Below are 576,716 nucleotides of genomic sequence, written 5' to 3' on the forward strand. Positions count from 1 at the left end.
TTTAAGCAACTGTAGCCTATTTGGCACACATTTGACCAATCAGCATTCGAGATCAAATAAATATGTTTTATGAGTGACAAAAAAAAAAAAAAAAACTATTTTTGCTCATACCATATATATTATAAACATAACACATTAGAATGTTTGTGAGGCCGTTTATTCACATTGTTTGATTTTATAGGAGAGTTTCTCATTGTTAAAGCATGCATAAACCCTGCATGGCTCACTTTAAGCACACAATAGGGGCAGCTTTACAGGAGAGGAGCTGTCAATGTTAAGCAGCTGGAATAAAATTCACTCAGAGAGCTCATGACTTGCCTCAGGCTGACAGAGATGCCATTAGTGTCACAGTTATACTGGATAAACCTGAGACGAAACACAACACAATACAATATTTTACACTGGATTCATCAAGGCCTCTGATACAGGTGAAACTCGAAAAAAACGAATATCGTGCAAAAGTTTGTGTATTTCAGAAATTCAAATTAAAAGGTGAAAATAATATATTTAGTATATATAACTATATACATATGCATGATTATACTTTTCAGAGGGCCGGCATTTCTGTATTTAAAATCCTTTTTTTTTATTGATTGCATGTAATATTCTAATTTTCTGAGATTTTGAATTTGGGGTTTTCATAAGCTGTAAAAAGCATGTATGCATGATATTCAAATTTGTCGAGTTTCACCTGTACTCATGCACATGGCAGACATAAAGAAACTGATCATTTAGTATTGACCAGTACAAAATGTTAATATAACCCACTGTAAATTTACTAATAATTCACCAAAATGGGTTGCAGAAAACTGTATTTTAACACGTTCTAACCACATAGCCTAAATTATTGCTTCGTCAAAAACAGAGAAAAACCTATTCTGGTTCTGGTTTCTGGAATGAATTACTTTATAAATAAATGAATGGGGGAAACCAGACTTTTTACTCCAGTAAATATTTCTCAGAGTAGGTTTTTCTCTGTTTAGACACTCTCAAAGTTCTGGCTACAAAACAGCTATTGAACATTTCCACTGTTATTGCCCAGGAAACAAGATACTGTTCATTAAACACAAGGTTGTCACAAGGGGAACCTAGCTATTATTGGCTATTTAAAAGCATATCATAAGTATTTAAAATTATAGGCTTTACTAAGTGAAATTTAAACAGTTTCACAATAATGAAACAAAACAGTTCCATTGTTACAATTGCTTATGGCTATCATATATATATATATATATATATATATATATATATATATATATATATATATATATATATATATATACATACATACATATATATATATATATATATACAGTCTATGGTGGTCCATGCAATAAACGCATGTCCCTGAATCCGCATATTAATTGTATGATATTTTTTTTACAGTCTATGGGTATGACTCATTTCAGGGGTGACCAAAATTAATGTTTAAAATCAGTCAGAGCGTATCTTCATATTTACATGTAGCTTAACATTAAGGGTAGACTACTTTCTTGGAACCCCCTAACATCCTGAGGCTTTGTTCAATTGTTCTTTGTGTCACATGATGGTAATGTTGTCCCGCGCTTTTTGCTTGTGCTAAAGAAAATAAATATTTGGGATTATCCAGCATTTAAATGGTCAAACAGCGCTATCTTGTGGATAGAGACAGCACAGCAATACATTGGATGGACTTTCAAAACTTACTATACATTTAATTTTCGTATTAGAGAAAATAAAAAGTAAGAATAGAGTCGCGTGTATTAAAAATATCATTTAGAACCTAAGTCATAAAAGGCATGTTAGTGTAAGTAAATAAAACGAAAACTTTATACTAGTGTAGCTAAACGAGATAGAAATCAAGTAGAATGATTAAGGTGTAGATTTATTTTCAGCTTCGATCATAATTTTCTTCTGTCACATCGTTTCTGCAAAATTAGCACGTAACGCCCACAGAACTACATTTCCCAAGATCCCCTCTCTGCTGTAGTATCGCGATAATATCTAAAATGCGTTGCGTTGTCTCGCGAGATTACAGTCCTGCTGTCTAGTACAGCACTAAAAACTGTCAGTGAGGTTAGAGGGGGTAAGAATTCCTCAAATCGGCGACTGCCGTTTAAACAGCAGTGTGAATGTCCAAATCTGTGCTTTTGTGTTATTACGTAGCTAACGTGTGACACTGAGAGGAAAAAAAACAACAACAACCGCGTTCTCATCCAAACTGTACAGGCCAACAGTATCTGAACTAGATCAAACAGACACTGTGCTGTAATACAGCGAGCAAATGGCGTTGAAAAGAATCCAAAAGGTGAGTTTGTGTTCATTGTGTGGATCGCATAACCTCACAGCCTCTGTCAATGTCCTCATCGTCATCTTCTAACGCTGTTGTGAATGTAAAGCACTCGCACTTTCCTCATTTTATCCCCATCTGGTCAAGACAAAGACGGATGGCCAATGGTGGATGCATGCAGTCGACAGACGCTTGTTCTCGTTCTGATCGTTACAGATTCACGGGCATTATGTTATAAACAGTCACTGATACTTCGATACTGCTGATTACGAGTGTTTGTTTTGCGCAATATGTGATCGACAACATCTATTGTCGTCGTGCGATGTTGTAGCACAAGGAACTGTGCGCATAAAACACGTTTATGGGGTTTTTTCAGGTGTTGTTATGAATGATTTGTGGCTTGTAAGTTCGGTGGAGATCTTAACATCGTTAAAATTTATCTTTTCTGTTGTCGGTCATCATGAATGAGAGAAGCGACTCTGGTGCGCATGCGTGATGGGCGACACCGCTTTCAAGTTGCCAAATGCTGAACCCCAATGTCAGTGTGTCCATATATGGCTCGGCAAATAGGGCACTAGGACAGCGGAGGGTATTTTTAACAGATTCGCCACCCTGTTCGCATAACTACTTTAATCACAGAAAAAAAAAATCACTGTGTTTTGATTTCAGTCATTCCATAATCACTATTTATAAGAACAAATTTTGTTCTTATGAACTCGCATGCTGTTATTTTTAATTTCAGCTGACATTTTTAGTTACCAGAAAGGATCTTAAAGTCCCCCTGTGGTGAAAATCCAGCTTTTAATGTCGTTTATAAGTCTATATGGTGTTTTTAATGTGCTTTAAGACAAACCATGTGTAAATTCATAAGTCGACACCATTGCTGAGTATTTTCTCCTTAAAACTGCAGTGAACCAAAGACAGTCTCAAAAACACGCTTTGAAATCGCTGGTGTTTCTGACGTCACAAACTACCTTGTAACCAATCAGATCAACGAGTGGATCTCTGAGCTGCTGTGAGTGGAGGCGGGGCTCATTTGCATATTCATAGAACGCGCATACTAAATGAGGCAAGGGTGTCGAGTTACATTCAAGATATTTTAAGGCATTAAGGAATTTCTTTTAAGGGAAAAAAAACGTTTAAATATGTAATTTTGTTGATCAAAGATGAGTTTTAAGGGAGACAATTATTGACTACAGGGGGACTTTAAGGTCTGAGAAGCCCTGCAAAATGATCCATTCATAAAAATGTTGAATGCACATTTTTAGATACTTTATTAAATGTGCACAGACTAGAGCTGGGCGATATATCGCATGACATTGTTATGGCGATTTACTACTAATCACGGAACCGGCTTTACTGACGAGATGCGCATAACAATGTCATGCGATATATATCGCACAGACTAATGATAAATTTCAGACATTTTCCAAATGTCATGTTACATCAACCAGGGGTGAAGAGAGAGTGACAACAACAGATCAAAAATAGACAGCAGAAGCTCCGCCCCCTTTAAAAGCAGCACATATGTAACACAGTATGTGGTGTGTTGTGTTGATCCTGCCAGAGGTAATTTATTAAGGCTCGCACTTGTGCAATGATCATGTCCAGGCTATCAGAAACAAACAACCTTTTAACGTGCATTTAATCATGTAAGCAAAATAATCTAATTATATTAATACAGGTATTATGTTGATTGATACTATAGACTCTAACGTTGAAGATAATTGAGACTGTATTTATTTGCTTTTGCTTACTGTAAGTGACGATAAGTAACGGTATACCAATATGCTGTATTGCAGGTTTATAGAATTACTATATAATCTTTCATAATTTTCTTAAATTGAGAATAGTCTTATTTCTGATAAAAACATTTATTTGTCAAAGCTGTGGTCCGTTTGTAATGTATGAATCATGTCTAGTCAATTTAATGTATTAAAGAGGTCAGGAATTGAGAAATCAAATTTTCCTTGATCTTTTGACATACAAGGTAATTATACTATAAAAATATCCTGTAAGTTTCAGAACTCAAAAATGTCCTAGTTAGTCCAAAAACAGCTTTTATTGAAACCAAGCTACTTTTACATAATTTCCTCTTTAGCCACTGATTCGTGCATGTCATGTAGTAGTAAATACGAGACAGAGACACACAAACAGATCAGATCTGCAGACTGAATAGTTGTGATTTGCTGTTCTATCGGCATTTATGGGGTTAATGCGTCGGAATATCGGATACTTAAAGGGGTGGTTGATTATGATTTCACTTTTCTAACTTTAGTTGGTGTGTAATGTTGCTGTTTGAGCATAAACAACATCTGCAAAGTTACGACGCTCAAAGTTCAAAGCAAAGGGAGATATTTGCTTTTAAATAAATTGTTTTTTAAGGACTACAACAAAAGGCTGGTAGGGACTACACGACATTCCTCCCGGGTTAGTGACATCACCAACCCTAAAATTTACATAAACCCTGCCCCCGGGAATGCGATTTATAGATTATCATGACAGAATATGCTAATCAATGACTAGAAGATAACTGCACATAAGCTACATAAATTCATCAACTAACCATTCAGAAATGTCCTGTTGCTTCTACATGTTGTCGCTTCTTGAGCCTCTCCATTATTGTCTGACTCGGATTTGAACGTAAACATTGACATTTTCAGTGCATGTCTGTGTGAGGTAAAAGGACTCAAGCTGTTGTAGCTCCGCCCCCTGTGCCGGGAGCAGCAGCTCATTTGCATTTAAAGGGACAGACACAAAACGGTGCGCTTTTGTTCACCCTCAAAAAGTGACAATTTTAACATGCTATATAAAAATATCTGTGGGGTATTTTGAGCTAAATCTTCACGTACACACTCTGGGGACATCAGAGACTTATTTTACATCTTGTGAAAAGGGCATTATATCACCCCTTTAAAACAAACGCTGCTTTTGTTATTGTTTTGATTGAAGCAATTAGCTGTAATCCTGAATAAAAGCTTCAGTGAGCAACATCTGTTTTGGCATCAGTAAGACATTACAACACGGTTAATTTTATCAACACAACACTGCAAATGACAATGTATATCTTTTTCACTTTATCGAAAAGGATGAACAATAAATAGCCTAGAACGACAGTGCGACAAACAATGGTACGTACATTCATACTTCCGTTTACAGGACCCAACGTACGTCAACTGTGGTAACTCAGTACTTAAAGGGATAGTTCACCCAAAAATGAATATTCTGTCATCATTTACTCTCCCTCAAGTTGTTCCAAATCTGAATGAGTTTCTTTTTTCTGCTGAACACAAAAAAATATATTTTAAAAAAGATGGGTAAGCAAACAGTTGTTGGACCCCATTGACTTCCATAGTATGGAAGAAAAATAATATGGAAGTCAATGGGGTCCAACAACTGTTTTGTTACCGACATTCTTCAAAATATTTTCTTTTTTTGTTCAGCAGAAGAAAGAAACTCATTCAGGTTTGGAACAACTTGAGGGAGAGCAAATGATGACCAAATTTTCATTTTAGGGTGAACTATCCCTTTAAACTTTATTTTTCACAACCAATATGTAATACTTTGTTTACCTTTCTTTGGCAAATGTTTATAACAAGATTTTTTTCAACATCAGAAGTTTTTCCAAAACAATTCCACGCGTGTAACGTCTGGGATGTTGAAAGTTATTTTAATATGCAAACCTGTCACCCAATCACCGCAGTGGGCGTTTACTTCCAAGTCTTGATTGAGACACGCCCATCAAGTGTTTGATAGAAAGGGTCAAAAACAGGAGAGAAAAGAGCTTATTGCTTCTAAATTAGGATGTTTTTTGCTTTAAAAGTCTTTAACATTATAAGTGGAGCTCAGAGAACGTTATAAAAAAAAGGCTGTGAATGACCCCTTTAATAAAGTTATTGCTCACGGTTCTCATAGAACTAAACTAAATGAAAAGTGGGATAGTTTGAGCAGCAGTGCGTTCTTTTATTCTTGCAGTAATGTCATTTAAAGCCATTTATTGTTCTTCTGTGGTTGTGTACAAGGTTAGAGATGGACTGACCCATCAGAGGCACTTATGTGTTTCTTTAAGTGTGCTGATGGTTATAGTTATTGAAAGTGTTGGTGGCGAGCAGCTGACAGCTCTAGTCTATCTTTAGACAGGCCTTTTCAGGCACTGAGTCACACAGCAACTTCTAGCAATACAAGAGGAGAATTAGAGGCCAACCCTCTGCACATCTTGGCAATCGCCAATGGCTAGTAAATTGTTTTGGTTACTCGCCAGACTGATATACTATTATATAATTAAATATAATTTTATGTATATATATATATAATTTTTTTTTTATATAGGCTATATATTTTATTTTTATTATTTAATCTTTTATATTCCACCAAATCAGCTTGTCTTTGTAAAATGACAAAGTTTTTTAAATATCTAAATGTACACTCTTAAAATCAGTCAATCAAGCATTATATTATGATAATCAAGCATTATTTAATGATAGAACTTTAGTTATTAGAACTAAAACTTGATAATCATGCATGTATATTTGTAATTTTAACTGAACTGACTGGTGGTGGTGCTTAAAATATTGTTGGTCATTCAGTGTTTCTGTAAAAAAAAAAAAAAAAAAAAAAGATAATAGTAATTCATAATACTAATTATCATTAAAAGATAATAATCCTACTACTAATAATGACAATATACAACACATGAGCTGCTGGGTTCATGAAGGGTGTATTCACACCTGCCTTGTTTGGTTCGATTGAATTGAACTGTAGTTCGTTTCCCCCCTTGGTGCGGATCTTTTGGGCAGGTGTGAATACAGCAATCGCACTCGGGTGCGGACCAAACAACCGAACCGAGACCAAGCAGAAGAGGTGGTCTCGGTACGGTTCCAAACGAACTCTGGTACGGTTCGTTTACGGTGTGAACATGAACCGACCCAATTGCAGAAAGCACTGCGCCTTTAAGACTTTATTTGACTGCTCTTATGAGGCTACTTAACAAAACGGACATTTTGGCATAATGGTTTGTGTTATTGTTCGTTCAAGCGCGAAGAGAATTTGATTCCGGCGCGCTGTCTGTGCGCACGATACTGTCGCGCGTCTTTCTGCGCGTCGTGTGTGCATCAGGACATTCACAGACAGAGCGTTCTCTTTTGTCTTATCGCGCTTAAAATGGTTTAAAAGCATGTTCTCTACTCCGGAACCGTCTTCTCAAAATCCTAATTACAACATCGAATAGATGACATTGTATCATATGATGCTCATTAGTTTCTTCATATTGCGTTTGTAGAGAATAACACCAAATCAGTAAAATAACAAATATTGCATTACGAAATATCTCCATGCCGAGCTTGTTTTTGCACTTCCTGCTTTTCCCTGCTTAAGAATTCCTGTCCAATGAATGGACGACCTTAGTACACGTGTGGTTTTGTTTACAAATTTTGGTTCACTTGCAAAAAGAGCAGTGTGAAAGCGAACCTTACCAAACAAAACAAAAAAAACAACATTGTATTTGGTCCGGACCAAAGCACGTTAATCACGTTGTCAGCGTTTGCTCGAACTGATTTGCTGAAATTAAAACAGGGATGAGTGCCATCCAATGAGATTGCGCCGATTGCGCATTAGTTTTAATTAGTACTTGTATTCAGCAAAGGCGCATTAAATTGATCAAAAGTGACGTTAAAGACGTTTAAAATGTTACACAAGATTTCCATTTCAAATAAATGCTGTTCTTTTGAACTTTCTGTTGATCAAAGAATCCTGCAAAAAAATGTATCACAGTTTCCACAAAGATATGAAGCAGCACAACCGTTTTCAACATTGATAATAATCATAAATGTTTCTTGAGCATCAAATCATCATATTAGAATGATTTCTGAAGGATCGTGTGACACTGAAGACTGGAGTAATGATGCTGAAAATTCAGCTTTGATCGCAGAAATAAATTACACTTCACAATATATTCTCATAGAAAACAGTTATTTAAAATGATCAATTAAATGCAGCCTTGGTGAGATTTTCAAAAACAATAAAAAGTGACCCAAACTTGTACTAACTTGAATAATTGTATTACAATATTTTTGCCTTAATGCAAAATATAATAATAATAATAATAATAATGTTAGTGAATTATACACTTTTACCTCTATCACATTTTGACTTTGAATAATCTTTCCAAAGAAGGACACACAAGGAGCCTGTGTTTTCCACAACTGATATTTCTGTAACAACCTGATATTTTCTGTTATACCGATTGTTTATACATCCATATTTCATTCTTAGACCAAGTTGCTAGAGTGAGATGATTGTCATAGTGTTGGTTGCGCTGAAATGATCTACATCTCAATATAGAAACAAACCTCAGAGCCAAAGCATCAGGAATATGTGTTGGCAACCACATTACACTAACATGAGCCAAATTCTGTTTTTAGAAAGCGGTTTGAATAAATGAAGTATCCTAGTGCTGATAAAGGTTTGATCAGGACAGGAATCCTTTGTTTTTTAAATGTTACTCTTTTATCAATTTTCCCTGAAGTACTCTTACAAATACAAAGTTTCCTGCTCCAAAAATGTTGTTTTACATGAAATGGCCACTTGAATTTAGATTTTTTTTTTTTTCTCTCTCAGGAACTGACGGACCTCCAGAGAGATCCACCAGCCCAGTGTTCAGCAGGTCCGGTCGGAGAGGACTGTGAGTATATCAGGAACGAGTGAATAATAAGGTCTTACTACTGGATAGGGATGCACTGATATGAACATTTTGGCTGATACCAATAATTCTTTATATTTGTGAGCAGATAACCGATATATTGGCCGATACGATAATTCTTTATATTTGTAAGCAGGTAACGATATATTTGCCGATACCATAATTCTTTATCTTTGTGAGCAGATAACCGATATATTGGCCGATACTGATAATTCTTTATATTTGTGAGCAGATAACCGATATGTTGGCCGATACGATAATTCTTTATATTTGTGAGCAGATAACCGATATGTTGGCCGATACGATAATTCTTTATATTTGTGAGCAGATAACCGATATATTGGCCGATACGATAATTCTTTATATTTGTGAGCAGATAACCGATATGTTGGCCGATACGATAATTCTTTATATTTGTGAGCAGATAACCGATATATTGGCCGATACCGATAATTCTTTATATTTGTGAGCAGATAACCGATATATTGGCCGATACTGATAATTCTTTATATTTGTAAGCAGGTAACGATATATTTGCAGATACGATAATTCTTTATATTTGTGAGCAGATAACCGATATATTGGCCGATACCGATAATTCTTTATATTTGTGAGCAGATAACTGATATGTTGGCCGATATGATAATTCTTTATATTTGTGAGCAGATAACCGATATGTTGGCCGATACGATAATTCTTTATATTTGTGAGCAGATAACCGATATATTGGCCAATACCGATAATCCTTTATATTTGTGAGCAGATAACCGATATATTGGCCGATACCGATAATTCTTTATATTTGTGAGCAAGTAACGATATATTTGCCAGTACGATAATTCTTTATATTTGTGAGCAGATAACCGATATATTGGCCGATACCGATAATTCTTTATATTTGTAAGCAGATAACGATATATTGGCCGATACCGATAATTCTTTATATTTGTAAGCAGATAACCGATATATTGGCCAATAAATCTAAATCCAAAGTTTTATATCATTTTTGAGAACCTGATTACAAAAACAGAAGTCTTGTCATTAAAATCCATGTCGAAAACACACAATTCTAATGCTAACTGCAAATGTTGCACTGAACTGTATTTTCCTTTTTTGAAGTGATTTCAATCATATTTCAAGCAATTCAAATCCATCATGGTGAACAGTGCACATCTGAAGCATCTCAGCTGAAGGAAATAATCCATTATTTATCAGCTCTAATATATCGGTCGATAACATGAACAAAAATGACGGATACCGAAAGGGTGGCCGATATATCGTGCATCCCTACTATCAGATTACAGTTTAAATACAAAGATACTCACATGTGTTATTGTGTAACACTAACTAGCATTCTCAGCATACATGTTTGGATCAGTTTTTGCTCTGCTTCAATTGATTTTATGTCATGATTCATGTTTTTCAGTGTTTCACTGGCAGGCAACAATAATGGGGCCGGTGAGTAGCTGTTTTTTCTGTCTTATTCTTTTCAAATTACAGGGTTCCCACAGTCGTGAAATGTGATTTCTAGACCTGGAAAAATCAGTAGATTAAAACATTTGTAAAAACTTTAAATTCAGGGTCCCCGCGGGTCCTTAAATCATCAAATTTAAGGCCATAAAAAGTCCTGTAATGTGTAAAAGAGGTCTTACATTTATTTATAGACGAAAAACAGGAAACGCGACACAGCCTAATGTGATTGTTAAACTTCAAAAGGTGATGATTTAATTAAATAAATATTCAATGTCCAAACGCGGCGCTGTTGTTGGTTTCACGGGATAGTGGTTTCAGAGACGTTCGCAATCAATGAATTCCGCACATTTGCCATGTCAAACAATTGCTTATGATTCTGTTGACTGAGTTATGACAATGTTACTTCATGGCTTTTATATTGTAATATGTTGTAGATGATTGTAAGAGTGCATATTTAATATCTCATCTTTTTTAATGAGCAGCTGTAGTAGTAAAGCATAGACGTTTCAAAACAAGAGTCCCAGTGTATTTCGGCCTTGCTCGTAATTAAGTCCCGCATCATTTTTGGATGGTAATGGTATTTTGGTTATTAGTGCTGTCAAATCGATTAATTGCGATTTATCACATCTAACATAAAAGTTTGTGTTTATATAATATATGTGTGTAGTTATCAGTCTATAACATATCAAGGCCAGGCACTACAGGCATGTTTTTTCATGCATCTGTCAATTTTGAGATTTTGGCTTTTCATAAAGTGTTTTTTTCAGACTAGTGGACAGAAAACATCCAAAATACACTTTTAACTGTGTCTTTTAGAGCACTTTATCTATTTGCGTCTGTAGATTTCAATTACAGTCTATATCTTTAAAGATCGTTGTCTCAAAATGAGTTTTTCCTCCTACATTGAGCCAGAAATCTCCACTTCAGGAACACTTACATTCACCAAACTTTACAGTTTTATTCTTCTCTATATTCTGAAGGTTTTTACAGAAGAGTTTGTTCATATATAATTTTCCTGATTTTATACAACATTTTGTTCCTAAAAAATGGCGAGAATGTATAGATTTTTGGCTGTTGACAGTATTTTGTGATTTGTGGAGTGACAAAATCCCCTCTGTAAAAACCTTTGACTCTAATATAAGAAAAAAATGAAACAAGAATTTTGAACCTGACTTTTGTTGACATTTATGCAAATTAGTGCATATTTAATTATATAGCACCTCATTTGCATATTTAAACATAACATTTCGGAAAACTTATAAAAAAAATTTTTTTGCAATTATTGTTATCAATCAACTGGTGAAGTATGATTATTTATTTATTATTATTTTTTTTTTTTACCTTGACTTAAGTCTAGATTTTACTCAGCACACTCAATTGTTTATTGCCTTTCTTTAAACACATTGAGTAAAACATTCCTTGAGTAGATTATTTGTCCCTCCAGTCTTGCTCGATTCCGCTATTTATTTATTTTTCCCGATCCTGCATAATTCAAGATATCAGGGCAAAATTATCATAAAAATGCAAAGGTCTCGCAGAATATTAATTATAACTATTTAATTGAATTATCTCTAATTTAATGGTTAGAGATAAAAGCGAAACATTTCTCACCTGCCGTCTCACATAAGTTCCTAGGACTGGGCGGAGTGATTTACAAACATGGATGAATGACCAAATAAAAAGCATGAAATGCTTTATAGTTCTTAAAAGAGTTAATAAAAGCGCTGTATACTGCGGAAGAGTACTCAGTTCGGTATTAGAATATTAGAAATATTAGAAAAAACTGACATTGCAATATTTTTCCAGCTATATATACAGTATATTGCGATATGAAAATAATTTCACCAGATGACTTGAATAGCTCTATATGGAAAGAATTAATCATTCCAGAATGATTGGTGTGATTTTGTTGGGGAGTGAATCTGCGTGCAAAATAATAAACAAATTACAAGTATAGATGAATACAATAGAACAAAGATAGAAATTAAATGCTTTGTTTTTAAGTTGTCTAACAACATTCAGGTACAGAAATCGGTGAGAGACCAAAATAAACAAGAGTTATGCATTTTGTTTGTCCTTTGTGCCATCTAACATTATACATAATATGGTAAGTGGTATCCTAATTATTAGAAAAAATCCTATTATTGCTAAAATTATTAATATAATCCTATATTTTTTTCCGCAAATTTATGAAAATAAACAAAATCAGTCATCCTGGTGGGACTGATACCCAGCTTTCCAATTGAATGTGTACCTCAGCCTCTTTAATTAAGTAAAATAATCAGAGATGCATGATTTATTTTGGGATTGTATGTTCTGTTAGGACATTCTGTATTTATTTTATTTGTGCGGGTCTTAAAAAAGGTTGCTGCAGTGTAAAATGTCTGTAAAATTTCATTGGAAATTCATTGGTCAAATGTGTGGGAACCCTGAAATAATGAGGGACATATTCAACACTTTTGTAGCATTTTATTTCCACTTTGAAATGTAAATGAAAAGTCGCTTGCACCATAAATGGTTCTAATTTAGTTAATTAAACTCCTTTAACACTTCCGTATGTAAATAAACTCTGTCCAGTTGTGACGTGTCATCTTATAACAGAATGTTACAAAGTGTTTGAATTGATTTGTATATGAACAAAATATAAAAATGCTGGCTATGAAACATACATTAGTAAACTGTGTCCTTGTTTTTCAGAATGACAGTCCATATCAAGGAGGGGTTTTCTTCCTCACGATTCATTTCCCAACAGACTACCCGTTTAAACCACCCAAGGTCAGTGTCTTTGTGCGATTCATTGTGTTTGGAGACCATTAGTCGTATGCAAATTAGGGGTGGAACGGATCGCAGTTGGACCGTACGGACCAGGCCCCACGGTTGTGATTCGCGGATTAACTGCTAAGTTTAAACATCATAGAGTGAAAGTTTATCATTTGGACGTGTTTGTCTTGCCAGTTTACACATTAAACGCAGAAGAGGCGAAAATCTGGTCTTTTTCGCGCAGAGAGAGAGCGAGAGACACACATATAAACGGACACATAAACACAGAGTTATGTCTAAATACCCGACTCTGCAAGTTTTCTCTCGTTTATGTCATAAGTGAACAGTTGAGAAAGAAACCGGATGTTTGTCTGTTTTTTCGGTCCGTGCAGCTGGTCTTAAAGTGACAGCACACATCTAATATTCAGTGTCATTAATGTTAAAGGCACAATATGTAACTTTTTTGCTTTAAAAATAGCAAAAATCACTATATCTATGTTACATTTTTTTGTGTGTGTGTGTACTTACATTATCCCGACTGTTTCCAACAACTTTCAGAACAGGAGAAATTTGTAATTTAATTCGAAGACACGTCCCGTTTCTTTATTTCCGTTTTGTCACCGTCAATGGCGTCATATCCGCGTTGTCCCTGGTTTCCGCTCGTACTGCCATAGCAACCAGAGCTATGAACCAGAGCCCTTTGATAATAACCAAAGCGACAGACGCAGACAACTGTGTAGTTCGCAATGTCTATCTGCACGCTGTTGTTTCGTTCAAACATTATGGACCATGGCAAGCAGACTTTGGATAAAAAAGGAGAACTAAAACCATAGTATATAGTATATAAACGAGAGCTCCACGTCCGATACTTCGACCGCTCCTACATGTACTACATATAATTTATTAAACAGCTGAGCACATTTACATAAAACTAATCAATGTTATATAGTTCAACAATGATAAAATGTTAGAATATGATCTGTATGTTATTCTAATGTTGATCTAGCTTACTGCTAGTCTCATACAGACAAACTAACACATACATTTCAACACATTCAAATGCAGTTTAGTGTGCTAGTGTAATGTTAGACTAAGTGAAACAGCGCTGCGTTATCTCACAAGTTTAATTTGTCTAATAAACTGACCTGTGAGTAGTAATTCTGCACTTGCGTGTAGTTCGGTAGAATGAAATGTCCATATTCCTTTTATATCCGCAGGACTTGCGTCGCGTGTGGAGCTGATAGCTGTCTCTTAGCAATCCCGACCTGCTTCATATCACAGTCATGATAAAAGCATCGATGTATTCACTCATCCATAAACATTATTAGATCGGTCGGCTTGACGTTGACGACAGGATCCATAATTCTTAGCAAATGTTGCGTCATCAAACTACGCCTTTGATATTGTAAAGAGGCTATCGGCGAAAAATTCCATACTGTACGTTTAATAAAACAACAAAATACTGCTTTAACAAAGATGAAACTATATTAAATTTCTATAGTGAACAAATAGTGTTATTTTACATTTAGGCTTAATTATTAATTTCTGTACCTGAAAAGGCTACTACTGTTAGACTTTGTAACTTTGTGGTTTAGTATTCATCTCTGCTTGTAATTTGTGTGTTTGTTCTTATATTATTACTGACTGTTCAGTTGTTTTTAATAATGTCTGAACTTTATCAGTTAGGCTAGTAGTTTTTGATGTAGTATTGAAGAACTTCATGTGTATATATATATATATTTATTTATTTATTTATTCTGATCCGAAAAAAGATCCGATCCGTTGCTCAAAAACCGTGAATGATCCGAACCGTGAATTTTGTGATCCGTTCCAGCACTAGTGCAAATGCATGTAGTGGTTTGTAATGCTGTGATCAATACTCTCTGCGTTGATTGACAGGTCGCATTCACAACAAAAATCTACCACCCCAATATTAACAGTAATGGCAGTATTTGTCTGGACATCCTGCGATCTCAGTGGTCTCCTGCACTTACTGTGTCCAAAGGTAAGTTTCAGGTGCAACGTCTCAATGCTTCAAACAATCACTTTGAATTTATTTATTTGACACTAATTGTAAATCTAATGCCATGTTAATACCATGCTACTTTTTGGAACCTCATATAATAAATTGTGACATGATCTCACATAAGGATGATGTTGATCTGAATATCAGCTGTACTGCCATTGGGAACAAAAGCACTCGAAAATTGCATGGTATAAATTATATATTATTATGTATTGAATGGTGGAATGCATATTCTTTAGGACTTCATCTGCAATACTTTTTTTGCTGTATGAACATATTACTATGACAAGATGTGTTAGTGATAATAATGTGACAAAAATGTTTAAAAAAAATACTATTCTTTAAACATTATTTAATTATATTACCAAGTTTTAACATACCATTTGTGTACAGGTTATAACTCACCATTGCGTTGGTTAACGGGGCATACATGCTGTCCTGTTCAGGAAAACTAACAGATGGTCATTATTATTTAGGAATTATAAAATTCTCATGTGTTTTGGTCGATCGGATCACAAGTAGACGAGGGAAACACATTCCCGTTTACACCTGGTGTTTTAATCCGTCTCTTCTGTCCACTTTCAAACACTTCTGTCCTGATTTCTTCGATGGGAGGGTCTATGGGTGAGGAAATGTTTGGGTTTTTCAGATCTTACGATCTAATGGATGAAATAAGCTCTCGATATTAACATATGAACACGACCGGAGACGACGGAGAAACACACAGAGAGCATCAGCTTCAGTTTCTGCTCTGGCAGACGCGAGATCAGCCGAACGCTGTGAGTGTGTGTTAGAAATCAGGAATGGTGAGAGAACATTGTGATTGGTACGTTTTTCATCTTCAAACCAAACTTGAGTCTCCAGCCAACAGAGAGTTTAAATCCCGTTTGACTATCGCTCTTCCCATAATGTTCCCGCATTAGACCAGTAGACGGAGAGAAGACAGTCTTTAGTGGCTGTTTGAACATATTCGATCACATGAGCGTTTACACTACGAAAGCAATCCGGTCGAATTTGTTTTTGACTATCTCTGGAAGTGGAGGAAACTGGACGAGCTCAAACTGTTTTAGACCCGTTTACTCCTGTATTTAACGTCCACTTGTGATCCGATCAACCAAAACACATCTTAATACAGGTGTAAACAGGGCCTGATTGACTGTTAGTTTTGTGTACTGGAAAGCCTAATAGAGCCCCGTATGGGTTACTCTGCCAGACTACAGTGATTAATCTTTGTTCTAAGAAGTGACCTAGTTTGGATCACTCCACGGGGAAACTGTGTTATATGACAAACAAACACCGGAGAAGCTCTTCTTGCTATGAACACAAGGCTTTCCAACAGTAGAGATGAGCCGGATGTTTGGCTTTATATCGTGTTTTTAATGTGTTCCCTTCTTTTTTTAGTCTTGTTGTCCATCTGCTCCCTGTTATGTGACCCGAACCCAGATGACCCGCTGGTACCTGAGATCGCACATACATATAAAGCAGACAGAGAAAAGTGAGTGACCCAAAAATACATTAAAATAGTTTGTGTTTATTGGAAAATCCAATTAATTTTATATGAATGTATAGAATTAATTGGATGTATAATGAATAGTACTTTTTTTTTTAACAATGGCCGTCAAGATTTTAACATAAGGTAAGTCTGGCATCGGTACAAAAATGGCATTATGTGACCAATCGTGTGAAGAGCAAAAGACTCAGAACGGTAAAACAAATCTGATAGGATCGTTCAACTCTTTCAAATCCAATTGGATGAGCCACATTCAGCGCTGTTGTAAAATAGCCAATACTTGCACACTTGAGAGTTAAATTCTATATTAATCTGCCCTTTAGTTGTGACATTGATTGTGAATAGTAAACACCTAAATTCCTGTCCATGTTACAATAATAATAATAAGCTCTTCCTCATCTTGGCGTGTTTGAGAGATGTTAGTCACATGGTCAGACCTTTGACTGATGGCTCTACAGCCGCTTCGATTGGCCAAGGACCACTTAGGTAAGACCGACTGACATGTAAAGCGACCAAAAACAGTTTGTTTGCTTCGACATAATGTTTAGGGCCGAGTAAATGTCACAGACCAGACCAGGGGTGCGTTTCCCAAAAGCATTGTTAAGCCCTATTCGGACGGGACTAGTTTAACATGGAGAGGTGGGGTAGAGTAATAATTACCAGAGCTTCTCTGTGATTTTAGTCCCGTCCGAATGTGCATCTCAGTGATCATCACGGACAACGTCAGTAAAGATTACGGTGACTTTTACCTTCAGTAAAAGGGTCCGGAAAAATGACCTCAGGTGATACTAACCCCGTGCGAATAGACCCGCTGTAAATATGTACGTAAAGATTTCGTCATTCCCTGTTTAAAAGTAGTTTTCAGCGTTTTTTCAAGTACGGAGACGCTTTAAAATGCATTCAGTTGCGTTCTAGACGCTGGGACGAGTCTGTGGCAAAACTCAAGTGTTTTACACACACCATTCAGATCAGAAAGAAGATCGAAAGCACTTGTTAGAGGCACGAAACATCTTTTAGAATTAGGTAAGTGCCTATTACCAACACAATCCAATCTGAAGGTAAATTAAAGGGATAGTTCACCCAAAAATGAAAATTCTGTCATCATTTGCTCTCCCTCAGGTTGTTTCAATACTCCGACTTTCTTCGGAACACAAAATTTGATTTCATCAAAAAGATCTTCATTTGTGTTGCGAAGATGAACGAAAGTCTTGCTGGTTTGAAACGAATTCAGGGTGAGTAAATGATGACAGAATTTTCATTTTTGGGTGAACTATCCCTTTAAGTTCTCTGTTCAGAATCATGGCAGAATCGTGATGTCTATTTAAAACAAATTTTTTTTTGATTCTCAATGTATCCAGCTTTACGAGGAAGTTGCTTGGTAGCCCCTAGACAGGTTTATGCTGGGTACACACCAAAAGATTTTTTACATCTTATAAGATTTTCAAAATGTGATAGACCACAAACATGAGGACAAAAAATCCTAGATTTAACCGTTTTGCTCCTATAGTGTGTGGTGTGCCATGATGTGACAAAGACAGCACACCACACACACGAACAGATTTTCAACCAGAGTCTCGACTGTGAACACAGGAAGTCTCGCGAGACCTCAGAATAAGCATGGCGGACGATATGCAGGAAGAAATTGCGATGATAGTGTTTGGAAAGGTTTTACACGACACGTTGTATAAACATTTGTGCTGTGCCATGACTGCGTTTGTTATGCTTCCGTCTGACATCATCTCGCTTTCTGATTGGATATTGTTTCGTTTCACGTGATAATCTCCAGAGCGTGCGCGCTTGTCCTCGGAGTTCCCCCCCACACATCAGGATTTCTGATGTTGAATATTTACGATTCGCGATCGGGACGGCTCCGACGTTCTTTCCGAGCAGGTTCGGACACTCTTAACACACCTCACACCAAGGGAAAATCTGTTAAGATAATCTGTAGAACCATCAAGATAATCGGGACATAGCTAGGATTGTCGGAAGGGGGAAACTGGCCCAAAATCAGCCCGATTGTCTTTTGGTGTGTACCCAGCATTAGAAAAAAGTTTGGCAAACTGAATCTCTTAGTAAAGCCACAAATCATTTCGGATCACAGGCCCCCATTGCCCAAAGGGTTTGAGCTATAACCTTCAGGTCAAAGGTTTAGGATGCCAGTATTATCTAAAAATAGGGGGAAACAATCCTTCTTGCCGCAGGCGATTTAAGTTTTTTAATGAAAGATAGGCTCCATTTTTGTTTTACAGATTAAAAATGAGTGGGTCTCAGTGATGATGAGTATGAGTGGATTGTATCAGGTGATGGATGTGAGTTTTATGTTTGTCTAAATTGATTGTTTATTACCCTGGAAATCCAGAGTTCTCGTGAGTGCACCATTTGAGTCACTCTGGCATTGAGTAATGATCATTAACTATGCCCTTGTAGCCGAGCTGCACCAATCACATCGTAGTATCTGATATAGGCGGGCCAGAGGCGAGCTAAACGGATGACGACAGCGCTAGTGACAGTGCAGTCACGACTGTAATTGGTCGTAGTGTTATCCAATTGCATGCAGTGAGATTTTCAAATGCCGCCCCTCGACTTGGGCGATTTTCATGACTCAATGCCAGACCCTTAATCATTCAGATTTGGGTCTGGATTTCCTGGCTAATTGTTTATGTGTATTAAAACAAACTTAAACAAAATTTTCCCATGGGGACAAAAACAAGCAAATAAACTGAACGCTGGATTTCAGAAAGTCAGTGAACTTCACCTTTGCGATTAACCCGGTGAACTTCACCCTTGTTGTGTTTTCTCTTAACGTAAAACAGTCCAGAACTGTCATAAGAGTGTGTCCTTTCTTTTCTCGCAGGTACAACAGACTAGCGAGAGAATGGACGCAAAAGTACGCCATGTGAGAGTGCCTGCGACTTGTACAAACTACAGAATCAAACGGACAGAGAAACACGTTTTTACTTGTAACAAGAGGAGTAAAAATAAGTGAATGTTGAGGGGAGGGGACAACTAAACAACAGACCCTTGGAAGGGAATCAGAAAGCGGAGGTGAGAGCCACTATGAGCTGAATCCGCTGTCATGTGCCGTTCTCCTAAACCCGCCGTCTGAACGGATTAGCCTGGGAAAAAAACTCCAGGAAAACTGTAAAACCGGACAAACCTCGGGGTACCACAACCCAGGAAGTTAGACTTGTACTACTGTTAGTTCTATTATTACTGTCATTGTGATTTTTCTCAGTGTTACTCGTCATCATTGTTTGTCATTGTGATGTTTTGCCGAACGAGGAAACATTGGGATGAAGTTGGAAGGCTGGTGAACACACGCTTGATCATGTCTGAGCCGTTTCACAATCCTTATGAAAACCATTGTTGCGAGTGTACGCGAACTCAACACACTTTTCCATTTTCAAACCGTTTGCCATAGAATGTAAAAAAAAAAGACATTTTTCGGGTAACCGTAGTGTAGTGTCTGCCTTCCAACTTCCTGCCATTTTGGTTACTCCATAAAACACTATGAATGTGATTAGGAAAAGATGGTGTCCCTAATGAGCAAATGTGATTTGATTTTTTTGGTTTTTATTTTTTAAATGGAGGTCATAAAAATAGTCAAGTGAGTCTACGTCTCTAAAAAAAGAAAGAAAGAATGAAACATAACATGGTGTCCTAAACAGACATGATGCGATAACCTAACCCTTTACCCTCCGTAGACCACAATGCAGCATGATTGTGACGTCACAACATTTAAACACGTTTCAAGGGATCCGCCAGTAGTGGGCGCTCGTGCAACGCAAGCAATGACGTACATCCGAGCGACGAGGCGGAGAGAAGTCCGAGTGAAAAATGAATATACTAAAATGCATTTTTTTAATGCGTGGTATACCACAAATACATTTACATATTTATGTACTTAATACTCTGCAATTGTACTTTTTGGTATACTAAAATGATATACTTAAAGTCTGCTAAATTGGAACAACTAATTTTGTTCAGTTGTCCAGAAATAGTTCAACTAAAGATATACTGAAGTATATTTGATTGTGCTAAAGTGGAACTATTGCAAGTATACTTTAAATATCTTGCATTTAAAGACCGATATTATACAGTGATCATACTTATCCTTATTAATAATGATATTAGAACACATTTTAAGCATAATAATAAGAAATGTGCATTGCGCAATAGAGAAGTACTCCAAATAAAGGTTAATTATAATATTTATATCGGTTAGTTTTAAGTTAAAAGTCAATAAATATGTTAATGGATTTGAAGTATACTCAGTGTGAAATAAATAGATTTTGGTATAGTTTTTTTTTACTAGGGGAAAGTCAAACAAAACATGATATTCAATCACAAATTAAACATTTTAATATTGTACAAAACACATATTCCGCATGTGAAATTCATTCATTTTTATTGTAACTTGGGAAGCACCGGAGATGATCGAGTCGTCAATCGCAGAAATATAAACCATATTGTAAAAAATTAAATAAAACTACACTGAGTATCGCCGTCACGGCTTTTTAGGATGGAAAGCTACGATGCTTTCATCGCGTGTTGCAGCGTCACGTCTCATTAGGACACACTGTTATTATTTATTCGACATGAAATGTTTTTTTAATAATCATATCTCCTTTTGACATATTCTTAATTTAATCTAGAATGACGTTTTACAGAATTAAGGTGGCCGTTCACACAGGACATGTGTTATTGATGCTGTGTGTAAACACACACCGGACACATGCAGTGTGTTGTTCTGATCGTGTCTGTTTATGGACGAGCATAATCCCTAAATATGAGCAGAAAGCTCCGTCCTCTCGTTTTTACTGCGAGAGCTTGTCCTGTGCGAACGGCCGCTGACTTTAATTCACCTCAGCCGCATGTGCATGATATGACAGATGTGTAAGTATTTGTTTTGATAAGTATTGTAAAGTTGCTTTAGGAATCAAGGCAGATTTTTATACTTGTCTTAAAAATTCACCCAATTTGCTTGCAGAAAAAAAAAGAGAGGGAGCAAAAATGCTGAAAATGACTGTGTGTGTGAAGAAAAAAAAGAAAAGAAAAAAGAAATGCCACCACCATTTTTGCCAAATGTAATTACGCCCCTTTCAAATTTGCAGGCAAAGGGCACGTCATAGCGTATGAATGCAATATTTTCCGGCTTTTTAGCATTTATCTGTCTACAAGAGTGTAATCCTTAACAATCTTTAGATGCTCTTGTTCATGTACTCACTAATATTACTAACTTTTGACAGAGTAGATGGTACGTTTGATGTACGGCCAGCACAGGTGCTGGACTGAAGTACTTTATTGTAAATTACATTTTTTTTTCTACAACAAACACGCTCATCAACTCATGGCTGCCTATTTCGAGGTGGATGATCAAGATGTTTACACGGAGCAGAATGAAAGATATGTAATCGCTCGTCTGCACTGGAGCTCGGGAAGAAAAGCCCCGGGGTGTGTCGGGATCGGGAAGTCTCGTCTCGTTGGGAAAGAAAGTGTGAACTGAAGATCTCCTCGCCATCACTTTCTGGTGCTGCTCTTCACAAGCCCATGGCTCAAGACTCCCTGAAAAGGGCTAAATATTGCCATGATTATATTTAGCACCATATGTGTATACTATCACCAAGGGAAATGATACTTGTGTCTTGTGGATGTGCTTTTAAAGGGATAAAATGTGAATTCTGCAATCATTTACTCGCCCTCATGTTTTTCCGAACCCTTTTCTTCTGTAAAACACAAAAGGAGAAATCTTGTTTTTCAAAAAGTGCCATAAATTATGTAATTCCACACTAATATTTAAGTCGATATGTATTGATAATCGTGTCTTGACAGCTGTGGTCACCATTTACCGTCATTGTATGGAAATGAGCAGCTTGGACATTCTGCTTAACGTCTCCTTTTGTGAAACACGAAACATGACGGTGCGTAATTTGACAGAGTTTTCCTTTTCTCTTAAATTGAATGGAATGTAAAATTGTATGCCAACTTTTCCTGACTTTTCACTACTAAACGTGGCTCACTGGTCGTGCGTCCGCTTGTAGAATGTTACGTTTATTTATTTATTTGCTATTTATTTGTCGTCTTCCAGTCATCAGCTCCAATGCAGTCGTCCTGGAATTGCGAGTGCTTCATCTGAGGTTTTTGAGATTGTGCTACAGTAAGGCAGTATAGCATGCTTTTGCACTCTGATAGGCTTCAACCTTTTTCCGCAGCTACTTTGCAAGATATCAGGGATCTTTTTCCATTCTCGCACCTTCCCCAAGACCCTCAATAAAACCTTAGCCTTAACCATCAATGTATAAGCAACTGTACTGTACTGTTTACTTTGTGTTTTAACTGTGGATTGGTACTGTACTACTTTGTGTATCACATACACACACATGGTACACAGAGCCATAATGACCTCTCCTTGCTAACTGTTTAACCCTGTCATCTAACCAGCTCTCTCCTCGTGAAATCAGACTCGGTACAGCTGAGACTAACCTCCAAGGTGTCAACTTTAGTGAATAAAGCTCCTTTTGTTTAATGCATTCTCTTGGATTTATTGTATGAACACCAGATATTTCCATACTTTATCTACTGCACTGCTCATTGACAGAATGTATAAGAGGGTGAATCTCACAAAAACATGTCCAGTTCATATATTTCACCCTAAGATCAAAATAAAATACTTTTTTTTTTTTACTGCTATTAATAAATTATATTATTTTGCACAGTAGAAAATGAAGCTTGTTCTGAGACGTGTAAGTTTTGTTATCAATGTGATTTTTTTTGTCATGATAATTTCCCCTAAAAAAAAATGACCTTATAGGAATAGTTCACCCAAAATCCCATAATTCACTCTCAAAGTTATAAATATGGATATTTTTCTTACAAAAAAAGTCATCGCCTCACTTCGGAAGGCCTTTATTAACCCCTGCTGGTGGATGCGCTGTTTTGGGCTTTAAAATCTCAGTTACTATTCACTCCCATTATAAAGCTTGGAAGAGACAGGATATTTTTTTTATATAATTAGGATTTAATAATACCTAAGATGGCTTGAGGGTGAGTAAATTATGGGTTCTATTTTTTTTTATTGATTAACTATTCCTTTAACGTCCCCGTAGTTGATACATTTTATCCCTTAAAACTCATCTTTGACTCATCACCAAAAACGTGAAATTAAATATGCAAATGAGCCCCGCCTCCACTCACTCACAGCAGCTCATAGATCCACTCATTGACGATCACACGTTGATCTGATTGGTTACAAGGTAGTTTGTGACGTCAGAAACACCAGCGATTTCAAAGCGTGTTTTTGAGACTGTCTTTGGTTCACTGCAGTTTTAAGGAGAAAATACTCAGCAATGGTGTCGACTTATGAATTTGCACACGCTTCGTCTTAAAGCATATTAAAAACACCACATAGACATATAAACAACATTAAAAGCTTGATTTTTACCATAGGGGGACTTTCATGTCTGGCCAGCAGATGTCGTTGCCGCATGTCTCTTCATTTAAAACTTCTACTATGACAAAGGCTTAGCAAATGTGTAAATTTTAACGTTGCCTGGTAACATTCAGAAGTAGCATAAACCAATTAATATTCATAATAAGGCGAGTCATCATTCGCCAGCAGACGTTCGCCCACATTCCAGCGTCAGCTCTGCAGCAAATCAGCGACGCTTATTGGGCGAACCTCACTTTGCGTCATGAATATTCATGAAGTCCGCCTTGACCAATGACCATGGTAGGGTTCGTATTATTAATTTTACAGATGTGAGAATGAGTACGAGATCAGTTCGCTGCTTGAGTTGGACCATGAACGCTTTAGAAATTAACAGTGATTATAAATTACCTACATTAATTACGCTCATAATCCTCCAGAGATCTGCCATAATTTGGGAAAAATTACACTAATGAGATACAGACACTTGAGTTTCGCAAATGGGAAAAATCACCGTGCACTAAAAGTTTGGGCTCAGTAAGATTTTGATCTTTTATTGATCAAAAGTGAAGACGTTCGCCCACATTCCAACGTCAGCTGTGCAACAAATCAGCAACGCTTATTGGGCGAACCTCACTTTGCGTCATGAATATTCATGAGCTCCGCCTAGGCCATAGTAGGGTTCGTAACGTCTCTCCAGGGAGGAGTGAGCTATTGCTACGTGATGTGGCTCAGCGAGCTTCCTGTCTACGGAGAACCGAGAGAAAGATCCCTCATCTACCGTTACTGGAGTTCACTGAGTCTCCTGTCCCCGGAGTCGGACGGTTAACCCCCCACAAATCGACCCATCATGGCGGTGAACCTCAGCAAAAACGGCCCGGCTCTTACCGCGGCCTATAACGAGGTTGTGGATGAGAAGTCTCAGACTAACTGGTGAGTAGCGACTCAACGGTCGAGTCTCCCTTACACTCACTGACATCCTCATGTTTAGCTTGTTAGCGTCTGCTTTGGCTTCTTAAACGCCCTTTTTGTGTTTATCACCATCACAAATCATCATTACTGCTCATTTGGATCAATAACATGATGTTCGCGAGATCACTGCACTTTCTTCCTGTGCCCATCAAGCATTCACACACTGAATCTTCCAGAAGTGATTTCCTCTCACTGCTGCTTTTAGGCCAAAACAACATGAAGGAAAGTTCATGTTAATTAAATGATGCATGTGCTTTGACCTGCTTTGCACACATGAGATCAGCTGATCTGATCAGTTCAGGAGCATCCCAACTTTTTGGAGAACATGGGCTTGGAGAAGAAGTGCACTTATCTTGAGACACTCCTACCTCCTTATTTTCCTGTAATCTTTGTCCATATATGGATGCTGGGTTGGCAAATCCCTGCCCACTATTTGTGACCCGGGTTTACATGCAAGATTCACATCAAAAAGAAGTTGAATGTCAATGCAAAAAGTGTCACGGCCAACTGCATATGCACTTCCTTCTACAGTTGCTGAACGGATCTTCTTCTCGTCATACGGAAACATTATTAATGTTTGACAGGTTTATGCCAGATCAAAGTCCTGTAGCTTCATGCCTTCAAGAATTTGAGTTTCATTTATTTTACAGAAGTGAGAATGAGGACGAGATCAGTTCGCTTCTTGAGTTGAAACAAAAACTCTTGAGGAATTAAGAGTGATTATAAATGACCTACATTAGTTACACATCATCCTACCCAGAGATCTGACATCATTTGGGAAAAATTACACTAATGTAATACAGACACTAAAACGTGCCATACCGTTCAAAAGTTTGGCGTCAGTAAGATTTTGATCTTTTATTGATCAAAAGTGACAGTAAAGACATTGTTATTTCAAATAAATAAGAAACCTAAAAAGAATGTTACACTGTTTCCACACAACATTTATAATAATCAGAAATGTTTATTGATCATCAAATCAACATATCAGAATGATTTCTGAAGGATCATGTGACTCTGAAGACTGGAGTAATGATGCTGAAAATCCAGCTTTGATCACAGGAATAAATTACATTTGACTATATATTCACATAGAAAACAGCTATTTGACATTGTAATAATATTTTACAATATTACTGATTTTACTGTATTTTTGATCAAATAAATGCAGCTTTGGTGACTTCTTTCAAAAACATAAAAAAAAATCTTACCGACCTCAAGTTCTGAATGGTAGTTATGATTGTAGTACTTCAGATTTATGGTGTTTTGTACTTTTTTGCCCCGTTAAACATATAACGGCAAATAAATGGTTGATATTTGGCAATTTCGAGATTATTGACATCATGTTGTTCGCGCGTTATCTATTTTTAATCTATTTTTTTCTGTCACTAAATTGTATTAATCTATATATAAAGTCCAAAATGTAGACTTTAAAATCCTATGTAGGCTAATCCCATAAATAAAGAAAAGTTATGAGCAATCTTTTGTTTCTCAAATCATGTTGGATAATACAACAACCTCTGTTATTCCAATAATATAGCCTATACTGTAGTAGCACTTTCAGATTATTAAATAACCTCGTTGTTTATATCAGAAGCGGTCACTATATGACATTGGTCAAGCGCTACTTGTTGAGAGTAGTTTATATACTCAGATGGAGGAGTTTATAATGGGCTGCAGTGTTTGCTGTTTAAGGGTTCAGTGTGTTTCTGATAGACATTGTCGCGACAAAATCAGCGGTTTTCCTGAGTCAGCAACTCAACATCGCCTAATAAAGAAGCAGCTGCGTCGTAACAATTGCCACTTTCGTTTCCATATCAAACCACAACAGATCATGAATGTCACAGGGCGATCTGAACTGTGGGCCCTTCTAGAAATAAGACTACTGCACTTCTTATTCCTCATAACTCCACTTCTTGTTTCTGACAGTCGAGAGAGTTGCATTGGCTTGGCTCGGTGTTTCAGAGAGGAAGTTGACACGGCTTCCTTGCTATACAAGTGTCTTTGTTTAGAAAGAGAATCAAAAGTGATTACACACACACACACACCCACACACACACACCCAAAGTGCCGCCTCTAAACCTTCCTCATATTACAAACACTTCAGAGAAGAGTTCCTTTTGCATTCAGCGAACAGCAGTCAGCAAAATGTTATTTATTTTAGTTAGGGATGAACATTTTTGGCCGATACCGATAATTCGATATATTTGAAAGCCGATAATCGATATATTGGCCGATAAATCTAAATCCAAATTTTTATGTAATTTTTTGAGAGCCTGATTACAAAAACAAAAGTCTCACCATTAAAAGCCATGTCCAAAAAACACAATTATGATGTTCTCATGATAACTTTATGTAGCCGATAAGGCAGATTTGCGCCGCACATGTCGCACTGAACTGTATTTTCCTGTTTTGAAGTGATTTCAATCATATTTCAAGCAATTCAAAACCATCCGAAGTGTCTCAGCTGAAGGAAATAATCCATTATTTATCGGTTTTAATATATTAGACCAATTTTCCTATCATGCTGATAATGATAACTTTAAAAATGAACATATATCGGCCGATATTTTAGTATCATTGAGATATTTTTAATTAGTATTAGTTTAAGTGATTTTATTGTGGTTTTGTCATTTGTTTTATTTAGTTTTTAACAATTTTGATTTCAGTTTTAATTTATTTATTTTGTTATTTAAAGGTGCTCTAAGCAATGTCAAGCGGTTTTTAGGCTGACATTTTTTTTGTCACATCCAGCAAACATCTCCTCACCATCCGCTAGCTGCCTGTCCCCTGAACACACTGTTAAAAAACGCGGTGTCTGTAGACGGCCCAGGCTCCACAAACGGCAACAAAAACAAACTGGCCCAGCCTGGACCACGAAACATAACAAACAGTGTTCCAGCCAATAACTGACCAGAGTGATTTGGGGGTGGGGGTTGGGGGGTTAGTGCACATGAAGGGGGGTGTGGGGAGTGGAGGAGAGAGAAGCATGAAGAGGGAAGTTAGCTAGAGGAGAGATGTCCTAGACAGCGACAACGACTAACGTTAAAATTGTATATTTTTTATAAGGCCGACACACGACCAAAGAGACGACGTTCCGATGGACAAATAACAAAGAATAGGGAAAAGGAGAAGGAACGCGCAAAGTCCTGAATTTACATCGGGGGAGGGGACGGGATGAGGAGGAGGGAGGGTCACCCAACATCGCTTAGAGCGGCCATTCCCAAACTGTGGTCCGCGGACCACTAATGGTCCATGAGGGTACTGCAGGTGGTCTGTGAAAAGGCAAAATAAAATAAAAAAATTTTACCTTCATTTTTACCAGGAAATTCCCATTTAAAAAAAAGTAAAAAGAATATGTAGGCCTATATTGATACACATTTTTAATTAAATTGTCAAGTTATTGTGCGATTACTAAAATAGGCTAGTGGCGCTCGGCCGTGACGTTCCAGTTCAGTGCCGTTAGAACCACAACATGGATCGGTGGATAGCAACAGGTTCTCTGAAGAGAAAAGAGGCAGAGGCTGAGGTTACCAATAATGAAGAGATGGACAGTGAGTCGGAGGCATCCACGAGCCAGATTCCTCATAAAAAAACTAAGAAAAGGAGGGTTAAGAGAAAATATTACAAAAGCTACTTAGCATTAGGTTTCAGCTACACCGGCCCCGAAGACGAGCCGTTGCCCGTTTGCGTTTAAATGCCCATTATATGTGTATAGGTCAGAGGCAAACGTGTTCTCATTATCACATCAAACGCGTAGCCTTTATAGGCAGTTTATATGAAACGAAATGTTTATAAATGGAATGAATAAGGCCTGTTATTATTTTAATTTCCAGTTATTTTCTTGATCTCGCGTTTCTGTAATGTTTTGCGGATGTGCTGTTAAGTGGACAAACTCAAGCCTACTTTTTGAGGACTTGTAAAACTCTGAAGATTAATAATCCCCTAAAATCGCCACAGGTTTTGAAATGTTGACTATATCCAAGTGTTCTTATTACTGTATAGATTTCGTACTCCATTGCTATGGAAAAATAAGCCTGTTGTTCAAATGAACCTGATTATGCCCTCGGGCGCTTGAGTAAATAAATAAATTAGATGTGTGGCAGCCGTTGTGTGCAGTAAACTTTCTTTTAACAAGCCTGTTGTACTGATGTGATGACCAGTTGTAGTTTTAGTGCTAGTAAGCCTATTTAGAGGTGCGGATTTATTCAGGTAGGACTGTGTGTAGACATATTTTATTATGTGTATTATGTATGAAAATTCTTGATTACAAATAGTGGTCCACTCCACACACACACACAAAAAGTTTGCAAACCCCTGGCTTAGAGCACCTTTAAGTCACATAACGTTTATTTATAGCACTATACACTAGATTACAGTATTAAGAACAGTGACGTGTGTCGCTTTCAATTAGAAGGTGTTTATCAGCCAGAGTGAACTCTTCCAGAAAGACAAGCTGTTTTCGGACGCCAAACGAACTTGTTTTGGCCTATTTTGTTCGAATGTCTTCTAATGCATTGCCTGTACACTTGTGTGTCTGCAGGGCTCTCTTCACCTATGAGGGAAACACAAATGACATCCGGCTGGCAGAGAAAGGAGGTGGGTTTTTCCTCCGCCGTTATAGTGTGTTCTTCACACTAGAATCATGTGGTGTGTGTAGGATATAAAACAGTGTTTCAAGCACGCAGGATCAGCTCCGGCTTGCAGACTCGTTCTGCACTGCACAGTGTGTTCTGTGAATGAATCACATTAACGGTGCAGTGAACTGACAGACTGTCAAGGACAGGCCAAGATTCATCTGAGGATCTGTCCTCCTGCAAGAAGATCTGTGTGTGTGTGTGTGTGTGAAGGAAACGGAGAAGGTCCGCTGTGAATAAACATTGATTTTAGCTTTGGTAAAAGGGTGGTGTTATGTGTGTGTTTATAAAACAACTGAAACCATAATGTCATAAAAGGCTCCAATAATCAATAAAAAGGAGAACAAATATTCCTTACAAGGTAATGACTTCTTGTCTACTAATATAATATTATAAGCCATTTGATATGACATTTACTTGAAGTGGCCACTGAGAATTTTCAGTTCATATTTTAATCATTTATCAACACATTTGCATGTTCATGGCTCTCTAATGTCAGTTATTGGACATGCAGGTGAAAATATAACGTGCATTTTTAGAAAGTGCTTTATTTGTATCTATTTTGTGTAAAATTATTTATTTTAATTTTAAGTTTTCAACAAAACAAAAAAACCCTGCAGTGTCACAAACCCCACTTTTTTTTTTTTTTAACTCTTATAATGAATGCAAAATATGCATGATTTTTGCAGTCCAGAGTCTGTTTATGAGCTTATAATATTGTATATATATATAATATTTTTCAACTAAACCATATTGCAGCGTATCAGTATTGAAAATGTAAAAGTTTTGAATGTTAGTGTTATTACCATGTTAATCTCTTTTTATTTAAAAGAATTGAGATATTTTTCATGAATAACATAAACACTGTGATGCAAAAAAATATATATATATATTTTTTAAATATTCATGACAAATTTTATTTTAAATGTCATTATATGAAATTAATAAGAACACTTATTTCAGCTTGTGACAGCTCAAAAACAGTCCAAATTTATGAAATGTCTAAAAACAAATCAACTTGAAAACAACATTAATATTAATCTGGAATGTTTTCAAACTAAATATAATCCTTTTACTTGCATAAACGTTGACTTTCAGATGAAAAAGATCATTCATGGTGTTGAACAAAATTCTTTCCCAAAAGTTTGTGTGAGATGTGGAAAATAGGCTAGGTTTATTTTACAAAAGTCTGCATAACGTCATGTGTATTGTATTGTATGAATGCAAATGGTGGTGGAATTGGCTCATCCAGTCAGATTCATCTTCATCATTTTATATTGAATTATTTAAACGATTTGACCAGCAGAAGTTTGTGATTTCCAGATGGTGGTCTGGAGGAGTTGTTCGAGGAGCTGAACAGTGGGAAGGTGATGTATGCTTTTTGCCGAGTTCAAGACCCCAACTCTGGCCTTCCCAAATACGTCCTCATCAACTGGGTGAGTTTCCTTCCTTCTCTAACTCTTCACATGGTTTCTGGACTTGTATAACCGCATCGATGCCCTTGGGATTATGTGACCCAGTTGCTGCAGTAAAGCACCTCTGTCAGATGTATTTATGAATCAGTTTATCTCCTATTCATCAAGTCCAATACAAAAATTCATCAGGGCTGGACAGTTTGATGGCATATTTCATCGATCCACTGAATTATCTTAAAAATAGACATTGCCACTTGGTTATTTGATATATAAACTGTTTTTCATTGTTGAGTTTCCTGCAAAAAAATAAAATAAAATTGGGATGTATGCCATAACCGTGATGTATAATATTTTGGTCATCGGCCACCCCTAATATATGCATGTTTACGACCATCTTTTTGACATTTCTTTGTGTGCATTTTTCCCCCAGACCGGTGAGGGCGTTAAAGACGCCAGAAAAGGCCAGTGTGCGAACCATGTGAGCTCCATGGCTAACTTTCTTAAGGTAACTTGGCTATTTTGATATTCTTTTCAGTTGCGTGGGTATTGTGAATAGTTTTGGTGAAACTGTAAAAACTCATATGGATTAGTTTTACAATCTCTTTATGACCTTATTTTTAAGCGTCAAAGTTCTAGTTGTGTAGCTGTCAATGGAGGGACAGAAATCTCTCAGATTTCATCAAAAAGATCTTCATTTGTGTTCTGAAGATGAACGGAAGTCTTACGGGTGAGGAATTAATGACAGAATTTTCATTTTTGGGTGAACTAACCCTTTAATAAGGAGTAATATACAGGTTATTTAAGCAGAATATGCTGTGTTATTTTACATTTGATTACTCTGTTACGCTGAAAACTACTGTTAGACCTACAGTACCAGTCAAAAGTTTGGAAACACTACTATTTTTAATGCTTTTGCAAGAAGTCTCTTATGCTCATCAAGCCTGCAGTTAAAAACAAAAAAAAACAAAAAAAACAGTAATATTATGAAATATTATTACAATTTAAAATAATGGTTCTCTTTTTTAATATACTTTAAAATGTAATTTATTTTTGTGATGCAAAGCTGAATTTTCATCAGCAAGTACTCCAGTCTTTGGTGTCTTATGATCCTTCAGAAATCATTCTAATATGCTGATTTGATACTCAGTTATTATCAATGATGGAAACAGTTGTGCTGTTTAATATATTTTTTTGGAATACTTTTTTCAGGATTCATTGAGTAAAATGTTAACAGCATTTATTCATAAAAACAGCATTTATTCAAAATAAAAACATTTCTAACAATATAAATCGTTACCATCACCTTTGATCAATTTAACGCATTCTTGTTGAATTAAAGTACTAATTTCTTAAAAAAAAAATAGTTATTGTTCCCAAACTTTTGAACGGTGGTGTATATTGTTACAAAAGATTTCTATTCTAAATAAATACAGTTCTTTTTAACTTTTTATTCATCAAATAATCCTGAAAAAAGTATCTCAGGTTATAAAAAAATATTAAGCAGCACAACTGTTTCCAACATTGATCATAAATCAGCATATTAGAATGATTTCTGAAGGATCATAAGACACCAAAGACTGGAGTACTTGCTGATGAAAATTCAGCTTTGCATCACAAAAATAAATTACATTTTAAAGTATATTAAAAAAGAGAACCATTATTTTAAATTGTAATAATATTTCATAATATTACTGTTTTTTTTTTGTTTGTTTTTTTTTAAACTGCAGGCTTGATGAGCATAAGAGACTTCTTTCAAAAGCATTAAAAATAGTAGTGTTTCCAAACTTTTGACTGGTACTGTACATGAAAAACTTATTTCATGTGTTTCTTTGCACTTTATTTTCATTTGAGAGTAGTCCTGATCCTGAACCCATAACACACACCGAACCGCACTGAAACCCTAAAACCGTGATACAAACCGAACCGTGAGCTATTTGAACCGTTACACCCCTAGTCAATAGTGCTATTGAGTTAATGATCCGTGAACTTCAGCGATGAGGCTCACAAGAGGATATGGCATCATGGGCTATATCTAGAGCGACACATTTGATTTGGCTTTGCTGGTATAGTAGTTATTCAGAGCTTGACAACATCCGACCACAAGCTCTCACTGTCTAAAAGTCTCATGGCTGGTTCAAAATTTAACTTTAAGGGGTGTTTTTTTGCCCACTTAAATTGATTTCTAGGGTCATTTTTAGCATTATAAGGGCAGGGGGGGTTACGTTATTAAATATATGTATCATCTTTTATGTTAAATTCTTTAAATTTAATAATTTCAGTTAGAGTAATAATACACTATAGGGCTGTTACCAAATGAAATTAGTATCAACAAAAGGTGGTACAGAAGCTACATCTAAAGTGGCACTGGATTTACACACTTATTTCAGAGGCATTACACTGTGATTACATTTGCTTATTTTTTGTTCATTTTTTAATATAGAAAAATTACATTTAATTATATTTTTGAAATGTAAAACTAAAAGTACCAGTAGGTCTTAAAGGGATTGTTCACCCAATTCTGTCATCATTTACTCACCAAGTTGTTCCAAACCAGAATGAATTTCTTCTATTGAACACAAAAGAAGATATTTTGAAGAATGTCAGTAAATGGGCACCATTGACTTCCATAGTATTGTTTTTTTCCATATTATGGGGTCCATCAACTGTTTGGTCACCCATATTATTTGAATTGTCAATGTATTACCTACCAATGTGTCATTGAATAATTCACTCAACCATGGATTAATTCAGTAATGAAACACCACTGTCTGCTGCTATAAGAGACGTGCAACGGTTCTAATGTGATTTGTTTTGATCTATTTTCATTGGCAAAATACGGACAATATTTTGTCTAAAATGTAAGTCACTTAATGTTAACTTTTTGTTTACTAAACTGTTGTAAGAAAGCAACATCACATTTGCAATCTTGCTGATATCTGTGAAAAATGTCAGTCTTGCTTGTGTGATATTGCTTAATTATATCATGTTATAAATATAGAACAGTAACAAGAACAGGCATTTTTCATATCTTGACTTTTGAGGGCTTTTGTATCAGTTTTAGTGGCATGGTTCTATCCATCAGCTGTTGATTGGATGGAAGGAGATCTAAACGCAAGCTTGCAGTCAGTAGAGTGCTATAGTCACATTGTGGAAGTAAAAACTCCATTTATTTTCTCCACAGGGAAACTGATTTTTAATGATAACTTTCAGAGGAGGACTGTGAACCTGTAAAGACAGACCTACTGTGAGCTCTGAGGTTGTTAATTGATGGTATATGCTTTTAAGCGGGTCAAATAATTGAAGTCCGACATGCGTCAACAGAGAGTGCTGTCGTATATTCCAGTGTTGGTTTGACTGGAATATCCAGCTATGACATTTTAATGACAAAATTACGAAGTCAAAAAATTATATATAAGAGGGTGACCTAAGAGGGCGACATAAGAGGCATTTAATATGCGACATAAGATGCAACATAAGATGCAACATAAGAGGCATTTAAGATGCAACATAAGAGGTGACATAGGAGGCATTTAAGAGGCGACCTAGGAGGCGACATAGGAGGCATTTAAGAGGCGACCTAAGAGGGCGACATAAGAGGCATTTAATATGCGACATAAGATGCAACATAAGAGGCAACATAAGAGGCATTTAAGATGCAACATAAGAGGCGACATAGGAGGCATTTAAGAGGCGACCTAGGAGGCGACATAGGAGGCATTTAAGAGGCGACCTAAGAGGGCGACATAAGAGGCATTTAAGATGCGACATAGGAGGCGACATAGGAGGCATTTAAGAGGCGACCTAAGAGGGCGACATAGGAGGCATTTAAGATGCGACATAGGAGGCATTTAAGAGGCGACATAGGAGGCGACATAGGAGGCATTTAAGAGGCGACCTAAGAGGGCGACATAGGAGGCATTTAAGATGCGACATAGGAGGCATTTAAGAGGCGACATAGGAGGCGACATAGGAGGCATTTAAGAGGCGACCTAAGAGGGCGACATAGGAGGCATTTAAAGCGGGGCTCAGTAACTTCGGGATTTCTTCGCTGTATTCTCGCTTTTTGCTCGCAGGTTTCTCTCTAGAGCTCCCCCACAGCTTCGGAATAGATATTTGACAACACTGTTGTAAAAACTCGTAGGCGATTCTCGGACACCAGAGGCTAGTAGATCAACGACATCAAAGCAGATGGGACATTCTTTAAAACGTCTTCTTCATTCGGGTTCAAACAGCGTGAGGGAGCGCAATAATGACAGCATTTTAGCAGATTTCTTTTGGCCGTAAAGCAATTGTTTACATCGCGAGACCTGATATCACGCGAGACTTCCTGACGCGGCGGCCGGCGACCCGCCAGCTCAAAGTTGCAAGTGCGTATTTTCCGCTCACGGGCACCAGCATTGACAACATAAGAGGCGACCTAAGAGGCATTTAAGAGGGCGACATAAGAGGCGACTTAAGATGCAACATAAGAGGCGACATAAGATGTATTTAAGATGCAACATAAGAGGCGACATATGATGCATTTAAGAGGCGACATAAGAGGTGACATAAGAGGCGACCTAAGAGGCATTTAAGATGCAACATAAGAGGCAACATAAGATGCATTTAAGAGGTGACATAAGATGCATTTAAGATGCAACATAAGAGGCGACCTAAGAGGCATTTAAGATGCAACATAAGATGCATTTAAGAGGTGACATAAGTAGGGTTGCGCGATATGCTCCATTTTCATATCGTCCTATCGTCAGCCTGTGAGATCGGCGATACACGATATTATCGTGAGGGGGGCGGGGCTTACTTATTTGATTATTAACTTGCTTATTTACTCATCAATTTGATTGTTTTATTACTTCGTTTTAAATGAGAATCTTTTTCTATTTTGCTAGCAAAGGTGGAGTGTTTATTAATAGGCTAAATCAGGTTATTTCCTGGTATAGTGAGGTAAAAAAAAAAAGATCCTAATCATTCTTGTATCTGACCATTCTTGTATATTTCAACATGTCAGCGGGAAATTTACGGACACACATTATCCTCTCATGCCGTTACAGATGCAGCATTTTGACTGTAGGCTGCTTATGCACGAGATCATGAAAACACGTTTTAATTTATTGGGTCAAGAAAGAGTCGGAGTCTGCGATATGTCCGCCTCTGTCTGGATGCACTTCACTTATGCGCACCGCACTTCAATAATCCCAAATAACGCGGGTTTTAAATGCCGGGAGAAATCAGAGGCAAAAATCTAAAAGTCGTTCGGTACTTAGGCCTACTTATGACTTGACTCTGATAAAGGAAAATGGGTTAATCCGTTTACATGACCACATGCATTGTCAGTTTATTCAGCATAATCGAGTTAATAACGTGCATGTAAACGCGCTCATTCCCTGAAAACGAAAGCAGAAACGGACTGCGCTTTCACTGCATTAACGGCGCGTTCTCTCAGAGACGACGGTGGATATAACGGTAGGCTATACAGCATCTTAATTTACTGGCTTAATATTTCTCTTGTGGACTTACATTATTGACAGTGAAAAAAAATAGAAGAATATATTTCTTGTTAAACAAGTTTGAAGTTGCTTGTGATTTTCACAGGCAGAGTTCCACAGATGCTTCGTGTAACCTACTAAAGACTTTATTAGGCCTAGGCGGCCTATATAATTTTATTGATATTATTATTATAATTAATATTTTGTAATTGTACTGTTTTTAGTGTTTTTACTGTCATTAAATATTTTGTTAATGTGCTATGGAAACAAAATACTGACGAACAACGATGCCGCGTCTTCATCTTGGCTCTGTATAAGAATGATGCGTCTGTTAAGCACTCTTGGCAATTTGTGAATGGATCACCTTGCAATTAAATTTCGTTGTGGGATGTAGTTTTTTTTAGTCTGTTTTAAAAATATTTTCTTTGAGGAGTCCTCATACGCGCGCGTCGGTGACGTCGCATGTGTGGTTATGTGATGTCGCAAGTGTGGTTATGTGGTGATGTCGTTATGAATTTAGGCAAGGCAAATATAATTGTAACTATACTAGCTTCATAATAATAATAATAATAATAATAATTTAATACATTAATAGGAAAACGAGCCAATTATCGTATTGATATCGTCAAAGGCATCTGCCATCGGCGATATCTCTGTCTATCGTCGATACACGATACTATCGTCTATCGGCACAACCCTAGACATAAGATGCATTTAAGATGCAACATAAGAGGCGACATAAGGGGCAACATAAGAGGCATTTAAGATGCAACATAAGATGCAACATAGGAGGCGACATAAGGGGCAACATAAGAGGCATTTAAGATGCAACATAAGATGCAACATAAGAGGCATTTAAGATGCAACATAAGAGGCAACATAAGATGCATTTAAGAGGTGACATAAGATGCATTTAAGATGCAACATAAGAGGCGACCTAAGAGGCATTTAAGATGCAACATAAGAGGCGACATAAGATGCATTTGAGGCGACATAAGAGGCATTTAAGAGGTGACATAAGAGGCGACCTAAGAGGCATTTAAGATGCAACATAAGAGGCGACATAAGATGCATTTAAGAGGTGACATAAGAGGCGACCTAAGAGGCATTTAAGATGCAACATAAGAGGCAACATAAGATGCATTTAAGAGGTGACATAAGATGCATTTAAGATGCAACATAAGAGGCGACATAAGGGGCAACATAAGAGGCATTTAAGATGCAACATAAGAGGCGACATAAGGGGCAACATAAGAGGCATTTAAGATGCAACATAAGATGCAACATAAGAGGCATTTAAGATGCAACATAAGATGCAACATAGGAGGCATTTAAGATGCATTTAGAACATAGAAAATGTAGTCTATCTAAGCTAGCTGTGTTTATTTTCAGTAAGAGCTAACACACAGCCAAAGGGTGCTAATAAATAAGCTGATGAGGACGTGTGCATGGGCATGTTTCGTTTGAAACCAGACTGTGAATTTTGACGCTTGCATCTGATGGTTTCATACGCATGTTTTAATCGAGTATTGAAAATGTGTTTTGTGTGTGGGACTAAACTGATGGCTCTGTGTCTGCAGGGAGCTCACGTGACGATAAACGCACGGGCAGAGGAGGACGCAGAGCCTGACACCATCATGCAGAAAGTGGCTAAAGCCTCAGGAGCCAACTACAGCTTTCACAAAGAGACCAATCGCTTCAGAGACGCCGGGCCGCAGGGGCCAGTGGTCAGTGTCACGCACATCATGCACCAGAGCACTGTCCAGTGCAGCTTGTATTTCCAGTCCTACAACATGCATATACTACTGGTCAAAAGTTTGGGCTCAGCACAATTTTTCTTTTTTAAAGAAAGTAATACTTTAAATTAATCAAAGGTGACAGTACAGACATTTATAATGTTATAATTTCTATTTCAAATAAATGCTGTACAACAGTTTACATTAAGTTAAGCAGCACAACTTCCAACAACTATTTTCAACACTGATGATAATGATTAGAATGATTTCTGAAGGATCATGTGACTCTGAAGAGTAGTGATGCTGAAAATTCAGCTTAGATAACAGGAATAAATGACATTTTACAATATATTCACATAGAAAACAATTATTTTAAATAGTGTTGTCAAAAATATTGATATTTCGATATGTATCGATACTGAAATATTCTGAAATGGTTACTCCTTTTCTGCAGTATCGATATCGCTAGTATCAGTAATGCCAGCTGCGCGTTGACACACACCCGCCTCCTCTCACTCAATTGTCTCATGTGCTCCGGTTGGTGCAAAAATCTTACTCATTCTTACAGGTTTCGTGCTCACACCAAAAGCCACACACTGATATAAGTGGTGCTGTCATAAAGCCGCCTCTCCAACAGTTTGCGAGAACCAAACTGAGTTATTTTTTGTCGCTTATTGCACCTAAACAGTCAAATACACACGAAAATATGTCAAATGTCTGTCTTGGCAAGTATTCAGGTAAATACAGTCAGTTTTGGAACATAAATAGTTAAGAAAACGCATGTTGTGTAACAGTATATTGGATCCGTGCGTTAGCTCTTAAAGTGACAGCAGGCTAATAAACCTGCTGCCGTCCGTCATGTTAATCAAAGAACAAAAGACAAAGAGAAAATCACCCACTGATCTTGACTTTTGTAACTTTAATTGTAAGCATAAAGTTGTATTACATTTTTTACAATGAAGAATATCCAGTTATTTTACATCTGATTACTTTAATTTCTTATCTGAATACTATTAGACCAACCTGAAAAGCCGTGTTTAATTTGTCTGTTAATTCTATTATATTTATTTGTGCCATCATTTGTTTATTTGTTCTTATTTTATACAGTTTACTTGTCTTGTCTTTTTTTGTAAATTTAGTTTAGTTTCAATGAAAGCCTCCCTGTGTCGTGTGCGAGCTATTGCAACAAAATTACCCAAATTATCCAAAAATTACGAGATAATAATAAATGATCTGTATGGCTGTTTAAATGGCAGTTTTCCCCGTGGTATCGAAAATAATATCAATATTTTTCAAGGTATTGTATTGAAGTTTGAAATTCCAGTATCGTGACAGCACTCATTTTAAATGGTAATGATATCCACAATATTACTGTATCAATTAAATGCTTGTTGAGCAGAAGAGACGTCTTCTAAAAACATTTTTAAAAATCCTACTTGAATCTTAGTGTACGTTCATCTTGAAAAACAGGATTTTCATTGCTCTTTGAAGAGGCTAATCATAACAGAGGTAAAATTTAAATACAGAAGTCTTAAAGGTACAGTAGCAAACAGCCTGTATAATACCAGCGGTCAGAGAGGAAATGGCCATTTAGTAAAGCAGTTTTTGGTGCAAAATAGTTAAGAGTAACATTACTAACATTGACCCATCATTGTAGTCATGAGTGCATGTAATCATCTAGTTGGATTTTTACACTGCTTCTGAAAAACATCTTTGGTGAGTGTAGTTGTCAGCTGAAGTAGGGATGCACCAATATGAACATTTTGGCTGAGACCGATAATTCTATACCAATATATTGACCGATAAATCTAAATCCAAATTTCCAGAGAGCCTGATTACAAAAACAAACAAACAAAAACATTAAATCCATGTCCCAAACGGACAATTATAATGTTCTTATTATAGTTTTATGTAGCCTACAGTGTCAGATTGGTGCATATGTTGCGCTGAACTTTATTTGCCTTTTATTGAAGTGATTTCAATCATATTTCAAGCAACTCAAAGCCATCATGTTGAACAGTGCACATCTGAAGTGTCTCAGCTTGAAGGAAATAATCCATTAGTTATCGGCTTTAAGATATCGGCCGATACCGATATGCTGGCGGTTATATCGTGCGTCCGTAAGCAGAAGGCATCAGACAGGTCTTGTGATGGCACAGTGGTGTCCGGGTCAGTGCCAGCCTGCTGCATGTTTATCTCAAGCGCTCTTTCACAGTGCTGTGTCAGGAGATTCACAGGGAGGGAGCCAGAATGCTGGGAATGTGAAAACTGTTATGGTGGTTTGGAGTAATTTCTCTGCTGAGCTCCAAATGACCCAACAAACTGCAATTAAATGAGCTGAGTCATTTATCTACAGTACACTGGGAATGCGTAAACATCTTTTTGATGTATTGTTGTTAGTCTTGCTTTTGTTTTAACCCCAGCAGAAGCTGTGAGAGCTTATTAATACCACCATATGCAATGCTTATAGCTGTAAGAGTGTCACTCTCAGCTCTGATTTGTATTTTAATATGTTCAGTTTCATTCCACAAAACCTTTCCACTGAAATCAGCACAGAAAATGCAACGTCTAAGAATTCCATCAGGACTTAGTTATAATTAACCAATCATTGTTTTTTCCATACAGGGATCGGTTTACCAGAAGACTAACGCCATGTCTGAAATCAAGAGAACCAACAAAGACACTTTCTGGGCCCAAGCAGAGGTAATGCTCACATGGTTCAGAGTTTCTGCGTAAAGTATGTGGTGCAGTTGCCTCAGACAAAATAAGCATTTTAGTGCAATTCTCAAGCTTTTTGACTCCAATATTTGAAGACTCCATTACTTTTCCAGTTTATGATTTACTGGATAAGGATATAATCTTTGAAAAATATATTTTTTACTCAAAATTTTTACTCATACCCATATTTTTGAGTTTGTCATTAATAGAAAAATGTATATTCTTAAAAAAAAAAAAAAAAAAAAAAAATATATATATATATATATATATATATATAAATCCCTGTGTAGATTTTTATTTATTAATTTGCATGACTTTTCCAAGTCTAGAAATCACATTTCTATAATTAGCCTACCTCATTTATCCAGCTTTTTTTATAGTCTGTGGGAATCCTGCTTCTTAAAAGACGTTGTTGATGGTGTGAATCTGTCTTTTAAATTATTTCATGTAGGACTTTCAAGCGTTTAAAGTTTTTAATCTAATTAATTACGTGATGTGCCGATTAATTAATCACACATCAAATTTGGCTGAGAAATTACCCCTAAAAGATGATTTAAAGTCATTATTGTGTGAAACGAGAAAAGCATCAACTAGACATTACAAAAAGTAGCTTTAGGAAGAAATATTTGATTTGATTTATTACACATAAATGTTTGGGCTACAATGGCCATACATTTGTTTTTTCAGAAGCTGCGTCTGAATTTTTATTTAAATATATTTACAGACCAAAACAGTTACCAACATTCTTCAAAAGATCTTCTTTTATGTTCTGCAAAAGAAAGTCATAGGCTTTAAAATGACATGAAGACGATTAAATGTAAATAAATAAAAAAAATTGGGGCAAACTGTTCCCAAAATATGTTTTTTATTTTATTTTATTTTATGAAGTGATTCTCTAAATAAGATACTAAAACTGCCAGTAGGTGGCGGTAAATGTCTAAATGAGTAAGTCATTCATTTGATTCGTTCAAACGGCTGATTCATTCAGGAATTAAGTAAATGGCTCTCTTTTATAAATGAGTCATTGAATCATTAGTTCACACGATTGATTCGCTCAAAAGGAGGATTCATTCAGAAACGAAACACCGTTGTGTGTTACAACAGTTCTGATCTGGCTTTATAAGTAATATTTTCATTGGCAAAACTGAGACCATAACAAAACAGACAAAATTGTGTCTAAAATATAACAAATATATTATCTTCTTATTTATTGGACTGTTGTATAAAATCAGTATCACATTTGCACTCATGCTATTTGGGACAAAAACAGCACTTGTGTGATATTGCTAAGAGAATCAAGAGTAGTTCACACTTTTTTTTGAAGATCATACAGCCATATTGTCATTCTGCCTTTTATATTTGAACTATTTCTGTTTAGCTCAATGCTTTTGTCTCTTTCTCAGAAAGACGAGGAGAAGCGTCTCCAGGAGGAGAGGAGAAGGGCTTCGGAGGAGAGGCAGCGGCTTGACAGAGAAAGGAAGGACCGAGAGGTGAAGGAGGCCGAGTTACGGGACAAGAAAGCCAAAGAGAGAGCGTCAGAGATCGATGAACAGAGGTCAGTGTGCGCAGATAAACGTCTCGTGTGTTTCAGTGTCTTTAAAGGGATGGGTCAACCAAAAATCATTTACTCACTCGTTTCCAAACCTGAATGACTCTCTTTGTTCTGTGGAACTGTTGGTAACCGAACATTTTCAGTTCCCTTTTACTTCCACTATATATACAAAAAATACAATGGAAGTCAATGGGGCCCGGAAACTGATTGGTTGCCAACATTCTTCAAAATATATTCTTTTGTGTTACGCAGAAGAAAGACAGTCATACAGGTTTAGTTGAGTGAGACTTTTCATTTTTTGCTGGACTATCAATGAGATCAGCAAGGGTCATTTCTACAATTTTTACAATTTTACAATTCATTTTTACAAAAACTTACAATTTTACAAACCATGTTGCAACCATGAGCCGACTGAATAGCGGCTGCTAAGTGTAAATGTGTTTGTGTAATAGAAAGTACCAACAGAAGCAGGACGTGGATAATCAAGGCCAGCAGAAACAGCAGTGGGTAAGCGGCACGCACACACACACACACACACACACACACCTGTTGGGTTATTTAAATCCACATATCGCCACTCTGAACATGTTCTGACACGGTTCCTGTGGAGAAGCCGCAATATGTTTGAAGCCTTCATGCTTGCACACAAACACACTGGACTACTTTTGTCACTCTTTGCATATATCAATATCAGGAGACTGTTATAGTAGAGTGGTGCAAGTATGACATCACTTTGTTGGCCAAAACGCAGCATTTTAGTTAGCATTTTAGCACTTCCGGTTTCATCGTCCCGAAGTCAATGGGTTTTTTGAATGGGTTAAATGGCTGAAGTAAGGTCTGTGGTGAACACAAGCTCAAGACACTTTCACGTTTTATTCCACGACCTAAAATACATCAATATTCCCCTACTTATGATTTCTTTTAAGCTGTTACGTGTCTTGAAAAAGGCGGTTGCTCTTATAAACTATTCTAACTCAAATGTTCTGGGTAAATGCTTTTAGATAATAGAAAAAATTTCTTCATGCCTTAAAAAATCTTGAATGTAACTCGACACCCTTGCCTCATTTAGTATACGCGGTTCTATAAATATGCAAATGAGCCCTGCCTCCACTCACTCAGCTCAGAGATCCACTGGTTGACGATCACACATTGATCTGATTGGTTACAAGGTAGTTTGTGACGTCAGAAACACCAGCGATTTCAAACCGTCTTTGGTTCACTGCAGTTTTAAGGAGAAAATACTCAGCAATGCTGTCGACTTATGAATTTACACATGGTTTGTCTTAAAGCATATTAAAAACACCACATAGACATATAAACAACATTAAAAGCTGGATTTTCACCACAGGGGGACTTTAATATAAAACGAGTGGATTTAACATCAAAATTTAACATCTAACGTGTTAAAATATAACCTCCCTTTAAATACTTTGGCCAGATCAAGAATAATTTATGCAATTTTTTTACTATTCATTTGAAAGAATCAAAAGAGCAGTTTCATGTCTATCCTTGTGTTGTTCAGCTGGTCGAGGTTGATGAGGGATTTAGAAAGTAATTAGTAATGCAATACTTTTCAGAGAGAGTAATTAGTACAGTGATCTAACCAAGATGTAATAATTAGTAGCTAGCAATAATTACCTTTTTAGAGCAACTTACCCAAAAGTGTTTATTTGTCAATCTCACATGTAGAGAAAACAAAGCAGTCCGTCCCACTAATAGCCACGTAAATATATCAACCATGTTATAAACACCATAGCCAATCATTACCACAGTCACAATTCTACCAGTGCATGTCATCCTGCCTAATGTCTATAATTCAATGACCACAACAGCAACAACTTCTCTTTTTTCAGCATAGTGTGGTTGTCTGAACCCACTGTTCTTCAGTTATCATCTTAACACTTCTATGTCCACATTCATAATCTTCAAACCACATTTCCAAAATATACTCTTAGCCGAGACAGAAATATGTGACCTGCAGCATCTGTGGTTTTGTGTTAAGGCCATATGCACAGGAGACTGACACACATGCACAGTTCACACAGGTCCGAGCGCCCAATCTGCAAAGGCCGCAGCTGATTACATCAGAAATCACGACTGGTATTACCAACCTACCTCGATAGCATACTCTCTGGGTTAGCATCGCAGCAGGTTTTGATGCAAAGCCCTCATTTATAAGGTAAATAAGCCTTGTGAGCTGCCTTGCTGTATACATACGCAGCTGCATTTTAATGGCACGGTCACATTTACAATACATTGGCAAGTTTTTGCGGGCGAAATCCAGTCATTTCAACAGGAATCAGCATGACCAGTGATTTCCTGTGAGAGCGAGAGATTTCCCCACGCAGTTTGAACTCGCTGCTCTGGCCAGCAGAAAGTGACTTCTGTGTGAGCTGTGCTTCATACATCGCTATTCGCTGTGCTTACCATTTTAATTGTAATGGAAATTTGTAATCAATTTCGAATGGTCGACATAAGCAACACTCCTAAGCGAGAAGCATTCAGGAGACTCGACTCACAATTGATTTTAGTATAGTTTGGTGTTAGCATGTTGCTAAGCTAACAGTAAAATACACTAATTACCACATATATTTTGAGCGAAATCGAAGAATGTGGCGTCATTTCGAACAAAATCAGGCCAAAATGAAGTACGTTTGGGGTTTGAAGCGGCTTGCCAAAGCAAACTTTTAGAAAAAGTTCACTCGAGCGGGTAAACTCCTTCGAACTGCCATTGGTCTGTGGTGATGATGTAATGGGTAGGTGTGTCTTTGAGGCTCCGCCTTCTTTGACATGCAAACCTCTCCGGTTCATTTCTTTTGTTCGGTCCGTCGAGTTCCGATGCGAATAAAACAAACACTGAAGAGCCGCTTTATAAAAGAAACTGAAGTTGTAATTCTAACTGTTTTTCATGTTCAATACTGTAAAGCTGCTGCTTTAAAGCAATCTACTGAGTTAAAGTGCTATATAAATAAACGTGACGTGACTGGACTGATGAATTGCAGAGCTTGTGCAAACACATCCACAACACTATGATCAGATGCTTTCTGCACTCCTGTTTTCTCACCGCTGTCAAATGGGTGGTGAAATAGTTATTTAGTTAGTTCGTTGTTTTTATCTTTACCTTTTTGTAGTGAATGTATTAAAGGGATAGCTCACGCTAAAATGGAAATTAAGTCGTCATTCACTCACCCTGGTGTTGTTTTAATGAAATATGCCTTTCTTTTTCGGACCACAAAAGGAGATTTTTTTTTTTTTTTTAAGTGTCCCGCTTTTGGTATAAAACAACAACAAAATAAAAATTTTATGTATTATTCAAGCGGCAACCTCCCTGTCTCTCTTGAAACCAACACGGAAGTGAATTAAACGGCAATTCATCGACTGGCCGCTTGAGGCTGGCTGCAAAAGTGAGTCAAATCTGCATCTCCCCCATGTTAAAATACCCAACTTTACAGCAGAAAGTTTACAGTTTACAGCCTGGTGCAAAAAGTGGCTTTGGTCTGTACAGCTAATTTTGCCCTTCATGACGACTGTGAGGAGGGTGAATTTTTTTATAACTCATCCGTTTAAATTATATTAAGCCTTAAATTTCTGCATAATTAAGGGCGTGTCCACTTTTGAGTGACAGGTGGATTCCCGCTGCTGTGGTCATTAGTCATCATTAGCCGTCTGTTAGCTGTCATGTTACCTAAGCTCATTGTCTGACTGTAAAAATAAATAAATTTGGGATTGACGTGCTGCCAAGATGGCGACGGTTGGCCACGCCCACTTTAGGCTTCAAAAACGGTCTTCAGAAACCTACGGGTGACGTCACGGACACTACGTACATGTTTTTTTACAGTCTATGGTATTAATAAACGAAAGTCCTCTGTGCGTTAATAAGACTCTATTAGCAACGCAGTCGCTCCAACTCGCCCAGGAAAAGCACACAAGTTATGAGAAATCAAGATTAATAAATACTTAACAAGAAATACAATGCCGAGAAATGTCCCAAGAAAGTATCCGTGTAGTTTCTTCACTGAGTTGAATATCTCCGGACCGGATCTCTGCTTGTCGCAATGACAGTTGAGATGTGAAAGCAATAACTTTGTTACGACGAACACAACAGATATATCCACCTCAGAGAAGAAAGTATATATATTTATATGTTGCATGGGATCATTCGAGGACAGTTTTTAAATCTTAATGGTCGCTATTCACTGCTATTAAATGTTCAAGCGCGAGCGGGACATTTAAAAAAAAACATATATATATTTCTCCTTTTGTGCTCCATAAAACAAAAAAGGGCATACGGAATTAGAACAACACCAGGGTGAGTAAATTATGACTTTAATTTTCTGTTTTGGGTGAACTATCCCTTTAAGTATATTTATATATTCAACTTTTCTCTTGTCCACCTCATTGGGTGGACTTTTAACTGAGCTCTGTGAAAAAAAACATGCAATTCTGCTCTAGAATTTGGAAGAAAGCATCTTATTAGACGTAATATGAAACCTCAAAACTAGGTTTTGTAACTGTTTGAAGTATGTAAGAGTTAAAAGTGTGCTGCTGTCCATCAGGAGGAGGAGGAGAAGCAGGCGGCGCAGAAACCCTTTAAGCGTGGAGAGTCGGTGGAAAAAGCCAACGTGAGTGTGAGGAAGCATCGAACATCTCTTCTGGCCCTGGACTGAAGGACTTCTAACTTTCTAACTCTTTTTTTTATGCAGTGTGGTAGCGTCCTTTGCTGCTGAGTCTGACTTATAGCTTTTCTGGCTTAATCCCAGTTTATAAACCTGTTGGTTCCGGTCATGAATGCTAATTTGTGTGATAACTTGATAACGCGTATCAGAAAACTTGTTTTGGCAATATAAGCACAAAAGCATGCATGATCCAATGTAAACCTCTATTATATAATCTTTTGACATTCTGTTTTTGGACATTATGTAGATTCGGGATGCAATAATGCCAGTCACGCATACTTAAACTCTAGGATGGGTGGTTTGTAGATTGGGATTTAGCCTAGTTCTCTCGCTGTTCTTCTGGTTTCCACTTTCAGTATATAACCACTTTGGATCCCTGGCTCTTATCTTCTCCATGTACTGTCATCAGTGTTATCAGTCGTGACACTCCTGGCTACTTTTAATGTTTGTGTGTGTGTGTATTTGTAACAGGAAGCTGCGTCTCTCGTTTCCCAGCGCTCCGTTAATCCCAGAGAAATGTTCAAACAGAGAGAAATGGGAATCAACACTTCTAATAAAGACAACTCTCAACTCAGTCCAAAACCAGGTACCATTTATCTGTTCACATGCTTAAGCCAACACACACACACACACACACACACAATAAATTATATATATATATATATATATAAAAAATATAATATAAAAATAAATTTTTTTTTTACCGTTTCAGTGTATATAGTATTACATTTGTATAAATAACTATAAATATCTAACTATAAATATATTATTTATCTGCTTGTATAAATATGATTTATCTGATCAAAAACGAGAGAACCAATGAAATAACTTATTTTTTGCATAGTAAAATAAAACCTGTAGCTGTACTGTGACTTTTTTACAAAATAATTTTGTTGGATAAAAGTTTAACACCAAGTTTAGTGTTTTGTCCTTCCCTCATATTTAAAATATTGAAAAAAATATATATAATATTTTCCACATATTTTGATGGTTTAATCAAACTTGTAGGGTCATTAAAAACTACTACTGTATATATATCAATTTAGGCTTGAATATATATATAAAAAAAAAATATTGTTATATATTTTTAAAATATATATAGTTGTACATTTGTGCAAATGTAACTGTAAATATATAACTCTTTTTATTATATGACTATGTATTTATATTTGGATTATTTATATTATATATATATTATATCTGAATATATAGTATATTGTTATTATTTAATAACAGTATATTTAATAAATAGGAATATGTATAGTAATGAATCTGTATAAATATATAGAATATACAAACTGAGATGATTAGTGTTTATAAATATTAAGCTTTATATGTCATCAGGATAATAAATACAGTCTGATTTGAAATGTGCACCTGAGCCGTCCTGATAAGATCTCTACAAGCACAATTTACACTATAGGAAGTGTTTTATTTAAATGCCACAGTATTTGCATGTTAAATTTAGCTTCCCCATTTGCTACACGTTTCATGTAGTTTTCAAACACGTTTAAGGAATGCCCTCGTCTGTCAGATAGGACGTATTTTCCAGCGCATGCAACAGCTATCTCCTGAATGTTGGATGTTCTGTGGTATTTCCCATTCTCCCGTTGTTCTCCGGCCATTTCAGCCATGTTCGTCTGTCTGAAACTCGACACTGTCATTAAACACCCTGCAGATCTTCTGTCTAAAACGATGTTTGTGGTCTCTAACACCGTCAGCCATCTGTCAGCTTGGGTTTCTCTCTTTGTCGTTCTCTGTTCTGTGTGTCTCAGGGCGGTTGAACAGCCCTTTTCTGTCCAAGCAGTCATGTGACCCAGAGCCATTTCGCTCTCCTGTGCGTCAGGCCTCGCCTTTACAAGCCAGAGGTACATAAACACACACTTATCTCACACTGGGAAAGGTTTGGTGTGTTATCTATCTCCATGCTCTCTCTTTCTCTCTCACACACACACACACACACGTTCACTCTCTGCCTCTTTGTGTGGTGCTTTCACGTCTCTCAACTAACATCTAACCACTTTCCTCATGCTTGCTGTATCATTCAACCTTACACCTCAATATAAAGGGCTTTGGATTTGATTTTCAGTGTGTGAGCGTGTCTGAACAGCTTGCTGTGTGTTTGCCTAGTGCACTTAAAGGAACAGTTCACTTCACACTAAAGGAGGATATTTGAAGAGTATCATGGCAACTCTTTTCATGACAATGCAAGTGAATGAAGGACAGGCACGTTCAAGCTTCAAAGGATCATCCCGATAGTAGTAGTCGATCCTCATGCGCTTCATTTCCAGTCTCCTGGAGTCATTCTGATGGTTTTGTGCGAGCAACAGATTTAAATGTAAGATGTATGAAGATCAAGAAGAAAAAGGGCTAGATTTACTTACTCTTTTGACGTTAAAAACTACTGTCAGGATTTACTAAAGACACGCAGTGAAATATCAGCGATGAAAAGGCGTGAACGGGGTTATTTTTGTGGGAGAGTTTATTGCTTATGCAATTGAAGGAGTTTCCCTTTCAGATGCTAAATGTATGAGAGGAGAGAATTCATGCATCATGCTTTGTGATTTAATAAGGTTTGCAGTAGTCAGTCTAATGGTATTTGCACCGTTATGTAATGCATGTTTTTAAAAAGCATGTCTTAACCCATTTTGCGCTTGACAGGCTGCGATAGTGGAAGGATTGTGATAGAGAGAGAGAGAGAGGATATTCTCCACTCGTGTTCAGAGGAAGATGTTATTTGCCAAGCCATGTTATTTTTGCTTCTTTTATATCCGCTGCGTATCTGTGTTGTTAGACCACCCGCACCTGATTATCATCGGCTCTGCTTGTTTGTGGCCCAATGCAAATTAGCCTGGGTCGTTCCTGAAATGAACTGCTGCGTCTGTGTTCTTTAATTTGTGCATCATCAGTGATTCGCTCGCAGATGTTTCCACTCCCATCGGGGCTTTTATGGGAGTATGGTGTCATGCTTATTTGGCTCTGAGGGGTCGTTTACACCTCATTGTTTTCAGCAAAAAAAACGTGGGAACTTTTAATGCGTTTTGGCCGTTCACTTACATGATCAAGGCGTTTTGGGAGCCTGAAAACACAAGCTTTTGAAATCAGGTTTCGTAGTGCAGGATTTTGAAAACAATACCGTTATCCTCTCCATGTAAACTACAAAAACATGAATTTGTGAAAACTGTGACGTCATGCGTATTACATGTTCAATAGGTGTCTAGTGAAAAACTTTTCCGTTTTTACTACATCATTATCATGTAAGTCTATCATCTTCCCCTTGAGTGAGCTGTTAGTGACTGAGTGAGTTCAGTCATTTGGCTGCTTTTGTGAATGCGATCAAACGATTAATTGGAAAGATCGTACTCAAAGGAATGGTTAGGTCATGATTCATGAATTAGACATCGCTACTTTTCCACAAGCGTGCCAAGAAGGATTTGGAATATAGTGCACGAGTCATATGGACCATTGTTATGATTAGGGCTGGATGATTATTTTAATCGATTCTCATTTTTACGATCCAATATCGATTCTTAAATCCCAAGAATCGATTAGGCTAGTCATCCTGTTTTCAGTTGATGAATGAACGGAACATTGTAGAGCGCATCCCATCCAATAAATCACTATAATCTTTGTGCTTTGTTACTGTTGATATGAAACAAAGTCTCAGATTTCAAATTACGTCCATTTTCTTCTGAAATTCAAAAGCATAAATAGCGTTTTGTCGCTGTGGCGTGAGATCGCTCTGGCTCAGCTCTAGAGAAGCACAGGATCTTCTCTTCCGCCTTAATAACACCAGTTACAGCGCGAAATAAACATGAATGAGCTTCTGAAAGTGTGTTAAAAGATAGAGGACAACTTATCGAAATCCGCATGTCACATAATCGCTCAATCAGTGTTTCAACTGTGGAAAGACGTCAGTAAAACAGCTTGTAAACAATGTCATGTAACATCACATTTACCTCAGAAAAACCATATCCAGTGACCATAAACTCGTTAGTCAGCTTGAAGAATTAACTCTAGAGAGGAGCATTTTGCTAAATATATGCACCATATTACATATTCATTATAATTTTTAATGTTCTTCAGTATTGAATGCATGTTTGAATAAATCTGGAAAGTTTTTATGACAGCCACCATTTAAATGTTTATATTTCATATAACTTTATTATTGTACAAATAAATAAGTGTAATTTAAGTGTTTGTATACAAATCAGTTCATTTTTACCTTCAATATTACCTAATGAAGCCTATAGGCTACAACTGACTCCCATAGTTTACAGCATTAGTTAAGAGATTTGTTTATCCAAATAATATCCTGATATCCAAAATAATCAATATTGAATCGAATCGAATTGCAAGCTTGTGAATCGAATTGTGAAATTTGTGTCAATACGCAGCCCTAGTTATGATGCTTTATGGTGCATGCTCCTTTTTTGTGTGTTATTTTGGAGCTTGAAGCCTCAGTCCTCTTTCACTGGCCAGAATATTCTTCAGAAATTCTCCTTTTGTGTTGCGTGGAAGAAATTCATTGAGGTTTGAAATGACATGAAGATGAGTAAATAATGACACAAGTTTCATGTCTCTGTGAACTGTCCCTTTAAACTGATTAATCGACTCAAACTAGGGCTGGTACACTACTGTTAAAGTTTGGGGCCAGTAGGAGTTTTTTAATGGTTTTGAAACCAGTCCTTAAGCTCAACAGGGCACATTTATATTATGAAATATTATTACCATCTTAAACAACTGTTTTCTACTTTAATATGTTTTAAAGCTGAATTTTCAGTGTCACATGATCCTTCAGAAATCATTCTGATATGATGATTTGATGCTCAAGAAACATTTATGATTATTATCAATGTTGAAAACAGTTGTGCTGCTTCATAGTTTTATGGAAACTGTATTTTTTTTAAAAATCCAGGATTCTTTGATTGTTTAAAAACAGTCTTTACTGTCACTTTCAATTGATTGAATACATCCTTGCTGAATAAAAGTATTGATTTCTTTCCAAAAAAAAATGTTTGACCCCCAAGCTTTTGAACAGTAATTTATAATCTGTGCAACATGTAGAAATTCTATATCTTTATTCTGCAGTTCCAGAACATGATAGTCCACTTGGGTTTGAATATGGCTTGTCAATTCGGGAATTATGATGTGATTTAACCTTCTTTTCTTTTTTTAATCACAAGTGTGATTTAAAACATCTGTTATTAATGATCTGATCTTTTACTTTGCATCTGTCAAGCTCCAAATAAAAAAATAAAACACTCAAATGAGACGAAGATCTCTTGTAAAATAACTGTATGGTGATCTATATGGTTACTGTGGTACAAAAAAACATCAGTCGTACAGTGACATATTTTGGTCATACCGCCCTCAAACTCATCTGTGTGTCAGAATACAGATCCTGCGCTCCCATTGTGTGCTTGTTTCCATGCATGTGTGTGATTCTGGGTGTTTCCATGCGTGTGTGTGTGTGTGTGTTTTGAGTAGAGGCCAGTTTTGAGGAACAACCCAGATCTCAGTATGTGGAACCAGAGGCAGAACCTGAGCCAGAGTATGAAGGTGGGATTCATACACATACACACACACACACACACACACACACACACACACACACACACACACACACACACACACACACACACACACATTATCAGCTCCCATCAGTTGTTTGGCTGTTTCGCTGTCTCATTTCCTTGTCATTCTGTCACCATCAGCCCTTGTCTGTGTCACTCACTCAGCTGAATGTCAGCACCACCTTGTGGGGAAGGTGTGCTGTTACAGGAGACAGCAAATAATTACTCTCTTCTCTTTTATATCTCAGATGTACAAGTGGTCAGTGATAATTATGAACTGCCTGTAGAACAAAAGCAGCCACAATATGAAGCAGTAGTGGAGCCAGACGCCATCTATGAGGAACCACCACAGGTACCAGAACTAACCACTTCTGAATTAGAACAACAACAGAAAGTAAAACCTAGAAGATACAAAGCCTTACATGTGAATGTTAAGTTATTATATGAGTGTTTAGTGTTATTTTACACTATTATTATTATTATTATTATTATTGTGAATTGAGATGAGACCCATGAAATCACTTGAAGTTTTCTGTCCTTTGTTGAAGTATTGTTACTGAAACGGGATGTTTCGATAGAACATATCAGCAGGACATATCAAATATTTATTTATTTGTGTGTGTGTGTATGTGTAGGCATGCATGTTTGCATTTATTTGTTTTATTTTTTAAACTTAATTGAATTTAATTAGAGACGCACCGATGTATGAGCCACTGATATTTATTGGCCGATTTTTTTAAATCAATTTACAACCATCAGAATCGGTTACAGCATGAAAAAGCTTAAAGTTATTTAACAGTATTTATTTCTGTATTCCAGCATTTTTCTCTGGGTAAGATAATTAAAAACTTCTGTACAAAATACAGCAGGGCTTGATAAGGACTTCTCGGGGTCTCGGCTGCAATCGTCACGAAAGCTCATCCTGTGCATGTGTTTTTAAGCCTTGTGAATTTAAATATTCAAGCACAAGAAGACGTGAAAGAACTCAATTCTACTCCCTGAGAAGGTTTTTGTGTTTGCGCACGTCTAAAGCAACGCTTGTGTAACAGTATATTGGATCCGTGCAGCTCTTAAAGTGACAGCAGCCTAATATTCCTGCTGTCTGTGTTTTAATGTTAATCAAACAACTAAAACCAAAGAGAAATCTCTCACTGCTCTTGATTAAATAACTTTTGTAACTTTACTAAGGATTGATACAGTGCCCTCCACAATTAATGGCACCCCTGGTAAATATGATCAAAACTGGCTGTAAAAAATAAATCTGCATCGTTTATCCTTTTGATCTTTCATTCAAAAAATGTGCAAAATTCTAACCTTTCATTGAAGTAAAAGAATTGAAAGTGGGGGGAAATCACATTATGAAATAAATGTTTTTCTCCAAAACACGTTGGCCACAATTATTGGCACCCCTAGAATTTTTTACGAGTAAAATATCTCTGAAGTATATTCCCATTAATATTTACCTTTTTTAGTACACCAAGGTGACCAGGAACATGAAACTGTCCAGCTATGACTTCGTGTTTCACAGGAGTTTAAATATGAGGAAACACAAAGGCCAAATCCCCTTAATCATCCATCACAATGAGTAAAACCACAGAATATAGTTCTGATGCGTAGCAAAAGATTGTTGAACTTCACAAACTAGAAAGTGGCTGTAAGACAATAGCTAAAGAATTGAAAATCCCCATTTTGACCATCAGGGCAATAATTAAGAAGTTCCAATCAACTAAAGATGTTACGAATCTGCCAGGAAGAGGACGTGTGTCTATACTGTCTTAATGCACGGCGAGGAGGAAAGTTTGAGTGGCCAAAGACTCTTCAAGGATCACAGATGGAGAATTGCAGAGATTATTTGAGTCTTGGGGTCAGAAAGAAAAAAAAAAACCTACATCCTCACATGTTGTTTGGGAGGGTTTCAAGAAAAATCCTCCTCGCTCATCCAAAAACAAACTCCAGCATATTTAATTGTCAGACATGACTGGAACTTCAAACGGCACAGGGTTCTGTGGTCAGATGAGACTAAAAAAATAGCTTTTTGGCAGCAAACACACTAGATGGGTTTGGTGAACACAAGGATAAAAAGTACCCCATGTGTACAATTTAATATACCGTTGGATCTTTAATGTTGTGGGCATATTTTTCTGCTGGAGGTCCTGGACTTCTTGTTCAGATACATGGCATCGTGGATTCTATCAAATATCAACAGATAAAAAATCAAAACCTGACGCCTTCTGCTAGAAATCTTATAATGGGCCGTGGTTGGATCTTCCATCAGGACAACGATCCAAAACAAACATCAAAATCAACACAAAAATGTGTTGCGGTGCACAAAATGAAGCTTCTGCCATGAGCGTCCCAGTCCCCTGACCTGATGAGTGGGCTGAACTGAAGAGAAGAAGCACAAACATGGATCTGGGAATCTGGAGAGATTCTGTATGGAGGAATGGTCTCTGATCTCTGGTCAGGTGTTCTCCAAACTCATCAGGCATTATAGGGGAAGACTCAGAGCTGGTATCTTGGCAAAAGGAGATTGCAAAAAGTATTTAATAAAAGGGTGCCAATAATTGTGGCCAATGTGTTTTGGAGAAAAACATTTATTTCATAATGTGATTTCCCCCCACTTTCAATTCTTTTACTTCAATGAAAGGTTAGAATTTTGCAAATTTTTTGAATGAAAGATCAAAAGGATAAACAATGCAGATTTATTTTTTACAGCCAGTTTTGATCATATTTACCAGGGGTGCCATTAATTGTGGAGGGCACTGTATGTATATAATTTATACAGCAGTGTTATCTTACATTTGAGTACCTGATTCAGTTTATGTACCAATCTGCCAATCCATGTTCAATGAATATAATTTGATGATGAACAATAGGGAAGACCTCGTTAAGGTAATCCATGTGACTCCCGTGGTTGAACCTCAATTTTATTAAGCAACGCAAGTGCTATGTTTGCGCAAAAAACAAACAAAAAACCCCCCATAATTTACCTCTATATTTTATTAATTCAATTAATAAGACATGCTTTTATTAAACAATTAAAATGGAGTCCAGAAAACCTAAAACACAAAATGCAGAATTTGGTAAAAATAAAATGGAATTTGATCCAAAAAAACACACATTATTAGGACCCTAAACAACTCATTTTTGTTCAACTTTTTATAAATTGATGCTTAATTGTATATTTCATTATTTTAATTAATTAGAAATGCTTTTTGATTACTAAATTTTAATTTAACCATTAAAATTTAGTCTTAAAAAATGGAAAAAATGGAAAAAACTGAATTCGGGAAAAAAAATGACGGAATTTGGGGAAAACATAAAACTGATTTCATAGGGCCATAGTCTTATGGGTTTGGCACGTGATGAGGCTGAGTAATTAATGACAGAACTGGGTGAACTACCGCTTTAAGTGGATGTGAGGTGTGTGTGATTTTGAATGTGTGTGTTATTTGTGAATCTTTCACAGGTGGAGGAGCCGAACACAGCGTACGAGACACCGGTAGATCGCGGGGTGTGCGCCCGGGCTCTGTACGACTACCAGGCCGGTGAGTGTTGCTTTTACATGATAAACACCAGCTGCATTTACATGGACCCTAATTACCAGATTGTAATCACAGTCGGAATAAAAAGTCACATGTAACCACGGAATGAATTGGCCAAATCCAATTAAAATGTCATTGGGATTATAAGGGGTGGTTTAAACCTTCTCTAATCCGATCGAGAGAACTGTAGAGTTCTGCACATGACGTATGATGCACAGAGCGAGCTGCTGCTGTTGAATGAAGTGTCATAAATCATCCTAAAATCCTCCTCCCTCCACTCGTCTGGGAAGAGGAGCGGGACAACATGTTTTCAGTCCTCGTTTCAGACTCTCATCCACAGACGCCTTGTTTTGGGCAGGAAGGGGTGTTTTTACTGCTTGATAATTATAAGCAGCACAACTCAACGGTTCATGTGCTCGTTGTTTCCTAAATCAGGACCCGAAATAGATAAATATTAAAGTCCACCTGTATCAGTAATTTTATCCCGTAAAACTCATCTTTGATCATCAAAATGACGCATTTAAACGTTTTTTTTTCCGTCATGCCTTAAAATAGCTTGAATGTAACTCGACACTCTTGCCTCGGTTCTGTGAATATGCAAATGAGCCCCGCCTCCGCTCACTCACTCAGCTCAGAGATCCACTGGTTGACGATCACACGTTGATCTGATTGGTTACAAGGTAGTTTGTGACGTCAGAAACACCAGCGATTTCAAAGCGTGTTTCAAGATTTTTTGGTTCACTGCAGTTTTAAGGAGGAAATACTCAGCAATGGTGTCGACTTATGAATTTACACATGGTTTGTCTTAAAGCATATTAAAAACAACACATAGACACATATAAACAACATTAAAAACTTGACTTTCACCACAGGGGGACTTTAAGACTTTTACTCGCATGTGGCGTTTGGCGAGTGTTAATTTGCAGCCAGTCAAATAATAATCGGATGAGGTAAAAAAAACTAAAACACTATCTCACGCAGCAGATCTGAAGCGGAAAAGCATGTAAACACAATATCTGTCCTTCATATCAAGTCATATTTGTGAAAAGCTAGCCATGACCAAGGAAAGCGAAATCTTAATAAGCATATGTCTAATGAATGGCGTCAGCGCTGGTCAATACAGTGAATCAATGCCATTGATCATGAAGCGACGCATCAGCTTCAGCGTTGCCCATGCGCTGCATTGCTGCTCAGCTGAGCCTTGTAAAGTGGAGCTCAAAGTTTAAATTAAATATTAAAATAATTAACAGCTTGTTTCATTACATCTATCTTTCAATGCATCCGCTTTTTTTTTTTACATTTCCGTTGAATGATCAGTTTAATGACTGAGTGACAGCCTGTCTAGTCACTCGTAAAGTGAGATTCAAGGAATATAATCAAGGTGATATAACAATGGCCTAACAAGCTCATTGTCAGGTTTATGTTGTGTTTATTATATTATGTGGACCCGACTAGGGCTGGGCGATAAAACGATAATTATCGCGATATACTTTTTCTCCATAAAACGATATCAAGAGTTCGATAGTGTTTATGCGCCAAAAGCGGAACGAAACTCATTTGAACAGCGCGTCACACGGACCCTTTATCCGCTCGGCAGCGCAGCGCAAGCTCACTAGAGCCGATGCGTTTACTCTCATCGCTCTCGTCACGAGATCCAGTGAGAAGCGCTTGAGTTCAGCGAAGAACACAAATGTCTCAGTGATTTAAACCAGTTTAAAGGCAGATGAAACGGCGCTGACGAACAGGAGAAACACTGTGCGCAGAAGGCTTTTCCGTCTACAAATTACAGTATTTAATAATGTATTTAGGCTACTGTTTTTCATACAAATACCATAGAAACCATAAAGTTACATTTTGCCATGATAGTGAGGTGCTATGCCTGGTTTTATCTGTGGTTATCATGATCTAAATGCATGATAACAGTCAGAATATTACCTTTTACCAAATAAAAATTAGCACATGCAGAAACTAAGAAATTAATTGTCCAATAAAGATATTTATTTTGTTAAGGAAAAATGACAAATGTTTGAATGTTCTACCTCAGATTTGTGAAATGTTCACCTGTTTGGCAAGTGTTTGTCCTGATATGTTCTGACAATAAAGAGTAGTTTAAAACCACAATTAACGCTCTGGTTTCTACAACTTTCACTCAGGAGCAAAAATCTGCCTTTAAACTTGAAAGAAATAAAGATTTGACTTTTATCGTGATAATTGTCGATATCGCCCAGCCCTAGACCCGCCCCTTATTTTGACATTGTATCTTCATTTTACTCCGCTTTTTAGTTTCGATTTCATTACTGAACATGTACTCGTCTTCATGCCTGCTGACCACAGCATAACACTTATTTATTTAGCAATAAATAAATGGAGATGATAACGCATATCGCGCTGTTGAGTCACTCAAAATGACCTCAAGGGAAATTCCTTCACCACGACAGCCCTACTTGTTTCTTATTAGCTATTTTGACAGTACTGACGCAATCACAGTCTTGCTCATCCCGATTTAAAATCCTAAATATCCAACATGTTTGATGTGATCGGGGCGAGCCCGATTTGTGTGAGAGCGGATCGGGAGGTGCAAGATTCGATCTGTGAACGCCTCACATTACCAGATAATCTGCGCCGAACATCGGACCCGTTGGAGGTCATCGACAAGATTTTTTTCCTCTGATTCACGGGAGGGGAAAATCGGATAAATCGGGGATAAATCGGCCTAAAACTCCTGTAGTGTGAGCAAGGCATTAGAGATACTCGCTACTGTAGTTTAAACGAGTACAAAGATGTCGAGCGACTATATTTGTGTATGTAAGTCTGTCAAATAAAGTATGTGCGTTTGACTGTGCGTCAAAACTGAAGTGCTTTAAATGACTAAAATGAAATCTAATCTGTAATCTGATCTTAATGTGTGTGTGTGTGTGTGTGTGTGTGTTTTCTCAGCTGATGACACCGAGATCTCGTTTGACCCGGATGACATCATCACAGGCATCGAGATGATCGATGAAGGCTGGTGGCGAGGATACAGTCCGGATGGACATTTCGGGATGTTCCCAGCAAATTACGTCGAAGTTATCTAGCGCCGCTCAATGTACTATCCCCCTCATCGGAGTCGCACCGCGTCGATCTGCAGATCTCGACGAGCCAAACGGGTCCGGTGTATTTGATTCGAAAGACTTAAAGCTAAAATCATGGACCCAAAAGGGTGACGATCACGTGACCAGGGAGGGGGGGGTATTTAAACTGAGGTTGATGTTTCATACTGTATTGGTAGTGTCTTGTTCATTTTATTTCAACTCAAGCCGTTATAATTTTATAAAAACATACTCTTGAGTTCACGTGTGCTGGCAGACGCCCGGAAAAGCGACCACTTTAAACGGCTGTTCGTGCCGAATTAAATTAGTGCTTGTGGTGACATTCCTGTGACTTACGAATATCCTTTTAGATTCAACCTTTTCTCAGTGTTTTTGAAGACATTCCTTCTGAACGTTTCAGTGCTAGTCAGTGTGTCGTTCCAGAGATGTTCGTGGTAGTCAGAACACATCGGTCCTGTTTTTGCCTTGGTTTCTGCCTTCTCTTCTCCACAAGCCCGAGCGCGACTGCCTTGCTTTCTCGAGGATCACGGCACAGGGGTTTCCAAATCAGTCATGAAATGAGTTTATTTGCTGTGTTCTATACGGCACATGTTTAAAATCATGGATGCAGCGTGAATATTACGGTTGACGGTATCATTTTAGACGTGCAGTGAGTGACTTAATGTGACCTCAGCTTTCCCGTCTGCTCAGAAATGTGGAGAATATTAATACTGTGATTTTCGTTTAGGTTTCAGGGAACCATCGTTCTTTCATCATCTTTGCCTTTGGGTCCCAGTTGGGTGTTTTTAGTTTTTGCCAAGGCTCAGAGAAAGTTCACTCACACACACACTTTACTGTCAGTGCTGTGCCAACACGAGAGTGTGAGAAGTATTTTTGAGGAAATGTGTGAGGTTTCATTTTTAACAAAAAATAACTGTCTCATCTCAAAGTCATTCGACGCCGGTGTAGTTCCTCTCGAGAGCTGATTGTGAAAATCTAACGAGTCTGGACGACATTGTAACTTCAATTAAAAGAAATCAATAAAGAGTTTTAAGGCTGAAGGAAAGTTGCTGCTTGGTGGTGTTTGAGATTCTTCCTATGTAAAGCTTTATTAAAATACGTGTTAAATTGAACAAAGACAGTTGACCGGAAATGCCTTTATAATGTTAAAAAAGCACTTTTTTTTTTTTTGAACATTGATAATAATCATAAATGTTTTCATCATATTATGCTGATTTCTGAAGGATCATGTGACACTGAAGACTGGAGTAATGATGCTGAAAATTCAGCTTTGATCACAGGAATAAAGTACACTTTACTGTATATTCACATAGAAAACAGCTGTTTCAAATTCTAATGATATTTCACAATATTACAGTTAACTTTGTTGTATTTTTAATCAAATAAATGCAGTTTTGGTGAGCAGAAGAGACTACTTTCAAACACATTAAAAAATCTTATCGACCCCAAACATTTTGTGTGAGGAACAAAGTCATTTTTTACAAAAAAACCTTCTCAACTGCAGCTCTCAAATCTCATTTTTGCCCGTTGAATATACACACATTTCAGACCTGAAGATCAATTATGAATAATGAGAAGAAAAAAATTTATTATGGGTTTTTTTTTTGTCAATTTTGGAGCTTGAAATATGTATTTGAAGTTGACAACACTTGGCAACTACAAAAAAAATAATGGGAAAATAAATGTTTTTGTCCTTTCCACCTTAATACTGCGGAGACGCATGACATGCGGGGGGGAATAAATATTATGGCTATGAATTAACAATTCATTCTCGTTTTAGTAAATCATGGCCATGTTGAAAGAATTAGTTTCCGCATTTTTATTTTACCAAAACAAGGGAACGGATTATTACAACATGGCCAGGATTTAGTAAAACAATTTAGTAAGTCATGGGAACGAATTGTTGATATACATATTTTTTCATGAGCGGGGCTCTGTATCATAACATTACAATTCTGCCTACAGGGTGGGCCATTTATATGGATACACCGTAATAACATGGGAATGGTTGGTGATATTAAAGTCCTGTTTGTGGCACATTAGTGGCCACCATGGTCACCACCCATCTTGAGGAGTTTGCCCCCTCACATATACTAATGTGCCACGAACAGGACTTTAATATCACCAACCATTCTCATGTTATTACGGTGTATCCATATAAATGGCCCACCCTGTACTTTTATAACCCATTTTGCACTGGAAAGGGGATAATGTAAAAACGTATTTTGCATAAGAAAGAAAAAGCCTAATCAACAACAATTATGTCAATTTTTAAAGGGAAATTTGACCCAAACATAATTTTTTTTACCCTCATGTTGTTCCAATCCCACAACTCTCTCTGTTCTGTGGAACACAAAAGCAGTAATTCTGATTAATGCACTAATTATTATGATTGTTGTTTTTCCACGCAGTTTCAGTGAATGGGGAGTGAAGCTTTCAAAGGGATGCAAGTAATCATAAGATGTTACAGAAACTCAATTTATTCATTTTAATATCTCAAATATACATCTTCTAGATGTTGAAAGTCATGTTTGAAGGTCATTACACATTCAGTGTCCCTTTCCGTGTAGAAATGATGAACAGATTAACAGTTTCAGCTCATTATGTTCAACAATCCTCGAAGCGATTTAGTGCATCTCAAGTCAATACTGAAAATGCAACTTCATCTCACTTTTTTTCTCTGAAGGCGACAGCTGATCTCCAATGTAAACAAACACACTTGGTTGCCAGGGAGTATTTTTCTCACGCGAATTGCCTCTCATACATGACCCAAGCCACAGTTGTAGTGATCTACGACCTGTGTGTGTGTCACACTCAACGGGTTTCCTGGAATAAGCGAAATCAACATGGCCGTTTGGGGATTTTTTTCTCTCTTTTGCTCTATAACCCCCAGTTTCATTTTCAGAAGAAAAGAGACTGTACTTTTCCCCCTTCTTTAGAGATCACAATCGTCTTGTTTTTTTAACTGAAAGTTTAACTGATGTTTCGCGATCCTTCAGATAACGTTTCACCTCTACGTTATTCACTTTTTCCATCCATATTAGATGACCTTCTATCCCATATCCAGTGTGTTAGTGCTTTGAGATGTGCTATTTATAGATGCTGAGAGAGGTAACTGGGGGACATGGAGTTATGATGCAGTCTAGCATAATATTAACTTTATTCTGAAAAGGGAAGTTAGAAATGTCTTGATGGAAAATATCGACTCACTTCTGCAAAAAGGGCAGCGGAAGTCCTTGCTGACCCAGAGACTGGAAGATGAGCATCAGCTATATTTCCATCTGAGCAAAGCCTTTTCTTTAAATAAAATTAGCCTTCATTTATGTTTTTTTTTTTTTTTTCATATGTGACCCTGGACTACAAAACCAGTCACATGGGTCAATTTTTTTTTTTTTTTACATTCAGATGTATAAATCTCAATTTCCAAACATTAACCCATGTGAGTGTTTTTGTAGTCCAGGGTCACATATATGATACAGTTATAAATAGCAAAACACCAGTGTATCATATTTGTTAGGATAGGACAATATTTGGTCGAGATGCAACTATTGAACATCTGGAATCTGAGGGTGCAATAAAATCGAAACATTGAGAAAATCTCCTTTAAAGTTGTGCATTTATGTTCTCGATTGTGCTGCATTCACTCACAAAAATAAATGTTTTATATATTTATGGTAAAAAAAATATCTTCATTGAACATGATCTTTACTTAATATCCTAATGATTTTTGGCATAAAAGAAAAATCGATAATTTTGACCATAGCCTACAATGTATTGTTGGCTATTGCCACAAATATACCCGTGTGACATGTGACTGGTTTTGTGGTCCAGGGTCACATATTCCAAACTAATTTTCTTGAGGAAATATAGTTTTTAAAATATATAACCTAATATGTTTTTGAAACTGATTTCCCCCCACATATTTTTGAAAATATGTCCTTTTATGTTTTTTATTGATCATGTTTTAGGAATTTGGGAAATTTCTGATTTCTGAGAATTTTGACGATTGTGTATGTCTCATGAGACTACAAGCAAATTTGTTCTCTGAACTGGAATACCTACTCAATGTAAAACTGTTCACTGCAGTAATGTAACTTCTGAATCGAGTCACACAAAACCACACACAGCATGAGTGCGTTCATGCGTTACTCATTTAATTCCTAACATAAGCGTTATGATCTTACACCAATATCACAATCAAAGCTTAGTCGTTTCATACCATAACCATACATGAGTGTAATATCCAATGTTCTCACAGGTGAAGTGTCTATATAAGGGAGTACTTCATAGTAAATATAATAAGCATAACCAGAAATTAACTTTCTGTGTAATGAATTTTAAACCACAGTGCAGACAATTATGATAAATATAAATATTTATGTGTAATAATGTAGACTATCAGCATATCAGTCTAATTGGTTTTGTCTGCACTGTGATAGAAAAGTCCATTACTTATTTGCTGCTTATATAGCCAGATCATTCGAAAATGAATGAATGATATGATTGTTTATCTTTAGTAAGTAAGTAAATCTGGCAAAACTTTTTTGCATTTTGCCTAAAACATGAAAATACGTTTTTTGTTTTAAGGAAAACCCATTTTAGGACAATAAAGACTTTTGACATTATTTTAATCATAATTAAACACATTTTCTCAACAAATTCTCATTACTGTAATGCATCTGAGCATTTAACTTTTGACTTTTTTATTTACATTTTTTCAATGGTGATTCTCAGTATACATATATATATATATATTATATTTTAAATTGGCAAAAAATAAAGACATCAAAGCTATCATGATATATAAATACTTTTTCAATTTATAAAGCATTTTCATGTTGCATTTATGAGGATGCAACTTTTTTGCACTACAAAAATGTGTATTTTACAATGGAAAAATCTTTATGACACTTAAAGGGTCATGAAACCCCCTGTTTCAGCACAGTCAGTACTCACCAAAGTTTTGATAAAATGCTAGAAAAGTGGGCGTGGTTAAGATGCCAGAGAACCTCAGACTGTAATCAACTGATCTATTGATGTTTTCAGACTGTAAAAAAACTAGCGATCAGGTGTTTTCAAATCTCATCTGAAATAATCAATTACTTTTTTGATGTTGCAAGGTTTGATGTTAATCTAACGCATTACAAGTAATGTGCATTTCAGATTACTTTTTTAATGTAACAAGTAAAGTAACGCAATATAAGTAATGTACATTACATAATCAGAATACTTTTTAATGTAATGAGTAAAGTAACACATTACAAGTAACGTGCATTTAAAATTACTTTTTTAATGTAACGAGTAAAGTAACGCATTACAAGTAATGTGCATTACATAATCAGAATACTTTTTAATGTAACGAGTAGAGTAACGCATTACAAGTAATGTACATTACATAATCAGATTACTTTTTAATGTAACGAGTAAAGTAACGCATTACAAGTAATGTGCATTACATAATCAGATTATTTTTAATGTAACGAGTAAAGTAACATTACATGTAATGTGCATTACATAATCAAATTACGGTTTTTGATGTTACGAGTAAAGTAACACATTACAAGTAATGTGCATTATGTAATCAGATTACTTTTTTCTGATGTTACGAGTAAAGTAACGCATTACAAGTAACGTGCATTATGTAATCAGATTACTTTTTCTGATGTTACGATTAAAGTAACGCATTACAAGTAACGTGCATTATGTAATCAGATTACTTTTCTGATGTAGAGTAAAGTAACGCATTACAAGTAACGGGCATTATGTAATCAATTACTTTTCTGATGTACCGAGTAAAGTAACGCATTACAAGTAACGTGCATTATGTAATCAATTACTTTTTCTGATGTAACGAGTAAAGTAACGCATTACAAGTAACGTGCATTATGTAATCAATTACTTTTTCTGATGTAACGAGTAAAGTAACGCATTACAAGTAACGTGCATTATGTAATCAATTACTTTTTCTGATGTAACGAGTAAAGTAACGCATTACAAGTAACGGGCATTATGTAATCAATTACTTTTCTGATGTACCGAGTAAAGTAACGCATTACAAGTAACATGCATTATGTAATCAATTACTTTTTCTGATGTAACGAGTAAAGTAACGCATTACAAGTAACGTGCATTATGTAATCAGTTACTTTTTTCTGATGTTACGAGTAAAGTAACGCATTACAAGTAATGTGCATTATGTAATCAGATTACTTTTTTCTGATGTAACAAGTAAAGTAACGCATTACAAGTAACGTGCATTATGTAATCAGATTACTTTTTTCTGATGTAACAAGTAACACATCACAAGTAACGTGCATTATGTAATCAGATTGCTTTTTTCTGATGTAACAAGTAACGCATTACAAGTAACGTGCATTATGTAATCAATTACTTTTTTCTGATGTTATGAGTAAACGCATTACAAGTAACGTGCATTATGTAATCAATTACTTTTTTCTGATGTAACAAGTAACGCATTACAAGTAACATGCATTATGTAATCAATTACTTTTTTCTGATGTTATGAGTAAAGTAACGCATTACAAGTTACGTGCATTATGTAATCAATTACTTTTTTCTGATGTAACAAGTAACGCATTACAAGTAATGTGCATTATGTAATCAATTACTTTTTTCTGATGTTACGAGTAAAGTAACGCATTACAAGTAACGTGCATTATGTAATCAATTACTTTTCTGATGTTACGAGTAAAGTAACATTACATGTAATGTGCATTACATAATCAAATTACGGTTTTGATGTTACGAGTAAAGCAACGTATTACAAATAATGTGCATTATGTAATCAGATTACTTTTCTGATGTTACGAGTAAAGTAACGCATTACAAGTAACGTGCATTATGAAATCAATTACTTTTTTCTGATGTTATGAGTAAAGTAACGCATTACAAGTACAGTAATGTGCATTATGTAATCAATTACTTTTTTCTGATGTTACGAGTAAAGTAACGCATTACAAGTAATGTACATTATGTAATCTGATTACTTTTTCTGATGTTACGAGTAAAGTTACGAATTACAAGTAATGTGCATTACATGTTTAGATTAATTTGTTTGATGTAATGAGTAATGTTACATACTATAATAACACAAATACATTTATTTACAGCCAAAAAAGTTACTACAGATGAAGTATTTAAGAACAACAGTCACAGTAATGGTATGAATTGCAGCTGAAATATAGCTAGTGTGCGCATGATGTCCAGTTTAGTGGACAGATGATTGATCAGAATTTCCTCCCAATCTAAAATCAATACTTGGAAGATTTAACAATGATAAGACTCTTTTTTTTTTTCTTTTATACCAGCAAGAGTTTCTTAGGATAGAAGGAATGGATGGATATTCCCGATCAACTTGGCCTTTTTGACTGGCCGTTGGCTATCTTGATTTGGAGAAAAAAAGTCCACATACAAAGGCTTGCCACTTGGTGGCAGTGTATAGGATGATGCACTAGAGTTCACTGTAGGGGTCGATGTGCAACCATGCCATCAAAACCCATGCATACGCAAGAAAAGGGCTTTTTAATATGTTTCCACTGTGGTGGCCTCAATGCATGAAAGCGTTAATAACTTTTAACGCTTACATTGCATTAATTATTATGAGACACCAATGAGTCATCAATGTACTAGTACAAGACGTTGACAGACGCGTTTAAACCTGGAAGTTGGAAATCGCTCAGATTTAGATTTAAATTAACAATCAAATCTAACAGATAACATTTGCTTTCTATGATGATCAACACCCACATACATTTAGTTTAGGGTTTCATAGATTTTCATTCAGATTTATTATCAAAATCAAAGTATCATTTCTTTCTTTTATTTTGAGATAAGTTTTGTGATGTTCACTGAAAAAATGCTAGTGTACCTTTATTTTATATCTAATCTTATATAAAAGACATCATTTTATTTAATATATTTGATCGTTTTTTTTCTCATTTGTCTATGGGTGAACTTAACTTGTCAAATGATGAAATCATATCAGCGTCTGCTGGAGAATGAGTCAAATCAGACTCTGTAGCTTTAGTGCAAAACTACCAGCCCGTCACACTTCTTGTTAACTCTTAACGTCTGTTTTCTGCTCCAGTAACCCTCCACATCTCATTCTTTGTTGTTACCCCTCTTTTTGACTCTGTATCTCTCACTATTTGTCTCTCTGACATGAATAAACGGGGAATTTCTGCAGTCTCTGAATCTCTGTTCTTCCACTCTCCTTCAAAGCTCTGACTTCAGTATTTCTTCAGTGACTCACTGATGCAAACGTTCGATGTAAACGTTCTTCTGTCATCTGCCCACTCCACGTTTAGCCTCCAGCTTCAGATTCGAGTCAGCAGTCGTATTACGCTCAGTGACCCTCCGCACCCAGGCCGGTCAGCATGTGATGTCTGTTCGTCTGCTGACTTGGATGTTTCGACAAAGCCGAGCTGCACCGTGAGGAAATGCGTTAGTCAATCCAATGGACTACTGTAAAACTGGGTTGCTGAATGAGAAATATTTCCAAACTCGATTTTTCCATTTTCTGAAGAAAACGTGAATGGTGCTTCCCCAACGCAGCATTCGCCGCCACAGTGCTTGTGATTTATGTGGTTGCTAAGGCATTGCTATGCAGTTGCTAGGGTGCTCAGAGTGGTTGTTTACTGGCCTTTGGATCCTTCCTTTTTCACCTGGTTGATCGCCCACCAGATGGAAATCATAAGTTTGGTTATTTTCCTAAATAAGGAACATGAGACAGAAGTTAGGGATTTTTTTTTTTTAGGTAAAAGCAGAGCTTGACATTAACACCTGCCAAATGCGTGTGTATTTCAGCAGTGTAACGCAGTCACTCCTACTAGACACTTTAGTCGGGTTAAATTTCATATTTAGTTTATACATTTTTCAACTGTAGTCTTATAAAGTCTATAAACTAAGTGCAATGTAGTGTTGTCAGAAATATTGATTTTTCAATACATATCAATACTGAAATATCTGAAACTCTTCCAATACTCATTTTCCGCAGAATAGCTTCACGATACCAGCGTCTCTCTCTCTCTCTCATCTCTCCGACAGCGAGTGACACACAAACCCGCCTCTCCTCACTCACTCCTTTCATTTGCTCCGGATGAACATTTTTGGTGTTGCAAAGCTTGTGTTTCGCCATGGGATTGCGAGTATTGTGCATAATTTTACTCATTCCTGCAGATTTTGTGCACAAACACCCAAATTACGGCACATAAAGTCGCTTCTCAGAACTAAACTGAGTTATTTTTCGCTGCTTATTGCTCTTAAACAGTCAAACACACACAAAATAATGTCAAAATGCAGGTATTGGCCAGTATTTACATAAACACAGTCAGTTTTAAGTGAACATAAACAGTTGAGAAGGATAACGCATGTGTAACAGTATATTGGATCAGTGCGTCAGCTCTTAAAGTGACAGCAGCCTAATATTTCGGCTGCCAAATTATGAGATAATATAAAAAATATTTAAATGGCAGTGTTCCCCCATGGTATCAATGTCAAAATTGTGGCCAGTGAAAATGCTGAGTGGCTAGTGACTTTGGAAAACCACTAGTCACAGCGGATGCTGAGCAATGTCAAACCCTGAGTAGAAGCAACAATAATAGTGATGCTTGACATAGCAGTCTACCATAAGAATATCATCAACAGCACACACTGAAATAATTGCATCCTTTATCTGTTCATTTGATGGCGAGTTATTCAAACGCGTGTGTCCACCTGATCCAGAACAGCAGCTTCGAGAAGCACCTGAGCTATTGTGAAACTCTGGTGTGATCTCAGACTGAGTAAAACCAGAACCTCTCAAATCGAATATGAAAACACAAGTCATAAACTCCCTAATTTCCATTCCACCTGATATCAACATAAGAAATTTCATACTCCCCAATAAGTCGTGACACTGGTTCATGGCGCTCAGGACGGAGGCGGACGCCTTCACTCCCAGTAAACAGGGAGGACGGATGTTTTGTCTAATATTTCACCTGAGAAACTCCCTCAGAGCGATTGGCTCTGGGCTGAAAACTGTTATTGTGACATTTAAAGGTTAAATATGGTTAAATGTCAGGAACTATGCGGGCAGGTGAGAGAGGCCCCATCCATAAACGAGACATCCGAAACTTCGACAGCAAGACGAGTTCATCAGTGCACGAAGATATCGTGCCGGTACATAACATCTGGCAGCTTCAAAACAAAGACATATTTTTTCTCTCTAAAATCACGATGGGGCTTTCCGGTGTTCTTTTTTATAGTTCACGCTTAATATATATATATATATATTTAAAAAAAAAACTTATGCACTACATAATCATGGTCAATTTATGACAGAATGATGATGTTTTGCATTTAGCGGGGCATTTCCCCACATTCTCTGTATATATCGTCATCCTTAAAACATGACCCTCCTGAATCTTGCATTATTATTTTGACAATGGTCACATGTCCATAAAGCATATTTATTTCATATTAAATCCAGTCACTATGAGTGCAGAAAATCTGCAATTCAGAAAGTCTTGCAAAACATGTCTGTTCCTCATAAAGATGAAATGTTTTTAAAAAAAGTTGATTATCAAATACAATTTAAGTTATATAAATTGTATTTTGCATTTGGTAACTTACAGAAATCTGGGACCTCTATATACAGTTTAAAACCTTGTTTTGTAATTTCAATTAAATGAAAATTTAATTAAATGAATCAATAAAATGAGCAGCTACTATGGCACTGGGTAACAGGTTTGAATGTATAATCAAGATATCACTCAGTACGGGCCAGTTAGTTTGAGACTAAACGTTAGTTTGTAGTTAACGAAAAACTTGCACCACTTTTCAAAAGTTTGTGGTTGGTAAGATTTGTTAATGTTTTTGAAAGAAGCCTTTAATGCTCAATAAAGGCTGCATGCATTTGATCAGAAATACAGTAAAAACAGTACTATTGTGAAATATTATTACAATTTAAAATGACTGTTTTCTATGTGGATTTATTGTAAATTGTAATTTATTCCTGTGATCAAAGCTGAATTTTCAGCATCAGTCTTCAGTGTCACATGATCTTTCAGAAATCATTCTTACATGATGATTTGATGCTCAAGAAACATTTTCATTATTATCAATGTTGAAACCAGTTGTGCTGCTTCATATTTTTGTGGAAACCACGACAGATTTCTTTTTCAGAATTCTTTGAGGAATAGAAAGTTCAAAAGAACAGCATTTATTTGAAATAGAAACATTATAAATGTCTTTACTGTCACTTTAGATCAATTTACTGCGTCTTTGCTGAATAAAAATATGAATTTCTTTCACACACAAAAAAGGAGAAAAATCGTATACAGACCTCAATAATTTGAACGGCAGTGTATATTTCCAGATCATTCTTTTACTACAATAACTTAATAATAGGGCAGACATCTGATCTTATATGTTTAAAAATAGATTTAATGTTAGGGTAATATTATATATAGCTAGTAATAGTTCAGGTATCTAGTAATAATAGTGCTCACAAAAAATGGGATTAACAATAAACTGACAAAAATTTAGTGCTTGATGCTGAAAATCTAATTTCCCATAAAAAAACTTTTTTTGCAGAACTGTCTCATTATTTTAAGAATTGTTACAACACAGTAATTTATAGAGGTTGATGAAGTTTATCTCCATCGTGAACTAACGGTAATGTCATTTTGCAGGATTCTTGTTATGCTAAAATTTAGTTTAGTCCCCTTTAACAGTTTCTGAGGTTTCGGTAGCACAATACTGTCCTGATTATCATTTTCATAATAAATACAAAGGGGAAAAACTGAGATCAGTACTTTCACCAGTGTCAGGGTGAAAACCCCTTTCTCAAGCGTTTCCAGTATGTGTCAGGCTTTTAAAGCTCTTTTGGCCCTATACGGACATTTAGAAAACAAGCTTTTTCAGATTTCTCTTTTATTAAACGTTATATGTAACCCACTAACAATGTTCAGCATTGTATATAAATGCATCACTAGACCATTCTGGTATTTATGTTTATTTAATAATATTTTGACAAAAAAAAAAAAAATCATGGCTCAACTGAAATAACGAACCAAGTCAACTGAAATTAGACGAGGGGGAGGGGGGTCGAAACTGTCGCTTTGGTTAGTCACCATTTTAATCATATTTTAGCTTTCCTATAGTAAACCTACATATTCACACTTCGTGTCACGTGTGAGGATTATTACTGATAAGGACTGTCTGTTTTGCCGTACTAAATTTAGCACTGAACACCTTGAAAATGCATCATAAACATAATATTTTAAAGTAGGCTTTTCTTAAGCAAATGATGGAAAATTACTCACCCTCTGCTTTAAAACATCTCTTGGTCTGTTTATCAGCAGCGCCAAAATGCAAATTCATCACGTGACGTCGTCGTATTATGCAAATTAGATTGGTGGAGACTTTAGGAAATTTGATTGGATTTATTAATTTATTTACAAAGTAACAATTCCAAAATGTATTTAAAAATATTAAAATACCTATATGTATATTTAGCCTACTTTCGTGCTGAATATAATTTTTTTGTAAAACTGAATAATAAGCTAGACCTCACAGGAGCGCCATCTTTGATTTTTAAAGGGAATTAATGAAAGCGAGATGATGCTGTAACCGAATCCGAAATGGCCCCCTTTACCTTCAAATATAGGGCATTACTCGAGGGGACGTCCATTTGTAGTGGTGTACAAAACGTGGTGTAATTGAGTGCACTCATTCTATCCCACATTGCACCACTAATGATGTAATGGGTGATTGTAGGAACGAGTGAGAGTTAACAGATGAAATAAGTCCAAATTTGATATTTATTAATACAGTTGAACTATAACTCCAGTGGTGAATCCTAAAACAAGCCATAAGTGGTTCTGGCATAGCAATACAAGTGTTTCTTACAGGATTTTTTGTTAAAACTATGGTGGTGTTACCCCATTCCTTCTAGGGGGGTTCGGGGGCATGCCCCACCGTGAGATTTTTTTTTGCATTTTAATGTTAAATTCATCAATCTGGTGCACTTTGAGAGTTCAAAATTAAAAGCTCCAACCCATATTCAGTGTGCAAATTAAACAAAGAAAAATTCAAACCTCTTTTAGTTGGTCTATTAGTGTCTATTTACATTACACCTACTACATAATAATAGTTATAATATTAATCCAATGACAGTAATAGCCATATTTTGTAAAACAAATGCACTAAAAAATAAAGGAAACTTTCATAATTAGTGTTGTACCAATTTCTATATTTGAAAGAGATAAGCACATGATCTTTTATTTTGACGCAAACTGCATCAAGCTTTTATTTTGGCGGAAAACATGGTTTACAAACGCCTCTTATTAAATTTCTGGTGAATTGCGGTAATCGTCAACTATGCAGATGTGGAAATAATCTACACTCATGACATGGCCTAAGTGTTTTGAAAGTAATGCTGCTTACCGCGGACTCTACACTCTCTCATCTCTCTCCTGATCCTCTGTCCTCACTATCATCATCTGCCACAGGAGCTGATGAAGGTCAGAAAACATATATTTTGACACAGTTTACAGTGTCTGCTTTAAGGGCCTATTTTTTCACGCTATTTCTCTGCACATTCCTTGCGTTTCTTCTCCATCTCGCTGACTATTTTGACAGATACACACTAACAGTTAAGGCCTCATTAAGCCTGTTTTATACTTCTGCGTCGAACTGCCGCCGTAGCTACGTCGTAGGCTGTGTGTAGCGCGCGTACCCTTCGGCGTACCCTGACGTGCACCTCTCCAAAAATGTAACAACGCGTCAATTCTACGCGGACACAAGCGCTGTGATTGGTCTGCCAGAACCCCTCCCTCGGGGTTTCATGCTCCCCAGGTGCGCGTCAACGCGGACAACGACACAGAAGTATAAATTAAAACCAACACGTTGCCTACGGCGTATAGGCTCCGGCGTATGTCCGACGCAGAAGTATAATGAGGCCTTTATACTTCTGCGTCGGACCTACGCCGGAGCCTATACGCCGTAGGCAACGTGTTGGTTTTAATTTATACTTCTGTGTCGTTGTCCGCGTTGACGCGTACCTAGGGAGCGTGTGAAACCCCGAGGGAGGGGTTCTGGCAGACCAATCACAGCGCTTGTGTCCGCGTAGAATTGACGCGTTGTTACATTTTTGGAGAGGTGCACGTCAGGGTACGCCGTAGGGTACGCGCGCTACACACAGCCTACGACGTAGCTACGGCGGCAGTTCGACGCAGAAGCATAAAACAGGCTTTACGGTTACCGTACCGTACCGTTACACTGCTGCACGCTCGCTCACTCGTTTAAAGTTGTGATTGGGCCAGCCCAGTGTCAATCAAGAAAAGAGCCAATGGGCCGCTGATCTACGTGTTTCATGGGCTTGTCTGTCAGAAAAAAAACTAACACTGACTTTGACCAATGCATTAAACCGGCACAAACCCAGCGCCGCCAATTAAGCAAAACAAAACAAAACGAATGGGCTGCAGATGTACACATTTTATGGGCCGTTAAAAAAAAAAAAAAAAAAAAAAGTATGAGTATGAGATATATCGGCCCAAAAAGCACGTCGGCCCACCGGGCATTTGCCCGGTATGCCCAATGGCCAGTCCAGCCATGGGTCCCAGTATAAGTCATATACCCCGCCCTCTCGATGTATTCTAATGGGACATGAGGCAAACAATTAAATTACACTTCAAATAATTTATTTTCAAAAAATGGTTTCTATCATTTTAGGTATTTTTTATCACGCTGATGTAAATTTGTGTTCTTTAAAAATAAAAAGTTTGGTTTTTAGTTATGCCGAATTCACACTGCACGATTTTCACTCGCCGACAGATTTTGCCCGTTCACGCGAGTGACAATCACACAGTGTGAATTATCAAAGACGCGATCTGAGAGAATCGTCGACGAGTCGCCGACGACCGTGAGATATTTGGCATGCTAAATATCTGGACCTGTTTGCGATTCACAATCCTGCTGTGTGAAAGTGTTCTGACTGAAAATGACATCGGCGATGACCTACAGCCAATGAGAGAGCAAGATACAGGACAACGGGAAGTTCGAAGAGAAAATTATTTATTTACCTCTAACTATCTTTGCAGAACACACAGTCCTTGCTCCCCGCGTCTCCCCAACCATTGCCTCCTGCATAATCTTTTTTTTCTTTTTCTCCTTTTCAGGGCACAGACAATTTGGATCGCAAGCTTCTTCCAGGCTATCATTTTTAATAACAATACCAGTCTCGTGCGAGAACTTGATCTTGTGTTATTTCCTCATCACTTCTCGCATGTGTTTGGTTGTGAAACGTAGTCTAGTTTGCGGACCAGACAGAAGTTGTCGGCGATTCTTCCTATTGTAAAGTCATGCGATATGAAACCCGCTGTCGCTGATCCATCATGCAGCGACTGAATGATACCCCAGATAGTCCTGCAGTGTGAACTCGGCTACGTGATGCTATAAAAAACGGGAATGTGACATCATTATTGACAGCTTCTCTGAGTGAAGTAGTCACTGAGGCGCCACCAACTAACGTTTTTTTTTTCGGGAGGTGATTTCTACATTTGCATAACTTTATTTCACACCGACATGAGTTGTTCTTCAGTAAACTGTAATAACCGGTTCTGCAGAAGTGTGGGCGGGGCCTTGAGTGTTGCCAGATTGGAAATGTCCAAGTATTGTACCAGAAGCTTATTATCGTATTTGGAAATAAATCATCGTACACGAGTCAAACGTACAGAATACGGCTATTTATCTAGAGTCTAGAATAGATCAACAACATTTTGACACAACTTGAAAATTACTTTATTGCTAAACTATCAACCTGAGCTTGGAAACAACTGACCTAAAGCGCAGCGGCAGGAACGTTAACTTCTGCTCGTGAGAGAGTCATTCTCCACGATGATTGGCCGAGAAAACGTAACGTGAGATGAGATGGAAAACATGCATAAGTTCTCCTCACAATCATGACGGTAGACGTAGGATCCACAGCTAGATCAATGAGTACAGAAGCCCTATGAATACAACAACCATCATTTAAAGTATCACAAAATTCTGAAATTATCGCACATTATAGTATTTTTTTTTTTTTTCCATTATTGATCGTACAGAGGTCAAAATTATCGTACATATAGGCTACGTCTGGCAACACTGCGAGAATCTGATGTCAGCGCCAGTTATTATTTGTTTTACATACAAACCGTACCACAATGCCTTATTTGTCTTGTACTTTTTGCATTGTACTTGCCTGTAATTAACTAAATCAACCCCCAACACACACACACACACACACACACACACACACACAAAAAGATATTGGCGGCATTACTTTTCTACAATGGAAGAGAGTGAAGGTGCGTCGCCCATCTTTTTCTACAGTCTATACATCTCTTCAGTGGGTTGTGCTATTATTTTATGTGCTTTCTTGGATTGTTCTGCTGATTAAACACTGGAAAAATATATTTCCAAGAAGTTTCAGTTGACAAAAAAAAAAAAAAAACTCTAGATAACATAAGCTGTGGAAAATTATAAGTAATAAGTCATTTTGATTTTCTTTTATTTGTCATATGTTTCACATATGTCATATTCCATCTGATTTGATCTTCACAGATAGCCTACCTTATTTTTTTTAGCCAAATTTTTATAGATCTTTTATTTCGGTGCAAATTGTTGGTCGTGGTGAAAATGAAGTCGCAACTGTAAAATGTAACAAAACACAGTAAAATGCGTATTATTGCCACACATTATCTACTGAAATTGTTTATTTTGCTCTTTGCTTCCATAATCAAAGTTTTGAAAATGTGATGCTTCATATTTTTCACATTGGAGGTTGGGGTAAAGAGTAGAGATTCAATACAAAACCCACAGGTAATATATACGAAGAGAGTGAAATATATAGTGCAATATTCACGCGAAGTTGCATTTAAATAAAAACTCGTGCAACAAAACTCAGAGTCCCAGAGTTCCTGATGCTCGAGTGAGGAAGTGACTGTGTGACCAATGAGAGGCGAGCTCGAGAGCGACACTGATGTGGAAGCGCGTGCTGAACACTGAGCTGTCAATTACTGTTAAACAAGGACAGATAGACGTCAATACACGCTCCTGAAATTACAGTCTGTGGACGACGCACTTTTCGAAAATGGGTAAGCAATTATATTACTATTAACTGTTGCTGTCAATGCTACGATAACTTCTTAATGTGTAATATTAACATGAGTACGGTACATTTTAATGCTTTTAAATGAGTTTTTAACAAGAATGAGAATGTCTGTGAACTGGTTTTCTAGACCTTGACAGTTTTCCTTAAAACAAAATCAGGTTTTAGATTTAATGCCTAATTCATAGATTTAACATATTATCTACACTGTGCAGAAGTGATCAGTGCTTATTTAAACATTGCAATATATTTTTACATTTGAAATGATTTGGGAATTGAATCTATTGACATGGGTTTAAACTAACTAATATATAGCCTACCTAGGACATTTTTGTTACTAGCACGTTTTTACATTGCACATAAGTAGTCTAATAGTGACTAATGTATGTTTCATATTCAAAAGCAACCATTTCTGAGACACCAGTACTCTAGTTAGTTTTTAATAATTGTTATAATTTGTTATAATGGTTTTTTTTTTTTTTTTGTTCTGACTAGTCCTAATGGCTATATAGGCTAGTTAAATTAGAAATCTTAGTTGAAAAACTGCGAGATTATACAATGAAAATAATTTAGTGTATAAAGAATTTTTCACCCAGAAATTGCTACACTGTAAAAAAAGATATTGTTGGCATGTTATCTTTACAGTTTAAGTCATTTCAACTTAAATTACATTAAACTGACTTTAAAAAAAGAAGTCGAATCTTGTATAATTTCTAAAAACAAGTTGAAAATTGCCTAACTTGTTTTGATGAGTTAAAGCAATGTAAAAACATACATTGTCATAGCTTATTGATCATATAATTTGATACAGTGTAGTAAACAGTTATGAATAAACAGCGAGTAATAGAATGAATATTAGCCTGCTGAAAGTGAAAAAGGTACTATTGAACTATTTAGAAATAAAATCCTAGTAAATTAGTCACTGTTTTTTTTAAAGACTGGTAAGTGGCTTGCCATAGCTATTTCTGTCATTTTAGTAATTTGAGTGACAGTAATAAGGCCTAATATGAGTAACCATAACAAGTTTTGCTCTTTGAGGAAGTGGTTTAGAGAAATAGCAACACATCGCTGTTGAAGCGTAAAACCCCTGATCCGATACACTGACAGAAAACTGATGAAAGTGAGCCTGATAAGCCTAATGGCACAACGTACACGCTTTATCAAACACATCACACACATTGATGATAACTATTCAGCGTCTGACGTCGCATTGACTCCTTTGTGACGATATCACAGAGTTACTTTATGATGTTGCAATGGCTTTTGGTTTTGAGACGGGACAGATTCCAATCGTCGGTCCGGGATGTGACAGATTCACGATCAGAAGAAAAGCCGCAGGTTAATCTTAAAGACTTCATGTAATATCGCCCTGTTGTTGAATGATGAAATCGAGGTCCTATCAGCATCATCCTTCCAGAAAACAATGCAGAAGTTGCCATCGCACCAGTGATAATATCAGTCGAACTTGTCACAATGTTTCTGCACTGTGGCTCAGAAGGGGAAGTGGAATAACAGAAGGCTGTTCAGTGCCCTGGCACCGGAAGCGTCTGAAGCGTCTCTGGATGTTTCAGACACACAGATACGAGTGTGAAGAGTGGCGAGGAGGCTCTGTGAAAGGGAAGTGGAGACTTTGAGGTAGAAGCTGCCCAGAGCGAACATATAATTCAGTGGTTTTGTAAATAAGATGCTGTCAGGTGAGCTGAGGCGATGCTTGAGCAGCGATGGCTTGATGTGCCCGCTCGTGAAATCAGATGATATTATGTGTGCTTCTGCAGCGTATAAAAAAATGCATATAAGCATTTAAAAAAAAGGCCGTATGTTAAAACACACACACATGATTGACTTGGTGGATGCATGCGAGATATTGATTTCATTATAACCTGAGGATCCGTGTCAGTTTTGTTAGACAGCACACAAAGTTTTTTTTTTTTTTTTTATATTCGAGCAAGTATCACAGCTGTGGTTTATGCATACAGACAGGAAGTCGTGTTGTAATCATGTGGTTTCATATTAGAATGTTCTCTCTCTTTCTCTCTCACACGTCTATTTAATTCAACGCTTCTAATGCAAAAGTGCATTTTATAGAGCAGACGTGCTGTGCACAGAGCGAGAGGAGCTCAGCGTGTGGTAAATTAGCTGCTCGTTTGGATATCTGAGGTCATCGGGATTCCCGGGATTGATGTGATTAAGGTGTCGTTGAAGTGTTAGTTCAAGCCTGGCATCATTTACTCACAATCATGTCATTTCGAGCCTGTAGGACTGACTTTCTTCTGTGTGCAAAAAGAAGGCATTTTGAAGATAGTGTTGTTGTTGTTGTTGTTAAATAATTGTCTATTTCTAAAATTGAAATAATTCAAATTGAAAGAAAGCTGAAATAAAATATAAATATTGGATGAAAAACTTAGAAATGTTGCCTTGGCAGCTAATTGAAATAAATACGTTTAATTACTAAAACTGAAATAAAGATTAATTAAAGCTATATATATACATACATATAAACTATATATAAACTATATATATAGCCTATATATATATATATACAAATCTAAAACTAGAAATATAAATATTAGATGGAAAAAAAATCAAATTGGCAAGTAACTGAAATAATTCAGTTGAAGTACTAAAATTACTTAAACTAAAACTGAAACAAAAATGTAACCTAACCCTAACCCTAGCTATATAGAAATATAAAAATGTGACAAAATATAAATATAACATAACCTTAAAACTAGAAAATTATAAATGTTACATTGGCAACTAACTGAAATATGTAAGTTGAAGTACAAAAATAAACTAAAATTACAAAAAAAAAAACCGAATAAAAATGAATTTAAGCTATATATATATAAATGTCACATAGAACATTATAAACAAAAAACCTAGAAAACTATAAAATTGTAAATGTTATCTTGGCAGCTACCTGAAATAAATAAGTTATTACTCAAATTAAAACTGAAATAAAAATTATTTGAAGCTATAAATATATAAAAATGATACAAATAGAAAAAAATCATAATTTTATTTATTTATTTATTTAAAAAAAAAAATTACTAGAAAATTAGAAATGTTACCTTGACAGCAAACTGAAATAAATAAGTTGACTAAAATTACTAAAACTAAAATAAAAATGAATTAAAGCTATATAAAAAATTGTACAAAATTCAATAAAAATAAAAACTTGTTTTTAAATGTGACAAAAGCACTAAAGTACTAAAAACTCAACATATACTTTCATTGTATGGACATTTTTTTTTCTTTTCTGTCCCGCAGAAGAAAGAAAGCCACTCAGGTTTCGGTTAACGATGATCATTTTGAGTTAAAACTATCCATTTTTGAGTAATCATAAAGTTACCCCAAGCATGTTATAAATTCACCTTTTGCTTTGATGTGTTTTTTCTGAGAAAAAGGACTCTATACTAGGTTTTAAAGTCAATCATATTCATAAAAAAAAAACATTTATTTGATATATATATATATATCACCTTTATAAAGGTGATCAGTTGGCTTGCTTTCTCGATATCAACACTGAAAACCCTACTGAAGGTTGTAGATTCTTCAGATCGTTGACGTGTGTGTAACTGGTCTTGTGGGCTGTGTTTCAGTGCTGGACCCTCGAGGAGAGGTCGAATCTGGAGAAGCAGAGCTTGAAGACTGTGAAAACACACAGCAGGAGCTCAATTCACCAAACCAGGTAAGACCAGCAACCTCTCCTGATTCACTCATCCTCCTGTCACTCCAAGCCTGTACACACATTTCTGAGAACATTTGGTGGTTTAGCAGAGACTATCATATGACTTCAGTCCAATGCACTATTTTTATTGTGGTTCTGTGGCAAAGGCTGCGTAACAGTTCTCAAAATTTCCGCTTTTGTTCCACTGAACTAAAAGCATATGGTTTTGGCGAGTAAACGACGACAAGAGTTCTCACTGTCCCTTTAAGGCGTGATAAATCATTATCTCCCAAAAACTTAACTGTAAACATGAATTGGAATTTGCATGGTAGTTTATGTAAATGTCATGTAACTGCTCCTTCTGATGTTGCTGAAGTGCAAATTTGCTTGTAAAAATAACATCTCACTTCCCCTTTCGATCTAATGACTGTTGCCAAATTGATTTCTGGTATTATTGCAATATTTCGGTTACAGAGAATGCTGATGTCAGGAACAGTAGTTAGTCACATGACATCTGACAGATTGTCCATTCGGCTTTCATTTTGCAAGAAAATGCTTCTTATTTGATCCGTCGTGCAGTGGAAAAATCAGTGTCCCGGTGTGTTGACATGTATTTACTCAACAAGTCTTTACTCCCCTTTTTTTTTTTTCAGCAACAGTTTTCAGTTCTTCATTTCTCCAGTACATCAGAATAACAAGTGAATAAGAGAGTTTTGAGTAAAATGTGGCGTGTGTTTAGTCATTTCTTTTATGCTACACACACAAAGACAGGCATATAAACAATGGCAGATGTTTTTTTTTCTCTCTCTCTCTCTCTCACACTTCTGGTAATTGAAAACAGCGTTTGTATGCTAGTGCAAAGATGCATCATATTTCCAGGGTGGCGTCAGAAGTTGAAAGCCGTGTGGTTTTGGTGGCGAGCGCTGGCCATGCCACTGCGTCTTCTTCTCCTTCAGCATGTAGAAACTCTCATTTTGAGAGTGTTATTGACACGTCCGCTGCAGACTTTACCCACGCACTTTTCCGAAATTTGAATGGTGGAAATGTAAGATCTGCGCGTCTCTCACAGCAGGGGCTGTGCTACTTTTAGCCACAGCTCGAGAGGGACGGGGGCTCACGCAAAAAAAAAGAAAGAAAAAAAAAAACCTTCCTGTTTGAAAGTTTAAGGTAGCGTCTAAGAGCTGAGCTCTTCCCTATTGCGGTCTTGATATGACTGTATTAAATTGAACGAGTGATCTCATGTTTTTGTTGCATATCAAGTGCCCTCAATAGTTTAATGAGAGCACGTTTCAAACATGTGCGTTCAAGCATTTCCTCTGTTCTTTTGTTAAAAGTTAAAAATGACTTTGTAACAGATAAAAGAGAAAAAAATGCACTTAATACACATCATATATACATTGGCCGTGTATTATAAACTCTTAAAAATAAAGATTCCAAAAGGGGATTTTCTCTGCGATGCCATTGAAGAAACATTTCTGGTTCCCTAAAGGTCCGTTCACACCAAGAACGATAACTATTACGATAACTACACCGATAATTGTCCTACGGTTGATATCGTAGGGCTGGGCGATATGGCCAAAAAAAATCACATCTCTGTATTTTTGGGTTGAATGGAGATATGCTGTATTTATCTCGATATTTTCTATGGTTTTCTATTTGGATAAACATTTTTTTTTATCATTTCACATCCTGTCCAATGTTGTCCTACAAACAATGTTCATATTGAAGGCTATGAAAACAAATATAGTTTGAATGTAACCATGCTATATAGACTATTACGTGCAAAACAGGGTTAAAATCGCATTACATTTTCACATCATTACAACATTTACAATCTAAAAACAAAAATTATTTTATTTTTAAATTCACTAAACTAAAATTAATCAAAAAATACATTAACCTACGTTTGATTGCCCCATTACAATAGTCACTTTACAGTTACTGCTATCATAAAAATACACTTACTTTATAAATTGTATGATATGGCACATTTAATGTTCAACAACCAATATTTTAGCAATATATATAAACGGTATTGTCTCATTCCATATCGTTTATTAAAAATATATAACGATATATCGTACAAACTCGATATACCGCCCATTCTTTTACATTTAGAACGAGTTTTAGAACTGTATCTTTATCATTATAGTTACCGGCACCCTTAAGAACTATCCAGTGATTCGTCACGAAAGAACCGTTTTCTTCCTCAGTGTGAATAACATGTTAATAATTTAATAAGTTAATACGTGTTTAAAGAGAACACTGAGAACAGGATCTTTAAGGTGGAGTTCAAACCTATTCTTCTCCGCATATCAGCCTTTATTTTAAATAAAAATTAAGACAAATATTCAAAAGGTGACAATAAAGTACCTAAAGATGATAGTGGGAATGAAGTGTTTATCGGGTTAGGGTTAGGTGTATTTTATTAGATATACGTGTATAGGTGTCATGTTTATAAAGCCAAAACAATCTCTGTTACCATAAATTATACGTTTATCTCTGTAAAGCTGCTTTGAAACAATCTACATTGTTAAAAGCGCTATATAAATGAGGGGATGACTTGACTTGACTAAAGGAGGGCTTTAGGGATGTAGGGACAAGTAGGAAACATCATCCATTTTCAAGAGTGTAGAGTAGAATGTGGGTCAAACTCATTAACATTTTTCTCTTGATTAAAAGATATTTAAACATTTATTCCAAGAACGTCTCTCAACGCTATTCCTCGAAGCTGGTTATTATCAGTGTTGTCAATATAACAGGAAGTGTTTGGGTAGATGGTAATCAGATAAATCTCTACATGAAATTTCAGTAAAAGATGACTCAATTCAGGACGGACTGGAGCTCGGTTGTACCCGAAGCAAAAAGCATGTGTAAGTGTGTTCGCTGTGGTCGTATTCATGGCTGAAGCGAGGGAAAGAATGAATCAGACTCTTTTTAGATTGCCCCAGCTTTTGGGCCTACATACACGTATGATATTATTCCCTTTAAGGGAGAGAGATTTACACTTAGGCCTCAATGTCTACTCATTTCGGTACACTGAAAAGGGGCCTTCTTGTCTTCTATATTAGTCAGAGGTTAGAATAAAGCCCTATATGCTCAATATTAGTCATTGTAGAGGCCTTGTTCTGGGAAGAAGTTACCCTCTCTGAGGAACTCTATTCAGTGTGAAACTTACTGACTGAACATTACTTTGGCAGCAAACCAACACGGTTCAACCACCAAAGTCATCAAGTGGAAATCCAAAGGTTTCTGTGCGCAATGCACTGGGGAATTTCTCTTCTCAAGCTGTTATGAATGGTTTTTGGTGAGTGAATGTGAATTAACCAAATGCTGTTTGCACTAAAATTGTTTCCACAAACACAAAAGTTTGAGCTGGTTTAAGATGATCTGTGCCCAAAACTAAGAAGCAAACCAGCTTAGGAAAGAGAAAGGGCTCATAGTATTTACAAGTAAAACTTCATTTCAGTAATCCACTTTAGATATTCTACTAACTCTGCAACTACATGTCAACTTATTCCACCTAACAGTCCACTTAATAACTACTAATTGACATTTAGTTGCAAAGATAGGTAATACTTTATTGTACAGTGTCCTTGTTAAATATCGTTACGTGTACGCACCATAGTAATAATTATGCAGTAAATCATTCATAATTACATGCAACTATAACCCTCCACCAAATCCTAATCCTACCCTAACCCTATAGTAAGTACATGTTGTTGTTACATGTCATTTCTTAAATATATAATGACACCTTTAATAAAGTGTAACCCAAAGTTACTTATAGTTAGTAGAATGTCTATCAAAATGTACATTTATAAGATTATTCAAGGATCAAAGTTTAGTATAATGACCATTTTCCACCCTGTTACTACTCCATCTTTAAGACTTCTCCATGTAAATGGACTCTTTAATAATTGGCCAGTTTACAAAAAATGAAATTCAGTCAAATCCTAACCTGCCCCTTTAACAGCCCGTTAGCCACAATGTATATGCCAGCTATGCAACTTCTGAAACAATTAGCTTACGTGAACTGATTTTCTGGAGTTTACCAGGGAGCTTTAAGTCACGTTCATTTCTGCATTCCTTCACTCTTTCGTTTCTCACTTGCGGCCTGCCCTCACTGTGGGTCATTGTCTTGTATTTCTGCCGGTTAGCTTTAGCACTTCCACTTTGGCGCTGATCAGCTTATAGCACTTTGCCACTCAGGGTGAATGTGCTGTTTTTCTGTAGATAACATTCACTTACTTCCCTGTTTCATCAGGGCTTGTTCCTTTCTGGTTATGCAAGAACATCTATAAGGTGTTGAGGTGCCACAAATACACTGCGAAAAAGCCCAAGCAACATTACCAGTGCAAAGATGTAGTGATTATTTTCACCAACAGAGGGCGCTGTGAGGAATACTGATTACTTTGCGCCGCTTCATTAATTATGAAGAACTTTACCAGCACAAGAGCAGAGCATTTATACTAGCTATTCATGTTAAAGTAATACTGTTTGTATGTGTAATCGCTCTGAGTGGGATTCGAACCTCTATGTCTATGATTCGAACCGACGCTAACAAGGACGTTAAAGACCGCAGCTGCTAGCTAGCATCAATCGCTAGTGCGCCTCTTGAGATCACGGGAATGAGGTTTACACGCACAGCTCTTACATTGTGTCCTGACCATAGACTAATGGAAAATATGGACGTAGTGTTTCTGAAGAGCATTTTTGATCCCAAAGTGGGCGGAGCCGACCGTCGCCATCTTGGCCGCGCGTCACTCCCGGATAAACGAAAATGTGCAAAGAAGCGAATTAGCTGAGGTGACGTGATGCTAACAGACAGCAGACAAATGCTAGTAGTGACATCAGCGGCAATCCACCTGTCACTCAAGTGGCCACGCCCTTAATTATGTAGAACTTTAAGGTTTGATATAATTTAAACGGATGAGTTATAAAAATATTCACCCCCCTCACAGTCGTCATGAAGGGCAAAATTAGCTATATAGACCAAAACCACTTTTTGTACCAGGCTGTAAACATATTTTTTTCTGCTGTAAAGTTGGGCATTTTAACATGGAGGTCTATGGGATTGACTCTCTTCTGCAGCCGGTCTCTAGTGGCCAGTCGATGAACTGCAGTTTAACTCACTTCTGTGTTGGATTCAAAAGAGAGACAGGAAGGTTGCCGCTTGGTCCTAACCAGACGCGATGCAATAAGATTCCAGCAACAAATAATTTGTCTGTCCACACCAGATGTGATGTGACTATGAGACTCGATAAAGTCAATCAAAAATCACAGCCAATCAGAAGAGAGTGTGGGCGGAGTCTCTCGGCAAGCTCCCAGCACTCGCCACAAAATAGATAAGTACTTAATCAAATTTGTGAATATTACACCATTTTAACATTATTAAAATGAGTGAGTGAAACAATCTTTGTCATAGAATCAGTTAATGTTCTTGTTTACTTTTATTTATTTTGAAGATCTGAGGTGAATTTTCCATTGTCGCTTTCAGTACGGCTATAAAAGACACAAAATGATATTTAAACTCACATAGTTTTCAGTCATGTCATGTGACTGGCGCAGAGACCCGGAGGGCAGAACATCCACAGAACTGCAGCACAGAACTGTTAATTTTCCATCTCAAAAGAAGAAATACAAAATATTTGAACAAAATGCAAGTTTTGGACCCTTGTGATCCATATCCAGCACCTGCTGCAGTATTTCAGTCACTAAAAACAGCTTAACGTGAAAAACACTTAAACTGCTTTAAAACAGTGATATTAAAGGATCAAATTCAGTAATCTGCTTATTAATGATGCACACTATATACAGGCGATCAGATGAGCCCAGCATATGAATGCAACATGCTAAATGTAGGCGTTTTCTTTTATTTATAACTGTTTTCTTGCATTTATGGGGTTCATCTGCTCGCCTGTACATGGTACGCATCATCATTAAGGTGTATATTAAATTTGATGTCTTTCTAAACGAGTACTTAGTACAAACCTGGTAAAAATTACTGGATATGACGTTTTTTGAAAACTATGAATTAGGGAGAGTAAAGCAAGAGCACACTCATAGAAAATAACATTTGATAAGTTAAACAAAAAGTAATTAAAAAACAAACATACAAAAATATTTTGCATCCGTTTGTTAGTTCATAGACAATAAGTTAGGTTTCAATTTCAGAAATCTGGTCACCTTATATTGCAGACATGGATGTTGCCCTATATCATGCTGTGTTTCAAGGGCTGTGTCCCAATTTTCACCCCTTATCCTCTTAAATAGGGCATTATCTGAGGGGACAGCTATTTGTAGTGGTGCCTGAAACCGTAAACATTTCCTGAAAACGTGTGTTTTGGTCTATATTGGCCTTGATTTAGTCTAAAAAAAAGTGAAAAAAAGAAGTATACTTCTTAATATGGAAATAATATCATTTTAAATCAGTATGCTCATGTGTAAGCTGAACTAAAATACGCTTTAATGTCATTTCTATTGAAACTTGTGTCATGTTTTTAATTACGTTTGTAATGATGACTTTTCAATTTAGCACTTAAAGGTATAGTGGAGGATCTTTCCGAATTTTAGATAAGACCCGCCCTCTCCACTTTTTGAATAAGTTTGATTGATTCACCAGAATGATTGACAATCAGGAGGACCAATAGTATAGGTGATCCACCCGGAAGTAAAAAATCCTCCGCTATACCTTTAAGTGGGCTTTTATTTCAGCAATATTATATTATCTACATGTACAGTTTCTTTTAAATATGTTTTTTAAGATTTGAAGTACAGTACAAGTGTTCATTGAATACTATTGAACAAAATGAAGCATTGCTTGGTGATTGGTTGAGCTAAACTGGTATTATCTAATTGAGTAGTTAAGTGTAACAGCTGACAGATATTCAACATGATTCATCGGTGAAACAGTCTAAGAGAAGGACGGACAAAACCAGTGAAATATCAACTGGGAGTTTTTCAACTGAGAATTTTCGAAACGATAGCGAATAAACTGTGATAATGTGAGAAATGTTGAAGGTGTCTGAATAAATGTAGTTTTGACTGCGTATACATTCATACTTGTGATTTCCAGCAGAATCTTTAACTCCCGCCCTCTCTCTCTCTTGCAGTAATTGCACAGTTTCTCATGTTTGCAGCACACGAGTCTTGATCATAGCGTGGAGAACAGCACTAGTGCATCTCTCATTTGTGAAAACCCCACCAGTGGTTCGGTTTCCCTTCAAACAGGATGTCTGGTTACTTATTGAAAGTGGTGGTGAAAGCCAAAGCTGTTGTGTTTTCAGTCTCGCACTCTGAATATGACTGGAGTTGCATGAACACCTATATCACCTGCAATTTTGCATGAGGCTTTGAGAAAATGAATCAGTCAGAAGGTTTATCAGGCTATTTGTGTGAAAGTGAAATTTGAAGGTTGTTCGAAGCACAATTACGCCGCTTCCTGTAAATGACATAAACTCTCCCACATATATTCATATCTTGCCTGCTGTATATATCGTGTACAGTGCACATGCATACTGTATATTTATTGTCTATTGAACTCTTATGTTGGGAACTTCTGAACTAGACAGAAATTGACAATTATGTGAAATGGAAAAATTCCCAATGTCAGTGAATCTCTGTCTGTCACATTTCATGTCCTATTTTATTTGCATTGTTGACCATTTAATTTTCTCTAAATCTTTCACTACCCTGATGTGTCTGGAAGTTTTACATTTTTTTTTTTTGGTAATTTTATTATTATTAATGGTGATTCTTATTAAATTCTTATTACTTGAAAATAAATCGTTTTTTAATTTAAATCAGTAAACAAGCAATACTACCATCATTTACATTGTCTACCATTTGAATAGGCTTATAAGTAATAAATAAAATGCATAAATAAATAAAAATACAGTAAAATACAGAGTATATAATAATGTATAGTAATTGTAATAGTAGCCTAATGTCACAGTATGTTTTCTTCCACCTATTTTTATGCGCATTTTGGGATATCGCATAAAATAAACGCAAAATGCGCATAAATTAAAAAAATGCGCTCAATTGAGGCGGATACATTTTTGATCTGATGACAAAACATGCGCATAAACTATGATGGGGTCACATTTACTGAACAAAATATGTGTGAATAATAAATTACATGTGACTTTGCCTGTTTGGACGGGATACCTGGAATAACCAGCGAAATACGATAATACGAAATACTAAATATATACGGAAAAAAAACAACATCGGCTTCTCCTACTGAAGCAACTTACATTTTTCTTAATGTAAGTTAAGCGCCAGTTTATCAGGAAGTGCCGATTTTGTACTTTTCCACTCGCTTGATGGAAACGGTGCTTTATTCGCAAGTGTTTTATGCGATATTCCAATTTTGTTCGTGAGTTCTCTGGATGAAAACATGGCTAATGTTCTAGAAAGCAAAAGCACACGGATATTTGTTGTATTTCTTTGGACAGGTTTCATGATTTTGTGTCTTTTAACCAAACACCGTTTTCCCACTAGACCAGCATGGAGACGGAGAACTTGGCATCCACCAATAGCAGTGACGAGGCTTCCAGAACCGACCAATCGGAGAGTGAAGAGAGGACATTTGTGACCAATCTGTACTGCTTTATGAAGGAAAGAGGCACGCCGATAGAGAGAATTCCCCACCTTGGCTTTAAACAGAGTGAGTCTGAAAACTGTTGCATCTCATGTAATATTATTTAAATCAGTGCTTTTCAGCTGCTTTTGCTTTTGGCGTTGAACATCATGTGGTAACCCCACACCAAAACCTCAACTCTCGACTCTCGAGATCATGCAAATGTAATTGAATAAATGTAAATGTATTTTTCTACATATATTACAAAGAGCTGCTTTGGCCCAATGATATTCAAAATCGCTGAGAATTTAGTTTCTAAACGGGTTGATGCTCTCAGCAGCCATAATTCACCTCACAAAACACACTGTTGTCATCATAAACCATGTTTAAAACTATAGAACTAATTGCATTTTATTATTAACATTCTTACAACCCACATCTTGCATGAAATCTCATTCCATTTTCGTAGTTTAATGTGACATAGTTACACGTTACTACATGTACTTACTAAAGTAATAACAGTAAAGTATGCATAATTACAAGCAACTATTCCTTAACCAAACCCTAACCACAACTCTATAGTAAGTACATGAAGTTAATTAATATTACTCAGTAATATCACTGAGTAACGACGTCACCTCTGAATTTTTACAAAAATGGTTCTGTTGACTGCAAGCTCAAGCTCAAACATGTACAGTACAGGCCAAAAGTTTGGAAACATTACTATTTTTAATGTGTTTGAATCAAAAATACAGGAAAAAAAAGTAATATTGTGATATATTATTACAATTTAAAATAATTGGTTTTCAATTTATTATACTTTAAATTATCATTTATTTCTGTGATGCAAAGCTGAATTTTCAGCATCATTACTCCAGTCTATCACATGATCCTTTAGAAATCATTCTAATATGATGATTCATTATCAAAGTTGGAAACAGTTCTGCTGCTTAATATTTGTTCATAACCTGTGATACTTTTTTTGGATACTTTGATGAATAAAAAAAAAAGAAGCACATTTTTTAAAAATAGAAATCTTTTGTAACAACAGTATACACTACTGGTCAGTAATTTTTTTCTTTCTTTTTTTGAAATAAATCAATACTTTTATTCAGCAAGGATGTGTTATAAATTGATAAAAAGTGATAGTAAAGAAGATTTATATTATTAGAAAATATTTTTTTATTTTGAATAAATGCAGTTCTTTTTAACCTTTTATTCATCAAATATATTAGGCAGCAGAACTGTTTCCAACACTCATAATAAATCAGAATATTAGAATGATTTCTAAAAGGATCACGTGATAGACTGGATGTCACATGTGACACTGAAGACTGGAGTAATGATGCTGAAAATTCAGCTTTGCATCACAGGAATAAATGATAATTTAAAGTATACTAACTTGAACACCAATTATTTTAAATTGTTTAAAAAATATCACAATATTACTTTTTTTTTTCTGTATTTTTGATCAAATAAATGCAGGCTTGATGAGCAGAAGAAACTTCTAAAAATAGTAATGTTTCCAAACTTTTGGCCTGTACTGTAACTCTGTTAACAATTTTAGTGTAAAAATATGTGTTTATTAATTTGGTTCCATAATAGCAAGCCAGAACTGCATTTAGGCTAAATTTGCAATCCTTCTAAGGTTTGGTTTTATGTCTATATTGGTAACAGGGTTCCATACCTAATATAAAAAGAACAGATAATAGATAATAAAAAGCGCCTCCTTTTACTGACCTTTTGTCGAAACGCTAAAATGACGTGTGCATTTTTCCTCTTTGTGGGAAGTGCATCTACATATAGCACCTTTGATTTTTTACGATTGTTTTTTTTTTTTCAGTCAACCTGTGGAAAATCTACAAAGCTGTGGAGACTCTTGGAGGATATGATGCGGTAGGTGTCCTCAAGCAAGCAAACCTTTTCACAACCCGTTGCTGGTCTATCTCCCCCATCTCTCATTCATGCCACTGATAGCATTATCTCGTCGATATATTGTGCAAGTATGCCAACTGGTATCCGCACCAAACGAGGAAGTTGATAAGCAGGTCATGCATTCGCCTCTTGCTCTTGCACAGTGGAAACTATGATGGCTTTAGGTCACACCATACATACAGCAAGTGACCGTTATGACCACAATGAGAATAGGGGTCCATCCGCCACCTTGCACTTTATGTCCAAACCTGCTTCTGCAAAGCTTTGTTCTCACCCTTAAGTTTCCACTCACTCTAAGGTGCTAAAGTGTTTGTTTTTTAATAAGTGTGCGTGTGGTCAGTAAAACCGATGTCTGTCTGAGTGTTTGTGTTTAATTTTAGCCTTGGTCAAAGGGGGTCTTGTTTTCTTTGTGTGAATGGGGTCCGGGAGTGGAAAGTTTGACCTTGCACTCTAAAAAGAGTCATGCAAACAAAAAGAAAAAGAAAAAAAATGCCATTATTGCATCAGACAAACTTTATTCCAGTAACACATCTAAAATGAATGTGTTTGCTGCCTCTAAACAGACACTTCAGAGGACTGACACCTGCCTATAAAAAGTACCTTGGTCATTAACTGATTTAGCAATGTGTCAAGGCAGTAAGAGTGGTATTCGCAGTGTAAAGCTGAAACCTTTATCAGCCTGTGAAAATAAATTTTCGGTATGTACTTGGACACATATGAGGCAACCTCTGAAACTAAGCAGTGAGTAATCATGAAGTTCCACTATGACGAGAGCTGATCGGGCTGATAATGCAATGCAATGCAGTACACAAACTGTGAAACAAAATGCAAGAAATATAAAATGAAATTTCCCTGAAATTAAAGGTGTAAAGGCTCATATTTGGCTCTATGTTCTTTTAATTTATGGAGACCTCTAAGCGTCTGTATGGTGTGATTTGACCAGTAATTATGTTCAGAATAGCCTGTATGGGCAGATTGTTCACATGGCGAAAGCTTTGTATTGTTTACATGACGGATGCACATTCTCATCCTTTTGTTCTGTTAATTATTACATTGTTGGGCTGCGTGTCTATTTTTCTGAAATGCATCAAACTTTATCAAACTGAAATGTGTCACATGAGAAAATATTTGTCTACCTGATGTAGTAGATATAATTTGGGTCGCGGTCTTAATGTCGGGTACGGAATCAAGTTAGTGCTGCTGTCTGATAACGGGTCGGGTTTACCAACTTCCCATTGAGAATTTGCCTGCAGAATTTCATTGTAGTTCAAAGTAAATGTGAACGCACCAGTAGAAAGAACCAGGAATGCACCGATATGAAAATTTTGGCCGATATCGATTATTCTTCATATTTGAAAGCCGATAGCCGATATATTGGCCGATAAATCTAAATCCAAATTTTTATATAAATTTTGAGAAAAACAAAAAACAAAAGTCTCACCATTAAAAGCAATGTCCCAAACACACAATTAAGATGTTCTCATTATAATTTTATGTAGCATATATGACAGACTTAAGCTACTCATGTTGCACTGAACTGTATTTTCCTTTATTGAAGTGATTTCAATCATAAATCAAGCAATTAAAATCCTTCATGTTGAACAGTGCTCATCTGAAGTGTGTCAGCTGAAGGAAATAATCCATTATTTATAAGCTTTAAGATATATTCTTATTGGGCATATAACGATAACATTAAAAATTAACATATATCGGCCGATACCGATACGCTGGCCGATATATCGTGCGTCCCTAGAAAGAACGTCGAAATCACTTTTATTATGTGGTGTGTGTTGTGGCCTTGTCGTTAGCATCCGTCTTGTAGTTGGAAGTATCACTAAAGATTAGGCAGTTCAATTCAGTTCTGTTTTCTGTATGATAACGTTGTGTTTGCTCACAGGTAACAGCGCGCAGGCTATGGAAGAATGTGTACGACGAGCTGGGTGGGAGTCCGGGCAGCACTAGTGCCGCCACATGCACACGCAGACACTACGAAAGGTAAACACACTCGCAATCTCAAACACACCTGATGATTTGAGGTGTGTAGGACATAACTAATGATCTTTGCAATGGAAGTGAATCCATCAAAACTAACTTTAGCTGGACAATAACTTTATTCAAGAGAAGCTATAAAGCCCAAACAATCTTTCCTATTATCACTGTAAAGCTGCTTTAAAACAACCTATATTGTTAAAAGCGCTATGCAAATGAAGGTGACTTGACTTGGCTACAGTGCAGAACGAGAAGTTGCAATAAAGCTCTTACAAGAAAGACTCTAACTCATAAGATTCAGGGCATGTGCATAGGCCATTACTCCAACAGTACATCTCTTTCTTTGTGCAGATTGGTGTTGCCCTTTGAGAGGCAACTGAAAGGGGAGGAGGACAAACCACTGCCACCCTCCAAACCTCGCAAACAGTACAAGAGGAGCCCTGAGAACAGGGGAAGTAAGCCAGAGAGCAAGAAGAAGAGGAAGATGGAGAGAGAAGAGTGCGAGGTGAGCGGCAAGAAATGCACTTCGATCAAAGAAACTCTTTGTCAAATGAGAACTAGTGAGAACTGTGTGATGACGCAAACAGATTGTTGAATTGATTCATTGAGGTGAACTGTCTGAAGCAGTTCATGGAAATTGATCTAAGGATGTTCGTGCTACTTTACTAGTCTTGAGACAAGGAGGGATCACAAAAGTCTTTAGGAAACTTTGATAAAAAAAAGTTAGTCGAGACTAACTTTAAGTTGACCTGAGAAAGCCGGAACAGAGAGTTTGAAGTTTAAAGTAGTTTGAAGTTAGATAGATAGATAGATGATTGATAAATAGATAGATAGATAGATCGATCGATAGATAGAAATAGTCAGATGATAGATAGATAGATAGATAGATAGATAGATAGATAGATAGATAGATAGATAGATAGATAGATAGATAGATAGATAGATGGCAACATTTCTTCTAACCCTAATTGATGGAGTGTGTAGCTTTTCATTTCTTAAACAACCATGTAGGAAGACTCATCATGGCCATATTGTAGGATAACAACCAAACATTGATGTACCTCTTGATGGAGATAACATCACAACATTTATTTCCATCAAGAGGAGCATCAGTTTTTGGTCAAGATCTTGTATTGACAAAGCAAGAGTCCAGCTCTCTGTAAAGTCTCCTCCAGCACATCCCAAACACTCTCAATGAGTTTAAGCTCTGGACTCAGAGGAGAAGATGATTCCCCAAGCTCCTCACAACCATTCTTTTTCAATCTGAGCCGGATGAATCTTGACATTGTCATCCTGGAAAATGGCCATGATGAGTCTTCATACATGGTTAAGAAATGAAAAGCTACATTAATTAGTTGTTGCCACTCATATAACATGCTAGAAACATAATAATAATAATCACTGCACTAATGATCCAATCACAGACTCTTAAGCATTTGCCTATTTAAATCCAAACAGCGACTTTTAGTGCATCTCCAAACGTCCTGTGTGACGATGTATCAATCTGCTCCTTGTCCTGACGCATCTCACTTTCGTTCTCAGGAGAAACTGGGATCAGATCATCACTGTGAGAGAGGCATGTGTTCCCGTCCCGGTTCATGGATGCCATCCTCCGACTCTGAGCAGCCATCCACGGTTCCCGTCCACGGTCCCAGAGAGATCCCACTCCTTCAGACTCCCATCCCGGCTGAGGTGATCTCTCCCTTGGAGAAGAAGAAGCGTATGGCTCAGGCTAGCCTCATTATCTCTGCTTCTGGCTCTGTGGAAGATGGTACCGAACTGGAGAGACCCTCCGTTATCCAGCTATCCCACTCATCCCAGTCTCCCGCTAACCCTTCCTCTACGCGCACCCGACACTCTTCCGAAGGCTCGCCGCTTCCCGTCTCCTCTCCATCCGGCTCCTTGTCCCGAAGCCCATCTCCTTACTCGGTCTCATCCGAGGACTGTATAGCCGTGACGACCCAAAAGTCTCCCGTCAAAGAGACCGAAAGTAAAACACCTTCCCGTTTGCCAACTCTTCCCACATCCAAGGCCAGTAGCGCCGGAGTTTGCAAGCCTCTCGGTTGTTACCCCAACAGCAAAGAACTCGCCAACTACCACCACTACCATTACCGGGAATTCCTGAAAGCTGGCCAAACCCATCCGGAAAAGACTCAAAGGAGTCTTTTATGGACCTCGGATGGTAAATCCGCCACCAGACTTGCATCCCAAAGGCTTCCCTCGCCTGTCTGTTGGGTTCCTCGCACCTCAAGCTTCTCAACAGTCCCACCACGTGATCCCTGTAGGCTACAACCCACTTTTAAGCCACACATGTCCTATCATCACCAGCACCCCCTAAAGAGGCCTAGCACCGATGAAGCCTATTTAAAGAAGATCCAAGTGCCCTCTCAACATCGCATGATGACGGACAGAAAAGAGAAAGGAAAAACTATGTTGCCGAAGCCTCTTCCTACCCAGCAGTACCTCTTCCACCCCCATGCCGGTTTAGCAATGCCCTACATGCAATCCCGGGGAGAATTATCCGACCAGTTGAAGCTTCAACCTGTACTTCTTCCAACACATCTAACAATACCTAATGCTCAGACCCACTCTATGCATTGTCCACCAGTGGGCACCCCCTTCCCTGGGTCTTATGAGGCTTCTTTGCCCTCCTATCCTTACCCGTTTCCAATCTGGCATTCACCGGCTGGGTACAACATGACTGGCCTGCAGCCATACTGAACTGTTCTGAAACTACTGGTCCTTATGGTCTATACTTCTATTGTGCTATTGTGAGTCAACATGAAATCAAAACTGAACCTGTTTTTTTTTTTTTTTTCTTAATACATATTTTAGCCACGTGATTCAAAGAAAACAATGTGTTAAAATGTAATAACATACTCAGAGAAAGTCCCCCTGTGGTGAAAATCAAGTTTTTAATTGTTGTTTATATGTGTATGTGGTGTTTTTAATATGCTTTAAGACAAATGTGTAAATTCATAAGTCGACACCATTGCTGAGTATTTTCTCTTTAAAACTGCGGTGAACCAAAGACTCTGAAAAACACGGCTTGAAATCGCTGGTGTTTCTGATGTCACAAACTACCTTGTAACCAATCAGATCAACGTGTGATCGTCAACGAGTGGATCTCTGAGCTGAGTGAGTGAGTGGAGGCGGGGCTCATTTGCATATTCATAGAACCACGAATACTAAATGAGGCATGGGTGTCGAGTTACATTCAAGATATTTTAAAGCATGATCTTTTTTCAAATATGTAATTTTGGTGATCAAAGATGAGTTTTAAGGGATAAATGATTGACTACAGGGGGACTTTAAACCAACGTGTGCTGGCTGTTTCATTTCCTTCACAAATAACTACAAACTCTGATGTGGAACGGTCAAGTCCATTTTCATAATCAAGTTTCAGGATCATTTTACAAGAAGTAAAATGGGTTGTGAATTGTTTCATGTTGATTTTAAAGACTAATGCCAACTGAAAGACTGAAAAGAAAGATGAAAATGAAGGCCCTGTAACTGGTAGAGCGTCACTTGATTCCCAGCGCACACACAATACTGGTCAAATGTATCGGTGAATGCACTGTAAATCGCTTTGGATGACCAAATGCTGTTCAAATGTAAATGTTACATATGTTGACAAGTTTATCCACATAGCTATATCTGCTAAAGAGAATAGCGTCTTAGCTGAAGTGGAATAAGTGTACACAATCTTTCAAGCCTTTCGTCTAATGGATACAAATTACTTGTGTACGATTCAGGGTCCAGAGTAAATATTTCTATATTTTTACGAATCATTACCTGGCTCAAATTAGACTTTTCATATAAGGGAAAATCCATCCTTTTGTTTTATCTTTATATCACAGTCTCAAGGTACTTATAAGCACAAGATCCATGTGTTTGAAAAATGCACCAATAATGTGAAAAATGTCTGCAATGTACAATTGTATACTAAATGTAAAAAATATTTTTGTATAAAATAAATTTGTCAAGATCATGTCAAGTCTTTCCTGTGATGTCAATGAAAAGATTCTAGCAATGAGATGCAAAGAGAAGACACATTACACGTGTTGAAACACCACATTTTATTTTAGACGTATAAACACGGGAGAAAATTCATGTAAGACTGTAAAAGTAGATGGAATGTAGTTTGAGTCCCACACAGTAGGGAATGTAATTTCTTTGTCTACACATTGAAAAGCAAAGACATCTGTAGACATTATCACCCTCGCAGAAATGTGCAAACTTGCGTTTTAGTCGCCGGTTTTAAGTAACAGCTCATTCATGTAACAGAACAGGTAATGCATTGTGTTTTTGAGGAAAATTTGGAAGTAGCTGAGCCACAGCGAACAATAGGGTACGTAAACTTTCTCATAATACAATGCAAATAGGAAAACAATGCAGAATTGTACGTTTCACATTTGCAGAAAGCCCGTTTTCTTGATGTTAAATCTGCTCATGTGAATCAACCAATGAAAAAGAACTAGGTCCCTATAAAAAGTGCAATTCTATTCTTAAGAAGAGCGAAGGAGATTGTGCGTAAGTCACATCTACAGTGTTTGAGTATGGGAGTGTGTACTGTGTAGTGCATGTTTCAGTGGGGTAACTCGTGTGGGACGAGTTTGTAGTGAGCGCCACAGGAGGGGCAGCGCTGGGCTTCACCCTCATGCAACCAAAACCAAACCACTGCAGTGTTGTCTTCTTCACCTTCAAATGGAAAGGAAAAAATAAATAAATCAGATAGGCCTATTAAAGCTTGTCCGAAGATCATCATGATGGCTCATGCTAATAATATACACATAATTGACAATAGCTATACACTTTCCATCCACCTATTTTTATGCACATTTATGCAATGTTTAATGCACATATTGCATTTTGTAAAAAAGAAAACTGGATAAAAACACCAAGATGCACATGAAAAAAATAAAAAATGCATTGAAGTTTAAAAAAAAAGTGCATAAAAAAAAACGATGCACTCAATTAAGGCGGATATGTTTTTTATTTGATAAGACGACGTGCGATGGAAACACATTTACTGACTAAAGCCCTCAATGTGCATCAAAGAACTCAGATGACTTTGATGAGGCTGTGATTGGATAACTGGACTAAACCAGCGGACCAATGGCATCACAGCATCTCAAATGTTGGTTTGGTGGATCTGAAACTGGAGTTTCCAGGAAGTGATGATATTTGTTCTCTTGTACACATGGGACAGAAAAGCCCTTTTATTCACAAATGTTTTATGCAATATTCCAATTTTGAGGCGCAAAAGTTAAATTCGCAACTTTGGATGGAAACATAATGAATGACGAGACTATCTAGCAATGATCTTTATTTGGAGGGGTCTTAAAGTCAGCACTGGCATTGTTCATTAATGATACTTGAAGACGTTTCAATACTGATTAGTGAGAGATGAACTTGACTAGAAAAATGAAATCAATATTATAATATCACTTACAAACACAGCCAACTATCCTCTTGTTGGTTATGGAGGGGACGATATGAGGGTCTTGTTTGGAGCCTGCGTACTCCTTTGGTTTTAAAATGTTGTATGGATCCTGGTGGAGAAGAGCAGCATTGATTCTTCTGAACTCATACAGGCCTCTTTATTTTACCACTAAACACAATACGAGATACTTGCCATTCCTTCCTTGGAAGCTTTCAACACGATCTTCTCCAGACCGGTGGCCTGCTCATCATCTGTGGGGATGCCTGAACAACACAAGATCACATACTATTAATATTACAGACAGCGACTGCAAGGTGTAGCGATGCTCCTCATACAGTTAGTTAGTTTTCTGCATTTCATTTGGCTACTTAAGGTACTATTAGAAGCCCATTTCAGCCACATAAAGACTATATACGTACACACACACACACACACACACACACACACACACATACATACATACATACATACATAATATATATATACACACAAACACACATATATTTTCCCCTGCCATTATTGTTATTATGCAACAAACTAACTTAATCTATTTCCTGCAAGGGCGACTGAGACTAAATAGGATGACAGCGATTAACAGGATTAGACGTTAATAGGAATTCACTGAAAACTCTGAATAGGGAATAACGAAGAAGTTGTTGCGACCATTTGACACCAAAAAAGTTGTAGCTCGTGTGTGTGTAAAGAAAATGAATGTTTATTTGAGGCGGTGGGACAGTGACGCGCTACTGCTCAAACAGGCCGATTTACTGTCGATCTAAGCTCTATTTTACAGCGCAAACCGTCCTAACACGCACACAAAACAAAGCCATTGATGGACCAGTACCTCCAGATGCCAGTCCCCTGATGACAGCTTGAGGTGGGACAGGCCGACGGCTGTAAACAGCAGCACGGGTCGCTGATCTCAAGAGGAGTCTGGCCGCCATTCTCACAGAAACAATGCGCATTGCGCATGCGCCACTGCTGATGCACGCTCACTGACTGAAACACTGCGCATGCGTCACAGTTTTTATTTTTTTATTTTTTTATGTTTATTTAAAGCCCAAAACTTTATTAGATATCCTGCCGCTGAGTCTTTTCAAGTTTCTAAAAGTGTATTTTTATTTTTACCATTGAGAATTGCATTAGACCCAATTTTCATCAGCATTAACAGCTAAATTAGCTAATTACACAAATTAATTAATAACTTAATTAATAATCACTTTAATCATGAAAAGTATGTACATTATGTAATGCACGATAGACCATTAGTAAAAAAACAAAAAAACAAACGCTAGATAAAAAAAGTTAAAAAAAAAAGAACTCTGTCTATAAAGGCCCTTTATATTAACTGACACTTTAAAGTTATAAGTAAAAAAAAAAAGTTGTATTATCATAGTTTTCACAATAGAGTTCAGTCTAAGACTGATCCTAGATCAGACTACAGTTTCATTGTGCTGTGTTGACATGATCAGTTACAGTACACAGACAAAAAAAAGTGCTTTTATCTAGAGAAGCTGATGAGATCAGGAAATGCTTATGTAAAGCCTGACATTCCTAGTGTTTGCATTGGATTAGTTGAGATTATTTATGAAGTTTTTGGTCTTTAGCTTTAGCTGTTACAGCTGTCTTCACATTGTGGCATTGACCTGTGGCTGCGCGCTCACAGACTGAAACACTGCGCATGCGCCACAGCTGCTGCGCGTTTGATTTAAAGGGCACGCAAATAAAAGCGCAATGCTGACATCTGCTGACGACTAGCGTGCTGGGAAAAAGGAACAAATATTTTATGTGATCAGAAATGCTCGAAATTTGTTCATTCAGAAAAAAAACATTTAAAAAAAATTATTTTGTATTATTATTTAGAAAACAATAACGTAAGCAACCGACGAAAAGCACTCAAAACTGACTGAAAGCTACAGTCATGTGGAGACAGTAGCCTACCCAATAAAACAATATATAAAATGTAAAAAATACTCATAAATATAGGGGCCTGAAATTCACAATGAGCATATATACACATAGTATACAAATTATGCGCAGTTTACTCAAATAAAGTGTCCATATTACAGAATTGTGGAATATGACTGATGCAAGATTTCCTAATAAAATACCAGTATAATATACCAGCATGTGACACTGGAGAAAAATGTCAGGATATGAACATCACTATACCGTCACAAAGAAATGGAAAACAGTCTCTTATAGTAGTAATGCACCTTAATGTAGTCTGATTTCACAAAATCTGAATTTTCTCAATCTCTTCGATTGAGAACTATAATTATATAGGCATAATGTTAACTATAAAACATATAGAGCTAAAAAAAAAAAAACATTTGACAAAACGACAGGCACTTGAGCTTTATTTTTGGTGCGCAATGCGCAGACTTGCGCCACTTCAACCAGCTTGAGGACGCGGTGACATCATCGCCGCGTCATTTTGTCGGTTTTTGGCGCGAAATTCCCTATCAGAAGATTTCCGCAGTGAGTGATTGCGCGTGAGGATGTAAACAGCTGAAAGTTTGGGATTTCATTTCGCAGTTTTTTGCACTGAAGTTTGATTTTCCGGAGAGTTTTAGTAGCCGGGCTGATTCTCTGACGACAGAACTAAACGTGCTCTGGCTGAAACTCCTGCACTTTAGATTGAGGCGTGTTGTTGGATTGTTACAGTGTTACAGTCACAATGTCAGACGCCAGTGATCTCAGTGGAGGAGAGGAGAGCCAGGAGGACGTGTTGACCCCAGCAGAGCTCATCACCAAACTGGAGGAGGTCAGACAGCTTTAAGCCTGCTCGAACAATAACACACACCGTGAAATGTGCTTTCATGCAAGCTCACACTGCAAAACAATGATGTTCTTACTCTGTATTTTTGTCTTGTTTTACAGTACAAATATTTCAACTTTCTTAAATCAAGATACATTTACTTCAGAAGCAGAACGATTCAGTTAAGTCTTGTATACCACTGAAAAATTAATGCTTAAAATAAGATTAATAGTCAAAAAAAGTATTGTTTTCCTTTTGAATCAACTTTTATTTTCAAGATTTTTTTTTATATTTAAAGGTGCAGTAAGCGATTTCTGAGAAACGCTGTTGATATTTGAAATCACAAAAACAAACACGCCCCTACCCAAAAGGATCACACCCACTGATCTATATAGAATGATATAGATCAGTGATCACACCCCTATCTTGATAGCTCCGCCCCCAAATTCACGAACATGCTATGCAGAACAGGCACCTCCCCCTCAATTGTGGACACGCCCCTTCCTGCTGATTGTATACAAGTATGTTTTGGTGCTCGATTTTCAACAGCGTTTCTCAGAAATCGCACCTTTAAGCATAAGTAAATGTGTCTTGATTTAAGAATGTTTAGATATTGATATAAGTTTGTAATAAAATAATACAAATATAAAGATATTTACATATATGTAGTGGAAAATAATAATAAGAAAAAATACTGAGACGTCTACTACACATCAAACACATTTACGAAATGACACAAAAAGAAATTAGTTAGGCTATTTAGTGACCAAAAATTTTATGAGGTGCATCCTGGGATTATTTTGAGCAATATTGAAGGAGTTCACATGTATGCTGGCCACTTGGTGGAGGAAAAACCTGTAGAATGTAAGTGAAGAAATTCTAATGTTCACACATATTTGTGTAAACTAGATTTTATAAGTAGAAGTTGTTGTTTTTTTTGTCTAAAAAAATTATTTTAATAATTTAGGAATTAAAAACACGAAGTTTTTTAATATCACGAGAAACATGGATTAATTTCGGTGTGCTTAAATTTAAAAATAAAACACATTATTTAAAAAGTGCTGCACATTATGGGAATAAGAAATTTGAAAAATAAATTATGGCTATTTTAATTTATTATTGCAGAGTATATTTCTGGATAAACTAACTTTTCTGAATAGCCATGTTATAAATAACTAGAGGTTCTGGCAAAATGTTAATAGCTGCAGTCTATTTTAAAAATATGTAATTATTTACAATTAATTATTTAAAAAAAACGGAATACATTTTTAACAGTCACATGTCGCCATCTACTGGTGTAACAATGTAATTAATACAATTTTAATTGCAATCTTTTAACGATTAATCGTGCAGCTCTATTAGACGCATGCGATCTGGAATAGTGTTTTGTAATGTGTGTCAATCATTCTCCTGTGTTTCAGGCTTGGCTGAATGAGAAGTTTTCTCCAGAACTGTTGGAGAACAAGTCCGAGTTGGTGGAGTGTGTGATGGAGCAGCTCTCACACATGGTATTGATCTGTGCTCAGTGTTTGGTGAAACATTCTGTTATATTTAGGTAGTTGACAAATAACATTGACTTATTTTCTATATGATTTTTTTGCACACTACATTTTTAACATTAAGCTTTTAGATTAAAGGGGAAGGAATATGTGTGAGAGTGAGCCAATCAGCAGTAAGGGGGCGTGTTCACTCATGATGAGGGAGGAGAGTGAGCCAATCAGCAGTAGGGGGGCGTGTTCACTCATTATGGGGGAGGAGAGTGAGCCAATCAGCAGTAAGGGGGCGTGTTCACTCATGATGGGGGAGGAGAGTGAGCCAATCAGCAGTAAGGGGGCGTGTTCACTCATCATGGGGGAGGAGCGTGAGCCAATCAGCAGTAGGGGGTGTGTTCACTCATGATAGGGGAGGAGAGTGAGCCAATCAGCAGTAGGGGGCGTGTTCACTCATGATGAGGGTAGGAGAGTGGGCCAATCAGCAGTAGGGGGCGTGTTCACTCATGATAGGGGAGGAGAGTGAGCCAATCAGCAGTAAGGGGCGTGTTCACTCATGGTGAGGGAGGAGAGTGAGCCAATCAGCAGTAAGGGGCGTGTTCACTCATGGTGAGGGAGGAGAGTGGGCCAATCAGCAGTAGGGGGCATGTTCACTCATGATAGGGAAGGAGAGTGACCAAGAGGGAGATCTGAAGAAAGACTAGAAAGAGAGATGGCTGAGAGACATTACAAAAGAGAAAAGTTCAGAGGAATAACACTGAAAAAAGAAGAGTTATGATCAGGCAAGAGCTTTAGGACCCGTGTTAATATTAGAAAAGCTTTCCAGTGCTGGAGAGACTGAAGCTCTTGCACTCGAAGCTCTTTCACTCTTGCATTGTTTGTTTGTGCATTTTGGGGGCGGAGTAATGAAAGAAGGGGCGTGTTTGTTTGTTTGAGTTAATTTCACTTATCAACAGTGCTTCTCAGAAATCACTTACTGCACCTTTAAAATAGTTTTAGATGAAGTATAGCATGAAATGTAGCCTTTATATTTGTGTATGCAGGAGGAAAATCTCCAGAGGGTGAGGAAAGGTGATGTGAAAGCCAGTGTCCATCGCATGGAGATCGATCGCATCCGCTTCGTTCTGAGCAGCTTTCTGCGCTCAAGGCTCCAGAAGGTAATGGAAATGTCTTCAGAGTCAGTCGTTTAGCTGTTGCAATTATTCTAAATGACTTACAGCAAACATATTATACATATATCTCAGGAGTAACCTGAGGACACGTGTCTTGCTCAAGCTCACAGAAGTGATAGTTAAAGAGCTTAAGGCTTTGAGCCTTGAAGAACCTTTCAGTTACCAGCCCAGAAACAAAGACTTTAGATAGAAACAGACGGTGCACTCGTATCACTATGAATGAGAGAAAGAATAACGCGCAATATCGTGAAATAAGTCCCGCCTTCTATGTAAAAGAGAACCAATCGCTGATAGATAAAGGCATCGCATCACTGTAGCTGCGGTTAGAAGCACTCGTTGCTTTAGAAACAGTAAGTGTTGAGAACGATGCTCGCTCTCTTATACTACGCCCTTAATGTATGTCCTCTTTTTGTGAAGAAAAAGTAGATACTTTTGAGTGTGTAGCAAAAAATGTAGACAAGCTTTGGGACATACTATAGTATCAAGTCATATAATTGTCATTATAATATTAATGCATAATGATGCATTTAAAAGTTAATGGCCAAACGGATCTTTAGAAAAGTTCACATTGTTGTTGCAGATGAAATATAACACGGATAACATTAAATAAATATTTTTTATCAGGTTAAACTTTGATTAGTCACTCAAACCTTTATCTAAACCTCTCACCTTCGGTCGCGCACATCCGCCATGTTTTGTAGTTTTTTAAACACTTTTTACTGGTGTTTGTAGTTCTGAACTGGATCCTCCTTCAAAGCGCAATGGATTGTGGGAGGGACCCACTGACCAGATTTTCAGTCAACCCTAGTGCTAAAGCTCTAACTTATAAACTTCATAACAGACACATGGTACAAAAGGAAATATAGTTTTTAAAGTTTATATGAAAAGACACAAAAATGTTCGCATTGACAAGATTTTAACACGCATTTTGTGTTTAAAATTTGATCGACATAAACGTTGGTAATCAAATGAAGGCATAAAACATTAACAGTTTAATTAATCTTTTAAAATGTAATCAAATGAAAACAAATCCTTTTATGTTTTGTCAAACGAAGTGCTGCACAACAGAGGTTTACTTTTAAAATTAAAACATGGAAAAATTATAATCATTCGTAAAAGTTTGTGTGTGTGTATGATATGACCAGTGTGTTTCTCAAAGAAATGGTGAAACTCTCAGAGCACATTTTGAATCACTCATTCAAAATTTGCTACCCTGGTAATCCAGAGTTCTCATGAGAGCACAAGTTGAATTTGCTCAGCGAGTTACTCTGGTGTCGAGTAATGATGCTCATTAAATATGCCCCTCGATCTGAGCTGCACCAATCACATCGGGTTATCTGATATAGGCGGGCCAGAGGCGAGATGACGACAGCGCTGCGACGTCGAAGTCATTAGTAAACATTGCAAGATGGCTATGGATGAACACCATTTGTTTGAAACGGCTTTGGCCGCTACAATGAACGAGTTAGACTTGTCTTTTTCTCTAAAACAGGAACAGAAGACGCCGCTCGAATCCTTCCTTTGCAAGAACGGTTTTGCCGACCGGATACGGCAAGAGTCTAATCTACCAGTTAGTAGGGCTGCAACAAACGATTATTTTGATAATCGATTAATCTAACGATTATTAGAACGATTAATCGACTAATCATCGATTATTTCGCCGCCTAATCAGTAAGTTTGGACCGATTATTCAGCTTTTTCAATTAGTTAAAACACTGAGTTATACATATTCTAACTATAATATAAAAAAAAGAAAATCACTTCAGTTTTTGAAATGGTTGTTTTAATGAACTTTGAGCCAACTAAACAGGTCTTTAAGTTTTCCGATTTCTGTCCAACTCAAATCACACACAAATGCTCTCTAAGCATTCTGCTCTCTTTCAATAGAAAAAAATAAACAAAACTTTATCAGCTGCATTACAGACAAACTTAATCTGCAAAAATAAAAATTGACATGACAATTGAGCTGACAGAGACGTTCTCATTCACCTTTTAATTTACAGTATGAAAAAGTAACTGACATGATATTCTTCATAACATCTCGTTTTGTAAGTCTTCATGAATATGGAACAAAATACAGGCGAGTGATAAGACTGTAATACCTAACGTTAATAGTGTTACAATAATAAAAACAGCCCTGACTCCTAAGCTCGATCAAGCTTTATTCTATGCAAAAATAAATCATCACTGTAATTATATTATTACTGTTAATATTATTGCTATTATTAGTAGTATTGCATTCTCTAATAAAGAGATTTACTGCTGCTAGTTATTTAACGTTAGCTCCAGCTGGAGAACATTCACCTCTCACCGGCTCCTCTTGTTTCCTCTTTAAGTGCTTTAACATGCATGTTGTGCTCCCGTGAAAAGCAAGTGTATGTATTGCACACGACAGCATTCTTGGTTTGAAGTTTTGTGAAACTTTCACACACCTTGCTAGTTCGGATTCGTTTGCACTCCGTCATAATTCGCGCTGTTTTCTTCCACCGCAATAGCATTTGTAACGGCTGCATTACACTCTAGCGCTACAGCGGCGTAGAGGTCAAATCGCGATATTGCAGGCCCTTACATTAGGTCACGTGAGATCAAACGACTACTCCACAACAAAGATATTTGTCGACAATTTTTTATTGTCGACAATGTCGACTAATCGTTTCAGCCCGACCAGTTAGCTCCACTGGTAGCTAAGCGTATGGGGCTTGTTGTGATTGGTCGTAGTGTTATCCAATTGCATGCTTGGTGCCGCCCCTCGAGCTGGCCGATTTTCATTAGTCGACGCCAGACCATTCATCTTTTAGATTTAGGTCTGGATTTCCAAGCTGCCAAAATCTGTGACATTCCACAATATGCAGTAAATGTATTGTTTTTATGACTGGATTCTGCTATGATTGTTGTCTCATCTGCAGATAGAGAAGTTTTTCCCTCATGTTCTGGAGAAAGAAAAGTCCCGTGCGGATGGAGATCCTTCGTTTCTCTCTCCTGAGGAGTTTGCCTTCGCTAAAGAGTGAGTTCGAGATCTTCCACATCAACCTGTGGTTTAGCACAAACAGAAGCTGTCGATGGAGTTTAACTGGTCTTGAAGACAGATTATAATGGCTGTTTTTGGGCAGCATGTTGTGTGTGATTTTGGTCACTGTCTGTTTGTCCTATAATTCACAGAAGTTGTGTGTTGTTTGTTTAGGTATCTGGCCAACACCGAGGTTTATCTGCAAGCCGTGGCTCTGAAACACATGCCTCCAAACCTGCAGAGCATTGACATGCTGAAGGCCGGTGAGATCCCGCTCGCTGTTTTAAATGGGTTCATCAAGGGGGCCGTTTACACCCGGACACTTCATGCGTTTTCTGGGAAACTTCTTATTTAATTAAAAAACACTGGTGGGGAAAGAGTTCATGTTTTAAAATGTAAATTTAATACTGTATTTTGCAGTTGTATTTTGAGTTTTACTAACCAGAAAATACTGGACAATTATGGTAGAAATCATAATTTTTTTTATAACTTCACTTGATATTGTAATTGCCATTCATTTGGAGTAGGGCTGCACAATTAATCCAATTTGTAATCGCGATTACAATTACGGATGCCGCAATTATGTATCGTTTAAAGGCGCAATTACAAAAAACAAGTTCACTTACAATATTCTGTGTGCTTAAAGGGTTAGTTCACCCAAAAATGAAAACTCTGTCAGTAATTACTCTCCCTCATGTTGTTCCAACCCCGTAAGACCTTCGTTCATCTTCGGAACACAAATTAAGATATTTTTTATTAAATCTGAGAGCTGGATCACTCCTCCATAGGCTTCTAAGATATTATAACTTGCCGGCCCAGAAAATGCATTAAAGACATCGTTAATATAGTCCAAGTGACTCCAGTGGCTCAATCTTAAGTTTATAAAGCGATGAGAATACTTTTTGTGCGCAATAAAAACACAAAAATAACGACTTTATTCAGCTATTCATTTCCTTCTCTCTGGGCCTCGAGTTAGTTCACGTAGTGTAACAGCGCAGCGCATCTATGTTGTACCTCACACGTAGGCTCACTATTGGCCGACGCTGGTCATGTGTGTGACGTATAACACAGAAGTGTTTTTTTCTTTCTACAGCTTATCTCAAGTTTTTTTTTTACTTTGGTTTCTTGAAATAAAGAAATATATTTGATATTTGAAGCTTAATGCGATAGAAAAGCGAAAAAAAAAAGTACGTTTTTTTTTTCAGGAAGAGTGTCTTCAGCTTGTATTTTGATATAACAAAATGGCATGCAGTCGCTTCAAACAATGGCATAAAGCTATTCAAAACACCATTCAATGTAAATTATGATAATCGTAGTTAATAATTGCAATTACAATTTCAAGGGAATAATCGACAATTATGATATTTGTCATAATCGAGCAGCCCTAATTTGGATTAAATTATTTGAATTATGTTTTACTGTGAAAAATCAAGTTTCCTCGACCAAGTCAGTTATATAAAATGTATACATTTTATAACTCCTGGATGATGATGATGATCTAAATCGAGTCAGTTTAACAGCCCAGAGTATGTTGAAGGTGTGCACATATTTACGCAGTTAACTTTAAAAAAAAAAAGAAAATGTATATTAAAAAAACGATCAGAAAAGCATAAGCAATACTGTTCAGAAGTTTGGGGTCAAGTAATTAATATTTATCTTCAGCAAGGACAAATCAAATTGAATTGATTAAAAGTGAAAGTACATACTTTTAAGTTGTTACCAATTTTTTTTCATTTCAAATAAATGAAAATCAACTGTTTTCAACACTGATAATAATAATATTTCTTGAGCAGCAAATCAGCATATATGTGATTTTTAAAATCGTAATATTTCACAGTATTGGTGTTTTTACTGTATTTTGATCAAATAAATGCAGCCTTGGTGAGCAGAAAAGACGTCTTTTTTAAAATATGTGTAAAAAATGTACCGACTGCAAACTTTTAAAGGAACACGCCGACTTTCTGTAATCTCCACTGTTGGAGTTGGTTAATAGCGGAAGCTGTAATGGTAATCTGTGTGATGTATTGGAGTAATACCCAGATGTTTTGTCAGTGGCAGTGATTGATTCATTGGTGCTTCTGTATGTCTGTGTGTGAAGTTCCTGAGCCGTGTCTCGACTCGTTCGTGTTCCTGAGAGTGAAAGAGAAGCAGGAGAATATCCTGGTGGAGCCGGAGACAGATGAGCAGAGGTATTAACACCATCATGTATATTACACACTCTTTTACTGCAAAAAGGACAACACAATTATGCTTTTAAGAACTTAAGATGCTTCATTTTGGCTAAATTTAAAAGCAGCCTCAGTGTTTCTCTCAGAAGGATCAGTGAATAAGCATTAATGACGACCTATTATGCTATTTTCCATGTTCATCTTTCTTTAGTGTGTAATGTTGTGGTTTGAGCATGAAAAAGGGAGTTATTCTCTATCCTGCCCTACAAAGGCAAAAGACCTTAAGGCGAGACACGGCAGGCAAAAACATCGGGTTTTTTTACTGGTCAATTTTGAGATTTTTGGATATTTGTCTTCAATAACATGTCTTCTTTCAGAATACACATTTAGGTCTTTATTTTACTACACTTTGTCTGTTTGCGTCTGTAGATTTCTCATAAATTCAACAAAAGTTGTCATTCTTAATCATCACAATTCAAAATGACTTTTCTCTCATACTCCAAGTCTGAAATCTCCACTTCAGCAGCACCTCTATACACCAAACTTTCCAGTCTTGTACCTAGTTATATTATGAAGACATTTACAGAGGGATTTGTAAATATATTATTCCTAGCCTGATTTATATAAAAATCATTGACAGTATATTCTGATTTACAGGATAACAAAAGTAGATATCCATAAATCCCTCTGTAATTTTTTCCCCGTCTAATATGTGAACACAATGAAAAAATAATTTTTAACCTGGCTTTATCCAATACTCAGATTTCGGTTTTTTAAATATATGCAAATTAGCGCATATTTAATGAGATATTGCCTAATTTGCATATTTAAACATTAAATTACAGAAAACTTGTAATACATTTTTTTTCTCATCTTAATGTAGGTAATCAACTGGGAAAGGTTCATGGTGATATCTGCCAGTTAAAAATGTTACCCTATTCACCTGTAGTGTCTCGCCTTAAAGGAGAACTCCGGTCAATTTTAACATTGAGCTCATTTTTTTGTACATTTGGAGTGCTGTCAATACAGAGAACAACGACAAAAATCGGTGTTGCCTACACCGAGTTATTCTATTTTTAAAATTTGCACCCTATTGACTTCAATGGGGCAAGTAGTAAGCCTGCTTTTTAGCCTCTTAACATCCTTTAAGTGTCATTACAAGTGCACAGAAAATGTGAGTGATTCCTTCCGAGTGAACACGAGTGGATCTGACTGCAGTAGATGTTAGAGATATTAATAAAAATGAAGTTAATTCAGCCAGCGCTCATACCTTTGTTTACATCCTGTTTTCGGTGGAAGGCCATAGTAATCGATTGTCGAGTTCACGCGCATAGGTTTAGTACCTATGATCACGCGCGTGAACTCGACAATCGACTACTGTGGACTTCCACCGAAAACAGGATGTAAACAAAGGTATGAGCGCTGGCTGAATTAACTTCATTTTTATTAATATCTCTAACATCTACTGCAGTCAGATCCACTCGTGTTCACTCGGAAGGAATCACTCACATTTTCTGTGCACTTGTAATGACACTTAAAGGATGTTAAGAGGCTAAAAAGCAGGCTTACTACTTGCCCCATTGAAGTCAATAGGGTGCAAATTTTAAAAATAGAATAACTCGGTGTGGGCAACACCGATTTTTGTCGTTGTTCTCTGTATTGACAGCACTCCAAATGTACAAAAAAATGAGCTCAATGTTAAAATTGACCGGAGTTCTCCTTTAACTCGCTAGAGTGTGGAACTGAGAAAAATGACTTTAAAGATTTTTAGTTGTCCCGCCAAATTAATTATAGGTAGGACACTGGAAATCTGGCAAATAGATGTTTTAACAATGAAAATGATATACATAAAAAAATCTTGAGCTCAAACTTGACTTTTGACCACTGTTTTAAAGTTACTGTACTCTGCCTTTGTATTGTCAGCAAAAAGTGAGAAGTCATGACCAGGCAAAAGGCAGTAATTTCCACATTATCAATATTTGGTTGCTGATCACCATTAACAAAATCACTATAGTAACACCTGTATAAAATCTAGTGATCATGGCATTTATTTTGTATGATTTACAATTATTTATAGCCATCTACTTATTGCTATCCTGTGCTTTGGTTGCATTCTGATGGCATTATTAATACATTTGACATGACAAAATACCTCCATAGATATATTAGTCCAGCGTTGTTGGCTCGACCGTGTTTAGGGCGGGGCTGAAGGCTAGATGCATGAGTGTTTCAACCAGGTCCGGTACCCGAGCTGGGTGAGGCGGGACTTTAGTTCTTTGTTGTGTTCATCTGCTACGGCATGTGTAACATTTGTCTGTCAACTCTGCATAATCCTTCGCGATCGATATCGCACGTTTGTCGATGGAGCGGGTTCAGGCCATACTCAATGTTCTGACCGCGTTTGTGCAGGACAAAGCTCTGAGGACATCAGAAGTTAGAGGGACTGATGGCAGCTGTACACAGGCTACACCGTCATTTTAATGGACAGTAAAACAAAGGCAGAACACCGTACAATCTGATAGGTAGCATTATTATTATTATTATTATTTTTTTATTATTGATAAAAGCATCTCAAGCACAGTACAAGTATCAGATTGTTACATAATTAAATGGAGGGAAAAAAGCAAAAATTAAACAAGCATAATAAATACTCGCATACGAATGAACATATAATCACAGTAACATATGCATATACATATAAACAACTAAATAGACCAGAGGGGAAAAGGAAAAAAAAGTTTTCTCCAGAGCTTGTCTCCTTAAAATAATCTTTACAAAAAAGGCCTCCAAGATTTCAAGAAAAGTTCAGGTTTTCATTCTAACTCCAAATTTAATCTTTTCAAGTTTGAGGGCAAAAAGCAGGTCAAAAGCCCACTGACGGTAGGTTGGAGGAGATGCCAGCTTCCAATTAATTAGTATAAGTCGTCTAGCCGACAGTGTGCAAAGTGCAATATTATCCCTCTCTAAAGCTGTAAGTTTAACATTTTCCGGAAGGACTGATAGGTTAGCATTATTTGCTAGAACACCGGCACAGTAACTTCATATTGACGCGCGGCTAAACAAAGGCAGATCACCGTAACCCAATCTGAGCGTAAGCCAAAGAGCGGTAACTGGTGTTACGGTGTTCTGCCTTGGTTTCTCATGGGCTTTTGGAAGTTACTGTTAAGACAACTCATTATTTCCTCGAAAAAACAACGGAATTGATTCAAGATACAATAAAGGGGCGGGGCCTGGTTGAGTTAGTTAGTAGTGTGTTAAACTGGCGGTTATGGTAAGGGGCGGGACATTTCCCAAACACACTCGAGGCGCTCGACCAATCACAAACACACTGCTCCAGCCGACCAATCAGAGCACAGTGTGCTTTTCAGAAGGAGGGGCTTCATGGAGACAGGAAGTAAACAGAGCGTTACTGACAGACTGGGAAGAGAGGAGCCGCAACAATGGAGAATATGAGGAGAATAATCAACATTCAAGCAGGAAAACCTGTTCTAGTAGAGCCTGAAAACAATCAGAGACTTTGTAAAAGGGCATAAAAGGTCATCTTTAAAATCCCCCTGTGATTGCTCCTGGAGTGCACATACTGACTTCTGCAGCAATGTAAGTTGTTTATATTTGTAGGAAGATTACAGATCAAAATCTTTGACCTTAAATGAAATACTTATTCTGTATTTATGCAAGTCTTGCATGAGTTTGGTATATTCTGTGTGGTTGTTAACCGTGATCTTGCCAAATGAGTCCATGACGTTTCATTTCCGTTTGCAACAAGGGTGTAACCCAAATGTCATCAGACTGAAAACTTTTTCTTTCTTTCTTTCATAAATCATTACTATTGGTCACCCTTTACGTCTGTCTGTGGGTTTTGCAAATATTTAACCAATAAAACGTTTCAAAGAGCTTGTGACTAAACCTCGTATCTCCATTGGCTCCTCAAACTGTCAGTCAAACCTCATAACTCCGCCCACCTCTATCTGAATGATAGAAAGTTCTGCACCTATTTTGAAGACTGTCTCTGCTTGTTTGCAGTGCAAGGGTAAATAAAGAACTGTTTGTTTGAAGAAGTACAGTGTTTTCTCTACTCAAGACACTACATGTCTATAAAGGCTAATGTTTGATGTAAGAGTGTCTTAGTCTAGCATTTGTCACCGAGTCAAAGCCAATACTGTCTTAAATAGCCTGTGTGAAGCACTTTGTCCTTTTAATTTGAGATTTTGGCCAAATGACAAAGGTAAAATTGGAGCAAAGATAAAATTTTAGGAATCCATCCATTGAAAAAACCTATATTCATTGATCACTAATCTGATAATCCAATAATGTGGTTACAGTCTGGTTAAATTGCGAAATTTTGATGAAATTTTGTGGGCAAAAAAGGTCTATTATCTATCGTCAATATTGTCATAGCGTAGCAGTGTATGAAGCTCAGCTCTGACAGAAATCACACAGAAACCAGCAGTTTTATTTGCACGACCAACTTGAACTCGTTGCAAAACTTTCTGTCAAGCGAAACTCCCAATTGCATGGATTTCGACTGAAATGACTGGATTTTGTGCAACGATAAAACGTTTTTGGAACAGAGCCATTGTCTCGTAACCAAACACAGAACTGAATGATAATGAATAAAATGGCTTTGAAAACCTATTAGTTCGTGATAAAATTGTGTTTTCTTATCAACATTGCATAGTCTCCTATAGGGGGCAGCATTTCTTTCATTGTAATGAGCTGGTTGAGTTCATAAAGCAATATAAGTGAACGGTATTTCTTTGCTATTGTCTCTTTCAGGGAGTACGTTGTGGACTTGGATGAAGGTTCGCAGCACCTGATGCGTTACCGTATTATAGCGCCTCTGGTGGCCAGCGGTGCAGTGCAACTTATTTAAACCCGGAGAGCCTCAAGGACAGAATGAAGATCACCGGTGAACCTTAAAGCATTTATAGTTTAAAATGGCTAATTCACATCATGAAACGGATGTAAAAGCAACATGGATTATTAGTGTCTATAAAAACAAACATTCTTCAATGTATTCTGACAAATGCATTTTGTTCAAAACACAGTAGGCCTACTGTATATATACTCTTGGCCAAAGACACTCTGAATGAACTTGGGTTATTGCAAATATCTGCAATATTTCATCACATATTGACAGCTCAGTTATTGCATCGGATTATAAACTAGTGAACCTGACGCTTTTGAAACCGGAAACTGTGGTTTTCTCTGTAAATGGGAAGTTGTTGGTTTGGATGTGGTCATGTAAATGGTCACTGGGGTTTTGCTGGAGCGCTAGAATAAAGTTGTATTATTTATGTTTCTATACTGATCTTGTTTTTTTTGTGTGTGTGTGTGTGTGTGTTGTCTGCTGCATGTTGTTTTGATATCATGCTATCAGCTAGAGCGATGAGACTTATGACATATCTGTTGAACTCTTCAAGTTTGTAAACAATATTTATGGCATATTATAATGTAAATTACCTTCCTTTTATCGGTCCTCAGTTTGTGGAAAATCACATTTACAGTGACATACTTTGAGTAAAACTTTCAATGAATGCACCTCTTGATAGATATGAATGTTGTGATATTCCAGCACTCTGTAAAGTCTCCTCCAGCACATCCCAAACACTCTCACTGAGTTTAAGGCCAATTCATGTGTGAAAATGATTCTTCAAGCTCCTCACAGCCATTCTTTCTCAATCTGAGCCGGATGAATCTTGACATTGTCATCCTGGAAAATGGCCATGAAGAGTCTTCATACATGGTTAAGAAATGAAAAGCTACATTAATTAGCTGTTGCCACTCATATAACATGCTAGAAACATAATAATCTCTGCAATAATGATCCAATCATAAACTCTTAAGCATTTGCCTATTTAAATCCAAACAGTGACTTTTTTCTTTGTCCTGTCAGTGTATTTAACTTTGAATACTGCATTGTAATGTTTATTTCTCTGACCATTTGTAGGCTTCTTCCATTCTAAATGCCTTACTAACATGCATGCGCTTTAAAAGTTTAATTTCATAATGCAATAATTCTAATATTTTATCTTGTTAAACCTATAAAGCCTGCTAAATCATATTTAATACATGAGTTTCTGAGTTCTCTAAATTATCAAAAACACAATCTACTACATGCCTTCTGTCGTCTGATTGATAGTTTTGACTTTTTTTTTTCAGCAAGTAAAAATTAATTTTGCATAATTGTAAAAATGTCCACCTTCAGGTCATTGTACACGTGTATTTTGAAGAAATAGAAGAATAAGACTAAGCATTTACATATCTTACTGAGATATTGGGAAATATAAAGAGTGACGACTGATTTATTTCATGTCAATAGTCTGTTGTAAAGATCTCATTGATTTACATTACAAGTTTCAGAATTTCATCTTTCTTTTTGGCCATAAATATCATATTTGAGCCCCTGAGAAGCTCTCTGCACGTCCCTGCTCTCACTGATGAAACCAGACATTGCAGTAAATAAAACCCATGATGCCCTGAGTTCACCTTGTGGCTCGACTCTGGTAGATAATTACCTAATCTCCCTCTTATTTCACCTTGAGCAATACACCAGTTTCTCCATATCCCGTCAGACTCGTGTGGTGTACGTGATCGTTCCTCCGTGAGTGTGAATTATACACCTGTGGTTATGTGTAGTGGCTTCACATGTTGAAACCTCCACCTGCAAGCCTGAACAAATATTCAAAATATTTGTATTGTTCCAATATTATGAAATGTGTGATCAACCGAAGCCTCGTACACAGATAAGAGTCTCATCTAGTGTCATGATTCACATCATGGAAATGTGGCCAAGAATCTACTAAAGCAGGTGTAAACTTGACAGTTCAGTCAAGCATTAACACAGTGTAACTGGTTGTTACTGGTTTAGAGTAATTTACTGTATGTTAGTATACTGGTATATAGAGTTTTCAAAAGTCAACTCTCAGCACAGCAAATTCAAGTGACTAAATTGAACACACGCAAAATCAACATTAAATGTGATCGCACCTTAAAGTCACCATGAAATCAAACTGGACAATTCCTGTTTTTTATGGAAAATTGCAGTATTTATCATAAATGATTTCTCTCTGCACATAATTTGCCAATCTTTTTCAATTCATGTGCCCCGTAATCTTAAATTCAGAATAGCTTCCCCTTCCTCTTGCAGCATCTCTTCTCTGGTGATGAGGGCGGGGCAATAACCTGTCACTCACATGAGATCCACCAATTGCAAACCACAACCATCCAATCAAATCCCCGCAGACTTGTACAGACAAAAAAACTTAAACCTCAAAATATCTTTTGTGTTCTGAAGAAGAAATAAAGTCATATAGGTTTGAAAAGACGTCAGGTGCAGAATTTAAATGTTTTTTCTACCCTTTTAAAGGACATTTAATTAGAAATTGAAGTGAATTGCTGTTGTTCTTTTCTCACTACTCTACCACACCCAGTCTTCACTGACGTCAATAAATGACTTTCTTGGTAAAGTGGGGATTTTTGAAAACTGTCAGCGTTAACTTATTAGCATCTGCCACAGCTTCCGATTTCACACTGCCTTCCTTCTAGCGAAAGGAAGTTACACTGTCCATCATCATTACTGGCATAAATCATGGTGAACTGTTCATCTGTTTTTACAAAACTAGGTCACAATCCAGCGATTGGCTAATGCATTGTGCAAATACACTGGGATGAATAGTGAAGTCTAATGTTATGAGGCACAGGAAGTTAACACATCCACCAATTGTCAAGTCATAAGGCAACCTCGGGCATTTAAAAATAACATTGCTTCAGATATGAAAAGTAATTCCCATCCAGAGGGTACAGTACACGGAAAGATTTGGATTTTGCCTATCAAACTAAATACAGTTATAAAATGGAATTTTGTGCCTCAGGTTTCACTTCAAAAGTGTCTGTTATGATAGTGTTGATGATGCTAAATGATATCCAGTATGAGATTATATGAACACATTTCCGGTTTGGTGTTGATGAAGGGCTTCTTGATTCTCACTGATGGTTTTGAGACAAAAGAGGTTTGGAAACACAGATCTTGGGTGTTTTGTCTTTCTCTGACAGACACCCACGGATCCGCTTGAAGTCGTTTCAAAGATCTGCACAGCGGTGCGTTTCTGCCAGATTCAAGAGCTGTCGTTATTATTATTCATTTCCATCCTAAAAAAACAAGTCAGACATGTCACATCCAGAGTCGTATCTCATTTTAACTCTGTAATGTTTTCAGTTTGATGCTTTCCCCCCCAAAATACCCCAAAGTTTGATAATGTCAATGTGATTTTACCCAGCAACATGGCTTTTTATGACTTTTTAAAGCAACACCAAAGATTTTTTGTACCTTAAAGGACAAGTTCGGTATTTTACACTTAAAGCCCTGTTTACAGATCGTTTCTGATGAAATAGAACGGTTTAGATTAAAATTTGGACCCGAGAATTTTACGTTTATTTCGCTTTCCCCCCCACCTCCAGAATGGCTGCATAGGTGCACTGGAACAATCCTTCCTAAAACGCATTAAACTTTCGTTTACAAAGACGTGAAGCTCACCGAGTGGTCAGGGGTGTTCACTGATATGCTCACACAAAAATCGCTGCAAAAGATGCTTTCCAACAGGTGGTTTACCATTCGTTGTAAAACTGTGGACCTATTTTTCCAAACGCCTCACACCCGTACATTCTTCCGTTGAGAGCTTGAATAATAGACACTCCAGTCCAGTTTCCGGCGGCGGAGTAATACCGTACCTCACAGCACATCCAATACAAGTCAATGGAGTTGGACAAAAACTATGATGAAACCTGTTGGAAAGCATCTTTTGCAGCGATTTTTGTGTGAGCATATCAGTGAACACCCCTGACCACTCGGTGAGCTTCACGTATTTGTAAACGAAAGTTTAATGCGTTTTAGGAAGGATTGTTCCAGTGCACCTATGCAGCCATTGTTGAGGTGGGGGGGAAAGCGAAAGAAGCCGAACATTCTCGGGCCAGCAGCATGTGTCCAAATTTTAATCTTAACCGTTCTATTTCATCAGAAATGATCTGTAAACAGGGCTTTAAGTGTAAAATACCAAACTTGTCCTTTAAAATAATGTTTCCAAAATCGTTTCTGTAACAATGAGGTAGGAACGAAGCGGAGAGAGAATCCACATGCAACCACTACTTTAATAAAACAAACAGGTAATCCACACGGAACACGGAACACGGAACACGGAACACGGAACACGGAACACGGAACACGGAACACGGAACACGGAACACGGAACACGGAACACGGAACACGGAACACGGAACACGGAACACGGATCGCGGAACAGCTACAACAACCAACCAACAACAACTGAAGCACAGAGGTTTAAATACACAGGCAAACAAGCTAAACAAGATAACAAGGGGGCTGGGCTAATTAGAAACACCTGGAGAGACTAATTAACAAGAAAAACTACAAAGAACTACAAAACATGGTACAGAACAGGAAATAACAAAAGTCCACACAAGACAAAGAGAACACAAGACAGGAATCATGACAGTTTCAGTGGTTCATCAACTCGTAACAGGGTGAACGGCACTTCTGCATTCGCTTTGCGACCCTCTATCGGCTATAACCGCACTATGCAAGTTTGCCAGATCGGGTAGCGGATCTGTAGTTCGAATGAGACATAAGAAACTACAAATTTGACTTGCTCTACTGCAAGCGTTACTATAGCCGATAGATGGAGCCTATATAAAAAATAGCCGTTTCTGATGTCGCAATACATCATACTTTCATAAAATCCCGCAACATACTCTACCTTGTCTGTGGACATCGTTATTTCCAAAGCCGGTGCTGGATAAACAAATAGCGTGCGTGCGACGGTAGGCTGCGGTAGGCTAAATTATTTACGACAGCGGTAATGGACAATTCCGCTTCCAAACTGTTGGGGGACCGAAGAGGAAAAGTGCTCCGGTGTTGCTTTAATTAATTCAGTGATGTTAAACTAGCAAGCTAGTTTTGAAAGCATAAGATCCCACCCTCCCTTCAGAGCGTCTCCAAAGCCACACCTCCTTCAAAACACATGAACGCACACAGCAGAGTCTAAGAGCATTGCGAGAGATGGCATTAAATTACCTCATGTCTCAAAGCACATAACATTACAATAATAATGAACGTAAACATCTTAAAGAGCACTGACCTGTAGTATGAATGTAATCTGGACGTACTACATCCGCCATGTTGTCATTATCGTTTACCGAGCTTCACGTAGATTTTCAATACTTTGCATTTTAAATCAAACTTATAAATGTCTGTTCAGTAGTCCCTATGTAGTTAACAGACACAATTTAGTAGGCTAATTGTGGTGTTTATAATAAAAAGCAGTTGCAAATGTTGTAAAAAAAATGTGCAACATTTTTTGTTTTACCACCAAATTATATGTAGGCTAATATCTAATTAATTTACCTTACAGTGGAATGTTTCCCTCAATTCCGGGGCACGTGAGTTCCTGAACATGATGCATTATGGGATATGCTAAGCCTCGAATATCGCTCAGATGTGGTATTCGAAATAGTGTTGGTTTATGTGCTTTGACGTTTTTAGACCTGTGACAGTCTTGCGCACACAGTTCCTGTTGCATGCACACACTCTCGAGTGGCCCTAATGCAATGATTCAACGGACATTTTTTGGTCCTGAGACTTCCACAGAAAATATGTGTACATTTTCTAATATTTAGACCATGTCTATTATTAATTGCTATCAGGATATGAAAAATATAGCCCACCGTTTATTAAATTTTACCATTTTTTCCAGGGTAAATGCCTCTATGCATTTGATGAATGTATAGTTGGGTTTTCCTATATTTCTATATTTTTTTTCTATCTCTACTTTTGGCCCTAAATAGAAAATACAGTCTCTAAGGTTGTGTTCACACTTGTAGTTTGGTTTTCTTGGTTTCTTTTGGTTCGGACCAAAAACAGAAAATAATACATTTCGTCCCGGTTCACTTTAGTGTTCTCACTGTCATTTTTAAGACAAAAAAAAAGAAATTAAAAGTATTTTTGTACCGGAACTTTCTGACCATCCAATCCAACGCTGTGTTCTGGGCTAAATGCGCTAGCTGTATGTGCGTAGCTTCATATGGTCAGCGGAGAACTCGTGTAGAGCTTATTAAATGTGTAAAGGAGTCAGAGCAGCGTCAGGAATCCCTCCGACACACACACACACAGATCTGCTGCGAGGAGACGTGGTTCTGATGCTTGTACTGAACTGTGATGGACAACATCACGACTATGACGAGGAAAAACAGGTATGCTTCAATATTCAGTCCTTTTTTGGGTCGCATCTTGTGATATCGTGTCCTGTTTTTGGTTCATTTACATGTCTTTGGTCTGTGTTGTGTTCATATTTCAGGGTGTGTTCACACTCGGCATGTTTGGTTGGATTAAATAAAAAAAAACTCGATGTGATTGTGTGTGAAGTGTGAACGCTGCCATCCGAACCAAAACAAACGGACCGAGGCGCTAAAAAGATGAGCCTCGATCCGCTTCCAAACCAACTCTGGTGCGGTTCGAGTTAAATATGAACGCAACTCGGACCAAAGACATGTAAACCAACCGAAAACAGGATGTGATGTCACAAGAAGCCGACCAATCAGGTTGTGAACGTATCCCTGTGCCTTTAGGTTCGGTGTTAAAATGACAATCTGAATGCTAATCGGACCAGGACTACATTTTTTTTTTTTTTTTTTTTTGTTGTTTTTTGGTCCAGACCAAATGAACCAAGCGAACCATGTGAACAGAACAATCACACTAGAGTTCGGTTTAATCTAACCGAATCAGCCAAGTGTGAAAATACTCTCACACCGCAAGTGGAATTTGCAATGACTGGAAATGCTCATGGATTTTCAAGTTAATCAAGCATATATGGGTGTGTTTTTCATTTTCCGTTTATCCTTGCAGAAATGTCATTTGTACTGCTTATCATCACCAAATTTGTTATTTTTTCTCGAGAAAACAGTCAGTGAGTCAGTTTGGCGTTCCAGGCATTGACTGGCAAAGGCTCAAACCACACTGATTCCTGTATACGTGCAGAACGACAGATCTGATATGGTGATGGTGAATCTCTCTCTTCTTGCTCTGCCTCTCTTTGAAAAGGAAGCTCAAGCATGAAGAATGAAAGCCTAATGAGGTTAAACATCACGCTCGCTGGTTTGCTTCATGGGTAAATGGCCCCGAGGAGTTTTCATGCTTTTCCTCATTGTCCAAAGGCATAATTATGTTAATTTCACTCTTGCATAAATGGCATTGAATAGAAATATCATCACTGTCTTTCCAGATTCGTTGGAAGCATTGAGAATGGCATAACTGCCACTCATTATGTCAAGTAAATGAGCCATGCATATTAATGCATTTCTTATGCACGAAGCCCTTTTTTGTAAATAAGCAAGCAAGCAACTTTATTAATATAGCACATTTTCAAACTACAGACGTTACCCCAAAAATGGCACTTACTAAATAAATTATTATATAGTAAATAATCCATCCACTTTAAAATACTTCTTGAAATGGCATCTCCATGTTCCACATTGCTTTGCTTATTTGCACTATTTTATTGTATACAACAAATATTTTGGTATATTGCATGTATTGTATTGTAGATATAATATGTGATTTTCCGTTTATATTTTTTCTTAACTTCACGTCTCTTGATACTTGTCAAGTTTGCCCTAGGATTTAGTCTCCTATACTCTTTAGCCCACAGATCAGGTCATAAATAGCTGGTTAAGTCCTGTCCTGTGTAAAGCTCATTGGCTCGAGTTTGGAGGAGGGATCAAGCATCTATAAAAGATGAAGTGACGCAAGATCTCACATAACGCTTCCTGAAGCTCAGCCGAGCAGGTAGTCAGAGACATCACAGACGTGTGTCCTTTATTACAAAGAATATAATAAATAAACAATACAAAAGATCATATTTTTAAGGATTTCAGCGGATAATGCAATAATCAAAATAAAAGCAGAGTAAGATTATTATTTTTTTTACTATGTTTTAGAAAGTTAGGTAAAATATGCATTTGACAATTTTTATTTTACTAACTTGTAATTAAAATCACTTGTGTGTATGTTTCTACAGCGTCGGCTCAGTTTGAAGTGTGTGGACACTTTGGGGGAAGAGGAATTTTGAAGGAGGATTTTCACGAAGATGACTTGTGCAAAGTAAGTTTATTGTCTGATTAAGGCAAAATAGTAAACCCAGGGATCCCAGTCCTTGAAAACCTAGAAATATTGGGGAATTAAAAAAAAAAATCTGATTGTTCCAGGACTAGACAAGTAATGTAAAGTAATTTGTAAATTGGTCACTGAAAAGTCATGCAGTCAATATTTTTGTAGTAAAACTCAACTTCAACTTGAAATGACTGTTTGTGAGTGCAAAACAACTGTTTTTGAGATAAGGGACAAACCATGTTTAAGATGTTAGTTTTATTTATTTATTATACTTTGATATATTTGTAGTTATACAGCTAATGAACCATGTAAGGGAACATTTACATTTATTTACTTCATAAACTTAATTTGTCGACTCCGTCAGACGCATTACAAAGCATGCTATTTTAATTTGATCCACACAGCAAGTGTAAAGTCTTTAAGTATGTAATATGTGACTCTGGACCAACAATACATTCTATGGGTCAAACTTATCGATTTTTCTTTTATGCCAAAAATCATTGGGATATTAAGTAAAGATCAGGTTCCATGAAGATATTTGGTAAATTTCCTACCATAGTGATTGCAGCACAATCGTGAACATAAATGCACAACTTTAAAGGAGATTTTCTCAATGTTTCGATTTTTTTGCCCTCAGATTCCAGATTTACATAATAGTTGTGTCTCGGCCAAATATTGTCCTATCCTAACAAACCATACATCACTGAAAAGCTTATTTACTTCAGCTTTCAGATGCTGTATACATCTCAATTCTTCAAATAATTGACCCTTGTGACTGGTCCAGGGTCACATATGGTGTTCGGTACAGGAGCCGTGATAAAAATACATTCTCTATATTTAGTTTTGACACTTTTATGAACAATCCAGTTCCTAAATTCTCTACTCTCCTTTTTAATATTAAGCATATATAACCAATGATCTTAGGTAAATAACACATAATATAATGTAGTTCAGTTGATGTTGATGTATTTTAACACAATAAATTGAAAAAATAATAAAATACTTTTTCAATATTAACAGAAACCTTCATCTGACGGTGTTGACAAAGGGTCAACTGAGGTTACAACAGATTTAAGTATTAGCAAATGTTTTGTCAAACAACTGATTGATAAGACACAGTGTGTGTGTGTGTGTGTGTGTGTGTGTGTGTGTGTGTGTGTGTGTGTGTGTGTGTGTGAAGTGAGTCAGTGGGTGTGTGTGAGTGAGTGTGTGTGTGAGTGAGTGAGTGAGTGAGTGAGTCAGTGTGTGTGTGTGTGTATGTGTGTGTCATCAGTAGATGTAAAGATGTTATCTATACATGGCATGTAAATCAGGTCAAATTTATACAGTATGTAAATAAAATCATGAAACAACCTTAGAATAATTCAGTTTCAATTTCAAGTTTCAAATATTTACAGAAACTATCACACTGGGAAGTCGGAGTTGACATGTTAAACCTGTGACCGCAGAGACTTCAACAATGTGTGAGTAAAACACACTGCCTGGAAAAAAAAAAGTCGCTGTTTGGATTTAAATAGGCAAATGCTTAAGAGTCTGTGATTGGATCATTAGTGCAGTGATTATTATGTTTCTAGCATGTTATATGAGTCGCAACAGCTAATCGATGGAGTGTGTAGCTTTTCATTTCTTAACCATGTATGAAGACTCATCATGGCCAAATTCCAGGATGACAATGTCAAGATTCATCCGGCTCAGATTGTGAAAGAATGGCTGTGAGGAGCTTGAAGAATCATTTTCACACATGAATTGGACTCTTGCTTTATCAATACAAGATCTTGACCAAAAAAATAACATCTATTTCAATCAGGAGATGTATGCATTTGTGGCTGGGCAGTGTTTAAAACTTTCAGGACTGTGTCCAGCTGTGAGATCCACAAAGAGCAGGAAATAGGAAAGGGTTATAATCTATTATTTTAAATAAATTATATAAAAATATAATCCAAAATTTCATTTTTTGCAGTGTTTGATATCTTGCAGATAAATGTCTATTTTTGAATTTGTTGCGTTCATTGTTTGCAGTTTTACACTGTGACCTCATGCTGAGGACAGCTTAAATTACATGCATTTTCCAGAGCATGTATTTAAATAAATTAGTTAATAAATCTAACCGATGATTGCCCTGAATATACAGATTTCCTTGAGATGCAACTTTAGTAGTGTTATTTTGGTTGTTTTCAATTTTAACATAAATTAGGCTTTTGACATGTTTTCTCCCTCATCTCATGGAAATGTACTGATAAAAAAAAAAAAATTCTAAACAGTGTTTGACACTAACACCCGCCAACCCACCAAACGCGGGTAGATTTCAGCAGTGGAGTGTAACGCAGTCACTCATACTGCCCTTACATCAAAAATATAGATTTTTTTTATAAATATTGATACTGAAATATCTGAAACACTTCCATTTTCCGTTTTCCTGTCAATAGACACATGATACCAGCGTCTCTTTCTCTCTCTCTCATCTCTCCGACAGCGAGTGACTCACAAACCCGTCTCTCCTCACTCCTCATATCGCTAGTGTTACAGAGCTTGAATTTCAGCATTGGATTGGGCGTATTCAGCATAATTTTACTCATTCCTGCAGATTTTGTGCACAAACACCCAAATTACGGCACATAAAGTCGCCTCTCAGAACTAAACTGAGTTATTTTTTGCTGCTTATTGCTCTTAAACAGTCAAACACACACAAAATAATGTCAAAATGCCGGTCTTGGCGAGTATTCACGTTAACACCGTCAGTTTTAAGTGAACATAAACAGTTGAGGAAGAGACGCATGTGTAACAGTGTATTGGATCCGTGCGTCAGGTCTTAAAGTGACAGCAGCCTAATAAACCTGCTAACAAATTGAGAGATAATATTAAAAATATCTATATGGCAGTTTTTCTCCATGGTATCGATGTCAAAATTGTGGCCAGTGAAAATGGTTAGTAACTTTGGAAAACCACTAGTCACAGCAGATGGAGGGCAAAAAAGTTAATGTCAAGCCCTGATTCCTGCAAATAATCATTAGTTACCCTTTATTTTAAGGTGTCATTGTTACAGTGTGATTATATATTTAAGCACTGAGTAATATTAAGCAACTACATGTACTTACTATAGGGTTATTTTAGGATTAGGATTTGGTTGAGGGTTAGTTGCATGTACTCTTATTACTATGTAACATATGTAACAAGGAAACTGTAAAATAAAGTGTTTCCTAATCATTTTATCCCATTTTTTCCTGCTCCAGTGTGATGTCACGGTTCGGCCCGCCTGTCTCCATGAGGTCTGTGGACGTGGGCTTCAGGTGCAGAGGCTCTCCACACATCAAACATCTTCTCTCGGTGTCGACTCCCAAACCCCTGCGACCCTGCATCTCCCATCAGCCGGTGTTTGAGTTCACACACACTCCTCCAACGGGCCTGATCAAGAGCGGCCGCAGGGAGAAGCGCGTCGCGTTCGCGGACGCCAAAGGGCTTTCGCTCATCACAGTGCGCTTGTTCTCAGAGAAGGAGGACAAACCCAGCCACCACCCGCTGAAAATACCACGACCCAAGAAGATGATCTGCTCTACAGAGCCCGCTAGTAAGACCTCAGGGTTGAGTCTTGGGTTCGATCCGCCCTGCAGAGATTTCCAGGCGTTCAGGACGAGGCTTCAGGATCACATGGTGCTGTTGGAGAGCTGTGACGTCACCAAACGCTGCATTCTGGGAACCGTGCGCGTCAAGAACGTCTGCTTCGAGAAAGCCGTACACATCCGGATTACTTTCGATTCGTGGCGCAGTTACCTGGACGTCCCGTGCGCGTACCTGGACCAGTTTTACGGGGAACCTGGAACTGACGTGTTTGCGTTTAACGTCAGCGTTCCTGAACGGATCGACCCGCGCGAACACATCGAGTTCTGCGTGTCATACTTACCGGCTGCGCTCGGTGCCACTGAATGGGACAATAACAACGGCAAAAACTATTGTATTTATGTGTGTGGCGCTGAATCTGCTGTTGTCTAAATGACAGCGTCACTGAGTCTGCAGAAAGACTGACAGAATGAACGACTTTGCACATCTTTGACCCGTTTAGCGCAGAACTGACCGAAACGCTGTGCCATGATCACTGTTTTCAGTGTTTCCAGATTATTATTATTTTATTTTATGTTTGTGATATTTAGAAATCTAACAGAGGTTTATAAATATCTTGCGGAAATGTTTATTGAAGCTTTGCACACTGTGGATAATGTATTTTAATGATCAATGTTTAATTATATCAAATACATTTATTTTTTAAGATTAAGCACTAACATGTTTATAAAGCCCTTTCGTACTGTGAATAACTTAAAGTTTTTATAGTACGTATTTTATTATATATAAAATAAAGAGTGTTTAAGGAATATTCATCTGGATTCCTATGGTCATCATTTTTTGTGTTTATCCTTTATCTCAGACAAGATTTCTACAGTCAAGGACTTTTTCTGAGATAATCTATTTTTATTCTGCTTGGGGTATCTAATTAAGTGACATTATGTTTCTAGCTAAAACATAATTTAATGTAGGACACGACCTAGTACTCCTCAAGGAGGTGCAATCAAATCCCAGGATGTTTTTGGCTTGGTCACTAAGTATAATCCATTTTAATCACCAGGATTGGTGCCCTGACGTTGGCCTTCGGACTGACGTATGAGAACCCTTGATCAGAAAAAGATGTTTACTTGTGTTGAGAGATTGTCATGCTAAATGCCTTGCGTAAAGAAACGATCCCTGCTGAGGTGTTGTAATTGATTTCCTTCATGTGAGAGTTTCAAAGGTGCTGATAAATCCTTCTCTTATCAGCAGACAGAGAGACAGACAGACACAGACAGACAGAGAGATCAGTGTTTGTTCAGACCATGGTTCAGACTGATTATAAATGGCCTGTTCATAATCAGTCCTGATCAGATTACATGCAGACGCTCTCAGTTATCAAATATTACCACAGAGGTTTTGGAATCCACATCATTGATTTCATGGCTCACATTATGGAATATAAACTGACATTAATTGAATATATATAAAGCTTTAAATATATCATAAACTATTTCAGGCTGTTTTCCACTGCATTTGATATGCTTTATTCAATTTATTCTCCGCCACTGCTTTGACACGTGACTCAGAAGCAAAGATATGTGTATGTACCCAGAGGTCGTGTCATTTCGACAGACTGGGTCATAAAAATTACGTCATAATCTACAATTATCCTACCGGTCATTTTAATTTTCACATTTTAATGATAATAAGCCATTTAATAGACTCGGTTTTTGTACACATTTTCATTTTTATTCACGAACTTACAGGACAATAGGCTATTATGCATTTATTTATTAATGAAGAGAAAGTTGAACAGAGAGAGACTGTGTGTCACTTTTCAGGTTTCATCATGAATGTTTGTCCAATAAATCGCGATAGGCTTTGTGCTTTGTTACTTGTGATATGAAACAAAGTCTCAGCTTTTAAATTCGGTGTATTTTATCACAATATTCAAACAATAAATACCGTTTTTGGCGCTTTTTGATGTGGCGCGAGAGGTAGGCTAGCGCCCGAGTTCGAGCGGGCCAACGCGATCAATTCCTTCCTCTTTACTACGTTATAGAACGAAATAAACATGAATGAACATAAAAAAAATATGTTGAAATATACAGTCCAACTTACCGAAATCCATGTAATTCGCTTAATCAGTGTTTCAACCGCAGAAAGACGATTCATTGACCATTAACTTGATAGTCAACAAGAGCGCGCACTCGCCACCAAGTGGACATGAGAGAGAATTACAGTTAAAAAGTTACAATGCTTCACTATTTGTGTAATCTGTCAAAAGCACTGCTAAAAAAATTACGAGTTAACGAGTACCACATTTTAATAAGCTATTTCCAATATTTTATGTTTCATAATGACTACTGTCCTTGTTGAGAGCTGAACTGAAATACATTCATTCTCACACAAACAACATGCAAAAATAACATGCAGAAAGTTTCAGAAGTGTTTTATTTATTTATTTCGTTAAAGCATTCTGTACAATTAATTTAACATTTATATATATTTCAACAGACACAAATACTCATGAGATTCATATTGATTACAGATGGTTCAAAACCAGGGATTAGACTCTGACACTTCAAATAACTTAATATAAAAAATAAAGAGAATCACTTACATAATTCATTAGATATGATTTACACATGATTAGTCTTAAAGGGTTTAGTTCACCCAAAAATGAAAATGATCTTATAATTTACTCTCCCTCAAGCCATCCTATGACTTTCTTCTTTCAGCCAAACACAATAAGAGTTATATTAATATCCCAGCTCTTCCCAGATTTATAATGGGAGTGAATGGTGCCTCAGATTTTGAAGCCCAAAGAAGCACATCCATCATAAAAATAATCCATACGACTCTAGGTGGTTAATAAAGGCCTTCTGAAGCGAAGTCATGCGTTTTTGTAAGAAAAAGATCCATATTTGTAACTTTATAAACTATAATCAATGGCTTCAGGTAACGGCAGTACGTAGATCTGGCCGAAGAGTGACCTCTGACCCGACGCTTGGCTTCAGAAGGCCTTTATTAACCCCCTTGGGTTGTATGGATTACTTTTATGATGGATGGATGCACTTTTTTTGGGCTTCAAAATCTCAGGTACTCCCATTATAAATCTGCTAATGTCCAGAGAGTTTCTCACTACTATAATAAGGCTGGGAAGAGTCAGGATATTAATATAACTCTTATTGTGTTTGGCTGAAAGAAGAAAGTCAAATACACCTAGGATGGCTTGAGGGTGAGTAAATCATGGGATAATTTTCATTTTTTGGGTGAACTATCCCTTTAAAGAAGTGGATTTATAGCTGAGACTGACTCATAGAAGTTATCACATGGCTTCAGAAGACTTTCAATAAAAGACATGATGAGTAAAAGATGAACCCTTTTTGGGTGAACCGTCCCTTTAAGCTCTGAGCCGTTGACTCACAGGCCGTATGACTCGGTTTCATAACAAGTGGCGACGAGTCTATCAGACCAAGACCTCATTCAGTTCTCATTTACTCTTTCCTCTTTTTGTGAAAACCTTTGGCATGTTCCAAAACAAATCCCACAGTGTGAATGTTTATCCGGCTTCTGATGATAACGTCCATTTCCAAATCACAGCAAGTGATGGTCCATTTTTTCCCGGTTGCACTTTATATGACAGCATGCATTCACACACTGTAAAAAAATATTTTCATTATTTGTTTTCACAACTTTTTATCTTTTGTCAAATCAATTTAGATAATTAATGTGGTTCAGATTACATAATATCTTGAGTTTCTATTGATTAAAATAAACCCTTCATTGCATTAACTAAAATTTTGAATTTCAATCAACTCAACATTTTAAGGCAACCAGGTAACTTACTTTTTTTAAGTTAAACCAACAATATTTTTTCACAGCGCGGTTCAGCGTCCCACACTGATATTGCACACCTTACAGCTCGGGTCTTTTTTGGCGTTGGCAGTGGAGAGGCTCATGAGTTGCGGACGGCCACTGATCTGAGCCAGGATCCCGTTCTCCAGAAGCAAAGGCTCTGTGAACAACACCTCCAGAATCACATCGCTGGCGTGACAGAACACGGGAACGTCTCCGGCCGTGTACGTCAGGAAGGGATTGGCTGTTAGGTCCAGTCGTGGAAGCCGGGTCTTGCAGAAGTCGTCCCCCTCCGATCCAGCAGGGGCCAGCACCAGCACCACATAGTGGTACGCTGTGTACATGCAGTAGAAGTCAGCGAAGTAGAGGTTTGTGCTCGGGTTGAGGAGACGTTCGGCAGAGATCTGGAAGCGTAAAGGCCCGTACGGGGAGTCTTTCGGAGGGAGGCCGGTGTCGAACTCGGTGTTGCAGCTGAGGAAGACGCCTCGCAGCTTTCCGTTGATCGGCGAGCCGTGACTTCCACTGTTGTCTTTGAAAGACGGGAGCATTGCACCTCCACACTCTGATCTATGGAGAGAGAATAATCAATAATACAACACTAAAGTCGGCATGACATGAAAATTCACCCTTTCTTACACAATGCATGTTTATTGATTTTATTATCAGTGCATATTAGGGGTGTATGCAACGGTACATGTATTCGTCCCGAACTGTCACGGTACGGAAGTCATGGTTTGGTGCATACAGTCAGACAACGAATACAGTCGCAGACGATCCACACTACAATCCAGAAGTGGGGGGTGCAGTAATGCAACGCTGTTTGCTAACTGCCACAACAGGAAAACAAGTGCAGAAGAGGAAGTATATCCAATATCCATCTCAATATCCATACTGTCCATCCTAAAGCAATTAGAATAAGTGTGTCCCAAAGCATAGTTTGTTGAAGAGAGTATGCCAGAAGTCCCCGGATGCTCTACTATTTCCGAAGTGTGGATCCGTGCTCACTATAAAAGCTAATATTGCCCACAACCCATTGTGCTTTGGAGGAAGATTCAGTTCAGAACTACAAACACGAGGAAAAAGTGTTCAGAAAACTACAAAACATGGCGGATGTGCGAAACAGATGGTTTAGAATCTAAACCATCTGTTTCGCACATCCGCCATGTTTTGTAGTAGATAAAGGGGTTTGAGTGACTAATAATCAACATTTAAGCTGATAAAAAATATTTATGTAATGTTATCCGTGTTATATTTCATCTGCAACAACAATGTGGGCTTTTCTAAAGATCCGTCTGGCCGTTAACTTTTAAATGCATTATTATGCATGAATATGAGGAGTCTGTAAATGATTATATTTCAAAACAATGAACTGGATTAATGCAAAACCTCCCTTATGTGCAGTTTTTTGTTGTTGTTTTTGAGTGTTGACATTACATCTAAAAAATGTATAGCAACTGAATTTACTATTTTGGGCTCTGTTGTTAATTGTAACCTTTAATATTAGTAATGAGCAAGAAAGGGCTCCCTATGTATAGTTTACAGCATTAGCTGAGATATATCTTGTTATCCTTAAGAAAATGTTAATCATAATTGAATTTATTTAAAAAGAGAGACACAATTTGTTCAATAAACTACTGTTAAAAAACAAACAAAAAAAAACAAAAAAACATTGTGTTTAGTTTTCTACCCCCTGTTGTACCGAACCGTGATTTTAAAAAACGAGGTTCTTACCGAACCGTCATGTTTGTGCAGTGTCACACCCCAAGTGCATACGGTTTATTTTTTGTTCTTGTAAAGTTTGTAAAAATGTCATAACTTAGTCTTACAGTGAAACGACAGACTACTCTCAGGTGACGTACGCTGAACTATGGAAGCTTGTTTCCGCCACAGAATAAAAAAATAAAAAAGGTAATTGCGACTTCTTTTCTCTGAATTGTGAGATATAAATTGAGTTCATTTTTCGCAATTGCGACTTTATGTCACGCAATTCTGAGAAGGTCAGTTTTAAGGCCCGTTCACACCAAAAATGATAATAATGATAACTATATTAGCGTTCACACCAATGGAGGATAATGTTCTGTTTATTATAAGCACTCGCTGCAGTTTTGTCGTCTGTAGCTTTAATGAAAGCTTTCAAGAATGGGGGGGGACCAAATATAAAACTTTATAAATCTAAAAATCTAGTTATAGCATCTACCAGCAGGTGCTAACAGGGCCATGCTAACTAACTAGACCTTAAGGGCCCGATCATACACCCGGTGCACTGTAGCGCCAGACGCGGCGCGAGTGTTTTTTGCTAGTTTCAGCCCGACGCAGTTATCATTTTCACATCCTGCGCCACGTTATTTAAATAGCAAATGCATTTGCGCCCATGTGTGCGCCCATGTGCTGCTGGTCTCAAAACGAGGTGTGTGTTCTGGCACATTGTTGGTGTGCTGCTATTTTGAGGAACAGAAATAGACTGCGCCATTGACTTCAGGTTTCAGTTGGTCAGTGGCGCAGTATATTTCAGTTCCTCAAAACAGCAACGCACCAACAATGCGCCAGACCACACACCTCGTTTTCAAACCAACAGCATTTCTTTGTTATTTAAAGAGCGCATTAGTAATATGAGCCTATAGCTGGGTCTACAACACACGTACACTCTGCTTATCACACACACACACACACACACACACTGCTTATTACACGCACAGAGACGGGCAGCAGCACACAAACATGCCAAATATACAAAATAAAAGGATTACAATGTAAAAGATTATTATTGTGTACATAAAGATATGGGGGAATCTGACTTGTCCCGTAGATGGTCTGCTTGAGCTTTAACCTCACACACACACACACAGCTTTATCCTCGCGCACGAGCAGATCCGTTTCCTCGCTAGAGAAGCATTCAGTCTTTCCACTATCAAATTCCGCCATGTAAATAGCAAATCCGCCATGGCGCGAGCGCAACTGGCTTTTAAAGGGAATGGGAGATGAGACTCTGATTGGTTTATTGCACGTAAAGCCCAAAACACACCCATTACTCATTAAGAGAATAGAGAAAACCCTTTTAGACCATGCGCCGGGAGCACCGACCATTTTTCCTGTCATTAAACTTGCGAAAGTGGATTCGGACACGACCTAAGTGCAGTCCAGAATGAAGCCAGACATGAATGTCAGTTTTATGCCCGTCAGCATTTTTCAAAAAAGTTGCCAGCATTTTTGATAATTTTCATGGTCCCCTGTATATTTTGTTGTACGTATATCTGAACATGCAATATGTTAAAAGAAAGAACAGATCCTCAGCTTTTAAACAAAACAAAGAAACAAAATGAATAATAAAAAAGCAACATTTTGAACAAAAAGCTGAGAAAATCACGTTTTTGTCAAAGACTCAAATCCCGAAGACTCACGGCAGATCAAAAATAAATCGAGTCAGAGCTGTCAAGGGAAAGATATATGTAGAAAGCAGTATAGATGACACTAACCTCACATACTGGAAGTATTCAGGACTCTGATTGCGGTAAAACACGGAGAACCTGAGTGGCCGCCCAGCAGCGGCCTGAGCTTTATCTAACAGCTGCTGGAGATGATCCATGGCATAATCTGCACAAAACACATTAACAACCATGATTTATGAGTATAACATAAGTGCTTCTGCTGCAGTATGTCATTTCTGTGCCTCCAGAGGTGCAGATATAGGGTGTATGCGTGTGACGTCACCGCCGGCCGGAGTGACTGCGGTTACACACACTGAGTGGCAAAAAGACTGAGTGGCATCATTGGTTTTCAGCGTGAAACACACAACACATCTAAAACGGGAAAGAGCTTTGAGATTGACTGTTCAAATAGATTTGACAAGAAATCTGAGGTATATTTTAACAGACTGCCGAAAGCTACAGAACAGAGAAGCAAATGGATCGCTGCGATTCATAGAAACAACGGGATTTGCAGTTATAATTTTGTCTTAATATGCTGAATTTGGGGTAATATCATACCCTATATAGCCTATTGTATTGACAACTCATCAATTAAATATTTACCATCGTATATTCTGCATAATTGGACGTTTTTAAATAAACACAGACAAAAAAACTATACAAGTTTTAGTGCTGGACGATATGATGATATATATATAACATTGATGTCAGTGATCACCCAGATTTAGATCTGCCGTATTCACAGGCAAATTTGCTTTATGTATTTCCCCGGTGTTGAAATCAGGCTCATATAAATGTCAGGAAACACGATTCCTGGCGGCATGTCAATATCCGTGGATCACTGGATCTTTGGTAAGTTGTAAGTAACACTATATCGAGTCCAGCCTTTAGTTTAAACTCATATCGTTTGTTCTGCTCGTGTTTTCGCAGTTTCCCCATTTAACTCCAGTCACTCAGCAGCTCTTCTGCCACTCAGTCCGGCTGAGGGAGTGTGTTCCAGCGGGAAAGTGACGTCAATGCATACCCTCTATTACAATTGTTTCTGAACAGGTTTCCCAAAGCCTCCAGCTGTTTGCCATTGGTTGGACAAACTTAGCCCCTCCCCCAAACTTACGCTATTGGTTGAGCCTGTTGCTGTTCTGCTCAAACAAACAGAAGCTGCTCACTGCAGAGCAAATGGGCGGAGCTTGCGTGTAGCTCCTCCTCGCTAGAGCTCCAGAGAGGAGGAGCTGGTCGTCATTTGACTCTGCAGTGAGTACCACTTGAAACAAACAGACAAATGATTCGAAAGCACCACAGAGTCACAGTGTTTACTCTTTTTAAGATCCTAGTATCTTTACAGTTGTCTCTGATGAAAGCCTTGTAACACTGAAAACATCACACACATTTAAAGGTGCTGACTGTAAGAATGACTGTAAGAAGCTAGTGGTTGAAATAGGTACTGCAGTCCAAATTCTAAATATCAGAGACCGTTGTTTCCCCCTCCTCCTCAGACTCGCCGCTCACGTGGGTTGCCAGTTTGAGGACACGCAACAGGAACGAGTGCAATTAACAAGAAAGCCGAGGAGACTTACTCCTAAGTAGTTACTTAGTTACTCCTAACTACTCGTAAGTTAATGAGTTGATTTATCCGCGTTTTAATATGCTCTCATTCATAGAGATTTTTAGATGGATATCGAGGCTTTTTAGGTTGTGTAGAATCTGCCATCTCTGACCAGTTTGTTTGCTCGTTTCCATGGCTGCGATACGCTGTGTTTCCCGCCAACCGGCATCCCGGGGTGTCAAAATACTATTGGCTGAACTGGCAGTGGGCGGAGTCACACAGACCAAAACAAAAAACGCTGACAGCACGGAACGTGTAAAATAAAAAGTAAGTGAAAGTGTTTTCAGAGAAACAAGTATATGAACTTAGCTTCCTAAATTTATGCGAACATATTTATGCTTTAGTAGAGTAAAAAAGTTACATACAGCACCTTTAAACATCTGTTAGCCCGTCTCTGCTTACCCCCGGTGCAGAACTCCACCACTTGGCTCCACTCAGACACTTGATAGTCTCCGTCAGGCTGTCTGATGGCGGTCTGCACTGCCACACAATACTCTGTCCGAGGGCTCAGAAACCAGTGGCCTCTCACGGACATCGGCAAAGGTCCTGCTTTAGCCACTAGCTTGGTGGGAACATCCTGAAAAGACAAACACCAGAGGGCGCCGTCAGATTTGTTAGCATACGGGGTTTTTGTTCTGCTTTCAAGAGAAGAATAACCAACCATGGATTTTCAACAGTCGACTGTTTTTGTTTGTTTGACCCCTGCAGCCTTAAATTCACCATGAAATAAAATAAATTTAAAATAAATTTTTATTTTTATTTTAAGTAATAATTAAAGCTGCAGTCTGTAGTTTTTCCTCTTTGTCGCCATCTCTGTTCGAAATCTGCAATTGCAGTTATTCGCGGAATTATCAACTTTACGTGGGTTGTGCCTCGGCATGGCACAGCGCGGATGAATCCAATGTTTTGAGGAGAATGTGCGGCTGTCTGTCGCTACTGGTGGGATACTGACATTCGCAATCACAGATTCAACTTTTGGGAAGTATGACCAACATAAGAATTTTCACTGGAATATGTCGTCTGAAAAAGTAAGTAACATCCACTTTTGTTCTGACCAACTAAGGGGAAAAAAGCATTGGAGTAAATTGCGCCGATTAAATCTAATGCTCGCTTATCATATCACGTCAAACCGTGCAAATTATACTTTGTTCTCAAATTGTTAATGTAAATCAGCATTGCGTGACATTTAATGCCCTTACGATATTATCCTTGTGTTCGCATGGGCCGGTTACAGTCTCTTTTTTTCTGTAGCCACTCCGAAGTCTTTCGCGTTTTACAGCGGGTGAATCTCCTGGTGATTGTCGTTTGAACCTTTCTGGATCCGCCATCAAATTGATAAGTTTAATTATATCCAGTGCTGTGAGAAAAGGCTATAAATCTCCAACATTCACACTCATAGCCGACTAGCCGGGACTCTTCTTTATGTGGACAGATGCGACGTAATGACGCAAACACATGCTCGAGTTTCCCGTGGAAATCCACCAATACCTCTGGAATTAAAAACATTAGTACAAGCTCACCGTTTTGAATCGAGCTATGGCAAGCAGAGAGTTTTGAACACTGGCTGGTGATGTACTTGCTCAAAAAATTATTTAGGATAATTGGATAACCCCAAAAAAGTTACAGACTGCAGCTTTAAGTAATTTTTATTTATTTATTATAATTCATTCAAAATCAGATTTATCCATGTACATCATTATTATTATTTATAAATGTATGTGCCCTCATAAATATTTTAATCAGAAGATCTTCCCCTCCCTCTTGCAGCATCTCTTCTCTTCTCTGATGACGAGGGCGGGGCAACCTGTCAATCACATCAGATCCACCAATAGCAAACCACAACCATCCAATCAATTCCCCACACACAAAATCAAGCCCCACCCACATTTGTTCTTGTTTGAGAAGCCAGATAGGGGGAAAAGGTTATCGCAACTTCCATTTCATGCCGAATTTAACATTACATATTACGGATATACCAGATGCAGAAAAATGGAAGCTTTAGCGTAAGTTCTGCCGGGAAGACTCAATTGTTGCGTCACTTATTACCTTCTCATCTATCCAATCATGTTCTAATACTAGAAGTATAAAGGACCTGTACTTACACTTGTCTGAGTTCGCAGATGCTGAACGCTTCCACTCACCACCATCCTCAGTATAATATTCAAGTCATATTTAAAGGGGTCATATAATGCCATTTTTGTACAAGCTAATATGATTCTTTAGGGTCTAAATTAAAAGTTTGTAATATACTTTAATTAAAAATTCTCATTAGTATTGTAAGAAAACACTAATTTTACCTGGTCAAAAACAGCTCTGTTTTCAGCACTCCGTTTAAGAGCATGTGTCTTTAAATGATAATGAGCTTTGCTCACCCCGCCCCTCTGTTCTGTGTGTGTGTGTGTGTGTGTGTGTAACCTGCGTTTGCAAACATGAAAGCATTGACGTTGATCGTGGGGAATATTCCCTTCGAAAACAAACTCAGCCACTGCGTCTTCAGCGGTTCGGATTTAGAAACATCAGCATGACTGCTGTGTTCGTTATTACACCCAAGAACAGAACACCACAATCGTTTAGACGGCATTCTGCTCATAGACAGTGCTCCAGCGTATCAACAATGACCGCGCGGACTATGATGACAGACAACTCGCTCACGAGCGAGGGCGGGTCTGTGTTGAAACGCTGCTGTCAATCAACAATCGTGGGAGGGGCGTCGATTTTGTGACGTCACAAAATCGAACGGCTTGATTTGAGACGGGGAAAACATATAAGAAGATTAAAAAAAAAACACTGGATGGATTTTTATCATTTTATGATGGTTGTGTACAGGCACTGCCAACACACATTACAGTACAATCAACTTGTAAAAGTGCATGTACCATTATATGACTCCTTTAACATATTTTGTGACTGAGGTTGTTGAATACATTACACAACTTTAGCCCAGACTTTTGCCACGATTTACAGTCTAGTGCCAGTGTGCAGATTTGAGCTGACAGATAGTGTGTGATGAGCAAAGACTCACATTTTTTCATCTTCAGATTATGATTGCATCCAGCCAGAGAAGGTCAAACATGTTGGATATTTAAAACATATTTATTTCACTTTTTACTCATAGCAACAAGGCGCATGTTTCTGCGTGAGTTTGTTGTGTTCGGGATGATGTTGTAAATCTGCTCAGTCAGCTGGGTTAAAAAAAGCGTGTTGAGAAGAAAAGGTGCGAAACGGCTTGTCAAGAGTGAATTGTGAAGGAAGCCTCAAGCCTCATGAGCCAGCAGAACTGTAACTTACCCAGAGCGGGTGTCAAGAGACGGAAACACGACTCTCACTTCATAAGAAACACAAGCTGAAACATCAATATTGGACAAGAAATACTTCAAGAAATATTTTTCAGAGGTTTTATGGACAATTGGTGGGACTATGACTGGATCATTAATGGACACACAGGGAATAGTTTAGGTCAGTCACTAGCAAGTCAGCTTATTACTGATTAACTAGTTACAGTGTTGTTATTGTTATCTAAAACAAAACAAAAATAGATCTGATTAAAATTTGTTTTGTTCATTGAAATAAAGCTGAAATAAAAGTAAATATTAGAAAAGTCGAAAGCTGTAAGTTGAAGTACTAAAATTACTAAAACTGAAATAAAAATAAATGAAAGCTAAATAGAAATATTTAAGGTACACTTTTTGTTCAAAATTAACAACATTTAAATAATGAGACATTATATCATCAATCCTTATTTCTCTCTGATTCACTATGGTAAGTGTGTTTATATTTTAGAGCTTTTGGGATGGTTTTCACGTATACATAATGTCATTCACCCGTGTGTGTCTCGTCATATCAGTAAATAAAGGTAAAGTTGCTCCGGCTACTTTGACACGTGTCTGGTGTGGGAGTGTGTGTGTGTGTGTGTGTGTGTGTGTGTGTGTGTGTGTGTGTGTGTGTGTGTGTGTGTGTGTGAGTGTGTGTGTGTCTGGTATGGGAGTGTCGGAGTGACAGCGGTTAGTTGAGTGAGTGTGTGTGTGTGTATGTGTGTGTGTGTGTGTGTGTGTGTGTGTGTGTGTGTGTGTGTGTGTGTGTGTGTGTGTGTGTGTGTGTGCGTGCGTGTGTGTGTGTGTGTGTGTGGCAGAGGTTAGTCGTCACAACAAGTGAGAAAGAACGACTTGCAGCAGAAACATTTTTAAACCTCTAGAGAATCATCCGTTTTAAATAAACGCTGAACAGTGGAGAGTCTGCTGGAGAAAAGAGGACGAGACAGAGCTTGTAATAAAACAAGAATCAACATCAGATCCTGAGAGTGTGTGTGTGTGTGTGTGTGTGTGTGTGTGTGTGTGTGTGTGTGTGTGTGTGTGAACAGAGGAGAGTCTGCTGGAGAAAAGAGGACGAGACAGAGCTTGTAATAAAACAAGAATCAACATCAGATCCTGAGAGTGTGTGTGTGTGTGTGTGTGTGTGTGTGTGTGTGTGTGTGTGTGAACAGAGGAGTGTCTGCTGGAGAAAAGAGGACGAGACAGAGCTCGTAATAAAACAAGAATCAACATCAGATCCTGAGAGTGTGTGTGTGTGTGTGTGTGTGTGTGTGTGTGTACGTGTGTGTGTGGATGTGTGTGTGTGTGTGTGTGTGTGTGTGTGTGTGTGTGTGTGTGTGTGTGTGAGTGAACAGAGGAGAGTCTGCTGGAGAAAAGAGGACGAGACAGAGCTCGTAATAAAACAAGAATTAACATCAGATCCTGAGAGTGTGTGTGTGTGTGTGTGTGTGTGTGTGTGTGTGTGTGTGTGTGAACAGAGGAGAGTCTGCTGGAGAAAAGAGGACGAGACAGAGCTCGTAATAAAACAAGAATCAACATCAGATCCTGAGAGTGTATGTATGTGTGTGTGTGTGTGTGTGTGTGTGTGTGAACAGAGGAGAGTCTGCTGGAGAAAAGAGGACGAGACAGAGCTCGTAATAAAACAAGAATCAACATCAGATCCTGAGAGTGTATGTATGTGTGTGTGTGTGTGTGTGTGTGTGTGTGTGTGTGAACAGAGGAGAGTCTGCTGGAGAAAAGAGGACGAGACAGAGCTCGTAATAAAACAAGAATCAACATCAGATCCTGAGAGTGTATGTATGTGTGTGTGTGTGTGTGTGTGTGTGTGTGAACAGAGGAGAGTCTGCTGGAGAAAAGAGGACGAGACAGAGCTCGTAATAAAACAAGAATCAACATCAGATCCTGAGAGTGTATGTATGTGTGTGTGTGTGTGTGTGTGTGTGTGTGTGTGTGAACAGAGGAGAGTCTGCTGGAGAAAAGAGGACGAGACAGAGCTCGTAATAAAACAAGAATCAACATCAGATCCTGAGAGTGTGTGTGTGTGTGTGTGTGTGTTAGGCTTGCTACGATAGTCGGTGTTACACGGTGTTCAGTCGTAACACCGGTTTCATCACTTGCCCACCGCGGCACCAAACAAAAATAAAACCGTTTTTTTCTGTCACCCGTTGACTAGCGTTGTATGATCACGCTCTTATTAATGTGAATGCTTTTAAACCATTCAAGCGCGACAAGACTAAAGAGACCGCGCCTATTACATATGTCAACCCAAGTGGTTCAGAATTACACTATAGATTAATCACGCTGTAATTACAAATGCCGTAAAAAACGAGCGAAATACGTAAATGACGGCGTATTCTACGGCGTTTTAGAGTGCATGGAAAGCGCCGCTTTTTACGCCGTTCATCTCGCCATATGACAGTTTTGGTTGCACAGAGCGCGCGTTATTTTATGGCGTTTTGCTTATAGTATAATGAGACACGCCCGCTGATTTCCACAGTAAGTTTGAACTCTTCTCTCCCAATCAGTGATGAACTGAGTCAGACCAGACCAATGTCTGAAAATGGCAAAAGCAGATACAAATATTAAAACTTTAACTAAAATTTAAATTAAAAAATGAAAAATATAAACATAAAAGCTCATTTAAAATGTAAATAAATACTATACTAGCATATAAATAATACTAAAATAACAGGATAGCTGGACGTTTTTAAGTTAAAAATGAACTGAAAATGAACTATAAATGAAAAAAGTAATTTTTTGGAAGAAGTCAGCATCATTCACAGAGACTGAAAATGGCCATGAACAAAAAAGAAATTGATTATTGTATATATGAGAAGCACTGAACATAAGTATCTTTACAGGCAAAAGAATTAGTTATTGTATATATTTAAGAGTCATTTGTTTATTATATATAACAAAAAAAAATTCGAATCTACAGTATTGCCTAATAATTTATTTATAGTGTCGATACAAAACAAAGTTTGATAATAAAGATACAAACTGGATGTTAAATCTGCAGATGTTATCTTCTCATAAATGTTACTATTGTTTCACTGCTTAGACAATTATCACTTATAACATTTTATCTGGTACTCTATAAAATGAATCATGGGAAATACTAATTGTCTAAGCAGTGAAACAACAGTAAAATGTATGAGAAGATAACATCTGCAGATTTAACATCAGTGTTTTCTGACGACTCTGTCAAAGGTGAAAGACATTTTCAAACTTCACTAAAGCGTAACGTATTTCCTCTCACATGTAAGAGCTCTAATCACAGCTAATTACTCTTGTTGTGGAGACTCGAGTTTTTGACAAGCAGAACCAATTATGAAATGCTCAGCGGGGCAATAACCATAGCAACTCCTTATGAAAGTCCTTTCCTTCCACTCGCACAGGAAATATTAGAGCCCTGGCAAAATCAGATGTAATTTCAGCAGCAGTTTATTTCTGGCGGCCATCGAGTGCAAGCGATAGCAATACTCCTACATTATAGCTTTATTTGGTCAGCAAGAATTTGAAAAACTGAACACAATGAAGTTATACATTTACTCAGTTCCAGTGTTGGAGCTAACGCATTACAAGTAATGCAAGTAATCAGATTACTTTTTTGAGTAACTAGTAAAGAAACGCATTACTTTAACTCTTTCCCCGCCAGCATTTTATTTTTATTTTAAAGTTGCCATGTCAGCGTTTTTGATCATTTTCACAAAAATGTCATGGGCCCCAGAATATCTTCTTGTATATTAATATCTGAACATGCAATGTATCAAAAGAAAGAACAGAACAAAAAAAGTTAAAAGTTTTCTGTTTTATTCTAGCTTCATGCATTCTTTTCTATCGACACTTGAATGGGTAAGTGGGTAAGTTTCCTAATTTTGAGTAAAAAGCTGAGAAAAACGCGTTTTTGTCAAAGACTACATCCAGATCGGATTCAGAACGATGATCAAAACACAGATGGAGTAGATCGAGTCCATCAACACCCCTAAAGCTTCACAGTCCTAAAGCTCGTCCTGGGTCGACATCTCATTCAGTAACATTAGGCAGTTTTTTATTTATATGCTGTTTAATGTTGATGATCGCGTTATTTTATGTCTGCATATGATTACATACACTCACCTAAAGGATTATTAGGAACACCATACTAATACTGTGTTTGACCCCCTTTCGCCTTCAGAACTGCCTTAATTCTACGTGGCATTGATTCAACAAGGTGCTGAAAGCATTCTTTAGAAATGTTGGCCCATATTGATAGGATAGCATCTTGCAGTTGATGGAGATTTGTGGGATGCACATCCAGGGCACGAAGCTCCCGTTCCACCACATCCCAAAGATGCTCTATTGGGTTGAGATCTGGTGACTGTGGGGGCCATTTTAGTACAGTGAACTCATTGTCATGTTCAAGAAACCAATTTGAAATGATTCGAGCTTTGTGACATGGTGCATTATCCTGCTGGAAGTAGCCATCAGAGGATGGGTACATGGTGGTCATAAAGGGATGGACATGGTCAGAAACAATGCTCAGGTAGGCCGTGGCATTTAAACGATGCCCAGTTGGCACTAAGGGGCCTAAAGTGTGCCAAGAAAACATCCCCCACACTATTACACCACCACCACCAGCCTGCACAGTGGTAACAAGGCATGATGGATCCATGTTCTCATTCTGTTTACGCCAAATTCTGACTCTACCATCTGAATGTCTCAACAGAAATCGAGACTCATCAGACCAGGCAACATTTTTCCAGTCTTCAACTGTCCAATTTTGGTGAGCTCGTGCAAATTGTAGCCTCTTTTTCCTATTTGTAGTGGAGATGAGTGGTACCCGGTGGGGTCTTCTGCTGTTGTAGCCCATCCGCCTCAAGGTTGTGCGTGTTGTGGCTTCACAAATGCTTTGCTGCATACCTCGGTTGTAACGAGTGGTTATTTCAGTCAAAGTTGCTCTTCTATCAGCTTGAATCAGTCGGCCCATTCTCCTCTGACCTCTAGCATCAACAAGGCATTTTCGCCCACAGGACTGCCGCATACTGGATGCTTTTCCCTTTTCACACCATTCTTTGTAAACCCTAGAAATGGTTGTGCGTGAAAATCCCAGTAACTGAGCAGATTGTGAAATACTCAGACCGGCCCGTCTGGCACCAACAACCATGCCACGCTCAAAATTGCTTAAATCACCTTTCTTTCCCATTCTGACATTCAGTTTGGAGTTCAGGAGATTGTCTTGACCAGGACCACACCCCTAAATGCATTGAAGCAACTGCCATGTGATTGGTTGATTAGATAATTGCATTAATGAGAAATTGAACAGGTGTTCCTAATAATCCTTTAGGTGAGTGTATGTTATCCTGTGCTGCGTTCCAGTCCACTTTTAGACACGCACTTGCAAACTTCCCTAAGCACTTCCCCTTGGGGGAATCCCTGCCGCCATTTTGAAGTGCGTTCCACTTCGTGAAGCGGACGAGGGAAGTTTATATGGACAGACCCTCGTTCCCTCGATTTTGACCGAGGGAGCGAGTCTGCTTCAAATGTACACTTCAGGCACCTATATGTCCCACAATGCAGTACGATTGTGACGTCACCACATATCTCATCTAATCACCACCACAACAGACAACTCTATGATATATTAATTATATATATTTTTTGTTTAAAACAACCCAAACACACATAAACATTTGGATGCTGCATTAAACAAATTCTTAAAGGAAAAAAAAATGTAAATAATAAATCAACTCCACAGCTGATTCCAAGTGATCAAGGGCTTAGGACGTTCCAGTTCAGCCCATTGCAGTTTCCGCCAGTAGTGGGCACTCGCAATGACGTACATCCGAGTGAACGAGACGGAGGGAAGTTTGCGAGTGAAGGGCATGACAGTTTTGGACTGGAACGCAGCAATAGTTTCTGCTTCTTCTTCACCTGTGTTTTTTGATCCGGAGATTCAGTACTCGTTCAGAAGATGTGTAATAGCGCCCCCTACCGTATAACAGCGAAAACACAGGAAATTCCATCAATGGCAGGGAAAGAGATAAATTCACAAAAGTAGTGCAAGTTGCTTTGTTTTGCCATTTATTGACAGACAGCTGCTTACTGTATGCATTACAAACTCGGAATATTACACAAACCTGCAATAATTCAATGTTAAATTACACAAATATACTTTATGTATTTAATCTCACTTTATTAACCAGTGTCTTTGTTGCAGACCTTCAATGATCCAATTCAACCTCACTAATAAGCAAAAATGACTTCAGATAAACATCACATTTGTGTTTGTTTTTTTGTTCTAATGCTGAGTGTTGAACTTTCTTCTGCAATCCAGAATGGGAGCACAGCTGAAAGGTTTGAGCGCATTAGCATTTCTTTCAGCCTGAGGCTTATTCATGTCACCTTTGGTTTGAAAGGGTGTTTACATGTACTAAAAATAGAACTTTTGTTGTTGTTGTTGTTGTTGTTGTTTTTTGTTTTTGTTGTTTTTTAAACCAGCAAGCCCAGCCCACGTAAGAAAAAGGAATGCAAAAGTAACATATTACGTTCCATAAAAAGTAACTAAGTAATGCAATTAGTTGTTTTTTTTAAGGAGTAACACAATATATTCTATCACATTACTTTAAAAAATAACTTGGCCCAACACTGTTCATTTCTGACTGACAGCTCAGAATCATCTAAAGCTGCAAAACAGCACAATACACTGACAATGGGAGTCTTACATGTGTTGTCTTTTTTGAATTTCTTCAATTTGTCAAGTGGACTTTGAATGCAGCTTTCAGGAAAATGATCTGAATCTTTGATAAATGTGTTACACAATTATTTTAGATCAAATCTATGTGCAAATTTCAATCAATCAACCGATCAATCAATCAATCAATCAATCAATCAATCAATCAATCAATCAATCAATCAATCAATCAATCAAGAGCATGATGCCCCAGATTACTAGTGTACTAAATTGGATTTTTTTGCAATTCAATATCCTAATTATATATATTTATCATTTTTTTTTTTTTTTTTTTGTTAAGGGCTGGTTGGACTATTTTAGATATAAAAAGATGTTTTTTAAAACACTATTGCAGATTTCCATGTGTGAGGACTCACCAATAAACAAACAAACAAATGAATAAATAAATAAATAAAAATGTAAAACATTTTTTTGACATTTATAACATTTATGAATAGGTGCATGATGCCTGAAATTAATAGTGTACTAAATTAGATTTTTTTGCAAAGAAATATCGTAATTTTATTTCTTTTTTATTGTTTTAAAGGGCTGGATGGCCTGGGATTGGTGGACATAATTATTTTAGATTACAAAAGGTGTTTCTTTAGATTTTTATATGCAATTGTATTTATAAAAATTATAAAGACACACAAATAATATATAGGTGCATAATTCCCCAAAAAGAACTAGTGTACAAAATTTGATTTCTTTGCAAAGCAATATCCTAATTGTATGTTTTGTCCTGTTGTTTTATAAAGGGTGTTTGTCCTGCGATTCAGGTGTTTATCGGGAGGAAACATGTCCTGGTCATTATCCGCTCACAGCAGTGTTTGCTCAGGTGTCTCGTTCTCCTGCGTGACCATCACAGTAACCCCTGAAGGGCCTGTCAGATGTGCTCATTACCAACACACCTACAGCCACCCTCCTTCACACACCATCTGCCTCTCCAGTGCATGCTTTTTATATTTGTCCTTAATTTAACCTTATTCAGGCAGAAAGCACTTCAAAATAAACATGGAAATTCTAAATATGTCTTCTAACCCTTTCATTATGTTGTGGCTCAGTTTGAGTTACTGGTTAACCTATGATGTTTTTCTTGATTTTTTTTTCTTCTAAAAAATCCACTTCGCCTCACCTCATCATCATCTTCATCAAAACGTGACACCAAAACTGTTTATAATAGGCCTATTCAAATGGCCAGATTTAATAACAGCTTGCTCCAGCGCAAACCCTCTTTTGATGTTAAATACCTACTGTCAGGATTTACTAAAGACGCAGTGATAAATTAGCGCTGAAAAGACGTGGACAGGGTTATTTTTATATATTTTAAATGCATATGCATTTGTAGTAGTTTCCCTTTCAGACGCAAAATTTATGGGACTATTTAAATGAATCACGCAATTTGATTTACTAAAGTTTGTGCTCGTCATTTTACTGCTATTTGCTCCATTATTTACCCCCCCCCCCCTCCACCCACCAAAAAGAAAAGCATGTCTTAAACCAGACGTGGATTTTTGAGTTGTTTTCATAATTAATTGTATTAAATCCAAGCCTAGAGTCATTTTGCCCCCCTTCATAAAATTTTTACCTAGAATATGAACCTAATACAAGGGTTAATTAAATATTCTGGGTTCAATTGCTTAGTAAAAAATCTAATTAAAAATAGTTTATTAAAAGTAATAGTTTCTATATAGTCTTTATAGTGTTTTTCATACAATGAAAGTCGACAGGGTCCAATGCTATGAATCACGAGTCCTCACTTGTTTAACACCAGATTGTTCTGAGGGGATTGTTCTTGTGACAATTCATAATTAGTTGACCAATTCCACTGGGCCTGGTTGTGTGATAGTAAATAAGGGCTGTGATAAAAATCTAAATGTAAGATCTAAACAGCCGAATAAGAGAATAATACTGACTCTGTGCTTGAAGCGGTTGGGCTCGCTGCCTTCTTTACGGCTCAGGTCGATGAAGTAATGCGTCAGTCGTGACGTGTCCTCGGGGTCCGTTTCCCAGGTGATCCGGAACGAGTCACAGCTCACCTCGCTGATCTGAATATTATGGGGTGTGGAGAGGAGATCCGCCTCAGCCATCACCTGCGGGAAAACAACATGAAAAACTGTCACTCTTTACTATAGTAAAAAACAATCTACTGACCTTTAATTAACCTGTGACACCGATAACCCTCCCGTTACACAAAATACTGCCTTCAGTCTGTAGTTTTCCATTTTTAATAATCATTGTAGTCTTTAAATATTTGCTTGTTTAACAGTAAGGCTCTATCTTTAGAGATGTCATTATAGAGCCTTTGAAGCAAGTTTGAAATCTGTTTTTAGGATGTAATTTATTTGATCAAAAATACTGTAAAGGCAGTAATATTGTGAAATATTATTCCAATTTAAAATAACTGTTTTCTATGTGAAAATATAGTAAAATATCATTTATTCCTGTGATCAAAGCTGAATTTTCAGCATCATTACTCCAGTCTTCAGTGTCACTTTAAGTATTAGTTTGTAGTAATTAAGTAATTTTGTCTAAAAAACTACTAGGGAATTCCCAAGCCTCTCTACCACCACAGAGCTATACAGGCATCTAGTGGTAACACCGTAAGATTACATGTTTTTCTGTCTTTTCTCTCACCAGATGGCGCTAATCTGCCTTCACAAAATGGATTTCAAAGGGATCTCTATACTGGTGGTTGATTATGATTTCACTTTTCTAACTTTAGTCTGTGTGTAATGTTGCTGTTTGAGCATAAACAACATCTGCAAAGTTATGAAGCTCAAAGGTCAAAGCAAAGGAAGATATTTTCTTTTAAAGAAATTGCATTTTAAGGACTACAACTGGCTAGTGACATCACTAACCCTAGCATTTACATAAACCCCGCCCCCGGGAACGCGATTTATAGATTATCAAGACAGAATATGCTAATCATTGACTAGAAGATAATGACACATAAGCTACATCAATTCATCAACTAACCATTCAGAAATGTTGTCTACATGTTGTCACTTCTTCTTGAGTCTCTCCATCTTTCTGACTTCGGTTTGAACATAAAAGGCTAAAAGTTTTCGAAATGTTCAGTGCGTGTCTGTGTGAGGTAATAGGAGCTGATAATGCACGAGCTCTTGAGGCTCCGCCCTCGGAGCAGCAGCTCATTTGCATTTAAAGGGACAGACACAGAAACAGTGCGTTTTTGCTCACCCTCAAAAAGTGACAACTTTAACATGCTATAGGCCTATAAAATTATAGGGTATTTTGAGCTAAAACTTCACATACACACTCTGGGGACATCAGAGAGTTATTTTGCATCTTGTGAAAAGGGCATTATACCACCCGTTTAATCTAAAATACTGCTTTTTTGGGGGGGGGGGGCAAAATGGACCATAATTATGGCATAAATATGAATAAGTACCATACAACTATCTCAAAATAAAAAATAAAAATAAAAATAGTATTGAACAAAAATAAGCTAAATTGATTTTACTGGAGGAAATCTGGAGGTGTAGGTCACTTTTGACTGTGAGGAACACCAGAGGGTTAAGAGGCACTTTTTACTTGTATAACATTGTAATCTCCAATTGAACTCAACTCTGTTGCCATCCACCCTGTTACTTTTTCTGAAGACATAATTATATCCCTAATTTAAATATGACAATATGTTCATTCAGCCTGAGATGGCACGATGCAGTCTATTAACACAAACACATTTTAGCGGGAAACACTCGTTTCACAGAATGAGCCAACAGCTCCAGCGTCTCAGAGGAGGGATAATAAACAAACGCTCTGCCTCCAGTGTGTGTGTGTGTGTGTGTGTGTGTGTGTGGAGTGAATGAGGCTGGGTGTTTGATTAGCTGTCATTTCCTGTCCCTGCGACCAGTGACCCTTGATTAATGCGAGTCACAGAATCTATTATCTGCCCTTGTGCTCTGAGAAAGAGCCCATAACTCTGTGTGTGTGTGTGTGAGAGAGAGAGCAGTGATTAACATGCACCTCTCTCTCTCTCGTTCTCCTTTCACTACCCTCATATTTTCCCCATATCAGTTGTCCTTTGATTTGACTTTTTCACATTTCAGTTTTTATACTTATTAAGTGTCCAGATATGAGTCATGTAAAATGTTCATGTAAGCTAAAATGTCACAGATTTGTCCTGTTTTGTAATAAATCTTCCATATGGACAGTATGCTGAAACAGCACAATGCCAAGAGCGGACTGAAAATGTTGGATAGCGCAAATGTGTGTATGCCAGAAAATGAGGATATGTTTAACAGCAAGAACTTCACACATGATTGCTTTGGCACACAAACATATGGCATCTCTTGTGGAAAAGAATAATAATAATAATAATATACTTTAGAAGAGTACACTTAAGTGCGAACTGAATGCAATGTTTTCGACACTTAATTGCATTTTTTTTATATAATTATTTGAAAATGTATTATAGTTTAAATTTACATTAATGCAATTAGTTCAACTTAAAAGTGCTTTTTGACCCACATAAGTATGTATTTTATAATTATTTCTATTGTCTTTGAAATATGTGCTGCCGACTGACACGCATTTGTGGTAAACTAAAATATACTTTAATGTCATTTCTATTCAAATGCAAATTTAGTACATTTAAAATGTACTTTAAATGTAATATTGAATAATACGCTACAGTTACACTTAGTTTGTACAATTACCTACTTAGTTTGTAAGTATTACAATTCCTTAAGTGTGTTCAGAATCATAGACGTGAAAGTGTAGGCTACTGAAAATATACGTTTAAGATTTGAAGTACACTACAAGTGCACATACAATTGAGAGCACTTCTTTTTCAGGGATACGTGTGTGTGTGTGTGTGTGTGTGTGTGTGTGTGTGTGTGTGTGTGTGTGTGTGTGTGTGTGGCCTGAAGTAATCATCTGCTTTGCCTCATGATGGAACAATCTAAAACATTAATTTAAGATAAACAAATTGAGTTTTCACACACACACGCACACACACCGGCTTCATTGTCTCTTCTCGCTGCACATGCAGATTCACACACACTGTCATGATGTCATGGAAACACACCAGCTCCCCAGAGTCAGCCTTTCATTCAGAGGGAATGTAGGACATAATAAATATCCTCACAGGACCTGCATCAAAGCTGCAAAACACACACACTCTCTTTCACAAACACACTCACACACACATTTCGTAAACATATTTATTATGTATTTTAAGCCGTTTGATTTATGAGGACACAGGAGATGTCCTCATGATAAAACATGTTTATGTTGTAATACCCATGTCACTATACACATTTGTGTCCTCATAAACCATATATACAAGAACACACACACACACGCAAGTACACACGCAAGTACACACAGCACTGCTGCTCGCTTTCTATTTTAGAAACCTTTGAACATTTTTAACTGACTTTTGCTCTAGTTCTCAACAAAAAGTCAAGATGCCACACACACACACACACACACACACACACACACACATAGACGATCTGTTATCAAAACAAGCCTCAGAAAAGCAGGAGGATCATGAAAACATGTTCAAGTCACATTTTACCCCATGATACAAAAGAAAAAAATATATTTTGAATAAAGGAAATAAACCATATTTTCTTAGTAGATTCTCATTTAGATTTAAAGTATACTAAAAATATATATATTACAGTATTTTAATGTAATAAGGTAAAATATATATTACACTAAATATATAATATAGGCCTGATTATCTGTGCTTCTCATCTGGATGGTGAAAGTTTATATATAGTAAACAACACGCTTTACTATTCAGAGCCTCAGAGTGACAAATCACAGGATGTAAACAGTGGATTCAGAGAATAAAACAGCTGAGCTCCATCTCTATCTCTCCACTCTGATAAAGTCTCATCATACTCAACGTGTTCAGCGATCACACACACAAGCGAGAAGCATTCGCACACGATTAATGTGCTGGTGCTCCAGCTGAATAGAGTTTTAATGACTCTTGTCTGTCACGGTTCAGGTTTCCCATCATGCCTCTGCAATGCAGCTCTACTGTGGTGGGAGTGAAACTAATACAAGCAACAGTGCTCTGCATTTCACTGTGGTAAACTACGAAACAGAAGAACAAAACACACCGGTGCAAGAAAGCAGACTTTGAACAAAATGTTCTCTTCTGTTGATCTGTGCTTCTCTTCTGATGATCTGTGCTTCTCTTCTGGATGGTGAAAGTCTACAAAAGCAGTCCTGACCTGAATTCACTGCGACTGAGAGGAAAACTGCAACGTGAAGAGGTGAAAAGAAGCATGATTCTATTCTATTCTATTCTATTCTATTCTATTCTATTCTATTCTATTCTATTCTGTTCTGTTCTATTCTATTCTATTCTATTCTATTCCATTCTGTTATATTCTATTGTTCTTATTCTATTGTAGTATATTCTATACTATTCTTTTCTGTTCTATTCTGTTCTATTTTGTTGTATTCTATTCTAGACTGTTCTGTTCTAGTTTATTTTTTATTTTTAATGAAGTGTTATTTTACTGAATAAAGAGAGCCATACCTCTGTGTTGAGCAGGCGCTGTGATGATGATGAAGGCAAACAGAGGCTGAGTGAATAAACGTGGCTTTGATTCTTCGTCTTCTCTTTCGCTGCTGCCAGATCCTTAAACGAGGATGAAAACGAGTGCGAGGGGATTCTCGTTTATCCTCACTTGCTCACTTTCATTTATCGCCTCTCTCTCTCTCTCTCTCTCTCTCTCTCTCTCTCTCTCTCTCTCTCTCTCTCTCTCTCTCTCTCTCTCTCTACATGTGTGTGTGTGTGTGTGTGAGTGTGTGTCTTCTACAGCTGTATGCCAAAGGGAAATGAACAGCCATGAGAAAGAGCAGCATCACTGAACCATAAAAGTGATATAACAAGCTACTCACTCTTGCCTGATATAACTCTCTCTCTCTCTCTCTCTCTCTCTCTCTCTCTCTCTCTCTCTCTCTCTCTCTCACACACACACACACACACACACACACACACACACACACACACACACGTGCAGACAAGCACACACACACACGCACGCACATTTGTGTGTTTTCATGTGTTAGGGGACTTTCCATAAACATAATGGTTTTTATACTGTACAAACTGTATATTCTCTCCCATACATTTTGTCACCATAATGTAGGGTTTACCAGGATGTAGGGTTTTCACAGTCTCACACACACTCTTTCTCTCTCACACACACACACACAGTCGGCAGAACACAACACAATCGCTCTGCTTTCACAGTGACTGACCAATAGCAAATTCAATTTAACATCACACTGAACTACAAATGAAGAGAGAGAGAGAGAGAGAGAGAGAGGGTGGGGGGGCGGAGAGAGAGAGAGAGGGAGGGAGAGAGATAGAGAGAGGGAGAGAGAGAGAGAGAGAGAGAGAGAGAGAGAGGGAGAGAGATAGAGAGAGGGAGAGAGAGAGAGAGAGAGAGAGAGAGAGAGAGAGAGAGAGAGAGGGAGAGAGAGGGGGGGGAGAGAGAGAGGGAGAGAGAGAGAGGGGGGGGGGGAGAGAGAGGGGGAGAGAGAGAGAGAGACAGAGAGAGAGAGAGAGAGAGAGAGAGATGACGACGCATCTTCAGCAGACACTGATGAAACTCAAATGTCTCTGTGTGATTGCAGTCTCAACACTTCATGATTTATTTTTAGCAAAAACTGATTTAGAAGTCCTGCGTTTTAGGATTTCAAGTCTTCTGCTGACTAAAGGTTTGTTGCCTTTGATTTTTTTTTATCTCTAAAGGATACTAAAAAGTTGTCATGAATGACAGATGCTAATGGTAACAAACTGTTTATCTTTGCAATTTGTAACAAATACTTTTAATATACAGCAGGCTATATAGGCAAGTTTATTTATAAGCACATTTCATACACAATGGCAATTCAAGTGCTTTACATAGAAGAAATTAAAATAATAAAAAGAAATAAGAATAATAAGTGATCTGTTGGGTTTATATATAGCCTAATGAAGACATTTAAACATGTTCAAAATAATTATAATTCAGGTCTTTCTTACACTTTTGCTTCAAACACATATTTTTCCCTGCAGCTGATAATGTCATATCAAAAAATGAATATTGAATCAAAATATGAGTATTAGTATTAATACTCCCCCCCCCCCCAACCACACACACATACATAAATCATAAGTAGAGTCTCATAACAAGCCATTTGCAGTTGATGTCTCAATGTTCAAGCCCCGCCCACAACTGCTAACAGACTACACCCTATTAGCATAACTCCCCCCCCTCAGTGAGCTTTACACAGTCGGCCATGTTTATCTCCTCGCCACAGCATTTTATTAATTTAAGTGCATTAAATTAACTTTAGCAATTAAAAAACATGACATTGCCCTTTAGCAAACTTGCCTATAAAATGCAATAGATTTTCGTTATTTTATTTCTGTGAACATAACTGGCGTTGCAAAACAGGCACATAAAAAATAAATAAAAACAAGATGAAATGCATAAAGAACACATCTGGATTATCATGCCCATAAATAATATTTGTGTGTTCACAACAACGTGGCCATAATTTACTAAATCCAGAGAACAAATTTAATTTGTGGAATTAAAAACGAGAGAACGACTTCTTAAATTCATGGGAAGGAAATCTTAATTCGTGGTGCAACCCGGTCACACTTAATGCGTCTCTATTATAGCACACATTGTGTTTATCGTGCAATTTATACGCAAAAATGAGTTTTTATGTGCACATGATACGCATGGGTAGGTTTAGTAGTGGTGTGGGGTGCGTGTGTATTATACGTTTGGGTAGGATTAGTGGTGTGGGGTGTGTGTGTATTACACGCAATAAATTTTCATGTAAAAAGAGCAGGGTACAACATGATGATGAACAACTGTAATGTCAGTTACAGTGTGTGCATGACTGAGATAGAGATGATAATAAAAACTAAACAGATATTTTGTTAGTTTTTGTCAGAGTATCCAAGGCAGGAGCTGTAAAGGCTCCGCCCTCTTCTGGAAAGTGGGCGGGGATCAAGCAGCTCATTTACATTTAATGAAACATGCACAAAAACAGCATGTTTTTCCTTCCACTCAAAAATGGCCATTTACAACATGGTATAATTAATAATCTTTAGGGTATTTTGAGCTGAAACTTCACAGACACATTCTGGGGACACACTATTACATAATATATATAGTACTTATATTATAAATTATCTTGTAAAAAGGGGCAATAAAAGGTCAACTTTAAAACATTCTGACATGTTGTACTCAATATTACGATCAAGCCTTTCTGTAGGTAAATATTATAAAATTATAATGAACTGTCACTATGAAGTAATGGTACTATTACTTCACACACACAAACACACACACACACACACACACACACACACACACTCTCTCATAATGTAATGATATTTATACGGCACAAACTGTACATTCTATCCCCTATCCTTAAACCTACCCATCACAGAAAACTTTCTGCATTTTTACTTTAAAAAAAGGAGATAATTTAGTATGTTTATGTCACGTCTTATTTTGGTTTTGTTTCATGTTCTTGTTTCATGTCTGTCATGTGATCCCCTGTTCTAGTCATGTGATCCTAGAGACGGCTTATGATAGAGAAATGAACATTCAATTCACGGGCAACAGCTCTGGTGGACATTCCTGCAGTCAGCATGCCAATTGCACGCTCCCTCAAAACTTGTGACATCTGTGGCATTGTGCTGTGTGATAAAACTGCACATTTTAGAGTGGCCTTTTATTGTGGCCAGCCTAAGGCACACCTGTGCAATAATCATGCTGTCTAATCAGCATCTTGATATGCCACACCTGTGAGGTGGATAGATTATCTTGGCGAAGGAAAAGTGCTCACTAACACAGATTTAGACAGATTTGTGAACAATATTTGAGAGAAATAGGCCTTTTGTATACATAGAAAAAGTCTTAGATCTTTGAGTTCAGCTCATGAAAAATGGAGGCAAAAACAAAAGTGTTGCGGTTATAATTTTGTTCAGTGTATTAAACTGCACTTGGGTTCTGCACACATGCCTCCTGGACTATATGTTACAGTTTATCAATCTATTTCTCTTGTGGGGACTGCTAGCTGGTCCCCACAATGTAATATAAATCTATACTCTCTCACACACACACACACACAGAAATGAAGCTGACTTTAATAAAATCATTGACGTATATAAGCATGTTAACTGGATGTTATCGCCACTGCACTGAGTCTCGAATCATCCGTAAGTCACTGCTTCCCTGATATATCAGTGTCCACTCGTGCGTGAGTAACTTGAGGATGGGACGCTCCGATGCTTCAACCTACAGAGGAACTGACCAAATGCTGCACCATATGCTCACAAGCAGTGCATCCCTACAAAGCCAACACACGACAAACACAACACACACCAAACACAACACACACCAAACACAACGACTTCTGACTGCCAGAACACAGCAATCACCACACACGCCAAACACAACAACTTCTGACCGCCAGAACACGACAATCACCACACACACCAAACACAACGACTTCTGACCGCCAGAACACAGCAATCACCACACACACCAAACACAACGACTTCTGACCGCCAGAACACAGCAATCACCACACACACCAAACACAACGACTTCTGACCGCCAGAACACAGCAATCACCACACACACCAAACACAACGACTTCTGACCGCCAGAACACAGCAATCACCACACACGCCAAACACAACAACTTCTGACCGCCAGAACACGACAATCACCACACACACCAAACACAACGACTTCTGACCGCCAGAACACAGCAATCACCACACACACCAAACACAACGACTTCTGACCGCCAGAACACAGCAATCACCACACACACCAAACACAACGACTTCTGACCGCCAGAACACGACAATCACCACACACGCCACACACACCAAACACAACGACTTCTGACCGCCAGAACACGACAATCACCACACACGCCAAACACAATGACTTCTGACCGCCAGAACACGACAATCACCACACACACCAAACACAACGACTTCTGACCGCCAGAACACGACAATCACCAAACACGCCAAACACAACAACTTTTGACCGCCAGAACACGACAATCATCAAACACACCAAACACAACGACTTCTGACCGCCAGAACACAGCAATCACCACACACACCAAACACAACGACTTCTGACCGCCAGAACACGACAATCACCAAACACACCAAACACAACGACTTCTGACCGCCAGCACACGACAATCACCAAACACACCAAACACAACGACTTCTGATCGCCAGAACACGACAATCACCAAACACACCAAACACAACGACTTCTGACCGCCAGAACACGACAATCACCAAACACACCAAACACAACGACTTCTGATCGCCAGAACACGACAATCACCAAACACACCAAACACAACGACTTCTGACCGCCAGAACACGACAATCACCACACACGCCAAACACAACAACTTTTGACCGCCAGAACACGACAATCATCAAACACACCAAACACAACGACTTCTGACCGCCAGAACACAGCAATCACCACACACCAAACACAACGACTTCTGACCGCCAGCACACGACAATCACCACACACACCAAACACAACGACTTCTGACCGCCAGAACACGACAATCACCAAACACGCCAAACACAACAACTTTTGACCGCCAGAACACGACAATCAAACACACCAAACACAATGACTTCTGACCGCCAGAACACAGCAATCACCACACACACCAAACACAACGACTTCTGACCGCCAGAACACAGCAATCACCACACACACCAAACACAACGACTTCTGACCGCCAGAACACGACAATCACCAAACACACCAAACACAACGACTTCTGACCGCCAGAACACGACAATCACCAAACACAACAACTTCTGACCGCCAGAACACGACAATCACCACACACACCAAACACAACGACTTCTGACCGCCAGAACACGACAATCACCAAACACACCAAACACAACGACTTCTGACCGCCAGAACACGACAATCACCACACACACCAAACACAACGACTTCTGACCGCCAGAACACAGCAATCACCACACACACCAAACACAACGACTTCTGACTGCCAGAACACGACAATCACCACACACGCCAAACACAACGACTTCTGACCGCCAGAACACGACAATCACCACACACACCAAACACAACGACTTCTGATCGCCAGAACACGACAATCACCACACACACCAAACACAACGACTTCTGACCGCCAGAACACAGCAATCACCACACACACCAAACACGACTTCTGACCGCCAGAACACGACAATCACCACACACGCCAAACACAACGACTTCTGACCGCCAGAACACGACAATCACCACACACACCAAACACAACGACTTCTGACCGCCAGAACACGACAATCACCACACACACCAAACACAACGACTTCTGACCGCCAGAACACAGCAATCACCACACACGCCAAACACAACGACTTCTGACCGCCAGAACACGACAATCACCAAACACACCAAACACAACGACTTCTGACCGCCAGAACACGACAATCACCACACACGTCAAACACAACGACTTCTGACCGCCAGCACACGACAATCACCAAACACAACGACTTCTGACCGCCAGAACACGACAATCACCACACACGTCAAACACAACGACTTCTGACCGCCAGAACACGACAATCACCAAACACACCAAACACAACGACTTCTGACCGCCAGAACGCGACAATCACCACACACACCAAACACAACGACTTCTGACCGCCAGAACACGACAATCACCAAACACACCAAACACAACGACTTCTGACCGCCAGCACACGACAATCGTACACACCAAACACAACGACTTCTGACCGCCAGAACACGACAATCACCACACACACCAAACACAACGACTTCTGACCGCCAGCACACGACAATCACCACACACGCCAAAACACAACGACTTCTGACCGCCAGCACACGACAATCGTACACACCAAACACAACGACTTCTGACCGCCAGAACACGACAATCACCACACACACCAAACACAACGACTTCTGACCGCCAGCACACGACAATCACCACACACGCCAAACACAACGACTTCTGACCGCCAGAACACGACAATCACCACACACGCCAAACACAACGACTTCTGACCGCCAGCACACGACAATCACCAAACACACCAAACACAACGACTTCTGACCGCCAGAACACGACAATCACCACACACACCAAACACAACGACTTCTGACCGCAAGAACACGACAATCACCAAACACACCAAACACAACGACTTCTGACCGCCAGCACACGACAATCACCACACACACCAAACACAACGACTTCTGACCGCCAGAACACGACAATCACCAAACACACCAAACACAACGACTTCTGACCGCCAGAACACGACAATCACCAAACACACCAAACACAACGACTTCTGACCGCCAGAACACGACAATCACCACACACACCAAACACAACGACTTCTGACCGCCAGAACGCACAGGTCAAACGGTATGCTCTCTGAAGGTCAAACGTTCAAGGCTCGCTGTGTGTGATGCGGTTATGTGTGTGTGACTCGACGCTCACTTGTGTTGAAGATCGCCGTCTTCTCTCAGGATGATGGAGTGAAATTGAAGAACAGTGGATAATTAAAACACAACAGACCCTGACAGCCGTGCAACGACAAAAACCCTTATAGACGTACAGATTTGTTCACGCATGGAAATATTTTTTTATTCAAAACTAAATGAAAATGAACACGGATTGAATAGTCAGGTTATCAAACAAAACACAGATCAAAACATTTATCAGTTCTCATATTCATGCAATAATGTAAAACTTTAAGCCACAACAAACCAAAACTGGGGTTGTTTTCTGACCTGATTTCTGAGGAATATTCTGTAATTATAGAAATTTGATTCAAAAACAAAAAAATATGTATTTGTGGTGGCAGATAGGGAGGTTTAAAAAGGTTTATATTTGCTGAAAGCACAATTATCCTTGATTTTTTACATATTAAAATAATATAAGGATAAAGATTAAAGGGGTGGTTGATTATGATTTCACTTTTCTAACTTTAGTTAGTGTGTAATGTTGCTGTTTGAGCATAAACAACATCTGCAAAGTTACGACGCTCAAAGTTCAAAGCAAAGGGAGATATTTGCTTTTAAAGAAATTGCTTTTTAAGGACTACAACAAACGGCTGGTAGAGACTACACATCATTCCTCCCGGGTTAGTGACATCATGAACCCTACAATTTACATAAACCCCGTCCCCGGGACAAGATTTATAGATTATCAAGACAGAATATGCTAATCAATGACTAAAAGATAACTACACATCAGCTACATGAATTCATCAACTAACCATTCAGAAATGTCCTGTTGCTTCTACATGTTGTCACTTCTTCTTGAGTCTCTCTATCTTTGTCTGACTCCGGTTTGAACATAAAAGGCTAAAAGTTTTGGAAATTTTCAGTGCATGTGTGTGAGGTAAAAGGACACAAGCTGTTGAAGCTCCGCCCTCTGTGACGGGAGCAGCAGCTCATTTGCATTTAAAGGGACAGACACAAAAACGGTGCGTTTTTGCTCACCCTCAAAAAGTGACAATTTTAACATGCAATATAAAAATATCTGTGGGGTATTTTGAGCTAAGACTTCACATACACACTCGAAGGGCATTATACCACCCCTTTAATTTAATTGTTGTAATATAGGTTATATTTTTTCCTTTAAAAAATTACCCCAATACAGATATATATCCAATATGTGATTAACAAATGTCTATCAAGAGAAAGGTGAGGTTGCTACTATAGTACTACTACTTTTTTACTATAAAATTTTACTTGAAATAAAACGGGAGTCGTGTTACGCCTTTAACTGACAATGTCCCGCTTAGCACTCTTTTTTATTGCCTTTTTTTCCCCCTGCCACATATTTTAGTAATCATCATAAATGAGATATCCTTCAAAAGCTTAAAAACTCTAAATTTATCCTGTGAAAACCATTTTGAAATTGGACATTGCGTTATCCTGGAAACTGTACTTTAAAAACTTTAAGCAGGCTCCTCCCCCTAGTGGACGGTGTCATACTTCATATTACAAATTTATTTTAACTATTTTATAAAAAAAGAAAATTAATCTTGACAAAACACATATCGTTGGAAAGGTCTGAGACTCAAGGTTTCGTATTTGGACTGTTTTGTGATTGAAGTGATATTGTGACAGAAATGTGTATAAAAAATAAAAAATAATAATTCAATGGAATGTGGTTGACACTATGACTGGGTATTTATTGGTATTATGCCTAAACAAAATCTTTTTTCTTTTTTTAGTCTGTGATATCAACTCCAAATTTGGAAAACAACTTGTTTAGACATATGAATTTAATTTTATAACAATTTTATAATAAAAAAATATTTTGTAAAACACATATTTTGTATAAAATACAAATGTTTAGTACAGTACATTTGCTTTACAGTAAACTTAAACTTCTATAGCACTTTCACTTTTTGAAGTGCTTTTACTTCAGCAATAATCTGAGTGTCTTCTTTAAAAAGAGACCAACTTTAGGTCTGGATTACAGCATTTATGAATTACAACCATTTAAGTTTGGATAGTGCATGTTCATGTCTATGCAGTTAAGAGGTTAAAAATTCTGCGCAAAGGTTTGCAGAGTTGACGTTCACCAATCACATCACTCCGTCACACGGGTCAAAGTGTCATTGCGCGTGAAACTCCTCCTTAAACAAACTTGCAGTATCTTTCATCATCGTTATAACTAAAATCTCGATTTTGCCTGTTATTTTGCTATATTTGTGATATTTTTGGAGTAAGGCGGTGTTTGACGAGTCTCTGCACTAGTGTGAGCGCACTGGTAAGTGTAACGTTAGCTTTACTGTCATGGATCTGCCACTGTGTGTTTGTCTCGCCATGTGTTTGGAAGCGTGGAAGTACCGGTTTGCTGTAAATATATATTTCAGATCTATAAACATCTGCGACTGAATGTTCAGAGCATCGTGGCGTGTCAGCATTGCAGTATTCCTAACTATTTTAGTCCTTCATCCTTAACAACAGTTCTTCACAATTTGTACAGAATTTCTGTGAGAGTCTGGGATCAATCCTAAATATTCATAATGGGAATTGTTATGAGAATTCCAGCATAATAACACCAACGCTAGAACTTTTACAACACGTAGTTCTCATTAAGACTGTGAAGGTTATCTGAGTTTTAATTTAATTATTTAGAAATTGTAATATTTAAAATCTATTCATTAATATATATTAAAAACACGTGCATGTGTGTGTGGCTGCGTCCGAAATAGCATTCTCTCTTGAGTTATTTTGAATATGTAATTACTTTCACGACCGCTTGTTTAGACAAGTATGTTCTAAACCCAGTCTATGGTTCTAAATAGTATGACGTATTAGATTCGCCATGTTGTCATTATCACGTGACCTACCAATTCTTAAATTCCATTTTCTTCATTTCTTTTATATTATTGTTCCTTTCTTTTTCATACTTGATACATTTGAGAATCGCATGAGGTATTGTTTCTTTAACATGACATTGTTCACATAACCCATTTGGATGCTTCCCTATTATTTTAAGTGTGCTATTAATTTCATTTGGAATGTCTTAAAATTATTCTATTATAAACAACCTCTTCTTTCCTTGATTTACCTATATATCTTGGGCAACGATTAATCGCATCCAAAATAAAAGTTTGTGTTTACATAATATATGTGTGTATAAATATTTTGTATATGTAAATACACACATATGCATGTATATATTTAAGAAATATTTGCATGTATATACTGTATATATATTATTTATACATCATTTATATTATATATAAATAAATATTTTATATATGAATAACACATTTTTCTTAAATGTATATGTGTGTATTTATATTTAAAAAAGAATTAGGCTATACACATTAGACACACATATATTATGTAAACACAAACTTTTATTTTGGATGCGATTAGGCTTAATCGTTGCCCAGCACTAATTCATACTATATAGAACAGAACAAGCTTTTTTTTTTAGCGGTCATGAAAGTAATTACTTATTCAAGATGAGTATTTAAGATAATGTGATTTCGGACTCAGCCAAAGTGTCCATCATATTCACCCTTCAGAATCTCACCGGGAGTAGTAGATCATCCGGGGACTTTAGCCGACTCTTTTATGAGACCTGTGAATTCAGACATACTTCTTTTGTTACATATTGTTTTTCTGCTACTATATAGTAGGAAAGTATGTGATTTTGGATGCAGCCTGTATATGTTATAAAGCTGTTTTGCATAGGGCTGCACGATTAATCACACTTAACCGATTTGGATTATTGCGATTATAAAATCGCAAAGGCTGCAATTATTTATTTATTTATTTTTATTTTTGTATATAAAAAAAAATGTATGTGCAGCTTGTCAGTGACGTACGGCTCTGTGATCAGTAGTAAACGCTAGTAAGTCACTTATAACGTGATTTTGAAAAAGCAACACACGTCAAACGTGTGAACCTTGCGTTTATGAACCTTGTCCAACAAAAGACAACATTTAATAACATGCTTTACTCCAAACTCACTCCATAAGGACAGTTGAGCTCCTCCTTCTGTGAGATGATGTGCTTCTTACACAGAATAAGGCAGTCGTTGTGTTTATTAGTCATGTTTAATCAATCAAAGTGTTTCAATCTTCTGTTATTCAGATACAGATAGTATGATGTAGGGGTTTCCTGGAATGGTGTGCATTATTGTAGTTCTGCGGCGGGGCATATTTGGCGTGTGTGTGTGTGTGTGTGTGTGTGTGAGACGCCCTCTGGTGTTCACATGGATATATGGTGTGTGTGTGTATGAGAGATTCCCTTTGGTGTTCAGATGGATAAGTGGTGTGTGTGTGTGAGACACCCTCTGGTGTTCAGATGGATGTGTGGTGTGTGTGTGTGTGTGTGTGTGTGTGAGAGACGCCCTTTGGTGTTCAGATGGAAAAGTGGTGTGTGTGACGCCCTCTAGTGTTCAGATGGATATGTGGTGTGGTGTGTGTGTGTGTGTGAGAGACGCCCTCTGGTGTTCAGATGGAAAAGTGGTGTGTGTGTGTGTGTGTGTGTGTGTGTGAGAGATGCCCTCTGGTGTTCAGATGGAGCATTTACTACCGATCAGCCGTTCTGCACTGACAAGCTGCACATTAAATAATCGCAGCCTTTGCCAAATCGCGTGCGGTTTCATTGCGATTAATCGTGCAGCTCTAGCTTGTAATCAAAATCATGTGCCATTTAATTGACATATAGAAGTTTGCAGTGATTTGGTAACATCTCTTGTCTTGTGTCAGTGAGATGGAGGGCTCTGGTGACCCCGCAGGGTTATTATGATATTAATCATATTAATGATTATAATCATATAATAAGGATATCGGTCCTTATGATTATTACTCATAATTAAATATAATAATTAATCATATTTTTCATCTACATTCTTAGTCCGAAATCACATACTGTCTGAGAAGGCACTACATTTGAATTTTAATTTACTTTGTGATCGTTAAATGGTATGAATATGGGTAGTCTGAATGAGATTCGGACGTACTACTACATTCGTCATATTGTTACTGTCACATGACCAACCAGCCTAGGTTCACTGTCACTCATAAATCTTCTCCTGTGGCCTCATGGGATTGGGACTGTGTAAAGTGTCCATCACACTTCATAATCCCGGCGGAAGTAGTATATCATCCGGGGACTTTTCACCTTACTGTTTTTCGAATACTATATAGTAGGGAAGTATTGTGATTTCGGACGGAGCCTGTATGTGTTAGTATAGTCTGTTTTTGGATATGATTGTAACATCATGTGGTATTTAATTGACATTGAAGTTTGCAGTGATTTGGTAACATCTCTTCTTCTCTTGTGTCAGTGAGATGGAGGGCTCTGGTGACCCCGGCGGGCCCCCGAGGACCCCTCAGGTGGGCGGAGCCAGAGGGTTGCCGATGGGCCGCCGGCTCCCCGCCTCCATCACTCCGGGACGCCTTCCCACAATGCGCTCCAGAGACCTCACGTTAGGAGGCGTCAAAAAGGTTACCATTCATAGCTGAACATGCTAGTCACCAGGGTTTGAAATGAACACTGTAGTACACTGTCAAATCACGAGCCAATTTGACGTGTTACTTATTATGTTTACTCACTTTGCTGGGGAAGTTCGTGTAAACAAAATCAGCGCAGATTTAGCGCGAATCCTCAATTCGTGAGTCACCATGATACAGCGTATTATCATATCTCATATCTGGCTTACGTGAACACACGTCACTACGCACAAATAACGGTGCGCTTCTTCATGTACATTGAAGCAAAAGCGAAGATTAAAAAGCATCTGGTTAACAGAAAAGACGTTGTTATTTTCCAACATCCTGCATTTGTTTGATGTTCTCTGTACTGTATTCTGTCCATCTAAAACACATTTATGGTGAAAATGATGAGGATGAAAGAGGAAGGGAGGAGATGGATGGATGACAGGATTTTGTTTCAATAAGAAATTAATGTATGAAATCCAAATTTTATATATATATATATATATATATATATATATATATATATATATATACACAAAAACTTCAAAAGTTTTTGATCGGTAAGATTTTTCATGTTTATAAAAGAAGTCTCTTCTGCTCACCAAGGCTGCATTTATTTGATTAAAAATACAAACAAAAACAGTAATATTGTGAAATATTATTCCAATTTAAAACAGCTGTTTTCTATGTGAATATACAGTAAAGTGTCATTTATTCCAGTGATCAAAGCTGAATTTCCAGCATCATTATTCCAGTATTCAGTGTCACATGATCCTTCAGAAATCATTCTAATATGATGATTTGATGCTCAAGAAACATTTATGATTATTATAAATGTTGAAAACAGTTATTTACATTTTTATTTCATGATGCTATGATGAACAGAAAGTTGAAAAGAACAGCATTTATCTGAAATGGAAAGCTTTTGTAACATTAAACACTACCGTACAAAAGTTTGGGGTCAGTAAGAATTTACATTTTACTTTTGGGGGAAATAAATAAAATAAATCAATACTTTTATTCATCAAGGATGAGTTAAACTGATCAAAAGTTACAGTAAAGACATTAATAATGTTAGAAAAGATTCTGTTTTAAATAAATGCTGTTCTTTTGAACTTTCTATTCATCAAAGAATTTTGAAAAAAATAGTACACGACTGTTTTCAACATTGAAAATAATAATGAATGTTTTTTGAGCATCAAATCATCATATTAGAATGATTTCTGTAGGATCATGTGACTCTGAAGACTGGAGTAATGATGCTGAAAATTCAGCTTTGATCACAGGAATAAATTACACTTTACTGTATATGCACATAGAAAACAGTTATTTTAAATTGTCATAATATTTCACAATATTACTGTTTTGTTTTTGTTTTTTTTTAATCAAATAAATGCAGCCTTGGTGAGCAGAAGAGACTTCTTTTAAAAACATAAAAAATCTTACCGATCTAAAACTTTTGACCAGTAGTTCTTTTTCTTTTTTTGTTTTGGCTTGTAGAAATTTAGCAGCCAAATTGGCTGGTGAGTGAAAAAGTTAATTTCAAACCCTGCTAGTCACTCACTACTGAACATTTCAGATTAAATTTCAAGTGTGTTGTCATTTGTCCCGCAGAAAACCTTCACCCCCAATATTATCGGTCGAAAATCGAAAGAGGAGTAAGTGCAGACTCGTTTATTCCTAGTGTTCCTCAGTCCATCATGCACTGGTGACATAACGAGTGCGTCACTGTTACTTACAAGTGATGCTGTGCCACAGATTAAAAGCTGATGAAGGAAAGAGACGGGATAAGAAGGATGTGGATCGAGGCCGGCAGCGGGACGGGCGAGGGAGGGGACGGGGCCGTCCTGAGGTCATACAGTCTCACTCGATCTTTGAGCAGGGTCCCGCTGAGATGATGGCCAGGAGGAAAGGTAAAGGAGGATTTGAGAGATCGTTAGGACAGGTACTGTGATTTGAGCATGATGTCAGTCACACTGAATGTCATTAAAGCTTTTAACAGTTTTCAGATGTCTTCAAATATCTGTGACACTAGTGAATTAAACTACTTATGAGCCGTAATTTATTCATAAATGTATGTACACCTGCTCTACCGTTCAAAAATATGAGGTTGGTAAGATTTTTAATGTTTTTGAAAGTCTCTTCTGCTGACCAAGGAGAAACAGTAATATTGTGAAATATTTTTGTTACATTTTAAAAGATATGAATATATTGTGAAATGTTATTTACTCCTGTGATCAAAGCTAAATGTTCAGCATCATTACTCCAGTCTTCAGTGTCACATGATCCTTCAGAAATAATCCTGATATAATGAGATGTTTCTGATTATTATCAATGTTGAAAACAGTTGTGCTGCTTCATATTTCTGTGGAAACCGTGATACAGTTTTCCTCAGGATTATTTAATGAATACAAAGTTCAGAAGTTTTTACTGTTCATAAAAAAATAAAAAAAACCTCACTGACCCAAAAGTTAAAGCGTGAGACTTTTTTCAGGATGAATAGAAACTTCAAAATAACAGCATTTATTAAAAACATTTATATTTTGTAACATTTTTAAATGTCCTTACTGTCATTTTTGAATCAATTTAATCTGAGTATTAATTTCCACACAAAAATCGCACTGACCGCTTTTGAACGGTATTGCATATGTAAAAAGGCTTTGAACCAGAGTTTTAATATTTATAGAAAACCTGGAATAATTAGGGAATTTTATAATGCTTTCCAGTCTTAAAGGTTATGAAAGTGAATCAAAGCTTTAAAAAAAAAAAATTCATGATCAAACATTTAATTGGACAGAAATTGCTCTTTGAGAGTGAAATCTCTAAAATAATGTTAAATGCTAATGCAGTTATATGGTGCCAATTGACTCCAGTAGCCGAATATTCAAGAATGTGGGGAAGAAATAGTGAATTTAAGAATTGAAACAGCCATATTGATCAGTCAGTAATCAGAATATTGGGGTTAATATCTTGGGTGTTTACAGTTGTTTACCATTGATTTAGTTTAATGTTAAATATAATTGGTATTTTCTTGTCTTTCTTTTCTATATTTGATTAGGCTTATACGATGACACCAGAGAAACGGCAAACACTGGCCCTTCGCCCATCATCAACATCAAAAAGGAGAAAGAGACCGAAGAGGAGACAAAAGAAATCCTGCGCAAACTGGAGAAGGACAATGTATGATTTCAGAAACAAAAATAGAAGCTTATTAACTAGCGATTAACTAATCAAACCCGTGCAGACTCGTCTTACAGCCCAAAACCAAATTCTGCTTTACATTAAGAAAATAGAGCTTATTTCCCAAATTAATTTCTTTTCAGTTTTAATGGTTCTAGATTACATTTTTTTGGACTTAAAATTTTAGTAATCAAAAAGCATGTCTAATTAACTGAAATCATGAAACTTGTACAGTTTAACGACAATTTATTCAAAGTTTTATTTTTTCCCCTGAAATTCCGTTTTATTGTTTGGCCAACCAACTTCTGTTTTTTCTGTTTTAAGTTCTCTGCATTGCATTTTAATGGTTTAATTAAATTGTAATAATCAAAAAGCATGTCAAATTAATTTAATTCATAACTTTTTATTCACTTTTTTCAGAAATTGTGTTGTTTTTAAATTGTTCATGTCAATCAAATGAAGGCATAAATCATTAATTTAATTTATCTTTTAATCGTGTGAATTAAACTTATCTTTTTTTGTCAAACAATGTGCTGCACAACAGAGCTTTACTTTAATACTTTAATACTTCAATACAATAAATATACTGTTATATCGTAAAATATTATACATAATTATAGTATTACTTGTCTTGTACTTCTTTGATTTAAAAAAAAAAAAAATTAATCACCACTGAAAATGGGTCTAACAAAAATCTAAATCAAATGTAAAATAACTTGATGCTTTACAATGATGGCAGTTATTGAGGCAAAATTTCATAATGCAAAATCTATGTAAATATAGGCTTAATTTTCTTAATACAACACATTTATTTAATTCACCTTTTTTATATTTTGATTTTGAAGTGAAATATGACCTAGGCCACTTTTTTATGTGATTCTCTCAAATGCAAATACAGGTGAAACTCGAAAAAATTGAATATCGTGCAAAAGTTCATTTATTTCAGTAATTCAACTTAAAAGGTGAAACTAATATATTATATAGAAAATGACATGGAAAGTGAGATATTTCAAGCCTTTATTTGTTATAATTTGGATGATTATGGCTTACAGCTTATGAAAACCCCAAATTCAAAATCTCAGAAATTTTGAAAATGTTCATAAGCTGTAAGTCATAATCATCAAAATTATAACAAATAAAGGCTTGAAATATCTCACTTTGCATGTCATTTTCTATATAATATATTAGTTTCACCTTTTAAGTTGAGTTACTGAAATAAATGAACTTTTTCGAGTTTGTATTGCCAATTTCTTAACTGAGAACATGATGGCAAGTCTGTGTTGTGTGTGTGTGTGTGTGTGTGTGCTGTAGTTTGTGGACGACCCTCACCTGCGAGGTGAAAGAGAGAGCTGTCCTGTGCAGCTGCCGCTGGCCGTGTCCGGATGGGTCTTCAAGCAGGAGTTCAGTGAGAAGAGCTCTTCAGATCCTGAACCCATCAGCACTGGCGCTGAGGTCAAGGGTAGGAGCGACGACACTCCATGCTGTTATCTGTGTGTGCAGATGTGAAGTCAGTCAGGGAGAGTTTCACATGAGGGTGAAGAAGGTTCCCACACAGATTTGGTCACGCGTGGTTGTGGCGTTGACCAACAGAAAGCTGCTTGGGTTGAAAGTGTAGAGATGTATGAAGCTCAACTTACACAAAAGTCACTATTGACAATTTTTTGCCTGTGAAATTTCACCACCAATTCACAAAAAGTAAAAAGTACTGATTGATGGATGTTTATTTATTTAGCAATTTTTTATACTCCATCATACTGCTCAAAATACATGGGGGATACAATGTGCTAGACACACAGATAGAGCTTAAATAGGTTACGGCTCAATCTGACATTATGAGTTTTCAAGTAGCCGGCACTAGTCAATAAGGAAGGCAATGCAATTAAGTAATCACAATGTGTTAAAGTCCCCCTGTAGGCAATCATTTTATCCTTTAAAACTCATCTTTGATCACCAAAATGACATATTTAAACGTTTTTTTTCTTGAAAAAAAAAAATCTTCATGCCTTAAAATATCTTGAATGTAACTCGACACCCTTGCCTCATTTAGTATACGTGGATCTATGAATATGCAAATGAGCCCCGCCTCCACTCACTCACTCAGCTCAGAGATCCACTCGTTGGCGATCACACGTTGATCTGATTGGTTACAAGGTAGTTTGTGACGTCAGAAACACCAGCGATTTCAAAGCGTGTTTTTGAGACTGTCTTTGGTTCACTGCAGTTTTAAGGAGAAAATACTCAGCAATGGGGTCGACTTATGAATTTACACATGGTTTGTCTTAAAGCATATTAAAAACACCACATAGACATATAAACAACATTGTTAGAAACTACCTTGTAACCAATCTGGTCAACGTGTGATCATCAACGAGTGGATCTCTGAGCTGGTGTGAGTGAGTGGAGGCGGGGCTCATTTGCATATTCATAAAAAAAAACGTTTAAGCATGTAATTTTGATGATCAATGATGTCTTTTAAGGGATGAAATTTTTGACTACAGGGGGACGTTAACAGGTTAAATAACGTTTTCTACTGGTCAAAATAATGAGGAACAACATGTTTTTATGGAATGTAGTGGGAAAAGTTTCCCAAAATAAAAAATACTCCAATAAAGTACAGATACTTGAAAAATGTAATTTTCTTTACTGAGCATTCATTAAACAGAATTGAAGAGTGACACAACTCTTTCTCTATCATCCCGCCTCGTCTTCCTCCAGTCAAGCAGGAGCCGCTGGATATTCCTGAAGCAAAGGCGGCGGAGCCTATGTTCAGACTGCCACCCTTGCCCGAACCTGATTTGCTGCCTGATTTACTGGAGGTGTGGAATCACTGCAAAGAGGAGGAGCTTCTCTTCATGCAGCTCCCTGATTCGCTGCCAGGCCAGCCGCCCACCACTGACGTCCGGCCCACTAAAACAGAGGTTCAGTCCAGTGATGGACAGACCATGATGCAGAAGACCGAGACACAGGTTGCCACTAGCTAGGTTTAGGTCACATGGCCATGTCAGTGTTTGCATATGCTCATGTGTTTTTGTTCTCCTGTGTGTTTGCGTGTCAGGAGGAGTCTCAAGAAGAGAACAGCTGTTGTCTGAAGGATCTACAGGAGGGTTTGGTGGGAAAGATGCTCGTAAGGAAGTCGGGGAAAGTGCAGCTTATTCTGGGTAACGTGACCCTGGATGTGGCCTTGGGAACCCCATGTGCCTTCCTGCAGGTCAGTCACACTCAGAACAACAGTACGGTTTTCAGTAGCTATGTTTCCATCAAAGGTGCGAATTTAACCCGAGCGCAAAATTGGAATATCGCATAAAACATTTGTGGATGAAGCAGCGTTTCCATCCCATGTGTTCAAGAGAACAAAATCGTCACTTCATGGGAAATTAGTGCAAAATTTCTGTGATAAAAATGGAAGTTGCTGCGATTGGTCCGCTGGTTATCCAATCACATCCTCTGTTGAGGCAAAGTCACATGAGTTTTGGTTTCCATCATAGTTGTGTCGTCTTATCAGATAAAAAATAATCCGCCTCAGTTGACCGTTCGCAAAGACCCGCCTCCTATAGTTACTGTTGCTATGTCAGACAAGCCACGCCATGTTCTCACGCAGTGAAAAATACATTGTGCATGATCGTGGAGCAGAGAGGACACTGACAACACGCTGACAGACAGGACAGACCAGGTCACTTTTAATATGAAACAAAGTCTCAACTTTCACATTTGGTCATTTTTTTTTAAAGAAATGTAAACATTAAATACCGTTTTGTGGCTCTTTAATGTGTCTGACAGATCGCTGTAGCGCCTCAGTTAGAGCTGCTCGTGAACCGCCCATCTCCTCCTTCTAGTTAATTTATAGCATCAAATAAACATGAATGAACATAAGAAGGAATGTTGTTTTAACCGCGGAAAGACGTCAGTACACTCCGCTTTTCAAGTTCAAATCCTCCAACGCTAATCTACAAACTCTCCTGACTGCTTTGTCGGACAAAAATGGCAGATTCGGCGGATTATGATTGGTCAGATCGCCTGTCAATCAGACTCCCTGTGAAGGGTCAATTGAGTGCATTTATACACATTTTTAGTATTTCATAATTCAGTATTTGTTTCTCTGCACAGTAACCTTGAGTTTGGGAAAGTCACTATAAATAAAACTTCTAATTATTTGTATTATTAATTTATTTGCATTTGGAGTTTCCATCCAGTGTTTCTTTTTTTTTTAATGCGATATCCTAAAATTTGCATAAAAAAGGTGGAAAGAAACATAGCTAATCATTGTAAAATGCCTGATAAGGCATGGTCACATTAAATACATTTTAGCACAATTTTCAACTTTCAGCAGTGTAGTGATGTATGAAGCTCAGCTCACACTGAAGTCACTTTAAAACCAAGCAGCTTTCTGTTGGTCAATGCAAATCTGAATGACTATCTTGCGAAAACTTTCACAATCGTGAAATTCCTGATGGCGTGGGTTTCTATTGAAATAACTGGGTTTTGCCAGCGAAAATTCAGCAAACAACAGAAAATGTGACTGCACATGGGTCAATGACGTGACGGGTCATTCTTTTGTCCAAAGGCCTTAATAATAATAATAAAAAAACAAATATATAACATCCAAAGTATGTAAGGTAGTACAACTTGATCTCTTTTACTGAATCCAAAAGGTTTTAATTATATTTGACTACATATAAAGGTATTTTAAAGATTTTGAAGTGTCATTCGGTAAAACCGATATAGTAAATATTTAAATGGAATAATATTGTTTTTAATAACTAAAGGAACTACAATAATACAAATATAAAGCAGATAAGGCTCTTTTTCTCCTTTCCCTGTGCAATGTTTTACTTGAATATGTTGAAGTGTTTAGAGTAGTCCAATAAATGATTACATTTATGAGATCAGTGATCATTTTATTTAATATTTCTTCTGTGGTACACACTATATACTATCTCAACATCAATGTCAAATCAGTTTTTAACTTTCAAATCAGTGGTTAAACCGAATGACTTTTTTGGTGACAAATTTTTTCCATCTTGTGAAAAATGACAAAAAACAGTGTTAATTGATTGTACAAACCACAAAATCTTATTGTTAACACCTAGGTAAACTAAAAAATGGTTTCAAATATAGTTATATCTCCATTCTAGTTTTTTACACTTTTAAAAACCTTATTCGTCAATGACCCACATATAGTTTATTTAAAGTGTGCGTATATTAATCTGGACACATTTGAAAATGGTGAGTTCAGTGAGTACATTTTTCTTTCATCTTTGTTACTTCGTATAATCTTCATATGACATTCCTGCATTTATCTTTAACAAAAATGTGAAAGTAAACAGTGCATACCGGTATTTATCTATGGGTAGTGTACAATATGCATCATTGTTTTCAAATACCTAAAATATTCCAAATGTTTTAAGTCCAAACTACAATGCAAAAGCTGCGTTTTCACATTTATCTGAGGACAAAGTAAAAAAAAAAGAAAAGAAAAGAAAAGCATTTTCAAATGTGTCAGGATTAGTGCCTGCGTTCGCTGCTGATCTGATGGTTTGGTTGAGGAATTACTGCCGACTGCTGGGGTGAAGATGTTAGGACAGCATTTGTAAACCCAAAGTTCAAATGCCAAACAATGTAATGAAATTGGTGACACAGACACTATATAAGCACATGGCCAATATAGCTTTGGGTCTGAAGCTGTACACACAATCTTTACACTCTCTAGCTTCTTAATCTGTCTGATTACATGCTTTTCTGTTTCCATCTAGTTTTATTAGTGTCTCTGTGTTTTTGTAGGAACTGGTCTCCGTGAATACCGAGGGCAGAAGGGGAGACATGTCTGTGCTGGGACACATTAAACACAAGTTGGTTTGTTCACCGGACTTCCAAGCTCTTCTGGAAAACCGAGTTTGAGGAACGGCTGCTGGGAATCGAATGCTGTATATCCCTTTGTGAGGAAATATTCCCATGTGCTGTCACCGATGGAGAACTCCCGAGTGAACGAGCGGAAATTATTTATAAGTGCAAGGAAATTTATTTAGAAGAATTTATGAATTGTCGTTCAGGAGTGAGACACTATTACACATGTAAATACTGTGGGTTAGAATAACTAATACATTTATAAAAATCTGGGTTTGAGTTTGAAACTTTAAGTTAATAAAAAAAGTGCCATAAATACCTTTTTTCTTTTGTTTAATTTATTGAATCAGCCCCCTAATGGTGGAAATTGCCTTTCAAATATGTTAAACTTAGACCACATGTAGTAGATATATATTGTTTTGTTAGGAGGAGGATGTTTTTTTTGTGTGTGTGTTCATAAGTCATCATAATTTTTATACATTCTACAACACAATTCCTCAAAGGTAATATTGGCAGTCAGGGCCTAAAACTCATTTTTAGCCAAACCCCCAAATAAAGTAGGCTAATCAAATGTAAAAGAACACTACACTGTAGTGTAAGTCACTGTATAAATAAAAAATTAAAGTTACAAAAGTTATTCAGTCAAGAGCAGTGAGTGTTTGATTAACATTAAAAATGCAGGTTTATTAGGCTGCTGTCACTTTAAGACCGAATGCATGGATCCAGGATACTGTTACACACGGATACACGTGCTTTATTTCTCAACCTTTTACATTAATTTAAGATGTAACTGACTGTTTACAAGGATACTAGCCGAGAGGATTTTTGATTTTGTCCATTCAGGCGCAAGAAGATGTGAAAGACAGTTCAATTCAGTATTCGTGCGCTGTCTGAGACGGAGCTTTCTGGATAAATTAAAGGGGTCATGAAATGGCTTTTTTATATTGTTGTCTGAGGTCACAACTTATGACGTTCGCTTGGTTTGTTCAAAATGAACAAGTAATAGGCTATTTTCTGCCCTGGTTTTGAGCCTAGCTCCTGAAACGCTCGGTTTTTATGGACGTGCCGCATTGAAGACTTAATAATAATAATAATTCGTTACATTTATATAGCGCTCTTTCTGAGACCTCAAAGCGCTTTACATATGGAAGGGGGGAATCTCCTCAACCACCACCAATGTGCAGCATCCACTTGGATGATGCGACGGCAGCCATATTGCGCCAGAACGCCCACCACACACCAGCTTACTGGTGGAGAGGAGACAGTGATGAAGCCAATCAGTGTATGGGGATGATTAGGAGGCCATGATGGACAGAGGCCAAGGGGCAGATTTGGCCAGGATGCCGGGGTTTCACCCCTACTCTTTTTCGAAGGACATCCTGGGATTTTTAATGACCACAGAGAGTCAGGACCTCGGTTTTACGTCTCATCCGAAGGACGGAAGTAAACGCCCACTGCTATGATTGGATAACAGTTTTGCATATTATAATGAGTTTCATGTAATGCGCAAATCGGTGGGCGGGGCTAAACAGGCAGTGCTGAAGTAGGCGTTGATCTTCTTCTGCTCTTCTGTCATAGGTCCCGTTCGCTGTGCCTGGTGTCAATAAAAGCTTTTATTGGACTAACAAGGAAGTTTTCAGTTCTGAAACTTACAGGATATTCTTATAGTATGATGACCTCTTATATGTCAAAAGCTCAAGGAAAATTAGATTTCTCAGTTCATCACCCCTTTAATGAATTGAGTTCCCTGTGGCATCTTTTCATGCTTGAATATTTAAATTAGCAAGGCTTAAACTGATGCAGCACTGGCCTGTCAACTGTCCTCAGCGTCGTTCACGTTCATGTTCTCACAACATCTCATTGTTAGAATTCATAAAAACTTTACCGGCCAGCTGGCGATTGACACCGATTCATACTCGCCTACACTGATTTTTACGGGCATTTGGTGTTTAGCGCGTGTTAATTTTAGGCCCTGTTTGCAGTCATCACTGTTTGGATTTAGACCTGATATTGCTTCATGATGACTATATCTTTATGACATTAGGAGTGGTTATCGGTCTTTGGAGCATAATGTGCTGTTTGTTGCAATTTGGCACAATATGGTAAAATGTAGTGTTTGCATAAAATACACTACAATTAGACAGATATTAAAGTCCCCCTGTGGTGTAAATCCAGCTTTTAATGTTGTTTATATGTCTATGTGGTGTTTTTAATATGCTTTAAGACAAAGCATGTGTAAATTCATAAGTCGACACCATTGCTGAGTATTTTCTCCTTAAAACTGCAGTGAACCAAAGACAGTCTCAAAAACACGCTTTGAAATCGCTGGTGTTTCTGACGTCACAAACTACCTTGTAACCAATCAGATCAACCATCAATCATTAACAGCGAACTAGCAGAGGAGTCTCGGGAGAAGCCAGGTTATCCCTTATATATTTCTGTTGATATGAAAAATCGGGTAGATTTAGCAATATAGCAGATGTATATTACGATGATGAATTATATGCCTTTCTCCACTGACGTTCTGAGTTGATCAAATCGTTTCTGATGATTGTTAGAAGGCAGACTGAGATGGCGAACGGGAACGTAGTTTGTGTAACATTAGCAACATATTAGCTGTTTGATAACATAAACAAGCCTAAGGGTTATGTTGTACCCCTGAATAGAGGGGGAGAAGATTAAACACAAAACTCACGGATGTTTTCCTGCTGCGAACTTTATGTGGAATGGAAAAACCCCGCGAGTTCTCCCCCTAGTGTTCAACAAGACAAGGGTAATCGATTGCACGTCGCATTGTGCCAAACTAATCGATCGCAGATGAACCCAAAATTCCATTTAAATGAATTATTTACATTTTACAAACCTTTTTACACACATTCAAAGTAGCGTGACTATAGTACAGTCAATGTTTCTCAGATTTAGGGATTTATAAAATACATATTTCAATCTGTCACACACTCCCCTACAAAAATCAATGTCGCCTCGACATTACCATTCTCTTGTCTTTCAGTCCCTTTTGTGTTCCACACAAGATTTTTGTAGTGCAAGAGTTCTTTTAACTCTTCAGCATTTTAACAGTCCGTGGATCATCCCGAACTTAAAAGTTCACTTTCTGGGACAAATCCAAGTTTTTTAAGAAAGAACAGTCCAGAAGTGTCTCAAAGTGCAAAACTGAAGCGGCACGAAACAACAGTCCATATTTTCTTTGACTTTCAAGAGTTCAATATCCTCTCAAAACCACAGTCCATACAGCAAACAGTCCATAGTTTTCTCAATTTCAGACGTCATCCAAGATATCCATGTCTTTCTTTCTTCAGTCGAAAAGAAATTAAGGTTTTTGAGGAAAACATTCCTGGATTTTTCTCCATATAATGGACTTCAATGGCAACCAACGGTTTGAAGGTTCAAATGTCCGTCTCATATACTCGTATACTTTTTAACCACAAATGCTCATCGTGTACCATCTCTGAGATGTGCCACACATTGCGTCATCACGTTGGAAAGGTCACGTGTCACGTCATCTATCTAAGTTACTTGTTTGTGTACTCCGGTTCAAAAAGGTAGGGAAGGGTGAAAAATGTCATCTCATTTTCTCCTCCACCTTCAAAATCGTCCGACATCTTTGTTTTAATTTATTATTATTATGATTTTTTTTTCGTGACCTTTCCAACGTGATGACGTTATACGTGGCGCATCTCGGAGATGGTACAAGACGGGCATTTGTGGATAAAAAGTATATACATGTGTATATATATATATATATATATATATATATTTTTTTTTAGGAAATGACCGATCGTTTCGCTAGATAAGACCCTTATTTCTCGACTGGGATCGTGTCGAGACTTTGAAGCTGCATTGAGACGGACATTTGAACCTTCTTTGAATGTTGGAATAGTTGGTTGCCATTGAAGTCAATTCTGTGTAGAAAAATCCTGGAATGTTTTCCTCAAAAACCTTAATTTCTTTTTGACTGAAGAAAGAAAGACATGGATATATTGGATGACATCGGGGTGAGTAAATTATCAGCAAAAAAATTTCTGAAAGTGAACTAATCCTTTAAGGTGCTAGACTGTAACCGTTTATCATGCAAAGAATCCTTAGGTTTCGAGTTTGTTTATAACATGTTCAGGGGATATATAGTCTTCTTCTCTGATTTATTGCAGATGTCGCTGACCTCTGATGAGACGAGGTGAATGAGCTCTGTGCAGACATTTCACTACCAGCTCTCTGGCATTGTTCGCTACTCGCACATTGGGAAGCGTTTCTTTAATCATTTTATTGATCGCCGCCCTCGGGATCGTCAGGTCATCGTCGTTCCCCGATGAAGAGGCCATGAGGGATGAGCTGCCGAGATGCTTCAGAGTTTAAAGGGAATCGAAACCAGGCGAGGAGGTTCAATGGGATGTTAATGATGATACAGCAACGGCTTTGTGTGGAGATTCAGATGATCTGGTTGGCTTTCTTATAGCAGCTCGCTAACACACTGTCCGACAGAGTGCAATTTTGAATACAGCTTTGAATACAAATGAAGGGAGAGAGTGTAAGCGTTTGGAGGATGAGAGGAGTCCGTACCTTTCGGTTGATCAGTTTACGCTGACACATCCACACATCAGTGCTGCTGCTGTTCCTGAATGGACATGTGGAGTATTAGGTAAGATCCAGCTGAGGAGACACTGCTTCAGACACTGCCCTGCCTTAGACAAACAGGATTTGAATCCTGGGGTCACAGACTCTCCAAAGCCAGAGGAGACTATTTAATTCAATTGAATTCTTCAGTGTTATTATTGGAAATGGCTAATAATAGATGACAAGAAAGCCAGAGTATTCTTTTGGCGGAGTCGTCTTGTGTAGCAGCCGGAGAAGACTTCGTCCTCGACTTCGGTAAAATATGTTTCAGATGTTAGCTGTTGTAGAACTACGGAGCGTCGTAGCGCCAAATTAAAAAAGAAAACCGTGTGTGAGAGGTTCTTGTTGCTTCAGCAGAGGGCTCTTCTTTTTTTTTTAAACTGAAGCTAATAAAAAAAATCATGTCACAGAACAGACCGTCTTATTAATTGAGAATGCACAAAGCCGTGAATTAAACACCAAGGACATCGTGGATGAATTTGCCGAAAGAAAGGCCTGGAGAATCCAACTAAAATTAGTGAGTAGGTTTGTGCTTTTACATTTTGGGCTGCTGTGTCAAGATCGTTTGTATGCATGCAGTAGTTTATTATTGACACTGACTGAGCCTTGATTATGTTAGACTTTTTTGTTCCGTTCTGGTTGTGAAAAGTTGTTGGGTAGTGTTTTATTTTATGGAATTGTTTGGTATGGTATTTATTTATTTATTATTTGTCTCTTCAATGTACTTGGAGGGCGGGGTTAGGGGGGCCCATATAATTTTTTTTGCATATGAGCCCGGGACTAACTTGCTACGCCACTGATTTCAATTCAACATTTACTGTGCCCTTGAACCCCAAGGAATCCAGTACGACCTTGATCGACACCAGTAGGACTATGTCGATGCTGTGTGCTATGAAAACAAGCTTCACTTGTTTGCTAAGTATTTCCCATATTTTGTGCTCCTGTATACGCTCATCTTTCTGGCTTGCAGAAACTTCTGGTTCAAGTTCCCTTGGACAAGCTCAAAACTGGAACATTTTGTGTCTATCCTCCTGAAATGTTTTGACTCGCCATGTCGTGGAGGAAAGCGACCCCAAAGCTCTGGTGAAAATGAATGGCTCCTTCGATAAGAAGGCTTCGTATGTTAGTGAAAACATTGAAGCGAGTGTTCCCATGCATCCGAGACTGGTGTCCTGGACAAAAAGGCAGGTGAACCAGCTAAGGCGTTGTTTGAGAAGGTGAAGAAGTTTCGAATTCACATGTACAACTGCGCCCATCCCTTGGCCACTCTCTTCAAGATTTTAGCCTGCTTCTACATTAGTCTAGTTATCGTGTATGGCATGATCTGCGTATACACCCTCAGCTAGATGCTTCGACGTTCCCTCAAGAAGTACTCGTTTGAGTCTATCCGAGAGGGGAGCAGATACAGTGACGTCCCAGATGTGAAAAACGACTTCACCTTCATGCTGCATATGATTGACCAGTGCGACCCCTGTATTCCAAGCGATTTGCGGTGTTCCTCTCAGAGGTCAGTGAGAACAAACTTCGCCAGCTGAACCTTAACAACGAATGGACTTTGGAAAAGTTTCGGCAGAGGATCACCAAAAACTCCCAAGAGAAGTTGGAGCTCCACCTATTCATGCTCAATGGGATCCCAGACACAGTCTTGGTGTTCCTCTCAGAGGTCAGCGAGAACAAACTTCGCCAGCTGAACCATAACAACGAATGGACTTTGGAAAAGCCTCGGCAGAGGATCACAAACACTCCCAAGAGAAGTTGGAGCTCCACCTATTCATGCTCACTGGGATCCCAGACACAGTCTTGGACTTGGTGGAGTTGGAGGTTCTGAAGCTTGAGCTCATTCCTGATGTCACCATCCCACCAATCACTGCCCAGCTTACTAACCTCAGAGAGTATTGATGAACAGGTGGCAACCATATCGACAGACAAGTAAGGTCAGTTTTGTTGTGGTATCTGCAAGATCCCATTTAGTTGCCTAACATCATAAGTCGGTGGACCAAGTTCATCATAGGTAAGAACTCTTGGTGGGTGTCTTTCCCTTGTAGGCAGCTGGTAAGTTTGTTCTCTTTCACCCTCTTGGTGACTTTCAGCAGATGACATGGGAGAAGGAACTTGTTCATCAGCAGGCAAGTGAAACTCTTGTTCTGCACTGTCGATCCCAGCGGTGCCTCCAAAATGTTGGACCCCTGAATAGAGGGGGAGAGGATTAAACACAAAACTCGCTGATGGTTTCCCACTGTCTAAAAATTTTCCACTTTCCAAAATGTACACACTTTTAACAGTTGGTCACATGTGCTGTTAATAATGTGCACTTCTAATCCATAACACTATTTAAAGTGTACAAAAAATACAATTAAGGCATTTTATAATTATCTGGATATCAACTCCTTAGATGTATACATAAACTAGTACCAACATATTCTAAACATGTAATAAATACACTCTTTTAAGTAATTGTTTTATCTGAAAATGCATAGATCTCTCAAATTCTCTTTCTCATTCACTTTTCACATTTACATTTTTCAATACCCGTGAATCAAACAATCAGCACTAAATATACAGAATTAAATATTAAATACAAATATACGTACCACATACATGCATGCAAAATTATGAAACATGATTGTAAACTGAATTTGCAGTCGTGTTTCAAACGCATTGATCAATATGCTTGCGTAGACTTCAGTGTCTTTGCTCTGGTTCTTCTGTGTTCTGAGTCTCATCAATAAAGGCAAGCTCTTATCAATCCCACAAGGTGTCGCTGTGGACCTAAAATTCTTGCCACTCTGAGCTCCATTAATAAGTCTGAGATAATGTCCGTTTTTCATTTGTTTGTATATTTATTTAGTATTTTGGCAGGCCTGACATTCCATAAAATAAGGACATCATTGAATCAATAGGGAATGATATAATATCAAATGTAGGCTACCTGTTCAGAGCGTCTTTATTATAAATAATTCTGTCCAGTCGTCAAACACGTAGGGCTAAACTGACGTGTGATATTTTATATTTTCAAATGTGATCATTTAAATTGTGGATGGGATTTTATGGTAAACGCTACGTTCAGAGATATAATCTGACTAATAATGTCAAATTAAAAGTTTAACATTAAAGTACATTTTGTTTTAAAGAAGCAGGCTTATTATTTTGATTTGACTAACATGCTAAAGCACATGTAGGCTACTTGATAATAATTTTAATTGTAGTAGTGTGTTATTCAATATTAAAGTCCCCTTGTGGTGAAAATCAAGCTTTTAATGCTGTTTATATGATTAGGCTATGTGGTGTTTTTAATATGCTTTAAGACAAAGCATGTGTAAATTCATAAGTCGACACCATTGCTGAGTAATTTCTCCTTAAAACTGCAGTGAACCAAAGACAGTCTCAAAAACACGCTTTGAAATCGCTGGTGTTTCTGACGTCACAAACTACCTTGTAACCAATCAGGTCAACGTGTGATCGTCAACCAGTGGATCTCTGAGCTGCTGTGAGTGAGTGGAGGCGGGGCTCATTTGCATATTCATTGAACCGCGTATTCTAAATGAGGCATGGGTGTAGAGGTACATTCAAGATATTTTAAGGCATGACGGATTTGTTTTTCAAGGAAAAAACTTTTAACTAAGTAATTTTGGTGATCAAAGATGAGTTTTAAGGGATACAATTATTGATGACTTTTAAAATTTAAAAGTTGATCAATTTAAAATGTACTAATTTAAAATTTTAAATGTACTACATTACATGTTGTGTGACTATACAAATCACAACATGTAAATAGGAAAATGTTGGCGTTATTTTGTCACTTATTGGGAGCAGTATGCTAGCTGGAGCCGTTTACCTCCAGTCTTTGTGCTAAGCTAGGCTAGCCGTGGGTGCGTCAGACAGAGTTACGGCACGCACGGAGATGAGGGGTATGTATGGACTAGGGGTGACGCAATATACCGGTGTTGACGATAATCGTGATATTCAAAGCATGAAATATCGACATTGTGTTAATTTAGAGTGTGACAATATACCGGTATTGGCGATAACCACGATGTTTAAAATGAACAGGACTCTTATGATAACATGACACGTAAATACTCCAGCGCCAGTACCTGGTTGACCTCTCAGGTGGCTGTATTGCACCCACTGACACCTATCAAATAAGAAGACGACGCAGCGCGCGCCCGCGCAGCTAATCTGAGAAGAATGTCGTCTGAGCGAGAGAGTGAAACACTCTGTCCACACCCGAAAAAAAATAAGCTCACAACATCTCCTAAAGAAAACTTCTCCTTGAAGGGGGTCGCACACCGGACGAGAAGCGCACGTCTTTAAAATTCGAACGCATTATTCTCTATGAGTGTACACACACCGGCGGTGTGCATCTGTCCGCGGCGCCCAGCAACTGCGCCCAGCAACGGCTCAAAATCCGGCCGCGACCATTTTCAGGTGAGATTCTCAATTCATTCAGATACTCTGAAGTAAAGTGTTCAGATCACAGACTCAGCAACTATTGTATTTAATTGTACAGTACAATCATAACATAGTACAGACAGACATTATCTTCATTTCATAATGTCCTTAAACGTAACAATATTGTTGGCCATAAACTGAGAAAGTGCGCGTCCGGTGTGCGATACCTCGAGTTGTCCTAGACGCGTCGTGGCGCTTCTCATCCGGTGTGCCGCGTGTGCGATCCCCATAAACTCAATCTGCAGAATGTGTAGCCACCAACCTTTTTACCCATCTCCGTGTCCATCACTCTGCGGATTACGCCATTTTACAGAGTAAATTGCAATTGTTTTACTAGTCATGGAATGGGAAACGTGACATTAACCTGTTAACAGTGGGTTTCTGTGATCATATATCCCATTTCTTTACTCATCTTATTTTTGCATTTGTATTTGCACTTGATTTTTTTGTTCAAATCTGCTATATGCATGACTTGGAGCCAGCGCAACAGGTTTAATAGCTTTTCAGTTCTTCAGGAAACATTCAGACCGTGTTTCGCTTCAGTTTGAAACCAGATAAACTTCCCATGCTTGTCTTCCTTCACAAAAATTTGCCATAGATTGAGTATACAAGAAGTAATGCATGTGCCTTGTGTTTATCAGTATCCTTATGTTTGTTGTGTAAAAAAGAAAAACTATAATCAAAAGTAAAAATAAAAGATTCTATATAGATATCGCGATATATCGATATCGTGAAATCTTTTGGCCACAATAACCGTGGTGTGAAAAATCTAACATTGTGACAGCCCTAGTATGGACTTATCTAACTCTGGGGGATACGGTGAAGGAGCTAAAGTCCCAAAAAGTCGGCGTGTTCCTTTAAAATACTTGGGCTTAAAAACAGCACAAAAACATCTCACTGTACTGGACATGGTCTTTTCTCCTGTTGTCCTCTAATGGCTCTGTTTCCACCCCTGTCTCTAGCACCAGTGAACCATTTGGCCTTTTCTGCCTGTTTCTGGTTGACATCTTTGGTCAATGAATTCTTCTTCAATCCACCTGCATAAAAGTAAAAGTTTACACACAAAATTCCTAATATTAATTCCAAATTACGATCATGATTAAAATATGATTAATCATGCAGCACTAGCGTGCATATTGTTAAAAGTATTATACAAATGAAATTCACTTGACTTATGCATAGGAGTACAACAATAAAACACTTACCATATATGACCTCAAAAAGGCGCAGATCTCTAAATCTCTTCTTGCCATGACGACCAAACAGACTGTACTGGATTGCCACTTCATTTGAAATTAGGAATCTCATCATCCTTCTTGTGGCATCATCCAGTGAAGAACCACCAACATCTGCAACCACTGCAACCTAAGTACAAACAGACAGAATGATTTGTAGATGATATGCGTTAAGTCAGCTTCAGAATGATCAAAATAAAAACCAACAAGCAACATGAACCTAAAACACTAGACATGAATCTTGGGTCAAGCAACTTTTCATTCATAGCTTCCACTTCTTCTGTTGTTGTTAGAGGGAAGACAGCTTCTTCAGGAACATTGGGCAATGACTCATGGTTGTGCTGCTTAAGCAAAGCATTCAACATGTTGCTATGCACTCGCTGAGTCTCTTTCACTTCCTCCAGGAGGGTTAAAAGCTTGACGAACATAGCATAATCGGTGGTGGCGATTCTCTGACCGACAGGTCCTTCAGCAGTGAATCCCTGTGCGGCAGGTCCGGTGTTGGCTGGTCCTGTAGCTAGGGGTGGGCGATATGGCAAAAATATCATATCACGATTTTGTTCAGGAATATCATGATTCACGATTTTATCAATTCTTTTTCATGTTGGTTTTACTGTTTTGCAAGTGACTGAGCAGCACAGCCAAACTAATTTCACTATGTTAAAACCATAGCCTTACAATGTAACAAAATATAAAAGAAAAAACAATTAGACATTTAGGCCAAAGTGGACAAAGATAAATTTAAAGTATATAAATAGTGCTTTTATTTTTTTAGCTACCGTAGTATAATATTTAACAGTAGCATTCACCATGTAGACTTCACTGTATAAATTATACATGGTTTCTTAAAGCTACTGTATAAAAGATAATGAAAAAATGGAAATTCTGTAATTATTTTCTCATCCTCAAGTTGTTTTAAACCTGAATGTTATTTTTTCTGTTGATCATGAAAGTTATTTTGAAGAATGTGGGTAACCAAATAGTTGCGGGTCCCCTTTTACTTCAGTAGTAGGAAATAAAATACTTTGGAAGTCAGTGAGTACCAGCAACTGTTTGGATAACCACATTCTTTAAAAATATCTTCTTTTGTGTTCAGCAAAAGACAGAAACCAGCGTGTGCTGTCTGTCACTTTAAGACTCATGTGTGCATGTAATATACAGATACAAATCTGATTTTCTCTCAACTGTTTATTTTCACTTTAGACATAACTGACTGTTTATATAAACCATGTGTGTATTTGACAATATTAGCACAAAACCCACCTGTAGGAGGGAATCTCTGTGCGGCTGGTCCGGTGTTTGATGGTCCTGTAGGAGGGAATCTCTGTGCGGCTGGTCCGGTGTTTGATGGTCCTGTAGGAGGGAATCTCTGTGCGGCTGGTCCGGTGTTTGATGGTCCTGTAGGAGGGAATCTCTGTGCGGCTGGTCCGGTGTTTGATGGTCCTGTAGGAGGGAATCTCTGAGCGGCTGGTCCGGTGTTTGATGGTCCTGTAGGAGGGAATCTCTGTGCGGCTGGTCCGGTGTTTGATGGTCCTGTAGGAGGGAATCTCTGTGCGGCTGGTCCGGTGTTTGATGGTCCTGTAGGAGGGAATCTCTGTGCGGCTGGTCCGGTGTTTGATGGTCCTGTAGGAGGAAATCTCTGTGCGGCTGGTCCGGTGTTTGATGGTCCTGTAGGAGGGAATCTCTGTGCGGCTGGTCCGGTGTTTGATGGTCCTGTAGGAGGGAATCTCTGTGCGGCTGGTCCGGTGTTTGATGGTCCTGTAGGAGGAAATCTCTGTGCGGCTGGTCCGGTGTTTGATGGTCCTGTAGGAGGGAATCTCTGAGCGGCTGGTCCGGTGTTTGATGGTCCTGTAGGAGGGAATCTCTGTGCGGCTGGTCCAGTGTTTGATGGTCCTGTAGGAGGGATTCTCTGTGCGGCTGGTCCGGTGTTTGATGGTCCTGTAGGAGGGAATCTCTGAGCGGCTGGTCCGGTGTTTGATGGTCCTGTAGGAGGGAATCTCTGAGCGGCTGGTCCGGTGTTTGATGGTCCTGTAGGAGGGAATCTCTGAGCGGCTGGTCCGGTGTTTGATGGTCCTGTAGGAGGGAATCTCTGTGCGGCTGGTCCGGTGTTTGATGGTCCTGTAGGAGGGAATCTCTGTGCGGCTGGTCCAGTGTTTGATGGTCCTGTAGGAGGTAATCTCTGTGCGGCTGGTCCAGTGTTTGATGGTCCTGTAGGAGGGAATCTCTGAGCGGCTGGTCCAGTGTTTGATGGTCCTGTAGGAGGGAATCTCTGTGCGGCTGGTCCGGTGTTTGATGGTCCTGTAGGAGGGAATCTCTGAGCGGCTGGTCCAGTGTTTGATGGTCCTGTAGGAGGGAATCTCTGTGCGGCTAGTCCGGTGTTTGATGGTCCTGTAGGAAGGAATCTCTGTGCGGCTGGTCCGGTGTTTGATGGTCCTGTAGGAGGGAATCTCTGTGCGGCTAGTCCGGTGTTTGATGGTCCTGTAGGAGGGAATCTCTGTGCGGCTAGTCCAGTGTTTGATGGTCCTGTAGGAGGGAATCTCTGAGCGGCTGGTCCAGTGTTTGATGGTCCTGTAGGAGGGAATCTCTGTGCGGCTAGTCCGGTGTTTGATGGTCCTGTAGGAAGGAATCTCTGTGCGGCTGGTCCGGTGTTTGATGGTCCTGTAGGAGGGAATCTCTGTGCGGCTAGTCCGGTGTTTGATGGTCCTGTAGGAGGGAATCTCTGTGCGGCTGGTCCGGTGTTTGATGGTCCTGTAGGAGGGAATCTCTGTGCGGCTGGTCCGGTGTTTGATGGTCCTGTAGGAGGGAATCTCTGTGCGGCTGGTCCGGTGTTTGATGGTCCTGTAGGAGGGAATCTCTGTGCGGCTGGTCCGGTGTTTGATGGTCCTGTAGGAGGGAATCTCTGAGCGGCTGGTCCGGTGTTTGATGGTCCTGTAGGAGGGAATCTCTGTGCGGCTGGTCCGGTGTTTGATGGTCCTGTAGGAGGGAATCTCTGAGCGGCTGGTCCGGTGTTTGATGGCCCTGTAGGAGGGAATCTCTGTGCGGCTGGTCCGGTGTTTGATGGTCCTGTAGGAGGGAATCTCTGTGCGGCTGGTCCGGTGTTTGATGGTCCTGTAGGAGGGAATCTCTGAGCGGCTGGTCCGGTGTTTGATGGTCCTGTAGGAGGGAATCTCTGTGCGGCTGGTCCACTGTTTGATGGTCCTGTAGGAGGGAATCTCTGTGCGGCTGGTCCGGTGTTTGATGGTCCTGTAACAGTGAATCTCTGGCTGTCAGGTCTGTTGGTGACGACGCTCTGGGTGGTAATGTTGTTGAGTTCGTCCTCACTAACAGTGTCTGATTCTTCACTTGTGTCAGAAAAAAACTTTCTATTTGGCCTAAAAAGATATTTGAATCAGAAAAATCTGTACGATTGGGTTCTTAAACCTTACGCAGTTGACATTAAAGGTACATTTCAGTAAAAAAATCTAAATTGTCATATATTTACCAGCACAAACATGTAAGGTACTTTCTCCCAACTCTTAGTTAGCACAAAATAAATATAAGTAAACAGAAGGTATGTCGATGTTTTGAATAATTCTGTAATTACATTTTCATAAAGGTTTTATTACAGCTTGTAGCAAGTTTTTTATTTGTTGTTTAGTAAGTTCTGACAATAAAGAGTAGTTTAAAACCACAATTTACAGTGGTTTCTAAAATGTTTAGCCTTTCTTGTGCTCATGAGAAACGTTTCACGTGAGCATGCAATAGTTTCTCGTGCGCACTGGAAAAATGTTGCCTGGTCTGATGAGTCTCGATTTCTGTTGAGACATTCAGATGGTAGAGTCAGAATTTGGCGTAAACAGAATGAGAACATGGATCCATCATGCCTTGTTACCACTGTGCAGGCTGGTGGTGGTGGTGTAATGGTGTGGGGGATGTTTTCTTGGCACACTTTAGGCCCCTTAGTGCCAATTGGGCATCGTTTAAATGCCACGGCCTACCTGAGCATTGTTTCTGACCATGTCCATCCCTTTATGACCACCATGTACCCATCCTCTGATGGCTACTTCCAGCAGAATAATGCACCATGTCACAAAGCTCGAATCATTTCAAATTGGTTTCTTGAACATGACAATGAGTTCACTGTACTAAAATGGCCCCCACAGTCACCAGATCTCAACCCAATAGAGCATCTTTGGGATGTGGTGGAACGGGAGCTTCGTGCCCTGAATGTGCATCCCACAAATCTCCATCAACTGCAAGATGCTATCCTATCAATATGGGCCAACATTTCTAAAGAATGCTTTCAGCACCTTGTTGAATCAGTGCCACGTAGAATTAAGGCAGTTCTGAAGGCGAAAGGGGGTCAAACACAGTATTAGTATGGTGTTCCTATAATCCTTTAGGTGGGTGTATAAACGTTTAGGAAATGTATTAAACAACACAACAGGGCCCGTGTATAACAAAAACTGCCTAAATTCTGTAGCCGTCCACTGGCTATATTCGTACAGTGACCGTGGCTTTCTTGAGAAATTCCTAGGCAAATTTTGCCTAAGTAATTGCAGGTTTTCAGATACAACTGAAAGAACACTTGATGAAATTCTACATGTCAAGTGTCCCTTGACCCACAGTGAAACAAGTTTACAGACAATTCCTAAGCACACTAAATGCATATAATCAAGAACAAAAGATGTAACTAATCCCACTCCCAACTCCCGAATAGGTGATACATCACGATGGTGTTCCTCATCTATCATTTCATCAAACTGGGCATCTGTTCTGAGGGCTGCTTCCATGTCTGGGTGCACTATTTTTCCATTTAAATAAACACCAGACTGCACACAACGTTTACAACAGCTGTAACCTGAGTGACCTATTATACATTTAAGAAAAACTCTTGCTGGAGCATCACATATAAATGCATCAGGCAGGGGAACACAGTAATGTTTCTCATTGAAGTACAAGCCTTCCTTTGTGAGTTTTTTAAAATTCCTCAACAACATCTTTCATGAACTCATGAACTGATGGAGGTTTAGATGGGCCAGCATAGAGACTTATCATAAACACGTTTGATCCAGGTAGCTCCTTAATTTTAACAAGTATGGGCCACAACTGTGCATTGGAGCTTCTGAAAAGCGGTATTCCATCAACATTTAGCCTGAGAATTAATGTGTCTGTGAGTTCATCTTGTGCATTGGTCAGCTCTGCACATATTGCGTTACAAAGGCCAAAATGATAATAACTCCCACTTCCCATTTTTTTGACTTCACAGTCTTTTGAAGTAGACATAAGTGTTCTTGGATCTTTAGGTAAATTAAGACCTTCCACTATAAGTATCTGAAGTAATTCTGACAAAGCAGACTGAGAGATATTCCAATCTCTGATCACTGGATCTGTCTACACTGAAAGGAATCTCTTGTATAATTTTTGGACTATGATGAGATCATTTACAAGAGAGCAGAACGTGCATACCTTACACAGTCTATGGTGCGTACACTTGAGAGAAAAAACGTGACTCATCAGTGGTGAGTAGGCTAACGTTAATCATAAACATCTCTGATTGGCCATTGCTAACCGCAACATGAAGTGTGATTAGTTATAAAACTCATTTTGGAAAATCTAATTATGCCATTCAAAGTTGTTATTATAAATTGGTGTTATCATCGGCTGCTGTGTAAAGTTTTACGTTAACTTTACCTCAGGTGAAAAAATGCGGCTATACAGCCACAAAAAGCATCATTAAAGCATAAAATCTATAAAAATGGGAATGTGACTTGATTAATGACATGCAAAAACAAAAGGACACCTTACTGTCAACAGAAATTACCTCAATTTTAAGCCCCACAAACATAATAACGTTAGGCCTAATTTACTGTTACACACCTACAAAAAAAAAAAAAAAAAAAGACAACTTAACGGCTAAATTTGTTTAAAGGTCATTTCAGTTAACAAAACAAAGTTCCCTATGGTTAAAAACACAATACAGACATGTTTAAAAAATATCCAAAAACGATTATGGGCCACCGCTCTACGTTTGAAAGAAACTGTAGGCTATCCTTGCGAATTGCGAAATTCTTGTAGTTTGAATATTTAAAATCTTTATAGTTGTATTTAAAATTTCCGATTATTTTCGGCAAATATTATATGACGTATGATATAGTGATCGTAATTAAAAACATTCGAAGCAGGACTACTTTGTCAAGCGTAATGTGTCGTCAGTCAGTGACTAGGTCATGTTGAACCCGTAGGTCCCATATGGGACCCACTTAATTTCTGACATTTCTGTCATTCCCAGCTTTGCAAATTGGAAATGAAATACATGTTTGATAAATTCATAGGCAGGTGAACGTTGTAATAATGATAATTCAAACAAAACGAAAAGTCACAATAGAAAATAATGCATTTTTATTTAAAAAGTTGTTATACTGATCAGATCCTATCTATGATATTATTTGTTATTTGTATATAAACGTGACTATCAACCAAATGTTATTATTTCAAAAGTTTAAATGTATAAATATATAAATTATGTATTTTAAGAATGAAATTATTTTGCCCACATAGGTCCGAAGGTCCCATATTATCATCCAACATGGGCATACCTATATGTGATCCACATTGTGAAATGGGACCCACATCAATTGCCCATGTTCAGCCCATGCCCACAAGGAACCCATGCTGCCTAGATATAACCCATATCAATGTTGGCTGGGAAATTGCAACTCCATCATTACATAGCCTATAGGCTACTTGAATAAATGTTTGGCTGACATTATGCAAGGAAGACTACACCTTCTTTTTCTTGTTTTTGAATAACATGGACAAATGGTGTAAAATAAATCAAAAAGGGTCCATTTTCATTTCGTGTTGACTTTAAATATGCATTGTAGGTTATTAGGTTTTGTGGATGAACTGGTACATTCTTCCCTCTAAGTTATTGTGTAGATGGCAATGACAAGTTGGTTTGCGTAAAGTTCAGCGTTGTGCAGAAGGAAAACATTACAACGTCGTCTAGTGCAATCCAGCACCCGTTCACTCAATCCACAGGATAGCCTACTTATAAAACTAAAGATTGCTGATGTCACTGTTGATTACAGCTCGTGATAAACACTTGCTGTGTGAACGTTTAGGAAAATACAAGTTCCTAAAACTTTCAGGAACTTCTGTTCTGTGTGTGGAGAATGCGGCTGATGTAGCCTATTTCTCGAACTCGCGCCCACAGTGTTTTCCCAAACAAACTTGTGTGTTAGCGGTATACTGGTGTAAACATTTATTTGTTTTCCTTCCTCCAAAAAGTACAAACCCCGCCCATCTCATGACTTCCCTCTAACTTTCAGTTTGCACACTTAAGTTTATGAAACAGATTATGCGACTGAACGAGCACATCTGGCTTCAGGTCCGAGTGAGTGAGAATGGGCTTCAGCGCGCTCGTGTGTGTGTGCGTGTGTGTGTGTGTTCTCGTGTTGTGTAGCGCGTCTCCGGTAAAACACCTGCAGAGGAACGAGCCTGAGAACAACACACCGATCATCGGTAAAACTCCTGTCTTCATAGTACTAGGCCTATATGTCAACCTGTGATTTAATGGCATCAGCTTCATTTCTCGTTTTGCTAACAATCTAAAATCATATTTAAACTTCGTCTGTAGGGATTCTGACGCAAGAGGTTGACAGTGAGGCTATGAAAAAATTTGGAAAGACTTACATCCCTTCATCATATGTGAAGTACATCGAATCCGGGGGAGCTAGAGTTGTGCCAGTTAGGTAAGTCTACTTCAGTTTGTTAGCATTGATTCGATTCATGTCAAAAAGAGATTCATTGATTCGAATTCCGTTTATTACAGCAGAGTTTTTAGGGAAATAATAAAATAATAGTCTATGCGAACTGAATGTAATGTTTCTGAGCACTTAATTGCATTTCATTTGCAATTGAATAGGCTTGTTTTATAGTTGAACTATAAAAAGCAATTATTTGAACTTAAGAGTGCCTTTTCGACCTATTTATGTAGTTATTTTAAGTACGTCTTCATATATCATTTCATAAATCTTTTGTTTTTGAAATATGGTGAAATGGTGGTAGGCTATACTGCTGAATGTACCATTGCTATAAATGTAATATTAAATAACACACTGTTGTTTATAATTAATAATCAAGTAGGCCTAGTATGCTAGTGAACACATCAAAATAAGTGTACTTCTTTGAAGCACGACAAAAGATTATTAAAACATAATGATCTAAAATAGGTACAGCTTTTTTTAAAGTTGAAAGTGGCCTTTTATTTTAGTAATATAATATTATGTGCGGTTACAGTTTTAAACAAATATATATACTTTAGAGAATTACAGTACAAGTGTACATTCAATACAATTAAGCACATCTCTTTTTCACAAGGGTTCCCATGACATATATGTTAATTATTTAGTCAGGAAATAATACACCATATATGAATTCACAAAACGGCGTGACTGATTATTAACCATTTCAGCCATAATGAAAACTGTACATTAAAATCCCACATTATTGAATTTAATGAAATGAAATCAGCAAATCAGTGTCCAAAACATGTTATTTAAGCAATCATACTAATAAATTTTACATTTTATGTTACAGGCTAAACCAGAGTTTTGCAGAACATGAAAAAATCTTCAAGTCAATAAATGGGTATGTTCTCCAACACTATTCTCAAACTAAACTCAAAATAATGAGATCCTTATTGTTATGATGACGTTTCCTGATGTATTCATTCATACATGATTAGTTACATTCTCAAGATTTAGGCCATTAGAGACATACAGAAAAGGATGTATCACAGCACTGAATACATGATTGAAGTAACCTAGATTTCATCAATTCTACAGGTTTATAATTAGTTCTGAATGTTTATCTGCGCAGAGCTACATTTATGCCCTAAATACAGTATTCTTACAGTAGCTTACAGGAAGTAAACAAAAGCAAATACAAAAGCATAACTTGCATAACATATCTGTCTGCCAATCAGTCTTCTTCTCATTGGAGGCTCCGTGAACCTGGAGACATCTGAGTTTGCTCAAACTGCTGGGATTTACTTCAGACTGGCCCTTAAGGTCAGTGAATTACAGTAAAAGTCATGTTTGTAAGTGAATGTGAGATGCTCCTCGTGTCTCTTGAACTATTAGTTGTTAATAAAATGCCACTGTCTTTATTTCAGTAGTTTTCATCATCTTATGAACTAAAATGAAGGAAATGAACAGGTTACCACTGATAGTTTTTTAAAAATGTTGTGTGCTGTTCTCAGGCACATGATGAGGGCGAGTACTTTCCCATCTGGGGAACATGCCTGGGATTTCAGCTGCTCACTGTGCTGGTGTCCGGAGAAAACCTGTTGAGTAAGACGACAGCCGAGAATGTCACTTATCCACTCAACTTCAGCTCAGGTACTCATACTGTATATAGTCTTAAGGCCCATTCTCACCATGGACGATAACTATAACAATAAAGTAGTGCTGGGCAATGATTAATCACGATTAATCGCATCCAAAATAAAAGTTTGTGTTTACATCATATATATGTGTGTACTGTGTACAACTATTTTGTTTATCTAAATACACTCATACTGTATGCATGTATATATTTAAGAATTTTTATTAAAATATACATTTAAGCTTACAGCTATATATTAAATCGATTAATCGCATCTAACATAAAGTTTGTAAATATATGTGTACACACACACACACACATATATATATATACATAGACATACAATATACTATATATAAATCCCAGTCAGCAACATAGTGTCGGCCCAGATCCGGCCCACATTTGGTACGTGTGGCTTCCATGTGTACCAGATGAGGGCCGGATCTGGGCCAACACTTTGTTGCTGACTGGGATATATATATATATATATATATATATATATATATATATATATACACTGAACAAAATTATAAACGCAACACTTTTGTTTGGGATGCTCTGGATCGGCGTATATGACAGCGTGTTCCAGGTCCTGCCAATATCCAGCAACTTCGCACAGCCATTGAAGAGGAGTGGACCAACATTCCACAGGCCACAATCAACAACCTTATTTTTTTCTTTCAATACTGTAAAACTGCACATTTTAGAGTGGTCTTTTATTGTGGCCAGCCTAAGGCACACCTGTGCAATAATCATGCTGTCTAATCAGCATCTTGATATGCCATACCTGTGAGGTGGATGGATTATCTCGGCGAAGGAGAAGTGCTCACTAACACAGATTTAGACAGATTTGTGAACAATATTTGAGAGAGATAGGCCTTTTGTGTACATAGGAAAAGTCTTAGATCTTTGAGTTCAGCTCATAAAAAATGGGGGCAAAAACAAAAGTGTTGCGTTCATAATTTTGTTCAGTGTATGTATATATATATATATATATATATATATATATATATATATATATATATATATATATGACTAGTATATATATCATTAAATGTAATTAGGTAAAAAATTTAAAAAATACAGCTGTGCTTGTATATCCACTAACAGAGGCTCCATCCAGTCGTATGTTTGCTAGCGTTCCTCCTGACCTCCGTAAAGCGTTGTCTGAGGAACCACTCACTGCAAACTTCCACCACTACGGAGTGACTACAGAGGTACATGCTTTATAAACACACCATATATGTTCATTCTAATCTAAATAACAAACAGCGAGCAATGAGCTCTTCCTCTTTCTCAGGCATTCATGGGTAATGAGAAACTGAAAGGCTTCTTTTCAGTGCTGTCCACAAACATAGCAGAAAACGGCCTTGAGTTTGTTTCCACAATGGAAGGTAAAAAACAACAACATATTTTTTACATTACAAACAAGCAGCCATACACAGTGTGGATGAATGATATGTGTCTGCAGGCAGGAATTACCCTTTCTATGGGGTTCAGTGGCACCCAGAGGTGAACCGCTTTCAGTGGGACCCGCGTTACAACTTTCCTCATTCCAGCAATGCTGTGCGCATCTCATCCTTACTGGCGGAATTCTTTGTTAATGAGGGTAATTACAGTCTCTCTCACTTGTTCACTTGTTTACTTGTTTGTTTGTGATGTCCCTGGTTTGTATACATTTGGATGAACAGATGCAGTGCTAAATGAACAAATGCATCTGTGTGTTTTCAGGAAGGAGAAGCACACACCACTTCAGTGAAGCAGCGGAAGAGAGCAGCGCGCTCATATACAACTACAACCCTGTTCATGTGGCAAACATCTCTGCTTATGAACAGATTTATTTCTTCTGATAACACTGGACGGTGCTGAGAAAGAAAACCCCTCTCTAGACACTTCAGATTGACAAATGTACTGTAATAATCACAGACCTCATATTTAAAGATATAATGTTTTTAACAGAGAGACAAATGAAATGTTTTCTTGAATTATTTTGTGATTTATGCTTACATAGTTCATTCCTTTAATAAATGTTATTAAATATGCAGATTTTTAAACCAAATAATTATTTTACAGTCCTGTTCCCAATGTACATGTACTGTACTTATTATAGTGATTGCAATAACTGGGTAATAACTAGGTACTAACCCTGAACCTAACCTTAACCAATGTAGTTACCTTATATAACCCAGTACTTTCTAAGGTAAGTACACTGTAAGAACATGCACTGTAAAATGAAGTGCGACCAAAATTGCACATGACAAAACATCAACTAGGCATTGAGGTCTCTCGAGTTTGAGTTTGCATGTTCTCCCTGTGACTCCGGGTGCTCCAATTTTCCCCACAAACAGTTTTCTCCAAAAACATGCAGTAGCCAATCGGGGAATTGGAGACGCTAAAGTGTCTGTAGGTGTGAATGCGCACGTGTGTGTGTGTGAGTCCCACGCCATGAATAGTAGGGTTGGGGAAAGACCTGGTGACCAACCCCGGAAAAATCACCGCCAAGAAAATTCATGGACAGTTTCTGACATATGGCAAGAGATGATCATAAAGAATCGGATTAGACGGAAATGGTTAATGAAAGGCACGTCATGCTTTGTGTGCCAGAAGAGGGCAGTATGGTCTCACATGGCATGTTTATACCTATTGTTTATACACTATTACATCTTTTTTTCTTGTGTTGTTTTACAAAAATAACCTAAAGAATTTATTTTACAATAATGATAAATACACTGTAGTACATTATTTAAACTGGATTATATATATATATATATATATATATATATATATACACACACACAGACATGCACATACACATATTATATAAATACAAACTTTTATGTTAGATGCGATTAGTCGTGATTATTAAATGTGTTATTCATGCATGCTAAGAAATTAACTTTGTTTACTGTTATAATAAACCTTGGCAGCCACAACATCATAAAGAAATGGGGAGGGTATTGAGGCCCTTGGGGGCCCCTCAGGACCAGGATCTTGAAGAAGCATGCAGGGTAAACTTTATTTAACTGGGGCAGTTTAAGGGCCTCTCCTATATCTCAGTACCACCGAGGGTGGGCTCTTCTGAGAGTACTGAGGCCCTTTGACGGCCCCTGCCAATCACAGGACCAGGCATAAAGGTGGGTACTTTTGACTCAAGCCATCATACTCAAAAGCCCAACATACTCCCAGCGAACAGGTAACGTTTTTAGAACTTTAGCTAACGTTCTGGACTATGAAAAATCTTTCTTCAATTTAATAAAAACGTTAGCACAAAAACATTGTAGAACATATTTTTTTTGCTGGGATGGTAATAATGATCGAGTCTTGCTCCGGCAAACACTCGCCTTTTCTGAAAAAATCTAGTTTGTGTTTTAGAATCGTTATTATGAACGTTACTATTGTATTTCTATTAAAATTAATTTAATTTCAACTACTTATACATAACATTTAACGTGCTACTTGAATGTTAAAATGACTTGTTTATGTGTTCATAAGTGAGTCAGAGATGACCGTGGAGATGTGCTGGTGGAGATTGGCTCTGTTCGGTGCTCATCACTCGGGCTGGGAGGGTCTTTAACTCGCTCGCTTTAGTTCTCAATGGATGCCAACATCAGCCACGACGCGCGAGCTGAGGAAAAACGACGCGCGCATCGCACTTAAACGCGCGCGAACGGCACAATATGAGCCGAATGTCGTGAATGTGACTGTATTTACTGACTCGCATCGTGTGAGGAGGACTGTGTTTAGTCAGATGAATCCAGATGTGCTGACAGAGCGACAGACAGACAGAGGGCATCATCTCTCTGTTTATAAACACACATCTGTTCATAGAGAGGAATCACACGGGTGGATTGATGCAGCCTTTCCAGTGGTGCAACGGTAAGATCACCTTTATCCTTCCTGGAATAGTGTGGGAGTTTATAGGCTGTACTATATTAAAACACAAATAAAAGATGGGGAAAGGTTGAGGGTTTATATACACAAACAATATAGCAACCAGAGGTTCTGCTAAATGGGTCAATGACAAAGATGTCTGAGATGATGATGATGAGGAGAAATCTAGTTTGAAACGCACGTGCCAGGTCCTAGAAATGTAATATTTCTATCCATTTTGGTTTCATACATTTTGAAAAACGTTTATTCCACAATCTCTACAAAAAAGTTGGATTTAATGAGTAAAAATGTCAAGTGGTGTAACCATACTAAAATTATTTCTTTATTGCCTACACTGAATACTCTGCCCAATGTAAACATATTTTTCAAAGTGATATTTTTCAAATCACATAGGCTATCTTAGAGCCATGAATATGTAATAGGTAGCCTAATAATATATAGGCCATGTCATTTTCTTAGGGTTATTCATTTGGCCTGTACAAAAAGTGTCTTTTTATATGTCCAAAATATTTCTTTTTCTTTTACAAAACTCTGGTTTCACAGACAAGACTTAGAAGATTAGTTCACCCCAAAAATGAAAATGATCTCATAATTTACTCTCCCTCAAGCCATCCTAGGTGTATATGACTTTCTTTCAGCCAAACACAACTGGAGTTATTTTAATATCCTGGCTCTTCCAAGCTTTATAATGGGAGTGAATCGAGAGTTTTTGAAGCCCATAAAAGTGCATCCATCCATCCATCATATAATCCATAAGGCTCCATGAGGTTAATAAAGGCCTTCTGAAGCAAAGCCATGGGTTTTTGTAAGAAAAAAATACCATATTTATAACTTTATAAACTATAATCCTAGTCGCAGATTAAAATGCATGTTTGAGCTGCTTCGACTTGCACTGACAGATCTTAAAATATGTCAGTGTCATTGTTTTGTCTCAACTTAATAGATGTTTATCCACTTAATGTTCATTGTTGTCTCTAACTGTTACAGTATATATTGTATTAATAAAGCATATATGAGGACCTCACACCCACTTTTAACGCAGTGTCATGAAGATTTTGACACTTAAAGGGACAATCATCCTGATGGAATAGATATTTGAACAGATTATTGATATTTTGTGGCATTCATCAGATCGTTCCTTTAGATCCGATACAGATCTTCTTCTCGTTCTGGCTCGATTCTTGAGATTCATTAAGGGCTGCTGAAAATATTTCGATTACACCCTTGTTTCATATTTATAGGTCATTCCATATTTGCCTTGAAAGCGCTTCATAGTCGAGAGCCCCATAATCTCTTGGGGTTGTTAATATTTCATGCACATTTTCAGTCTGCTTTTTTGTTAAAGACCCCTGTGGTGAAAAGTATTTAATGTTGTTTATGTGTCTATGTGATGGACAAACCATGTACAAATTTCACAGACAACACCATTATTCTCTCCTTAAAACGTGCTGTGTTTAAGGATCTGGTTTCCCAACACAAAAGAGCCGAGTTTAAATCCCGAGAAAGGGAGTCTCGCTCCGCAAACGGCTTTCTCTAGTGTTCTGTTACTGAACAAATGTGTCTGTTAAATGGCCAGCAACTGTAGTGACCTAGTTTTGCTTGTACACTTTTACGCTTGTGTCTCTTCCACACACCCCCTCATCTTACCGACTGCTTTATTTATTTATTTTTTGTTGTACTGCTAACAACACAAACACTTATAAGACATGCACTTACTTGTACTGAATGTATACTTGTTGTGCACTTCAAATCTTATATCTTGTAAGTATATATATATAAAAAACTACTACTATTATGATATAATATTAATGAAATAAAAGGCCACTTAAGTGTGCTTAAGAGATACACTTTCATCATGTTTTTTCTTTGAAATAATGTCAAATGAAAAGTTTCACATTCAAATTAAATCATTATGTTTAAATACATTTTAAGTACACTTATTTTGATGTGTTGACTGACATAATAAATCACAAGTACTTTTGATATTACATTTTTGATATTTTAAATGTACTTAATTGCAATCACATACAGGTTTCAATAAAAACAAATGTCATTTATATTGAAACTTGAATGTATTTGTTGCAATTTAGTACATTTAAATACAAGTATATTTTAGTTTAGGTTACATTTTATTTTAAATATAAAGAACTGTAATTAACTGTAACAGTAAATGTACTTATACATTTAAGTGCTGAGTAATAATAATTAACTACATGTACTTACTGTAGGGGTAGGGTTTGGATTTGGGGTTAGTTCGTTGCATGTAATTATGCATCATTTATAGTTATTACTACAGTAACTTACGTGTAACGTGTATCAAGGACACTGTAAAATAAAGTGTTACCTTTAGTTTAGCATAAATACTTGTCAGTAAAGATGATGTACTTACAATACAATATAACTAATTCAATAATAAAAATACCAACAACATAATACCATTAATTAATAATACAAATATTATGCATGCATACATTAAATCATTTATTATGAAAATTAATTATGATCAAATGATTAATAAAACAAAAATACTATGAGCAATATGAGCAAAAACATTTAATATAAAGTGTGTGGGACAAAGCAACAGATAATATGTTTATCAAGCTTATAAGAAAAAGAGCAGACTGGTGATCGACTAGACGGTTGACTGGGAATCGTCTTCCAGCATTTGGTAATATTTTCACATTAAACAAGAACTGGAATGGGGGAAAAGCCTCCTATTTTAAATCAGTTTTCAATAATATATTTAAAAGTCTCTATTCAAGTTCTTGAGGACGTTATGGGAGTGTGAGAATGAAGTGGAGAGACTATCGATTCCCTCTGACTCTACTTGAGGGAGTCGTGTCTCACTTTCAGCAGAAATGATGTTAAATGACAGTGTTATTGATTTCCGTTGGTCCAGAGATGACAGAAATGAAAAAGCCGCTGTTTATTTGTTTCAGTTGTCAACTGGGATCAAGTGCCATCCTTGTCATTTATTTAAAGGAATAGTTCAACCAAAAATGAAAACTCTGTCATTAATTAGTCACCCTCATGTAGTTCCCAACCTTTCTTTCATCTTTGATACTTAAATGAAGATATTTGAATGAAATCTGAGAGATTTATGTCCCTCCGTCTACACAACTACAACTTTTACGCTTCAGAAAGTTGGTAAAGGGATTGTAAAACTAATCCATGTGAGCGGTTTATAGTCCAAATTTTCTGAAAAGACACATATTGACCTCATTAAATCTGTTCATCGCTTTATATGACGAACAGATTTAATGTAGGCTTTTATTAAGCACAGATCTTTTTCCCATTGGGAGGTTCAAGGGTCGCTGGATTCAGGCTCATTGAATCTTTCACGACAGGTTTTAATGATGCACAGATTGTTAGCGGTCAGTTCACACACTTGTGTTTCCTCTTATGGAGAATCTAAACGTATGACCAGGGCTTGACATTAACATCCACCAACCCGTCAAATGTGTGTGTGTTTCAGCAGTGGTGTGTAACGCAATCACTCCTACTAGACACTTTGGCGGGTTGAATTTTATATATAATATGTCATCTTTTCAATCCTAGTCTTTTAAAAAGGCATCTGAAATAATAAACTAAGTGCAATGTAGTGTTGTCAAAAATATAGATTTTTAAATACATATCGATATTGAAATATCTGAGACCCTTCCAATACTCATTTCCGCAGAATAGACACATGATACCAGCGTCTCTCTCTCATCTCTCCGACAGCAAGTGACACACAAACCCGCCTCTCCTCACTCACTCAATTCATTTGCTCCGTATGAATATTGCTGGGTTTACAGAGCTTGAGTTTTGGCTTGGGATTGCGCATATTCAGCATAATTTTGCGCCGATTTTATGCTCACACCCAAAGTGCGGCACATAAAGCCGCCTCTCAGAACTAAACTGAGTTCTTTTTCGCTGCTTATTGCTCTTAAACAGTCAATTACACACAAAATAATGTCAAAATGCCAGTCTTGGCCAGTATTTACGTAAACACAGTCAGTTTTAAGTGAACATAAACAGTTGAGAAAGATAACGCATGTGTAACAGTATATTGGATCCGTCCGTCAGGTCTTAAAGTGACAGTAACCTAATATTCCTGCTGTCAAATTATGACATAATATTAAAAATATCTATATGTCAGTTTTTCCCATGGTATCAATGTCAGAATTGTGGCCAGCGAAAATGCTGAGTGGCTAGTAACTTTGGAAAACCACTAGTCACAGCGACTGGAGAGAAAAAAAGGTAATGTCAAGCCCTGCACATAACTGAGTGAAAGTCATTAAGAATCACTGTTTTTGACTAGTGAAGTCTTATTAAACACGTTACGATTAGTCATTAAACTATATTTGCTATATATAAGCTATATTTGTGTTCTGTTTGAATTATGTGTTGTTCTCCTGCTATAGTGTTTTAGTAATCAGATTTCACTTGACTGCCTCTGAATCCCCTGTCCTTGCGTGTATAGGGTGCTTCTGCGGTTTGGGACTGATCTACTCCAATAAGACCTGCACTATGCCATCCGTCAGCTTCCAGGACCTGCCTCTCAATATCTATATGGTTATCTTCGGCACAGGCATCTTTGTCTTCGTTCTCAGCCTCATATTCTGCTGCTATTTTATAAGGTAAATCTGATCTCATGCACACACAGAACAGGTGCACAAGCATATCTATCTTATCTATAACAGGAATCTGCTGTTCTCACAGCACACATGCAGACGTCAGGGCGGCTTGTGACACCAACACATTTGATGGGTGTTAATAATGGAACGATTATATTACAGGACCATGCAAATTGCTTCAAATATCTGAATCAAAATATGCCAATCCACTTTACAATCCAGTTATATTTTATGGTATTGTAGCATTTTCTTTTAAGTTAATTTATTTTCATATTCTTCTTCTTTATTTCCTTATATATTATATCCTATCATTTTTGTTTCTTTTCTTTTCCTATATCCTTCCTATCATATATCATATACCACATATCCTACCATACCCTATATCCTTCCTATCCTATCTGATATATCCTATCCTTTCCTATAATCATATATCAAACACGTCCTACTAGGGCTGGGCGGTATATCGAGTTTGTTCAATATATCGATCTTTTTTTAAGAAACGATATGGAATGAGGCAATACCGTTTATATCGATATACAGTAGTATATACGAGCGCATACGAGGACGCAGAGTGAGTTGCTGCGGGGAGAGTGCTTCATCATCCAGTTTGTCCTAAACATGATCCATGCTTTATATTAAGGGCTTTAAAATAAATGGTAAGATTATAACATGTATAGTTTAAAGTGGCTTGTCCCGTCAGATGTTCTGATATATCATGTGCTGACAGACAGATATATTCTTGCACTGTTGAATGTGTTTGAGATGTGGTGTTTTCCTCAGTGCATAACTTACATTTTGCAGGTATATTTTCCATCTGTAAATGTTAGAAAATCATGCAAATATTTCCGTTTTGCTGTCAGAAGTGAATCTCCGCTAAACTTCACAGATTTCCGTGAACCAGCCAAAACAAACAGAGCGCAATTGAATAGGAGCGCAAAAATTCGGACTAAAATATACATATTGCTTATATGTTATATATTAAATATATTTGTTGTTGGGCAGTAAATGTGCCAAATGTAGAATTTAAAACCTACAAGTAAGTGTATTTTTATGATAGCAGTAACTCTAAAATTACTATTGTAATGTGGTAATCAAATGTAGGTTAATTAGTCTGTGCTTTTGTTTGTATTTATTTTCATTTTTTAGTTTAGTGAATTTTAAAAATAAATTACAATGTTAAAATGTAATGTGATTTTTAACCCTTTTTTTGCTCATAATATATACCAGAGCATACATTACTTTCACTATATTTGCATTTAAAGCCTTCAATATGAACATTGTTTCCAGGACAACATTGGGCAGGATGTGAATTCAATATATTTTTTAATATAAATTTATATATATTTTTTTTAAATCCAAAAACGTTGAAAATACCGAAATGTATACCGTATATCGCCATTCAACCCAAAAATACAGAAATATTGGTTTTTGACCATATCGCCCAGCCCTTTCATACTCTATCCTATCCTATCCTACCCTATCCTTCCCAATCCTACCCTATCTTATCCTATCCTATCCTACCCTATCTTACCCCATCCTATCCTATCCTATCCTATCCTATCCTATCCTATCCTATCCTTCCCTATCCTACCCTATCCTATCCTACCCTACCCTATCCTATCCTCTCCTCTCCTCTCCTCTCCTACCCTCTCCTACCCTATCCTACACTATCCTATCCTACCCTACCCTATCATATCCTATCCTTCCCTATCCTACCCTATCCTATCCTACCCTACCCTACCCTATCCTATCCTATCCTATCCTATCCTATCCTATCCTATCCTATCCTTCCCTATCCTTCCCTATCCAACCCTATCCTATCCTATACTATCCTATCCTCTCCTACCCTATCCTACACTATCCTATCCTACCCTATCCTTCCCTACCCTGTCCTATCCTATCCTATTCTACCCTATCCTATCCTATCCTATCCTATCCTTCCCTATCCAACCCTATCCTATCCTATCCTCTCCTACCCTATCCTATCCAATCCTACCCTATCCTATCCTATCCTACCCTACCCTACCCTACCCTATCCTATCCTGTCCTACACCATCCTATCCTACCCTACCCTATCCTATCCTGTCCTACACTATCCTATCCTACCCTATCCTATCCCATACTATCCTTCCCTATCCTACCCTATCCTATCCTATACTAAACTATCGTATCCTATCCTATCCTATCCTGTCCTACACTATCCTTCCCTATCCTTCCCTATCCTACCCTATCCTATCCTATCCTATCCTATCCTATCCTACCCTATCCTATCCTATCCTATCCTATCCTATCCTATCCTATCCTACCCTATCCTACCCTATCTTATCCTGTCCTATCCTACCCTATCCTACCCTACCCTATCCTGTCCTGTCCTACACTATCCTACCCTACCCTACCCTATCCTATCCTACACTATCCTATCCTATCCTACCCTACCCTACCCTATCCTATCCTATCCTATCCTACCCTATCCTATCCGAACCTATCCTATCCTATCCTACCCTATCTTATCCTGTCCTATCCTACCCTAACCTATCCTATCCTACCCTACCCTATCCTGTCCTGTCCTACACTACCCTACCCTATCCTATCCTATCCTATCCTACCCTATCCTTTCCTATCCTACCCTACCCTACCCTACCCTACCCTATCCTATCCTATCCTATCCTAACCTACCCTATCCTATCCTACCCTATCTCATACTATATTAACCTATACTATACTATCTTATCCTTTCCTATATCATATATCCTATCCTATCCTTTCCTATAATCATATATCATATATGTAATATATCATATATCCTACCCTATCTTATCCTATCGCATATTTGATATTGTAAGGGGTTTTACAGTCAAAGACCCAGAACCAGATATGATGAATGAAGACCCAGAGTCAGAATTATAATGAACTGAAGAAAAGTTTTACTGAAGATAGTTTGCAGTTTCATCAGCAGAAGTCAGCTTCAAGACTCACACAGGAGTTTGTAGGCCGCCCCGCTTACAGTTACAAAGATCACAGCAGTTATACCCTACACCAAGGTCAAAGCTACGTCCTTGCTTCAGGTTGCAGTTTCTGATTGGCTAAGAACACATATAGTCACACATGGATAGATATGTCCAGATTGTCGCATGCCGAAGTGTCCCATAGCTCCTATACAAGACCTGCACAGAACATCCAACGCACACACAAAAGCACTAGGGAATCACAGCTTCTCCAAGGTTGAAGAGAGCCTGAGCTAGCTATCATCAGGACAAACTACCAAAACATACTGATAATACATTCCCTTCTCAGGAAGAAGTACAGATACTATTCACTTTAGTTTCTAGAGAAATACACATGAAAGAGGAACTGTAATTCTGTAAATCAGGTGAAGTCACGTATAGTTGGACCCCTGTAACCTTCACTCGTCAGCTAGACACAGATATATAGACAACACATGTTAAGATCACATCAGAATGTACCTAAAAGCAGCTAGTTAACACTCACAGCAAACATATGATTAAAAATATATTTGAATCACTCATTTCTTGAATATAGAAATTATTTATGTAGAAATGCTTATCCTTGATTATTAATCACTCATTACATATACATTGAAGCAGCAGTGGATTCCAGTCCACCCCCTTCAATATCATATCCTATCCTATCATACATCAAAAATTATATCCTATCCTATTTTTGTATATCCTATCCCATCCCATCCTATCTCATATAATAAAATATGTAATGTCATATCATCTATCCTATCTTATCTTATCCTTTTTTTTACAGAATAAAGTATCCTATCCTATCATTTTCCTTTTCTTTTCTTTTCTTTTCAATTAATTTAATTTATTCTTTTCTTTTTCTTCTTCTTTATTTCATTATCTATCCTATTCTATCCTATTTCTTTTGTTTCTTTTTTTCTTTCCTTATCTATGCTATCTTATTGAAGTGTATTGATGGCAAAGCACAGATAAAAGACTTTTTTTTAATCAATTTATCATTATTTTAAATGATTTCTCTGTTGACTATTGGACAACATGCAAATCATGTCAAATGCAAATGAAAGCCCTTCAAGAATTAGCATCGCAGACGCTGAAGAGCTTGTGTCGTGATTCTACTGCCATACAAATCAGTGATTCACCGGTGAAACTGAACTCAGGTTTAATCCTGGACCTGAAAATGACTCATGCCGTGTCCATGTTACAGATTCAGCCACACTTAGTGAGTTATACTTTCACTTTATCTTGAGTTATCTCTCTCCTACTGTGAACGTGAAGACCAGAATTCACATCAGACTGATACAGTTATCATAATTACTTAAAATCAGTCATAGTATCCCAATATAACTTGACTTAATATAATAAAAACAACAAGACTGAAATAGAGTGAAATCTAAAATAGAGTGAATTATACTTCTCATCATTTTTCAGTAATTGTATGCTTTATCTTTCCTATGTCATCAATAGTAAATTGAGACATCAAGCCCAAAGTGAGCGCTTTGGATACAGAGAGGTAAGAGAGAGTAAGAAGAGATGCTTTAAAGAAGTCATAGCTGACATATTTATCATGATAGTCAAGGCTAATTGTACTTACTGTTGGCATTTGTGTCGATTGCAGGTTATTTTAAAAGGAGACCCGAAGAAGCTGAATCTTCATGGGGTAAGAAACTGCCTTGACTCCTGGAAAACCTGGAAATATCAGGGAGTCGTGGAAATTAGTCAGATGTTTTTAATAGAAGTCTAAGAAATTTCTATAGTAAATATATATATTTTTTCTACTTATGCTCAGCTCTAAAACATTAAGGGCCGGATTTACTAACAGCTTGCTCTAGCAAACCCTATTTTGGTGTTAAAAAAAAAAATACTAAAGACATGCAGTGAAAAATGAGCGATGACAAGGTGAGGACACAGTTATTTTTGAGGCTGACCGTAGGAAAAAATAAGTATAATTCAAGTTCATTTTATTAAGTATACGTAGGTAAAGTTCAAGTATATTTAAAGTATACTTTATGTAGGAAGTATACTAATATCAATGTACTAGAAGTATACTTGTAAGTGTATTGTTTCCATACTACTTTAGTTTACTATTATTTATATATAATAGATTTATACCTATTACTACTAGTATACTACTATGTTCCTATAACTACTTTAACTCCTTCCATTTTGAAAACATTTTATTCTAGCTTTGATGGTTGAGGAGACTCCCCCTTCCATATGTAAAGCGCTTTGAGTATCCAGAAAAGCCATATATAAATTAGGGCTGGGCGATATGGCCAAAAAAAAAAATCACGATAATTTTTTTTATACCAGTCGATATCGATAATTATCACGATAAAAGTCAAATCTTTATTTCTTTCAAGTTTAAAGACAGATTTTTGCTCCTAAGTGAAAGTTGTAGAAACCAGAGCGTTAATTGTGGTTTTAAACTACTATTGTCAGAACATATCAGGACAAACACTTGCCAAACTGGTGAACATTTCACAAATCTGAGGTAGAACATTCAAACATTTGTCATTTTTCCTTAACAAAATAAATATCTTTATTGGACAATTCATTTCTTAGTTTCTGCATGTGCTCATTTTTATTTGGTAAAATTTTATATTCTGACTGTTTGAGTTTATGCATTTAGATCATGATAACCTCACTATCATGGCAAAATGTAACTTTATGGTTTCTATGGTATTTGTATGAAAAACAGTAGCCTAAATACATTATTAAATACTGTAATTATATTCCATCAGTCCTTTAATACATCGTCTACATTAATAATATAATACAATTCAATATGTATATCCCACATTTCATGGTGCAGTTAATATTACTAGGCTAAAGGCCCGTTCACACCAAGCACGATAACTATAAAGATAACGATAAAGATAACTATATATGCGTCCACACCAACGACCGATAACGGTCTTTTTATTCTAAGCACGCGCGCGCCCGCCCCATTTTAAATGCGCGAGACCTTTAAATTAGAATGGATTCTGATTGCCTGTCAGTGTTTTATCGTTTGACAGCTGGAAAAAAATCGCTCTGAAAGTGATCCCAACGATATCGTTCCTCATATCTTTATCGTTATAGTTGTGGTGTGAACTCTGTTATTCTTTAATATGGAGAACGATTTTTAGAATTATATCTTTATCGTTATCTTTATAGTTATCGTGCTTGGTGTGAACGGGCCTTAACGTTACAGTAAATCCATGGTAAATGATGGGGATTTGTAGACGGAAAAGCCTTCTGACAATATCGTTGTGCACAGTGTTTCTCCTGTTTGTCAGCGCTGTTTCATCTGCCTTTAAACTGGTTTAAATCACTGAGACATTTGTGTTCTTCGCTGAATTCAAGCGCTTCTCACTGGATCTCGTGACGAGACCGATCAGAGTAAACGCATCTGCTCTAGGCTAGGGTGAGCTCGCGCTGCGCTGCCGTTTGGACTTTGAGCCGAGCGGATAAATGGTCCATGTGGCGCGCGGTTCAAATGAGTTTCGTTCCGCTTTTAGCGCATAAACATTATCGAACATTTATCGAACTCTTGATATCGTTTTATCGAGACAAATTATATCGCGATAATTATCGTTCTCGTTTTATCGCCCAGCCCCAGAGCCGGCCCGTCCATTAGGCGACATAGGCGGTTGCCTAGGGCCCCGCCTTGCCAGAGGGGGCCCCTGGATCTGACAAATGCTATATTTTATAAATCGTTAATTAAGCATAATATTGAGAATTCACTCAGGTGCGTGCATCTCGACTTTCGCAGTCAGAGATGCTCGGCGCATTGCATGGACCTGACTAATCATGATACAGTTCACAGAGACGGTGAGTATCTAATAAATTACCCAGACCTACAACATACATACAAAGGATAGCTCTGTATAGTTCAAACATGACAAATTTCCAAAAAAGATAATAAATACATAACAATAGAACGAATAAAATACGAAAACATAAGAAATATACACAGTAGCTCCTCACATGCTAATTTGCATAATACCGCCCGAGATATAGTGGGAGACCTCGAGTACCGTAATTATCACAGTATTCACACACACGGATTCCACCACACTTCTCTCCAAAATGCTCACGTTTTAGAAACAAGAGAATTTTTTTTTTTTTTTTGTGGTGCTCTTACCCTTTAGTAATGCTTAATTTCTTAGGCCTATATGATGCATTTTGCATGACAGAAAATGTGCTGTCAAAAATAAAATACCAAATATTATAATCTTTATGGTAATATCGACTTCACATATTTGGATTGCCTCTTGTCTGTCATAACGTCACGAAGTCTCGTCAGAGTCGTAGTCATACAGCAATGCTATTTTTAGTTAATTGAAATAATAATGTTAAACTGTGGTAGAAATGGCATCCAAACGCCATCTTTCTGGATCTGAAAAAAGGAAGAGGAGAATGGTTGAGGAATAAAGACAAGCTCAAAGTAAAGGTGTGTTCTTCTGACTTCTATAAATAGTGCGTTATTTATTGCTGTATTATTAGTTTTACTAATAAATGTAACAATGCCCGTGATCGCAGACAGACAGACATGGAAAAATTGGGCCACATTCAGCATGTTAAGAATTATCTACCCATGCATTTTGTATAGATTTTAATCCTCTGATGAAGTTATCGTAGTTTTTTTAAATTAAGGTGGACCATCTCAGACCTCAAAATGGCCGTTTTACCCCTTTTGATAGGCTATTTATGCAATTAATTTATATTAACAGTCTCTTTTTCTGCAATTTCTCAACTGAGAATAATGGTCATTAATAATCACTATTATAATTTTGAGCAAAATAATTGTGATTATCAGTTCCATTATTATCATGCAGTCCTAACCCACCCCATCCATTCTCCCTTCCCGCTAAAAACAGGTTTCTCCCTCTTTCCAAATTAATATTTAAACATTTCTAAATAATACAAAACATTTTTATTATTGTGATCATCAGTAAAAAGTTAAAATGTAGCCTACTGCATTTCTAGTCATTATGCATAATTACTACTGCATTTACAAAAATACCTTTAATTTATGCTTTATTTTATATGCTTTATTTTTTATGTGTGCTTTCTGTTTTTTATGTACTAGGCTAGGGCTATGCTAAAAATCTCTTAGTTTCTTAGTGTTTTTTCATATGTACGTTGAATGTTACACTTTTATAAACTTATATATTGAGCAATCTATAGCCTAATTTTTTAAATATATTATATTTAACCCTTTGATGCGCACACTATGGATACCCCTTCTAATGCACAACATGGGTCTAAAAAGACCCGTATTCATTTCCTATGTTATTTCATGCATGGCTTGGCATTTTTTTTTGTTTCACCTTTTGAAATCACTTTATTTGAGCATTTACTATTTCATGATCTATTAATTTCATGATTTATGAATATAATTTTTATTTTATTTTATGATCACAAATTCATATTTTAATATTTTTTTATAAGTTTTGTGTTAAAACATCAAGTTTACACATATGGGTCTAAAATGACCCATGTATGCAAGCGTGATAAAACAAAAGAATAAAGAAAACTTTTTGTTAAAATAACCAATGTCACAGTTGTTTAGATCAACACATTTACTGTAACACTTGAAATATGTTTATTGGCCACTTTGTCACACATAACACGCATATATGCCTAACCGATAACACTGAAATTGAACTGTAGTGTAGTGCAACTGTAGGGGGATCTCCTCAACCACCACCAATGTGCAGTATCCACCTGGATGATGCGACAGCAGCCATAGTGCACCAGAACGCCACCACACACCGGCTTATGTGACCGATAGCATTGATTTATGACCACAAATAAAAATGAATAACGGTACAAGGTTTCTGCCCAACAGCGACAATATATACTTTTATATATAACTTTCTATTGCAAATTTTATTTTATTGACCTAGCTAACATTAGATAAAATAGAATGTCGACGCAAGCTAGCTAATGGTATTGGACATGTTTCTCTTTCACACTAGTAATGGTTTTCAAGGTCAAGGTAACCTTAGCCTACAAGGCTATATCTATATTTTTCTGTAACAAAAAAGTGTTTTAAATAAAACTTACATGCATGAAAAATACAAAAGCAGCCGTGTTGAATTGTGAAATGTGTGGCAGATGAATAGTTTTCTGCAGTAAATATATTTATACATATCAAAGGTTCCTATACGGGTCATTTTTGACCCATGTGTGTAAAATGGATGTAGAAATACAAAAATCGTGTTTGTTTATAAAGTAAGAAAGGAAAAATAAACATAATGATTTTTGAAAATCAAAAACAAGATATTTAATGAACACCTGGATTAATAAATTATAAAATACATTTATTTCAAAGATTCAGCAAAGAAACATGAATACGGGTCTTTTTAGACCCATGTTGCGCATTAGAGGGGTAGTGACACAAAAACCATTTTTATTCGAAAAGTAAGAAAGGAAAAATTTAAATATTGATTTGTAATGATCTAAAACAAGTTAATTGAGGAATACCTGGAATACTGAATGATTAAATAAATTTCTTGCAAAGATATAGAAAATGAAAACTCAGTCGGGTCTTTTTAGACCCATGTTGTGCATCAAAGGGATATATATATATATATATATATATATATATTATAATTTATGTACAATTCATACATTTTATTTAATTTATTTGAGTTTCATGTAAATATTTTTTTCATTTTTGAATGCTACACTTAATACACATTTACAAACTTAAATATTGAAATTGTCGTATCATGTGCTTTCTCTTCCTTCATAAAATTGTTATGAGAGTTTTTTACTCCAGTGGGGCCAATTTTCATGATCTTGCCTAGGGCCCCACAACCCCACGGGCCGGCACTGCCCAGCCCTAATATAAATGTAACGAATTATTAATTATTATATCAAAACATAGATGGAGTAGATCGAGTTCATCAACACCTCCAAAGCCACAGTCCTATATCATCAACATTAAACAGCATATATATCATAACTGCCTAATGTTTCTGAATGAAATGTTGACCCAGGATTTATTTTTCAAAAAACGCTTTCAGGGAAAGAGTTAATATCGCGAGATCTCTACACCCCGAGTAATAATATGTCACAATATGACTGCTTTTACTGTATTTTCGATCAAATAAATGCAGCCTAGCAATAGATTATCTCTAATTGAAGCTTCCATGCATTTGTTTCCTCTTTTCCTCCTTGTTTTGTCCTTCTACAGCAGACGTGTGCCGTGTGCCTGGAGGACTTTAAGGTGAAAGATGAGCTGGGAGTGTTGCCGTGCCAACATGCCTTTCACAGGAGGTAATAAGCAGGAGTGAAACAGCTGGTGTTCATAAAGCTTCATCTGCTATTGTTAGCAGCACTGCGAATGACAGGAGACTGACCGGAACTATACTGCGCTGTTTCTCTTCAACATACTCTGTTTCCTTTTGTATTTAGGCCCTTTTGTTTACTGATGTCTACTTAGATATAGCAGATATTGCAGGTGTTGATTAATACCAATCGGATATTAAAATTAGATAAAAAAATCTAGCAAAAGGGTAAATACTAGGGGTGTAGCGATACCCTCATGTCACGATACTGAACTCACAATACCATATTATTGCCATACTCCAAGACACATAATAAAAGGTTAACAAAAATGAACTGTTGATTAAAATGCTAAATTTGATATTACATTGTAGTGTAAATGAATAGTCTTGGACTTGGTGCTGGAAACCCAATGCACAGGACAATAGAGACACCAGAATAACAATATTCATGATTCTGAAGCTGAAAATACAGAATTATTTTAGACGAATATTCTTGCCAGAAAAACATTTGTCATTATCAGGACAAACAAATATTACAGAAATAAGTGCTCTATGTATTAAACGCAGGACAAATTAACAGCAATGTATAATCATTTTATTAATATTTGCACTCTGTCACTGACTAGATATATTTAAAATAATGTAGGCCAATTTTTACTGGTTACATTTGCCATTATCACGACACACAAATATTCCCCCATTGCATTATTATACATTATATTCAACATTATATAGTAGTTCAATGTAGTACTGACACTAAAACTCTGTAAACTTAATTTTTAGTCTCGCACTGTAATTTTTATTTTGGGTGAACTACACACAATACATATCGTCACCATCCACGATTGATGCATTTTTGTATTGCGATATATAGTGACACGATATATTGTTACACCCCTACAAATACACATGCGTGTTGTTGGACTAACTGTAGTGTGTGTGTGTTTACAGGTGTGTGGTGAAGTGGCTGGAGGTGCGCTGCGTGTGTCCCATGTGTAATAAACCCCTGGGCGGATCGCCGGAGCAGAACCAGAGCATCGGGACTCTGCTGGACGAGCTGGTGTAGACGAACATCTGACTCTCTCTGGAGTCTTTTACAGACATCAACAGCCCGAATACTCTCTGATCCGACACCTTATTCTGAGACTGAACCTCACAGATCAATTAAACACAAGGGAAACCATAGATGCTTGACTGAAGAAACTTGAAAGGCTTTGTATCTTTTGAGAAAAGGCCTTTAATTTAACATTGAAGTCTAGCCGAGCTGTTCAGTCAATGTCAGTTTGTACGCTGACTCGAGGCTAATTCACTACAGGTTCTCTGAGGAATTTACTGTATAGAGGGGTTTATGTGTAAAATAAGGTCTTTGGTCAACACTACTTCAAGGTTTATGAAGAATTTGAAGTTGGAAATACTTGAGTGCTTTATAAACTCATAAGAACTACAACTACCACGAGGATGTGAGTTTAATACTTGAGCAAACAAACAACCATTGTAGTCTTTAAAGGATTAGTTCACTTCAGAATTAAAATGTCCTGATAGTTTACTCTCCCCCACGTCATCCAAGATGTTCATGTCTGTCTTTCTTCAGTCGAAAAGAAATTAAGGTTTTTGAGGAAAACGTTCCAGGATTTTTCTCCATATAGTGACTTCAATGGGGTCCAACGGGTGGAAGGTCCAAATGTGAGTTTCAGTGCAGCTTCAAAGTCTCGACACGATCCCAGCCGAGGAACAAGAGTCTTATCTAGACAAACCATCCGCCATTTTATAACAAAAATAAACATTTATATACTTTTTAACCACAAATGCTCATTTTGCACTAGCTGTGATGCGGCACTCATTACGTAATCACGTTGAAAGGTCAAGCGTGACGTAGGCGTAAGTACCGACCCAGTGTTTACAAAGCGAATGTGCAAAGACTAAGTCAAACGGCGTTTACAAAAAAAATAAAAAGGTAAAACAACGATGTCGGACGATTTTGAACTTAGAGGAGAAAATGAGATGGAGTTTTTCACCCTACTCTACATTTTTTAACCTGAACACGCGTGACCTTTCAACATGATTACGTAATGCGTGGCGCATCGCAGAGCTAGTGCAAGATGAGCTTTTTTTTTTTTTTAAAGCCAATGGTTTGTCTAGATGAGACTCTTATTCCTCGGCTGGGATCGTGTCGAGACTTTGAAGCTGCACTGAAACTCACATTTGGACCTTCAACCCGTTGGACCCCATTGAAGTCACTATATGGAGAAAAATCCTGGAACGTTTTCCTCAAAAACCTTAATTTCTTTTCGACTGAAGAAAGACAGACATGAACATCTTGGATGACGTCGGGGAGAGTAAACTATCAGGAAATTGTAATTCTGAAGTGAACTAATCCTTTAAGTAGAAACGTTTTAAAGCACACAGCAGTTTTACAATTGTCATCTGAGGTATCAGTGTGTGTAATTCAAGTTGTAGAACAAACAGTGCCAAAATGAAATGTAAAAACAGACCGTATTTTACTCCAAGACCACTAAAAACCCATCTGAGACTCCTGTGAGAGCCCATCACTGGGTTTTAGGACTACAAACTGAACATCTCTACTGTAAATGCTCTACATAAGACCGGCTGATGGAGGACACTGCATTTACAGCGTTCCAGCAGCAACAGCACAGTGCATTGGGCCCAAAGAAATTCATCACTGAGTGAATGAGTGTGTGAGTGGGTTTTACAGTCATCAGTAGTTGTGACAGATGTCACGTTCATTCTAGATTATATGTGCACAAATCATCGACTGTCTTAAGAGATTTTAAGCAAACACTACCACAGAAATGGGCTGCCAGTGAAAACACAAGTGACTTTCTTTTTGTATTTGGAGTTTTTCGTGTTTGTTCATTGTAATCTGTTTGCCATTGTTATCTGCAGTGTTTTAGTCAATGTTTTCACACCAAAAAAAATGAACATTTGACAGCATATATCTGTGCAGTATGTTTCCTTTTCTCTCTGTGTGTGTGTGTGTGTGTGTGTGTGTGTGTGTGTGTGCAGCTGACCTTTGACCTGTTAACTGTCACATGTGGAAAACATCTGATCTTAAATGGTTGTAAATCATGAATGCTTTGGAATACAGATCTAAAGCAGATTATTGCAGAGGTGAAAAGAAGTAAATAAAGTTATAGAAGTTGTTCAAGTTTACTGTAAAGCATATGTAGGCTACTTTACAGTATTTATTTTATACAATATATATATATATATTTTAAATAATAATTTGCAATCTACAATTGCTAGAAAATCCAATTTGAAGTTGATATTACAAACATTTCGTTGCTGTGAGATTTTCTTTAGGCGCTATACCTAAAATAGCCGCAGGTGATCGGCCATTGGTTAACATGACGCTGTTCACACTATCACATGCATCACTCACACTAACAAATCAATGAACTTTCATCGAAAATGTAACATCATTGTGCAGTCTAGTGCTGTAAAAACCAAGGAGAGGTAACCTTAGAGGTGCGATTGATGTGCTGGTTATGTGTTTTTTTTAATGTAGGCCTATAACTAAATATGCAATATCCATATGCAAAATTATCACATCAATGATAAACTAAATGTTGTGAAAATTCTCTGCTAATGTCTATTGCAGATACAGATATTCATACATGTGAATAACTAGGTTTTCATTTGCACATCGACCGTTCCAATATGGCGGACGGCAGACAGACACCCATAATCCATCCTTCCCTTTCCTTTCCTTCAGCTCTTGCACTTCACACTTGGACAGCACATACCCACGTTGACCAACAACGTGTTTCTCCTTTTATGATTTTGATTATGAATGAATTTGACAGCAACACAAAAGAATATGGCCATATTATGTGACCTGAGAGCTTTCAGGTAAAAGATGAGATGCGAATGTTGCCATGACAACATCACTTTCACTGGAGGCAGTGAACATCCAGACAACAGGTTGGTGAGGCTGAGGTTTGATTCGTTCAGGTTATTCATCGCTTCGTCACTCCACGGTGTTTTCAGAGGGGTCACCTGACGCATTTTACACGATGTTTAGTGAAATAGCCTGCTGTTGCCACTATGTTTTTGATTAACTTACATAGATTGTGTCACGTGTTTATGAATGTTTACGATTCAAACATTTTGCTGATCTGACAGAAGAAAAAAGTAAATGAGGCAAATATATACTGTGGAATTCATGTAATTCATAGGCATCGCATACTTCCCTATATAGTAGACGAAAAACAGTATGCCTATAGGCTATGACAAAAGAAGTATGTCTGTATTCACAGTACTCATAAAAGAGTCGGCTAAAGTGCTCGGATGATCAGGTGAGATTCTAAAGTGTGCATATGATGGACACGTTACTATCCCATGAGGCCACAGGAGAGGATTTATGAATGACAGTCAAGCGACGCTAGTAGGTCACGTGATAATGACAACATGGCGAATGTAGTAGGCCTACACTCATCCATAATATATAGAACATATTTTTTATTAGCGGCCGTGGAGTAATTTCTTATTCAAAATAAGCACCTACTCAATAGAGTATGCGATATCGGACGCAGCCATGGTGAAAAACTATCCATGATCCTCTACAGAAAATTCCACTTAATCGAGTCGTCTCGCAACACTCTTACGGTGATGATACACAGGGCAACTTTTTGAGCAATGTTGCTGGGCAATCTAGCCGAGCGATTGTTGCCGACAGTTGACGGCAACATTGCCCAGCAACATTGCCCAAAAAGTTGCCCTGTGTATCATCACCTTTAGAATATTTAAATATTTATATATGCATATTTTGTAACAAACTGAAAACATATTGTTTCTATAGATATAATCAACAACTTTAAATGAATAGTTTTACATTTCTCCATCGTTCTCCACTATGAAATCAAAATGGACAATTCTTTTTTTTTTTTATGGAAAATTGCTGTATTTATTATAAATGATTAATTTGTGCACATCATTAGCCTATCTTTTTAAATTCACGTGCCTCGTAATCTTTAATCAAAATAACTTTCTTATAACTTTCAATAACTCTTGCAGCAACATATCTTCTCTTCTCTGATGACGTGTTTACTGGCGTGAGGGCGGGGCAACCCGTCACTCACATCATGAGATCGACCAATAGCAAACCACGACCATCCAATCAAAACAGAGAAGAAATTTGAATGTTAAAGATAAAAAAAACTCAGCAGGCCATTACATGATTCTGGGAATAGGCCTATGGACAAAATTAAGGAAGTGTCTTACAAAATACTTGGCAGAATTTATCCTGCTCCGCATGGTTTTGAAAAGATTTAAGCGTAATATTTCATATGGCCTACCTGTGAATTTTGTGCACTAGAAAAATAAACTATTTTGTGTTTTAGTGTTTTTTCACTGTATTTACTCAAGATTATGTTGGAAAGACTTAGAAACCTGAAGTGTATGATAGAAATGTGTGTATTTGATGTGCTTTTTTATACTCCGATTGACCATTTGGAATGTAAAGAACAACATATTATACAGTTATTTATTTTGTTAGGAAAATACCATATACATAAAAAGAAGTGGGCTCTATGCAAACCAAATTTTTCACATTTTAAAAATGACTTTAAATTATATGTACATATTTTGGAACAAACAAAATAATGTAATGCTTTGAAAGCACAGGATTTTATGTCATTTTTTCCCGCTATTTTTATTTATTTTCTTTCATTTCCTGGCAGCTAATGTAATGTGAAAATGTAGTACCTCTTGTTCTCATGGCATTACGTAAAAATAAAAATAAATAAAAATAAAACAAGAATAGGCGGAGAATGGAGATTTAATTTCATGTTATTTGTGTATATTTTCATATGCGTATTATTGTTCCATACTTGAGTTTGTAAATTGATATTGTTCAATAAAAAATAAATAAAAGTAAATAAAAAAGAAGTGTCGCGAGGGTTGTTCGTCAGTAGAGGGCAGTGTCGCGCGGGTTGTTCGTCAGCAGAGGGCAGTGTCGCACAGGCAGAGCATCATCAGTGAACATGCGAAGAACCTCCCCGTCCCTCCAGTGATGTTTATTTCAGGAAACGGGACACTCAGTAGTAAGTCCAACAACACTCTCGGGTGCTCCAGGAATCGCAGACGAAGGAAAGCATGTTGATGGTTGTGTGAGCAGCGCGTAAAGATGGTGTTCGAGTCAGTGGTGGTCGATGTCTTGAACAGGTTTCTGGGCGATTATGTGGTGAACCTCGACAGCTCGCAGCTCAGCCTCGGCATATGGGGAGGTAACGTACAGTAAACGTGTCAGCTGTCAAATACAAACGTGTGTTTGCTGATAAAAACACCTTTATGTCCATTCATGAACGTACACAACACAGATATAGGGTCGTTTACGTTAAAAGAGTCAGTTGACCTTACACTGGAATCTGAGAGATATGACAGATTTGAACATATGCGTTTTACAGTAACCCTTAACTAAAAGCTAACTCAGTATTACATGCATAATCTGCTCTTCTGGGTTAAATCTATTGGTCAGCTCCACTGTCTAGTTATATATGTTACTCTGAATTAGTGTGGTATCACCTTGGTTGAGATAGTTCACCCCACATGTAAACTCTGTTCACTCTCATGTGGCTTAAAACATGTCCAGTTACATTCTTACAATGGAAGATAATGGGATTTCTGCTGTCCAGCTTCAAGCTTGACCTGTTCATGACACACTTCTCACTGTTGGGTGAACTGTGGAGAGACGGCTTCACTTTCATTCTGAGATCCAGGATACAGCTTCAGTTTATATTCATTTCACTGGGTCTTGACTGTCAAACATTAATCAGAGATTATGACTACAATATTATTTAACACGGATGTACCATTTCATTCCGTTTCTCTTGATTTTTAGCAACATTATGATTATAAATATGTATCTTTTACTACTATATTGTGAGAAAATGAAGAGGTTAATTTATAAAATATTCCTTTTATTAGTTTCCACTGCTGCATCCCTACTTTCTGTCAATACCATCAGATATTTATGAAAACTAACATTTAAAATATATTTTTTTAGTAGGTCTGATTAGTATAAAATCACTTCCTGTGGTCTTGTATTTTATACATCTGAAACCCAAAATCATTTTACTGACGCCATAAGATTGGTCTGGCTTGGATTGGGCGATATGATCATAGTCTTATTTCACAAATTGAGAATTTGTATTTCACGATTATGATATAAATCACGATATAGTTATTTTGTGTTATTTGATCTTATTTCTGTTATTAAAAATAAGCAAATTACAAACAGTAAGACAAATACAACATACATTTTTTTATTTTTTATTTAACAAAGTAATATAAATATACATGTAGTTAGAATTAGTACAGAAATGTAATAATCAAATGTAAAAATAAAATATTGCATGGTCTTCACTGTATTCTTATTAAAGCTAATAAAGTTATTCAGTCAAGTGCAGTGAGTTATTTCCTCTTTTGTTTGATGAACATTAATGACACCGAGCAGCCTCAGGTTTATTAGGCTGCTGTCACTTTAAAGGCACACTATGCAGTTTCAGCTCAAACTTTTTTGCAAACCCTCAAAAAGTGACAACTTTAACATGCTATATGCAAATATCTGTGGGGTATTTTGTGCTAAAACTTCACACACACACTCTGGGGACATCAGAGATATATTTTACATCTTGTGAAAAGGGCATTTTACCACCCCTTTAAGGTACAAATCTTGCATAGTGTGCCTTTAAGACCAAACGCACGGATCCATTATACTGATACACATCTGGTTTACACCCAGCTGTTTGCTGCCCAGCCCTAGTCTGACTGTGATGATAATCAATATCTGTGATGGAAAATCACTTTGAAACCGCCCTGTAGTTCTCAACCGGGGGCCTCTGGGGCCCTCCGCAAATTTCCAAGCGAACCACAGGATGACTTATTTAAAATTAATTATTTATATCAAGATATAAACTGATATTTCTCCACCCTCCCCCACTTCAATAAAAAAAAATCTATGGTAAAAACATACTGAATCAGAATCTTGAATCTTTTGGAATCACATAATGAATAATTAATTAATTATTTTACTATATAACGCTCCCAGTTTCTGTTAATAAAACGTTTGAAATCAAGCAGAAATACCTGAGGAAATATGGGGCAATATTGGTTGAGGTTGAGAATCACTGCTGTAGTTTGGTTCGTTCATTCATTCGTTCGTTCGTTCGTTCATTCATTCATTCATTCATTCATTCATTCATTCATTCATTCATTCATTCATTCATTCATTCATTCGTTCGTTCGTTCGTTCGTTCGTTCGTTCGTTCGTTCGTTCGTTCGTTCGTTCGTTCAAAGAACCGCATGCTAAATTCATCATTTATTTAGTTTTATGATATGCCATATTGCCGTGTGGTTTATTGACTCACTGATAAGTAACTTTCAATACCACTTTAAATATTTGCTCAATGATATGAATTATTGGAGACCAAGCTGGGTAACATAGCAATGTTTCTGTTGCAGGTGCTGCCATATTAAGAAACCTTGAGATAAAAGAAAATGCATTGGTATGTTGCTTTATGCTTCACGTTAGATATGTAATGACATTTAATATCCATTAAGGAAGATGCATTTATTCTGATGCTTTGTGAACTAGTGCTCTAATGTGAGTTTTTATCTCTGTAACAGAGTCAACTGGACATTCCTTTCAAAGTCCGAGCAGGACACATCGGTAAGAGAAGACCGACGTTGGAGTGCAGTGTGCTAATCATGGTTGATGACTTTGTTAAACCAGTATGCACTGTCATATATTATGTCGTCACCTTCCTAAAATAATTGCCCAAGTCATTTTTTCAGGTTTCTCAGAAAACACAAAAAACGGAACCGAACTTCAGAGGCCGAGTAGATTTTCGTTCTTCTTGATGCAGCTGCCATCTTGAAAAGCTTGTAAAATTGCCTAAGTCTCATTGTCTTTTGACTTAGGCAAAATAGTCACACTCTTGACATCGGCCATTACACTGCAGGGGTAGAAATGCATGATCTGTTCAACTGAGGATGTGGGCGATTTTACCAGAGGTGGCCAGCATCATGAGGAGATGACTTATGCAAAAAAAAGCTTAGGCAATTATTTTAGGAAGGTGACGATGATGAGGTCTTCCAGTGCTCATATCTGTCTTTGGCAGGTCGTTTGGAGTTGAAGATCCCCTGGAAGAACCTGTACACTCAGTCTGTGGAGGCCACGCTGGACGAAGTGTACCTGCTCATCGTGCCGACCGCTAGTAAGAGCTGGGGCCTGTGCCATGATGGCAGTTCAACAAACTCAGGGTTGCAGGATTAGTTTCGAGTGGACAGAACCAAACCAATCCAACCAGGCTTTGTTGGTACCGTCAACTTTCTCTGTCATCTCAGGCTTTGAGTTTAGGTGTAACGTCAGTAGCGAACAGCCAATCACATGCTGAGAAAGAGTGAAGCTCACAGCTCTTACAGCGCAATTCACTTATTAAATAAAAGTATTAAAATTGTACGAACAAATTTACACAACAAGAAGAAAATAGCTGTCTATGAAAGAGGACAAATAAAAGAAAAAGTCTTGCTACTGTTTATCAGTGCAAGTAAAAGTTGTGAAGTTAGTTTATACAGTTGATAAAGGTATAGAGAGAGTTTAACATTTAAGCTCACACGTAGTCATTTTATAGCTTCATCTGCATGCTTTTCCCAAACCACTGAAGTGACGTCGACGTCCGGGTTAGCGGTAGCATTAGCCGTCAGGCAAGTGTTCTTTAAATAAACTCCTGATGTACTTACACACTTTCCAATGCCTCGTTTTATGAGTACAGAACCTATTTGTACAACTGTAGAAGTTTGGTGCCATTCTGGGCATTATTAGTGGGGTAATTTACCAGATACAACCTTGGATCCATTAGCGCCAGCACTAACCCATCCGGCTGATATCTCTAAATAAGCTCTAACTTTAATAATGTTCAACAATGTTCAAAAAGGCTTCTGGGGGGTGTTTGGCTCGAGGTCATGGTGCAAAGGACCCTAGGTTGATTTTACTCCGAACCATCCCTTTATCTTAGACAGGTTTTGAATAAGGCACATTCAATTTTAAGAAATGTAGATCATCCTTTATGTAAAGAAGTTTAATTGTTGCCTTCTGGGCGTCGTTTTAGGGTGTTGGGTGGAAGAACAAAACGCTTTAAGTTTTTAATATGAACTATGACTGTGCGATGTGTTTTATATATCGTTTGTGTATTATGTTTTGCTGCAGAACTAGTTTCCTCAAATGGGGACATTAAAGTGTAAACAAAAACAGTTTAGTGAAAACGTGTGATACTTATTTGACTGCCTGGCGTCACAGAAGATCCCTGCATGCATGTGATCCAGCCAGTTTGCTCTGATAACAGGCTTCTTGCCTCTCTTCACGCAGGTATAAAGTACGACGCGGAGAAGGAAGAGCGACAGCTTCAGGAGTCTCGGCAGAGGGAACTCCAGCGCATCGAGGAGACCAAACAGAAAGCGGCAGAAAAAGGTGCAGTAAATCACGCGAGCTCACTTTACTCGCTCATGGAGACGGATGACACACGTTTGCATTCGTGTCTTTGTATTCAGAGGATCCAAAGGCAGAGAAGCAGGACACATTTGTGGAGAAACTGGTTACACAGGTGATCAAAAACGTGCAGGTGAAAATCTCCAACATACACGTCCGCTATGAGGATGATGTGAGTACTTCTGACGTTTGGAGCTTTTATATATTAATGTTCCTTTGTGTTGTGCTTTATCACTCGTCGTGTGGCATGAGGTGTAGTGCAGACTTTTGAGTGTTTTCAATGTTAAACATGTTTTTTAGGTCACTAATCCCAATGCTCCGCTCTCATTCGGAGTGTCCCTGCAGAACCTCAGTCTCCAGGTATGCCAGTCATTTCATGCACAATAAAATCATTTATGAATGAATCTCATATAACCTGTCAAAAATACACGTCACACCAAAATCAAGAAGTAATAAGAGATAATAGCAATATATATATTTTGCATAAAAACAATAAAGCCTATTTTTATATTATTTCTTAATACTGTAAAATACAATAAATAATATATATTTAATAAATACTATGAAACAAAATATTACACACAAAATATATAAATTTAATACATGTTAACATGTTATTTTGTAAATATATTATATATATTTAAAAAAAAATCAATAACTTTTATTTTGACATGTAAATACATTCTTTTATATTTACTATAAATAAAAATAGTAAATATAATGTATAATATTAGTGCTGTCAATCGATTAAAAAAAAACAATTAATTAATCGCACATTTTTCTGTAATTAATCGCGATTAATAAAACATAACATGTTTTGTGGAAATAAATTTACATTTAATCCCCAAATTAACATAGAAACACAAAGACAGTAGTCTGTATTTTAAATATTTGTTTAATGGCATATTTTTATTAAAGAAGGCCAATTTCACTGATACTGATGTCTCTATGAAAGTTTTTCAATTTGAGCTATTAATTATAGCCATTCAGCATTAAAATATAATTGAAAGCTATCGTTTTTTTAAACATTTATTAGGCTTTAAAAAATACGTTAACTTTTAATTTAAGTAAACTTGAAACAATCTTCTCATAAACCCATTATAATAAATGTCACATTTACCTGTACGCGTCATTATATCAGGGCTCAAATTTTTCTAGTGGCCCAGTCAGACCAGTTCAGATTTTTACTTGCTCTGTCAAAATGCACTAAAAGTTATTCTTTTCATTGTTTTTGAAGAATGTAACCTTGTAAACGGTCCTTTAAGATGTTCAGGTAGGTCTAACATGTAGGTTATATACAGAAATTGAATGTAAGTTGTTAAACACTTCACAGTCTTCACTGCATAAATTATACATTAAATAGATTAATCCTTAGTAAAGCTACAGATGTTATTCAGTCAAGAGCAGTGAGTGATTTGCTCTTTTTCTTTTGTTCTTTGATTATCATTAATAACTGAGATCACAACAGCGGGTCACTTATGGATGAAAAAATGGATGCTGCGTTAATTGCATTAAATATTTTTAATGTGTTAAACTGAAGAAAAAAAATTGCATGCATTAACGTGTTAAATTTCACAGCCCTAATATATACATTTACAAACTTTTTAGTTAGACGTGATTAATCATAATCTCTTCTTTTATCGGGGTTTCCGCGTTAAATGAACTTTGCAAAAATTAAGGCCTTAAATAGCATTAAAAAGCATAACATTTTAATACTAGAGGCATTAAAAATGTAGATATATTTTTGAAGAAAATGTTATACTATCAACAATTTTTATCCAGACATCAATATTTGTATCAGTGAGACTGACCTTCATTCATAAAGAAAGATGCCATTAGACAAGTATTTAAAATATACTGTATGCTTTTTCTACATTAATTAGGAGATTAACTGTGAAATTATTACACTATAAAATATATAAAGTAGTTATAAACCTACAAAAATGTAAGTGTTTTTAATTGTGATTAATCACAGATTTTTTTTTTAAATAACTGAGTTACTTTTTAAAATCGATTGAAAGCACACACATATATATATATATATATATATTATATATATATAATATCTGTGATTTGTCATGGATCATGTATGGCATTAATTTTTTTTTTAAATGGCATTAAAAAAGGCATTAAAAAGCATTATATTTAATTTGAGGAAACCTGCGGAAACCCTGTTTATGCGTATCATGTATAATTGTTTGTGATGAAATACAACCTGGCTATGTGTTTGTCTGTCTGTATTATAACATTTTTGTTACATTTTCCAGACAGCCGATCAGAATTGGAACCCGTGTCTTCTGGATGAGAAAGCCAAGCTCTTTTTTAAGGTTTAAAACGGGTCTTTTTCACTTTCGGGGTTATGAGTGGCAAAGTTAACCAGTATTGTTCACTAATACCGTTTGTTACTTCATTTAGCTCGTACGTTTGGACAATCTGTTTGCGTACTGGAACGTGAATTCAGAGCTTTACTCCAACCACAACCCCGACGAGGCTCTGGTAGGCCTTCACATCTCTGTTTCATTCATCTGTGAGTCTGAGGAAAAGAGATCTCCCATCTTCATCGACTGTTCATTTGTATTTTTCACAGCGGTACCTGAAGCACAGTGTAGCTGTCCAGAACGCTATCCCTCAGGATTATCATTTCAGTGAGTTCCTTCTTGCTTTTCATTCTCAAATGTGTATTATTCAGCAGTGTTTTTATGATAATTTGTGACCCTGGACCACAAAACCAGTCACAAGGGTCAATTTTTTTTAAATTGAGATTTATACATCACCTGAAAGCTGAATAAATAAGCTTTCCACTGATGTATGTTTGTTAGGATAGGACAATATTTGGCCGAGATACAACTATTGAACATCTGGAATCTGAGGGTGCAAAAAAATCTAAACATTGAGAAAATCTCCTTTAAAGTTGTCCATTTATGTTCGCGATTGTGCTGCATTCACTCACAAAAATAAATGTTTTATATACAGTACCAGTCAAAAGTTTGGAAACATTACTATTTTTAATGTTTTTGAAAGAAGTCTCTTATGCTCATCAAGCCTGCAGTTAAAAAAAGAAAAACAAAAGAAAACCAGTAATATTATGAAATATTATTACAATTTAAAATAATGGTTCTCTTTTTTAATATATTTTAAAATGTAATTTATTTTTGTGATGCAAAGCTGAATTTTCATCAGCAAGTACTCCAGTCTTTGGTGTCTTATGAATCGCGTGGAAAGACAGTATGTCACGTTATAAAAAGGCCCTAAAAGCAGCCAGGGCTGAGCATCTCCGCAAACTAATAGAAAATAACCAAAATAATCCAAGGTTTTTATTTAACACCGTGGCTAGACTAACAAATAAACAGACATCACCCGAACAAAATATCCCGTTACAGTTTAGTAGTAATGATTTTATGAAGTTCTTCACTGAGAAAATAGAAAACATCAGAACCACAATTGTAAACGTTCAATCTTCAGTTGCGCCTTATAATTCAGCCTTAATTATCACCCCGCAAGAACAATTACAGTGCTTTACAACTATAGAACAAATAGAGTTAAATAAACTTATCACTTCCTCTAAAACAACAACATGTTTATTAGATCCGATACCAACTAAACTACTGAAAGAAGTGTTACCTGTAGTGGAAGAGCCTCTCCTTAATATTATTAACTCGTCTTTATCTTTAGGTCATGTTCCAAGAACATTTAAACTGGCAGTTATAAAACCTCTCATTAAGAAACCACAATTAGATCATAATAACCTAGCAAATTATAGACCCATTTCAAATCTTCCATTTATGTCTAAAATATTAGAAAAAGTGGTGTCCGCTCAATTGTGTTCTTTCTTGCAAGAAAATGATATCTATGAAAAGTTTCAGTCAGGATTCAGGCCGCATCATAGCACTGAAACTGCGCTCGTTAAAATCACAAATGATTTACTTTTAGCTTCTGACCAAGGCTGTATCTCAATACTAGTTTTACTTGATCTTAGTGCTGCGTTCGATACTATAGATCACACAATACTCTTAGATCGACTACAAAATTATACTGGTGTTCAAGGACAAGCATTAAGCTGGTTTAGATCATACTTATCTGACCGCTACCATTTTGTCTATTTAAATGGAGAAAAATCGATCATAACTCCAGTAAACTATGGAGTGCCGCAGGGATCTGTGTTAGGCCCTCTATTATTCTCAGTATATATGATGCCACTTGGAAATATTATAAGGAAACATGGAATTAGTTTCCATTGTTATGCTGATGACACTCAAATATATATTTCATCACGGCCAGATGAAAACGCTAAATTATCCAAATTGACAGAGTGTGTTAAAGATATAAAAGATTGGATGACGCGTAATTTTCTTTTATTAAATCCAGACAAAACAGAGGTACTACTTATCGGTTCAAAAAACCGCCCACAAAACCTCTCGCAATACAACTTTAATATAGTAGGATGTCCTGTTACTTTATCCTCTACAGTAAAAGACCTGGGTGTTATACTCGATTGCAACCTGTCTTTCAAAAATCATATTTCATATGTTACAAAAACCGCCTTTTTCCACCTTAGAAACATTGCTAAGCTACGTAATATGCTATCAGTTTCTGATGCAGAAAAGTTAGTTCATGCATTCATGACCTCGAGACTAGATTACTGTAATGCTTTATTAGCCGGTTGTCCTGCATCCTCAATTAACAAGCTACAGTTAGCCCAAAATGCCGCCGCTAGAGTTCTTACTAGATCAAGAAAATATGATCATATAACACCGATTTTATCATCACTGCATTGGTTACCAATAAAGTTCCGTATTAATTACAAGGTATTGCTACTGACTTATAAAGCCCTAAACGGCTTAGCTCCAGTATATTTAACGGATCTTCTATCGCCCTATAATCCATCGCGCTCTTTAAGATCACTAAATTCAAGGCTTTTGGTCATACCTAGGATATCCAGAACCACCAAAGGAGGGAGAGCATTTTCACATTTAGCTCCAAAACTCTGGAATAGCCTTCCTGATACTGTTCGTTGCTCAGACTCGCTCTCCCAGTTTAAAACTAGATTAAAGTCGCATCTCTTCAGCCAGGCATTCATATAATATTTTTAATCTTACAGTTCAAATTACAATCCGGCCTCTAGTTAATAAACGCCAGAGGAGAACTGGCCCCCGACTGAGCCTGGGTTCTCCCAAGGTTTTTTTTTTCTCCATTGGGTCACCTGATGGAGTTTTAGGACACTATTAGGTCACTTGATGGAGTTTTTCGGTTCCTTGCCACTGTTGCCTTTGGCTTGCTCAGTTGGGGATATTCTGGGGATATTCTGGGGATATCTAATTTGATTTTATCAATAAATTCCACTAGAAACAAACCTTGTTGTATTATTTTAATTTAATACTGTGAAGCTGCTTTGATACAATCTGTATTGTGAAAAGCGCTATACAAATATACTTGACTTGACTTGACTTGACTTATGATCCTTCAGAAATCATTCTAATATGCTGATTTGATACTCAGTTATTATCAATGATGGAAACAGTTGTGCTGTTTAATATATTTTTTTGGAATATTTTTTTCAGGATTCATTGATGAGTAAAACGTTAACAGCATTTATTCATAAAAACAGCATTTATTCAAAATAAAAACATTTCTAACAATATAAATCGTTACCATCACCTTTGATCAATTTAACGCATCCTTGTTGAATTAAAGTACTAATTTCTTAAAAAAAAAAGTTATTGTTCCCAAACTTTTGAACGGTAGTGTATATTGTTACAAAAGATTTCTATTCTAAATAAATACAGTTCTTTTAAACTTTTTATTCATCAAATAATCCTGAAAAAAGTATCTCAGGTTATAAAAAAAAATATTAAGCAGCACAACTGTTTCCAACATTGATCATAAATCATCATATTAGAATGATTTCTGAAGGATCATAAGACACCAAAGACTGGAGTACTTGCTGATGAAAATTCAGCTTTGCATCACAAAAATAAATTACATTTTAAAGTATATTAAAAAAGAGAACCATTATTTTAAATTGTAATAATATTTCATAATATTACTGTTTTTTTTTTTTTTTTTTTTTACTGCAGGCTTGATGAGCATAAGAGACTTCTTTCAAAAACATAAAAAATAGTAATGTGTCCAAACTTTTGACTGGTACTGTATTTACAGTAGGAAATTTACAAAATATCTTCATGGAACATGATTTTACTTAATATCCTGATGATTTTTGATGATATTTTTGACCCATACAATGTATTGTTGTTGCCACAAATATACCCGTGTGACATGTGACTGGTCACATATGCTAAATATTTTGTTTTGTTTTGGAGTTTGACAGTTGGGGTCACTATAAACTGTATTTGTAGAAAGGCGAATAATGCTGTGCTTTTGGTTTGTTTGGTTTAGTTTAGTTATTTTTGTCACAATCTTTGTGAACTGGCAAGAGTTGCATAAAGACTATTCAGAAAAGTTCTCCTTTTATGTTAAAAATAATAACAGCTATTGGTTTGGAATGACATGAGAGTGTGTTTTAATTTTTGGCTAACTTTAGAAGACACATGTGACCCTGGACCACAAAACCAGTCACATGTCGCACGGGTATATTTGTGGCAATAGCCAACAATACATTGTATGGGTCAAAATTATCGATTTTTCTTTTATGCCAAAAATCATTAGGATATTAAGTATAGATCATGTTCCATGAAGATATTTTGCAAATTTCCTTCCGTAAATATATAAAACATTTATTTTTGTGAGTGAATGCAGCACAATCGTGAACATAAATGCACAACTTTAAAGGAGATTTTCTCAATGTTTAGATTTTTTTGCATCCTCAGATTCCAGATGTTCAATAGTTGTATCTCGGCCAAATATTGTCCTATCCTAACAAACCATACATCAATGAAAAGCGTATTTATCCAGCTTCCATATGATGTATAAATCTCAATTTCACCCATGTGACTGGGTTTGTGGTCCAGTGTCACATATTTGCAAATCTTGTATTTGGATATTGTCTTGCTTCTGAACAAATATAGTATCAATAAAATACAAACCAACTTTGTTTTTGTTCAGTCTTTCGTCCAATATCTGCGAATGCCAAGCTGCGCATGAATCCTCGCTCCGATGTGGACTTCTCCTCGCCGAAAGTGGACCTGGTGGTGAACCTCGCTGAGGTGGCTGTGGAGCTGAGCCGGCCACAGGTGAGGAAAATGTGTTTCGTTTGGTCTAATTCAGCCAACAAATAATGACAAATCATTCATGTGACTTTACGGCGTTTATTTTCTAGTACGTCAGCATTCTGGAGCTGTTGGGCTCGGTGGACATGATGACCCGTAACCTTCCGTACAGGAAATATCGTCCAAATGTGCCGGTTCACACTAACGCTCATCAGTGGTACGTGCATCTGGAGTGTGTGGTCTTGGATAATTCAATCTGTGAGGTTCTGTGCCTTCTGTATGTGTGGTTGTCGTCGCAGGTGGAGATATGTGATCACAGGCGTTCTGGAGGTCAACATCAAGCCCCGCCTTCACATGTGGTCGTGGCAGCATATCCGACGCCATCGGCAACATGTGAAGAAGTACAGAGAGATCTATAAGAGCAAAATCACCAGTAAGAAACCTGCCGAGAGTCTGCTGAAGGAGCTGGAGGTGGGTGAGCGCTGAGCATGCTCCACTTTACTTTTACATTTACTTGCTCTCATGTCCTTCCAAACACATATGCTGTTATTTATTTCTGTTGAACACAAAATGAGAGAAATCTCATTCGTTTTTTTGTTTTATTTCGTTGTTTTGACAGGCATGGTCAAGAAATGGACAATAAGTCTGTGGTTTAGTTTTTTTGTTTGGTTTTGACAGCCATGGTCACTTTGCAGGGTGAACTGGCAAATATGGCTCTTTTTGTTTTGTTTTTGTTTTTGTTTTTGTTTTGTTGTTTTTTGTTTAGTCGTCGTCACTATTAACCGTATTTATGAAATGGCAAATAAGGCTGTGCTTTAGTTTAGTTTTGACAGCCATGGTCACTTTGCAGGGTGAACTGGCAAATATGGCTCTTTTTGTTTTGTTGGTTTTGTTTAGTCATCGTCGCTATTAACCGTATTTATGAAATGGCAAATAAGGCTGTGGTTTTGTTTTGTTTTGATAGCCATGCTCACTATGAATGGTATTTGTGAAATGGTTTGATTTTGGTTTTGGTTTGTTATTTTGTTTTGACAATTGACAATCAATATGAAAGGTGAACTGGCAAATATGACACTGGTTTTGTTTGATTTTGATGTTTTTGTTTTGTTGTTTTGGAGTTTGACAGCCATGGTCACTATAAAATCAAATGTATTTATGAAATGGCAAATTAGTTTAGTTTAGTTTAGTTTAGTTTATGTTTTGTTTTGACAGCCATAGTCACTATGAATGGTGAAAATATGGCTGTGTTTTTGTTTAGTTTTGCTTTTGTTTTGGAGTTTGACAGTTGTGGTCACTAAACTATATTTGTGAAATGGCAAATAATGCTGTGCTTTAGTCTTTGTGAACTGGCAAGAACTGCATAAAGACTATTCAGAAAAATTCTCCTTTTATGATTAAAAAAAAAATCACAACATATTAGTTTGGAATGACATGACGTGTGTGTTTTTACATTTTTAGGCTAACTTTAGAAGACATATTCTCAAATTCTTGTATATGGATATTGTCTTTCTTCTGAACAATAGTAGTAAACATTACTTTAATATGCTCTGTAATACCTAAATACTGCATTATATAAAAAAATACACTTTCAAAGAGAGCATAACGCTACTGTTCTGAAAAAGATTGAGCCTCTGTTGACTGATGCATGATGCTACTTTACATTAAAATAAATAATGTAACATACTCAGGTACTCTTCACATTTCAATTCGCAGTCAAAAGTCCATAAATCTAGTGTGTTCTGTTCAGAATAGGTCATTTCTAACACAGGTCATTTTTAACTACATTTTTTAAGCTTAAAATGTGGCAAAAAAAAACAATTAAGCCTGATTTGAGCATAACCTTGTTACTTTTATTCACCCTTAAGGACACGGAAAGAACCCTGGATATATTCAACATCACAATGGCAAGACAGCAAGCTGAGATGGAGGTGACGTGACATCAGTTTCACAGTCGTATAATATTATTAGATAATTTGAATCCTGAATACAGTGTGGCTTATGGATCATATAACTGGAAGTGTGTTCCTGTAGCTCAGCAAGCAAAGTGAAGTTTGTAACTGAACCACACTTGTTGACTTCTTGCATGTTGTGCGTCTGGTGTTGTAGGCCTCCAAGGCGGGTCTCAGGATAAACCGCCCCGGGGTGAAGGTGGAGGAGGAACAGTCACAGGGCTGGTTCGGTTGGATGTGGAACTGGTCTGGAGAAAGTGAAACGCAAACCAAAGACGTCAAAACAGGAGGTTTGCCTGCGCTCTGTATCTGTTTAGTAAAGCATAACTAGTCCTGCACAGAATCTGTGGTCTAGAACTCATTTTATTTGAACATTAAATACACATTAAATGTAACATTTAATTTTATATTTAACAATATTATTGATCGGCCTGCATTGACACCATTATATGAGAACTGAACTGAGCTGGACGATGACATCACTAGGCTTCATCACTGTTTCCATTACAGATTTGCGCAAAACTTTTTCAATTATTTTTCTTTTTCTTTTCTTTTTTTCCTTCTAAATGTCGACAAAAAACTATTGCGAAATGACAGCGTTTTCATTAAATGATGTTATGCGACTAAAACGTTCATTTTTTTCCTCTCGCGATAAGTAAAATCATTCCAAAAATCATAGCAACGGATGTTGGTAGGATTATGTACTAATCCCAGCCACTGCACTGGCCATTATTATTAATCGAAGGACATGTACAGTACCAGTCAAAAGTTTGGAAACATTACTATTTTTAACATTATTATATTATGAAATATTATTACAATTTAAAATAATGGTTCTCTTTTTTAATATATTTTAAAATGTAATTTATTTTTGTGATGCAAAGCTGAATTTTCATCAGCAAGTACTCCAGTCTTTGGTGTCTTATGATCCTTCAGAAATCATTCTAATATGATGATTTGATACTCAGTTATTATCAATGATGGAAACAGTTGTGCTGTTTAATATAATTTTTTGGAATACTTTTTTCAGGATTCATTGATGAGTAAAACGTTAACAGCATTTATTCATAAAAACAGCATTTATTCAAAATAAAAACATTTCTAACAATATAAATCGTTACCATCACCTTTTATCAATTTAACGCATTCTTGTTGAATTAAAGTACTAATTTCTTTAAAAAAAATAGTTATTGTTCCCAAACTTTTGAACGGTAGTGTATATTGTTACAAAAGATTTCTATTCTAAATAAATACAGTTCTTTTTAACTTTTTATTCATCAAATAATCCTGAAAAAAGTATCTCAGGTTATAAAAAATTTTATAAAAAATATTAAGCAGCACAACTGTTTCCAACATTGATCATAAATCAGCATATTAGAATGATTTCTGAAGGATCATAAGACACCAAAGACTGGAGTACTTGCTGATGAAAATTCAGCTTTGCATCACAAAAATAAATTACATTTTAAAGTATATTAAAAAAGAGAACCATTATTTTAAATTGTAATAATATTTCATAATATTACTGTTTTTTTTTTGTTTTTTTTTTTTGTTTAACTGCAGGCTTGATGAGCATAAGAGACTTCTTTCAAAAACATTAAAAATAGTAATGTTTCCAAACTTTTGACTGGTACTGTATGTGTGTTTTCGAAGCATTAATGGTAAGGAACGACCCTTATTATACTTGTGAGCGGCTCATATGAGCTGTTTCTGGGTGTTTCTCCCTCATTTCTGCTTCGAGGTCTTGATTGTGGCATTTCTTTGAGGTTTAGGATCCAGTATTCTTGTAATTCTTTTGTCTTTTATGTTTAATAAAGAACTCTGTCTCGTATTCTGTCCAAACACACCGCGTCGTCTACGCCAGGTGACTGTAAATGCGCAAAACCTGTTTCCATTGCGGTTTTGTGAAATATTTCTTTTTCGAATTGCCTGAAAAACCTCCTTATGTGAGCAAGAAAACTTTTTTGCGATAAATGGGAGTTTTTGCGAAATTGACGTGTTTCTATTGGGCGCATTTTCAATTCACAATTTCAATTTGCGCAGTTTGAAGGGTAATGGAAACACGGCTACTGTTTTCTCCAGAGCGGCTATATATATATATATATATATATAAATAAATTAACCTAAATAATAATTTTTTTTACAAAAACATGAAACATCACTGAATTTACTTAAGCTGGACTGTGACGCTATTTTTTTCTGTAAACAAACTTTGTTTTGCATTATTTTCCTGTTATCACTGTAAAGCTGCTTTGAAACAATCTGTATTGTAAAAAGCGCTATCTAAACAAAGGTGACTAGAATTCCACAGAACGCTCAGCAGATTTATGTGATTCCTAATATTCCACAGAGTCCCACATTTATGTAGATCTGTTTCTGATGGATTTTCTGTTTCATATCTCTCAGGTTTTGATGGGCTAATGACCCCAGCAGAGAAAGCCAAACTGTACGCTGCCATTGGATACAGCGAGACAGCCGTCAATCCTAACCTGCCAAAAAAGGTTAATGACAAACAATCATAGCATATATAAATCCAGTTTCCTCTTATAGATTTAATTTAGTGTTAATGCATTAGTAGTGCTAATACTTTTAGCCTTCTACATTTTTAGCCTTCTCACATAAGCAGGACATTCCAGTCAATTAACATGATTCAGCTTAAAGGGATAGTTCACCCAAAAATGAAAATTAGCCCATGATTTACTCACCCTCAACTCATCCTAGGTGTATATGACATTTTTCTTTCAAACGAATACAATCGGAGTTATATTAAAAAATGTCCTGACTCTTCCAAGCTTTATAATGACAGTGAATGGCTGTTTCTGTTTTGAAGTCCATAAAAGTCCAGATGCACTTTTATGATGGATAGATGCACTTTTATGATGGATAGATGCACTTTTATGATGATAGATGCACTTTTATCATGGGTAGATGCACTTTTATGATGGATAGATGCACTTTTATGATGGAAAGATGCACTTTTATGATGGATAGATGCACTTTTATGATGGAAAGATGCACTTTTATCATGGATAGATGCACTTTTATCATGGATAGATGCACTTTTATCATGGATAGATGCACTTTTATCATGGATAGATGCACTTTTATCATGGATAGATGCACTTTTATGATGGAAAGATGCACTTTTATGATGGATAGATGCACTTTTATGATGATAGATGCGCTTTTATCATGGATAGATGCACTTTTATCATGGATAGATGCACTTTTATGATGGACAGATGCACTTTTATGATGGATAGATGCACTTTTATGATGGATAGATGCACTTTTATGATGGATAGATGCACTTTTATGATGATAGATGCACATTCATGAGGATAGATGCACTTTTATGATGGATACATGCACTTCTATGATGGATAGATGCACTTTTATGATGGATAGATGCACTTTTATGATGGATAGATGGACTTTTATGATGGATAGATGCACATTCATGATGGATAGATGCACTTTTATGATGGACAGATGCATTTCTATGATGATAGATGCACTTTTATGATGGATAGATGCACATTCATGATGATAGATGCACTTTTATGATGGATACATGCACTTCTATGATGGATAGATGCACTTTTATGATGGATAGATGCACTTATGATGGATAGATGCACATTCATGATGGATAGATGCACTTTTATCATGGATAGATGCACTATTATCATGGATAGATGCACTTTTATGATGGATAGATGCACTTTTATGATGGATAGATGCACATTCATGATGGATAGATGCACTTTTATCATGGATAGATGCACTATTATCATGGATAGATGCACTTTTATGATGGATAGATGCACTTTTATGATGGATAGATGCACATTCATGATGGATAGATGCACTTTTATCATGGATAGATGCACTATTATCATGGATAGATGCACTTTTATGATGGATAGATGCACTTTTATGATGGATAGATGCACATTCATGATGGATAGATGCACTTTTATCATGGATAGATGCACTATTATCATGGATAGATGCACTTTTATCATGGATAGATGCACTTTTATCATGGATAGATGCACATTCATGATGGATAGATGCACTTTTATGATGGACAGATGCATTTCTATGATGGATAGATGCACTTTTATGATGGATAGATGCACATTCATGATGATAGATGCACTTTTATGATGGATACATGCACTTCTATGATGGATAGATGCACTTTTATGATGGATAGATGCACTTTTATGATGGATAGATGCACATTCATGATGGATAGATGCACATTCATGATGGATAGATGCACTTTTATCATGGATAGATGCACTTTTATCATGGATAGATGCACTTTTATGGACTTGTGGACTTGGAAGAGCCAGGACATTTTTTTATATAACTCCAATTGTATTCGTCTGAAAGAAGAAAGTCATATACACCTAGGATGACTTAAGGGTGAGTAAATCATGGCCTAATTTAAATTTTTGGGCGAACTTACCCTTTAAGAGGTTTAACTGTATGTAAGTCATCACCCCTCTGACTTATATTTTTGTTTGCAGTTTGAAAATATGAAGATAAATTTCCAGCTTCTCCGCCTGTCCCTGTCAATCAAAGAGAGCCGAGAGAAGCCGGAGATAATCAAACTGTCCGTCATTGATCTGAAAGCCATGCTGGCTCAAAGACCTGCGGCTCAAGCAATAAAGTACGCCTTCTCTTTTCAATTCATATCATCTCCGTTAAACTGCTACTCTCATTTTTGTTTACAACTTCTTTATTACAATTATCAAATGCTTGAATCCCACTTTCATTTTATTTGAAGGAATTGAATGTTTAATACAACTTAGCTGTTAATTACCCCAGAAAATACTTTTGATTTGTTCCTCAGTTTGTGAAACAAGCACAAAACCTGTTTACACTAATGCCCTTACAATGGAAGTCTATAGGGCAAGATTAATAAATCTTGCAGTAACTTTCACATGACTGACACCAGAAAGGGAATTCTAGATAAAATGTACAAAAGTATTAATATTAGTGTTTTAGATAGGTGAATGTTTGGCTTTTTAACCCTTCAGAATGTCTTGCCATATAGACTTCCTTTGTGAGAAAATTAGCGTAAAAAGATTTTTTGTTGATTATGATGTTGAAAAGATGTTTGTGATTTGTGTTTGTCTCAGATGTGTGATATATGTTTTTTTTTCAGGATCTCTGCTCAGCTGTCATCGTTTGAAGTGTCGGGTCTCCCACGAGGCGATTCGGCCCCTGTCCTGCTGTCGCCACGTCATGTGGACGGGATGAAAGATAAGACTCTTCTGAACCTCATGTTCGAGACGAACCCGCTGGACGCAAGTGCGGACCAGAGACTCCGCATCGAGTCCCAGGCGCTGGAGATCATCTATGACGCTGTGAGTGTCAGGAAGCATCTCTCTATGCCAGGGATTCACAAACTTTTTTTTTTTTTTGGTCAGCTGAATCCATCTGGCATACAATATTTTCTTGATTTTCCTGAGATTTTAAGTTAAAAGTTAAATAATTTAACAACACATTTGCATAATCACGGTTCTATGATGTTGGTTAATGGTCACATGCATGCAGATAAATAAATTATTTAAAAAATTCTACTTTCTAGGGCTGCACAATTTGGTCAAAAATGTATTATTTTGTCATTGTGATTTGAAAAGCTGATTGATAAACATTTAATCTCATTTGAACACGTCTTATACAGTATATTGCTGCTGCTGAGACATCCAGGCAAAATGAACTAAGATGCCACACTCTGATGCCAATAGAAATAGTTGCTTTTTGAGCGTGTTCAGATACAGAGCCCCTAAATGGACATGGTGATGGAAAAAATATGAGAAGAGAGGAAAAATTATTTAATGCTTTTGTGTTTCCTCGCAAATGTTTTGTGTTCCCCTCAGAAGCTTTGCATTCACTCAAAAAAAAACCCCTCTAAAGTGTCTTTGGGGAGCATAAAACTTTTGCGAGCAAACGCAAAAGCATTATATATTTGAGGCACAGATACCAGTGTATATCTATCTATCTATCTATCTATCTATCTATCTATCTATCTATATATACTGTATATAGCTATTGTAATAATATATACATACATACATACACGCACGCATGCATGCACACACACACGTAGGTATAGATATTGTAATAATACAATTGCACTGTTCAATAAAAAAAATATATTGGATAATAAATAACAAGTTACAATACTAATATTTGTGTCTTAAATTCTGCACTTTCAAACGTTAAACCCTTAAACTTTTATTTTGATAGAAAACTGCTGAGAAGTCTCTAAAAGTCACCATGAAATCAAAATGGACAAATCTTTTTTTTTTTCTTATGGAAAATTTCAATATTAATGATAAATATTTTAACTGTGCACAACTGCACATCATTATTTTCATAATTCATATGCCTCATAATCTTGAATCAGAATAACTTGAATAACTTGCAGCTCATCTCTTCTCTTCTCTGATGACGAGGGCGGGGCAATAACCTGTCAATCACATCAGATCCAATCCAATCAATTCCCTGCAGACAAAATCAAGCCCGCCCACATTTGTTCTCGTTCCAGAAGCCGTTTCACTTGAATATACGTTACAATAGGGTTGAAAAGACTATTGCAACTTCTGTTTCATGCTGACTATAAGTCTCTTTAAAGGTAGTTGAACACAGGTTTGTAAACGCTTCTGGTTGCAAATCTGGTAAAACGCTGAAAACCAGTGGTGTGGGGGTCTTGAGCAGCCTTTTGCAATTTGATCATCGATCCATCCAGTCCATAATGTGACTTTTAATTTTATTTTGATTAATTGTGCAGCCCTCTGTATTTTAGTAATTTGCATTTTACATTTTTTATGATAGAATGAATTACTCACAAACTTCTATGTGGGAAACCCTGCTCTATGCTATGGATGGGTCATGGCATGTTTATTAAGTGTGTTTTGTGTTTGTTTGTAGATGACAGTGAACAGTATGTCAGCTTTCTTCATGCCTCCTAAAGACCTGCAGCTGGATGAACTGACCAACGCCACCCTCATGAAGCTGGAGCTGTTCAGAGACAAGACCTCCACAGGTGTGTGTGGACTCACATGCCTTGTACTGGTTTAACATGTTCACTAGATCGTTCTTGGCCGATATAAGCTGCAATGCTGAGCATGTCGATTATAGGCAAGGGCCAAGCTATCATAACTGCAGATTTCCTATGCATTTGATTTTAGGCTTTTATAAGTTAAAATAACTTCTATTTATTTAAAATGAAATAAATAAAAATGATTTATCAAAATAGTTTTTATACCCTTTATCTGTGGTTATTAAATAGTAGCTAGAACTAAAACAGAATTGTTCATTGTTGACAGGGCTGATGTACATCATTGAGACTCAGAAGGTTCTTGATCTGAAGATAAACTTCAAGGCCTCGTATGTCATTGTACCAGAAAACGGCTTTTATGACTCCAAACACAACCTTGCCATTCTGGATTTGGGTAATTTCCAGGTAAAAACAGCTGAAATAACGGCTTCAGAGGAAAGAAAGTCAAATCATTGACTCGCCCTTTAAATATTTGTGTTCTTGCACAATATAAATGTAAATATAGCTGTCTTATTATTTTAGAAAGTAATAATTGGCTAAAAGTGTGTGTGTGTGTGTGTGTGTGTGTGTGCAGATGTCCAGTCAGAGCAGAGCTGACCTGCCTCAGCTGTCTGCGGTCAGCAGCACTATCGAGGACATAATGTCTCGAGCCTATGACAGCTTTGATATCCAGCTGAGCAGTTTACAGTTCCTCTACACCAAAGCAGGTGCGCAGACATGCACAATAACTGATCAAAAGTAGACTTTACAGCGCTGTGGTTCATCATGCTGTGTGTCGTATCAGGTGGTGACTGGAAGAGGGCTCGTCCGCTGAGACAGTCTGCTTTCCACATCCTCGAGCCTGTAGACCTGAAGGTGGTCTTCAGTCGAGCCATGGTGGTCACGGACTCCAGAATGCCCAAGTAAGCAAGAATCTACATTTACATTTATGCATTTGGCAGACGCTTTTATCCAAAGCACATCTATTTGCACACCACATGTTATTAGGGCTGCCCCCCAAATAGTCGACTAACCGTTAGTCGGCTAGAAGAAGCTTAGTCGACCAAAACTGTATTAGTCGTTTAGTCACAGAAAAAAAAACACACGAAATCACACGGACAGATCGTTAACGGCAGGAAATCCTAACATTTATCGACCTCAAATATGGCTTATCACTTGAAACATGTAAGAAGCTGCACTTTACACGTCCGCTCGCTCTAATGTTAGCCTAGACATATGTGTGCTATTATTAGGCGCATATTCGAGTGTTTGTGTGGAGAGTGCGCTACTCCATGACATATTAGGTGCCAGTACATCACTTACATTTAACTTAAAATACTCCATCATTTTTGGTCATACAGATAAGAGTAATGCAAACTGTAAAGGGTCTACTTTTATTTCTGTAAACTCACAAAACGTTGTGTTTTTGTAAAATAATGGTGCTTTCTGTCGATTCGGTCTTGAACTTGATCGCATCACATAAATGACCCGAAACTCATGAGACATGAGAAATATTTCTATAGAAAGCTTGACATTTTTACATTTGAATGAACATAAATATTCTCCGATTATGTAATCTGTATAAAACATGCATATACGCGCGTCCACTACTGCGAAGACCACTCACCATTGTTGGCTTAATCCTTGCAGCCGAGAACACAGTAAACATAACCAATAAATTGTTAAAATGTTTAGACAATGTTTTTTTCACGACACATTCATAATCATTGCGCTTGCCGGTGTGCTGTGGCAAGCTTTATATTTGAATTTGTGTGCTGATTAGGCTATACGTATTTTATATAGGCAATTAAAGGCGCATTATTATGATTTATGGCTTATTAAAGGGATATTTCACCGCTGGAAAGATGAATGTGTATTTATATTGGGTCATTTATGTAGTAGAGATGTGAAATTATTTTAGAAGTCGTGCCTTCTAGACTGAGAAAAAGACAGAAAATGTATTTTTGGCTCATGTGGATGAAAGACAACAACTCCCAGAATGCACTTGCTTCGCTGCCCTACGAGGACAACGAACAACTACTAGTCGACTAGAAAAATCTTTAGTCAAGGGCAGCCCTACATGCATTGGTATATTTGTACCTAATTTATTAATTTTTTCTTCAGGTTTAAGATATATGGTGAGCTCCCTCTGCTGTCTCTGCGTATCTCTGATGATAAAGTGCGTGGCGTCCTGGCGTTGCTCAGAAGTATTCCTCTTCCCGAGAGCCGGCCCACTCCTCAGACTAAAGGCTCACAGGTTACACCCAAGGTAATTCAAAGAATGCTTATGGGCAGGGCTGGACATTAAAGGTGCTGTATGTAACCTTTTTACTCTACTAAAGCATAAAAATACCACAATATGTTTGCATATATTTAGTAAACATGTTATTTTAAGAGTTCACATACTCGTTTCTCTGAAAAACACTTCTACAGGCAGTTATTTTACTTATTATTTTACACATTCCGGTTTATTTAATTACTAACCTTGATTTATTAAGATAAATTAGACATCTTTGTTTTAAAAAAAACATTCAAAAAGACACAAATTCTGGATAAAAAGAACTACATAGTTTTGGTCATATTGTAATAATAAAAAATATATATATTTTCCCGATTCAATTCACAAGCTTTTGATTCAGATCAGTATAACTCATATATAACTCAAATGGACCTATATCCATTTTGTTTGCAAGTGAGGTTTTCTAGAGGCTCAGTGATACTTTTTCCTTTTTTTTTTTTTAACAACAGTCCTCTAAACAAGGGAACACGCCTCAGCTCACCCCCCGAAGACCAGCCATAGATGACCTGCGTGCATCCATCATATATGGCTCAGGTCAGACACACATCCATACTGTACAAACCGAGATAGACTTACATTTACATGACTGAACCTCAGTGATCAAATACAGAGATCTACTCTATAAACCCAACATCTCCACATTAAAACACTGTGTTTATGTGTTTTCCAGAGGAGGAGTTGTTCTTCGACGCGCCTAGTTCCCCGATAGAGGACCTGCCGTTCTTCGAGGCCTCGTCTGATTCTCTGCAAGGCTCTGATAAACGTCTGGCCATGGTCCTGAAAGACCCCAAGAAAAACATGACCGAGTTCCTCCTGACATTTGAGATCAACAAGGTCTGATTATGTCCTTGTCAACTGAAAGGATTAGTTCACTTCAGAATTACAATTTCCTGATAGTTTACTCTCCCCCACGTCATCCAAGATGTTCATGTCTTTCTTTCTTCAGTCGAAAGGAAATGAAGGTTTTTGAGGAAAATGTTCCAGGATTTTTCTCCATATAGTGACTTCAATGGGGTCCAACGGGTTGAAGGTCCAAATGTGAGTTTCAGTGCAGCTTCAAAGTCTCGACACGATCCCAAGAGTCTTATCTAGACAAACCATCGGCCATTTTCTAAAAAAAGTAAACATTTATATACTTTTTAACCAAATATGCTCGTCTTGCACTAGCTGCGATGCGCCACGCATTATGTAATCACGTTAAAAGGTCACGCGTGTTCTGGTTAAAAAATGTAGAGTAGGGCGAAAACGTCCGACATCGTTGTTTTGCCTTTTTTTCTTTTTTCTTTTTGTAAATGGTGTTTGACTTTGTAAACACTAGGTCTGTACTTCCGCCTATGTCACGCGTGACCTTTCAACGTGATTACGTAATGTGTGACGCATCACAGCTAGTGCAAGACGAGCATTTGTGGTTAAAATGTAATGTTTTTTTTATTTTTTGAAAATGGCCGATGGTTTGTCTAGATAAGACTCTTATTCCTCGGCTGGGATCGTGTCGAGACTTTGAAGCTGCACTGAAACTCACATTTGGACCTTCAACCCGTTGGACCTCATTGAAGTCACTATATGGAGAAAAATCCTGGAACGTTTTCCTCAAAAACCTTCATTTCCTTTCGACTGAAGAAAGACAGACATGAACATCTTGGATGACGTGGGAGTGAGTAAATTATCAGGACATTTTCATTCTGAAGTGAACTAATCCTTTAAGAAGAGCATCTAATTATCTTTCCTTTCCTTATAGAGATGATAACAGATATGAACATTTCAAGGCTCCTCCAATCATTCTTGTCACTCAAGTGACTCTTTTCCCTCATTTGTTCCTTTGTTCTAGCTTTCCGTTCAGCTGTGTCGTTTGTCAAACAGACAAGAAGTGAGCGTTCTGCATCTGTTCATTGATGGATTAGGGACAGAACTCAATCTTCGCACGTTTGATATGTCGTCATACACTTTCCTGCGTGAGATCTGCCTTGAGTGTTCAGAGTACTTGGGTAAGTGCAATGCGCAAACACTGAAAAAAGACTTTTTTTCAGCGTGGAGGCAATAAACAGCGACAGTAAAGACATTTATAATGTTACAAAAGATTTCTAATTCAAATAAATGCTGTTTCTTTTAACTTTCTATTCGTCAAAGTATCCTGAAGAAATGCATCACAGATTCCACAAAAAATATTAGGCAACACAACTGTTTTAAACTCTGATTTCTGTATGCAAATCTAAAAGTTATAAGGATTTTGTGTTTGTGTGAAGATTCTGAGGACAAGAAAGTTCACATTATCACCACTCTGGACAATACCGAGGAAGATCTGCTCACTTTGGAGTATGTCAAGGTACATTTGCTTCATCATATTTACATGTCATTTTCCTTTGGTTTCAGGTTCTGTATATGTATAAGAGCTGTTTGTCATCAACATCGTGAAGCATCGATCGCTCTCGGACAGTTTTCTTGGTTGTGGCGGTGTCTCTCAGCTTCTGGGTGTTAAAAGCCGTCTTTATGTAGAGGGAATTTAACAATAACACAAAATTAGACCTAAAAAAAGACAAGTGACTCATGATGCATGACTCATTTTAAAAACAGTCCCGCTCTCAGTTAAACTCTGACGGCATGAATTTAGACTAATAATGTATAATATCTATTATTTATTAATTGAAGCCAATTTGATTATTTTTCTTCAAATCATCTTGTAGTCCATGAATTTGACATCTCTTTCCAATGCAATATTTTGAGAATTATAATGACGACATACAGTACTATGCAAAAGTCTTGGGTACGTTTGAATTTTCACCCCAACATTTTTTTTTAAGCCAGGTATTTATATCTTTTGCTGTAGTGTGTAAGTAGGAAATATAATTTTACATTTCCCAGATGGACTCGATGATGGTGAGATCAGATCATACCGACTGGATAATTATTAATGGTAAAAGGAAAGTTTTTTGATCATGTAAACTGATATTTCCTACTGACACGCTACAGCAAAAGATATAAATAACTTGCTTAAAACCATTTGTTTTGGGGTGAAAATACTAACATGCCTAAGACTTTTGCACAGTACTGTATATTGTCATGTGATTGTATGAGCACAGGCCTATGCATAAGAATATCCCAATAATACCCTGTTCTTTTTCAGGCGGACAAAAATGCACCAGATTTTAAAACGATGTACAAAAATACAGAGCAACTAATCAAGGTAAGCTTGTTCACAAATCAGAGCTCAGAATTACTTTACAGGTAATGCGATAGCCTATCAGATCACAAAGCTTATAAAATTGGATACTAATTTCAAAGTTTGTTAAAGGGGTGGTATAATGCACTTTTCACAAGATGTAAAATAAGTCTCTGATGTCCCCAGAGTGTGTATGTGAAGTTTTAGCTCAAAATACCCACAGATATTTTTATATAGCATGTTAAAGTTGTTACTTTTTGAGGGTGAGCAAAAACGCTTCGTTTTTGTGTCTGCTCCTTTAAATGCAAATGAGCTGCTGCTCCCGGCACAGGGGGCGGAGCTTCAACAGCTTGTGTCCTTTTACCTCACACAGACATGTACTGAAAATTTCAAAAACATTTCACTAACCCGGGAGGAATGTCGTGTAGTCCCTACCAGCCGTTTGTTGTAGTCCTTAAAAAGCAATTTCTTTAAAAGCAAATATCTCCCTTTGCTTTGAACTTTGAGCGTCGTAACTTTGCAGATGTTGTTTATGCTCAAACACTAACATTACACGCTAACTAAAGTTAGAAAAGTGAAATCATATTCAACCACCCCTTTAAAATTTGTAATATTTGCACCAGGTGAATTTCTCCTCGCTGGACGTGCACTTGCACACTGAGGCGCTCCTCAACTCCATGAATTTCCTAAATAACCTTCTCCCACCCATGAAGAAAGAGGGACAGGAGGAACAGCCCGTCCTTCCCAAGGAGGAAGAGGAAGAAGAAGAAGAGGAGGCCAAAGTAGAGGATTCTGCTGTTACAAAGAAATCTTGTAAGAAAGTCAGATGTTTATTTTTATGGTTCTTTTATATTATCATGATGCCATTTTAATCTCATATTTTTGGCTTTTCTTCAGCCTATAAGAAGTCAAAGTTTGAGGATGTGGTGAATTTGCATATCCGAGCAGACCTCAACTGTCTGAAGGTCTTCATAAGAGGAGAGAAAGCCAGGATCTCTGAGATCAGCATAGAGGGTAATACGCATTTCTGTAGGTGCAAATAAACACAATAAAGTTGGGATATGATCCAATACTGCATGTTCTCTCTTTTAACAGGACTAGTTTCTGAAGTTCAGATGAAGAAGTCGTCGGTGGAGATTCTGGCTAACCTGAAGAACATTATAATTCTGGATTGTGACAGAGAGGCACTCTATAAAAAGGTAAAAAATGCTGTACTTTTAAGGATAAATAAATCATAGAATGGGATCTAAATTGGCAAAATGGGGAACTGGCACACTTTTTTTATTTTATATTATGTTATACAATACTAGTATTACAATAAAAATAAACAATAAAATAAGGCTTTTAACCACACATTTTACAGTTGACTCACATTTTATTGGTCCGAAATAAGTGTTGTTTATTAGATTATACGATTCTTTATTTAAATTTTTTTGTGTGAAAAAATAAAAAAAATAAAGTTAATTTAAAAAAATCATGATCTAAAATGTATGGGAGAATAATTGTAAAAAATGCTGCCACATTAGTACCATTTTATTTTACACATCATCTTATTGACTGTTTTTAACAGTTTTTAAATGTAATTTTGTATCATTCATAAGAAGGAAGGAGAGTGTGTGAGTTGAAGTGGATTTAGGCTAATGATGTAATGATGATGATATGTAGGCAGTGTCCATCGCGGATAAGGAGGTGTTTGATTTCCGTATGGTGAACCATGTGGATGCAACGGAGGGAGACGCCTATACGGACATGATCATTGTGGACACCAGTGTCACTTTGACTGTGGGCTGCATTCAGGTTATTTTCCTCAACAAGTTTGTGTCCTCGATACTGGTAAGTGTTCATCTCATACACTACCTCATACACCATTCTTTCCGTACAAAGAGAGTTAGTTTAAAAAATAATAATAATACTGATACTGATAATTATTATCTTATTTTAATGTATACATTTTATTTATTTTTAAAATTGTATTTAGCACCTATAACCTATGCATTTAAAAAGAGGAGAGGGCCTAGAACTGAACCTTGGGGGTCGCCCTACTGTGTCTTAAAGGCACAATATGTAGTTTTTCACTGCTAGTGCTGTTATATAATTTATATTTGTCTGTTGAAATTGAATGAATCAATCAATCAATTTTAACATTTATTGTATGATGGAGAAAATGCAGCATTGCTGTTACTAAAAATAAAGCTGCATCTGATTATGTTATGTTAGCCACGCGGAAAATCAAGAAAACAAGCGATTCAAACAAAAAGACTAACATTGTTGAGCTAAATATCAATTATTAGTTTTCTGTCTATAAATGTATCCAAACAGTTGTTCCCTTGTCAAATAAAACATATAATATATAAAAAAATCTTTGGTCGAGGGTAAAGCTGGTACGGCGTCACAATGACACGGTCCGTGTTTTGGTTAAAATTGCTTATTTCTCTGGATTTAAACATTCGTAGAAACATCTGGGATAATGTTAGTACACAAGTCAACAAAATATATAACACTGTTCTAGTGGTTTTTGGAAATTATAATCCAAAAGCTTACATATTGTGCCTTTAATAGAAACAATTTGCAACTTGGCAAGTAAATCTTGTTTTTCTTTACTTGGCCTCTGTTTGCATTAAATGTTTTGTCTAATGTCCTCTCTTTATTTTCCCTCTTCAGGCATTTATTAATAATTTCCAGGAGGCTAAAAATGCGTTGGCGGAGGTGACGGCCCAGGCGGCAGAGAAGGCAGCCACGGGGGTGTTGGAACTGGCAGAGAGAAGTACACGGATCTCTCTGGACGTAGACATCAAAGCTCCAGTTGTCTTCCTCCCACAATCCTCTGTTTCCCACAATGTCATTGTGGCAGATCTGGGTTTAGTGACTGTAAAGAACCGCTTTGAAATCGTCTCTTCTCCAACACACACCAAGATCCCCCCTGTCATGGACATCATGGCTGTCGGACTGAGTGACCTTAAAATGTACAGGTTAGGAGAGTATTACAAATCACTTGTTCTGAATTTTTAAACTAACTGACTAATTTGAGTTAATTAATTTGATGTAACTGCCCTGAAATTGCTTGATGTTTCTAATATTTTTGTATTTTTTTTCAGGACCACATTCAGTGATGGGCAATTTATAAGTGAGATTCAGTTGCTCAAACCGGTCAACATGGACCTGTCAATCAAACGCAATCTCGCTGCCTCCTGGTATCACAGCATTCCTGACATCCAGATCAATGCACACCTCAAACCCATGAGTGTAAGAGCATATAAGTATTTGTGTTTATTTCTGTGTGTGATTTATAGGCATAAGGGATATTGCAGCTAATATTAATGTGTGTTTATTGCAGCTAATCTTGAGTCAGGAGGACCTTACTATAGTGCTGAAGACTCTGAGTGAGAATCTGAGTGAGACTTCTGGTGATCCTCCAGCTCCATCCGGCTCTGATAAAGGAGACACCGTTTCTGCCAAAGATTCCCAGGGTTCTGGAGGTATAAAAAAAACACACAAACACAGATTGTGAAGCTTTATCGATCGCTACTGCACAGGTTATGTCAAGCACACTTTCTGTTTCATTGTCTTTGCATGTTTTCCTGGAATGAATATCCTGCTGTTTAAGCATTAATTAAGGGTCATTTCAAGTATTGCAAATTATGTTATAGCAATTCCAAAAGTCATAAATAAAAATAATTTGAAAGGATTAGGCAAAATAAAAATAAATAACTAAATTTTATTAATAAATAAATAAACTAAAATGTATTAATAACAAAATAATTATAATAAATAAAAGTGTTTTGCATGTTTTTGTCAAAATAACAAAGAAACACTGTATAAATTAACTCATAACTCACGCGCGCATAAAACGGCTTCAGACGGCGTGCCGGCTGCATTTAGTTCTCTTTCGCGCTTGAACGAAAAGAAACGCACAAAATTATGCCAAAATTCCCGTTATGTCGAGTATTCTCGTAAACACAGTCCTAAATGAGTTAAATAAAGTCTTAAATGACGCAAAGAGAAATTGGGATGTGTGTCAGATCTGCGTCATGTGCGTCATGTCTTAAAGCTGCTGTCTGTCATTAATGTTAATCAAAGAAAAAGAGAAAATCATTCACTTCTTTTGACTGAATAACTTTTATAGCTTTAATAAGGATTAATCTATATTTAATTTATAGTTTATGCAGTGAAGACTGTGAAGTGTTTCAATTTCTGTATCCTACCTGTTAGATCAACTTTCTTTGTTGTTTCTACAGTAATTTTTAATAAAAAATGTCATTAATTAAAAATAAAAAATAAAAATCTCACTCTTTAAAATGTATAGATTTGATGTGCTGGTCAAAATAAAGTTCAGAAGTAGTACAAGTATATATATATATATATATATATATATATATATATATATATATATATATATATATATATATATATATATATTAATAAAATATTATTGTTGTTTTCTTAGCAGGTTTGTAATATTGTCCTTGTATTTATCAATTCAATTCAAATTTTTTTTTTTTAAGTATTGAGATAACATTACAGTACTTTTATTTTGTGGTAGGGAACACAGTTGTGACCGCGGCAGTGGTGGAGGGCCAGAAAACAGGCAAACTAAAGAACACTCTGAAACTGGACTTCAAGTTTGACTCCATGACACTGGTCCTGTACAGCCCGAACAACGAGGTGACGAAATACACTCAACTCACAGTAGACGAAAATGTAATGTTAACATATGAAACTAAGCTTAAATATTTAGCATTCTGGTTCAGTTTATGTAATCTGTTTGTGTATAGATGCAGTTATCAGACTCCCGTGATGAGAGTTTGAAGTTGGCAGAGTTCACGTTGGGCACCATCTCCACCGCTGTGCACATGTTCTCTGACAGCTCCATGAAAGCCTCCCTCAAACTCACAAACTGTCTCCTAGATGACAAGAGACAGAGGGTGAAAATGATCACATCCAGGTAGATCACACACCCACACACACACTGTGTTTAATGTTGTTTTATATGTACAAATGTAATGTCCTCCTGCCCCATACAATTGGCATTAGAGTCATTGCTAATTTTCTGTGACGTAGCTACAACTAATTGATAAAATCAGTAATAATCAAACAAGTGAGTTATCGATTATTTGTTTCTGTGCATGGAGAACCTCCATCTTATATCACTAAAATTGTAGCATTTATATTTAAAAAAATGTTTGCACAAAACGTTTGCTTACATATACAATTAATCAATTAATTGATGAAATAATCAATTGATTAATCGACGAAAAGTTTCTTCGCTCTGTGCATGGTGAACCTCTTTATCTGAAATCATTAATGTTGAAACATTAATATTTTAAACCTTTTTTGCAGAAAATATACTCTTACATATCCAATTAATCAATTAATTGAAGAAAAAAATCAATAAATTAATCAATTACCAGAAGTTTTTGTGTTCTGTGCGCAGAGAACCTCTTTATCTGAAATCGTTAATGTTGAAACATTAATATTTTTAAAGTTTTTGCACAAAATATACTCTTACATATTCAATTAATCAATTAATTGAAGAAAAAAATCAATCAATTAATAATTACCAAAAGTTTTTGTGTTCTGTGCATAGAGAACCTCTTTATCTGAAATCGTTAATGTTGAAACATTAATATTTTAAACCTTTTTGCACAAAACGTATGCTTACATATCCAATTAATAAAAAAAAATAAAAAAAATTTGATTACCAAAAGTTTCTGTGTTCTGTGCATAGAGAACCTCTTTATCTGAAATCATTAATGTTGAAACATTAATATTTTAAACCTTTTTGCACCAAACGTATGCTTGCATATCCAATTAATAAAAAAAATAAAAAAATGTATTACCAAAAGTTTCTGTGTTCTGTGCATGGAGAACCTCTTTATCTGAAATCCATAATGTTGAAACATTAATATTTTATACCTTTTTTGCAGAAAATATACTCTTACATATCCAATTAATCGATTAATTGAAGAAAAAAATCTATAAATTAATAAATTACCAAAAGTTTCTGTGTTCTGTGCATAGAGAACCTCTTTATCTGAAATCGTTAATGTTGAAACATTAATATTTTAAAACTTTTTGCACAAAATACACTCTTACATATCCAATTAATCGATTAATTGAAGAAAGAGTCAATAGATAAATTGATTATGAGAAGTTGTTAGTTGCAGCCTTTTGGTAAATAAAGTTGGTCATTGAGTCACTGAATGTCTTCTCTCATTTCATGCTGTTTTAGGATGATGGCGATGCGTCAGGGCAGGGAAGGCAATGTGATGGTAGACGTGAGTTACCGACAAGGCCGGGAATCCACCGTCCTGGACACACTGGTTCAGGACATCTACCTGTGTGCCAGTGTTGAGTTCCTGCTCACAGTAGCTGACGTCTTTCTTAAAGCTATGGCAGATGGCTTCTCTGGTCCTCCTAAGAGCAACAAACAACCCGCCAGTTCCTCTAAAGACCCAGGTTAGTGTTTTTAGGTCCAGGTACCACCTTGTTGAAGACAGTCTGAGTACAATAAACATGTTTTATCTTGCTATTTGCTGGGTTATTTTCATGTACTAAAACCATAAACATTTTTATTACTTGAAATAAAATGAGCATTAACTGAAATAGTTGCCAATGCAACATTTCTCATTTTCATTTAGTTTAAGTTAAAAAACTAAAATGACTAAAAACAAAAGCAGTCATTTAGGGGCAGAGAACCAGAGAATGAGGAGATGAAAATCAAGGCAGCGAGCATCAAACCAACTGCAAAAGTTGGTTACGACATGAGTTAAGACATTTGGACACGGTTTTAAGCAGAATGGTTGAAAGCCCATCAATACAATCACTTGTAATGTGACATCATTGCTTATTACTTTTGAGCAATAGGTGGCTCTGACACCTATTAATCTGGTGTGGTCAGTGTTGAGTGACAGATCTTTAATTTATGGGCATTATGAGAATATTTTAATTATTTATTTTTATTGGGGGGGATATTTGGTCAAACTTATCAGAAGTTACAAGCAAAAAATAAATCATATCTCGTTACTACTGGGTGGCACTGTGCTGAAACTGTACAGGTAGTCTCAGGTCATGGTTGTCACAACACACACCAAGTTTGGTCAGAATACTTTTGCAGAGATATAGCCTCACGTCCATTTTGTTGTTTTGAGAAATTGTTCTTGCGTTAAATGAGAATGGTTTGACTAATGACTTGAATTCCATGGGGGGTTTTTGTCAGCAATGTCTGAGGATGATCTGATAATTTTTTCATGAAAATCAAAGCAACAGTCAAGGAGGAATTCGAATTTTTTTTTTTTTTTTTTTAGAAAATCAAAATGGCGGACAGGAAGTTCAGTCAACTGTGGCAAAATTGATATCTATGTTCTCGGCATGACCCAGTGAATATATTAAAGGTCCTGTTCTTCGTGATCCCATTTTTCAAACTTTAGTTAGTGTGTAATGTTGCTGTTATAGCATAAATAATACCTGTAAAATTATAAAGCTCAAAGTTGAATGCCAAGCGAGATATTTAACAGAAGTCCCCTTTCAAAGCATACAGCGAACGGCCGGTTTGGACTACATCCCTCTACTTCCTGCTTTAATGATGTCACTAGAACAGTTTTTTGACTAACCTCCGCCCACAGGAATACACAAAAAAAGGGGGTGTGGTCTTGTTGCGCTCCCACGGAGAAGAGGAAGAGTTGCGTTTGTAGAGTGTTTTTGTCGCCATGTCGTCGAGACGCTGTTATTTTCATATAATAACACTGAGCGCATGCATCTCCACGTTATGGTAAGAGGCGTGACCTTTCCGGGCAACGGGCGCTGAGCTGCCGTCGAATCACAACACAGGAACCGCTGGCACAATCAGAACTCGTTACGTATTTCTGAAGGAGGGACTTCATAGAACAAGGAAGTCATCAGCCCGTTTTTAGGACAGTGAAAACAGCGGTATACAGATGTGTGAAAAATACTGTGTTTTTTTACACGCGAAACATGAACACGTTATATTGCACACTGTAAACACAATCAAAGCTTCAAAAACACAGGAAAAACGGGACCTTTAAGACCAGTTTCATTACAATAGGCAAACTTATTCAAAAGCTATTAGAGTTATTATTATTATTATTTTTAATTTCATTATAATTCTTGACCACAAAGTGACGCTGGCTCAAAACTTTTTGAGTAACTTCAGGGCAAAATATAGCGTATTATGACAAAATTCAAAATGGCGGATATGGGAGCATTGGTTATCATTAAATTAATAATGGTGGAAACATTTTCATGACGGAAATGGCGTCATATGCAATCGATTTGTCTTGAGCCGAGGAATCAGAGGAAAGAATTTTGTTTCTAGCCCTTGCGGTATAAAAATTATTAGCATAGTGCAAATTTAGACAGTTGGTGGCGCTAGAGGGCAGGCTTGTGCACAATTCAGAATTGAATTGAGAATGACTCCTTAATTCCAATTCAATTCTTGAATTTGAATTGAATTTGAATTGATGTCAAAAACAGGATCTAGAATTACAATTCGAATTTGAATTAAAGGAAGCAGAATTGCAATTCAACAAAAATTCAAAGAAATTCATATACATATTTTAAGTGAAGTGTTTAACAATGAAGCTTTACAGTATATGTCAGATATGATTGCATTATAAATTATATTAGTTTGTACAGATTACTTTAAAAGGATGTTTTCCCCTAGCAATGAATGTTAAAAGCACTAGTCACAGAACAAATAATTAAGTTTGATTTATTGTAATTGTAATTTTGTGGAACATGATGGAACATGACTCCATTTCCCAGAATGCTTTACTTTAACCAAATATTTAAAATGGTCGCTAAATAATTTGAGGTGGACATTTGTTTGAAAGCACAATTTGATGGGCAACACTGGACTTTTTAAGTTTCAGAAGTCCCTTACAACTTCACTCTGCACCTGTTGAGAGAATCTTTAGTGTTGCAGGAAAGATATTCAGACCAGAACGGTGCAGACTCAATGAAAAAACATTTGAGGAGCTATTGAGAATGAGATGCAACAGTGTTGCTCAGTAATTTTTTTGCATTTGGAATAAATGATAACTGCATTTACAACAACTTTGTGTTTGTGTGATTACTTTGAAATGAAATGAAAAAAACTAATTAAACAACATTGAGGGGGTAATTTATTTCAAGAATTTGATCAATATCTATTTTAGAACAAAATGTATGCAGGGTTGAGGAGTAAATAGTTACGTGAAATGACATTTCTGTTATTAAATTACAAAATTAATGTAATTGTATTTAGTTGTATTACTGACGTAAAATGTTTAATTCAATTCGTTTTAATCAACTTAAAACGAAATTGCTTTGCATTGATAAAGTTGTCCAAATAAAGTAATCCAAACCACATCTATAATGGGTAACTAATAACAGTAAGCAATAACATTTCCAAAGTAACCTTCCTAACACTGAATGCATGCAAGACTCAATACATTCTTTCTGTTGTGTGACTGTGTGGAATTGCTTTGAATTGCCATGAATTTAATTCCACTTCCTGTCATTCCAATTCAAATTCAATTCAATGTCCTGTGGGGCGGAGTAAATTCAATTCAAATTCCAATTCATGAATTGAATGGAGGCCAATTCTGAAATTCTGAATTTTGCACAAGCCTGCTAGAGGGATTGAGTTAGAGTCTCCGAAATTGCTTTGGTTAAAGTTCAGACTGTTCTCTATCAGTGTGCCAAATTTCACAACTTTTTACCATACAGTTCTATGGGCTGCCATAGACTCAAGAGTGGAAGAAGAACACTAATGGATACAATAGGTGCCGACACTAAAATAACACTATTTTCTTTATGTCTTTCTTTTGCTAGCGGTTCCTGCTCCACCAGTGGTTGCCAAAACTGAGATCAACGTTGTGGTGAGGAATCCTGAGATCGTTTTTGTGGCCGACCTCACGCGTGCTGAAGCTCCAGCTCTGGTAATGACGACGCAGTGTGAGCTGGTGATGAAGAGCGAGCCCAGCGGTCAGTCAATGACGGCCGCCATTTCAGATCTGAAGGTGGTGGCGTGTCCGTTTGTGCGAGAGAAGCGCGAGAACAACGTGACGACGGTGATCCAACCGTGTCAGGTGTTCTTCCAGAGCAACCAATCGCCTTCTCAGCCTCAGTCCATCGAGCTGTCCATCAGCTCCCTTACACTCAAGGTGATTTAGCTTTACATGATGATCAGCTCCCATTTAGAAATCCTTAATAACTTAAAGCTACCGTTGCAGAGCGGCCTGTTTAATTCTGAGGGTCAGTTAGACGGTGTGAAACCGGGTCCTCACAGGTCCTTAAAACAGTTTTGATCAAATTTAAGGTAATAAAAAGTCTTAAATATCTTGAATTGTTTGACAAAAGTCTTAATTTTCATTTTAAGAGGTTTAAATTTGGGGATGGAAGAGCTGTAACCACGATATGGCTTAAAATGATAATTCAACCATTAGACAAAATATGTTTCACTAATTTGACAAATTTAGGAGCACATAAACACATAACACATAACAAATCAAATTATCTGTTTTTCCTTAAATAAAATAATTTAGCTTGCAAATGTCTTATTTTAATACAAACACTAGGTTTTTAAATATTTCTTCCTCAAACTGTATTTATTTAATAATTATGGAATTATGTTTATTCTAAACATTAAATTTAATGCCAGCTAAATTTATTTTGCAAACGAAATCCCAATAGTAACCAGAAAATATTAAACTTTAAATTATAAACAAGCCCAAAATACACTGGGACTCTTATTTTGAAATGTCTTTATTACTTCTGGCTGCTCATTTAAAAATATAAGGGTGATAAAATATCCACTCTTACAACCATCTAAATCATATTACAATACAAACACCATAAATTAACATTGTCAAAACAAAACAAAACAAAACATTGAAAAACAAACATACTTTTGCAGTTTTTGTTGCAAGAACATTATTGGCAGACTATGAAAATGAAAGTGTGAAATATGAACCTTTTAGTTCCCTGTCTGATACTAGAACCAATTTCTGCTGTCTTCCTGTTCCCAAAGGTGTCTCCCATCATCATAAACACGGTCATCACCATTCAGTCAGCGCTGAGCCCTGCAGCCGAGACCCCCGAGGAGCTGGAGAGCCCCGTGCCTCAGGACCTGTGGGAACGTCGAACCCTGCGAGACCTGAAGCTCTGGTTCCTGGAGGAAGGAGGAGAAGAGGTCACTCACGCCGTCATTCCTCTCATTCCTCACGGAGAGTCTCTGAAGATGAACATCAACTCCATCTGCCTGACGCTGGAGGCCGGCGTGGGCCATCGCACCGTGCCCATGCTCCTGGCCAAAGCCTCGTTCCAGGGAGACGTGAAGAACTGGAGTACTCTCATCAACCTGCACTGTCATCTGGACTTGGAGGTCAGAGGGTGTTGTAGTACAGTGTAGGGCTGCGCGATTAATCGAGAATATAAGAGAAATCGCGATGTGACTTATGATCTGCTGGTGTTTTCAGCGTTTCAAAGTGGCTCGTTTGTCAGTATATGCTGCTTCTCATATGAGTTTGGGTCACTTATTACGTTCATTTGGGAACGTGAACAAATTTATGCATTTGGCAGATGCTTATTCATAGATGCTAATAGGAATGGCATGAGTACTTGAGTACTCCTAGCTAGGGCTGCACGATTAATCGAAATAACGAGTACTCTCATTAACCTGCTCTGTCATCTGGACTTGGAGGTCAGAGGATGTTGTAGTACTATAGGGGCTTTCGCACCGGGTAGTTCTAGGAACGAGCCACCAGGGTGTTTCCCTGAGAACTAATGGTTCCCTAAGGAACATTTTCCTGGTTGCATTCGCACCGCCAGTAGGAACTCTGACGCGCTTTTATTTTGATGGCGCTGAGAAAGCCAGAGCCTGAGCCCACAGTCACATTCTCCGTGTTCATTAGTTTTATTTTAACAGTCCTGTCTTATACAGTATTAGATAGAACTGTTATACATAGAAAGTAGACCGTAATGAAAAGTTATTAGCGTATGTTGTGTGGTTGATGTCCAGTGTTGCTGAGCAGAAATACATAATCATGTTTCTCTTGGTCTCCTCAAAGTCACGTTGGATTTTCTCCTCAGCGTAAAGGTTAAGCGAAAATAAAACCGAAATCGCGATATGGCGTATGATCTACCGGTGTTTTCAGCTTTTCAGTGGCTCATTTGTCAGTAAATGCTGCTTCTCATATAAAGTTTGGGTCACTTATGGAACCACTTGTAATGAGAAGCGATTACCAACAAAAGAGACGCTTCAAGGGCTCCAGGCAGTTTTTTGTCCAAGTTTTTTATGGTTTAACATGTGAAATGAAGAAATTAAGTATTATATTAATATTGATATTAATATTAGTACTATAATTTTACACTTGTACTGTAAAATAATATAAAATATAGTATTTTTCTTAAATACTAATTTTTATTACATTAATATTATAATAGTACTATTTCCTGTTTTTTTTATATTTTTTTCAATTTTTTAGAAGATTTTAGTGTCCTATAACAAGTTGTTTGTTTCCTGTAGGTGAATTATTATAATGAGATGATGGGTTTGTGGGAACCGCTGTTGGAGCCGCTGGACGATGAGGAAAAAGATGGCTTTAGACCATGGACTCTTTTACTGAAGGTTAACTTTCATTTCAGTTCTAATCTGTTATTAAAATAACTTTTCATGAGTTCATATGATTAATAATCTTATCTCTACAGATGAAGAAGAAACCAGTAACATATTCTGGGGTATCTGATGAGGTGGACAGCAGTGTGCCTGATTATAAAACGGTCATCAGCTTCATGAGTAAAGACCAGCTTAACGTCACCCTTACCAAGTGTGGCCTTCACATGCTCAGTAATCTAGGAACGGTACGAGATCGAGATGATTCCAGTGTGTTTAAGGATTAGTTCACTTCAGAATTAACATTTCCTCATAGTTTACTCTCACTCTCACATCATCCAAGATGTTCATGTCTGTCTTTCTTCAGTTGAAAAGAAATGAAGGTTTTTGAGGAAAACGTTCCAGGATTTTTCTCCATATAGTGACTTCAATGGGGTCCAACGGGTTGAAGGTTCAAATTACAGTTTCAGTGCAGCTTCAAAGTCTCGAAACGATCCCAGCTGAGGAATAAGAGTCTTATCTAGACAAACCATTGGCCATTTTATAACAAAATAAACATTTATATACTTTTTAACCACTTTGAAGCTGCACTGAAACTCACATTTGGACCTTCAAACCATTGGACCCCATTGAAGTCACTATATGGAGAAAAATCCTGGAAAGTTTTCCTCAAAAACCTTAATTTCTTTTCAACTGAAGAAAGACAGACATGAACATCTTGGATGACGTGGGGCTGAGGAATTTTTCAGGAAATTTGAATTCTGAAGTGAACTACAGTACTCCTTTAATATGGTTGAAAAGAGATGTCTTTCTGTTACAGATAAAATGCATGGATTTACAGATGAGTGGTTTCTTCTGTTTGGTTTTCCAGGCATTTGCAGAGGCTGCTAAACAGACCGCTGAGTGCTTCCAGAAGGACCAGGCTCCGTTTGTGGTGAAGAATCACTTGGGTTTGGCGGTGTCGGTGCTGCACAGCGAAGTGTTTCGACCCATCGGTAAAGAGTCTAAGAACCGTGTGGTGGAGCTCCAGGATGGAGAGAACCTGAATATGCACTACACACTCAGCGCTGAGTCCAGTGATCAGTTCTCAGCCATGACCAGCCTCAGCGCCAAAAACTACATCCAGCCCAGTAAGACTGCGTCACGACCTGTGACCTTTCTGAATATATATCACAAAATCACTAGTACACTCTAAACAAATAAAGGTTTCAAAATGCCAGTTTTTTTTATATTTTTTTTATATAAAGGCATCCATTGTCAAACTGACAAGTGGCAAATAACTTATTTTTTTAAAGTTAAATTAAACAAACAAATAATTAAAACCACATTAATCTCTGTTGAAATTTCTGTTCATCTGAATTTGAATCTGAATTTTGAAAGTCCCCCTGTAGTCAATCATTTTATCACCAAAATTACATATTTAAGCATTTTTTCCTTGAAAAAATGTTCTTCATGCCTTAAAATATCTTGAATGTAACTCGACACCCTTGCCTAATTTAGTATACCCGGTTCTATGAATATGCAAATGAGCCCCGCCTCCATTCACTCACTCAGCTCAGAGATCCACTGGTTGACGATCACAGGTTGACCTGATTGGTTACAAGGTAGTTTGTGACGTCAGAAACGCCAGCGATTTCAAAGCGTGTTTTTGAGACTGTCTTTGGTTCACTGCAGTTTTAAGGAGAAAATACTCAGCAATGGTGTCGACTTATGAATTTACACATGGTTTGTCTTAAAGCATATTAAAAACACCACATAGACACATAAACAACATTAAATGCTTGATTTTCTCCACAGGGGGACTTTAAGTTTTATTGTTGCATTCTGCAAAATTTCTAGACAAAAACTATTTTAATTCTTTTTCTTTTTCCTCTTTTTCCTCTTCTCCAGCTCCGGTTGGCCACACTACCGCGAGCGTGATCCCACTGATCAAAACGGGACGGGGCATGTACAGTGTCATGCACCATGACTCAGGTGTCACTCGCTTCTTCGTCTGTCAGATTTACACTGTCGAGGGGAGCAAATATGTCAAGATCCGCTCTCCTTTCCAGGTGGATGTTATTTAAAAAACACACATATCAGTCACACACAAAATGTAGACACCCAGGGCTTGACATTAACACCCACGAACCCGCCAAATGCGTGTGTATTTCAGCAGTGGCCTGTTACACGCACTCCTACTAGACACTGTGGCGGGTTGAATTTAATAAATCATTTTTTTTAGTTGTAGTCTTTTAAAAGGCATCTGAAATACTAAACTATGTGCAATGTAGTATTTTTCAGATTTTTCTGATATTGAAATGTATGAAACGCTTCCAATACTCATTTCCCGCCAAAACTGAGTCTCGTCAAACCCGCCTCTCCTCATTCAGTTGTATTATTTGCTCCAGATCTGTGAGTCAGGTCTTAAAGTGACAGCAGCCTAACAAACCTGCCGGCAAATTATGAGATAGTATTACAAATATTTATATGGCTGTTTTCCCCCATTGTGAAAATTCTGGAAAAAAGTGGCTAATAACTTTGGAAAGCCACTGGCCGCTGTGGCTGGTGAGCAAAAAGGTTTATGTCAAGCCCTGTAGACACCTATTCACAGCCTCTCTCAAAATCAATAAAAAGGAAAACTAAAACCAAATTAACCATTTCATTTTAGAAAACTGTACACAAAATATGTGACAATTTCTAATATTTAATTTTAATTTACATTTTCACGGTGACAATACATCATCCCTGCCAAATTGAAAAATAAAATGCAATTGGTGAATTGTTTCATTTTCACTACAATCTCGAGGCAAGGCTGCCAATATTAAAATGAAAAGGCAAACATGTAAAATAAACTGCTAATAGTTTTACCAAGCTTTTTATTAATGCTCATGCAATAATAGTGACATAATTCAAATTAAAAAGTTTAGTTTTCATTTTATTTCCTCTTTTATTTCAATTTTCACTTTCAAAGTCAACCTGTATGTAAATGATATGTTAATGAGTGGGTGGGGCTTATTCTGAGAGTGTCTGGTGAATGAGTGAGTACAAGTTATTGAAACTATATGTCGTGATCATATTGTATTCAGTAAGCACACGCTGCTTTGTTTACGGTTTGTGTATCTGCAGCCTGCAGTGTCGGTTTCACTTTTTGAAGGACGAATATAGACAAATATATCTGCAGGAATAGACAAGACTAGTGCCGCTTTTTCCCCCGACGCGAGGCGACAACACAGTCGGCTTTCATCAGCGCTAGTTCTTTAGCGTCGGTTTGGTGTGTCCCTACTTTAATAACAGTGACATGGCTGTGGCAGCTTCCCGCAAAAGCTGGCTCACAGATTTCACCATCGTGACTCGTCTCGAATACAATATGATCAACATTCACCACTTTATAGTTTCAATAACTTGTACTCACTCCTTCAGCCTCAGACACTCTCAGAATAAGCCCCACCATGGCTGGACTGGCCATTGGGCATACCGGGCGAATGCCCGGTGGGCCGACGTGCTTTTTGGGCCGATATATCTCATACTCATACTTTTTTTTTTTTTTTTTTTTTTTTACGGCCCATAAAATGTGTACATCTGCAGCCCATTCGTTTTGTTTTGTTTTGCTTAATTGGCGGCGCTGGGTTTGTGCCGGTCAGTGTTAGTTTTTTTTCTGACAGACAAGCCCATGAAACACGTAGATCAGCGGCCCATTGGCTCTTTTCTTGATTGACACTGGGCTGGCCCAATCACAACTTTAAACGAGTGAGCGAGCGTGCAGCAGTGTCAGTGTGTATCTGTCAAAATAGTCAGCGAGATGGAGAAGAAACGCAAGGAATGTGCAGAGAAATAGCGTGAAAAAATAGAACCAGGCCCTTAAAGCAGACACTGTAAACTGTGTCAAAATATATGTTTTCTGACCTTCATCAGCTCCTGTGGCAGATGATGATAGTGAGGACAGAGGATCAGGAGAGAGATGAGAGAGTGTAGAGTCCGCGGTAAGCAGCATTACTTTCAAAACACTTAGGCCATGTCATGAGTGTAGATTATTTCCACATCTGCATAGTTGACGATTACCGCAATTCACTAGAAATTTAATAAGAGGCGTTTGTAAACCATGTTTTCCGCCAAAATAAAAGCTTGATGCAGTTTGCGTCAAAATAAAAGATCATGTGCTTATCTCTTTCAAATATAGAAATTGGTACAACACTAATTATGAAAGTTTCCTTTATTTTTTAGTGCATTTGTTTTACAAAATATGGCTATTACTGTCATTGGATTAATATTATAACTATTATTATATAGTAGGTGTAATGTAAATAGACACTAATAGACCAACTAAAAGAGGTTTGAATTTTTCTTTGTTTAATTTGCACACTGAATATGGGTTGGAGCTTTTAATTTTGAACTCTCAAAGTGCACCAGATTGATGAATTTAACATTAAAATGCAAAAAAAAAATCTCACGGGGGGGCATGCCCCCGAACCCCCCTAGAAGGAACGGGGTCACACCACCATAGTTTTAACAAAAAATCCTGTAAGAAACACTTGTATTGCTATGCCAGAGCCACTTATGGCTTGTTTTAGGATTCACCACTGGAGTTATAGTTCAACTGTATTAATAAATATCAAATTTGGACTTATTTCATCTGTTAACTCTCACTCGTTCCTACAATCACCCATTACATCATTAGTGGTTTTAATTAATAGGAGTTGGTATGCATAATTAAGGTCGTGTAAAGATGGGTGGTGTTTATGATCATATAATGGGCCGGTCTGGGCAAAAATGCCCGGGCCGATTTTTTTTGTCCCAGTCCAGCCCTGAGCCCCACCCACTCATTAACATATAATTTGCATACATGTTGACTGAAAATGAAAACTGTGAAATAAAAGAGGAAATAAAATTATTGCGTGAAAATTAATAAAAAAGCTTTGTAAAAACTGTATTTGCAGTTTCTTTTTCATGTTTGCCTTTTCATTTTAATATTGGCAGTCTTGCCTCGAGATTGTAGTGGAAATGAAACGTCAAATCACCAATTGCATTTTATTTTTCTATTTGACAGGGATATGATCATTTCATTTCATTCAAAATTTTGTCTCATATTTTGCGTATTTTTATCATTTAATAGATTTTTTATTTTTTTTAATTGGCAGAAAATGCCTTCCGTAGTTTTGTTCATGATGTCATTGCTTTTTCTTGCTTTTTCTTGCTTTTTCTAGATTATCAATCACTTTTCGGTGCCGATCCGTGTTTTTGAAGGATCTGAGTGTCTGGGCATCTCTCTGCCGACAGAAGAGTTCTGTGTGCCGCTCGGCTCTTACAGGTCAGTGTCGGATAGGACTCTTTAAAGCAGGGGTTTCAGACTGTGGGTCGCAGAGCAGCAAATGTTGAGCCACGTGAAGTCACTTGGCTGCAGCTAAATGTCTTTTTTTTTAAAGGGGTGGTTGAATATGATTTCACTTTTCTAACTTTAGTCTGTGTGCAATGTTGCTGTTTGAGCATTAACAACATCTGCAAAGTTACAACGCTCAAAGTTCAAAGCAAAGGGAGAAAAGAGCTGATGCTGCAACTTATATTATGAGAAAAGTAAAGTGTTTTTGACCTTGGATGCATGTAAACAAAATTAGGAGCCTTTAAAATGGCACAATATGGGCACTTTAAACCAATAAGCTTTCCATTTTCAAATGTGTGTTGGTTGTTTTCAGAGCTGAACTGAGTCTGCAGCCTGTAACTGAAGGCCAGGATCAGTACGAGCGCTCCGAGGGTTTCACTTATAATGAGGTGATTCAGAAGCCTGGAGAGTGTCTGGTGAAGAACTGCCATCATCATGAAGACAGCAGCCAGATGCTGAAGGTCAACATGGTTCCTCTTCCAGACGCTGTGATGTCCCACAGCACCGAGGAGGAGTTCGACAAGCCCATCGTTCTGCACCTGTGGCCCACGGTTCTCCTCCGAAACCTTCTTCCGTACCCCATCACCTTCAAGCTGAAGGTACGAGAGCTCACTGAGACAGATATGTTGTAGTTTGGCCCGTCACAGATATTATCTTTTATCACAGATTCCCACTGTAACGGTTCCATATAGTTTTTCTTGCCTATATTAGAGATATTTAAATTTATCGATCAGTTGATATTGGATAGAAATTGGTTGATATTGGATATTTTAATTGTGCATGCTAATTTTCCCTGTTTTAGCATTTATCAGGGGTGTGTTTTCCTTGCCCATATTTTAACGGATTTGCTTATTTTCCTGAAAAGTACGACCCACGTGAATTGTGTGAATCAGAGAAAAAAATGGTTGGGGTGGGGGGTTACTGTATGATGATTGAAATTACAAAATGGCAGTTAATTACTAAATAAACGTAAAAATTTTACGTTTTCTAATACATTCACTTCATGCGCGGATTGCAGATCTGCGGGACAGTTAGTCAGGGTTCAAAGAGCCAAATGCGAGTGAAAATCTGCACTGAAACGGTGTTACTCGCCAGTTGCCGGGTAACTTTATATTTTGACAATGCATTGTTGTGAGAATGTGATATGGCTTTGTGCGATCATCAAATTGCAACGGTTGTGATAAAATTATATAAAAATATAGTCCGACCCAACAGCAACCTTCCGATCTCTCTCTCTCTCTCTTGAATACAACACAGAAGTGACTTAAACTGCAGTTCATCGACTGGCCACTAGAGACAAAAGAGAGTCAATCCCATAAACCCTCATGTTAAAATGCCCAACGTTACATAAAAAAAACATGTTTACAGCCTGGTGCAAAAAGTGGTTTTGGTCTATATCGCTAATTTTGCCCTTCATGACGACTGTGAGGGGGTGAATTTTTATAACTCATCCGTTTAAATTATATTAAGCCTTATAATTCTGCATAATTAAGGGCGTGGCCACTTGAGTGACATGTGGATTGCCACTGATGTCACTACTAGCGTCACGTCACCTCAGATAATCCGCCTCTTTGCCCATTTCTTTGCCCAAAAATGCTCTTTAGAAACCTATGGGTGACGTCACGGACAGTCTATGACTCTGACGCGCTGCATGTCACGGACACTACGTCCGTATTATTGTACAGTCTATGACTCTGACGTGCTGCATGTTTCAGAGTAAAGCACAACACTGTGTTCATTTTCAGTTTCGATTCACAGTGAATGCTAGTTCTCTCTGTGTTTGAGTCGCTTATAATTTGGGAACGCAACAAAGACTTTCCGAAATGAAAGAATACTACTTTCAGTTATGTAACGGGTATTAAATTCATAGTTAAATATTGTACAAAACTGTTTTGTTTTTGCAGGGCAATGGAGATTTCCCCTCTACCTCACTAAAAGAGGGCCACTCCTCCCAGATCCACACAGCCATCATGGATTTCTCCTCTCTGGAGCTGAGGCTTCTGGGATACCTGCAGCAGGACTGGGAGTCCCATTACAGTCTCTGCACTGACCATGAAGAGATCAGCTTCATCAAATTCCACTCGCTGGGATCAGAAGAGGAGCCGGATGCGAGGCCGGAGTTAGACATTGCTGTCCATGTGAAGAAGGAGGAGGGTCAGGTGGTGGTGGCCATTCACTCGCCTTACTGGATGGTGAATAAGACAGGCCGACTGTTACAGTACAAGGCAGATGATATTCATCGCAAACACCCGAAGGATTACGACATGCCCCTCCTCTTCTCCTTCAAGCCACGCAACTTTCTGCAGAACAACAAGGTTGGGAAGAATGTCAAGTGAACATTCAGCTGTTTCACTGATCAGTTATCTAACTTCTCATTCTGTTGTTTTCAGATTCGCTTGATGATTTCAGAAAGTGAGCTATCAGACGATTTCTCTATTGACACCGTCGGGAGTTATGGTGACGTCAAATGCAAAGGCAGACAGAAGGATTACATGGTGACCGTTCTTTCATTGAAACCATCACTTTTTAATACATTAAAGTCAAGTGACCTTATTTACTTTCTTAATACATGTTCCTTGTCTTAGTATAGACAGTTTAAGGGAGGAGATGGACCACTTTTTAAAAAATTAAAGGGAGAAATCACATTTAATATGTCAGCTATAGGAATGTATGGAACACTTTATGGACCACTTTATTTATTTTTCTTATTTTTTAAGGAAAAAAATTCATACAAAATTAGCATAAATGAAATCCTAATAAACAGTTTTGGAGATTGATGCAGTGTTATTGTTAGCTAAAACAAATAAAATTGTTATTATTAATATATATATATATATATATATATATATATATATATATATATATATATATATATAAAAAACTGAAATCAATTTAAATTTATTATAAACTTAAATGAAAATGAGATATGCTGCCTTGGCAACTAACTAAAATAAATAAGTTGAAGTTTAAATAATAACAATACTTTTACTAAATCTGAAATAATAATAATAAAAATAAAAAAAGCTAAATAGAAATATAAAAATTACAAAAGCACATAACAAAATTACTAAAAACTTTAAAATGTAAAACTGAAAATATAAAAATAATATTCAAATAAAAAATGAATGAATAATATAATAGTATATAAATAATTCTAAAATACTGGATTGATCACCACCTTCACAATCGAATCAATTCCCAACGGATAGTCAACTCCCATCCTACATTGAATCTTCTGTTTCACTCGGAAATATGTCAGTTTACAAAATGAAAATGGGTTGCAAATGCCACAGTGACTTGAGCTGAGTACGTGTTGAGTAATGTGTGGTTTGATGGTAGGTGGGAGTGAAGATCGATGCATCCAGCTTCAGTTTGACACGGTTGGTGACGTTCCTGCCTTTCTACATGCTGGTGAACAGAAGCAAGCATGTGATTCAGGTCTGCGAGGAGGGTCCCGAGCACTGGACTGAGGCACGACCCGGACAGGTCAGGAGAGGAAGCTGCTTCTAACAACAGAAATGTTAATAATTCTCTGAATTATGATATATATACAGTCAAACCAAAAATTATTCAGATACCAGACACCACTTTTACTAGTGGGTGCAGGACACTATAGTTCATTTATGTAAGTGGGGATATCAAAATAAAGTCAACTGAGACATATTATACCCAATAATTCTTCATACAGTGACTAACAGTAAAAATTTGGGACCAAAAGTGATTCAGACACTTTGACCTGACCATGTTTTGCTGAAGTGTTTTTTTCTGTAATTGCTAATGTGACCTTTTTACACCACAGACTGAACAAAATGAAGCATTGCTTGGTGATTGGTTGAGCTAAATTGGTATAATCTAATTGAGTAGTTAAATTTAACAGCTGACAGATATTCAACATGATTCATCTGTGAGACAGTCTAACAGAAGGACGGACAAAACCAGTGAAATATCAACTGATTTGATAACTCTTGAGTTCTTGTTATATATTTTTTGACCATTTAGCGAATAAACTGTGATAATGTGAGAAATGTTGAAGGTGTTTGAACACATTTTGGTTTGACTGTATATGTATATCTGTCTGCTCCTTAGGCTGCCGTTCCATTCTGGCCAGAGAAAGACTCAAAGAAACTCAAAGTGAAAGTGGAGGGCTGTCAATCATCGCCGCAAGCGTTTGACTTCCACCAACCAGAGAACTGCCTGTTGCTGCACCTGGACAAAACTGTGAGTCAGTGTTTCCCACACAGCCTGAGATACACAAACACACTCCCCCTCAGCTCATCCCTGTCTCCTTCCCTCTCGACTCTAGTTGGGTGGTATTATTGTGGACGTGAACCTGACAGAACATTCGGCTGTGATCCGGTTCTCTGATTACCACGATGGTGCCGCTCCCTTCCTCCTCATCAACCACACTAAAGACCAGACGCTGCAGTTCCATCAGAGGTGAGAACCACAATCTCATCAAAGCTCAAAGCATTCCAGAGTTTAAAGACAACAGGTGGGACAACAGGAAGGATTGTCCGGTGGTTGTTTTTGGCCCTGTTCGTCATGTACTGTGTGTTTATATGCCTTGCGTTTGGTTTTTATTGATGAAATGAACATTGTAATTGTGAATTCTTCTGAGTGAAATGTGTCGATTACAAAATCTAGCTGCATTTTATGTATACGTTACATATCATATAACATTATTTATGTAACACATTCACTTAATTAATTAGTTATAGGAAAAAATTACGCGTTCAAATTATTAACGCATTTAACGCAAACCCGCGCCGCCCCGGACCGCAGTTCATCTTGCATTATAAGTTGATTGGTGACGAACATGAAGCAGAGCAACTGTGATGGAGTCAATATAATGCAGTTAGAATGACCCTAAAATTCAAGATATGAGTTTTTGTCTCATATTTATATCATATAATTATATAACGAGCACAATATCGCACGAGTGATATTGATTTTATACAACCGGTCAATAAATAAAGAAGTTAAGATTGTTATATTTTAGACACAATATTGTCTGTTTTGTTATTGTCTCAATTTTGCCAACCAAAATATTACCTTTTAAAGCCAGAGCAGAAATGTTGTGCGTCTCCGAGCGACACACAGCGGTGTTTCGTTTCTGAATGAATCCGTGTTTTGAGCGAATCAATCGGGTGAACTAATGATTCAATGACTCGTTCATAAAGAGAGCCATTTACTTCATTACTGAATGAATCATCCGTTTGAACGAATCGAATGAATGAATGAATGAATGAATTACTCCTTTAGACATTTACCGCCACCTACTGGCAGATTTAGTTTCTTATTTGGAGTATTATTTCATTAAAGAATAATTATTTCATATTTCCATATTAATAAAGAAAAAAAATATATAGTCCACCTTAAAATGAAAATTGTCGCCATTTACTCGTCATGACGGTCATGGCCATTGAAGCCTAAAAGTTTGTGTAATAAATTCTATGTTGAATCAATAAAAAAAAAAAAGTTTCTTCTAAAGTTGCTTTTTATAATGTCTATTTGATGCTTTTCTCATTTAACACAAAAAGGACTTTAAATTATCTTTAAATTTCTCAGCCAAATTTGACGTGCGACTAATTCATGATTAATTAATCGCCATACTGTGTTATTAATTAGATTAAAAAAGTGACAGCCCTAAATACAATACAATACAATAGTTCATGGAGGGGCACGGAAAAATAATATATTAATAAATAATATGTTAAAATGTTATTTCTAGCTGAATTTTCACTTTAATGGAGGATAAAAAAATAAATAAATGAAGAAATCAATTATCCATGTTTTATTTAAAAATGAATAATGTAACTTAATTGACAAATTTATTTAATTCATGTTTTAAAATATACGTAAAAATAACAATAAATAAAAAGAATATAAATAATTTGTAAATGCAACATTTAAATCATATTTTTGCTTTTGTTTATCCATTTGCAAAATGAGTTAAAATACCATTGAATAGATTGGAGCAGCCAGTGAACCTTCAACCCAATTTTAAGCCACTTTCAAGGTTTTTATATATGTTTTTTCATTTTTATACTTGTTATTGTCTTGTCTACTTTCTAGAGTTTGAATCTGTTGTTAATGCAGTGAAAATGAAACCCAAGCTTTCGTCCACTGAAGTCTGTACGAGTGTTTGTAATCACTTTAATTGTCTGTTTTGTTTGGTTTTATGTTTCTTTCCCTTGTAGCACCAAGAAGCGGAAATGTTCTACTTGGGTTCAGAATGAGATACTGGATATCTCTTTATCACTGGGGGAAGAGACCGATTCCCTCTGGTACACAAACACACACATAAACACTCACACAGATAAAGTGATACGCATGAAACTATTTCTTTTCCTTGCAATCTTACACAGGATCTGGTGATCTGGCACGACTCCATCCTAAACACTTTGAAATGAATACAATTTTCTTCTTTAACTTGTTTTTCTTCCGCAGCTTTTCAGGGTGGAGTCTGAACTGAATCTTGCACTAATCTTTTTTCTCTTCTGATGATTTTATTTTGTGGACAGGAAAAGGAAATTAGCCAACTTTCTTCCGGTTTCTGTGCTTACAGCTTCATTTCCATTTACAAATGAACTGTGTTGTGTCTGAGTGGAACATTTTCTGATGAGAAATACAGAGCATGCATAATTTTCCTTTTTCCTCTCTTTGGACACTTCACTATTGTGACTTGTTAAAGGGAAGTTGAACTGCCTGTGCTGTGTATGAAGTGTAAATTACTGTTATTTCTGTGGTTTCTATATGCTATTAAAAACACCTGTGAGCTCCTGGCTGCTGTGGCTGCATTGCCGTCATAATTTCAACTTTATCTCTCAAATTATAAAGTGTAGCTTGTGAAAGTGTCTCACATTCATATAATTCTTTTCTTTTTTGCAATACACACTACCGTTCAAAAGTTTGGGCTCTGTAAAAGTTTTTTTTATTATTAATAAGCAGTCTCTTCTGCTCATCAAAGCTGCATTTATTTGATTAAAAAATACAGTAAAATCAGTAATATTGTGAAATATTATTACCATTTAAAATAACTCTTTTCTATTTTTTTATATATTTTAAAATGTAATTTATTCCAGTGATCAAAGCTGCATTTTCAGCATCATTACTCCAGTCTTCAGTGTCACATGATCCTTCAGAAATAATTCTAATATGATGATTTGATGTTGAAAACAGTTACAATATTTTTGTTTAATGGAAAGTTTATTTGAATTCATAATCTTTTGTAACGTTATAAATGTCTTTACTGACACATTTAATTATTTATTTAATTCTTGCTGAATAAAAGTATGAATTTGCTATGGGAAAAAAAATCATACCCCAAAACTTTTGGCGGTTGTGTGTTTTCACGTTTCACTGTGATTTTTGTTTTTTGTTGCAATTTTTTGGATGTTTTTGTGTGATGTTTGGTCATGTGTAAGTCAGTCTGAACTAATGGTGTGATTCTGGCAGCTCTCAGACAGAAATGGATGAGCTGGGTCCAGGACAGGCCGTCTACTACACTTGGGCTGAACCCACCGGCTCAAGAATCCTGAGCTGGAAATGGGGAAAGTTCAAAGGAGAGCTGAAGAGTGAAGAGGTGAGAACTATAAAAACTAGCCGGTTTAATAATCCATTACAATATTAACAGTTTTGCCCCACACTTTATGGACTTAATCTTGCACTTGATTGAAGACGTGAAGCTGAATGTTTCATCTGGGTCTCTGGTTTCGTTTGTTCTATAGGACCAGTTGTTGGATGTGAACAAGGATGGAAAGTTTTTCGTCATCTCATTTTACGAAGGCCTCCAGCGTGTGGCACTTTTCACCACAGAGCGGCGTGTCTACAAGAAGATTTGCGAGAGCGAGAAAATTGAGCTGGCTGAACAAGAAATCAGTATCGCGCTACAGAACATGGGCATTTCACTGGTCAACAACACCACCAGCCAAGAAGTGGCTTTCATTGGCATTACCAGGTACTTCTGGGTGTCATGTTGGCACGAAAAAGTGTTAATGTTCAGCTAAACTTAATGTTAAGCATGTTTAAGGCCCTTTCAGACCAAGAACAATAACTATAAAGATAAATATAATGATAACTAGCGTCCACACCAACCCTTGTGAGGGAAAAAGAGCACTTAATTGTATTGAATGTGAACTTGTACTTTACTTCAAATCTTAAAAGTATATATATTTTTTAAACTATCTGAAGATCATATAATATTACTGAAATAAAAGGCCACTTAAGTGTACTGACTATATTTCTTACACTTAAATACACTATATTAAAAAGTGCAATAATTTGTAATAATGTCAAAAAGTACATTTAAAAATAATAATCTTTTGCTGTGCTTGATTATAATTTTAACTGCAGTGTTATTCATTATTACATTTGAAGTTAATACATTTTAAATTGCAACTGCATTATTACAAATGTAATTTTGATGTGTTCTTTTGAAAAGTATACCAAAGTGTACTTCTTTTTTGCAAAGTAATGCACAATACTATTTTGTTTATTATAAGCGCTCTGCAATTTTGTCGTCTGCCACTTTTAAAAGCTCAAGCTCTTTAAAGTCAGGTGGATTCTGATTGGCTATCAGTGTTTTTATCAGCTCATCAAATGTTTTTTCTGAAAGTGATTTTTACGATATTTTTCCTCTGTGCTTTAATCGTTATAGTTGTGGTGTGGGCTCTGCTATTCTCATAGAATTAGAACAGTTATTAAAACTTTATATTTGCTGTTTTACTTATTGTCCTTGGTGTAAACAGCCCTTTAAAATGGTGTTGGTAAGAGAAAAATATATTTTGCTTATAGAAATGGATCAAGTTAACTTTATGTGTGTGTGTGTTGGTCAGTTCTGATGTGGTGTGGGAAACAAAGCCTAAGAAGCGGAGCCGATGGAAGGTTTTGAGTGTTAAAGAGGCTACGATGTTGGAGCAGCACTATAGAGATTATATGGAGAGCGGTCCAGTGGACAGCACCATCATTGACCTACAGAACGACTACCAGGTTAGTGCATATAGGAACCAATTTACAGCCCTACAGGCAAGATGTCTTATTATTATCATTAGAATTAAACTGAGTGTTTTTGTTACTGTACCTTTAAGGCTTCTACATGTAAACGACCCCTGTTGTGATTGGATCCTTTTTTAGTGGCCGACCGATACATCACCAAGGCTGAAATGTATCGGCCACTATTTGGCATGTTTTAAATCAGGGTCAATATGTCTTGTTTTTTTCAGTTTGTTTCAATAAGTGCAGGAAGCGGGTTTTATTACATTTGTAAAAAAAGAAAAAAAAAACTATAGTATTAATGATTACATTTATTTATTTAGCAGACACTTTTATCCAAAGTGACTAACAAAGAGGAAAAAAAGGCTAAGCAATTTATCCAACAAAGGGCAATAGACAAAAAAAAAAAAGGATTGTGTGTGATTGTGCGTCTGGAGGGCACATAGGTCTGAAGTAGTGAGTTTAGGTATAGGGGTGCAGAGCCATTTATTGTTCTGTAGGCAAGTGTCAATACCTTGAATTTATTATAAGCAGCAACTGGCAGCCAGTGCAATTTGATGAAGAGAGATTTCATGATGTATAAGGCAATTCTGCACTGTGGGGCAGTTGTAGCAATATGGTCCATGTAGCTCAACTGATCATCAATCATAACGCCAATATTCCAGGCTGTCCTGGAAAGTATGATTGTTGAAGAGCCTAGCTGAATGGTGAAGTTGTGATGAAGTGTTGTGTTTGCTGGAACAGCAACAGTTCTGTGTTTAGCAAGGTTGAGTTGAAGGTGGTGGTCCTTCATCCAGCAAGAAATGTCTGTCAGGCAAGCTGAGATCCATGCACTTACAATCGGATACAAATGAGAGGTAGAGTTGTGTCTCATCAGCATAGCAGTGATAAAAAAGCCATGTGCATGAATGGCCAATCCTAGTAAGGACATGTAGATCGAGAAGAGGAGTGGTCCCAGTACTGAGCCCTGAGGCACTCCGGTAATTAGTTGGTGACACTTAGACACCTCACCCCTCCAAGAAACCTTGATAGACCTACCTGAGAGACTTGAACCAGTGGAGTGCAGTTCACTGAGACACCCATTGTCATGAGGGTTAAGAGGAGAATCTGGTGGTTTACAGTGTCGAAAGAAGAAGACAGACTCTGCAGATTGAGTACAGATGATTAGAAATTGCAAAGAATCATGAAGTTGCTATCTAAAGTGTAAATCAGTTTATTTTACAGATTTAATTTGTCAGATTGATTCATTTTCAAATGATTTATTTCTAATTAAAATAAATATTGCATTTTGCTTTCAATTTTGTTATACATGTGTTATTTACTATTTTTATAACCACCATTTTATCTGCCATTGGCCAGCATCAGCAACCCTCTGCCAAGTTGCAAAATAACACAGACTGCAAGAAGGAGAGAAGTCATGCTTGTTTTAATTTATCTCTGGCTGTACCGTATGCCCATCAGGTGTTGTTTGCTGCAAATGGGTTGGACATGAGGATAATGCAGCCATTTGATGCTCCTCTCAGGAGGAACTTCTTGCCAGCACTAAAGGTGGAGTACAGTGTCTCCGCCCGTCAGAAAACCTACCGGGTCCAGATCAACAGGATTCAGGTCTGTTTCACACCCAGTAATGGAATTGGCATAGCTTAGGGCTGCGTTTCCCAAAAGCGACGTGAGCTAAGTTTATCGTAGAGAACATTGGTGGCAATGGTCTAAAGCTCACAATGCTTTTGGGAAACGCAGCCCAGGGGTCCGTTTCTCAAAAGCATCGTTAGCCAACTATGGTCACAAGTTCCGTCGTTATCAGCGTAGTTCAAGGAGTCGGTGTTTCCTGAAACCATCGTTCCAACGAACATTCGCAAGCAGCGTCACAAAGTTATGTGGTTGGAACGACAGCTCTCGACCTGTGGTTAGGAGCAGTTTCTTGTTTGCATGACATGTGGACTCAAAATCTTGAGCCAAATAAACAAGCTGACATTCAGTACAATCTATATTTTTTATTTAGAATAAATACAAATGTCATTTGCGTCGTTTTTGAAGAGTGCGCATGTGTGAACGTGCTCTACTACGAAAGAACGACCCTATGATTGAATCTGGAAATAAAGCAAAATAACTAAGAAAAATGAGAAATAGTCCTCAGATGCCATGTCTGTAATTTATAGCAAAACATCTAGCGTTAATCTAAACTCAAACAGTTTCATTAAAAGTAGTTATTACTCCACGTGCGTGACATCATTAACCAACGTGGTTGAACGACCATTTTTGCGGCCAAAAATATGGTTTTGGGAAACAGTCGTGACTAGCCAGTTTATTTCTTCAACGATGCATCGTACTACGATAGTTAAGCAGCAAGTAATGTCGTTGTACGGGAAACGCACCCCTGGTCATTTATCTGACTGTTTCATATATAACACACAAATTCATATATTTATTATGGTCAGTGCACAAAATATTATAACGCCCCTGTTCACTGATCAGATCCAAAACCAGTTGCCTGGAGCCATATTCCCATTTGTGTTCTACCCCGTCAAACCACCCAAGTCAGTCAGCATGGACTCAGGTCAGTTCATCATGTGATTACGTCCACGCAAAATCATGTGAATTTGTTAGTGCGGGGCAAAGATTAATCACGATTAATCACATCCAAAATAAAAGTTTGTGTTTAAATAATATATGTGTGTGTACTGTGTATAATTGTTTTGTATATATAAATACACACACATGCATGAATACATTTAAGAAAACGTGTTGTTTATATATAAAATATGTATATTTATATATAATATAAATAGTATAAAAAAGTATATACTTGCAAATATTTCTTAAATATATACATGCATGTGTGTGTCTATATATATATATATATATATATATATATATATATATATATATATATATATACAAAATAATTATACACAGTACACAAACATATATTATTTAAACACAAACTTTTATTTTGGATGTGATTAATCATGATTAATCTTTGCCCAGCACTAGAATTTTTATTTATTTATAATTATTTTTATTATTATTTAATAGTTTGTTTGTTTTGGGTCCCACAAATCTGGAATTATTACATATTAATTTGTTAATTTTTTTATTATTAAAGAGCCGAAACCGCTGGCTGACGTCAGCATCATCACCAGAGCAGCCGGACACTCAGACATTCTGCGCATCAAGTGCGTTTCCTCCTCCTAGAGTCTCTCTGTTTCATTCCTCTCACTGTCTCTTGCTCTCAAACAAATGGCAAAACACGTTTCATTTTTGTCCATACAGGTACTTTAAAGTGTTGATTCAGGAGATGGACCTGCGGATGGATCTTGGGTTCCTCTATGCCATACTTGAGCTTCTCACTGCCGAACACGCCAGTGCTGTCACATCTGAACAGGAGGTAATGCTCCTATAAAACCTCAGAAGTGATTGATATGAAGTGCTCTGAATGGGCTGCAACTCCATTAATGATTAGTCATACACATCACCAGAACTGCTTTCCCCATGAGAGATTTGATGCTTGAAATTTATCCGAACAGTCTAACTTTATTAAAAGGTACTTTAAATGGTGCAGTTTTAATTAGTACATAGCACATAGTATACGCTCATCAAATACTTTCACTTCAAACTCACTAAATCCCAGCCTCAGCCCACTGAGGTACTTGGGTAGAAACCTATACATAGGAGCCTGATAAAAATGTTAATATTAAACCAAAACTTTAGATGGACTTAAAGGCTTTTGCATCTGAAGTCTTCAATTATGTTTATAATTAACTTTTCCCTCTGCTTCAAACACACTTTCTCTGGTTATATTTTTATATTACACACATTACGGTTCACATTCAAAACATTACTTTTAGTCTGAAAGGATGCATTAAATTGATCAAAATTGACAGAAAAGACATTTATATGTTGCATAAGATTTCTATTTCAAATAAATACTGTTATTTTGAACTTTCTATTTCTATCAATGAATCCTGAATAAAAGTGCATCACGGATGCATGAAGCAGCACAACTGTTTTCACAATTGATAAAAATCAGAAATGTTTCTTGAGCAGCAAATCATCATATGTGACCCTGGACCACAAAACCAGTCACATGGGTACATTTTTTTTAAATTGAGATTTAACCATCATCCGAAATCTGAATAAATAAGCTTTTCATTGATGTATAGTTTGTTAGGATGGGACAATATTTGGCCGAGATACAACTATTGAACAATAATGAGTAATAATGCTGAAAATTCAGTCATTACATGAATAATGTTTCTTTCAAAAACATTAACAAAAATCATTCTGACCCCAAGCTTTTGACCGGTAGTGATTTGATCTCTTGTTGTATGTCTGCTGTGGTGTTGTACTCTAGGTGGAGTTGTTTGAGAAGGACATCGAGTATCTGAAGACTGAGTTGAATCATGTTTCAGCCACAGACACGTCCCCCATCAGCCTGTACGAGTACTTCCACATCTCTCCCATCAAGGTCAGTTACCAAAACCTTTTGACATATTCACTGTGACCACACAGAAATATTAAAGGTTTAATATTTATTCATTGAAGGCCAGGGCTTGACATTAACAGACGCCAACACACCAAATGCAGGTGGATTTCAGCATTTTAACGCAGTCGCTCCTACTAGCCACTTTGGCAGGTTAAATTTGATATATAATAAGTACAGTTTTCAATTCTAGTCTTTTAAAAAGGCATCTGAAATAATAAACCAAGTGCAATGTAGTGTTGTCAAAAATATAGATTTTTCAATATCAATACTGAAATACTAGCCTGACTTCGTCATACTCATATTCTAGTCAGAATGTGAGTCTGATACCGCTCCATAGAGATTTGATTATGGGGCGTGTCTCAACCGAACTAGGAAAAAAAAAAAACTCTGCACTCAATTGGATAGACCTACAACCAATCAGAGCAACGGAGTAAATGACGCATGTCCTTCATTCATATTTTCAACCAACAAAATGTCGCTGGCGCGGCTCTCTGTTCCTCTTTTAAAATGAATGCGCTGTGGATATCTTCTATAACAGACGCGATGGAGGAATCTAAACATGATGTTTCATAAACAAAGTTCGGGAGGAGCACGTACAAATAATCAATCCAATATCAACTTGTCATCAAACAATACCATGTCTAACGTTACCGAGGAAGCATATTCACTCTGTCAACTTACCTAACACTCCTTGACAGTTTTTCAGCATCCCTCGGTCCCTCCACCACCCCGAATCCTCACTCTTGTCTTGTTCTCTCACAACCAGGAACACGGGAGGAGTATGGCTACCGAGCCCACAGCCCTCTCCTCGGACAGCACGTCATATACGCATTTATTCTATCTTACTTATTTGTGTGAACTCGTGACATCTCATATAGCCTACGCATTTATTCTATCTGACTTATTTGTAATTGTGAAATCGTGAAATCTCAATTCTCCAGCTGCAGTTGTCTTTGTTGTAAACTAATTCAAATCAAGCGCTCTTTGGTGACGTGGGTGATTACGTAACCGCAGACCATCTGTCCATCATCGATTAAAGCCCGCCCTGGCAATTTGATTGGCTCGGCCTTCTAGGAGCCGAGCATAATTACTCCTCAATGGATCGAGTCCAGACCGAACTTCCCGACCAAAAAATGTTGTGGGCGGGGTTCGGGCTGGCACCCAGGCTACTGAAATACCTGAGACGCTTCCAATACTCATTTCCCACAGAATAGACACACGATACCAGCGTCTCTCTCTCTCATCTCTCTCTGACAGCGAGTGACACACAAACCCGCCTCTCCTCACTCACTCCTTTCATTTGCTCCGGATGAACATTGCTAGTGTAACAGGGCTCGTGTTTCGCCGTGGGATTGCGAGTATTGTGCATAATTTTACTCATTCCCGCAGATTTTGTGGACAAACACCCAAAGTGCGACACATAAAGCCGCTTCTCAGTATTAAGTTGAGTTCTTTTTCGCTGCTTATTGCTCTTAAACAGTCAAATACACACAAAATAATGTCAAAATGCCGGTCTTGGCCAGTATTCACGTAAACACAGTCAGTTTTAAGTGAACATAAACAGTTGAGAAGGATAACGCATGTGTAACAGTATAATGGATCCGTGCGTCAGGTCATAAAGTGACAGCAGCCTAATATTCCTGCTGCCAAATTATGAGATATTGGATAATATTAAAAATATCTATATGGCAGTGTTCCCCCATGGTATCGATGTCAAAATTGTGGCCAGTGAAAATGCTGAGTGGCTAGTGACTTTGGAAAACCACTAGTCACAGCGGATGCTGAGAAGAAAAGTTAATGTCAAGCCCTGTTTAATGCATTTTTAAAATCAACACATTTAACAATTCTTATTCATATTTATTATTAATAAGAAGCCAACACACCAAATGCATATTTATTATTAATGGTCACTGAAGACAAAATCTTGTTTTCAAAATCAACACATTTTGAGTGTACAATGTAGTGTGTAACTCTGTGTGTGTGTGTGTGTGGCAGCTTCACTTGAGTTTCTCTCTGAGCACCGCTGGTGAAGACGGTAATAAGAAAGAGAGAGAGGCCGAGTTCATCCCCGTTCAGTCTCTCCACCTCCTGCTGAAGAGTATCGGAGCGACGCTCACTGACGCTCAGGACGTCCTCTTCAAGTACTTACACTGACTTCACAGCACTCGCTGTTCTCTGCAGTTCCTCATTCTGCTCAGCCAAACCCTCAGATCACACAGCGGGTTTTTGTGGATTTCACGGGTGGTTAGATGCTGTGAAACTCAGTCTTCACACACTCACACTGTCCTCTAGTGGACAGACAAAAAACAAGTTAGCTAGAAATGAAGCTTGTAGAAAGGCATCTTGGTCATTAGCTCTACAGTCCTCAGAATGAAATACTAGCATTCCAGTTTTACTGCATACTGAGCACTATATGTTGTATGCTAGTATTATTTATATACTATTATAGGTTTATATTCATTTTTATTTTATTTTAATTGTTAGTAATTTTGGTATGTGCTTTTGTCAATTTTATGAATTTATTTTTAAATCGTACTACAACTTAATAATTTTATTTTTATTTCCAATTTAGTTCTTTTTTAGTTTTAGTTTTTTAGCAACATTTTCATTTACTTTAAGTTTTTCCATTTAATATTTGTTTTATTTTAGCTTGACTTTTAAGGTTTTTAATAGTTTTAATAGTAACCCTCAGCTGCTTAATACTTGTTAAAAATGGTATGTGAAACAATATGCAGTGTGTAATATACATTGTCATATAGCCTCGTTATGTTGCATGTTTAATCAAGTACTATCCAGATATCATCTCATATATTCATATGTTTACTTTGTGTTTTTGTCCATTTTTGTGTGAAAATGTCTTTACTCAAAAAAAATAGTTTGATATTGTGGTATAATATGGTTCAAAAGTTAAGGATCTGTTTTGCCAGAAGTCTCTTCTGGATTTACTTGATCAAAAATACAGTAAAAATGACTGTTTTCTATTTGAATCTATTTTAAACCCTTTTGATCCTTCAGAAATCCTTCTAATATGCTGATTTGAAGAAACATTTCTGATTTATCATCAATGTTCAAATAATGTATTAATATTTTTGTGGAAAATATTGATCGTTTTTTTATGAATAGAAAGTTCAAAAGAAACTTTTTATTTGAAATAGAAATCTTTTGTATCTTTTTGATCACTTTAGAACACTTTATTGTATCATTGATTGATAAAAGTATACATTTGTTACTGACCTTCATAAAATTGGAAAGGCAAGGGCATTGAATTGTGCGATACGGTGTAATACAAAGATATGAGATATCCAATCCAATTTTTTACATTTAAATGTATGCATTTGTATCCTTTCTTTCTCTAGACTTGCCTTTTTTGAGCTGACGTACCAGTTTCGCACCACTCAGCAGCTTCAGTGGGAGGTCGTGCGCCATTACTCCAAACAGGTGACCTTTCACCTTTAACCTTCACAGACTGCTGCTGATTTCAGTGTGTTTAAAGCATACATTACGAGGACCTGTTTTTATGTGTCTGTGCTTGTGTCTTATGTGTTTTTAGGCCATCAAACAGATGTATGTTCTGGTTTTGGGTTTAGACGTCCTCGGGAATCCATTCGGACTGATCCGCGGTCTGTCTGAAGGAGTCGAGGCCTTCTTTTATGAACCGTATCAGGTGAAACTTTAACACTTCACACACAGCGATTGATGAGATTCAACATCTGTGACTCTCTAACTTGCAAGTTTTGAAATTAAATGAAAGTTCCAAACCCACATTACTTTTTCTTAACCGAGCACAACTATTCAGTTATTTAAATATGTTTATATTTATATTTATACATGGTTGTATTTCTCCACTGTGTGGAGAGCAAGGTCATTATAGTGAATTATTAATTTTAAATTAATTAAAACAAAAAGAAAAAAGTGTTACTTGAAATAAAATAAATGTTTACTGAAATAAAAATATATAGAAAACTTTAATTTATTAAAATGTATTTTATTTCAGCTAGTTGCCAAAGCATAATTTTTTAACTTGATGTACTAAAATAACTAAAACTTAAATAAATTAATAAAAACTATATAGACATAAATAATAATAATACATATTATTATTGTATTAATAAAAATACAAAACAATAATAATAAAAATGACAAAAATGCACAACTAAAATGTTTAAATTAAAATGAAATGAAAACAAAAAATTATATTTTAAATATATATAAAAACTATATTATCTCAATTTGTGTTTCCATCCACCCATTTTATGCAAATTTTGGATGGAAACACCAAGATGCACAGATTCTAATAATGCACATAAAACACTATGCGTTCAATTGAGGCGGATACATTTTTTTGTATCCGATAAGATGTGCATAAACTACGATGGAAACACATTTACTGAATAAATCCCTCGATGTGCATCAAAAAATTAGATTTTGCCTCAACATAGGCTGTGATTGGATAACTGGACTAACCAGCGGACCAATCGCAATCTGTGATCAGAATGATTTGGTTTAATTCCCTCCAGAAGTGTCTCACACAATTGCGTTCCCAAACACCAGAATCCCAACGCAAGAGAACATGACAGCGTTTATTGCATAATAATAAAAATAAAAATAATAATAATAATAATAATAATAATAATAATAACAACGAAAGTCATTCATGGTATAAGAAAAGAGCCACAGTGGCTTCCTCGAATGCAACATCTTTCATTTTTATTACAGATATTTTGTGCCAATTTTCTAGGTAGTGCTGATTTTGTTCTCTTGAACACATGGGATGGAAACGCTGCTTCTCAAATGTTTTATGCAATATTCCAATTTTGCTCAACTTTAGATGGAAACAGCTCAACAATACTCAAAACTACACTGGTGAAGAGTGTGCAGTGTGTTTTATTGGCCTCAACCGTTTGTGTGTGTGTGTGTGTGTTTGTCAGGGTGCTATACAGGGACCAGAGGAGTTCATGGAAGGGATGGCACTCGGGGTGAAGGCTCTGGTCGGAGGGGCTGTGGGTACGTACGCTCTTTTTGCAACATGCAATAATAGTTGTGAGTAATCTTTGAAGTTATGAATTCACAGACTCTTTCCTTAAATGGTTAGTTCACCCAAAATTTTTATTTCTGTCATTAATTACTTTGAAATATACATCTTTGAAACACAAATTAAGATCTTTTTGATGAAATCCGAGAGCTTCAAAGTCATAGCAACTTCAAAGGCCCAGAAAGGTAGTAAAGACATCATTAAAATAGTCCATGGGACTACAGTGGTTCAACCTTAATGTTATGAACAGGGTTCCCACGGGTCCTTGAAATCCTTGAAAGTTTGTGAATCTGAAAGAAAACAAAATCCTGGAAGGCCCTGGAAAGTTATTGCAAATAAACATACATAGATACAGGTTCTTGAGAGTGCTTGAATTTATTTTGTGCAAGATGTTTTCTTGAAAAAATTCAGTATTATTCCCTCTGGTCCGCTAATGTGTTATTTCGCCAACACTTCGTGGCCTATGCACACTAGCTTGCTTGATTTACGTTAGTTTCGCGTTACGTTAAGTGTTTCCCGTGCTTTGTGTTGTACGTTGCCATGACGTTCACGCGCGCACAAAACTACTACGATGGTACCTCAGCGTTTGTTGTTGGACACAACAAATGTGTCCCCACATTAAGTCCTTAAATTTGAGGGTATTGGACCTGGAAAGTCTTTGAAAGGTCCTTGAATTTGAAGTTAACCAAGGTGTGGGAACCCTGTGTGAAGCGACGAGAATCCTTTTGGTGTGCAAAAAAAAACAATAAAACGACTTAATTCAACAATCTCTTCCACGTCATTCTACTACGCTGTTGACGGAGTGTAAACAGTGCAGCACTTCCTGGTTCTACGCCAGAATGCCGGCCTATTATTGGCCAGCTCCTGCGTCAGCATCACACGCATGTTACGTGATGCTCATGTGACCAGCGTCGGCCAATAGTGAGGCGACGTTCTGACGTAGAACCAGGAAGCGCTGCACTGTTTATGCTCCTTAAAATCAAAACAAAAGTGGTAACGTGAGGTTCATATCAAGTATAACCAGCAATGTTCCACTCAAATTCTGACCTTTTTTCTTTTGGTCATCCTCTTCTCAGGCGGTCTGGCCGGAGCTGCGTCTCGGATCACGGGAGCGATGGCTAAAGGTGTGGCCGCCATGACCATGGATGAGGAGTACCAGCAGAAGAGACGAGAGGCCATGAACAAGCAGCCCAGCGGACTGAGAGAAGGACTGACGCGAGGAGGGAAAGGCCTGGTGTCTGTGAGTCAACACGCATGGCAAAGTCATTTTATTTCTATAGAAAACACAGGTTGACCAGTGTGCTTTACATAACTTATAAAGCAATAACAATAAGATACTAACATTTAATAATACAATAAATCTGATAAACACTTAGGGTCAGATTTACTGAACAGGGCAAATTAGCGAGAGCACAATAAGTGGAAAGTTCTGCGTGTGATCACACATTAAAGAACACAGAACCAGCCGGACAATTTCCATAATGACCAACGCAATCTATCAAGAGCAGCGCAAATTAGCATCTGGTTTAAGATAATGGCGCAATACCAGCAAATTGATGAAACGCAAACCTTAGTAAATCACATTGCATGATTAATTTAAACACTCTCCTCACATAAATACTGCATCTGAAAGGGAAACTCCTACAAATGCATATGCAATAAGATCAGCCGCAAATATAAGTGTCCACGTCTTTTCAGCGCTAATTAATCACTAGCCACGTTTCCATTGCAGATTGGCACAAAACTTTTGAAATGTTTTCTAAACGTCGATAAACTATTGCGAAATGACGCCATTTACATTAACTAAACTAAAACATTAACTGATGTTATGAAACTAAAACGTAATTTGTTTCTCTGGCGATTAAATTACAACAATCATTGCAACGGATGTTAGTAGGTTTACGTATATCTCAGCCGCCGCACTAGCCGTTATTATTAATGGAAGGAGACGTATGTGCGTTATACAAGCATTAATGTCAAGGAAAGACCCTTATACTGAGAGCGGCTCATATGAGTGTTTCTCCCTCCTTCTGCTTCAAGCTCTTGAGAAATTGTGGCATTTCTTTGTTGTTTAGAAACTAGTATTCCTGTAATACTTTTGTCTTTAGTGAGTTTAATTAAGAACTCTGTCTCGTCTTCTGTCCAAACATACAGCGTCATCTATATGTCAGGTGACCTGTAAATGTGCAAAAACTGTTAAATATATAAATACTGTTAAGAGTTTTTGTTTAATGTACACGTTTCCATTGGGCGTATTTTCAATTCGCAATTTCAATTTGAAGGGTAATGGAAACACGGCTACTTTTTTTAACGGCAAAAGAGGTTTGCACTGGAGCAAGCTGTTAGTAAATCTGGCCTTTAGTCTATTGCGATCTCTATATTCTGGCCAGTTGATAATCCCTAGAATATCAAAATCAACTGCAGGCGGGAGATCCTTCTCCTTTTAACACCCAAACAGTCTCCCTAACCTCGTTCAGGAAGCAGAAACACTGTCTCTTTAACCTGGCAAACACATCACACATTATCACATTTCTGTAATTCAAATCCGTTAAAGGATTGTTAGGCTGCATAAACTAGGTCATCCGGAACCAGGAACACTTCCTATTACACCAGATGCACTTGTTACGTTGTAAGAAGAATGGCATCTACACTAATATTAGTCTGTCTCATCCGTATCAGTTGATCAGCATATCATGTTAATAATTTGATTAAATTAAAATGTGATTGATTGACAGCCTTAGAAGTCAAAGTTTGCTTTCACTGCAGTCGTGTTATTTGGAGTCTGTCTGTAAATATGATCTCTATCACACAGGGTTTTGTAAGCGGCATCACTGGCATCGTGACTAAACCAATAAAAGGTAAAGCTACAGACCAGCTGTTGTGTCAGCAGTATTTCAGTGTCAACACTCAGCTTACCTGTGTGTCCAGTTTGATCGGCATGTCATGAGTGTGTGTGTGTGTGTGTTCCTGTAGGAGCACAGAAGGAAGGAGCGGCGGGTTTCTTTAAGGGTGTGGGCAAAGGCTTGGTTGGAGCTCTGACCCGACCAACAGGGGGCATCATTGACATGGCCAGCAGCACCTTTCAAGGCATCAAAAGGTTATCAGTGTGTCTGTGTATCTGTGTGCAATGGAGGGCTGGGTATCGATTCAGATGTTACCATTCGATTCGATTTTCGATTCTAAATTCGATTTCGATTCTCGATTCGACTCAATGAATAGAGATTTAATACAAATCCTATATTTATAAAAAAAAGAACAGTGAACATAAGTTTACAAGTGGTTAATTAATACAAATAAATTAAGAGCTACAAACCTGTATATTAAACTCTTTTTATTTTAGGTACACTATATTTCAAATGCATACAGTGAATAGACAGGGTTTTGATGCAAGATGAAATACTGATGCTGAAATTTGGACGAGTCAGAACAGTCGCACGCCTTGATCAAACAGGATCAGGTTATTTTATGTTTAAGATAAAACACAGAAAATCTCACAGCATTTGCTGTAACATGGAGTCTGCAAGCCTAGGAACAGTGGAGGAAAACTAATACTGGCTTTTGGGTAATAGATAAATAAATATAGGAAAAAATTGATTTGTGGTGATTCGAAAAAACTTTGTATTTGCACAGCCCTAATGCATTGTCTGGGAAAGAGTCTTCTGTGATTGTGACACGTTTTCTGGCATGATTTGCGTTCAGAGCCGCAGAGACGTCTCAGGATGTGGAGAGTTTGCGTCCTCCTCGGTTCATCCACGAGGACGGGGTCATCCGGCCGTACAAGGAGAGAGAGGGAATCGGCAGTCAGATGCTCCAGGTGACATGAACACTTCTGCCTTCCCACTCCTGGGCTCAAGATACTGGCACTGCGTTCAAAATGTGTTCAGGACACATGACAATAGGTTGACATGACATGTGCAGAAGAGAGCATGCAATTTAAAACAGAAGAAAATAATTACGTAATGCAATATTTGTTCTATCGTACTTCTACTAAAATATTTAATCAACAGCACTATTTAAATAAACTACAAAAATGGTGCTTGAAAATGGTAAATATCTGATATATAAACTATAAAGCAAAAGATTGGAGTCGTTTGGGTCTCTTCTGCTCATTTATGGGATCAAAAATACAGTAGTAACAGTAAAATATTACAATTTCAAGCAGCTGTTTTCTATTTGAATGAATTTTAAATGTAATTTATTCCTGTGATCAAAGCTGCATTTTCAGCATCATTACTCCAGTCTTCAGTGTCACATGATCCTTCAGAAATCATTCTAATATGATGATTTGATGCTCAAGCTTATGATTATTATCAATGTTGAAAACATTCTTGCGGAAACTGATACGTTTTTTTCATTATTCTTTGATGAATACAAAGTATAAAACAAAGTTTGAAAATAAATCTTCTCTACTGTCACTTTTGAACAGTGGTGTACATATTTAATATTTATTTATTTAAACAACATCTTGGTAATATATCCATGTCAGCAACCCAGATACATATATATATAATGTATACAGTACATATATAGTATATATACACAATAAAATTTATTTGCAGTTCTTTCTTGCTCCAAAATACTTTGCCATTATCTTGAACACCCACCGCTGTCATTGAACAACCAGCTTTGACCAACATGAGTTTTCATGCTTGTCCAGGCTGGGTTATGCTGGTTTCATGTTAGTCTAGATTGTGGACCAGACCAGTGTTTCTGGTTTAGCTGGTTGACCAAGGAAATCTTGAAGGTTAAACTAGTTAAGAAGAATTATAGCCCAGCGTCCAGAACACTACAGGAAGCAAAAGTCTAACAAAGACCAAAGGGTTTGTAATTTTACCATCAGATGTAGTTACATTACACACAGTTTTGAATAGGAAAGATTATACAGACAAAACTTTGCGATTAAGCTACTTTATGGATGTCAGATCCTTGTAAACTTGTAAACTTGTAAACTTAATGACATTTGTTACAGATCCAGATGCATTACTCTGAACCCTAGCTGTTCCCTTAAAGCCAAAAGTGTACTTGTTTTTTTTTTACACATATGCTATCTTTCAAAGTATACTCCACTTGATAGCGTGCGCTAGGGCTGCACGATATTGAAGAAAAATGCGATATGCGATAACTCATTAAATAATGCGATACTCGATATGCGATTTGATAATGCTTAAAGTGTGTAAAATAAACTTAAATTATGTTTAAAATATATTTAAAATTATATAACCTACATACGTGTTTCACATTCTTTTAGTGACAAGAAAACATCCCTACAGCTTCTGAAAGTGAACAGCAGTGTTTTACTGTAGCGTAAGAAGTGTTATTTTAGCATCAGTGTAAACCGCGGGGTTTAGGGGTTCAGGTTATCCTGCATTAGGGTTATTTAAAGGATTAGTTCACTTTCAAAAACATTTTTGCTGGTAATTTTCTCACCCCGATGTCATCCAAGATATCCATGTCTTTCTTTCTTCAGTCGAAAAGAAATTAAGGTTTTTGAGGAAAACATTCCAGGATTTTTCTACACAGAATGGACTTCAATGACAACCAACTATACCAATGTTCAAAGAAGGTTCAAATGTCCGTCTCAATGCAGCTTCAAAGTCTCGACACGATCCCAGTTGAGAAATAAAGGTCTTATCTGGCGAAGCGATCGGTCATTTTCCCAAAAAATATATATATATATATATACTTTTTAACCACAAATGCCCGTCTTGTACCATCTCTGAGATGCGCCACGTATAACGTCATCACGTTGGAAAGGTCACGAAAAAAATAACAATAATAATAATAATAAATTAAAACAAAGATGTCGGACGATTTTGAAGGTGGAGGAGAAAATGAGATGACATTTTTCACCCTTCCCTACCTTTCAAGGCCTTTCAAGTAACTTAGATAGATGATGTGACGCGTGACCTTTCCAATGTGATGACGCAATGTGTGGCACATCTCAGAGATGGTTAAAAGACGAGCAGTTGTGGTTAAAAAGTATATAATTAAAAAAAAATCTTTTTGAAAATGACCGATCGCTTCGCCAGATAAGACCCTTATTTCTCGACTGGGATCGTGTCGAGACTTTGAAGCTGCATTGAGACGGACATTTGAACCTTCTTTGAGCATTGGAATAGTTGGTTGCCATTGAAGTCCATTCTGTGTAGAAAAATCCTGGAATGTTTTCCTCAAAAACCTTAATTTCTTTTCGACTGAAGAAAGAAAGACATGGATATCTTGGATGACATCGGGGTGAGTAAGTTATCAGCAAAAATGTTTTTGAAAGTGAACTAATACTAAACACCAAAAACTGAATAATCAAATGCAAAAATAAAACACTGCTTAGTTTTCACTGTATGAATTAAATATATATTGATTCTTATTAAAGCTACAAAAGTTATTCAGCATGATTGCAAGCTGTTGCAAAATGCATATCACGATATATACATTTGCGATATTTCGATATATTGTGCAGCCCTAGCGCGCTCGAACGCTGGCGGTCGACACATGCGCTCTTGATAGTTTCATCTTTGTCCAGTTGTGATGTGTTGTGTAGCTTGTGAGAGTTGCAGATATTAGCCTCAGTAGTGTTAGATGTGCTTTACAAAATACAGAAACAACACTACTGTACTTTACTGGTAGTATTAGTGGAGCATTTGCCAGGCGTCCTGATGTTGTTCACACTCTCCTCTCTTGTCATGTTCACAGAGCAGAACGGCCCTCTCTCAGTGGAGTAGCTCTGATACTGATGAGGAGGACGACAATACGCTTACATTTGTGTCCTTTTAATACATATTCAGTTTGATTTGTGTAATTTGCATCTGAGTCTGAATAATATACAATGTTTAAGTAGCTAGTGTGCAAAATAGTACATGTAAATATTGCTGTTTTATGACTAGGAATCTTGGTTTTATTCCTTCAGATGTTTTGTCCCACACCATCATCTGTCATTTTCCCTGAATAAAGTCTGTTTCCAAGTGCATTTTTCATCATTAACCCATTCCACACCCATCAATCCCACTATGCATTGCAAAATGATTTGGCTCACAGGCACCAAGTACACTCTGTGCTGGAGCAAGTGTGTGTACTGTGACTTTAGTCTTCTAGAAAACATCGTGACTAAACCTTTGCTTACGCTTTGCATTGAATTAGAGTCTTTTTACTAGGGAAATTCTAGAAATTTTGCATTCTTGCATCCAGAACACGTTCACATAGGCAATGAGAAAGTGCACAGACACTCAAAACTGAAATATTGAACAGTAAAAAAAAAACACATTGGTTTTAGGGTTCCTAAAACTAGTGTGATATACAGTATATGAGTAGATGATGTAGAGGTTTTGTTTTCATCACTCCACTCCATCGCCATATTTCAGCTCCTCAAATGTCGGAACGTGATTCTACCACCGTAGAAGTTTTTTAATATATTAATTGGTTTCTCCATTTGGTTTGTAGAGTATTGAAAATGGACGGTTTGCCAAGTACAGGTACTTTGCTCATGCTAAGGTGAACGAATCAGATTTCCTGATGATCACTAAAAGGTAGGTGGATTTATAATGAAAAAACACTCATTTTGCATGATCATTATGTCACAAAAACACATTTCGGCACACACAAGTACTGTTAAGCATGTCACTGTTGTTTTGCCCACTTATTTGCACTCTCGGACATCTGCCTGCAACTCATACTGTGTGTGAAAAGGTGTCGAAGGGCTGTTGATGCAATAACATCACAGAAACACAATCTCACTTTAAAGCATTTTTAAAAAGTTAGCGGCGTTAACGCAGGTTTTATTTAACCCAATGAATCACTCGTAGTTAAAGCCACAGTCTCATCAGCTTTCTAATCTCTTCCACTTTACTACAAGATCTAGCCTGAAATAAACATCCGAAGGAATGTTTAAAGTATGAATCATGTCTAATCACTCAATCAGTGTTTCTATCACAGAAAAACATCAATAAAACAGCTTGTGAGCAGTATGTCACTTAACGTTACATTTACCTCAGGAAAGTTATCTAGTGTTCATAGTTAAAACCAGGTTAAAACCTTAATTACTGTTAATTATTTATGTATGTTTAAATGAATCTGTCATGAAGATCAGTTTTTATGAAACCTGCAATTGAGATGTACAACTCCGTTTCTATTTGAGTGTGATTGTTTTCTGAAATATATTGAATATGATAGAATTTATGATAGTTTGGGCTCTGTTATTAATTTTAACCTGTAATATTATAGTAATGCACCAAAATAGAGGGTTCTCTGTCTAGATTACAGCTTTAGTTGGGAGAGACATGTAGGCCCACCTGAAATATTTACAGATGAATCATTATTGAATTGAGGACGGTTATCTTGCTGTCTTTAGTGCTAGCATTAAACAGCATGAGAACATTTGAATCAAATCTCGAGATATTCCCACCAAACTATCAACATCTGCAGATGTCATAATGAATAATCGGTGTAATGATTTTGTATCGGTGGATCTCTTCTTCTTTTTTTGAGCAGTGTGTTTGTGTGTAGCCTAACAATCTAAAGCCTTCATGTAAACATCCTGAGCTCAATCCAAATCAAATTTCAAGGGGTGGTGTATATCCTAAATAATAATTTAGGCAATCCAACTATTATCCACAGTACCTCGACGCGTATGTTATTCACGTCTTAGGAACTGAAATCAGATTGATGAAAACCAGTGCATCTAAACATTCTTGAGTTTTCAGTGGAAATTATTTTACACAACAAAAAGTTTTGGTTGCTCAAAGGGTTAGTTCACCTAAAAATGAAACATTTGTCATCATTTACTCACACTCATGTTGTTCCAAACCTGTACGATTTTCATTAATCAGGTAAAAAAAGTCTTTGACAATCCTAGAAAGTCATAAAGGCGTCATATAATGAATCAAGCAGTTTAATCCAAGTCTCCTGGAGAGACATGATCGCTGTATATGACATATGCACAAGCTTCTGTGTGTACCATGTGATGCGATCTGTGAATGTGTTTGTACGTAAATAAATTCAGTTGAATCTGTTCATCATAAAGCAATCATATCTCTTCACACGACTCGTATTGATTCATTTTACACGCCTCTATGACCTTTTTAGATCTTCTAAGTTTTGGTTATCTGGACTTTCAGTGGAAGGACAGAAATCTCTCAGCTTTCATTTAAAGATATGTTAAAGGGGTGGTATAATGCCCTTTTCAGAAGATGTAAAATAAGTCTCTGATGTCCCCAGAGTGTGTATGTGAAGTTTTAGCTCAAAATACCCCACAGATATTTTTATATATCATGTTAAAGTTGTCACTTTTTGAGGGTGAGCAAAAACGCACTGTTTTGTGTCTGTCCCTTTAAATGCAAATGAGCCTTTTAGCCTTTTATGTTCAAACCGGAGTCAGACAATGATGGAGAGACTCAAGAAGAAGTGACAACATGTAGAAGCAACAGGACGTTTCTGAATGGTTAGTTGATGAATTCATGTAGCTTGTCTTGATAATCTATAAATTGTGTTCCCGGGGGCGGGGTTTATGTAAATTTTAGGGTTAGTGATGTCACTAACCCGGGAGGAATGTTGCGTAGTCTCTACCAGCCGTTTGTTGTAGTCCTTAAAAAGTGATTTCTGTTAAAGCAAATATCTCCCTTTGCTTTAAACTTTGAGCGTTGTAACTTTGCAGATGTTGTTTATGCTCAAACAGCAACATTACACACTAACTAAAGTTAGAAAAGTCAAATCATAATCAACCACCCCTTTAATTTGTGTTTCGAAGACTAAACTAAAGTATTATGGGTTTGGAGTAAATGATGACAGAATTTTCATCTCTTTGAGCAAGCATTAAGTATATTGCTCAAACTCAGGGTCAGGAATCTCAACTAACACCTAACCCCAAATATTAAACACAGGCATATAAAACTTTCCCATATCCCCAAATATTAAACACAGGCATATAACACTTTTTCATATCCCCAAATATTAAACACAGGCATATAACACTTTTCCATATCCCCAAATATTAAACACAGGCATATAACACTTTTCCATATCCCCAAATATTAAACACAGGCATATAACACTTTTCCATATCCCCAAATATTAAACACAGGCATATAACACTTTTCCATATCCCCAAATATTAAACACAGGCATATAACACTTTTCCATATCCCCAAATATTAAACACAGGCATATAACACTTTTCCATATCCCCAAATATTAAACACAGGCATATAACACTTTTCCATATCCCCAAATATTAAACACAGGCATATAACACTTTTCCATATCCCCAAATATTAAACACAGGCATATAACACTTTTCCATATCCCCAAATATTAAACACAGGCATATAACACTTTTCCATATCCCCAAATATTAAACACAGGCATATAACACTTTTCCATATCCCCAAATATTAAACACAGGCATATAACACTTTTCCATATCCCCAAATATTAAACACAGGCATATAAAACTTTTCCATATCCCCAAATATTAAACACAGGCATAAAACACTTTTCCATATCCCCAAATATTAAACATAGGCATATAACACTTTCCCATATCCCCAAATATTAAACATAGGCATATAACACTTTCCCATATCCCCAAATATTAAACACAGGCATATAACACTTTCCCATATCCCCAAGTATTAAACATAGGCATATAACACTTTCCCATATCCCCAAATATTAAACACAGGCATATAACAGTTTCCCATATCCCCAAATATTAAACATAGGCATATAACACTTTTCCATGTCCCCAAATATTAAACATAGGCATATAACACTTTTCCATGTCCCCAAATATTAAACACAGGCATATAACACTTTCCCATATCCCCAAATATTACACTTAGGTGCATAAACTTGCCCCACATTGTACCAAATCATGTGTCATTTTGAGATTAGGATTAATAATACAGTAAATATAATGAACCACCCAGAACACAGCACATATTTTCTTCCGACGATATAAAAACGCATGTAACTCCATGTAGTTGAATGATTATTAATGTGCTGCTCTGTCATATTGAATGAAGCGGTGTGTCATGTCTGATGCAGTCTGTGTGTTTTCACTCTTGCAGAGGAATATTCTTCGTGACGAAGGGCACGTTTGGGCAGCTGACGTGCGAGTGGCAGTATCTCTTCGATGAGTTCACTAAAGCGCCCATGATCGTGGAGGGCAGGAGACTGCGGATAGAAGCTAAGGTACATCATCATACACACACAACACACAGTTTGATTCATGTGTATTTACTTTATTTACTTCATGATTGTCACTGGTCTTATTGTGCACGTTATTTTAGAGTATGCACCAACTATAATAACAAACATTACCATCTCATATTAAGTCTAAGTAGTTAACTTGTATTACTTTTCTTTTCTGATGATGTAAGGAAGTCCGCGTAGGCGGGGCATTAAACGACTTTAAAGCATTAAAGTCCCCCTGTAGTCAATCATTTTATCCCTTAAAACTCATCTTTCAGCACCAAAATTACATATTTACATGTTTTCCTCAAAAACATCTTTTTTTTTGTCATGCCTTAAAATATCTTGAATGTAACTCGACACCCTCGCCTCATTTAGTATACGTGGTTCTATGAATATGCAAATGAGCCCCACCTCCACTCACTCACTCAGCTCAGAGATCCACTGGTTGACGATCACACGTTGATCTGATTGGTTACAAGGTAGTTTGTGACGTCAGAAACACCAGCGATTTCAAAGTGTGTTTTTGAGACTGTCTTTGGTTCACTGCAGTTTTAAGGAGAAAATACTCAGCAATGGTGTCGACTTATGAATTTGCACATGGTTTGTCTTAAAGCACATTAAAAACACCACATAGACACATAAACAACATTAAAAGCTGGATTTACTCCACAGGGGGACTTTAAAATTAAAAGCATTAACCAATAAAATCAGAGCCTGAGTTGTTTGATGCAATTAAAGCTGCAGTCGGCAAGATTTTTTTGATCATATTCACTGAATCCGACACTATGCTCCGACAGAACGACATAAATCAGCCGGTTTTAGAAAACCCCCCGCGCTTCTACCTCCACCTGGAGCCTGTTATTTGTTTTACAATAATCCACCGCTCCTGGTTCTTCTGGTCCAATCAGCATAGGGCTGTGTGAGATCTGACTGTCAATCACAGGTCGTGCACACGCCACAGATCCCCCCTCCCCCGCGTACGTTACAATATCACACGCACACGCCTGAAGTTCGCAGGTGTGTTGGATTGTACGAAGCGTGACGGCGGAGAGAAAATCTACTAACAAGCTTCCAATTCCTCGGTTATTGCTATCTATGGGTAGATTAGCCAGGGCAGCCTACCTCCGAGTCCATGGTGTTGGTCGATTCTGAAGACACGGACGCGTTCACACACAATCTGGAGCACACACCGACGAGCACGAACCCGATGGGAGGGGCATGAGAGTTGTAAACATTCAACATTTTGGCTTAGTCCCCTCAATCTGCCAGACTTGCCGACTGCAGCTTTAAATATCTCCTGAACAAGGATTCATTTTGTTAGGATGGAAACCTCATTTATCTTGTTCTGTTTTTCACAGGAGAGAGTCAAGTCAGTGTTTCATGCCAAAGAGTTTGGGAAGATCATCAATTTCAAAACCCCAGAACTAGCAAAGGTAGAGTTGCACATTTTTGCTCTCGAAGTTAAAGAACCTAAATAATGTCTATGAGTGTTCAAGCAGAGACTGGATGAAAACCTCATTAATGCACAGAAGGGGGTGATGCTGATAGAGTCGGCCCAGACTGAGGGAAAATACATTTAGTGTGAGCATCACTTATTAGGGTTGCGAAAATCATTGTTGGAAACTTTCCATGGGAATTAACTGGAATATATGGGAATAAACTGGAAATGTGCAAAATTGCTGGTTAGCCTATAACAGAAAATGTAAATGTAGATAGAAAACATCTTGCAACATAATCTTGGTTAAAACAACATGCTTTAATGCAAATTCGGTTGGGTTAGGGTTATGCACACAGCACACTACTCACTGCAGGGCTATTGAGGCCACACCCCTAAATCTGATGTCATTTCACATGTTCAGTGGGACTTTTATTTCTTAAAAAAAAAAAAAAAAAAATAGGGGATCATAGAGAATATGTTTATTTTATTCAACATTCATGCTTTTTTGTTGTTCAATGATAGAATCAAACTCACAAACAAGTCCAATTTTTTTTTTTTTTTTTTTTTACATTTTGCATTAATTTGCATGCTTGACCAAATAAATTGTTTAGATTTGTTTGTATATGATACAATTTCCCTAAATTACCAATTAATTCCCTTCGATTCTCATGTTAGTCCCATGGAGTTTCCAGCATGGAATATTTCCAAAATTCCCCAGCTTGACTTCCCACGGAACGTTTCCAATGCAATATCCGCTCCTTTGCAACCCTAATCGCTTTTCACCACTCACAATCATAAACGGGGTCCTCACGGGTCCTTGCAAACTCTAAAACTGAGTTTCATCACATTTAAGGTCATAAAAATGGTATATCAGATGTCTTATTGATCATTTTAAGAGATTTTCAATTTTGGGAACTGAATCAAGGAATTGCAATGATTTCATAACCCTCTGGTGCTGTTCACGTGGCCATCAAAAATGACCAACAATTTTCAGTGAAAGTATATTTCTACATTTCAGCTTAAATAATGTTTTTATTTTATTTAATATAATGTATTTTTATGTTATTTTATGATACTTAATTATATTTTAGCAGTAGTTATAGTCCATTCTTTCACTTTTTTGAGCAAAAAATTCAAGATTATGTCAGTTTAAGTTTGTTCTCTTTTTAAAGACGACACTTGGCAGATTATACTGAAGTGAAATTTTTTTATATATATAGTTATAGTTTATTTATTATGAAAAATGCACAAAAATACTATTTTCGATTTTTTTTTTTTTTATGAAATATATATTTTCCAAAACATGTTTTACTGTAAAACTGTGAGAAAATCAAAGCCTAAAAGCATACATCTAAACAAGCTGTGTTCCAAATTTGAGGTCGATATCTTTCAGTGAGATTATGTTTGGCCGCAGTACCGCACGCTTCCACTAGAGGAAATTCGCCTCACATTCATTTCCAAAGCACGAAGAGTCCAAGAGTGACTACTTTTTTCAGGACCATTTAACCTTTTCGATTCATGTTCATTATTTGTGTGTGTGCGTGTGTGTGTGCCTGTGCGTGCGTTCACACACAGCAAGTGCCAAAACCTTTAACAAGTTGTGTGTACCATCCTAAAGAAGTAAAAAATTCCAATAACAGAACAAAACGTAACAATTCTTTGGCGCTGCACGTTCAAAGTCAATACTGTACATTTATGCCAAGCGATTGCTTATGATCTACTGTTGATGAATTATAAAAATGTTTACTTTAGGGTGTTTGTATTGTAAGATGCTTTAGAAGATTGTAAGAGTGCATATTTTATCTACATATATAGACTTTTCAAAATAAAAGTCCCAGAGTATTTCAAGCTTGTTTAAAATTAAAAGTCCCCCATGGTTATTTTGGTAATACAGTAAAAAAATAAAAAAATAATCTGTTTATTGTCTTTCAACAGAACATGAATCTCTATTAACCCCCCGCAAAATTAACCGAATCTAATAGGAGTATTCTATTAATATGAACTAATATTAAGAAAAATGTGTACATGTTTATTTTTGCAATGTTTAGGGGAAACCCGAGACATTTAGAACAAGCTGAAGATTAAGCATATATTCTGATTTTTAAACTCGACCGGATCAAAAAAACCCGGCAGCTACACAGGGGTCAAAGGGCTGTATTCGTTTCCACAAACGTTTTGTTTTGCCACATGATTTTTGTGCATCCATGCCTCAGTGTTAACGCTGTGTTTCCGTCGTCCTCAGTGGGTTCTCTCCAGGCTGGAAGATGCCAGGGAAAGTCTGGCGAAGTGACCAGTTAAAGCTGCTGTGTGCCTTTACGCTGCTTTTGCAGTGTGCCATACCCACAATGCAACGGTCATCCACCGAACACGGTAATGACTGTTAGACTTAGGATTGCATAACATAGTATTTTTCAGTCCTCACCCGCTGTCAGAGCTCAGTCTGTCCAATCCCTAATTTGCAAAACTCATTTCCATATGATGTCCTTTACAATGTGCCTCGACACGCAGTTCAGCGCCTCGAACCACGTGCAAGTCTGACGTCTCTCACACTAAGTTAAGGTGTTGTTTTATAAATGTATTAATAAAGACCAATACACTGTATGTACATTAATTGTCTTTACATGTGGCGTTTAAACAGAAGTGTATGAAAATGGTAATCTCTTACTGTATGTACAGGAGAGCAGGGATGTTTTTAATGTGTGGCTTTGCATGAAATGTTATTTTTAATTGATTCTACAGCTTGTCTCGGTTCTCAACAGTGAAAACTCGATGGCTTTTTTCTTGTGTCTGTAACATAACACAAATATGCAACCTTTAATATTGATCTGTGGTCCATTTACTTAATGAATGTTGAATGATCTGACATTAAAGTCGACATTTATTGACCTTTTGGGTGACCTGTAAACCAATGGGCAAGTAGCGGTTCAGTCACTGTTTCAGGCTGCCTTTCTAAAATCAGGCCAATAGTTAATGCAAATATAATAACGGTTACAGCAATAAAATCAAACCGTGGCAAGCTGATTTCTGGGACAAAATGTGCATCTTTTGCACACTTTCATTCTGCATTGTTATCATGCATATTTAGTTTCAGTTGGACATGCATGAAGTTGAGAATTGTGAACGCCATATCATGTTGACTTTAAAGGCATGACATTTTATTTTCTTGTCATTTTTAATTGATTATGCACATGTAATAAATGTATTTAGAATTTTGACTTTTTTATTGGAATTCATTGAGTAACAACATATGGCTGTATATATCCTTGTTTAATAAATATTATCAAAGCAGATTAAGACATTACAGTTTAAAGGCACTTCAGGTATTCGTTACAGCTCGAGCCTGCTTTCAGCCGCTAGTAAACGAACCGAGGTAAAATAAAGAATCGACTATGACGGAGTTCTGTGTTTTATGGAATATGCATGTTAAGGATGAGAAATATCATCAACCAATGTAAAATCTGACACCAAGTAAATGCTTGTAAATGATTTTTTTACAAATAATAAAATAAAACCATTTTCATTTCTACGAATGACCAATCATGATTCAGGCTTGTGTTGTAAAAGAACTACATAAGGCAACTTCAGAGCATGTGCGCGTTAAAAAAGAAAGAAAAACTAGAATAAGTTTTTACATTAACGTAAACTTTCCCCTCTACTGTGGCTTTAAAAGCTCTTATACAAGTAGTTTGCAAGACTTTGATCTATTTTACATCGCATCCTTTGTAAACTCTACTTGCATGAAGAACACAACGCAGCATCTGTTGTCGACGTAACCTATCCATCTATTACTCGACCTAAAGAAGGCTGATTCTCGTAGTGGTGCTCCTCCTCCTCTACGTCCTCAGAACAGTGTTAAGATAAAGTGAGCGCTAACTCTAGTGTGCGTCTTAAACCAGGTTGAACTCTTTGAGATTGTGTCTCAGGATGGTGTCTTTGACCGCGGCGAAGATCAGCCGGATGTTCTCCGTGTCCGTGGCGCAGGTGAAGTGAGAGTAGATGGTTTTGTCTTTGTCTTCGTTCTCCTCCTGGTACATCTTGAGGATGAATTCCTGCGCTGACTTTGGATCATTTTTGGGGCCTGAAAAACAGAAGTAATCTGTGGGTCGATGATGTCATGCTTGGCTTTTGGTCATTTCCATTTATGTATAAATTCATTAAAAATGCAATGACTTGAATACGAATTTTCTGTGATGAGCATGTTTTTATTTCTGAATTAAAATTGATTTGTATATTTTTTGGCGTCAACGTTGAAAATATCAGGGTGATTAAAGGCCTGAAACTCTTCAAATTATATTATCATATTATATTTATTATATTAAAATATATTAAAAACATTTTCAAAAGATAAAAAAGAAAAAATAAATTTTAAGAACTATATATAGAATTTTATATATAAAAAACTCTTCACTGGGTTCCTGAAACTTCAAATTCTATTATTATATTATATTATATTAAAATATCTTAAAAACATTTTCAAAAGATAAAAAACAAAAAAATACATTTTAAGAGCATTTTAAGATATATATATATATAGTTTGAGGTTAGTTCAGGCTGTAAAATATTATGAGGCACAACTTTGTTGAAACTTGATATTTATGACTGAATCATTTATGATATTTATGAAAAATTCATGGTTACACCACTTAAAAAAAGGTATAAAAATGTTCTAAACCATATGAAATCATCATGAGACATGTTTTAAACTAGTTTTATGGACACCTTCATATGAAATTGATCCATACATAAATAATATTGCAGTTTATCTTTAACAAGATATCTGATTGGACATGATTCATTATTCCTGTCATAAGAGCGATCACATGATGAGGCACCAGGGCTGCGTCCCAAATCACACACTTCCCTACAAAAGAAGTATGTCTGAATTCACAGGTCTCATAAAAGAGCAGGTGAAAAGTATCTACTACTTCTGGTGAGATAAGTGTGTATATGATGGACACGTTACTATCCCATGAGGCCACAGGAGAGGATTTATGAATGGCAGTGAAGCGCTGGTAGGTCACATGATAATGTCAACATTCATACGATACAGAACATACTTTTTTAGCGCTCACAAAGTAAGTGCTTAAAATAAGTGCTACAGTATGAGATCTTGGGTACGAAAGCCCTCGTCTCACATGTGCACTGCTATCAGTGACTCACCTGTGAATTCTGGGAAGTATGTGGCCAGGTGAGAGTGAACGATCTTCTCCTTCAGGATGTCTGTCTTATTAAGGAAGAGAATCACAGACGACTGCTGGAACCAGGGATAAGTGATGATGGTTTTAAACAAAGCTTTACTCTCCTCCATGCGGTTCTGGGACACAGAAAACAGATCCAGTCAGCTGACGTCAGACAGAACAGAGAGAACAGTGAACCTCAGCGGGAACCTGACCTCGTTGTCACATTCGGCGAGGACCTGATCGTACTCGCTCAGCGCCACCAGGAAGATGATGGAGGTGACGTTCTCAAAGCAGTGGATCCACTTCCTGCGCTCTGACCTCTGACCCCCGACATCCACCATCCTGATGAGGTCAGCAGCAGCAATGAGCATTTGAGCAAAGAAACATGACATGGATAAAGCTGTTCCGTTATTACACAAATATGCAATGCAAACCAGAAGGCCATGGTCTCCCTTTCATCGGTTATATATTATAAATATTTGAAAACATTAAAATGTCAGTTTAAATAGCAATAGATTCTATAAACACTATGCAAAAATAGCAGTGTTTTCTTCGCAATAAGTGTAACGAGTAGTTAGATGCTATTGTTATTGATGTGTTGTTGCTCAGGAAACGGTATGCAATAATACCATAGAGTGTATATGATTATATTCATTAAAATTATTAAATGGATGCCGCCTAATTGGGACAATAAAGCCCTCCCTAACCCTAACCGATAAACACTTTATTATTAAACCCACGTTAGACACTTTATTTCCATTGGTTTATATGTGATGGGAAAAGGGAGTAGAGCGAGTTCGGCAAAAGGCGGATTTGAACTCAGGTCTATTTGCATCCAAATTTTCTTCCATGTGCCTTAAAGCAACACCGGAGCACTTTTCCTCTTCGGTCCCCCTACAGGTTGGAAGCGGAATTGTCCATTACCGCTGTCGTAAATAATTTAGCCTTCCGCAGCCTACCGTCGCACGCACGCTATTTGTTTATCCAGCACCGGCTTTGGAAATAACGATGTCCACAGACAACGTAGAGTATGTTGCATGATTTTATGAAAGTATGATGTATTGCGACATCAGAAATGGCTATTTTTTATATAGGCTCCATCTATCGGCTATAGTAACGCTTGCCGTAAAGCAAGTCAAATTTGTAGTTTCTTATGTCTCATTCGAACTACAGATCCGCTACCTGATCTGGCAAACTTGCATAGTGCGGTTATAGCCGATAGAGGGTCAAAGCGAAGGCAGAAGTGCCGTTCACCCTGTTACGAGTTGATGATTTTAAGGTACAAAATAATTTTTGGTGTTGCTTTAATCCTACAGTATTGCTGCTGTACACAATCTAGTGTCTTCTGGCGTCAATCAGACGTCAGTGGGCGGAGTCAGTGTAAATAACCTCTGCCAATGAGGCCTATTTGCACTTAATTGAAATCATGTGGTGCGATCAGGCAAATCATAAAACTGGAAATGCTTTTCCCAGTGGAATAATGCATTGAGTCGTCTAGTTTAAGGGCACATTTACACGACAAATGTACTAAAAACGGAAATGTTTTTCCTTCGTGTTTTTCGCGTACAGACGACAACTTTGTCGAAACAATCCCCGTTAACAAGGATCCTCAAAAACGAGTAAAAACACTGTATTCTGCTGCCAGGCCAGTAGTTGGCGATGTCACTTTGTAAAGAAACACTACAATGTTCAGTCTATAGGTGCGTACTAGTGTTTCTTTACAAAGTGACCGTAAACATTTTGAAGTGCAAACAATCCTTAGATCCACATACCTTATTATACAACAAATCCAAAAACTATATTCCTAAAACCCATTGGCTACAAACCGATCACAAATTACACACTAAAGGCCAGATTTACTCACAGCTTGCTCCAGCACAAACCCTCCGTTGGCGGTAAAAACTACCGTCAGGATACCGCCCAAAGAAAAAACAAGTTTTAAAGGGGTGGTTGATTATGATTTCACTTTTCTAACTTTAGTTAGTGTGTAATGTTGCTGTTTGAGCATAAACAACATCTGCAAAGTTACGACGCTCAAAGTTCAAAGCAAAGGGAGAAATTTGCTTTTAAAGAAATCGCTTTTTAAGGACTACAACAAACGGCTGGTAGGGACTACACGAGCTTCTTCACGGGTTAGTGACATCACTAACCCAAAAAATTAACATAAACCCCGCCCCCGGGAACGCTGCCATGTAAAGATTATCATATTATATACAGCATATTCTGTATATGCTAATCAGTGACTAGAAGATAACTACACATAAGCTACATAAATTCATCAACTAGCCATTCAGAAATGTCCTGTTGCTTCTACATGTTGTCACTTCTTCTTGAGTCTCTCCATCCAGTTTAAACATAAAAGGCTAAAAGTTGTTGAAATTTTCTGTGAGGTAAAATGACACAAGCTGTTGAAGCTCCGCCCCCTGTGCCAGGAGCAGCAGCTCATTTGCATTTAAAGGGACAGGCACAAAAACAGTGCGTTTTTGCTCACCCTCAAAAAGTGACAACTTTAACATGCTATATAAAAATATCTTGAGCTAAAACTTCACATACACACTCTGGGGACATCAGAGACTTATTTTACATCTTGTGAAAAGGGCATTATACCACCCCTTTAAACCAGTCGATCATGTGCAGAACTTTCCACTCCCATCTGCGCTTTTATTGGATTGCGCTCTCCCTGTTTAATAAATCTTGCCCTGAGTGTTGTGGATTTTGATCAAGATGGATGTACAGCAGAAGTGCTGATGCATGACTAAACACTGATGTGGTATATTAAGACTGTTACCTGAAGATGACGTTCTCCAGGTCGAAGGGATACTCGATGATTCCTGTGGTGGGAACCCTGACTCTCAGAATATCCTGCTCTGTGGGAACATACGCAGCATCTGAAATCCGATCCAGATCACTCAGGTAGCTGTTATGGGAAACGGGAAAAAAAACAAATACTGTGGTCAAGTCATGGCCAGAGCTGATGAAAGTGGCACACAGGGGGTTTTACATCACAATACCACACACACACACACACACACACACACACACACACACACACACACACACACACACACACACACACACACACACACACACACACACATTCTGGATGTTTAGAGAAATGCAGGTGATTCGATTAAACTCACTTCTAATACTCTAATAACTCTAATACTCTTAGTGCTAAGTACCCTTAGGAGTAGTGTAGGCCTACTTCACATCTTAAAAGTATATTTTTAAACAAACTGTACTTGCAGAAAATATAATATTGCTGAAATAAAAGGCCACTTAAGCGTACTTTCATGACTATGTTTAACACACTTAAAGCTACACTGTGTAGGATTTTCTCCCATCTAGCAGTGAAATTGTTTATGACTACCAACTGAATATTACTTTCTAGCCCCTCCCATTCCGAGGGCGTTTTAACTCCTACGGTGGCCGTATTATTTCAAATCTGCCGGCAGTCGCGAGTAATCTCCCCCTCGCATTCGTCACGGTGCCACTGAGTGTAAAAACGCGAAAGGCGAAGCTTGAATTTCCAGGTATGTCCCTCTTTGGCTAATGTATTTTCAAGATGGAGGCGCAACATGACTGCCGCCATTCGAGCGACTCGCTTACGAGAATACTTGATTAGTTGGTACAAGTAATTACACATTAATGAGTACATATTTTTTGCAAATAATCAACTTAAAAAATGACACAGTGTAGCTTTAAGTAGACTTAAAAAGTGCACGTTGAAATAAGGTCAAATTAAAAGTTTTTCCTTAAAGTTATCATTATGTTTTAATAATATTTTGCAGTGATTTACAGAAGTACGCTTATTCTGATGTGTTGACTAACAAACTAAAGCACGTGATTATAATTTTAACTGTATAACTAGTTATTTGATATTCCATTGAAAGTGAATATATTTTAAATGCACTGAATTGTTAAACTGTACTTAAAATGTAACTTCATTTTTTACCAGTGTGTAATAAATATATTTTAATACATGACACAAAAGTTTCAATAGAAATGCCATTAAAGTATATTTTAGTTTAGCATAAATGCTTGTCAGTACACTAAACATTTAAAGTACTTAAGTAAACCTCCTAAGTTCAACTAAGTGCATTTTATATAAATGTAAATTTTAATACATTTCAATTAATTGCAAATAGCACGTAATTAATTGCCAGAAAACATTACATTCAGTTCACAGTTAAAATATATTCTTTTCCAAGTATATTATTTCCATAATAAGCATTATTTCTAAATGTCTGCAGAGCTCCCAGTAACACTTATGACCAAGTAACAAACGTATGTCGAAAACACAGAGATTACAGTTTTAATTGGTTCACAATTACAAGACTGACTATTTGGCAGAGTCAGTCAGCTGGTACTCTCGACGGCGGTCGTAGCATTCCTGAATCCCAGAGTCATTCCATAGACTACGGATGGCGCTCACTTGGTTCTCATCCAAACTCATGATCTTATCCACCTCGATATCATTCACCAATGTAGCATGAGCCTGTAGAGACAAGCACAGCCAATCAGGATTCACCACCAACTCCCAGGGGACCAATGAGAGTGTGCGGTCAAGAAACCCAATGCAGAAAACAGCCAATTAATGAGAGTTCAAGAGGAGCAGAGCATGTAAACAGGTGAATATAAAAAGCATGATAGTGAAGTTAAACAAAACTCCAATTCGTTATTAAATACGCAATGACCAAAATTAATTCCTGATGTTTCTAAGCCTCCTTCAAACAAGATAAATACACTGAGAAGCAAAAATTGCATTAGATAATAGATAGAAACATATATTTTGTCTTGTTTCATTAGCAGATTTTTAGGGGTCCTGGCAGCGAAGAGTGTGAGCATTATATTTCAGATTTAAAAACTGCAAACCAAATAGATTTGGCAGGATGGTGTCCGATCCGACCCACGTGCACAAATCCGTTCAACACTAGGTGGCGCAATAATAAGTACATTTATATTTTAGTGGTTATCCATGTTCAGTTTTCTAGAAAGAAAAAATACAATTGTGTCATAATTTACTCAACCACATGCAATTCCAAATTGCATTCTAAATCATTGTTCCATGGAACACAAAATAAAATATTTTGAACAAACAGTGTTTGTCTAGACAATGAAAGTCAATGGGGTCCAAAACAACATTGGCCTCTGTTGACTATCTTTTTTTTTTTCACAGAAGAAAGAAAGTCATACAGTTTTAGAGAAACATGAGGGTGAGTAAATGATTACTGATAAATAAATGTTCATTTTTGGGTGAACTATCCCTTTAAAGTCCCCCTGTGGTGAAAATCCAGCTTTTAATGTTGTTTATATATGGTGTTTTTAATATGCTTTAAGACAAAGCATGTGTAAATTCATAAGTCGACACCATTGCTGAGTATTTTCTCCTTAAAACTGCAGTGAACCAAAGACAGTCTCAGAAACACGCTTTGAAATCGCTGGTGTTTCTGACGTCACAAACTACCTTGTAACCAATCAGATCAACGTGTGATCGTCAGCGAGTGGATCTCTGAGCTGAGTGAGTGAGTGGAGGCGGGGCTCATTTGCATATTCATAGAACCGCGCATACTAAATGAAGCAAGGGTGTCGAGTTACAGTCAAGCTGTTTTAAGGCATGAAGAATTTTTTTTCAAAGATTTTTTTTTAAATATGTCATTCTGGTGATCAAAGATGAGTTTTAAGGGATAAATGTATAGCCTACAGGGGGACTTTAACACTTGGGATGTGTCGACATCAGCACGCCAAAAACTGATCAAGAAAGCTTAAAATTGATCTCCACTCTTCAGATGTGTGTGTGTGTGGTCCAGTACCTGGTTCTCTGGTTTAGCATAAGCGATCTTGAGCATGTCCATCGCTCTGACCATGGACTGCATGGCGCTGATCACGTTCTGGTGGACGAGTTTAATGAAGCCCTTCTTATCGTCATCAGTATAACCCGAGCCATGAATGATCCTCATCTGTTTAATGAACGTACTCTTGCCACTCTCACCTGTGCCTACAAAAGAGAAACGGCAAATCAATCCTTTTGTTTCTAAACTAAAAAATACAACTGTATTACCATGTTTTTGGACAAACTACCATGGTAAAATGCCACGTAAATGTATATATCAAAGTACCATTGTACATTTTTGTAAGAGTGAAGGTCTTTCTGTTCTACAAACTATAATTAGTCATACAAAAAGTTTCAAAAAGTTTATACTGGCTGAAAGAAAATAAGTACTTTTATTTGGCAAGGACAAATTAGATTGAAAAAGTTTTTGTAACTTTAACAATGTTACAAAAGCTGTTTTCAACAGTGATAATAATCATAAATATTTCTTGATCATCAAATCATCATATCAGAATGATTTCTGAAGGATCATGTGACACTGAAGACTGGAGTAATGATGCTGAAAACATAGATTTGATCACAGAAATAAATTACATTTCACAATATATTCACATAGAAAACAGCTATTTTAAATTGTTATAATATTTTATAATATTACTGTTTTTACTGTATTTTTGATCAAATAAATGCAGCTTTGGTGAGCAGAAGAGACTTCTGTCAAAAAACTGACCTCAAACTTATGAACGGAATATAAAAATGTGGGCCATTTTGAAATTATGTCCATCAGTTAATAACTAATATCAGTATCAATAATCCAGAAACCACAAATTATAATAGACCATTATAATAATGAAACTTCAATGCATTCTTTCATAAATGAACAACTATAATGACTTTGCTTTTGTGGCTTTGATTAATAACCCAAATGGTTGGATTGAATCTGGCCGCTTCTCATTTGCTTATTTTCCCTCAGAGATGAACAAAAGGTAAATCTGTTTAGTGTTTGGCTACTGTAGCGACAGGACTGAGATGATTATGTTCGACAGACTGAACGTGTGTCTTGCCAGAGCTGTGTTTATATTCTCCAGCTGCTGTGTCTTTGCTCAGGACAGCTGTAAGATGGAAATCTGAGGATCGTTTCAAATACTGTAATGTCACAGTGAGGAGAGGGGAATATATATGTGCAGCCCGGGTTATTATCGTTAACTAAAACTTAAACAAAAAAACGTAAAATAAAATGACTCATTTTATTTCAGCTAGTTGCAAAGGCAGCATTTCTCATTTTCATTTAGTACTAAAATGACTAAAACTAAATAAACTGGACATATTTTTGAGAAACGGCAAAGACAAACAACAAAATTATTAAAACTTTAACTAAGATTAAAGTGAAAACAGAATTTTTTAATATTAACAAAAACAAATAGTATATCAGTGATAATGCATGATAAACTAATTCTAAACTCCCAATCAGCCAGACACAGCAACACTGGCTCAACCAATGGTGTGAGCTGGGGGCGTGGCCGTTTGTGTTTCCAACCAATGGTGTGAGCTGGGGGCGTGGCCATTTGTTTTTCCAACCAATGGTGTGAGTTAGGGGCGTGGCCATTTGTTTTTCCAACCAATGGTGTGAGTTGGGGGCATGGCAATGTGTCTTTCCAACCAATGGTGTGAGTTGGGGGCGTGGCCATTTGTTTTTCCAACCAATGGAAGATGGGGGGGGTGTTCTGCAAGTCTGTTTGGTGAAATTACAGTCTATATTTAAAAAAGGACCTATTATGTCTTGATTTCGTGTTTAGGGTTTACTAGAATACTTGAATGTTGAACATATTTGACATTATTGCAGCACCTCTTTTCCCAGGCTGCGTTTAAGTTGCCATCTTCCCTCTATCTCGTTCATTTGGATGTACTTTATTGCTTTCCAGCGCCCACTACTGGCGAAACCCTTGAAATGTGTGCACTAAGCCCTTGATTACGTGGGATCCGCTATGGAGCTGATTTATTATTTACCTTATTAATTTGATTTATGCACCATTTTATAGGCCTGTGTGTATGCTTGAGCTGTCTGAGAAAATATAAAACAATTGCAACGAAAATAATAACAACACAATAAACTATAACTGTGTAAAACAGTCAGGTTGTGGTAGCTAGTACAAGTATTAAGCGGTTAAATGTCAAAATAACTCAACAATATCATACACTAGAGTTGTGTGGGTGCGATCTGTTGTGACATCACAATCATGGTGCACTGTGGTCTATGGATCTAAGTGTACACATATTGATTAGACTCGCTCTCTCTGTCAAATTTAAGGGATCGAGGGTCAGTCCAAATAACCATCCCTCGCCAACTTGACGAAGTTGAACGCACTTCCAAATGGTGATGTATGTCTAAAAGTGGAGTTAAAAACAGTCTCAGTCTGTCAGTAACGCTCTGTTTAGTTATTGTCTCCATGAAGCCCCTCCTTCTGAAAAGCACACTGTGCTCTGATTGGTTGGCTGGATCCGTGTGTTGTGATTGGTCGAACGCTTCGAGTGTGTTTGGGAAATGTCCCGCCCCTTACCATAACCACCAGTTTAACACACTACTAACTCACTCAACCAGGCCCCGCCCCTTTATTCTGCGTATTAATTATTTAAATGAGGAATATGGTGGCGTGTTCGTTCCCGGAAGAAACTCAAGACTACAATGGAGGCGTTTCAGGGAGTTCAGAAACAGTGACACTGATATAGAGAAGAACTGGAACTTTGCAGAGCTTTTTCATGCTCAAACAGCAACATTACACACTAAAGAAAGATGAACATGGAAAAAAGCATAACAGGTCGTCTTTAAATTAACAAATGCAAAATGGTTAAAAATCCTCTCTCTCAGTTCAAAACGTCAAACATGAAATGAAAGTGTATATTTTATGGCAAGTAATAATGAACAAATTGCTGTCAGACAGAAAAGACAGAGGGGTGATAGATGGAGACGGAGAAGAGGACAAAGATTTGGGGTGTATGTGTTTCAGAGAGTTTTGTTTAAAGTGTCGTGTGGCAGAATATCTGTCTTGCCCTCGGCCAATAAACAATCCCTGAGTGCACTGAGAGTCTCCGCACTAAAGCCATTCTTCAAACCTCACTACACACTCACTTACTAATAATATTAGATTTTTGAGAGCTGCGGCATTATGGTTTGACTATAGAAAGACTCAAGATATACAGTGTATGTATAATCCCAGGTCAGATTTAGGCTAAACTGAGACTTCTCAGGGTGATTTACTGACCTGAAAGACACAGACACTCTCTAGGTAATGCCTTATAGCCGCACACTTCTTCAACATGCTTTAATGCGTTCTGCGGTCTGATAATGAGGCGTGATAAGTAAATGAATAAGAACAAGGAGTGTTTTCTGCTCGCTGGCGCCTGATGTTTGACACTTTTACAGCTGTCTGAGAGAAGTTCACTTCTGGACGGTGAAGGTTTGTGTTACTTCTGCAGTGTAATGAGTATATCAATCAGACAGTACTTCCATGCATTACATAACGCTCAGTAATCATTCAGAGTTCATATTTCTTGCAGTTTTACCAGCTTCAACGATGATCCCAAGTTTTTTAGAGCAAAAATACATCTTGAATTATTTACTTACCAGACATTTAACAGAAACTTATGGCCGAAAAACGAATACAATTTTAAATAAAATCTAAATCTAAAAATAAAATCTAAATATTAACAAAAACTATAATGGTATATCAATGATAATGCATGATAAACAATGCATGATAAACTCCCAACCAGCCAGACACAGCAACACTGGCTCAACCAGTGGTGTGAGTTGGGGGCGTGGCTATTTGTTTTTCCGACCAATGGAAGATGGGGGTGTGTTCTGCAAGTTGGTTTGGTGGAATCACAAAGTAATTTAGTATATCAATAATAATGCATACTTATTCTAGCTTCACGCATGTTAAAATGAAGCTCGATTTTAATGTGCATCCTAAAGCGAGTTAAAACCGTACTTGCCGATCGATACGGTAAAAATTACATTTATCATTTTAAATGACAATAACATCAAAGAAATTCAAACGTTCTGCAACTGAAGAAAAGCTCTTATACTATTATGTATTTTCCTGAATTTTGCATTTAGCAATAAAGCAAGATTTTGTTTTCCATTAAGCAAATCTACGATAGATTACGATACGATTCTTAATGAAATAGTATAAATTTGTCCGGCAAAAAGTTAATTTTGGGTCCTGCTTTAAAATTTGACATGAAAATATGCCGTTCTCCATTCAACCATTCTCCACTTTGCATGAATTAGCATCTTGAGAAAGTCGTAGCGACATTGTGATGCTTTACACAAATGAAAATGAGCAGATTTGGATGATTTCACTTCGATCCCAAGAGTCCTGAGGTTTATCGGCTTTATAATGATGTTCAGTGGAAGAGGGCAGAAATGCATTTCACCAGGAAGTCTATAGGAGGTTTACAAAGATTATGTTTTTAAAACCTTGATTGTAATAATAATGAGTAAACAGTCACAGAGTGACTCGTGTCAAAAGTCATGTTGTTCACTTTCACATGTAGAAATGACATAAAATAATTATCAATATAAACGGGTCAACAGTTTGAAATAGATTTACTTTTTTTTATTTTAAAGGCTACATTTATTTGATCAAAAATTGTGATCAATTTTCTGACAGTTTTTTGCTGCGTTATATTTTTGTAGAAACCATGATAAAAGTTTGGGGCAAGTAAGATACAAAAAGAAAGAAATGAAAGCTTGTATTTAACAAGGATGCAACAAACTGATGCATAAAACCTTAAAATTCTACCATAAAATTTCTATATCAAATAAATGCTGTTCTTTTGAACTTTCTATTCATCAAAGAATCCTGAAAAAATGTATCACGGTTTCCACAAAAACAATAAGCATTGATACACTGATAATAATAAGAACCGTTATGAGTAATTGAGTACCAATAATAATAAGTAATAGCTGAGCAGCCAATCAAGAATGATTTCTGAAGGGTCATGTGACACTGAAGACTGGAGTAATGATTTGATCACAGGAATAAATGACATCACAGAGAAAACTGTTATTTTAAATTGCAATAATATTACTCAATATTACTGTTTTTACTGTATTTTTAATCAAATAAACACAGCCTTGTTTAATCTTAATTATTCCAAACATACACTATTAAATCTACTTTTTTATTTCCAAACTATCATTTTTTTTGTAGTATCTGTTGTGTTTATATTACTGTACTGTCATTCCTCAAAGAACAAAGTCTTTCTAATAAAATATGGGTAAAGCTTTACAATAAGGTTCACTAGTTAACTATATTAATTAGAACTAATAATGAACTCAACTTATGCAGCATTTATTAATCTTTGTTTATGTTAATTTCAACATTTACTGATACTTTATTAAAATCTTGTTAATGCACTGTGAACTAACATGAACAAACAATGAACAGCTTTATTTTTTTATTAGCTAACATTAACAAAGATGAACAAATACAGTAACAAATGTATTGCTCATGGTTAGTTCATGTTAGTTAATACATAATGTTAACTAATGAACCTTATTGTAAAGTGTTACCAAAATATGTTTATAAAGAACTGAATTGTATTGTACTGGTCACACCTAAAAGTACTTGAGTTTTTGTACACAACACACACGCACATGACAGCACAATGCAAATGTTTTGTTTTACATATTATAAAACGCATGCATACAATTGACTCATGTTTGGCATGTAAAGAAAACTCCCTAAAGAAAAAGCGAGTGTGTTGGTGTTGTGTACGTGAGCTTTACGCCGGGTCTGTCTCCAGGGCCGAGCTCTTCATGTGGTCAGTGTAATAATGAATCTACCGGGAGACAGACTCACTTCACACACTCTGCACAGGTGTGTGTCAATGAGCCGCTGTTACAATTATAAATGGCATGCTTGACAAAAGCACAACAGCCATTTCTCCGTGCGATAGTGACTCTGGAAATGAGTTTGTTCTGTTGAGGAAAGTTTATTTAGAGTTCACTGCACTTCTGCTTTGCATGCTTTTGCATAGCGAGACCAGAGACAGTGTCAGTGCGGCCAGGAACTGCTGTGTAAAACGGTGTCGCATCAGCTAAACACACACACACATCTCTTCCTATAAATATAGACAGGAACAGACCCCCCCAAAACACCAAACCATGTGTCATTAGCAAATAAATTAGGCTATAGCTCTTTTGAGACATTTTTGCTCAATTATTGACTTTTAATGTGGGTTTCGCAGTCACTTTGGTTAGCATGTCCTTGTGCAAAAGAAGTACATATTAGCATACTTAAGTGCAAACTGAACCTAATGTTTTCTGAGACTTAATTGAATGTTATTTGCAATTAAATGACAACGTATTATAGTTTAAATTCATATTAAACACAATTAGTTGAACTCAAGAGTTATTTGACCCATTTAAGCATTACAGCTGCATATGTAATTTCATAATTACTACTAGTGTCTTTGAAATATGGTTAAAGTGTACTGCCGAATGTACTGCCAAGCAACTAAACTAAAGTATATTTAATGTCATTTCTATTGAAACTTGTATGTCATGCATTTGTAATTACACATTTGTAATGAAGTTGCCGTTTAGCTCGTTTAAAATATATTAACTTTCAATGTATTATTAAATATCACAAAATTTAAAATTGAATAGCACTTTCTTTAAAGCACAGCAAAAGATTATGAATTACAATGTACTTTGAAGTATACATTTTAATGTGACATTAAAGTGCCTTTTTAAACGCGTACTTAAGTGTGCTCTCGGAACTAAACTTGGAACTTACTGTGTGAACACACACACACACACACACACACACACACATGGACATGATTCGAAAAAAAATAACCAAAATTGTTCATAATCAAAAATGAGCTCATTAGAAACATAGATTAGAAACTAATGGAAGGCGATTTTCCTCTAGTGGAAGCGTTCGGTACTGGGGCTAAACATATTCTCACTGAAAGCTCATTTTTTGAAATATCGACCTCAAATTTGGATTGGAACACAACTTGTTAAGATTTATGGCTTTGATTTTCTCACAGTTTTAGAGTAAAACGTTTTTTGAAAAATATTTCATATAAAAATGTAATGCATAACAATAAATGTAAAAGTTCACTTTTTAAGTTCACTTTTTGAAACTTCAGCAATAATCTGCCAAGTGTCTTCTTTAAAAAGAGACCAAACGTAAATATGTGCTCCAAAACATTCAAGATTTAAGACAGTTAAAGATAGAAATTCATTTTCAGGTCCATGCTCAAAAAGTGTAAACTACTGCAAAAATATTATTTAGCGCCATAAAATCCCCTAAAAATACAAATTAATATTAATAATAAATATTAATATTAAATAAAAAACATTATCGAACAAATATATTGTAGCCTACAATCATTTAATTAAACAAAAAGAGAGAAATCGTTGATTTTTGACCGCACGCGAGCAGAACCAGAGGGTTATGCGCACTTCCTTTACACAAATCTGCCGTCGCGTTCACACAGGTGTCCTGACAAAGTAATATATATCTGTATATCTATTAGTAATGCGTCTTTTTCTAATCTTTTTCACACTGTTCTACGATCTTGCACGTGTCGCTCACCCAGCAGCAGCAGCTTGAGTTCTCTCCGGGAGTCTTTCTTGTCTTTCCTCAGTTGTTTGTCGATCTCCTGGTTTATCCTCTGCCTCTCCTTCTCGTCCGCAGACATGCAGCATCCAGCCATGATTCTCTCTCTCTCTCTCTCTCTCGATGATCTTCAGCACACTATAGTACAGCTTTAGTTAGATGTAGGCTATTTTCTTCTCCTTTGCTCCACACCACAGTCTGAGAGTTCATGAATGGGCTCCTCCTTTAAAAGTCCACTGAACATAATCTCCAGTTGTGTAGCAGAACTTGTGCCTGGGTGTCCAGAAGTGCAGAAGTGCTCCTCTTCTGTATCAGTCCTGATGAAGGAATGGCAGAGCTGGGCAGACACGCACGCGACAGCTACATGAACGCGCTCTGTGGAGCGTGCGCGCGCACTGACTCTTCTCCTGCGCGTGACAGTGATGATGATGATGATGATGATGATGGGCATCTGCTGTCACTCACACCTGGCCTCCACCCTTCACCTGAACCAAAAAAAAAAAAAAAAACACACACACACACAAAAAAAAAAACCCTTCACCTGCACCAATAGGGAAGTAGGATGCCACCGTACTTTCCAGGTAATATCTTCAAATAGCCTACAGAATGAATAAGTAATTAAGTAAATAAATAAATAAATACGTTTTTCACCGTTTCATTATGATGTTTGGTGCATAAGAATCATATTAAAAGATTTAAAGAATATATATATAAGATTAACTTTATTAGCCTATATTTAGTGCTGTCAAATCGATTAATCGCAATTATCTAAAATAAATATACAAATATTTTTTTAATTAAATAAATATTCAAATATATTTCGAAATGTAATTCATTCCTATGATCAAAGCTGAATTTTAGACACGCACGCACGCGCGCACACACGCGCGCGCACGCGCACACACACAGCACTCAATTATATTATCTTATATTATATTATATTATTATAATGTTTAAAAAGACTCATGCTCACTAGGTCTGTATTTATGTGATAAAAAACAAAGCAAAAATATGAATGTAGTTAAAAACATTTTTTTTATATCATAACAATTTAAAATATATTTCAAAGTGTAATTTATTCCTGTGATCAAAGCTGGATTTTCAGCATCATTACTCCAGTCTTCAGCGTCACATGATCCTTCACAAATCATTCTGATATGATGATTTGATGCTCAAAAAACATGTATGATTATTATCAGCAAAAACTGGTTTAATAAAACAAACATTATTAATAATTGCATATACCAATAATAATTGAGCACCAAATCAAAATGTTAGAATGATTTCTGAAGGATCATGTGATCAGAAATCATTTTTGCGTTATCATACATAATTTCAAACCATTGTTTGGCTCAACAAAAATTGAAATTATTAAATATTTTGCTATACAGTCATCTTTAGTTTGCAGCTCAAGGATGACAAAGCATATTTACTGTAAAGCTTTTGACATTGAAACATCTCTGTAAAGCTGCTCTGATGTGTTATGAAAAGCGATAAACAAAAAAATAAATGACAAGCACATTTAATAGAGCTGTGACAACTGATGTCAGCAAACACCTGACGCTTATGTTCTGAGAGCCTTTTAGTTACTATTCTCCTTCATTATATAGTTGACTATGAATATGATACCAGTATATTGTGTGCACTTGATATCCAGCAGCTAAAGAAATCAATTAAATAAGGTATAACATCATAAATGAACAAAGTGAATTACTGGAGTGTACATTTAAAGTCACATTGATTTGATATTGTATAGATATAGAAAACTTTTTTAGCATTTTTAATAGCATAACTCTTCTAATGTCAGAGGACAAGTGAACAGAATCACGAGAATTCATTTGTTTGGTCCCAATGCTGAATTTACCTCTCTGTATTGTTGCTTTCGTATCTAGAATGGAGTCCAATATCTTTTTACTTATTTATTATTGTTTCACTCATGTATACTTTTCATTGATTTATGCCAGTAGAATCAGTTCAGTTTGCATTACTGAGAGACATAATCCAATAATAGGTTTTATGATGAAACCTAATTTCTGTTAGATTATATTTAATTGTAAACTGACCCAACTCTCATCCAACATATCTAATGTGAGTGTACTGTAAAGGACCCAGACCCAGGATCAGACAGGGAAGAACTGTCTCTGATTCTGAGATTATTATAATATTTCAAATAAAAAAAACTCCTCTTTTGCTTGGAGACACTAAAAGGTCAAACCATGGACACAATTAAGAGAGGCTAAAGATCTGGATTTAAGCAAAACTTTGTCCTTTTTTTTTTTTTTGCTGGCTGTATTCAAAATAAGCGAGGACAACATTTGCAACTACTTTCCAAGTAAAAGAGTCAGGAATACGACATCGTATTTCCATGTTTTAAAATCAACACATTCTCACCAAGATCATCAGTGGCCAACTTTCCACAGCACAAACTGACACACACACACCTTGACAGCAAACACACACATTCTCCACCTCCTTCTCTCCGCTTTCGGAAGCAGAACCCGGCAAGCAATAGCCGTCATTTCACCGTCTAGTTTAACTAAAGACCCGATGTAGTCCGGCTATGAGGGACACACTTCTAGCCAAAATAACCTTGAATTTGGTTACATGTCGTTTTTGCCAAAATAACTTGCGAGCATGTATGATATTCCATCATGTAAGAAAAGTAAACAGTGATTAAGGTGTTTTTGTTTCATTTCTTCGCTTTGTTATCTAATTGATGACTAGTCTATTCTTGGGCTGTGTTTAGACGTCTATTACATTTAGCCTGGTTTTAGCCTAGACATCTGGGCTGTGTTTGGGCGGCTATTAAACGTCTTTTAAACGCAAAATTGCTCTCCAAACTCATCCGATCCCCACTCAAACATCCGATCCCCACTCATCTCCTTCAAGTCATTTCTTCCTCAGTTTTACCCGCACTCACTCATATGATCAACACCTCTCTTCACACTGATGCTTTTCCCACAGCGGTTAAGCAGGCTCGGGTAACCCCACTGCTTAAAGTCCCACTGTGGTGAAAATCCAGCTTTTTAATGTTGTTTATATGTCTATGTGGTGTGTTTAATATGCTTTAAGACAAACCATGTGCAAATTCATAAGTCGACACCATTGCTGAGTATTTTCTCCTTAAAACTGCAGTGAACCAAAGACAGTCTCAAAAACACGCTTTGAAATCGCTGGTGTTTCTGACGTCACAAACGACCTTGTAACCAATCAGATCAACGTGCCGGCGGGCTTTAGCATATCATTAACAGCGAACTAGCAGAGGAGTCTCGAGAGAAGCAGGTTATCCTGGTATATTTTTCTGTTTATATGATAAAAGTAGATTTAGCAATATAGCGGGTGTATGATGTATATTACAATGTTATGATGAATTATATGCCTTTGAGTTGTTTAAAGCGTTTCTGATGATTGTTAGAAGGCAGACTGAGATGGCGAACGGGAACATGGTTTGTGTAACATTAGCAACACATTATTAGCTGTTTTATAATAGTCAAGCAAAAGGCTAATCGTATTAATTACCGCTGTGCGATACCATTGTGCAGCGTTTACCTCAGTAAGTTGGCCGAGTGGATATGTGAGCTGGAGTGAGTGAGTGGAGGCGGGGCTAATTTGCATATTCATAGCTCCGCGTATACTAAATGAGGCAAGGGTGTCGAGTTACATTCAAGCTATTTTAAGGCATGAAGAATATTTTTTCACGGAAAAAAACTTTAAATATGTTATTTTGGTGATCAAAGATGAGTTTTAAGGGATACAATTATTTTGATGGGACTTACTCTAAATTACAGACTAGTATCCCTTCTTCCATTCATTGCTAAAACACTTGAACGAATCATGTTCGACCAAGTCTCTATACCTTTCTTACACAGAACAACCTCCTAGACAAGGTTTCAAAAGTGGACTCTCAACTGAGACTGCTCTCGGTCACTGAAGCTCTGAGACTGGCAAGAGCAGCTTCCAAGTCCTCAGTACTCGTCTTGTAATGCTCTTTTGGCAGGCCTTCCCGCATGTACTGTCAAACCTCTGCAACTGATCCAGCAAGAGTGTCTTTAACGAGCCGAAGAGACACACACGTCACTCCTTGCCTAATGCCTACAGAACAACCACTGGCTCTGCTCTCCTATCCCTAAACTCACTACATCAGACTCATATGCCCTCCAGAAGCTTGTGTTCTGCAAGTGAACGCCGTCATCTCAAAGAGGCACTAAATCTCTTTCTCGGACCCTCACCTGGACTGATCTCTGCTGGTGGATTGATTGACCTGCCCAACTCAATACGAGCTGCGGAGTCTTTAGCCATTTCCAAGAAACTGCTGAACACACATCAACACTTGACCCATTAACACATACTATTCTATATCTATTTATATAAAAAAAAAACTTGCTATATATGTATTAATGAGACTAGTCACAGCACTTGCATATTGTTGCCCTATTGTTGGTTTGATTGCTTCTATTGCTCTCCTCATCACTTTGGATAAAAGCATCAGCTAAATGATTAGATGTAAATGTATGATCTAAAACCATGAAAAAGTTTGTTTTTGTCGATCAAAAATCAAATGCTTTTAGTTGCTATTCCCTCAAGAAAGTCTTTCTAATAATTAAAAAAATTAAATAAAATTAAATATCGAATTATTTTAGGCTATACTATTCCCTGACTTTTAATTTTAAAGTCCCACTGAAGTGCCTTGAAACGCGCACCATTATTCAGTGTGTTGATGTAATTTCCACTGAAACAGGAAGACAGGGCGGGGCATATCGAACAGCTCCTCCCCTTTTTAAAAATAGCCAATAGCGTTTAGTTTATATCACAGCTCAGCCAGAGCCGTTGAGCTCGATAAAGCCGCAGTTTCCTCCTAAACTCTAACCGTTACTCCTCATGATCTCCCTCATATTGTTTTAAAATACAGTATTCTGTGCAGAACTCAAAAGGGTTCGATACGTTTTCTGGTCTGCAGCGACTCGATCATATGATCCGCTCTGTGTGTCGTGTCTCTGGACCGGAGCTGTGGCGGTTCGCGTGACACTAACGTGAAACCAGACTTCATTTGCCCCGATGGAAAGCAGATTTACACTGTCTGAATCATTCCCTATCCCCTATATAGTGAACTATGTGCAAGTCACCATGTAGAAAATAGCAATTGTGTGAACAAATGACGGATTTCAGCCGCAGCTTTAGTGTCTGTTTATAATGTAGGGGGCGGAGCTTCAGATTCTAGAGAGCATTTGATTGGACAGAAAGTCTGATGAGAAGCTGAAGTGCAAGAGTGATGTCATCAAAATCATTGATCCATATTGGCGGAAGTGAGAGACTGTATTTTTCAATGCTTATATCTTCTTTTTTTGGCATTGTTTTGGAGCACACTAGCTTATAGATAACAGTAAGGCTAACATACTCATAGTAAAAGCCAAAAAACTTTCATGGAAACTTTCCTATTATCAAGCTTTTTCTTGCACCCCAAACAACATTTAAAATGTATTTCTACATTGCCATTTCAATTCGCTTTTTTACATCAGAACTGGTATCACTTATTGTTCTTAATCTTATGTCAAAACCATGATGATTTTTGAATAACTAATTATTGAATCGTCAACAACAGTAAAGCAAGGACATTCCTGTTTTTCCTGACGTGGCCCCTTTAAGTGACGCTGTTGTACCTCCGGCCAGCAGGAGGCGCTGGTCGCACATGCGCAGATGGAGTTCACACTCAGAATGAGCGGTTCCCCTTGTTTCAAACCACCGCGGTTTGTTTTGACACGCAGGGTTAGTTATCATCAGTCTCTAGAGTGGAAACCACGACAACAGAACTAACAAACAGGTAAATCCCCCTTTAACTTCTTTTAACAGATAAATAAAAACAGCAAATCAGCTTTAACCCGCTTGCAGTAACAAAACTCATGTTCGTTATTAAAGGTAGCGTTACACATAACATAATACATAACTGTTACATCTATCATAGAGATTTGATGAATAACCTGGCCAAATTACGTGGCTCGATACACGCTATTTTGACGTAACGTTATATTTAATATCGATGTTTGCTTCAGCTATCAGGATCTGAAGAGTAAAGGAGAATTGATTTTCTTCTGGTCTTCTGTATATTATCAGGTGGATTTACTGATGCTTTATTTAGCTGATGATATTCATTCTTCAAGTGGATTACACTGAATTTATTGCAATGAAAGTGTATCTTAAAGTTACACTGGACACATTCTGCACACGTTCATTTAATAAAACAATATATTTGAGTCCTACATTATAATTTTTCACACCCACTTTTTTTTGTTACTGTACCTTTAAGACGTGTATGTTAATCAGTGTTGGGTGTAATGATTACAGAACTAAGTAATTACTGTAATTTATTGTAACTTTTCACTTGAAAAATATGGCAATACTATTTTTTTTTCTGTAAATTAGCTACAGTTACAGTTGTAATGACTTAAAAACTGTTTAGTAAATAATTCTATATAAAACAATAGTGAAAATAAACCAGAATTGAACATGTAATTCCCTTAAAATCTTTGGTCTACTTTGTTCTGCACACTAATTATATAATATATTTGAGTCCTAAATGATAATTTTTCACACTCACTTTTTTGCTACTGTACCTTTAAGACTTGTGTATGTTAATCAGTGTTGGGTGCAATTACATTACATTACTAAGTAAATAGCAGCAAGTGTTTTGCAGTACAATAGGAACACAATAGGTACATTATTTAAAGTACACAGTAGTTAAAGACAGCTAATACAAAGTGTGATCGATCTTTTTTCCGTACTACTTTTAAAACATTTGAACCATTATTCATAATACATGTATATTCAAATCAATAAAAAAAATAAGTGTACTTTAATAATATAATGAAAAATATATGTTTAAATGTCAACAAAGTATTTACAAATTAAATATATTTGTATGTTTATTATTTTGAAAAAGTGTGCTTAAGTGTGTTAATAGACAATCATGAAAGTGAACTCTTTTATAAGTTTTATTTACATTAATCTCCATATACTTTTTAAAATGTGAAGTTCCTAAAATCCTCTTTTTTTCCTGTTTATGTCTTTTTCTCTTGCACACAGTTGTCATAGTTCATAAATCATTTCTACAGCTTTGATTTTGGATTTTTCCATGGTTTGTCTTGATTCAGGTTGCGTGATGCTGGAACCAGCTCAGATCCGGCGGAGAGGCGCTCAGGACTTTGAAGGTTTCTACGATCATGTGTGTTCGGCTCAAGGATCAGCTCCTGTCCGTGCGGTGAAGGCCGGCCTGAGTCGAGGGATGTTAGATTTCAACCCGGATCACATCAGTCTAGCGGACTGGAAACCTGTGCTGTCAGCCCTGGCCATCAACAAACACCTCCAGCACGTGTCCATCAAGAGCTGTTACCTCACCAGCACTGGAGCCCAAAGTTAGTGAACACACAACCACACAATATACACTGAACGCACAATGAGTGTCTTTCATAGTGTTTACAAAAAACATCTTGTAAATATATTAAACTGTACTGCACATATTATGTACAGGCCTGCACTAGTTATTATTAAATTAAATTGCAACATAACTTGTTAAAGGGATATTTCACCGCTGGAAAGATGAATGTGTATTTAAATTGGGTCATTTATGTAGTAGAGATGTAACATTATTTTAGAAGTCGTGCCTTCTAGACTGAGAAAAGCCAGAAAATATATTTTTGGCTCATGTGGATGAAAGACAACAACTCCCAGAATGCACTTGCTTCGCTGCCCTACGAGGACACACCCAAGCCACGCCTACCGGTTACAGAGGGCAGTATCAGAAGAAATGATACAGCTAGGCTACTAGTCGACTCGAAACTGAAAAGACGGTGTTTTATGGTGAGATCCCCCTATGGGCGGGTTGAAGACATGCAGGACGAGCTCCTCCTACTGGCTGGAGTCTCTCGCCTCTGGACAAAAGAGCCTCTGATGAGCTAAATGACCATTTTTGCATCATCTGAGTTTTTTTTCCAGACACACAATACAGAAATCTCTCGTCTCAGGGGGACATGAGGGAGGGAAGCACGGTCATTCGAAAATACTACCGGGGTTCTACTGATGCAAAGCTTAATGTTTCCCTTTAAATAGAAATGTTTTCCTCGAGGAAGCTGCCCTGGATCCTCAAAACTCTTGTCACGATTGAGTGTCTTTTCTTCTCAGGTCCTTACAAGGCCCATAATAAGAAGAAGACTCCTGTGATTCATTCCAAGACGATGACGCTTCAGTTGTGTAAAGCTGTGCAAAAGTGCCTGTGTGAGTCGAGCAGCCTGAAGACGCTTCATCTGCACGGCTTGCCACTGAGAGAGAGGGACCTCACAGCTCTCACAAAGGTGCAGCTATTGTTCATATGTTTGCTTTATTTTTGTTTTATTTTATTATTACTTAAAGATACACTATAGCCCCTTTCACACAGCGCGTTGATCCCGGGAAATTGCCGTAAAATTGCTAGAGTGCCTTCTGTGTGAACGCAAACACGTCCCGGGATTGATGCCAGGATGGGGACCTAGTAACATTGCCGGGATCAGTCCGGGAACGTGCCCTGTGTGAACAAAAGCCAGGACCAATGCCATAAGGGGTGTGTCGTAGTGATGATGGGGGGGTGTGTCGTAGCAACTCTTGCTCTTAGAAGAAAGTTTGTGTTCGTCATCAAGAAAGAACGAAAAAATGTCTGCAAACTGGAATGAAGCAGAGACCAGGAGCTCCTTACTATCCGCGCTGATGCTGAGATCGTTCGCCAGCTTTGTGGAACGGTACGCGATGCGTTAGTGTACGTGTTTTTGACGCGTACGTTACACGTCACATCCTGACGTCACGTGTCTTTACGGGATGTGTGTGAATGCACTCACAGATTCTGGAACATCACTGCCAGTGTGAATGAACCAAAATCAAACGATCCCGGGACACATTATCCGTGTGTTTTATGGAATCTCTGTGTGAAAGGGGCTTATGCAACTTTTGGCCCTCTAGTGGTTAAAAAACAAAAACATGCATTTTTGCCGAAGAATATTTTGCGGATGAATATGATTCTCCTACTGCTCATAAAACATTCACTAATATTCTTCAGAGATATAATAAGGTTAGATGGAAAGAACCTCAAACTGACCAGCTGAAGACGGTACTGTAGCTTTACCCATTAATAGACGCGGTACTTCCTTTAAAATAAAGTCCAGTACAACCATAATGAGATGATCTTCACAATAGACAATGCTTTACAGAGAGAGACAGATTACACTTCATCTGTTCAATAAAAGACCTTACTCTCCTGTTGAGTTATAAAAACACCATTATATCTGTGTCGCTTTTACAACATTTCAAACCCCTCAGTTCTCCATCTCTGAAAAGCCAAGCTGATGTTGATTCTTGTTTTATTACGAGCTCTGTCTCGTTCTCTTTTCTCCAGCAGACTCTCCTCTGTTCACACACACACACACACACACACACACACACACACACACACACACACACACACACACACACACACACACACACACACACATACACACACACTCAACTCCGCAGCAGTACGATCTGACAGGTGTAAAATAGTCCCAATATAAACACTTATTATAGGTGTACCGTAGTGATTCAGGATAAGACAAAAACACGGGTTGGAAAATGGATTCTTGGTGTACTCGCTCATTATGTCATTTTTATACATTTTGAACACAAAAAAAGTTACGGACTGCAGTTTTAATTTAATGTTGTTTGAAAGCATGTTCAAGTAACGTTTTAATTTCTGCTAAGGGTTTAGCGAAGAGTGCATCATTGGAGCATCTCTCTTTAGCACACTGTCCGATCGCAGATCGAGGTTTGGAAGGTGAGTTGAAGTTTTGATTCTGCCCATCAGACATTTCACTGTTTTGTGGAAATAAGGATTTATGTCTCTCACAGTGCTGGGTATGCTTACTTCAAAAAATGTGGTCCGTTACTGATTACATATTACATGATAAAAATTGTAGTTGGTAACATGATTTATTTTATCACATTACATTGAATAGTATAGCACTGTACCATACTGATATAAAAATACAAAGAGCATTAAATCTTACATTACATCAGGGTTTCCCAGACTGTGAGTTTAATGAAAAGCTAATAATTAAATCATACACATTTAAAATCAAAATAATAAATTTAAAATAATAAAAATTATAATAAAAATGTGTTTGAAAGACAAAAACCTTCCAAAGACAGAAATACAGGGTTAAATGACTTACTGAGTGATAATTCAAATAATAATTAATCAGGAGATGATTTGATATGCAGTGTTGAGATAATCAAATATTAAAAGTGAAATGATTTCTGTAAACCCAGCGGTTTGTGGCCTCTTGATTGTAATTATAGGCCCCTGACTAGTGGCTGGTCTGTGTGTGCATTTCACAAAACTAGAAGACTTTCTGAATGTACATAAGCAACATGGTTTTTTTTTTTTTTTTAAACATGAAAAAGAAGAATTAGGGAGAATCAATAAATTATGAATTGTGTGATTGTGCCATTGTGTGAATAATACGTAATCAGGCAATCAATAAAAAAGCAACTATAGTCTGATTACAAGTATTTTAAAATGAACTAGAATCTAATTGCAAGTGCTTAATTTGTGTAATCTGATTACATAATCAATTCGGTGATTACTCAGCACTGGTCACTCATATACGAGAAGTTTTTGTACACATGCAAACATTGTGTTTATATGTATTGAACTGTTATTAATGCAGAACATATTTTTGTTGTTATATTGTCCTTTGATCAGTCATTTGTCAGAGTGTGAAATATTCATCATCGATTAAGACGGTGGATTTCACTTCCTGTAATGTAACCTGGCAGGGAGCGGAGCATATGGCGAACATCATAAAGGTACAAGTCCACATTTATTAGTATCATTCATTTCTCTGGAGGCAGATTGGTGAGTTTCACCTGTCGTTTAGCACCTGGCAGTGAGGCGGCACAGCACGGTGTGGGTGGAGACACTGCGCTACAGGAGGGCTGAGTTTGAAGCCATGAAAGGACTGCGCAGAGTTACTCTCAACGACAACATTCTGATCGGAGACAGAGGAGTAATGGCACTCGCCCGTGAGCTTACAGAGGACTTGTGGGTCAAAGGTTCGAGAGGTCACTCTTCAACACACAGGCTAGAGTTGTCAGAAGTACCAACTTCGGTACCAAGTCGTACTGAAACTTTAAAAATATGATGATACCAGCATTTCCCTCTAGGATTTTGAGTGCTGTTGAACCGATTCTCAAACACCTCTGATTGGCCATTGCGTTCACGCGCTCAACATATATGTCTCAGATTGGCCATTACATTCACGCGCTCAACTTATGTCTCTGATTGGCCATTGCGTTCACGCGCTCAACTTATGTCTCTGATTGGCCATTACGTTCACGCACTCAAAATATATGTCTGTGATTGGCCATTGCGTTCATGCGCTCAACATATATGTCTGTGATTGGCCATTGCGTTCACGCTCTCAACATATATGTCTGTGATTGGCCATTGGGTTCACGCGCTCAACATATATGTCTGTGATTGGCCATTGCGTTCATGCGCTCAACATATATGTCTGTGATTGGCCATTGCGTTCACGCTCTCAACATATATGTCTGTGATTGGCCATTGCGTTCACGCGCTCAACATATATGTCTGTGATTGGTCATTGGGTTCACGCACTCAACATACAGTATATGTCTCTGATTGGCCATTGCATTCACGTGCTCAACATATATGTCTGTGATTGGCCATTGCTTTCACGTGTTCAACATATATGTCTGTGATTGGCCATTGCGTTCACGTGCTCAACATATATGTCTCTGATTGGCCATTGGGTTCACGTGCTGAACATATATGTCTGTGATTGGCCATTGGGTTCACGCACTCAACATATATGTCTGTGATTGGCCATTGCGTTCACGTGCTCAACATATATGTCTGTGATTGGCCATTGCGTTCACGCGCTCAACAAATATTTCTCTGATTGGCCATTGCATTCACACGCTCAACATATATTTCTATGATTGGCTATTGGGTTCACGCGCTCAACATATGTCTCTGATTGGAAATTGGTTTCACGTGCTCAACATACATGTCTGTGATTGGCCATTGGGTTCCCGCGCTCAACATATGTCTCTGATTGGCTCAAAAACGCTTAAAAAACATGTTGTCTTTGACGCTCTTCATCGAGCGCTTACACAGATACAGACGGGACCGTTTGAAAGCAGCGATATATTAGGGATCTGTATAATCTGTATATTAGATAGATGCCTGCTTTTAAACGCTCCCGTGTGTATCTGTGTAAGTGTTCGGTGAAGAGCGTCGAAGATGTCATTGTTGATCATTGCAGCCAATCACATACTGTATACATATATGTTGAGCATGTGAACACAGTGGCCAATCAGAGGTGTTTAAGAATCCGTTCAACAGTGCTCAAAATGCTAGAGGGAAATGCTGGTATCGTCACTTTTTAAAATTTCAGTACCGACCTGGTACCGGAGTCGGTACTTTTTGACAACTCTAACACAGGCATATACGGTATATTTTACTAGCACATATAGACCCACATTTCCACCTTCTGTTCCTCTAGCGGTGGACCTGCAGCGCTGTGGGATCTCGAACGAAGGAGCGCAAGATCTAGAGAAGATGCTTCAGTCCAATTCCACTCTGTGTGTGCTTGACATCAGGAGAAACCCGCTGATCGGTAACTCTTCCAAAACTTTGGGATTGGGGTCAGGAAGGTTTTTTAATGTTTTTGAAAGAAGTCTCTTCTGCTCACCCAGGCTGCATTTATTTTAATTAAAAATACAGTAATATTGTGAAATATTATTACAATTTGAAATAACTGCTTTCTATTTGAATATATTTATTAATGTAATTTTTTCCTATGATGGCAAAGCTGAATTTTCAGCATCATTTCTCCAATCTTCGGTGTCACATGATCCTTTAGATTATCATCAATGTTGAAAACAGTCGCACTGCTTAAAGGGATAGTTCACTCAAAAATGTTAATTTACTCACCCTTAGGCCATCCAAGATGGTGTCTTTTTTTTCTTCAGTAGAACAGTAAAGAGGATTTTTGCTGAAACCGATCCTTGGTGAATAAACAAACATATTCAGACAAAATATAATAATACCTGTGGCTAAAGAGGCTGAATTAATCAAACATGTGGTCAACTCACTGTCTGTCGCTGGCCTCTTGGTCGTCACCTGAAAACACTTCAATTTAATAAACAAAAAATGCTCTGAACATTAAAGACATATGAATACTTTGCCATTAAAAACAATACTGAACCATTTTAATGGCTGTAACAGTTGTATAGGCTGTGTAATGGGGAGGATGTAAAAACAAAACACTGGCTCCAGTCCGACTCGGGCCGAGAATTCGGATAATCTGTCGATTGGCTAGGGTCTAGATTTGAGGCCTGTGCAGGGCTTTATGGAAAAGCACTTGAAAGCTCTTGAAAAGTGCTTGAGTTTCACTTTCAAAAGGTTGTACGAATCCAGAAATGAATCATGTAAAAACTATACCATACCGTATAAACACAATGGTAAAAACACAATACCATAGTTACAGTTAGCGTTACTACATTAAATCCATGATGAATGTTGGTGATTTGTGGATTGAAAAGCCTTATATAACTTGCTCGTTCATGGCACAATATTTATTCTGGTTTCCACTCTATTTGATCTGATATGGTTTATAACAGAGAATTCTGTGCTGAATTTGAATGAGTTCCTGACTGGTCATTAAAAATCCCATGGATTTAATGTTGACTTTAATATTCTAATTTATAAAATGCTCCTCAAGATGATGTTTGGCCAGCACTTGCACTCTGAGACAACATGTTAAAACTCCATGTCATGTTCACATTACTTTGTCAACTCTTTCCTTTTCTTTTAGATAATAATGTGGTGAAAGCTGTGCTCAAAAAAGTTCTCATGAACGCCAAAAGCCATGATTCACAGGTCTGAAAACTTTTGCAAATGTTTTAGATTATTAGATATGACATGAATCGGTTGTTTCTTGATTAAAATATAATGAATATCTTAAACAGTCAGTTGATCACATGTGCTGTTCTCATTGTCAGTGTGTTGTGTGTTCCAGTATCTTTGGCTTAAACCTTCTTCTCCTAAAGACACTCTCGATCAGTCACGGCAGTTGAGGAGGAGGAACGCTGGGAAAGCTACATATCGAATCGGTATTTGAGTTATTTGGCTAGTTTTTTCTAGCAGTGACATGTTTAGTCTGTTTGACTGGACTGTTCACCATCATTCTCCGCAGGATCTCGCCGGTCCTCAGTAAACTCTGTGTGGAGGCCTCCTCGGCCTGGCTCAGTGGGGTACGTCCCATGGCGCACTGCTGCACGGGCGGGCTTACAGAGGTAAGCACATGATGTTAGTGATATCAGTCTCAGGATAGGTTTCAGACAGGCTGGACAGGAACTGGGGCCTCATTTATAACCGTTGCGTTGCACAAAACAGGCCCTGAAAGAGGCGTATGCCTAGCCTGGATGCCAGCCGAACTTAGCCCCGCCCACAACATTTGAGGTCAGGAAGTTCGGTCTGGACTTGATCCGTTGTGGAGCAACTATGCTCGAACCAAAGCTGTTCGGACCAATCAAATTGTCAGGGCGGGCTTCATACGATGATGGACAGATGATCAACAGTAACGTAATCATCCACATCACCAAAGAGCATTTAGGTTGAATTCGTTTACAACAAAGATGGCTGCCGCTGGAGAATTGAGATGTGTAGATTCCGCCATCGTGTTTGTTATAGAAGAAATCGACAGCGCATTCATTTTAAAATAGGAACAGAGAACCGTGATCAAGGCATTTGTCGATCGGAAAGATAAATGAAGAACATACGTCACTTGCACACACGTTGCTCTGATTGGTTGTAGGTCTATCCAATTGAGTGCAGAGGCATTTTCTTTCCTGGTTCGGTTGAAACACGCCCCTTAATCACAGCCTATAATCACAGTATCAGACTCACATTCTGACTAGAATCTGAGTATGACGACGTCAGGCTAGGGTACGGCACTTCTCACGCATAAGTTGTGATTTATAAAAACAAACATGACAGGAAAATTTGCGCACCTGCACGCAAACCCATGCGTACGAACATTTTGGAGACGGAGCAGTTTGGCGACACCGATGATGAGCTGAGGGACTGACAATAACACAATTACAGTTTAAATAAATAAAAGAATGATTTAAACTATGTTTTACATCTGATATACACATTTAGATTAAATATGCCATTCTCATTAAGCACTTAAATGAAATGAAATCATTACCTAGAAGTTACAAAAAAGTTTATATTCTAATAGATAGAAATATTTGTACTGGATGCGACGCTTTTGAACACTTTTTCTGTGTTTTAATGTTTTACCTACAGCGAGGATTGCTTAGCACATGATGATAGCAGAAATCATGGTCTGAGAAAATATTCCTGCCCAAACAGTGTAATGCACAATTAGGCCTATCTGATTCCATTAAAAATATAAAGCAATTAAAAATACTGTTGGAAAATCGTTCGGGGTGGAGACTCATGTGCGCACGATCTTCCGCGGACTGGGATTTATAAATGGAATGTTGCGCAGGTTCTGGCGTACGCACGGTTTTATAAGTCTGAATATTTTTTGGCGTATGCAATTTTTGGCTTTCAGGCGGACGTACACTTTTAGTAAGGATCCTACGCACAGTTTTATAAATGAGACCCCTGAAGAGTTGCCTCACAGAATTCAGATCTGCTTTTCCATTCAAGTCAATAAGATACATGAACGTGTCTCTCTTCGTCGATCTATAAAGAGGTGCGTCACAGGCTGATGGGATGCCAGACCAGAGTTTTCAAGTAAGGGCTGTTTTATTGCTTTATGTTTATGTAAATTATGTTTTTGCATTGACACTTTTATCCAAAGGGACTTACTAATTGCTGATTTGGTGCTCTGTAGTTTCTGTGATTGTTAATGTGTTTTGGTTTTGTTCATCAGAACGCCACCTCTGTGAGGGTAACAGTGGAGACCGAGTCCGAGTCTGAGGAGGTGGATGATGCATATGTGCCGAGTCCTCAGGAGAAAATCACAAGCTTCCAGTTCAGAAGACTACAGACAGAGAACAGCCGATTACAGGTAACACAGGATCTGTAATGATTTGGTTGTGGTGGTAAGACAGCATTCAGCAGAGAGAGTGAGAATCCAAACAAATAATCCAAGGTCATAGTCCATACCAGGCAGAGGGTCAAGCACATGTAATCAGTCCAAACACAAATACAATCCACTGTGGCAGACGGGAACAAGAAATCCAAAGCTCAGGAAAATATAAAGAAACCAGGAACTGCTGAAAATACAGAGAGTGTGAACCAGAACAAACAATCAAACAAACACGACTTCATACTGAATGAAGGCAAAAGGCATTTAAATAGACCGTGTGATGATCAGCTGAAACTGATAATGAGCAGGGGGTTCTGGGAAATGAAGTCCGGGAATAACAGTCTATGGAAACGGCACCTGCAGCTGACAGATGTGACAGGAACAGTCTGTCCGATTGATGTGTGTCATGAGTGTATTGCAGGAGGCGGCTTGGGAAGACAGCGAGGAAAACAAAATGTCACTTTAGTTAGGAGAGACTATTTAGAGCTGACATGGAGATACACTACCTGTCAAAAGTTTGAAATAATTATGAGTTTTTGAAAGTTAAAGCTTTGAAAGTCTCGCCTGCTCACTAAGGCTGCATTTGTATGAAGAGAAACACAGTAAAACAGTATTTAAATATATATATACAGACCCTTTCCAAAAAATTAGAATATCATGGAAAAGTTTATTTCCATAATTCCATTCAAAACGTTAAACTTCCATAGATTATAGATTCAGGGCCCACAACTTAAACGATTTCAAGTATTTAGTTGTTTATTTGTACATAATTTGGTCTTCCAGCTCATAAAACCCACGAAAACAGGATTTCAAAAAATTAGAATATTACATGAAATCGCACAGTAATTACACAGTGATGCCATGGTCATTGAACCAGGGTTTGGTTCTTTTGGCAGTGTGGGCAGGTGCAAATCCTGCTGGAAAATGAAGGAAGCATGAAGTGCTCTGAAAATGTCCTGGTAGACGGCTGCGTTGACTCTGGATTTAATAAAGCACAGTGGACCAAAGTCCTCTTTTCTGATGAGAGCAAATTTTGCATCTCATTTGGAAACCAAGGTCCCAGAGTCTGGAGGAAGAATGGAGAGGCACACAATCCAAGATGCTTGAAGTCCAGTGTGAAGTTTCCACAGTCTGTGTTGGTCATCGGCTGGTGTTGGTCCACTGTGCTGTCCACTCAACGCAGCCGTCTACCAGGACATTTTCAGAGCACTTCATGCTTCCTTCATTTTCCAGCAGGATTTGCACCGGCCCACACTGCCAAAATAACCCAAACCTGGTTCAATGACCATGGTATCACTGTGTGATTTCATGTAATATTCTAATTTTTTAAAATCCTGTTTTCGTGGGTTTTATGAGCTGGAAGCCCAAATTATGTACAAATAAACAACTAAATACTTGAAATCGTTTAAGTTGTGGGCCCTGAATCTATAATCTATGGAAGTTTAACGTTTTGAATGGAATTATGGAAATAAATAAACTTTTCCATGATATTCTTATTTTTTGGAAAGGGTCTGTATATATATACATTATTGCAATTTAAAAGAACTGTTTTCTATTCTGAATATATTTGTAAGAAATTTATTCCTGTGATCAAAGCTGAATTTTCAGCATCATTACTCCAGTCTCATGATCCTTTTGAAATTATTCTAATATGCTGATTTCGTGCTCATTTGTTATCAATTATTAATGGTGCTAATATATTAATAATGCTTATCAATATGGAAAACATGAAATGTTGGAAAGAGGGACACATTCTTTGATGAATATAAAGTTAAAAAAGAACAGTGTTTATTTGAAATAGAAATCTTTTTGAAATAGTCGCACTATAAATGTCTTTACTGTCACTTTTAAACAATTTAATGTCTTTGCTGAAAAGTAATAATTTCTTGAAAAAAATGTATCTTACTGACCCCAAACTTTTGAATGGTAGTGTATCACGGTTTCCATAAAAATATGAAGCAGCACAACTGTTTTCAACATTGATAATAATAATGTTTCTTGATCATCGAATCATAATATCAGAATGATTTCTGAAGGATCATGTGACACTGAAGACTGGAGTAATGATGCTGAAAATTCAGCTTTGATCACAGGAATAAATTATGTTTTAAAATATATTCACATAGAAAACAGTTATTTTAACTTTTAATAATATTTCACAATATTACTGTTTCACAGTATTTTTGATCAAACAAATTCAGCCCTGGTGAGCAGAAGATACTTCTTTCAAAACATAAAAAAATCGTAATTATTCCCCAAAATGTGACCGGTAGTGTACAGTATGAGCCACTAATGCCCCTTTAGGAAATAAACTCTTTTCAGACTGTTTATTTCATTTGTCCAGTCACATTTTCCAACAGTGTATGCTTTTCCCTCAATTTTTTAAGTCGTACCTCATATTTCATCTCAAGCTATTCGCTCACACTGTTGGTAAACAAATACACTAATTTAAGAAAAATAAATAAAAACAAAGCTATATTGTTCGGTGTGGTGGGTAATGGCTTATGATCATGTCCTTCTGTTTAGATTTAGTCATAAATATGTAATAATCATGTAATAGTTCTTATTTTTATGATTAACTCATAGTTTGAAGACAAAGTCTGGGACACAGGTAAAATAAGAAGTAGCAATGATAGTGATGATAAAGTTTTCCAAACAGTTTTATTGTGGTCTTAATATAACAAAAAGAAAAAACAAAATGCCTCAAAAGTGTACTATATGTACAGTGGCACTTGGTTTAAATATTTTATCTAATGTAAAGTCATTCTTCCATTTTTAAGCGTGGCTTAAATATACAGATACATATTTTGGTGGCACTGTACACATAAAGTATAATGCGGTGCACTTCCTCTGCTCACCCACAGGTGGAGCTAGAAGAGTGTCGGCTGAGGCTGGCAGAGGAGAGGAACACCAGACTGAAGACCAACTCTCGTCTGGTGGAGGTACAAGCATTCCCAGTTATTCTGTTGGCAAAACGAATAGTAGCATTTCAGAAAGTAATGAGAATCATGTCTCTTCCTGTAGCTGGAACTGGAGAATGAGCGTTTGCGCAGTCTGAATCAATCCCTGTCTGAAGCCCATCTCAACGCCTCTGTTCTAGATGATGAACATGTGCTGGAAAGCATCGAATCCTCCTTCCACAAATTCCACGCCTTCCTGGACCTGCTGAAGGATGCTGGGTCTGTCTGATCTGTGACCAGATATCTCATAGATCTCATATTTTACATCTACTCTATGAATTTTATGCCTTTTTTCTTCAATAGTCTTGACTCCAGGTTATTATTATTTTGGGGATTAATAATAATAATAATAATAATACATTTTATTTGAAAGGCGCCTTTCTGACACTCAAGGTCACCGTACAGGCATACATAAAAGTTAATACATAAAACAAATGATAAAATAATACAAGAAATAAATTAAAAACCAGTTAAAATCAATTAGAATTACAGATGAATGGATGTTACAATGAATAGGCTTGTTTAAACAGATAGGTTTTGAGTCCAGATTTGAAATGAGGGAATGAGTCCATATTTCTGAGTTGAGGTGGAAGGGAGTTCCAAAGGCGGGGAGCAGAGCGGCTGAATGCTCTGCTCCCCATTGTGGTGAGACGGGCAGGTGGGACGGACAGGTATAGTGAGGAAGAGGATCTGAGAGAGCGAGATGGAGTGGGAACATGGAGGAGGTCAGATAGATAAGGGGGTGAGAGGTTATGGATGGCTTTGAATGTCAGCAAGAGAACTTTGAACTGGATACGGGACTGGATAGGGAGCCAGTGGAGCTGCTGGAGGACAGGAGTGATGTGATGGATGGAGGGGGTTCGGGTAATGATTCGGGCAGCTGAATTCTGGACTAATTGAAGTTTACGGAGGGATTTGTGAGGGAGGCCCAAGAGAAGTGAATTACAATAGTCTAGACGTGAGGTGACAAGGCTGTGGACAAGAATGGCAGCAGAGTGGGGGGTAAGGGAGGGGCGAAGACGATTAATGTTACGTAAATGGAAGTAGGCTGACCGGGTGATGTTATTGATGTGTGATTGAAATGATAGTGTGCTATCCAGATTAATTGAGAGTTTCTTCCTGTTAGGCTGGGCCGGTTTGCGTCTATGGCTGGAATTGACCAATCAGACTTCGGGCTTCTTGGGCATCCTCAGCTCTCCTCAACAGAGCGGACACACATCAGCCGAGAGAACCAGAGAGACGAGGAGAGGAGGGAGACTTCAGCCGTGAGCAGACATAAGACAAACAAGACACGTTCAAAAATTATTTACTACCATTCAAAAGTTTGGGGTCAGTACTTTTTTATCTTGTGTCCGCAGTGTGTGTACACAACCAACCTGTTGTAGTAAAAATCCCTCCACTCCATTTGTTATTTTCCCCATAAATCTGAAACGGTGTCTCAAAATGAGCCAATCAAGAATGTGATCCAATGTGACATCACAAATGCACAGGCCCCGCCCACGAAATCCACCCTATTAGCATAGCTCCTCCCCTGAGTGAGCTGTACACAGTCGGCCATGTTTATCTCAGCATTTAACAGTAAGAAATGTGTTCTTATTAAAGCTACTGAAGTTATTCTGAGAGCAGCGAGTGATTATGTTTTTCTTTTGTTGTTTGATTCATATTAACAGCATAAACAGCAGAAGGTTCTGTATATTACGCTGTTTTCACTTTAATACACAGATCTAATTTACACATGCGATTTCTTTCCCTGCTGTTTACATTCACAGACATAACCAACTGTGTTTATGTGAACTTTGTGTGTATTTGACAGTTTAAGCGCAATAAGACATGAAAGAGAACTTAGTTTAACACTCACGGGACGCTCCGTCTGACATCCAGCTTTCTGTGCGCGAGCTTGGGGTGTGTGTGCTCAGAAAACCATATATCAGAAGTTTAGACTGATAAGGCTTTAAAACGCATGCAGATAATAAACTTTCATGATGATGAAGAACTGTAATGTGACGTGAGCGTGAACACAATAGAGATGATTATCAAAACCAAACAGAGAGTATCTGAGGCAGAGCTGTACAGGCTCCGCCCTCTTCTGGAAAGTGGGCGGGGATCAAGCAGCTCATTTACATTTAAAGATACATGCACAAAAACAGCTTAAAGGGGCATAATAGGTCCACTTTAAAGAAATTAATATATTTTTAATTCAGCAAGGGTGCATTAATTTGATAAGTGACAGTAAAAACATTACAAATGTTATAGAAGTTTTCTATTTCAAATAAATGCTGTTCTTTTGAACTTTCTATTCATTAAAGGATCATGAAAAAGTGTTTCCAACCAAATATGGAAACATTTCAGGCATGAATTACGGTTTCCACAAAAATATTAAGCTACACTATTGTTTTCAACATTGATAATAATCAGAAATGTTTCTTGAGCATCAAATCATCATATTAGAATGATTTCTGAAGGATCATGTGACACTGAAGACTGGAGTAATGATGCTGAAAATTCAGCTTTGATCACAGGAATAAAGTACAGTTTACTATATATTCACATAGAAAACAGTTACTTTATATTTTAATAATATTTCACAGTTTTTACTGTATTTTTGATCAAATAAATGCAGCATTGGTGAGCAGAAGAGACTTCTTTCAAAAACAGAAACATTTTTATTCCGATTGGGAAGTCCTAACAAATAAGGAGAGTAATCTTACCAACCCCAAACTTTTGAATGATAGTGTATTTGTTGTTTTATGTATATGATTATTATTATTTCTCTAATCTCCACACAGATGGCAGACGTCCCTCGACCCGAATCAAAGACTCATTCAGAACCTCCTGCTAACGCTGAAGACATTCCCCAGCCTCATTCCCAACCGGAAGAGCCTCTAACTCCAGTCGGCTTGTGTCGTTCCTCCCAAACGTCACAGGAGGCCCCGGAGCAGAGCCGGATGTCCTCGGACCCCTCGAGCCGTCAGAGGGCCAGCGGAGGCTCTCGCTCAGCAAGCTCAGTCAGCAGCGTCAGTCCTCAGTCCAAAGGCTCACGGTCCTCTCGGGCGAACGGGTCCGTGTGCTCGGATCGCTCTGCGTCGGGTTCTGCTGGACTGGTTGGGTTCTAGAGCTCGGTTCACTGTTGTTTAAATGTGAATGACCTGTTATAATCCTATTATGTTTGTTTGGAAAGTTGCTGTGCTTCATGACATTCTAGGTTCAGGATGTGGTTTATTCAGTGATATCAATGTTGTTTAGTTTTATAGACTCAAAAAAGTTGTATTATTATTTATAGTATATTTACCTTTCAATGACACTAAGCTTATTATATTAGACTTTTTGCTAAATTCATTGATGAAAACAGTGAAATAAAATTTTTGCATCTGCTAATTGTTGTCATGTTTTTTTCTATGAATAATTGTTCATTTGAAAATAAACCCATTTTTGCACATACCATTTAACCGGCGTAGTGCAATACACTGCTGTTTGCAGTATGACATTTTCATTAGTCTTTAATGGTGTTGCTGCTTTGCCAGGGTGATTTCTGATTCTGAAATACTATTCACACTTTATCATATATATATATATATATATATATATATATATATATTTAACTGTCACCGTCCCGTATACGGGACGCCTAAGTTTACGTCACTATAATACAATAAATCCTAATCTAGTCATGACAAACTATATATCGTTGGAAAGGTCTAAGGCTCCTTAATAGATATTTCAGCACTGTTTTTTTGCTGGAACAGTAATAGATGAATTTATGACAAGAGCGCACCTCAAAAAATCTACATCATAACAGGCGTTTCTGGCATTTGTCACAAAAAGTCGACGCACACACTTTTAATAATTGAAACTTGGGTTTTCATGCTAAAAGTTCATAATAAAACATTTAATCTAGTATTTGTCAAAAAAAAATATATATATAAAATAATGTTATCCTCTAAAAAGTATAATATACATATTATCCTCTAAAATATAATATTATCTTTTTTATTGCCTTTTTTATTACATCACATATTTTAGTAGTTATCATAAATTAGGTATCATTTGAAAGCTTACGATCTCAGAATTCATCCTGTGAAAACTGTTTTGAAATTGGACATTGTGTTACCATAGAAACGGTACTCTAAATTATTTTATCAGGCTCCTCCCCTTTTGGGCGTCATCATGTTTCATAATTTATTATCAAAATATTTTCTAATCTTGACAAAACACATATTGTCAGAAAGGTCTGAGTCTCAAGGTTCCATATTTTGTGACAGAAGTGATATTTGGACAGAAATTTATTAATTTGTTATGGTAGAATGCATACAGTTAAATTCAATGGAATTCAATGACACCCGGTGGCTATTTTTGGTAATACGCCTAAACAAAATCTCATGGGAACTTCAATTTTTGTGATATCAACTTCAAATTTGGAACACAACTTGGTTAGATATATGGCTTTGATTTTATAGTAATTTTTTTTGTAAAACATATTTTGTCGAATATATATTTTATATAAAAGAAAAATATTAAATAAATTATATTTGATTTAATGTAAATTTAAACTTACATAACTTTTTCATACTTACATTTTTTTAAGTGCTTTCACTTCAGTAATAATCTGCATCTTTTTCCCTTTAAAACAAGACCAAACTTGGGTCTATACTCCAAAGCATTCTTGAATTACAACCATTTAAGCTTGAATAGTGAATTTTAATGTCCATTCTCAAAAAGGGGGGTGACAGCTAAGGGGTTAAAATTTTTTTTTTTTTTATCTCATGCAATTATAAATTTGAACATTAAAAATATTATCCATTATATATAAACTGTATTGATAAAAATTAATGCTAATTATTTTCAACTATTTAAAATGATTCTTGATTCTGAAAACACTGATTTTCACTAGTTAAATATTCGAAGTAGTTTGAAGTAAAGAACAATTAATTATTTGACTGTCAGTATTAATAATTGTGTATTGCAACATATTTTTGATTTTAAATGTTACATTTAAAATGTAACATAAAATGAGCATTTAAAATGTAACATATTTAGATAAAGGTTTGCCATACAGAATGAAGTGTCATTAATGTCAGATACTAAATCAACAATTCTATTTAAATATGTGTTTTGAATATTTATGAAAGACAAAGCAGCATCCCGATAAAAGAGATTATTCTGAATGTAAATTTATTCTACGACAAGCATGTGAATATTGTAAATATTGTACTGCCTGTCTTTTAATTAAAGATGTTATAATAGCAACAATATGAATTCAAATTACCTATAGGTTTTAACGATGAACGTCTGAAATGTACATAATTCATGGAATTATTGAATAATAACTTAATTAATTACAATAAGCATTACGTTTAAGAATAGAAGAGAAAAAAAATCATCTTACCTCGCCTAACCTTTTGTATATATTATATATTCAGACATTTGATTGAGAAACAGCACATTGAAAACTGAGTTACGGCACGTCATTGGCTGTTTTCAGCCGCGCGTGCACGCACTCTCGTCCAATGGGAGCGCTCGACACTGACTTCAGTGACTCTCCTCCGAGCAGAAGATCATGCGTGCAGCGGGTAAGCGAAAGCTCTCCATCAAAACAACATCTGTGCAAAACACAATACACAACTTTACAGGTGAACGCACTGCTTAAATATCCTGCATTCCTGAAGCATTAGGAACATGGTGTGTTAAATAGAAATGCAGTAGCCTTGTAATGTTAGCTGTTCTTTTGCTGTTAGCATTGTTAGCATGTTGTTATTGAATGGGGTTTATAAACAGAGACAGCGCTATGCTATCAATAACCCAACCATTGAATGCGACAGCAACGGCTTTTTCATGTTTACGAAGCTTGTGAAGGATTTGCTTAAGGTTCTTCCGTTTGTTTATCAAGATAACAGTGAAATCTCAGGGGAAAGAAGCTCCCTCAAGAGCAAAGTGCGTTTATTTGAGTGTTATTGAGAGTTTAGCATGTACTGTCTGGGGGAATGGAAACATTGGTCCGTCCTTATCTTCTTGTCCCATTATTAAAAACACCCTGTACTAAAGGCGTGAAGGGAATTATGAAAAGGCAGTGTAAGACAAGGAAGATTGTATTAGAGTTGTAGGTACTATTTGCATGAAGTGTAAATGGCAACAAGTAGAATCTTGTTTATGCTGCGAATAGGTGCACTTACAGTCACACAAAATCTGTAAATGTAGTCATATGCTATTTGTACTGTGTACATTTTCTGAAATTCCATCCACAATCTTATAGGAGTGTTATACAGATTGTCTCCACACCACCAGCATCTGTACTTGTTGATGCCACACTGGATCTTGTGCTTTTACTGAAAAATGCCATACCCTTTTCTGAATTGGGTACAAGGGACAGTGAAGAAGAACATCATTAAATGTGTTGAGATGTGATGATATTACAACTTATGCTATTACATGGCAGTATTTGTTTATTTAGTATTGCGTGTAATATCATAATTTATTACGTTACTTATTTGTGAAAAAAGTGAGACTATTATAAACTAGCACTGATGCAACTAATTTATTCATTCATTTTTTAGTAGCCGTGTAATAATATGGGGTCCTGATCCACTTTTAAATTCATAATTGTTTTGTTTTTTTTATAATGTAGCACCACAACAGATGCTGATGATCAGTGAATGATCCTTAATAAATAAGAAACATGGTAAGTCACTCTATATGTTTTATGCTTGTATTATATTGATTTAAACTTCCACATATGACCATATGATCTGCTTCTCTCATGCAGTAAGTAACTCACTCACTCACTGACACTCACTCACTGACACCCACTGACACTCACTCACTGACACTCACACACTGACTGACACTCACTCACTCACTCACTCACTGACACTCACTCATTCACTCACTCACTGACACTCACTCACTGACACTCACTCACTGACACTCACACACTGACACTCACTCACTGACACTCACTCACTGACACTCACTCACTGACACTCACACACTGACACTCACTCACTGACACTCACTCACTGACACTCACTCACTGACACTCACTCACTCACTGACACTCACTCACTCACTGACACTCACTCACTCACTGACACTCACTCACTCACTGACACTCACTCATTCACTGACACTCACTCACTGACACTCACTCACTGACACTCACACACTGACACTCACTCACTGACACTCACTCACTGACACTCACTCACTGACACTCACTCACTCACTGACACTCACTCACTCACTGACACTCACTCACTCACTGACACTCACTCACTCACTGACACTCACTCACTCACTGACACTCACTCATTCACTCACTCACTGACACTCACTCACTCACTGACACTCACTCACTCACTGACACTCACTCACTCACACACTGACACTCACTCACTGACACTCACTCACTGACACTCACTCACTCACTGACACTCACTCATTCACTCACTCACTGACACTCATTCACTCACTCACTGACACTCACTGACACTCACTCACTCACTGACACTCACTCACTCACTGACACTCACTCACTCACTGACACTCACTCACTCACTGACACTCACTCACTCACTGACACTCACTCACTGACTCACTCACTGACACTCACTCATTCACTCACTCACTGACACTCATTCACTCACTCACTGACACTCACTCACTCACTGACACTCACTCATTCACTCACTGACACTCACTGACACTCACTCACTGACACTCACTCACTGACACTCACTCACTCACTCACTGACAGACACTCACTCACTCACTGACACTCACTCACTGACACTCACTCACTCACTGACACTCACTCACTCACTGACATTCACTCACTCACTGACACTCACTCACTGACACTCACTCACTCACTGACACTCACTGACACTCACTGACACTCACTCATTCACTGACACTCACTCACTCACTGACACTCACTCACTCACTGACACTCACTCACTGACTCACTCACTGACACTCACTCATTCACTCACTCACTGACACTCATTCACTCACTCACTGACACTCACTCACTCACTGACACTCACTCATTCACTCACTGACACTCACTGACACTCACTCACTGACACTCACTCACTGACACTCACTCACTCACTCACTGACAGACACTCACTCACTCACTGACACTCACTCACTGACACTCACTCACTCACTGACACTCACTCACTCACTGACATTCACTCACTCACTGACACTCACTCACTGACACTCACTCACTCACTGACACTCACTGACACTCACTGACACTCACTGACACTCACTGACACTCACTGACACTCACTCACTGACACTCACTCACTGACTGACACTCACTCACTCACTGACACTCACTCACTCACTGACTGACACTCACTCACTCACTGACACTCACTCACTGACACTCACTCACTGATACTCACTCACTCACTCACTCACTCACTCACTCACTCACTCACTCACTCACTCACTCACTCACTCACTCAGTGTGTCTTCTGTCGATCACAGATCCGGATTGCTGCTCTGAATGCGGCGTCTCAGGCTGCGGATGAGTATGAAGACTCGTTCAGAAGCACAAAGCCAAGTCAAACAAAGGAAGCCCAGGTGAGTCAGATGCTTTCATAAGTTCATCCTAAGTGACTTAACTTTCTCTGGACTATTTTGTGTTGTGTTAAACCTGTAAAGCCTGACATATGAAATAATAGTCAAAATGGAAGTTTGTTTCCATCATAACAAAAGACTATCTTTAGACAAAATGTTTTTTTTTGTGTGTGTTGATTATCATAATTGATACATCAGGTTTTTATAGCTCAAATTGTCTGGTATAGTGAGACTATGGAGCTCAAACTCCCCTCAATTTTATTCAGAGAAAAAATATATGCAATTTGGTGCAGATTTATATGGCCAAAAAGGAAGATGAAATTCTGATGCTTGAATGTAAATCAATGAGATCTTTATAACAGACTACTGACATAAAACGTATATAAATATCAGTCAATAATATGCCTCAGTAAGCTGATATTTAAATGCTTAGTTTTATGATCAAAGCTCTGTAGTTTTAAAACATATAGTGCAATGCAATACAATGAAGTTTGAGATTTGAGACTCACATTTGAACATAATCTAGTAAACCTAAGTTGTTCATCTTAAAATACTACTAACAATATAAAAGTAATTGCTACATTTACTTTATAGAAATCAGTAAAGATTTCACAGCAAAAAGACACATGAACCACGAACTGAAGGTGGACGTTTGTACAGTAATACTAAACGGCCTTTTACTTGATAAAACAGTCTAAACTATCAGTCAGACGACAGAAGGCATGTGGTAGATTGTGTGTGACAGGTTTTTCAGCAAAGTTTTGATCATCATTTAGAGACTGTAGAAATGTAGTTTCACATATGATACTGCAGGCTTTATAGGATTGAGAAAAAATAAGATAGTTGAATCCATTTCCCTTCTCATTATTTGTATTGCAGGAGGCGGAAGCGTTTGCCCTGTATCATAAAGCTCTGGATCTGCAGAAACATGACAAGATTGACGAGTCTGCCAAAGCCTACCATGATCTCCTCAAGACCCCACTGCTCAAGGAGGTACAGCAGACTCCTTATCACACCGTACCATGAGATCCAGAGTCTCTTTTCATTTGTGCTTTATTTGGACACCAGTGTTTTTATATTTTGCAATGGCAGTTTTGTGACCAAATTTTGGTGACTGCTTCTTTTCTTGCACCAGGCCGTGGCGTCTGAAGATGAGAAAGTAGGACTGAAGCACCCTGGGCTGATGTTGAAGTACTCCACCTATAAAAACCTGGCCAGTCTCGCTGTGCTCAGAGATGATCTCGACACCGCCATGGACTTCTATGTAAAAGTAAGTACATATTGGAACAAATCCTTAAGTTTAGGGTGCATAATTTATCCCTCATGCATATTTAGCAGTTTTCTAGAACTACACTGCCGTTCTGAAGTTTGAGGTTAGTACAATTACAGTTTTTGAAAGAATTACTTTTATTCGGCAAGAACTATTGTGAGTAAAGACTTTAAATTGTTGCAAAAGATTGTTATTTTAAATAAATGCCATAAAAATATGAATCAGTAGAACTGTCTTCAACTTTGATAATATTAAGAAATGTTTCTTGGGCATCAAATCATCATATTAGAATGATTTCTGAAGGATCATGTGACACTGAAGACTGGAGTAATGATGCTGAAAATTCAACTTTGATCACAGGAATAAATTACATTTGACAATATATGCAAATAGAATTGCAATAATATTTGCGTTTTGATCAAATAAATGTTGCCTTGGTGAGCAGAAGAGACTGATTTCAGAAACATTACAAAATCTTAGCGTATGATAGTGTACATTTGATGTTCACATGGCATTAACTCTGAACACTGAACGGGCAGTTTGGAGTCACACAGGTCACGTGTGTTTGTCTTGCAGGCTGTCATGCTGGACTCCACAGATGTGAATATGTGGTTTAAAATGGGAAGGTTGGCCTTGAGGAAGGTCAGCATGCCTTTGGCCCGTCATGCCTTTGAGGTGGGCTTACGCTGTAACCCGGACCACTGGCCCTGCCTGGACAGTCTCATCACGGTCCTCTACTCTCTCAGTGACTACAGCTGTGAGTCCAGAAACCTCTGCACAACATTCACATACGCCATTCCCATCATCACTGTTCAAACTTTTTTGAGTTTTGCCAAAACTGAGTTGATTTTAGAACCCCATATCTTCTAGAATCAAATCACAGCTATTGCAGTCATCAGCTTTAATTCTTTTTTTTTTTTACACATCATGGCCATATTCCAGGTAGGGCTTTGACTTTTGCCCAAAAATCATATTCGAAATTCGTTTGTTTATTAATATTAATATTCGAATATTAATTAATAATATTTTGACCATTAAATGCCTTAAATGTTTTTTGCTAGTTTCAGCCTGACACAGTTATCATTTTTACGTCTTGTGCCACGTAGTTCAAATAGCAAATGCATTAGCGCCCATGTGTGCGCCCATGTGCTGCTGGTCTGAAAACGAGTGTGTGTTCTGGCGCATTGTTGGCGCATTGTTGGTGCATTGCTATTTTGAGGAACAGAAATAGACTGAGCAATTGACCAACTGAAACCTGGTCTAAAGTCACAACACGCGTAAACTCTGCTTATCACACACACACACTCTGCTTATTACACGCACAGGGACACAAACATGCAAAATATAAAAAATAAAAGGATTACAATGTAAAAGATTATTATTGTGTACATAAAGATATGGTGGAATCTGTACACACACACACACACACACACGCCCACAGCTTTAACCAAAATTCCGTCATGTAAATAGCGAATCCGCCATGGTGCGAGCGCAACTGGCATTTGAAGGGAATGGGAGAAGAGACTCTGATTAGTTTATTGCACATTACACCCAAAACGCATCCATTACTCATTAAGAGAATAGAGACAAAACACACCCATTACTCATTAAAGGGTTAGTTCACCCAAAAATGAAAATTATGTCATTAATGACTCACCCTCATGTCGCTCCAAGCCCGTAAGACCTCTGTTCATCTTCGGAACACAGTTTAAGATATTTTAGATTTAGTCCGAGAGCTTTCTGTCCCTCCATTGAAAATGTATGTACGGTATACTGTCCATGTCCAGAAAGGTAATAAAGACATCATCAAAGTAGTCCATGTGACTACAGTGGGTTAGTCACAATTTTTTGAAGCATCGAAAATACATTTTGGTCCAAAAATAACAAAAACTACGACTTTATTCAGCATTGTATTCTCTTCCGGGTCTGTTGTCAATCCGCGTTCACGACTCCGCAGTGCTGACGTAAGACGCTGCTGACGTGTTATCTGGTGCGCCCGAGCTTCGTTTACAGTCTGAGGGAGACGCACGCTGTATTCAAGCATTGTTTGTATTTTGGTATTGCTATATTTTTTTAAATGGTGCGTAAGGGTGCACGTCAGCATGCGTCACTGCGGAGTAACTAACCCACTGATGTCACATGGACTACTTTGATGATATCTTTATTACCTTTCTGGACATGGACAGTATACCGTACATACATTTTCAATGGAGGGACAGAAAGCTCTCGGACTAAATCTAAAATATCTTACACTGTGTTCCGAAGATGAACAGAGGTCTTACGGGCTTGGAGCGACATGAGGGTGAGTCATTAATGACATAATTTTCATTTTTGGGTGAACTAACCCTTTAAGAGAATAGGGACGACCATTTTTGACCATTTTTCCCGTCGTTAAACTAGCAAAAGTGGATTCAGACACGACCTAAGTACACTTGCGCTGTGCGCTTTAGACCATGAGCTTAGATCGTTAAAATAGGGCCCTTAAGCATTTCCCTATTTAAATCCAAAAAGTGACTTCTTTTTGGCCAGGCTAAGTGTGTATTGCAGTAACACAAAATATCGCAATATTGGTTTTCTCCCCAATATTGTGTAACCCTAATTTATGTAATGGGGAAAAACACTTCTAAAGCCAAGGCCTCTGAACAAGTAGGCGGTCTACGGTTGTGAATGCTGTTTCATGTGGTCTAAACCTTGGTTTCCTGCCTCAGTAGCTGATGTTCTTGTCTGTTTGTCCCGCAGGTTGTTTGTACTACATCTGTAAGGCTCTGGAGAAGGACACAGGCTACAGTAAGGGCCGAGTGCTCAAAGAGAAGATCTTTGAAGAGCAGCCCTGCCTCAGACGAGACTCTATGAAGATGTTCTCCAAGCTGTATGCACCTTTTGCTTATTATGTGGCATCCAACATTCGTCCTGTTGAAGAATAAGCTTATTTGAGTTTGTATGTGTGTGTGTTTTGGCTGCAGTGATGTGTCAGTGCAGTATGTGGATGTAGATGAGGATGAAGCTCACAGCATTGTGGAGGAAGCGCTGGAACTGAGACGACAGAGACAGGCTAAATTCACACGGCACCCGGTGGCTGACCTGCAACTGGTTCAGCCCATCAAATACTTCACGTGAGTCCATGCCACGATTAATCCACAGACTTACGTTTGGGATTCATCTTACAGTTTGTTTTAAAGAAATATCATGGTTTAATTGAATCACTTTTTTTTTTATCATAATACACAATAAAACTATCCAAACATTAAAATAACATTTTATGTTATTTATTTATGTCTATGGACTTTTTCATTGTGTTCCTCCCTATGAGAACATATTGATGTTTTCAGAGCTTGACATTAACACCCGTCAAATCATCAAATGTGTGTTTCAGCAGTGTTGTGTAACGTAGTCACTCCTACTAGCCACTTTGGCGGGTTGAATTGCATATGGAATATATACATTTTTCAATTGTAGTCTTTTATAAAGGCATCTGAAATAATAAATGAGGTGCATTGTAGTGCTGTCAGAAATATAGATTCTTTGATACATATTGATACTGAAATATCTGAGACGCTTCTAATGCTCATTGTCCGCAGAACAGACACACGATAGCAGCTCCTCTCTCTCTCTCATCTCTCCGACAGCGAGTTACACACACACGCCTTCACTCACTCACTCGATTCATTTGCTCCAGATGAACATTAGTGTTACAGGGCTTGAATTTCAGCGTTGAGTTGCGCATATATTACTCATTCCAGCAGATTTTGTGCTCGAACACCCAAAGTGTGGTACATAAAGCCGCCTCTCAGAACTAAACTGAGTTCCTTTTCACTGCTTATTGCGCTTAAACAGTCAAATACACACAAAATAATGTCAAAATGCAGGTCTTGGTGAGTATTCACGTAAAGTCAGATATGTTTGAGAAAGAACAGTTGAGAAAGATAACGCATGTGTGACAGTATAATGGATCCGTGAGTCAGGTCTTAAAGTGACAGCAGCCTAATATTCCTGCTGCTATATAATATTAAAAATATCTATATGACAGTTTTTCCCATGGTATCGATGTCAAAATTGTGGCCAGTAAAAATGCTGAGTCACTAGAATGAATGATGAAAACAGTTGTGCTGCTTAATCTCTTAAAAAAAACTAAAAACATACTGACTCCAAACTTTTGAACAGTAATTTGCATCGCCCACCACTAGTTACAGCTCAAAATGCATTCTTCAGTTGTTTTATTTTATGCCTTAATTAAAATATGTATTCTTTTCTTTATTTAAGTCAAAAAGGCCCGCTGACGTTTTTAATTATTATTTCTCTGTGTGATGTATTGTTTTCCATACAGGTGGAAGAGTGTGGGGGAGAGTTTCTTGGCCATGTACAAACACCAGAACGCTTGCCTGGTCCCACGGCCTGACTTTGGCCGCCGAATTGATTTGTCAATGTACCGTGACCCGGAGTGCCTCCTGCAAATGCCCACCAGCACGCCAGTGCCCGCCCCTGCTGCCCCAGACCCTCCTCAGCCTCCCATGATCGTCATTGTACCTCAAGCCCCCCCTGCCCCCCCTCCTGTTCCCAGCAGCCCAATCTCCAGTCAACCCCCGTCCACCGAACTGTTTGTCCAACCGCAGGCCGAGCCCATCGCTCCTTCAGGAGTACCACAGAGCCAGAGCATTATAGAGGTCAGCACAACCACAGTCACCACTACTGTTGCCAATGGAGCGGAGGATGCTGCTCTCACCACGGTTACTTCTGCGGGTTAGTATGAATGCATACATGAGGCATGAACATATACAGTCTTGAAATTAACACCCGCCAACCCAACAAATGCGGGTAAAAATCAACTGTGGCGGGTAACGCTGTCAAATCACGAGCCAATTTGGCGTGTTACTTATTATGTTTACTCACTTTGCTGGGGAAGTTCGTGTAAACCAAATCTGTGCAGATTTAGCGCAAATACTGAACTCGTGAGTCACCATGATATATTAAATACAGCGTATTGCGCAGAATCTGCTCATATCTGGCTTACTTGAACACACACGTCACTACGCAACAAATAACGGCGCGCTTGTTCAGTTGCATTGAAGCAATAGCGAAGATCAAAAAGCATCTGGTTAACAGAAAAGACGTTATTTTCCAACATCCTACTTTTTTTTTTTTTACTTTGTACTAAAACACATTTTTGGTGATGAGGATGAAAGAGGAAGGGAGGAGATGGCTGGATGACAGGATTTTGTTTGAATGAGAAATGAATTTATGAAATCCAAATTTTATAATATATATGTTGTATAAGCTGTGACGGTTATTCTGGTTCATTTTTTTTTGGGGGGGGGCTAGTAGAAGTTCTGAATGGCCGGTAACTTAAAAACTTAGTAGCCAAATTGGCCGGTGAGTGAAAAAGTTCATTTCAAACCCTGTATAGTCAAACCAAAAATTATTCAGACACCAGATATCATTTGTGATATATTTTTACTAGTGGGTGCAGGACACTATAGTTCATTTATGTAATTGAGGAGAGCAAAATTAAGTAAACTGAGACATATTATACCCAATAATTCTTCATACAGTGACTACCAGTAAAAATGTGGGACCAAAAATGATTCAGACACTTTGACCTGACCATGTTTTGCTGAAGCGTTTTTTCTTTAATTGCTAATGTGACCTTTTTACACACAGACTGAACAAAATGAAGCATTGCTTGGTGATTGGCTGAGCTAAATTGGTATTATCTAATTGTGTAGTTAAGTTTAACAGCTGACAGATATTCAACATGATTAATCTGTGAGACAGTCTAACAGAAGGACGAACAAAACCAGTGAAATATCAACTGGGAGTTCTTCTCATATTTTATTACCATTTTCTAAACTATAGCGAATAAACTGTGATAATGTGAGAAATGTTGCAGGTGTCTGAATACATTTTGGTTCGACTGCATGTAATGTGAGATACAGAACTGAGATTAACGATGTGAAGATTCCTATCACAAATATATTTCAAAAGTAACGCTGACACTGATGATGTTGACCCCACAGCTCTGGACGCTGCCTTGAGTGATAAAGCGAAAAAAGGCACCAAGAGAAAACGTGTGGTCGAGGACAACATCGAGACGGCGAAGAGACGCTCTGCACGTGTCCGCAACACCAAATGCAAGAAAGAAGAGAAGATTGACTTCCAAGAGCTTCTGCTCAAATTCCTCCCTTCCAGGTGTTTATTTGACTAATAATTGTTGTTCCTGCTGTGACCGTATCAGGCAATGCTCTAGGAGACATGTTGTCAGACATGTGCTTTCTATTTTTGTTTTGTCACATTGTGTGAATCCTCCCACAGTGAAAGCTCATTAGACCAAAACCGTGCTCCACATAATTGTATATTAGATATCAAATATACATGTGCTCTAATTGCCTGCAGTGTCAATACAGCTAAAGTGAGACATCTTCTGATTATTTGTCTGTGTCATTGTTTTTAAGTGCCTCTATTGTGCTATTTTAAAGGTTCAGTCTCCTACAATAGGTTTATAGGCTCCTACAATATGCATCCAAGGTTAAAAAACTGATATTTTCTCATAATATACGTTGCAGCATCAGCTCTTTTCTCACAGTGTCTGAAACAGTTCGATAAAGGATTCAGTCTCTCTAAACCCCTCCTTTCCGAGAGTTGCTCTGCTCTGATTGGTCAGATGGTCCAGTCTGTTGGGATTGGTCGAACACTAACAGCGTGTTTCATAAACCAAACGCCCTTTACCTATGAATTTTAGCACCGTATTTTTCTAAACAAATGATACACAGTGATACGAACCTTAACGATGACGTCGGTTTTACTGTATCAATTCCAGCGCGAGTCTCATACTTGATTTTTTTTTTTTGCAGCACAATTTTTTTTTTTTTGTCGACAACACGAACCAAACTCTTCCAGTCTCCGTTACAACTACAGTGTTTGAGGGTCAAAGTAGATGCTGTTCACGAGCAGCCAATGAACACCTTTGACTGGCATTATGCAAATTTGTTACAAACCTACATATGTTCATGCAGAAAGTAAGACTGGAATTACTGACGACTCGTTTCAGGCAGTGCAGAAGCGTTTTCTTGTGGTAGAAAATAACTCCATTTATCATTTGCAGACCTTTTACATTCCTATATTACACACTGCATGAAAGGTCATATCTGAAAAAGCATAATAGAGGCACTTTAAATATGATGCAAAAATGCTTAGCTCCTTCCAAAATGCCAAGGCGAAAACATACTCAAAAGGTCTTCCTTTATGTCGCTTTTACTCGAGCTTCTTCATTTTCAGGCTGAAAAAGTTTGAAGATGATGAAGATGAGGAGAGTCTCAGTAACATGGACTCTCATTGTAACGTCAAACCTGATTCCCAGCTGAACCGCGGCTCCGGGTCCAACTCCTCTGAGTATATCATCTCGATGGAGTCAGGTACAGAAACTGAGGTTTTCGTTTGATTCATTGTTTTATTTATTTCTGCACCTGCATTTTCTCTCTGTTCTTCGTGGTTCCTCAGAGCGCAAGGATGTGCATGCGTTCCTGCTGGCGAACATGCAGAACGGCGGCGTCCTGGAGCTGATGATACGGTTCCTGAAGGCAGTGGGGCAGATGTTTCTAGAGGAGTGGCCGGCGGGTCTCGCTGGAGTGGTGCTGGATCTCTTCATCTGCTGGAGGAAACACAGCTCTGGGCTGCCCAACCCACTGCTCCGAGACTCCAGCAACCAGCACATAAAGGTGAGACCACCAGGCGGAGCATTTGCTGCATTTACTGCTTCATTCCAGTACAACTTGGAAAGATAGTCAGGGTTTCACTTGACTATTTCACAGGGTTTCACACAAGAGAGTCACTTTTTTGCTTTCGTATTCGAAATAACATGTAAAAAGTAGTGCTGGGCAACGATTAATCGCATCCAAAATATAAGTTATTTATATTATATATAATATAAATTATGTATAAATATATATACAGTATATACATGCAAATATTTCTTAAATATAGACTGTACATGCATTTAGGGGTGTCACGATTCTCCAAATCCTCAAATTTCGATTCTAAGGTCACGGTTCGATTCGATTCTCGATTTTTACATTTATTTTTTTAAAGCACAGGTTGCTATGCACACAAACGTGTCCCTGCCTGATATACAACCACTGATAAACATAATCGGTTTTGATGAAAAAAAAAACCCTACATGAGTGCGGATTAGATTCCACAACCTCTGACACACTTGGCAAAAGTCCACTGGACCATTTAAATATATGTGATGCGATCTGGGAAAACCCGTCGGATGTCGCGCTGGGCCGTTTTCAGTAAATTCCAAAATAGTTTGAATGTCAGTTTTTTTGTCCAAATTTTTTTTTCATTAAATTATTATTCTATAACATCTTTTCTCTTATCTCTGAAAATATTTTGGCAAAATTCCCTTGTTTAGTGCAGAAAAACAGCGATTTATAGTGTCAAGCTGAAAATACTCTCTTTCTCTAATGCATTCTATGCGACCATTTTCTCTAACGCCCGGCAGAGGTAAAAAAACAAAACAAAAAACAATCGCCGTATATCCCATACATCTGTCCGTCTCTTAACACTACAAAGATTGTTTACCTATAAAATAAACCACATAACATGTAGGCTACAGTGAATGTGTATTAGTGCGCTTTTCGCGCCAATCCTGTTTAAACTATAACGTCACGCAGTTTTATAGTTATTTTCTCGAGGAGATATTGAAGCTGTTATGTATTATAAGTTGCTGAATATACTGTAATACACTCAGTGATTTTTAATGTGCCTGATAAGAGTTGATTCTGAACAATACAAAACATACAGAGTTTCTTAACTCTGCGACATACGTAACCTAGTCTATTTATTTTTATACGGTTTTATTAGTGCCAAGCGTCCCGACGGTGACAGTTAATTAAACCTGTTTTTCTCAAAATTCCATTCCAGAAAATCATAGCGATCTGCCGACTTCAGATAAACATAACTTTTGCTACCAACAAGCTATGATAAAAATAAAAACAGATTTGGGAAGGGCTTGATACCAGCTTCAATATGATATCAAAACCTGTAATAGGTAAAATTTCACCATGTGGTGGGTTTTCCCAGATCGCATCACATATGCTTAAAGTAGTCGGATCTATGTATTTATTCACGTGAAAATTCTTTGCACTAACAACATATATTAGACCTCATTAAACGACAAATTAAACCCAATGTACTATTTAAATCGATTGCTGGACGTCGTAATGTTATTGTACATGATTTAGCATTGTGTTAGCAATGCTTTTTCCCCCGCCGATCGGACGTGACATGGGGGCGTGGCAGCATCGACGATTCCATTTTTTTAATTCGAAGTTCGAGAAAGTTTACTTAATTTCGGTCGATTTCGATTTAAAATCGAAATCTTGACACCGTTAATGCATATGTGTGTATTTATATATACAAAATAATTATACACAGTACACACACACATATATTATGTAAACATAAACTTTTGTTTTGGATGCGATTAATCGTTGCCCAGCACTAGTTAAAAAGTAAACAATAATAAATGGTGGTTATTTTGCATGTAGATCAGACGACCCCTTTCACGTGTGTACAGTTTGACCTCCATAAGCTGCAGTAGGACTAAACTTGGACTGGTGAATTTTAGCCGATTCCGATTTAATTTTTTCTAACCACTTTACAGCACACACAAATATTTATTTTCTATCTTTTCTTTAATAGAACATTTTACATTTTGCATAGAACATAGATCATTTTTTTGAACAGATAATCGCTATAAAATAGAACTATATAAATTACTCCTGGTGTGGGAAATACACACACCGCTTCACTACTGCTCACGCGACGCTCCTGCTTGACGCTCACGCACTGCTCCTGCTGCCGGTGTGAACGCACTCATTGATTAACATGCACGCCGGAAAAAATACGCGCTGCTCACATTTGCGGTGTGAAACGGCCGTAATTCACGAGGTTTCCTACATGTGCGTTCCGTGTGCACGTGTGATGCTGATGTTGCGCGATGTTAATCATGCGGCGCCCGAGTGCATTTGACCGGCATAAAATCGGCATATGTCCGACTGACCGGCCGGTCGCCAGTCATGGCCGATCACGTGAAAATCAGCCAATTCCGGTCACCAGCCGATCAATCGGTGCATCTCTAGTTAATGATTAGTTTGTTGATTATATACAATTAGCCATCATTGTGAATATTGCATTGCACTTTGATCATTTTTATTTCCTAAGGGCTGTTGTTTTGTGCTACAAAATGTAGCCCTCTAATCACAAAATGGTGAATATGTGAGTGGTGAGATATTTTAGCAGCATCTCAGAAATAAAATTGCTGAAAATTGGGAAGTTTAATACATTTGAGCCGTTTTAATCACTGTTACAGTGTGTGTTTTTTAAATAAAAATATCTAGGTAAATACTGTTTAGTCAGTATTTATTGCTATATTAGGCATGTACAAATAAAAATGATTAAATATTCTTCTTTGTATATTTAAAAACCACGTGGGGGAACATTTGAAAAGGATTTTACTGTATTTTACATTTGCACACAAACACTGTTTTTCATTGAAATGATAATTCTTTTATGGCATTTCAGAGCAAATGCACACACACACACACACACACACACACACACACACACACACACACTCACACACACTTGAACCCGTGGTTTACGGTGTAATGGTTTTTAAACTGTACAAACTCTATCTTCTATCCCCTTACACTAACCCGAGCCCTAAACCTACCCATGTTTTTTAAGCCATTTGGTTTATGAGGACAAAGGACGTTTCCTCATAAACCATGTTTACGTTGTAATACCCATGTCATTCTACACATTTGTGTCGAAACAATATATACAAGAACACACACACACACATGTGAATGAAATTATACTTACTAAAATTGCCAGTAGGTGGTGGTAAATGTCTAAATGAGTAAATAATTCATTCGTTCGATTCGTTCAAACATCTGATTCATTCAGGAGTGAAGTAAACGGTTCTCTTTATGAATGGGCCATTGAATCATTTGTTCACCCGATTCGTTCAAATTGTGGATTCAGAATAGAAATGCCGCTGTGTGTTTCTCGGAGACGAACAGTTCTGCTTTGTCTTCATATTTTAGGTAGCAAAACAGACACTATTGTGTCTAAAATAACACAATATTAACCTCTTATTTATTGAACTGTTGTATAAAATCAGTATCGCACCTGTGCTATTCTGGAGAGAAAAACAGAACTTAACTGTATCATAATGTAAATATGTGACACACACTCTTGAGTTTTAGGGACATTGTAACTGCATTAAATATGCTCCATCACACTGTGAGTTGTTGCCCTGCATCATATTCGTCATCAATCAACCGTATGAAATCCTGTATGGATTTTGTGTGTGTTTTCATCCAGCCCTAAAAAAGATTTTATTCCAGTAGACTGACTGAAAGCAAACTGTTGTCGGAACGGAAGAATGATTTATTCGAAGCGTGTTTACTCGTCAGCTCATAGAGGGAAATAGCTACACGTGTTCAATCAAAGGATTTTTTCCTCAGTGGTCACACATTCTGCTCGCACCTGCCTGACAACAAAACTGTATTCATCATGCCAGCTGAAACCTGCTGGATCTCTCCCAGTGGAGCGGCTGAAAAACAGGAGGAGACCGATAACTTAATGAGTGCGCTTTCGGCCAAAACTAGGTCGCAAAACTCTGTTGTGTAAATGAACATACATGACCAGAAAATAATAATGAAACGTAAACTGAATAATTAAAACAGTTTAACGATTATTCTCTTGAGCTAACAGGATCATTTAAAATAATGGTAAAAAAAAAAGTGTCATTTATTCCTGTGATCAAAGCTGGATTTTCAGCATCATTACTCCAGTCTTCAGTGTCACATGATCCTTCAGAAATCATTCTTACATGATGATTTGCTGCTCAATAAACATCTATTATTATTATTATCAATGTTGAAAATAGTTGTGCTGCTTCATATTTTTATGGAAACCAGATACAATTTTTTCAGGATTCTTTGATGAATAGTTCAATACAATTAATTTGAAATAGAAATCTTATGTAACAATGTAAAAGTCTTTACTTTTGCTCAATTTAATGCATCCTTGCTGAATAGAAGTATTTCTCTAAAAAAAACTAATGCATATTGCTTATATTTAATTAAATTATAGTAGATAATTTGTTTGAAGGCTCTTAATTGCATGAAATGATCTTAAACTTTCACATCACTGCTCAGAAAAGCTTTTTTAGTGTTGTCACGATACTGGAATCTCCAACTTTGATACGATACCTTAAAAAATAAACAAGTTTTACCACAGGGAAAACTGCCATATACCACCAATACAGATAATTTCAACTAAATTTACATAAAGCAATAAAATAAGAACAAATAAACAAATTGCAAAAGATAGCACAAACAGATAAAGAGACAAGTGAAATAAAAGCGGTTTTAAGTTTTTCAGGTGGGTCTAACAGTAGTACTCAGGTAAGAATTACTACAGAAATTAAAGTAATTAAATGCGAAGACTATCCAGTGTTTTTTTTATTGTAAAAATTAAATGCAGATTAATGCTTACTATTAAAGTTACAAAAGTGATTCAGTCAAAATCAGTGGGTGATTTTCTCTTCTTTGATTAACATGACGGACGGCAGCAGGTTTATTAGGCTGCTGTCACTTTAAGAGCTAACGCACGGATCCAATATACTGATACACAACATGTGTTTTCTCTCAACTATTTACGTTCCAAAACTGACTGTATTTACCTGAATACTCTGCAAGATGGGCCTTTTGACATCATTTTTTTATGTATTTGATCATTTAAGCACAATAAGCCACGAAAAATAAGTCAATTTGTTTCTCGCAAGCTGTTTGAGAGGCTGTGGGTGTGAAACCTGCGGGAAATTGAGTAAAATTACGAGACGAGTGAGTGAGAGGAGGCGGGTGTGTGTCAATCTGCCGTCGGAGTGAGCGAGAAAGCGCAGCTGGTGTCAGTGTATCAATGCTGCAGAAAAGGAGTAGTTTCAGATATTTCAGTATCGATACATATCAATTATTTTTGACAACACTAATTGACATCCTTGACAACCAAACTTAGCTTGTTTTATTTACTAGAAGAATTTCACTTTATCCAAATGTAAATGAATGCCAATTATTGTATAACTCTTAAACTAAGAGAAATATACAGTTGTGGTTGAGTATTTCTAGTTTACATAGTGATTTAATTTTTCAGAAATTTGTCATAGGTCTGACCACTGTGTAGTGCATCAACATCTTACACTGCCTCTTGTCTAACAGGAAATGATGCTGATGAGTCTCTGCTGTCTGGAGCTGCAGTTGGAACAGAAGTCTATGATGAAGGGCAAGAACAGTAAGAACATCACAATCAGTCAGACGTTTGTCTTGTGTTGGACATCAGGCAGGGGCGGACTTAGTTATTTGAGGGATGGGGCCCTAACAGTCAAACTGTGAACTCAAAACTCTCTTTTTCTATATGTGACCCTGGACTACAAAACCAGTCACATGGGTAATTTTTTTTAAATTGAGATGTATACATCATCTGAAAGCTGAATAAATAAGCTTGTCATTGATGTATTGTTTGTTAGGATAGGACAATATTTGCCAGAGATACAACTATTTGAACATCTGGAATCTGAGGGTGCAAAAAAATCGAAACATTGAGAAAATCTCCTTTAAAGTTGTGCATTTATGTTCACGATTATGCTGCAATCACTCACAAAAAGAAATGTTTTATATATTTATGGTAGGAAATTTACAAAATATCCTCATGGAACATGATCTATACTTAATATCCTACTGATTTTTGGCATAAAAGAAAAATCGATAATTTTGACCCATACAATGTATTGTTGGCTTTTGCCACAAATATACCCGTGCGACATGTGACTGGTTTTGTGATCCAGGGTCACATATATACTTTTTTCTAATCTGTTTTTTTTTTTTTTTCTACATTTGTAGATAAACCTCATGTTGAAAATATCTGTAACCTGGAACTTTTATTTTCTCAATGTAAAATTAAATACAATTGAATTCACAAAAAAACCCCACTAAATTCACAAACAAACTATTCACAGTTAATTAACCATATTTGTGATTACACTTTAATATTAATGCATCAACATTTCTCTAACCTGCAGCTGTTGTATTTTCTCAATGTAAAATTGGATTTTTACATTCGAGCAGATGTGATGATAACGTTAAAATATTAATGGTTATAGACAGGCCATACACTCTATGATAGAATAGATGATAGAATATATGATTAATATAGGCTTCATGGTATTTGTCGGGGGCCCGCTGATTCCCCGGTCCCTAAGCGGCTGCTTACCTCGCTTATTGGTTAAGTCCGCCCCTGACATCAGGAACTCATGCAGATATCACTTCACAAACCATGAAAAGTAATCACACAAATGTCTTGTGCTTGTCTGATATACAGTGTCTCATCGGAAGACCATGTCTGCTTCCGGAAGGGATTGTGGGGACGTGGATGCAGAGACGTGCTTTCAGTCGGATCTATTTCTCCTGACCATGGCCTCGTCTCAGAGAGATCTGTTTGGAGACGACTGGCTCTCTTTTGCCGTCAGAGTCCACTGGCTTAAAGCACGACACCTCGCCTTTCAGGCAAGAGAGCGCAGTTATTAGAGACTCACATATTTTTCTATTACATAACTTATGTGGTTCTTCACAAAGGTGTTGTATGCCAGTAAGACATTCGATTATCTCGAGTAGAGCCGGCTGAAATTCCAGGTTACCCTTTTATAAATGCGTGTGATAGTATTTTTTGCACCGTATACATGATGTGTTGATGTGCTGTTTTAGGGTGACATGGAGGAGGCGCTGGAGTGTTACGACATGTGTGTCGGTCTGCTGAAGTGTCAGACGAGTGAGATGGACAAGATCACCATCCTCCTGCCCAACCTCAGCATGGACAGTGCCATCTCTCTAGAGGAGGTACAGGACAAACTAAACAAATCCCCTTCAAGACACTGTCACATGAGAATTCATAGAAGAGCCACTCTTGAAGTGTCCAAGTGCTGTTCAAATATGTATTCATCAGCCAATGGAGTAGAAATAAATGTATATGCAGAAGTAAGATTAACATGCTAGAAAAGATCAGAAACAAAACTTTAAAATTGGTTTAAAATTGAATACAAGCCCCCGCCCCCCCCCAAAAATCAAACGTTCACAATAAATCGCTTTTATTCCGAAAGAATCCATTAAATTGATGAAAAGTGACAGTAAAGACATTTATAATGTCATAATTTCTATTTCAAGAATTTTCTGTTTATAAAAGAATCTTTGGAAATAAAGTCTCACAGTTTTCACAAAAATATTAACGTAACTATAATATGTCAGCATTGATAATAATAAGAAATATTTCTTGATCAGCATATCAGAACGATGGAGTAATGATGCTAAAAAATCCAGTTTGATCACAGGAATAAATTGCATTTTAAAATATATTACAATGCAAAACAGTTGTTTAAAATTTAAATGATTTCACAAGATTGCTTTTTTACTGTATTTTTGATTAAATAAATGCATAGACTTTTGAATGTGTGTATTAGAGCTGCACGATTAATCGGTAAAAGACTGCAATCTCGATTCAAACACTCACGCAATCTCATTTATAAAGGAAAACGACTCGTCTGTGTCTATTAATTCTTTGACAAAATCACACTGGAACATTCAGATCTGTGTTCACAAGCTTCACAAACCGTCAGTATCTCAACCACACAGTATCATTATTTCTGTCTTAAAGTAATTCAAAGTATTTTACTAGCTCACTTTTAAATTTCACATTTGAAATCCCCAATGAAATCTGACAACAACTGTCTCATAAATTTTGTTTCTAAACGCTCAAATCATGACGAAAAACTGCATTTTTCAGGCTAGATCCGCTAATGCACGTGCGCTCGTTTCAGAACACTGACTGTTTCTGTAGGACCCGGAGCTTCTAATGGCGGCTGCAGTGACGCAATGACTCTTTTACTCACAAGGCAGACTTATTCTGCCATAATGCGCGTTGCACTTTCTCCCATTCATAGTGATACGAGCGCACGGTCAGTGTACATCTAAAGTCTTTGGTGTAAGGCACACTAGTGTTGTCACGATACCAAAATTATTGTTTCGATACCGATACCAAGTCAAGAATTGCGATTTCGATACTTTTCCTGAAAAGGGAGAAACACTCTCAAATATCATTGCTGTGCTTTATTTTAAAACCGGGACAACATTCTAATCATAATCAGTGTTGGGTAAGTTACTTAAAAAAAGTAATTGGTTATAGTTACTTGTTACTTCTCTCAAAAAGTAACTGAGTTAGTAACTGAATTACATCATTACAAAAGTAACTAATTACCAGGAAAAGTAACTATTGCGTTACTTAAAAAAAAAAAAAAAGTTTAAATGTAAGAAATTTAGAAAATTACTTATAAGAAAGATACCCCCAATATGAAATGTTAAATGAATGAAATGGACACTAAATAGAACATCTTATTATTATTATAAAACATTGTACACTACACTATTTTAATGTTGCTGTGGGACAATGTGAGAGACAACTATTAAATTAAATATAATGCTGAACAATGTATCAACATAAATAATAATATAATCTTTTGGGGGGTTATTTTTATAACCTACAGAGGACGTCATCATCAGAGGTTATTTATTTTAGCCAAATTCTAGTCATGTTTGCCGCACGTGTTCACAACCGTCAAATATGTTTGAACGTTCCCTGCAGGTTATTTTGGAGTTTATGTTATATAAACTAATTAAAACATTGCATATGATATGATACTGATATGCTACAGATATTATTCTAATGCTGAAATGTGTCATTTATTTATAAATAAAGTATTTATGCTCGGACACATTCGGTCTCTCTCGCACACTGTCGAGCGCGCTCGCGGCATTCGCCTCGATTTTGTCCAGTCCGGCGCCTCATAAACACACACACACACCAGAGAAAAAACTTTGCAGGTCCTATGGCTGAGAGAGAGCCTACTCGGATGAAAACCGCTTCAGTGAGCTCAATTATAGTAACGCCGCATTTTTATTGACAGTAACGGTAACGGCGTTGTTATGGAGGAAGCAGTAATTAGTTTGATTACTCGTTACTGAAAAAAATAACGCCGTTAGTAACGCCGTTTATTTATAACGCCGTTATTCCCATCACTGATCATAATACACACTAATAAATGAACATATGAACAGCAAATATATTAAACATTTGACCAAAATATGAAATATCAAAATATAAAAAATAAATTAGAGCAATGACATTCAAGGTAAAAAAAATAATAAATTTAGCAGCATTATCTCAGTTATCATAAGAAACATAAGAGTTACCGGTAATAACTTTATCTTGATTCTGAACTTTGAATAAAAATATGAACAGCGATTATATTAAACAATGTTTAATATTGGTAACATATGATAAGCCTCATTGGTGATATATTTGACATATGGGGAGAGAGTTGTGGAAGGCCTATACTTCATGTTAAACATAATATATAGCAGCAAAGACAACGTCGGCAGTGTTGACGGCAAAATAGCTTACAGAATATTTCGTTCTGTATTGAGAGGTGCAGTATTTGAAAATCGATAATATTTTTTTTAAATTACATTTATATCTGCATTTATGTCAAAACCTAGACTTTCAAACATCAAAATGTCATTTATTAATATGTATTCGTGTCAAAATGACATATAAACATCTTTTCCTATTCTATTTTGCCTAGAAACGCTTACAACACGCTTGAAAAATAGGCGTCGGTTCTATTTCTAGCGGGCGCGCGTGTCACACAGGCAGTGTGCTAGCTCTAACCTGTTAACAAGGGTGCCAAAATAAAAACGGACACGCCACGCAGCTGAGACGCTCACGCCACGCATCCAGTGTGTCACCGGCCTTACAAATCTGGAACGCGGTCATTCTTAGAAGTATCGATACTAATAAATTTAGGAATCGTGACGTTTTTAATTTCCGAGAATCGCGATACTTTTGAAGTATCGGTGCACCGTGCAACACTAAGGCACGCGGAGGCAAAACTTTGTTGTTGAGAAAAAAACACACACAGATTAGTCACATCGGTGTATTAGAGTCATTTTATTATTACATTCAGTAATAATGAAAAATAGCAGTGCATAACATAACTTATAGTGGTGTTCATACAAACAATTATTATTATTTTTTATAAATGCCAAGGCTAAATTAATTTACACAACGATAGTGAAAGTGTGTGTGGAGACAGAACTGTATGGTGTACGCTGTTCTGTAAACTTTCTTCTTAAACTTTTTTTGTGTCCACTAGTGGCACCTGTAGTAGAACTGGTTTTGCGTGTATTTGTGTGTTTATGCGTACATGGGTTAAGGTTAGGTTTAGGAGTCGATTTAGGGTTAGTACTGTCGTGGAGAAAATCTCCTCCTCTTTGCAAGAAATCACTCGAGTGACAGAGTTCCAGATGTCACAGCTTTGACTTTATTGATGGAGACATCTAACAATTACACTCGTAGCTCTCATTTTTATACTGTTTTTATACAGGTGTTTGCCTTTTCTTTTCATCTTCAGACAGTCTCCCCAAAAACATAGTTTACAGGGTACTTTCCAACTCTTTTTAATTAGCTCATCCAATCTTCTAGCTATTCCATACAAGTAGCAAGTAGTGAAACATGATCACATGTCGAAGGCCAAAGAAGGGATTCCTATTATGCAGGTGCAAGTTGAGACCTCATTGTGCAGTCTTCGTTACCCATATCAAGGTCAAAAGAATTGCTTGCTATCGTTATGCAGGTGCAAACCTAGTTATTTACTATAGTAAGTACATAGTATTGCACACTAAACAGAAGTCTCACCAATGAAAGCCATGTCCCAAACACAATTATAATGTTCTGATTATAACTTTATGCAGCCTATATGACAGACTTGCGCTGCACATGTCGCACTGAACTGTATTTTCCTTTTTAAAGTGATTTCAATCATATTTCAAGCAATTTAAAACCATCATGGCGAACAGTGAAGTGTCTCAGCTTAAGGAAATAATCCATTATTTATTGGCTTTAATATATGGGCTAAATTTTCTTATCGGTCCGATAACGATAACATAAAAAATGAACATATCTCGGCCGATACCATTATGAAGATAGTTTTTGCAGCTTAGTTTCCAATAAAATAGTCTGGGTGAACTGGAACACTTTGTGTTGTGCTGCGAATGCTAGAGTATGCCTGCATTGGTCCGGTTTTGCATGATATGACCCAATTAAGTATAGAATCATATCAAATGTTCATTGCTCTGTTTAGATTGAGAAGAAGTTGAAGTCTCTAGAACGATGTCAGTCTCTAGAGGAGATCCAGAGACTGTTCGACGCGGGAGACTATCAGTCTGTGGTGCGTTTACTGCAGCCCACACTGAGCTTTGGCCAGGGCTCGGCACGACTCAAACCCCTGGATTACATCAGCTCTGCTCCCGAGAGACCAGCACAGCTGCTGCTGCTGCAGGTACATCACACATTCTCCTTAAACTGACACTAATATGCTATTTTATAGGCTCCTAATGTTGTTTTGGAGTCTCCGACAACAGGTGTACATTCATCCAAGGTCAAAAACACATTTCAGCATCACCACTATTCTCATAGTTCCTGAAACGGTTTGATCAATGATTCAGTCTCTCTAAAGTTAAACCCTTCCTTTCTTAGAGCATGCTCTGCTCTGATTGGTCAGATGGCCCAGTCTGTTGTGATTGGTCGAACTCTTAAGGACCCGATATGCTCATGGCAAAGTCATTTTCGTTCTTCGCTTAGGGGTAAAAAGAAGTTTGAAATATGTGGCCAGCGATATACTGTTAGTGAAGTGTTATTTTATGTATAATGAAGTGTTATTCTCTTTAAAGAAAGTTACAAAAACAGTTTTTTCATGCACAAGTCTATTTGGAGATCATCCAAAGTGTTTATTTTATTACACTTTTAATATTACAGTACACATATTCAAAATAAGTCCAAAATCTCCACAGAACATTTTAGTCCTAAACTTCTTTTGGCTGCAGACTGATGACAGTATTTTTGGATTTATGCAGTGATAAAAAGAGATTTCTAGATTCCAAAATCCTCTTGGTAAAAAAAATAATTACGTTTTTTTTTTTTCAAACTTCTTGAGCATGAAATCCTCATATTAGAATGATTTCTGAAGGATCATGTGACACGGAAGACTGGAGTAATGATGCTGAAAATCCAGCTTTGATCACAGGAGTAAATTACACTTCGTATAGAAAACGGATATTTTACATTTTTATAATATTTCACAGTATTCAAATAAATGCAGACTTGGTGAGCATTCAAGAGGTCTTTCACAATCAAATCTTACAAAACTTTTGCACGGTAGTGAATAACACATAATGCATATAATTAGGCTTTATGAATACCTTTATTCTGCAATATACAAGTATAAGTGTTACTGGATTGTCTCATAAACGCAGCCGTGTTATCTGTGGATCAGTTGGATTCATATCAGAGCTCAAAATGATAGAGCCAGCATGCTAAAAGCTAGGTATTACTGGAATAATGACTAGCTTTACTCAAAGTGTGCGATATCCCATTTGTCTTAAATGTGACAAGCTTGACCGAACATTTCCTAAACCCTCAATTCAACAAAAGTGTGGCGTTTAACCAGACACTTAACCTGTTGACTCCACATCCATCTTTGTTTTTTTTTCTCCCCCAGAGTTCCCTGCTGCGACTGAAAGACTTCAGCTCCTGCTTTGAGACATCTGAAGTGTCTCTCAACGAGGCCATGCAGCACTTGAACTCTTCATTACCCAGCAGCCCCTCTGCCAAGGAGGAGTGGGTTTCAACCATCACGGCCCTGCTGAAGGGCGTTGAAATCTGCATCACTGACAAGCCTGAGCTTCTCTGTCTCACACCGCGCTCCACAAACCTGCCTCGCCTCGCCAACAACCTCATACAGGTCTGTGTGGATTAAAGAGAGAGTTCACCCAAAAATGAAAGTTAGCCCATGATTTACTCACTCTCAAGTCATCCTAGATGTATATGACTTTCTTCTTTCAGACGAATACAATCGGAGTTATATTAGAAAATGTCCCGGCTCTTCCACGCTTTATAATGGGAGTCAATGGGTATATATTTTTCAAGTCCATCAAAGGGCCTCCATCCGTGATAAAAGTGTCCCAAACGGCTCTGCAGGGGTTATTAAAGGCCTTCTGGAGTGATATTGCCGTAAGTCGACTTGCGTACAGCCGACTGCCAGAAGCTAGTTATTTTAGTCGATTAAGTTTTAATTATGGATATTTTTCTTACACGAACGCATCGCTTCACTTCAGAAGGACTTTTCGTTTAGTAAACATGGTGATGTTTTTTTGTGGGCGGAGCTTAGGTGGTGGCAGAACGATCCTTCTGGCCGCTTGCAAGTTTTGTTACCTTGTTTTTTAACAATGACTGGAGAAAATCCGATTTTATCTTAATGTGCAAGGTCACCCACTGTCCAGGACTGCGATTGTTATTTGCAAAAGTTAATTTTAACAGACGGAATCAGATTGGCTGACCCGTAAGCGCTCAGTCAATGGATGGACGATCTGACAGGATTAACGTTAACGCTACCTCCGGCTGAGTTGCCTGACTTCTTACACCTACCTGATAGAGAAACCGAGGGTAAAGAGAAACTGAGGGCATATAAATCTTTAAATGCCTATAACTATGTGCTGAATGGCCACGTACAAGACTTGTGTGGTACGATCCGAAGTTCTGCCTAGTCAGAGCCAAGGCCAGTAGACGACAATGTAAAGAGTGACATTACGGTGCAATTTTAAAGGTGTGAATGTTTTCTAGAAATAAAAATTCCATATACAGCATATTCATTTTTCATAGATTTTTGCACCCAACAACACAACAAGATGACAGTTAATAATAATAATAATAATAATCTAAGCTCCTTATTATGTAGCCGAATCTGTGCTGGTTTGTATTGGCCGCCTCCAGTTTTCCCTTTGTTTTGCCACCAGCTAACGTCGTGACATAACTGTGACGTCGGCTCGGAATTGGTCTATTAACCCTCGCAGAGCCGTGTTGAGCACTTTTATCACGGATTGATGCGCTTTGATGGACTTCCAAAAAAATATACCATTAGCCGGGCCAGAAGCTCCGCAGCGCTTCACTAAAACACGCCCGTAACACGCCGTAACATGCCTCTCTGGAACAACGTCACACTAACCCATCATTTTATCAACAAATGAATCAAACTAATCAGAAAGAAATCACTGGAAACAAACATGATAAAAGCGACCGTTTGCTGGCATTTTTGTTGTTTACTTGAATATTTAAAACCCAAGCATCGATGTTTTACCACAGGTTTACAATAAAAAATTATACATTGATCATAATGAATTAGTTTGTCTCAAAATTGCACATTAGTCACACAGAAATAAAGTGGTTTACCGTTCTATTTCACAAAAGAAAGAGGACACACTTACTTATTCAGTCACGTCTGTTTCTGTTTAGTTGTTAGTTACAGGACATTATTCTTTCTAAATGTGATGTAAATGATCATTTCTACAAATATGCCACCAGGAGCTTTAACACTCCCTCGACTCCCAGTAGGCTACAGATATATTTTCAGTCAGAGAAATAGAGGAAGCTCCCGAAAAAAAGGTTGCTTTATTTTATGATAGTCCAGTATAAAGAGACGAGACGTAGGCTACTGACAGATCAAATAAAACCATGATTGTGATAGCCTTTATGATTTGTCTGATTTCTTCAAGCGTTCATATTTACCATGTTTACTATGGTAATGGTTAGCGTGCATAGTCTTTTGCATCGCGGATAAATATTTCTACGTTATACGGTGATCAGAAACCACATCAGATCACAAAAAGAAGGCATTCAAACATGAAAGTGAGTTTTGAGGTAAATGATTTTAAAAGTCTGCTGATGTTAGCTGACAGAATCATCCGGCGCTGCCGTCTCCAGACTCAGGTAAACCCCGCCTCTGTTCGTAACCACTCCTCTAGCCCGAGCTGGCCCGCTTTGGACCAAGGTATTCGGCGGGCCAGAAAACCCTGGCCTTTGGCCCAGAGGAAGCCCTGACAAGGCCCGATCAAGCCCCGGAAGTGACAGTGGAAACGCGACTGGCCCTGGTACGCACTAGCACGCCCGCTTTTGGCCCGACAGTGTGTGATGTACCTGCGGCTATTGACTCCCATTATAAAGCGTGGAAGAGCCAGGACAATTTTTTTATATGACTCTGATTGTATTCGTCTGTAAGAAGAATGTCATATACGCCTAGGATGGCTTCAGGGTGAGTAAATCATGGGCTAACTTTTATTTTTGGGTGAACTATTCCTTTAACGGGAGCGTTTGTATCTACATGATCACATTTCTCAGGTTTTAACTACTGGGTGTGTGTGTGTATGCTCCTTCTCTAGTTGATAGCCAACAGCATGGTCTTACCTGATGACCCCAAAGAGGCTCATTTCTCATCACTGTTGCCATGGATTCTGCTGTACCACCTCATCAAACAGGAGGAGGCAGCGTTCGACTGCATGCTGCGACAGCACCTCACAGACGAGGATGACGATGGTATGAAGAAAGAAAGATAACGACATTAAACAGGGCTCAACACTAAAGATGTCTTCTGTTGGTCTGGTCGGGCCAGTGGTTCAAATTTGTATTTGCCCTGCCAATATTTTCACAAAACAAATCTATAAAATAGTTCTTGTTTTTGTTGTTTTTTACCTTCAAGTAAGTAAGGTTATGACACCAACATTTTTAGATCCTAGTGAAATTTTACAAATCTCAATTCTAATTTCGTTACCACAGCAAACACTGTTGAAGACAAGTGAACAGTCATTAGTTTAATCAAAATAAATAAATTACCAATAGCACAAATAAATACAACTGAACAAAGATACAAATTAGTTTTTTAGGTTTTTCGTACAAATTAATATTTTTTAGTATTCAGGTACAGAAATTGAATAAAGTAATTAAATGTAAAATGACACTGCATAGTCTTCACTGTATTAATTATATATAGATAATCCTAATTAAAGTTATAAAAGTCGTTGAGTCAGGAGCAGTGAGTGATTTTCTCTTTGTCTCTTGTTCTTTAATTAACATAAATGACAGGTATATGTCACTTTAAGACCACAGATCCAGGATATCCATGCGTTTTTGTTCCCTCAACTGTTTACGTTCACTTAAAACATACATTAGTCGCCAAAAGTGATGTCCGGAGGGGGTATTTGTTTTTAAAGACCCTAAAAGTTTGATTAAACATTAAAATATGAGGATTTTTTAAATGTATTTTATATATATATATTTAAAAAATGAGGGATAAACAAAACACTTAACTAGGTTAAGCTATTTATCTGATTAAAACTATTTGCCAAAAAAAGCAAACAGGTTTTTTTTGTTATGTAAAAAAGTGCATAGAATAACCAAAAGCTAAGAGGAAAAAGCATACATTGACTACAACATGATCATTTGTAAATATTTTGTTGGCTCTCTTTTGTTTTTGCATGCGTTCATAATTTCTTTGGACAACCTGGCCAAAAATGATGTCTGCACAATTTGGCTTGTTTCGTTATAAAAATATCGACTCCAAGCTCAACTGTGCAATATGCTTGCAAAATCTTTAACCAATTTTTAATCATATTTAAATAAGGGATGAAGATGTCAGTTTTCCTAGGCTGGACATCACTTTTGGCCACTTCTGTAAATGACTGTTTACTAGGGTACTCGCTAATACTGGCATTTTAACACAATTATGTCTGTATTTGTTCACGAGTTCTTTTCCATACTTCTTGCACTTGAAATCGCTTTTAAATCACTTGAATGTTTAAAATGGCAAGACTTAAAAAGCCATGCAAATGATAAACTTTCCCGATCGGGAAAAGAGAACGAGACAGAGCTCGTAATAAAACCAGAATCAACATCAGCTTGGCTTTTCAGAGATGGCGAGAACTGAAGGATTTGAAATGTTGTGTTTTTATTATTCAACAGGAGAGGAAGATATTTTATTGAACAGGTAAACTGCCATGTGTAGCTCTAACAGAGTTCATTGAAAAGCAGGATCTATTGTAAAGGGTCATATTCATCCGCACGGTCACACAGAGCCGAAGCACAACCAAAACAATGTCCTTCTGCAAGATGCGTGCAGTTTATTTTAACCATAGAGGGCCAAAAGTGACATAGTGTACGTTTAAGTATAGTGATAACCTCAGTATGTATTAGTATTTGAGCGTGTTGTTGACCCAGATGTGTGTGTGTGTGTGTGATCTGTAGAGGATGACACTCCACTGCTTCCCTCCTCCCTCATGCTCCTGAACACGGCTCATGAATACCTGGGCCGGCGCTCCTGGTGCTGCAACTCTGATGGCGCTCTGCTCAAGTTCTTTGTGAGTCTTGTCATATCATGCCGATCTTTCTGGAACATGTTTACGATGCTTCTGTAATCAGGACCTGAATTTTGTCATTTTTGAACTACACTGAACAAAATTATAAACGCAACACTTTTGTTTTTGCCCCCATTTTTCATGAGCTGAACTCAAAGATCTAAGACCTTTTCTATGTACACAAAAGGCCTATTTCTCTCAAATATTGTTCACAAATCTGTCTAAATCTGTGTTAGTGAGCACTTCTCCTTCGCCGAGATAATCCATCCACCTCACAGGTGTGGCATATCAAGATGCTGATTAGACAGCATGATTATTGCACAGCTGTGCCTTAGGCTGGCCACAATAAAAGGCCAGTTGTGGTCAGTAAGATTTTTTTTTTTTTTTTCTAGAAAGAAATTAATACTTTTATCCAGCAAGGATGCATTAAATGTGACGGTAAAGACATTTTGTAATGTTACAAGATATTTCTCTTTCAAATAAACACTGTTCTTTTGAACTTTCTATTCATCAAAGAATTCCCTATAATCACAGTTTCCACAAAAATATGAAGCAGCACAACTGTTTTCAACATCAATAATAATCAGAAATGTTTCTTGAGCAGCAAATCCTCATATTACAATGATTTCTGAAGGATCATGTGACACTGAAGAGTAATGATGACGAAAATGTAGCTTTGATCACAGGAATAAATTACATTTTACTATATATCAACCAGAGTTTCCGCTAGAAAAAAATGGTGCCGGTCAAAGTGACCGGCAGAGGTTTCGTTTTCCGGACATTTTGATGATATGCCGGTCAAATACCGCCTCTTAATTAGGGGGGCGGGATTATTACACGATTTATTATTTATAATATTACCATCTTACGTGACAGTTCTCCATTACGGACGCGTCGCGACCGTTCAAAGCGGCACTAAAAGACTGCTTTAAAACTTCCACAGAGACCTCAAACAGAAAGCACAAAGCCTTTCTTTAAAACGAATTTCGTTTTGTATTAATTGTATCTTAATTTTAATCAGTGTTTCATTATCCAATTTTCTCGATTTATTAAATAAAAAGTAAATATAGCAGACAATAAATAATCACGAAATGGAGGCGCCAGCGCCTGAACTGTCTGGAGCTAACGTTAAGCTATCATCTATGAACCGAAATGTAACGTATAGACCTAAGGTAGCCTACTCGCCTCACACACCAAAAAAAAAAAAAGAAAAAAAAAGAAATATATCTATTATCTACATAAATCTCTACTTTTAAACAGAACCATTCAAAATAAAATAAAACGATGTAATCTGTATGAAATGTCTATCTCTCTCCGGCGCGTTCACTAGGCTACTGCGAAGATCGCGAGTCAGACTTCATCTTTGCAGCCGACACAGAAAACACTTGTTTATTAATAGACAATTAAAATGTCTCATTGAAATATTTTACATATTCATAATCATTACTTTTGCTGGTTCTTTGTGACAGTTATGAAAAATTGAGTGTGAGGGATTTGTTCACTTCACACAAAAAGATCTTGGAATGAGATGGCTAACTGTAGTAGCGTTTAGTCCACTGCCTATAATAGCCTAATTTAGAGATCACTCTTTTTTTTTAACCGACTACCGACTAGAGAGTAAACTTGAGGCACTCGCAAGAAAATGGATAAGTAGCTACATAATAACATTCACAGATATTACACCATTTAAAAAATAGGCTACTGAGTTACTAAAATATTCTTTGTCAAATAATACACCTGTTTGTTCACAGTTTTAACGTTCATGTTTCCATTTGTTTAATTTCAAGATCTGAGGTGAATTATATCCATTGTTGCTTTTACAGCTTCAAAGCTGGAGCACTAAATGATATTCAAAGTCACATTTCACGCTTTTAACATTAAATAAAGCACATAAACAGTAGCCTACCAGAGATTATCATTGCCACACTTTGTGTTTGATGTTCCAGCGCGACGTCGCAGAAAAATAGATACCGTTTCTAAATTAGAAATGTCGCGTGTCGCCATCGCGTCTGGTTTGGACAAAAACTCTGATTAACATGGAAAAGATAGGCCTACCTTTTATCGCGTCTCATGTAGTTAGTTAGGACACGGTGTTAGGCCATTTTAATCGGACAATTTGACCGGAGAGATTTAATTTTGTCGGACATTTAATTTTTTTTCCGGTCAATGTCCGGCAATTACCGGACAACGGAAACCCTGATATCAACATAGAAAAGTTATTTTTAATAATGTTTTGCAAATTTACTCTTTTACTGTATTTTATCATATAAATGTAGCCTCGGTGAGCAGAAGATACTTCTTTAAAAACATTAAAAAAATCTTACCGACCCCAAACTTAGTGTAGTGTAATTGAGTTAAAAACAGCACTGCACCATTTAGCTACATATTTTGCCCTGAAATGAGAAAAGCTTGTGCAGTGTAATGATTGTGCTTGTCTGTGTGTTCAGGTGCGTGTGCTGCGGGAGACGCTCTCAGGACAGGAGAAGCTGCCGTATAAAGAGGATCTGGAGACGGCACTGGAGCAGTGTTTCTTCTGCTTGTACGCTTACCCGAGCAAGAAGAGCAAAGCCCGATACCTGGAGGAGCATTCTGCCCCACAGGTAACACACACACACACATATTAACTTACTAAATGTCCCTGATGCACGCAATTCATCAGTGCTTGTTGTTCAAAAGAGAATAAATGTTTGTTTCTAAAATCTTTCATCAAAATAATAGCTTACTCTGCATGTGAAACAACTTTGAAATAACCAAGGCCATGCAGGTGCAGGGCTGCCAACTCTCACTCATTCAGCGTGTGACTCACACAGCTGACACTTTTCACACGCTCTCACGCCACACATCCATTTTCTCATCGCGAAGAAGAGGACACTGACACCGACAGACAAGACAGAGCAGGTTGCTTGTAAATGTGACGTGACACATCTCTGACAGAGTTCAAGCGGCACGCGAACCGATCATCTCTAACTCTTCTTTACTAGGCTACTAGTAAATAACCCTGAATGAACAATAGGCATGTCGAAAGATGTAGTACAGCTTACCGAAATGTATATGCCTCGGATTAATCAGTGTTTTTCAACCGCGGTAAGAGGTCCATAAAACAGGTAGAGAACAAGGTCACACAACGTTACATCTACTTCAGGAAAGCCATTTAATGACCATATATAGGCTAGAAAAAGTAGCTATTGAGAGGAGTGTTTTGTTAAATATGTCCACTATATTAGGCTACATATTATATTTTTACTTATATCATTAACATATTATAAAGTTGTTATTATAATAATACCAGCTGACAGGGCTCTCAGAGATTATTTTTTTTCTTGAGAAAAATTAACAAGTATCTACTGTACCTAATAATTATCCAAATTAATCGATATTGAATCAATATGTCAAGCAATAATAAATACAGCAGCCTTCCAGTAATTGTAGCTTACCATGTAGCTAAACGTTGTAACATGTTGTCTCTAAAATTAATGAAAAGCAATACATTTTTTGCTTTGCAAGCAAACACACACACACACACTTGCAAATGACAAATACAAGTGATTCCGTGTTATTCAAAGATGAGGGAGATAAAATGTGCTCTCTTACTAAACACACATGCTCCTAAAGACATTTTTCACACATCTATTTTTAGTTGCAAATGTGAGTGAAATGCTAGCCCTGTCCATGCATCCAATATTTTCAAGCTTGTTAAAGTTCATAAAGACATTGTAAATGTATTCCACTTGAACTGTGTGGTTAAATCCAAGTCTTCTGAAGAAACACAATCTTTTTATATGATGAACAGTTTTAATTTTGGCTTTTATTCACATATAAACGTCAAAATATGGTAAACTGAAGCTCAAACGTGCTTGCTTGATGTGCAAGAACTAATAAGGTTTGTTCTCGCATGGTTGGAAAAATGAAAAGATCTAACCTTTCTAGCAAGTGTTTAAAGTCCCCCTGTAGTCAATAATTGAATCCCTTAAAATTCATCTTTGATCACCAAAATTACATATTAAATGTTCTTTCCTTGAAAAAAAATGTCTTCATGCCTTAAAGGGCTAGTTCACCCAAAAATGAAAATTCTGTCAGTAATTACTCATCCTCATGTTGTTCCAACCCCGCAAGACTTTCGTTCATCTTCAGAACACAAATTAAGATATCTTTGATGAAATCTGAGAGCTGTCTCACTCCTCCACAGGCTTCTCTGTTATTGAAACTTGCCGGCCCAGAAAGTTAGTAAAGACAATGTTTAAAATAGTCCAAATGACTACAGTGGCTCAACCTTAAGTTTATCAAGCGACGAGAATACTTTTTGTGCGCAAAAAACCCCCAAATAACGACTTTATTCAACTAATAGTGAGCCTACGTTCTGACGTACAACCCAGAAGCGCTGCGCTGTTACACTACGTGAACTCACTCAGAGGCACACACAGAAGGAAATTAATAACTCGACTCCCTTGCCTCATTTACTATAAGTGAGTATATGGAATATGCAAATGAACCCCGCCTCCACTCACTCACTCACTCAGCTCAGAGATCCACTCGTTGATGATCACACGTTGATCTGATTGGTTACAAGGTAGTTTGTGACGTCAGAAACACCAGCGATTTCAAAGCGTGTTTTTGAGACTGTCATTGGTTCACTGCAGTTTTAAGGAGGAAATACTCAGCAATGGTGTCGACTTATGAACTTACACATGGTTTTGTCTTAAAGCATATTAAAAACACCACATGGACATATAAACAACATTAAAAGCTTGATTTTCACTACAGGGGGACTTTAAGCAGTCTATTTAGCAACTACAAACAAAAACACATTTAAACAACTTAAATGGCAATATCATTTTTGTCACTATCAAATTGAAAAGCACATTGAAAGAGGCTGAATAGCATTTTTTTGGCACGGACAGAGTGTTATTGATTTGTGACCTAGATATTATTATAATATCATATCGCCAGGTCTCTGTTGATTCCCACCCCCTAGTGTTATACTTAAAGCGAAATTGAAGATCAACGTCGTTTCGAACAAAATCAAGCCATTTTGTGTCAGTTTCAGGAGTTTTGAAACTTTCCAGAAAAGCCTTTGAACTACCATTGGTCCGTGGCGATTACATAATAGCCTAACCCTGTGTAGTGTGTCTCTGAGACTCCGCCTACTTTTACTCTGTGACTCTTCTCTCACTCTATATTCTTTGTGCCCACTGAATAATGTATCATAAACAACTGTGACTGTCACGCTACACCAATACTTTTAGGAATAAATGCCTTTTTTTCTGCAAATGAAGCTACTACTAAAAATGCTTTCTGCTACTAAAATGTATTTAAGTTAAGAGTGTTGACTTCATTTACTTAAGTATCGTAAGCTACTCCCTAACACATCTCCATACTCTCCTCATTTTATGTCTGTAAGAGCTAAAAGCTTTAAACCTGGTGAATGAGCTCTGTCCCCGTGCTAATGAAGGTAGGTGGCGTGTTGGGTGTTGGAGTTGGCGGTCTGATTCAGCAAGAATTCGGTGATTGATTATCTTTTGGCAGCAAGAGTCACATTGATCATTTAGCCACCCACACACTCCCATTATGCAGCACTGCTCTGTACACAGGAACTGCTGTACACACCATCAAAGTACAATACCGAGGTGTTCTGTGCTTATTTCTGTCTCTGGAGGAAACAGATTGTGTGGTGTAGATGCTGCTCGTGTTTTTGCAGGCAACTGGCAAATATTGAACTGTGCTTCGACTGTGGAGCTGTGAGGTACAGCGCCATTTTAGCAAAAGGGAAAAACAACCACAAAACTCAAAGTGAATGTTGGTAATTTGGGTTTTTTAGCTGTGGTTGTTATAATTAGCATGCTTCTACACTACTTTGCAATAGGGAATCAAATACATTTATACTGTAGGTTTAAAAATCAACATTTCTCTCGACTTTTTCCTGAATTGTGACCCTGGATCACAAAACCAGTCACATGTCGCACGGGTATATTTGTGGCAACAACAATACATTGTATGGGTCAAAATTATCGAATTTTCTTTTATGCCAAAAATCATTAGGATATTAAGTAAAGATCATGGTCCATGAAGATATTTTGTAAATTTCCTACCATAAATATATAAAACATTTATTTTTGTGAGTGAATGCAGCACAATCGTGAACATAAATGCACAACTTTAAAGGAGATTTTCTCAATGTTTCGATTTTTTTTGCACCCTCAGATTCCAGATGTTCAATAGTTGTATCTCGGCCAAATATTGTCCTATCCTAACAAACCATACATCAATGAGAAGCTTAATTATTCAGCTTTCAGATGCTGTATAAATCTTAATTTCCAAAAATTGACCCATGTGACTGGTTTTGTGGTCCAGGGTCACAATTTTGGATGAATTTAGTGAGTTGTGCATTCTGGAATGATCTAATCCACAAAGGATACATGCAACAAAATGTGGCGTAATTACATTTTCTTTCGGAATCATTATCAGGTTACAAATGACTGGATCCCGGTTTGCTGAACAAAAGCTAGTTTCCATCCATAACTCATCCTGAGTGATTTTTAGCCACTTACTTTTTCTGAGTTAATTAACAAACAGTATAATCTAGTTTTATTCTCTTTAGCATCAACCACGTTTTGTTTCTTTCATTTATCTGATCCTACATTGTTAGTGTTATAAATCAAAACTAATCAGCTAAATTTTTTGGCCTTGTTATAGGCGTTAGACTCATTTCTCCCAAAAAACATTGTTATAATGCCAGTGGGAAAATTGCGTTTTATTCAGATGGGTAATTGATTATTCCGTCTTTTGTCACTCGTCATTGTACTCGAATGGTTCTGATAATGAAAAATATCTCAGCGTGGAGGATATTATTGCACGCCTGTCGTTGTGTTCAGATTACTGTTATTCCTCCGGGGGACAAAAAGAGCCTGTTCTAATTCACAGATATCCAGACAGAAATCCAGTCAAAACTTGCCATTCATGTGTGTACAGCAAAAGCTGCAGCTCATTGAGATGTACATGCAGTGACCAAAATTGATATAGTAAAAAGTGACAGGGAGAAAATGATTTAAATCCCACCATCAGAGACAAAATTATATTGTATAAATTATATATATTATAGTACAATTTTATTAAAAAATAGTAATTATACGTTTTTTTTTAACTGATATGTATATATATGTGTGTGTGTGTGTGATTTTAATTCACAGGCAGGTTAATTTAGTGGCCAAAGCCTTGCCAATTTAAAAATTCAAGTGCAAAAAGACGTGAAAGTGTCTTTGTGAGAAGTAGTCTTTCGCTTCTTTTTGTGCTCGAACGGACGAATTCAGACAAAATGATGTCAAAATGCCCATCTTGGCGAATATTCTGATGAACACAGTCAGTTATGTGCATAGCAGTTGAGAAATAAAACGCATGTGTATCAGTATATTGGATCTGTGCATTAGCTCTTAAAGTGACAGCAGCCTAATATTCCTGCTGTCTGTCATTAATGTTAATCAAACAACAAAAAACAAAGAAAAAATCTCTCACTGCTCTTAAAGTTATACTCACTGAATAACTTTTGTAACTTTAATACGGATTTATCTATATTTAATGTATAGACCCTATGCACCAGAGAACCGAGGGCGCCGCCATCTTTAGAACTTCCTAAAGATGTCTTTGAACTTCCGTTTTTGCGGTCGCTCTGTATATTTCTATGGCATTGCTGTCCAGGAGTAATTAGCTTTTGAAGTGGATTTACTTAATGGAAAGTTAACGAAAGTTATCATGAGGATTGTAATGTTTAAAGCAGATGTCTTAACAAATGTCAGTCGACCGGGAAGATTTTAAAACGAGCCGTTCATTCATAAATACGCAATATCACTGTGAAAATACAGACCGGAAGTCAGAAGACAACGAGCGCAGCGCTGAAAAGGGGCGGGGCTACATAAGGTCTATACAGGGAAGACTGTTCAGTGTTGTTTTACATGTAATGATACTTTATTTAATTTCTGTAACTGAAACCGTCTTAGACGAATATCATATCGCTGGCTATGAGAATCGATATCAGAGCGTATTGTGATGAACCATCCTTTACCTTGTTAACTAAAACTAAAAAAAGTTGAAATATAAATATTAGATGAACAACTTGGTGTTTTTAATCTAATACTGAACTTAAAAAACTAGTAATTTAAATGTTGACTGAAATAAAATTTCAATAAAATTAAAGCTAAATGTAAATACAAAAATAAAAAGAATGAAAACTGAAATTAGTATGTAAATAATACTAAAATAACACTGTGGACCCTGCTTACATGGTGCCATCAGTCTGTCTGCCTCTTTCCATCTATCTTCCTCTTTCTATGTCCTCTCTGATCTAGGTGGAGCTTCATTGGAGCGATGCCATCTTTATGTTTGAGTACTTTAAGCCCAAGACCTTGCCAGAGTTTGACAGCTATAAGACCAGCACTGTCTCAGCTGACCTTGCCAACCTGCTTAGAAGGCTTTCTGGAATAATCCCACGCAATGACGGCCCCACACTCTCCGTCGACGATGTGTCCGCTTATATTGAGGGAGGTGCTGTCAAGGTATGAGCTCATTGACCGTCGTCCGTTCGTCTAGATCTGTTTTGTCTGTTCATGTGGTCACTTAAAGCATTTCTCTTTGTCCAAGGTGCCAGCGCTTCCAGAAGGAGCTTCCCCGGCGCCCCCTGTGGTGAACGAGCTGTACTACCTGCTGGCGGACTACCACTTCAAAAACAAAGAGCAGTCTAAAGCCATCAAGTTCTACATGCATGACATCTGCATGTGTCCCAACAGGTCTGCTAAAATTTTACATCCCCATGTGTCCTTAAGTCTTAAATTCAGTTTGATTAAATTTAGGGCCATAAAAAGTCTTAAAGTCCTTTTAGTCCTGTTTTCGGTCAAAGTCCAAAGTAGTCGATTGTCGAGTTCACGCGCGTGATCATAGGTAACTAAACCTATGGGCGTGAACTCGGCAACCGAAAACAGGATGTAAATACAGGTATTTGCGCTGGCTTAAATAACATCATTTTTATTCTTATCTTTCACATCTACTGCAGTCAGATTCACTCGTGTTCACTCTGAAGGAATCACTCACATTGGCTGTGCACTTGTAATGACACATCAAGGATATTAAGAGGCTAAAAGCAGGTTTAAACATTGCCCCATTGAAGTCAACAGGGTGCAAATTTTAAAAAGAGGATAACACGGTGTAGGCAACACCGATTTTTGTCGTTGTTCTCTGTATTGACAGCACTCCAAATGTACAAAAAAATGAGCTCAATGTTAAAATTGACCGGAGTTCTCCTTTAATATTTAAAATGTCTTAATTTTCATCATATACTTCTTTTATATTACATATCTTCATATCATATAATTATTATCACTAAAAGTCTTTGTTATCATTTCAAGAGGTCTTAATTTCGGGACCAGTAAAACATGAATCGCGATATGGATTTATGTGAATATTAAACTTGAAAAGGCAATTATTTAATTGTAAGCGCTGAGCATTTTAAAGTCAAAACGCATCATTGTTGCGCGTTCTACAGACTCACTGTTGCAATTCATAATTATGACATTGTTTACTATATAGTTTTTATATTGCACTTTTTTTCCCTGCTATATTTATGCTGTTCCATAAAATGGTTTAAAGGCTGAAATATGAGGATTTAGCATTTTATGAAAATGTTTGATTTTGTCAAAACCTGTATTATTTGAGCTGTAAAGTTGTATAAATCATTGTTTTTATAGTGTCTTTATGGTTTGGATATATCCATAGAGTTGCTCTACACTGCTCATATGGTATTCATTTTATTTGTGCAGGTCTTAAAAAAGCTCTTAATTTGAGGCTATGAATGCACACAGCTATGTTACTGTATCTCTCCATCTCTCATGTAGGTTTGACTCATGGGCAGGCATGGCATTGGCGCGTGCCAGTCGCATCCAGGACAAGTTGAACTCTAATGAGCTGAGGAGTGACGGCCCCATCTGGAAAAACTCTCTGGCTGTGCTGACCTGTTTCAGACGGGCTCTGGAGATAGACCCCTCGAACCTCTCCCTATGGATCGAGTATGGGACCATGTCCTATGCCTTGCACTCCTTCGCTTCCAGACAGCTCAAACAGTGGAAACGCGAACTTCCCCTGGACTTGATCAAACAGGTACTTCTGTTTGTATATTAAGGCTTTTTTACAACAGAAATGAACCATCACTGAACTTACTTAAGCTGGACTATGACACTATTTTCTTCTAGATCTGCTGTACAGCCAAAACAAACTGTACAGTTATCACTGTAAAGCTTCTTTGAAACAATCTGTATTGTAAAAAGCGCTATATAAATAGACTTATCTGAGAGAGAGAGAGAGAGATGATTGTTTGCAGAACAACACGAGAGTGTTTGCTGTAGCGACAAGAAATAAGAGATTCAGTTTTCAAGATTTGTTTCAGTTTCTGTTTGCTTGTGTTTATAGATGGAAGAGCGCAGAGACTCAATGTTGGAGACGTCATCGCAGTGCTTTCGTGGAGCTTCTCGCTGTGACGGCGATGAGGAGGAGTGGCTCATTCACTACATGCTGGGAAAGATTGCGGAGAAGCGCAAGCTGCCGCCCAAAGACTACCTGCAGCTGTACAAAAAGGTGATCTTCTAATCTAGGCTATGACGGACCCGCTGGAGAATCTGATTGGCTATTGAGATTGCGTCTGTTGCCGTGGTTGATTCAATCTAACATAGTTCAATGATACAGTTTGAGAATGATTAGGACATTCTCTGACATAGGTGTGCTGTCAGTCAATTGACTGCAAATTCACCTTCAGGTCTGGCTCCGTTCTGGTATGTATTTGTCATCATTCAGTCAGTTCCTGTTGGATAACATGTTGAAAAATTGATGAAACGTGCGAAGCCGTTGATGGTGTGAAAGGGGCTTCTGAGTTCCCAACAGTCCGGCACATCTCATTACAGCTCTTGTGTCATATTTCTGCAGTCTGCACACTACCTGCACGAGGAGGCGGCCAGATACCCACGCAAAATCCACTACCACAACCCACCTGACCTCGCCATGGAGGCCTTAGAGGTATGTAGTGGTTTGCGATGTGGTGGACACTACTATTCAAAAGGTCGTACAATTTTGGAAAACGTGTTTGAAAGCAGGCCTGGTGAGCATTCGAGATTGCTTTCAAAAACGGTTTCAAAAATTGTACCGACCATTTGTTTGATCAAAAATACAGTGATATTGTGGAATATTATTACAATGTATTTTATTATTTTCAATATATTTTTCTATTTTAATGTATTTAAATGATTCCTATGATGGCAAAGTGGAATTTTCAGCATCATTACTTCAGTCTTAAGTGTCACATGATCCTTCAGAAATCCTTCTAATATGCTGATTTGTTGCTCAATAAAGATTTCTGATTATCATCAATGTTGAAAATGCATCCTTGCTAAATAAAAGTATTAATTTCTTTAAAAAAAAACATAATGAATCCAACCCTTTTTAGCGGTAATGAACTTCAAGTATGGGGTTGTACGACAAAACATGTCAGTTGAGTAACTGAATTTATTTTCTTGCACCTTGCCAGCTGTTTTTCCGCCTTAGCGCCACGATTCTGAAGTTGCTGGAGAATGAGGAGGATGGTGGTGAAGTGTCTGAGCAGCAGATGAAGTTGATGGATTATGAGGTGTTCTTCAGCATGCTCGCTGAAGCTGCCGTCGGACCCTTTGCACGAGGAGAGGAGAAGACCACGCCCAAAACCAGCAGCGACAAGTATGATCACAAACCTTTTACACTCTCAAGAGCCATAAGGAGTTTAGAAAAGCCCCTTTCACACAGCAGGATGATCCCGGCAAACACCTTCTATAGCCCCTTTCACACAGAGATTCCGAAAAATACACAGATAAAGTGACCCGGGTTCTTTGATTTTGGTTCATTCACACTGCCAGTGATTTTCTGGAATCTCTGTGTGAAAGGGGCTAAAGATTGTAAAACTGTCCCCTAAGATTCAGATTTCAACTGATTTCAGCTGTATGTTGACAAACTTTTAAAAAGAGGAGCAGCGATAACATTGACATTACACACTGTAGTCATTCACCAGATCATGCTGTAATTAGTAGCGAGCTAAAAGTGAACTCAGCAAGTTTGAGTTTGAATCACAATTCTTCCTCAAATTATTCTGGATTGATTTAGAAAATTCAAAATTGTTAAAGGGAACATATCATGAAAATCTGACTTTTTCCGTGTTTAAGTGCTATAATCGGGTCCCCGGTGCATTGACCAACCCAGAAAACGTGAAACACAGTTACTGTTTTGATGAGCATTTCTCTGCAAGCATGTCAAAAAATAAGCCGATCACATTTCGCTCCCCTTGTGACGTAGGAAGGAGATCTTATTATAATATTGCCGCCCCTTAATCTGCACGTTTCCACCCAGGGAGCCGCCATTTGTTTTCGCAAGCGACAACAGTGACCAGTTCTAACGCAATGGCAAAAGTTCGGGCAAAGCATGAAACTGTTCTGTGGTTGAGCACAGACGAGCACTGAACACTGTTGACCAAAAACTGTCACAGCTGCCTTATAAAGACCTCAGGGAACTGTAAACTTGTGCAAAAGTTAAACATGACGGTTCATGAAAGTCGATGAGATGAATCAATTGCCCCTTTCACACAGAGATTCCGGAAAATACACGGATAAAGTGACCCGGGATTTGACCCGGGTTCATTTGATTTTGGTTCATTCACACTGCCAGTGATTTTCCGGAATCAGAGAGTGCGTTCACACACAACCCGTACAACACGTGACATCGATGTGACTTGTAATCTCAGCAGTGTCTTAAGTTTGCTTATGAGCTGCGATCTCTGACCACGCTGACCATCTCAAACCACGCTTGTGCATTTTTTTCTCTGATTCGATCATAAACTTGCGCTTTACGTACCGTTTCACAGCTGGCGAACGATCCCGGCTTCAGCGTCATCACTACGACACGGCATTATTACGGCTTTTGTTCACACAGCGCGCGTTCCGGGACTGAACACAGCAATGTTACTAGGTCCCCAACCCGGCATCGATGCCGGCATCAATCCCGGGTCGTGTTTGCGTTCACACAGAAGGCGCTCTGGCAATTTCCCTGGTTCAAAGCGCTGTGTGAAAGGGGCTAATGTAACTCCACAACAACTACATACATGTTTCCACTAACCATTCAGAAACGTTCAGGTGCGTCTAAAAGTGAAACTCTTCCTGAGTCTCTCCGTAAGGCTGCACTCGCTACTGTTATTTCTGAGATTTTAGATTATTCACGTGTTTTGTTATTCTGAAGCTCGTTTAAAAGTATCGATCGTCTTCTGAACGGGGACGGGAGCAGCAGCTCATTTGCATTTAAAGGGACACACACAAAAACAGCACCCAAAAAGGGGCAAATTTGACAAGATATAATAAATGATCTCGGAGTATTTTGAGCTGAAATTTCACAGACACATTCTGGGGACAGCATAGATTTATATTACATCTTGGGAAAAGGGGCATATTATGTCACCTTTAACTCAATAAGTTAGTTATTAATAATTTGAGTTGTCCCAGACATGATCATGACAGGCTTCGGAACGGTTTTGTAATGTTAATGTATTTGATCTTGGCAGACTAGATCTGCTATGCACGCTACTGCTGCTGCTACAGAGCAAGTATATACTTACTACTGTCAGTAGATGCACAGAGACACTGCTGTGAGCATGTAAGATATGCTGCTGCTGCATGAATAGACAAACATAATCCTGTAGCAGATCTAGACGGGTGGAGCTGGGGGAGATGGAGGGGTTCAGTGAACACTGAACCAGCATGTTTAAATGTTGAGGAAGCAATCTATTTGCCTACAATTACAGTCTTGGCCAGTCAGCTTGTGCTATGCAGTAAATTATTGCGAACAGATTGCATGTAAAGGGCCTATCAGTCTATGGCTGAAAGCTGAATAAAGCTGTCTTCGCTGACAGCATATGGAGGTAGGAAGGCAACAAGGCACGTCAGAATCTCGTGATTGTATCACATCCTGTCTGCTAAGATACCTTTATCTGATCGATTTTGAAGGCAGCATACATGTATCTCTCACTGTGTATGACGTCCCACTATCCTGTGCATTCGATTCCATGACAGTTCAGCTATACAATTAAAATGGTGTCTGAAAGATGAGGTTGGTGCTCAGTTTGTGTAAAAGTACATTTTTGACCAACTTTTTTTCCCTTGTATAGTAGTGTAGTAATTAAATATGTGCTATTGTGCTTAGTTATCACCAAAGCTCTCCCTATTTTGTTGTAGTAGATCATTAAACCATTCTGTTGGCTCAGAAATCAGTTTCGGGAGGTGCCTTTGTGTGTAAAGTGCAATGTCAATTTGACTTTGTTAGAACAGCTAGAACTGCCTAAGCTTTTGGACACAGAGTTTCATGACTGAACTAGATGTTTTTTTTCTAGTGTAGGGGTGTCCAGTCCTGCTCCTGGAGGCCATTATTCTGCAGAGTTTAGCTCAAGTCCTAATTAAACACACCTGAACCAGCTAATCCAGGGCTGTGTCTGAAATCACCCCCTATTCCCTAAAACAGGGCACTATTTGAGAGAACAGCCATTTATAGTGGTGTCCGAAACCATTATCGAGAGCACTCATTCAATCCCAAAATGCACCGCAATAACGAGTGTACAACCAATGTATGCTCAACGGCTAGAGAATACCCTGCACTGTGAGATTCGCGAACCAAATGAATTCCCGTGTCTGACCACAGCTCAATCATCCATCCATTCATTTTCTGGTCCAGCGTAATATCATACAGGTATAAATTCATTTTAAATCAATTATTAAATAGTTAAATAAAGGTTTAATCATGCTAGTTTCCATGACAGATTTCAAGATAAATCTTTTTGCGAAGTTTCAAATGATCATTGTCCGAACTCACTCACTCGTTTTCATTCACTCCTTCAAGTGGACTATATTAGTGGAGCAATGTAGGGAATAGTGAATGAGGGTATAGGGGGTGATTTCGAACACAACCACAGGTCTTCAGGATCACTAGAAACTTCCAAGCAAGTGTGTTTGAGCAAGTTGGAGCTAAACTCTGCAGGACGTTGGTCCTCCAGGAGCAGGATTGGACACCTCTGTTGTAGTGTGAAATGAGTTTTCTAGGTCTTTGAGTGTTTGTATTTTGTTAACATCATCTTTTCTCCCAACAGGGAAAAGCTTCCATCCAATAACGATGAAGACTCGCGCTCTTCGGCTGGCGTGAGTACCTGTCCGGCAGCGTTGACCTCCTCATCGGTCACATCTGCGGCTGCGGCGGCTTCTCTGCCTGGCGATGGTGCGAGAGGTGCGAGTTCTCCCCCGTATTCGGTCACTCCGGTCGACCACGATTACGTCAAACGTAAAAGCCAGCAGCAGAGGCACAGGCGGGGGCAGGAGCTCCAGCAGCAGCAGGACGGTACAGTACCAGGGCCAGAGTATCACTCACTCACTCACTCACCCACTCACTCACTCACTCACGCACGGGGGAATGAGGATGATGAAGGTTTTTTACCACTATGAATTAAATGATGGGCTCTGGTGTACAATAACATCTCCTCCCACCCCTCCTCCTACCATCTGCACCAGGCCATAGAGGATCATGGGAAAATGGGCAACATTGCTAACAGTGTCTCAGCGCTTTTTCCGCTTTGTTTCAGTTCCACTTCAGCTATGTCCACATTAATCTGGATGCAAATTTGGCCTTTTGTCCACACTAAGCTTTCCCAAGTGGATTCATTTGAAACCGCTGCTGTAGCGTTGAAGTGTGGACTGTGAAAACGGAGGCATTTGAAAATGATGACGCATGCTTAGTCATGTGATGCATATTGCACCCATAGATATCAATGGTTGTTCCGGCATTGTCGTGCCTGATATTCACTTTCACAGTGTTGCTAAAGATAAATGTTACTTAATACAATCTTCATATCACATTCCTGCAAAGATGACAGAAAATGAACTCGTAGCAAAAAACATAAGGCCGATTGTGTTTTAGCCCAGACATAGAATGGCGATTGGGTCTGACCTGAAGTGGTGAGATATTTTGCTAATGAAATCGAATAGTGTGAGAGTATTATTATGTCTGGTCTCTCTGTGTTATCTGTGATCTTTTATTACATCTCTTATGAATGAGCAGTAGCGTGATTGAAGCTTTTCAGTGTGGACGAGAAGCTTTTGGAAAATGCTAGTGGGGACGGAGAGCGTATTGAAACGAAAATGGCGTTTTTAAATATATCCGGATTAATGTGGACGTAGCCAGTGTCATTTCTTGTTGTTTACGCCGCCCAATTACTTTAACATTTTATGCACCCAGTCCAGCAAATTACAAATAGTTTTGTTTTTGGCCATTTTATTTGCTCGTGCCATTCCTGCACCGATTATGAATGTGCTTCGCTGATGTTCTCCCAGTAAACCATGCTGTTATCTGATTTTTATTATTATTTGATTGGTTGTATCAACAGTATAATAAGGCAGCAGATGTTAGCTAACTCTGGTGGGAGCTACCATGCTCTGCTGATCTTGTACTATAGCTAACCATATGTCATCACTGGTTGGCCAGACCAGATTGCTGTCATTTGTTACATTATTAAAATGAATTGGGTTAGAAGTGGAGAAGCTATGCAGTTTTTTTTTGTTATTGTGGCCATATTGTAGTACGGATTCATTTTTCGTCTGTTTTGATTGCTTAAAGGGGTCATGACATGGTTTTTGTTTTTGTTTTATTATGTTCCCTTAGGTGCAATTATAGTATTACAATAGTTTTTTGGACAAAAAACTTTTAAATTGTGGTGATTTATGACCGTTTCTCATCCACTGATTCTGTTTTGGGGGTGTTTCCCCTTTAAGAGTTCAGTGTTAACGCCCACTGTTATGATTGGCTAACGTCATTGGCTGAAAGTAGTTTTAAGATGAAATACATTACTTACAGTGTGCGGCGTCATTGTCGGTCATATGCAAAGGACTGGTACGTCACTTCTTACCATGGATCCCCAACGAGCTGTAATTAGAGTTATTAACTTAATTAATTAACTTAATCTTAGTGTTTAGGGTCGGATTAGTATTTTGTAAGTTCTTTCTTAAATTAAAATGTTAAGTCCACACTAAAGGCTTAGTAACTACTAGCTAGTTTGTAACTAACTCTGTACTTTATTCGGTTGCACCATTTGTTCTTAAGGCAGAACGTAGCTAGTAGGTCGTAAACCCTCTGTAAAGTAATGCATAGTCACGTAATATGACGTTTACCCTCAACGATCCAATAGCAGCCTTCATATATGTGAGCAGAAGTTGTTGAAATGCCGTGAATTTCAGTTTATCCTTGATTCTAACAACTAATATGTTTCCATTAAAATATGACACTACTGAATAACATAATAGGCATTTTATATGTAGATAACAACTTAAACTGTACTTAAGATTAATATGTATCAATAAACTAATTATAAACACAACACGGACCGATGCACTCTGAGGTTCGCTGTTTAGGACGGGTTTGTGTTGAAGAGTCACTAACAAAGTAATTTATTTGCATGATGTAAGTGAATATAAAATGTCAGCATTATCATACATGTCTGAAGGATTAAAGGCTGTCGGGTAAAACAAGAGCTTATTGGTGCAACTCAGTTTGCTATTTTATTCCAATAATTACTCCTGGTCGAAAGCTTCCGTAAATATTTAGTTTATTAGTAGATTTACATTTTAACTATGTTTAATGGTGCAGCACAAAAATATTTACTAGTGCGTAAGTTGTACATAGTGCGAAGACATTTACTTTTATGCGTATCAAATTGACTTTTTAAGCATAACAGAAGCAATATGTTGAGTTTCAGACATTTTTTCTTTATGTAGTTTAAAAGGGGGCACTGCATAGTTCACTTGATTAAATATTGCTGTGACCTGTTTTGATGAAATGGAGTCAGATTTTTTAAACCGTGTCAGATGATGACTTTGACCTAGTTGCTGAAGTCAATCTCAGCCTGGTGTGCTCATTTTCTAGAATACAGTTCATAGATTTAGTCAGTCTTCAGGTGGATTGTGAGGGGCTAAATTTCTGCTCAGCTCTGGTTGTGTTCATCAACGCTTAGGCTAAATACCATGTAGCTTGCATGGCTGTGAATGAACATTAGTTTTTGTAGCTAAGGCATGGTCACATAGAATAATTCTTAATGCTTTTTACATTAAAGCTATCAGTATTTGTCATCATGCAATTTTGCTACATACTAGCCTGTAAGTATTTTCAGATTTCTTTTTTTACTTCTAAATATCGCAACACAATCCAAGCTAATCAGAACATGTTTGATGTTACAGCTATGAATTTTTGGACCAATTAAGATTTTGCTGTGTAAGCAGGATTACCCTACATGAAAAAGAAATAAAAACAAGCGGCCAATACAATTTAATATAACTTTAAATAGCAAGAAACTCAATATTTATGACAGAAAAAAAATCCCACTGTGGTTAAAGTTACTAGATTTTATTAGGGAGTCACCAATATTTCTGGGCCAATAACAACAACTGCTTGTTTTGACAGATACAGATAATTTTACTTTTAGCAATTTACCCTCTTTTAGATAAAACAACTAACTAATAAGCTAATTATATAAAACCAGGCACTTGAAACTAAATATGCATTGCTTTGAAACTTTACAATTCATTTAGGCAACGTGAACAACTCTTATCTGCAGCTTTAATTGTTGAAAAATTTGTGTGACTTGTTTCACAATTTATGAAATATTATCATCATAAGCAGTAAAAAAAATCTTTTAAATCATGTAAATGTGTCATATATAGTATGAAAGGTCTCAGTTAGTGGAATAGTAGAATAATATATTTGCTCTCTCTCTCTCTCTCTCTCTCTCTCTGACAGCGAGTGACACACAAACCCGCCTCTCCTCACTCACTCGATTAATTTGCTCTGGATGAATATTGTTGGTGTTACAGGGTTTGAATTTCGCATAATTTTCCCGCTGAGCTTGTGCTCACACCTAAAGTGTGGCACATAAAGAGTTCTTTTTTGCTGCAAATCACACTTAAACAGTCAAAAAGACACAAAATAATGTCAAAATGCAGGTCTTGGCCAGTATTCACATAAACACAGTCAGTTTTAAGTGAACGTAAACAGTTGAGAAAGAAAACGCATGTGTAACAGTATATTGGATCCGTGCATTAGCTCTTAAAGTGACAGCAGCCTAATATTCCTGCTGAGCAAAAAATTTATGTCAAGCGTTGTTGATTAAATGCATAAACCCTCATACTCGCATTTAAAGGGTGTGTTTAATTCATATCGCCTGCTAACGGAACAGGATGGAAAATGTTTGATTTTTAAACTGTTAACTTGAGTGCTCATGACATAAGATGATGAAAAATCACATCGGCCCAAAGAGGTGTACTTTAAAAAAAAAAATATATATATATATTATTGGCTGTATTAACTCTCTCTGTATCGATAGTCATTTTTTATTTTCACAGTTATCCGTGAATGATATATCGACCTGAATAATATATTATTAATAATCTATATAGTGCAGCTGAGGTTGTTCTTGATGTTGTTGTGGCTGGCCTCATCTCATTGCTTTACTGATAGCTTCACAACAGCTTGCTGCTGCAGATCTGAAGTGTGATTTTTCAAGGTGAACATTGTGACATGTTGCCCATATTCCTCAGTTGTTCCCATGGCCTGCTTTAGTCTCCCTGTCTCCCTGCTGCCTCCTGCCTGCTCCCTCTCTGCCTGCCTCTGACCTGCTTCACACCTGCTGCTTCTTAATGGATGCATGATGGGTCAGCACCCTGATTCAACAGTCTTCCCACAATGCACTCCGCACTGCTCTGTGTGCAAACTGACATCTGATCAAAGTGTCTGCCGTTGCTCACTTGTGCAAGGGAGGTGAAATTGTTCTTGTGGGTTGTTCTGAATAATGTGGTTTGGTAAAGACAGTGGGAGGTTTCAACTGCTTTTTCTGGTAATGTTGGTGTGTGTGTGTGTGGATGAGTTTAGCTTTTTATCATTGATCAAAGCTGATACAACAGTTCATGACTTGATCAATTCACTGTCCTTCTGTATGTTTGTTGATGCTAAAGGCCCCGATAAACTCACAGCGAAGTTCTTTTTCATTCTTTGACAAAAGATTGCAGCGATACGCTCTTAGCAAACATCCCAACACGGTCCATGCTTTAGATGAACATAGATTAGCATCTGATCGTAGCGATGTGGATATGTTTGCATGAGCTCTGAAATTCACCACTCCAGTAAAGTAACATCACGTCACATTTATTTATATAGCACTTTATACAATAGATCTGTATTACAGCACTATACGTGATTTTAATTAGAAAATCTATTACATAAGCGCCACAGATTAATGGTAGTTTGATTTGGCGAGTTTTCTCACACCAGTTCATTCTTAGATTTCGCTTGAAGTATATCGGGACCTTAAAGGGATAGTTCACCCCAAAATTGAAAATTGTCATCATTCACTCACCCTCATGTTGTTCCAAACCTGAATGAGTTTCTTCTGCTGAGCACAGAAGAAGATATTTTGAAGTATGTTGGTAACCAGATACAGTGAGGAAAATAAGTATTTGAACACCCTGCTATTTTGAACACCTGTCTATCAGCTAGAATTCTGACCCTCAAAGACCTGTTAGTCTGCCTTTAAAATGTCCACCTCCACTCCATTTATTATCCTAAATTAGATGCACCTGTTTGAGGTCGTTAGCTGCATAAAGACACCTGTCCACCCCATACAATCAGTAAGAATCCAACTACTAACATGGCCAAGACCAAAGAGCTGTCCAAAGACACTAGAGACAAAATTGTACACCTCCACAAGGCTGGAAAGGGCTACGGGGAAATTGCCAAGCAGCTTGGTGAAAAAGGTCCACTGTTGGAGCAATCATTCGAAAATGGAAGAAGCTAAACATGACTGTCAATCTCCCTCGGACTTGGGGTTCCATGCAAGATCTCACCTCGTGGGGTCTCAATGATCCTAAGAAAGGTGAGAAATCAGCCCAGAACTACACGGGAGGAGCTGGTCAATGACCTGAAAAGAGCTGGGACCACCGTTTCCAAGGTTACTGTTGGTAATACACTAAGACGTCATGGTTTGAAATCATGCATGGCACGGAAGGTTCCCCTGCTTAAACCAGCACATGTCAAGGCCCGTCTTAAGTTTGCCAATGACCATTTGGATGATCCAGAGGAGTCATGGGAGAAAGTCATGAGGTCAGATGAGACCAAAATAGAACTTTTTGGTCATAATTCCACTAAACGTGTTTGGGGGAAGAAGAATGATGAGTACCATCCCAACAACACCATCCCTACTGTGAAGCATGGGGGTGGTAGCATCATGCTTTGGGGGTGTTTTTCTGCACATGGGACAGGGCGACTGCACTGTATTAAGGAGAGGATGACCGGGGCCATGTATTGCGAGATTTTGGGGAACAACCTCCTTCCCTCAGTTAGAGCATTGAAGATGGGTCGAGGCTGGGTCTTCCAACATGACAATGACCCGAAGCACACAGCCAGGATAACCAAGGAGTGGCTCTGTAAGAAGCATATCAAGGTTCTGGCGTGGCCTAGCCAGTCTCCAGACCTAAACCCAATAGAGAATCTTTGGAGGGAGCTCAAACTCCGTGTTTCTCAGCGACAGCCCAGAAACCTGACTGATCTAGAGAAGATCTGTGTGGAGGAGTGGGCCAAAATCCCTCCTGCAGTGTGTGCAAACCTGGTGAAAAACTACAGGAAACGTTTGACCTCTGTAATTGCAAACAAAGGCTACTGTACCAAATATTAACATTGATTTTCTCAGGTGTTCAAATACTTATTTGCAGCTGTATCATACAAATAAATAATTAAAAAATCATACAATGTGATTTCTGGATTTTTTTTTTTAGATTATGTCTCTCACAGTGGACATGCACCTATGATGTCAATTTCAGACCCCTCCATGATTTCTAAGTGGGAGAACTTGCAAAATAGCAGGGTGTTCAAATACTTATTTTCCTCACTGTAGTTGATGGACCCCATTGACTTCCATAGAGCCTCAAAAACACCCAAGAATATTATTAAAGTTTGACATGACGCCAGGGCAAGAGTATTTAAGAAATCAAGAATCATATCTCAGATCTACATCTGCTCTGTTTTGACTTTATACTGATGTAGTTTGAAGCAGATCGGGTAAAAATAAAAGGGTGAATTCAAATCTAAATTGTGACAAAGTTGTTTTTCATCATGTCTAAATATATATCCAAATGCTATACCTGATAAAAGGATTATGTCTGACAATTGTTTTCAGCAATGAGTTTGCTTAACCCTGTTTAAATATAGGCCTATGTTGCCATTTAGTGGTTATAGTATATAGTAAATTTGATTCAGTTCTTTTAACCAGATAAGCTTATAAAAAACTAAATGTGAATTTCAACTTATATTTAATTCAGATCTCATAAATCAGATCTTACCAGTCTTACCAGAACTGATAGGCATAGAAGATACTATGGGGTCCATCGACTTTCTGGTTACCAACATTCTTCAAAGCATCTTGTTTTGTGTTCAACAGAAGAAAGAAACTCATACAGGTTTGGAACAACATGAGGGTGAGTAAATGATTACAATTTTAATTTTGGGGTGAACTATCTCTTTAATGAAGGGAAGTGAATGTCACGAAAACACATGCAGGTCATATTTCACCTCAAATTAAAAGGATAACCCTTTTTCTTTTTGAATAAAGAAAATGAAGCCTGTTTTTTTGCCTTGAGGCATCATTTTCAACACAATTAAGCTAAATTTTCCCCCAAAAGGTGGTAAAAATACATGATCTTGCTAAGTTTTTGTGAGATTCACTTGAATAACCTCTAAAAAGCTACCCATTTCTCAGCAGAACAGAAAATGAAAGATCTGCTTTATTCACACCACTGTGGTACCCAAAAATATACACAACTGTATGGCTTTTCTGAGTCCAGGTTATGAAAAATGTTCTAAACTGACTTTCCTCAACAGCTGACTTCTCACATGACCATGACTACTGCGTGTGTCTCTCTGCTTTGCGGCCAGGATCTGCGTATGGTACAGACGCCTTTCCTCGCACAACCAATAGTACAAAACTGCCGGCTCACCTATCACTCCTCAAAAGCAGGGCTTAAGTTCCCAAAGTATTGGCAACAGCTATTGTCAAGCACCCTGAACACCATAGAGCTCAACAGTGACCATGCACTTTCATGCATTTCAGAAGATTGTTCAATATGGAATTATAAGCCTTTAAGCAAACCAACACTCTGCGTCATTAGAAAACTAGCATCCGCTAAACTCAGACGATCAGAAGTGTGATTCGTCACTCCACAGAACCAGTTTCCACCGCTCCAGAGTCCAGTGACAGCGTGCTTTACACCACTCCATCCGACGCTTGGCATTGCACTTGGTGATGTGAGGCTTGCATGCCTGGAAACCCACTCCATGATGCTCCCGCCGCACAGTTTTAGTGCTGATAGTAAAGGATTAGTTCACTTCACAATTACAATTTCCTGATAAATTGCTCACTAATTTAGTCTTTCTTTCTTCAGTCGAAAAGAAATTAAGGTTTCTGAGGAGAACATTCCAGGATTTTTCTCCATATAGTGGACATATAACAAATAAATTGCAGTTTCAATGCAGCTTCAAAGGCTCTACACGATCCCAGCCGAGTCTTATCTAGACAAACCATCGGTCATTTTCTAAAAATATATCATATATATATATATATATATATATATATATACTTTTTAACCACAAATTATCATCTTGCACTAGCTGTGATGCGCCCCACATCACGTTGAAAGGTCACCTAGTGTTTACAAAGCGAACATGCAAAGACCGTCAAACGACATTCACAAAAAATTAAAGTAAACAATGATGTCGGATGATTTTGAAGTTGGAGAAGAAAATGACTCCCTACCCTACCTTTTTGAACATGGAAGTCGTGGACGTGCAAGAAGAGCGTTTGTGGTTAAAAAGGGATCGTGTCGAGACTTTGAAGCTGCACTGAAACTGCAACTTGGACCTTGAAACCGTTGGACCCCATTGAAGTCACTATATGGAGACAAATCCTGGAACGTTTTCCTCAAAAACCTTCATTTCTTTTCGACTGAAGAAAGACAGACATAAACATCTTGGATGACGTGGGGGAGAGTAAACTATCAGGAATGTTTAATTCTGAAGTGATCCAATCCTTTAATGCCAGTGGAAGTTTGGTCAGCAAATCTTTTGTGAATTTTATCCGCCATGCGTCTCAGCACGTCCTCTGCTGTTTCTAAACGCTTCCACTTACCAGTAATACCATTTACAATTGACCGTGGCATATCTCGCACTTCGGATGAAATATCACGAACTGACTTTCACAGTACAGTACCATGCTTGAAATCTCTGAGCTCTTCAGAATGACCTGTTTTTCCTCAAGTGTTTGTAAATGCAGACTGCGTGGCTAGGTGCTTGGTTTAATACACCTGTGGGAATGCGTCTGATTGAAACACTTGAATTCAGTAATTAAGAGGTGCGTCCATATAATGTACTTCTACAGAGGGAATGAAAAATACTTTGCATTCTGCCTTCTTTAGCTAACCTTACCTAGCTATCCTGTTGGAATATGACATGTTTGATTGACGCATTTCATTGAGAATGTGCAATTAAACACTTTCTTTTGTATATATTTTTGTATTAGTGTACATTGAAAAGTACATTTATTATTGCTTAAAATCTGTTTCACAATGAGGATTTCAAATGTCTTTTTTAACTTCATTTCAGTAAGCTTACTGTTGAGCTCTATCACTGGTCAATATTCTTAAGTCTTAATTCTCAGTGTTTATGAACTCTGCATCGGAATGAAAGTTTGTTGTGCGCTCTGCTTTTGAGGAAGGTGAACCGAACCCTGTTCTGATATTTACTGTGGGTCACATCAGAGTTTATCGTGCAGGTGCTTCAAACTGCAGTTTTTTTTTTTTTTTTTCAAAAGTCCTTTTCTTCTGTGCATTTAAATATTACAACACTCTTACTCGATTGGTGATTTCCACCCTTAATCACATTAATCATTTCTGAAAAAAAAATTTCTTTCATTTTTCCTGCCCAACACTTCCCAGCACACACCCAGGTCACGTCTAGACTCTCATAGCGTCTTTAACATGCTCTCGAGCTCCTGATGAAATCTGTATCAGCCCAAATAATGGTCCTCCTGGCAGTGTTGGCCTATAGCTGCTAATGCGCTCTGCAGGAAGCTGCAATTTTGGGCTGACGCAGCGCCATTTTTCCCCTTCGGGTGCGTTGGCGTTCTCTGGAGGAGGGGACGTTGGTGTTGCCATGCACTTTGTTGTGTCATAGAGGTGATGGTGTGTGTGCTAATGAATTTCTACTCTCTGTGCCAAATGCTGACACTCCCAGCATGCTCAGGGGCTTTTTCTACTTGTTTGTGGGCAGCACAAGAAGAATCACATTAACTTTCTTTTCTGGGCTTGCTGAGAAGCACAATATTTGTAAGCGCTTTGGTCTTCCTCATGAGCAGGCGGGCTGTTTTACCCCAAAGCCCTAGTCAGGGTTCAACACTGCATTGAAACATGTTCCCTGTAGTCATGCCCTGTAACCTCTGCCCTCAGACTTGGATAAAAAAAACACTGTACCTGTTAAAGGGATAGTTCACCAAAAAATGTAAGTTCTTTCAACATTTACTCAACATAATGTCCTTCCAAACCAGTATGACTTTTTTGGTCTTCTGTAGAACACAAAAGGAGAAATAAGGGAGAATGTGCATGCAGATGTTTTTATTTATTTTTATTCACCGACGGATATGACAACCTAAACAATGGCTCACAAAATGTAAGTCTCTTCTGATGCCAAAACACCATCTGTTCTTGCATGTCTTGAAACCGAATGCCATAAATGAAAACCATAAATTGCATCAGAACACATTGGAATATGTCATTTAAGGGCTTTTCAGACTTTTCGCACAACCCAGGTAAACCGAGTCCTGGGTTATTTTGATTCACGTTTCGCACTGCTCATAATTTACCCCGAGGTTAACAATTAATCCTGGCTATTCATACGCTGTTGTTTCACACTGTACATTCCTAAACCCTGGGTTAAAGTCCTTATTTGCATATTTGCAATGTCAGGTTCACTGATTGGACAAACACTGCAGGCGATATGTTTACATAAAGGCTCTTACATTGCGCATCCTAATATGATTTGCAGACTATTGTTATTGGACTATAAAGGTAAGAATGAAACATTTTCTGTTGCCATTTGACATTTTCCCCCACAAACGCTGAAACTACTGTTTATGCAACCTGCAGTGTTTCCGTGACTGTCCAAAGCATGTGAATATAAGGCACGGTATTTGTTGTCCGTTGCTAAGCATTTAACTAAGTAACATTCTAACACCGCATTGTTTCACACTGTACAAGTTTTGCACTGCAATACAGGGTAAACACCGCAGAAGCAGGGTCCGTTAAAAGCGGGGTTTAGAACGACGATAACCTGGCGTTAAGCGCAGTGTGTAAAGCCCTTTTGACTACTTTGTTGGACACCTTTTTTTTCCTCTAATGCCTGGTTCAGATTACACGATATTAGCTCGATTTTGTCACGATCCGTTTGACGCAGGGTGTCGTGGGGATTCGTAAACGATAACGGGCGGCAGGACGCAAGACTCGATCGCGTGAGTGAGAGAGTGAGAGAGTGAGAGAGTGAGAGAGTGAGAGAGTGAGAGAGTGAGAGAGTGAGAGAGTGAGTGAGAGTGCATGTGAGACGGCACACAGTGACTGGTCGGGAAGCAACGTATAGTCTGACATGTTTCTTGTCCACGACACAACAAGATTTTAGGAGTCAAAATCGTGTAATCTGACACAGTGACTATCGTAACAGACAAAAAAAAAAAGTGTAATCTGAACCAGGCAGAACACTGATACCACAAGACCTAGAGGGGCAAGTGGGTATTAGTGGGCCATATGATAAGCGCACTAGCGCAGGCATAACATATTTGACAGTGTCCTTTCCCATCCACAGTATATGAATAAGCTGGCTGCAGCATATCATTACAACATTTTGTGTTCTACAATAGAAAGTCCAGTAATATGGTTTTGGATCAACATCATGTTGAATAAATAATGACAGACTTTTCATCTTGTGGTAAAAAAAAAAAAAAATAGTGCTGCAGGGATTACTCTTTTTTGTTTGTAGGCTAACACTGAAGTTAGCATCACCCTGGTTCCCTCGACTAAAACCCACTAGAGCCCTAATCGGACCGGACTAGAAAATTCCAGGGAAAATTGGCTACTGTTTTTCTGGAAACTCAAAAAGTCCTCGGAGAAATCTAATCCCGTCCGAATGCGAATGCCTGTTATTGCTGATGGTGTATTATCCTAATGCTTCTCATGGTTTTTTTTTACCTACTTGAGCTACCATTAGCGCAGTAGTCTTCAGCGAGCTTTCATTTCGTTATAGAATGAGATATATAATAAATAGTCTATATATAAATATATAAATAGTCTATATAAATATAAATAGTCAAATGTTAATATCAGGGTCAGGTAAGAGTAAGATACTTGTCTAGATTTCTCTGCTCACTTATTTATTATAAACAGCCACTACTTTTTTTAAATAATAAATTAAAATCATATCAACAAATAATAAATTAAACGACACACATCTCTTCACACAGCACATGACCTTCTGTAACGGCCACATCTAGAAAACACACACACTCCCTCTTCTGTAATAAACACTGATGGTTGGTCCTTCCGAATCGGTACATGAAATCAAAGACGTCTAGTGATAAGAATTGAATAATAATCAAACGTTGTTTAAAAAACTAATCCCGTCTGAATAGGGCTTAGGATTTTTCCACTGACTTTCCAGAAAATAATCATTGTGACCAACAAGAAATGTAGGTAACACTTTAGTTTTAGGGTCCAGTTCTCACTATGAACTAGTTGTTCATTAGCATGCATATTACTAGGATATTGGCTGTTTATTAGTACTTATAAAGCACATATTAATGCCTTATTCTGCTTGACCATATCCCATAATCCTACCCAATACCTAAACTTAACAACTACTTTCACTATTAATAAGCAGTAATTAGGAGTTTGAGGCAAAGGTCATAGTTAATAGTCAGACAATAGTGAGAATTGGAGCCTAAACTAAAGTGTGACCAAAAATGTCTTGTTTATCAAGATAATTTTCCACAAATAAACACAATTTATATGATTTTTGAAGCCTGAATACAATCACCAGAAGAAAAAGGTTTGGCTTAAAGCTAAGTACACCACGGTCACATGACTTCAACGTCACCATCATTAAGCTTCTGACAACTTGTTGAAAATCTAGAGTGAGAGTATAAACGGACTACGGTTGTAAAAGCGGATTAATGAGTACTTGCGTTTACCTGTTTGGCGTAATGATGTTTAATGTCCTCGACAACCTTTGTAGTCCCATTTTAAAATCACGTGTGGGTATTACTGATGTATTTTATGTCATAGAATAAAACATGAACGCATTTTGAGCTTGTGTTTACAGACCTTTATTTCAGTCATTCAACCAAAAACCCACTGACTCGCTAACTCTTTTCCAGGCGTTAGGACTCATTCCTGCAGCACTCTGTTACGATTCCTTGAATCTGTAGAAATTGAGAGCAAACGTTCTCGGGCACAGAATTACAATTTTACTTTCTCTACATTGTAATCCAAATCCTTGTTCTGAGATCCGCCTACCTGCTCTTCAGGTGCTGTGTTGCTGCCATTCGTAATAACCTCATCCCTGCAAATGTTTCCAGCTCTGTGTCCATTGGAGGATTATTACACACTTCATCTCTGTGACTGTGTTGATTTGTGGCTTGTGCAAATTGGGCTTCTCGGAAACGCTCTGAATGATGGGGCTTTTTAATTAGATGAATATTTACAAGGGACGGAGGAAGGTCTTGTAGAATGAGTGTAATTGTGTGGTGTATTTTCTCCCTAAATCAGAGCAAAGTCAGGACAGTGTTGCTGGCATGTCGGACTCCAGCTCCTTGCAGGATGTTTTCATGGACCCCACCAGCTCTCAGGACAGCAGCCACAAGGTCGATCCTGGGAAGTGTAGTGTTTTTCCGGAAGAATCAAACGCCATTGGAAAAGAGAAACGGGCCACAGGAGAAGACAATATAGGTAATGATCCCAACACATACAGTGTTCACACTGCCAAGTTTTTAGGGTGAATAACAGTGTTTATTGTAAATGTGGGAGCAAATCCAGAAGTGCACGCATGGTGAGTAATGATGTGGAAGTGATAATGATAAAGGGCTTCCAACAGTTTAACCAGTAAATGTAATGCTTAATGAGGATTAAGCACATTTCCCATTACATTTTAAAAAGCATCTAATTATCATTGTTGTAATGTTATATTACATGTTATTAAAATATATTATTTATATTTGTCCTGATAATACACTACTTTTCTTTAAAAAATTTTTAATACTTAATACTTTTTTAGCACACATTAAATTGATCAAAAGTAACAGTAAGGCCGTGTGTCCACCAAAGCTGTGGGCGCTTGAGAGCGTTTGGGTAGCGTAGCATTTTTTCAGTTGAAACATTTCAGTTGTTATGATACGGAATATCCGCAAAAGTGTTACTAGTATCTCACTAGTATATTTTGTTTCTGTGTTGATTCTATATTAAAATATCGATACAATGTAACGTATTTTCTCTGGCTCTTGTTTTAAATGATTTTTTTCCGTTATTATGCTTGTCGTCATCTGTTGACGTTGTACAAGCAGAATGTGGCGGTTGGTCGGTGTGGTATTAGTCCCGCCCCTCCTCCACTGTGATTGGACGGTTGGGTAAAAAGTGACAGTGATGAGTGCTGCGTTTTACCCAAAGTTGAACATTCTTCAACTCTCGGTGACCTGTAAAAAACACCGGGCGCTCATCTCTTCAGCGTTAAAAAACGCAGCGCTCCCATTGAAAACAATTGGAAAAATACACCAGCCGCTTGAAAAAACGCTTTGGTGGACACGCGGCCTAAGACATTTATAATGTTACAAAAGATTTCTATTTCAAATAAATTCTGTTCTTTTAAACTCTATATTTATTAAAGAATCCTGAAAAAAATATATGAAGTAGAAAAAACTTAACATTTTACGATGATAAATGATAAATGTTTCATGAGCAGCAAATCATCAATCAATGAAGGATCATGTGACACTGAAGACTGGAGTTATGATGCTGAAAATTCAGCTTTGATCACAGGAATAAATGACATTTTACAATATATTACAATAAAAACTATTATTTAAAAATGTTATGTTACTTTTGAACGGAAGTGTTTGGCCCCGTTTACACCTGTATTAAGATGTGCTTTGGTCGATCGGATCACGAGTGGACGTTAAATACAGGAGTAAACGGGTCTAAAACACTTTGAGCTCGTCCAGTTTCCTCCACTTCCAGAGTTAGTCAAAAACACATTCGACCGGATTGCTTTCGTAGTGTAAACGCTCATGTGATCGAATGTGTTCAAACAGCCACTAAAGACCGTCTTCTCTCCGTCTACTGAACTAATGCGGGAACATTATGGGAAGAGCGACAGCCAGACGGGATTTAAACTCTGTCGACTGAAGACTCAAGTTTGGTTTGAAGATGAAAAACGTTCCAAGCACAATATTCTCTCATCGTTCCTGATTTCTGACACACACTCACAGCTCGGGCGTCAGAGCAGAAACTAAAGCTGATGTTCTCCGTGTGTTTCTCCGTCGTCTCCTGTCGCGTTCATATGTAAATTGCACGACCATATTTCGTCCATTAGATTAATAGATCTGAAAAAGCTCATACATTTGCTCACCCATAGACCCTCCCCTCGAAGAAATCAGGACAGAAGTGTTTGAAAGTGGACAGAAGAGACGGATTAAAACACCAGGTGTAAACGGGAATGTGTTTCCCTCGATCCACCAAAGCACATCTTAATACCAGCTGTAAACAGGGCCTATAAGTGTTTGTACTAAAAATAATCTTAATTGTCATAAAAATAATGTCACAATCCCAATTTTTTTATCATCCTATAAAAATAGTCTTGGTTAAATATAACTTCTTGGCTTTTTTTTTAATATTTGATTTAAAAAAGCCAGTCCTGAAAGTTTTCATAAGATTTAGCCAATGTAATGCCAGGAGCAAAAACACAATAGATTCTCTTTCTCTATTCTGTTGCTTTTTACAAGCAAAATTTGCACCTCTGCCCTCTTAAAAATCCCACAGGCACCTTGGAGGACAAGAACATGGACATCAGCTCTGCCACACTGTCTCAAGAGTCTTCTGTCACACAAGAGTCTTCAGACACCACCTTATCCATCACCTCCCCTGAGGCCTCGGTCCCCAAAACCCCCACCACAGACACCCCGACCCAAGCTCCCGGTCTGACCCCGCACACGAGCCAGCCTCACAAACCACACACCTCACACTCCCAGACGGGCTCCTCCGGCGAGGGCAAGCGCAGGCCCGAGCTGCCGCCCCCCCTCGAGGTCATCGAGCTGCCCAAGAGTCTGCCCACGGGACGGGAAGAACAGAGGAAGACACTGGTGGACGTGTGTGTGAGGTCTCTGTTCCTGTGTCTGAGCCGCTTCCCACAGCATTACAAGAGTCTGTACCGTCTGGCCCACCTGTACGCCTACAGCAGGACACACCAGGTGCGCACACACACTTCACACCGCAGACCTGTCCTTTCTGTGCCATTTACATCAAAATATACAGTCAAACCAAACATTATTCTATCCTCACTTTCATGAATGAACTATAGTGTCCTGCACCCACTAGTAAAAAAAATAGAAAAAATTATATCTGGTGGCCTGAGAACTAAATTAGAGAATTTTTGTTTGTAAATTTTTTTTTTTTTTATGTTTTATTTTTATATAGCCTCATGGTAGAATGAACTGTAAAGCCACATTTTAAAGGTGATATTTAAAACATTTTCTTCTGGAGGGGGTCACATTTTGTCACCTTTTTCACCCCTGATGACTTTACACCCGTTTTACTGCAAATATGTCGGATTTTGGGGAAATTCACAGTTTTGAATCCAAAATATAAGGGACTCGGCACATTTTTCGGAAGGTCTACAGTGAACATTAGTAATTTACTCCTGAGATTTTCAAACTTTTCTTCTGTCTGTTCGACTGGTCCTATCAAATCTGTCAAGTGTCATGTAATCGAGCACATAAAGAATGATGTAGTCACACAACTATTATTATTATTATATAATTTATTTATTATTATACCATACAGAACATGATAAAATAATAATATTCATGGTATAATGCTATAATCTTTTACGCCTCTCATGAGTTAAACAAAGTAAAAAAAAAAAAACCAAAAAAAAAAACATTTTCATTACTTGAAGAATTAAGTTTATTTTATTTGAGCTAGTTGCTAAGAAAACCTTTCTCATTTTAATTTAGTTTGTTTAGTTGAAATACTAAAATTACTAAGTTATTAACTAGTTGTATAAACTATTAAGGCATATATTCTTATTAAATAATTCTAATAAAAATGACAAAAACACAACAAAATGACAAACTTTTAACTAAAATTAAAATAAAGATTCAATTGTTTTTTTTAAATATTAACAGAAACTATAAAAGTATTTCAATGATACTAAACTAACACAGCTTCCTATTTTAGCTTCTGGTTGAAATGTCATTTTCACTACAAAATAAAAAATCTTTTCATTAAAAAACAAATACCTCTCTGCTGTATACTTACAGATGCACTTTATTAATTTAATATAATAATCTTTTTTTTTCTCATTCTAGTAATCAGAACATTTTCTCAATTTACAGTAGACTACTGAGAATTTACATAATTGCCTTGGAAACAGGCTTTTCTTAATGCACATTATTGATTTCTGTGTGAAGTGTAATCATGACGGTGTTAATGAGATTCATCTAATCTAACTCCACTTTACACTTAGGCCATTGTTTTAGTCAATGTTGGGCCACTCAAAACAATGTTTTCCTTTTTATTTATGTTGTATTTTTTAGAAATCACCCTGCAAATGGCTTATAATTACACTTATGGTTGTCTCTTCACATAATGCTGGGAATTAATTTGACAAAAAATGACAGGCATAACAATTTACTGCACAAGAACGCCAGCATCCACTCCAGATATAGGTTTATCTGTAATGTTAACCGAGCCAAGAGGATGATATCATATTCACCAGCAAGTGTGTGTGTGTGTTTTTGAAGCCAGTGCGCAGTAGAGGACACAACCCACAGATATTGAAAGCTGTGCCCACTCGCCTCATAGGTGCAAAAAGAGCAGTAGAGCCAAGTTTATCTGCATGCCAGAATGTTGTGTAACACCACTGACCACTAAACAAACCACTTACACTCACACTCGTATGCAGACGCTTCAGTTTGCTTTTGTCTTGTGGTTGATATGTGGAGTTGATATGTGTGCACACGAGGCCCCACTGCTTGCTGTACTTCACATATGTGGTCAACTCATGTAAAAACCCATGCTAAACACATCAAAATCCTGCCAAATTAGGCTAGCGCCATTTGTTAGACAAAGCAAGCTCTTTAGATGCGAAATAGTATGCAATATAGAGGGCATCAAGTGCTCTTTTGCTTTTTTTTGCACAAAACCAGTCACATGGGTCACACTTCTGCTGAATAAATAAGCTTTCCACCGATGTATGGTTTGTTAGGATAGGACAATATTTGGCCGAGATACAACTATTTGAACATCTGGAATCTGAGGGTGCAAAAAAATTCGAAACATTGAGAAAATCTCCTTTAAAGTTTAAAGTCACTCACAAAAATAAATGTTTTATATATTTACGGTAGGAAATTTACAAAATATCTCCATTGAACATGATCTTTACTTAATACCCTAATGATTTTTGATCGATAATTTTGACCCATATAATGTATTGTTGGCTATTGCCTCAAATATACCCGTGCGACATGTGACTGGTTTTTTGATCCAGGGTCACATATCAAAAACATTTTTTAATTCATTTATTGTCTTTTAATAGTTGCCCTCTAATGGGAGATGTGCAGTGATATACATACAGTATAGCTGTAAATATATTGGGTTTGTTAGCATGTTTGACCAATCAGCTCCAAGAATCAGTTAAAACTATCTGTTTTATAATTATGGTTTGATAATTATGATATATCTATATAATATGATATATCTAATATAGGCCTGGTTTCACAGACTGAGCTTAGATTCAACGTGCCTTAGAAAAAAAACACATTACTGATGTGACTCTGACATATTTGAAGACATGTCAGTGCAAGTTGAAACCGCTCAAACATGCATTTTAGTTCGGGACTAGTTTTAAGCCTCGTCTGTGAAACCGGGGGATAAAGTCATATTGATTTAATAACAAGGATTAAATTCATGTTAAATTAATTAACTTATTAATACATTTATATACAATTACCATTCAAATGTTTGGGGGCAGTGTGATATGCTTTTATTCAGCAAGGATGCATTAAATTGATTATTAACAGTAAAGACATTTATAATGTTACAATAAAAAATGCTATTCGTCAAAGAATCCTGAAAAAGTGTATCACGATTTCCACAAAAATATGAAGCAGCACAACTGTTTTCAACACTGATAATAATCAGAAACATTTCATCATATTAGAATGATTTCTGAAGGATCATGTGACACTGAAGACTGGAGTAATGATGCTGAAAATTCAGCTTTGATCACAGGAATAAATGACACTTTACAATATATTACATTAGAAAACAGCTTGTTTTAAATGGTAATAATATTTGACAATATTACTGTTTTTACTAATCTAACATCAGTGTACAGTGTAATATTTAATTATGAAATAAACTGTCAGAACAAACAGAAGACTTCAAATGAATCTCTATTAGCTAATTGAGTTTCAGTTGTAAGAACAGTTTGACCTAGGGGTGTAACGATTCGTTTTAACAACGATTCGATTCGTATCGCGATTCGTGGTTGTCGATACGATTCAAGGACGATATTGGTTCATTTAGAACGATACGATCCGAAACGATTCAGTGACTTGAAATCGATTCAGTGACTTTTTAGCCCAAAATTCTTGTAAGGGAATCAGGCATCAATTAATTATGGATATAAACAAACAAGTAAACAACAATTAATGTCAAATGCATTCACATTTTATTGGAATAAAGTAGGACTGAACGATTATGACAAAAATGATAATTGTCGATTATTCCCTTGAAATTGTAACTGCGATTATTAATTACGATTATCACAACATTGAATGATGTTTTGAATAGTTTGGCCATGGGACCCACACTTCCCCATGGTCATCAAGCCGCGACCCACCTTTTTAGGAATTATATAGGCCTATTATAATACATTTGTTTACACAAAAAGTTCTGTCCCCCTTTACTTAACAAATTTTTGTAAGAATATGACAAATACTGATGAACAGTAGGCACTGCGAGGTTAAGCTATTAAATAGCAGTCCCAAACTAGTTTTTGTTAATATAATCTTGGTATGAGCCACCACAGTCATATACAAATATACAAAATAACCAGTAAGTGGAATTTTGTTATGGAAACAAACCACAATTAGGCGACCATGGTGATACACAATACTTAGAAGAACTGGTATGAAACATGGAAACTGCTCCTGATAAATAGCAACACACATGACGTACCAATAACGTAATTTATTGGTATTTTACTTTTATTTCTTAACTTACTAATTTACGACGTTAGATCGATATATGTCGTCCGGAAGACCAACTTGCCGAGCACAGATCGATGTAGTTGGATCGTAGGAATATAAATCGATACATCGATGTAGTTGATGAATCGTTACACCCCTAGTTTGACCCTCACTGAAGTGACGTGATTGACATCAAAACGTCTACAATATGAAACATCTGCTCGTCTTCAGCTTCTACCTTATGGAAAATCGACCGATTTCCCCCCAGAACTTCATGTGGCGTCACGTGGAATGTTCCTCAAGACACCTAGATGTAAAATAGTGGAACAAAATCATGATTTATCTTGATGATTACGTGTTTGAGACTGACTCATCTCCTACTGTGTGTGATGACGCACGTGACACGCCGACCTGCAGTGTTAGCCACTAATATGCAAGAGAAAATGTAATTGTCACAATGACATTTGTTTGATGACAATAATGCAGTATGAAATATCTGTGGTTGGGAAATATCACGCAGTCCCTGCGTGTGATTATCTCATGTTCTGCTTCCTGGAATCTCCAGTTTCCCGTTTGTACAGAACAATAGCAGCTGCATTTGTAGCAACAAAAAAATAAAAAAGAAGAAAGAATATATATCCATAGGCATGTATAATTATACCAGTGACTGCTTAATGGAAGAGGAGGACGCTTGAAAAGAAAGCAAAGCATTATTGGTCTTCGGGTAGAACAAAACCTGGCATAACCGTTCACATATAGCTTGTTTCTCTCTTCTCGATCTTCTTCACCATAACAAATGCAACGCTTCAAACCAAAATGACAATTTTACAGCTTCCTTTCTTCCTTGACACAAACAGTGAATTATTGACGAATGACACAAAAACACCATAAGAGTATCATACATTTCAAGTCTTCTGAGTTTTGTGTGATAAACTGACTGAAATGTGTTCACTAGCACTTCTTAGCACATTCATATTCAGAGTTCATAAGATAAATAGCAATAACTAACTCTTGAATTAACTGTTCTTTTGAGTCAGATCTTATTTGCGCATTGGGTGATCCAGTCCACAACACCTGTCGGAATGATTGGTTCATAAATCAATTAGCAGCTAGCAGCTCATTGGAGGGGAAGATTATCACTGAATAATGACTTACATTTCATTCAGTCATATGACGTTCAGAAGACCTGAAATAGAGCAGATGACGCTTATGGACTACCGTTATGGTTATTTGTAGGGGTGTCCCCGACTATGGATTTTCATAGTCGAATCGGAATCGTCAAGTCTTGCCTATCCACCTTATTCTGCTCTAAACAATGCGCGCTGCCATAACGACGACTCCGGTTGCCTACTTCCGGTTCATAGCGCTTGACCTGTACTAGCAGCGAGAGAATGAGTTCAGTTTTAACGCTAACCACTCTAAACGGTTACTTTATTGAATGTATCTGATACAGAACCGGACATGGGCATTATCTCCTTCTTATGCTCGAAACACTCAGTTTCTAAAAAGTTTGAAATCTTCTTTGAATTGTTAAAACAACCAACAACAGCACATGAGGAGCTTGAACTCATTCTCTCGCTGCTAGTACAGGTCAAGCGCTACGAACCGGAAGTAGGCAACCGGAGTGGTCGTCATGGCAGCGCGCATTGTTTAGACTGAGCAGAATAAGGTGGATAGTCGACTAATAGTCGAATCATGTGTATGGGGGCGGGGCTTTAACATTTCAAAGCCGCGATGTACAGAAAATCACACAAAGATATAGAAGAAAATGTATAAATACATTTTGCATCAATAAAACTAAGAAATAACATAAATGACTCCAGAAAGGCCACACTGCAGACAGGATTTGCATTTCACATGCAAATCAAATTAAATCGGCTAAATTACCGGCTGTGCGAGCAGGCTCCAAGTACAGCACAACATCGATGCACCGAAAAAATAAACAATTAATTTACTAAGTTAAATTAGAACAGAATATTGGCTACCTTTCTAATAAATACAAATACAAAACGAAATAAATCAGAATCAAGTCACAAGATGAGGAGCAAATGTGTGCAAAATGCCTAAAGTGCAGGGGAACATATATTCAAAACACAAGCCACAAATAGTTAGATTAGATAACCCTGACAGATCAATAAATAAAATAAAAATAAAGAAATTATTAAAATAACGAGAGTTAGTCAGAATTTTCAACTTTGTCTTTTTAACTGCAGAAACAACAATAAATGCTAAACTGGAGTGGCAGTCTTTAGCTAAACATGTTCACAGCATCCAAAAATCAAATTAGAACCGGCTGAAAAGTTTTGAAATCACTTGTACGTTACCTGATCGAGAGAACAAACCCAGTCTTTCACTCTGTCTGTGTCCATTGGAGTCTTTTGTGCGCGCGGATAAAATACATTCTAAAACACTTAACGTGAAAAACGTTTAACGACTTAATCTCCTAAAATAGTTAAATTAAAATATGAAAACGCTTTACTATAGTAGGAACGCATTGCGTTCATATTCTGGGTTCATCTGCTTATCTGCACATAGTATGGTTTCTTAATAAAGTGTGTACTGTACATTAAGCCACGTTAAAGGGGTCATATAATGCCATTTTTGTACAAGCTAATATGATTCTTTAGGGTCTAAATTAAAAGTTTGTAATATACTTTAATTAAAAATTCTCATTAGTATTGTAAGAAAACACAAATTTTACCTGGTCAAAAACAGCTCTGTTTTCAGCACGCCGTTTCAGTGCATGTGTCTTTAAATGATAATGAGCTTTGCTCACCCCGCCCCTCTGTTCTGTGGGTACACCGTTTGTAACACAATAACCACGCGTTGTTCATTATAAACGTGGGATTATGAATTATATTGAGAACGTCGTACATAGAAAACATGCCGTAATGTACCCTGAGTGTAAACCTTAGACGCATTCATCGTGAAGCCTGCAGCAAGGTTTGCAAATTTCGCAAAGATTAATATAAATACTAATATAAAGGTTAATAAAACATTACACTCACATCTTCTGGAGGTTCAGCAGGAACACGTTGGTACCGATCCGTTTTTTCTCGTTTGTAAAGCTGTCTGGTGTGAAATGATTCGCGTAAACATGAAAGCATGGACGATCGTGGGGAATCCCCGTGAGGGAATCCCCGCGTCAATCCTTTGGGCATATCGCTTCAAAAACAAAACTCAGCCACTGCATCTATAACGGCTCAGATTTAGGAACATCCAAATGACTGCTGTGTTCCTTATTACATCTAAGAACAGAACACCACAATCGCTTAGACGCCATTCTACTCCAGCATATCAACAATGGCGGACTACTATGACGACGGCTGTCACAGCTTGCTCAGGGCGGGTCTTGTGTTGAAACACGGCTGTCAATCACAATAGCGGGAGGGGCGTACGATCTTATGACGTCACAATATCGAACGGCTTGATTTCAGAGATGGTCAAACATATAAGGAGATTAAAACAAAACCACTGGATGGATTTTTATCATGATAGGATGGTTGTGTACAGGCACTGCCAACAGACATTTCAGTACAATCAACTTGTAAAAGTGCATGTACCATAATATGACCCCTTTAAAGTGCCTCTTATGCGTTTTAAAAGCTTTTTTCACGTTAAGCATTTTAGAATGTCCCGTGGAAAACCAACTTGTTAACGTTGGCCGGCAGACGTGCGATCATGGTTTTCCTGAGGCTAAATCCAGCCTTGGAGAATATCCTTTCTGATGGTGTACATCCACACTCTAGATGTTCTTATCCCAGACATCGTTAAAGATTGAAATCCTTGCCGCCAAGACGCTCCTCTGTCGGTCACGGATTGAAAGTGAAACTTAAATCTGTCACGGGGTGTGTCACGCACGTTAAAAAATATTTATTAAAAGCTTCTTTCTTAGAACATTTTTATATACAGCATTATCATAATAGGCTGAATATTAACGTATTGACAGAAAACCGGTAGTTCTATGTGAAATCAGACATTGAGCGCCCTCATTTAGCCAAAGTGGCAGGATCCTCGTTTCATAACACCTCTGCGAAGATTCGACCGTGAGATCGGTAGTCGAATCAGGCTCCTCCAATCGAAGCATCGAATCTTCGACTATTCGGGGTCACCCCTAGTTATTTGCATCTTTTTTTGTCTCATTTATTATGATTGCATTCAAAAGGAGCCAGTACAGCTATTAAAAATTTCTGTTACATGGAAGAAAGAAAGTCATATGGGTTTGGAGTCACTATATCATGTCATCTCTCTCCCTCTCTCTCTCCATTGCATGTGTATTTGTGCTGTTTGCTGACACTTTCGTACCAAAAGGACTCACACATATCATGTCCATCCCTTCGCAATGAGATATCTGATCTTGATGTAGAGAGCGTTCAGCTCTGAAATGTAATCACCCCACCATGACAACCCAGAGATTTCATAACCGCCACAATGCGTTTAATCGGCACGTCCCCACGGTGAAAGCGTGGAAATTCAGCTCTCAGATTTAATGAATGGCCCCAAACAGCGTTGAGCTCTCGTTTGTACAGTGTGTGACGCGCAGCGAGAGAAACACGTGTGTCTGTATCCTAATAAAGAAGTCAGACTGCAGCGCTATGATGTTACGTGTTCATTAACAGTGAATTAGCGGTGTGGAAATGGATTTGATGGGATGATACAGCGTAATTATATTGGAGTGTCACGAGAGCTTTGATTAGCTTTCAGTCTTCTGCCGTCTAATGGGAGCTGCTCGTTTACATTTTAAAATAGTTTCTTGGGTTTTTCTGGGTTTGGTCAAGCATTCGACCGTACTTCTCTTTCTATTTTTTGCTGTGCACACAATGCAAATATTCTCAATTCTAGATGGGAAACTAAGATTAAACTTGCAGTACTGTAGGGCTGTCAAACGTACCGGTATTAGCAGTGCCAGTCAGTACTAAAAAAAAGTGTGTAAGCTGAAGTATGGCACGCTTAGACATGGAGAACGCAAACACTTGCATTTTTATTGATAACAGCAGAAACAACTCCATCATTTTGGTCATACCAATATAATTGTAATATATCATTCAAAACTGTAAAGGGTCTGCTTTTATTTGTGTAAACTCACTCACAATAACAACACAATGTTATTGTGAGTGCACATACAGTACAGGTCAAAAGTTTGGAAACATTACTTTTTTTTATATATTTTTGAAAGAAGTCTCTAATGCTTATCAAGGCTGCGTTTATTTGATAAAAAAAAACAGTAATATTGTGAAATATTATTACAACTTAAAATAATAGTTTTCTATTTGAATATAAAAAATAATTTATTCCTGTGATGCAAAGCTGAATTTTCAGCATCATTACTCCAGTCTTCAGTGTCACATGTGACATCCAGTCTATCACATGATCCTTTAGAAATCATTCTAATATTCTGATTTATTATGAGTGCTGGAAACAGTTCTGCTGCCTAATATATTTGATGAATAAAAGGTTAAAAAGAACTGCATTTATTCAAAATAAAAAAATATTTTCTAATAATATAAATCTTCTTTACTATCACTTTTTATCAATTTATAACACATCCTTGCTGAATAAAAGTATTGATTTATTTCAAAAAAAGAAAGAAAAAAAAATTACTGACCCCAAATTACTGACCAGTAGTGTATACTGTTGTTACAAAAGATTTCTATTTTTTTAAAAATTGCTTCTTTTTAAAATTATTTTTATTCATCAAAGTATCCTAAAAAAGTATCACAGGTTATGAACAAATATTAAGCAGCAGAACTGTTTCCAACTTTGATAATGAATCTCATCATATTAGAATGATTTCTAAAGGATCATGTGATAGACTGGAGTAATGATCCTGAAAATTCAGCTTTGCATCACAGAAATAAATGATAATTTAAAGTATAATAAATTGAAAACCAATTATTTTAAATTGTAATAATATATCACAATATTACTTTTTTTTTTCTGTATTTTTGATCAAATAAATGCAGGCTTGATGAGCAGAAGAAACTTCTTTCAAAAACATTAAAAATAGTAATGTTTCCAAACTTTTGACCTGTACTGTATATCTAGATGAACATTAGAGCGAGCGGATATGGAAGTTATTACTCCTTGCATGTCAGAAGTAAATAAGCCATATTTGAGGTCGATGGATGATAGGCGAGCGTTTGGTTTTCCTGCCCGACTTACTGTAATTACCACGAAGATCCACTGTTAACGATCTGTGTGACTTCGCCACATCCTGTTGAGTTTATTTTCTGACTAATAACAACTAGTTTTGGTTGACTAAACCTCTTCTCGTTGACTAACACTTAGTCGACTGTTAGGGGGCCGGATATATGCGATACTTGCTGAAAGACACCGCTTTCAAACGGCCTTCATGTTTGTTTGAGTGCTCAAGGTTTCTACTTGCAAGCGTCGAGCATTGTAGCCAATCACAATCATATCTGTTGAGCGTGTGATTGCAGTGGCCTATCAGAGGTGCTAGTCAGGAAATACTAGTCAGTTGCTAAGCACACTGCAAAGTTTCTGGACTGAGAACTTGATAGTGATTAACGACGGACGAGACAAAACGAGACAACATTTTTTTTAAAGTACGTAATTCAACAGTTTTTGCTATGGAAAATTGTTACAGAAGATCGTGATATATTTATGGTATTGGTACCGACTACTGAAATTTGGTACCTTCACAACTCTACAGTATGTATCCCATAATGCAGTGCAACTTGACCATTATGACGAATTAACTACATAAAGCCATTTTTAGTCAAAGTTTGATTAAAAAGCAAAGTATCTTTTTGTGAGGTTATGTGACAATAGTGTAGCATACTACAGTTTATTGTTACCTTTGCAATAAAAACAAAAACAAAACTGTAGCATACTGCAGTGAGGTCACATGACAATGTATAATATATAATAATTTGAAATGCTCAGATTTTTATCTCACTGAATACTACACTTCAGAACATTTATTATCTACTGCATACTATTTCACAGATAATCAGTATTCAGTATGTAGTATATACTCTCACAGACAATATAGCACACTAACTGCGTTAAAGTCAAGTGACACTGTAGCATAAATATGGTTCATTATGTTTAACTACTGCATGCTGTTTCACTAAAGCCCCTTTCACACAGCGCATTGAACCCGGGAAATTGCCGGCAAATTGCCGGAACGCCTTCTGTGTGAACACAAACACGACCCGGGTTTAATGCCGGGATCGATGCCGGGTTGGGGACCTAGTAACATTGCCGTGTTCAGTCCCGGAACGCGCGCTGTGTGAACAAAAGCCGTAATAATGCCGTGTCGTAGTGATGACGCTGAAGCCGGGATCGTTCGCCAGCTGTGAAACGGTACGAAATGCGCAAGTTTATGATCGAATCAGAGAAATAAATGCACAAGCGTGGTTTCTCGAGAGAGAAATCGCAGCTCATAAGCAAACTGAAGACGCTGCTGAGACATTACAAGTTACATCGATGTCACGTGTCTTTCCGGGACATACACGGGTTGTGTGTGAACGCGCTCTCTGATTCCGGAAAATCACTGGCAGTGTGAATGAACCAAAATCAAATGAACCCGGGTCAAATCCCGGGTCACTTTATCCGTGTATTTTCCGGAATCTCTGTGTGAAAGGGGCTATACAGTGAGGAAAACAAGTATTTGAACACCCTGCTATTCTGCAAGTTCTCCCACTTAGAAATCATGGAGGGGTCTGAAATTGTCATCGTAGGTGCATGTCCACTTTGAGAGACATAATCTAAAAAAAAAATCCAGAAATCACAATGTATGATTTTTTAACTATTTATTTGTATGATACAGCTGCAAATAAGTATTTGAACACCTGAGAAAATCAATGTTAATATTTGGTACAGTAGCCTTTGTTTGCAATTACAGAGGTCAAACGTTTCCTGTAGTTTTTCACCAGGTTTGCACACACTGCAGGAGGGATTTTGGCCCACTCCTCCACACAGATTCTGATTTCAGATTTCTGGGCTGTCGCTGAGAAACACGGAGTTTGAGCTCCCTCCAAAGATTCTCTATTGGGTTTAGGTCTGGAGACTGGCTAGGCCACGCCAGAACCTTGATATGCTTCTTACAGAGCCACTCCTTGGTTATCCTGGCTGTGTGCTTCGGGTCATTGTCATGTTGGAAGACCCAGCCTCGACCCATCTTCAATGCTCTAACTGAGGGAAGGAGGTTGTTCCCCAAAATCTCGCAATACATGGCCCCTGTCATCCTCTCCTTAATACAGTGCAGTCGCCCTGTCCCATGTGCAGAAAAACACCCCCAAAGCATGATGCTACCACCCCCATGCTTCACAGTAGGGATGGTGTTCTTGGGATGGTACTCATCATTCTTCTTCCTCCAAACACGTTTAGTGGAATTATGACCAAAAAGTTCTATTTTGGTCTCATCTGACCACATGACTTTCTCCCATGACTCCTCTGGATCATCCAAATGGTCATTGGCAAACTTAGGACAGGCCTTGACATGTGCTGGTTTAAGCAGGGGAACCTTCCGTGCCATGCATGATTTCAAACCATGACGTCTTAGTGTATTACCAACAGTAACCTTGGAAACGGTGGTCCCAGCTCTTTTCAGGTCATTGACCAGCTCCTCCTGTGTAGTTATGGGCTGATTTCTCACCTTTCTTAGGATCATTGAGACCCCACGAGGTGAGATCTTGCATGGAGCCCCAGTCCGAGGGAGATTGACAGTCATGTTTAGCTTCTTCCATTTTCTAATGATTGCTCCAACAGTGGACCTTTTTTCACCAAGCTGCTTGGCAATTTCCCCGTAGCCCTTTCCAGCCTTGTGGAGGTGTACAATTTTGTCTCTAGTGTCTTTGGACAGCTCTTTGGTCTTGGCCATGTTAGTAGTTGGATTCTTACTGATTGTATGGGGTGGACAGGTGTCTTTATGCAGCTAACGACCTCAAACAGGTGCATCTAATTTAGGATAATCAATGGAGTGGAGGTGGACATTTTAAAGGCAGACTAACAGGTCTTTGAGGGTCAGAATTCTAGCTGATAGACAGGTGTTCAAATACTTATTTATTTTCCTCACTGTACTATTATTAGGCAATATACAGTATATACTATCTCTAACCGCCTTTACATTACCCTTTAAATTGCACAAATTAAAACTGCGAATTGAAAATACGCCCAATGGAAACACGTCAATTTTGCACAAACTCCCATATATCGCAAAAAAGTTTTCCCGCTCGCATGAGGAGGTTTTTCAGACAATTCGAAAAAGGAATATTTTGCTAAAACTGCAATGGAAACACATTTACAGTTCACCAGTGTACGTGAAAGTCGATCAAGATGACGTGATATGTTTGGACAGAAGACGAGACAGAGTTCTTTGTTAAACTCATTAAACACAAAAGTATTACGGGAATACTGGATTCTAAACAACAAAGAAATGGCACAATTTCTCAAGATAGGAGGGAGAAACACCTCATATGAGCCGCTCACAGTATAAGGGTCTTTCCTTGCCATTAATGCTGTGATAACACACATACGTCTCCTTCCATTAATAATAATGGCTAGTGCGGCGGCTGATATATACGTAAACCTACTAACATCCGTTGCAATGATTGTTGGAATGACTTATCGCGAGAGGAAAAAATTACGTTTTAGTCTCATAACATCAGTTAATGGAAATGCCGTCATTTCCCAATAGTTTTTTTTAATCGACATTTAGAAAATAAATGTCAAATCTGCAAAGGAAATGTGGCTAATGCTTACTGAAGTAATGTGACACTTGAGCATAATACAGTGTTTATTACCTAATGCATACCGTTACTTTATTTTCTCAAAATTAAGCAATATACACACTGCACACAGCATTGAAGCTTTTTAATTGAAATGTTTAACTTTAACCTACTGCATACTCTTTTTTTGAATAGTATATACTTGCGCAGTTAAGCAGGACTCTAGTTTTCCGTTAGGAGTGTGTGTGTGTGTGAGAGTGAAGCCCCGCGACTTCACTCGGTTCAAGTCATCACACACACTCTCGCCTTCCTGCACACAGAACTGACTGAATATATTTGTGTTTTCACAGAACCTGCAATGGGCACGAGATGTGTTGCTAGGGAGCAGTGTCCCATGGCAACAGCTGAAGCACATGCCGGCACAAGGACTTTTCTGCGAGAGGAATAAGACCAATCTGTTCAACGTAAGTCACACACACACATGCAGACGCACATGCATGTCAAAGTTCACCATGTCATGACAAATTTGGTTTACAGCTACAGCATGATCCAGAGTGAAGATATTAATGATGTTCAACATGTGAGCATGTCTTCTGTTCATACACGTGTGTGATTCAGTGCAGTAAAATCCCTTCACACACACACAAACACACACTCTCGCACACATAAATCCAGAGAGATTACGACTCCTCGCTGAAAATGCCCCAAACTGGCTGGATTTACAGTCCTCACTGCGCACCATGAGGCAGACAGATGGCATCACTACGGTGTGTGTTCATATGTTGTTGCTGTTTTTCCCAGTGGCCTTTTGGCACATTGGTACCGTCCTCCCAGAGCTAAGGCCATGTATTAGTGTGTGTATGTGTGTGTACCTTTGGCTGTGGATGCGTTCGCTGTGAGGAACAACCTGTGGGTTTGTCAGTATTGGCACACTGCAGTATAAAAACACTCGTGCGCCTCTTCTTGCTGGGCTTCAGAGCTTTGCCCACTAGGATACGCCAACCTCATGCCCACCTGTCATCAGCTTATGGGAAAATCCACACACACACACACACCTGTTTTTTAAGGTTATTTCTAGAGTTGTGGTACTTGGACTTGTTTACAGCTGGTATTAAGATGTGCTTTGGTGGATCGAGGGAAACACATTCCCGTTTACACCTGGTGTTTTAATCCGTCTCTTCTGTCCACTTTCAAACACTTCTGTCCTGATTTCTTCGAGGGGAGGGTCTATGGGAGGGTAAATGTATGAGCTTTTTCAGATGACGGAGAAACACACAGAGAGCATCAGCTTTAGTTTCTGCTCTGACAGACGCGAGATCAGCCGAACCCTGTGAGTGTGTGTTAGAAATCAGGAATGATGAGAGAATATTGTGCTTGGTATGTTTTTCATCTTCAAACCAAACTTGAGTCTCCAGTCGACAGAGTTTAAATCCCGTCTGGCTGTCGCTCTTCCCATAATGTTCCCGCATTAGATCAGTAGACGGAGAGAAGACGGTCTTTAGTGGCTTTTTGAACACATTCGATCACATGAGCGTTTACAGTACGAAAGCAATCCGGTCGAATGTGTTTTTGACTAACTCTGGAAGTGGAGGAAACTGGACGAGCTCAAACTGTTTTAGACCCGTTTACTCCTGTATTTAACGTCCACTTGTGATCCGATCGACCAAAGCACATCTTAATACAGGTGTAAACGACCTCAGACTCAAACTCAGACTGCACTTATGAATGAACTCAGATTCGGACACACTCGAGCTTGACTCGGACTCGTACAGTAAGTATCTACATAAAATTAAGATAAGACATTAAAAACGTCTCCCACTCAAACTCAGTTGGTTGAGGACCTGGACTCAACTCGGACCCGACGCTAGTTATTTCTTCAATTAATCAGATATTCCCCGTTTACCAGTGGCATCCTTCAAACAATGTGCAGATTTAAGTTTATAACTAAGGTTACGAAATAAATTGCAGATAAAACAAAAAGATTAAAAGCATCAGAAAAGTTTTAATCAAATGCAAATACTGTAAATTAAGTCAAATTACTTTTTATTGTAATAATGCAAGAGAAATCTTTTAAAAACAATAATTACAGTGAGAGTAAAGGTAAATAAGTAATAATAATAGTAATAAAATAAGTTAATAAAAATAGTTAGTTATAAAATTATGAATTTCATAAAGTTTATATAAATATAAAGTTGCGATTACAAGATGCTATATTGCAAGAACTAAAGCTTCAATAGTCACTCAGTTACCATTTTTATGAATTTATCTCTTTAAAGGTTTATATCTTAATTAATTATGATTAGGATAAAGCGAAAGTCTGAGATAAAAAAATGACATTATTTCAATGAAAAAGAGTGCATTTATTTTCAAAGTTTTTCTCCATTTGATTGAAGTCTATGCACACGTTCTGTGAAGTTATTGAAGTTTAATTGCAACAGCGACATTTAATCGTTTGTTGTTATGACTGTAGCTGTATGGCCATATGGGAATGCTTGAATTAACATTTAACAGTAAAATGTAAATTATGACCTTCTGAAAATCCTCTCAACCGTGTTCAGCCACACAATCACACTGTCAAAGCCACTTCTGGATTCATAAAACTATATTCATATGACCTTCTAGAAGGATTTAATGTAAAATGCTCCTGTGTTTCAAACAACTTGCATTGTGCACTTTTTTCACTTCAGCTCACTCTGTGAACGCAGTTTACATAGAAATGGGAATCGATAATTAAATTAATTGTTGAATATTTTCATTATCTTCAATTTTCTTTTTGATTTGCACTAGTAATTATCTTTTTGATTTGCACTGTTGCGGAAAGCTTGTGAAATAGAGAGAGGGAGAGTCTTTGCATTGGTGTGTGTGTGTGTGTGTGTGTGTGTGTGTGTGTGTGTGTGTCAGTGATATGGGTCAGGCTGCTCTAGTTTGCCTCGGGCTCTGGCAGTATTTGTTGGCCCAAGCCTTAAACGCATCAGAAAAACACAAACACAGTTTGTCTCCCACGTCCACACACACACACACACACACACACACTCAGGCATATGCGCTGGCATATGTGTCCGCCCACTCTCCTGCTCTCACTGGACCACTGGCCCGACACTCAGACTTCAGTTCATTCTTCATCACACCTGGAGTACATGGACCTGACAATATCCAACTGTTTTGTTTTGTTTTGTTTTGTTTTGTTTTGTTTTGTTTTGTTTTGTGTTTTGTTTTATGTTTTGTTTTGTCATCCAGAGAAAACTATATATATATATATATATATATATATACTAAAATAAATAAAAATAAATCAATACTTTTATTCAGCAAGGATCAAAAGTTACAGTAAAGACATTTATAATGTTACAAAAGATTCTATTTCAAATAAATGAAATAGAACTTTCTATTCATCAAAGAATCCTGTAAAAAGGATCCACAACTGTTTTCAACATTGATGATAATGAATGTTTTTGAATGTCATATCAGAATGATTTCTGAAGGATCATGTGACACTGAAGACTGGAGTAATGATGCTGAAAATTCAGCTTTTGATCACAGGAATAAATTATATTTTATCATATGGTCAAATAGAAAACAGTTATTTAAAATTTTCATATTTAACAATATTATTTTTTTATTATTATTTTTTTTATCAAATAAATGCAGCCTTGGTGAGCATACGAGACTTCTTTTGAAAACATAAAAAATATATATTTTTGTTTATGTTTTGCAGTTGCTGTACAAGAAAAACAAACATTCCTGTCCAGTTTTCTTTGGATGCCTGAACAGTTCATTCATCATCACACCTGTAATTGTCAATATTTGGACATTTTTATTTTATTTATTATTATTATTATTATTATTTTTTTTTTTTTATTAATTTAATTGTTTATTAATGGAACCTGTCAATATTTTATTTTAGCTTTTGATTTTCTGAGTTTCTCTTTGACAGTTTTGAGCTTTTCTGCTTTCGGCTTCTTGTAATTGGACAGTTTTAGTTGAGAATCTGAGTAGCTCTGATCCTTCAGGGGAATGACCTCTGACCTCTGACCCTTCAGGGGAATTACCTCTCTCTGTAACAGCACGTCTGCGCAGTGTAACTGCAGTGAAACCGGCTGAATGGTGTGTGTGTGTGTGTGTGTGTGTGTGTGTGTGTGTGTGTGGACGCTGTGCTCGTGCTCTGTGTGTGAAGCGCTGGTGTGTGAAAGTTCAGCAGCCTCAAACACCTGTGGTTCACATGTAGAGATACGGTCAGCTCCATTTGCATCTTGACTTTCCTGTTAGCTTCAGGGGGTTGGAAATGCCAGGTGTGTGTGTGTGTGTGTGTGTGTGTGTGTGTGTGCGCGTGTGTGTGTGCGTGTGTGTGTCAGTGGAAAAGCACAAACATTTACAGAGGGAGAACAGGTAATGAGAGCTGTGTGACACCCTGAGTTTCTGCACTCCTGATTTATTCTCTGTAATAAATGACACACTTCACCTCTCAGCTTCGTGTCTCTGCTCGTCTTCTCTTCTCGTTTCTCCTCTTCTCAGTCTCTCTCCCCTTTTCCTCTTCTCTTCTCATTTCTTGTCTCTTTTTCTCCTTGTGTCTCACATCGTCTCTTCTCATCTCAGCTTTTTTCTTTCCCTTATCGTCTCTCCTTGTCTCGCTTCTTTTCTTTTTTCTCGTCTTTTTTATTCCTCCTCTTCTTGCCCCATCTTTTCTTGTCTCTTCTGTTCTCCTCTGTTTATTGTCTCCCTATTATTCTCCTCTCGTCTCATCTTTTCCCTTCACATCTTCTGTCGCTGCACATCCTCCACTAGTCTCTTCTCTTCTCCTCTCCTCTAGTGTCTTTTCTTGTCTCTTTTCTACCTCTTTTTTTTCTCATGTCCTACTATTGTCTCAGCTCTTCTTGTCTCTTTTCTCTTTAACTCTCTTCTCTCCTCTAGTCTCTTCTCCTCTCATCTGTCTTTTTCAACTCTTCTCATCTCTTTTCTTCTGTTCTCTTCTACTCATCCTGTCATCTCTTCTTGTCTCTAGTTTTTTCTCTCTTCTCATCTCTCCTCATTTCTTCACATTTATTCTTATTCTCCTGTTCTCGTCTCATCTAACCTATTTTCTTCTCCTCTCCTTTATTATTCTGTTCTTTATAGCATCTCTTCTCGTCTCATCTAATCTCTTTTTTTGTCCTCTTGTCTCTGTCTCTTCTCATCTCACTTCTCACTCTGTTCAATTCTTTTCTCTTCATTTCTTCTTTTATTCTTGTTCTCAACTCTTCTCTTTTCTTACGTTCTCCTCTTTATAGCGTCTTTTCTCTTCTTGTCTCACCTCTTCTCTTTTTTGTCCTCTTGTTTCTTCTGTTTTCTCTATTCTTGGCTTAGTCTCTTCTGTTCTTTTCTCATCTTTGCTTTAATTCTTGTTTCTCCTGTTCTCACCTCTTCTCTTCTTTCTCTTTTTTCTTAACTGTTCTGATCTCACCTCTCCTCATAGGTGTGTGTGTGTGTGTGTGTGTTTGTGTTCACACACACCCTTTTCCCTCTGACCCACACTAACATCCTGTTGCATGTTTTCTGTCTGCTGTCGTTCACTTCTCTCTGCATGTATGTATGTATGTATGTGTGTGTGTGTGTGTGTGGGTGTGCACTTCTGAGCTGAGAAACGGAGCTGTTCTCTGATTGGCCGGTGTGTTCTGAAGGGGCGGTCCCTCCGCCTGTGTACAGAGAGAGAGAGAGAGAGAGAGAGAGAGAGGGAGGGAGGGTGAGCGCACTGGGGTCAGAGCAGAGAAAGACAAGCGTGGGCGTTTTGTTTTGCGATGGCAGGGTTGGAAAGAGAGGAGAGCGAACGCTAGTCTAAGGCACACTCGTTCAACCATCTCTCCATTTCTCCTCCCTCCGCACGCGTGCATCTCACTCTCTCAATCCTGGACTATAGCTCGCCTTCTCTCGCTGGAACATTACAGAAAAATCAAAACATCCCATTTACTCACACACACACACACACACACTTCATACAGGCAGAGCGTGGAGTTGCTCTCCTCGGTGATGGTGAGTTTCTTCCTTTTTGTTTTTCCTGTTTGGTTTCCTTTTCCTTCTGCTTTTGCCCGTGGAAAGGAAAAGTGTCAGAGGAGGTTTGTGGAGAGCAGTGTGTGAGAGTTGAAGGAGCGGAGCAAGAGAAAGAAAGTGAGCGTTTGAGAGTGGTGACGCAGATAATAGTTAGCTCGTGCCGGAGTCCTGCGTTTCGTCAATACGAGAGGCAGTGATGAAGTGCACCGGGTGAGTCAGAAAACTGGGAACCTCCTTGTTCCCGCGTTCCTCTCAGGCTTGCGGTTCCGGAGTGCAGATGTTTCTTCAGATGTTTGCTGTCATTCTTGCTCGACTCTTTGAGCAGTTGTGTGTCTAGGGGAATCCCTGAGGTGAAAGTTACACACTGCATCTGATGCGTTCACGTTTCGCTCTGTTAGTCAGATGTGTTGAGTCTGAACTGTTTATCAGAAACACCTTGCGATGTTCCTGAAATCTACACATCGTCTCTTCATCTGTTGGTTTATGCTTGAAGTGCTGCTTGTTATTTTAGCTTTTAGTTTGAACTTTTTGTTGTTGCATGGTCAGGCATGGTGAGGGAAGCCCCGTGTCTGCTGGGCTCAATTTAGTGATTTTGCTGTCAGATTATATCGATCGCATTAGAAGCAGCTGTAGGCCTGAAACAGACGTGATAGCTTGCGTTTCTTCCGCGGGTCAGTTGAGTTTAGGAAATTTGTATGGTTTTGAAGCTATTTATGAGTAGTCATGTACCTGATGGTAAAGCTTCGGGTGCTTTTTTTTTTTTTTTTATCTGAAGTTGTTTTCTTCTCATACTAATGGAAATATGCTAATCAGAAGCGGACGATTGGCTGGGTTCATCCTTGTAAGGCATCAGTGAGTTTTGGTTGCTGTGCAAGCATTGTTTTTAGCTTTCACTCTCTTTTTAATGGCCAAGATCATATGAATTCATTTGCGTTCTCAAATGTTTCCTCTAGATGTGTGGGGATTCCCAGAAAAAAAAGAAATGGAGAATGAATGAGGCTTTCTGTGTATCAAATTACACCATTTTCTCGTCAAACACAAACCTTTGAAAGAGGAAGGGTCATGACAGATGACATTCACTCTCATTATGCCTGTCCTTTTCTGAAAACAGTCAGCCTTATCAGTCTTTCCAACAACACAAAAAGCCACAATGATATGAAATGCAGTTTTTATCATAACTATCAAAGCAAGTTGCTGAAAGGACTGTTTGTTTCACACTTTCACATGAAAGTTAAAACTCAAAAATGTCAAACTTCAGTGTTTTGGAATAAAGGCTGAAGTTTGTTCTTTATGACTACATATAATATATCATATATATACAATTTTAATTTGCAATGCAGTTGCAACTGAAAAGTAAAGTAATTTGCTGTCTTGTAACTGTTGAAATTCAACAAGTGCTTCACCAGAGGACTGCTTTACTTGTTAACATCAAATTAAATGCACTACATTTTTAAAGGAAAACCTGTTGCAGATACAGGCATATTTAATCATTTTTATTAACATTAATCAATACTATTAACATTAAAATAAACATTATCTGGAAATTTTAAATGCGAAATCCACAGTTGAGGCAAACCCATGTCTTTTAATGCTGATCAGAAGTACAGTTGCCGCAGCGCAGAAATGACTGAGCTGGGGTGTGTGTGTCTGTAATCTGGCCGTAAAGCCGTGTTATTTGGACTGGCACAGCGGTTTGAGGGTCCTGTGCCAAAGACCTGTCTAATAGCATTCCATCCACTGATCCATCAGGACACGCCCCTTTCCCAGATCCATCCATCAGGACACGCCCCTTTCCCAGATCCACCTATCATGACACGCTCCTTTCCCAGATCCACCTTTCAGGACACACCCCTTTCCCAGATCCACCCATCAGGACACACCCCTTTTCCAGATCCACCTATCAGGACACGCCCCTCTTTCTCTTTCCCGTATCCATCATGTACTGTGTCCTGCTGGAGGGGCTTTGGGTAATCCCTGCAGTAAAAGGGCAAAACCCTTACACACACACACACACACACACACACACTTCTTGGCAGCATCTCTCTTTGACTGCTGTTTCACATTTAAAACTGTGTGTTACGGCATTAGCCACTGATGCTTGCCTGTGAAAGGCTGGGTGAGATATTGAATATTCATTGCATATTTTAAGCCATTTTGTTTAATGTCAGAATGATTTTATCTGGACATTAATTTTCATAGAGTGCATTTCATTAGACTAGTCTCGCAATCTGGGAGTATGAGGGTATTAACGTCTAAGAATTCTGGCGTATTCCAGTTTAAAACTGCATTAGAGTCGATAAGTCTGATTCATTTCTCATCATTTGTCGTCATTCACTCACCCTCAATTTGTTCCAAACCTGCATGAGTGTGTTTCTTCTGTTGAACACAAAAGACGACAGACCCCATATGGGGAAAAAATACAATGGAAGTCAATGGGGTCCAACAACTCTCTGGTTACCAAGATTCTTCAAAACATCATCTTTTGTTTCTCAAACTCACACAGGTTTGAGGGTGAGTGAATGACGACATTCAGATCATGCATGTAAAGCATCATTTCGAAACTAAATCAGCCTATACGGACATCATTGGAGTGGCCCATGACCAAGGAAACACTAAATCATGTTTATTTATTAATTATAGTATAATACTAGTATGCAGAAATGCTACATTTTGAATCTAATTGGCTGCAATGGCTGTTTTGAAATTACATTTCCTCTTATTAAGAAACAAAATATACATATTTAAATATTGAGATGCAAATTTTGCCAAAAGGATGAAAAATAACAAATAATTATTTCGAAATATCACACAGGCCTATTCAGAGGTAGAACATGTGTGCATGTGACGCTTGAGTAGGCTGAGTTTCACAACTCCCTTCACAAAATATGAAGTTTATTAGTTTTTTTTTAATCAATCCACCAGTTAAATTTCTTCTCCCTTCCCTCCGCTCTTCTTCTCATTTTCCTGATGTCTGCCTTTTGGATCGAATCGTTCAGTCTGCTTTTAATTTGATGACTAGCAGCTGCAGATCATTCCGCATGCAAATAAACATCCAGGTTTCCGGAAACATCCGACATTTCAATTAGCATTTCCTTCTTTTTCAGATTCTCTCTTTTCTCACTCCTGCATATTTTAGCTCTCCCCTACATCCAGTTCCTCGGTGTTCACATGCTCTGATGCCATTACCTACATTTTCTGGAACGTCTACATGCCCATACATGGGCGTCTGCCAGGCCAAACTGAAGCAGTGTCCTTTTTTAGGGCAATTAGAAAGATTGACTGCAGAAAAGTGGGGTACAGGGTTTCATCACTGAAATCAAGAGCGCAGAGACAAAACAGACTGATGTTTACTTCTCTGCTCACTGGAGACACGGTCACACCACTGAAGGATGAAACCGTCCCGACCACAGCGATCAGGGGATCTTCCCATCAAACGCTTGTTGATTTCATTTTAAAAGCAGAAAATTTAGCAGTCATTTTTTGTCGAAAAAAACAAGAACTGACTACATTTTTCTTTTACGTTCAGAGAATGAATGAGTCGATCTCAACATGTGGGCGGGAATGAAACGCCTCTTTCCACTGATTGGTCAACCAAACGTCAAACCGCGTCATCAGTTGTTTCTCACTTCCGTTCAACAGAATAATAATCATCTGCTGCTACGGATGCTTAAAGCGTTTATTGCAACTGCATTTCATCTCCTTCTCATCAAACAGCCAGATTAGTTGTACCATAGACGGGGTGTGTAGGCATAAATTCGGCAACCTACGTGTGGAATATTAGTTCATCTCATTAATATTCATTTACTTTGTATCTGCGCTCACAGCTACCCCCCTAGTCTACATCTTTGGCAAGCTAGGGGCGTTTCATTCCCGCCCGCATGTAGAGATTGAATATTCAAACTGTGCTTCCATTTTCCACCCTTGAATGTAAAAACAAAAAAATCAAGCTGAATTATTATTATTATTTATTTATTTTTGGAAGAAAATGGCGCCATTGCTTGTCCAACGTATTGCAAAAGCACATTCCGTTGTTCATGCGTAAAATAATGAGCCTATTTACTTTACTAAATCATGTTACTTGTTTTATGATGGAAAATAGATGGAAAAATTGGGTTCTTGTTTCAAATTTATTGCACACTACCATTAAAAAGTTTGGAATAATTACAATTTAAAAAAAAAAAGAAGTGTATTTGAAAGAGGTCCTTTACGCTCACAAAGGATGCTTTATTTTCTAAATGCAGTAAACCCAATAATATGGTGAAATATTATTACAATTAATAATAAGATGTAATAAGATGTCACAATATGACCACTTTTAGTTTGTTTTTCATCAAGTGCAGCCTTGGTGAGCATAAGAGACTTCTTTAAAAAACATGAAAGATCGTAATTATTGTTTTTGAACAATACATTTGGACATTTTTCAGCTGTTGTCATAATGCTTAATGAACCATGTGGTTTAATTCCAATAGGTATCACCCACTTTTCGTGATTCAATCAATTCTCAATGATTAAAATCAAGCCCTGCCCTTAAAAATCCCGAATATAGAAATAAAATATTGACTTTAATGCGGCTCTGCGATATAATGAACGGTAAGAGACGGTTCGATTTTCTTCAAACTGTTGCTCCACTATGACAATACAGCAGTTGATCTAAAAGAGGAAAAGCCATGCTAATGTCTGCTTATAGCACGCTTGCAGTCATCCTGAGAATGCATCGTACTGCGCTTTCAATCGCTTCAGAATGCAGTGCCACGTGAAATCGAGCTTGCATAACTAGAAGTGTCTGCGCACTTGCGTAGACTAGAGCATGTCCTCTTGGCGCCGCCTTTAGTTTGCCATCTCTGTTCACTGTCAATAGCTTCATTTGGTGTGCTGTTTTCAGTCCAGCACGACTGGAGGGAAAGATGAACAGCTCGAGATGAAGCAGAGGGTTAGAGAGATGGATCGAGAGAGAGAGTGGGTTGAGACAGATTTCTCATCAGTGGGCAGATATTCTTCATGGCCGGAGACCAGCGCATCAAGAGCCAAGAGCAGATGGCCTTGCGACAATAAAAATCCTCAGCTTCTCTCATTTTCTCGTTTGTCTGCACCACCTCTCTCGTTTTTTACCTTCTCCTATGAGCAATAAAGTGTCTGAAGTCATCCACTCATTCTTTGTCGCATGTTTACCTCTTGTGAATGTTAATGGACTTTCCCAGAGGTTTGTTTTGCACAATGAAAGTTGTTTTTGAGGCTCTGGATTGTGTTTCTAAGTATGCATTTCCTGTACTTTGCTGTATAGAGAAGCTCAGCAATGGCCTTGGTCGCATGGGTTTTCCCATGGCATGTGTGTCGAATGAGCAACGGGACCCGATCTGACAGCCAACGCTGGGTCTAAAGCTGTCCTGATACCTCAACTCCTCTTCTCTCCTCCTCTTCCTCAGGGCATCTGGCGTATTCCAGTAGATGAGATCGATCGTCCGGGTAGTTTTGCATCTCATATGAACAGATCCATCGTGCTGTTGCTGGATGTTCTGTCTCAACTGAAAGATCACCACACGTTACTCAAAATCTCCCTCATGCTTCAGAGAACCCCCGACCAGGGAAAGTAAGACCACCATATCTCAATACCTTGTTTTGTTGTTTAATTAAATAATGCATATTTATTACAGGGAGTGGGGAAGCACACTGGAAACATGTTTTTACAAACTTTTACAAAAGTTGCAATTATTTTATCATAGTATATGCTGCATGAAAATACTATACTAGTCTTTCTACTTTATAATGTCACATGTAATTATGTGTGAAATTTACTTGCAATTTCTGAGTGAAAATTGTTTCCTTGCTTTTTTTCCCAAGTAAATCCCACACCATTGTTTTAGCTTAACTTCTTAAAATGTAGTGTTGCCTAACGCTTGATAAATTATCCTCGTCTAAAGTCGCATATTCTCAATTTTGAATCAAATTTCGATTGGATGTATGCATTGGATTGTAGTTTACTGTTTTGTGTTACTTTTCTTATTTGACTGCGGTAGAAAAAAATCCCACTGAATAAATTTTTAACCTTGAAATTTATTTTGTTTTTTTCTTCCCGTTTTAGTTTTTATAAAACAAATGCCATTTAAGCGGACTACAATCATTACACACATGACTGGCAGTCTTCTGTATTAAAGCAAGGCAGCCCTGAGAGTAGTAAAACCAATTGATACAAAAGTAAAAACGTTTTCACCGGTAAATAAAATGAAAATAAAGCAACAATAGGACAAATGCAATAGAAAAAAGTTTTTTTTCACGTACAGTAGCCTAGTTTTATTTAACATGTCTTCAGATATACTACAGAATTTGAATAATCAAATGTAAAATTAAAACACTGTATATTCTTCACGCTATGAATTATATATAAATTGATATATTCATAAAAAAGATACAAATGTGATTGTCAAAAGCAGTGAGTGATTTTCAGTTTTTTATTAAATTAACAACACAGACCGCCATAGTTTATTAGGCTGCTGTCCCTTTAAGAACAAACGCACGGATCTAATGCACTGTTACACATCCGATTTGCTCCCAACTGTTTACGTTCACGTAGGACATAACAGACCGTTTATGTGAATACTCCACACTTGACATCATTGTGTTTGTATTTGAGCATTCAAGCGCAATAAGCTGCGAAAGAGACCTGAATTCGGGATCGCGTGCGTCTGCTCGAGCTTCGGCTGTGTCCTTTTTCGCGGCTTATTGTGATTTAATAACAATCTAACATGTCAATAACTTTTTAGTACAGCGAAGTTTAAGAAATGTAACACTTTAGAATATCCATTTTTGAAATTCGTGAATCGATGCCAAATTTCATACAGTCTCGTCATTTTTTTATCTTTTTGTTTTCCTATATATTTTTTATTATATGAAACATTGCATGAAGCATTTTCTTTCAAAGACATATCATATATTGTTATATATTGTGTGTTACAGGAAGTACTTGCGAGATGTGGACCGACAAGTTTTGGCCAAGCGAGCGTTTTGCTTCACTGTAAAAGTGCTGGAGGACAATCTGGATAAACTCACAGGGGTATGACAACTAATGTTCTCATTTGTTTTTGGTTTGTTTTTAGAAGGTTTTATTTTTTGTTTTTGTTTTTTTTATTGTGTGTGTTGTTTTATTATACCCCAGAAATACAAGCTGAACACAGTGGCCTTGGTGTCATATGTTCCCTATGGAGACACTGCCATGTTTGGGAAATGAGACTCAAGCCAGCTCTGACAGCCAAGGATACGCTTATGTTTGTGCTAACACATTAGCTAATGCCATCCTGACTGAACAGAACAGAGTGATAGCATCGCTCAACTTGGTGCCTGCGCTTCTTTCTTTAAACGTCTTTGCGTTTCTAAGTTAGAACAGATTAATTGCAGGAAAACTTAAATATAAATGTTGCGTTTGTGACCTTTCTCACTTCTAGTGTCACACTAGTCAGAAAATATCATCACGTGTATTGTTTTCTTTCAGCAGAATCAAGATTAGCCATTTTCACAGTGATTTTTATACACGTGACAGCTATACTCCGATATACTTCAAGCGAAATCAAAGAACAGATGTGACGTCATTTCGAACAAAATCAGGCCAAAGCGAAGTTAATTAGGGAGATCAGAACAGCTTCACAAAGCAGACTTTCCAGAAAAAGTTCACTGCCGCTGGTAAACACCTTTAAATTATAGAGCGTATGAATTGAGGTCACTTTCCCGCCGGATCACACTCCCTCAGCCGGACTGAGTGGCAGAAGAGCTGCTGAGTGACTGGAGTTAATAGGGGAAGCTGCGAAAACGAGAGTAAAATGAACCATTATCAGTTTAAACTAAAGGCTGGACTCGATATAGTGTTTCTTACAACTTACCAAAGATCCAGTGATTCCTTACTTTTATATGAGCCTGATTTCAACACCGGGGAAATACATAAAGCAAATTTGCCTGTGAACGCTTTATATAAATACAATATAGGCAGATCTAAATCCAGGTGATCACTTATATCAATGTTATATACATCTTCATATCGTCCAGCACTAAAACTTGTATAGTTTTTTGTCAGTGTTTATTTAAAAACATCGAATTATGTAGAATGTACAATGGTACATATTTCATTGATGACTTGTCAAAATAATACCAATACAATATATAGGGTATGAAAATAAATCCAGCATATTGACACAAAATAACTGCAAATCCACCTTTCTCTGCCTGGATCCAGTTGTTTCTATGAATCGCAGCGATCCATTTCTGTAACTTTCGGCAGTCTGTAAAAACAACATACCTCGGCTTTCTTGTCAAATGTAGTTGTACAGTCAATCTCAAAGCTCTTTCCCGTTTTAGATGACGTGTTTTGTTTGTTTTTCGTGGCATTCACGCTGAAAACCAATGCTTCCGCTCAGTGTTTCTGCCACTGAGTGTGTGAAACCGCAGTCACTCCGGCCGACGGTGACGTCACGCGCATACCCTTATTGGTCCGTGGCAATGATGTAATAGGTAATTCTTCTCCGGTTAATTTCTTCTGTTCAGTCCGTTGTGATCAGACGCGAGTAAAACATGAACACACTTGGAGAGCTGCTTTGTAGTAGAAATCAGAAATTGTAATTTCGAACTGTTTCATGTTTAACACTGTAAAGCTGCATAGGTATTTCAAAGCAAAGAATGAAAAAGTATATCAGGGTCTCTAAAGGTTTTGTTGGATCAGTGTGTTGTGTGTTGCCGTGTCGGGGTTTGTTTTCACCTGACTGACCAGGTTCAATCAGTGTTTGTTGGTGTCTGTTGGGTCAGTGTGAACATGGGAGTTATTTTTCATAAAAATTCTACATTTTTTCATAAAATTTTAAACTCTAAAGGCCAACTTGTTTGTTGGTGTTTGTCTGTGTGGTGTGAATTGGCCTTAAGATGTGGCTTCTGTGCCGCATTTATAGTGTGAAGATGTGTTTCAGTTTCTCTCTCTCTCTCTCTCAGGTAAGCGATCCTCCTAAACCGTCCACCACCTCTATGGGTGAAATGACCACGGCGGATGTTTCTAACCGGCCTCCTGCTGCAGAAGACCCCAAATGCTCACACACCAGCCAGCCTAAAGCAGGACTCCCCGACACCCCTACGCTCACCGGGAGTGAGACCGGACCTCCTGCCATTCCTCAACTACATTCAGCCACACTTCAGCTCTCTCTGGAGCCTTTGACTCAGGTGACAGCGGTCACAGTTCACCCCAGGGAAGGTACTTCAGGACTTGGAGAGCCTATGGAGCTCGGCTTGGGATTATGGCCGGGTGCTTCAAAATTCAGAGACCCTCAAACGCCAATTGACACTGTCCCACAAGAGCAGGGGATGGTTAAATCAGTAGCGGAGGAGGTTGATAAGATCCCAGAGAGCAGTCGGGCGACGGAGCTGTCGCTGGAGGAGTTGAGCATTAGCTCTAAACAGCAACAGCTACAGCTACAGAATCAGGTGAACGCAGCTAAAGGAGCGCCAACTATGGCCACAACGCCAACGCCAGCGCCAAGCAACCCTTTACCCAGCAGCCCTGAGCTAACGCTACCACAGAGACCCAACAGAAAGAGAAAACTGCTGGATGACGTGGAGTCTGGCAAGACGCTGCTTCTGGATGCGTACAGGGTTTGGCAGCAAGGTCAAAAGGGCATGACCTACGACCTGCAGCGCATCGAGAAGATCATGTCCGAGACCTACATGCTGATTAAACAGGTGAGAAAGGATGAGAGTTGCATTGGGTGTTGCAATGTCATATCTCAGTTAAACATGACGTGGCGCTTTGAAAGCTTGTCGGAAAAGAAACTGGTGACACAAGGTTAATGTTCAACCACTTTCAGGGGGGAAATCCCATAACGTTTGTTGAACAAAAGAGATTGATGAGGGGAAGTCCGAGAAATCTGTCACGCCATAGGACAAATGTTTTATCAGCGAAAAAGTGCGTCTTAGCTTGTTGTCGGACTCGGTATCAATCCGTGTGAAGCAAGCTAAACTAGATTTCTGAAGAAAATGTATGTGGTGTTTGTTCATGCAGAGTAAGCCAACACAAGTCTATTGCAGGTGGTTTCCAGTGCATCGCTCTGTGGTTACTAAAGTGTTCTGGGTAATTTTTTTTTTTTGCTATGTGTTTGCTAGGGTGTTCTTGTTGACTGCTCCATGTCTAAGTCTATGACATTCTGGGGCCGGATTCACAAACATTCTTAAAGTCCCCCTGTAGTCAATAATTTTTTCCCTTAAAACTCATCTTTGATCTCCAAAATAACATAAAAAAAAAAAAAATCCTTGAAAAAAACTTCTTCATGCTTTAAAATATCTTGACTGTAACTCGACACCCTTGCCTCATTTAGTATACGCGGTTCTATGAATATGCAAATAAGCCCCGCCTCCACTCACTCACACCAGCTCAGAGATCCACTCGTTGACGATCACACGTTGATCTGATTGGTTACAAGGTAGTTTGTGACGTCAGAAACACCAGCGATTTCAAACCGTGTTTTTGAGACTGTCTTTGGTTCACTGCAACACCACATACATAGACATACAAACAACATTAAAAGCTTTCATATTGTTCTTACAGTAAGATAGAACTTCAAATTCTTGAAAGTAATCTTCATAAAAATCATTAAATTCTTAAAGTTGTTTACCTCCAACTTGTCTTAAATCCCCAAAGGTAAGATGTTTAATGAATTTATTTGGTTGTTTTAATGAAGCATTACAACATAGCGCTACAGATAATATATATCACGACAGAGTCTCCCACAGGATTTTGTGAGACTATGGTCTAAACCTTCACCAATCTGGTGAACATTAAAGAGCCCATGTTCAGTATGCAAATTGAACAAAGAAAGTTGTTGACTTGTACCTGAACTCTAAAGGAGACTCAACCTTCTTTTTAGTTGTGATATAGTGTCTTAGTCTACATTAGATTCACACTGGTGTTTTAGGAAGCCAAACATTTAGAATATAATAATATAACTTTATATTATTATTATTATTCCTATAACACTAGTAGCCTATATGTTTTAAAATGTATGCACTGTAAAAATAAATGACTATGTATAATACATTAGTATATTATTTTACTTTGCGCTACAATTGGAAAATTACAAGACTTTTGTCTTAATTTCACTTCACTTGTAAGAGATAAACCCTTGAGCTTTTATTTTGACGGAAACTGTAGTTGGATCTTTTATTTTGGCGAGAAATACGTTTGTGTGAAAACAGCTTTACAAACGTGTCTCATTACAAATCTAGTAAAACGCTGTAAACATGTTGGAAATTGTGCAAATGTGAACATAAAGCATAACTGGTGCCCGTTACGTTCCCAAATGCACGCTAAACTCAGTTCACTGCACTCATTCACTGTGAACTGAACCGCTCTGAGACGCGGAAAACTCCGGAGCACGAGCTGATCGCGTGAGCAAAGTGCGCACTTCGCTTTTAAAGGGGTGGTTGATTTTGATTTCACTTTTTTAACTTTAGTTAGTGTGTAATTTTGCTGTTTGAGCATAAACAACATCTGCAAAGTTACAACGCTCAAAGTTCAAAGCAAAGGGAGATATTTGCTTTTAAAGAAATCACTTTTTAAGGACTACAACAAACGGCTGGTAGGGACTACACGACATTCCTCCCGGGTTAGTGACATCACCAACCCTAGAATTTACATAAACCCCGCCCCCGGGAACGCGATTTATAGATTATCAAGACAGAATATGCTAATTACCAACTAACCATTCAGAAATGTCCTGTTGCTTCTACATGTCACTTCTTCTTGATTCTCTCCATCTTTCTGTCTTCGGTTTGAACATGAAAGGCTGAAAGTTTTTGAAGTTTCCAGGGCATGTGTGTGTGAGGTAAAAGAACACGAGCTCTTGAAGCTCCGCCCCCTGTGCCGGGAGCAGCAGCTCATTTGCATTTAAAGGAACAGACACAAAACGGTGCGTTTTTGCTCACCCTCAAAAAGTGACAACTTTAACATGCGATATAAAAATATCTGTGGGGTATTTTGAGCTAAAACTTCACATACACACTCTGGGGACATCAGAGACACATTTTACATCTTGTGAAAAGGGCATTATACCACCCCTTTAAACACGCAGCGCAATAGACTAAACTTATTTCTTTAAATCTTTTTCTTGCAATTTGATAAGAGCACAAAGCCATATCGCACTTTCAGTTGTAGTTCGTTTGACAGATACTTTGCCAAAGCAATGGCGCAAACAATGTTAGAGACCTTTTATGTTGTTAATGAGAAGTTTTAAATGATTTTCCGTTCATTATGAAACTGTGATCTAGGTAATTATTGGGAAACTCTGCACTAGTGCTAGGGATGTGCACAAATACTCTGAAGTGACACTAATGACTAATGTAAACAATGATCGGTCAGATTCTTGTGAATCTGGCCCCTGGTCTCTAGATATGATTCGGATCCTCCATTGTAAGTTTATGGTATTTTTTTTTTACAAGTTTGATTGTAATGGCTAATGTTCTGTTTAGTAGTTAAACATGTAAAACTTCTGGTTAGGGATTTGAACAAACCTAAATGTGAACAATAGTAATATTAATGCTTGCCTTAGCAAAAAACGCTGATGAATTGATTGATTGATTTAACTTTATTGTCCTTAAAGGTGACTCTTTGTTTATGTAGACAGCACTATACATACACATAATAAGTAGCCTAATTCTTTTAGTCACGAAGCCCGCTGTGAAGTGGGATGCCTGATTCATGTGCGATAGATCTATACTGTTATATTATAGGGACATTAAGGCATCCCTGGGGGAGAGAGAGAGCGAGTGCCAATTGAATACAAATGGAACTGTGGAAAATTACTGGTGTAGCTAATGATAGTGTAGCACACGAGCTCCATAACATTTGTCATCACAGTGCTGAGTCAAGTACGCTATTGTAGAAGAATTCACAAGGAGTCAGTGAGGTCTTAAAAGACCGGCTTCTGGCTTTATTACTCACAGAACCTCAAATGCCCTTGAGTTCATGGTGAATATATTACTCACATGTTTGTGCTGTGGAATTAATTTTTTTTACTTAAATTAAAACAATAATTTGAGACTTTTTGACTAAGTAACTAGCCTACCGAGTACCCACTCAGAAGACACTATAGCACTGCACTATAGCTACACACATGACTGAGACTGACCACATTTTCTTCATAATTATGTAAAATCGAGTTCATAAGTTTTAAGCAGAGGAAGCCCGACAATTCACGCTATAAAATGTGTCTGTTTTGGTAAAAACAAAAAAACAAGTGGTTATGTCTCATTGTGCTCTTTTTCCCAATACCGTCATCAAGTGTTGAGCTCTGTATTTAATTATGTCAAGGTAAAAAACAAACTAGCAAAGTTGCCATTAAAGTATGTTATTAATGTGAGAGGTTAATGGCTCTAGCTGGCAGTTCTCACTCACACACACACACACTCGCAGCACTCATCTAGTCCATTATCAGCCTCTACTTCTCTAACAGTGTATCACCTCTCATTTCCCCTGCCTGTGTAATTGCATCTGCTCTCTGAGTGTGTGTGTGTATGTGAGTCTACCTCAGTCTAATTGTAGTGCTTGTCTCTGCATGAATGTTTGTGTGTGTATTCTGTTGTTGTTTGTTGTGAAGCAGTGTCTAACTCTCTGATTGAGCTGACAGTGGAAGGGAGAGAGGCGTCTGGACACTGACTCGCTGTCTTTACCTCTGATTGAGGAACGGTTGTACGTGAAAGATTTAACAATCCACTTTATTTGGAGCCTATATATAGTGCATTATTAAGATATTTTGATTTATTTTTTCACAAACTCATTGCAGTTTATTCTTGGATCGCCTTCTCAGCAAAGGTTATGTGTTTCTGCCTTTGGATTTGGCTAAAGCGAAGTATCTTGGAAGGCTGCATAATAAAGCTGCCTACATTTTGTATGGCTTTGATTTGATGGCCTGTGATGAAGTGCCTCCTCCGGAGACAGCACAATAGGTTATGGATTAAAGTAAGTTATAATCAGTTGCATGTTCTCGTAAATAATGGCGTCCACGGTTATTAACGCACTGGAAACTGCAAACTGTGAACTCAGTCCAAATCAGCAGTGATAAAAATAACTTTCTCACACTTAATCCAATCAATCATGTGGACAGATGTTTTTGTCACTGGCCTCCAACAGTCATTAGCTTTTATGAATTATGTTGTGCTATTTGGTGATATTTCACTTGTTGAGCTTTAGTGATTATTCAATTCTACCTCTAAAAAACTGCAAATGACTTTACTTTCGGTAAACATTGCATCTTGATCTTGTGGTGAAAATGTAATATATAAAAAAACTATTTGTTTTAAAATACATTAAAAATGCAATTCATACCTACCATGATTTGAATACACCTATTCTATGATGGACATTTTTAATTTATTTATGAATTAAATTCCATTTAGATATTTTCAGTAAAACAGTTTTGAATGTCTTGCTATCATAGAGAAGAAAAAAAAGCCTCATTAAAAGAATGAATTTATTGAAAAGAACCTTTCAGTGATCAGTTCTTAAGGCGAGACACGGCAGGCATAAACATTGTTTTTTTTTTTACTGGTCAATTTTGAGATTTTTGGATATTTGTCTTCAATAACATGTCTTCTTTCAGACTTGTGTTGAAAAAAAGTCCGAAATACACATTTAGGTCTTTATTTTACTACACTTTGTCTGTTTGCGTCTGTAGATTTCTCATAAATTCAACAAAAGTCGGCGTTTTAAATCAACATGCCGCTCTGCGATCTCTGCCGTCAGCCTGTCATCACATGCACCGTTAGGAAGCTCTCTCTCTTCTGTACAATCCTGCCGGATCCAAATATGGTCATTTCCTTTTTATCAGCAACCAGTCGTGAAAGTAAAAGGGCTGAATGCGCAATCTCATTGGCTGATGAAAAATCTTTAAACCCCGTTTTCTCAAAATGACTTTTCTCTCTTTCTCCAAGTCCGAAATCTCCACTTCAGTAGCACCTATAGACACCAAACTTTCCAGACTTGTACCTAGTTATATTATGAAGACATTTACTGAGGGATTTGTAAATATATTATTCCTAGCCTGATTTATATAACATTTTATTCCAAAAAACATGGCGAAAATCATTTTTTAAGGCTATTGACAGTATATTCTAATTTACAGGATAACAAAAGTAGATATCCATAAATCCCTCTGTAATTTTTTTCCCCATCTAATATGTGAACACAATGAAAAAATATTTTGAACCTGGCTTTATCCAATACTCAGATATCGTTTTTTCAAATATATGCAAATTAGTGCATATTTGATTAGCTATTGCCTGATTTGCATATTTAAACATTAAATTACAGAAAACTTGTAATACATTTTTTTTCTCATCTTAATGTAGGTAATCAACTGGGAAAGTTTCATGGTGATATCTGCTAGTTAAAATTTTTACCCTATTCACCTGTAGTGTCTCGCCTTAAAATAACCATTTTAATTCTTCGTGTAAACAGCATTTGAATTTTCGAAAGAATCTATTTACACTATAAATAGAACATAGTGTGTGATGGACAGGTTCCATGGAACCATTGATGCCAATAAAAACCTTTATTTTAAAAGGTGTCGAGGAAAAATCCTAAAGTAGAAATGCCAACTAGCAACCAACAGCGACCAATGTCTGGCCATTAAATACTGTGAATGACCCTTCATGACATTATGGTGCGTTACAACACATTATACTCTTAAAAGTTGAGTGTTATCAAAAACTATTTTGACATCTAACCCACCAGACTGCTCTGCATGCAGAAAACCTTCAGAAACATTTCCACATTTCATTTGTCCCGTTTGAAACTCTTGTTGAAATGTTGATCATGTGTCATAAAGGTTTTCCCATACTAAATCGACAACATAAACATCCAGTTAAGCTCCAGGAAGTCCTGGATTAAGGCTTTTGCTGCGGCATGGAGATTAATCATGAACCGTGTACCTCCAGTTCTACCTCAGCTTTCTCTGGTAATCTTGAGCCATGTATTCAGATTCAATCATCATTTTGCATTCTATGCAATTGCTAAAGAAATAATAAGGATGCATCCTGATTTGAATGCTTCCCATACTATGGAGTATTCATGCAAGATTTGGATTAGTGTGTCTCAAGTCATAGAGAGTCAGGGCCTGAAATTGCAGCCTGAACAATCGCAGTCTGTGTAGATTAATTCACTTATTCAACCATCATTGCTAGTGAATGAATGCATTATAAGCGCTGAATTTGCGGGAAAGAGTCAAATTATGTATAATACCTGCGATCCCATGCCGAAATTCAGGCCCTGAAATTATTATGATAAAAGTGCCTGGAGACACTGGTGCAATTTTCCAAAATATGCATCCATTTGTTCTTTTGGACTAATATTACCCACAATCTTTTGCACTTAAGAAGAAGAAGAGGAGTTTGTGACTGTTCTCTTTTGACCTTTTCAGTTGTAGAGAACTTTTTAAAGTGATAAATATAGCTAACACTTGCAAGCAAGTTGCAGTCACATTAGCAAAATTTCGTAAGAATTTTGTCGGCTAAAAGGGTCCATTTGTCTTTTGCCAATAGTGTAGTGATGTATGAAGCTCTGCTCACAGAAATCACACAGAATCAAGCAGCTTTCTGTTGGTCATTGAGGCAAATTTGCGTTAAAATGTTGCGAAATCTGCGTGTGGAAATCTTTCGAAATCTATTGAAATGACTGGATTTCTCTTATGTGAGCAGACCTGAAGGAGTCTGTGCTGGTGGGCTTGTTTCGCCACAAAATAAAAAATGAAAAAGGTAAATGCAACTTTTTTTCTCACGATTGCGACTTTTTTTTTTTTTTTATCTCGCAATTCTGATTTTATAACGCAATTACGAGATAATAAAATCTGAATTGTCAGATAAAATGTCGCAATTATCTTTTAAATTGTTTTATTCCCTGATGGAAACAAGCTTCCATAGATTTCAATACCATTTTTTTTTTTTTTACTTTTTTTTACACACAGAAAAAAACACAAGTACATTTTTATTTTTTATTTGCTGTATTGCTGGCCTTAAACAAACAAAACAATCTTTAGCCATTTTAAGTTAGAGGCAACCACTGCATTTAAATCACAGTCCAAACAAAGATGTTACACACATGTTGCATGAACCGCTTTTGGTCATACCTAGGATATCCAGAACCACCAAAGGAGGGAGAGCATTTTCACATTTAGCTCCAAAACTCTGGAATAGCCTTCCTGATCGCATCTCTTCAGCCAGGCATTCATATAATATTTTTAATCTTACAGTTCAAATTACAATCCGGCCTTTAGTTAATAAACGCCAGAGGAGAACTGGCCCCCGACTGAGCCTGGGTTCTCCCAAGGTTTTTTTTCTCCATTGGGTCACCTGATGGAGTTTTAGGACACTATTAGGTCACTTGATGGAGTTTTTCGGTTCCTTGCCACTGTTGCCTTTGGCTTGCTCAGTTGGGGGTATTCTGGGGATATCTAATTTGATTTTATCAATAAATTCCACTAGAAACAAACCTTGTTGTATTATTTTAATTTAATACTGTGAAGCTGCTTTGATACAATCTGTATTGTGAAAAGCGCTATACAAATATACTTGACTTGACTTGACTATTGGATAATTTCATGATTTAAAGCAAAAAACAAACAAAATGGTTTGATTTTAGCTTTGTAAAATAATGCTACATAAAAAATACCTGCACAAAACTGTGTAAACGTCCTGTTTACATACTAATATTTCCACGCAAAAAATAAAATTTGGGGAAATGATTTCAATGGAGTTTGTGTCCAACAGAGATCGGCCAGAGGAAAACAAAAATGGTTGCCAATCGCACGTTTGGAGCGGAAAAAACGTCTGTTTCAGATTGATGACCGGTCAACCGATGCATAGATGCAATTATGACATAGTATGTAGTGATGCAATGAAATTTCAGCAACCAAAAACATTCAGAAATTTCAGTTTGACTGAAATGGTGACGTTTAATTAGTGCTGAGTGTCTAGTCCATCTAGCTAGTGTGTCAGTGTCTATTTCATGCACAGAACGTGGACGAGCATCAGGGAAACATGTCAACTATGCGGATGCACGTCTGGGTTGACATTATCATATGTTGTGGATTTTTTTTTTATTTGATGAAGCAAGATCTACTCTGTGCTGTTTTTAGTTACTGCACGAACAAAACCACTAAATTCTATCAGTTTCATAACGACATTCAAAAAAATGGCATGTTAACTAAAAGTGTTTCATTAATCCATTGTTAAATAAACTTTAGTTTTGGTTTTGGTGTTTTGGTAAAAAAAAATGTATTGCAGTGCATTACTAGTCTTGCTATAAAAGTTTGGACACACTTTACTAACTTCTGAACCTTTTCTAAAAAATTGCCTACATATAGAAATAGTGCTTACATATGGTGATTATTATTATTATTAATTATTGTAAAATGTGGAAAAAATAAAGAATGAGTGACACTGGCCACGTCAGGCTTCATCATCAGATGTTGTTTTTAAACTGCTCAAACTCTGTGTGTCGTGTGTGTGCTGTTGCTGAGAATGTAGTCCTGTGCATCTGAGTGGTGGTTGTGCAGTGTTTTCGAGTCACACGCCTGAAATCTCACACCACACTAACCGGAGAAACCAGTCCTAATAGTCAACTCACACACTCACACATGCACACCAGCCCTAAACCTGCACCAAAACAACACGTATGACTCCATACACTGCTAGATTGAGTGTAGGACAACTTGAAGTGAGTTTTAGAAATGGCTAATGGAGTAGATTAACGTTAGCATTAGCGAGAATGCTAACTGGGCATTTGGTGTCCAGTGTTCGAGTCACCTACGACCAGTTTTGCATTACTCCCCAAAAAAAGTAACTATAGCGTTACTTTTTATGAAAAGTAATGCGTTACATTACTTTTGCGTTACTTTTTCTCACCTGGGCTGGGCTTGCTTGTTTTTTTTTTAATAACATAAAAAAAAAGTTATATTTTTGGCAAATGTTAAGCCCCTTTCACACCAAAAGTGAAGTGAATAAGCCTCAGGCTGATGGAAATGCATATTTACTCCTGTACAGTAGAGGGCGCTGCTCAAACAAACCTTTCAGCTGCTGCTATTCTGCATTAAAGAACAATAGGATACAGAAGAAGAAGTTCAACACTCTTATTTCTTAATCTAATCTCTAATTTTTGCTTATTAGTATGGTTGAATTAGATCATTGAAGGTCAGCATCAAAGACATTGGTTAATAAAGTGAGATTAAGTACATAAAGTATATTTGTGTAATTTAATAGTAGTTTCTGATATTGCATCTCACTGTTTTTATTCATTTTGAGGAATACTGAATGTTTTCGTGCAAGTGAGATGAGTAAATGCATGTTCACATATAGTCTAGAACTAAAATAACCATCATGTACACACACACACACACACCCACCCTTTATTTCTCTCAACATGGGGACAGGAGAGCTGTCAGTCAATAAATGTGAAAAAGTAACTAGTGTTACTTATTTGAAAAAGTAACTTTTAGATATATTGTCGTAAATTGAAAACATAATGCGTTACTTGTTACTTGAAAAAGTAATCAGATTACATAACTCTGAGTTACCCCAACACTGCCTACAACCACCCTGAGTTATCTTCCTGAGCGTTCAGTCACAGAAATGAGATTATTTCTTATATTTTAAAGGATTAGATCATTGTAGTAATGGTTAGGATTAGTGAAGGTGTCTCTGTCTCTGTCTCTCTCCCACACACTGTTTAAAGAGAGCACCGTGCTCCAACTATATGATATAAAACAGACACCAGGGATGCCCAATCTCAGCCGGCTCCTCTGGTTGCCATGGCCACGAGCGCTCCAGTGAGAGGTCTTTTTAGGTCATTTTGTTCTATAACCCATCAGCCTCTGTGTGTCAAGTTTTGGAGGATCCAAAAAATCAATAAGAGCTTCAGAACTTGCCTAATCAGCCTGTTTGCCATGTTTTAAAGGGATAGCGAACCGAAAAATAAAACTTCAGTCATCATTTACTCACCGTCATGTTGTTTCAATCCTGTTTGACTCGGTGGAACACAAAATGCTAATTTTTATAGAATATCTTGGGGAAAAAAAGTCCCCCTGTAGTCAATAATTTGATCCCTTAAAACTCATTTGGTCACCAAAATTACATATTTAAAGTTTTTTTTCTTGAAAAAATATTATTCATGCCTTAAAATAGCTTGAATGTAACTCGACACCCTTGCCTCATTTAGTATACACGGTTCTATGAATATGCAAATGAGCCCCGCCTCCACTCACTCACTCAGCTCAGAGATCCACTCGTTGACGATCACACGTTGATCTGATTGGTTACAAGGTAGTTTGTGATGTCAGAAACACCGTGTCTTTGGTTCACTGCAGTTTTAAGGAGAAAATACTCAGCAATGGTGTCGACTTATGAATTTACACATGGTTTGCCTTAAAGGGGTCATATAATGGTACATGCACTTTTACAAGTTGATTGCACTGAAATGTCTGTTGGCAGTGCCTGTACACAACCATCCTATCATGATAAAAATCCATCCAGTGGTTTTGTTTTAATCTCCTTATATGTTTGACCATCTCTGAAATCAAGCCGTTCGATATTGTGACGTCATAAGATCGTACGCTCCTCCCGCTATTGTGATTGACAGCCGTGTTTCAACACAAGACCCGCCCTGAGCAAGCTGAGACAGCCTCGTCATAGTAGTCCGCCATTGTTGATATGCTGGAGTAGAATGGCGTCTAAGCGATTGTGGTGTTCTGTTCTTAGATGTAATAAGGAACACAGCAGTCATTTGGATGTTCCCTAAATCCGAGCCGTTGAAGAAGCAGTGGCTGAGTTTTGTTTTTGAAGCGATATGCCCAAAGGATTGACGCGGGGATTCCCTCACGGGGATTCCCCACGATCGTCTGTGCTTTCATGTTTACACGAATCATTTCACACCAGACAGCTTTACAAACGAGAAAAAACGGATCAGTACCAACGTGTTCCTGCTGAACCTCCAGAAGATGTGAGTGTAATGTTTTATTAACCTTTATATTAGTATTTATATTAATCTTTGCGAAATTTGCAAACCTTGCTGCAGGCTTCACGATGACTGCGTCTAAGGTTTACACTCAGGGTACATTACGGCATGTTTTCTATGTACGACGTTCTCAATATAATTCATAATCCCACGTTTATAACGAATAACACGTGGTTATTGTGTTAGATACGGTCAGAGAATGTCTAATACGGTGTACCCACAGAACAGAGGGGCGGGGTGAGCAAAGCTCATTATCATTTAAAGACACATGCACTGAAACGGCGTGCTGAAAACAGAGCTGTTTTTGACCAGGTAAAATTAGTGTTTTCTTACAATACTAATGAGAATTTTTAATTAAAGTATATTACAAACTTTTAATTTAGACCCTAAAGAATCATATTAGCTTGTACAAAAATGGCTTTATATGACCCCTTTAAAGCATATTAAAAACACCACATAGACATTATAAACACCTAAAATTCACCACAGGTTGACTTTAATATTTCTGTTCATGCGTTCCTTCTGCATCATTACAGTTCTGAAAGCAGTTTGATAAGACAAAATTCTGGTTAATAATGTTATGTTTGTGTATTTATTTGCCTATACTTTCTACCAGAGCTTGAATAGAACTTCACACTAAGAGCTTACAAGTGAAACCTCATAGAGAAGCTCCACCCGCTTCAGTCCTGAATGAAGTGCTGCTCGTATTTTGCAGACCGTCTCGGCTGGTTTACAGTGCAGGAGTAAATAAAAGAACTGGTTCTTTGGATAAGCGCAGCGTTTTCATGTTTTGTAAAGACTAATGTTTTATGTATTTGAGGAGAGGGGAAGAGAGTGTCTTAGTCTGGTATTTGCCATCTGGTCATGTTTCATCTTTTATAACTCAGGATTTGAGCCAAATGTACGGTGGCCCAGTAGTGCACAACACAACGAAATTTAAAAAGCAAACATAAGTTCACAACACAACGAAATTAAGCCACAACACAACGGAAATAAGCCACAACATGACTCATTTCCGTTGTGTTGTACATTTTCCGTAGTGTTGTGACTCATTTCTGTTGTGTTGTGAACTTATGTTTGCTTTTTAAATTTCGTTGTGTTGTGCACTACTGGGCCACCGTACAAATGCATTAAACGACAGGAAAAACTGAGCGTCCACATAGCTACAGTAAACTTTGTAACCTGTAAGTTGATTGAAAGCAGTGCTGAACTGAGCTGAACTGAACTTGGGTCACTTTGGGAAAATGCCAATAATATAATAATGACACACACAAGTGTCTGAGCAAACATAAAGCCACAGTACTAACATTGCATAGTAGCGGTTCGACACTAACACTAACATTTTTTGGTTTCAGAACACACTACGCTGAATATTACCTGCCATTCATCAGAGTACCTAAACGCTTGCGAGATATCCTCGGGGAAAAACTCCTGACATTGACTTAACGTTCCCTATGATGACTCGACAACTGAGCGTTGGCATTTCACTTGCATTGGATGCGTCAATGTCACACTAGCATAGGCCGTACTATTTGAATTCATTTGAGTGGTTGACCCCCGAAATTAAAAATTTAGACAGAACGATAAAATAACTTTATTAACCGGTTAATGGTAAAGTGTTTCTGTTCAGTGTGATTCAATTTGATTTACTTTTTATGTTTCGTTCCTTGAACCGGTTCAGAGGCCTGATCTTGACTGCAAGTGAGAAAAAAGTACTCCATATGACTTGTGTGCTAAGTCTTCTGAAGCATTCTGCTGGGTGGTTTTGTTTATACTACTCTGAACTAGAATATTTACTTTATTTGTGTAAGTTCTCGGTGTTTCATACTGACAGAACTTTGTTTTGACTTGCTCATTTTCAGGACACCAGAACGCCATCTGCATATTTTGGCGTATCATAGCTGTGGTACAGATTATTTGTTCCTACTGCATCCTCTCGGGACCTCGGCCCGTGTGTGTGTGTGTGTGTGTACACTGACTTTTATTCCATATTTGTAGATGGTCTGATTATGGTCCTTCATTATGGTCTCTTCTGCCAGAAATCATCAACTGATTTCTGAGAGCTTTTCTGGCAGCTTTCACACACACACACACACACACACACACACACACACACACACACACACACACACACACACACACACACACACACACACACACACACACACACACACACACACACACACACACACACACACACACACACACACACACACACACACACACAGACACACACACAGACACACTGGCTGGTTAGCGTTTGTTTTCTGGAGGACGGTCTGGGTTGGCTTCATGTTTGCTCTCAAAATTCAGTGAAATGTTCTTTTACACTCTTTTTAGAGCGAGTCGAGCTCTTTTTTTAGTGCTTAAGGGGAGAAACATCTTATTTTCACTGGTCAGTTTTGAGATTTTGGGCTATTGCTTCAATAACATGTCTTCTTTCAGACTTGTGGTGAAAGAAAGGCCGAAATACACATTTAGGTCTTTATTTTACTACACTTTATCTATTTGCATCTGTAGATTTCTCCTAAATTCAACAAAAGTTGGCGTTGTAAATCAACATGTGCGATCACTGTCTGCACCCTAACATATACCGTTGGAAAGCTCTCTCTCTCTCTCTCCTGTACAATGTTGTCAGATCCAAATATGGTAATTTCCTTTTTATCAGCAACCAATCATGAAAGTACAATGGGGCATTTAACTCTAAAAGCGAAAGCTCATTGGCTGATGTCAATTTTAAAGACCGTTTTCTCAAAATGTTTTTTTTCTCATACCTGAGCCAAAAATCTCCACTTCAGCAGCACTTACACACACCAAACTTTCCAGTTGTATTCCGATCTATATTCTTAAGGTTTATACCAAGGGGTTTGTTCATATATCATTTTATACAACATTTTATACCTAAAAACAAGGCGAAAATTGATTTTTTTTTTTTATGGGTGTTGACAGTTTATTCTGATTAATGGAGTGATAAAAAGAAGATATCCAAAATCCCCTCTGTAAAAAACCTTTGACTGTAATATATCAGCAAAATGAAACTAGAATTTTGAATCTGGCTTCATCCAATGTTCAGATTTCTCTTCTGGAAATATATGCAAATTAGCACATATTCAATGAGATACTACCTAATTTGCATATTTAAACATAAATATTCTAAAAACTTGTAATACAAAAGATATTTGTCTTAATGTTAGTAATCAACTGGGGAAGTTTCATGCTGATATCTATTAGTTAAAAAAAAAATCCTATTCACCTGGGGTGTCTCCCCTTAAGGTACCAAGTATTTGTACTTAGTATTTGCTGATAGTAGAGGTGTAACGATACACTCATGTCACGATTTGATACAAAATGATGTGGCCTACTGAACTCGAGATATGATACTATCACAATAGTTTAAGCCAAAATAAAAGAGAGTTATTTTTTATTACATTATGAGCCTGAAATGTCAACATTTTGATGGAATGGACTTTCAATGGAGGGACAGAAATCTCTCAGGTTTCATTAAAAATATCAGTAACACTTTACAATACGGTCTCATTTAGTAGCATTAGTAAACATGAACTAATAATGAACAGTATATTTCTACAGCATTTATTACATTTATTAATGTCAGTTAATAAAAATGGCCATGTTAGTTCACAGTGCATTAACTAATGTTAACATACAGCTTTTGACGTTAAGATTAACATGAACTAAGATCAACTACTGTAGTTAAACTAATGAAACCTTATTGTAAAGTGTTACCAGAATATCTTCATTTGTGTTTGGAAGCATGTGTGAATCAGCCCCTGTGATGGAGCGTCACATGCACCAAAGCAGTCGTAAATGAGTTGTAATGGATTGTAATAGTTGTAATTTCTGTCCTGAACTGGACGTTTTAAGACTCTTTTACCGTGAATGACCTCGCTGAATGATTCACTACACTCTGAGCGCATGAAATGAGTAACTACACCTCTGTCACGGTACTGAATGTGCGCTTATTTGTGAACGTGGGCAGTCATATGTTAAAGTGCGGAAGTGGGAGTTCTGTGTTGTGAACGGGTTCGTTTCTTTTTCTCCAAAAGAGCAACAGAGTTCCTGTTTTTATTGTATTTCCACTCTTATATTCTGAAACTCTTTTATTCATAGTGAGACTGAAGTACCATAATTACAAGATGACAAGATAATCCGTCTCTGAACTCTATCATCAGACTCGGAAATGATTCGTTTCTATGCCGATGCTTATAATGCCATAAAATGGATCCGTGTGCACCTTTTTGGTGTTTATATGACAGTATAAACTACATTAAATCACTTATTCTTTCGTTTGCACATTCTTGAAGAACAAAGAAAGGGCAAAGTTAACATGGACTGGACTCAAATGACCGCTTTTACATCACAACAGTCAACTTTATATAAAATTCAGAGAACGCGAATCATTTTTCCGAGTTCAACAAAAGTGTCTGTGGTTTGTAAAACGGGAATGATGGTGAACATGACATGATACAGCACTGCGATTCTTCACGTTGTGATGAATGCTAATGTTGATGTTATTTCTCATGTTTCTGTGTGTCTGAAGGTGGATGAGGATGTAGCACTGGATCAAGCTGTGAAGTTCTGCCAGATTCAAATGGCGACGTCGGCACAAAGACAGGTAGGACACACACACACTCTCTGTCTCATTCCAGGAAATAACACACACACACACACACTCCTGCTTTTCCCGCTGGAATGCAAATCCAATTTTCTCTCCTCTGCTCACTCCATTGGAAACACAGCCGACTCGCTGGAAGTTTGCACATTTGGATATAGTGTTACCCATTTCTGCTTCTCTTTCTCTCCTCTCCCACACACACACTCACACATCTCTGTCTTTCTGAGACATTTATTAGATGCATTAATTATGCGCCGTTTGCTAGTATCCCTCGATTCCTCTCCCTGATCAAATAATGAAAACTTTTGTTGAGCAGCACAAAGAGAGAGAGAGAGAGTGAGATTGAGAGAGAGAGAGAGAAAGAGAGAGGGACAGGGAGAGCGAAAGAGATAGAGAGACAGGGAGAGCGAAAGAGAGAGAGACAGGGAGAGAGAGTGAGATTGAGAGAGAGAGAGAGAGAGAGGCTGTGTTTGGGAAAGCACAAAGAGAGAGAGAGAGAGAGAGAGACAGGGAGGGAGAGAGAGTGAGATTGAGAGAGAGAGAGAGAGAGAGAGGCTGTGTTTGGGAAAGAATATTAACACACTGATTACTGCATACTCACTACATACTAAATACCATCTACTATTTAAAAAATGTATGCATTATGCAAAATAAACAGATAGTCAGATAGCAGAACGCATCATTGTTGGCATGGTTTATAGTGAGGCTCTGAAATGACGATTCTTGAGGCACAAAACATTCAATTATGGACACTTTTTTATTTATTTATTAGCCTTTGTATTCATATAATATTAATGTTAATGTATATTATTATTATTATATGAATGTTTAATACATGAAATTAAAATGGTAATATATTCTGTATATTCATATTTTAATATTATTCTTTTAATATACAAATTAATCTATTTATGCATTAATAATATATTTTAAAATCAAACCTTTCCACGTCCAGGTTTCTGATGGTTAATAATGGATCGGTTCAGTAAAATCTTTCAGTTTTAATTCTTTCTGAGGACATACATTTTTTTTAATGAGTGATTTTCTAATTAGTTTTAAAAAGATGTTAAAATATATCTTAATTCTTCAGTTGATTCATCACCCTGTCAAGTGTTCACCACGTGTCATCTCTGGTCCAGCTCTGCAGGATATGAAGACAGTAATATTTCTTTAAAGAAACTAATACTTTCTTTATTCAGCAAGGTTGCATTGACTTGATCAAAGTGACAGTAAAGGACATTTACAGTTACAAAAGATTTGAAATAAATGCCGTTCTTTAGAACATTCTGTTCATCAAAGAAAACCCTGAGAAACAATGTATCACTTTTTGCAAACTGTTCAATAATGCAGGAATGGCTGCTGGAAATCCAGCTTGGCCTTGACAGGAATAAAGCACATTTTTAAATGTATTATAATAAATAAATAAAACATTTCACAGATTCAGTTTTGACTGTATTTTAGATTAAATGAGTGCAGCACGACAAGTACGAAACATGCCGATCTTCCCGACCCCAGACGTTTGACCGGTAGTGAATGTCAGCACAGTTTGACACACAGACTGGAACTGGGGTGTTTTTTCCAAACACACCCCAGAGTGTGTGAGAGGGCTCGATGTTGTCTGGGTTTGATTCTGAGACACACACTGATGACCAGCTCTCGTTCGCTCCTGTATAAGAGGAGCGTTCTCTCTTTTCATTAGCCATTCATTAGTGCGCTGAAACTAGTCTGGGCAAAATGTATAAGAGCCCCTGGTGTGTGTCTCATATCTCTCTCTCTCTCTCTCTCTCTCTCTCTCTATTCTCTCTCTCTCTCTCTCTCTCTCTCTCCCTCTCTCCCTCTCTCTCTCTCTCTCTCTCTCTATTCTCTCTCTCCCCCCTCTCTCTCTCTCCCCCTCTCTTTCTCTCTCCCTCTCTCTCCCTCTCTCTCTCTCCCCCTCTCTCTCTCCCCCCCTCTCTCCCTCCCTCTCTCTCTCTCTCTCTCTCCCTCTCTCTCTCACCCCCTCTCTCTCCCCCCCCGCTCTCTCTCTCCCTCTCTCTCTCTCTCTCTCTCACCCACTCATCTCTCTCCCCTCCTCATCCCCCGATTCAATCGCTTTCATTTCACGTCGCTGTCTCTCCTCATCTTCTCCGCTGCTTACTTTGCTCTAATACGCCATTACTACATTGTTTTCTGTCTGATAAGCGACAGGTCGATCATGTTGGTCCACCATTAGTGTGTATTACTCCATCACACTCTACAGCGCTGCTGTTTTGTTTATGTGCATCGATATGATCAGGCGAATGTTGTTAGATAATGTCAGAGCTATTTCCTATCTGAATGCCCGGTACAGAACAGTAATCGGTCTTTTCTCGCCAGTGTTTCCTGCGCTGCACTGTAGTAAACACAGTCCCTGTGTAATGTTCTGTGTTTTGAGCTTGCGAGTGTGTATGTGTATCGCAGGGACCCAGAATAAAAAAACAAGTGAGCCGATTGCTGCTAAAATGACATTTAAGAGCCAGATAACTTTTTTTAGTTTATCTCTCAAAAAGTTTCATATTCTCTGACACTGATATTCATATATATATATTTGAGACATATTTCTCAAAAAATATTGTTTATTAAATATTACAACATACAAAACATGTAAATAAACCTTTTGGGAGTAAAACTGTAAGGCGTGTCATTGTTTCTGCTCACCGCGACTGCATTTATTTGATCAAAAATACAGTAAAAACAGTAATATAGTGAAATATTATTACAATTTAAAAATCACATGATCCTTCAGAAATCATAATATGCTGATCTGCTGCTCAAGAAACATTTCTCATTATTATCAATGTTGAAAACAGTTGTGCTGCTTCATATTTTTCTTTTTTCTTTCTCTTTTTCTTTAATTAATTGAAAGAGATTTTAAAAGAACATTTATTTGAAATCAGAAACGTTTGTAATATTATAAATGTCAATTTTGATTAATTTAATGCATTTGTTGAATAAAAGTATTAATTTCTTTAAAAAAAAAAAAAATCTTACTGACCCCAAACTTTTGAATAGTAGTGTGTATATAAATGGTGATTATGGTTCCAACATGACACCCCAGTTTTACTCCCAATTTTTTATATATACATTTTTATTAAGCTTTTATTATAACAAAGCTCTGTTGGATTGAGTTGAAAACTGTTTAATATGCATCATAATGACACCGTTGTGATATGCCAGTCAGAAAACAGATCAATTAAGAGTTAAATAAAGGAGTTGCTGGTCTGAGAACGGACTTTCTCACTGAATCGCCTCAGATTATCAGTCACTAACTGAACCACAGGCTCAAAACAAGCCGAGGACGGTTACTCTGCTGGTCTGCTCACAGCATTAGTAAAGCGAGGCTAAAACTGAACTCATCCTCTTTCCTCAGACTGTCTGAGGCGGTTTGTTTATTCAGCGGGTCTTCTCTCTTTGTTGTTTACCTCGGGAGTCACGGCTCTCTGAAGCAGTCAGTCAGACAGGAACACGCGCCTGTCGGTGGGAAGCGTGGGTTCATGCTTTGGTTTGAGAGAGAGAGAGTGAGTGGGTTGGGGTGCGCATCAGAAAAGCTTCTGTGTGTGTTATATACCGCAGAGCACCAAACCTGCTCGAGACTACCAGACAAATGAAACATGACTGAATTCAGACACAGCCATGCAATCAGTCACTGTGCGATCATCCCTCACCTGTGTGTGTGTGTGTGTTTTCAAAGGGTTTCTCTGTATCCAGTTTGAGGCTCTTTTTTACTGATAACAGGTTTATCTAAAGTGACTTGCAGTACATTTATTACAGGGATTTTCCCCCGGAGCTCAAGATTCTGTCGTCATTGACTCACACTCATGTCGTTCCGAACTCATATGACTCTCTTGTCTGAAAAACAAAATGAGATTTTTGCCACAATAATCTATTAAAGTTGAATGGAGCTCCAAAAAGCACCATAATAGTAATCTGTACAGCTTTTTGTACTATATTGAATGTGTTCTGAAGTCATACGATAAGTCTGTGTGAAATTTGAGTCGAGATTTGAACCGAACCACATAATGGGGTAGTGTATTATTCAAATATGGCTTGTCAAGACATGTTTGACACACCAAACGTCATAAATTAATGTCTCCTAATTCAGTCGCCGTGTAGTTTAGTGCAGTTTTGTGGACTATTTCTGTGGTGCTTTTCATCAGTTTTGTAGCTTCACATCATCTGCCCTCATTCATTTACAGGTGAAACTCGAAATATTTGAATATCGTGCAAAAGTTTGTGTATTTCAGTAATTCAAATTAAAAGGTGAAACTAATATATTTAGTATAAATAACTATATACATATGCATGATTATACTGTTCAGAGGGCTGACATTTCTGTATTTAAAATCCTTTTTTTTAAATTGATTTCATGTAATATTCTAATTTTCTGAGATTTTGAATTTGGGGTTTTCATAAGCAGTAAGTAATCAAAACTTTTGCACGAGAGTTTCACCTGTACATTGTATATGGAAAAGAGCTGCATGAACATTCTACTAAACATCTTCTTTTGTGTACAAAAAAAAAAAAAAAATCATACAGGTTTGAAATAGCATGATGATGAGTAAAAGTCAGTGTTTTAACCTTACAAAGTTGGTAGTGAATGCAGAAGTTCTGGACTCCTTCACAGCTTTCATTGACCAAGGATCTTCCAGAGGCGAGAGACTGACATGTTAATCAACCAATTGCAATTCGTTTTCATCATCATGTAAAGAAAATGCAAAGTCGATGTCCCTATAATAACAAACATCGTGCAAGTTTACTGCAACAAAGGTGCTGTAAACTTCACACTAGAGGTCGAGATTTTCAGAAAATGTTCCATCATTGGCGAAATTTTTGTAGCTGTGGCGGAAAATTCTGAAAGCCGTCCGTCATTTTGACAGATTACACTGAGAGTGATGTATTACTAGCCTGGAAATCCAGACCTAAATCTGAAAGATTAATGGTCTGGCGTCGACTATTGAAAATCGGCCAGCTCGAGGGGCGGCACCAAGCATGCATTTGAAAATCTCACTGTACGCAGTTGGATAACACTACGACCAATCACAACAATAAACCCCATACGCTTAGCTACCAGCAGAGCTAACTGGTATATTATACTCTTGCCGTATCCGGTCGGCAAAACAGCAAAAACGTCCTTCTTGCAAAGGAAGGATTCGAGCGGAGTCTTCTGTTCCTGTTTTAGATAAAAAGCCAAGTCTAACTTGTTCATTGTAGCGGCCAAAGCCATTTCAAACAACTGGTGTTCATCCAAAGCCATCTTGCAATGTTTACTAATGACTTCGACGTCACAGCGCTGTCGTCATCTCGCCTCTGGCCCGCCTATATCAGATAACCCGATGTGATTGGTGCAGCTCAGATCAAGGGGCATATTTAATGAGCATCATTACTCGACACCAGAGTAACTCGCTGAGCAAATTCAACTTGTGCTCTCGCGAGAACTCTGGATAACCAGGGTAATGTATTACAACTTGTAACTGTAATTCTCACCCCTGTCCACTTGGTTGGCGAGTGCGCTCTTGCTGACTATCAAGTTAATGGTCAACGAATGGCTTTTCTGAGTTATGTGACATTGTTTACAAGCTTTTTTATGGACTGAAACACTGATTGAGCGATTACGAGAGACATGATATGGATTTCGGTAAGTTGGACTGTATATTTCACGTATTTTTTGATAATCAATCATGTTCATTTCGTTCTGTAGCGTAGTAAAGAGGAAGGAATTGATGGCGTTCACTCGCGCTACACTCAGGCGCTACAGTGATCTCTCGCGCCACATAAAGGCGCCCAAAACGTTATTTATTGTTTGAATTTGAAAGCTGAGACTTTATTTCATATCAAAAGTAACAAAGCACAAAGCTTATTGCGATTTATTGGATGCAGATAAAATTTACTTTTATTAACTTTTAAAAACCTTTTTTTTTATTTTAAAATATTTGTTTTATTTTTGGTTATCACTTTTTAAAAAAACACACATTTAAACCGGATAATATTTAGAGCTTTAAAGTGCTGGAAAAAGTGTGAAGCTCTTGAAAAGTGCTTGAATTTCACTCTGAAAAGGTTGTACGAAACCTGAAATGAGAAATGTAAAAACGTTCAAATAGTTCTGCCACAATACCATGGTTACAGTCAGCCTTACTGCATTAAATCCATGGTGAATGTTGGTGGATTGAAAAGCCGTGTATAACTTGTTCGTTCATGACACAGTTTCTCCTGATTTTCCACATCAACTCTATTTGATCTGATACCTGTTGTTTATACACAAAAAAAGAAATGCTGGGTTGTTTCAACCCAATTTTGGGTCAAATAAGGACAAACCCAGCCATTGGGTTAAATTTTATAATACATTTTTTAACCCAACGGCTGGGTTTGTCCATATTTGACCCAAATGTGTGCATTTTTTAGAGTGCATCAGAGGATTCTGTGCTAAATCTGAATGCTTCTCGCAGATCTCGCACTAGATCTCGCCGCAATGTTATTAATACTACGGCAAATTCAAAGGCGTTCTCCCTGGATCTCCCAGCACTGTGTAGTAATGGTGTTGGGTGATCGAGATCGGTCCACGAGTAAACCTGTTCTGAGCTCGAAAGCTCGGTTACGTTCCGCTTTCATTTGGTTTGCCATTTGGTGTTTTTCATATGCAACAGAAATGTATCAGCTGGGCAACGTGGCGTTTGCACCAGTGCGACCTCTAACAAAATGTACTCGCACCGGCAAGCAAAGAGGTCGCAAAATGTGTCCATTTGGTCGCAGTCTGGAGCCCTGATTATCCAACGGTCCGTGACGTCCGAGGCTGAAACGACCCACTAGGACATCATCACCCCCTCGACACACAGCCAGTCGCTCCTGGAGTTCATGTGCAGCATTCAGACACATTTAAGCCTCTGTAATTCCTCAATTGCTGTAATTGCTGAAGGTCCATTAACATGTTTGGAGTTCATTAACTTCCTGTCAGTGGGTTTCTGTCTCTTTGTGCTGTCTAATGCTCACTCACTCGCTCTCTCTCTCTCCATCTGCAGGTGAAATGAGTGAGATTTAAGGCTACGGGAAGAGCTGCTGTTGTTCTGAGGGGTTATGAATGGTTTTGTTTGTTGTAGTTTGAGTCATTCTGGGGCTATTAGAGTTCAGAAGAAAGCCAACAGAGAGCAAATACATTTCACTATTGCAAACTCGCATGCGAGGACTGGCTCTTTTTTTTTCACAGGTACATGTGAAAGTGTTTTATCCTGTGCATGGGAATAAAAGACCTCACTGTGAACAACAACATATGAATGCTAACGGCCCTTGCAAACATTTACCATGGTAACTATGATTTCGATTCGTGATGTTTATTATAAGGCAAGCGTCACTATTCCGGGATGTGTTTTTTTACGTATTCATATCCATGTGCATTACACATGGGAGGGGGAATTGCTGTATTTTCAAATACTTTTAAAAGACATGCATGTCATGATATTGCTTCTGACAGCACTGCACGAGTTAGCGGCGCCATCTTTTGGCGGGACACCCAAAATGAATGCTCGCTGAATGCAAAGTGGAAAAAAATGAGTGTTGGTGAGTGTATGAAACTAATATTTACCAGCTGGCTTATAACTGGCCGTGCGTGTTTCTGAGTGGACCGTAATTACTGTATCAGCCATTGGCTTTCTCAACGAAACAGTCTGTTTACTTGCAATTATGAAATTCAGCCTCTTATGCAAATTGCAGGTCACGCTCACATTTCTGTTTGATAAAATCAAAACTGACACAAAGCCTCATTGGCATATCACTTTGTTGTCTAATTCGCTTTTGTGTACAGTATGTTAAGAGGTTAACCCATATTTAAGCACACACACCCTCATAATTGCACATGGCCGAACACATGGTTGTGCTGCGTGTGTGTTATAACACACTGTTTCCATAGTTACAGGATTGTGTCAGCGCTCCACGCAGCGTAACTTTACACGTGTAACTCAAGCCCTCAGTTAAATGACTGTGACACCTTCTGTGGCGTAGTCCTTCATTTCTTCACCTCTCTCCATTAGCACCGGCTCAAGACGAGCCTCTGCTTTAGTGTGACCGTTTGGCCCCCTAGTGGTCAAAACGTGCAGGTTGAGGACAGATTGTTGACAAACGGTCAGATATTGTGGTTGAGAGATGAAACTGTGTTTTTCTGGTAATCTCTGTGCCGTGGGCTAGACCAGACTTCTCATTTGGGAGATTCCTTTCCCTCATAGTATAATCTTAACCTCAAGCCTCAAAAACGAAGTCAGCTTGGAAATGAAGACTGTAAATGAGTTATGGATGCCTCTGTTTGGTGTAATAGTAGTAATGGAGTGCAACGGTCAGGTTACAGGCGTAAAATCTCATTCATTTTCCCCATTGGTAATTATTTATTGAATTTTTTTTAACAATAACTTGTAAACCTTTAAAGACAGACCTGCTGTGAGCTGCGAGGTTGCTAATTGATGGTATGATCGCGATCATCAAACATTAAACAGCATATAAATCAAAAATGCCTATCATTACTGAAAGAAATGTTATGAGTTATTGGACTGTGAAGCTTTAGGGGTGTTGATGGACTAGATCTACTCCATCTGTGTTTTGATCATCGTTCTGAATCCCATCTGGATGTAGTCTTTGATAAAAACGTGAATTTTTTTTTGTTTTTTTTGTTATGTGATCAAAATGTTACTTTTTTATTAAACTTACCCACATATAAGTGCTGATAAAAAAAAGAATGCATTAAACTAGAATAAAACAGGGTTTTCTGTGTAAAAGCATAGGGTCTGTTCTTTCCTTGGATATATTGCATGTTCAGATATTCATACAACAAATTATTCCAGTGGCCATGAACATTTTGTGAACATGATCAAAAGTGATGGCGCTGACTGGCAACTTTTTTCAAAAACGCAGAGTAGTTTTATATTTCTTTATTGTTTTTAATTTTTGATTATGCTGTTCATGGGATTGTAGTTATTCCCCTCACTAAAGCTGTTATGTACACAGTCTTGTGCCTTTGTTTTTTTGTCTAATTTTCAAAAACTTCAAAAAGTTTGTGATTCACCTCGTAGCTTGTTGGCTTAGTTCATGGCCTATAACGCTTTAGCAAAGACTTTTGTTTAAATCACTATAAAAAAAAAAAAAGCACTTCAGGAACGAGCGCTGCTGAAAATGTGGATTGGTGCTAATTCACTCTATACAAGTGCACCATCTTCATATATATATATACTAGTCATTGATGTAACTCATTAGGAATCCACGCTATCTGAAATTTTGTGTATTGCGGAATTTCCCCACGTGGATTTTGCATCGGATTCAAGTTTGTTTGTGTTTGCACATGTGAAATTTCCCAAAAGTTTTGCTAATGTGGCCATGCCTTTACATTTCAGGAGGGAATAAAGAGATTTGAGTGTGGGCTCTTTTGACTTGGGCAAATAAGAAACCATCTAACAACCACTCGGAAATCTCTACTATGTAACAACTCAGAAACTTCATAGCAACGCCTTGGCAACCACCTGTAACTGCCTAGCCTACAGGCAGTGAGAAACTACACAGAATATATATAAAAAAAATATATATAAAAAAAGTCAATATTTTGAATCAAGAATTGATCTGCCGCATGATAAAATGTACTAAAACATCTCATAGAGGCGTGAAGAAGGGACCTTAGAAACTTGGGAGTGTTGTCTTTTGTCCTAGTTTTACATATTCAATCAACATCGAGATCTCTCTTTTATCATAAGCTGCAGTTTCCTCTCTTCCTACGGGAAGCTTTTACTGAACATTAGTAGAGCACAAAACCAAAAAGACGTGATCTGCACCCGTCCAACACTTCAGAAAGAGAGAGAGAGCAAAGTGCGTGGACGTTTGATCAGCTATTGGCTGCGGTTTGGATCTGTTGCTATGGCAACAGCTGGTTCTGTTGTCGTGTAGTTTGTTTGTGGAGCCGTGAGGTGAGCTTGTCCCTGAGTGCTTCTCTCAAGACACACACACACACACACACAGGACCCAGAGCTGTTTAGTTTGTTTGCCTGTTCACATGCTTTTTCTGCTGTGCGTCTACTGAATCGTCCATCTTGATGAAGGGTTTTTGGCAGGGCAAAACGAGACACTCGATCACAGGTAGGCCTCACAGATGCAGCTGATTGGATGATTAAGTTTGTCGCATGGATTTTTGCTCAACAAGTGTGTTTCCTGCTCATTGATTGGTGTTTTAGTAGCTGTTATACCAGTTCTAAGAGTTAAAGTGCTGCTTGCTTAATTTGTATTTGCTTTATAATGCTTATTTATGGCGACTTTTGTGTAAGAATCAGTGGTGTCATTTCACCAAAAGCCAAGGTAAAAAGCAAAAGGCGAACTCTGATGACGTCATAAAGTTTGACTTCCTCAATGTGACGACAAGTGTGTGTGTTAGTTTTGATCATAACCAAAGCAAATTAGACCGTTATAGAGCACTGTTATAAGGATTAAGGGCTTTCAACTACTTCACACAACTTCTTTCCAGCACTTAAAGCTCAAAAGTCTGAATATTGTCCAGTTGAAATGTTATTTTTAATGTGATGACTAAAAATATTTTTTTGTTCATCCTTCAAAGATTGTCTGAATTTGTAAAACTAAAAGTTCACAATAGGAAAACTAACACTTGGTGAAATACAAATACTTTAAAATAAAATAAAAAAGAGACAAAATTACCACTATAACCTGTAGATGGCAGCAGAGTACTTTTCTCATTAGCCATTTCCACTCCCTAACATTGTTTTTTCTCACTTTTTTCGTTTGAATTTATTATTAGAGAATATCAAATAGCGATTATAACAATTTTTTTGTCTGTTTTTGTCACTTTTTGTACTGAAGTGGGAAGTAAATATTTGTAGGAAAAGTCGCAAAGCCTCATGACACAAAACGTTTCTTCAAATTGCGAATGAACTGACACAGACAGGCGGTGAGTAAAGAGCGCTTCATTTATAATCACTGAAGCTCAGTCCGTTCAGAGCAAACTCACTGAGTGCGAAAACTCCCGTTTTAATCAATGAATCTGACTAAACTTCACAATGAATGTTTTATTTACATCGTGTCTGGTTTGTTTGTTATAATGAGAGGATTTGTGTGCATGTAAAACGTATTAAACTTATTCAGTATTTTGAACGATACTGAGTGGATTCTCATTCTCTGAGTAAATCCTCTGATTGGTCATTATTTTCAACAGAAATGCCTGTGATTGGCTACAATACTCAACTGCAAAATCACATTGTAAATAGACACTGTTGAACTCGTGTGACTTCAATATGACAACCAGATTGATTTAACTTGCTTTTTAACATTTAACATTTACAAATTACATGTTGCCCTTAGTATTATAACAATAAAAATATTACTTTGTAATGACCTGACCAGGAATCCAAGGTATGGCAGATCCAAGAAAGCAGAGAACTTATTTCACTCTTTCTCTTCTTCTATCACTTTCTCTTGGGCTCCATTGAAGTATTGGAAGTTTTTCAATGTTTTCCTCCGTTTTTCTTTTTTTGAGCACGTCGACTCATGGCACTGTTTTTCTGTCCCGTCTGTTTACAGAGCTCCAGTGATGCGCCAACCACTCCCAAGTTCAGTAAAGACCAGCGAGACATCTTCTTCCCAGCATCATTCTCCACGCCGTGCCTCCACACACACACAGCATCAGCGTCAGCGCAGGACGGGGAGGCCAAGCTGAGCAAGACCCCTCGGCCACTTCTCATCCAGACACACACCACTCCATCACAGATCTACTGCCAGCCCGACCAATCGCAGCAGCGCAAGACGCCTAGCCAGCCAATAGCAAGCATGGCCTTTTTGCCCCACACAGGTACGGTATCTAATAATCTTTGCAGTGACACATTCATTTCACATTCAACATTTATTTGTATAGCGCTTTTCACAACACGCATCGTTTCAAAGCAGCTTTACAGAATTTACAATTTAGAGTGATCTGTTATCAGAGGTAACTGTCTTAGTTATGTATTTCAGAAATGTGCATATACATGTACAATAAATTAAACAATGTTATAATTTAAGGCAGAACAGAAATCAAGACACATAAAAGAATGACCTGTAATGAACAAAATAAGCCTGAACCTCGAGCCTGAGACTCAAACACAGATATGGCCTATGACACAGCGCTCCTACATAACAGCTTATTCTTATCAGTTCTTTTGTCTTTGGGTCGTTATATTTCCCACAGATTTCTAAATCAGATACAGATAAAGTAGCACAGTAAAGATTACATTTATATGAATGCATTAGAGAGTGATTGTGTGTGAATTAATTCTCCCTGGCAGCGTCTCTCTACTAATAGTGAAGCTGTGGGTTTTAGTTACTAAGAAATATATGATAGAACTTTTCAGTTTCTTAGCTATTTTATTGATAAATCACAGAACGGTGTTGACAACACATTTCTGTGCTTTTGAATGTTTCTGTGTGTGCGAGCTACTGTCTGTGTGTGTGTGTGTTACCATGCAACAGTGCATTAGTTTAAAATGACGATTAACTTACCTGTACAATAAGCTGTTTAAAATGTGCATTCACCCCATCAGTTTTGAGCTTCCAGATGTTATAATCAAACAAATCTTGTGGAGCGCTCTCTGAGGATACATTTATTTGTCATTTTAACTTAAACGGAGTGTAAAAGTGGACTTCAAAGATTTCTTATCCTGTTGCGCCCTCTATAGGCCACGATCAGCGACTAGTCGAGGTCAAGCTTACAGCTCAAAGCAGAGCATTAAAGTCGACTAGCCTGTGCAACCCCTACTGTGTATAATGCTTAGAATACTACATAGCATACTGTTCACTGCATACTGTGCAGTATATGCTCTTATACATACTGTTATTTAAAAAAAAGAAAAGTGTATGAAACAGATAAACATTTAAAACCATATTGCAGCATAATTGGCATCAAATTATGATTTCAGAGATACACTAGACAAGTTTGGGGTCTGTAAAGGGCCTTACACACCGGGACGAATATCGGCGCGCGTTATTCGCCAGCGTTTTTCAACACGTTTTTTGTGTTCACACCCAAGCGATTTTCGCTGACGATGAGCCGAGTGAACATGCAAATTCATTCCCTGACATTAGATGGCGCGATTGTCAAACGTTCGTGGGAAAAAGTTACAAGCCTATGTACATGAAAGACAATTAAGTAAAATGAAACTCACCATCAAGGCCCATTTGCTCTGCAATACCACTCCATAACAGTTCTCTTTTATCAAGATTTTTGTAGTCGCGTTTGTCATATAGTTCTTTATGTTCCGACACCAACGAGGCCAGCAGCTCTACATTCATCTTGCCTTGCATCTTCCTCGTCTTATTTCTTCCCAGCAGTGTAGACGCTATCTTCTTCGCCTGTATGTGTGCTCGGCAAGACCGTTTTGTGTTTGAGCGCCCCCAAGTTGTGTTTTACTGTAACTTCAGAAGCTCCAGACACGTGAGCAAAAGCGCCAATCTCATTGGTCGGATAGTTTTTGACGCGGCGCGTCAAACCAAAAAAACGAAAGTAAGCATGAGTAGTGTGGTATATTAGTTGAAACACCCTTTTTAGCGGCGCTGCTTTGGTTGACACTCGGTTGACAGACATGCGGAGTACACACACACTTCCTTACTTGAGTGAAAGTACAGACACTACTGGTCAAATATTACTCCGTTACAAGTAAAAGTTGTAAAGACCGATTTTTACTTAAGTAAAATTACAGAAGTACTCGTTTTTGAAAGTACTTAAGTATCAAAAGTAAATGTCAATGCATTGTTTTATTAATGTTGCATTGTTGTGTGTAATACTTACAGTCCCTTATGCCTCTGAATCTATGCCTGTCTTCCCTCATATCAATATCACATGTATTTCTAGAACACAGTTCCAGTGGTGGGATTGAATGTGAGACTGGATAAGTCACTCAGTAACTTCCACGATGGTTTCCGACACCCAAATGGCTGATCCCTCAAATAGTGCCCTATTTAAAGTTGTTTGGCTTTCAGTATGAATATGTTAGCCTTACTGTTATCTATAAGCTAGTGTGCTCCAAAACAATGACAAAATTCGCGTTTAGAAGACCAAACCCAACGCTGAAAATGAAAATCGGACTGTTGAAAGTCAACTCGACTTTAATTTCCAACCAAAATGCAACCTCTGCAACCAACATCATCCCCTGACTGACGTTACAACTTTCTACTCAAGGACCTTGACAGAATTGAAATGGAGTAAAAAGTATGATATTTGTCTTTCAAATGTAGTGAAGTTAAAGTAAAAAGCTTCCAGAAAATATCATACTCAAGTAAAGTACAGATACTGGAAAAGTGTACTTAAGTAAATGTACTTTGTTACTGTCCAGCTCTGCAGACATGTGACCAGAAGATGGCGTGTTTGTTCGTGAAATTATACACACTGTTTATGATTTACTCTATAACACCATTTCCTGTTGGGGATCAACATGCAGCTCACAACTTCAACAACACTTTCATTACTAGTCGAGCTAGCTGTCTCACTTCCTCCTGTGTGTCGTTTAGGCTGATGTGTTCTGTGTGTCATGCTCTGTTGCTAAGGAAACAAGGTGCATGATTGTGTTAAGCGTGCATGTATACGACTGTGTGTGTGTGTCCCTGAGAGGCCAAATGAAAGTGCATGATGCTCTACAACATAATGGGGTTTGAGCCGGTCAGCTGTCTTTAAAATTCAGTCACAGTTTGTGTCGTATTAAAGCCTGTCAAAAACTCTTTTTCATCATGAGCAGATCATCAAACGACTTCAGCGCTAAACAGAAGCATACTTAGATGCACACTATATGTGTCGCTTTATTAGAGATTACAGTCAGTGGTACTTTGACCCGGTAAACACTGCCGTCATTCTCACATCCAACATGAACACTGAAAAATAAAGGCCGAAATCGTCTTAGTGTTGATATGCATCAGCATTGTTGATGTTACAGGGTTTCTGCGAGTCTTAAGACAAGTCTTAAATTCACCCTTACATTTAATTAAGTTCTTAAAACGGTCTTAAATCAGAGCAGATAGTCTTAAATTCATAAAGGCGTGACATTAAATGCATGAAATGCAGTATGCATGTAGTATGTTTACCAATACAAACATCTAAACAAGTTTATTAAATCAAGGTACATTTATTTGAGATGCAAATGCAAAATTAAGTCTTTCAAAAATGTAACAAAATGTATTATGCTTAAAACAAGAAGAAATATCCGTGAAAACTTCTAAACGAAGCTGCTTTTTCTGAGCCCGTTGACAGATATTTGTTCTTATTTCGGTTCATTTTGATCAGTTTCACAGAAAACAAGACTTCTTATTTAAGTAAATGTATCTTGATTTAGGAATCTCTAGATGTTTGTACTAGTCAAAACAAGAGAAATATGAGGAAAAACCGTGTTTTGCAGTTTAATCAGAAGGTACAATAAAAGTTATTTCCATAATGTAGTGTTGAAGTTTAAGCTTTTTTTGTTTTTTGGGTGAAAGGAATTAAACATGATCAGATATTTGTTGGAAGTGTTTCTCCCTGGACATGTACATTTAGAGAACATATTGATGTATTGTGTTCCCTTTCATTCATTCCTTACATTTTCTTTACTTGATCTTAAATACGTCTTAAATGAACCTTCATAAAAGATGCAGTAACCCTTCGTTAATTAAAGCTATTAAAATGTATTTTTCTTAATTAAAAAAATAGAATATAGATATTAGATTCAAATCTTAAAAAGAGAATCATTTAAAATTTGAAAAGTTGAAAACTGAAAATACAGCTAAAATAAATTTTAAAAAATGACAAAAGCATATAACTAAACTTAAAATGAAAATTGGAAATGTATGTACTTGCATTATGTACTTGACGCATTAATGCAGAATTCAGTTGATTTGCACTCACAGAAGAGTTTTGAATGTGGCCCGTCCTGAAGGATGTCTCCTGACTGTGTGTGTGTGTGTGTGTGTGTGTGTGTGTGTGTGTAGAGGAGCGAGAGGAGGCAGCGTCTGAGGGTCTGCTGTACCGTCAGCATGAGTCTCACCTGTGTCAGCAGATGAAGATGATGGCCAGTGTCTCTCAGATTCACAACACACACGAGTGGCCGTCCTGCTCCACTCACACCAGCACAGGTAATGCAGATACACACACTCGACGCTCCACTCACACCAGCACAGGTAATGCAGATACACACACTCGACGCTCCACTCACACCAGCACAGGTAATGCAGATACACACACTCGACGCTCCACTCACACCAGCACAGGTAATGCAGATACACACACTCGACGCTCCACTCACACCAGCACAGGTAATGCAGATACACACACTCGACGCTCCACTCACACCAGCACAGGTAATGCAGATACACACACTCGACGCTCCACTCACACCAGCACAGGTAATGCAGATACACACACTCAACGCTTCACTCACACCAGCACAGGTAATGCAGATACACACACTCGACGCTCCACTCACACCAGCACAGGTAATGCAGATACACACACTCGATGCTCCACTCACACCAGCACAGGTAATGCAGATACACACACTCGACGCTCCACTCACACCAGCACAGGTAATGCAGATACACACACTCGACGCTCCACTCACACCAGCACAGGTAATGCAGATACACACACTCGACGCTCCACTCACACCAGCACAGGTAATGCAGATACACACACTCGACGCTCCACTCACACCAGCACAGGTAATGCAGATACACACACTCGACGCTCCACTCACACCAGCACAGGTAATGCAGATACACACACTCGACGCTCCACTCACACCAGCACAGGTAATGCAGATACACACACTCGACACTCCACTCACACCAGCACAGGTAATGCAGATACACACACTCGACGCTCCACTCACACCAGCACAGGTGATGCAGATACACACACTCGACGCTCCACTCACACCAGCACAGGTGATGCAGATACACACACTCGACGCTCCACTCACACCAGCACAGGTGATGCAGATACACACACTCGACGCTCCACTCACACCAGCACAGGTAATGCAGATACACACACTCGACGCTCCACTCACACCAGCACAGGTAATGCAGATACACACACTCGATACTCCACTCACACCAGCACAGGTAATGCAGATACACACACTCGACGCTCCACTCACACCAGCACAGGTAATGCAGATACACACACTCGACGCTCCACTCACACCAGCACAGGTAATGCAGATACACACACTCGACGCTCCACTCACACCAGCACAGGTAATGCAGATACACACACTCGATGCTCCACTCACACCAGCACAGGTAATGCAGATACACACACTCGACGCTCCACTCACACCAGCACAGGTAATGCAGATACACACACTCGACGCTCCACTCACACCAGCACAGGTAATGCAGATACACACACTCGACGCTCCACTCACACCAGCACAGGTAATGCAGATACACACACTCGATACTCCACTCACACCAGCACAGGTAATGCAGATACACACACTCGACGCTCCACTCACACCAGCACAGGTAATGCAGATACACACACTCGACGCTCCACTCACACCAGCACAGGTAATGCAGATACACACACTCGACGCTCCACTCAAACCAGCACAGGTAATGCAGATACACACACTCGACACTCCGCTCACACCAGCACAGGTAATGCAGATACACACACTCGACACTCCGCTCACACCAGCACAGGTAATGCAGATACACACACTCGACGCTCCGCTCACACCAGCACAGGTAATGCAGATACACACACTCGACGCTCCACTCACACCAGCACAGGTAATGCAGATACACACACTCGACGCTCCGCTCACACCAGCACAGGTAATGCAGATACACACACTCGACGCTCCACTCACACCAGCACAGGTAATGCAGATACACACACTCGACGCTCCGCTCACACCAGCACAGGTAATGCAGATACACACACTCGACGCTCCACTCGCACCAGCACAGGTAATGCAGATACACACACTCGACGCTCCACTCGCACCAGCACAGGTAATGCAGATACACACACTCGACGCTCCACTCACACCAGCACAGGTAATGCAGATACACACACTCGACGCTCCACTCACACCAGCACAGGTAATGCAGATACACACACTCGACGCTCCACTCACACCAGCACAGGTAATGCAGATACACACACTCGACGCTCCACTCACACCAGCACAGGTAATGCAGATACACACACTCGACGCTCCACTCACACCAGCACAGGTAATGCAGATACACACACTCGACGCTCCACTCACACCAGCACAGGTAATGCAGATACACACACTCGACGCTCCACTCGCACCAGCACAGGTAATGCAGATACACACACTCGACGCTCCACTCGCACCAGCACAGGTAATGCAGATACACACACTCGACGCTCCACTCGCACCAGCACAGGTAATGCAGATACACACACTCGACGCTCCACTCACACCAGCACAGGTAATGCAGATACACACACTCGACGCTCCACTCACACCAGCACAGGTAATGCAGATACACACACTCGACGCTCCACTCACACCAGCACAGGTAATGCAGATACACACACTCGACGCTCCACTCACACCAGCACAGGTAATGCAGATACACACACTCGACGCTCCACTCACACCAGCACAGGTAATGCAGATACACACACTCGACGCTCCACTCACACGATTTTTTAGCAATTAAAAAGCTTTTTATTATTATTATACAAACATCCTGCTTTCTAAAATCATCTTTAATGATCTTAAGTAAACTTAAGAGTAGCTTCTATATTGTTTATAATATTTTAAGATGAACACTTCCTGGAAAGAAGCAACTTATGTTTACTAGCACTTACATTTCATCTTACTGAGACATTATTGGCAGATATTGAGTGATGACTGATATTTATATGTGTTTTATGTCAGTAGTCTGTTATAAAGATCTTATTGATTTACAATCAAACATCAGAATTTCATCTTCCTTTTTGGCCATATAAATATCAGCATCTGCACCAAATTGCATATTTTTACTGTGAATAAAACTGAGCTGTTTTCCCTACTATATCATATATGAGCCATAAAAGCATGATGTATCAGTAATGATACTCAACACAAATGCTTCAACGAATTTAATAGATTTTGGCTAATAAACCATTAGACAAAATGGATTATTAGACAATTATTAACCAATTATTTCTTCAATAAACCATTTAAAAAATAAACCATTTTCTGGAAATGATTATTTTGTTATTTATCTTTACAGATTAGAAAAATTCACTTTTATTTTTTTTAGCAAGGTTGCATTTAATTGATCAAAAGTGACAATAGAGACATTTATAATGTTAAAATAGATTTTTATTTCAAATAAAGTTGTTGTTTTTTTTACTTTCTGTTCATCAAAGAATCCTGCAAAAAATGTATCACTGTTTCTGTACTGTTTTAACATTGATAATAATCAGTTTCTTGATCATCAAATCATCATATTAGAATGATTTGTGAAGGATCATGTGACACTGAAGACTGGAGTAATGATGCTGAAAATTCAGCTTTGATCACAGGAATAAATTACACTTTACTGTATATTCACATAGAAATCAGTTATTTTAAATTGTAACAATAATATTTCACAATATTACTGTATTTACTGTATTTTTGATCAAATAAACACAGCCTCTGTGAGCAGAAGAAACGATGAAAATCTTACCGTACCGGATCTTTTGAACGCTAATGTAATTATTTGTTACATGAATTATAAATTCCTCGCCCTCATGTCGTTCCAACCCCGTAAGACTTTCATTCATCTTCAGAACACAAATTAAGATGTTTTTGATTAAAAACTGTGTGTTCTGAAGATGAACGAAAGTCTTACGGGTTTGGAACGACATGAGGGCGAGGAATTACTGACAGAATTTTCATTTTTGGGTGAACTATCCCTTTAACTAATGAACCTTATTGTAAAGTGTTGCCAATAACACTTACTCGTTCTCTACTTCAGTTGGCCACATTTTTAGAGATATAATAAAGTCATGTAAACTAAGAACTAACCTTTGAATGTTTCCTGATTCCTCCAGAAAGTGAGCAGTGGAAGCAGGGCGACCCGAGTCGCATCCGCTCCAGAATCCCCCCCAACATGCCCAAACTGGTGATCCCCTCCACAGTCACCAAATTCCCCCCCGAGATCACCGTCACCCCCCCCACACCCACCCTGCTCTCGCCCAAGGGCAGCATCTCTGAGGAGACCAAGCAGAAGCTCAAGGTCCGTATCTTCAACTTCATTCCCATCTGATATCTGATACCCTCATGTCCCGATACTGAACTCACGATACCATATTATTGCGAAACACCAAGACACATGATAAAAGGTTAACAAAAAATGTGCTGTTGATTAAAATGCTACATTGTGTGTGTGTAAATGAATAGGCTTGGACTTGGTGCTGGAAACCCAACGCACAGGACAATAGAGACACCAGAATAACAATATTCATGATTCTGAAGCTGAAAATAATGAATTATTTTAGACGAATATTCTTGCGCTCAGTCACTGACTAGATATATTTAAAATAATTCAAAACACTTTTTACTGCTAACATTTGGCATTATCAGGACACACAAATATTAACCCAGTGCATTATTATACATTATATTCTACTAGGGCTGGGTATTGACACATATTTCACAATTCGATTCGATTTCGATTCACAAGCTTGCATTTCGATTCCGATTCGATTCAATATTGATTATTTTGGATATCAGGTTCAATACATGGCAAATTTTCTCAAGAAAAACAAATCTCTTAACTAATGCTGTAAACTATGGGAGTCAGTTGTAGCCTATAGGCTTCATTAGCCTACTGTAATATTGAAGGTAAAAATTTACTGATTTGTATACAAGCACTTAAATTACACTTTTATTTATTTTTATAATAATAAAGTTATATGAAATATAAACATTTAAATGGTGGCTGTCATAAAAACCTGCCAGATTTATTCAAACATGCATTAAATATTGAAGAACATTCAAAATTATAATGAATATGTAATATGGTGCATATATTTATCAAAATGCTCCTCTCTAGAGTTAATTCTTCAAGCTGACTAACGAGTTTATGGTCACATGGTTTTTCTGAGGTAAATGTGACGTTACATGACATTGTTTACAAGCTGTTTTACTGACGTCTTTCCACAGTTGAAACACTGATTGAGTGATTCCATGTGACGATATGGACTTCGATAAGTTGTCCTCTATCTTTTAACACACTTTCAGATGCTCGTTCATGTTTATTTGGCGCTGTAACTGGTGTTATTAAGGCGGAAGAGAAGATCATGTGCTTCTCTAGAGCTGAGCCAGAGCGATCTCACGCCACAGCGACAAAACGCTATTTATGCTTTTGAAGTTCGGAAGAAAATGGACGTAATTTGAAATCTGAGACTTTGTTTCATATCAACAGTAACAAAGCACAAAGATTATAGTGAGTTATTAGATGGGATGCGCTCTACAATGTTACATTCATTCATCAACTGAAAACAGGATGACTAGCCTAATCGATTCTTGGGATTTAAGAATCGATATCGGATCGTAAAAATGAGAATCGATTAAAATCGAGATTTTTTTTCCCAGCCCTATATTCAACATTATATAGTAGTTTAATGTAGTACTGACACTAAAACTCTGAAAGCTAGATTTTTCTCACACAGTAATGTTTATTTTAGGTGAACTACACACAATACATATTGTTGCAGTTTTGTATTACGATATATTGTGACACCCCTAGTATTGACACATCAACAGATACAGTGACCCCCCAAAAAAGTATTTGGACCCTTTTGAAATGTACTTTGTGTCCACGTGCGGATCACGAGATGCTCTCTTTGTCTTTGTCCCGTCAGAATGTGATCCTGTCCTCTCAGTCGGCAGCAAACGTGAAGAAAGACACTCTGGCTCAGCCGGCTCTAGAGGTCCAGGAGACGTCGAGTCAGGAGTCGTCCCTGGAGAGCGAGTCCGATGAGGAAGACGACTACATGGACATCTGATTTGGATCTCCTGTGTCTCGCACGGTTTTCAGCGAAAGGGCTCTTTCCTACCCTGGCACTCGCGTCCTGTTGTTTTTGCTCCTCTGCTGCTACGCATGGACTGGGTTTCTATGTTCTTCTGGTGTTTTTTTTTCGTTGTGTACGATCCTGCAAAAGTGCCATTTTTACTCCAGCGGTCACAAAAACCTTCAACATCACGGAAAGTCAGAGAAAAACTTAATCCACTTAAGGATTGGATGGTGTAATATTGGCAAGTTTGTGTAATGCAATTTACTCACTCAAGAGTTTCTCGGGCATTAAATCCTCGACGACGTTGTTTACAGATTCAACAGGAAGTGGGTTTTGATTGACGTTTGGTGTAAAATAAACATGATTCGTATCACTACCAAGTTTCGGTGGCATTGCAACCAAACAGGGAATGTCAGAAGGCAAAAGTGAGGTTTTTTCCAGCCGTGTGGAAACGCATCTGTGTTTTCCTGCATGTGTGTGTGTGTGCTATAACTTCTTCTCTCAGCGCTGCCTACACGTCCACGCTTTAGCTGTCGGCTTTTTAAAGGAGAGTCCTATACATTTCTACACGGCACTTCAAGAGTTCAATTATTATTGATTACTGTATTGGTAATCTGTTACTTGTAAAAAAAAAAAATTATCAAGTTAATTTTAAGACACCAAAAACTCCCATCGCTGTTGAATTACTGTTAGTGTCTCACATTTTCAATCTGTTTTCATTTGTAGTTTTATTACATTTCCATTCGAGGATCATAAAAGACAGCGGCTGCAAGAGTTAATTGTGCCAGTCTTGTCACCAGCACTGAGAAGATGTGACCATTATTATTCATATCACAATTAAAATATGAATGTGATAAAACTAGCTACAGAAGAGTAGAATTACTTCTTCTTTTTTTTTTTAAGGATTATGCCAAAATGCCAAGATGAAAATGCCTAAAAATGGTGCTGATCCCTTATTTTTGGCTTTTTTTCAAATTATTCTTTGAACGGTTAAATGGAAAGTTCACACACGAATGACGGTCCTTTTTTCATTTACCTCACTCCTGGATGACTGACTTTCTTTCGTGGAACACAAAAGGAGAAACTCAGCAGAATGTTCACGCTGCTCTTTTCCATACAATGAAAGTGGATGGAGAGCAGGAGCCGTCAACACTCAAAAATGACAAAAAGCACCTTAAAAATAGTCCGTATGACCATATTTTCATATGGACTATTTTTTAAATTCATTAGAGACTCTCGTTTGTGTTCGTCCTCACGACGGGTTTTCAGTGAACGACTTTTCCTGTTCCTCACACAAGACTATCAAATGGCTTTCGAAGACGCGAAGCCATATTTATGGTGCTTTTTTTTTCCCCCTATTGAATGTTAAAGAGCAGCGGGAACATCCTGCCGAACATCTTTTGTGTTCTTTTAGAGTTAATAATGACATGATAGTGAGAAAATGAAGACAGAATCGTACTTTTTGGGTGACCTGTCCCTTTAACCGAAGAAAAGTGCCCTAACTCCAGTTGTTTAGGTTCTTGCCCTGTGGGTTTCGTCTTAAAGTGAAGTAGCACTGCTTTATCTCAGAGCATTAAGAGCATGTCAGATCATTTCTCGTGACGTGTGTGTGTGTGTGTGTGTGTGATCGCGCTGGTAGTGTTTCCAGCCGGATCAGTTTTCGGAGGAGTTTTTCCCAGAGTAATGTAGACGGAGGAATGTTTTTTACCGGACGTTTTCTACTTGTAGATGGATAAATAGCTACCAGTATTTTTTTGAGTGCAGAATTTTTTCAACATACGAAGAAAAGACTTGTTTCGATGCACTGAGCATGTGTGACCAAACTACCTGTAAACTGAAAAAGAGATGTTTCTATTTTTTTCCTCTTTGTAAAATAATATTTTGTCTGTTGTTGTTGTGTTTTGAATGCTCTGTCTCTATGCTCGTGTTATACAGGATGTAAGACGAGGTGGTTTCTGTGCTCTCCGGAGGTATATGGGGTATTAATTATGCTGTCCTCCTCAGGCTTTTTATCTGAGAAGATTGATATTTCTTGACTTGCTGCATTGATGATGTCACAAAACCAAAAATACACTTACAACATTTTTACCTGATCTTTGTTTGTTTGTTTGTTGTTGTTTTGAGATTACACCTTAAGAAATCAAAAACAGACCATTATTTCTTCACAGGGTTAACATTCATATTTGCGTTAGCACAATGTAATTGCGCAGACGTTTGACGTTCGCTCTATCGCCCCCTTAAGTGCTGAAATTGTAACTGCTACACTAAAACACATGTGACCCTGGATCACAAAACCAGTCACATGTCGCACGGGTATATTTGTGGCAATAGCCAACAATACATTGTATGGGTCAAAATTATTTATTTTTATTTTATGCCAAAAATCATTAGGATATTAAGTATAGATCATGTTCCACGAAGATATTTTGTAAATTTCCTACCGTAAATATATTAAACATTTATTTTTGTGAGTGAATGCAGCACAATCGTGAACATAAATCCTCAGATTCCAGATGTTCAATAGTTGTATCTCTGCCAAATATTGTCCTATCCTAACAAACCATACATCAATGAAAAGCTTAATTATTCAGCTTTCAGATGATGTATAAATCTCAATTTCAAAAAATTGACCCATGTGACTGGTTTTGTGGTCCAGTGTCATGCATTCATGTCCGTCTCATTTCAGTGCCTTACTGCAACTTAACCTGTTTGTAGTGACTCTAAACGATAAAACCTCTCCGCATTTTGACATTAGCTTCCATGATGCGATCAGGGCTTCAGCGAAGGGCATTCTGGGAACTGATGACATCATCTCCTCACGGTGACCACCCCGTGTGTTTTAGCCAGGCCATGTCAAAGGGAGTGTCCCGGGCCGGTGTGAAGCCCTCAGACTCGAGGAAGGCCATTAAGACCCATTAGCAGCTGCCAGAGGTTTCTTATGAAGTGCTGCCAATGTGTCATTCCCTCCCTTTGTCAGGCACACTACGCCCAGGGTTTGTTTTCTTACATACGGGACCAAATGTGTGTCAGATCTTTTTTTTAAGGGGATGTTGGGGGGTAGGTGGTGATTGTTTGCCTCCTGTGTCCGTCTGTTGGCCTCCATCCGACCCAATTGCTTATGAGTCATAACTGGACTTTGATCTAAATGAAGGCCGATATGTAGTTCTGGTAATGATGTTGGGTCATTGGTTGGAAGGATGTTGGGCTTTGGCGAACGAGCCAATCGTAGGCGGCCTCGGGGTGTTCCTCAATGCTGAAATGTAATCAATAACTGTGTGATGAGGAATAAGACAATAATCTAAATAACACTAAATGCAATATAAAGAAGTAATAACATTAATTTTTGTTGTTGTTGTTAACAAAATCAAAAAATGTCTTTTATTGAAATAAAGCTAAAATAAAATAAAAATACTAGATGGAAAGAAGCTTAGCGTTCATGTTGTGCTGAAATGGCTGAAGTCAAGGGTACTAAAATTACCAAAATAAAAATAAATGAATGCTATATATAGAAATATTTAAAAATAAACTAATAAAATGAGAAAAGCACATAACAAAATGACTTTTTACTATAAAAGTAAATAATACTGCTATAACACTGCAGTGGGTCTTTGAACTTGGTCAGATATTGAGGCCTTCGGAATGATAAAATAATACAGCCTAAGGAATTAAAAAAATAGTTCATGCAATGCATTATATTAATGTTTCTGACAGATGATATTGACACTTTATCATGCATTCCCTATGATTTAAACCTGTGACCTTGGCGTTGTTTTAGTAAATGCGAATTCATACCATTTTAAAATATTACGTTCCCAGTCATGGAAACCCTGGAAATATGGGGGAATTTAACATTTTTATTTTTCAGACCAGAAAAGTTGATTAAAATGGGACATAATTCAATCCAAACAACTCCTGAATATTAATTTTCCTAATTGTGTTTCATTCTAAAAAATACTTAACTAGCTAGAAATGGCTTTGTGAGAGCAATTCGTGATTTTAAGGAGATCCCTGCATAAGGAAATGCTTCAAACTACACACACAAAAAAAAAAGCAGGGTTGTTTTAACCCAAATTTGGGTCAAATATAGACAAACCCAACCGTTGGGTTAAAAATGTCATTTAAAAACTGGGTTCTGTCCATATTTGACCCAAATTTGGGTTGAAACAACCCTGCATTTTTCAGTGTAGTATATTGGTGGCATTCTGAAAGCGTTTGAGTGTTCATGATGACTGGTGTCACTGTGTACGTGACGCGCAGGACTCGTGTGTCTCAGCGTCCCCCGGGACGGCCCGTACCTGAGCTCTTAAAGTGGCCAGTTAGAGCATCAAAAGAGAAGATTGCATGGTTAATGCCAGGGAAAGGTGTGAGATTTCTCGTCGTGTCATGGCGGGGGGGCTCTTTATGGACCCCACAGCCGTCTGATCCCGGCCCAGAGAGCCTGTGTATTGGCAGCTGTTAAACTATTGAGTGACGATACGTCCACACACACACACACACACACACGCAGCAAATGGCAGAGGCGATGGCTAACACCTCCTGACTCCAGTCTGCCATACGGGATGATGGACCCAGGTTTAAAGTTTGACGTTTCTCGTCAGCATTTCCGGTTCTTTTGAATTGAAAAACCCTCGGAGAACGAAACCTCTCTGGGATTTATCGTCGCGATAAAACTCTTTTTCTCTTTCTCGTGCTTCGAGAAGTGTTGAGAAAAGAGCAGTGTGTTGGTCTTGGCCATGACTTTGTGACTTCCTCCGGTTCGTCACTGTCACCCCGTCCTGAAAAGCACCAGCCAAACTGGTTTGAGATCAGCTGCTGGAGTCCCGCAGCAAAGCCATCGGTCCCAGCGTGAGTCTCAGCGGGACACTCTTGATCCCTGTGGGGTCTACAGTAGGAAACGTTTAGATACGACACGTGCGTTTCCTCTGCAGAGCCGCCATGTGTTTCCAGTTACACATTAATGATGTTTTAACCTGATCAAAGATCGTTTTATGACGCGTTTCACAGATTCGGAGGGTTAGGGAAAAGTCAATGAGGGAAAGTTTGCATATGAGTTTCTGGAAAGCTAAAAGTGTCTTTTAAATGATGAAAAGTGGAGGGAAAAGAGCATGTAAAACAGAAATTACTCTTTGAGAAATGGCATTGCTAACTCAACGGTTCTTATCATAATTAACCCCATCTAATGTGTGTGTGTGTGTTTGAGAGTGTATAAGCACCTCGCAGGTGTTAATAAGCCGCGAGTCCATGAGGCTGGTGTCCGATTCAACGACTGACTCGTTTCAGGCATTAGCGCTTCACACATGAGAACTGCCAGATCTCCTGAGGAACGTGTACATCTCCGCACACGTGCAAAAAACAAGCACCCTAATCCTACAAGTTGTATATACAGTATATATAACATTCTTTTTCTGTTCCTCTACCTGTTCCTGCTTTCAGATAACTCTAGTTTTTGGGCCTCAAAGGAAAGTTTCTTTCCTCGCCTCATTAACTTTTCACATCAAAACTACATATATGAACACCTTCACATTTCCTCCGACACTTTGTCAGGTTATGATCATCTTAAGTCTGTGGTTGTGAGCCCACGAGTGCTAACAGGGACAAACAATTCAGATGAAGTGAGTTTCTATCAATGCATTCGGCAGACTCTAAAGCTATACGTTTTATTACGGCGAGTTCTCTGCCAATCAAACCCCTGACCTCAGCACCATCTTTGGGGGCATTTCCAAGTATCTTTTTTAAATGTACAGATTAAGTTTTCATAGCTTTTCTGTAAATTTGCTAATACACTCTCAAAAAGGTTGAAAGGGGTTCTCTATAGAGTTCTTGACTCAATTTTAAAGAACCCTTTATTATTCCAAAACGTTTGTATATAAGGAGAAATGTCTTCAATAATTGCAGAATACTCTTATGTTTAATGGGCTATTTCATTTTTTTTCTTTTTCTAGTGATAAAGTATGCTTGTGAGCTGCTTGAGTCATAAAATGTAATTACAATTAAAAATAAATTAGTCGACAGATTAAATCCATAAAATGATCCCATGATTAGAACCCTAAATGGTTCTAAATATGAAGCGCCTGACGGAACCTTTAAGATTCTTTATCCTTTTCTTCACTGAAAAAAATGATTAGTTGAATTTAATAAAAAAATGTATCGTAAGTGGTTGCACACAATTGATTTTAGCTACATTGAACTTTGTTCAACTTAATGCATTTGTTTAAATGTGGCTAAAATCAATTGTGTGCAACCACTTACGATACATTTTTTTATTAAATTCATGTTGTAATAGTGTAGAATCAACTCTTTAATCACAATTTTCTCAATGTCAATGTTCTGACTGCATTCTTACTACACTGAGAAAGTGTTATATTTACTTTGAAACAGTTTTCACAAAGAAGTTGCCAGTAAATTTCACAAATAATTACAAAGAAACGGCAAGTAACGTGTTGAATCACACATGAAAAGACTGAACTGCACACCATCTTTATACAACTTTGCCGTAAAATCATTTCGCAGATGTTAAACTGAATCCTCTGTCCTGAAACGTGTACCTGGATTTGTCAAATGCAAGGCAGCTGATTTAGTTGTTTTACATTTAAATATAGGCTGTTTATGGATAGTTGAACCATCTTTGAACATATTCATTTCGATCAACGATTATGTTGTGAAGTGTTTCCTCACAAGAACAAATAGTTATATCCAAAAATAGTTTAGACTGAAATTCCAATTCAACCTGGAGTGTAATCTTGTAAACTCAACAAAAAAAAACAAAAAAAAAAGGAAAAATTTATGATAATCTGCCATAAAATGACTTTGTGCTTTGGAAGTCTAAGTGTGATTTTGACTTGGAAACACAAATTCACAAAAATAATGCAATTTAAGTTATTTACTGACTACTATAATAGGTATTATAAGGCTGTAAGAAGGCATTTTCACGCCTGTCCGACCAGAATATCTAATCTAGTGTAAAAATTGCACTAAAACGACATGTTAATTGTCACGGGTGCTAATATAAGTGTGCTACTGTGGGATTAGGTTTGGGAAAAAGGATACGCTGGTCCCTCAGAAATGTGTGTGTAACCTCAGCGGAGTGAGGAGAGCCACGCGTCATGTGTGAATCATACCGACCGGCTTCAGGTGAAGGAAACGAAACCTGGGATCACACCTTCATGATGGAGAGATAGCCAAACGCTAATGTCTTCTGCGGTGTTCTCCAGGGTTAGGACTCTCCATGTTAATCTCCAGAGTGGCCATGAGGTGTGAGGATTTCTTACTTGGTATAGAGGAATTTGAGTACAAATCCCTTTTAGACTTCCTTATATTCTCAATCAATACATTCACAGCTATTGAGCGCTTTTAGCTCGTAAAAGAGGCAACTCTGGTTTAACTGCCGTTTCAATCTGCTTTATTATATCCACTAAAAATAACCGTTCAGACTCACTTTAGGTTCATTTGCTGTTGATCAATAGGGAGAAACGCACTCAAGATGAGAACAGGACTGCACTTTGTGTTTAGAGGACTGATAAAGTGTGTTTTATAAATGTTTTCATGAACTGAAAGAAACTGAGCATTACTATGTCTTGATTTATGCTGCATCTAATATAAAATAATTCAGCCGTATTGTTTTAGTACATGGTTCAGTAAAGGTATGTGATGATAATGCCATGGTAATTTGATATATATCATTGCACTAAATGATTACCATATTCACACACCATTAAATGTCCTTGGGTTTTCCAAGGTACTGCAAATAATATCATGCTATGGTCAAGTTTACCCTGGTATATGTCCAGGAAACCATTGTTATATCATTGGACTTTTTGGATAAATATGTTCATCAATTGTAGCTGTTCAAAAGAAACGAAACTTTTCCACTTTTCAGATTAATAAAGGCAAGAAACGACAATGCATGAGGCTATAAATCATCACTGAATCGAATGTGTAAGAAAATGCGTCCACTGACATCCATCTCCTCCGATGGCCACATATTCACATTATTAACAATATGCCGTCAAGTAGAGCAGTAATTTTTGGGGTCTTTTCTGTGTGTCAGTATTTGTCCTCAAAAGCTCAGCAAATGTAGGAAATGGTGGTGATTAGGAGTCTGTTTCGCTGGAGTTCATGTTTAGCATAAGAAAGAGTTGTGCTAACAGTGCTCTGTATCAGGGTGGAGGAACAGAACAAACTGTGGAGTGTGTTTTCTGAGGGTTAAATCAGCAGAACGGGGCAATTTCATCTTCCAATTCCTGTTCTGAAACATCCTGAAGGAATATGTACAGACTTGCAAATGAAACCTCTTCTGAATCAATCCTAAAGTAGCACATTTGGGTCCAGTTTGGATCGGATCATATTTGGTCCTACTTAGAAAAAAAAATCAGATAACTTTCCGAATGTCTTATTGGGTTTGCCCCAATTTTACAGTAATGGCAGCAGAGCTTGAGCCACATGATCAGAGTCACAAATTTCCCTGGAAATTGTGCAGAATCTTTCATATTTCTAACTCACTAATTTAATTAGTTTTCTTATTTAACAACTTCAATTTAAAAAAATCATTTTTAAATTGGAAAGAATCCCAAGTTTTCCATAAAGTCTCTTTTGGGACCTGTGCCTGTATAATATTTAAGCCATTACTTTCTCCTATTTCCCCATCACTTCCTCTATCTATTATTGATATAAAAAATTCTAATTAAGCCCTTTTTTCTATCGACTTAACCAAAGAAACACACAGAAAGTAAAAGACAATCTGCTTTTCGATCAAATCTAAACGTAAATTTCGATCAGATTTACGTTCCTCCATTTGTGAACTGAGTCAGTCAAGCACTCATTTCAGCGTATAGTCACAGATGCATAACAATGGCTGGCGTTCATACAAGTGAACTCTCTCTATTCATGTTGCATGAAGACTGCAGATCAGCGGTGCTAACAGGCTGTGAACTGCTAAAGTAGCCTCAATTCTTCTTGGACTGTTCTCTATCTATCTCTCCCTCTCTATGTATCTCTGCCGGCGTCTCTCTGCATGAATAGAAAGCCTGCTGCCTTCAGAGAGCATTTCTTCCTAATGAGATTAACCATCAAGGAACGATCATGTCTAGACACCCTGAATACGCAACCCCCTCCCTCCCACCAAACACACACACACACACAAGATGTTTCTCAGGTATAGCTCACCTGTAGATTTTGCTTTCTGCCATAACTCTATAATGGCTTTATGTCACGATTATATCTGCATCTTCACTGAGACGGTCAGTGACATGATTCAGTCAAAATAATATAGTTTATGTTCCATGATTCATTTGGAACATTGGTTCCAATTTTTAAAGAACTTTTCTACAAAAGTTCCATATTGGCATCTATGGTTGCATGACCATAACCTTTAATATCCATAGAACCTTTCCATCGCACAATAGTTCTTCAAAACGTTCTTCACACTAAGAAAAACTGTTTTTTAAAGAGCCGTTCTTTTGGGAATCCAAAATGGTTCTTCTATGGCATCAATACTTTAAATTCTTAAAAATAAAATCAATCCACGAAAAACAAAGCCTGAAATCGGTACCAAAAAGCATGATGCCAAGGCATAGCTTTTGAAGTTCCACAATTCTCTAAAAAAATTGGTTTTTTTAGAGAACCGCTTTAATTTGTATTTTAATTGATATCTTTGTAATACATCTAAAACATTTTAATCTCCACAGAACCATAAAGCCACTCCAAGAACTGCAAATAATGGTTGTTGATGAGAAAGGTATTTCTTGGTGCTTCAAAGAACCATTGAGAAGCTTTACTTTTAAAACTGTATGTCAATATTTGTCTCAAAACTGCTGTTGACGAAAGACCATAATCCAAACCCAAAGTTTAGGAAGGGTTAAGTTGGTCTTGTTTTTTCTCAGCAGATGTGTTGTGAAAGCACGGCCATCAAAACGATTGAGCTTGGAACATAAGAAAAGCAAAGAAAGTTCAGAAGAACTCAAGTGACAACAATTGCATTTTAAATTATTTACCACAGTTGTAAAAATCAGGACCTGGTGTCTGTAGCATCAGTGAGAATTGGTGGATATGTGCGTGTGAATTAGCAAACGCGAGTGCCGAGTGTGTCAGATTATGTTTGCGTGAGGGGGTCAATGCTGTCAATTAGACAGTGAAGTCTTTGCTCTTCCTCACATTAGCTGGATTAATGAAGGGAGTTTTGTGCTTGATTTGCCATCCTGTATTCTTTGGGCCTGTACGTATTTGTTTAAAAGTCCTTTAGCAGTTCATAAAGACATGTTTCCTCTGCTTGTCCCCTTCCTGTTGGGACTCTATCAAGGCTCTGCTAACTCTCTTTGATTCTGCACATCAGCCAATAGGATCATGACATTGACTCATCAACGTGTCACTTCAAAGGCAGGGAATGGGGGTTCAAGCCCCGCCCACATCCAGAACCCACTTAAAGGTGTGGGACGCCTCCTCTGCATCTGTGGCAGAAGGAACGGACAGACACAACGCACTGAAGCTCTTCATCCTTGGACTTAACAAACATTGGATTTAACTCAAGCCCTTTAAGTTCTTATGGAGAACTTGTGTTTTAACGTTTAAACGTCTAGGTATTACTCATTTATCTCCTTTTCTTCTGGAGGACATCTTTTGAGAAGCCTAAATAATGCAGGCTATCAGAGGTGAGTGTTTGTCTTAAGCCCCAATTCATACTCTCACTCTATCTTCATTGTTAATTCGTCTTTTTGGACTTGGTTCTGCACGATTGAATTTTCTCTGGGACTTCTTCCGTGGGATGCCATTGACAAACCATCTCAAATATTTCGTCTTTCCTCAGACCTCAAGCACAATTTCAGCCTCCCTCCTCCGCCCTCCATGGCTGGAGCCGGTGATTCCTACCACCAAGGCAACATCCGAATGACTATAGAGGATCCGGATCTGTGGAGATCATTCCATGAGATCGGCACCGAGATGATCATCACCAAACCTGGCAGGTACGTCCAAGTTCCTCAATTAAAACTTAATCTGTCGACTCGTGTTTTGGATCAACTGACCTCAATGTATGTGTGAGACCTTAATTCTTAGAATAGACATGAAGTTAAACTGTACTTTTGGATGCTTATTTTACAGGAGGATGTTTCCACACTGCAAAATCAGCTTGTCTGGATTGGTGCCGTATGCAAAGTACATCTTACTGGTGGACATGGTGCCTGAAGACGGTCTCAGATATAAGGTTAGAACCTCAAACTCATCTAGCAATTCTCTAATAAAGTTCATAATCACATACTGACTCTCAATGTAGTGATTGCCAATTTTAAGGTCTTATCCATTTGAAAGGATTAGACCCGGCTTGTCTAGACCGTTACTCCTATTGAAATGAAGAGCTGTTGAATTGGGAGTCAATCGTGAACGGCTGGAGCGCTGGGGGGACGTTGTCACATGTGTCTCCCCAGAACGTTCCCACCACTGATTGCGCTCCTCAACTTCAAAGAGCCCCAACTCTTCCTGTTTTTACAGAACCCAATGGGGGGTTTTTACCTCAACACACACTCTCGTTCACACATACTCTCGCACCCCAGCACCCCCCGCACCTTATGTCATGGCCAATGTGGAAGCTGTAGTTGCTATTCTGTGGTCTATGATTCAATGAAATGCTTGTTTTTCTGTAGTGGAACAAGGACAAGTGGGAAGTCGCAGGGAAGGCTGAGCCTCAGCCGCCCTATAGGACGTACCTACACCCGGATTCGCCAGCGCCCGGCAGCCACTGGATGAAACAGTCCGTGTCTTTCCTCAAACTCAAGCTTACCAACAATGCCCTGGACCAGCATGGACATGTGAGTGTCCCACTCTGAATCTTACATTTGTTCAACAGTAATTTGACTCTGATTTAAACCCATGTCTCTTCTTTTGATTCAGATTATCCTTCACTCCATGCACCGCTACCACCCGCGCTTCCATATCGTCCAGGCTGATGATTTGTACAGTGTACGCTGGAGCGTCTTCCAGACCTTTACCTTCCCCGAGACCACCTTCACTGCGGTCACAGCGTACCAGAACACAAAGGTAATCTTAAATATACTTAAAAACACATTGATTGGCCGCTATTCTGAATATTGGGGAGAACATGTCCCCCTCATTGTTAAGCATCTACAGTAGTCAACATTTGAAGTGGATCAAATAAGTTCATCAACGTTGTCCTAAGACAAGAACGGGTATTGTTGGTATTGGATGAAAGGTTTTTAACCACTTCAAATGTTGACTACTGTTTTTATGCACATATTTTGAGGTTGAACAGATAATGGCATTTATTTATTTATTTATTGGAGTTAATTAGAACTGAGATTGATGGTTCCATTATTTCTCTCATAGATTACAAAGCTGAAAATCGACCACAATCCATTTGCCAAAGGATTCAGAGATGAGGGTACAAATTCCAAAAGGTAATATCATCTTGAGGTTATGCTTTATTTTCATCACAAGGTTACTCTTAAAATAGATTTTTCTATTCCAACAACTTTCTAAAATGCAGAAAACAATTCATCATTAAATATTAACTCATGAATTATAGCTGATATGAGACTTGAATAACCATACCAAAACGAATGCGGTATTTTTTTTAAATGTTCAGTAAATTGGTTTAAATCGTTAGCCATTTTACTTCATTGAACTTTCCTTTCACAGACGAGCAAATAGAAGTCTGGCTGATCCTGAGAGAGTTGCAAAGAAAATGTCAAAAGAGACTGAGCATGGAAGCCCACGAGGTAATTGTCTTCACCTTTAAGTTTATGTCTCTCTTTATTGTTGAGATCTGGGTTAACGAGTATGAATAGTTTCGGTACGAATTCTCAAGTAGTTGTTGTATTTGTAATTAAGTCTCCTTGATGCTTATCTCCTCAGACATCCAACAGTCCTCATGCGAAGGCGTGGATGATGAACACGTGTCCCGTAAGGAGTTGGAGGTGAAGGCCGAGCGGTACTCCCCATGGGGGGGTGCGTGCGACCGGGACAACAGCCACGCTCTCCGCGCAGAGTCCCCGCTGGGCTCGGACCCTCGAGACATGTACAGCTCTGAACAGCTCGTCCCCGGACAGAGCACGTACCAGCCGTACAGGTACCTAGCACTGACCTCAAACAAGACCTTATTTTGCTGTGTTCTGCCTTGTCAAGTCAAGTCACCACCAACAAAAAGTTATTGTCCAGCTAAAGTAAGTTTTTGATTGATTCACTTCTGTTTCAAAGATCATTAGTTATTAACTTAGGGGCCGCTTACACGACACCGTTTTAACTGAAAACAGAAAACTTTTAATGGGTTCTGGCGGTTCATTTGCAAGACAAGTGTTTGGTGGCTCGAGAACACAAACTTTGAAACAGGTTCCAAGGCGAAAGTTTTGAAAAACGTTATCATCTCCATGTAAACTTAAAAAACGTGAATCTGTGAAAACGCTGACGGCGTGCACATGCATATTATGTGTTTAGTCTATAGGTAAGCGCGTTTGAATATATATGTGCAGGCGCGTAGTCTTTCTTTACAAATTGACCTTGGCAAATTACTTGTGTGGCCTACATAATACAGAATTTTTTGTCGTTTCCGCGGATCCATGCGAACTGGAATAATTTTGATAACGTGTTATCAGTACAGAGGTAAAGGGAAGGAGGCCTTCACAGGGGAGAGACTAGCTGACACTTCAGGGCAACCAATCATCGACGAGATGTAAATTACGTCGTGAGATTAGTTTGACCTGCTACCGCTGATGGAGAGTAGAGATACTGAATTATTGTCAAAATAATTCCGGGTCGCACGGACACGCGGAAGCGATACAAAATTATAATTCTGTATTATGAATTTTTAAGGCCAGACAGGTTGAGGTCAATTTGTAGAGAAATACTACACATATATATTCAAATGCGCATACCTATAGACTAAACACGCATGTGCATGCCATTCACATATTCGCGTTGTTGAAGTTTGCGCGGAGATAATAATTTTTTTTTTTTTTTTTTCACAATTATTCAACGCCTGCGCCTTGGAACCTATTTCAAGGTTTGCGTTCTTGAGCCACCAAACATTGTTTTGTGCAAATGAGCTGGTCGGAGCGCGTTGAGGGTTTTCAGTTAAAACGGTGTCGTGTAACCGCTAAGTTAATAAGCGCTAATCTTTGAAACGGAAGTGAATCAATCAAAACTTTAGCTGGACAATAACTTTATTCTAGAGCTGCTGAAAAGCCAAAACAATCTCTGTTACTTTAATTTCCTATTATCACTGTAAAGCTGCTTTGAAACAATCTATATTGGTAAAAGCGCTATATAAATGAAGGTGACTTGACTTAAAAGCCACCAGCCGCCAATGGTTCTGCCTGGTCAATGTCTAAAATTGGGTCTTTTCCACAGATTTCACGAATATGGCAAGTCCCCCTCGCCGTCCTCCAGTGCTGGCAGTGTGAGTGGATGCGGGAGCACCGGCCGCTCCAGCCTCGAGTCCCGTGTGCCGGATGTTGCCACCGTGCCCGATCACGAATCCTCCAGCAAACCCTCCGCCCCGGAGTTCGGTCTCCCCCCCACCTGCCCCCCACATCCCTCCGCGGGACACCAGGACTACACAGGGGTCCTGAACATGGCCATAGCCCAGACCAAGCCTGGCATTCTGGGCCACCATCCTCTCTACACCCCCTACAGCACAGAACAGTCTCTGGGACAGTGGAGCGGGGCAGCGTCCGCTCAATACCCCCCTCCACCACCACCCCATCATCACCTACCCAGCGAATACAGCACCCAGGCCGTCCATCACGGGTACCACCATGGAAATGTTGGAGACTGGAGCCAATACCCATTGTTCTCTTACTCGTGCTGGTGAACAAGAGATGCTTTCTGAAGTCTGGCTCTTCATGCCCTGACCCAGACGACGGCGCACGTCACCCGGTACCTGCGAGTACCAGATAAACTCTAGAACTGAGAGTGAATGTAATGAGGAAGTGGCACTAAACTGAAATGTTGTTTGTGAGTCAACTTGAATGCAAAAGTTCAAATAGAAAATAAAGAACCTGCTTCAGTTTAATTGAAGAAAAGTCTGTGTGCTGATCTGAGGGTCTTTGTATTCTTTCCGTTGTGTGAAAAGACGTGTCGTTTGTGCCAAAGGATGTGCCATTAAATGCATTTCTTAAGACTTTTGATTCGTTTTGACTTGAAACCTCAAATGCCTGCGTATTGAGGACCTAGAAAGGACTTTGGTTTTCTTGGCTTTGTTGTTAAGATGTCTATTTATTCTGTGTTTGCTTTTGCTGCTACTTAATATTATTTTTGTTAAAAAGAGAAATGTAGTGTAAAAAATGCTGTTTGGAAATTACAATATTGTATGTCTGAAATACAGAATGGTCAGTAAATATCTTCAGTAAAGATGTTGTGGTCGTGGTCTTTTTCTTTTTCGTTTTCAAAGCAAGAAATAAGCAGCTAATAAGCTCATATATTGAAATGTTCATCAGGTCATAAAGAAGTTGAGTTCAAGGGGAAGTGAAGTAGACAAACATCTGCTGTGAGAGTTCATGAGAGCACTTTGAAGGTCTGTGTGAGATCCTAATCGCAATTTGGCATAATCTCAGTAGTTCATTGGTTCATGATTGGAAAGTGCAGATATATTCAAATATAAGCCAAACCAAATATCTAAGTAGTCTCATTAATATAAGAAGCTCTTTTTAACTTTATAGAAATATATTTGCATGCAATCTTGCCAAATCACACACACACACATACACAAAAAAAATCAGTTCAACAAATATCCACCAGGTATTTAATCTCAATATGTTCTGTAACAAATATGCACAAGAATCTCTTTTAGAATTTTTATCTCCACATTTGCTGTTTGATGGTTCATTTCTGTCAAGTTTTTATCTCGCTTTCAGTGTAGCTTTGCATATTTTTGTTTTTCTTTCACTTTCCCCCCCCTTTTGTTGGCTCTAATTGGAAGCCCACCTATCTCTGCCTGTCTACACACACATTATTTGATGTTGCATCCTTGGGACACTTAAGGTAATACCTTACATAACAAAGCATGTCATAGGCCCCTCTGTGCCCATGAAAGAGTCTTAAAAGGCGTGAAAATGGGGGGGATGTCAGAGCTGTATTCAGCACTCAATGCAGACGGGCGCTGATGGCTGCCGTCACGGATGTCAGGCGCTAATGACCGTCGTAAAGGGGGGAGGAGGTGGATCTGTGTGTTTGGATGTCCTGGGTGGGAGAATTAGCCAAGCTCAATTCATTACAGAGCTCTTTAGCATCTTTTAGACAAGCTTAGCAGCTATTCGGTCCTCACACAGACTTACAGACAAGCATTACCGTGTTCAAATTTAATAAGCTACTTTTGTGGCAACTAACCTCAAACTTTAACAATTTCTGAAAAAGCTGATTTTAACTTCATATACTGCTGACAATATTAATTAGAATATGCTTTGGTCTATGTTGTTTTATACTACTGAGCAAGACACTTTTCAAGGGTTGAAACTCATTAAAAATAAGTGGCAGGAACAAGGTAAACACTGGTGCATTTTACTTACATTAAGCACGCATACAAAGGCAACAACCGGGTCTAAATCTAATTATAAAAGAGAGAGAGAGAGAGAGAGAGAGAGAGAAGTATTTAAGAATTTGAAAAAAAATCAGTTCATATTGAAATATTATAAAGTAAATTACATGTGATGGACAGGAAAGATTTTCCTGGTTGGCGCTAAGAAAACATTCACATAGGCCTACAGTTTTCTGTTTATGGTCGTCTAACAGTCATGGCGAAGATTTTTTGTTCAAAGTAGTTTATGCAGGCGTGATCAAATGAAGCACTTCACTACAGAGTAAAGGGAAGTTGTTTGCCTGACGAAGACCTTCGGGTCGAAACGTTGCACATTTTTAATAAAGTGATTTTTGGAGGCAGCAGTGGCAGTAGTTAGTGTTTTTTTGTCATTGTTCTTTATTATCTCACATCTTTTGTACATATCTCAGGTCGAATAGGACATATAAAAACACTAGCTTTACAATTTAAACATTCTAGGAGAAAATTCGGTCACGCTTTATTTCGATGGCCCACTTTTGTTAGCAAATATTAAGCAGACAGTCTACTAATACTCTAATGACAGTTAGTTGACATGTAGTTGCAAAGTTACTTATGGTAAGTAGAATGTCTAAAGTGGACTATCGAAATAAAGTGTTACTGAAAATCTTGTGTTTGTGTGTGTGTGTCTGCTCTGAAGTGTGCAGTTCATGTAGGCCATCAGAAACGAGGTCTAGATTAGATTGCAATCCATTTGCCAGGTTTTTTTTCTTTCAGAAACCAGTGGTACTTCACCAATGTTATGAATATAACGTGTCACTGCATTTGCTTTATCATAGGATTTCACTGTTTATCACTGTAACAAGTATACAGCATCAAATTAATTATTTCATTATGAGGTACTTCTAGAATCTGATTGATGCATTTATTTGGCATCAAGATAATATGTCTAAGATGTTTGAGGGGGAAAAAGCAACTGTTGCATGATGGTATGTCATACAAACCTGACTGTTATGTGCTGGAAATACATGATACTCCCAATGAGATTGTTGTCAGAGAGAGGAGAAATCACCACAACAGGACGCTGAAAGGGTTTTTATGTGTAGGTGAAGTGAGCGCATGAGAGGAGTGTGCAAGACAGACAGAGAGCATAAAAACTCAAGGTGTAAAAAACCCGTAAACCCCATTTAAGTGAGGCTCTAAAAGAGCTCCTCTGGGTAACTTTAAAAAGAGAAGCATGTGCTAATGCAGTGGAGGCCGTTAAAAGCCCACCGTATGCTCCTGCGTCTGTCAATCAATCAATTTCACATCAATGATAGAAAATATCCCCTGTCCCCTTCACAGCTGCTTTCAACATCGTCACATTTATTAAAGGAGAACTCCGGTCAATTTTAACATTGAGCTCATTTTTTTGTACATTTGGAGTGCTGTCAGTACAGAGAACAACGACAAAAATCGGTGTTGCCTACACCGAGTTATTCTATTTTTAAAATTTGCACCCTATTGACTTCAATGGGGCAAGTAGTAAGCCTGCTTTTTAGCCTCTTAACATCCTTTTGAAGTTAATGAAGGACAGTTGAGTTCACGCGCGTGATCATAGGTACTAAACCTATGCGCGTGAACTCGACAATCGATTACTATGGCCTTCCACCGAAAACAGGATGTAAAAGAAAGTATGAGCGCTGGCTGAATTAACTTCATTTTTATTAATATCTCTAACATCTACTGCAGTCAGATCCACTCGTGTTCACTCGGAAGGAATCACTCACATTTTCTGTGCACTTGTAATGACACTTAAAGGATGTTAAGAGGCTAAAAGCAGGCTTACTACTTGCCCCATTGAAGTCAATAGGGTGCAAATTTTAAAAATAGAATAACTCGGTGTAGGCAACACCGATTTTTGTCGTTGTTCTCTGTATTGACAGCACTCCAAATGTACAAAAAAATGAGCTCAATGTTAAAATTGACCGGAGTTCTCCTTTAATCCGGCCCTGAGTGAAACTTTTAAAGCCATCCAAACTACTACAGTATCCTTTGCTCTTTATTGTCAATTCATGAACATTGCAAGCTGGTAATAATGCAGTTAAAACGTGAAATGCATTTCCAAAATATTAGAAGAAATACAATTAGTCTTAGCAACTGCGGCAATCCCAATCCCATTTTCAAAATAAAGTATTGAACCATGAAGGAAGAGTGAATGTATATTTATATCATTTTTAGTCATATATAAGGGATATTTGGTGCAAACAATTAAATAAAAAATCCACAAATCATTTATTAAAAATAAGAAAATCACTGATTTTCAGAAAAATGTAAAGTCGACGGTTTAGAGAGGCAATGAGTCTGAGATATTGAAGATAGAAAATAAATAGGCAAACAGTAAGAAGCAGTGTGTTTTATATCAGTGCATAATATTAGAAGGAATTCTGAACAGAACAGAATCGCTTTTTACATTGCAAAAGACACCAGAGGAACACTTGAGTAACAGTTCACGTTAAACCACCCATAACCCCAACCTAACTTTTACAGTTTCTATTGATTTCTCTTTGGAGTGACCCAACAGTAACTCAGCATTCATTAGGGAAGAAGTCGGCAACCTTTCTGACATGAAGGGCTATTGTAAATTTAGATCAGAAACCACTTTGGCAGATTTCCTTCTCCATTTATACATACACAACCATTCATAAGTTTAGAAGTCTCTTCTGTTCACCAAGGGCAATACTGAGAAATAACATTTTAATTCAAAATAACTGTTTTCTACATTTTAAACTGTACTTTATTCCTGTGATCAAAGCTGAATTTTCAGCATCATTACTCCAGTCTTCAGTGTCACATGACCCTTCAGAAATCATTATGAGCTTGTTGCTCATAATGTTGCCTTTGTGGCTTTTAACACTTTCCCCGCCACTGACGGAACTTTCCGGCTTTCTGTGTTTTCGCTGTTATATGGTAGGGGGCGCTATTACACATCTTCTGAAAGAGTACTGAATCGCCGGATCAAAACAGAGGCGAAGAAGCAGCAGAAATAAGCGACAGCATATGTAATCATGCATATGTAAAATAATGCAATCATCAACATTAAAGGGATACTCCACTTTAAAATGAAAATTCTGTCATCGTATACTCACCCTCATGTTGTTTCAATCCTTTATGTATTTCTTTCTTCTGCTGAACAGAAAGGAAGATATTTAGAAGAATGTCAGTAACCAGACAGTTTCTGGTCTCATTGACTTCCATAGTATATTTTCTTTCCTACTATGGAAGTCAATGAGACCAGAAACTGTTTGGTTACTGACATTCTTCTAAATATCTTCCTTTCTGTTCAGCAGAAGAAAGAAATACATAAAGGATTGAAACAACATAAGGGTGAGTATACGATGACAGAATTTTCATTTTAAAGTGGAGTATCCCTTTAAACGGCATATAAATCAAAACTGCCTAATGTTACTGAATGAAATGTTGACCAAGGACGAGCTTTAGGACTGTGAAGCTTTGGTGGTGTTGATGGACTCGATCTACTCCATCTCCATCGTTCTGAATCTGATCTGGTTGTAGTCTTTGACAAAAATGTTATTTTCTCAGCTTTTTGTTCAGATTGTTGCTTTTTTAAGAAACTTAGTGTTGATAAAAAAAATAATGCATGAAGATTTTTTTTTTGGTTTGTTTAAAAGCAAAGGGTCTGTTATTTCTTTGTTTATACATTGCATGTTCAGATATTCATACTACAATATATTCTGGGGGCCATGACAATTTTCTGAAAATGGTCTAAAACACTGGTGGTGGCTGGCAACTTTTTTTTTTTTTAAACGCTGGTGGTGAAAGAGTATATGTTTTGTGAAATAGAGATGGCCTCTTGGCCCCTGACCATCCTAACATAATCAACAAGTTAAATTTACAATCATATAAATATTCCTCACTGTCCATTTTCACTCTTGTGCCAGTAGCTGTTTCCATCCAAAGTTGCGAATTTAACTCATGATGCACAGAATTGGAATATCGCATTAAAACATCTGCGAATAAAGCAGCGTTTCCATCCAGTGAGAAGAGAAGATAATCGTCACTTCCTAATAAACTGGCGTTAAATATCACAAAGTAGGAGAAGCCACTGTATATAATAATTTTCGGATATAATAAATGACTGCAGCAGACGAAATGCAATAAACGTGTTATCTATATTGCTTTCGGAGGAAGATGCTGCTGTTTGGGAGCACCGTTCTGGAAGATAATTATACCGAACCACTTTGACGACAGACTTTTGCTCAGGCATTTCAGAACAACCAAAACGGTGTGTAACAATGTTTTCTTATCGGATACAATTTTTTCCAGACTCAGCTTGGAATTTCCATCCAGCAGTTTTTAATGCAATATCCCAAAATGCGGATGAAAATAGAGTGATGGAAGCATAGCTAATGTTTCCTCCTTCAGTGGTAGTTTGCGTGCGTAAGGTTGCCGACCCTTGCACTAGAACATTCATTTCCTTTAATCTTAATCTTATTGCACTTAATTCACAAATCTATTAATAAAAAAGGCATTGGACTACACATCAGTGAAATAAAGGCACCATCATTATAAACCAAATCAAATCATCTGTATTTGTAAAGTGCACGTACATTGTTAGCATCCCCAACAGTTTCCCATAGTTCTGGACATAAAACAGAAAGAAAAACAACCTAAAAGAGTCAGTAAAATTAACCCACAAAACAGGAAAGACTTGGATTCGGAGATGATCTAACCCAGAAACTATCTCGAGTTACTCGACAGGCAACAAACGTTGACTTCACCAATTCCACATTGATGGGTTACACACACTGTTCAATCTAAAAACTCTGATTATAACACCCCAAAAACTTGACTTGGTTTTGTACAACTCATCAGTTTAATAAAGCACACAGTTCCCTCACTTTGTAACTTCGCAGCCTACCTGAGCAGCGCTAATACCATCAGTCCTCGCTTGAGTTGTCCGAGTCGTCCCAGTCTACCTCTTCCCATGATGCTTTAGCCCTTTGCTCCCAGCTGCGCGCCTGGGCCATGGCTGCTTGTGGCAAAAGCAAGACACACGCTGAAATCCCGGAAACACGGTCCTCGAGGGCTGTCCCGCTCTCCCATCGGTCCTCGTCTGCGTTATAAATGTGAACGTACTTCATCCGACTGCCTTTATCGTGTGACCTTCCGCCCATGATGTAGATGCTCCCATCGAGGACGGCCATCCCTGGCTCTCCGTGACCAGCCGGCAGCGGGCTCACCACAGACCACACGTCTGCTGTTGGGTTGTAGCACGCCACCTATACACACAGACCAGACCTGTCAAGAGCCCCTTCCACACACACAGTCTTTACTGGTCAATCACCGCTAAGAGATCATGTGTCACAAACAGGACCTTTTCAAAAATACCCGAAAATTGGTTCTGGCAATTTAAGGTGGAATGAAGATTACCGTAGCTAAGATTACGTAGGACGTCAGAACGCGCTGACATAGGAAGTCTGCTTTGGGCCAATCAAAGTTCTTATGGAGATGACGTTATTACTCTGCGCTGCTTACAGGAAGCTTTTTAAAGGTCACATTCACACACACACATCTCCTTTCGCTTATCCGGGGCCGGGTCGCGGGGGCATCAGTCTAAGCAGAGATGCCTAGACTTCCCTCTCCCTAGACACTTCCTCCAGCTCTTCCGGGGGGACACTGAGGCATTCCCAGGCCAGCTGGGAGAAATAATCCCTCCAGCGTGTCCTAGGTCTTCCCCGGGGTCTCCTCCCGGTGTGACGCGTCCGGAACACCTTCCCGGGAAGGCGTCCAGGAGGCATCCGGAACAGATGCCCGAGCCACCTCAGCTGACCCCTCTCAATGTGGAGGAGCAGCGGCTCTACTCTGAGCTCCTCCCGAGTGACCGAGCTCCTCACCCTATCTCTAAGGCATCGCCCAGCCACCCTGCGGAGAAAGCTCATTTCGGCCGCCTGTATCCGGGATCTTGTCCTTTCGGTCATTTTTGCGGCTGATCTTATTGCATATGCATTTGTAGGAGTTTCCCTTTCAGGCGCAGTATTTATGGGAGGAGAGTGTTTAAATGAATCATGCAAGGTGATTTACTAAGGTTTGCGCTCGTCAATTTACCAGTGTTTGCGCCATTATTTACCGCCCCAAAAACTTTCCACTCACCCTTTGAGTTTGCCCTGTTTAGTAAATCTGGCCCCTAGTACTAAATGTACTCTTTGTATTCTTGATTTCATTTGTTTTAGAAAATTAAGAAAAGTTTCTGTTGAATGACTTCAATGTCATATAGTGTAGCAAGTAAAACTAATAACATATTATCCAAAACCGGTGAATACATGTAAGTGTACAAATCTTAATGTTATGTTTTTGAGTCCTGTTTTATAACCTGAACTAACCTTTGCTTTAATTGTCATAAATAGTCAAATAATTTTTCATTTTAAAAGACTTATTTACCTTGACACACACTGACTTTTGGAACAGCAGTCACATCAAGAGGAAAGTCTATGATGCCTTATAACGGTTGGGGAGTTCACTAAGTTTTGGAGTCTTGCTTTCTCTTTAATTTACATCAAACTGCAACTGCTGCCAAATCATGTAGTCATTGTAAACTGTGCAGAAGCAGAGCAGGTGTTTCAGAAGTCCAGTACCTTGAGGACGTCTCGTCTGTAACCGCAGCCGTCGTTGCTGCCTCCGATGACGTAAGCGCGGCCCTTGAGAGCCGCCATGCCGTGCCACGCGCGCTCCACCGGGCCCTCGGCGCACACACTCCAGTGATTCCCGCTGGGATCGTAACAGTACGTCTCCTTTAGATAAGCCATTCCCCGCCGACCACACGCTATGTAGATCTTCCCATCAATCACTGCCCCGGTGTGGGCATAAACCTGCAGGCAGAGGCGCTGACAGTGTAAACATACGTCATCCACATGAAAGTTGAAAAACTCATCTCACATTCTTGTGGTAGTTGCAGTTTGTCGTGTACTACGTTTAGCAGCTTACACTCCCAGCTAATTTATCTGGAATAAGTCTCATATGATCATCAAGTCTCAAGAATTAGTAAAAACAGTAATATTGTGAAATATTATTACAACTGTTTTCTATTTGGATATATTTTCAAATGTAATTTATTCCTGTGATGACTAAGCTGAATTTCTAGCAGGCATTATGCCAGTCTGCAGTGTCACGTGATCCTTAAAGTGTCCCTATTATGCTTTTTTTGGATTTGACCTTTCATGCAGTGTGTAATAATAAAGGTCAAAGTGCAGAATGAAGTGCAGGATTATCATCTCCCAAAAGAAAGAAGCGATTCTGAACTGAAATGAGTCGTGAGTAATTCCAGTCTAACTTTCTGCATGAACTTCCGTAGGTTTGTAACACATTTGCATAATGCCAGGCTATGGTGTTCATTGGCTGCTCGTGAACAACGTCTACTTTGACCCTCAGACACTAGTTGATTTGAAACGGTAAAACCGACTCCATCGTAACGGTTCGTATCACTGTGTATCAAGTGCTGAGGAACATCCAGAGCTGAAATTGGTAATGGGCGTTTGGTTTACGAAACACGCTGTAAGCGTTCGACCAATCACAACAGACTGGACCATCTGACCAATCAGAGCAGAGCAACTCTCGGAAAGGAGGGGTTTAGAGAGACTGAATCCTTTATCGAACTGTTTCAGACACTGTGAGAAAAGAGCTGATGCTGCAACGTATATTATGAGAAAAGTGTTTTTTGACCTTGGATGCATGTAAACCTATTGTAGGAGACTCCAAAACAAACCTTTATAATAGCATAATAGAGGCAATGTAATGTAATGTAATGGAGAATTACAGCCTATTTATAATATGACTGTTTTTACTGTATTTTTGAGCAAATAAATGCAGCCTTGCCGAGCATAGAGACTTCTTTCAAAACAAAACAATTGTGTACAATGTTAGGAAAGTATCTGATTTGCATTTGTAAATGCCATGAATCAGCTGACTGCCAGCCTTGATCATGTGACCTGCCTGAACTAATGAACTGCTCAATTATATGAGAGACTGTAATAGTAATATTTATAATGTTAGCATATCTACAGATAACCGACATAGGTCACAATCAGCAACAATGGATGTAATTTTCGATTTAAAAGCCTTTAAACCGTTCACCTCTCGTTTCAGCGGCGCCACATATTCCCAGGTGTTGGTTTGTGGGTTGTAGCGCTCCACACAGTCCAGTTCAGTGGTGTAGTCTCGTCCTCCGATGGCGTAGATATATTTATCAACCACACAGACGCAATGATCTGCATGCGGTTGCCGTAAAGGCTCGATGGTACACCAGCTGTTGTGGCGGGGATCGTACCTTGATGAGAAGACAATGGAATGAATCAAATACTGTTATTACACGGCTCTGTGGAATACTTGATTCTGATTGGTCAATCACGCCATCGAGCGCTGTGTTATTCCCAGTTGTTATAACAACCGCTGACAAAACAAACACAGGCTCATCCGGGTCACTGAAGTCAGCGGCGATATACGCTTGCTAGGAATGGTTTTTCTTCGTGGAAGTTTTGCATTTTGGTGAGCTAATAAAATATATAAACTCAGTCAAATCAATATTTTGTGTATAGTTATTTAATTATGCCATCCAGTATCGTGGACTCGCTCTCTCTTGTTTCATACAAATGCAGATGATGCCATTTTGTGACTAATGTTTTGTACACTGTTGGATTATAAGATACAAACAGGTACGATTTTAAAACAGTTTAATCAATATCTATTCTCTCCATAATTATTTATGTGGTGAAATGCTGTGTAATAAGTGGTATGACTGTATAAGTATCTCTTAAATGTCCATCTAGTTTGAACTCGCCGCTGAAACTGCTCTCTCCGCGGAAGCTTTGCGTTTAAAGACCTAATGAAATATTTTAACTCAGATCAATATTTCGTGTCTAATTATTCACTTATGTGGCAAGTGGCCATGTAATAAGCGGGATAATGTACATCCAGCCGGTTGTTATCTCAGAATAAACCCCTTCAGGTGTGTGTGTGTGTGTGTTATCTCAGAATAAACCCCTTCAGGTGTGTGTGTGTGTGTGTGTGTGTGTGTGTTATCTCAGAATAAACCCCTTCAGGTGTGTGTGTGTGTGTGTGTTATCTCAGAATAAACCCCTTCAGGTGTGTGTGTGTGTGTGTGTGTGTGTGTGTGTGATCTCAGAATAAACCCCTTCAGGTGTGTGTGTGTGTGTGCGTGTTATCTCAGAAGAATAAACCTCTTCAGGTGTGTGTGTGTGTGTGTGTGTGTTATCTCAGAATAAAGCCCTTCAGGTGTGTGTGTGTGTGTGTGTGTGTGTGTGTGTGATCTCAGAATAAACCCCTTCAGGTGTGTGTGTGTGTGTGTGTGTGTGTGTGTGTGTGTGTGTGATCTCAGAATAAACCCCTTCAGGTGTGTGTGTGTGTGTGTGTGCGTGTTATCTCAGAAGAATAAACCTCTTCAGGTGTGTGTGTGTGTGTGTGTGTGTGTGTGTGTGTGTGTGATCTCAGAATAAACCCCTTCAGGTGTGTGTGTGTGTGTGCGTGTTATCTCAGAAGAATAAACCTCTTCAGGTGTGTGTGTGTGTGTGTGTGTTATCTCAGAATAAAGCCCTTCAGGTGTGTGTGTGTGTGTGTGTGTGTGTGTGTGTGTGTGTGATCTCAGAATAAACCCCTTCAGGTGTGTGTGTGTGTGTGTGTGTGTGTGTGTGTGTGTGATCTCAGAATAAACCCCTTCAGGTGTGTGTGTGTGTGTGTGTGTGTGTGATCTCAAAATAAACCCCTTCAGGTGTGTGTGTGTGTGTGTGTGATCTCAGAATAAACCCCTTCAGGTGTGTGTGTGTGATCTCAAAATAAACCCCTTCAGGTGTGTGTGTGTGTGATCTCAGAATAAACCCCTTCAGGTGTGTGTGTGTGTGTGATCTCAGAATAAACCCCTTCAGGTGTGTGTGTGTGTGTGTGTGTGTGTGCCATCTCAGAATAAACCCCTTCAGGTGTGTGTGATCTCAGAATAAACCCCTTCAGGTGTGTGTGTGTGTGTGTGTGTGTGTGTGTGTGTGTGTGTGTGTGTGTGTGTGTGTGTGTGTGTGATCTCAGAATAAACCCCTTCAGGTGTGTGTGATCTCAGAATAAACCCCTTCAGGTGTGTGTGTGTATGTGTGTGTGTGTGTGTGTGTGTGTGTGTGTGTGTGATCTCAGAATAAACCCCTTCAGGTAGGTGTGTGTGTGTGTGTGTGTGTGTGTGTGTGTGTGTGTGAGATCTCAGAATAGACCCCTTCAGGTGTGTGTGTGTGTGTGTGTGTGTGTGTGTGTGTGTGATCTCAGAATAGACCCCTTCAGGTAGGTAGGTGTGTGTGTGTGTGTGTGTGTGTGTGTGTGTGTGTGTGTGTGTTATCTCAGAATAACCCCCCTTCAGGCTGATCAAGTCCTCAAGTCGGGGGTTTATTCTGAGATAACAACCGGCTGGATGTACATTATCCCTTACTTATACAATAATAATTAGAAAATGATCAAAATGTAGTATGTAGTATATATAATTTGTTTCATGTTATATTAATTATTTGTATATATTTTTCTGTCCTGTTTTTTAGCTATGTATTATTGAAAAGACGTTTTTTTGTTTTCATTATTATTTCATGCTTCATTACTAGAATAATTTCATTTGAAGCATCACTTCAAATAATGTATTTTTCGGCTGTCTGTGCTCAATTAATACGGGACAAATGGAATAATAATTTGCACTGAGAATCTCTCAGTTTAAAACAAAAGACCTCATTGTCTCGATCTAGCTGACATCAGTCTTTCAGTAGTTCATGAACGGACCATTGTTTATAACACAAGCAACAATATCTGTTCAGTCAACATTTTGGCATAACTATGTTCTAGTATATTTCTTTATTTAAAGTGTTGCTGTGATACGACATGAATTACATAAATCGATACAGTTATAAACTATATAATTCAAAAGCACTGTAAATCTAATTACATTTTATCCATTTTTAAAAGTATCACCTATTATATATTTAATTTATTATTAATTTTTACTGCCTGTATTAGCATTCAGTTTCTATTACACTGTTAGATTAATAAAAACTACTGCTCTAACCAGGTTACACCTACCAAAAAAAACAGAAATCTGCATGTGAACGATTAAAATATCCACAACATTTTAAGAAACATTCAGTTAAGGGATTATTATTAAAATAGTAAATCTTTGAATATGATACTAAAGGGTATTCTGTGAGATACAATAAAATAAGTACAAGTATTTGGATACAAGAGCAAGTGTTGGAGAAAGTTACTTTTAAAAGAAATGTCACACAATTTTGCCTTACTGCCTAAAAAGTAACTAATTGCATTACTTTTTTATGAAAAGTGATGTGTTACGTTACTTTTGCATTACTTTTTCTCACCTGGGCTGGGCTTGCTTGTTTGGTTTTTAATAACAAAAACAGTTCTACTTTTGGCAAATGTAACGGCCCTGTAACACCAAAGGTGAAATGAATAAGCCTCAGGCTGAAGGAGATGTAAGTTCACTCCTGTACAGTAGAGGGCGCCGCTCAAACATACCTTTCAGCTGTACTGCTATTCTGGATTGCAGAAGAAAGTTCAACACTCTTCAGCAATAAAAACAAAAAATAAACACAAACGTGATGTTTAACTAAAGTCATTTTTGCGGTCAGCAGCAAAGATATTGGTTAATAAAGTGAGATTAAATACATAAAGTATATTTGTGTTATTTAACATGCAAATATTGCAGGTTTGCATAATATTTGCAGATAGAGTTTGCATTTCACTGTTTATATTCATTTTGAGGAATAGCCTACTGTATCAGCTTTTGTGCAAGTGAGATGAGTAAATGCCTGCTCACAATGTAGTCTAGAACTACAATAAGCATCATGTTCACACAGCGCGCACACACACAACGCCTCTGCACTCACTCACGATTTCTCTCAACATGAGGACAGGATGTGAGGATTGTGTTATGTTTCATTATGTTGTTGTTCATGTTCCTGTATTAACAAGTTCTCCTTGTTTGTTACCTTGGTTTCTAATTAATCCCTCCTGTTTCTTGTTTAGTTCTTTGTGTATACAGTTGTGGTCAGAATTATTGGCACCCCTGGTAAATATGATCAAAGATGCCTGTAAAAATAAATCTGCATTGTTTCTCCTTTTGATCTTTCATTAAAAAAATTCACAAAAATCGAAGTAAAATAATTGAAATTGGGGGGGAAAAAAATCGCATTATGAAATACTCCAAAACACGTTGGCAACAATTATTGGCCAATTTTTAATGAGTAAAATATTCCCATTCATATTTACATTTTTTAACCAGAAATTGTCTAGCTATGACTTCTTGTTTCACAGGAGTTTAAATATGAGGAAACACAAAGGCCAAATTCCCTTAATCATCCATCACAATGAGTAAAACTAAAGAATATAGTTCTGATGTGCAGCAAAAGATTGTTGAGCTTCACAAAATAGAAAGATTCTGTAAGAAAATAGCTAAAGCATTGAAAATTCCCATTTCCACCATCAGGACAATAATTAAGAAGTTCCCATCAAAGATGTTACGAATCTCCCAGGAAGAGGACGTGTGTCTCGTCTTAATGCACAGTGAGGAGGCGGAGTTTGAGTGGACAAAGACTCTCCAAGGATCCCAGATGGAGAATGTAGAAATTACTTGAGTCTTGGGGTCAGAAAGCCTAAACAAAAACCAAACAACCCCTACATCACCACATGTTGTTAGGGAGGGTTTCAAGAAAAATCCTCCTCGATCATCCAAAAACAAACTAGTCAGACACGACTGGAACTTCAAAAGGACTGGATTCTGTGGTCAGATGAAACAAAAACAAAAAAGCACCAGATGGGTTTGGTGCAAACAGGGATAAAAATGACCCCATGCCCACGGTTAAATATATCGCCGGATCTTTAATGTTATGGGCCTATTATTTTGCTGGAGGTCCTGGACATCTTGTTCAGACACATGGCATCATGGATTCTATCAGATACAAACAGATCAAAATCAAAACCTGAAGGCCTCTGCTAGAAATCTTATAATGGGCCGTGGTTGGATCGGGACAACGATCCAAACCGAACATCAAAATTAACACAAAAATGTGTCACTGAGCACAAAATGAAGCTTCTGTCATGACGGTCCCAGTTCCCTGACCTGCACTTGGTCCCAGCACCAACATGGATCTGGGAATCTGAAGGATCTGGAGAGATTCTGTATGGAGGAATGATCTCTGATCTCCAAACTCATCAGGCATTATAGGAGAAGACTCATCTTGGCAAAAGGAGGTTGCAAAAGGTATTTAATAAAAGGGTGCCAATAATTATGGCCAACGTCTTTTGGAGAAAAACATTTATTTAAGAATGTGATTTTCCCTCCACTTTAAATTCTTTTGCTTCAATAATTTTTTTTTTGGATTTTTGCGACTTTTTTAAATGAAAGATCAAAAGGATAAACAATGCAGATTTATTTTTAAAGCCATCTTTGATCATATTTACCAGGGGTGCCAATAATTCTGACCATAACTGTAAGTACTTCCTGTTTTGTTCATTCTCAGTGATTATTATTAGAAGTATCTCTTTGGACTTCATGCGTCATGCATATTATTAATACCACGATGTACGTGACACAGGAGAGCTGTCAGTCAAAAAAATGGGAAAACAAACTAACTTGGGTTACTTAACTGAAAAAGTAACTCAGATATTTTGTTGTAAAATTAAAAGTAATGGTGTTACTTTACTAGTTACTTGAAAAACGTAATCTGATATGCTTTACTTGTAATCAGTGTTGGGTGTAAAGTTTAAGTTTACATTTTTTATTGAATATTTATTTTATTTCAGTTTTATTTAAATTAACAAACACAGTTTTAATAGTTTTGTTTAACAATATCAACACCGATCAAGAGCTCTGCATAACACTGTGAAGAACCTTGAGAAAGCAAATGCGAATTTTGTCAAAATGCATGATAGTAATGAGGAAATATTTTGTGGTAAGATGAGACAATAAACCAGTTCTGTCAGCAGTTTTCTAAAACCACAATCAAAGGCACTTCCTTAAAGAAAATCTCTTCTTGTTCTCTGTTTTACTTCCTTCAATTACTTCTGCACTTTCCTTTTGGAGCTGGTCACTGAGAAATTGTTTGTGCATTTGTAAGTAGCTTTGATAAAGTGCCTATATAGTTTCATTTATCATATGCAAACCAGAAGTCCTTTTTTTTTTGGTAAAGTTTCTAGAATGTTTCTAACCTTTAGCCCATCATGTGCAAGCAGAAATAACCGATGATGTGCATGTTTATAATTGTCAGTTTCTTTATGCTAAGTTCACTGGATTCTTAAGTTATTTGACTTCATTTGAGACTCTTGGAACTGATTTCAAACCATGAGTGGTCTTCCAGTTATACTGATCTGAGATTTGCATATACAAATCCAATAATCCAATCCACACTTATTGGATTATATTGGCCTCTGACTTGGATATAATACAAATCCAATAATCCCAAACACAAGACCATATGGGAGTAGCAGCTTAAGCTCAAAGTGAATGACCTGCAATGTACAAGTCAAACACCTGATCTCTGAATAATGTCAAGCCAATCTGACTGTAAAGGCCGTGACACACCAAACCAACAACAAGGAACTAGCGGTGACGAAAGCGGACTGTGTTGTCACCTTGATAAGTGTGTGTCTGGATGAAAAAGCTGTGTTTGAACAACGCAAACAGCCAAAGGCCAACTAGCATGTGCGTTCTGCACCTGTGTGTAAGGAAATAACTGTCTATATCAGCTATTAATCGTCTATATTAGTCATTCAAAAAGTGAAACCAAAACTAGGACTGCCTATATAAAACGTTAACAAAGCAGCGCTTGCTTACCATTTTGAATATGAATCATTTCGACCAGTCTCTTAATTCCAGATTGCTCATGTCGTTATGAAAATATTCACACATTGGAATGCACTGGTAAGATGACATAAAATTAGAACAGCCTTATGTCTGTGAATTATTTGCTCTTTTTCATTCACGTGAACTTCTTTGCTAAACTGAACAGCCAATCAGAGCTGACGGTGCAGCGGACGCTGATTCAACATGCTCAATCGGCCATAAAGTCCCAGATCGGGTCCGCTAAAACTACGTTGACAGATGTGCAACGACGGCTAGACATCGGCTTGGTGTGTCAGGGCCCATTCGGACGGGATTAGTTTTACAAGATGTAGTAATGTATTTTTACCACAGGACGTCCGTAATAATAATGGCCAATTCACACGGAAGAATAAATAAATAAAGGTAACTCGATTTACGCACCGCTGTCACCTTCCCGTCATCATGTTCGTATTATGTTGCTTCCTGATATCATGTGCGCAAACACATATAACCTATATTTATATAGGCCTATATAAAACAGTTAGGTCCGGTCGAATGATGTATTAAAGGGATATTTCACCGCTGGACAGATGAATGTGTATTTAAATTGGGTCATTTATGTAGTAGAAATGTGAAATTATTTTAGAAGTCGTGCCTTCTAGACTGAGAAAAGCCAGAAAATGTATTTTTGGCTCATGTGGATGAAAGACAACAACTCCCAGAATGCACTTGCTTCGCTGCCCTACGAGGACACTCCCAAGCCACGCCTACCGGTTACAGAGGGCAGTGTCGGGAGAAATGAGACAGCTAGGCTACTAGTCGACTCGAAACTGAAAAGACGGTGTTTTATGGTGAGATCCCCCTATGGGCGGGTTGAAGACATGCAGGACGAGCTCCTCCTACTGGCTGGAGTCTCTCGCCTCTGGACAAGAGCCTCAGATGAGCTAAATGACCATTTTTTCCCCAGACACACAATACAGAAATCTCTCGTCTCAGGGGGACATGAGGGAGGGAAGCACAGTCATTCGAAAATACTACTGGGTTTCTGCTGATGCAAAGCTTAATGCTAATCGGTGAAGTATCCCTTTAATTAACTTCAGATTGGATTATGTTGGTAATAGGCACTTACCTAACACTAAAAGAAGCTTTGTGCCTCTAACGAGTGCTTTCGATCTTCTTTCTGATCTGAATGGTATGTGGGAAACACTTGAGTTTTGCCACAGACTCGTCCCAGCGTCTAGAACGCAACTGAACGCTTTTTCAAGCACATCCATACTTGAAAAACTACTTTAAAACAGGAAATGATGGAATATTTACGTACATATTTACAGCGGGTGTATTCGTGTTAGATTAGTGTTATCTGAGGTCATTTTTCCAGACCTTTTTCCAGAAGGTAAAAGTCGCCGTAATCTTTACTGACATTGATTACTGAGATGGCACATTCGGACGGGACTAAAATCACTGAGAAACTCTTATTCAGTAAGTTAAGTAATTATTACTTCACCACACCTCTCCATGCAAAACTAATCCCGTCCGAATAGGCCTTGAGAATGGATCAAAGTCACTCCCGGACAGACTACAATCAGAGGGCATTCATTCATGCCCTAACAAAGATGTCATTGCTGGAAAAGGTGGCTCTAGTCAAGTCAAGTCAAGTCACTTTCATTTATATAGCGCTTTTAACAATATAGATTGTTTCAAAGCAGCTTTACAGTGATAATAGGAAATTAAAGTAACAGAGATTGTTTTGGCTTCACAGCAGCTCTAGAATAAAGTTATTGTCCAGCTAAAGTTAGTTTTGATTGATTCACTTCCGTTGCAAAGATCATTAGTTATTGATTTAGGGGCCGCTTACACGACACCGTTCTAACAGAGAAGTACAGAGAGTCCTTTGTACTCAACAAAGAATTCAAATATGAGGATTGAATACTTATGTTGACAGCATAATCCTGACTGTTTTAACCACACTAAATACAAGCACTGTTCTTCTAACAATTGTTCTAGATGCATAGGTGCATTTCACCATCGTAATGCAGCGCCACTTACCGCCAGCATCGAGATTCAGCGCGGAAGCCGCTGGTGTTCTTGTCTCCGCCAACCAAGTACACAAAGTTATTGAGCACCGCGATGCCCATGTTGGACATGCGAGGAGCGCGTTCTGCCCCCAGACTCCGCCACTCGCCCCAGGAGGGGTGGAACACCTGGAACCGCTCTTCATTGTCCACCAGTGCGCTAGACGAATACATGCCACCAAATCCCAGAATGCACTGGGAGCTGCAGCGAGGCTGAGTGAGTGGGGTTTGCATGACCGGCTGCCACAGCTCCTGACTGTGGTAACGTAGAGCGGCGGCCACAGAGTCTCGTAGCGGACACTGTTTTAACCGGCTGTGCAAGCGCTGCAACACATGCTTCTCCATCAGACAGAACCGCACCGCTTCCAACATCCGCAATGGATCCTAAAGGAAGAGTTCATTTGATTTAGATATCGCCAGTGTAAACTTGAGTACAAGTACAGATACCATATTAAAATCTTACTCTAGTAAAAGTATAGGCCTAAGTATTCATTTTCAGTTGTACTTGAGTATAAAAGTACAAAAGCACTTGATTTTTAATGTACTTAAGTGTTAAAGTGACAAGTACTGATTGATGAACCATTATATTTATTCTAGCCAGCACTAGTCAGGCTAGTCAGTAGTCAACAGTAACAAGAAATATTAGTGCATACAATTGTATTTGAAAATCTGTGTAAATATGTGCTATATCATGTTTTAATCATGGTAACGATTTTTGCTTCTCTCGATTAATTAAAAATAATCGTTGTGATATTTGCACATATTTGGTAACAAGCCTACACTATCTTTCCAGCTTGGGGTTGAGAATCTTCCCTCCTGTTACTCTCAAATTTACTAAAAATGTTTCACCTCTGGGGTCAACTGGTCATTTGCCAGAATATTTTTTATTTTTTAAACAAAGGTTTATGTTTCTTTGTTGACTACTTAAATAGCCCTTTAAATACAACACTAGTGGTTCCCCTACCATTATATAAGGGGGGCGGACTATTTTCTTTAGCGGAAGCAATACAATCGTTTTTAAATCAATAAACTCCTTTTTAAATCAATATTTTGTGTCCAATTATTGATTTATTTGGTAGGTAGCCATGTAATAAGCGGGATAATGTAGAGCGAGGCGGTTGTTATAGCGAATACAACCCCTTCAGGATGATTCAAGATCCCTCGGCTTCGCGTCGGGGTCCCGATCAGCCTGTCGGGGTTGTATTCGCTATAACAACCTCCTCGCGCTACATTATCCCTTACTTATTTTACCTACACTCACCTAAAAATACAGACAGTGACACAGAAATGCTGACATGTCCACATTTATGCGTTTCAGCTTAAACAGCTCGCTCTTTTACAGCAGATTTACTTCACAAATAACTGACAGTCGTGACCTAAATATGATTTCATTTAAAATAATCAATGCTAAAATTCATTAGTAAATGTTTGCACCTTCAGTCACAAGCACATTCAAGCTCAGAGGAAGATATACCTGTTCTTGGCTCATTTTGACCGGATCATTGAATCATTGTTGACTCAAGTCAGATTCGCGAATGAATCGTTCAGTGTTATTTGTGAACCAATTCAGCCGGTTCATTGGAATGAATCAACTCGTTCACGAATCGGACATCGCTCTTGCGTCTCAGAGGGGGTGGCGATTTCTTCACTTAGAAATAACGAGAAATTATATGTTTTTTATGGAATGTAGTGGAGTAAAAAGTACGATATTACGCTTTATAGTGAAGTAAAAGTTTCCCAAAATAAAAATACTTGTACTTTATATACTTAGAAATACTTTGTTACCAGGGCTTGACAAAGTTTTTTGCTCATCAGTCACTTTGACTAGTGGTTTTCCAAAGTTACTAACCACTCAGCATTTTCACTGGATACAATTTTGACATCGACACCATGGGGAAAAACCGCCATATAGATATTTTTAATATTATCTTATAATTTGGCAGCAGGAATATTAGGCTGCTGTCACTTTAACACCTGACGCACGGATCCATTATACTGTTACACATGCGTTTTCTTTCTCAACTGTTTACATTCATAACTGACTCTGTTTACGTCAATACTGACCGGCATTGTGACATTATTTTGTGTGTATTTGACTGTTTAAGTAGCCTGACGTCGTCATACTCAGATTCTAGTCAGAATGTGAGTCTGATCTCCATTGGGCTGTGATTAAGGGGCGTGTTGCTCCACAAGCATAGTTGCTCCACAACGGATCAAGTCCAGACCGAACTTCCCGACCTCAAATGTTGTGGGCGGGGCTAAGTTCGGCTGGCATCCAGGCTACTGTTTAAGTGCAATAAGCAGCTAAAAGTACTCAATTTAGTGCTGAGAGGTGACTTTATGTGCGCTAACTTTGTTCGAGCACAAAATCAGCGGGAATGAGTACAATTATGCATAATACTCGCAATCCCATGCCGAAATTCAAGCCCTGTTGGAATATTCAATATTCCAACAATATTTATCCAGAGCAAATTAATTGCTTATTGCTTATTGAGTGAGTGAGGAGAGGCGGGTTTGTGTGTCACTCGCTGTCAGAGAGTTGAGAGAGAGAGTAGCTGGTATCGTGTCTATTCTGTGGAAATGAGTATTGGAAGTGTCTCAGATATTGCAGTATCGATATTTATTGAAAAATCTATATTTTTGACACTACATTGCACTTAGTTTATTATTTCAGATGCCTTTTTAAAAGACTACAATTGAAAAATGTATATATTATATATAAAATGAATTCAACCCGCCAAAGTGGCAAGTAGGAGTGACTACGTTTCACGCCACTGTTGAAATACACACGCATTATTTTGGCGGGTGTTAATGTGAAGTCTTGATTGTTACCGTCCACTACTGGACATCACTAGCCCATCTGTTTCTCACCTGTAAGCACACCTCATCCTTCTCCACCTGTTCAGGGGTGTAATGGTAGTGCAGGGCTGCTTCAAACACCTCGTTCTCTGAGCTCACCTCCAGCTCGTTGCTGGAAAGGACACTCAAGATCTTTTCCGCAGGAAGCTTTCGATACACGGGCGTACGCGAGAAAGTCTGGATGTTCTTGAGCAGATATGAGCGGATTTTCTCCCCGAGCTGGTTCAGCCCGTATATGTCGGCGAGCTTTTCCACCTCCAGGATGTTGTCATCATCCAGCCAGGAGAACAAGAAGTCGCAGCAGAAGCCGATCACATCTTGCACCTGCAGAAGGGTGGCGGCACACAGCACTTCTTGAACCGAGTCCAGGTCCAGTTCCAGCTCTGAGGTGTAGATGAAGTCCAGCAGTTTCATCATCGCTGTGTATGTGACTCCATGAACCGGGATCTCAGTTTGCTGCATCTCCCGCAAACCGCCAGCAAACATACCCCTAAAAAAAACACAGAGAGGAATGAAACACTGTACAGGGAAACAATAACCATGTAGCTCAATCTTTTGAAAATCACGCATGCTATACGGAGCCATAGCCAAGCGCTCCGACATGATGCACTCCGGGTGACCCGAGTTCGAATCCCAGCTCAAGGTCTTTTCCCGCTCCAATTTCCTTTTCTCCTCTCCCATGATTTCCTGTGTGTCCTCCTACTGTCCTATCTAAATAAAGGCGAAAAAGCCCAACAATATAACTTAAGAAAAGGAAAGAAGGAATGTGCTTGTGTTAGATACACAACTGAGAGTCAGGTCGAACAATAAAGATGATTAAGTTCAGCTAATCAGTTTTTTCACAAGAACATGGCAGCTGTACAATATTCTTTAAATATACAAAATAATCAAAGGTAATAAACCATTAATAGTATTAACTTAATTTATTCAAAATGCATTTGACTTAAATACATCTCTTCTACAATAACATCTGAATTATACAATTCTTTTAATTTCTCCTTTATTATGGATATTTGTATGTGTCATTGACCCACATAAATAAATAAATATACATAAATGATGTCACATCACATTGATCGCTGACATGATTAGTAACTTATTTGATAGTTTATGTGAGAGTGGTGTAATATGAAAAAATATATTTACGATTATTGTATAATTATTAGGCATGTAGTAGTATATAATCTCATATTAACTGAAAGACTTCACAGTGTGTCACACTGCAAAACAGCTGAATATTAAATGAATATTAAATGAATAGGCCTATTAAAAATGGTGAGGGGTTTGGACAATGATACTGAAACAATGCTTCTTCTTTTGGCCTTTCTATTCATCACAGAATCCTGAAAAAAATAACATCTCACGGTTTTTGCAAAAAATATGAAGCAGCACAACTGTTTTCAACATTGATAATAATGAGAAATGTTTCTTGAGCACCAAATCGTCATATTAGAATGATTTCTGAAGGATCATGTGACACTGAAGACTGGAGTAATGATGCTGAAAATTCAGCTTTGATCACAGGAATAAATTACATTTGCAGCTCCCTTTTTTAAGGGAGCGTCACACATACCTGAAATAGTCACAGGAGGCCGCGAGGAGAATACGGTGGGCCTGGATGGGTTTTCCCTCCACCAAGAGCACCACATCGAACAGAATGCCCCCTTGTCGCAGCATCAGGAGCCCGTCTAACAGCCCCTGTGAATGGGCATTACTGCGGTATTTCTGCTTTGCACAGGGTTGAGCGGAGCGAGCCGTGGAGGAGCCCAAATCATCAGCCATCTTGACACAAAAATGCAAACAAAGTGAACCTGCTCACATGTTTGTGTGCAGCTCCACACTGCTGCTAAATGAAAGAACAGGGAGAGAAATGAGTAAATACACGGAAAACTTGACCCTCATCCTGTGTATGTCATCCACTGTTATTAATTACTATGAAATAGAAAGTAAATGCAATGTTACATCACACCACCATGTAAATAGGAAGAAGACATACTCTCATTTACAGGAAACAAAGACCTGTCTGTCTCGCTGCATAATCACAGAGAAACAAGAAACAGGTCACAAACAATATTTTAATTAAAATGAGAATGCATAATCAAATAAATACAAAACATCTTAAGGGGAATATTGGCTTTGTACTAAAAAAAAAAAAAAAAAGAGTGTCATGCTTCAAGTTGACACCCTTTACTTTCACTTCAACACTTTTATTTTTAAAATGTTAACATCATTTAGCTGTGAAGAGTGGCCTGTGTTTATTCCTATTCGCTGCAAGTGCCACTAAACCCAACAGTACGATAACAAAGATGATGTGGTCAAAGGCTGGATGTGATTTATTCAGCTGACAGCAGTGTGTGGCCGTTATATAAACTTACAGTACAGCAAATGTAGAGTTTGTGTGAGATCTGCAACACTTCAGCTGTCGCTGCACTTACCGGAAATGATCGGATGTTTCAAAGAAGCCTGTTGATGTCGTATGACAGCAAAAACTCGATGATGATGATGATGATTATGACTATGATGAGGATGCTTCAGTTTGTTTGTTTTCTGATCGCCCAGCTGAGTTTCCCTGTGATGATGTCACAGCAGCGCTTCCGGTACAGAGCAAAACAAATGACATCAGCAGTGGCTGTCAAATGAAAAGCACTGGACCCTTTTCACAGACTGTGATCACGTGTTTTAGCGCTCATCAGCATCATAAATACTGCAGTTATATATATATATATATATATATATATATATATATATATTACCTTTGTATCATATTACAAAAAACTAGTTATTGCTGCTGTGAGGGTGTTTAAAAATAATAATAATCATGTGATACAAAAGTGTGTGTGTGTGTGTGTATGTGTGTTTGTTTGTGTGTAATTTCAGTTGTAATTAGTTAAGCAAAAAGGAATCTCTTAAAAGTCTTGTCATTTCACAAATATTCAGTAAATAAAGTTCACAAATAAAGTTCAGTTTCCACACTGTAGTATTTGATCTGTACATAAACAATCTATGCTGCTTGATGGTGCAAACTGGTATCGTAATCATACATACGTTTATTGTGCTTTTACTTTTACTATGTACTGCACTTTGTTATTCTTCTACTTATTTACCAGCTAATGAAATGTATGTCTCTCACATTCACAGAAATAGCCGTACTCATATTACACATCAATCTATAATTAACCTATTGACTGTTTTGTACTCATGTGAGCAAACATGTTTTTCATTCAAACAAATGTGTAGACACTTGTTCATTGTAAATTGAAAGCCTAATTTTATTTATTTATTTATTACTTATTTAAAATATTAATAAGAGGCCAAACAGGTCAGTAGATCATAAGCAGTGCTTTCATCGCTCATGATCAGCAGAGGGCGCTAGTGCTGTTTATCTCAGAGCTTCTCAGGACGAATACGATGTTTTTCACCCTTATGTCTCATGATGATGTACACCTACACCACCATCAGCATGTTTAAACCTGACATTACTGATTTTTAACTCACATTTAAACCGTGTGTGAGTGTGTTTGTGTGCCTGGTATTCCCTGTGTTATGGGGACAAAATATTAATACCAGTGTTTTCTTTCTTTTTTTAAACCTTTTTTTGATCTCTATGTGAAAAACAGTTTTATAAATCATACGAAATTGCGTTTTTTGAAAATGTAAAAATGCAGAAAGTTTTCTGTGATGGGTAGGTTTAGGGTTAGGGGAGAGAATATTCTGTAGACAGTATAACAATCATTATGTCTAAGTTCCCATAAACCATAAACCCAACTTTATGTGTGTGTGTGTGTATGTGTGTCATTAATATTAAACAAACAGACTGACAAGTGACAACATGTATGTATACACTCATAATTTCTAGGTTTTATTGGATTATAAAACAACTAATCAAAATCTAAAACTATACTTGCTGTTTAGATTTTCATTTCCACATTATATACATTCTAGTGAAATACTATACACATTATAAACAATATATATATATAACACATTATACTGTTATACAAACACGTGTATATAAATCCTGTATGTATAAATTAATATCAAATGTTTGTGCTAGTACAATGCCACCAAGGCTTTTCAAACACTTCTGCTTTTCTGGAAATATGGGTCAAATAACAGTTCTAGTTTGTTCTGCTTTCTTGCCTTCTCTCCGTCTACTTATCTAATGCGGGAACATTATGGGAAGGTCTAGCCAGACGGGATTTAAACTTTGATGGCTGGAGACCCAAGTTTGAAGGTGAAAAACGTACCAAGCACAATATTCTTTCATCATTCCTGATTTCTAACACACACTCAGAGCGTTCGGCTGTGTTTCTCGCGTTCAAATGTAAATTACATGAGCTTATTTTGTCCATTAGATTGAAAGATCTGAAAAGCCCATTTACTCACCCATAGACCCTCCCCTCGAAGAAATCAGGACAGAAGTGTTTGAAAGTGGACAGAAGAGACGGATTAAAACACCAGGTGTAAACGGGAATGTGTTTCCCTCGTCTACTTGTGATCCGATTGACCAAAACACATCTTAATACCAGCTGTAAACAAGGCCAGAATGTCGTGTGGCGAGCACAACGATTAAAGATGTCCACATTTACTTAGAAAAATAATGGAAAAGTAGAGCACTGGAATGGAAAAACACGTTCAACTCTTTTTATTTTATTTTATTCCTGTGCAAGATTAATTCTTGTAACTAAAGCAGCATTGTCTCAGGAGAACTCTGTGCTAGAATCACAGAATTACACACACACACACACACACACACACACACACACACACACACACACACTGAATAAACAGCTCCCTTCAAACATGGTTTCTCTTTAATGTGCTAATTTTAAAGACACCCTGTTCTAACTTAAAATATTCAAAGCTGTCACACTGGCATGTCATACACCATGCAGTGTCACACTGGCACAAAGCGTTCAGCTAGCGTGTAGGATGTCTTGTCTACACATGATTAATTAGGCTGTTAATTATCTTTCAACATCCCCACTTCCACAAAAAGCTTATCTGCATTTGGAAAACCTCCACTAGTATCAGTGAGGTGTAATATATTGAGGCGTTTACCGGGGGACACAGATTAGCAAGTGGAGCATGAAGCTGTTTTCATTACCAATGACAGCAAACAATTGCAAACCACCTGCAAAATGCAATCATTTCATACATCTCTATCTGCCAAATTAGCCCTTTTAAATGGAAACGATGTCAGCATATCACACAAAGATGGTGGTACGTTCCGTAATGAGTTTTTGCTAAGATAAGCCTGCTATTCTGCTCTGTGCTAATGACCTGATGGTTCATTGAATTAGCTTTGTCCATGGAGACCGCACAGCGAGGTTCATAAAAACAAATGATGATATGTCTTCCGAACGGGTTGGTTTAACAGTACCAGGAGACTCGAGCACGTAGCGCATGTCACTGTAGTTCAATATGCTAAACAGCTTTCACAGTATAATTATTCGTGGCTAATTGTGGCAGCAAATTATTAATATGCAAACTTCGTTTTGTTGTCGCTCCAGGGCCCGTAATGTTGTTTTAAAGTGGTGTTTATTGCAAATAGGCTATTCCTTTTGGCCAATATCTGTAGCCTAATAAAAACAGATGCATCAAATTTCAATTAACTAGCTTAGACCAGTATGATTTGTTTTGATTTTACTTTTGTTTTTGCCCCCATTTTTCATAAGCCGAACTACACAAAAGACCTATTTCTCTCAGATGTTCACAAATCTGTCTAAATCTGTGTTAGTGAGCACTTCTCCTTTGCTGAGATAATCCATCCACCTCACAGGTGTGGCACATCAAGATGCTGATTAGACAGCATGATTATTGCACAGGTGTGCCTTAGGCTGGCCACAATAAAAGGCCACATGTGCAGTTTTACTGTATCGGTAATTATATCTCCGAATGTGAATGAACTGACTCTGAATTTTAGTATTGCTTCTTATATGAGCATCCTTTTTCAAATACAAGGTCAATATTAATTTTCACTAACGGCAAAACAACAAATTATCCGTGAATTTATATGGAACTAAGCTTTAGGAGCTTTCCATCTTTATTCTCCTCCCTGTTACGTTACATTCGGAGATCAACTATTGACTGTCAAAATGCCGGCGGACAAAGCTACAGTGAGTTGTTCAAAATCGTTCTTTTTAGTAAACTCAGTGTACACAAACAATGTTCTCAATGCTGGAGTTCATGTGTAGAGCCCCTGGTGATACTTCGAACAAAGTTTCATGTTATGTCGAACCTTCTTAGTGTTTTAAAAATAGCGATTTTTGATGCTTTCATAGAAGTGCCCCAATCACTCCCATTCAGAAGGCAATTTGACCGAAAACAAGAGGTTCTTTATAATATAATTTCCTGTTTTTTTGTTATCTGCATGTTGACTGGTCGCATCACATGACACAGCCTTGATGGTCAACAAACATTTCAAATAATAAGCAGTGAAAAGCATTTTTTTTTTTAAGAACTTTTATCAAATATATGCCAAACTACTTTTTTAACAAATTAAATTTTTTAATCGTTTTTTTCTTAATTGATTTTTCATCTTTCACTTTCCAATAAAAAATAAAAAAATAAAAAATCGGGAAATAAAAACATGCTTTTTTAATGCATTATTTGATGAAAAATACCATGCTGGGGTCAAGAAAAGATAGAAAAGAGTCAAGACTCCACATTTAGTGTCTCTTGCAGTGACATAGCCCATGCAGTTAATCTGCATTGTTTTTCATGTTTATTTACTTGTACGTAACTAATGTCTGTCACAGTACTCAATGAAACAGTATGCTAGGTTGGCTGAACAACTGTCTTTGTGTTGCTTGCTGCTGTACGTGTGCACTTCTATGGAGCGTGACTTGTGTCAAGGATCATCCTGTCTCCTTCGGTTAGTGTCTGAAGACCTCTTGGCCGGGGCAGTGATGCAGATAAGATGCAGTTACATCATTGTCTGGTGTACGGGAAGGGCAGGAAGGGAACGAAATGCAGGTTACAGTCAAGTGTCCCATCATGCCAAGTTTTATTTCACCATAGCTTAAGAGAGACAGCATTGCTTACACACACAAAAAAGTACATTGCTTTTTAAAAGCTTAAGCTTAAATGTAGCAGCTATTAATTTACGTTCATTGTGCATTGTCTACTTATATCCTCGGTTATCCTTATTTGTCTTACACCACAAAGACACTGTAACAAAGTCTGCACCTATAGGAAAATTGGAAATTATTAAATATCAGCTTTGTCTTAAAATTCCATTAGCAGAAATAGATGTAAAAGAGACGTACAATAAGAATATACAGTGGGTACGGAAAGTATTCAGACCCCCTTAAATTTTTCACTCTTTGTTATATTGCAGGCATTTGCTCAAATCATTTAAGTTCTTTTTTTTTCCTCATTATTGTACACACAGCACCCCATATTGACAGAAAAACTCAGAATTGTTGACATTTTTGCACATTTATTAAAAAAGAAAAACTAAAATATCACATGGTCCTAAGTATTCAGACCCTTTGCTCAGTATTTAGTAGAAGCACCCTTTTGATTCAATACAGCCATCAGTCTTTTTGGGAAAGATGCAACAAGTTTTTCACACCTGGATTTGGGTATCCTCTGCCATTCCTCCTTGCAGATCCTCTCCAGTTCTGTCAGGTTGGATGGTAAACGTTGGTGGACAGCCATTTTCAGGTCTCTCCAGAGATGCTCAATTGGGTTTAAGTCAGGGCTCTGGCTGGGCCATTCAAGAACAGTCACGGAGTTGTTGTGAAGCCACTCCTTTGTTATTTTAGCTGTGTGCTTAGGGTCATTGTCTTGTTGGAAGGTGAACCTTCGGCCCAGTCTGAGGTCCAGAGCACTCTGGAGAAGGTTTTCGTCCAGGCTATCCCTGTACTTGGCTGCATTCATCTTTTCCTCGATTGCAACCAGCCGTCCTGTCCCTGCAGCTGAAAAACACCCCCACAGCATGATGCTGCCACCACCATGCTTCACTGTTGAGACTGTATTGGACAGGTGATGAGCAGTGCCTGGTTTTCTCCACACATACCGCTTAGAATTAAGGCCAAAAAGTTCTATCTTGGTCTCATCAGACAAGATAATCTTATTTATCACCATCTTGGAGTCCTTCAGGTGTGCTTTCATGTGTCTTGCACTGAGGAGAGGCTTCCGTCGGGCCACTCTGCCATAAAGCCCTGACTGGTGGATGGCTGCAGTGATGGTTGACTTACTACAACTTTCTCCCATCTCCCGACTGCATCTCTGGAGCTCAGCCACAGTGATCTTTGGGTTCTTCTTTACCTCTCTCACCAAGGCTCTTCTCCCCCGATAGCTCAGTTTGGCCGGACGGCCAGCTCTAGGAAGGGTTCTGGTCGTCCCAAACGTCTTCCATTTAAGGATTATGGAGGCCACTGTGCTCTTAGGAACCTTAAGTGCAGCAGAAATGTTTTTGTAACCTTGGCCAGATCTGTGCCTTGCCACAATTCTGTCTCTGAGCTCTTCAGGCAGTTCCTGTGACCTCATGATTCTCATTTGCTCTGACATGCACTGTGAGCTGTAAGGTCTTATATAGACAGGTGTGTGGCTTTCCTAATCAAGTCCAATCAGTATAATCAAACACAGCTGGACTCAAATGAAGGTGTAGAACCATCTCAAGGATGATCAGAAGAAATGGACAGCACCTGAGTTAAATATATGAGTGTCACAGCAAAGGGTCTGAATACTTAGGACCGTGTGATATTTCAGTTTTTCTTTTTTAATAAATGTGCAAAAATGTCAACAATTCTGTGTTTTTCTGTCAATGTGGGGTGCTGTGTGTACAATAATGAGGAAAAAAATGAACTTAAATGATTTTAGCAAATGGCTGCAATATAACAAAGAGTGAAAAATTTAAGGGGGTCTGAATACTTTCCGTACCCACTGTATAAAATGAATGTGGATAGTATTTCTCAGATTTCTCAGATCATATTTTGGTATATTGACATCCTAAGCACAGTTTGAGAGACTGTCGAGAACTCTCTGAAACTGTACCGGAGACACACACATGATATTATTGAGGGCTCCTTTAATCTCATTGCTGTTTGAGAAACAGCTGAGATATTGAAATAATCTCACTTGTCATTTTTCTTTCCGCATGCTAAATACATTTTCGTTCAGCCAAGATCAAGGAGATTGCACACGTCAAAACTGATTCTCACATCACTGTGACATTTCAGAAAGCGGCTTTAGTACACACTTGATATGAGCATCATGGCTGCTGTCTCCAGCGGAATATTCAATTAAACTGACTGGCACTGGATCAATGTCCTCTTGATATACAGATTTGCTCAAGACATTGTTGTGTATTTCTGCTTCTGGCTTTTACTAGATTTCCCATGGGCACTTTATGGAAAGTGATTAAGGGAAAACATGTTACATAATGTGAGGTGCACTAATAGATTTCCACAAAAAGGAACTTTGCAATTACATACATCAATGTGCTTGCCAGACTTTACAGTTGGACACATTTTTCCAATACATAATATCTTAGTGTGAAAGTTTAAAATCCTGTGCTTTGGGTTGTTGACACAACTGATGATGTCATACTGCTTAAAAAAAAAAAAAAAAAAAAAAACCCTGAAGTGACCATATGCCTCTTTGTTCAGTGAAGATTTTAGAAGTATTGATCTGTGCATGATTACCCTTGTGAAAACGAAGTGTGCTTAATTGTATTGAATGTGTACTTGTGGTGCACTTCAACTTAGTCTCCCTGAAGTCAATCATTTTATCCCTTAAAACTCATCTTTGATCACCAAAATTACATTATTTAAATGTTTTTTCCTTGAAAAAATATTCTTCATGCCTTAAAATAGCTTGAATGTAACTCTACATCCTTGCCTCATTTAGTATACGTGGTTCACACGTTGATCTGATTGGTTACAAGGTAGTTTGTGACGTCAGAAACACCAGCGATTTCAAAGCGTGTTTTTGAGGCTGTCTTTGGTTCACTGCAGTTTTAAGGAGAAAATACTCAGCAATGGTGTCGACTTATGAATTTGCACATGGTTTGTCTTAAAGCATATTAAAAACACCACATAGACACATAAACAACATTAAAAACTTGATTTTCACCACAGGGGGCGCCTAATTTTATGAAAAAAAAAATATTTAAAATTATATTTAAAAAAAAAAACTATAGGCTACTAGCAGATGACATAATATTAATTAAATAAAAGGCCACTTAAGTGTACTTAAAGAAAGTACACTTTCATGACTGTTTCTTAACACATTTAAGTAGACTTTTTAAAAGTGCACTTTGGAATGTTGTCAAGTTAAAAGTTTTACTTAAAAGTGCATTTTAAATGTTTTAATCATCTTTTGTCGTGATTTATACTCTATAAGTATATTCTTTTAATGTATGCTCTTTCTGTAATAAGTGCTTTTTAAAAGTATACTTATTTTTCACAAGGTTAGGCTAAACCCTTGCGCTGCAGAAAAGAGAGTTTGTGATGTTTTTTCTTTTTTTTTACTTTGCCAATTTTACAACAATATCCAGGAATGAAACACTTCCAGAGCAGTTTTTATTAAATATAGAAACATAATTATGATATACTTATGAAATATATCTCTCAATACTGTCATACTGTTGTACTACATACTTAAAAGCATGTATACTTTCCCACCCACCTCAAATTACATACTTTTGTAGTGTTGTAGATGTATGTGAATGGGGATGCAGCCCAGGAAAAGCTGAGCAAATAAATTGTTCTTCCCCGTCACCCATCGTGTGATAAATGTCTTTTCCAGACTGTTGTCGGTTCATTCCTCTCTGTCCCTTGAGTCTCCCGCCAGAGTAATACATTACATTGCGAGGTGTAATTTGTTTTTGATGGAGTCAGTCCATGACATAAAGCATTGTTCCAAAATACTGGAACTTTAATTGGACTTATATGGAAAGCTTGTTCTTCGCTCCAGAGAGAAGAAACAATTTGACTTTGCGCACACATTCAATGACTGCATTTACAGAGCTGCCGAGTCTCCCACTCTTGCTCTCCAGAGAGAGTTTGGAATATGTGAAAATGAGATATTCGCTCAGCAAACACTTGGTGAATGTTCTTTTGCTAATAAGTTCAACAGGTGTATGAGCAGAGAATGGTGTCATGAAATGTTCTCTGGAGCGGAAGCTTGTACCAGGGAGTGGCTGAACTGCACACAATGACTCTAATTAGTGCACAGCTGAGGTGGTTGGTTTCCATGCCGACTGGTTGGTCTGGTAGAGGTCAGTCAGCAGCTCCACTCAGGAAGGAACCGGATAATGTGTTTTCTCTGGTTGCATGCTAATTCACATGATATCTGTACTGATTATTCCATGCCATATCACAGGGTGTTAAATATTATGCCATATAGGATCCCAGATGTTGTGTTTTTTCATGGTGGATTTCTGAATTATGTGTTAGTGCATGCATCTTTCAGTGTTTTCAGCACTAGGGAATCCAGAAGCTGCCACAGCAGTTTGTAAATGTATGTACTTAAAGCATGCAATAAAAAAATAACCTATTTGCTAACTTAGTACGTATTGATAACTTACCAATAGTTAAACTCAGCAACATTTGTGGCATAATTCTGAATACCAGAAAAATTCAGCAAAAAACTGATGTTATGGATGCAGGATTGCCGAATGACTAAAGAAACGTTTTCAGCAAGATGGTAGAAAACTGTACATTTCTTGTCTATTACCACCCACTGCTATTTATTCCAACGACGGAAATAAGCGCAGTTATAATAGCAAAATATATGGGAGAGCATTGATATAGTGTGACGATATTGAATTGCAATAGGTAGCACATCAAATTTAATACCGAATCAAAAGCACCTCATTTGTAATCGAAAGGGTTTAATGGCAGTATATGGTTATGGTTACACTTAAAATAGCTACAAAATAGATGCATGAGATGATAAAAACTTATACCATTAATTGTACCCAGCATAAATGTAGAATGTTCCCTGAGAGATAGACAGAGGGACACACACGAAAGAGACAAAGAAAAGAGGAGGCAAAGAAAGAGGGCAGCCCTTTCCCCAAGAAAAGGACCCAGAGGAAAAGAAGAGACAGAGCAACTGTTACAATCTTCTTTTATCCATTCATTGACCATGAGACATTCAAACTTCCCTCACCATACTAAAGGTGTGACAATTATACCCCTGATGTAAACACATCTTGACCTACGGGTCTCTATCACTATCAACACCTCTTTGTCTTTAGGAATTCCAAAGGGCCCTTGTGGTAAGAAAGAGGGGGTTGAAGCAGAGCAAATGTCTTTGTTCATTTTCAAATAGCTTTGATTATTTTCAATCCTACATGGAGTTCACTTAGTAGAATGTTTGAGGCCAAATTTTGGAGGATTTTCATCTTGCCTCGCTCTATTCCTCTGTCAGGTTCAGGACCCCAAGGCCCCGTCTGCTCTTCACCGAGGGCATCCGAGCCTACAGCCCAGCCTCGGTGGAAGGACGGGTGGAGAATCCTTTGTTTCGTTTTGTTTTTGTTCCTGCACTTCCCCAAGTGGCAGTGGTACCCACATTTTCAAAGAAAGAGCAGTTTCCTCATTTTCTGGGTCCCACAGTTCGCAGTCTGGACATGATGGACAGAAACTGGTAATCTCATCATCTCCAGACACGACTCACACAAAGCCCCGTGCAGGTTTGTGTGTTGTGGCACGATAAGAGAATGCACAGCTTCCTCACTTGGGGATTCCTTAAGTTGGGGATAATGGAGCAAGGTAAGTGTTTGCCAACATGGCAGCCAACGCTCGAAACGCAACGAAAAAAATGATTGTTCCTCTAGTACCACTCAGGATGAGTTTGGAGGCCTGGTTAGCACTTACCAAACTGTGGGTTACGACCAATCTTAGACCTGCGACTTTTGAACCGGGCCCTGAATAAGCTACCATTCAAGATTTACCAACAGGATTGGTTTGCTACATTAGACCTGAAGGATGTGTACTTTCATGTCTCGATTTTACCTCATCACAGACCATTTCCTCTATTTACTTTTAAGGGTCAGACATACCAGTACAAGGTCCTCCCTTTCGGGTTGTCCGGGTCACCTTGTGTCTTCACGAAAGTCGCAGAGGCTGCCCTTGTCCCTTTAAGGGAAGTGGGCATTAGTATTCCTAGCTATCTCGACGACTGGCTGATCCTAGCTCACTCTCGAGACTTTTGTGTGCACTTAGGGACCTGGTGCTCAGACACCACAATCGTTTAGGGGCTTCAGGTCAACTGGGAAAAGAGCAAGCTCTCCCCAGTGCAGAGGATCTCTTTTCTCGGGAAGGAGTTGGATTCAGTCGCTTTGACAGCGCTTCTCATGAACGAGCATGATCAGTCAATGTTGAACTCACTGAAGACGTTCAGAGGAAAAACTGCAGTTCCCATAAAACAATTTCAGAGGCTCCTGGGGCATATGGCAACCTCAGTGGCGGTTACACCACTTGCGTGGCCATCACACCAATTTTTCATTGCTTATTTAGACCTTGCATTTCTACAGGCAAGGGTACCACTGGAACAAATGTCCAGACATGTTGTTGTCACAAAAGACGTGTCCTAAATTTCTTGCTGGTGATATTGCTGGCTCTGCGGAGGTTTCGACTATTGATCCAGGACAAGCAATTGTTGGTCCAGCTGGACAACACAGGGGTAGTAGCGTATGTAGCCCGTCAAGGCGGTTTACGCTCATGCCGCATGTCCCAACTCCCCCAGTATCTTCTTCTCTGGAGTCATCCGCAACTGAAGTGACTGCCAGCCTCTCACATCAGGTGAACTCAATTGCGCAGTGGATGCGCTCTCGCAATGAGTGCCGCTTCAGGGGAAGTGGAGACACCATCCCCAGGGGGTCTAGCTAATTTAGAGTTGATCCGGTTAGAGTTGATTCGACGCAGTGGATGGTAAGTCTTTAGGAAAACATGTCCTTATCATCAGGTACCACAGAGACTTCTTTCCATGTGCTGAATTTTCTGAAGGAAAGTTGCTGAAGGTTTAGCTATTATGGCCTTTTCCCCCCTAGTGTCAGTCATCCACACCACTTCAAAGTGACTGACATATAGCAAGTAATAATGTCAAGGTTTACTGGGTTTCTTTCTGGTACGATTCTTTGGTTCTTTTGTACCGTGGGTTTGGTGAAGTGTAATAAAAACATACAGCGTCATGTGTGTACCTTACTTCTTTTCACCACTCCTTCCTGATGTTTTAGAGGACAATTACTCTGAGTCGCCCCCTGTCGTTTCAAAGAATAGTACAACAGCAAGCGCATCAAGTATAAACGTCTGATCCATTTGGGGAGGATCGCACGCACTCAGCGGAGGCTCAGGGTGTGGAGCCAGGCGAAAGTATAAACAAGGCTGAAAATGCCAACAAATGACAGCCTTTCGACAACATTATCTCTGCTCATTGGCAAGACACAGTCCACTCTTAAGACACAGCTGAAATTCTTAATGGTATTTTTTTTTCTTTTTTGTTGTGACCAGTTTGGTTGCATTATAAAGTACTCTTTGTACAAGAAGAAGAGTACGTATTGTGTTGAGAAGAACAAGGACAGATCTAGTGAGACACCATCGTGTGATTTCCTATTCATGCAGGTGAACACGTTGTAGGTGATGTTCTTTCATCCATGCCGAGATGCCTGACAGGCAATATGAGATCTGTGCAGATACCATGGGATTGTCTGGTTGAAATGAAAATGTTTCATCAGCATAGCAATTTTAGAAACCATATCCCTGTATAATGAGTCCCAGTGATATAGTGTAAATGGAGAAGAGGAGAGGTCCAATAACTGATCCCTGGGGTACCCCGGTGACCAGATGATGTATTCTGGAGACCTTTCCTCCCCAGGCAACCTTGAACGACCTTCCTGTGAGGTAAGATTCAAACCAGCAAAGTGGAGTTCCAGTGTCTTAAAGTGTAAGCTCACCCAAAAGGTCATGGTTTACTCCGGCCTCTGATCTCTTTGCTCCATCTCGACCTGTCGACTTCGCCGTGGCTCCTCCTAATTCCAGCTCCGATCAGTGTTTGTTCGGTCACCATTGCATTTAGTGTGTGTTGCCCTGCCTTTCTGGCTGCTATTTGTATTATTCTCATTAAACTCGTATTGGAACTTCTTCATCTTCGTCTGTTTGCCTGCAACAACCCGTGACATTTGAAGAGACACGATCGCTTTATATGATGAACAGATTTAATTTAGGGTTTTATTCACATATAAACACTGATCAACGTACATACATAATGCACAATGAATATGGTAAGCTCAACCGACTTGTATGACACACAAGAACAAACCTCATTGGTTCTTTCACATAAAACATTAACATAGACATTTCAAACATGTTTTATTGCGTACAATAGCCTTTAATGCGTTAACCCTTCCCTTACACCTTAACCCACCCTTAAACCTATCCATACCAGCAAACCTGTCCTAACCTTACCCGTGTGTTCAAAATAACACTTTATTCTTTTTGGAAAATAGTCTAATAAATATTTTTCTATTTTGCAGAATGAGGTATTTATTCATCTTTGGGAACATTACTGGTCTAAAGCTCTTCTAGTCCACCCACGCTTATTATCTCATTGTGTGTCATCTTAATGGAGACTCCTTACCTTATCTTCAGATCTTAATGTGTTCAACATCGTTAACCTTTCTGTTGATCTGCTTGAGTTTGCACCTCTAAGAACTGAATTAGCCTGTGCACTACAGTAGCTCGTCTGATCAAATACTTCACTGGGCGCTACGGATTGTGTTCTCACAGAAAAGCATCTAATTTAGCATGTTGTAACTGCTCAGAAATGTTGCCAGATCCAATTTACCTGTGTTTCAGACATTATCGAATTTAGCTGTAGCAGTGCAGCTTTCTAAGCACGGTTCTGGTTCTCCGGAGAGCACCCCTACGAGCCGGCTTACCCCTGGACTCTATTAATCAGGTCTGGACGGTGTCTTGACAGCTGCCTGACCCTGACAAGAGCAATTTTGTCTCTGCCTCTCACCAAGCACTGCTGCGTGATCAATTCTCAGCCACCGAGAAAAATCCTATAAGGCTACAACCAACGCTTGTCAGAGCTCAATGCTCTGTCTCCTCGGGCACATTCATAGAGAGACATAACTCTCGCCCTTCACAATAATAAATCGAAGACATAATGCTGTTTTTCTCCACCTTCCCCCGACCTTATGGATAAGTCATGAAGGGGCAGTTGTGCCGACCACAAAAACTGCTGTGATAAATTATTTTTGTCAAAGTCACTGGCTGTGTATATTACAGGACTGAATGCCATTTTTCACGTGTCTCTGCTTGCAGGATGTGTTATAGTTATTGTAATAATATAAAATATTTTGTAATAATAACAATAATTTTACCTGAAAATACATTTTAATGTTGTAATAATCTTTTGTCATGCTTTAAAGAAGTACACTTACTTTGATGTGATGAACATACTATAGCACATGTAAAGTACTTGATTATAATTTTAACTGGGGTGTGTTATAAGTAATTTAATATTACATTTAAAGTTAACATTTTAAATGATTTTGGCAGTGCACATTAACCACATTTCCAAGACAATACAAGTAATTATGAAATGACATATAAAGATGTACTTAAGTACTATTTAGGTGGGTCAAAAAAGTACTCTTAACTTCAACTAATGTATGTAATATACATTTAAACTGTAATACATTTTTATTTAATTGAATAAACATGCAACTAAGTGTCTGAAAACATTCAGTTTGCACTGAAGTGCATTGTTTCCTTTTAAAAACATGCCAAATTGTATTTCTTTTTCACAAAGGGAGGGCTTGATCAGTATCCCGACCGCTCACTTTTGCACTCCTGTTCTACATCTCATCTCACCAGTATGCTTTAATGTCCCTAGGCCATAATGAACAGGGAATCTAGGGTTAAATCAAAAAATGTCCTTAAATATCTTTAAACTCCCAGTGAGCAGTTAATTATGATTGTACGAGATGGTGAACCAATATGGCAAGGAAAATAAATGGAATAATTATAGCTGTTATAGTATAATTTTAAAATCATGAACGGGGCCATAGAAGACCCCCTGTGGCAATTGCATACCAAATGTCGTTTGATTTTTGCAGATTATGGAAAATACGTCTATAATTATCTTAAATGCCATTAAATATAAAATACAACAAAGTCAAATATTCAGTGTCCATATATGCATTTTGACAATTTAATGTAATTATTTTGAATTTAATATAATTCTATAATTTATTGAATTATATATGAATTCAAGATTAAAGTATCCAATCGATTGACCTACCACACAAATCTCTTGAATCAGTCTTCAAGAATCCCCTATTTACAAATATACATAAACATTTTTATTATCCAACATATAAAATTATATAGATATAGATATATAGTAATACAACTATTCAGTTAGAATTAAATGCCAATATTGAGATCAAAATGAATAAAACCATAGCCGTGCAAATAAAAGTGTTGAGATGAGATGTAGTGACATCTCTGGTCTAGAAGAAAATTAAACTTCTTACCCTTTTGATTTCATGTTGAACACCAGCATCCGAACCTCAATGCTGATGAAGATAAGAGTAGATTAGAATATAAATGCTGAAATAAAAACAGCTGTGTTCAACTTACCAATTCATATTTTATTTGTAGTTGTAATGCAATGAGTGCGATGTGATATAATAAGACGTGAGCATCCACCTGTCATTTTTATGCAACACAATCTTCCAGTGTTGGTGGTTTTGGCTTTGTTTTGTTGGTCAGGCCATGTCACCCGAGGTCTTTTCAGTCTCTCTCAATCTATGCCATTCCTGCTGAACGTTTGGACTTGAGGGTAGGTGGAAGATTTTGTAGTTCTTTTCCAGAAAGGCCAGGGCATTTCAGAAGCTATATTAGGAAAGACAGGGTAGGCAGAAGGGCAGGGGTAAATACCAGTCATTGTTGATTTGGCTAACAGCAAATGAAGCATCTGTTTCTCAACCAATAAAGAAGTCATTCAACATTTTAGTTATATTCTTTCATAAAGTGATATGTTGATGGAAATATTTGGTCAATAGCTCAATATCATTACTCAGTGCTATTCTTTGTCTACCATTGTTTACCGTGTTTTGTTGTTGTGTCCCCTTCACGTTTCATCCAACGCCCTTGATGAGCTCTCGTTGGTAATTGTGTGAGTTGTTGGAGGCTGAAACAGTAATGTAGTGCAGAGGTGACCCATCCAACAGTGAGGTCAGGGGCTGTGGTAGATTTTTCTTATTTCGCACCTGACATGAAGCTCTAGCATAAGTTCTGCCGGGAAGACTCAATTGTTACGTCACTTATTACCTATCTCATCTATCCAAACATACAACACTGTCATACCCATTACCATGCTAATCACTCTGTGAGTTGTCATGAAAGAAATACTGTGAATACCGTGACGGCCACTGGAGGATTTTGTTGAAGGCTTTCTAGAACTGTGCCTCCAGGTAAACTGGAATGAGAGCTTGTTGAAGATGTATTTTTGGAGTGGGCTGGATGACCACCTCCTCCTCCTCATGTGAGTCCAGATGTTCCCTGCTCCAGTACATCAAGTATGCGTTGTGGATAACTGGTTCTCCCCTCACTGTGGAAGAAGAAAGAGAGTAAGCCTGCTCCACAATCTCCGTGCCCATTCCAGTCACCCCAAATCCTCCAGTGGTCATCATAGACCCCTGCCAGCCATCAGCCACGACCCCCATGGACATAATGCCTGAGCCTACCGCAGAAGTGGAGCCCGAGGCTGCCGTGATGAAGGAGCCAGAAGAATGGACTGAGCCGACCATCGCCCCAGAGCCGGAGCCCGACGAGTAGTCTGAACAGGTGTTATTCCACATATGCACATGATCGGAACTCCACGCAGCTCCCGTACCACTCTCCATTGGAAATGAATGACTTCCGGTCCAACAGCTGTCATTTGTCATATGCAGTGGAAAGGAGGCTTCAGTCTCTTGTGTCTCCAGAGTTCCCGCCCCAGCCTCCTTCTCCCGCCTCCTCTTCAAAAAACTGCCAGTTCCTCAGCCCCACCTCCACTGGTTCCCTTCAATCCCTTGGCTCCTCCTCTGACACCTCTCCATGGTGTGGGTTTACCTCGGGTCTTCAGGTCTCCAGCTCCGCCCAGTAAAGAGGATCTCAAGGCTTCGCCTCCAGCCACTGATCCCGTCACTCCACCTTGGCCTTTCGACCTATCGGCTCAGCCTTGGCTCCACCAGAATCTATTGTCCCTGCAGTGCAACTGGGCTCCTTCGTCCCTCCGGCTCCGCCTTGATCAGATATCACCCTGCCTGCGACACGGACTTACAAGCCTTTCGCTCCACTCCATCTCTCCACCCCTTGGGCTCCGTCTTCCCTTGGGCTCCGTCTTCCCTCCGGCTCCGCCTCGGTCCCACCGGCTCTGCCTCGGACACTCGTCACTGCGGCTCTGCCTCAGCCTCCAGGACCATCGGTGTCGCCGGTCTCGCTGGCTCTTCGTCTGCGCCCAGGGCTCCACTGCCATCGGCTACATCTCCTTCAGTCGTTCCCCGATGTCATCAGCCAAACCTCTACCAGGTCCTCGCATTGCTCCTCCTGCTCCTGTCTCTCCCTCCGTCATCTCCTTCGATGTCCTGCCCTTTGCCAGCAACTAGATCCTGCATCAACTCATCCTTGCAGCAACCATTTGTGACACAGCCAGCATAAGAAAAAAACAAAAAAAAACAATTACAGAATGCATGTTTAACTTAAGGCACAATTTCTACCCTTAAATATCCTTTCACTGTGGTAATCTAGTATAGTCCGGTCTTATTAAATAAAATCATTTATTGTATCACAATTTTTAACTTCCTGACATATTTTTTTCAGTGCAGTATAGTATGATGGCAACCTGAAACCTACTAATTTAGAAATTTAGACCAATTCTATTGGTCAAATGAATGATCACATGATGTGGGAGGTATTGAATTTTTCACATGTATCTATAGAATGATGGATGTGCATATAAAGGGTATTACAAAAACAGGTTTGAGTCCAGTAGGCCTATATACTTATGTTTATAGAATAAATATTAAATTTATTGCTCCATTGATTTTCATTAATTACAGATTAAACTATTTTGCAGCAAATTAATTAGGCAAGCCATTGAGATGCACTTCTAAATGACTACTTTTAACAGTGGTCAAGAGGACATTAGTTATTAAAGTGTGCTTTAAATTAGACTATTACATTTTTTTTTTTTTTCAAAGATCCATATTGAGCATTTTGTTGTGCCAGCGTAAAAGGTCCACAGTCCGATTTCTAGGTAATAAAGTATATTGATCAATTACACACACAAACACACACAGACACAATTAAAGATAATATTAAACACAAAACACGCTGATAACAGAACAGCTAAGTGATTCACTGTGGACTCATTCACCCTAATCTGTCCTCTCATGCCTGTTGTTATGAGAGTGAAAGCTCATTCTCTGTGCTTTATATTAAACATCTGCAAGAAACTGAAAAAAAAGGAAAATATCTTCAGATTTAAAGAAATAGTTTACTGAGAAATAAACGTTCTGTTACAAAAGGAGAAATTTAGCAGAACGTTCATGCTACCCTTTTACATATTACAAGTACAAAAAAAAAAACATGAGGCAGAATGAATAAAAACAGAATTTCCTTTTTATCCCTTTAAGCTTTAAATCAAGTTATGTCTATAATGAATTTGACTCCAGCTCTGATGTGCTCAAATGGAGGTGGTCTGGGCATTAGAAATGTACAATTATGATGAAGGATGAACAATATTTAAAATTTAGAAAACATGTGCATTACCAAGTGACTCTGACCAGAAGCAGAGAGGAAGAATGAAGATTGATACAGGAGGAAAAGGAGAGAGAGAAAGGGAAACAGAGAAATAAAGAGAAAATCTAATCCTGGGAGGGTTGCATTTACTTTTCACTCTCCTAATGAAATGTAATCTTGATAAAGCATTATTCTCTCATGCAGATTTTGCGTTAATGGTTTTCAAACATATCCATTTATCAGAGTGGATGCAGTTTATTCGAGGCATACAAACCGAGGATAATACTTTTGGACAGAATTTTGTTTAAATAGCTTTTTATATTTATTAACACTAATGACACACTTGATAGGTCTTAAATCAGTAAATAAATGATAGGCCTAATATAAAACAATTAGCATATTCATATGTCAATTTGTTTTGCTTGGAAAAAGTTTCAGCCTGTTTGTTTGGTAACACCTTATAACTTCAATAAATAATTAAACGTGTCATTTGCATAACATAGAATTTAAATATAATACATATTAAAAGATTATAAAAAATGTCCCCCTAAACTCTCTGTATATCACTTTGTGTGGAAGAAAAGCATTATATAAAAGTAAAACATTATCATGTTTAAAATGCATGTACAAGTTGTAGAATGTGATATAGTTTAGCTGTATTCATGTTGGTTTAATGTAAAAAAAAAATATATATTACTAGAAAATAATCATATAAAATATTATCTGAGTGATTTAAAAAAAAAAGATCAGATCTAAGCATTATATCACCCATGTACATTAACTAATGATCTGTCAAGTAAAATATCATATAGCATATGTTGTAATCTTAACATAACATTTTGCTTTTAAATCCCTACAGATAAACTTTTGAAATGCTTCATATACTTCAATACATTTCATCTAAGCAGTTTAACACTTAATAAACAAAGTTGACAAAGAAAATAAAAGTGAACAAATGAACCTCAACTACATATTTTCTTATGTCTTCCAAAACTCTTTGGAACGATTAGTCATTTTTGGCTCCATTTGTCACTCTGACGAGACTGCGAATCCGTCGTGCTTGAATGTGCAGTGGCCTTTCTTTCCTGCAGTGATTCAGGCTCTCAGGAACTGATGTGAGAGAGGGAAGGTCTGTTCACTCCTCAGCTCAAGCTCAAGTCACACACACTTCAGCGGAACTTTAGCTGAGGGATTTGGGAAAAGGCCCTTATTTAAATTGCATTAGACATTCTAACCAGGTACAAAACCAACAGTGATGGCAATTATATTAACTCTACACTATGCCAGTCAAACTGACAATCTTTCAAGAAGACACATGGCTTCACATTATGTCAATTAAAGTCAGAAAACTCAGAGCTGTAACCATCATAGCCATTAAGAGGGACAAGTCCCCCCAATAATTAGAAATTGCTAAATTGTCCACCGGTATTCTTGATGCTGCCCTGCTTCACTTTATTAAGCATGTTTGTTGCTTGTTAGGATGACAACATGTTTTAAAAGTTGTATTTTTAGGCTGCTCTGCCCCAGCGCTCCTCAGTGTCAAAATGATTGAGACGGCCAATCAAATAAAAGAAGCCAGGCCTGTCCTCACAGAACACGTTTCCATTCCACTACTCTACTTTTCAATGTTTTATTCAAAGTAAACACGCATTTACATCTGTGTTTGACAGTTGCGCTCCATATTCCATGCTCCAATCTCCAAATTTGGATTTTTTTTTTTTTTTTTTTTTACTTAAAGCGATACTCCACTGTTTTTGGAAATAGGCTCATTTTACAACTCCCCCAGAGTTAAACAGTTGAGTTTTACCGTTTTCGAATCCATTCAGCCGATCTCCGGGTCTGGGGGTCCCACTTTTAGCATAGCTTAGCATAATGAATTGAACCGGACAAGACCATTAGCATCTCTCTCAAAAAATGAACAAAGAGTTTCGATATTTTTCCTATTTAAAACTTGACTCTTCTGTAGTTACATCGTGTACTAAGACCGACGGAAAATGTAAAGTTGCGATTTTCTAGGCTGATATGGCTAGGAACTATACTCTCATTCCTGCGTAATAATCAAGAAACTTTGCTGCAGTACCATGGGTGAAGCAGGCGTAATGATATGACGCAGCGCCTGATAATAGTCCCCAGCTCTGTAGCCTATTATCAGGCGGCATGCGCTGCGTCATATCATTACGCCTGCTTCACCCATGGTACTGCAGCAAAGTTTCTTGATTATTACGCAGGAATGAGAATATAGTTCCTAGCCATATCAGCCTAGAAAATCACAACTTTACATCATCCGTCAGTCTTAGTACACGATGTAACTACAGAAGAGTCAAGTTTTAAATAGGAAAAATATCAAAACTCTTTGTTCATTTTTTTGAGAGAGATGCTAATGGTCTTGTCCGGTTCAATTCATTATGCTAAGCTATGCTAAAAGTGGGACCCCCAGACCCGGAGATCGGCTGAATGGATTCGAAAACGGTAAAACTCAACTGTTTAACTCTGGGGGAGTTGTAAAATGAGCCTATTTCCAAAAAAAGTGGAGTATCCCTTTAATTTAACTTGAGAGCTGCGTTTTTAGAACGCCACGTCAAGCATGAGAAGCTGCAAAAGTCAAACACGTCTGTCTAGTGTGTGTTTATATTGAAAAACAATGGAAAAGTAGCGCAGTGGAATGGGAAAACAAGTTCTGTGTTCTTAGTTTTAACAGTGGAAGAGCTAAACTATTATAGCTAAACATTTAATATTCAACAACTATTTCACAATACAGTAATGAAAATGTAACACTGAAAATATGCTATCATTTAGGCCTACATAATTCATGTGATTCATAACTGAATGTGACAAGACAAGAACCATTTTTCATTTTTTGACATTAAACATACGAATTCCGAAGGCATTTTTACAGTCTTGTAATAATTGCAGATGGATGATCATTTTCTCCGGCCCCTTGGGTAATGAGTTTCATCAGCATCCGCCCAACATCTGCTGCCTCACAAACTCACATCTCCCTGTCTTTCACTCATCTGAACATAACTACAGGAAACATGCAACACCAAACCACCTGTGCATGATGGAAATGTAATCTTTAAATCAAATCAAATCAAATCAAAGTTTATTTATAAAGCACAGTAAAAACAACAACAGTTGACCACTGTGCTGTACAATGTCATACTAAAAAAAAAGGTATAAAATAAGTGATATACACATATGCATATATACACATACACATGTACACATGCACAAATATACATACATGCGCATATACACACAGTACACACCTATACACAAAAACATGCATAACACATACATACATACATACATACATAAATATAATAAAGACCGCAATGCAAAAAAGAGAAAAAAAAAGAGAGAATGAGTAAATCAGAACACTGATAAATGGTCTAAAAAGTCTAAGTAGAGTTATATGCCTGAGAAAAAAGGTATGTTTTTAGCTTAGATTTAAATTCAGCTTCTGATGAAACTGATCTGAGGGAGACCGGGAGACTGTTCCACAACTTTGGCCCAACAACAGAAAAAGCCCGGTCACCTCGCAGCTTTAATCTAGACCTAGGGACCATCAGTAATTTTTGTTCAGAGGATCTCAGAGATCTAACAGAGGTTTTTGGGTTCACAAGGTCGCACAGATAAGTAGGGGCTGAACCATTCAAAAATTATTTAAGATGTGTGTGACAATCAAATGACAGTAAAGGAGCAAACACAATCCTTATTCTCTAATATGGAATTGTTTTGGAATGGTAAAGAGTGTTGGTAGGTGACAGGACGGCCTCCACTCAAGGATACAATATGATGAACAAGTCTAAGAATGTTCCACGTTTGGTTGACAAAAACATCACTGGCCTAGAAAGATAACATTCTGGCAGTCAAGACTATAAAGGATGCCCTCCCTTCTCTGTCACACTCTGCAGCCACTCTGACTGTACGACTGCTGAACTTTTATTGCAAGAACATAAACCTCATCAAAGACAACTGGAAATGTTTGTCTCTTATTCAGTGATAGAATTGTGTTTGCCACCATTGATGACTTGACTGATTATTCACAGATGCAGTAAATAACTGAAAGTAATGGAATAACATACGGAAACACTTTATTTTTGATGGTCCCTGTTGACTAAGTAACTTTGCAGCTATGTCAACTAGAGTATTAGTAGACTTTCTGCTTAATATCTGCTAACACTTTATTGTGATGATCCTCCAACAGACATTCTACTGACTATAAGTAACTTTGCAACTACATGTCGACTTATTCCACTAACTCTAACCCTACCAGTCTACTAATACTCTACTAACACTCTAATGAGAGTTAGTAGACATGCAACTTATAGTCAACAGAATGTTTAAAAGGGGCCGCCAAAATAAAGTGAAACCACCATTTTATTTATTTAAAGTGCATTTTATATTGGTCGAATCGAAAATCCTGGTTTCCGGTTCAAACCTGTTTTGGTCAGTTTGTCTAAAAGAAAATTACACAGAAAAAAATAAACGGAAATTTTGGGTTAAATAGCATGTTTTGCTTGAGGACATTACTGGATAGTTTTACTGACTGTTTTTTTTTTTTTTTTTTTGTGCATAACAGAAAATATGATGCATATTTTAAACATAAATACACTAAATTAAATATTGACTGCTAAAATATTTTTCGATTTTTCTTTTTTTACTTTCATATTTTAGCTAACTTAGCTTATGTTTACAGTGAAATTAAGTTGTAAACAGCCAAATAATTATTATACTGACCTACATTAAGTAACATTTGGCATTTAACATTGGCTTGTGCATATAATATATTTATTAAGTATGGCATTTGGTCTTAATTATAAATAACCTTTTTACTTTAAATACATGTTTTTTTTTAAACTATAAATATAATTGATGAAAAACTACATTGGGCTGCAACAAATTACAGTATTTTATTTTAAGGGTTTAAGTATCATTTTTTCCCCAGTGCTGAACAAATCATAAAAGTCCACCATTAAGTTTCTATATTCTGGTTCCTGTTCCAAAGCAAGTCTACCTGTTCCAGTCAAACATATCTAAAAACAACGCTTTATGAACAAAGAACAGAAAAATGTCTTTTATGGGAGTCAGATGAGAATAAAAGAACAATGAGATAAAGAATGGGAGAGAAAACAAGTGGAAAATAAGTGGAATGCTTCCCAGTTGGGCTTGTTAGGAGAAAAAAATACATTCTGTGGAAGCTGACATTGTACATCACATTAGTGTCTGACTTACAGTTCCCCAGAGGGCAGAGCGAATGATGGGCGTCCCGAGCCTGTGCAGGTTATGAGCCAGATATTGCCTTTGATTTACACTGCGGAGACAGAACACAGTGTTGTTTATGTATGAGGAGTCTCCTTTGCATATCTAACGATAACTGTGAACCTGTGTGAGATTCTCTGCAAAAGCTTTCATGCTTGTATTTTCTCAAGCATCGTTTGAAATATTTCAACAGGACTGGTCTCAGCTCCCAGGTTTGGGATTATCTGTGCTCACATCTCTACTGCTCAAAGTAATCTCTCCAATTATTTTCAGAGATGACATCCTTTCAGAATGTGTTGTTCAATTCTTTTTTTTTTTTAAGATGTTATATTTGAGGTTTGGATTTATTTGAATAACTTGGCCTTTGAACATAAAAGCTGCTAAACTTTGCCTGACTGCACTGCATGTTGTCTGTGGTAGTGATGGGGGCTTGACCAGCTCATCCTCTCATCTCTTTTTCTCTTGGCTGGCTTTGGCTCCTCCTCATCTTGGTCATCCACTGCTAAACTCGGCCCTGGTGTGTCCTCAGGGATGGAGGCAATGAGGACAGGGAGATTGTTGGAAAGCTTCTGTCCACTCACCTCATCCACGAGGACAAACCACGGCCAAGTTGCAGCAGTGGGTTTCCCACTCACTCCGACTCTGTCCCAGGACACTTGCGATCCTAAAGCATAGCAAATTAACCATGACTGTTAACAACAACAGCACAATACATTTCAGCAAAGATGTGTCTATTAACTTGCTTACTTTGTTTTTAAAGTTTAAAAGTGGCTTATAAGGGACTGACCATGTCCTAAACAAGAGAAAAAGGAAACACTTATGAAAAATATTAAGACAGGAGTGCCATCTTAACATTAGTGCCATCTTAACATCAGAAAATTTGACACAGCAGGACATGCATACAAAAAACTCCAGAAATCATATTTCTGGATCCTCAAGTTTGGTTAAAACATTTGTTGACATACTACAAAAAACAACAAAGACTAGTTGCCTTATCTACTGGTTGTCTTATTGTTGTGGGCTTTGTTTAGGGTGAGGGCTATTTGTTATAATACACAAAAGAGCCTAGTTACAAATGGGTCTTTGCCTTATCTCCAAGCCACACTGGCCGAGTTTTTGGCCCAGGTAAATAAAGGATCATTTTCAGCCTTCTTTTAATCAATTGAGTGGTCTGCTACTTGCTCCCTACAACAGAACGAAATATTAGAACAAGTTTTACCTCAGACCACCTAACAAATGAAGCTGCGCAGTGGTAACATTTTTAGTTAAAGTTCACATTTTTAATACTCGACGACGACGGAATCCAACGGCGTGGGCAATGGTGCGTATTAAATTGTATGAAATAATCCCGAAAAAAGTACAAACACGGCAAAGATGGCAAGTTCAGCAGCTGGAATTAGCTGAGGTGACGTGACGCTAACAGACAGCAGACAAACGGCTAATAGTGACATCAGCAGCAATCCACCTGTCACTAAAGTGGCAACGCCCTTAATTATGCAGAATTTTAAGGCTTAATATAATTTAAACGGATGAGTTATAAAAATATTCACCCCCCTCACAGTCGTCATGAAGGGCAAAATTAGCTATATAGACCAAAACCACTTTTTGCACCAGGCTGTAAACATATTTTTTTTCCTGCTGTAAATTTAGGCATATTAACATGGGGGAGATACATACAGTGCAATGCATAAGTGAATACACCCATGCTAAAGTTGACTAAAAAGAGGAATAAAAAATATATAGAGGCAGGCAGATTTTTATTTTTAAGTATTTTTTATTTTTATTTTTTTAGGATACTATGCATCCTGATAAAGTTCCCTTGGCCTTTGGAATTAAAATAGCCCCACATCATCACATAGCATTCACCATACCTAGAGATTGGCATGATTTTATTTCAGTTAGCCTAAAAGCTAGTTTGATTTGCATTGAGAGATGATCTTATGGAAAGTACCCCATGCCAATCTCTAGGTATGGTGAAGGCTATGTGATGATGTGGGGCTATTTTAATTCCAAAGGCCAAGGGAACTTTATCAGGATGCATAGTATCCTAAAAAAATTTTTTTTTTAAATACTTAAAAATAAAAATCTGCCTGCCTCTATGGGAATTTAACATAGGGGTGTACTCACTTATGCACCATGTATTTTAAGGAAGAACATTTATTTATTTACGATACATTATTCATTCACAAAGAAAATTGGTGTCCTTAAAGGTTGGATTTTTCCTAATTTTTTTAATTAAGGCATTAAGTTCAATTTCCAAAATATGATTTTTTATTCCTCTTTTTAGTCAACTTTAGTATGGGTGTATTCACTTATGCATTGCACTGTATTTGACTCACTTTTGCATCCAGCCTCAAGTGGCCAGTCGATGAATTGCAGTTTAATTCACTTCCGTGTTGGTTTCAAGAGAGAGACGGGGAGGTTGCCGCTTGGTAGTAAGTCATCCGGGTACTATTCGCCTACTGTTTTATAAATACTATAAATACGGACATACTGTTATCCGTTATACCAATTATCACAATTATGTTCTTTTTAGTTTTATTGCCATGTTCTGTTTCCTTTTACCTGTCAATGTTTTGCCTGAGTTCTCATTCATTCATTAGTTGTCATGGTTCCGGATTAGTTCACACCTGTTCCCTGTTCTGTTAATGAACTTTCCTTGTGTATTTAAAGTCCTCAGTTTTCCTCAGTTCATTGTCTCACGTTAACGGTTATAGTTGTGTTGTGTACGTTTAGCTCTTGGGGTTGATAAAGAGAATTCTTGACTGTTCATTCTGTGTCACTCATCATCTGTTGGATTCTTCACAGCATCCGTTGCACTAGTAGAGAAGTATGCGATTTTTGGATGCAGTCAGTGTCTTTATGAGTGAGTCATTTGAATCATTCACTCATTCATCACTCAATCAACACTGATTCATTCAGGAACAAATCACCAGCATTGCATGTCTCTTGAGACATGATGGTAGATTCTGCTTTGACATTGTTTCAAATTATTTTTTGATGCCAAAAATTGGATTTCTTTGGAAAATTGCAAGTCCACTCACTCAGAAAAGTAATGGTGCATATCTCCTGAACAAGCTGCATGATTTGATGATATTCATAGCACAAATGATGTGGGATGAATTAGACAATGAAATTTAATAGTAGGCTAATAGTGGTGCTCTGGCGAACTATTACTTTTGAAGCGTGTAGCAAACCACATTTAACATAATGGTTATAGTGGTTGCTAGGCTTCTGGTTTTAACTACGTCACAGGTGTGAATACAGTGTCACCCAAGCTATCTATTTAACTCAATTCAAAAGCTAAACATAGAGGTTGATTAGCTGGGCTATTGTTAAGACTTATATCTAGACTTGTAATTATCTCACTGGTTCATCTCTTTTGTCAGCGAGCAATACTAGATTACAATTTCACAATGTAGCTTCAGTAAATACCAAAACGCAGTTAAAAAGTGGGCTATTCATACGGTTGCCTATACTCACCTCATTATGTGTATGTACCACAGTAATCGGATAACAGATATATTTGTACCTGCCTTTGTAGACATCAAGATGGAAAAAAATAACTGGAAATACATACTAAGCTCTGTTCCAAAACCTACTTTCTAGGCAGCATTTAATGCACCACAGCCACGCTTTTAATGCAAAAGTAGTTGAAACATGGAAGACATACTGTTTTTCCATTATCTTAAACTGCATACAATACAGTAAAATACAATAAATGCTTATTAGTACATCTGGCAGCACTTTTTAACCATATTTCAAAGACAAAAAAAAAAAAAAATTACAAGATGTGTCAAAAAGCACTCTTAAAATCAACTAATTGTATTTACTGTAATATAAATGTAAACTATAGTAGGCTACATTTTCATTTAATTGTAAATAAGATGCAATTCAATGTTTAGCTTAGCAACCTGCTTATGTCAAACTATTGGAATTAATTGTGATTTAAATTGAATGTAGAACTTCATGTTTTACGTAGAGAACACAAGGTTTTTAGGTTGGTATTGCCTTAGATTTGAAGGTAGCTGTGTGAGCGATTTTCCAATAAAGGGAACAGAGCTAGTGTGTTAATTTATGGCAGTCAATGCCACCAATGTCAAACTGACATATCGTTCTTGTAAAGTGTGATGTACGTCTTATTAATGTGCCTGAAATCATGATTTGAGAGCTAGTTGCTACACTCCTTTATATTACAGTAGTACCCCAAACCTCCTCTGCTAGGGCACAGTGACAAATCTTAATAAACCCTTCAGTTTTTTGTGACATTTTCTTGAAATCTTGTGACCTGAAGGCTTTTAAATCAGGTAACTTGTTCTTGTCAAAATTAATTTGAGAACTCGTTGACAGTTCAACAGTCTGAGATCCTGAGCTCTAACATATTTAAACTAGGTTTATGACGTTGCTACAAGTACAACGTAATTTGTAACCACATGTAGCATGACATTCCCCTCGTGTGCTGAAAAAAGCTTCAGGTTGCAATTCTTCTACTTTTCTATTTCATCTGTCTGGAATATTGCTCTGTAGATTATCAGCTTTCTCCAAATCGATGCATTGCTAAGATAATGGTGTGAGGGGTGGTGACATTTGTGAATATATGTGTGTCATTACATGTATGTATGTGTGCGCACGATGTGGAAGGTATAGGTGCAGAAGTGTCCAATGATTTCTTGAGCTTTTCATTCGGGCTGTATTGATCCTTGTTTAAAGGTTGGGTTAACGGATCAGCACTTCTGTGCTCTCCTACTATCTTACTCTCACATACGTCTTCTCCTAGTTCTTTGCCCAATGTGACATTCTAATTCCCGCTGCAAAGAGTTGTACTTGCATTGTCGAGACTGATTCGATAGATTTAAGATACAGAGAATTGAGTCACATATATCGTTAAGCCTCTCTTCCAGGTTTTAATTATTTAGTTTTATAGGCTATTTGCTCAAGGTTTTAGTTCTCTTTTAAATGGCCTAATAAAAAAAAAAAAGAGAGATTTTTAGAGAGATCGTTGTCATGGTAGATGACATTTAATGTGAAGCAAGTCATTTTGTCCATGTTAAAATTCTTTGTCTTATCCAAATAAGTCTTCCAGTTTTATCCACTTCCAGTTATTTTAGCTGCACAAAAACTCTATTATGCTGTTTGATGTTGCAAATATTTGTTACTTTTAATGTTGGCAAAACATTTTTTTTTTTTTGGGTGCTTTATTAAACTTACAAGCTTGGGTGCTTTATTAAACTTTAGAGCAAGTCTTGTGTACAGCCATTTTGAATTTAATTCACCCAACTGGATATTCATAAAATGATCTCCCTTTGTGTTTCTGTCACGGAATAGGTGGTTGTGAAGAAGCGTACGACGGAGATATTCAAACTGACTTTTAATCTAATATTAAACAAACAGGAGAATAACTCGGAGAAATCACAACCACGTACACAGCCGTTAAACAATGCAAGACAAGCAACAGACAAAAGCTGAGGGCTTAAAGGGACTATGTGTAGCTTTTTAGGTATTTTATTATCTAAAATCAATATTTTTATTAATAAATATGCCCTCAATGGTGTACAAATACCTATGCCAATGATCAGACTAATCCTCGTAAACGAAGAATTTATTATCTTTATATACATGGGACGGGTAAGTCCACGGAGGCTTCCATGTAGTTCCGCCATCTTGAAAAACTATAATAGCAGAGAGGGACAAAAAGTACTAGGCCAACGCGTTTCCACAACGCGTTTCGTTCAGAACCAGCATCACGTGACTGAAGCCAGCAGAAGCGGAGGAGCAGAGCAGTGAGAGGCGCTTGTCACTGCCCCGGCAAGTTTAAAAGGATGCACTGCACGGTTATTTATACACCGTTCATTCATACATATGCTGAGTCACAGGATTAGATTAGACCGTAAAAGGAAACGTGACCGGAGATTACAAAAACAAGGGTTAATGTCGGGATAGCTAATGCAGGAGAAAGCTTTCAAAAGAGACCCTGAAGTTGCCTGCTTTCTTCTCGGCAGGTAAGTCAATGTTACGGTCTTAATTACAAGCTTTTTTTTCATTGCTTGGTTGTGTACTTATTATATAGACAGTAGAACATTTATAGGTAAAAGTTAAACAGGCTCTTTGATGAATAGCAGCTATTGAGTAAAGTAACGTTAGAGAAGGCTCTGATGATGATGATGATGATATCTAACAATGCACGTAGGCTACTTCAAAAATATAACGAGTAAAGAAGACATTACTACTAATTACATAGTTAATGTTTTTCACAGTCAGTATTTCATACTGTAACATTCTTTTTTTCGTTGTTTCAAGTTTCAGTTTGTTTTAAATAACAAACCTGTTCATCCGAAGAAAAACTCGAAGTGCTATTATAAGACATCCTGTCATAGCTTTTTGGTTTATAACGGCTACCGTAGATGCAACGCGCATTTGAAAAAGCGAGGCGCTGGAGAGCATTATTCGTTTGAATGCAAAATACAATTTCACCACTAGATGGGAGAAATTCCTACACAGAGTCCCTTTAAATACACTGGCAAAACAAAGGAGCTAACGAGATAATTAACACTACACACCTGAACAGAATACTCAAATCAATCAGAAACCATGGAAACCAACAGGCAGGGAACAAGGATGACAGAACTAATTAACAACTTAGAAGATTAACAAAGAAACTCAGACATAAACCGACTCAGGGCCTGGAGTGACACTGGAGCGGACTCAGGGGCTGGAGCCAACACTGGAGTGGACTCAGGGGCTGGAGCTGACACTGGAGTGGACTCAGGGGCTGGAGCTGACACTGGAGCGGACTCAGGGGCTGGAGCTGACACTGGAGTGGACTCAGGGGCTGGAGCTGACACTGGAGTGGACTCAGGGGCTGGAGCTGACACTGGAGTGGACTCAGGGGCTGGAGCTGACACTGGAGCGGACTTAGGGGCTGGAGCTGACACTGGAGTGGACTCAGGGGCTGGAGCTGACACTGGAGCGGACTCAGGGGCTGGAGCCAACACTGGAGTGGACTCAGGGGCTGGAGCCAACACTGGAGTGGACTCAGGGGCTGGAGCTGACACTGGAGCGGACTTAGGGGCTGGAGCTGACACTGGAGTGGACTCAGGGGCTGGAGCCGACACTGGAGTGGACTCAGGGGCTGGAGCCGACACTGGAGCGACACTGGAGTGGACTCAGGGGCTGGAGCCGACACTGGAGCGACACTGGAGTGGAGGGGCTGCAGACTCAGGGGCTGGAGCGACACTGGAGTGGAGGGGCTGCAGACTCAGGGGCTGGAGCGACACTGGATTGGAGGGGCTGCAGACTCAGGGGCTGGAGCGACACTGGAGTGGAGGGGCTGCAGACTCAGGGGCTGGAGCGACACTGGAGTGGAGGGGCTGCAGACTCAGGGGCTGGAGCGACACTGGATTGGAGGGGCTGCAGACTCAGGGGCTGGAGCGACACTGGAGCGGGCTCAGGGGCTGGAGCAGACACTGGAACGACACTGGAGCAGACTCAGGGGCTGGAGCTGACACTGGAGCGGACTCAGGGGCTGGAGCGACACTGGAGTGGAGGGGCTGCAGACTCAGGGGCTGGAGCGGAATCTGGAAGGGTTCCGACTAGAATGGGTTCTCTTCAGGGAGAAGGTTGGATTGCCTGTCGGTGTCAACCTTGCCACGTGACGGTCCAATCCACTCCAGAAACAAGTCCATAAGGTCTCTGTCATCCCAGGATATTAAATGGCAATACTCCAAGAATTCCTCCACATATTCTTCAATATTACACCCTTGCTGGTAGATGGAGCACAGACTTTTTCCTTGCTGTAGCGGATGCGGAAATGTCTCTCACTGGAACAGACTCTGGAACATTACTCACTGGAACGGACTCGAGAATTTCTCTCACTGTGACGGTCTTGCATTCTGTCACGGAGTAGTGGCTGTGAAGAAGATACTCAAACTGACTTTTAATCTAATTTTAAACACAACACACAGGAGAATAACTTGGAGAAATCACAACCATGTACACACAAATATTAAACAAAGCAAGACAAGGAACAGACAGAAATTGAGGGCTTAAATACACGGGCATAGCTAACAAGATAATTAACAAGACACACCTGACCAGAATACTCAATTCAAACCAACAGGAAGGGAATGAGAATGACAGAACTAATTAACAACCTAGAAGATTAACAAAGAAACACAGAACAAAAACAAACTCTAAACATGATAGTTTCACCAGCCTGATCTCATGAAATGCGTCTCTATAGCACGCACTGTATATATAGTGTGCAATTTATATGCAAAAATGAGTTTTTACGTGCATATGATACGCACTTTATGGCGTGTAATACACACGTACCCCACATCACTAATCCTACCCAAGGGGTTTACAGTGCGTATCAAATGCACATAAAAACACATTTTTGCGTATAAATTGCACGATAAAAACAATGAGTGCTATAGAGATGCATTTCATGAGATCGGGTTGGTTTCAGAGATTAAAGTCATATGGCTTTGGAATAGCATGATGGAGAGTCACTTTTTTTGGAAAAATAATTTAAGTTGGAGGGTAAAACAAGGCTTTCCTCCCTTGACCACCTGTCATTTTTACAAAGGTTGTACTAAGTAGTCTACTACACCTTATTAACATTGCATACTATGTACAGACGAGCAGATGAAGCCAGAATATTAAAGCAGCGTGCAGATTCTCATCAAGCATTTTCTTTATAATGGTTTTCTCTGGAAAACACTTAATGAGAAACTGCGCATTGCTTTAATATTCTGGCTAACCATTTAGCACGTTGCATTCATGTTGTGGGCTCATCTGCTTGCCTGTTTATAGTGTGGATCATCAATAAGGTGTATACTGAATTTGATCTTTTAATATCACTGTTTTAGTAGCCTACATTAAGGCACTTCAAGTTTTGTCATGCATTTTAAAACGTCCCACTGCTTTAAGTGACTGAAATACTGCAGGAGGTGCTGGATATGGATCACAAGTCCCCAAAACGTACATTTTGTTCTCGTTTTTTTGAGATGGTAAACTGACAGGCCTGTGTTGCAGTTCTGTGATTTGCCCTCCAGGGATCTGCGCAAGTCACATTACTGAAAACTATGAATAGCAAAAGATGTAGAGAGGTTATCATTGGCATGACTTTGTGAGAAATTTTCAAATGAATGCATACATGTGATGGATACATTAGTATACACAACTCTCGTTAGGAGTCTACATGTGCTTAAATTCACATTTTCGAAACAACCCACCTGCTTTTGTAGGTATATCTGGAAACATTCATTTTTATACAGAGTTTATGTGCCAAAGGGGAGTATTATATTTTTAAGATATGTGTATCTGTGTTATGTATACAGGGCTTCAGTGCAGGAGAAATGTTCTTTTATCTCTAAATGTCTTATGGGATGTAGATGTGAATTAGTGCTTTTGAAAGCATTGGTGTATATTTACGGTCACCCTGATTTGCACCCCACATGTTCCTGGATCAACATATTTTGTTGAACCTGGAACAACATAAGTTGCCCTAACCCTACACATAAGTTATCCCTGAATAAAATGTAGAAGCATGCACCTTACCCTGGTTGTAAGCCTAAACGTGACACAAACTGTAAACTGTAAACCTCAAATGTGACACTGGAACACAAAACCAGTCACATGTCGCACGGGTATATTTGTGGCAATAGCCAACAATACATTGTATGGGTCAAAATTATCGATTTTTCTTTTATGCCAAAAAATCATTAGGATATTAAGTAAAGATCATGGTCCATGAAGATATTTTGTAAATATCCTACCGTAAATATATAAAGCATTTATTTTTGTGAGTGAATGCAGCACAATCGCGAACATAAATGGACAACTTTAAAGGAGATTTTCTCAATGTTTAGATTTTTTGCACCCTCAGATTCCAGATGTTCAAATAGTTGTATCCCGGCCAAATATTGTCCTATCCTAACAAACCATACATCAATGAAAATCTTATTTATTCAGCTTTCAGATGATGTATAAGTCTCAATTTCAAAAAATGTACCCATGTGACTGGTTTTGTGGTCCACAAATCTGATTGGTTAATTGGAATGTTGTTCCAGGATAAACAAAGATGTCGATCCAGGAACATGTACTTGGTGAAATCACATTCGCCATGGAGATCTGTCTGAGAAACTGGGAGACATTGAGAATGGAAATGAGGTCATGACCAAGGTGGTGCTAAACAGAATAGTAAAAACAAGTTAAGGGTCACTAATTACCATCTGGTTTGAAGCCATGTGTGTGGCCAGTAGTTTGGTTGCTTTAAAGGGAAAGTTTGGTCAAAAATGATATTAAACCCATGATTTACTCACCCTCAAGCCGTTCGAGATGTATATGTCAATCATTTTTCAGACAAACACATTTTCAGTTATTTTAGAAAATGTCTTAGATCTTTCAGTGGTTATAATGTGAAGCTATGGGGTCCACCTCCTTCAAGTCCCAAAAATGTGCATGCATCCTTCACAAAAGTAATCCATCTGGCTCCAGGGGGATAAACGAAGGCCTTCTGAGGGTAATCCATGCGGTTTTGTCGTAAAAATATACATATTTAAAACTTTATAAATGAAAATAACTGGCTTCCGGCAACGGTCGATGCGCGTTCACGGGAGATGGATGTCGGCGTATGACGTAGGACGTAGCGTAGGACCTTACAGTTTTAAATAAGTTTAAGCATCCAGGGTAGATGCAGGCCCGAACCATTTTAAGCCTAATAAAAAACTTAAGTATAGCTAAATCAAATAACTCTTCACAGAAAACCTGAGTGGAGTTTTGTTTTGCTCTGCTCTCTGGCTGCGCTGTCACGTTCGTTCTACGTCACGCCGCTTCCTACGCTACGTCCTACGTCATACGCCGGCATCCATCTCCGTGAACGCGCGTCGACCGTTGCCGGAAGCCAGTTATTTTCATTTATAAAGTTTTAAATATGTGTATTTTTACGACAAAACCACACGGATTACCCTCAGAAGGCCTTCGTTTATCCCCCTGGAGCCGGAAGGATTACTTTTGTGAAGGATGCATGCACATTTTTGGGACTTGAAGGAGGTGGACCCCATAACTTGACATTACAACCACTGAAAGATCTAAGACATTTTCTAAAATAACTGAAAATGTGTTCGTCTGAAAAAAGATTGACATATGCATCTCGAACGGCTTGAGGGTGAGTAAATCATGGGTTTAATATCATTTTTGGCCGAACTATCCCTTTAATGAACTGCTGTCAAGTCTTTCATTGACTTTTACTGACATGGCCAAATCTTGATTAAGGGCCTGTTTGACTCTGTGCTGCAGCACTTTCTGATGTATTCAAGCACATTTAGTCATGCAATGCATGTTTACAAATATACATTTCACTGTACTTTTTTGGACTACTATGTAAAGTTTATATTGTGCAAGCCTGTTTCCAACAAAAATAAAAAAACAAGGTAATTATAACTGTCAATTGCGCATTTATTTCTTGTGATTGCCACTGTATATCTCAATTGCAACTGTTACGGGTGTTCGGAGTTTGACACTGATTTGGTTTTTGCACCATTTTCCCATTCTGTTTCCCTTTCTACAGTGATTCATTGTCTGATTAATTCCCTGCACCTGTGTCTCGTTTCTTTTGATTAGTTTGCCTGTGTATTTATTGCCCGGTATTTGTCTTCTCAGTTGTCAGCTGTTTTTTTTATGTAGTGGTTGTTCTGTTTGTGTTTTCTTGATTTCTAAGCCTGAGTACTTTTGTTATTTTGATTTTGTTGTCAGAAAATAAACTTCCTTCTTTATCCTTGCTGCAACCCCTGCTTAACAGCAACTTTATATCTCACAATAAGACAACAATAATATCTCAGAAAATGACTTTATATGTCTCTTTATTCTCCCTGGTGACGTATGCCAGACTTCTCCAACAATTTGGTCATTGAATACAAGCTCAAAAACACTTTTGAATGCAAAAGCATCAGGTTTAAGCATAAAAGCATCATAGACATAACAGAAAGATGTAAACTGCTACGAAACAATTTGCATTATGAAAGCAATATGCAAAATACAAATACATTTGACTTGACTTTGACTTTATTCTGACTTTATGTAATTCTGACTTTAAAAATCAAAATTGTGACTTCATATTTTGCTTTTGCAACTTTATTTCCAGTAATTACGACTTCATATCTCACAGTTGCAACTTTTGCAAGCATTTTCACATTTCTCACAATATGACTTTATATATCATGAACATGAACAACTTTATTTCTTGTAATTGCGACATTGTTTCTTTTATTTGCGACTTTGTATCTGACAACGTATATCTCACAATGTGACTATTTTAGACTTTATATACTTCATTTTACTTTACTATATTGAGGCAGAAACGTATAGGGAAGTCATGGCATGACAATTAGGTGACCAGAACACACTTATCACTGTCAAATGATCATCTGGATATATTACTTGGCTCTTCATTGAATTAGACAGGAATGATTATGTAATTTAAGTAAATTAATGCAAATATTGTGAATGCAAAATATAGTGCTGAAATGTCCCCCTGTAGTCAATAATTTTATCCCTAAAAACTCGTCTTTGATCACCAAAATTACATATTTCACGAGTTCACATGTTAATGAAATCTGATGTAATATTAGAATGCGTATTTGGCTTGCTGTCCGGGGGTAGGGCTCCGAGCTCGGAATTTGGCCCGACCCCAGAGTACTCCCCCCTATGAATGTAAAGATCATAGGTATCTATGAGCAGACCCAGCCGAGTGTGAGGTGATGGGGTGGTGGCGGGATGCTGAGAAATTTGTCATGAGACAGGAGGTAAGGGAAGGCTTTATTTATACTGGCTTCTTCTTGTGCTGATTAGATGATTACCTGAACGTGCTCCTCCTGAACTTTGTTACATAAAACTTCATTTAAAAGTTTTTTCCTTGAAAAAATGTCTTCGTGCCTTAAAATAACTTGAATGTAACTTGCCTCATTTAGTATATGCGGTTCTATGAATATGCAAATGAGCCCCGCCTCCACTCACTCACTCAGCTCAGAGATCCACTCGTTGACGATCACACGTTGATCTGATTGGTTACAAGGTAGTTTGTGACGTCAGAAACACCAGCGATTTCAAAGCGTGTTTTTGAGACTGTCTTTGGTTCACTGCAGTTTTAAGGAGAAAATACTCAGCAATGGTGTCGACTTTACACATGGTTTGTCTTAAAGCATATTAAAAACACCACATAGACATAAACCAACATTAAAAGCTGGATTTTCACCACAGGGAGACTTTAGGATGTTGTTTGCATTATAGAAAGAATAATGTGTGTGCATTTATTAGCATTTTATGAACCATGGCTTGAACAGTTATCAAAACCACAATATTGGAGACATGCTGAAGATTTTTTTGATGTACCATAACGCTTCTCAGCACACACACACACACACACACACACACACACACACACTATGAAAATACATTTTACGTATTCCTTCCTCTCGTGTTCTGATGTGATCTGATCCAGCCACCATCAAACTGTCTATCACACCTCTCACCTTCACCAGACTGTCTTCTCATCTCTAGTTCACACGTCACACACTGTGAAACACATTCTCACACTCTGTTCTTCTCATTTCGCTCTGTCTGATTATGTGCAGAATGAACAGATTGAATTGAAGCTCATAATTATGGCTCTACGAAATAACTGAAATAACTCATCCAATGATCCAATACAAGTCCCATTTCAAGCTTGGAAATTGACAGTGACAGAGACAGATAAATACGTATAACTAAAAACTCATTGGCAATTTATACTTAGACGGTTTACTCTGGGATACTTTTATGAAAAGTGTGTGTGGTGCCTGTCTGTGCAAAAAGGGTTGCAATGATAGATGTTGCATGTGTGGGTTAACGTTATTTCACCAAATAGAACATGTTCCTGGATCAACAGTGTTGTTGATCCCAGAACAACATTTCAATCAACCAATCAGATTTGAGGGATTGGTTTTTTAGTTACAGTTTTATTTTTTAAATTGCTTACACACAGCTTTTGAAACTATGGTTCCATTTCTCAAAACTCAACACACAAAACCACAAAACACACACACAAGATGCAAAATCTTCTGTCACACATCTCTTGCAAAAGCAAACACTTCATTCAAAACTATTTTAACTCTTCTAAAAATGCTGTTTTTGTGTAGTAACTCTACACACAAACATAAAATGATTAGCCACATGCAATCCAAACTACACACAGATATGAAAGATGTAAACCAATATTCTCTTGTGTATTTTGCTTCAGTGTGCAGTGGAGTTTGTCATAGCACTCACACGTATGTGCAGAAATACACTTTATTTACATTATGCATGCACAACTGATGAATTTTACAGTTATTGAACTGAAGTGAATCAATACTGAGGTAGCTTGAGCTCTATAATGACAATATTGGCTTGTTAGAGCTGCTTTACAGCAAAATTTGAATTTGTTACTATTGTGAAGCTGCTGTGAAATAATCTATATTGTATAAAACACTTTAGAAAAAAAGTTGACTTTCTGACTTTGCATGTATATTCAGAGTGTGTGTATACATATATATATACACTCACCTAAAGGATTATTAGGAACACCATACTAATACTGTGTTTGACCCCCTTTCGCCTTCAGAACTGCCTTAATTCTACGTGGCATTGATTCAACATGGTGCTGAAAGCATTCTTTAGAAATGTTGGCCCATATTGATAGGATAGCATCTTGCAGTTGATGGAGATTTGTGGGATGCACATCCAGGGCACGAAGCTCCCGTTCCACCACATCCCAAAGATGCTCTATTGGGTTGAGATCTGGTGACTGCGGGGGCCATTTTAGTACAGTGAACTCATTGTTATGTTCAAGAAACCAATTTGAAATGATTTGAGCTTTGTGACATGGTGCATTATCCTGCTGGAAGTAGCCATCAGAGGATGGGTACATGGTGGTCATAAAGGGATGGACATGGTCAGAAACAATGCTCAGGTAGGCCGTGGCATTTAAACGATGCCCAAATGGCACTAAGGGGCCTAAAGTGTGCCAAGAAAACATCCCCCACACCATTACACCACCACCACCAGCCTGCACAGTGGTAACAAGGCATGATGGATCCATGTTCTCATTCTGTTTACGCCAAATTCTGACTCTACCATCTGAATGTCTCAACAGAAATCGAGACTCATCAGACCAGGCAACATTTTTCCAGTCTTCAACTGTCCAATTTTGGTGAGCTCGTGCAAATTGTAGCCTCTTTTTCCTATTTGTAGTGGAGATGAGTGGTACCCGGTGGGGTCTTCTGCTGTTGTAGCCCATCCGCCTCAAGGTTGAGTGTGTTGTGGCTTCACAAATGCTTTGCTGCATACCTCGGTTGTAACGAGTGGTTATTTCAGTCAAAGTTGCTCTTCTATCAGCTTGAATCAGTCGGCCCATTCTCCTCTGACCTCTAGCATCAACAAGGCATTTTCGCCCACAGGACTGCCGCATACTGGATGTTTTTCCCTTTTCACACCATTCTTTGTAAACCCTAGAAATGGTTGTGCGTGAAAATCCCAGTAACTGAGCAGATTGTGAAATACTCAGACCGGCCCGTCTGGCACCAACAACCATGCCACGCTCAAAATTGCTTAAATCACATTTCTTTCCCATTCTGACATTCAGTTTGGAGTTCAGGAGATTGTCTTGACCAGGACCACACCCCTAAATGCATTGAAGCAACTGCCATGTGATTGGTTGATTAGACAACTGCATTAATGAGAAATTGAACAGGGGTTCCTAATAATCCTTTAGGTTAGTGTATATACATATATAAATGGCTGTATATGTGTGTACACTGAACAAAATTATAAATGCAACACTTTTGTTTTTGCCCCCATTTTTCAAGAGCTGAACTCAACTTTTTCTATGTACACAAAAGGCCTATTTCTCTCAAAAGTTGTTCACAAATCTGTCTAAATCTGTGTTAGTGAGCACTTCTCCTTTGCCGAGATAATCCATCCACCTCACAGGTATGGCATATCAAGATGCTGATTAAACCGCATGATTATTGCACAGGTGTGCCTTAGGCTGGCTGTGTATTATTATTTTGTATATATAAATACACACACTTGCATGTATTTATTTAAGAAATATTTGCATGTATATACTGTATATATTAACATATAATTTATATTATATATAAATATAAATATTTGTATATATAAATAACAAATTTTTCTTACATGTAAGTGTGTGTATTTATATATACAAAATACTTATACACAGTACACACACATTTATTATGTAAACACAAACTTTTATTTTGGATGCGATTAATCGCGATTAATCTTTTCACAGCCCTAATATATATATATATATATATATATATATATATATATATATATATATATATATATATATACATATATACAATTACGTTTTAAATACACTTAACACAACACATTATACAGAGGAACAATATACAATAAATTAAACAGACAGTGTTGACAGCAAAATCAAGGAGTATACAACATATGTGATATATCACAATACACATTACACAAAGAGATTGATGTTAGGGCTGTAACACAGAGATATTCACCGTGCGCATAGCATGTGTGAAATGGTGTAGTCTGCACTGGCTGTATTGTACTGTATTAGTTGCAGTTCAGCAGTCTGATAGCCCAAGGGAACAAGGTGTCCCGCAGCCGACTGATACGGTCAAGATGCTTCGATGTCGTCTGCCTGATGGTAACAATGAGAGGAGTCCGTGGCTTGGCTGGTTGGAGTCACTAATGATCCTCTGAATGTACCTCCAATGTACTGATTGTTTAAAGTTTTACTTTAGTTTGAATTTCAAATCATTGTTTTTGTCATGCTTTAAAGTACACATATTTTGATGTGTTGACTAACATACTAAAGCACATTTAAAGTACTTAATTATCATTCTAACTGTAGTGTGTTATTTGATATTACATTTAAAGTTAATATATTTTACATGTACTAAAGTGCAACTTCGTCATTACAAATGTGTTATTACAAATGTATTTAAATACATGACATACAAGTTTCAGTAGAAGTGACTTTAAAGTGTATTTTAGTTTACCGTAAATGCTTGTCAGTACATTCGGCAGTACACTTTACCATATTTCAAAGAAGTAATTATAAAATTACACTTACCCTGGTTTCACAGACAGGGCTTAAGACTAGTCCTAGACTAAAATGTAAGTCTGAGCTGTTTCCACTGAAATAAACTCGCACTGACTGATCTTAAAAATATATCAGTGCCTTTTTAGTTTTAAGATGCACATCGGTAATGTTTTTTTCTAAGCATGTTTATAAAAATTACTTAAATGTCCTAATTGATCTATGGTCTAATCCTGGCTTAGTCTAAGCCCTGTCTGTGAAACCGGGCCTTAAAGATGTACTTAAGTCCTTCTTAAGTGGGTCAAAAAAGCACTCTTAAGTTCAACTGATTGCATTTAATATAAATTCAAACTATAATACATAATTTCGGTCACACTTTATTTGACAGTGTCCTTGTTACATGTTACATTTAGTTACTGTTGTAATTTCTATAAATTGTGCGTAATTACATGCAACTAACCCTAATCCTAACCCTATACTAAATACAGGTAGTTCATTATTATTGCTCAGTACTTAAAGGAACACGCCGACTTTTTGGGACTTTAGCTTATTCACCGTATCCCCCAGAGTTAGATGAGTCCATACATACCCTTCTCATCTCCGTGTGTGCCGTAACTCTGTCTGACGCACCCACCGCTAGCCTAGCTTAGCACAAAGACTGGAGGTAAACGGCTCCAACTAGCATACTGCTCCCAATAAGTGACTAAATAACGCCAACATTTTCCTATTTCCATGTTGTGATTTGTATAATCACAGCGTGTACAAATAACAAGGTCACATGAGACATAGCCATCTTCTAACCGTATACATACTGGGAACTATATTCTCAGAAGGCGAAGCTCTGTTTCTTCTGCGGAGTGATTTACTCCAACTATGAGCGAACTCTCTGCTCCTCACCACTGGGCTTCTCAGGTGCTGCGAGCAAATCACTCCGCCCAAGAGGCAGAGCTTTGTCTTCTGAAAATATAGTTCCCAGTATGTATACGGTTAGAAGATGGCTGTGTCTCATGTGACCTTGTTATTTGTACACGCTGTGACTATACAAATCACAACATGGAAATAGGAAAATGTTGGCGTTATTTTGTCACTTATTGGGAGCAGTATGCTAGCTGGAGCCGTTTACCTCCAGTCTTTGTGCTAAGCTAGGCTAGCGGTGGGTGCATCAGGCAGAGTTACGGCACGCACGGAGATGAGAAGGGTATGTATGGACTTATCTAACTCTGGGGGATACGGTGAATGAGCTAAAGTCCCAAAAAGTCGGCGTGTTCCTTTAAATGTATAATTACACTGTAACACGGACATTAAAATAAAATGTACCCCAAATTTAATTGCAATTTTAATGCAATTAAGTGTCTAAAAACATTACATTCAGTTCACACTTAAGTATATTTTTTTAAATGACATTATATCTGTGATGAGTATTCTTTATAAAATGATGCTAAATTGTACAATTTTTTCACAAGAGTTAGAAACCCACAACAATGTAACCACATATTTAGGATTGCTGGGCCAATTGTATAGTGATTTAAAAATAATCTATTAAAAAACAACTGTCAGTCAACCATAATTCTGAATACTGATGTGTCTCTATGGTATTTAAGGCCCTGGCAATCACTGCAGAGTCTGAGGTAGATTCTTCTAGCTGCTCTTTGCTGTCACTCCAGAGAGGATGGTGAGTTAGGTGTTGCACTACATTAACATCTCGTTCTCGTGGGATGAGTGTTGAGACCACGTGAACACTCCCCCACAGTGCCACACAGACGGCTCTGGATAAGCCTCATTTCCTACATAGGACCCAATTTAAGAAGCGACAAATGTAGGCTGAATCTCTCCACAATGTGGAAGATATTTTCTAGTGTATATGATGTGGAGTGGACCTATTTTTGACAAAATGTGACAAGATTCAAAGTTATGCAAATGGTTCATAATTGTTCACCTTCTTAATGACGAGCTGTCAAGGAAAAGAATACAGTGTCCTTGACTGAGCAGTTTAATTTCTCATTTCTAATATCATTTCACACTGATACATTAGTTATTCACTACTTTCTAAAGACTGACTGTTAGTTTCCCCAGAATGAATAGATGGTAAATGTTTTTAATATTATCATACCATTGACACTGTCTTGCCATAAAATATTCAAATAGTAATTTTCTGTCTAAAGAATTCATTATTATGATATGAAGATTATGGTAGGAACTTTTGATTTGCTTTGGATTACTGCTGCAGTCACATTTGTTGTGAGTTGTTCAGTGAATTTTCACAGGCAAAATCCATAATTTCAACAGGAATCCACGCGATTGGGAATTTCACGTTGGGGCAAAAGATTTCCCCACGTTTCGCAACGGATTCAAGTTGGTCACGTGGATTCACCATGGAGAAAGCTTCATGCTCGTGCGGTGCATTGTGGGATTGACAGCAGACTGGAGAAATTGTTGCGAGCGGCCGATAGCGTCATAAGGTTGGGTGGTTCTCTTAATGCAAATAAATAAATAAAGCGATCGGGCGGCAGCCGATCTTTCAGGTAGTGACATCTCGTGAGTGTTTAAAAATATGTAGATTCGAGGGGCGGCACCAAGCGTGCATTTGAAAATCTCACTGCACGCAATTGGATAACACTACGACCAATCACAACAAGTTATCGCTTAGCTACCAGCGGAGCTAACTGGTAGATTAGACTCTTACCGTATCCGGTCGGCAAAACAGCAAAAACGCCCTTCTTGCAAAGGAACGATTCGAGCGCCGTCTTCTGTTCCTCTTTTAGAGAAAAAGTCTCAATCTTTCATTGTAGCGGCCAAAGCCGTTTCAAACAAATGGTGTTCATCCATAGCCATCTTGCAATGTTTACTCATGACTTCGACGTCGCAGCGCTGTCGTCATCTCGCCTCTGGCCCGCCTCTATCAGATAACCCGATGTGATTGGTGCAGCTCGGATAGAGGGGCATATTTAATGAGCATCATTACTCGACACCAGAGTAACTCGCTGAGCAAATTCAACTTGTGCTCTCGCGAGAACTCTGGATTACCAGGGTAGTTGTTACATACAGTATGTGTTAAATATTGGAGTTTTGATGCTTTCATTGTGATTATACTGGCTGGGTTTACAAAAGTAAAAATGACAGAATCTTCACCTGGGGCATTGTCAAGTTGGTCATGTGGATTTGCCATGTTGCCCAACAGAAAGCTGCTTGATTTAGAAAGACTTCTTTGTGAGCTGTGCTTAATACGTCACTACATTATTGACAATAGACCTTTTTTGCCCATGAAATTTCGCTAATTTAACACTCTTTATTCATGAAATTACCAGTGCCAGAACTGTGAGCATCCTGGGATAACCATGATTTGACCAGCATAATTTTGATCCTAAAACAATGTTCCTGTTATACACTCAGAATGTAAAAGGTTGAGGTTATAGAGCCTTGAACATTCTTATCAGCCATCATTCCCTTTGATTTGGATAGTTCAAGTGGGGGGTTGGACAATTTTTTCTTTAACCACAAAAGATGTTCTACTTGACAAAATAAACCTTTGTCCTGTGCCCCAGATGAACATTACCACCATTTAATAGCTTCTAGTGATAAATCCACACTCCTACCCATACTCATTTAAACCCACGTCACTATCTCTCACATATGTAGGACAAAAATCTGAATTATAAAGATTTAAAAGTAGGTACAGAGTGCAGTCCGACTGCTTAGTAGTGGTCTGTGAATGGACAAACAACATAATTTGGAAATGTCAATTACAAGTGCACCAGGAAGCCCCAGGTAGGTCCAGATAAAACCCGCAGAACAGATTAAACATTTGAACAAGAAGAGGCTCTATATGGATTGTTCCAGAAAACACAGTGTGTGTTTAATGACACTGCTCTTATGGAAGTGTGCCTCTAATGGGAATGAGCATTACATTTCTTCGAAGTCTCAAGAATAATTGAGTCTTAATGTGGTTCTTTATAGGACTTTTAATATCTTACCAGAATGTAGACTGTAATACACTGCAGTAGATGAAATATTGAGGTATGCATTTTGTGAAATTTATGATAATTTTTTTTTGATAAGTTTTGAGTTGTGAACAATGCAAAACCTTGCCAGTTATAAGTCATCCATTATTCTTAGTATAAATGACTAGCTGTCATAAAATCAACCGTTTAAGTCAACCATTAAAAAAATAAATCATGTTTGCACACATAGTTCACTGAACCCATTATTGACATCTGTTAAATAACTCTTACTTTGATTATTCCTCTCAAACAACATTTATACTTTTCAAAACATTTAATTCAAATCAAAAAATGTATTGCCCACATATCTAAAACAACAAAAGCTATCAATTTTATATACTGCACCTTTAAAGGCCCCATGAAATTAAATGTAACTTTTGTTGGCTTTTACTATGAATATGTTAGCCTTACTGTTATCTATAAGCTAGTGTGCTCCAAAACAATGACAAAATTCACATTTAGAAGATATAAGCAAAACTTACAGTCTCTCACTTCTGCCAATATCAATGATTTTGATGACATCACTCTGCACTTCAGCTTCTCATCAGATTTTCTGTCCAGTCAAACGCTCTCTAGAATCTGAAGCTCCGCCCCCTTCATTATAAATGGACGCTGAAGCTGCGGCTGAAATCCGTCATTTGTTCACACAATTGCTATTTTCTACATGGTGAATGGCACATAGTTCACTATATATGGGATAGGGAATGATTCAGACGGTGTAAATCTGCTTTCCATCGGGGCAAATGATGTTAGTGTCACGCGAACCGCCACAGCTCCGGTCCAGAGACACGACACACAGAGCGGATCATATGATCGAGTCGCTGCAGACCAGAAAACGTATCGAACCCTTTTGAAAAAGTTTAGGAGGAAACTGCGAACTGCGGCTTTATTGAGCTCAACAGCTCTGGCTGAGCTGTGACAAACTAAACGCTATTGGCTATTTTAAAAAAGGGGAGGAGCTGTTCGATATGCCCCGCCCTGTCTTCCTGTTTCAGTGGAAAATACACACTGAATAATGCTGCACCTTCAAGGCATTTCAGTGGGACTTTAAATCTGTATGTTTTTTTTGTTTTTGTTTTATGGAACATAAAAGAAGATATTTTGAAGAATGTTGGTCATCAAAACATATAGGTTGCCCTTGACTTCCAGTATTTGGATAAAAAAAAACCAATGGAAGTTAATGGGAACCGAAACTATCCCATAAAAGCTCAAAAAGCATTATGACACTTGACTTTTCCTAATTTTATGAGAACTGGTAGTTACATAGATATCACCTTCAACATGTCCAACATGAAATCAGACGACCCAGGCATGAAAAATGAATATGCAAAATATTTGTTATTATTGCTTTTTGATTAAAAAAAATGTCCTTATTGAGGTAAAACACCTTTTGACACCCTTTTCAACAGAACACTGTGCTAAAAGAGAGGGTGTGGGTTTTAAATAGGAAAAGGATTTTGAAGACTATATAATTGGAGAATTTTCTCTAGAACCCCAAAAGGAAGTGAAGTCAATGTCAACACACACACAGACACACACACACCTCTCGCGCGCTCGATATCTGAAGGCACCTCCTTCTTGCGCCTCAGGTTTGCTTGATAAACCTCAGCTCCTCAAACCACCAGTTACTCCTGCACAGCAGTGAACAGAAGCTACTGGACATCTGAGATCGAGCCGCAGGCACGGACACACACCAGGCACACACGGTAAGAAGCCTGTGAGCAGAGTTTCACAAATGGGGTTTAATTAAGGGAACTTGCCGAAACATTTAGCGTATTTGTTTCATGGTAAAACGATCTTTACAGTGTGGCATTGTGGATTCAGCCTATTTCATTTATGGATGCAGAGGGTCTGAAAGATGTTGCATAGTTTCTAAGTCGTAAACGTGAATGTGGAGACTACGATGATGTTCGCGGTTCAGGTCGGATTAATTGTTCAGTCCTGTCAGTTGGCATGATCATGGTTATGACCATCGGTCTGCATTCTATTCTATTCTATTCTATTCTATTCTATTCTATTCTATTCTATTCTATTCTATTCTATGGCACTGTTTTATTCTGTTATTTTCTATATTGATAAATTATCTTTTGTTATTTTGTTGTTCTATTCTATTTTATTCTGTTCTATTCTATTCTATTGCACTGTTTTATTCTGTTATTTTCTATATTGACAAATTCAGTTTTTTATTTTGTTCTATTCTATTCTATTCTATTCTATTCTATTCTATTCTATTCTATTCTATTCTACTGCTCTGATCTGTTCTTATTTGTTCTATTCTATTCTGTTCTGTTGTATTCTATTCTGTTTTCCTGTTCCTGTTCTAATCTGATGTTATGTTTTTTTCTATTCTGCTCTGTGCTGTTATATTCAGTTTAATGTCGTGTGTGTGTGTGTGTGTGTGTGTGTGCGCGCACCTGGTATTCCAGCCTGGTATAGGCTATAAGGCTATTATGGATAGTAATGGTTAGTTATACCCGTAAATTTTGACTTTTTGGGGAAATTTAATTTTTGTCCCTATGAGGAAAACAGCTTATAAATCACACTAAATGAAGTGTTTTGAAAATGTAAAAATGCAGAAAGTTTTCTGTGATGGGTAGATTTAGGAGTATAAAAATCATTACATCTATGGGCAGTCCCCATAACAATGGAACAATGAAACAATTTTTTGTGCATGATTGATCATAGTTCAGATATGCATATATTAGCGTTATTAACAAAGTATGTTGATCAAATGAATTGCTACGTCATCTCATTCTCATTCAAGACAGCAAAGAAATGTTGAATCTCTGTACACCAGAATGCACTACAGTCACATAGCCATTATTTATGCTTTTGCATTTATTACTATGGAAATATGCAAATATCTTTTTCATCTCAAGCTAATAGCTCTTTCAATAAGAGGCAGCCTCTTAACACAAGTGCTTGGCTCTGAAAAAACACACCATCGAGTGAAGACTCAAAGTCATTTCCACGATGGGAATGTCATGAATTCTACAGTAGATATTTATAACTGGTTTGCTGCGCTCATTATAATTGGGCTGTGCTTCTCTTCAGAGCTGTCTGAACTTCATAAATGCATAACAACCCAAGGTATCAAAGACAAAGGCAAACAGTGACGCATCAAAAGCTTTGATTCACACTCGCTGGTGAAATGGGCAAACGCTGCTTTTTCATTCTAAATGTTATTTCACACTCAACTAAAGACACCTGTTACATAACTGTATGAAGTTATTAATAAGTGCATGAGGAACAAATGTAAGCTATAAATATCTTCTGATTTTAGCTTAAGATTGAATGCAGATCAGATCAGTTTGGGCAAGGTTTGACAAGTACGAGTTTTGGAGGTCTTCACAGACAAACGTTTCAGTAAAACAGGTCTAGGACAAAGAAAGATATGTGACCCTGGACCACAAAACCAGTCACATGGGTCCATTTTTTTAAATCTGAAAGCTGAATAAATAAGCTTTCCATTGATGTATGGTTTGTTAGGATATGACAATATTTGGCCGAGATACAACTATTGAACATCTGGAATCTGAGGGTGCAAAACAATCTAAAAATGAGGGAGCATTTATGTTCACGATTGTGCTGCATTCACTCACAAAAATAAATGTTTTATATATTTACGGTAGGAAATTTACCAAATATCTTCATGGAACATGATCTTTACTTAATATCCTAATGATTTTTGGCATAATTTTGACCCATACAATGTATTGTTGGCTATTGCCACAAATATACCCGTGCGACATGTGACTGGTTTTGTGATCCAGGGTCACATGTGTCTTCTTCCTACCTTTGTGATCGTGATATTATTTTGCCTCATAAAAATAAGCATTTGCAGTCAGATTCATAAGTCATCCCAGCATTGTTAAAAATAGCATGCGTGATCTCAAGAATTCTTTCTTTTTTGAATTCTGAAACCAGTTTTTCTTTCCCGATCTCTTGTGACATGTAATGAATTATTTGAATAAATGATATTCAAATAATATTTGAGTTTTGCTTCAGAGGTCTGGAACAGTTTAACTCAAGTGTTGTTCTCTGTTTCCTTATAGGTTTTTTATTGACTTGACGTGTGATAAGATTAAATCTGACTTGACGGTTAAACATAATTGCTTGAAAAATTTCAGCATAAGTATTGGTTATATGGTCATAGAGAGGTAGTAGCTGTCGGTTTTAGGATCAAAATAAGGTATATTAGCCTTCTTGTTAGTGTTCTATCTCTGTAAAAACTAAGATGCTGTAAAAGTCTAAACGTGAGATGGCTGACAGAGTACCCGTGATCTTCCTCTCATCTTTGACATGTTCAGCTGATGGCTGCCTCTCTGATCTAAAACCAGTTTGTTTCTCTCTCCCTTATCATGGTGAAAAGTACGATCTGGAAAAAGGAAAGAGAACAGCAGCACTTAAGGACGTTTTTAGGATTCTTTGTGAAATAAAGTGACTAAGCTAACGTGAGATTCTAATCATGTACAATATGTTTACATGCATCCAAGGTCAAAAACACTTACATTTTCTCATAATATACATCGAAGCATCAGCTCTTTTCTCACAGTGTCTGAAACAGTTCAATTAAGGATTCGGTGTCTCTATAAGCCCCTCCTTTCCGAGAGCCTGCTCTGCTCTGATTGGTCAGATGGTCCAGCATGTTGTGATTGGTCGAACGCTTACAGCACGTTTCGGAAACCAAACACCCATTATCATATCTGAATTTTATCTCCAGATCTTTCTCAGCACTTGATATACAGTGATACGAACTTTAACAGTGGCGTTAGTTTTACCGTATGAATTCCAGCGCGAGTCTCATCCTTTGGAAGTGCATCAAAGTAGATCTGCTTTCGCAGCAGAAAACAGCGTCTTCTCAACATGTCGACAACACAAAACAAACTCTTCCGGTCTCAACTACAACTACAGTGTTTGAGGGCGGAGAAAAGATGTTCACGGCAGCCAATGAAGACTGGCATTATGCAAATTTCTTACATTGTTACGGTTGTAACTAGATTCATTCTTTATGAGACAATAACTCAATTTTTCATGCACTTTGATCTCCAAACAATTTTGCAGACCTTTTACATTCACAAACAGCAATATTACACTCTGCATGAAAGATCAAATCCGAAAAAGCATAATAGAGGCACTTTAAGAATGATCCGAAAAGCATCTTATTCTTTAATTGAAGTAAAGAGTTGATCATTGACCCAGATTTACTAATTTAATAACCTAGAAATATAGATTCAGATTCTTTTATAGTTTATATATTATTTTTAATGTATTTATAATTATTTTTATATATACATTTATTATTAATTTTACATAATATTATGTAATTTATGCATTCATTGTAGTTATTTAATATAATTTTTTATTTAATTATTCTTTTAAAATATATATTTTTTTCATTTAAACTGATTTAGTAATTTAATAACCTAGAAATATAGATTCAGATTCTTTTATAGTTTATTTATTATTTTTAATGTATTTATAATTATTTCATATATACATTTATTATTAATTTTTACATAATATTATGTAATTTATGCATTCATTGTAGTTATTTTATATATTTTTTTTATTTGAATTATTCTTTTAAAATATATATTTTTTCATTTAAACTTTTCTTTGTTTTAAATTGCTCAAAATCCTAAAACTCTTCAGGATCTAAAGGACAAAACCCCAGCTGTTAGCGGCTTCACATTTCTGAACCCCACTGTTAAGTAAAGCTCATGCTGTTCTTCTAAATAAATAAAAGCACAGCATGCACAGAGACATGTTTAAAACTTGCTGTATTTGAATGCAAATCATGATTTTACCCTTTAGAATATAAAACCACTGATGAATTTGTGTCCACACGGCACGGCACGGCACGCCACTGTTCATTAACTTTAATAAAACATGCATGTTTATGGGGTGTTTTTCATTTGACTGTAGCACTGCAGGTTGTGCCACATCTGAAAACTATCAAAGCAAATTTTGACAAAAACCAAACCGTCCTGCTATCACAGGGTGTGTTCGCCCATGGCAAGCTCTGTTATAAATTTAGGGCACTCTTTGCGTTATGCATGCTAATGCACAGGTGTTTGCACAAGTTGTGGCATGTTTTCCATGCAGCAATTCAAACATAATAGGCAATGTCACTTCTCTCTCCAAACACACACCAGGTATTATCATGTTTCAGAAAGAAAGGCATGGCTTGTGGTAATGTATTACAAGTTTCAGCATTACTTCATTTTTCCTTTTTAGTCATGAACTCACGCAGAACCTCTTAAAAATTCATACCTGCACTTCTGGCAAAACAGAAGTCTAGCGTCAACAGGGACCTGCAGTTTTAGCTGTTCTCAGCGACTGCGCCAGCAATGCCCTGGATGAGCGGACAGCCCTGCTGGAAAATTCATCTTTAGCTAGTTTTTGGGGGCATGGCAGCTGGTTTCTTACAAGGAGATCTATAATACCCATGAGAGATCCGTTACCTGAGCTCTAAATGCCACGTGACTTACATAGAGGGTAGGAAAATATGACGCCCTCCGCTTGTACTTGTATCTATGATAATGTAACAATAACAATACATATTTATACACACTATCTTTAAAAAGTTTGGGGTCGGTTATATTTTGTTATATTTTTGAAAGAAGTCTCTTCTGCTCACCAAGGCTGCCTTTATTTGATCAAAAATTCAGTATAATAGTAATATTGTGAATATCATTACAATTTAAAATAACTGTTTTCTATATGAATTGCCTGGTCAAAAAAAAAAAAAAAAATGCTGTTTGGATTTAAATAGGCAAATGCTGATATGATTGGATCATTATTGCAGTGATTATTATGTTTCTGGCATGTTATATGTTTGGCAACAGTCCTTCTAACTCTAATTGATGGAGTGTGTAGCTTTTCATTTCTTAAACAAGCATTTAGGAAGACACTTCGTGTTCATATTCCAGGGGTGCGTTTCCCGAAAGCATCGTTGGCCAACTATGGTCGCAAGTTCCGTCGTTACCAATAGAGTTCAATGGACATTGCGATGAACTTGCGACCATAGTTGGCCAACGATGCTTTCGGGAAACGCACCCCAGGATGACAATGTCAAGATTCATCCGGCTCAGACTGTGAAAGAATGGTTGGGAGGAGCTTGAAGAATAATTTTCTCAAGTCCAGAACTTAAATTCATTGAAAGTGTTTGGGATGTGCTGGAGGAGACTTTACAGAGTGCTGGACTCTTACTTTGTAAAGTCAAGATCTTGACCAAAAATGTATGCACCTCTTGATTTAAATAACATCACAAAATGTATTTCCATCAAGAAATGCTCAATTTTTCAAAATTACTTGTCAAATAACCAGCTAAGTCCACCTAGAACCCAGCTGACATTTAAAGCTTACGGTTACCTCCACGTTACAGGTGTCTGAAATAAGTCAACAGCAGATCTGGGCTGGCCAGAACACTCTTTCCCTCCATGTTGTCTATTTGAAGATGGAGTCGTCATGATGACTGAATTGAGAGCTCTGCGGGGAAGATGTTATTGATGTTTAAACCTTTGTGTGTGCAACCAATGGTGCATCATGTGCTCTTTGTCTCAGATATTGAACAGAGTATCTCTGCTTCATTGCAACACACTGTCACCCAGGAGGAGATTCATTGGCAGAGTCTAAAGCCTCCTAATTGAAAACAATCAGTGTCCTTTAGAGAGGGGCAGGTTAGAGATGGGGGGCAATAATGAGCTTTATTACAGCTTATCAGCCGTATATGAGGCACATCTGGGCTGAGACTCTGTGATTGATTTACTGTCACTTGTAAGTTAACTGCAAGAACCCTTTGGGATCTGTGTTAATTATACGTAAGCTAGTTATTTCTAATTAGATGGATGCTTCCATAAAGGGACTGATGGGGCTTTTCTTAAAGGGAATGATGAAAATTGCCTCATTTATTCACTGTCATGTTGTTTCAATGTTATATTTATTCCCCAAAAAGTGAATTTGTGAAGTCACGCTGCTCATTTCCATATTACAAAACAGGGCCTAAATTTAACACTCGCCAAGTGCAAAATGGCGTTGGCGAGTGTATGAAACGGTGTCAGTCGGCAGTAATTTTTTTTTTGAATTCTAACAAATGCCAAAAATTGGTCATGCCTTAAAATATCTTGAATGTAACTCGACACCCTTGTCTCATTTAGGATACGCAGTTCTATGAATATGCAAATGAGCCCCACCTCCACTCACTCACTCAGCTCAAAGATCCACTGGTTGACGATCACACGTTGATCTGATTGGTTACAAGGTAGATTGTGACGTCAGAAACACCAGCAATTTCAAAGCGTGTTTTTGAGACTGTCTTTGGTTCACTGCAGTTTTAAGGAGAAAATACTCAGAAATGCTGTCGACTTATGAATTTACACATGGTTTGTCTCAAAGCACATAAACAACATTAAAAGCTTGATTTTCACCACTGGGGGACTTTAAATATGCGCTTACTTATAACCAAAGCTCGCTGGATTTTGTTGTAGATCATTATAATGTTATGACATCCCTCCCTGCAAAAACTCATTTCTGTGAGATGGCACATCGGCACATCAACAGGGAAGAAAACATGAAAATGGATATAACCATCCAAACGTTAGTCAGAGGTGCGTTTCCCAAAAGCATCGTTAGCCAACTATGTTCGCAAGTTTCGTCGTCATCAGCGTAGTTCAACAAGTTTCCCGAAACAACAGCTCTCGACCTGTGGTTACAAGCAGAGTTTCTTGTTTGCATGACATGTGGACCAAATAAATAGCAAAATAAGCAAGCTGACATTCAGTACAATCTGTATCTTTTATTTATAATACATAAATGTAATTTACGTCTTTTAGTTTGTCAAGAGATTTAAAGCGTTGTTTTTGAAGAGTGCGCATGTAAGAACGACCTCTAGTATGTAAGAACGAGCCAATGATTGAATCTGAAAATAAAGCAAGATAACTGAGAAATATTCCTCAGATCCCATGTCCATAAATGATGTTTTATTAACAAGGGTTAGGGTTAGGGTTAGGGTCAGGGTAAGTGTGAACTCATGAATTTATAGCAAAACAGCATTAATTCGATCTCAAACAGATTCTTAAAGGGGTGGTATAATGCCCTTTTCACAAGATGTAAAATATATCTATGATGTCCCCAGAGTGTGTGTGTGAAGTTTTAGCGCAAAATACCCCACAGATATTTTTATATAGCAAGTTAAAGTTGTCACTTTTTGAGGGTTTGCAAAAACGCACCGTTTTGTGCCTGGCCCTTTAAATGCAAATGAGCTGCTGCAGAGGGCGGGGTTTCAAGAGCTGGTGTGTGTTAGCAGCTGCTATTACCTCAAGCAGACACACTAAAATGACAGAAACTGTTCTGCCTTTAATGTAAAACGGAGTCAGATAAGGATGGAGAGACTCAAGAAGAAGTGACAACATGTAGAATGCAACAGGACATCTCTGAATGGTTAGTTGATGAATTTATGTTGCTGATGTGGAGTTAACTATCTTCAATTAGGATATTCTGTCATGATAAATCTATAAATTGCTCATATATGAACTGTTGTGAGATGCCTACAGAGTGACTTTCTATTGCATGTGAAAAGATGGATGCTAAAGTTTAAGCTGACTCACAAATGTACTCTTATACAACAACTTTTACTCTTCTCAACATGGACTGCGTGTTCCCGGGGGCGGGGTTTATGTAAATTCTAGGGTTAGTGATGTCACTAACCCGAGAGGAATGTCGTGTAGTCCCAACCAGCCGTTTGTTGTAGTCCTTTTCTTTAAAAGCAAATATCTCCCTTTGCTTTGAACTTTGAGCGTTGTAACTTTGCAGATGTTGTTTATGCTCAAACAGCAACATCACACACTAACTAAAGTTAGAAAAGCGAAATCACACTCAACCACCCCTTTAAATAGAAGTTATTACTCCACTACCTGCGTGACATCACTAACCAACGTGGTTGAACGACCGATTTACGACAACACGGTTTCGGGAAACAGTCGTGACGAGCTAGTTGATGCATCGCACCAGGGTAGTTAAGCAGCGAGTTACATCGTTGTACGGGAAACGCACCCCTGATTGACTTTAAAATTGGCATGCAGTGTCTTTGTCCAAGGTGCCATGATGATCTATGAGGACATCGGCGTATCTCGAAAAACATGGCCGCCATCGGTCAATGAAGGTTGAGCACCTATTAGACCAGGTTAACAATGGCCGATTGGAACGAATCTCGGTGGGTCTGTTTGACTCATGGCCCTAGAGCTCCACTATACATGGCCCACTATCAATATTCAGCTATCAATATGCGGGAGACTCCCGGACTTTCCGGAGAGGTGGGACTTTCAGAGGTCTGTCTGAAATCAGTTTCGTGAGACACCTTGGTGCTCAAACGCTGCCAGCAAAAGGCATTGCCTGATAGGGCAGCGATGCAACAAGTCACCAGGCTAAGCTTTCAGACGCAGTGTTACTTTCCTTCGTTTGTTCCCTGTTAGTTTGCATTCTAGTTTGTCGGTTCTCGTTTATGACTATGTTTTGTCAAGTGTGGTTAGTTTATATACTCCTGTCTCCAGCGTTCTGTTACTCCATCTTCAGTGACTACCACACCGTAACAAGTATATTCTTTTATGCTAAAGTGCCCTTTAGGGGACCGAAGTCTGAAAACACAAAGAAAGGTAAATGTTAAGGTACAACACAGTAATTAATTAATAATGAATTTCATGAGTACACTGAATAAAGTATATGTAAAAAGTTGTCCAAAGGGGGAAGGACTCTGCAGATGGAGAGGATCCTCCAATCTCACTGTGTGTGGATTAAAATGAAAAAAGAAAGACAAAAGCTGCAACATTCTCAAAAGGACAAAATCTGCAATCATAAATTAAATTAAATGCACATAGTCTAATGAATTATTCATTAATGCCAATCACAGCTATTATTGTTGTGGTGATTATGTAATTTCTCAAGCTTTATGCAATGATTGCATCTGGTGTCTGCTGTTAAATGTCATTTGGCTGTTTGAATGGAGAATTACACTCTAATTTCTCTCCCGTCCAATCAAAGTCTTGGGGGCTCATTCGGTTAAACCATTATTTTAACTTTGAAAGATTGCTAATGAGAGTGCCCTTTTTCCCCAAGTATTTTATTTCCTAAGTATTTTCTTGGCCAAATCAGAGACAGAAAGAGGCCAAACCGAAAGGATTTATTCTCATTACTCTCTGTAGCTGTATGTGTTTTAAGTTTCTCTCTGGCTCGAGGAAATCAGATGGTCTTATCGCAGCAGGATTCTGTTCATAATTAGATTCTCACCCATTGTTAAAACTTACTGGGTTATTCATCACCTGCCAGTGTGCTTATATGTGCAGGCTCAGTAGATATTACTGCAGAGCACTTTAAGAAATCTTCAAGAAGAAATCTGTGAGACAGATGGAGAGAAGGAGTGCGTCTGCAAGTGCAGCTTTAATTATCAGGTTTTCTGCTCACATTTTCTTGACAGAGTTTCCCAGTATTGGATGAATGTTTTTATGTCCAGGGGACAAGACCTTTGGAGCAACAGGTGTGTTGGTGCACACTTGATGTGCTTCCATAACAGTTTCATAACCAAGTTTGATAACATCACGTAAGCATCTCCTATAGAGTCTGTTCTGTGTCAGTTATTGGGGATGCACCAATAAAGATCATTATTACATAGTTCTTTTTTATATTATCTGAGCAATTACCCATTTGATGGCTAATACTATTAATAAATATGTGGCATTTAAAAAAAAGGCATCATAACAAACATTAAATAAGCAAAGTAAATTTGACACGGACTAAACATTGATCAAAAGCTTTTAGTTTTATCTTAAAAGGTGAAAATTCTCCTTTCATATTATAGCTAATTTAGGTTTTGTTTATGATTAAATTAATTAGTAAAAAGCCCCCCAAAATTATATTGACCTATATTAAATAGCATTTTGGCTTGTGTCCAATAAATAATCTGTTTACTTTGTATAATATTTTTTGCTTATGGGAAAATAAATATTTTTGATTAATGTTAAATCAAAATTTAAGGTTTGAGTCAAACTATAAATATAATATATATATTTTTTATATATAAATTTCAACAACAACAACAACCAAAAAAAAATATATATATATATACATTTGGCTGTAAGAAATAAGACAATTTTAGTTGGTCCAAAGTATAGTTTTTTTCTATATAGATAGATTTGTAAAGTCAAGCATTTCTTTAAATAATATTCATGTTGTTGTGTTGTCTGGATGGGATTCCTCTCTAGTAGAGCTAAAAGTGTCTGTTATTATTACAATGTTGATGTTTTTATATTTTTTCCACTGTTGCTGCATTAAAAATGAATGATGTAAGCTGCAATCAAAATTAAAATTTATGAGGCGTTTTTTTTTTTTTTTGCCTTTGTGATGTATTTGCCTTTTTGGGGGGTGTTAGGTAGATTGTCCAAAAAATAGATTTACCAGAGAACGTTACATAATTGACTACTTTGGTGTTGCGTGTGTTGAATACAAACAGGGAGATAAAGAGAATACTTTGAAGTAATGGAACGACTAGAGTCGAAAAGAGCAGAACAAAATAAATATCAAAGACAACAAGGTGCTTCAGTCTGTCAGTGTACCATTTCTCTAACAAGGATATTTTGGTTGCACTTTATTTTACAGAACGTGCACTTAAGTGTACTTACTGTGTACTTACCTAAGAAAGTACTGGGTAATATAAGGTAATATAAGGTAACCATGGGTTAAGATTAGGTTTAGGGTTAGCAAGTTATTACCTGCTGTAATTACTATAAGTACATGCACATGCGGAACAGAACTGTAAAATAAAGTGCTACCAATATTCTTGTGAACAGAAGGATAAGCACTCTGCTTTGCTTTTAACACAGATCACTTGGAAAGTCCTATATTTTGTTCTGGTTTAGGACAATATGTTTCTTATGTGTGTGTGATTGTAAGAGGCATGACGTCATAGGTCTGTAGCGAATATACGCAGACTTCAGATGCAAAAACTTCTAAGTCCGTCTGACATTTTTCTTTTAAAGGTTCTCTTTTTAGGTTCAGTAATTTCACTATAATGGCAATGAAAAAGTTATTAGTTAGGGATTGAAAAGGCTTATTTTAAAAAGTTTCACTGAAAAGAGTAAAATTAAAAGCATAAAAATGCACATGTAATATATATATATATATATATATATATATATATATATATATATTAAATGAGCTTTTTTTTTGCTTTTAATTTTACTATATATATATATATATGTGTGTGTGTAATAAAAAATACCTAACAATTTAAATTATAATATAAATATATGCTGTTTTGTTGTATGGAAAAGAGAAGTTTAATCTTGGCACAAATTTATTTTGTGTGTTTGAGTAAAATGATGGGTAGGTAGTAGTGCTGCACGATTAATCGTATCTCAATCGCAATCGCGATGTCAAGCCTACGCGATTATATGACGCAAAATGCTGCGATTTTATATTAAATAAACAAATTAGCGCTGTTAACGCACTTATTAATGCAAATGCTTTTAAACCATTCATGCGCGATAAGACATAAAAGAACGAGCTGCCTGTGAATGTCCTCCTCCTGACACACACACACACACACACACACACAGATAGACGCGCGCCAGTATCAAGTTCTCTTTCGCGGTAGAACGAACAACACACATGTATGCCAAAATGAACGCGCTGCCTGTGAATGTCCTGACTGTGACAGACAGAAAGACTCGCGCTAATATCGTGCGTGCGCACAAAACAGCATGACAGAATACAGTTCTCTTTCGAGCTTGAACGAACAATAACACACACACAATTATGCCAAAATGTCTTTTTGTCGAGTGTCATAACATAAGAGTAGTAAGTCTTATGATGAACATGAAGAGTTGTGATGACTCGTGAAAGAATGAGGCGCGTGTGAGATCCGCGTCTCTGACAGCAGCTGGTCTTAAAGGGACAGTACACAGTAGCCACTAATTATATCTGTCACTAAAGTTTTTTTTTGTTTTTTTATTATTTTTCTTTACCCCTGATATGTACTCTTGTATGTAAATTATGTTTTGTTCTTGTTAAAATGCAAAAAAAAAAAAAAAATGTCGCAAAAGTTAATCAAAGAACAAAGGGAACAGAGAAAAACACTCACTGCTCTTGACTAAAGAACTTTTTTCTTTAGGCTGATTATCACTAATCTGTGTGTGCATTTATTTTCCTTTAGAAACAAGCAAGTTGACTCATGAAACCATTTGTTTATTATATCGCATATCACAATCGTAATCGCAATATTGACCTCAATTATCGCAATATGACATTTTCCCCAAATCGTGCAGCCCTAGTAGGTAGATGATACAACTTGATTGGATTGGCCAAATATAGACTTTTATACTTTTATGCAACAGCATTTTTGGACATGCGTTCAGTTTTAATGGGCGGGATGAATCTGAGTGTGTGTGTTGGGGGGGGGGCTTTCACACTGTTGTCATGTTTTACAACTTTGGTTTTTCTTCTGATCTTGAGAGCCATTTTTTGTCTTTCTGTCCACAGGTTTCACAGATCATCAGTTCTGTGGGATGCAAGAAAAGAAGATGAGACAACTTGGAAACTAAAGGACAATTGTCGTTGGGAAGGAGCAGTCTTACGCTAGGACGATTACACTTCATTTTCTCACTTCCCTGGAGATTAAGCCAGACTTTTCAAGAGACCGAACGGCGATGGAGCGCTCTCATCTGAACAACAGCTCTGGCTCGTGGTTATTTGAGGATCCCGTCTGTCCAACCTCTCTCAGCAGCACCACTTTCCTTATCGTCGCGTACAGCACCATGTTAGCGGTGGGCCTGGTGGGCAACACATGCCTGGTCTTAGTGATCACCCGACAGAAAGAGATGCGCAACGTGACTAACATCTTCATCGTCAACCTCTCATGCTCTGATATCCTCATTTGCCTGGTGTGTTTGCCGGTCACCATTATCTACACCCTAATGGATCGATGGATTTTGGGCGAAGCTTTGTGTAAGGTGACGCCATTCGTCCAGTGTATGTCGGTGACAGTTTCGATTTTCTCCATGGTTTTAATCGCCTTGGAAAGACACCAGCTCATCATCCATCCCACCGGTTGGAAACCAGTCGTCAGACACTCCTACCTGGCTGTAGCCGTTATCTGGATCGTAGCGTGTTTCATCTCCCTCCCGTTCCTTTCCTTCAACATCCTCACAAACTCGCCCTTCCACAACCTCAGTCTTCCCTTCAACCCCTTCAGCGATCACTTCATCTGCATCGAGCAGTGGCCGTCCGAGGGCAATCGGCTAACTTACACCACAACACTTCTGCTGTGCCAGTACTGCTTACCGTTGGCGCTCATTCTCGTCTGTTATTTCCGCATATTCCTGCGTCTCAGTCGACGTAAAGACATGGTGGAAAGGGCTCGAGGTGGACGGCAGAAAAAGGCCAAAGGCTCAAAGCGAGTCAACGCCATGCTAGCCTCGATCGTAGCAGCGTTCGCCCTGTGTTGGCTTCCATTGAATGTCTTCAACACAATTTTTGACTGGAACCACGAGGCGATTCCCGTATGCCAGCATAATGCCATTTTCTCGGCTTGTCACCTCACCGCCATGGCGTCGACATGTGTCAATCCGGTGATCTATGGATTCCTGAACAATAACTTCCAGAAGGAGCTGAAGCTGCTGCTTTCCAGATGCCGTTGCTGGGGGCCGCCGGAGAGTTACGAGAGTTTCCCTTTGTCCACGGTCAGTACGGGCATTACTAAGGGCTCCATCCTGAGCAATGGCTCCACTAGCACCTATCAACCGCAAAAGAAGAACAGTCTGGAACAGAAAGAGACCATTTAAACGTGTCTGATGTACCACAAAACACATTTTACGTTTCTTCGAGCACTCAGAGGTGGCTTGAGAATACGGCCAGCCAATCTGTGCACGTTTCGTGGCTGAATTTGAGGTTCAGAATCCCAATTTGGACAGTGAATGTCTGTGATATTTCAAGATCTTGTTCCTTAAAGATGTCGACGTCAAATGCGGAAATGGTCTGAAAATACATTAAGGAATGGTCTTGTAGCTGGGCTCTGAAGAGGAAGACAAAGTAAATTGCGTTGATGTTTTAACCACTGCTAAACTGACTTGTTGGTGTTGTGCGCATTATATGGTGAGTTCTCAGTGGCACAGAAAACTATTTCCCCCATTTAGAGCAAGACGTCTCTCAGAGACGTTATAATGAAATACTGAGTGAAGGCGTTTTCTTCTCACTGTCTTTGTCCAGGTTAGGCCTGCGGAAGAAGTGAATGACTTAGTAACAGCAAAAGACATTAGGTTCTTGTCACTGTTAAACAGGTAATTCACCTAAAAATATCTTTACTCACCCTTGTGTCATATGTGTGACTTACTTTCTTCTGTGGAACATAAAAGTAGATATTCTGAAGATCGTGGTTGTCGCTCTTTTCGTGTAATTTCAATGAAAGGGGACTAAAGTTGTCTGAGAAGCACCATAAAAGTTTCCTAAACCTAAGATCATATCACGTGTGTGCTTTATTCCAAGTCTTCCGAAATCACACAATAGCCTTGAAATCTTTCCCGCAGTGAGCTGTCAATGATTTCAGATCCAGATCATTATGTTTTGCGATCAGACTGCCATTTTTGAACCCAGTCAACAGATTCAATGTAAACATCTGATCCAAAATAATGATTTATTCTCTCACGAACTATTTGAACATGCTTTCATGGCTTAAATTTCAGTCTGTTTCTCACCCAAAGCTGTCATTGGCTTCAGAAGACCTGAAATATAGCACATACGTTCATAGTACTTGGTCGTCCTTTTTCAAGGTTCAAAGGCTTCAATCCAAATTTGTTGTAACTGCATGGAAAAGACCAACCATTCTCCTTTTTTGTTTCACAAGGAAAGAAAGTAATTTGAATTTGGAACAACATGAAGGTGAGTAAATGGTGATTTTTGTTTGTTTTTGACTATTTCTTTAAAGGAAGGTGCAGAACTAGCAATACGTGTATAATGTGTACATTTGAAACACATAGATAATAGTTATAATACAGCAGCACCATGACTATATAAGCACATTGTGTCATTGATTAGGATTAGAATGTCTGCTATTTCAAATTGATATGTACTATAATTTACACATGTTGTTGCTCTGTGTGACAGGTGTAATTTGTTTCACTGTCAGTATAAATGTGCCGTGTCCTTCGCTGAGTGGCTTTATTTGCCAAAGCTATTCAAGTGAATTACAGATTCAGTTCTGTGGCTTAAAACAAAGCAAAGTGCATGCAAGTAGTATTTGCAATACGTATACGTGGCCAAAACATCATATCATTATTTATTAGAATAATACTTTTAAACACTCTGCAAATGACAGATGTCAAGTCACGTGTTTGAAATGATCAATCAACTTTATTTGAAGTTTCTGGTCTAGTACACCTATCACTAATTTACAATTAAACTTGATTAAGATTACTAAATTGTCACTTAGCCTTCTGTACCCTTGTGAAAAAGAAGTGTGCTTAACTGTATTGGATGTTCACTTGTAATGTACTTCAAATTTTAAAAGTTAATATGAATTAAACTTAAGTGCTCTTAAAGTACGCTTTCATGGCTGTTTCTTAACATACGTAAATACGCTTTTGAAAAGTGCAAAGGTAAAGGTTTAACTTTGTTTTAATCATTATGTTTTAATCATTTTTTGTTGGGCTTTAAAGAAGTACACTTATTTTGATGTGTTGACTAACAAAGCACAGTACTTGATTATCATTTTAACTGTAATGTGTTGATTTAAATGTGCTAAATTGCAACTTCATCATTACAAATATGCAATTACACATATTTAAAATACATAACATACAAATTTCAATAGAAATGACATTAAAGTATATTTTAGTTTACCATAAATTATTGTCAGTACATTCGGCGGTATAATTTAACCATACAGTATTTCAAAAAACAGTAAGTAATTATGAAATTACATATAAAAAAAAAACACCCACCAAAATTCAGATAATTGCATTTAATTTAAATGCTAATTATAATGCATTTTAATTTAATTGCAATTAACATGCACTTAAGTGTTTGAAAACAACATTCAACTATATTCTTTTACTATTTCCATAATAAGTACACTTTTTTTTAAAGGTATGTAAAAGTGTACTTCTTTTTCACAAGGGTATACTTCAACATGGATCATTATACATATTCCTGATCTTTTTATACTTTTTCTTTTGAAATACCTTTGAAATGTCTTTTATCTGTCACTGTATTGCCAACCATAACATGTTGCTATTGCCCTGTCGTCCCAAATGACACATCAACCCTTGCCGTCCTCCTCATAGTCAATGTTTTGGTGACATAATGCCACATAAGCTGCTAAAAAGACTTCTGCTGTGAAGTCTTCGCAAAAGGACACATAGAAAGCACATTACAAACACACGGGGCGCTCTTGAGTCATGAGTCTAAATCATGAAACATGACAAATGTTGCCACAAACTCGAAGGCCACAAGATCACAGGTCCACGTCAAGTGCATCATTTGGGACAGGGCCTGAGTTCTCACTGAAGCTTGATATTAATCAATTATTTTCTCTCTGCTTCTGTTACAGTCCCCAGAGAAACACTGCTCTTGTAATTTACTACACAAACATAGCACTGACTATAGCGTTTGTTCACTTTTGTCTACATGCTTACTCTTATTGATTTTATTCATTGTGTTTAGCTGAAATGGACCATGTAGTTTTGTAGGGCCTGACTGAATGGGAAGATTTATGTTTAATATGTACTAGCTTGAGTCTTTTCAAAAGCATGGTTGCATTGAGAGTTTCTGAAGAGTGAAAGGCATTAACGTGTAGCCATAAAAACATTGTAACCGTTCACCTGGAAAAGTTTAAACATTCAGTCGCCATTTACAAAGATATTTATGGTGTGATACAGTATATTTCAGTAGTTTTCCTTCTCTCTCTCTCTCTCTCTCTGCTTTTCAAATATTGCAGGGTCAGTTATTGACTGGAAAGCCTGTGGGAAGCCTTTATTTCAGCAATACACCTGTAGAAAATTGCTTTGAGGTATTTATGTGAATCAGTATTTTTGTCTCATTTTCTTTTTTATTCCAGAGTTATTTCACTGGCCTCAATAGTGGAGTGTGCCCGAGGTCAGATGGCCGTTTTGCATTAAGTTGGTATCTGAACCGCTTGCAATAAAGCATTTACAATAGACTTACCATAAATAAAAAGTCAATTCATGAGGCTGAAACAGTAGCCTATAATAACGCTGTTTACAAACCCAGTGAAGTATTTGAAAATCACCTGGACAATGCAGCTCTTAACTCTATACACACCTAATTTTATATTATAACAAAACACTAAATGTTCTTTTATATATCATTGATCGTTCACATGTAAATCTTTATAATTTGTTGTTCAGGACAAAGGAATGTGCCATACATAGCTTACAGAAATGAGAAATCATAATTCATTTATATAATTCAGAACTGTGTAATATTATTTAACTCATTATGGCCTCATTTCATAAGGGAACCAAAGTCCTACGAGTCTCAGTCAAGTCAAGAAAATGAAATTAACATTTTGCCAAGCATTTGCTTTGGTTTATGAAGAATGCAAATGGCCATCTAATGTTTTCTGAAGTATTCTCAACTGTAGTTATTTGCACATCATTCATGTCATGGGATATTTGGTAACGATGTACATATAAAAAGGACCAAAGTTTATATTGAACTTCTATTGATGTTTTTCCTCAATTCTTGAATGTATACTTTCATGTATATTAAAAAATGTAACCTCTCCATAACTTGCACTTTGTTTGTGTTTCTTAATGCATGTTACTAATTCCTAACTTTATATATGCTTTAAGTTTTGATCTGTGCAGTTAATGTTGTTTTGCACCAGACACTGCTCATAGAAAGGCACAGAAACAGACAGCTGAGAGATAGAGAGAGTGAATACCCATCATATCTCACCATATGTGCCCTACAGTCTTTTGTCTCTTTGTAAATTTGTGGTTGTTAATGGAGGTTGTGTTAACTGATCTTAAGCCAAATTCACTTTTATCTTTCTCGCATATAATAAATTGGATTACTGAAACTCAGGGCAGAGTCCAGAGATTAGAGTCCAGAGATAATAATACATTTCTCTGACATTATGACTGAATGGTATACGTTTTGTCAGTAATGTCAGTCAACATGTAAATTAACTGCTTTTGTCCGGTCAAGGAAATTATTTAATACGACTGAATCAATCCAAGTGCATTGGGTTACACCAGTCAAAGTCATTAAATGCTTTAAGAAAGCATAATAATCTAGAGGTTCTCACAAAATACTATGATTAAACGAACAGAACACTTAACTTACTGAAGATGATTATATTATGAATAACTATTTGTTCTTAAATATTACTTGCCGTGTCATGCTTTCCATATTGTTAATATCAAGCGTAGTGTCACGTGACAGGTCACGTGAATGAAGCTCACATCAGCTGACTCAGCTGATCCACGTCTAGGAATATGACGCCTTTCACAGCATCCGTATATAAGGTCAGTATTATCAGCAGCTTTATCCCGTTGCTCAGAAGCAAATTGCCTTCCTCCATCCCCAGCTCCTCCTCTAATCCAGTCAGGACTTGGCCTTCTGGCTCATTTTTCTTGAATTATGTTGTACATTAAATTACTGAACATTAATGATATCTGCAATATATTTGTTGGTTCTGTTCTGTCTACCCTAAGGGTGTTTATCGCTGCTCTCCCTGCTCTTATCAATGCTAGGCGTCATGGATGGGCATTGAGTTCTTGCCCAGAACAGAACCAGACCGCCAATCCAAACTAAATGCTACTTGCCAATCATCTTTGACATGATAGTGACCCTGACAGAAATATCTATATCACTAGGAGACTCCAAATCAGGGGCTCTGGCTGCATTTATAATTACATGGTTATAATTCCGTAACCCTCATATTCATTAAAAATATTATTTTTTACATCATATATTTTGTGAGTCATTGAATTCCTATGTACATACCATTTGTGCTGTTGGGGGTATAGCTATATGGGAAATGTAGGCCTATTACTGTAAAATTATTGTATAATCTTTAAATAATATACTTAAGTGCGAAGTGAATGTTATGTTTTTGGAGACTTAATCGACCCTTTCGCAAAGTCCTGCCTCTCTTAGTTACTGTGGCTACGTCCGACATGTTTTCAGAACAAGTCATGGCGCTCTCAGACCATACATCAATGAGCATCTACATTTACATGCACCCTCATAATGTGTGCTGCGTTGAGAAATTACGCTGTGGGAACGTTCTGCGTGAATACGCTGTAAAGCACGTTTGAAATCAGTCCAGTGGTGTGATGGGACGTCAGAGGCGGGTGACGTCACGAACCAGGAAACTATAAAGCATACCCAAACAGTGCAATGCTACTCTGTGAAATCGTTTGTCTTATTTAGTGTTGTCTGTCCCAGTACAAAAAGCAGATATATATTATGGCGAGCAAGCAGCATTTTAGATTGTGTGTTAATTTCTGCCAACGCTACATCACGGGTGGGGATACACATGATTTATGTGTTGTTTGTTTGGGATCGGAACATGAAAAGTCGGCTCTCGAGGGAGGGAGGGAGTTTCCATTACAGAAGCTTCGCTCCCGCCTGGCGCTCTTCAAGGAGGGGTTCTCAGTCTCACGTTCCTCATGGCTCGGCTCCCGCTGCTGCCAAGGCACAACGGTGATCTAGGTCATGGGGATCGCAAGTGGATCTAACAGAGGGGTAAGAGACAGGCCTGGCTTTACCCCTGCCCTCACCTGCCAGATCCTGTGCCTTCTCTCAGGGTTTGGAAGCACGCACTGCGGTTTCTTCCACCCCGAGTGAGGCACCGGTGCTACAATCATCTAGCTCTGAGTAGTTAGATATTGTAAGCATTGATACAGGAGATGTTGAGGACACGCCACCTCACTCTTCTGTGTATGAGTTGGTGGAGTTTGTGACTCGCGCTGCCAGATTAAACGTCGACTGACCAGCTGAGATTTAGGACGTTCGTCCCAAAAGCAAGCTAGACAAACGCTTCATGTCCTTGCTGTCACAGCCTCTGTGTCAGGGCCTACCGTTTTTTTCCTGATTTTCTGATTTTCCTAGTCTCTTATCGTATGTATAGTTCACAAACTATTCATCGATTATGGGATATAAAGAGGACGGTTATGAGGCGATGCCTAATGTGGAAGAGACGCTAGCCAGCTATCTCTCCCCTGAGTCTGGATCGTCCTTGAAAGCCCCGATGTTACCCACCAAGCCGGTCAGAACAACGTCGGCTTTTGTGGGTAAGGCTTATGCAGCGTCTGGTCTTAACGTCTGGTTATCGTCTTCACACGATGTCACTGCTGCAAGCAGTGGGTATCGGCCTGGACGGAGTCAGTGAGCTGCATTGGGCCACAGGTCTTTCTTTGCGGGCCACGGAAAGACATTTGTGGCTCAACCTTAGCGCCATTAAAGAGAAAGATAAAAAGGTCCTCATGGACGCTCCTCTGTCACCTCCTGGCCTCTTCAGCGACACAGTCAATAAAGTTGTTGAGAGGTTTCAGGAGGCTAGCAAACAGGCGGCGGCATTTCAGAAACTTCTCCCCAGCCGCTCTCAGGTCTCAGAGGGAGCAGCCCCAAACAGTCGCCAAGGGGCCATTAAACCTAAGGCTAAACGCCAAGAAGAGTGTGCTTTCTCCAGTACAGAGGATCCCTTTTCTAGGCGTGGTATGGGATTCGGTTACGATGCAAGCACGTCTTTCTAGCCACATTAGTGTTCTGCTGGCCTTCTGTCCTCCTCCATTCCAGGATCCAGACCAGGAAAGAAACAATCTGCTATGTCCAGTTCGGGCTTCAGATGCTTACGTCCACAGAGCTGCCCTTCGGCGTAAATCAAAACAGCTGTTCATCTGTTTTGGGGTCCCCAGCATTGAAGCAGAGGATGAGCAAGTGGAAAGTTGCATATGAGTCGCATATGAGACAACCTTCACCTATGTCAGTCCGAGCCCACTCTACTAGGAGTATGGCTGCCTCTAAGGCTCTTCTGTCAGGAGTGTCACTTCAAGAGGACAGTGAAGAGGTTTGCTCATGTCATGTAAACATCTTACTGCAAGACCGTACTCCGATTATTTGAAATAATCACATTATTGGTGCACATGTAAACGTTCCCACGCAGTGAAAAATACATAGCAGCGCAAAGAGGACACTGATTACGTTTACATGTGCACCAATAATGTGATTATTTCTCATAATCAGAGTTAATAGCAGTAAGATGTTTACAGTCTTCCATGACATGAGCAGATCTCTTCACTCTAGTTTACATGCAATTTTCATTATTCTGACTATTCGCTATGATAAGTATGGTTATACTACACTCAGATAGGCATACAGTGTGCATGTTACCGGACATTGTTTTATTAATCTACTCAAATCAAAGAAATGTTTATGGACGTGCTGGATATAATTCCGGGTTTGCCTATGCTTCCGTCGCGTTCTTCGCTCCGTCTGGATGAAGATATGGAGCAGAGTTGTGTTGAGTTTAGTGATTTGGAGAAGAGAAAACTTCAAAATAATGTCACGGAGGTCATTCATGAAGTTGTGTGAACAACACACGACAACCGTGAAGAACTGAGCACATGTGCACTTTGGTCAGAGCAGTAATAATGAGATTAACGTGTTTACATGCCTGTTTATTGCGATTAAAATCAGCGCACGCGAATATGGTTACTACAATTATGAGCTTAATCGCATTAGTTTGATCAAAGTATTGCGTTTACGTGAGGTAAAGATTAATTGCAATATTGCCAAAATCCCATTATAATCGCATTATGAGGGTGCATGTAAACTGACAATGCGGCGACACACGATAGAGAGACAGAGCAGGTTAAATTTGGTATGAAACAAAGTCTCAGCTTTCAAAGAAATTCAAACAATAAATACCATTGGCTCTTTAATGTGTTAAATAGATTGCTGTAGGCAGTGCCTCAGTTCAAGTGGCTTGAACCGGTCATCTTTACTACTAGTTAAAGCAAAAAATAAACATGAATGAACATCAGAAGGTATATTGTTTCAACCACGGAAAGACATCAATACACACCATTTTTCAAGTTCAAGTCCACCGATGTAAATACTAACTCTACAGTCTGATTTGTTTGTCGGACAAAATGGCGGATAAACTGTCAATCAAACTCCAGGCGAAAAGTGAATTGCATGTTATTTGCAATTAAATCAAAATGAATTATAGTTTAAATTTAAGTTTAAATTAGTTGAACTTACGAGTGCCTTTTTGACCCATTACATCTTTATATGTAACTTCACAATTACTTTGTGATTATTACTAAATTATTTATGGTAACTAAAATGTACTTTAATTAAATTTCTAATGAAACTTGTATGTCATTTAATATATGTAATTACTTTAATTTGACATGATTACAAAGTAAATTTTCTTAAAGAAACATAGTTTTAAGAAATTTTGTCATGAGGTGTACTTTCTTTAAGTTTTACTTCAGTGGCCTTTTACTTCAGTAAAATTATATTCGCTGCAAGTACAGTTATAAAAAAAATATACTTTTAAGATTTGAAGTGTACATTCAATACAATTATGCACACTTCTTTTACACAAGGGATGTCAAACCTTTTGACTAATAATGTGTCTAATTTTATGCTACCGAACAACAGATTGGGTGTCATGTTCTGAATTGAGTGAACTGCTGAATAACTGAAAAAAAAAAAAATGAAAGGATTGCACAGAACAGCATGAGCACTCAAATGAGACATCCCAGCTGATGTATGAATGTGCTTTATGGACAGCGTCTACATCAGGTCATGCATATTTAAGGCAGGGCAGACAAAAATGAATAGAAACAACTCACACACAACATATCTTTCTCTGCATGTACTAAAATGTTAATTACCTCACATAATAGGTCCTATTAGAGTTTAGCATGCCATGCCGCAGCAGTCTGACTTCACTTCTAATGAGTGTGAATGGGAGCTTGAGTAATTCCTGCTAAGACTTAGACAAATGTGACACTGGATCACAAAACCAGTCACAAGTGCACGGGTATATTTGTGGCAATAGCCAACAATACATTGTATGGGTTAAAATTATCGATTTTTCTTTTATGCCAAAAATCATTAGAATATTAAGTAAAGATCATGTTCCACGAAGATATTTAGTAAATTTCCTACCGTAAATATATAAAACATTTATTTTTGTGAGTGAATGCAGCACAATCGCGGACATAAATGCACAACTTTAAACTTTTTCGAATTTTTTGCACCCTCAGATTCCAGATTTTCAAATAGTTGTATCTCGACCAAATATTGTCCTATCCTAACAAACCATACATCACTGGAAAGCTTATTTATTCAGCTTCCAGATGATGTATACATCTCAATTTCCAAAAATGTACCCTTGTGACTGGTTTTGTGGTCCAGGGTCACAAATAATCCGACAGCTTCATGGAAAACTGCAGAAAGAGACTTGACAGGACACAGACAGCAGAATGAGCTGTATTAATGAGCGTCTGTCACTTTAATTTTCTCTCTTTCTATCCGCCAATCCATGCCTATAATAAGCTCTGTTTTTTTCCAACTGTATGCTGTGTTTCTCTCTTTCTACCTCCCATTCGTATGTTCCAATTTGCCTTATTGCCTTAGGATTCAGTTCTCAACAACTGTGAAATTCATGCCTTATTCGTCAAGTCTCAGAGTTTTGTATCCATATATGGAGAATTGGTATTATTATATGACACCAGAACACATGTTCTGAGGTTAACAGAGGATAAAAGAACACAGACTAGCACATCGTGTATACATTTTTATCACCAACATTAAATATTTTTTATTGCAAAAGCAAGACATGAACGTGTGGAATTCACAAGAACCCTGGATAACCTCACGTAAAGACAGTCTGAATCGTTTGGGATATTTAATAATCTTTCTGTTTAAAACACCATTTGCTGGGAGGAAGAAAACAGTACTTTATTTATTTAAACATTCCCCACAACCACATGTGACACTTCTCTCCATGAGCCACCTGTGTAAATAGATCGCATCCGTCATTTTGTGTTCACGTATCTGTTGCAGAAATATTATGGCACAACATTAAATGGAATACTAAATGGATTGCCTGAAATGCACTGAAATAGTCTATTTAATTACAGCTGAGATCCAGCACCTGCTCTACCCTAAAGCAATTACACTAAATGACAGTTGTAAAGCACCAAGCACAAATACAAATAAAGGCATGCGATGATGAAAGCCCTCGGTGTATGAACTGTGTGTGAAATGTTCTGCAAAAGCACTATATTTATAATGGGAGCTTGCACCATTCCCAAGCTTTGCCTTTTGAGTGTCTTTTTTCAAACACAAGGAACATGGACATGCAACCTCGCCTGAAAACGTACAAATATGTGCCATGGTAGAGTACTACCAACCAAAATAGTGTCACAGCTATACCCAGCAAGCAATAGCCGTCATTTCACCGTCTAGTTTAACTAAAGACCCGATGTAGTCCGGCTATGAGGGACACACTTCTAGCCAAAATAACCTTGAATTTGGTTACATGTCGGTTTTGCCAAAATAACTTGCGAGATGTATGATATTCCATCATGTAAGCAAAGTAAACAGTGATTAAGGTGTTTTTGTTTCATTTCTTCGCTTTGTTATCTAATTGATGACTAGTCTATTCTTGGGCTGTGTTTAGACGTCCATTGCATTTTCACTGACAGCCCAAATTTTGCCTGGTTTTAGCCTAGACGTCTGGGCTGTGTTTGGATGGCCATTAGACATCTTTTAAACGCAAAATTGCTTGCTGGGTAGTTACTAATGTAAAAACCATAGTAGAGCATGGATAGTACTGGCATGGTAATGAAATGAGATTGATTACAATGGAATGCAGGGACGGCTAAAATCTAGATGACCCAACTGTTATTTTTTTTGTTTTGTTTTTTACGTCCCCTTGTAGTCAATAATTTTATCCCATAAAAATCATCTTTGATCACCAAAATTACATATTGAAACTTGAATTTTTTTTTTCTTAATGCCTTAGCATAGCTTGAATCAAAGATCCACTGGTTGACGATCACACGTTGATCTGATTGGTTACAAGGTAGTTTGTGACGTCAGAAACACCAGCGATTTCAAAGCGTGTTTTTGAGACTGTCTTTGGTTCACTGCAGTTTTAAGGAGAAAATACTCAGCAATGGTGTCGACTTATGAATTTACACATGGTTTGTCTTAAAGCATATTAAAAACACCACATAGACATATAAACAACATTAAAAGCTTGATTTTCACCACAGGGGTATTGTATATGTATTGTATATGTTTGTAGCTTCTTCAAAGATAGCAACTGTGGCATACCGGCGAAACTATAGTTAGTTAAAATGCCAAATGTCAAATATGGATTAAAAAAGGATTAATTAGTACATGTACTTTAAGTACCGACACCACAATGGTATTAGATGTTCGTAGTCTGATTTTTGCTCTTCGCATCACCAAACAGCGAAACTTTTATGATGACTATTATGAGACTTCATCTAATGCCAGTTTACACTATACATTCGACTCTGTAAAACTTTGTAAAAACTTTTAGCACCAAACTACTGAAAACACCTTTAATATGCATTCGTGACTGGGAAAAGTAATTTGGCATTTTTGTTTATTCCCCAATCTCTTTGCTTTTGCTGGTTTATATGGTCATTTTGTGGAGGAAGGACCATTAGCAATAACAGCTGCTAAAAAAGGCAACATAGAGCAAGTGATTTTGTCCACATCCTTTCAGTATGAATAATGCAGCTTCATTCCATCAACAAGCACCTTTGACCACTGTTACTCCTCTGTAGATGTGGATAAATTGTGGAAAACATGCTCAAACTCATTATGCATCAGCTGGAAACAGATAAACATGAAAATAAGGCATGACAAATGAGGGCAGCTATTAACTTGGAAATGAGCTTCATTTATTACAGATGTTCTGAGAGGGGAGGAGACCAACAGAAGGTCCTGATCATTTAGCTTCATTCGGCCTTGATGAATCCGTATCCTGACTGCTTACTCACTGCTGATCCGAGGCCTAATGTGTTGACAGATGGATGAAGTCTTGTGATAAGTAAAGATGAGAAAAACTGAGCGCAGGCCGATCCTTGAAAGAATCCAGCTGCAGCCCACAGTATTCGACTGCAGTTTAGCGTGACAGAAGTGTTTTTCTGCAGGAAGACATTACTTTCATTAGCCCCAGATATATCTTTTTTAAATATTTTTATTATATTTAAAGACAACATTATGGCATCAAGAAAGCAGTAAGAATTCCTTGTCTCAAGAAAAGTAGAACATATCAAAGAGCTTGTCCTTTTTTACATTAGCCAGTATAGTCTTTAGTTTACATCGTAGTTATGACCCATAATATGTTCTTGCTTTCTTTGCTTCGGGAACAGACCTTTATTTCTGCTGACACAATCAAAGCCACACAGAATAAAAATAATATTAACTAATAATATTACTCATATATTCCATATTATCCAAATGGTGCAGGCAGAAGAACACGAGGGAGAATCAACAGTTCCAATGCAAAATTTTACTAACAATATAATTCAAACCGGTACAGACAGGCAGAAGGTTCACACACACTTAAAGGGATAGTTCACCCAAAAATGAAAATTCTGTCATCATTTACTCACCCTCAAGTTGTTCCAAACCTGTATGAGTTTCTTTGTTCTGCTGAACACAAAGGAAGATATTTGGAAGAATGTTTGTAATCAACAGATCTCGGTCCCCATTGACTTCCATAGTAG

At 37.9% G+C, this 576,716-nt stretch overlaps 17 protein-coding genes and 1 long non-coding RNA gene across 38 annotated transcripts; 13 read left to right on the forward strand and 5 right to left on the reverse strand.

The window, feature by feature from the left end:
* The first annotated feature begins 1,995 nt into the window (after window positions 1-1,995).
* ube2d4 (ubiquitin conjugating enzyme E2 D4) lies at window positions 1,996-19,648 on the forward strand. The gene is made up of 7 exons (XM_084389148.1): window positions 1,996-2,287; window positions 8,885-8,948; window positions 10,393-10,424; window positions 13,137-13,214; window positions 15,099-15,204; window positions 16,627-16,720; window positions 19,590-19,648. Exons 1-7 carry the CDS (start codon window positions 2,264-2,266, stop codon window positions 19,633-19,635), a joined length of 444 nt encoding a protein of 147 aa, XP_084245274.1. The 5' UTR covers window positions 1,996-2,263; the 3' UTR covers window positions 19,636-19,648.
* A 5,162-nt stretch (window positions 19,649-24,810) lies between these two features.
* Window positions 24,811-60,605, forward strand: dbnlb (drebrin-like b). Of its 2 annotated transcripts, XM_084389737.1 has the most exons (15): window positions 24,811-25,094; window positions 29,677-29,732; window positions 31,094-31,206; window positions 31,616-31,690; window positions 38,249-38,395; window positions 41,030-41,107; window positions 42,526-42,677; window positions 43,127-43,181; window positions 47,231-47,296; window positions 47,822-47,936; window positions 49,126-49,218; window positions 52,841-52,912; window positions 53,175-53,278; window positions 56,396-56,474; window positions 59,409-60,605. In XM_084389737.1, the coding sequence occupies exons 1-15, from the start codon at window positions 25,012-25,014 to the stop codon at window positions 59,543-59,545; spliced, it is 1,425 nt and encodes a 474-aa protein (XP_084245863.1). In that variant the 5' UTR covers window positions 24,811-25,011; the 3' UTR covers window positions 59,546-60,605. The 2 variants fall into 2 exon arrangements, with proteins under 2 accessions (XP_084245863.1, XP_084245864.1); XM_084389738.1 differs by lacking the exon at window positions 49,126-49,218 and having other exon boundaries at window positions 24,835-25,094.
* Window positions 60,606-76,557: 15,952 nt separating this feature from the next.
* Window positions 76,558-96,887, forward strand: arid5a (AT-rich interactive domain 5A). Its single transcript, XM_084389074.1, has 7 exons — window positions 76,558-76,701; window positions 80,318-80,406; window positions 88,894-89,059; window positions 90,816-90,868; window positions 92,805-92,902; window positions 93,248-93,401; window positions 94,439-96,887. Exons 1-7 carry the CDS (start codon window positions 76,698-76,700, stop codon window positions 95,615-95,617), a joined length of 1,743 nt encoding a protein of 580 aa, XP_084245200.1. The 5' UTR covers window positions 76,558-76,697; the 3' UTR covers window positions 95,618-96,887.
* Window positions 96,888-96,960: 73 nt separating this feature from the next.
* cox5bb (cytochrome c oxidase subunit 5Bb) lies at window positions 96,961-99,385 on the reverse strand. The gene is made up of 4 exons (XM_084389149.1): window positions 99,187-99,385; window positions 98,535-98,605; window positions 98,352-98,451; window positions 96,961-97,597 (listed from the first exon to the last, which is right to left on the reverse strand). The coding sequence occupies exons 1-4, from the start codon at window positions 99,305-99,307 to the stop codon at window positions 97,485-97,487; spliced, it is 405 nt and encodes a 134-aa protein (XP_084245275.1). The 5' UTR covers window positions 99,308-99,385; the 3' UTR covers window positions 96,961-97,484.
* A 1,406-nt stretch (window positions 99,386-100,791) lies between these two features.
* On the forward strand, window positions 100,792-114,245 carry gins4 (GINS complex subunit 4 (Sld5 homolog)). Its single transcript, XM_084390116.1, has 7 exons — window positions 100,792-101,109; window positions 102,525-102,611; window positions 103,637-103,750; window positions 106,672-106,769; window positions 106,947-107,035; window positions 108,871-108,961; window positions 113,717-114,245. Exons 1-7 carry the CDS (start codon window positions 101,023-101,025, stop codon window positions 113,811-113,813), a joined length of 663 nt encoding a protein of 220 aa, XP_084246242.1. The 5' UTR covers window positions 100,792-101,022; the 3' UTR covers window positions 113,814-114,245.
* A 2,280-nt stretch (window positions 114,246-116,525) lies between these two features.
* LOC311278847 lies at window positions 116,526-119,456 on the reverse strand. Its single transcript, XR_014625483.1, has 3 exons — window positions 119,361-119,456; window positions 119,095-119,220; window positions 116,526-117,091 (listed from the first exon to the last, which is right to left on the reverse strand). It is a non-coding gene; the product is annotated as an uncharacterized lncRNA (long non-coding RNA).
* A 610-nt stretch (window positions 119,457-120,066) lies between these two features.
* Window positions 120,067-126,490, forward strand: ppp1r3c2b (protein phosphatase 1 regulatory subunit 3C2, duplicate b). Of its 4 annotated transcripts, XM_084388803.1 has the most exons (4): window positions 121,763-121,916; window positions 122,029-122,111; window positions 123,518-123,583; window positions 125,351-126,490. In XM_084388803.1, the coding sequence occupies exon 4, from the start codon at window positions 125,355-125,357 to the stop codon at window positions 126,105-126,107; it is 753 nt and encodes a 250-aa protein (XP_084244929.1). In that variant the 5' UTR covers window positions 121,763-121,916; window positions 122,029-122,111; window positions 123,518-123,583; window positions 125,351-125,354; the 3' UTR covers window positions 126,108-126,490. The 4 variants fall into 4 exon arrangements, with proteins under 4 accessions (XP_084244928.1, XP_084244927.1, XP_084244926.1 ...); XM_084388802.1 differs by lacking the exons at window positions 121,763-121,916; window positions 123,518-123,583 and adding an exon at window positions 120,067-120,205; XM_084388801.1 differs by lacking the exon at window positions 123,518-123,583 and having other exon boundaries at window positions 121,662-121,796.
* A 1,616-nt stretch (window positions 126,491-128,106) lies between these two features.
* On the reverse strand, window positions 128,107-151,329 carry phyhip (phytanoyl-CoA 2-hydroxylase interacting protein). Of its 2 annotated transcripts, XM_084389269.1 has the most exons (6): window positions 151,096-151,329; window positions 146,483-146,659; window positions 134,949-135,123; window positions 132,992-133,109; window positions 129,510-130,085; window positions 128,107-129,320 (listed from the first exon to the last, which is right to left on the reverse strand). In XM_084389269.1, exons 2-5 carry the CDS (start codon window positions 146,654-146,656, stop codon window positions 129,551-129,553), a joined length of 1,002 nt encoding a protein of 333 aa, XP_084245395.1. In that variant the 5' UTR covers window positions 146,657-146,659; window positions 151,096-151,329; the 3' UTR covers window positions 128,107-129,320; window positions 129,510-129,550. The 2 variants fall into 2 exon arrangements, with proteins under 2 accessions (XP_084245395.1, XP_084245394.1); XM_084389268.1 differs by having other exon boundaries at window positions 128,107-130,085.
* Window positions 151,330-160,261: 8,932 nt separating this feature from the next.
* polr3d (polymerase (RNA) III (DNA directed) polypeptide D) lies at window positions 160,262-173,301 on the forward strand. Of its 2 annotated transcripts, none has more exons than XM_084388805.1 (9): window positions 160,262-160,448; window positions 163,494-163,653; window positions 165,259-165,302; window positions 165,403-165,557; window positions 166,703-166,824; window positions 168,136-168,283; window positions 169,540-169,790; window positions 169,880-170,032; window positions 172,603-173,301. In XM_084388805.1, exons 2-9 carry the CDS (start codon window positions 163,498-163,500, stop codon window positions 172,717-172,719), a joined length of 1,146 nt encoding a protein of 381 aa, XP_084244931.1. In that variant the 5' UTR covers window positions 160,262-160,448; window positions 163,494-163,497; the 3' UTR covers window positions 172,720-173,301. The 2 variants fall into 2 exon arrangements, with proteins under 2 accessions (XP_084244931.1, XP_084244932.1); XM_084388806.1 differs by having other exon boundaries at window positions 160,318-160,448; window positions 163,498-163,653.
* Window positions 173,302-190,274: 16,973 nt separating this feature from the next.
* On the forward strand, window positions 190,275-194,338 carry LOC311278686 (gamma-glutamyl hydrolase). The gene is made up of 9 exons (XM_084389695.1): window positions 190,275-190,487; window positions 190,603-190,717; window positions 191,565-191,615; window positions 191,953-192,037; window positions 192,229-192,367; window positions 193,464-193,570; window positions 193,654-193,747; window positions 193,825-193,962; window positions 194,085-194,338. The coding sequence occupies exons 1-9, from the start codon at window positions 190,370-190,372 to the stop codon at window positions 194,201-194,203; spliced, it is 966 nt and encodes a 321-aa protein (XP_084245821.1). The 5' UTR covers window positions 190,275-190,369; the 3' UTR covers window positions 194,204-194,338.
* Window positions 194,339-195,904: 1,566 nt separating this feature from the next.
* On the forward strand, window positions 195,905-214,087 carry rnf122 (ring finger protein 122). 5 transcript variants are annotated; one of them, XR_014625352.1, is made up of 7 exons: window positions 195,909-196,229; window positions 200,710-200,866; window positions 205,318-205,363; window positions 205,469-205,510; window positions 211,043-211,125; window positions 212,088-212,613; window positions 213,503-214,087. XR_014625352.1 is itself a non-coding variant. In XM_084388393.1 (6 exons), the coding sequence occupies exons 1-6, from the start codon at window positions 196,205-196,207 to the stop codon at window positions 212,200-212,202; spliced, it is 465 nt and encodes a 154-aa protein (XP_084244519.1). In that variant the 5' UTR covers window positions 195,905-196,204; the 3' UTR covers window positions 212,203-213,075. The 5 variants fall into 5 exon arrangements, 3 of the variants coding, with proteins under 3 accessions (XP_084244519.1, XP_084244518.1, XP_084244520.1); XR_014625353.1 differs by having other exon boundaries at window positions 195,940-196,229; window positions 211,046-211,125; XM_084388393.1 differs by lacking the exon at window positions 213,503-214,087 and having other exon boundaries at window positions 195,905-196,229; window positions 211,046-211,125; window positions 212,088-213,075.
* Window positions 214,088-217,106: 3,019 nt separating this feature from the next.
* On the forward strand, window positions 217,107-295,903 carry vps13a (vacuolar protein sorting 13 homolog A). Of its 2 annotated transcripts, XM_084389850.1 has the most exons (72): window positions 217,107-217,381; window positions 219,618-219,661; window positions 219,783-219,825; window positions 220,277-220,372; window positions 221,524-221,625; window positions 221,706-221,815; window positions 221,944-222,003; window positions 223,911-223,970; window positions 224,059-224,139; window positions 224,231-224,288; window positions 228,703-228,830; window positions 228,917-229,023; window positions 229,106-229,277; window positions 230,672-230,734; window positions 230,913-231,045; window positions 233,162-233,256; window positions 235,297-235,439; window positions 235,938-236,139; window positions 237,710-237,824; window positions 238,108-238,244; window positions 238,414-238,546; window positions 238,624-238,741; window positions 239,943-240,087; window positions 240,567-240,651; window positions 240,788-240,951; window positions 241,946-242,102; window positions 242,361-242,440; window positions 243,239-243,298; window positions 243,898-244,087; window positions 244,172-244,288; window positions 244,370-244,473; window positions 244,940-245,107; window positions 245,936-246,243; window positions 246,370-246,517; window positions 246,609-246,750; window positions 247,815-247,936; window positions 248,047-248,216; window positions 249,504-249,730; window positions 253,106-253,437; window positions 254,304-254,657; window positions 255,801-255,902; window positions 255,983-256,135; window positions 256,759-257,017; window positions 257,778-257,938; window positions 261,071-261,174; window positions 261,557-261,842; window positions 263,148-263,558; window positions 263,634-263,738; window positions 264,583-264,729; window positions 265,330-265,461; window positions 265,547-265,680; window positions 267,444-267,530; window positions 268,702-268,828; window positions 268,974-269,203; window positions 270,081-270,234; window positions 271,699-271,845; window positions 272,713-272,794; window positions 273,344-273,413; window positions 273,511-273,625; window positions 274,592-274,705; window positions 276,719-276,864; window positions 278,080-278,161; window positions 278,274-278,387; window positions 279,652-279,727; window positions 280,832-280,995; window positions 282,568-282,613; window positions 282,729-282,852; window positions 283,455-283,569; window positions 287,190-287,275; window positions 290,813-290,936; window positions 292,298-292,372; window positions 294,620-295,903. In XM_084389850.1, exons 1-72 carry the CDS (start codon window positions 217,282-217,284, stop codon window positions 294,665-294,667), a joined length of 9,693 nt encoding a protein of 3,230 aa, XP_084245976.1. In that variant the 5' UTR covers window positions 217,107-217,281; the 3' UTR covers window positions 294,668-295,903. The 2 variants fall into 2 exon arrangements, with proteins under 2 accessions (XP_084245976.1, XP_084245977.1); XM_084389851.1 differs by lacking the exon at window positions 267,444-267,530.
* gna14a (guanine nucleotide binding protein (G protein), alpha 14a) lies at window positions 295,627-311,343 on the reverse strand. Its single transcript, XM_084389852.1, has 7 exons — window positions 311,007-311,343; window positions 303,371-303,555; window positions 301,901-302,055; window positions 300,346-300,474; window positions 297,770-297,899; window positions 297,538-297,691; window positions 295,627-296,455 (listed from the first exon to the last, which is right to left on the reverse strand). Exons 1-7 carry the CDS (start codon window positions 311,125-311,127, stop codon window positions 296,265-296,267), a joined length of 1,065 nt encoding a protein of 354 aa, XP_084245978.1. The 5' UTR covers window positions 311,128-311,343; the 3' UTR covers window positions 295,627-296,264.
* A 5,373-nt stretch (window positions 311,344-316,716) lies between these two features.
* Window positions 316,717-333,584, forward strand: cep78 (centrosomal protein 78). Its single transcript, XM_084388872.1, has 16 exons — window positions 316,717-316,848; window positions 318,176-318,436; window positions 319,203-319,372; window positions 320,787-320,859; window positions 321,790-321,893; window positions 321,965-322,139; window positions 323,618-323,731; window positions 324,932-324,996; window positions 325,136-325,229; window positions 325,313-325,412; window positions 326,844-326,886; window positions 327,026-327,163; window positions 330,049-330,126; window positions 330,209-330,363; window positions 331,271-331,409; window positions 332,931-333,584. Exons 2-16 carry the CDS (start codon window positions 318,184-318,186, stop codon window positions 333,255-333,257), a joined length of 2,028 nt encoding a protein of 675 aa, XP_084244998.1. The 5' UTR covers window positions 316,717-316,848; window positions 318,176-318,183; the 3' UTR covers window positions 333,258-333,584.
* Window positions 333,585-335,663: 2,079 nt separating this feature from the next.
* On the forward strand, window positions 335,664-466,565 carry cabin1 (calcineurin binding protein 1). Of its 7 annotated transcripts, none has more exons than XM_084389853.1 (41): window positions 335,664-335,711; window positions 336,764-336,817; window positions 338,641-338,736; window positions 339,613-339,726; window positions 339,869-340,003; window positions 340,580-340,760; window positions 342,743-342,872; window positions 342,967-343,116; window positions 344,328-344,740; window positions 346,015-346,186; window positions 347,273-347,409; window positions 347,495-347,712; window positions 353,290-353,362; window positions 354,449-354,633; window positions 354,832-354,963; window positions 359,316-359,513; window positions 360,732-360,974; window positions 363,445-363,598; window positions 365,303-365,415; window positions 367,860-368,012; window positions 373,749-373,955; window positions 374,041-374,186; window positions 375,288-375,549; window positions 375,859-376,023; window positions 376,164-376,217; window positions 376,369-376,458; window positions 376,967-377,151; window positions 380,591-380,835; window positions 388,408-388,473; window positions 394,389-394,568; window positions 396,651-397,078; window positions 411,129-411,242; window positions 414,494-414,568; window positions 422,223-422,386; window positions 423,751-423,847; window positions 425,764-426,504; window positions 442,377-442,451; window positions 454,017-454,284; window positions 458,421-458,564; window positions 462,505-462,689; window positions 464,320-466,565. In XM_084389853.1, the coding sequence occupies exons 2-41, from the start codon at window positions 336,815-336,817 to the stop codon at window positions 464,461-464,463; spliced, it is 7,035 nt and encodes a 2,344-aa protein (XP_084245979.1). In that variant the 5' UTR covers window positions 335,664-335,711; window positions 336,764-336,814; the 3' UTR covers window positions 464,464-466,565. The 7 variants fall into 7 exon arrangements, with proteins under 7 accessions (XP_084245979.1, XP_084245983.1, XP_084245982.1 ...); XM_084389854.1 differs by having other exon boundaries at window positions 335,699-335,771; XM_084389857.1 differs by lacking the exon at window positions 414,494-414,568.
* Window positions 466,566-475,186: 8,621 nt separating this feature from the next.
* On the forward strand, window positions 475,187-479,819 carry tbx16 (T-box transcription factor 16). The gene is made up of 8 exons (XM_084388655.1): window positions 475,187-475,427; window positions 475,564-475,666; window positions 476,103-476,267; window positions 476,350-476,496; window positions 476,803-476,873; window positions 477,115-477,194; window positions 477,331-477,544; window positions 478,822-479,819. Exons 1-8 carry the CDS (start codon window positions 475,309-475,311, stop codon window positions 479,282-479,284), a joined length of 1,362 nt encoding a protein of 453 aa, XP_084244781.1. The 5' UTR covers window positions 475,187-475,308; the 3' UTR covers window positions 479,285-479,819.
* Window positions 479,820-484,901: 5,082 nt separating this feature from the next.
* klhl22 (kelch-like family member 22) lies at window positions 484,902-503,388 on the reverse strand. 4 transcript variants are annotated; one of them, XM_084389553.1, is made up of 8 exons: window positions 503,197-503,388; window positions 502,758-502,792; window positions 502,335-502,607; window positions 500,774-501,251; window positions 497,877-498,286; window positions 489,095-489,287; window positions 487,600-487,833; window positions 484,902-486,246 (listed from the first exon to the last, which is right to left on the reverse strand). In XM_084389553.1, exons 3-8 carry the CDS (start codon window positions 502,541-502,543, stop codon window positions 485,905-485,907), a joined length of 1,866 nt encoding a protein of 621 aa, XP_084245679.1. In that variant the 5' UTR covers window positions 502,544-502,607; window positions 502,758-502,792; window positions 503,197-503,388; the 3' UTR covers window positions 484,902-485,904. The 4 variants fall into 4 exon arrangements, with proteins under 4 accessions (XP_084245679.1, XP_084245681.1, XP_084245678.1 ...); XM_084389555.1 differs by having other exon boundaries at window positions 502,335-502,604; window positions 503,197-503,345; XM_084389552.1 differs by lacking the exon at window positions 502,758-502,792 and having other exon boundaries at window positions 503,197-503,385.
* A 46,153-nt stretch (window positions 503,389-549,541) lies between these two features.
* On the forward strand, window positions 549,542-567,696 carry npy8br (neuropeptide Y receptor Y8b). Its single transcript, XM_084389860.1, has 2 exons — window positions 549,542-549,614; window positions 562,441-567,696. Exon 2 carries the CDS (start codon window positions 562,608-562,610, stop codon window positions 563,739-563,741), a length of 1,134 nt encoding a protein of 377 aa, XP_084245986.1. The 5' UTR covers window positions 549,542-549,614; window positions 562,441-562,607; the 3' UTR covers window positions 563,742-567,696.
* Window positions 567,697-576,716: the final 9,020 nt, after the last annotated feature.

The sequence above is a fragment of the Rutilus rutilus genome (genome assembly GCF_951802725.1).
Source record: "Rutilus rutilus genome assembly, chromosome: 19".
Taxonomy (NCBI): Eukaryota; Metazoa; Chordata; class Actinopteri; order Cypriniformes; family Leuciscidae; genus Rutilus; species Rutilus rutilus.

Coding starts and splice junctions, on each gene's coding strand:
- ube2d4 (XM_084389148.1), top strand. CDS start 2,264: ATGGCGTTGAAAAGAATCCAAAAG. Junction 8,949..10,392: donor AGGTCCGGTCGGAGAGGACT/GTGAGTATATCA, acceptor CATGTTTTTCAG/TGTTTCACTGGCAGGCAACA. Junction 13,215..15,098: donor ACCCGTTTAAACCACCCAAG/GTCAGTGTCTTT, acceptor GTTGATTGACAG/GTCGCATTCACAACAAAAAT.
- dbnlb (XM_084389737.1), top strand. CDS start 25,012: ATGGCGGTGAACCTCAGCAAAAACGGCCCGGCTCTTACCGCGGCCTAT. Junction 29,733..31,093: donor CCGGCTGGCAGAGAAAGGAG/GTGGGTTTTTCC, acceptor TGTGATTTCCAG/ATGGTGGTCTGGAGGAGTTG. Junction 47,937..49,125: donor TCAACTCAGTCCAAAACCAG/GTACCATTTATC, acceptor TGTGTGTCTCAG/GGCGGTTGAACAGCCCTTTT.
- arid5a (XM_084389074.1), top strand. Junction 90,869..92,804: donor CTCTTGGAGGATATGATGCG/GTAGGTGTCCTC, acceptor GTTTGCTCACAG/GTAACAGCGCGCAGGCTATG. Junction 93,402..94,438: donor TGGAGAGAGAAGAGTGCGAG/GTGAGCGGCAAG, acceptor TTTCGTTCTCAG/GAGAAACTGGGATCAGATCA.
- cox5bb (XM_084389149.1), bottom strand. CDS start 99,307: ATGCGCATTGTTTCTGTGAGAATGGCGGCCAGACTCCTCTTGAGATCA. Junction 98,452..98,534: donor AAGCTTCCAAGGAAGGAATG/GCAAGTATCTCG, acceptor CTTCTCCACCAG/GATCCATACAACATTTTAAA. Junction 97,598..98,351: donor GAGGATAGTTGGCTGTGTTT/GTAAGTGATATT, acceptor TTCCATTTGAAG/GTGAAGAAGACAACACTGCA.
- gins4 (XM_084390116.1), top strand. CDS start 101,023: ATGTCAGACGCCAGTGATCTCAGTGGAGGAGAGGAGAGCCAGGAGGAC. Junction 101,110..102,524: donor TCATCACCAAACTGGAGGAG/GTCAGACAGCTT, acceptor CCTGTGTTTCAG/GCTTGGCTGAATGAGAAGTT. Junction 107,036..108,870: donor CATTGACATGCTGAAGGCCG/GTGAGATCCCGC, acceptor CTGTGTGTGAAG/TTCCTGAGCCGTGTCTCGAC.
- phyhip (XM_084389269.1), bottom strand. CDS start 146,656: ATGGCTGAGGCGGATCTCCTCTCCACACCCCATAATATTCAGATCAGC. Junction 133,110..134,948: donor GGTGGAGTTCTGCACCGGGG/GTAAGCAGAGAC, acceptor TGTTTTGTGCAG/ATTATGCCATGGATCATCTC. Junction 130,086..132,991: donor GAATACTTCCAGTATGTGAG/GTTAGTGTCATC, acceptor CTCTCTCCATAG/ATCAGAGTGTGGAGGTGCAA.
- polr3d (XM_084388805.1), top strand. CDS start 163,498: ATGGAGGGCTCTGGTGACCCCGGCGGGCCCCCGAGGACCCCTCAGGTG. Junction 163,654..165,258: donor CGTTAGGAGGCGTCAAAAAG/GTTACCATTCAT, acceptor TTTGTCCCGCAG/AAAACCTTCACCCCCAATAT. Junction 165,303..165,402: donor GGTCGAAAATCGAAAGAGGA/GTAAGTGCAGAC, acceptor GCTGTGCCACAG/ATTAAAAGCTGATGAAGGAA.
- LOC311278686 (XM_084389695.1), top strand. CDS start 190,370: ATGGGCTTCAGCGCGCTCGTGTGTGTGTGCGTGTGTGTGTGTGTTCTC. Junction 190,718..191,564: donor GCTAGAGTTGTGCCAGTTAG/GTAAGTCTACTT, acceptor TTTATGTTACAG/GCTAAACCAGAGTTTTGCAG. Junction 191,616..191,952: donor ATCTTCAAGTCAATAAATGG/GTATGTTCTCCA, acceptor TCTGCCAATCAG/TCTTCTTCTCATTGGAGGCT.
- rnf122 (XM_084388392.1), top strand. CDS start 196,205: ATGCAGCCTTTCCAGTGGTGCAACG. Junction 200,867..205,317: donor TTCTGCTGCTATTTTATAAG/GTAAATCTGATC, acceptor TGTCATCAATAG/TAAATTGAGACATCAAGCCC. Junction 205,364..205,468: donor AGCGCTTTGGATACAGAGAG/GTAAGAGAGAGT, acceptor TGTCGATTGCAG/GTTATTTTAAAAGGAGACCC.
- vps13a (XM_084389850.1), top strand. CDS start 217,282: ATGGTGTTCGAGTCAGTGGTGGTCGATGTCTTGAACAGGTTTCTGGGC. Junction 242,103..242,360: donor TGAGTGTTCAGAGTACTTGG/GTAAGTGCAATG, acceptor GTTTGTGTGAAG/ATTCTGAGGACAAGAAAGTT. Junction 244,289..244,369: donor CTCTGAGATCAGCATAGAGG/GTAATACGCATT, acceptor CTCTTTTAACAG/GACTAGTTTCTGAAGTTCAG.
- gna14a (XM_084389852.1), bottom strand. CDS start 311,127: ATGGCTGGATGCTGCATGTCTGCGGACGAGAAGGAGAGGCAGAGGATA. Junction 300,475..301,900: donor CTGACTGACTCTGCCAAATA/GTCAGTCTTGTA, acceptor TTCCCATAACAG/CTACCTGAGTGATCTGGATC. Junction 296,456..297,537: donor ATACTTCCCAGAATTCACAG/GTGAGTCACTGA, acceptor TCTGTTTTTCAG/GCCCCAAAAATGATCCAAAG.
- cep78 (XM_084388872.1), top strand. CDS start 318,184: ATGCTGGAACCAGCTCAGATCCGGCGGAGAGGCGCTCAGGACTTTGAA. Junction 323,732..324,931: donor CAGGAGAAACCCGCTGATCG/GTAACTCTTCCA, acceptor CTTTTCTTTTAG/ATAATAATGTGGTGAAAGCT. Junction 331,410..332,930: donor AGAGGAGGGAGACTTCAGCC/GTGAGCAGACAT, acceptor ATCTCCACACAG/ATGGCAGACGTCCCTCGACC.
- cabin1 (XM_084389853.1), top strand. Junction 338,737..339,612: donor GTCAAACAAAGGAAGCCCAG/GTGAGTCAGATG, acceptor TTTGTATTGCAG/GAGGCGGAAGCGTTTGCCCT. Junction 360,975..363,444: donor TCGCCAACAACCTCATACAG/GTCTGTGTGGAT, acceptor CTCCTTCTCTAG/TTGATAGCCAACAGCATGGT.
- tbx16 (XM_084388655.1), top strand. CDS start 475,309: ATGGCTGGAGCCGGTGATTCCTACCACCAAGGCAACATCCGAATGACT. Junction 477,195..477,330: donor TGAGCATGGAAGCCCACGAG/GTAATTGTCTTC, acceptor TTATCTCCTCAG/ACATCCAACAGTCCTCATGC. Junction 477,545..478,821: donor AGCACGTACCAGCCGTACAG/GTACCTAGCACT, acceptor TCTTTTCCACAG/ATTTCACGAATATGGCAAGT.
- klhl22 (XM_084389553.1), bottom strand. CDS start 502,543: ATGGCTGATGATTTGGGCTCCTCCACGGCTCGCTCCGCTCAACCCTGT. Junction 501,252..502,334: donor GCCTCCTGTGACTATTTCAG/GTATGTGTGACG, acceptor TGTTTTTTTTAG/GGGTATGTTTGCTGGCGGTT. Junction 498,287..500,773: donor AGGATGAGGTGTGCTTACAG/GTGAGAAACAGA, acceptor CTCTTCCTTTAG/GATCCATTGCGGATGTTGGA.
- npy8br (XM_084389860.1), top strand. CDS start 562,608: ATGGAGCGCTCTCATCTGAACAACAGCTCTGGCTCGTGGTTATTTGAG.